Source organism: Syngnathus leptorhynchus, chromosome 6, assembly GCF_054491065.1.
Source record: "Syngnathus leptorhynchus isolate UIUO chromosome 6, UIUO_Slep, whole genome shotgun sequence".
Classification (NCBI taxonomy): domain Eukaryota; kingdom Metazoa; phylum Chordata; class Actinopteri; order Syngnathiformes; family Syngnathidae; genus Syngnathus; species Syngnathus leptorhynchus.
This window is the reverse complement of record NC_141200.1, coordinates 7,731,275-8,218,861: the sequence shown is the minus strand read 5'-3', so window position 1 is coordinate 8,218,861 and position 487,587 is coordinate 7,731,275. Positions and strand designations below refer to the sequence as shown.

At 41.9% G+C, this 487,587-nt stretch overlaps 32 protein-coding genes, 3 long non-coding RNA genes and 47 other non-coding genes across 119 annotated transcripts; 45 read left to right on the top strand and 37 right to left on the bottom strand.

The window, feature by feature from the left end:
• Positions 1-5,541: 5,541 nt before the first annotated feature.
• On the bottom strand, positions 5,542-14,902 carry siah1 (siah E3 ubiquitin protein ligase 1). Its single transcript, XM_085914979.1, has 5 exons — positions 14,602-14,902; positions 9,905-9,959; positions 9,092-9,273; positions 7,637-7,933; positions 5,542-7,124 (listed from the first exon to the last, which is right to left on the bottom strand). Exons 1-5 carry the CDS (start codon positions 14,713-14,715, stop codon positions 6,753-6,755), a joined length of 1,020 nt encoding a protein of 339 aa, XP_085771105.1. The 5' UTR covers positions 14,716-14,902; the 3' UTR covers positions 5,542-6,752.
• A 3,711-nt stretch (positions 14,903-18,613) lies between these two features.
• n4bp1 (nedd4 binding protein 1) lies at positions 18,614-26,960 on the bottom strand. Of its 2 annotated transcripts, XM_085914821.1 has the most exons (12): positions 26,413-26,960; positions 24,919-25,146; positions 24,666-24,839; positions 23,706-24,229; positions 23,287-23,620; positions 22,691-23,023; positions 22,307-22,527; positions 21,851-21,981; positions 21,547-21,643; positions 20,963-21,070; positions 20,771-20,872; positions 18,614-20,421 (listed from the first exon to the last, which is right to left on the bottom strand). In XM_085914821.1, the coding sequence occupies exons 1-12, from the start codon at positions 26,725-26,727 to the stop codon at positions 20,064-20,066; spliced, it is 2,925 nt and encodes a 974-aa protein (XP_085770947.1). In that variant the 5' UTR covers positions 26,728-26,960; the 3' UTR covers positions 18,614-20,063. The 2 variants fall into 2 exon arrangements, with proteins under 2 accessions (XP_085770947.1, XP_085770948.1); XM_085914822.1 differs by lacking the exon at positions 22,691-23,023.
• Positions 26,961-27,800: 840 nt separating this feature from the next.
• On the top strand, positions 27,801-28,794 carry LOC147055803 (dynein light chain roadblock-type 2-like). Its single transcript, XM_085914823.1, has 4 exons — positions 27,801-27,889; positions 28,031-28,106; positions 28,191-28,358; positions 28,548-28,794. Exons 1-4 carry the CDS (start codon positions 27,887-27,889, stop codon positions 28,598-28,600), a joined length of 300 nt encoding a protein of 99 aa, XP_085770949.1. The 5' UTR covers positions 27,801-27,886; the 3' UTR covers positions 28,601-28,794.
• Positions 28,795-29,004: 210 nt separating this feature from the next.
• On the bottom strand, positions 29,005-68,140 carry LOC147055802 (genetic suppressor element 1-like). Its single transcript, XM_085914360.1, has 20 exons — positions 68,097-68,140; positions 67,525-67,664; positions 66,465-66,526; positions 59,782-59,873; positions 58,928-59,133; positions 40,842-41,021; positions 39,666-39,868; positions 37,567-37,739; positions 36,721-36,933; positions 36,460-36,615; positions 35,144-35,367; positions 34,674-34,884; positions 34,086-34,564; positions 33,910-34,022; positions 33,387-33,663; positions 33,084-33,206; positions 32,286-32,633; positions 31,652-31,918; positions 31,277-31,380; positions 29,005-30,547 (listed from the first exon to the last, which is right to left on the bottom strand). The coding sequence occupies exons 5-20, from the start codon at positions 58,962-58,964 to the stop codon at positions 30,422-30,424; spliced, it is 3,234 nt and encodes a 1,077-aa protein (XP_085770486.1). The 5' UTR covers positions 58,965-59,133; positions 59,782-59,873; positions 66,465-66,526; positions 67,525-67,664; positions 68,097-68,140; the 3' UTR covers positions 29,005-30,421.
• Positions 68,141-68,308: 168 nt separating this feature from the next.
• Positions 68,309-71,159, top strand: LOC147055801 (F-box/LRR-repeat protein 14-like). The gene has a single exon (XM_085915238.1). The coding sequence runs from the start codon at positions 68,858-68,860 to the stop codon at positions 70,067-70,069; it is 1,212 nt and encodes a 403-aa protein (XP_085771364.1). The 5' UTR covers positions 68,309-68,857; the 3' UTR covers positions 70,070-71,159.
• Positions 71,160-71,788: 629 nt separating this feature from the next.
• On the bottom strand, positions 71,789-86,552 carry LOC147055800 (ELKS/Rab6-interacting/CAST family member 1-like). 3 transcript variants are annotated; one of them, XM_085914409.1, is made up of 20 exons: positions 86,202-86,552; positions 84,114-84,880; positions 83,718-83,906; positions 81,252-81,543; positions 80,977-81,104; positions 80,761-80,835; positions 80,538-80,693; positions 80,141-80,308; positions 79,832-79,999; positions 79,392-79,529; positions 79,089-79,229; positions 78,828-78,968; positions 78,564-78,757; positions 78,001-78,136; positions 77,795-77,926; positions 76,460-76,620; positions 76,125-76,272; positions 75,826-75,921; positions 74,379-74,564; positions 71,789-74,236 (listed from the first exon to the last, which is right to left on the bottom strand). In XM_085914409.1, the coding sequence occupies exons 2-20, from the start codon at positions 84,654-84,656 to the stop codon at positions 74,099-74,101; spliced, it is 3,330 nt and encodes a 1,109-aa protein (XP_085770535.1). In that variant the 5' UTR covers positions 84,657-84,880; positions 86,202-86,552; the 3' UTR covers positions 71,789-74,098. The 3 variants fall into 3 exon arrangements, 2 of the variants coding, with proteins under 2 accessions (XP_085770535.1, XP_085770536.1); XM_085914410.1 differs by having other exon boundaries at positions 78,007-78,136; XR_015066432.1 differs by lacking the exon at positions 71,789-74,236 and adding an exon at positions 75,610-75,694 and having other exon boundaries at positions 74,425-74,564.
• Positions 86,553-88,282: 1,730 nt separating this feature from the next.
• Positions 88,283-115,739, top strand: LOC147055799 (serine/threonine-protein kinase WNK1-like). 5 transcript variants are annotated; one of them, XM_085913757.1, is made up of 28 exons: positions 88,283-88,498; positions 90,796-91,959; positions 99,719-99,891; positions 100,016-100,236; positions 101,819-101,976; positions 103,060-103,148; positions 103,223-103,442; positions 103,533-103,634; positions 103,730-104,090; positions 104,684-104,853; positions 105,121-105,204; positions 105,634-105,780; positions 105,975-106,073; positions 106,478-106,551; positions 106,624-106,786; positions 106,887-107,003; positions 107,470-107,583; positions 107,788-107,836; positions 107,930-108,073; positions 108,457-109,379; positions 109,541-109,615; positions 109,730-109,849; positions 109,953-110,268; positions 110,370-110,535; positions 110,615-110,808; positions 111,029-111,184; positions 111,448-111,680; positions 112,567-115,739. In XM_085913757.1, exons 2-28 carry the CDS (start codon positions 91,183-91,185, stop codon positions 112,945-112,947), a joined length of 5,826 nt encoding a protein of 1,941 aa, XP_085769883.1. In that variant the 5' UTR covers positions 88,283-88,498; positions 90,796-91,182; the 3' UTR covers positions 112,948-115,739. The 5 variants fall into 5 exon arrangements, with proteins under 5 accessions (XP_085769883.1, XP_085769880.1, XP_085769882.1 ...); XM_085913754.1 differs by lacking the exon at positions 105,975-106,073; XM_085913756.1 differs by lacking the exons at positions 88,283-88,498; positions 105,975-106,073 and adding an exon at positions 88,714-88,861 and having other exon boundaries at positions 113,392-115,739.
• A 265-nt stretch (positions 115,740-116,004) lies between these two features.
• On the bottom strand, positions 116,005-120,121 carry rad52 (RAD52 homolog, DNA repair protein). Of its 3 annotated transcripts, none has more exons than XM_085913760.1 (10): positions 119,962-120,121; positions 119,749-119,850; positions 119,465-119,558; positions 119,284-119,351; positions 118,463-118,581; positions 118,315-118,390; positions 117,752-117,960; positions 117,454-117,614; positions 116,742-116,945; positions 116,007-116,174 (listed from the first exon to the last, which is right to left on the bottom strand). In XM_085913760.1, the coding sequence occupies exons 1-10, from the start codon at positions 120,010-120,012 to the stop codon at positions 116,116-116,118; spliced, it is 1,143 nt and encodes a 380-aa protein (XP_085769886.1). In that variant the 5' UTR covers positions 120,013-120,121; the 3' UTR covers positions 116,007-116,115. The 3 variants fall into 3 exon arrangements, with proteins under 3 accessions (XP_085769887.1, XP_085769886.1, XP_085769885.1); XM_085913759.1 differs by having other exon boundaries at positions 116,008-116,177; XM_085913761.1 differs by lacking the exon at positions 119,962-120,121 and having other exon boundaries at positions 116,005-116,177; positions 119,284-119,376; positions 119,749-119,853.
• A 790-nt stretch (positions 120,122-120,911) lies between these two features.
• Positions 120,912-129,702, top strand: prr5a (proline rich 5a (renal)). 2 transcript variants are annotated; one of them, XM_085915164.1, is made up of 11 exons: positions 120,912-121,279; positions 123,196-123,326; positions 124,391-124,516; positions 124,849-124,929; positions 125,419-125,467; positions 125,595-125,652; positions 125,839-125,930; positions 126,208-126,348; positions 126,469-126,604; positions 126,779-127,057; positions 127,313-129,702. In XM_085915164.1, exons 2-11 carry the CDS (start codon positions 123,196-123,198, stop codon positions 127,594-127,596), a joined length of 1,377 nt encoding a protein of 458 aa, XP_085771290.1. In that variant the 5' UTR covers positions 120,912-121,279; the 3' UTR covers positions 127,597-129,702. The 2 variants fall into 2 exon arrangements, with proteins under 2 accessions (XP_085771290.1, XP_085771289.1); XM_085915163.1 differs by lacking the exon at positions 120,912-121,279 and having other exon boundaries at positions 122,302-123,326.
• A 372-nt stretch (positions 129,703-130,074) lies between these two features.
• On the top strand, positions 130,075-131,922 carry LOC147055796 (transmembrane protein 60-like). Of its 2 annotated transcripts, none has more exons than XM_085914647.1 (2): positions 130,075-130,259; positions 130,962-131,922. In XM_085914647.1, the coding sequence occupies exon 2, from the start codon at positions 130,962-130,964 to the stop codon at positions 131,358-131,360; it is 399 nt and encodes a 132-aa protein (XP_085770773.1). In that variant the 5' UTR covers positions 130,075-130,259; the 3' UTR covers positions 131,361-131,922. The 2 variants fall into 2 exon arrangements, with proteins under 2 accessions (XP_085770773.1, XP_085770772.1); XM_085914646.1 differs by having other exon boundaries at positions 130,913-131,922.
• Positions 131,923-132,446: 524 nt separating this feature from the next.
• LOC147055795 (lysine-specific demethylase RSBN1L-like) lies at positions 132,447-141,718 on the bottom strand. Its single transcript, XM_085914645.1, has 8 exons — positions 141,174-141,718; positions 140,792-140,923; positions 138,999-139,648; positions 136,725-136,862; positions 136,308-136,450; positions 135,931-136,098; positions 134,976-135,087; positions 132,447-134,772 (listed from the first exon to the last, which is right to left on the bottom strand). The coding sequence occupies exons 1-8, from the start codon at positions 141,679-141,681 to the stop codon at positions 133,483-133,485; spliced, it is 3,141 nt and encodes a 1,046-aa protein (XP_085770771.1). The 5' UTR covers positions 141,682-141,718; the 3' UTR covers positions 132,447-133,482.
• Positions 141,719-146,671: 4,953 nt separating this feature from the next.
• LOC147055794 (uncharacterized) lies at positions 146,672-151,202 on the top strand. The gene is made up of 2 exons (XM_085913668.1): positions 146,672-149,300; positions 149,794-151,202. The coding sequence occupies exons 1-2, from the start codon at positions 146,672-146,674 to the stop codon at positions 150,516-150,518; spliced, it is 3,354 nt and encodes a 1,117-aa protein (XP_085769794.1). The 3' UTR covers positions 150,519-151,202.
• Positions 151,203-151,311: 109 nt separating this feature from the next.
• On the top strand, positions 151,312-154,643 carry fam185a (family with sequence similarity 185 member A). The gene is made up of 9 exons (XM_085913679.1): positions 151,312-151,568; positions 151,656-152,088; positions 152,325-152,434; positions 152,535-152,624; positions 152,872-153,010; positions 153,651-153,692; positions 153,778-153,873; positions 154,104-154,238; positions 154,369-154,643. Exons 1-9 carry the CDS (start codon positions 151,536-151,538, stop codon positions 154,479-154,481), a joined length of 1,191 nt encoding a protein of 396 aa, XP_085769805.1. The 5' UTR covers positions 151,312-151,535; the 3' UTR covers positions 154,482-154,643.
• Positions 154,078-176,043, bottom strand: fbxl13 (F-box and leucine-rich repeat protein 13). Of its 3 annotated transcripts, XR_015066356.1 has the most exons (23): positions 175,636-176,043; positions 175,436-175,542; positions 174,794-174,884; positions 174,641-174,708; positions 170,940-171,094; positions 170,672-170,781; positions 170,185-170,280; positions 169,094-169,189; positions 168,583-168,718; positions 162,332-162,384; positions 160,987-161,087; positions 159,637-159,766; positions 159,220-159,318; positions 157,616-157,736; positions 157,116-157,278; positions 156,828-156,947; positions 156,640-156,763; positions 156,468-156,548; positions 156,198-156,226; positions 156,092-156,128; positions 155,816-155,979; positions 154,337-155,697; positions 154,078-154,266 (listed from the first exon to the last, which is right to left on the bottom strand). XR_015066356.1 is itself a non-coding variant. In XM_085913669.1 (21 exons), exons 1-21 carry the CDS (start codon positions 175,702-175,704, stop codon positions 155,619-155,621), a joined length of 2,298 nt encoding a protein of 765 aa, XP_085769795.1. In that variant the 5' UTR covers positions 175,705-176,043; the 3' UTR covers positions 154,078-155,618. The 3 variants fall into 3 exon arrangements, 1 of the variants encoding a protein (XP_085769795.1); XR_015066355.1 differs by having other exon boundaries at positions 156,092-156,226; XM_085913669.1 differs by having other exon boundaries at positions 154,078-155,697; positions 156,092-156,226.
• LOC147055792 (leucine-rich repeat-containing protein 17-like) lies at positions 159,546-168,965 on the top strand. The gene is made up of 7 exons (XM_085913678.1): positions 159,546-159,696; positions 162,990-163,176; positions 164,173-164,643; positions 165,472-165,686; positions 166,131-166,286; positions 167,242-167,383; positions 167,616-168,965. Exons 2-7 carry the CDS (start codon positions 163,052-163,054, stop codon positions 167,896-167,898), a joined length of 1,392 nt encoding a protein of 463 aa, XP_085769804.1. The 5' UTR covers positions 159,546-159,696; positions 162,990-163,051; the 3' UTR covers positions 167,899-168,965.
• Positions 171,444-181,597, top strand: armc10 (armadillo repeat containing 10). 7 transcript variants are annotated; one of them, XM_085913676.1, is made up of 8 exons: positions 173,766-173,912; positions 174,484-174,523; positions 177,491-177,636; positions 177,722-177,856; positions 178,174-178,350; positions 178,446-178,517; positions 179,251-179,484; positions 181,043-181,597. In XM_085913676.1, the coding sequence occupies exons 2-8, from the start codon at positions 174,496-174,498 to the stop codon at positions 181,112-181,114; spliced, it is 864 nt and encodes a 287-aa protein (XP_085769802.1). In that variant the 5' UTR covers positions 173,766-173,912; positions 174,484-174,495; the 3' UTR covers positions 181,115-181,597. The 7 variants fall into 7 exon arrangements, with proteins under 7 accessions (XP_085769797.1, XP_085769796.1, XP_085769802.1 ...); XM_085913674.1 differs by lacking the exons at positions 173,766-173,912; positions 174,484-174,523 and adding an exon at positions 176,586-177,184 and having other exon boundaries at positions 177,722-177,850; XM_085913673.1 differs by lacking the exons at positions 173,766-173,912; positions 174,484-174,523 and adding an exon at positions 176,591-177,184 and having other exon boundaries at positions 179,251-179,481.
• Positions 181,598-181,849: 252 nt separating this feature from the next.
• LOC147055788 (DENN domain-containing protein 5B-like) lies at positions 181,850-199,894 on the top strand. 2 transcript variants are annotated; one of them, XM_085914536.1, is made up of 21 exons: positions 181,850-182,166; positions 186,105-186,214; positions 186,815-187,514; positions 187,573-187,760; positions 189,153-189,650; positions 190,833-191,064; positions 191,867-192,014; positions 192,985-193,063; positions 193,146-193,265; positions 193,545-193,697; positions 193,778-193,856; positions 193,960-194,026; positions 194,122-194,412; positions 194,488-194,609; positions 194,878-195,023; positions 195,208-195,326; positions 195,599-195,783; positions 195,913-195,995; positions 196,078-196,204; positions 196,584-196,758; positions 196,916-199,894. In XM_085914536.1, the coding sequence occupies exons 1-21, from the start codon at positions 182,058-182,060 to the stop codon at positions 197,097-197,099; spliced, it is 3,915 nt and encodes a 1,304-aa protein (XP_085770662.1). In that variant the 5' UTR covers positions 181,850-182,057; the 3' UTR covers positions 197,100-199,894. The 2 variants fall into 2 exon arrangements, with proteins under 2 accessions (XP_085770662.1, XP_085770663.1); XM_085914537.1 differs by having other exon boundaries at positions 194,284-194,412; positions 196,916-199,893.
• LOC147055789 (uncharacterized) lies at positions 194,089-199,697 on the bottom strand. The gene is made up of 4 exons (XR_015066442.1): positions 199,655-199,697; positions 197,238-197,277; positions 195,872-197,169; positions 194,089-195,767 (listed from the first exon to the last, which is right to left on the bottom strand). It is a non-coding gene; the product is annotated as an uncharacterized LOC147055789 (long non-coding RNA).
• A 577-nt stretch (positions 199,895-200,471) lies between the features above and the next one.
• On the top strand, positions 200,472-209,171 carry sinhcaf (SIN3-HDAC complex associated factor). Its single transcript, XM_085914901.1, has 6 exons — positions 200,472-200,619; positions 203,500-203,627; positions 203,696-203,795; positions 203,894-204,017; positions 204,174-204,324; positions 204,660-209,171. Exons 1-6 carry the CDS (start codon positions 200,482-200,484, stop codon positions 205,006-205,008), a joined length of 990 nt encoding a protein of 329 aa, XP_085771027.1. The 5' UTR covers positions 200,472-200,481; the 3' UTR covers positions 205,009-209,171.
• Positions 209,172-209,317: 146 nt separating this feature from the next.
• Positions 209,318-212,578, top strand: kxd1 (KxDL motif containing 1). 2 transcript variants are annotated; one of them, XM_085914528.1, is made up of 5 exons: positions 209,318-209,859; positions 210,484-210,624; positions 210,819-210,971; positions 211,155-211,201; positions 211,418-212,578. In XM_085914528.1, exons 2-5 carry the CDS (start codon positions 210,527-210,529, stop codon positions 211,666-211,668), a joined length of 549 nt encoding a protein of 182 aa, XP_085770654.1. In that variant the 5' UTR covers positions 209,318-209,859; positions 210,484-210,526; the 3' UTR covers positions 211,669-212,578. The 2 variants fall into 2 exon arrangements, with proteins under 2 accessions (XP_085770654.1, XP_085770653.1); XM_085914527.1 differs by lacking the exon at positions 209,318-209,859 and adding an exon at positions 209,880-210,075.
• A 544-nt stretch (positions 212,579-213,122) lies between these two features.
• Positions 213,123-217,747, top strand: ergic2 (ERGIC and golgi 2). Its single transcript, XM_085915152.1, has 13 exons — positions 213,123-213,480; positions 213,570-213,678; positions 213,755-213,801; positions 214,067-214,134; positions 214,374-214,414; positions 214,564-214,665; positions 215,193-215,285; positions 215,447-215,502; positions 215,565-215,663; positions 215,751-215,848; positions 215,984-216,146; positions 216,701-216,780; positions 217,330-217,747. Exons 1-13 carry the CDS (start codon positions 213,375-213,377, stop codon positions 217,408-217,410), a joined length of 1,143 nt encoding a protein of 380 aa, XP_085771278.1. The 5' UTR covers positions 213,123-213,374; the 3' UTR covers positions 217,411-217,747.
• Positions 217,748-218,708: 961 nt separating this feature from the next.
• magi2b (membrane associated guanylate kinase, WW and PDZ domain containing 2b) lies at positions 218,709-294,340 on the bottom strand. Of its 2 annotated transcripts, none has more exons than XM_085915150.1 (22): positions 293,696-294,340; positions 277,802-277,918; positions 261,416-261,535; positions 258,150-258,374; positions 254,391-254,619; positions 252,285-252,364; positions 243,528-243,585; positions 242,592-242,713; positions 241,254-241,436; positions 236,975-237,504; positions 236,156-236,321; positions 229,210-229,241; positions 227,690-227,882; positions 227,405-227,520; positions 226,741-226,933; positions 226,418-226,639; positions 226,121-226,306; positions 225,747-226,038; positions 224,606-224,825; positions 224,029-224,187; positions 223,669-223,807; positions 218,709-222,133 (listed from the first exon to the last, which is right to left on the bottom strand). In XM_085915150.1, exons 1-22 carry the CDS (start codon positions 293,991-293,993, stop codon positions 221,484-221,486), a joined length of 4,530 nt encoding a protein of 1,509 aa, XP_085771276.1. In that variant the 5' UTR covers positions 293,994-294,340; the 3' UTR covers positions 218,709-221,483. The 2 variants fall into 2 exon arrangements, with proteins under 2 accessions (XP_085771276.1, XP_085771277.1); XM_085915151.1 differs by having other exon boundaries at positions 227,429-227,520.
• A 2,767-nt stretch (positions 294,341-297,107) lies between these two features.
• Positions 297,108-307,920, bottom strand: LOC147055783 (guanine nucleotide-binding protein G(i) subunit alpha-1). The gene is made up of 9 exons (XM_085915153.1): positions 307,456-307,920; positions 302,548-302,590; positions 302,082-302,223; positions 300,759-300,916; positions 300,530-300,658; positions 300,122-300,251; positions 299,661-299,814; positions 299,062-299,271; positions 297,108-298,460 (listed from the first exon to the last, which is right to left on the bottom strand). The coding sequence occupies exons 1-8, from the start codon at positions 307,571-307,573 to the stop codon at positions 299,081-299,083; spliced, it is 1,065 nt and encodes a 354-aa protein (XP_085771279.1). The 5' UTR covers positions 307,574-307,920; the 3' UTR covers positions 297,108-298,460; positions 299,062-299,080.
• A 3,689-nt stretch (positions 307,921-311,609) lies between these two features.
• Positions 311,610-322,435, bottom strand: LOC147055781 (uncharacterized). Its single transcript, XR_015066400.1, has 3 exons — positions 322,382-322,435; positions 312,295-312,473; positions 311,610-311,726 (listed from the first exon to the last, which is right to left on the bottom strand). It is a non-coding gene; the product is annotated as an uncharacterized LOC147055781 (long non-coding RNA).
• On the top strand, positions 318,472-321,525 carry LOC147055782 (muscarinic acetylcholine receptor M2-like). The gene is made up of 3 exons (XM_085914175.1): positions 318,472-318,624; positions 318,927-319,799; positions 319,987-321,525. Exons 1-3 carry the CDS (start codon positions 318,472-318,474, stop codon positions 320,296-320,298), a joined length of 1,338 nt encoding a protein of 445 aa, XP_085770301.1. The 3' UTR covers positions 320,299-321,525.
• Positions 321,985-332,723, top strand: LOC147055779 (S-adenosylhomocysteine hydrolase-like protein 2). 8 transcript variants are annotated; one of them, XM_085914173.1, is made up of 17 exons: positions 321,985-322,085; positions 325,154-325,265; positions 325,588-325,725; positions 325,862-325,962; positions 326,081-326,183; positions 326,284-326,378; positions 327,283-327,389; positions 327,578-327,694; positions 327,752-327,815; positions 328,194-328,282; positions 328,371-328,441; positions 328,565-328,659; positions 329,025-329,123; positions 329,275-329,343; positions 329,737-329,815; positions 329,883-330,003; positions 330,083-332,723. In XM_085914173.1, exons 1-17 carry the CDS (start codon positions 322,053-322,055, stop codon positions 330,087-330,089), a joined length of 1,500 nt encoding a protein of 499 aa, XP_085770299.1. In that variant the 5' UTR covers positions 321,985-322,052; the 3' UTR covers positions 330,090-332,723. The 8 variants fall into 8 exon arrangements, 6 of the variants coding, with proteins under 6 accessions (XP_085770299.1, XP_085770300.1, XP_085770297.1 ...); XM_085914174.1 differs by lacking the exon at positions 321,985-322,085 and adding an exon at positions 322,392-322,419; XM_085914171.1 differs by lacking the exon at positions 321,985-322,085 and adding an exon at positions 322,563-323,096.
• trnal-cag (transfer RNA leucine (anticodon CAG)) lies at positions 326,744-326,826 on the bottom strand. Its single transcript has one exon. It is a non-coding gene; the product is annotated as a tRNA-Leu (tRNA).
• LOC147055778 (uncharacterized) lies at positions 327,556-333,028 on the bottom strand. 2 transcript variants are annotated; one of them, XR_015066399.1, is made up of 4 exons: positions 332,920-333,028; positions 329,039-329,137; positions 328,318-328,433; positions 327,556-327,861 (listed from the first exon to the last, which is right to left on the bottom strand). It is a non-coding gene; the product is annotated as an uncharacterized LOC147055778 (long non-coding RNA). The 2 variants fall into 2 exon arrangements; XR_015066398.1 differs by lacking the exon at positions 327,556-327,861 and having other exon boundaries at positions 327,903-328,433.
• Positions 333,029-335,972: 2,944 nt separating this feature from the next.
• LOC147055777 (ubiquitin-conjugating enzyme E2 H-like) lies at positions 335,973-340,081 on the bottom strand. Its single transcript, XM_085915120.1, has 7 exons — positions 339,771-340,081; positions 338,029-338,105; positions 337,859-337,933; positions 337,724-337,763; positions 337,088-337,140; positions 336,766-336,894; positions 335,973-336,601 (listed from the first exon to the last, which is right to left on the bottom strand). The coding sequence occupies exons 1-7, from the start codon at positions 339,821-339,823 to the stop codon at positions 336,477-336,479; spliced, it is 552 nt and encodes a 183-aa protein (XP_085771246.1). The 5' UTR covers positions 339,824-340,081; the 3' UTR covers positions 335,973-336,476.
• A 13,973-nt stretch (positions 340,082-354,054) lies between these two features.
• On the top strand, positions 354,055-355,635 carry ankrd34c (ankyrin repeat domain 34C). Its single transcript, XM_085914890.1, has one exon. It carries the CDS (start codon positions 354,055-354,057, stop codon positions 355,633-355,635), a length of 1,581 nt encoding a protein of 526 aa, XP_085771016.1.
• Positions 355,636-357,087: 1,452 nt separating this feature from the next.
• On the top strand, positions 357,088-357,159 carry trnad-guc (transfer RNA aspartic acid (anticodon GUC)). Its single transcript has one exon. It is a non-coding gene; the product is annotated as a tRNA-Asp (tRNA).
• A 247-nt stretch (positions 357,160-357,406) lies between these two features.
• trnav-cac (transfer RNA valine (anticodon CAC)) lies at positions 357,407-357,477 on the top strand. The gene has a single exon. It is a non-coding gene; the product is annotated as a tRNA-Val (tRNA).
• A 98-nt stretch (positions 357,478-357,575) lies between these two features.
• trnav-aac (transfer RNA valine (anticodon AAC)) lies at positions 357,576-357,648 on the top strand. The gene has a single exon. It is a non-coding gene; the product is annotated as a tRNA-Val (tRNA).
• Positions 357,649-357,746: 98 nt separating this feature from the next.
• Positions 357,747-357,819, top strand: trnav-cac (transfer RNA valine (anticodon CAC)). Its single transcript has one exon. It is a non-coding gene; the product is annotated as a tRNA-Val (tRNA).
• A 98-nt stretch (positions 357,820-357,917) lies between these two features.
• Positions 357,918-357,990, top strand: trnav-aac (transfer RNA valine (anticodon AAC)). The gene has a single exon. It is a non-coding gene; the product is annotated as a tRNA-Val (tRNA).
• A 98-nt stretch (positions 357,991-358,088) lies between these two features.
• On the top strand, positions 358,089-358,161 carry trnav-aac (transfer RNA valine (anticodon AAC)). The gene has a single exon. It is a non-coding gene; the product is annotated as a tRNA-Val (tRNA).
• Positions 358,162-358,259: 98 nt separating this feature from the next.
• Positions 358,260-358,332, top strand: trnav-cac (transfer RNA valine (anticodon CAC)). Its single transcript has one exon. It is a non-coding gene; the product is annotated as a tRNA-Val (tRNA).
• Positions 358,333-358,430: 98 nt separating this feature from the next.
• On the top strand, positions 358,431-358,503 carry trnav-cac (transfer RNA valine (anticodon CAC)). Its single transcript has one exon. It is a non-coding gene; the product is annotated as a tRNA-Val (tRNA).
• A 98-nt stretch (positions 358,504-358,601) lies between these two features.
• Positions 358,602-358,674, top strand: trnav-cac (transfer RNA valine (anticodon CAC)). The gene has a single exon. It is a non-coding gene; the product is annotated as a tRNA-Val (tRNA).
• A 98-nt stretch (positions 358,675-358,772) lies between these two features.
• Positions 358,773-358,845, top strand: trnav-aac (transfer RNA valine (anticodon AAC)). Its single transcript has one exon. It is a non-coding gene; the product is annotated as a tRNA-Val (tRNA).
• Positions 358,846-358,935: 90 nt separating this feature from the next.
• trnav-cac (transfer RNA valine (anticodon CAC)) lies at positions 358,936-359,008 on the top strand. The gene has a single exon. It is a non-coding gene; the product is annotated as a tRNA-Val (tRNA).
• A 98-nt stretch (positions 359,009-359,106) lies between these two features.
• trnav-cac (transfer RNA valine (anticodon CAC)) lies at positions 359,107-359,179 on the top strand. Its single transcript has one exon. It is a non-coding gene; the product is annotated as a tRNA-Val (tRNA).
• Positions 359,180-359,277: 98 nt separating this feature from the next.
• trnav-cac (transfer RNA valine (anticodon CAC)) lies at positions 359,278-359,350 on the top strand. Its single transcript has one exon. It is a non-coding gene; the product is annotated as a tRNA-Val (tRNA).
• Positions 359,351-359,448: 98 nt separating this feature from the next.
• Positions 359,449-359,521, top strand: trnav-aac (transfer RNA valine (anticodon AAC)). The gene has a single exon. It is a non-coding gene; the product is annotated as a tRNA-Val (tRNA).
• Positions 359,522-359,619: 98 nt separating this feature from the next.
• On the top strand, positions 359,620-359,692 carry trnav-uac (transfer RNA valine (anticodon UAC)). Its single transcript has one exon. It is a non-coding gene; the product is annotated as a tRNA-Val (tRNA).
• Positions 359,693-359,790: 98 nt separating this feature from the next.
• trnav-aac (transfer RNA valine (anticodon AAC)) lies at positions 359,791-359,863 on the top strand. The gene has a single exon. It is a non-coding gene; the product is annotated as a tRNA-Val (tRNA).
• An 89-nt stretch (positions 359,864-359,952) lies between these two features.
• Positions 359,953-360,025, top strand: trnav-uac (transfer RNA valine (anticodon UAC)). Its single transcript has one exon. It is a non-coding gene; the product is annotated as a tRNA-Val (tRNA).
• A 98-nt stretch (positions 360,026-360,123) lies between these two features.
• trnav-cac (transfer RNA valine (anticodon CAC)) lies at positions 360,124-360,196 on the top strand. The gene has a single exon. It is a non-coding gene; the product is annotated as a tRNA-Val (tRNA).
• A 98-nt stretch (positions 360,197-360,294) lies between these two features.
• Positions 360,295-360,367, top strand: trnav-uac (transfer RNA valine (anticodon UAC)). The gene has a single exon. It is a non-coding gene; the product is annotated as a tRNA-Val (tRNA).
• A 98-nt stretch (positions 360,368-360,465) lies between these two features.
• Positions 360,466-360,538, top strand: trnav-cac (transfer RNA valine (anticodon CAC)). Its single transcript has one exon. It is a non-coding gene; the product is annotated as a tRNA-Val (tRNA).
• Positions 360,539-360,636: 98 nt separating this feature from the next.
• On the top strand, positions 360,637-360,709 carry trnav-cac (transfer RNA valine (anticodon CAC)). Its single transcript has one exon. It is a non-coding gene; the product is annotated as a tRNA-Val (tRNA).
• Positions 360,710-360,807: 98 nt separating this feature from the next.
• On the top strand, positions 360,808-360,880 carry trnav-cac (transfer RNA valine (anticodon CAC)). The gene has a single exon. It is a non-coding gene; the product is annotated as a tRNA-Val (tRNA).
• A 98-nt stretch (positions 360,881-360,978) lies between these two features.
• Positions 360,979-361,051, top strand: trnav-aac (transfer RNA valine (anticodon AAC)). The gene has a single exon. It is a non-coding gene; the product is annotated as a tRNA-Val (tRNA).
• A 98-nt stretch (positions 361,052-361,149) lies between these two features.
• Positions 361,150-361,222, top strand: trnav-cac (transfer RNA valine (anticodon CAC)). Its single transcript has one exon. It is a non-coding gene; the product is annotated as a tRNA-Val (tRNA).
• A 98-nt stretch (positions 361,223-361,320) lies between these two features.
• Positions 361,321-361,393, top strand: trnav-cac (transfer RNA valine (anticodon CAC)). The gene has a single exon. It is a non-coding gene; the product is annotated as a tRNA-Val (tRNA).
• Positions 361,394-361,491: 98 nt separating this feature from the next.
• Positions 361,492-361,564, top strand: trnav-aac (transfer RNA valine (anticodon AAC)). Its single transcript has one exon. It is a non-coding gene; the product is annotated as a tRNA-Val (tRNA).
• Positions 361,565-361,878: 314 nt separating this feature from the next.
• Positions 361,879-361,951, bottom strand: trnav-aac (transfer RNA valine (anticodon AAC)). The gene has a single exon. It is a non-coding gene; the product is annotated as a tRNA-Val (tRNA).
• A 98-nt stretch (positions 361,952-362,049) lies between these two features.
• Positions 362,050-362,122, bottom strand: trnav-cac (transfer RNA valine (anticodon CAC)). Its single transcript has one exon. It is a non-coding gene; the product is annotated as a tRNA-Val (tRNA).
• Positions 362,123-362,220: 98 nt separating this feature from the next.
• Positions 362,221-362,293, bottom strand: trnav-uac (transfer RNA valine (anticodon UAC)). Its single transcript has one exon. It is a non-coding gene; the product is annotated as a tRNA-Val (tRNA).
• A 98-nt stretch (positions 362,294-362,391) lies between these two features.
• trnav-cac (transfer RNA valine (anticodon CAC)) lies at positions 362,392-362,464 on the bottom strand. Its single transcript has one exon. It is a non-coding gene; the product is annotated as a tRNA-Val (tRNA).
• A 98-nt stretch (positions 362,465-362,562) lies between these two features.
• On the bottom strand, positions 362,563-362,635 carry trnav-uac (transfer RNA valine (anticodon UAC)). Its single transcript has one exon. It is a non-coding gene; the product is annotated as a tRNA-Val (tRNA).
• An 89-nt stretch (positions 362,636-362,724) lies between these two features.
• On the bottom strand, positions 362,725-362,797 carry trnav-aac (transfer RNA valine (anticodon AAC)). The gene has a single exon. It is a non-coding gene; the product is annotated as a tRNA-Val (tRNA).
• A 98-nt stretch (positions 362,798-362,895) lies between these two features.
• On the bottom strand, positions 362,896-362,968 carry trnav-uac (transfer RNA valine (anticodon UAC)). Its single transcript has one exon. It is a non-coding gene; the product is annotated as a tRNA-Val (tRNA).
• A 98-nt stretch (positions 362,969-363,066) lies between these two features.
• trnav-aac (transfer RNA valine (anticodon AAC)) lies at positions 363,067-363,139 on the bottom strand. The gene has a single exon. It is a non-coding gene; the product is annotated as a tRNA-Val (tRNA).
• Positions 363,140-363,237: 98 nt separating this feature from the next.
• Positions 363,238-363,310, bottom strand: trnav-cac (transfer RNA valine (anticodon CAC)). Its single transcript has one exon. It is a non-coding gene; the product is annotated as a tRNA-Val (tRNA).
• Positions 363,311-363,408: 98 nt separating this feature from the next.
• trnav-cac (transfer RNA valine (anticodon CAC)) lies at positions 363,409-363,481 on the bottom strand. The gene has a single exon. It is a non-coding gene; the product is annotated as a tRNA-Val (tRNA).
• Positions 363,482-363,579: 98 nt separating this feature from the next.
• trnav-uac (transfer RNA valine (anticodon UAC)) lies at positions 363,580-363,652 on the bottom strand. Its single transcript has one exon. It is a non-coding gene; the product is annotated as a tRNA-Val (tRNA).
• An 89-nt stretch (positions 363,653-363,741) lies between these two features.
• Positions 363,742-363,814, bottom strand: trnav-aac (transfer RNA valine (anticodon AAC)). Its single transcript has one exon. It is a non-coding gene; the product is annotated as a tRNA-Val (tRNA).
• A 98-nt stretch (positions 363,815-363,912) lies between these two features.
• trnav-uac (transfer RNA valine (anticodon UAC)) lies at positions 363,913-363,985 on the bottom strand. Its single transcript has one exon. It is a non-coding gene; the product is annotated as a tRNA-Val (tRNA).
• Positions 363,986-364,083: 98 nt separating this feature from the next.
• On the bottom strand, positions 364,084-364,156 carry trnav-aac (transfer RNA valine (anticodon AAC)). Its single transcript has one exon. It is a non-coding gene; the product is annotated as a tRNA-Val (tRNA).
• A 98-nt stretch (positions 364,157-364,254) lies between these two features.
• On the bottom strand, positions 364,255-364,327 carry trnav-cac (transfer RNA valine (anticodon CAC)). Its single transcript has one exon. It is a non-coding gene; the product is annotated as a tRNA-Val (tRNA).
• A 98-nt stretch (positions 364,328-364,425) lies between these two features.
• Positions 364,426-364,498, bottom strand: trnav-cac (transfer RNA valine (anticodon CAC)). Its single transcript has one exon. It is a non-coding gene; the product is annotated as a tRNA-Val (tRNA).
• A 98-nt stretch (positions 364,499-364,596) lies between these two features.
• On the bottom strand, positions 364,597-364,669 carry trnav-aac (transfer RNA valine (anticodon AAC)). The gene has a single exon. It is a non-coding gene; the product is annotated as a tRNA-Val (tRNA).
• A 98-nt stretch (positions 364,670-364,767) lies between these two features.
• Positions 364,768-364,840, bottom strand: trnav-cac (transfer RNA valine (anticodon CAC)). The gene has a single exon. It is a non-coding gene; the product is annotated as a tRNA-Val (tRNA).
• A 98-nt stretch (positions 364,841-364,938) lies between these two features.
• Positions 364,939-365,011, bottom strand: trnav-cac (transfer RNA valine (anticodon CAC)). The gene has a single exon. It is a non-coding gene; the product is annotated as a tRNA-Val (tRNA).
• Positions 365,012-365,109: 98 nt separating this feature from the next.
• Positions 365,110-365,182, bottom strand: trnav-uac (transfer RNA valine (anticodon UAC)). Its single transcript has one exon. It is a non-coding gene; the product is annotated as a tRNA-Val (tRNA).
• Positions 365,183-373,144: 7,962 nt separating this feature from the next.
• Positions 373,145-391,419, top strand: LOC147055729 (zinc finger homeobox protein 3-like). The gene is made up of 11 exons (XM_085913921.1): positions 373,145-373,551; positions 376,427-378,134; positions 378,211-378,749; positions 378,822-379,035; positions 380,404-380,505; positions 380,603-380,730; positions 380,815-380,925; positions 382,571-382,724; positions 382,824-387,445; positions 387,529-388,158; positions 388,278-391,419. The coding sequence occupies exons 2-11, from the start codon at positions 376,463-376,465 to the stop codon at positions 388,392-388,394; spliced, it is 8,289 nt and encodes a 2,762-aa protein (XP_085770047.1). The 5' UTR covers positions 373,145-373,551; positions 376,427-376,462; the 3' UTR covers positions 388,395-391,419.
• A 9,249-nt stretch (positions 391,420-400,668) lies between these two features.
• LOC147055728 (uncharacterized) lies at positions 400,669-404,633 on the top strand. Its single transcript, XM_085913923.1, has 9 exons — positions 400,669-400,915; positions 401,447-401,927; positions 402,029-402,331; positions 402,607-402,782; positions 402,857-402,941; positions 403,067-403,299; positions 403,371-403,565; positions 403,634-403,859; positions 404,040-404,633. The coding sequence occupies exons 1-9, from the start codon at positions 400,688-400,690 to the stop codon at positions 404,573-404,575; spliced, it is 2,463 nt and encodes an 820-aa protein (XP_085770049.1). The 5' UTR covers positions 400,669-400,687; the 3' UTR covers positions 404,576-404,633.
• A 452-nt stretch (positions 404,634-405,085) lies between these two features.
• Positions 405,086-406,530, bottom strand: LOC147055727 (glycine cleavage system H protein, mitochondrial-like). Its single transcript, XM_085914539.1, has 5 exons — positions 406,343-406,530; positions 406,131-406,213; positions 405,981-406,044; positions 405,778-405,909; positions 405,086-405,453 (listed from the first exon to the last, which is right to left on the bottom strand). The coding sequence occupies exons 1-5, from the start codon at positions 406,494-406,496 to the stop codon at positions 405,356-405,358; spliced, it is 531 nt and encodes a 176-aa protein (XP_085770665.1). The 5' UTR covers positions 406,497-406,530; the 3' UTR covers positions 405,086-405,355.
• Positions 406,531-407,131: 601 nt separating this feature from the next.
• Positions 407,132-423,298, bottom strand: fam107b (family with sequence similarity 107 member B). Of its 7 annotated transcripts, none has more exons than XM_085914348.1 (5): positions 414,433-417,101; positions 413,757-413,923; positions 412,310-412,481; positions 408,097-408,253; positions 407,132-407,988 (listed from the first exon to the last, which is right to left on the bottom strand). In XM_085914348.1, exons 2-5 carry the CDS (start codon positions 413,797-413,799, stop codon positions 407,869-407,871), a joined length of 492 nt encoding a protein of 163 aa, XP_085770474.1. In that variant the 5' UTR covers positions 413,800-413,923; positions 414,433-417,101; the 3' UTR covers positions 407,132-407,868. The 7 variants fall into 7 exon arrangements, with proteins under 7 accessions (XP_085770474.1, XP_085770473.1, XP_085770477.1 ...); XM_085914347.1 differs by having other exon boundaries at positions 412,310-412,448; positions 414,433-414,494; XM_085914351.1 differs by lacking the exons at positions 413,757-413,923; positions 414,433-417,101 and adding an exon at positions 423,017-423,298 and having other exon boundaries at positions 412,310-412,448.
• Positions 423,299-434,920: 11,622 nt separating this feature from the next.
• Positions 434,921-445,562, top strand: elapor2a (endosome-lysosome associated apoptosis and autophagy regulator family member 2a). 2 transcript variants are annotated; one of them, XR_015066390.1, is made up of 23 exons: positions 434,921-435,211; positions 437,289-437,409; positions 438,341-438,530; positions 438,715-438,862; positions 438,949-439,038; positions 439,124-439,229; positions 439,319-439,471; positions 439,676-439,764; positions 439,840-440,020; positions 440,110-440,238; positions 440,364-440,454; positions 440,535-440,637; positions 440,721-440,858; positions 441,278-441,541; positions 441,680-441,853; positions 442,347-442,533; positions 442,613-442,709; positions 442,945-443,046; positions 443,123-443,249; positions 443,964-444,142; positions 444,425-444,596; positions 444,877-445,074; positions 445,173-445,562. XR_015066390.1 is itself a non-coding variant. In XM_085914069.1 (22 exons), exons 1-22 carry the CDS (start codon positions 435,077-435,079, stop codon positions 444,943-444,945), a joined length of 3,045 nt encoding a protein of 1,014 aa, XP_085770195.1. In that variant the 5' UTR covers positions 434,921-435,076; the 3' UTR covers positions 444,946-445,180. The 2 variants fall into 2 exon arrangements, 1 of the variants encoding a protein (XP_085770195.1); XM_085914069.1 differs by having other exon boundaries at positions 444,877-445,180.
• Positions 445,563-446,872: 1,310 nt separating this feature from the next.
• On the bottom strand, positions 446,873-473,894 carry grm3 (glutamate receptor, metabotropic 3). The gene is made up of 13 exons (XM_085914070.1): positions 473,802-473,894; positions 469,176-469,233; positions 465,617-466,084; positions 465,260-465,403; positions 461,093-461,362; positions 460,267-460,858; positions 451,932-452,174; positions 451,644-451,833; positions 450,986-451,295; positions 450,713-450,906; positions 450,482-450,614; positions 449,984-450,164; positions 446,873-449,676 (listed from the first exon to the last, which is right to left on the bottom strand). The coding sequence occupies exons 3-13, from the start codon at positions 465,926-465,928 to the stop codon at positions 449,600-449,602; spliced, it is 2,646 nt and encodes an 881-aa protein (XP_085770196.1). The 5' UTR covers positions 465,929-466,084; positions 469,176-469,233; positions 473,802-473,894; the 3' UTR covers positions 446,873-449,599.
• Between the last annotated feature and the right edge of the window lie 13,693 nt (positions 473,895-487,587).

The following is a 487,587-nucleotide window of genomic DNA, read 5'->3' as shown; positions in this document are numbered from 1 at the left end:
CCACACCCAAACAACCCCCCACTTTCTGATTGGCTGTTCGATCTGTGACGTCACTCGGACACTCCATTAGGTACGCCGCCATTTTCAGGTGTACCTAATAACAGGCCACTTCATTAGGGAAAAATCATGGTCAAAATTTAAATGAAAGTGAAAAGTGCCACACCCAAACAACCCCCCACTTTCTGATTGGCTGTTCGATCTGTGACGTCACTCGGACACTCCATTAGGTACGCCGCCATTTTCAGGTGTACCTAATAACAGGCCACTTCATTAGGGAAAAATCATGGTCAAAATTTAAATGAAAGTGAAAAGTGCCACACCCAAACAACCCCCCACTTTCTGATTGGCTGTTCGATCTGTGACGTCACTCGGACACTCCATTAGGTACGCCGCCATTTTCAGGTGTACCTAATAACAGGCCACTTCATTAGGGAAAAATCATGGTCAAAATTTAAATGAAAGTGAAAAGTGCCACACCCAAACAACCCCCCACTTTCTGATTGGCTGTTCGATCTGTGACGTCACTCGGACACTCCATTAGGTACGCCGCCATTTTCAGGTGTACCTAATAACAGGCCACTTCATTAGGGAAAAATCATGGTCAAAATTTAAATGAAAGTGAAAAGTGCCACACCCAAACAACCCCCCACTTTCTGATTGGCTGTTCGATCTGTGACGTCACTCGGACACTCCATTAGGTACGCCGCCATTTTCAGGTGTACCTAATAACAGGCCACTTCATTAGGGAAAAATCATGGTCAAAATTTAAATGAAAGTGAAAAGTGCCACACCCAAACAACCCCCCACTTTCTGATTGGCTGTTCGATCTGTGACGTCACTCGGACACTCCATTAGGTACGCCGCCATTTTCAGGTGTACCTAATAACAGGCCACTTCATTAGGGAAAAATCATGGTCAAAATTTAAATGAAAGTGAAAAGTGCCACACCCAAACAACCCCCCACTTTCTGATTGGCTGTTCGATCTGTGACGTCACTCGGACACTCCATTAGGTACGCCGCCATTTTCAGGTGTACCTAATAACAGGCCACTTCATTAGGGAAAAATCATGGTCAAAATTTAAATGAAAGTGAAAAGTGCCACACCTAAACAACCCCCCACTTTCTGATTGGCTGTTCGATCTGTGACGTCACTCGGACACTCCATTAGGTACGCCGCCATTTTCAGGTGTACCTAATAACAGGCCACTTCATTAGGGAAAAATCATGGTCAAAATTTAAATGAAAGTGAAAAGTGCCACACCCAAACAACCCCCCACTTTCTGATTGGCTGTTCGATCTGTGACGTCACTCGGACACTCCATTAGGTACGCCGCCATTTTCAGGTGTACCTAATAACAGGCCACTTCATTAGGGAAAAATCATGGTCAAAATTTAAATGAAAGTGAAAAGTGCCACACCCAAACAACCCCCCACTTTCTGATTGGCTGTTCGATCTGTGACGTCACTCGGACACTCCATTAGGTACGCCGCCATTTTCAGGTGTACCTAATAACAGGCCACTTCATTAGGGAAAAATCATGGTCAAAATTTAAATGAAAGTGAAAAGTGCCACACCCAAACAACCCCCCACTTTCTGATTGGCTGTTCGATCTGTGACGTCACTCGGACACTCCATTAGGTACGCCGCCATTTTCAGGTGTACCTAATAACAGGCCACTTCATTAGGGAAAAATCATGGTCAAAATTTAAATGAAAGTGAAAAGTGCCACACCCAAACAACCCCCCACTTTCTGATTGGCTGTTCGATCTGTGACGTCACTCGGACACTCCATTAGGTACGCCGCCATTTTCAGGTGTACCTAATAACAGGCCACTTCATTAGGGAAAAATCATGGTCAAAATTTAAATGAAAGTGAAAAGTGCCACACCCAAACAACCCCCCACTTTCTGATTGGCTGTTCGATCTGTGACGTCACTCGGACACTCCATTAGGTACGCCGCCATTTTCAGGTGTACCTAATAACAGGCCACTTCATTAGGGAAAAATCATGGTCAAAATTTAAATGAAAGTGAAAAGTGCCACACCCAAACAACCCCCCACTTTCTGATTGGCTGTTCGATCTGTGACGTCACTCGGACACTCCATTAGGTACGCCGCCATTTTCAGGTGTACCTAATAACAGGCCACTTCATTAGGGAAAAATCATGGTCAAAATTTAAATGAAAGTGAAAAGTGCCACACCCAAACAACCCCCCACTTTCTGATTGGCTGTTCGATCTGTGACGTCACTCGGACACTCCATTAGGTACGCCGCCATTTTCAGGTGTACCTAATAACAGGCCACTTCATTAGGGAAAAATCATGGTCAAAATTTAAATGAAAGTGAAAAGTGCCACACCCAAACAACCCCCCACTTTCTGATTGGCTGTTCGATCTGTGACGTCACTCGGACACTCCATTAGGTACGCCGCCATTTTCAGGTGTACCTAATAACAGGCCACTTCATTAGGGAAAAATCATGGTCAAAATTTAAATGAAAGTGAAAAGTGCCACACCTAAACAACCCCCCACTTTCTGATTGGCTGTTCGATCTGTGACGTCACTCGGACACTCCATTAGGTACGCCGCCATTTTCAGGTGTACCTAATAACAGGCCACTTCATTAGGGAAAAATCATGGTCAAAATTTAAATGAAAGTGAAAAGTGCCACACCCAAACAACCCCCCACTTTCTGATTGGCTGTTCGATCTGTGACGTCACTCGGACACTCCATTAGGTACGCCGCCATTTTCAGGTGTACCTAATAACAGGCCACTTCATTAGGGAAAAATCATGGTCAAAATTTAAATGAAAGTGAAAAGTGCCACACCTAAACAACCCCCCACTTTCTGATTGGCTGTTCGATCTGTGACGTCACTCGGACACTCCATTAGGTACGCCGCCATTTTCAGGTGTACCTAATAACAGGCCACTTCATTAGGGAAAAATCATGGTCAAAATTTAAATGAAAGTGAAAAGTGCCACACCCAAACAACCCCCCACTTTCTGATTGGCTGTTCGATCTGTGACGTCACTCGGACACTCCATTAGGTACGCCGCCATTTTCAGGTGTACCTAATAACAGGCCACTTCATTAGGGAAAAATCATGGTCAAAATTTAAATGAAAGTGAAAAGTGCCACACCCAAACAACCCCCCACTTTCTGATTGGCTGTTCGATCTGTGACGTCACTCGGACACTCCATTAGGTACGCCGCCATTTTCAGGTGTACCTAATAACAGGCCACTTCATTAGGGAAAAATCATGGTCAAAATTTAAATGAAAGTGAAAAGTGCCACACCCAAACAACCCCCCACTTTCTGATTGGCTGTTCGATCTGTGACGTCACTCGGACACTCCATTAGGTACGCCGCCATTTTCAGGTGTACCTAATAACAGGCCACTTCATTAGGGAAAAATCATGGTCAAAATTTAAATGAAAGTGAAAAGTGCCACACCTAAACAACCCCCCACTTTCTGATTGGCTGTTCGATCTGTGACGTCACTCGGACACTCCATTAGGTACGCCGCCATTTTCAGGTGTACCTAATAACAGGCCACTTCATTAGGGAAAAATCATGGTCAAAATTTAAATGAAAGTGAAAAGTGCCACACCCAAACAACCCCCCACTTTCTGATTGGCTGTTCGATCTGTGACGTCACTCGGACACTCCATTAGGTACGCCGCCATTTTCAGGTGTACCTAATAACAGGCCACTTCATTAGGGAAAAATCATGGTCAAAATTTAAATGAAAGTGAAAAGTGCCACACCCAAACAACCCCCCACTTTCTGATTGGCTGTTCGATCTGTGACGTCACTCGGACACTCCATTAGGTACGCCGCCATTTTCAGGTGTACCTAATAACAGGCCACTTCATTAGGGAAAAATCATGGTCAAAATTTAAATGAAAGTGAAAAGTGCCACACCCAAACAACCCCCCACTTTCTGATTGGCTGTTCGATCTGTGACGTCACTCGGACACTCCATTAGGTACGCCGCCATTTTCAGGTGTACCTAATAACAGGCCACTTCATTAGGGAAAAATCATGGTCAAAGCTTAGCGGAGAGTGAAAAGTGCCACACCCGCCCTCACCCCCACCTTTTGATTGGCTGTTTGGTCTGAGACGTCACTCGGACACTCCATTAGGTATACCACCATTTTCAGGTGTACCAGACAAATTTAAGATAAATGTTTATTAAAATGATGATAATAATAATGATGATAGCCTCCTCTGACCGCACGTCCCTGCTCCATACTCATTTTAAGAACCTTGGAAGATTTCAACATTTCCTGGCAAAACAGTCTTCTCGTTTTTCATTGTCAAATGTTTCCACCTTGAATGTGACCCGTGCTTTGTCTTTTCATGCCTTTATTCATGGAGCTATCTGGCTGTAAATTTGAGATGATGTTGGTCGACTGTCTAAATATTGGTTGTTGTTGTTTTTTTAAATAATGTCGTGCTGCCTTGGTCATGCCGCGCCGGTGCCCAGCATTAGGTTTCCATGACAGTATTATTTTAAGCAGTCCGTGGGTGTCTGAGGTAATAACAGGTTCAATTGTAACCTGCGTGAGTGCACACGTGTGGTGTGAGGTGTTGGTTTTAATTCAAAGACCTTCAGGGTGTTTTTTTTCTGTTTGAAAACTGATACACTAAGAGTTTGACTGATCGATCAATGTACATACTACTGTTCATATGATGGACACTTTCCATCTGTCCTCAATTTTATTGTATTTGCAACATGATCAACAATAAAGTTTTTGTATTCAATTTGAGTCCACGAGGCAGCAGGAATGTGTTCAGATTCTGACATTTGAAGAACGACTGTTTGGTTTGGAACAAGCATAAATACTTTGGACATATAATGTCAGTAGAATGAAAGGGAGAATAATGTATAGAGAGAATAATGTATAGGGCTGTCCTCCCATGCATGAAAAAGAAAGAACAAGGTGATGATTAAGGATTATGTGAAACTCAATCTTGTGGGAAAACCGTAAGGATATTTTTAAAGGTGCTTGTCCAGATGAGAATGAATGAGATGGACACGATGGACAAACTGACAGGTGGACGACACATCCTAGACTAGTCAGCAGCCAATCACAGGAGAGAAATTCACATTTACGCTTTACAATTTAGAGCCTCCCGTGTTAAGAAGCCCTATAGGGGACACGGAAGGAGAAACAAAAAACAACATAGAATTCCTTCTACCCCCCCCCCCCCCACCACCCAAAAAAATCTGCCTTCCCTTGCAAACTTTGCAGTATCTCACCATCTTTGCAAGGGAACACAAAAACAAGTCAACACAACGTGATTTTCTTTCCTATGATGTGACCCAAGGGGTTCTGCACAAATTCAACTGGCTGGAGAGAACATGAATACTGCAGACTCTAGCCCGCAAATGGTAGGACAAACGTGCAAACCACTTCGTCACAACACTACCCGCACGTTACAGTATATTAATGTAAATTAACTACAGGTATTCAGCCTCATGTGTGTAGAGTAAAAATGTAATAATAAAAAAAAAAGTGGAGACCTGATATGAAAAAGATAAATTTATTTAATGACATGTTAAAACAGAAAAGGTCAAGGGAGGGTCCAGTTGAGGGAGAGCAGCAAGATGACGGAGATTCCACATGGAGAATGCTCTCGTTTAACAACAGAGAAGAAAGAAGACTTACCACAAGAGGACATACGGACAGAGGAAAAACAAACAATGCAACCAGGCAGAGGAGGGAGGAGAAACAAGAGAATTCAACTTGCTTTTACCTACAAAAACACTGTTTAGCCACAAATTTGACAACGCTCTGTCTGTTGTACAAAGTCATTTGATAAACAATAATAAAGATCATCTCCATGTAATAAGAATAGTATCCTGGTCACTGAGAAGGGATGGTAGAGATAAGCAGGCCAATTAGTTCATCTCTCTCCAATAGACTGAAGAAATCCAACAAAGAAAAATTGAACTGAAATGCTGTGCCCCCCACCCCCAAACACACAAGAGTGACCTTATTGTCTCTCTGTCACATCCACACACAAGCAAACACACTCATTAGGTGACCCATTGAGATCATTTTTGGGCTGGAAAAAAAATCCCTCCGAGTGTCATCACACAGATGAGAAGAGAGTGTTGTAACGTCAATAAAGAACAATCAACTCAGGTGATGAAAGGCATGTCTTGCACAGTCGGGCTGGAGGGTGTCCCGTGTTACGGGGCTTGGGAGTCCTCGGCAGAACCGGGAGCTACGTAACTTGGTAGCACATCCCGATGATGGGCCCGTGCGGATGAGACTAGATATCTTTCAAACTGTCTAGAGTGGAGCCGGTGGCCCGTTTTAACAGGTAGTGTGTGTGTGGATGGGGGGTAGAATGTTAAAGGTGAACGGCTGGGGGGGGGGGGGGGGTCAGGAGGGGGCACACTAAAACAAGAACAGAGAAGATGCTGAACGACAACAAATGTGTGACTCTCACATGTACGTTTGTTTTGCGTGTTTATAAGGCTACGGCCATCTCGACAACAGTTCTACCCTCATGTTCGTCCACCCGCCCCCGGGGTTCCTCACAGCTGCCTGACAAGACAGTCCGATTCCACATCCATCGCGTCTTCAAGGAGTTTGGCGGAGATGAAGTCGAGCTGATTCAACTCCTTCAAAATGGCCGACAAACCCGTCCGGAAAGTGGTTGTCTCTCACACACATACACACACATGCGCGCAAACGCCCCTCCCCCCCTTGGCTTATCCAGTGAGTTCTTAGCACATGGAGATGGTCACATTGATGCCTAAGTTGCCGTTTTCGGCGAAGAGCTGCGCGATGGACGTGTCGAACACCAGACAGTCGCTGTTCATAATGGCGGTGGCGATGCCCTCGTGGATGGAGCGTGGCGTGGCCTCCCAGGTCAGGCGGCGCCGGTGGCCGTTGAGCTCCAACCGATACGCAAAGTTCTCCGCTTGTTTGCGAGTCCCAATGAGTTGCACGATGGCAAAGAATTGTTGGTGGCCGTCATATTTCTCCTGCTTCTCCAGCACCAACATGAAGTGGAAGCCGAAGCACGACTGCATCATCACCCAGTCCACTGCGCCGGGAAGGTTGATGTCTGTGGCCAAAAACACAATGTCCTCCCCCTGAAAGAGAAGCGAGGTACGTCAGTATCAATTTGTAAAGAGGTTGAAAATGTCCCTTTGGACCCAACGTAATAATTAAAGGACATTTTCTCCGGATTATCGCAGCTGATTTTGAAGACAAGGTGGAAGTGGAAGCAGTGTGCATTAGCAGGGGCCCTGATACACACATAAAACTATCTGGGGAAAAAAAAAAACACACACACACAAAATATTCTCACAATGCAATGCGCTAAAATAAGGAAATCATTGGATTGTTCTAAGCGTTCAGTCCTAGTTTAGAAATCAATAGCAAGCTTTTATTACAAACACAAGCATGAGCCCAACAATGTGAAATAGAAAATACTTTTTTTACTGGAGATCAATTTTTTGGCCATAAAAGTACTTTTGTTTGATAAATTTGGCATGGAACCATTTATGCACAAAAGTAACAACCGTATAGTGGATCTGCCAAGACTATGAAAAGATGGACAAAAGCGCCACCCTGTGGACACTCTGTAAAAGCGAATGCTGACCTGCAGTGTAGTAATGGACTTGTGCTGGTGCATCAAGTGAGGCATGACGGCATCCAGGGAGCCCTGCCACTTGCAGGAGGCGCCGGGGCAAGGGCACGAGTACGGCCGGAACTCGCAAAGCTCCTCGTGCTCCGTCTTGTCGGTGTGCGGCAGCGTGACTTCGCAGCCCGACGAGGCGTATTTGCATGGGAAGAGTACCGAGTTGGCCACCTTCTCCATAGCCAGGTTCCTGATGGAGCCCAGCGGCCCTCGACAGGTAGGGCAGCAGGTTAGCTTGGGCCGACAGTTGGAGCATACCTGAGGAACGACACAAAGACACATTGGATGAGGGGCGGAGGTTTTGAACTCTTAAGACCAGACAAAGTTGACCGCAACCCCGGCCGGTCGCAATTACAAACACGTGCGCAAAATTTGAAAGCTCCATCCAGGAAGTACTTGTAAGCCCAATGATGAAGACTTCTTGACTGACTCTGGCCATCAAGCAGGACTCTGCATCCTCTGCTTTGTGTAACAACTTGGATCATGAAAAGTCAAATGTTTTATAGTGGCGTCAACGACAACTCTTAATAATCACTGTGATTGTTTTGCTTTTTATATCTGCCTGACAGGCCAACAGGAAATATTGAAATGTCTTATTTTTCCACTTGTTGGTAATCAAAAACAGCATTTTGGAGAACCCTCAGAGAGTAGTGATTGATTGTTGTGGCGGCTAATTTCCTGTTCCCTGACAATATTTGGATTTGGTTTCTTTGCCCTGATCACAAACGGCATGACACACTTTTTTTTGTATAATGTTTTTAAGATAGAACAGTATATTCTTGTCCGATTGGTCATTGGACAGCAATATTTTGACGGGTTGTCAAGCCCCAAACTTTAAAAGCACAGAGAAGTACAATATATGTTATGCAAGGCATTGAAAAGCTTAAGAGTTCCTTCCTCTCTCAGCTATTTAGTGATAAAAAAAAGAAAAAGAAAGAAAGAGTGATATAGTTGGCCAATCGGGCCATAATACCACTGAAGCTTGATTTTACGTCCTTCCACGCAGTTTGGTCACGGGCCCCAACTTTTTTTGTTATAAATACATTTTCAAGTAGTATTTAAATTTGACGATATAAAGCACGGCCGTACAAGGCTAAATGACTAAACCGCGTAAACCTTAGTGATTTAGTTTCCGTAACTAATTTCAAGGCATGTGATAAGAAATAGTCAGGCTGTTGACCTTTATGACTGCATTATCACAGTGTTACAGATAGCTAGGTCTCTCTCTACATGATTGGAAAAGGGAGGAAGTTCTCATCCACACAGGCACTCAAGTCCAAGAGCGTGGTCGGCCGGACACAGTAGTCGAATAAGTGGCTGCTTCATTCTCTCATCCATCCAATTGGAGCTTGCGCTGTACTAAAACAAGAGTCTTGGTATGCAATACGCACATTTTGTAATGTAATGAACACATACCAGGTGTCCCGACTGGCACTGAAGGATGGGGGGCAGGACATAGTCAAAGCACACGGGGCACTCAAACAGGCTGGCTAGGTCACTGTTGGAGGCGGTGGTCCCCGACAGGGTGGGCACGCGCTGGGAGGCAGGGCACTTGGATGTTCCTGTGGGGAGCGCGGTGGCAGTCTGGCGACTCATTTCTGATCAAAACACAAATAGCGGAATGAAGACCATTTTTGTCATGACATCACCAGTGTTTTCATGTTTTACTAACTTTTAATCCAAGGTCAAAACTACCCGAAATTCAAAGCAAACCATTTTTGAATGCGTAAAAAGCACCCCGACCCCCACTGCGCTTTGTTTGCAATTGCCTTGTACAGGTCATAGGTCATGGGTGTGTAGACTTTATATCCACTTTGATTTTGCATCTAGGTGGGCATTGAAATAGCTCAAGGCCAGGGTCACAATCAGTTAGCATAACCATGTCAAGGCAGGTCCTTGCAGGGTAGGCAATGACTCAGTTGGCCTAATCCGTTTCAAGGACAACGCAAATGACCACATCAAGGAGAAGCATGATAGAGAGGACAAAGTCATATCTTGATTTGGATCCATCCAGAACTCTTAGTAAGTGGTGTATTTAACATTTCGAAAGGTTGCAGAGCGGCACGACAATCCTAGTTGGTAAGCCACGGAGATTAAATGACAATTTAGCTGGCCATATGGAGTGAGCAGCTTGATAAGTAGCGACATGGCATGCTTGTCAGAGTTCCACACTATTGTTTGCAGAGGAGCCATGCAAGGGTGCTTTGAAGCGGCATAGGCAGAACTCACCTTCGTCCATAAGATTTCCAAATAGGGCTTTCGTCTTCTCTTGAAATGTGGGGACCTTTGCAAAGAGAAAAATGGGGTGGGGGGGGGGGGGGGGGGGGGTCCCAGTTAGTCTAATGTAATGACTGACACAACACACTAAATGAATTGGTTACAAAATGTGTTAAATGAGCGGCACCGCACAGATTTTACTTTCCTGTATATGACAATCAAGGAGATGATGCAATGTTTGGGCAATTTGGGACCACTTTTATTCAAAATATATGAAAAACACTAAGATAAGACTTCACATAGGAGTAAATCGTCTTGTAAAAAAATTGATAAAATTCCAATTGATTAGCATAATAAATAACAAAATAAGTATCCCTGAATTACTCAACCCATTTGATACGGTCATTAGTGCATTCTTTAGTCCAAGTTAGACATTATATCATCCAAAATGGACTTCTGCTTCTAACGAGAGATGAAATAATTTGATGTCCACACATCAAATCAATGGACTCGTCTCCATGTTTCCATTTCTCCAGATTTGGCTGCACCCCCTTTTGGGACGTCAAACTGACCAACTGGCCAATTCTCTAAGTGACACCAAAATCAATAGGCATTGAAATTGGGAATTGCTGCTTCCATGACCAGTTCAAACAAAACGGGATTTCTTTTCCGCTGTCTACAAAATGAAGCCAAAAGAGCCTTATTCAAGGACACCCTGACAGTAGTTAGACTGGCATCTCTAGTTGCTGTATTTTTTTTTTTTTTTTTAAATCCACAGCCTGATTTGAACCATCGCCCTTCATAGTCCAAATGACAGTGCATAAGGTGGCAGCAATATACAGAGTCACATGACAAGGCCCATTTCCCTTTTGGCCTTTCATCACTGCTGATGTTGACAATTGCTACAGTCGCCCTAAACACACCCGGATCATATTTCACTCAAGTGGGCCGCCCAATGCTTGAGGGTATGTTGAAGCTGCACTATTGCAGATAAAGCCACAGATGGCTTTCTGCTGCACACCATTCTGCAAATGAATCCATTAAGTCTGTCAATATGCGGTCCATTGTCATATGGATGGTGACGGATCTTGTTTTCAAACACAGGTCTTTATGATTTCCAAGCAGCCATGTGTCAAAAGATAAGCGCAGTTATATTGCTATAACTTAAAAAAAAAAAATCAAAACCCCAAAAAAATGGCAATTTGAAGAACGATTGCAAAACACAAATTTGCCCGCATGGCGTTCCGGAGGGAAATTCGGGTTGTAGAGGAGGGAAATTCCCAAACTCTTGCATTCTCTCCGGCCGGCTCCTGGAGTGCAGTCGGTGTCACTGCAGGGTGTGGAGCTCAGACGGTGTCCAATGTCAGCATAAACAGAGTTATGATCACACTCACTTACACCCGCCCACTTCTCTTTCCATACATTAGCCAAACTAAAAACTCCATTTCTATTTTCTTCATGCACCTACTCATGTCAGCAGGAGCTGTGTTTTCAGCATTACAACTCTTAATTTTGTAGCCACATCCTCTCTCTCTCGCTCTCTCTTTTCCTATGCTCCCCCATCTCTCTACTGAGCAAAGGGCTCGGATTTCAGTCTTGTCTGTCCGCGGGCTCTACCACCAGCTGTGCTCTCTGACGCCCTTCCTGATTTTCTTTTCACAAAGTACTGCTTATTGCAAACTGCTTGAACACATGGCCTCCAAATTTTGAAGACAGCATCACTATCAAAAACTAATTCCAGCTCAAATGTGTGTGTGAAGCGTATTTTTCAGATTATTAAGAGCTCCAGAGTATAAATTGCATTCATTGGATCGGGGAGATCCGGCCATTTCTTTGCCCAATTGAGGTTTAATCGGCATCAACTCACGGGCACCCGTCGCAGCTGACACACAAATCAAACAAGCATCATGGGAACAAAGCGTTTGTCAAGCAGCAACAATCGCATTTCATTAAGACACTTTCAGCCACGAGCTTGATCCAATTTACAGGGAAAAGATAAATGGAGGACTGGAGAAGACGGAGAACAAAGCCGGCCATCAATAGGGCACAAGAGGTCATTTAGATAGGCTCTGGTGGGACATCTGAGTACGTAGCGCGCAAACGCGGGCGATTGATCATTCATTCACGACTGATTGAAGTGCATTGACGGGGGTTTTCCCGACACATGTGCCAGACTTTCCCTCGCTCACTATGCAATGGCTCGGTTAAACCAAACAAACACCATCGTGGACACATTTAGGCAATGTATTGATTGACTCAGAAATCAATTCTGTGGCCGGCAGAACCCGTGTGATGTACTGATTAATAATAGTCATTTGTGTGAAGACTTGATGATTTCCAACTATACTTACGAAATAGATAAATATCAAAATGCATTTCTCCCCCCCCCCCCCCCCTAAATCAATGCTAGTGTACATTTTAAAATAGTCACTTATACAACATTCCTAGAAAAATAACAAAACAACAATGGAGATGTTTTTTTTTTTACAGTGTGTATAATAGACAGGCGTCAGCAAATGTACGGTGCGTAACATGGCAGCAAAAAAAATCCCACTAAGAAACAGAGACCAGGAGAAGAATTATTTCCCATTGTTTACTTATGACAAGACGCTCAGTAATAAAGAGCTTCTCTAAGTCGCCTGTTGATCCATTTCAAAAGTAGTACGTCACAAACAAGAAGTCCCTGTTGGCCTCCTTGATTGCAGCTTGCTAGTCGTGTGTCTCCAAGCGCTGCCTTTATTGATGTAAGGGAAGTTTCCCGCCACAACCGTGGCCATCCTCTTTCGTGGTGGGGAGAAAAAAAAACCTCGACGACTGCAGGTCGAGCCAAGTATGCCTGCTGCAAATAGTACATACTGTCCTGTGCAGTAGAAATGGGTCAATAAAGTTGCGGCTGTTCACAGTACACATAACCCATTAGTGTTTTTTTGTTATCTTTACAATGCCTTCATTTGAACAACACTGTCATCTTTACATGAAAGTAAAAATCAACAAAAAATGTGGTCCTCAATTCACCACATCCTAACATTGAGGCAACAAAAGGAGAAAGGAATACGTGCAGCATGAAAATACATGTAAAAAGTAGTGTTTTGCCATTTCATTTCTATCGACTTGAGTCCTTTTAAGTATTTTTCATTTAACTATTGACTGAATTACAACCGTGAGTTTACAAATGACACTCAATGCTGTTATTACGGTTTACATGCATTTCCTTGCTTTATATGCTCATGTCATCATCTTACGGCTTCTCCATTTGATTAGTTTGCAGACGAGAACTATTTTTCATACAAACATTTACTTTGAGGTTTACACAAGAATACTTGCAGTCATGTTTTTTTTCCCTTCCATATAATTAACTGTAATTCTATCTTTTACAACAATGTTCACACAGACTAAGGCATATTCCGACAGATGTACAATAGGATCACATTTGCAAGGTAAACCACTCCTAGTAAGCTGTCAATCTGATTATCATATTGGATGCACAACACTAATTCCACAAGCAGAAGAAAACATTTGACAGTTATTATGAACCTGATCCCTAATTAACTCATTCAATGTCAATGACAGGTTTGTCTTTTTAAGAATGCAGACATTTTTTTTTACATGTTAGCACAGATGAGGGTCTGAAAATGGTCGGCAGTTTAATTGCAACCAGCCACATTATTAACAACCCGTGTTGCCTTAAAAGAAGACATTGCACAGTATAGCGGGGGGGGGGGGGGAGAGACACTGCGAGGAGTGTTAAGGCACCACTGTTGTTGATGCTTGACTCATTGAGTGTTATAGCAACGGGCTACTCAGCTGATCACTAGCAAATTCGTGAGCCAAGTGAAGAAAGCTAAAGGTGCATGCAGTGTGAGTCTTTATTAAATCAAATGTATCAAATGAGAGCAATGATTGGCTAATTTCGGATTTAAATAAAAGATTGACGCTCAGGTCGAATTTAAGCCTGGACAACAGTTAGTTGCTCTCAATGTGGGGGAAATAAAGCTTCTCTTGCACAGGAGCATTAATCCCCACAAGCACAGACGCTTAATGACAACAAGCGGTCAAGAATGTAGCGCCTATGCTTGTTCACATTACAACCAGGTCTACTTACAGCAGCCGATTAAAAAGATAAGATAATGTTGCAGGACGGAGACGTTTCAATTACATCTGAAGCTCAATGCTGACATTCAAGCCTTCACTTGAAGTCAAGTCACTCACTGCAACCACAATCGAGTCAGTGTTCATCTTTTACGCGCTGGGTGAATCGAAGCAACTATTTAACTAAGAAAAGAAAGAAAATATTGATGTTGAGTCAAGCTGAGTCAACTCGAAATGGTGTGCTTTTCTTGACAAAACGCCGGCATAGTCCTTGCTGGCTTGTGTTACTGAGCCACAAGGCCTTGTCGTGACGGAGAGCAAGCAGCCTTAGCATGCAAGCTCACGAAATCGATCAATGGTTATCTTAGCGAGCCTACTACTAACCCAACAAACGAAAATGTGTCCACTTACTTGAAGCAACGCGGAATATTCGTCCAAACGTGACAATTAAAGAGTCATTTAACAAGTGAAGCCTGCAAACAAGTTAGCATCACGACTGGCTAATGTTAGCCTAATGGAAAGGAAGCTAACGCTGTTGTTTTGACCACAGCACACTCGCTCCCCCCCCCAAAAAAGAATTATCGTCTCCTCTCGCCATTAATAGCCACGACCCGTCTTACCTCGGAAGAAATATCCTTGACTTCACCGCCGGTAGAACGACGTACAAGCTGAGAAGGAGTCGACAGCGGCTCAGTGTAGTCCGTGTTTCCTTGGTTAGCTGCGGGGACACACATTCGCAAATGGTCGTGAAGCAGAGGCGAGACGCCAGGCCAGGCGGGCGCTATTACTAGCAACTAGCAGCTGCTCGGGCTCGCGTATGCTTGTTGAAGTTTGCCTCGGGAGCGCGCCCTTCTCTTGCCGTCGGCCCGCAAGCGCAAGCTCTCGCGAAATCAAACTTTACGTAATGCGCCAAGGCGAGTTTTTGTTGAGTACCAAAAAATACAAATGCAAAGTTTTTGTTTAGTACCGTTCATACATATGGCAAATGGCAAATTGTTTAATAAGGATGAAAAAGAAGATTCATTGAAAAAGTGACAATCTAGATGAAATCATGAATAGCGGGATAAATGAAAAGACAAAACAGAACGATAAAACAATTATTATTATTATTATTATTATTATTATTATTATTATTATTATTATTATTATTATTCAACCGGTTCAATCCAATTGATGGATTATTGTTATTATTATTATTGTTATAAAAATCATAAAAACACCTTCTGGTTTCTAGGGTTGAGACAAAATCGATATTAAGATACCGTATTGTGGATGGTTTCCATTATTACTTGTTGACTTATCAGTGATTGCTTCAGTGAGGGCACCATACTGTGTTACAGTTATCTTGATGAACTCAAATGGCACCTTCATCAACAACAAATTGAAAATAGTGGAAGGAGAAAAGAAAATGTGTGTCGCTTGGGGTTGGTGATTAGAGGGGGGGGGGGGGGGGGGGATAGGAAGTTGGTAAATCCAACCCCCCGAGAGTCTTAAGCTACTCTGGCATGGTGGAATTTGACTTTCTGCTTGGAAAGAACAGCACATGTGTTGTTTAAACCATTCTAATCCTAACAAAGACAATGAAAAGAGTGGTGGAAAGCCACAGACAGAGGTTTTGAACAAGATGCGTGTAGTGAGAAGAAGAGGAGGATAGAGAGGCTGAGGTTACCAGAAACAAGCAGGAGAAAGGTGACTGAGAGGCAGCCAGCCAGCCAGCCGCTGTTCCCACTGCCATCAGCAAATTCCACACATAACTCTGCATGGCAGCAGACTCTTGTCCACTTCATTTTGGCTCTCAGTGGCTCCTTCCAGAGGTTTGATGAATTTCTTATGGAGAACATGGTCCAAATTACAGTTAAGGCCCCTGAAGCAAGGGAGGGTTGCACTGCAGAAAGTAGAACGCCCATGAAGTCGTTCCAATCGACATCCGTCCAACGATTTTTGATACCGCTTCTCCTGGTTGAGGTTACGGGTGACCTGTGCCTAGCCCAGTTTGCTTCAAGGGCAGACAAACAAGAATTCACGCTAACATCGGTGCCTGTGTCATGTCAGTGATGGAAAAGGAGGAAAATGAGATGCTGACCATAGAATTTAACTTACAGAGACTTTTACAAGATTTGCCAGTGAAATAAATAAATAAATAAATAAATAAATAAATAAATAAAACGCAATAATACAAGACAAGAATGCACACTGTAAAGTCTTAGGCTTTAAAGATTAACCTTTGTGTGAGCACGCTTAAAACTGCAAATTGCTAGTTACCCAAATTGGATGATAAAGCTGGAACTCAGCCAGTACTGGACAACTTATCAGTATAGCTGTGGTTCGAAATAAAAGGCATATTATTACCAAGATTTTCTTAGAAGAAGACGCAACCCACCCATGTTCCTTGGGTGGGCTGTCAACCCTGCGCGGGATATGAATACCTAACACTATCCCAAGTTAGCAATGTTACCCAGACAACCATTCAGCCACCGACAACATTTCCTAAGAATGAGAGGCCCTGACTATTTTTATACATGCTATTAAAAAGTGACAGCCATAATATAAGGTTGTGCATGGATGAAATGCCATAAATGTTGGAATCACATACAAGGCAATGGAAAGGATTGTGTGTTGTCCTTCAAATGTTCCACTGTTGTCAGGTTGCTAGACTGACACAAATTCAAACAAAATGTATGTAACAAATGTTTCCATCTGTTGTGTGTTTTCTCTTCCTTTCACTGTTTTCAACACTCCGACTTCTGCCCCCAAGGTCTTGAGAATTGTCTGCATCTCATTACCTGCTGGCATGTGGTGGTCGGTGCACTTACATAGCTATGGGTATTTATAACCATAACTACAGAGACAAATACACAAAACCACAAAGCAAGGAGTAATGGCAGTTTTTAGATTCAGTCAAAGTTAAAAATACGTGGTGTGGTAATGAGTTTTTGGATTATGGATCCAGAGTGAGCACTCCTAATTTGTCTCTATTCAACTGAACATCTAAAAATAAGCAGAACAACAATGAATGACATTAACTTGAAAGTTGTACTACAGGAATTACAACAAACCCTGGACACACGCCAAATGACATCACCGACAATGGCGGTACATTAGTGCAACAAGTAATAATTAATACAAAGTGTAAAGTGTTATAGGGTCATAAAGTGAAACTATGAAAAATCTAATTCATATTTCATATTCTAGGGCACCCAAAGACCACCAACTAATTGGCATCCAATTTTAAACAGTTGCTGAAAATACAAAATATACCACAGCAATAGTTGCATGTCAGTATAGTGATGGAGGACGTGTTTTGTTTGACAGACTTGTCACAGAAGTATTATGCAAATGAAGGCTACCACATGCAAAAGTTGACAGAAACATCCACAGGCCCTCACACACACACACACACACACACACACACACACACACACACACACACACACACACACACACACACACACACACACACACACACACACACACACACACACACACACACACACACACACACACACACACACACACACACACACACACACACACACACACACACACACACACACACACACACACACACACACACACACACACACACACACACACACACACACACACACACACACACACACACACACACACACACACACACACACACACACACACACACACACACACACACACACACACACACACACACACACACACACACACACACACACACACACACACACACACACACACACACACACACACACACACACACACACACACACACACACACACACACACACACACACACACACACACACACACACACACACACACACACACACACACACACACACACACACACACACACACACACACACACACACACACACACACACACACACACACACACACACACACACACACACACACACACACACACACACAGACTATAAACACAGTCAGAGCCAATGATTGGTTTACGTTGTAGTGTGGTGGATGTCAAAATAAAAGAGATTGGTTTTAGTCATGCTGCACTCATTTCCATTTGGCAGTCATCTTATTTGTGTATGAAGCCTTTTGTAGCTTACATCTGGTGCATGTTTACTTCCACTGAGCATAAATAGCATTATACTGCTTTACCCCCACGATTCTTGACAATATACTACACATGGTTGTCAGGGAAGGTGGTGTGTGTGTGTGTGTGTGTGTGTGTGTGTGTGTGTGTGTGTGTGTTGGGGGAGCGGGGGGATACAATTATTTTATTTTTGCAATATCTGAAGAAAAAAAAAAGTCAGTCGCTACAGCAGCTTATCACAGGCAAACACCTGCTTGCTTATTATTTTGGCCTGACAGTGAACTTGAAGGATGCCAAGGATGTAAACGCTGTCTGACCTTAGACGGGACTTCATTTCATTTCATTCATCAGGTGAAAAGGTAAAAATACTGAAGCAGTAAATGAGAAAATTGTGTGTGAAAAAGTATTCAGCTTCTTCTTAAATTAGACATCATCCAATGTTTTCAACAGTTGACAGCATTTGGAATCTTAGTCACATTTTCTTGTTCTGGGATGTGATTTTAATGTTCCCTTCATTTTGTAAGAACAATGGTCTGTGGATTCAGAGAAGTTGACCAACTTGCTGTAGTCAGAAATCTGGTGGTAATACTCTTTTATTGATCCCTCAAGAAAAGTATTATTTACATTCTCCCGTTTGCACGCAATAACGCTCAAGAAATTTAAATTACCACCTCAAAAAGTTGAACGGGCACTTTGTTCATCATGGATCCCTTCAGAGAAGGATAACTGCAGGGTAGTGCAGAAGCTTTCTGTGGACTGTGGCATTTATTTGGATTCTTCACATACATAAAAACCACATGTCCAAAAATATTCAGATTTACAAAAAAAAACAAAAAAACAGACCAAGTCTTGAAGTCCACAAGAAAAATAGAATACAAAAGAAACTAATTTGGCAATGCTTAGGGTGATGAACAAAAGCTGCTTTTATACAGACTTGGGTTGACATATTACACAGGTGATGAACATAACATGCATGCAGGGGAAGCTTCTTGTCCAACATTCTGCTTGGAGAGTGCAGAAGCACGAGTGAATCAAACCTATGTACATCTTTGCTACAAAGGTAGAGTCAAAAGGTGAACGTACTTGTTTTGTGGCTGCAATTTAACTTAATCCAATAAATGCAAACTACATCATTGAGCCTTGTAGTGTTTTAAAACAAGATGGAGTGACTACAGCAGTAACAGTAACGGGGCTCCAAAACAACCAACAGGAACATATTCCTCCCCCCAAAAAACGCTCACTGCTCAAACAAGGTATTTGGAGCAACAATTTAAGATTCAGAGCTTGAAATTGTAAAGCTGAAGTTAACAACGTTAGCAAGCTGAGGCATTGAGATTAAAAGGGGAGAAAGTTCACCTTCCAAATATTAGGGCTGCAAACCAAACCATAAGAGTAAATGGAAAACAAAATGGTTAATTTCCATTAATTTGAAGGTGCTGTAGTAATGTATGAGGCATTATGTCCAAATATACATTTTGAAGGGGCGCAAATATATGTTGTTTTATGTTTGGCCAAACTATGCATAGATACAGATGTATGTATGTTGTGCTCACAACTGCCTGCCTTTAAAATTATAAGTCGTACACTAAATGTCATTTTGCAGGGAAACCATGAAATAAAATGTGCTGGTTTATTTGTGTAATGGCAGTCATTAGGTAGTACTGATGCATTTGTGGTAGGAAGCCCGTCAGTTCTGGGACCAGTTCTCTAATCTCCATCCATGCTGGTCCCATATTTAAAGAATTTAAAAAGAGACAGCGAGGCTGAGATAGAAACAAAGAAAGAAAGTTTGCACAAGCTTTTTTTTGTTGATAGTTTTGGCCGAAATGTTTGCAGCTGAAAACCAAAAAGAAAACAAATGTTCAAATCAGATGAATAAATACACTTTAGGGTGAATAAAAACAAAAACAAAAGCAACTTGAGACTGCCAAAGATGAAAGAGAAAAATGAAAGAAAATATAAAATAAATAGTTGTGATGGGTCCCCTACTATGCATGTATGACGTCCGGATGTTGGGCCAGTGCATCACCCCAGCAGCAGCCCCGACAGCGCGTTCAAGTCTCTCATGTACGGGTTGTCACTGAGGATCCGGTCGATCTGTTGCTTTTGGTCCGGGAAAATTGCACATAGCTTCCCCCTCAGCTCGGACGTCTCCCCGGGCGAACGCTGAGGAGGGGGTGAAGGCGAGGGGGAGGCGGTGCGGCGACGACCCGGGTGGGGCCACTGCGCACTGGGGTGAGGAGGATGGGAAGAGGGAGGCTGGGGAGTGACACCGGGGGTCCACGGAGCAGAGTGGAGGGCCTGCACGTAGACCGGATGCTGCTGGTTGGTGGATGGACGCAGGTCCGGGGGTCGAAGAGGGGGAGGGGTGAACGGAAAATACCTGGGCAGACACCATGAAGGAGGGAAAATAAGGGTCAAATGTGGGAGAAATTGACAGGGGGGCTAAGTCACCTTGCATTTGTGCAACATGCTAAAATCAAATTCAATATGCTGTAGCTTAAAACAGCATGCATGATAGTATCACGGTGATATCTTACAAAAAACATCTGGAAAGAAATACGCAATAACACTTCTTTGCCTTCTTCTGCTGTTACTGTTTTGCGTACTATGTGGCCTTGCTGTGTTAGTCATCCAGCCAACACCATATACGTACGACAACTTTGCCATCATTCATGGGGAGTATTACATTTTCAAATCGGTTACGATATCCCGATTAAGGAAGCACGCACCTGTTGTTTTTGCAAAGGAAAACGTCCAGATGAGGTCCGTTTTTACCCAAAGGGTCATCGGGGATCATGAAATGGTCCTCTACAAAGGTAAATTGCAGTAACCTACGCGAGTTTAAAATCAAAGGTTTGAGTATTGGAATTTTCAACTGCATCCGGCACTCAAATGACTTGCGTGAGATTCGAGCAAATCACCTCTCTTGAATGATCCGGCGCCAAGTGTCCGAAGAGTTGACAAAGTCTCGCAGGTTGTCATTGGTTACAATCACACCGTCTGTTTTTTCAGCTAAGTGGAGTAGGAATCTAACACAGAGTGCAAGTAGTCAACATTTAACATTTTCTTCATCACCGTGGATCATTTTCTAATGGATACAATTCATTCAGATTCACTACTCCTCCTCCAGTTTGACGTGGATTGAGACTTTAAATACATATGCATGCAAGTGTCCTACCTCTTTTCATCGAAAAAAATGCTTTAACATTAAAGGGGAAGTCAAGTCAAAACATTTCTTGAAATCATCTGTTCTATGGGCCCTGACTAACCAAAAAACGGCAACAAAATCTTCCCGTTTTTTATCCATCTTAAAGGCTGGCCATTTTGCCACTCCCTCTCAACTGAAAATGACATCACAAGTGTCCAAAGGGCTCAGGTAACCAGAAAACATGATCACCTGAGCCCATCAAAGCTTGTTATGTCATTTTAGATGCGATGACTTGACTTCCCCTTTAAATAGATCCAAATCAAGTCCAAGCGGTTTACGTGTTTTTGTTGTATGCACCTGTCGTCATGTGAGGCTATCCTTTGGCCACAGACCTCTCTGGAGGGGGTAAAAGAAAGCAGCCGCAGGTCTTCCAGTTGATTTAAAAAATGTTGTTCTGCAACAATAAAATCAACACATGAAATCAGAAAATGACAGATAACCATATCAAGAAAAAAAATAGCACACTGGGTCTTGAATCTTCTTGGAAATATATTCTTAGCTCGTCTTTAAATCATCTGGAAACCCCCCCCCAAAAGCCTCATTTCATTCATTGCTGTCTATTTAAGGTTGTTGACTGTTCATTTATACATTCTACACATGCCTGTTGTCAATGGATCTCTCTTCTGGCGCCACTGAGGAACAAATACAGTGATCTCTCTGTGGCCCCGTCTCCAAAATGTCTCCACTGCGAGTGCGATCCCTCGACAGGAGAAGAACCGATTTAGGCCGTGACTAGAGATGGGGACAAAAGCAAACAATGTGTGACGATGACAACAAAGAACAAAATGCACATAAGGCTCAACTTTAAATAGGGTCTGGTATCTCTCCATTTTCTATGCATCTTGTCCTCGTGAGGGTCACAGGGTGTGCTTACAGCCTACCCAGACTAATTTAGACCCCGGATTGGTTGCCAGCCAATTAAAGGGATCACTAACCATGGCTCAGTTTGCAAATGTCACAGAACCAAAATCAGGTCAGTCGTGTTTTTTTTTGTTTGTTTCAATTGGAACGAGGGGCATCAAAATAGAAAATTCATTATCTCCACATATTCACTCACGCCATAGCCACATTGCTGCCATCGATGATGATGTGGCGCAGTTCTGGTAGCCCCGGTTCGTTCTGAAGCTTCAGTTTATACGGAGTCTTCAATGATTGGTGAAAACGGGCTAGCCCAGTCACAGGGGGCGCTGGTGGGTTGCTTGTAGGGGGATTCCTGGCTCCGCCGCCGTGACAGCCCATGTGGCCGAGGGTCTGGTAGGCAGAGTAGGTAGGAGCCGACTGAGGGAGACAATCACGTGTCTTACGTTATTTCAAATATTGAGAATGAGGATCTTGATGTAAACTACATTTTAAATTTGATATGCCATCAAACAAGTTGAACAAAGCCATCAACATACAAAAAAACCCCCCGCAAAAAACAGCATACAAATGAAATACCTACATTGGCAGTGGAAGCCACAGAAGTGGTGCTGGCTGTCAGCCACTGGGGCGCACTGCGCAGTGCAGTCACATTCTCAACTTTTACTGATCCACCTAAAGTCCGAGTCCCGCCTCTTGATAGGTGGTCCCTGTGTGAAACGTTCCCACCTCCCCGTGCCAAGTAGTCCGTTCTGGATCCGGTCTGGGTGTCTGCGTGCACCATCGTAACCCTTGATGTCCGAGTGTCTGCCGTTTTGCTGTTTGTCGCGACGACATCATCGTCGTCGGAAATGGTAATGATCTCATAGTTTCCTGCACTTCCTTGGGCACTGGAGCTCCTCTTGATAGTAATGGCCTGTTTTTGTTCCAGTAAAGAAGTAGCATCAAATATACCATACCATATACCATACCAATTTCAAATATTAAGAGAATGGTCTCGCAAGCCTATGGACAATTTCGAGTGTTCAATTATTGAGTACACAGCCCCGTTGCATTCTTGCCTCTTGGCGAACGCAAGTAGCTAACTGCCAACATTATCTGTCTCACGGAATGGAAAGACGAGAAAGACTTTCCCTCCATCCGATATTATGGCTAACTGACCCAAAAGATGGTCGTTACCTGTTGAGTGCTGGCTTCACTTCCACTGCACTGCCTCCGGTGGCCAAGTCCATTACTACTGGCTCCATGATGGCTGGGCCTAATATTCTCTTTGGACCTCCCAGACTCCCGCTCGCTCTCCCTCTCGACGGCTAGAGATGTCATCGTCGAGGAGGACGAGGGAAGGTCTGAAGAACGCTTATTGTTCAGTTTGGTTTCTTTGACTCCTCTTTTCGTTTCCTCCTCACAATTCTTCGTTTCTGACACAATTTTCTCAAGAATGAGGAAGGTGTCTTCCGTTTGTCCGGTATCCTTGATGACACGCTCCACCACATCCTGCTGGTAACCCATGGTTCTGAAGGAGATTTGGTTTAAAAAAGAAAAAAAGAGACATTGTACATTAATATGAATTGAAATGAAATGTGATCATTTTTACTCACCTGAAGAAATTGACCAAACAACGGAAATTGGTTTCTGGGCTGACTGCCTCACTCTCTTCAGTGATACCCTCACAAGGGTTCAGCATGATTGGACCAGCAACTGTGTATGCTTTAGCTGAGGAGGAGGAGGAGATTGTGCATGAAGCAGACGCTTTTTTGGATCGATAACCACCACTGGTCCCGTGGCCTTCTCGGTCCCGGTGTCTCTCCCTGTCCCTCGACCTCTCCGGAGACTCGTCCCTCCGTTCCAGAGAATACTGCCTCTTAGTGTCCCGAGTTTCACTCTCTGAAGAGCGTCGCTTGTGTGAAGGCCTAGTGCCATTCATCAGGATGGCCTCAGGACCCAAACCGATGCCTCCTCCTGCTTTTCCAGCACTGTCGCCAAAAAGCGCCGTCCGTGTGCCTCTGTCTTCAAAGCTGGTATCGAGGATGCGATTTGACAGCTCCGTCACGGGAGTGCTACTCTGTGAGCGATCTTGCTCCAACTCCACCATGCTTGGATGAAGGTTCTGGTTCAGGAGAGCCTGAGAGACAACACAATATCGGGTTTTAGTTCAGTTTGGTCTTAAATACACAACCTGATTGATGTTAAATATGGGTTTCAAAGTGTCGCCTGTTGGGGAAAGATTGTGATAAATCAGACTGTGTCCACGTTCAGTAGTAATGTTCTTCAAAAGGGGTGAGCAAAGAGGACTGCACCACTCAAGCAAAGGCAGGGTCGAGGGTCGGTATCTTGCTCAAGGGCATCTTAACAATAGTCAAAGCAGACTAGCATGTCAACATTTTACATTTTGTCTGCAATCCCTGCACATGAGCTAGTCCTACCAACTTTTTTTCTGCTCCTATCCTCTGACTTCAAAAACTAAAAGTACATTTTACATGATAGAAGACGAGCCCCAAATGCGTACTGGTGCTTCAGCTAAAGACCAAGTATGTAAATGTTAAGAAGAAAACACAAACCAGTGAGGTTGCATGCGAGTTGGTTGGACTGTGTGCCAGTCTGAGTAATTCTTCTTTGAGCGCACTCGGCAATAGAAGAAGCTCCATGGTGTACTTATCGTCCCGTTCCTCTACAAAGGACTTAAACGCTCGTTTCACTGCCTGCTCTCTGTCACTCAGTAGACTTCGCTTTTCCTGGACAAAAGGGCAGAAATTTGGACTCTAAATAATCTTGCTCATCAAAACCGTTCCAGTCATTTTGAATCAACCCCACCTGGAAAAGTGCCACAAACTGTTGAACTCTGCTCTGCGCCATCACCACAGGCTCAGCACGGCCCAGCAAGCGCAGGCGTCCTGGCTCAGGAACCAAAACCTCAGCACTCGTGTCCCGTATGAGTCTGTCCAGAAACAGGCCCCGAGCTCCGGCAAAGATACAGTGCATGTCCACTGGATAGCGTTCTTCTTCCTGCAGCTCTGGGTCACACAGCCCCCTCACATACTCCTGTAAAACATGACCAAACAACATGAACAGTGAAATATTGTGCATTGTTGCGCAATTGCAAACAATCCTCAGACATTCCGTACGATGAAACAAAGAAAAGATCTCCAGACTGACCCTAAATGGTTATGTGACGCCTGGAATATGACACTGAAATGGAAATACAAAAGTGCCTGACCAGTGACCAAGTAAAGTATGCTGCGGGACGTTTACGTATTAGGTATTTTTCTTTCTTAACCCCAAAGAGATTCCTCACGCGTGTGCACAAACCTCAACAAGAAAATTAACTAGCAAGACGTCTGGTAATAAAATAAAAGTGTTTCAAATTATAAGTAATCCTGATACACAAAGTACTATGTAGTACAATTTTTTTCCATGTGGTATCTAGGTTTATGCAAAACAATACCTCACAAAAGAGTAGATACCGGATAACCCTCCCACGTACTCATTCAGGGAATCTCCAGGTAGAAATGTCTGAATGAGTCAACTGCTTCTCGGTCGGTTAAGTTTCATTCAGGTGTGTTGAACATAGAGTGTTTAACAAATCTACCAGTCACAAAAAATAAAGAAGTATAGACCAGCCACTATCACAAAGCGCTTAAATGTGGAGACACTGTCTGTGTTATTGGAAGGATGCAAACATGAATAAATCTGCTATGAATATTTGCCAGTATTTACATATTCAAATCATTACTTCTCACGACATCCCTTGGATATCACGATTTCCCATCAATGGTAATTATTCAGCCTGTCAAAAACGTCACCGGCACCGATAAAAATACAAACACAGAATTAAATTGGGGTAATTTCTGATGGCATAGTTGATGATCTCCAGCACAGCAGTTACGAATCACTGTTCTACTTATTTTATTTCATTTTTATTGGTGGGGCAGCAACATTTTAAAGAAACACAAGGGTTATACATTAAAGCCAACGACATAAAAGGGATGGGATTGATATGACAATCCTATCAACTAACATTTTGGACATTTGTCATTTTGGACTACGAGAGCTCATACTAAGGGGAGACACCTTCACACCCTCTCTCTCTTTCTCACACACAGAGACACGTCAAGACTAGATGTAGAAGTGGACGGATCTTGAACTGGGGAAACTACTGTACAGTCCAAAGATGAAGCAAGAGCTACGGATACTATCAGCCACTGGGCCACTACAACCCACCTGTTCAAACAACCTGAATATCTACGTTTACGCCGGGCTCATATCGCTCCGCTGATTTATTTAAAAGTACAGAAATAAAGACCTCACCTTTGCTTTCGAAACGTCGTCAGTGTTTCCTCTGAGCTGTAGCCAAATCTGACGCGCAGCCGTGCTACCGTGGTCTTGTCCAGTGTGGTCCAACAACCCGATAATAGTGAACGTCACTTTGAAAACGTATTCCACTCGAGACTGGGCACATTTCAGCTCGTCTTCCTTATTCTCCAGGACAGTAAACTCATCCACCTTTGGAACGTCTTGCTGCTGCTGCCTCGCAGCCGAGGCGGGGAGTCTGCTGGTCGGCTGCTCGACGCACGCGAGCTCCGTGACTCGCTTCATACCGAGAAGGGGCCGCGTTGTTGACATAGCCTCTCTCGGTGTTAGCGTCGCTTCGGACGAGCACGTCACAATATTCCAACTTGTCGGGGTTGTTCAGACCTTTTGGCGTCTACATGGTATGCTCGGTGTGTAATACGCAGCGACACAGCGAGGTTTATAACGTCTAATATAAAGAACACCACGGTCGGGCTAGCTAAGAAATCGGAAGCACCGAATGACGTATGCGGAAAGTCCCACTTAATACGTCATCAAAGGCCGACAGTGACTGAAACCCGTACTTTTTTTCCCCAGATTATTATTTATTTATTATTTTAGTTTGTATTTATTTTATTTTGCAGACAAAAACAAAATAAGAGATCCCCAATACCAAAAAACACAAAACAAACAAAACAAAGCACACAAAAAACTAAAATGAAAAAAAAGTAATAAATACATAAATCAATAAATCAATCAATAAATAAATAAATAAACCAACATTTCAGGGCAACTCTATCTTATATACAAATAATATACAGCCAGAGCAAATATCTTAGAGACAGCCTTTCAATAAATGAGATCAGTTTTACAGCATACTTGATGTTAATAAGCTTTTAACGAATTGTTATAGAATTTCAGATCGTTCTTCCAGTGCAGAGTTTTTATCTTGTCTTAAAGAAGCGACATTTGTGTATGTATTGTATACGATACAACAGCAACAATTGAGTTGACAAATGTAAACAATTGCGCAAAAGTAGCATCTGCCATCCTGAATAATCTGCTATGGCTGACCGATTATATTTGTCTGAACAAAATACTGTATGTAGAGTGAACATATACAGTGCTGCGTCAAAGACATGGGCACACATTAGACTGTTAGGATGTGATATTCCTGGTGAATAATCAATTTGCGTGCAGTGCTTTTAATGGGAAATTTGCCCCTGCAAACATGGCCGCCATCGAGCACGGCCGTTATCCGGCCCATACAAACCACAACCCCTATCAAAACATCAAAAACACACGTTACGTTTGACGTCAGACTGACGTGCTCTTCTATCCAGCCCAGTAAATGTTACAATAATATTACGTAATAATTGATATCAACGTCATTAAGAACGTTGACGTTTATCACCTACCGTCGTAACGAGGGGCAACGATTTACATTAGAAAATAATTACTTCAGCAGGTCTTGAAGCTCCTGCCCTGCGAAATGGTCATTTTATTTATTTATTATTTGTACTTACTTAATTTAACTAATAACTAATAATTCATTCAAACTTCGGATGGAACGTGCTTGAAGAATGTTAATTTAAAATTTTGACTATCTTTTGATTTTTTTAAATTGCTCTTACAGGCTGAAGTTGAGGAAACACTCCAGAGAATTGAAGCCAATGGAAGTGTAATGGGTGTGATAGTTGTCAATGCAGATGGTAAACACATACGTGGACCTACACACGCACATGACCAGTGTGTGGTAGGAAATAGAATATTGTGTATTTTCTTTGAATTCCAAGGTCTTCCAATCCGATCGTCATTTGAAAGCTCCAAGGCAAGCAAGTATGCAGATATCCTTCGCCGCCTCACCGCCATGGCCAGGAGCACGGTGAGAGACGTGGACCCTCAAGATGATCTCATCGTGATGCGCATGAGCACTAAGAATCAAGAAGTTATGGTTGCGCAAGGTAAAACAGGTGGCAAAAGTACTTGAGAAGTACAGATACATGTGTTAAAAGACTGGTAAAAAAGTACTGATTCAATTAGTAAAAGTAAAAATAGTTCAAGCTCTGAAATATATTTACGAGCAGTATTCTGCATGTGGGGCTTTGTATTCACTGTAAAGGCTTTTTTTTTTGTGTTGCTTTCCTTTGCAGAGAACTCCTATCATCTTATTCTGGTCCAGAGATTAGAGCGACCCCGTGTATGAATGGCAGACTGAACTGGTGGGTTATATTAGTGACATGCTGAAATGATGTGCGTGGTTACGGATTTTTGTGTCCATATGATCTACGACTGCATCAGTTGTTCCCTTTCTTTGTTCACCTATAGCTAAACCAGTGATAGTGGTAGGTCGAATAATGAACTGCTTAAATCGGTACAAAATAAACCAGAGTATCCAGTGTTCTGTGTCCCAAAATTCATTCAAGATGATCTTGCTCCACAATAATTTTGAAATTGAACATGAGTCAGGTTTGTTTCTTCCTTTAAAACATGGTGAACAATGACGATTCATGATCATTATAAGGGGTGGGGGGCAGTCATTCAAGTTAACAAACAAAATAACAAAATAAATCGGCCATCATTTATGGTTCTTTTATGTTGTGCGTTGTCATCAGGAGATCCAAAAATAACTGCAACTGTGTAAATACAATAACGAAGCAACATTTTAATGCAAATTTCTATTTTCATGTACAGTACAGCAATAGGTCAATAAATAATTCACTGCAAATATACAGTCCCCCCCCACAAAATCGTCCCCCAACATACATTAGATAACAGCTGTTTCAAACAAAAAAGCATGTTTCTTTTGTTGACATTGTCCATCTGAGATAGTAAATTATTTCAAATTAAAAGGCAAATTATATGCTCTACATGTTGGGTGATAACAAAGTTTGGACACAAACAATGTTGACGCGAACTGGATGTTTCTTTAAGTTCTATCCGCATGTAAAGGTAGTATCTGTAAGATGTGGTCATACAGTTGTCATGGTAACCAGCTCCCCAACAATACATTTATGCTATCACATCCTTCATTTTATTTCTTTTTTCCTGACCAGCAGCATTTTAAACACACCGTATGGCTTCTCTGTCTCTCTTTTTTGTGTGTGTGAAATTAAATCACAAAAATTCTTCATCTAACACAAGTACCAGTTTAAAATCTATGAAGCCCCCCCCCAAACGTTCATCGATACTTGTCTCCTGTTTTGGAAGAATGTTTTTCAGCCAGTGTTTCATGTTTAAGTGCATCCCATTCATGTTTTAAGGCCCAAGGTGTGCTTTAACCATTCAGCCTGGTCATGTGTGTTGAAAATATTATGTTTTCCCCAAATGATTTCCAACCACTGTTCCGTGAGATTACCAAGTGTGGTTCGGGAAATTAACTAATTTCACTTAATTGTGCCTAAAATTATTTATTCACTTGGAATCCAGTAACCCTGCTTATTTGAGGTTCTGTATTTGTCAAATCTCTGTGTTTTTTGCTAGAAAATCAACTGATAGCGTTTTTTGTTTCCATGATGGCGAAAAAGCCATGCGTAAATAGGAATTGGTCAGAGGAAATTTGAAAAAGTGCTCAGAAAATGGATGGATGGATTTTGGGAGGTCATTTGTACACAATGCTACATTGGGGAAGGACTAAGTTTAGCCTGGGTCTCTAATGAAAATGTAAAATGAACTGCAAATAACAGGGGATTATGTTATGTATCTGCTGTTTTTTTATACGCTGAAGACGTATAGTGACAGGCAGAACAATTAAAGGCTCTTCCACTAGATGGCGCAAAAGGTACAATTAATGTGCCTCACGTTTTTGTTTGGTGGTGTGCTGTGACATTTTCTTTTAAATATAAAATATGTGCATTGGTTTAATAAAGGTTTAGGAGCACTGGGTTAGATACATGGAAAGAGTGCAAACTCTTCAGATCTGGTTATGACTTTGACCCACCTCCAATCTTTTGGGTAGCTTGAGTAAAAAGGATTGACTTTAAGTGCAAAGCCAGTAAGTAGTCTTTGGAGACGTAGCGTCCCGAGGTCACCTGGGCGCATGGGCGTTGCCCCAATGTAGACTGGGTAGAGTCAGACACCTCCTGAAGTGCTCCAGCTGGGCGTGGAGCTTGTCACGCTCCTCCCGCACCCGCTGCCTCTGGCTCACCAGCTCCTGGAGAAAACATGTTTTGATTGAAAAACAAGAGCAGGACCAAGGCATTGCCAACTAAGTACTTGTTTAGGGTCCCGCAACCACTAGAAGCCCCCAAGAACAATTAATAGTCAACTGAACCACATCATCATACACATAACAAACACAACTCTAATCTAATGGAAGTATTGTAATCCATTAAGCAATGGCTATTTAAGAGAAATATATTCTTTATCTTCTGCAATTTTTTTACATTTAGATGGAGAAATGTGATTTGACACACAAATGTTTTGAGTTGAGAGCAAGGTCATGGAACTCTAATTAGCAATTATTTTTTTATGTATCTTGGAGTGATTTTGTGTTTTCGTACTCTATCACAAATCATTTTTGTTCATCGCTGATGTGGGACCTGAAAGCAAAACTGAACCAGATGAGACACTATAATCATAACATACCAGTTTATTCTCATTACTTTTAATAATAGTAGATGATAGTCAGTACCACTTCTAGTGTACTCTTGTTGATTGTGTTACTTATTAAGAAAAAAAAAAAGAAAAAAGTTGTCAGGCTGACAATAGGATTGTGTAGACAACTCTACCAAAGCTGCAATGTAGGCATTAATGAGAGTATTTATTGATTAATAATTAAACAATAACATTATTATTGAAAAAAACAGAAGACCCCCAAATGTGATCTTGCTTAAACATGGAAAATGATGGACTGAAGCAAAAACAGAGTGTGGGTGCCTACCGCCATAGTGAGAGAGAGTTGCTCCGCTGTTCTGCTAAGATTGTAGTTCTGTGCTTCCAATCTTTTGCACTGACTGTGAAGGACCTGCCTCTCAACACCCCGCTCTGTGAGGAAAAAGCTTGTTTCACCCAGAAAATCCAACCATCATCTCAGATGTAGCAGATTTAAGAGTCGAAAAATAAGGAACTCAAATTTTTCCACATTTGAGTTGCTCTCAAATATGCATACAATTTGGCTCACATTCTGATGAAACTTGACTTTTCAGTTAATTTATGTTTGGAATAATGTAATTCCCATTATATATAGATATATATAAATATGTATATTTGACATTTGTTTCTTTCTACCGAGGGGCATTACGAACAGTGAACCCACCTTCCACATACTCCTGATAGGCCTCAAAAATGGCTCCAATGCCCTTCCACTTCCTTGGGGGTTCCTCGTCGTCATCCTCATCGTCATCCTCAGACGAGTCTTCACCCTCATCTACGTCCGCGTCGGTCAATTGCTTCCCATGACTGCCTTGATGGGAATGGGTGCCATGGCCGTTGGCGTGCTGGGCGGCGTGGTTCGGATGAAGCGTTTTCTGCAGGGAGGGGTCGCGAGGCAGCGAGCTGTTAGCCTTGGGCAGGTTTGAGACCCCTGGTGAGGAGAGAGTGGCTTTCACTGTCAGGCTTCCAACAAGAGAACATTGAACAAAGTTGCTCCGCCCACTACCTTGAAAGCATCTGAGGGCCAAAATCAACAACTGTCTTCTTATTCCATCTTTAAAATTGTAATACTAATACTGGAATAATCCCAATCCCAACCACTGTACATTAACATAGCCAGATTAGTTTGTTGTCTAGTTGATGTAGTTGTCTAATTTAAAAAAGTATCGGGATCCAGATGATTTTATTTCATGTTCCCAATTGATGAAAGAAAATGGACCAAAAAAAACCCCCAAAACAAATCAGTGTAGCGTAAAGATTTGTGTTTCACTTGTAGTAGTACTGGTTGTGCGTCTAACCTTTGTGCTGTGTGGACTGCAGCACAGCCTGGTGGAAATGCTGAGCAAAGGCGTTGGTTGTGAACTTCTCCCGGGGCTGGACGCGACCATTCACCACCGCACCGGGCTCTTTTTTCAAAGGAGGTACTAAATGGCCGTTGTGGACCGCCTGCAGCTTCTTGTTGGGCCGTGGCGCTTCTGCGAATGCCGCTTTGTCATGGTGGGGCGCCAAGGGCGGAGGCGGTTGCCTGACAGCTTCGTTGTGGGGGGCATGTCTGGCTCTGTGTGAATATAGAGGGGAGGGGCTTGTCGAGTCTGGATAAAGATGTCCGTTTGACTGATAGGAAGGTATAGCTGATGAGGACTCCCCTGCGAACACAAGTTAGAATATTTTAGATATGTGCAAATCGTTGCAAAGGAATTATGATTGGAAATACAGAACAGGTTTATCATTTTTGACCGTCTTAAATCTTAACATGTCTTACAGACAAATTAATGGGTACAGGAGAGGATGAGAAGGATGATCAACATTATCTTAGACAACATTTACTGGTTCCTGAGAATGTGAGATTATATTGGCTTTTATTCGTCAAAACTCCTGTTCCTCATTAATATTTTTACCGGCTGATATAATCGACCAGGCGGTTAATCGGGCCCCACTGAATAATCGGTCGGGACAATTTATTTTTATAATCTTTTACAATTTGACGATTGTATTTGCTGACAATGTTATAAAGTAGGCTCAAAATCGTCCTGTATTGTCAATATTTGTGAATTGTTAAAGTGAGTGCACATCCTTAATACTGTGGAGGGTCTCACCGCTTGAGGAGGTGGCAGCAGGGGGGCTGCTGCTACATGGAGGTACAGAGTTGTATCGGAGCGTATCCAGCGTCACAATCTTCTTCTCAATGGCCCTCAGCAGCTCCTTGGTCTTCTCTTTGTCTACCGTGCAACACATTTCAATTCAGTGAGACGGCGCAAAACACATCCCGTTGAATCTCTTATTGACTATTTTTGTCACGTTATTTTGGTTGATTCTGAACTGCTCCAGAAGATATTTTTATTTTATTTTAATTACAGTCCTTCACGTAACACGGGTTCCTGCACGCTCCATGCACAAACCTCTTCGTTGCTGAGCATTGACGTGGGAGAGCTTAAAGGCGCGCAGAAAGTCCTTCTTCTCCTGCAGCTCGGGGGCACTGTCCATCTGCTCTGCGGTGTACGTGGTGGTCAGTGCGGCGGCTGGCAAAGGAGGAGACTTCCGCTTCCCCCGCACAACTGGTGGCGGCGAGTTGCTGCGTTCCCTCATCATCCGCCTTCGCTTCCTCTTCTTGCACTGCAGGAGCTCGTCGCGATGAGCCCGGGTAACCAGGCCGCACATGCGTAGGAAGTCCACTTTCTTCAATGAGAGGCAAAGAACAACCGAATAGCGTCAATGAGTCAGTAGAAGCCTTTAAATACAGTCGTACCTGGACTGCAACATAAAAAACCATAAAAAGCAATAAAACTGAAGGAATGATAATTAAATGAATAAACAGATTTTATACAATGAAAGATTTGACTCCTGATAAAATCCTTGTCAAGATTGTTAACAACAGGCCTTGTATATGATAATTAGAATTGGATTTAGAATAAAGTCCAGTACCTCAGAGGACGTATTAAGTTTAAGGGGAGGTTGCTCCGTCACTCTCCTCAGATGGGCTTTCACCTCTTCTTCGTCGCTCTCGTCATACGAGTCGTTCAAGTCATAGTAATAACCTGCAGCGTAGGAGATGTTATTTATTCAAACTCTTTCCAGGTGTTTGCCTCGGTTCGGCTCACCTCCTTCGCGTGCCTCCTTTCTCCTCTGCTCCTCTAGGTCCAGCTTGCTGAGGAGTCGCCGATGTTGCTGGAGTGCCTCGTCGTACACCAGCGTGCTGTCCCTCTGCCGCTCCCTGCCGGCGTTGGGGTCTGACAGGGGCGCGCACAGCCTCATGTAGAGGTTGTTGGCCTGGCGCCTCTGGAGGAGGTCTTGCTCGGCCTTGTTGGACAAGCAGGTCTCCTCCCTCGCAGAGGGATACCTCTCGTGAGCCTCCGGCCTCCTCCGGGCTCCCTCCTCTATCTTCTCCTCCCAGCTCAGGTCGGGTCGGTCGGCTCTTGTCAGGCTGGGAGGGGGACGAATTGGCGGGGTGGGCTTTCTGCGGTCCACGAAAGAGGCGGGGTTCCACAGTGTGGTTTGCGGAGGTTTAGGGGAGATGAGAGGAGGAGGTGCACCCAGGGAGGGTGGTGCATCTTTGATGCCTTGGTTCGGATGACCAGTTCTGTTTGGATACATACAAGGACAACCGATTTAGACCAGTGTTAAAGCTATCAGACGCACTTACAGTCTGGTATCTTGATTTTGAGTGGATGAGAAAAAGTAATCGTCACCTATTGCAGTCCTTCATCCAGGCCTCCTCGCTGGCCCTGTGAGTCGTGGCGGCAGCTCCGTTGACACCACCAGCCACCACGTGATGCTTACCCAGGTGAGTAGGCACCAGACTGGGCAGCGGGTGTGGGACGGAGCCCCTGGAGGAGTGGGTGTTCAAGGGCAGAGGTTTATGCGAGAGGAACGATGGGAGTTCCGACTCCTTGGCTTTATCTGGACAGACATTTGAGAAGCAAGTCAAGACAGTAGCTGGATATTTTTTTGCAAGACAATAACAATGTGACAGATAATTAAATTACAATGGTTAAATTACAACATCGTGCTTATTATTGAGGCTGTAGTTCACAAGGTGCTATTTTAGTTCATGTATTTTTTCCTTTATATAAATAAATAAATAAATAAATAAATAAATAAATACATAAATAAATAAATAAATAAATAGATGGATGGATGGACGAATGAATGTTTGTACCCAGTCTGTTGGGGGTCAGCCTCTCTACTAGCCTGGCCCTGTCCTCCAGCGACGGCGCCCTCTGAGTGGCCCTTTCGGCCAGGTATCCGTGGCCATCCGCAGCCCTGGCCATCTGCTGCTGTCTGTCCCTCTGCCTCTCCTTCTGTCTGTCCAGCTCTCGCTCCCTTTCCTCCTCCCTCTCTTTCTCTCTCTCTCGTTGGCGAAGCTCATTCTCCATCTGCAGCCTGTGGGGGAAGTTGACAAGTATGAAGGCGCGCGCACACACACACACACACACACACACACACACACACACACACACACACACACACACAAATAAACACATGGGGGGGGGGGAAAGGAGGGTGAGAGATGCAACACCCAGCACGAGGCAGATATTAACCACACACTGGTGAACCTCACACAAACAGTCACACACACAAAAACACACACACATACTCCGTTTACTATAAGGGAAATAATCCATACACAGCATGACTGAGCAAGAACAGATGAACACTTAATGGGAAACCACAGGAAAAGTGCACGCTCGCATGCACTTTCACATACACACACATAACAACACATGGTAATAAAAAAAAAAAAAAGATATCCAGAAGCCATTACAGAAGAAGATGATGAACAGCGTCGTGTTAAAAATGTCTCCTGTGTATTGTGTTCCAGACAAACAGTATTGTTTAGAGAAAGGGAGCAATTACTGGAGAACAGAGGTGCCCACTGAGCATTATCAAGAGTCCTATATATTAAAATATATTTATATATGTAGTATATGCATCTAGGGGTTCAAATGTAGTATACATATTATATATTTTTTTTAAATCCAGTTAAATTATTATTTACTTATAATATACAGTGTTTTTTTTACATTAAACTCATGATTAATTGTAATTGCTACATACATTACATTGTGTTATTTTTACGTATAAATTATAATCATCATCATTATTATTACCAAACTTGACTGTTTAGAATTCACCCAATTTCTCTTAGCCATTAATCTGAAGCAAAATAATGATAATAATTTTATTACAGTATATAATTTTGTTTAATTAAATTATGCGAGTTAAATATAATTATTGTTGATAATTGTATCTAATATTATCAGTACAGATTTCTTAAAATAAAATCCAAACCTTGTCAATAAATTATAGTTGATATATAGTATACTGTATAATACTGTGTAAAATACGGGTAATATGGTAAACAAATTACAAAGCACGGTTGGATATATAATAAAATATCTCAACGACATGTGTCCACCCTGCAGGAAAAGATTACATTGTTGTTCCGCTAGGGAAGAAAAGCAAAGCGGATACCTCTCGACGAGTACGCTGTGGTTTAGCTCTCCGGGGTAGCGAGCGCCAGGCAGGTGCAAGTGAAGGCCAGAGGCGTGCAGAGGGGAGAAGGCTCCCCCGGCAGGCACCGAGTAGAACTGTGACCGCAGTGCTGACAGACACAAGGATTCCTCCATCCTAGAGATGAAACAAATACAAATGGCAAAAAATGCCAGCAAGGCCTCCTCTGCTAGTCTTTTAGAAGCGCATAATTAGCTTTATTTTCTGTAAAGTAAACCATACCTGGGTAAAGACAAAGGATGGTGCAGGAAGGCTGGGTGGTAGTAAGCAGCAGCGGCGGCGGCGGCAGCATGAGCGGCGGCTGCAGAGGGGTCCAGACCAAGAGGCACAGAGGTCAGACGCAGGTCGTCAGGGGTGGCGAAGGGACGCAGCGATCTCAGGTAATCCTCAGGGATGTTGCCCGAGGGAGCCGCTGGGTGCATCTGCCCAGGTAAACTGCACAACACATTTGACACAAATGTAAGTATAGTGCACTGTTGTTTATATTTGATCAGCTGTAATTGGCATTTTTTAAAATCACATTTGTTTTTTACATTTTGTTTTCTATGTGGCAGATCGGATTTCTCCAAGCAGATCAGCAACAAAATAATAACATGAATAAATGTATGACAAAATACTATAGTGAAATTAAATCTATTTGTTGATTATTTTATGACTATCAGATAATAACATATAAGTAACAATATTTTTTAAGAAAGCAATTAAGTCTACATCAGAACTTTATTGGGTTTTAATCCGAGCCACTAAAAATAGTGGCAGTTGTGTGCTCATATAATTGCTTGATTTTGAACCTTATGTCACTTAGAAGAGGGCGTGCACACTTTTGCATACTTAATATTACTTTTGTCTTTCATTTCAGTTGTAGTTGAGAATTTCTATTTCCACTGGATATAAAAACAGATTATTATTACTTTTATTATTAATATTTTTAGATTAATTCATTATTTTTATGCAAATGTAATAGAATGAATTTTACATGCATAGGTGTGACTAAGTTCTAATAAATGTTAAAGGTATAAATAGGTATTATTTTTATCATCAATAATATTATTGGTCCCGAGTCCTTGCCTGAGGCTTTGCATACGGGGGTCCTGCATGACCGAGCTGGGTGTGAGTCCAAAGTGGTGAGCCAGCAGGTGAGACGGGGGTACGGGCGGGGTCCTCTTGTCGTGCTGTGTATGAGCGTTATCGGCGGATGCCCGCTCTCTGCCGCCCCCAAGCCTCGCAGCGCTGTGTTCCACCTGAGTGAGACGAAATGTTACACGGCATGGAGCTGAGGTGACAAAAACCAAAAACACACTCTGTGCTGTCATTTTCTGAAAGTAAAACGTCATAAGAAAAATACTCAAGTCAATTACAGCGTTGATACCGAGAATTTTCATTTTCTACCGCTGAGCACTAAGAAAGTTGAGACAAAAGTGCATTAAAGCTTGCCACTTGCACCCAGAGGCTGGCTCAGAGTGGCTCCGGTATGTCAGAGTGGGTCAAGATCAAAGTGGAGGAGCTGATCCTAATATAGGTGCTCACTGCTCACTCCTTCACTCAAAATGCCCCCCCATGGTAGGATTTGCTGGCCACAGCGTTGCATTTAATTGAATTAAATTAATCACAGAGATTGGCAGCATTTTATCCAGGCATATGGAACAGCCAATCAAATGCAATATGATCACATTTTTACCATGTGAACATTTTATTTTAATATGAGAATCAAATTTTGGCTCATCTTTCTAAGCCGGCGATGTGTAATGGCAGGCATATCGATGAAAAGGTGCAATTAAACTGTGCAGCTCTTGTATAGTAAAATCATTGATTTATTTCTAAATACATTACAACACACGAAATTTAACTTTACAGACAATACACAGAATTCAATGTGAAATCCATACATTAAAAAAAAAGCTCTCCATATTTTAGCTCTGATGGGACAAACTTCTCAAGTCATACTTTGCAGCAATAGCAACAATGTGGAAAGTCAAACCACAGTCAAAGCCACAAACAAATCCAAGCAAACACGCAATCTGCCGTCCTAGAGTGCACATGGAGTGACCATTGTGCACTTTGAATAAAGTTTGAATGTATTTGAATGCAGCGTTCATGAAAAGCACATTCAAATGAGTAACCTCTCTCTTGATCCTCAAATGGAGAACTACTGCAGCAATACAATGTGACCGTTGGCAACCTCAACTAGTCTCAACTCAATTTTATTTAAAGGATGCCTCTTCTTGTTATTATTTACAATAGTTGAGACCAAAATGCATATCTTGCTCTAATCATACACATTTTGCACAACTGTTCTATAATTCCAGATTTCGAGTCCAAAGGTGCAACATTCCCATTGAACAGAGCGAGCTGTAATTAGTTGTGCTTGTGTGGGCTCTGATTGACATAGTGCAAGGGCCAAGTGCACATTACACTTGATCCTCGCCAACCTTTCGTGAGCTCGCTTTTACTCTCCTGGCCTTTCTTGCTCTCTATCACTCCCCTCCTTCACATCCTATTCTCTTTCAATGCCGCCTCGCTCCTGTTATGCCTACAAGTCTGAATGGAACGCCATAGGAGCCCCCCTCCCCCCCTTCCCACTGCAGTCCGGTGGGCAGAGCCACAGAGTGGTCTTTGTGAAGGGGGAGAAAGGCAGCTCTTACCCAAGGGGGTATACCAAGGCGGCGGGGAGGCGGGGGGGCTTTTGTTTTGTCTCGGGGGGACCCTGGTGCCTCGCCCGTCCATGAGTAAACATATTCAGATGCACACAAGAACAAGTCCCTTTACGCCTTTGGGTGGGGCAGGGTAAGACACGTACGCGCACACACACACATGCACGCACACACACACATACTCCTGTATATATAGAAAGCCGTTGAAGTATTTATTCACTATCCTTGCTATCCATCTTACTAGCCATATACTCGTACACCCTGTCCTCCTCACAAGTCAGAAGATTCAGTGTACTACTAGAATGACTGTAAATAAGGTCCACTAATGGTTTTAGTTACTAGACTTTGGCATTTCGGCACGTTACTGGATGTTGGCCAACTGGCTACTAACAAATCTTACCAGTGAACAACATATTAGTAGCACTACTTTGCCCAATTAGTAATCATGTGTAATCATGTGAGTTTGACATTTAAAAAAGAAAAACATCATTTTTAGGCATCCATTTGTGTGTGTACCTGTCGCCCGTCGGCCCTCCACAGACCGTTGCTGGTCTTGGTGGGAGCAATGGTGACCACGGGAGGGGTACTCGAGACGACGGCGTGGCCCCGGGACTGGGCCAAGAGGGGCCCTAATGTGGCCCGCTTGGGGGTGGTGACCGGCGAGCTGTGGCTGGTGGCAGGTGACGACACGGGCGACGGCTCACCGCTGAGGGCCGAAGCTGTGTGGAGAAGAATGAAAAAAATCCAGCCAATGTTTAGAAAGTGCTTTGCCTAAGATCAAGAAAATGCAAATGGTGGAGCAGAGACTCCAAACTACACAATTTAACAACTGTAAGGCAGATGTTCTAACCACTAGGATACGCTGCTAGCCATTGTAAAAAACGCGAGAAGAAAAAGTGAGAAAAGAAACTCCATTATGCAGGAGTTGAGAGAGGGACCTGCAAAGTTGGTAAATGCAACACTGACTGACCAGTGCACACATACAAAAAACACTAAAAGAGTTGGAGGACGGCTGCCAATGGACACTGAAGTAGAGAAAGAGCGACGGGAAGCCGGAAGAAGAGAGCTTGTTATGATTGGCTTTAATTAGATTCTCATTATTAGGAGATGAATGGAAAAGGATAAAGGGAGAGGCAGAGCGGACAGGGTAGGTCGCCCGACACATCAAGTGAATGATTGCAACCGTTGCATTTGATTTTCAACCATGCTTCTTAAAGCGACAGGGGGTGGCCTTTTTAGAGTTGACTAGCCCTAGTTTAAAAAAAAAAAGGCGTTGCCCTCACTAGCAAGGACTGAAAGGTTTGATTCATCGAACGATAAGTCGATCTAGTCAATACTGTGTTGTGACAGGCCTTGTTGTGACAGGCAAAATTTGGAGTGAGGTTCAGTCATTCCACCACAAAACGGCAGCAGTGACCTTCAAAACATCTGACCACCATTGGTTCGTGTTCATTCTAGTGTTTTCTTATTACAAACATTCACATGTTGAGTGTGATTTTTGGGGAGCTGGAACAGATTAATGGTATTTCCATTCATTACAACAGGAAATGTTGATTTGATTTTGTGGTCAACAAATGTAACTGTCAGAATAATACATGAATTATAAAAAAAAAAAAGGAAATATTTCAAATGACAACCAAATGGCCAATATTTCATACAACAATGACCAAATGGCCGCCACATGCAACTCACATCGGGGATCCTCAGCCTGTTTAGCCAGTTTGCGCAGGGCGGCGGCGAATCCAGAGCTGGCAGACTGGGCGAGAGCGCTCCCATTGGTCAGAGGGCTAAGGGGACTGACGGTGGCCGTGGTGCGAGTCGCCGTGGAGACCATTCCTAAAGACGCCGACTTGGTGGACTCATGGCTCATGCCTGCGTGTGGAGAAGCACAAGGTTGCACCTACACCTGCAATAACAATCTTGTATTCTTGTTCACCTGGATGCCAGTGCACCTGCAAAATTGTATAAGTGAAGTTTATTTATCTTTCATGTTTGGGGGACTTGGATTGGCTTGAATTTCAATTCATATCAATGGGAACATTTTATTTCATTTCCGAGTAAATTGAATAACGAGCCCGGTCACGTAACAAACTCAATTCATATGTCGAGGTGCCATTGTCTGGACTGCTTATGCTATTTTTGTTTGCCTTCATAAATCCAACTCTTCTCCTCTGTGGTGCATTCACTCCACAATTATGATTGCATCCAAGATCCCTGAATATCAATAAGAAGTCTGCCTCCTGCATAAAAGCCGGACGAACACAAGGAGGCGAGTGTGCGTGTAGATGCTTTTATGTCCGTTAATGCAACGTAATTGCGTGTATCTTTTCATGTGATGTCCAAACACAATTTTCCCCGGGGCCTGTTAAGCTGATCCGAAAACTATATTCTATTGATTAGTGGGCACACTTAGCGCAAACACAAGATGGAGCAACATTTGTCCCAATGCGCCCGACCCCCCTCCTTTAACCCTCTCACTGACCCACTAATGTTAATTACAGCCGGAATTAGCCAGCAGCCCCCTACACTACAACTACCACCCTACCCCCCTGTTCGCTCACTACAGCCATGACCTCATTAGCACCACGCAAACACACACACACGCTCATCTTCGTACACACGCGCAATAAACAGCGGTAAACACTTGGACACGGCACAATGTTTTGTTTTTTCATGATAACCAAGCCTAAACAGCCTTTCAAAAATGCAAAAAGGGTTGTAATGTGCACGCCAGGCCTGTAGGTGGTGCTGTCTTCTGATTTAAATAAACACTAAAAACGTATTTTTTGGTCTCTTTTTTCACGTCATCTCTTTCGAAGCAGTGATTTGGTGGATTAACAGAATGCAGACGATTTAGAAGAAGAGCACTATGAGGCAGAGAAGGTTCCAAGCCAAGCTTTAGTCTATTGTTGGAAGTCTTGTTTGTATGGGTTGTATGCGTCCGTAACGTTATCTGAATTAGGTGGGATTGCAATTCAACAAACCACCCCTCCAAAAAAATTAGGAGGATTTCAAATAAAAAGTAATACATTGTAATTAGTAAACAGACAGGATTTTGGAAATTTGCTTTTTTGTGCGATTGAATTCACAAATGGCCACGTCTCCGACTGTTTCTGCAAAGCAAACAATACCTTGACAAAAGAACGTTTAGACGACAACAAATGTGCATGGTTAACAAATTAAAGTAGTAAATTGACATATTTTGGAAGCTCACCTTTTTTGTACGAATGAATTTCAAATAAAATACATTGTCAAAAATATTTAGATTATATCTAGACAAACGTCCAAACAAAATGAACAGCTCATCAATCGGCAGGATTTTGTAGAAAGGTAAACTAAAGTAAATTATAGAAAGTAAAATATTTTGTTTTGAGGTAAAAATGAACTTTTGACAAAATGCCAAGTACATGCAAAGCGTTGCACAATCAGAACAGGAAAAGTACTTGCACTCTATACTTCAGTAGATAGATGTGCAGATAACTGACAAATCCACTTCAGTATAGCAACTGGACTTTGTTACTTCCCACCCCTGAAATTGAAAAGAACACCATCAAACAAGAAGAGCGTGATGGAGATCTTGGAGGGGAAAAAAAAGGTCTTGATGAGGCTCTGCTGAGGTTGAGATGATAAGATAGCCTATATTCACTCTCTGTCTTTCTCGACAACCCCCCCCCACCACCACCACCTTCTCCTCCTCACTCTCATCTATCTCGGCACGCCGGGAGCTCATTTCACTAAAGCCAACAACAACACGCCGCTTGCTTTTTTTTCTTTTCTTTTGCTTGCCACAATCTTGCTACCATATTCCCTTGATAGTCCAGTACCACATAAACACACACTTGCGCACACACTCACACGCACGTACACACATTTGGTAGTAACATGTGAATGTGTGCATAATTGAAACACGCAAACACTCACCCTCCTGCTCACTCTTCCTCCTGTTTGTCGTCTCCGCTCCTCTGTGACTTTCTCTCTCTCTCTCTCTCTCTCTCTCTCTCTCTCTCTCTCTCTCTCTCTCTCTCTCTCTCTCTCAGTCTTGCAGCTGCTGTGTGGTCACGTGACCTCCTCTCAACCCACTCTTCCTCCTCCTCTCCATCCACTAGCAGCCCCCTCCACCCTCCTCTCAATCCCCCCCCCCCTTTCCTCCTTGTCGTTTCTGTCACTCGTTACGGCTTTCCAGTTTTTTCTCTCAAAGTGTGCTCTAGTCATCCTTCCTTCCTTTGCGCTTTGGTGTGTATGTGCCTGTATTAACCCGCCGTCCATCCATCACTCTGTCACACTTCCAGTCGGTCCCGTCTGTTGCGGGACCGAGATGAGTGAAGAGGTGGGTTTAGGGTTGGTAGGTTTTGGGGGTCAAGGGGTAAGTTGGCTCCTGACAGTGACCTTTCACCCCTCACCTCCAACCTTTACCGCCACAGCCAGCGTGGAGTTCAGAAGGACAAACGATACAAAAACGTTAGGCGTCCTCCAGGAATGTTTGGGCTTTTCACAGAGAATTATGGAGATCTAGCTTTGGATGTTCTCTGTATGCTTTTGTCACCATGAAAACGAAGGGCCCTATTTTAATGGACAGCGCACGTGCGCTTGGCGTAAAAACGGCTGCATCTTGATTTTCGTGCTCGGGCAAGTCAAGTTTGGGGAAATTTAGGCAAATCGTGTTGCGCCATGCTGGGCATTCTGACAGACTGGGGGGGGATTTCCTTAACAACCACCCGGCTCGCCTGACAATTTGGTGACTTAAAGTAGACTCCAAAAGATGGAAAACGCCACTCAAGCGCACATTTATACCGCACTACGCTAGACTAGGACGGACGGACGGATGAATGGATGGACGGACAGATGGAAGAATGGACAGACGGATGTACGGTTGGCTCAATGTATAAAGGGACAGCTGACTGCAGGGATACATGGATGGGTGGCTAGATGATAGATGTCTAAAAATGCTCTCGATCCCCAACGACACAAGCTAATAAAATTGTCTGTCTCTGAGCCTTAATTGTAATCAGTTTATCTTGATTCATTCACGCACACACACAGAGACACACACAAACACGCACTGACAGTACATTCACTGTGCCTTGTGAACAATAGCAAAGCTCAGCATGATGTCATACTATAGGACGTGTCCAGGCCTGCTGTCCTCCCTCCCTCCTCCTTCCGAAAACACACACTCAAACACGTACGTGCGCTCACACACACACACAGTTACTCGCCAATGTGGCAGAGTGATGATGCCTCTTGAGTCGCAACCTCCTCTTCCATTCTAATAGCCCATCCCTGAATACACACACACAGACACACACTGGATGCTCTTAATGAGCTGACGCAGTAGGTTATGCTCCCCCCACTGTCCTCATAGACGGGGAGTCAGGTGAATGTGTGTGTGTGTGTGTGTGTGTGTGTGTGTGTGTGTGTGTGTGTGTGTGTGTGTGTGTGTGTGTGTGTGTGTGCTCATGTGGCTCAACACTTTAAATTCATTCTGCTTGTTTATTACCTCCGCCTGGTATGAAAACGTAAGGAGAAGAGCTATTGTTGTGCTCGTCATTTCCTGCTTGGTTAATTTGCAGGAGTACTCAAAAACAACAGATGAATTCAATCCAATTTTGTGGGGCAATATGCAATAAAAGCAATTTTCGAAACACATCATCGCAAAACTATTGAAACGACGTCATCAATGAATCAACCTGGACTCAACCATGCATATGTTACCATCCACGGATATAAACGCTGTGCTCGGCAATATTTTCAAATCATCTATTCTAGTTAGCTTGTACACTTTATTTGCTGCTCTGACAATTGGCGTTAATAGCAGTTAGAATAGCTGGCAGACATCCAGGGATTTTTCTACGCACACAACACATGCATGTGTACACACTGAGTGCGAATGAGAGGAAAAGTAGCCAAATGTTTTACAACCTCTTAAAGTTGTCTGTAATAGCAGTCAGAGTGGCGTCAACCCAGCATTCAGGGCTCCTCGCGGGGCTCCTAAATGCCTTTACTAGCTTCGCTCGCACAGCAGCACTTAACACTTCCTCACCTTCCATAAAAAACACACACGCACACACTTCCACGCACTCACTTTCCTCCGCCACATACAAACATGCCCATAAGTGCACATAAATATCAGAAGGAAAAAAAAAAAAAAAGACACACAGTGACACATCCATGAGGAAAGGTGATCTTCCTTTACAACACACACAAATCAGCTGACTCAGTTGACTTTACACACACACACACTGCACTTTGCGAAAAATATACGCATGCCACCCCGGGGGACCAAACAGCCAGCACGCATTTGTGCTGCTGGGATAAATGGAGCAGAAAAAGCACAAGAGTGTAAGAAGAAGCAACACCTCCAGCTCAGGCACAGACAATTAAGGACTCCGAAGCAGTGAGTCGTGGACATGTGGATGCGATGATTGTGTTGGATACGCTACACTAAGCTTCATGGGCTATATTTTTTGCTCAAATCAAGTGCGTTACCACAACTCCAAATATTTGGGAATACAGGTTAGACCCCACACCAATGCCCTTGATGCACCTCTCGTGGCTGTAAGCACTGTAAGAACAAATAAAAAAATGTTCATGCAAGCCTCTGTATTATATGTAACTGTGGGAATTTCCATGCCTTATCAGGCAATCGGCCACATCGTTTGAATTTGTTTGTGGTGGGGGTCAGACAGTCACAGTCCCTCCTCCTCCTCTTCATCCTGTGGCGCTGGGCCGCCTCACACGGCAGGTGTCGACAGCGCCGGAAGCTTGACCTCGACCATCTGAACAAACACGAGGGCGCCCCAAGACACGCAAAATAGCAGATGCACGCAGACAGGTGCTGCGGGGTAAAAGCACGCCATGTTGGCTGAGGTGTGTGTAAGTGTGAAGGACAACACAAACTAGTAGAGTAGATTGCTTGCGTGGGTTTTCTGCAAGTACTCCACCTCCTCCGATATTCTTTAAAAAAAAAAAGGGCATCCAGGGTTAAGCTGGGATATGCTTTGGCTCATCCGTGACTCCAATGAAGAAGTATAAAAAGTTGGTCAGAGCCATCTGCACATGATGATGAGCCATTTTGGGGGAATTCCACATTGTTTAGCTTACTCAGGAAGCTTCTCCTAGCTATGCATCTCCACCCGAGGTGAGCCAAATCCTGCGAAGTCTGCCTAGTAACAAGTTGTCACCAAACTTGTTTTCCTGCTATGTCAATTAAAGCTAATGTACACTGGATACCCAAATGATGAACAAACACGCGCTACTACTACAGCCAAAAGACAGGATGAGAGGTGTGCATGGATGTGTGTGTTGCATGTGTGAGGGAGATACTTTAGTATATCAACATGAGAAGAGGATCATTAAGGAGATTGGAGGTTGACTCGGTAACCCCTGCAGAGCAGCTGGTCCATGGCAGGTCAGATGGCGCATGTGCTCGCATGTGTGTATGTGCATGTATATGCGTGTGTGTGCAAAGTCCACCTGCAGGCTGTGTACACACAAATACACACACACACACGCGCGCGCAAACAATAGCCAAGTGATCCGCTTGGCTGCTGCTAATGCACCCGGTGGCATCTGTCTATTTGACGCCGACAATACAGTCACTGTTAAAGGTCTCCCTCAAATCCCGTGGGTGTTGCGGGATGACACCCTGCATCACAGCCAGGGGGTGGAGAGATGTGGGGAGACTCTGTGACAGCATCTAACCCAAACCCATCCTAATGCCAACCATGGAGAACTTAAAAAAAAATACTCCTCAACTGGACTAACTGAGGAAGCATCAGACAATACTCTGTCATGGGCACTGAATTGGACAGCTTGATGTCCATCCATCCATCCATCCATCCATCCATCCATCCATCCATCCATCCATCCATCCATCCATCCATCCATCCATCCATCCATCCATCCATCCATCCATCCATCCATCCATCCATCCATCCGGCTAGCTAGCAAGCTAATAGTCCGACTTTCAGTAAACCTAACACTACAATGTCATGTGAGGCCCACTTTGTATCCGTTAAGTTTGGTCCGCCGCAGACAGGATCATTTGTTTACTGAGCAACAGGTTGGACGGGAACGAGAGCGTTGAGCGGAAGCTGTCTCACAAGCTAACAAACACCTGACAACCAGTCTGCCGTGAACAAATTTCAACCGGACATCCTGCATTTTGATTTCACAATAAAAGCGACACGGCGTGGCTCTCATTAGGTCCAAAGGCACTTCAACTGATTTTTTTGTAGACACACTCAAATATGACAAAAATCATTACTCAACCAATAATGACATGTATTATCATCACGTGTAACAAACACAATCAAAGCCTCTTCTGAAAATGAGAAGACATTGTTGCAACAGAAAAGTGTAACCCTGATAAAAAAAGTCATCAATTCAACACAGACATCTCAACGCTGTGCATCCACTGCAAAAACCAAACTCAAACCAAGATTAGACATCTCAAATCAAGGCAGTTAAGATATTGGTAGTCAAAGTTAAGGTTCACTTTCTTCCATTATTTTTCCCCTTGTTTTTAAGACCAGTGTAGATATAACCAAGAAGCCTCAGATTGGCCAAGAATTTAGCTAAAAAATGAAACATGAAACGGACAACTTGTCACCTAAAAAAAAGCCATTTCCACAACAAATAAAAGAAAACACAAGCGTAGTGCCATTAACGCAAACAGCAATTAGATTGTTCCAAGAAGAAAAGTGTAGCCCTGATAAATTTCTACTGCGATAGCCATCAAGTAAACACCAACAACCCAAAGCTGTGCATAGGCATAATTGAACAAGCAGCAATAAGGCTTTTTAAAACAAACGCATGTAACAGACAACTTACCACCTAATAGAAAAGAGAGAAACAAAAGAAATCCTCGGCTTTAGCCCATCTCGCTGGTGACTGACAAAACACTGCGTGGATGTGGGAAGGACAAGAGAGGAAGGATGGGGGGGGGGGGGGGGGGGGAGGAGGGCGGTGGGTGGGGAAGCTAGCACCTGCTCCACTGATGCTCCCTGGGGGGAACGAGGGTTGGAGAGAGGAGGGAAGATGTGACCCCCCCCCCCTCTCCCCACGCCACCTTTCCACATGCATGCACACACAGTGCTGATAACTCACACGGGCCTATAAGGCAATGGAGACATGATGCTCAGGTCATCATGTCAACACATCTGCTAGTTGAAGTCAAGCTACTCGGTGCTCACCAACCCATCAGGCAACTTTTTTTTTCAACAGTTACTTGTATACTTGCCATTAGAAAACTACTTTCCCATTAAAAAAAACAAAAAAAAACTTCCTCCTGCAGATTTGGAATGAAGGTAAAAGTGCTGTGGACTGTAGAAACCAAATAAAAGAAGCTTTATCAACAATGGAGGTAAAAAAGTGCTCCGCAAGCTGAATTAGAATTGCAACACTGGCTTCTTCCTGCCGTGTACATCAAAAGTTTGTGAATTTTGCTGCCATCTTGTGGAACCTAGAGGCATTAGTCAATTCTAAAAATTACAAAAAAAATTATAATATTTACTTGTGAGTCATTTACACATGGATTTTTGTTATTGCCGCAAAACAGCGTTCTGTAGATGCCAAAAGATGGCAATAAATCAAACCTTTGTCTAAATTATGCTTTTCAACTCACTTTAACTGCAGAAACAACAAAAAAAATCTTAATTTATTAAATTGACTTACTCATCATATTTAGCAATTAATCTGTTGTATAAATGGCAACAGGCGGATACGCAGATTCATGGCACTTTCCGCCAAGAGCTTTTAATTTTTCTGCCAGTCACTATACATCACTGGCATGAATTGACAAACAACTTAAAGAGACATCATTTGACGCAATCAAATGATTCTTTCGGACAAATCGAGCGAATTGGGTCAAATGGCCATCAAACTAGTTTGAATGGCAGCCAGCTTAAGCTACCTGTCTCAGCATACACAAATATTTCGCATCTGATTTGCATGGTTTTGTACCAGGACAACCTGATACAACCAGTCAAGCATTTATGTTTCCCTCCTAATGAATGCACACAAAAACACACTCACAAAAAGCTCCTGGATGAACACACATGGTTGTTGTGCTCGACCCTATACAGAGGAAAAATTGCGTGCGTGCGTGTGTGTGTGTCTACGGGGACATTGTAGCCTGACATGATTTATGGTGTGGCTGTGCACAGTCAGACACACTCAGAGGTGGGTGGTGTCTCACCTCCATCCTTTGTGACCTGTACAGATTGACTGCTGCGTGCGTGCACTCATTGTGTGAGGAGAGGTAAGGAATGACTGATAGATTAACGTACACAAAAGTGTGTGCCTTTCCTGCAGGTGCATGAGTGACTGATGGATCATGCTCTGTCTGTGCGTGGGAGTCAAAGCGCACGGGGCAGTGGTGGGTAACACTGCGCCACTCCACCCCCCACCCCATCATGTAAAAGAGGCCAAGCACAGAGGCTATTATGAAGTGTGGCAGTAATAGCTGCAGGATTCTTTACTGCCTCTGGAGACTGCTCTCATTAGCCTATTCCTCTCTCATATAGCCTTCCATCCATCACACATGCAAGCATGCACACATTTGTATGCAAACTGCACACTCACCCATTGGTGAGCACGCACTCCATTCATATCAGGTGAGGATGCGCCCATAACTAAAAAAAAAAAAAAAAGAAAAGAAAAGGGCTTGCTGCTTGTTTGTGGCACGGTCACACACAGATGCATAGGATCAACCATGAACACCAACCCTTGATTATTTAAATGTATTCCTCCCTTCCCCCGATCAATGAAAATAAGCCCCCTGTTTGCTGCTCGGGTCAGGTGGGAGATCACAAACTTGAGCGCCACAGATTGGCTACTGAAGCAAAGACTCCAATTTGAAATGGAACAGGCGCCCTCCAATTTGTTTACCAACATTTTTACAAACCAGAGAGCTTTAGTCACTGACAGTGGTCCCCGCAATGCTGTAGCTCATTGTTGACCCTCCTAAAAGTAATATCATAACAATAACGATAGTTGTTGGTTTACACTACAGTTACCGAAACATTGCTCTTGTGTTGTATCAAGTTAGCTTTAAGCTATGATGATACAGTTGATATAATGGCAAAATTGGTTGCATGTGTTGCCATAGCGTGTAACTGGTTGTATCACATCGACATAACACTCGTGCGCGTACACACACCAACAAACACGCAGTGCCGTAAAGATAGGCAGTAATCCAGTTTATTAGCACCGCCCCTCTCTGCATTTTCCCTTTTGCATCTTATCGCTTGCTCATTTTCTCCCTCTCTTATGATCCGCCCTCACACAAACACCTTGCCTCCATGTGTTCTCCTCAAGCCTACGACAATGTTCACACAAACACACACGCATGTTGTGTCAGTGTACCGCCTGAGGGGCTGAGCTGAGGAAACAGGGTGGGGAGTGTGCTGTTCTTTTCCCGCCTCGGCTCCCAGCACGTCCTGCAGAGAGAATTACCTTCCCTTTGTCTGTGTGAAAAGGCCGCTGCCTTTACCATCTGTGCAGCGTGCGTGCGTGTGTGTGCGCCTGTGTGTGTGTGTGTACGTGTGTGTGTGTGTGTGTGTGCATCCGGGGCATTTTGGACTACGTTCCAGACCCACCAACAATAGGTGAAAATCTACAATATTAAGAAACCCTCCCACATGCTTTCAACACAATTCATCTTATTAAAATACACATTTCAATGTCTTTGAAAATTGCAGCATTAAAAGTATAGAAAATATTCTGCATATTGTAAAGTTTGTGTTTGAGACACGGTGAGGCAGCGTGTGAGTCTCTGGGTGTAAGCTGATGCTAACAGCAGCTCCAGTATGTGTGTGTGCTCATTTTTTAATTACTTTTCTAATGTCCTGTAATAGTCATTGTTCACACAGAGCAGAGACAATATATTGAACGAGATGTTTTAGCATTACCTTAACATCGATAGAAATTTCCATTCGCCCGTCTTTGGTTTTACGTGGCAGTTTTACAGCAAAGGACGTGATTGACGCAAGCACGCTTTGCCTCTTATGATGAGAACTGAGTGAGTTGAAAGTTTAAGTTTAAAGGGTGTGGAAGACATATTTTTTGCCGACGTCCACCCGTTTTTCTCCATGTCCTCATTCCTTCAGCCTCTGTATCTGTCTCACTCCAGATGGGTGGCAGAGAGTAGCAGCTTGCTGCGGTAAGGCCAATTATTTACATAATTATGATCTCCCACTTAACCACATGATCCCTTACCTGGGCGGAGGCAATTAAAGGAAGCATCATTATGCAGATTATGCAAATGTAGACAGAAGCGGAACGAGGCGGGCACACGCCCGAGCAAAGGCGTGCCCCCGTAGCGTGTGAGCGTGAACCCTGCCGCTCATGGTGCGTGTGCAACAGAAGGTGGCGACGTTGGCGGATTACGGCTGTTTATGTTTGCAAACTGGGGGGGCCTCCTGTAATAAACTGCAATTTGCCTTCTTGTGTCAAGTGTGAATCAGAGATTAAAAATGGTAAGAAATCCAATTTCACCCACTGCAATAATATTTGGTGATGGATAAACACACTGTACTGTAATGTGAGAAAAGAAAGATGCAATCTTGAATGCACTTTTCAGATGTTTCTTTAAAGATTAACTTTGCGCCTGTCTCAACATAGTTTAATGTTATCTTATTTACTTTAAATGTTCCTGCCCCCCAATTCAACATTTTAATGATATTTAATCTATTTTTAATCTATTTGAATCCATTTTAATGTTAATTAATTGTTATTTACTGTTTCTCCACTCCAAAATAATTTATTTATGATAAGATTGCATGGAAAAATAAAAACAATAAAAAATTCACCTTCATATTTTGTATAAAACTTGTGGCTTACAAAAAATAGTTTAGAAATGTTTATCTTTGAGTACAGTATATGAACTCTATTTATTTATTTACATTTACTAAATATTTGTTTTATGTAATTTTTTCTTTTTGTCATTATTTTGACCATTTTTAGATTTATTATTTAGAACTTATTTCGATATAATTGTAAAAGTAATATATCTAGCAAATTCATTCATGAAGGACTACGTTCAGCAACAGGTATTTACAATAATACATATATTAAGAATTGTATTAATTCATTTAAAAAAAAAATCAACAGTACCAGTACTAGAGAATTAGAATACATGTACATGTAAACAAAAAGATCATTTTCTTTTGTGAGTGTTTTGATATTCAATATGTATTTTTTAAGCAGACCCAGTATGGCTCTTTTCTCTGGTCCATAGCACTTCACACTTTAGATTGTGCATAATTATTGTGATTTGTTAAAAGGTGGTTGAGTCTGAAAATTGATCTCCACTACAATGTAGATAGTATAAAACAAAATACATTATGTCCAATGAACCTGAACGTCCAAACTGCTGTTAATTAGCTCTTTGTATACACATCAGACAAACACACACGCAATAACAAACAAACACACACACAGTGACACATTCAATCAATTACATTTTGACATGGTTCATGAACATGCAGATGGTGCGGCACCATTGGGGGCGGACAAGTAGAGTTTCCTATTCGCTGTTTAACTCCTTCGGAGTGCTGTTTGTGTGTGCGTACGCGCACGAGTGAGCCTGAAGCGAGGTAACACGCATACCGATTTTTAAATCCCTCGAAACGCATCCCACACCACAGGATAATCTTTCACAGACATCAAAGAATCAAGCCCCTGCTGACTTTTATTGCAAGGAAGGGCAAATGCTCAAATTTGTCAGTAAGTGTGCACTTGGAGCAATTAGTCCACTTCTGCATCGACATTTAACACTTGAAGTCGAACTGCTAATCACGCATCTTTGGCACCTCATCTTCCAATCGGCCTATTTACGGAGCCTTTTGCCACCGTTACCGGACTAATAAAGATCTGTGGAGGAGCAAAATGTCCAGTTGACTGGTCTTCATACATCGGTGCAGGTCCTATGGTACAAAAATGAGTTGGCTGTATATGACAATATTGATAACTTTAGCGATATAGCTTTTTAGCTGATGACTGCCAGTCTTTAAAATATTTATAGCATATGTCTGCAAGGAAGAGTTTTAACAACTGAGTGATGATGAAAATAATATTATCAACCATGATGCCGCACTGGAAAAATACCAATTACATGACCGATTAAGTGACTGTAAATCAACTTTCATCACATTCCAGGAAATATTGAATCATCCAACCACTGCTTTATTTCTTCAACTAATATTAACAATATCAAATTGGAGCTGCGACTCTTTCACTTGGCTTATCCTCCTGCCATCTGCTTGTTATCACGCACTAACCAGCAGCTTTTTTTTTTTTTTCATACCACTGCGTGAGTGTATGTGTGTAGATGTGAGCCCATATAGAATGCACATAGCAAGTGCATGTGTGTGTGTGTGTGTGTGGACTAGCAGGAGTTATCACCTCGGGTCAAAATCTGCTGGCATTTATCCTAATCTGCAGCTCAGTGAGCACGCATCCTGCATGTGTGAGCCAATGTGTGTGTGTGTGCGCTTCACACGTTAGCTTTCCCAACAAAGTCACTGTATGCGCTGGCTGGTTGTAGTAATTGGATGTAAACAATGCAGCGTTCACACGTGTCATTAACGTGTGCCTGTAAGTGAATTTCGCTGCTAATTACGAGCTCATTAGTGACACCGGTTCTTTTTGACCAATTAGGCTTAGCCAGCGTTTTTTTTGTTGGATTTGTGCTTCAGTGGTTGGAAACATAAGAACTGCAATTTTAATCATTTTTTCGACATCTACCACATCTCTGGAGGACGGAATTCTTTTTTTGATGGATTACGTCTTGTGTCTAAGTGTATGACTTTTTTTTAATCTCTTTTACGTTGTAAAGCTGTTGTCATCGAGTTTTATTCATCTCATTAATAACAGTGCCCTTGAGGTGAAGCACACTATGACCCTGTTTTTCATCGACACACACACACATTGACGCACGCATACGCGCACACGCGCATTCAATTAACACCACATGAGAGGCTGACAGCAGCGTGGTTTGAGGCAATGCATGTCTCATTGAACCCTAACCCGCCCTCGCCACCATCCTTTCTTGCGCCTATAAAACGGCCCACTGAGGGTTCCAAGGGAAAAATTATTTATTTCAAAGTCTCAGTAACCTAATGTACGCACGTAGCGATAATGGGGACAAATGTGAGCGTGTCAGATGTCTCTAAAGAAATATCCGGAGTGTGGTATGGGGGTTGTTGACAATGATTCTTTTACTTCTTGATCAGCCCGGGAAGACAATTTGGGCAGATAACTGTAAACATTAAACTGGTTCAATATTCATGATAATGAATCCTTAAGTGGGGCCAAGGTTATAATATTTTTTGAGTTTTCATCATAGTGTTTTTTTTTTCATTCAGTTAGCTGCCATGGGGACAAGCGGTATAGAAAATGGATGGTTGGATGGATAGTTTTAAGTAGTTTTTTGAGCAGATTTGTTATTTTGTTTTGGGAAATGCCTCATTTTTAAATTAGTTTAAGTGTTTGTTTATTTTTAATGGGGTGTTAGTTGAGTGCAAGATAAAAAAAAAAGTCACTAAGTATTGTTTAATAAGGTACAGTAAACTAAAATTCTCAAACATTTGACCTTTCTTCTGTACGTCACACACACCAATACCGAAATAAATACTTTTAAAATGAACCCTGACAGCACAAGTATTAATTGACAAAAAATGAAAACAATGGATACTGCCACTATAATTAGAGTTAGTTTTTATTCTACTTTATTAACAAAAAAGATCCATTTCAGTTTTAGTTATTTTGTTAGTTTTCAGAAAGTGTAATAATCTAACACATCCCAAAAATCAGTTGTAATTTCTGCTTCTTTTCCTCTTTCGTCCCCAATGACTGAATCTGAGCCTGTTGCTGTATGGATTCTGCACTGATCAAATGGGACAAGATCTGAGATGGACCGCTCGTCCGGAGGCGTTGCTTGAGAGGATTCCGAATCAAACGGCCGGGTCAAGTCTTATTGGCACAACCAACTTGCCTGACGGTGTCTACCTGCGGCGCTTCATGCCATTAAATGGAATCCCATGCTTGTTTAAGATAACAATATACAGCGCTATATTATATGATAAAAGTTGCCCACTCTGCAGCCTGGTCATCCTGAAAGAGGCGGGGGGGGCCTCCATATGCACTTTTGCTTATGCCCGTACACAACAGCATATGGTAGCCAAATAAGGTACCGTTATAATAAATGCAAATGATTACTTGAACTCTGAAAACCCAGCTGACATTCAGAGCAGTCCAAAATGAAAAACAGAGCGCTAAGAAGCCAAGGAAAACCAGCAAGTGGGAAGCAAGAGGCCATTGTTAAACGACAGCAGCTCCAAACCACAAGACACACTTAGCTTCAAAACACGCTTAGGAATTGCTTGCAGTCGAACGAGTAGAATATTTGTTGCATGAGAGCCTGAGGCAGAGTGGGGAGCGTGTAGTGTGTGTGTGTGTGTATGTGTGAGCGCCTTCACATGACATGTGCCATAAATCACACGCCACATTGTCCTTGCAGCGCTAACACATATCATAGAAATCAATGCAGAGGTCAAGTTGAACAGGGCGAGCCAGAGGCTGAAAACACAACAGCAGCCAATAAAGATGACCCGCCAGTACACACGCCATGTCAAATAACGCACTCACACGCATTCAAATATATCCATGTAGTGAAATGCAAATATCAAAATAATTTCTTTTTTTGCTCCATGTATTGCTATTGTATTTTACTAATATTCAGAAGACCTGATACAGAAGAATTAAAAAAGGACAAAAAATGTAAATAATAATAATATTAATTCGTTTGCCTCGGTGTGCTGCACCTCTTTAATTTCCTTCGTGAGTTTGGGAGGCCGGGAGACAAAATGAGCACCAAACAACAACCTCTGGTGCTCATTTGAAAATGACACTAAAATTCCTATGTGCCCTCCTAAATACACAACATGTAAAAAGAGATTGTTCACTATCTGCCAAACTGCAGATTTCTGTGACCTGAGTTGAGTTCACTGCTACATCAGCTCAACGAGTGTTTGCTCACGAGTCAAAACCATAACTAGCTCCCGATGACATCCACAGATTATGTGGTTACTTCCTACCATTGATATTTATTAGAGCATACCCACATACTTGATTGAGACATTTTCATGAGTATGATTGCGCCTGATTTTCTATTGTCACCTCTCATACTAATCCACGCATACATATTTTGCTCCTCACCCCCCATGCTGTCAAATGATCATTGAGGATGGAGCCGCTGGCATGGTCGCCACAGCAACCATTCTGCTTAGGGTCAGGAGGGAGTGAAGGGCGGGGGTGGAAACACACACACACACACACACACACACACACACACACACACATAGACACACATAGACACACACACTCGCATGCATTGGAAGGTGGCAGCCATGACACATGCACATACAGAAAGCCATTTATGATTCATTCAATATCCTTCATATCCATCTTAATGTGCATGTGTTAATTAATATGCTCTTTGTCCCCATTAGTAAGACAACACAAGGCACTAATAGAAGAACTGTCTAACTAGTAAAGCTGGGTTTTTTTTTTCACTACTGTATGACATTTCTGTACACAAGCAGGAAAACTCCATGTTGCGACTCAGGCAAAAACTCAAACTAATTAAATGAAGCGCAACCTCGGATGTTTGAAAAAGATGACAACAGTAGGCAGTCTGCGGATGTTTCATAGTGAGATTTCTCTCTCTAAAACACTCACACACACACACACGCTAACAATGACAAAGCCCGACATAATCACAGTGCTTCAATCATTTATGACAGCAGATGTATAATTCAAAAAGCAGCATGAAAGATTCACAAAGGCGCGGTACATTGTTTAATCTGCCCCCCACCTCCCTACTTTAGACAGACGCACACACACACACACACACACTCTGGCACCTGACCTGGCCCAACAGCAGGAGGCTTAATCATCACACACAATTTAAAGGGGCTGAGGTGAAAGGAAAACCTGTCGTACAGGTATTCTTCACTTATCACTCTCTCGCCTTTTTTTTGAGAGGTAAATACCACCGTTTCCACTCCTGACTTCTCACCTTGTCGTGAGGATTGTTCTCACCCTGATTTAGCTTTTCACGCCTTTCACTATTCACATCCAGAAGTGACAATAACACTCACACTCTGTTCCTAAGTAGAAGTACAGATAAGTACACTGGCACGTTTTTCAGACACGAGTAGTCATCCAGCCAATGTTTTGCTTTGATTTGCAAGCACAAACTCAATTTAATTCCCGTCACAAAAAGCAGCTGTTTAATAGAATATAAAACAACGAGCACAACATCTTGTGTACTTAAAACAACATGGCATATAAAGCTTGCTTACCATCACGCTAACAAACAATGCAAAACGGTATTGACATGCTAATGATTAGAATCGGTAGTTGCGGTTTTAGAGACAATGGATATCCGAACAACAACAGTGGAGCAACACATGTAGGCAACATATAATATAACATGACTCACTGGTCTGCACAGAATTATACTGCCTCCTGGTGGTCAGAGTGGAAACACCAGAAGGATGAGTACAATGTAATTGATTACGGCATTGAATCATGATGCGCAAAATTGTTTCATTTGTTACATTCTACTTAATTATACCCTATGTTTTTATATAGAAGAGATTTCTACTTAATTAGACCCAATGTTTTTATAATGTAGAGATTTATTTTGGTTTTGGGGGGTTGGAGTAAATTAACGGAATTTCCATTCATTTCAGATGATCTGAGATACAAATGTTTTTTGTTTTTTTTTAATTCCGAATATTCAAAGTACAAATAACGCTGAGGTTCGTGTTTGTTCTCACTTGCATAAAACCAAAATGAAATTGAGGAAGCAAAATAAACACACGGAGAAAAAAAAAAAGACATTCGGAAAGGAGTGAGAAGAAGCACTTAAGTACTTGAGTACAAAAGCAAAAGCAACACAAAATTGTTTTTCTCTTTTGTGAATTTGCTTTTACTGAGAAGAAATTAAATTACGAGACACAGCTTCGACAGGATAATCAGGATTGAACTGAAGTATTTGTGACTTCCTATGTATATACTTCAGTTATACATACTTCATATGTATATGTATATTTAACATTTGATATTGTTTCTATAATGTCTCAGTGAATGATGCAAAGAGACATAATGTATTTTTTACAACAGTTCCTATGTGTTTTGAAATAAAAAGTTTCTGACATTCTACCAGCAGCACGGTGACTCAGTGGTTAGCATGTCCATCTTCCAGTTTTAACGTTCGGTGTTTGAATTTCAGTTCCAACTTTCCTGTGTTCAAATTTCTCCAGGTACTACAAATGTTACTGAATAAATTTACCCCTTACACACATTTTACTGCATGTAAAAATAAATGTATTTTTCCCAAAACAAATGAAAGCAAAAAATAATTCCTTAGCTTGCTGTCACCCAGTCACTGTCAAGAAAAGGGAGACTATCATACCACTTTGAAGAAATGAAGACTTTCACTCGTAAGCTGAGTGCTCGCTTCAAGTTATTTTCTACTCTCAGTTTAAATCTACTGCAAATCGAACACGTGAAACAAAAGACGATTCAACATAGTATATTTATACAGAAAAACATATTACATATCAAATGCAAAAATATAATATGAAATGCTATGGACGGGCTAAGAGAAACGAGCACAGATGTTTCGTTAATTGTAAAGCTTCAGACAATTGCTGCACGAGTGCGCAGAATACCAAAAGAACCCGAAGAAGAAGAACTGGACGTACCTGGGAGGTAGAAGTGCGGTGCCTTTAATCCGAACATGCCTCCACTCTGACTAGAAGTGAGGGTCAGGTTAAAGAGCTCGTCGTTGGCTGTTAGTCATCCACCCCTGCCCCCACTTCTCTCGTTTTTCCCGCAGGGGTGGCCAGGAGGTCAGAGGAGGTGAGAGGTCAGCCTCTGTCTACTCCCCTTTGCCCCCGGTAGACTGAACCTGCGTGGAGCCAAAAAAAAGGTGGAGGACAATTGTTTGGACTCCGGGCTGGGAACGAGCGGCTGTCTTATCATTCCTCCCTTTGACTGTCTGAGAGGAAGAGGATGGATAGAGAAAAAAAAAAGTGAAGACGCTCCTGGCAGGCTTGGTCCTTCCTCTCCTTCTTTTCAGTCTTTGTAATCCCTTCCTCACTACTATTCATTCAGCAGCTTCTTGCTCATCCAGCTTTTTACCACCGCTCCCGTTCCCCTTATTTTCTCCGCCTCTTTTCAGGATTTATCCTGCTTCCTTTTGCCTCCTCAGTCCTGCTTAGCTTAGCGGGCACCCAAGAGGAGGAGGAGAAAGAGAAAAGAGAGAGGGGGGGGAGGAGAATCACAAGATGGACCAGTAAGGGAGAGATGAATGAGTTTGTGTGTGTGTGTGGAAGACGAGGAATGAAGCTGCGTCGTATGGGGGGAGTGCACCCCGTGTGTGTGTTCGTAAAAGAGGTTGGATGAGAGGAAGAGGAAGCGAGGAGAGCGAAAGAGGGTGTTGATGCACTTCTCATTATCAGTAGATTGGACTGGTGCCTGAGTGACAGCTGATTCATCACGGGAGAGAGACAACGTGTGTGTATGCGTGAGTATGCGTGTGCGCGTGTGTGCATACTCAGTCCAGTTCTCTCTCCCATCTTCTTTTTTCTTTTCTTTCTCAACTACCAGTCTGTGTACTGATGCTGTTTTGGACCACATGGATGGGAGCTGAAAAAAAAAAAAACACACACACATTTCTGGATATTCCAGGTATCTGTACTTAACTGACAGTGATACGTCTAATTATCGAATCATTGTGCGTATGCTAATACGATGAGGTGGTTTCACAGCTCTTTGAGTGAAACGGATACAACTCACTCTGCCTCCCTCACCCAATAAAATATGGATGTTGGCCTGTTTAACTGCTGTTTCTCCCCCCCCCCCCCTTTCTCTCGGGGTTTCGGTAGCGACGAGTATAGTCATTCTGAATCGACCGACGGGACAAGATCTCCCCTAAGGGTCTACCTGGGTGATTAGCCCACATGGCATCCATTGCAGATTGGTTATCATGGAAGGGGGAAACTTCTCTCTATGGTTTCCACATTAAGATGTCTTCCTTGGGTTTTTGCTGTGCCCGGTTCTCTAGAACAGGGTAGAATGGTTGGACAACCCTGCTCTGAAAGCTCACAGGGAAGCAAACGTATGGCATCATTGATTCCAAATCATGTCCCATTGGCAGTGGATGAGATCTGAGCTCTGAGTGGACTTTATTTGATGGAGAGCTCGACTAACTGGATGTGTCATACTGTGTGGGGCCTGTCTAAGCAATGGAAACCTGTGACTGTGTGTGGGTGGAGGGATCGAGGGATGCTGCCATTGCATAGGAGCTGTACTTGGGTAAATTCATAGAAATCTAAAAAATATATTTAAAAAAATACTCTGGTAAAAGTATAAATTGGTCCACCGATTCAAGTGCTGTAGTCCAGTGACAGTAAAAGCGTTTTAAACCTACTCAGATAAGTACAAGTGGCTATAAATGGCCTTGAGAACAATTTGTGTTATTTACTTCCATGTTAATTTCCTGTGTAGGTTTACAATAGGCGTGTGTCCAAATACTTTTGTCCATATGGCTGTATAGGGTTTGATAAGCAGTTGTGGGAGCAGTTATGACATGTTGGCCAACCACAAACTGACAATGGCAACCCAGTGTGAAGAGGAGATAAAGCAAAAAGAGGAAACGTTGAAGTGGAGAGGAGGCAGAAGTATTTACATTCTATGACTTAAGTAGAAATATACTGGTGTTAAAAAAAAGCAAAAATAAGGATTCAACTTATTCAGAAAGAAAGTGCAGAATTAAAATGTACTAAAGTACTTTAGCAAAATGCAAACATGGATTTTAACAGTCAATTATATTGAATACTTATTTTGAAAACTGAAAAACACTGCACACAAAATATGTTTCCTGCTCTAACGTGTTTCGTCCTTCTATTAAAAAAAAAAGCATACAACATGCCATCAAAGATATGACTAACTTTATTTACGAGTTTTGTGAGGTACAGCACTACGAGTGGTCGTCCGGACGTTTTATTTTTTCACTTGCAAGCACAGACTGGAAATGCGAACTTTGTATGGTGGCAGTGAACTGGACCCAATTCACGTCACAATTCCTTTGGCAAAAGGTGAATTCTTTTTTTTCAAAAAGAGGCTTTAAACCACTTTAAATTTAGTTAAGTTTCGTCTTTCAGTCCAGTAAGTAAATGCTCACGCTAAATAGCATCTCTGCTGCTATGCTATAATCCGACAGCCAACGGGTTGAACACAAACAATGGAGCAACACATGTAGACAGACAATACAACAATACATTTATATTTTTATCCTCTGCGAAGAATGACTAATATCAGTGCTGCACTGTGAGTAACAAATTCAAAGGCATGTCAAGGTACATCACTGCACTTTCTAGAGATCTCCAGTTGGAGACAGTCTGGGCTCTCCAGCCCGTATGGGTCACGCTCCGCTGCAGTGAGGTCAATAGAGGGACGAGAGGAGCCACGGCGCGACCTGCGATGATTACAAACAACAGCCAATAACGAGCGAGCACCCCTGACCTCATTGCTGTGGAAACACCAGGGAAGGCCTGTCACCGAGGGAGTCGTATAAGTCAATCTAACAGGAGCGGAAGGAGGAGAGAGCCTCATGATGAGGTCAATAAAACCTTTAAATCATTTTTTTCTCCTTCAAGGGGGAATTGCTCTCCCGCCTTCAAAACAGACGCCGTAACAGACTTGTGAAGCTGCCTTCCTCCCACCCTACCCCCTTCTCCTCTATCTCCGGCTCACCTCCTTGGCTCTCTATCACTTGCCTGTCAGATGCACGCTGTGGCAGAATAAGAGACGGCATCCCGGTCCCTGCTGTAACCAGGGGCTGCCATCAGCACTTAAACATTTCTCTCTACCCCATGGACCCCCCCCATCCCATCCCCCCCACCACCCTCCCTACTTTTTCCTCTCTCGCCAACCGCTGACAGGCGACCACAGAGAGATGACAAACACAAGCAGCCAAATGATGAAGAAAAGACAAAGCCTTGCATCCTCCCTTGATGTTTTTGCTACCCCCCCCCCCCCCCACACACACACACTCGTCTAAGCCCGTTGACCCCCGAGTGAGTGAGCGAACATCATTACCTAGCCAGTCACTCTTGTACCATCGGTGTGTGTGCCTGTTAGTAAATATATTTGTCATTCCCAATGTCAGCACAGCAGACATTAAAAGAGGCGGCGCGCAGTAAGGAGAGAAGATTAAAAGATGGAGGAGGAGAACGAGGAAGGAATGGAGAGACTGGGGAGGGTACGAAAGAGGGAGGGGGGTGTACTGATCCTGCATTATATCAAAAATAATTGTCAGAAGAGGTCATTGTGCCTGTATGTTATGTAGAAACTGCAATCTTTCTCATCAACCTCGCCGTCTCCTGCATAGCGAGATATTTAATGAGACACTGATGGGTTCATAAAAATGCAAAGGGAGGTGAAAAATTAGGTAAAAAAAAAATCTAAGTGAAAATGGATACACAAAAGTGTTGCACTCGTGGCCAAGCATGGGGTAGAAATGCAAGAATAGAGGAATGGATGGATAGTTGGACGGAGGTATAGATAGATTGATCGATTATATCAATCGATACATGACAGATGGATGGATAATGATTTTCTTTTTCATTTCAATTCCTGGAAATAACTGTCAAAGACACAATAGCCCACCCATCCAATTGATCGCATTCATCCTCTGAAAGGTCATGGGGAAGCTAACACCTGTCTGAACTGATTAAGACGTGTTCCAACACTTTTGTCCCCACATTTGGCAGGCCCAGTGGATGTATTGATCCAGCAGTGTCAAAGGGAGGGGTTACAGTTAGCCCGTTGAGGCCCCTCACAATCAATCTCATCCTCACACTTAAAAGTGACGATTTAAAAATTGGACGGACCTAGGAAGTTGACACAACTTTCGGTTGTTTTGCAAAAAAAATATAACAATCCATTTTTTTTATCCAGTAGTTTTAAGAGAAGGCAGATTTGGAGCATGAAGAAAATCTGTTGGTTCCTTGACGTACAATTTGAATTTCTTCTGTGACCAACCTCGTAACTCATTTTCCCTATTAAAATGAACGACGAGCACTTTTACAAACGGGCTGGACGCGTCCATCAGTCGATCTATGGATTTCGCCCACCTGCACCACGAGATTGCCATCACCATGACAGACAGAGTTGAGTTTTGAACTTCTCTCATCACAATTTCCCCGCCCCCAGCCTTATAACCACAAGAGCCGAGCCCTGACCTCCTCTAACCCGGCCGTGTGACCTTTACACACGTCTGTCCCGTCGGATGATTTGCGACCTCAGCAGACTATAAATCACTTCAATGGAAGACGTTCCAACTTGTGCTGTCTTATTGCCAAATTATTTTGCATATGTGTATTCCCTTGACATTATGAGTCCATCTTTTGCTCTTATTTCACACAATGTAATGTACCACCCAGCAAAATAATTACCCAACTCCCATTATATCGTGAATCACTCCTCGTGTATTAAAGAAAACTTTTTTTTTTTTTTAAAGTAGCAGCTCGTCATCTATGTTTGTAAATCCACAAATATGCGATTGGTCACCTCGTTCAGCTTTGAGGCATCAAACTGATGGAAACTGGGCGAGCAAGAAAACAACTATACCAACATAATCCCCCCTCCTCCTCCCTATTTCGATGCTCTTGATCATCACACGCATACACACACGTTACCTGAGGGGGTCTGAGCTACCCCCCACCTTCTCACTCCCCATACAGGCCTTCACCCCACATGCTCATCTCAATTAATCACCCAGCCAAACAGATGTCTGGAACAAAGGAAGGCTCTGCAGGCCTGTGGCATGTAAAAGGGGAGGGGAGTGAGTTAGGAGAAGGGGGGGGGGGGGTAGGAGAGAGAGGAAGGAAGGAAGGAAGGAAGGATGGAGAAGACTGGAAGTGAGGGAGGAAGAAAGGAGAAGGAAGGAAGGAAATAGTAGGCGAGGGATGCAGAGAAGGATGGATGGAAGTAGGACAGAGGATTACAGGAGAGTTGAAGGACGGAAAGAGGAGGAAGGAGAAATGTCCAGAACTAGAACTTAACTATAGTCAAATTTGAAAATCTCACTCCTGATACGAGTATGTTTTCCATTACTCGTACGACCTTTGGCCTAGGAGTATGATGTGCTACTACTCACATACTCAAATTTGCAAGTTGACATCTGCTACTTGACTAGTTATAATATTATCAGTTTTGTTTCACTAGTAACATATCAGTTCATCCTAGTAGGCCAAAAGTGTCCTGAAGAAAATGTTACTTAGACACAGTCGTTCCTCTATTTTTTATGCCTATGATGCTCTACTCGTGCTCTGAAGGACAAACAATGTACATGGATTTCCATCTAGATATCAAATAAATGCTAAGAGCAGCAAGCGGTGGTGCATTCAGGTGTCCTTCACAGCGCAGGATATTTGTGTTTCAAATTGAGTTAGCGTCTCATCTTCGACCTCGTGTTGCTCACGACGTGACAACCGTGTAAAAAAAAAAAGAAAAGTGTTTAAAAAGAGGAAGTCAGAGAAGACAACAAAAGGCCCTCCGCCAGATAAAAGAGCATCAACAAAACACTGGGTAGCAAATGACGCTGCATCGTACTGAGGAAGTGTGCGCCGAAATAGAGCAAAGATTGAAAACCTGCCAAGATAAAGACAAAGGCCCGCGTTTGAAGTGTCACTTTTTGCTGCGATACTGTCACAAAACAAATGGCAGCCTTGACAGCTCCCGGTTGCTTTGAACGCCTCGCCGTCATCTTTTATTCACAAATGCAGATTTTATGCCTTTTACAGCTTGGATTGTAACCTGTTGTTATGCGCCTCTCGATTTTTGTGTTGAATTATTGACATCAACATAATGTACAGATGGAGAGAGCGTGAGGAGGGTGGCTGAGAGGGAAAGCGGGAGGGAAGAGGAAGAAGAGGTGGGTTTTTTTCCGACAAGAACAAAACAAATGTGGCACGCCTGGGCCTTCAGTCGGGACTTTGTAATATCGCCACCATCACATCTCAGTTATAGAAACCATCAATACCATCCAAAAATGTATGATACTAAACCAACATACAGAATCAATAAAGTAGGGTTAAACTCTGGACAAAAACATTGCTGATGCCAACGAGGACCAGCATTCTGGCCCCGTGACATGCTTTTATGAACATGAGCCCAAACTATGACTATCACTCTCTCTCGCTGTGATGGGAGGATGGAAAGCACGGGAGGTGGGGTGACTTAGCAGAATAAAACAAAAAGATTGGACCTTTTCATCCATGAAGTTACACGCATTTGTTTTAGGAAACAAACCTTTATACATGTCATTTGAATAAACTGTGATGATTTATGATTTATTTATTCATTTTCTTGTTTTGTTTTTTAATGGAGAAGATTTATCTTAAATATTATCAAATTTAAATGGAAAACAATTAAGCAGTTTGTGCATCATAATTACACCCTTGCTCCTTTTGGTGTGCGTAATTTGGTCACCAGGGGCAGCATAATATAGTCCAGCATACAAAATGAAGAAAAGCCTCAAAACTACTAGTATTGTAAGTAACTCAGTAAAGTGCTGTAATATTACTTGTTTTTTGTTACACCATCACATGTATTGATGCACAATTCACGTTCACATAATGGATGCTTAAAGCGTTAGATGCTCCTCCGTAAGGAATGAGTGAATGATTTCCAACACCAGCCGAAAGAATGAAGAGCGTCAGAATGATTCCAAAAATGAGTCATTACCTCTCGAAATGTAAATTAGTGACAAGATTCACCACAAGGTTGTTAAAACTGGAGGACATGTCACTCATCGCTCATTTTGCTACTTTACCCTTGGGGGGGGGGGGGGTATTGTTTGTGTATAAGCTGTCCGTGGGGATGCTTGGTCATAATTGTTTTGGATGTTTGCGCCATTTTAGAAAATCAGAGCTGCGTTATCCTTTCCTCCACCAGAAATCTTATCCCACTTTTCACTCATCACTCACACTTGCTCCACTCTCTTGCGAGTCGATGTCAACTCGTGTTTTCACCTCAGTGTCACAACATCACACTCACACACACGCACATGTTCACATCCACACACGCATTCAAATGCCTCCCCCCCCCAGCCCGTTTCACCCATCACTCGCACTTACTCTACTCTTTTGTGAGTCAGCGTCAACTTGTGTTTTCACCTTAATGTCACGGCATCACAACTCGCACACACGCAAGCACAGACGGCTGGCTTACATTAACGTTGTGTGACACTCACAGCGCTGATCTCAGGTCAGTCATTTGAGCTCCATCGTGCCCTACAGCGGATAAAGAGATTGAAAGAGATTATTGCACTGGTTTTCAGTGGGAGGTATTCATTTAATATAGGCTCAATACATGGTGGGCCAAAAGGAGGGTATCCCTTGTTTACAATGCAGCCCACCCCTGCCATATAGGAAATCCACAATGTTGACACCATATTTATTATATTTTAAAACTGTATGCATAATACCAATACAATTTGCAAGTGCAGATATTTTCTGTCCCCTTGGAGTCACTATCCATTACTAATTTAGTTTGTTTATTGAGCCAGCACTAATTCTGAATGTTGAAAAAAAGAAATTTAACATACATGTGTGACATATGAGAAATGTTATCAAAGGAACTAGAGAATAGGCTGTTAATTATTTACCACAATTTCTTGGAATAAATATTAGAAGGTATGTTATAAATGCAGGTCAATGCTTTTGATTGTGTTTAAAGGAGAAGTCAAGTCAAAAAATGTCTTTGTAATAATATGTTCTGTGCTGCCCAACTAGTCAAAACACAGGGTTGTGATTAGTGTTTTGTTTGTGGAATATGACGAAAACAGGCAAAATCCACCTGTTTTAGCTATCTCAGCGGGTGGCCATTTTGCCACTTGTCATCACAGTTACCAGGTCTCAGGTTGCAACCAATCACAGCTCACCAGCTTTTTGAAGCTGAGGCGTTTTCCTGGCGACAACCTAAATGGCCAAAAGATTACAAATGACTTTGTGTGTGTGTGTGCGTGTGTGTTGAGCTGTTAACGAAGATGTGGTGAGAGTGAGCTAATGAGAGTTAATTGGCCATCTGTCTGAGCTTGGTATCAAGACAGGGCATTAGCAGACAAGTAGTCAAGCCACAGGGGAAACAGGACCACAATCACTCTTTCGCCACATTTTTCCCTTATGCTCGTCTATTTCAAAGTTTAAAAAAAAATAATAATAAAAAAACCCCCACTTCTGTAATCATAAGATTTCCGGTCAGAGGATCTACTGTCCTGATAGTTACATACCGCGCTTTTGCAGGCAGAGAGCAGAGGGGTTTTTCTACTTCTCCCAATGGCATGGTGAAATTTAATATCAGATTTGTGCCTCCCTCTGGTGGACAAATGCAAACATTGCAACCAGATGCCAGACAGGATGGGAACTGCCACTGATGATATGATAAAGTAAAAAAAATAATTATTGGGGGGTGGGGCAATAGTGTACATAATAAACATTGTAACTTAACATTTGTATTAAAAAATAATAGCTCAGGAGACATTGTCATTTGCAATTTTATCATTTATTCATATTTTATTTTCAAACTATATTGCAATCGTTTATTGAAATACACTTAAAAAAATAATCTGGAAAATTGTTTAACAATTTCTCAAATTATTATTTACAATAATTTATAAATAACATTATTAACAATAACAAAAATAACAATTATTTACAATAATTCACCAATTAATATACAATATTAATACAATTAATGAAAAACGTTTTAATACATTTTAAATAACTAATTCATGGAACTTGTTTCACACTGGAATAATAAAAAACAAAAAGAAGACGTTTTCAAACGCAATGTACTAGTTACCAGATAAACTGCAGTTTCGCACCTTCGATTTCTTGCCTTCTTCTTCTACTACTAATTTCTTCTTCGTTGTAGTTCTCAGTTGTCTGGCGGCCCCTGTGGCTGTATACTGCCCTTTATAGACCAGTGTTGGTATGACATCATATCATTATATGCTTTATTGTACACCACACTCTATAAGAGCACTAAACACAAACTTCACTTCCCGATTGCACCCATATACAAATCAGTCAACGTTAGAAAAAAAAAGGTTGCCATGTGTGTCCGGTAACGACAACTCCCAATTGTGAGGGTGTAACTTCCCTTTTCTCCACTCGGTGTCGCTGGTTTAGTGGCTATCCTGACTCCAAGCTAACCCAATTTAGTCAATAGAGCTCCAGGCCGGTAACTGGAAATGCCTTGGGAGCTCCAGCAGCCCGGCTTACGACAAAATGGATCTGTTATCCATTTCCACTAACCGAAGAGCTTGTTGTTTTGGGTGCGATGATCTGGACTAAAGGACACGTTGTTCGACCAAGGCTGGCGGAACACTTACCCGCCTTAAGCTAACTAGCTCTGTGGCATTAGCTTCACTAGCCGGCTCAGGAAATATTACAACCCGCTTCAAGACACCTTTTCTGCCTTTTTTTCTATTTGGACGGCAACAAGAAGAGTGTGAGATGCACTGGGGTGTATTGAATACCGTGCTCTAACGCGTTGGTCTTTTCGTGGGCTCGCGATCAACGGCTGCATTGTTCCCCCCCCCCCTCCTGCTCCCTCTCCTCATGTTTGAAATGGAGACCCACGTTTCGTGCCTTTTCCCCGAGATCCTAGCCATCATCTTCAGCTACCTGGACGTGAAAGACAAAGGCCGGGTGGCCCAAGTGTGCGCGGCCTGGAGGGACGCGTCTTACCACAAGTCGGTGTGGCGGGGGGTGGAAGCCAAGCTACATCTACGCCGGGCCAACCCTTCCCTCTTCCCCAGCCTGCAGACCAGGGGTATCAAAAAGGTCCAGATCCTCAGCATGAGACGCAGCCTGAGCTACGTGATCCAGGGCATGCCCCATATTGAGAGCCTGAACCTGTGCGGCTGCTTCAACCTGACGGACAACGGCCTGGGCCACGCCTTCGTGCAGGACATCCCTTCGATGCGGGTTCTCAACCTGAGCCTGTGCAAGCAGATCAGCGACTCCAGCCTGGGGCGCATCGCCAAGTACCTGAAGAACCTGGAGGTGCTGGAGTTGGGCGGCTGCAGCAATATCACCAACACGGGGCTCCTCCTGGTGGCCTGGGGCTTGCACCGGCTCAAGAGCCTCAACCTGCGCAGCTGCCGCCACGTGTCAGACGTGGGCATCGGACACCTGTCAGGCATGACGCGCAACGCGGCCGAGGGCTGCCTGGCGTTGGAGAAGCTCACCCTGCAGGACTGCCAGAAGCTCACCGACCTGTCGCTCAAGCACGTGGCCATGGGCCTGGGTGGGCTCAAGGTGCTCAACCTGAGCTTTTGCGGCGGCATCTCCGATGCCGGCATGATCCATGTGTCGCGCATGAGCCGGCTGGGCAGCCTCAACCTGCGCTCGTGTGACAACATCAGCGACGCGGGCATCATGCACCTGGCCACGGGTTCACTTCGTCTATCGGGCTTGGACGTGTCCTTCTGCGACAAGATTGGTGACCAGAGCCTGGCGCACATTGCGCAGGGCCTCTACCGGCTCAAGTCGCTGTCACTGTGCTCGTGCCACGTGAGTGACGACGGCATCAACCGCATGGTGAGGCAGATGCACGAGCTCAAGACGCTCAACATCGGACAGTGCGTACGCATCACCGACAAAGGCCTGGAGCTCATCGCAGACCACCTGACGCAGCTGACAGGCATCGACCTGTACGGATGCACCAAGATCACCAAAAGGGGCCTGGAGAGGATCACGCAGCTGCCCTGCCTCAAGGTGCTCAACCTGGGCTTGTGGCAGATGACGGACAGTGAGCGCATCAGGTGAAAACAATCTTCCACGGATCGCAAACTCTTCGAGGGAGTAAGTGGTGAAATGTTCTCGCGGTTCTGGGTTTCAATCTCGGGTCCATCGTATTTGCATTTGTTTTATCCAGGTACTCACTCCGGCTCCCTCACACAACCCCCCCAAAATGCGTTAGCTTCATTGAACACTCTAAATTGTCCCTATGTGTCGTTTGTCTATGTACCCTGCGATTGGCTGGCAACCAGTCCAGGGTGTGCCCCAACTCAGCTAGGCATGGGCCAATATTACATTTTGACGATATGATCATGTGCAAAAATATGGCAGTAACGTAGTATTAAAATTGCTGCTCTAAAATTATTGAAATATTTAGGTAAATAAAATCATCATTTTTGCTCTATTTGAAGTCTTTATTATGTTCTAACAAACTAAAAAGATAGTACAGAAGAAATGTGTATCATGTTTAAGTAATTGTTTTAAATCTTCTTAGTACCTATTGGCACTTTTTTTTTAAGGACATTGCAAGATAATGACCCGAACGAAGTCGTAATTGGCCCATGCCTACCTGTGATCTTAATGACTAGAAGCGCTATCGAAAATTGACCTTATTTTTAATTTTTTAGTTTCAGCAGCACGATGAGCTGGCGCTGATTCAGGGTTCAAATGTCAGCTCCATCCTTCCTATGTGTTCTCCTAATTCTCGCTTCCTTTTTTGCCCACATTTCAAAAACATGCATGTCAAGTTAATTGAAGACTAAATTGTCAGGTTGTTTGTATACAATGTATGTGCCCTGAAATTGGCTGGCGACCAGTCCAGGGTGTGCCCCGCCTCTCGCCCAAAGCCACCTGGGATAGGCCAGAGCAACTTAATCACGTGTCCAGTTATTTAGCTACCTCTCCCACACAGCAGTGCCTACAGTTTAGCACTAGATTATGACATCATATAATTTTTGCAACTCCAGCACAAATTCAGATTTTTGTACAAACAAAAAAGATTTATGGTAATAATAATCGGTAGGTATTTTTATTCTTAAGTCTGGCATAGCTGCTGGAATTTTTACTCCTTTTTTGGCTGATGTATTTTATTTTTAAAAAAGTAATATTTTTTTGTATGCTATAATTTTGTACTTCAAATTGAAGTTGTTTATACATCGTGTAAAATGCGGCCAGTGTTCCAAGAGGGCGCCACACCAAAAAAACAAAAAAACAATTCCCTGTGCCACAGTACTACAGCCTTGTGACTTGACGGCTGAAAGGCTTTATGCAACAAAGAAGCAAAAAATAAAAACTGTTCAGAGGAGTTTTCTCATAAGGAGCTATTAATGATAGTCTTGAGTATTTTTCTATGTAAAAAAAAAAAAAACAGTAATTTAAGATGTTTTATATTCATACTGTAGTGATATTTATGAATAAAGATGGCAAATATGTTTCAATTGCATCTTGAATATGTGCAGTTTTTCTAAAATAATGTGTGCATGTTTTCTGTGCACTTTGCAGGTGTTGTACATTACCCATGTATTCATATTCAATTAGTGTATACTCTATAAATACCTAGGTACTGCATCTTTTAATGAACGTGTGGATGCACGTGTAATATACATAATACACATCTAGTACACACATTACAGTGTGTGTATGTGTTTATTTTTAAATAGATGGGTTTTATTACATGCATAATGCATGTATGGGCATGTTTAATACAAGTGTTAAAGTTTGTGTATGTAATTTCAACAAAGCAAGACACAAGGCTTATAATTTATTCATTTACATCCATACAAAATCCAAACAACTCAGAAATATGGCCGGGCTTCTTTTTGTTGTTGTTGTTGTTGTTGCAACAAACAGATCCAAAGCAGAACACATTTCTTTTACAAATACCAAAACAAAAGGAATTCCTCTGAATAATATAAAATTGAAAAATAAAGTCACTTGAATTCCTCGACAGATTTTGTTTAAGAGATGACATGAGACATTAAGTCAAATGCAAGAAGACACACAGACTGAACGGAAAAGAAACACACACTCTTGGTCGTTTCGGTGGCGAGTCCACCTTCCAATTCATGATGTAAGTACAAGTTGCTTCCTAGACTGGAGCTGCATTTTTCTTCCCAGGCCTCCCACAGAGTTACAGTACAGCAGACCAGCCAAAGTCCAACAGTGAACTTCCCATTTCCTCCAGAATATAATTGATTCCAAACTCTAAGAGTAAATCTTTTTAGAATTACTTTATGGGGCACTGGGACTTTGGAGGTGCCACTGTAACTGAAAAGAGCTTGACATAGTTCTTTCAGGCTTATATGGCGCTCACTGACAACACTAAATGTTCAAAACAAAAAGTATTTTCTTCCCATCACACCTGGTGTGGAAACATTTTCTTTTCCCAAGTGACGCAAATTCAATTTATTGTCACTCCAGGAGATTCTGTGCAAACATTCATTGTATAGCCATACAGTTAACATTTATACATACCTACGCATTTATGTTCATATATTTCTATAGAAGATTCTCCATACTTAAGACAGCAGTACTCACACATTTTTTTCTCTGTGACAAAAGTAGACATTGGCACTGCTTAGTATTATTATTTTTTTTTTATTCTTTTCAAAATTTCAAAAAAGAATGCACGACATGGCCCACTTACCTCGATTCAGTCACAGCACGTGTTAAATATCACTTTATTTACAAACGGACCTTAAAAAGTCAAATTAAAAGAGCCCTGAAGAGAACACTGAACAAAATTAGAGCCGTTACTTACTTTTTGTGCCATTTGGCCAACTCAACATTTTGTGCCTTGTAACATCTATTAGGAATTTGAGATCAATGCCAAATAGATCACAGGGACCAATTTTAAGATTGTGCCTTGATAGGACCAATAGTACACGGGGGGGGGGGGGAGAACATCGCCGGGTTAGGTTGGCTACTGTCTCACCCCCACCCCTCCCCAACCTCCCGTACATGCTTCAAGGCCACTAGAACGTTCTCCAAAGAAACATTGCATACCTCATAACAAGTAAACCCAATGTGCAAAACCATTGACAGAATAAGAGTTTAAAAATGCCCCTCTCTCGGTCTCTCTCGTCCGTATTATTAAAGGAGACAAATTATGAGAATTGGCTTTTTTTTTTTTTAGTGTCATGTAAAGAAATGCAGTGGAACCTTGACTGACAACTTTACTTAAAAGTTTAAATTTGTTCCGGGACCAAGCTTGGAACTCAACTGACTATCATATCAAGTTTCCCTACTGAAATGAAAATTGAGAAACTGCCCCATTTCCTTGCATTCCCTAACAATGAGGGGAAGGGGGGGTCATAATATTCTTTCATAATATGTCTTCTTTAAAAGGACTACAGAGCAAGACCTCTGGCAGCTGAGCCAGGCAAATAACAAAAGATCTGCAGCTCAGAGATGAAACTATGTTCCCACCAGTAGCTTGCAGTTCATAAGGGAGAGAATTCAGACTGGCGTGGTCCCCAGCACCCCACCGAGCCCGAGTGCTTTCCTACCCCACGTGAACAACTAATGAAGCCCTTTTCCGTTAAAGACTCAACATGTGACAGAACTGTACCTGATTCCACTGAGAGGAACGCCAGCAGTAAACGTTCAGACTTTGTGCTCAAGTATGACATTTCAATACAGTGGAACCTCTAAATTTGGAATTTAATTGCAACTTTGGGGGGAAACCCCACCTCCGAAATGAGTTAAGTTTTGATTTAGAATCACCTTTTTGTGCACGAGCCCTCAGAGTACCTTATTCGAACCGTGCTAGTTCTTTTCTGTTTGGATTTTCATAACACCCAACTTGTGATTATTCAAGTGTGGGCTGTGAAGTTCCACTGTACTCTCAAAGTGTGCAATAAAGTTGTGTTATGTTAAATATTGTGCTGTTTCTTTCACTTGTGTCTAAATGTCAATATATGAATCAAAATGGTGTCAAAATGGGACAGGAAAGCACTTTCAGGCGAGTTTTGGTCGTTATTGTAACCCCGTACAATAACCTTGTCAAAAGCTGGAGATGAAATGGGCTCCGAGCAAACCTGGGCCGCTCCCGTTGGGTCAGCACGACTCCTCCAGCGCATTGACAACCTGCTCCAAGATGTCAGGGCAGCAGTCGGCAATCTGCTGCAGGACGCAGTTGGCGTACTCCTGCAGCTCAGCGCTTTCCTTTTCGCACAGCTCTAGCTCCTTCTCCAACTGGAAGGTAGAGGTTCACCAACATTGATTTGGTTTAATACCCCGGATTACATTTTCCGGGCGGATTGTCTCTGTGTAAATTTCAAGTCACACAAACTGTTCCCCAAATGTTTAAAGGAATATTTACGTGCTCCTCCTTTACCTGTTCCGCCGTCATCTTCAGGAGCTCCTCCTCCCAGTCGTCCGGGTCGCTGCGGTGATAGTGGGCGGGCGACGTGAGCTGGCTGAGGATGCTCGGGTCGCGGTCGTAGCAGAGGTCGGTCAAGTGGGCTATGTAGAGCTTGAGCTTGCTGCGGTTCTGGCACAGGGCTACGACAGGGGTTATCATCTGTGTGTGTGTGTGGGGGGGAGAAAGGTGGAAGCGGAGAACATGATGACAATTTACACCAGTCACAATTGTCGCAATACGCTCTTTGATTGCAATTAAACACGGAGCCAGAACACTGCCACCAAAACAAGTTTTCGTATAGGAAAGGATGAAGTAAAATCAACATAGGACTGTTTTTTTTGCAGTAGTAACTTAACTTACTAAATAAAGAAAAGAGATGGACAGAAAAGCTAATGCTGTACGTTATTTTTCTGTGGTATCTTTATCAGTGCCAAAACATGTTTCAACAATAAATCTTTTTCTACAAAGCAAATTTGTATTTTCAATGCCAAAAGCGGTATTGTACCATAATGCTTACTGATTAGAACATCATTAGATAAGACATGCAATACCCTGATGTTCTGTCGAATGCAATAACACTGGTCAACAAATCTGTACTAACATTTATTTTTGAGTCAGACATGGAATTAAACTTTTCCAGATTAATTTTTTACATTGATTCAGAGATTGCCCTAGTTTTTTCTAGCACATCAGGTTTTCATTGCCATCATCATCATAACATAGCATAATATATTGTAATATTTATGAATTAAGGGTCCGTTTTAGCAACACATTTTTCTTTTCCTAAAACATCATAGCTATAAATTACAACACATGATAAAATCCATATTGAGCAAGCCTTTGATAGGTCATACTGAAAAAAAAAACTCAAAAACCTGATGTGCTCGAAAAAAGTAGACATTTTTAAATCAGCATTCAAAATACTTTGAGGGAAAAATGAAGCCATCATTCAGTAAAAATTGCTGTTGACCAGTGTAATTAGAGTCCTTTCTTTATTCCGTTCACTCATGCAGACACACATAGGAGATAATGAAGCACTTGAGACCGGCAAAGATGACAATGAGCACCAACACAGAAGGCAGGAAAATAACGAAACAGAAAATAAACACCGACAGCAAAGACAAACAAACGCAAGATGAATAATTGGCAAAAAAGGTGGAATGGCGCAGTAACAAAACACATTTGTTATTTTAGACGAGCTCACCCTTGGCAACAAAATGGCAGAGAGAGAGAGAAAGAGAGGGGGGTGGGCACAATGTTGGCTATGCCCAAATACCCTCCTCATCATCCTGTTAGGCCAGGTTGCAGCGGTAGAGGGGAATATTTGGTTAGTGTGTGTTCAAAGCTGAGCATCAGCACACATGATTATCATAATCTGAGAGGTAAGGATGAAACGAGAAAGCCGGTTGTTATACGCTACCTGGTCTGGGGAGGGCCTGTGGTTTGTATGGTCAGGGGTTGTCTTTAGATGTTCGTCCTCATAGTTGTCTGCCATTAACTTCATGCGGTTTTGAGTCTGATTATTTACCACAGACAAAAATAAAGACCATCAGGAATATGAAGATTTGTTTATACTTGTATTATTTCAAATCATAATCATATTTTGTTGCATATTTTGTTTCTTAAGTTAGAAGCCAAATATGATGGTGGCAAAAGCATTAAATTCCAATTTATTGTATGCGTGCCACTTATTGATCTGAAATGTGTCCCACTACTCACCTGCTGCTTGAGTTGTTGCACCAGTCGATCTTTCTCTCGCTTCAACAAAGACACTTCATCCTGAGTCTTCTTTTTCTTGGAGGACGACAACTCCAGCAGAGCAATGTTTGCATCCTTCTCACTAATGGCTGCCAGCAGCGCCTCTTGCCTGTCAGAGTGGGAGAGAGGAGAAAGAGAGAGAAAAAAAAAAAGCAGCTGTTAAAAAAATAAATAAAAAAATATCCATCTCATTGAGCCACAGAGTGAACACACATTTATCGCGATGGATTCGATCCAGGCACAACAACAATTGGTGAATATGTCAATCAATAATCAGTCTTGCTGTGAGTCCTTACTTCATTTCCAGCACTTCCTCCAGGTGCTTCCTGCGTTCGGCTCTCAGGGTGGTGAGATGAGCCTCCTTTTCGCACAGAGACTGTTGGGTGGAGGAGAGTTTGGCCCGCATGGATTCTAGCTCCTGCTTCACTTTCTCCATGGCCCCAAGCAGTTCCTCCATCTTGAAACACATGCACAAATCAGTCAAAAGAAAAAGAAACTATAGAAAAGGAAGGAAAAGCTCAGATAAAGACAGAGACACATGATTGAAGTGGAAGGGATGAGTCAAGTAGCATTCGGTGATGGTAGAGGTTGTATTTACCTGCTATTTACTGAGTCTAAACGCCACTGGTCGCTTTATTAGGTACGCCGGCAAAAGCCAATTCGAATAGCAGAGCCCCAAATTCAATCCATTCCATCCCCCATGAATCACCATCAACATTTTTGAAACACATTTTTAATGAGGAAAGGAACACTCTACAGTTTTAGCCGGAATTGTATACTTTAAAATTAAACTTCAACTGGGAGTGGCAATAAACAATTTGAAGGGAGCACATGGTCTTTATTTTGAAGAATTGCTCAACTGATTTTGCAAGTGTACCCAAGTACGCATGACAACAGGAAATGTTTTGTTTTCTTCAATGTGCAACTCTCATAAGCATGACATTTACAAACATGACAATTACACAGCAACCAGTCCAATATAATTCAATACCGTATTCCCCAAATATGCTCTAAAGGGGGTTGTAATTTCCTAGACGTGCCACAAAATGGTAGCAAAGTACTACTTAGCTCCTGTCTTTGCGTCTCCATCAGTCCTTGGCACGAAGATACCCCGAGAAGGTGCCAAAGCAATACTTTTATATTAGGCAGGCTTTAGCCAAAACACTAAAAGCGTCGGAGGGAGGGTTTCTCAGCAAATAAAGGAGGTTCTCCCAAAGATAATTTTTAATTGCGAATAGTGAAATGCGAACATGCGGGGTGGGGGGGGGGGACACTGTACAGTGGAACAAATAACGCCTTTGAGTTACTTCCAGGCTGCATGTGTGCAGAAGGTGTTGCTGTTCACGGTACTTTGTCGCCTCTGAATGAGATTCTCTCACACACACGTAAAGATAAAGGGCTCGTACCTTAGACCACTTTAAGTGGGCGAGGTTGGACTCATGCATTGCATTGAGTGAGTACTTCTGACAGGCGGTGAGTAGCGGAAAGAGAGAAAAGAAAATGACAAAAGAACTGAAAGAAGAGGAGCAGTGGCCACCAAAGAGGAAGGATGTCAATTTAAAAATGAAAAGAGGATGATCACAACCCTGGTGAGGAGTGATATTGGTCCTTTGCGCGAGCCGTGCCCGTACCTGTTTCTCCTGCAGGGACCTGGCAGCCTCCTCCTGAGCAAGCACCATCTCTCGCTCGGCGGTGATCTGCACGCTCTCTCTCAAGGCCTCCTCCAACTCCTCGATGCGCTCCGACTTCTGACGCAAAGAGTCCTGTAGAGCGACCGGCCGATAGTCGGCAATCAGCAAGTTCATGTGAATCCGTTGTGCTGAGAGTCATGCCTCACCTTCACCTGCAGTGAGCTCTCAGACATGTTGTCCTCACGCTTCTTAGCCTCGTCCATCAGTCGGGCATTCTTGCTTTTTTCCACTTGCTCTTTGTGCTTCAGAGATGCCACCTTCTTTGTCTGATCTTTCATCTGCCTATAGAGGATGAAAAAAAATCAACTAAAGCAGTGTACACACAATGGGGTCAGATTTGAGCATTTCCAATTGATGTGCATAAAGTAGAACCCCAAAAAAGTCATAATGATCACAAATAAATCCTCATGATGAAAATGAAAAAGATGAAGCAAAGATGTAAGATGTACTAACCTGGAGGCCAAACTGTCAGGATGAAGGATTTCCATTGAAAAGGCAAAAGAGAATTAAAAGAGGGTGTGTACAAATTAGGAGAAGGAAAGTGGAAGAATCTAGAAAGTCATTAAAGGGGCTTCCTTTACTGCTACAACCTGCAAATCTATCCAGTCCTATCTTTAGCACTTATTGGATCGTGCGGGTGTCCGGTTTTGTTGACTTCCTCAGTAACGTTCATGAGAAAGCATTTCAGAAACACAAGAAAACAACTCACCCCTCCAGCTCGTTGATCTTCTTGTCTTTCTCATTTTTTTCATTTTCCATTTCCCGGAGGATCTCCAGCAGGCGGTCCACCTCGGCTTGTGCTTTCCCAGAATCCTCTTTGTGGCGGGCCACTTCCTGTTTCAGGCTCTTAATGCGCTCCGCCAGCTCGGTGTTGGCCTGAGCTTCAAGAGTTGCATTCTGAGCCTGGCAAGATGAGAGAAGAGCGGGATGTGAGGTGTTTACGGCCTGCCATGTTGTCATGACGCCATCTTACCCTCTTAAGGTGGTTATCTAGTTTGAGACACTCCTCCCTCTTCTGCTCCAGGGCGATCTCCAGACTTTTTAGTTTGGAGTCTTTCTTCAGGCTGGAGGAGGCCAGCGATGACGCGTGCTCTTTCAGGTCCAGCAGAGACGTCTGAGCACACAAACCAAAGCAGAAAGAAAACATTTCCACCTTATTAAACTAACACGGCAAGCACAAGTCATAATGAAAGGAAATGAAGATGAGCTGCGTTGGGAAGTGAATTGTTATTACCTCCCTGTCTGACAGGTCTCCCTGCAGTAAACTCAGCCTCTCCTTCAACTCTTTCAGCTCCTTTTTGTTGGAGTCCAGCTCTTCAGTTTTCTCTCGGTCGTCTCTATCTCGCTGCTCCTTTAATCTCTCTATGATTCGTTCCTACCATAAATAGTCAAGGAAACAGAACATATTCATATATATAAAAATATTAGTCGAAGGGAGCACAGGGTTAAAAAAATTCAACTCACACTTTAAGTGTGAATTAGATTTTACAAAGCACATTCAAAGAGAGTAGTGTTTAATCAGACATTCATCTGTCACCTTTTCAGCGAGAGACTCCTCCAGCGTGGTGAGGGCGGTGTCTGTGTTGGACGTGTCAGCCTGCAAAGACTTGACTCTCTCCTTTAAGCTACTCATCTGCTTCTCCTTGTCCCTCAGCTGCTCCTGCAGGTTCTCAATCTTCAAAGGGATCAAATACAGTCAGCTATGACATCATTAAAAGTGTAGAAAAGGGTTGTCCAAATGATCATTTGCAGCCCGCGGTCCATTTGTTTCTATTTTTTATAAAAATCAACCACAATATAAAAACAATTGCTTGATAGATTAGATTGTGTTGAATAAATCCAAGGAGAAGAAAGCCAACAGTATCTATGTATCCTTACATTTTTCTGTGTGCTGCCCTTGGAGGGAAACGTTTGTACTTGCCAGTGTTGAATTTGCACTTTTTTTTTTTTTTTTTTTAGGTTTTAAGGTCAAATCACCTTTTTCTGAAGCACGTTGACTTTGCGCTCCTTCACCTCAAGCATGTCCTTGAGGTCATGGATCTCTCCACTAAGCGTGCCTTTCTCTTCAGACATTTCTTGGATCTGCTTGCTCTTTTTATTCAAAGTGGTCTCCTTCTCTTCCAAGCGCAGACGCAAGGCATCCACCTGACCAGGAAAACCAGATTAAACCAGATCAGCTGAATTGCTTTTTCAATCAATTCAGCTGCTTTTCTGACAAGTCTGCATTGGTGGGGATGGGCAGGAGATGCGAGTCTGAGCTGTGGTTTGAAAATGATTGTGCCATACCTCTGTCTGTAAAATGGCGGCCCTCTGTTCCTTGGCAGTAAGAGACTCCTTGAGGACCTCAATGTGCTGTTTGCTGTCTGAAAACTGGTTAGTGAGCGTCTCCAACTTTGTCTGCAGGCCGAGCAGCTCGGTGTCCTTCCGGGAGAGGTCTTGCTTCACCTGGTCCATCTGAGGGGGGAGGAGAGTGGAGACAAAACTCAGCAACACCTCCTTACTAGAGTTGCAAAGAAGCAGAAAACTTCAATAAAATCAAAATTCCTGTTCATACCTATGGAATGTTCCCAACTTTGTAAATTCACAGAAATTATTATTATTATCATCATTAATTGTGCATGTCGCCTCCTTACCAAGTGCAAATTTAATTTCCCCCCACCAAGAAGCTGAGAATTTGCCTGACCTTGCTCTTCATGAACTTGGTATGGCTGCGGTAGACCTCCATTTGCTTCATCTCCTCCTGTCGCTCCTCACAGCTCAGGAGCCCATTTGACTTCATCATGAGCAGCTCCTCCTCCATGTCCCTCAGGCTTCGTTCCATCGAGTTGATCTTGGCATCCTGAGGGTGATGAAGGTGTTCTAACGCAACTGGCATCCACGGAATCGAGGTCAAATACAGTCCTCACCTTCATGTCAATGACTGTCTGTAAAGCCTTTGTTTTGGTGGACTCTGGTGTTCCCTCATATCTGCGATGCAGCTCCTGTTGACAGACAAGATTTATTTCATAATCCTGTCAAAGAAATTACTTCCACTTATTAGTGGAGAAAAGGATACAAAGATATATTGTCTTTGCGTAATAAATGTGGAAGTACAGTACAGTGTTGATGGAACATGGCCTTACTTCTCTCAACGCAGTTATCTCTCGCTCTCTCTGATCTAGTAAACTTTCCAAGTGATGCCAGTGCATCTCTGCATCAGCCAGCCTCCTGGTCCGCTCCTGGTCCTCCTCTGACGCCTTAGCAGATGGACCTGATGACACATTGGAATAGCGTGGTTACATAACAGAAAGCTTGTGGGCAGCTAGGAGCGGCTAATACATAAAGGAGAGACATTGGACAATTTCAACAGCTGACGTTTGAAATGATTTGTACAAATGTCAAACGTGCACCAACCCACCTTTGCTTTGCAACATCTCCAATAGTTTCTTGATGGATTCATCTCGGGCCCCAAGAGTTTGCTTCTGCGTCTCAATTCTCATCTCCATCTCCTCCAAAGTTTTCCTAAGAAGAAAGAGTTCCTTGGCCTGCCTGTCGTGTTCACAATGCAGCCGCCTAAAGTTCTCTTCGGTCGGTTCCGATGCCAGGGCCAGATCCCGGCCTTGGCTGGCGGGGTCTTGCTGCAGCAGCTGGTTTAGATCCCGCTGGATCCTTAGCTCATCCTGGAGCGCCTGCACGGTTATCTGGAGGTGCTGTGGGAGACCATTTGGTTTTTGCATCTTTGATCGCTCATTGTCACCTTTTATAACGCTGACGTCACATTGATGAGAAATGAATCGGCTAAATCATTACTTTCACCACAAATGTCCACTTCATGTTTCAAGTGGGATCAAATTAATCAACACTGTTATTCTTCACCAAAACTATTGTGATTGCTTGGCGATGAAAAATCAGCATTTCTAGAAATAGGATGCAAGTTCAATTTTTGAGAACAGAGCCCGACTTCATTTTTTTCCCCATCCGTTGCCTGTCTCGTGTAGATGGGCAGCAAATCAACAACTTTATAATGACGAGGTTTGTTGGTTAAGCATTTAGTTTTGTTTAAAAAAAAAAAAAAAAAGACGTTGAGTCATAAATTTGGGGTGCAGTCAGTACAAAATGTTAGTCTCTAGCCCTGTTTAACTATCCAATAAAAGGTTTGGCGGAGGTAAGAAGGAAACGTGGCCCTTTGATCATAGCAGCAGTCGGGTGACGCGATTGTGAGTGGTGTTACATTGCTCACTCGGAGTGAGGCAAGTGGTCAAATCCAATCAGGTCATGAGCCCCTTTTCCATGGATTGTGGCATTTGGCCCCGGGCGGGCGGTGTCGCTGTCATAAAGCAAGACCATGTCACACACTGGTCTCAAGCCATAGTGAGACTTATCACAAGGCACAACAAAGAGACAAGTCTTCTTTCCTTTCAACCCCCGCTCTCTGTTTCTTGCTCCCCCCCTTCACTCCCAACATTTACATCCTAGTTCCAAAAAAGTGTTGTTTTCAACGCAGTTGTTTGAAGATATAAAATAACTATGCTCGTTTGTGTTCGCCTGTCTATTGCGTTTGGTATTCCGGAATATGTTAGCGGGCAGAGGCGTTAACGTTTCAAACGGTGTCACTTACCACACAATCTTAAGTGCAATCGCGCAAATGAGAAAAGAAGCCTTGCGACATGTTCCACACTTGAGTTAAATCATTCTGTGCCTGCCATTTTCACACCCTTCTTTACCCTAACACTTGAAAAAAATAAAAATATATATATCTATATGCGTGTGTGTGTGTGCGCCTGCAAAATATCATGATGTAGACCTAGTTGACAGAAAATATGAAGTGGGTGGAATGTTATTCCGCTATGGTGACTTAGTCTGACACTCCAACCCGGAACATACATTTTAAAAATACTCAATGTGTGATTAAAACATGTAAATTGCCACATGAGGGCCCACACCTCGGTGAATCATACATATTAATTAAAAAGACAAAGAGTGTTGAGCTAAAATTAAATACGCCAGGAGGTTCCATATTGCAATTGGAAAAGGATGAGTGAACAGATTATTAGGTAAATATCTGAAGGGGAAAAGAGATGCTTAAAAAAACACACAGGGATTTAAGATAAAACACAAAAGTAAACAAACAGCAACAACAGACAGTGGCCATAATTAGAAAAAAAACTAAACGCCTTGGAGGTGCGTGTGTGCCAGCATGGGAGGAAGCAGACATCTTTAAATTACAAGACCCACTTATTAGCCCCCAGCTGCTCGGGCATCGCTGGAATTAAACCACAGTGATTCTGCGACATTGTGGGCAAACCCGACGTAACAAAGGATGTAAGGTAGCCTTTTTCAATTTCGCTGAGCTCACTCTATAATTATAAAGTAGGTTGAAGGACATAAACTCTTTTAGGGGGAATAGTAGCGTTTTTGAACAAGCATAGAATCCAAAGCATGCAAGCAATCTATTCCATCGATTAAGAAGGAGCATATCACTGCATACGTACTCTGTATATACAGGATAAGAGGGTTAACAAGATAGGGAAACCCTACCTGGAACTTATATTAGTTAAGAGACAGTAAAGGCGACAGTAGGAAATTACTAATACTTTTGAAGGCAATCGTGTGTCTCCTTTATATTTCTCACTTGTGAACATTAGTCTGAGTGGAAAAGTGATCCCTCCGAACATTCAAAGCAGAGGTCCTGCTTCATTGTTTTTTTTTTTTGTAATGCAATGTTTTGAATTATTTGATTAATGTGATCAGTCCTAATAATATATTTTTATTGCATTTTCACAGTACCTCTCTGAGGAAAACCATAACTAAAATATGGCTCGCAATGAAAATGAGTTTGAGCCCCGATCAAAGTTATCAAAGTAAGCAATATAGAAAAATTCACCTGAGACTCATCTTGAATAACACGGTATTGTTCCTTCCACACAGAGATCTTCGACACCTCATCTTTGCGGAGTGCTCGCTCCTTTTTCAGCTCTGGACTCCAAAATGTTTTGATGGAATTCATGGACGAGCTCAGCTTGCTCTCTTTGACTTCCACTTCCCGTCGCAACAATTCATTTTCCCGCAGAACCTAAGACAAGCAGAGATCAACGCAGAGGAGACGTGTCAAGAATTGCATGTACTGTACCATATGTTTTTATGCCACTGTGCAAACGACGACTTCATTGCACGATTAGATTTGTAACCTCTAAGTGTCGTATGTCTGGACAGAGAAGTCCCTGGAATATATGAGCTGAGTGCCACATACAATCAAGGCAGAGATTTAGGAGCAAAATACCTCTTTGAGTTGGGCCTGAAGGTCCAGTATGGTGTTGTCCCTCGCCTGCCTTAAAGAATGAGGTACTGTGGACGCCATGTGGTGGTCCCCAAAAGCCAAAGCGTCGCCCGCCATAAGGCCCGCAGGCAGCACTGTGCTCGAAGGCACCGAGGTGGAGATGTTGGGTGTGCTCGCTGCCACCACGCCGCCGCTGTTCCTTGATCCGTAGGTCACCCGCTGCCGCCCCATGGTGGTCACAGCCCCGCCTGCACTTTTGGGGAGGTGCTCCCCCACAGCCACCTCATTGTCGCTCAGGTACATCGGTCCCGAGGTGGCATATGCTGCGTTGAGGGACTGGATGTTCTCCATCGAGAGCGTCTTGCCTCCCGCGCCACCGGGACCTCCTCCGCTGCCCCCGGTGCTGTTAGTGCGACGGTGGCCCATGCGGGGGGAGCGAGGGAGGCGAGGGGAGCGACCCGATCCCTGATTAGAGCCCCCGCCTGCATCCCGGCCTCCACTATGGTTGGCATCCCCTCTGCCGACCGAGCGGGCACTACCATACATGTTCTGAGCTGAAAACTCAAGGCAAGTGGCAAGAGTAGGGTGGGTAAGCTCAGATGTAAGCTAATGATCACACTGATTTGTGCTTGTGGTTGCTCAGTTAGAGGCAGAAGGCACAATGTTCATGATGAAAGAAGTCTCTCCACTTTCACTGATAGGAGACATACACAGATATTCCGTTCCCAACAGGAGCTGCCACATCCACCGTTGCTAAATGTGAGGTCGATCTGCAGAGAATGAATTGAAGTTTTGTATACATTATGATTAAACACTCACCAGTCACATCCATAGATACAACTAAACATCCATCCAACCCCCCCTCGTACCAGTGATTCCTAACTACTGGGCAGTCATCCAATTTGACTTGGTGCTGATAGTACCAACCTTCTCAGTTCATCGCACCAGCACATCATTTAGTTGTGGGTGTCCTGAGGCCCTGACCAGATGACACTTAGTGGAAAGTGAGGGGGTACACCCTGACCTGGTTGCCAGCCATTCAGAGGGCACAAATAGACAATCACTCATTCACACCTATGAACAATTTAGTCTTCAGTTCACCAACTATCATGAATGTTTTTGGAATATGGGAGGAAACCAGTCATTTTATATGTATAAGTAATTGTATCACTGGTTGCCATTATGTGCAGACAGAGCGAGAGAGAGAGAGAGAGAGAGAGAGAGAGAGAGAGAGAGAGAGAGAGAGAGAGAGAGAGAGAGAGAGAGAGAGAGAGAGAGAGAGTTAGGTAGATATAAAAAACTAAAAAACTCAGGTGCACAAATATGTCCAAAATGCATTACATGTTTTTCTAACATACATCCACGCAACATCCTGCAAATTGATCCAGGTTTCCAGTGCTGTTTTCAGAGGGTGTGACAACTTTCATCACCACTAAATAGTAGATCGAAAATGCATTATGTAACAAACGCGATTTTAATTTATGGTTGTCATCGTGGGCTTCTTTGTATTTCTGGAGGGTTAGAGAGAATGAGCTTTAATCGTCAATCTTGTTGTCTATATGCCCACCACAAATGTAACCCTCAGCCTGCGTGGCCTTGCTAGCTGGCTAACGTTTTATCAAACTACCGGCTAACGGTGACCGCTAAATCTTTTCAATGTGGAGCATTTCCCCATTTGGAACAAAACCCCATTTGCTAGCCTCATGTTTGTGCGCGTTCAACATTGATTATGTATAACAAAGGCAAAATGTGACGTGTTGACGTTTACGTGTAAACTAGCAGAGGAAGGAGGGGGAAAGGGGGGATTGTCCACAGTGGACGAAGGGGGAAGAAAAAAAAACTCCATCGCTGTACAAATGGATAACAAGATAAACACTAGTTTGTCATTGAACTAGACAGTATTATTTATCCAAAGGCAACACACGATCAAAATGTCAAAAAGCAGAACGGGATGTTTTTTCACACAATCCCAAACGACACCGAACACGGGTCTGCCGTGGTGGAGACACCCTTGAAATCGAACCATTTTCCTAAGCAGCTTGATATATATTTTCTATACACGCTGGTTTGTCATTGAGGGGTTTTACATACCTGTCATTCCCGTCAACCAACGTTCAATATGACATAGGTAGATGTCTTCCATGTACGTGGACAAGCCAGCAGAAGCTCCCCTTTTCTCCCTCGCTACTAAAACAATAGCCAGTGCTTAAAACGTCTGCAATAAACTAGCTTTTTTTTTGTCCTCTGCTACCATCCAAAATCGGCGGCGCTTCCCCAAACAATTACACAATAAGCATTCGATTGTAAAATGTATCAATTTTAGATGCTAGTCGCTCGACAGTTGTCTATCAAATTTTGCCATCTTTTTTTTGCCAGCAGTTCACGAGAGCAAGCCAAGGCGCTTCAGTGACGTCAGCAAGCCGCCGATGCGCGTTCCCAAAAACTGTCCTCGCCGCGCATGCCACGCTTATGTTTCGATGCGCGGTCACGAGAAAGAGACGGCCACATAGGTACACGATGTTTTTGTTTATTTTTTATTTTTATTTTTTTTATTTTTTTTTTTTATTGTGGTGGGCGTGCATTTGATACCTGGACCTAATTTATTGCACCTAATAATACCACCATCATGTCACGACTGGGTGCACCACCTCAAACGAATGAATGAATCAACATCCATATTCGCTAGTGAAAGCAGTTTAGCCAAGAGAAATGCTGAAATGTATAGAATAGATTTTGCAAATACAATATATTGTATTGTATACATTCTATTGTATACAATCAAACATGAAAATTAATCTTGCAGATGTGCGGACTTAAATTTCCTTTTCAGATCCAGTACAAGATATTTTTTTACTTTTCAAGTAGGCTGCATGCAGTTAATTTTAAAGTTCAGTTCAATTGGATTTAACAAACTGGGAGCCCTTAAAAATGATATCCGAAGTTCTCATTTTCAAAAAGGTCAGTGACCCCTACTCACGTTTACTACTTTACTGCAATTTAATGTTGGTCATTGTGATAAAAAAATATTTTTGAGGCAGTGCTTGAGGTAAAAAGTTGGAGAAACACAAGCTCCTATCGCTTTCGTTCGATTCTACCTGCAAAGCTGACGTTTGGTGAAACATGGAGCATGTTTTAACAAACCACCACCAGGGAGTAGTGTTCAACTACAAATAGACACCCCCTTAATTTATTATTATTATTATTAATATTTATTTTCAAAGACGTTATGACCGTCATGACAATTTTTTCCGGTTTGGAAGTTCCAAATTTTAAGTAGTATCTACATTGTTAAACGATTTTTTGTTTGTTTACACATGAACTCTATTAATGGTTAACCATTGTACAATTGTATAGCAGTGTATTTCGTGATTCTAATGCCTGAAATCGTGCACGCCGTATCATCATTATAAACTAACAAATAATAAAAAAAAGGATTTTTGTATTATATCATGGATCCATTTGTAATCATTATTTTGTTATTAGTATTTACATTTTAAATAATTGTTGTTTATATTGCGGCAGAAGAGAGGAACATGTCTTTATTCCATGACTGTCTGCAAACAACTATGGCTAGAGACAATTCATCAGATACAAAGAGACCATGACATCACAAAGGACCTGAAGTCCACCACGACTTTATTATTATTATTATTATTATTATTATGATTATTATTATTATTATTATTATTATTATTATTATTATTGTGTTTTGAAATGACCAATAATGAGACGATGGTTTCAAAGTGGATATCATTTACATCAATAAATCGAATCAAACTTCCCTGCAGTCTCCCAATATTATTGGCTGAGTCTAATGTGCAATCAGTTCCAATTGCATGCATTTTTATTTGCTGAAACGAAAACCACTTATTGAAAAGTTTTTTTTTTTTCTAACAAAACAATTTTTTTTTTTGGGTATAGCAAATGATAATGTGCAAACGGTGCTTCGTTTCTCAAAACGAACTCGTTTTGATGTAACGTAACTTTTTGGGGATGTGCTTGGAAACTGGAGTGCCCGGAGAGAAGACATAAACTCCTAACTGTGAGGCGGACGTGCTAAACAGTGCCCCACCGTGCCGTGCCGTACCGTGCCGCCTGGCGTAACTCATTCATCTTGCTTCAAATTCGAATAATCCAAGAGCGGTGGTTATGAGGTCATTCGGCACTCGCGCATGCGCATACAGAAAATCCCGTTTCTTCGTCAGTACCGAGAAACTGCGTTGCTGGGGGATTTTTTTTTAACCCCCCAAAATGTCCCTCTTTGTCGGCACAATGGACGTTCTTCTGTAGATGATACTCATATACCGACCATGTACTCATTTTTAGACGACATCCGCTGCGAGGAGCATTTCAACTCTGGTGAATGTCAGTTGTGTTGTGGATGCGAGGTAGGTCACCGTCTATCTACTGCTTCGAAAAGCCGGACGCGGTTGCCAGTTAAGTGAACCGTACAGAACTATAACTGCGTTTTTATGACAAATTTTAGTGTTTTTTTTTTAATTTATTTCTTAACTAGACACTACGTCTAATCGTACTGTGGAGAGGGGAGGGGGCACACAAGGGGGGCGGGTCCAGCTATTCGGGCCATCTGCAAGACCCGCCTAGCTTTCTGTTAGCACGCTAAGCTAAGTGACGCGAGTTGTCACTGCCAGCTTTGCCTGCCTGGTTGCTTTCCAGCCGGCGTTGCACCGGCCGAACGTACCTGACGCGCCATGGTGATTATCCGTGGATGGAAACTAGATCCCGAAATGGTAATGCTATCTGTTTATATATTTATATTTGAGATTAGATATACAAACGCCGGCTATGTTATGCGAGAAGGCAAACAGCGGGGGGCATCCTGTGTAAAATATGCGGCGTGACGTTTGACTGGTTAGGCCGCCGGGGGACGGGATTAGCTCCTCTGAGCTAACTAGCTCCATGCGAGGAAGCTAACAAAGAGCCGGTAGCTGCTTCTTTGCTTTGTGTCTTTGACTATCTGAAGTGCATTTGGCGTCACATAAAGAGCCGGGGGAAACGTGGATTCACTAGACGAATGCCAAGTAGGTAAAATGCCACTTCTACCAGCCACATTAAAAGATATAATTGAATGTATACGCCGCTACTGTTTATTATTATGCGTTTCAAATGCGCGGTCGGCCATCAATCCCGCCCGGTTGGTTTTGTATCTTGTGCTGTCTGACACGGTAGGCTTGTGGATGACTTAATTAGCCGAATCGATTGTCATTGACCGCATATTTAAATGGGTGCCAAACGACGGACTAAAATGGGCTTGGTGGTTGCGATGTCGGATGCGATTTCTCAAGTACTACACGTCCCCTCTTCCTACCCCCGCCCAAAGGTTTTGTTCTCATGCGATTAATGCAACGTGATAATCTTAATTACACCTTTCCTCGTTTTAGATTTGAACCGATGGTCTTGGAGCAGCTGTCTAATGGTTAAAACGGGCTCTGGCAAATGTTCGAGATTAGTGCTGCAATCTGGTACATTTGGTATCTTGAGCGGTAGATGTAGTTTTCACTAAAAGTATATGTACTTTGAGGTTTTAGGAAAATATCTCATTGTTTTTTTTCCCCCACTGCTGAATATTGCGGTTTTAATTCATAATTCCCTTGAATAAATCAAGCTTCAATAAAACATTCCCCGTACAATAACATTTACAAATACAAACAAAAACTTGCATCATACCATCAAAACATTAAAAGCTATTACTCTAATAAGGCAAGGACACTTCAGAGTCTGTGTGTGGCAGTCATTGGTTCAATAAAGCAAGAACTATTGCATGCTATTATACATGTGTAATGCTGTATGTATAAATATCTCTTCAAACTTTTTTTTGCACTTCTTTGTATCTTTATAAACATATTTATAAATGTCTTATAAAGAAACAAACATCGTTTCAAACAAAGTAAAAACGTATGTTTCCAAATGTCTGATTTGGGGAAAAAACAACAAATATAAAACGACAGTACAATTTTATAGAGGGTTAATTTCCTTATTCAAAAGACATTACAATTTCTTTTGGGTGGGGTAAACTTGTATGGTGAGGCTTTGTATGCTTTTCATGGGTATTTTTGTACATCTGTAAAACCTATACCTTATTTTGTTATATTGTGTACTGTTTGTCTTGTCAGTTTTAATGCAGTGGTTGTGATGCTGTATTACACCCAGTGTTTATTTAGTTTTATTTGCCATTTAGTGTTAAGTTTAGTTGTCACAATGTTACAAATGCCTTGCGTCAGAGCGTGAAAGTTCTGATCTACAGTGCTGCCAACTCCAACCACAACCATTATTCGAATAAAGCTGATGTTATTGTAGCTGAGTGAAGGTGAATTTTGAGGTGCAGCGCTTGTACGTGTAATCAACTCAGAAATCAGTAATAATTGTATTACAGTGTGGACTTATTTTTAGTCATGCTTTAAAAATAGTAAAACAGGAGGAAAAAAACAAAAACAATCAAGCACGCTGTCTGTGGCAGGTATAAGTCCCAAAAATACAAGAGCCTGTTGAAAGGGTAGTGCCTCAGCATTTTGTGACATTGTTGCTCCATACACACATGGCTGTCATTCAAAACATTTTGCATTAGTTTTACATACATAGTATGTTTAAAATATTTCAATTTTGTTGCCATCATGTGTTTCTTTTTTGACTCGTCTGAAGTGATATTTTTCTTCTTCTCTTTCAGTGAAGTTGGACAAGAGCAAATTTGGACCTTTGCTCAGAGACTGGGCATCTGTAACCGAGTGCTACTTGCTTGTTCCTCACCAGAAAGTCCTTATGCTTAACAGAAGCTGCAGCCTGTGTCTTACAGAATGGGTATTGCGGATCTAAAGAGTTTTGTTTGCCAACATCAGCACTCTGTGCCCTGCTGTGGTGTTCAAACCTTTTCCAAAAGAACACCACCCATCCACCTCCTCCAATCTCTGCACTATGTGCATAAAGACGGACTTTAAGATCCAAGAAAAGAAAATTTGAGACTTTGAGATCAAATTATACAAACGCCGTTAGCTGACATGGAAGTTTCCTTATTTTAATTTTTCAGTTCTTGTCTTCCTTGTACTCTTTGTGTGGGATGTCGGAAAAGCCTGATGACAAAATGGTTAAGTTCCTGGCTCCCCCTCCAAAGAGTGGAAACGGTCCCACCTCTGGGTCAGACTCGATGGTCAATGAATCCCGTCCGACCGAGGTGAGACGGCGGCATCACACCATGGAGCGTGACCGCGGCAACCCCGAGCACCGCTTTTTCCGCCGCAGTGTCATCAGCGACTGCAATGCCACGGCGTTGGCCCTCCCTTTGCCCAGCAGGATCCCCATACCAGCCACTCAGCGGAACCAACTGCGGGAGGCCCCGGTACAACGGCAACAGGCTGCCGTCGTCCGTGCGCCGCAGGTTGAACAAAGTGCTCCTCGTAAGGAGGAGTCCACTGAGACGCTGGAAAGGCAAGAGCGGAAAGACCTGGAAATTGCCACGGTGAACGTAGTGCCTACGAAACAGACGTCTGCTATCATACAAGATGTTTGCGACAGCATGTTGGTCGCCGAGACCCAGTCGATGCCAGACTTGAGTCAAAGCGAGGCATATAACTCTACCAGCTCGAAGGTGCTGCATGAAGGAGACGCCGAGGAAGAGGACAAGGATGCTGCCAAAGCGCGTGCCGAGGCAGAGCAGAGGGAGGCGGAAAAGAAAGTGCAGGAGGACATCGAGGAGGCTGAAACGAAAGCAGTGGGAACATCGCCGGATGGGCGCTTCCTGAAATTTGACATTGAAATTGGCCGTGGCTCTTTCAAGACCGTCTACAAAGGCTTGGATACGGAAACCACAGTAGAAGTGGCTTGGTGTGAGTTGCAGGTAAGAAATTGGATGAAGTTCAATTCATTTGGCACTCTTGAGCTTATCTCACTGAGTCTTGTAGAAACAGGGGCATCTTGGTTTACGACATGCAACATTTCAAGTTTACGGCACACAATAAACTGTGAATCCCCGTTTAGCGCAGGGGATACGTTCCAAACCCACATGCAATTGGTCAAACTGTGCAATATGGACCTTTTTTAAAGTACTATTATTTAGCTTGGCCCCTTTTCAACATTTGAGCGTTGAAAAGTGCCTTATAAAGCATTCCTTTGCAACCATTCTCACTTGCAGTTAGTTTCTTGTAAAACTAACATAAACATTCATATTTAAAGAAAATTTCCAACAAAAGTCTGCTAGCTTAATACTAACATTTAATGTGAAATGCCATAGACAGGCGATTGAAACCTAGCACAGATTTATGGTATTTATAAACCTTAAAACAATTCCTAATTACACGCACACAGCAGCAATACATAAAGAGACTATATAATAATCAGTAATGCAACCTAAAATAAATTGTTTGTGATAAAAGAACCCCCAAAAAAGTGACTATATAATAAGCCAAGTAATATTCACTCTGGTTTGTGGGTCGCTTACTTTCGCATTAGAGCTGTTCCCAAAATTACAATAGCAGTTCTAGCATTGTAGCCTGCCCAGTTGGATGTTGGATGTAAACATCACGTGAGTTATCAAGATGGAATTAAGTTCTTTATATCGAGTACAGTAAGTGTGATTGTTTGTACATTTTTATTAAAGCAACAGTTTGATTAAAAACAAGTAGTTTTAAAGAAGCTAAAATAGGAACCTGCTGTTTTGAATTGCGTAAATGTGACTCATTACACATTTACGTCAAGATGGAGCTTGTGCAACAGCCTCACGATACCTGAAGAACTTTGTACATGTCGTCTGTTCAAACAAAAGAACTATTCCTCCCCTGCGAATCCAAATGAAACTCCATTCTATGTCATTCTTTCAATTCTGATTGAGGTATTTATGAAGTATTTTCCCCTCCATTTGGTCATCCGGTTTTAGTTTAGTTGGAATGCAAAGCGTCATGTGAACCTGGCTAAAGGCAAAGTTAATGGAATATTGATGAGTCATGACAATGGTGTTAATGTGCAAATGGTTTAACTCAATAGTGCTTTCCCCCAAGTGCTTCCTGATCTTTGCACCACATTTTACTCACATATTTAAAAACGGTGCATTACGGAGATGGCTTTACTCAACTGCTATTAACGGCGGCGTAATGGGCTTTTGTCTTCTGATGAATTGGCAGACTCCCTTGAGTTAAGAGAGAGCATCTTGGGATTTGCCTCGGGAGACGGCAGCCTGAATAACATTGTGATTTGTAGAGGCTTAATTTTTGTTTGATTAAAAAAATTATTAAAATAAGAAAATAATTTTTGAGGCTTAAGTTTTTTTTAATGAATCATTCACTTGATCAGTATTTTTATGCATAGAAAATCAGTAATGGTGGGGCTCTCGAATGCTCCTATGACATAAGCATTGCTTCCTCTGAAGTTATTGGGATACGCATTGGACAGGAGCCAGTTTTGAATGGTTACACTGATTGTGTACATAGGCAGCTCATGACTGTAATTTTCTATATTGATTCACTAACACTGACAGCTTGCACTCCATTTTGGAACTAAGAAATATAGAATGTAATACTGGATATCATTAATTCAGGTCAGTGCGCTTGAAGTCCAAAAGCAATTAAAATTTGGACAAAGTTAGTTACTTCCTGGGCAGATTACATTATTGAGCCTGTTAAATGTGCACTTAATGTGATTGCGCCTTGTCTTGGTGCCAACTGCGTGATTGGCTTTGAATTGGATTGGAAAATATGCTTGGCGTATTTGGGGGTAAAAAAAAAAAAAAAAAAGCTTTCTGCTGCATGTCTATCTGAGGCAGCTCCATGCCCCTGAGCAAAGTTTGACCTCATTTACCACATGACTTTCCTGTCACGCTCTCAGCTTGTCCGGCATCAGTGCGTATACAGCAGCCATAGCTTCACATGCACGCTTTGCAACAATGTGAAGATTACAGCCTCGTGCCCCTCCCCCCTGACACGACACCAGCGGCGGCGCATGCTCAGTGCGCCGCCGCTGGGAATGCTTGTGTGAATGTAAAGTGGGTCACATTCCTGACAGAAGAATCTCCAGTGTGAAGCACAGCAGGCCGGCCTGCCCGAGCTTGTTTCGGCCTATCTGTTCTCCTCCCACACTTTTTTTGTCTTCCTCGTGAATGGCACCGTTTCATTATTTAGCTATTTCACCCAAAAGCTGCTTTTTTAAAAAAAAAAATACCGTCCATTATATTTGTAAAAATTCCTGTTTAGGTATTAGTATGTTAAAATATATTTTGATTTAAATATGGTGGGTCCATGACTCACAAATTTAAGGTTCCGTGATCAAGCTCGTAACACAAGTTACTCGTATAACTAATCAATTTAAAATCCATCAATCTCTTGCAGCACTTTTTGTTTATAATGAAGAAAAATAAAAAAAGCCCACGATTGATAGAATGTAAAGAAGTAGTTTGAAAGTGTTATCAGTACTTATACTGTGGTAATAGTGTATTGTATTTAAGGAGCGTGGCCTCGTGAGTGAGGTCAGGAGCTGGAGCCGGATTGGCAGGTTAGGCCTGCTGCACACTTAACTGAAATGTTTTACGGTGTGCAAGTATTCACAACTCTTTCATGAATGGTCTAACGTCAGCAACTAGTATGTTTGCGATTCTAAATTAGAAGCGCATGTGAACGATGTCACAACATTGCCAAAATAATGACCAGCCATGCCATGTAATCATCATTTACGGTATATACACACACACATGCAGTCATAGTAATCGATTGAATAACTGTTAGATTCATTCAAACTGAAGATCTCTGGTCAACTGTTTACATCTGATCTGCCACTTACCAACTACATCAATCAACAGGAATTGGAGCAATTGGAATATGCTCCAAATCTTTTGTATATTTTTTAAGAGCCCATCCTGAATGAATTACTCAATTTCAGCAGTGATTCTCTTTGATTATGATCTGTGTTTGTAAGCGTGGCTTTTACGCATGTGCATTCTCCCAAAACAATACCTGGTTTTGTTACACTTTGATGACATCACTGAAGCGATTCGGATCTAATTCTAAGATGTTTTCTTGGCTTAATCATAATCAGGTGTGCGCTGCATGCACGCTTGGCCTAACTCGAAATGTAAAACGTGATACTCGAAATTCCTGTGGTTGTGCTGATTTTTCATTTACTGGAAACGTTCCAGTTGCCCATGTGAAGCGAAAATCCCCTCACATGATTCTTAAAGCTGTCCCATGATCACCTCTATTCTTTTTTTTTTTTTTTTTTTTCCCCTGACACAACCTGAGAGCATATTTACTCATATTTACATTTTATAAATGCTCGGCATCAAAACATGTATGTTGCCCTGGAAAAATGTACGCTCAGTCTTGGAGTCTTAAAGATTTTAAAACATGTAGGAGCTAATTTGCCTGCTGCTTAGGTTCCTATAGATGCTGTACTCAATGGTGCAGAAACAAATCAGGTTGATTTGTTCCCTGGGAATTTGGTGCCAGATGAAGGCAGTGGCAGAGCGCTTGAATGCATTGCTAATGTAGCAAGTCTGACAGGTTTTCCTTCCGTTGATCCTTTGGTATTGTCTTTAACGAACGGTCAAAGGGCAGCAGGCGCGTGAGGGTTTCATGCTTATTTTTACACGCGGCACCACGTTGAAAATGTCTCCTACGCACAAAGACGCCAAAGAGAGAATGAGTAATTTAACACCATTAAGATCAGTAAAGTCCAGTTGACAGGAGTAAGTTTAAGTAATTTTAAAGGCCCACTGGAATGGAACGTGGAGATTAACACTTTGATTTCAAAACTGCTGCAAAAGGTTTGAGGACCTCCACCCTTTTTAACCCATCCATAAACCCACTCTTTTGTTTTGAATTTCACATTGCAGGCGTGCTTGTACATTAAGTAGGTCACATCAGTAGGGAAGTGGAAGGAATACAAGTTAGGGGACTCCCCGATTCAACGCCACGCTCGTCCATCTTCATCCAGTTGCTCACTTCCCACCTGTTTCCTCACAAGCTCTGCCCAATGCCAAACATTCAGAGATGAGGAAATGAGCCTCAGGCATCTCCCAGAGGCTTTTGTGGCTGCTTGTCCAGCTGGTTGCTTACATCCGTCCAATTGTTGACATTTTTCTAGATTTTCTTACTCCTAAATCCCAAATTATTGGGATTTGTAAAGAATCCCGATAGTAACCAATGTCTTAAATTGAAACTTCCCTTGCAAGTGAGGGGCAAAAAAAAATCGCATTTTAGAATGTAAGAACGACAAAGTTGCAATGAGATCAAGCATTATACAAGATGCAGCTGGATGGAAAGCTATTTTATTTTATGAAACACAGAGTTAGGAGGTTATGGCCTAAACACAATCAGAGTTGCCGATCTACATTTGCAGCATAAATTGTCGTATTAACTCCATGAAATTCTATTTATTCCGAACAGTGTATTCTTTAATAGTGTCCTCTTGGCTTCACTGCTTGTAGCTGTGTATGGATTTTGGTTCTGGCTACTCTGCCAGGAAAATGATAATTCCAAAAGAAACATTTTAAAAAAGCCAGATTTAAATTTTCTAATGCACGCAGGGACAAAACCTTTATTTTGGTGACATGCCCAGCCTTAAAGTATTGTGAAAGTGCATTTGCCTCAAGATAAGCTGATGCCATGTCACGGTGTCAGTTGTGAAATGCCTGTGATTTGCCATGTCATTTGATTGACACTTACACTTGTCTTTGACCTCATTGCCATGCGTCACTCGAAACAACGGTGCACATGAGCAATCATTGAGTAACACAATTTCTTTTTTTTTTCCCAACCCTCTAAGTCAGAACCTACCTGATGTTACCCATGAGCCTCTATCCTAGCCCTCATTGTCAACTTCAGAGCAAGGACCTGACACGGCCAGCCCTCCACATGATCAGTTTTTTCACTCCAATCTATTTTTAGAGGTTGTTGGGTTATTTATGATAGTCTTTGCCTAGAAGCATTTTCTGCTCTGCTCTACTGTGGTTTACTCTGTTCAAACGGACACACTGTAGCTATAAGTCGAACAAATCAAAGGGACGATGTTACTGTATATTTGGTTAAGGTTTTCAATGCGTAGCATATTCATTTATGTGATTGCTTTTCTTCAGTCAGTTTGCTGATGTGATACAGACAACACTCAACACAAGATCTTCCGCAAGCCCAGAACTGCCGTCTTTTGCTACTTTTTAAATCAGTGTTCTTGTTTTGTTTGTGAAGGTTCATACTGTCTTCTTTAGTTTACGATTTAAAGAGGTTTTTAAATCAGACAACTGCTTTACATGTTTCGGCTACTTCCTGCAGCCTTTCTCAGAAGCACCACAAGACACATCACTTCTTTATCTTGTGACGCTTGTGAGGAAGGCTACAGGAAGTAGCCGAAACATGTAAAGCAGGTAAAATAATGTTCCCTGTCAGACAGACCAAGCAGATAAATTCACGTTCCCTGTCAAAAACAGTTCTGGAACTGGTTTCACAATCGATTTAAAAATCCAAGCTGTGAAGTCTTAATTCATGGAAAGATTCTGCCGGGATCCTTTGTAGCTCTGTCATCACTGCCATCTTAATGTCATTTATTTGACATTGAGGACTTGTGATAACTCCTCGACCAGAATAGTTGAGTAGGGAGGTTGCCCGAGCACGTCGACGTCGGCATGGAAATGTTGGATGCCTACGGCATTGTGAGCAGGTGCATATTAATAGTGAGGAAGTCTTGAGCTGACCTGCCACAACTCTCCTCATATCCACAGAACAAAGCAAACACTGCAAAAATCTTGTTCTGGGTGTGCTCACTGATCATCTGGCCCACACTGAAGGGCAAAGCTTATAGTCTGGGTTTGAAATCTACCTTTTGTAACAAGTCCTGGAACTCTTCTGACACATTGCAGGAGCCAATCCTGAAAATTGGCCAAGCACTCAAATTTACTGCCCTAATGCTACTAACCACATGCCAACTGCTTTCATTAGCTCAATGGTTTTGCCAATGTATGTCTCATTACCGCGCACCTAGCATCTTTTCATGGAATGCAGCTTTTTGTCTCATTACACCGTAACATAAGCTTGGGGCTTGCCGAGGTTTTGTTTATAGGCATCTGCAAAAGCCCACAGGCAAGTCGAAAGGCAAACATTAATGGGCGAACTTGGTATTTGTCAAGCTTAGTGTAGGAACCCTGATCCTGTGTGCGCTGTGGTGGTTTGACATGGCATGTCATCACATGGTGTGTAAAAAGAGAAAGAGGAACTGCTCCACAAGATAAACACTGAAAAGTAGGTCAGTGGGACTGAGTGCAAATTAACTGATTTAGTATAAGATCTGACTTGTAATTTTCATACGCTAATTTTTCCGCGTGTCCTACTGACATTCCGGCCATTCATCTTGAAAAGAACAAATAAAAAAAAAAAAAACGACCGCAATGAAGGCTATCAGCCACAATTCAAGTTTTGTGTTTCTCGCACATGAATATACGGGTCAGCGCTCCTTCGCCGCTCACTTGTGGGTTGAACTTCCGGGAGTTTCTGGCTGGTGGCCAAGTTTTTTGGGGTGTACAGGAGAGAGAGAGGTCTTTGGCAGTGGGGATTCAGTGGGCCAGTCTTACTGGACTTGCGTTCCTCAGACTAAAGTTCCGCAAGTTGTAAATGTAGGTCACGCCAGGAATTACTCAGGAAATTTGAGTAGGGCGGGTATTCACATTCCAGATTTTTGGTGCACTGCCGACAGTAGTATTGTTGGTTCCTATTCCTATTTATGTGGTGATGAATTTACAAGCATCACATGAAAGATTTGAAGCTATTACTTGCTTTATCAAAGCCATTCGCACAGACAATACAATACGGCTTTGTCATGAATGCAGGCCTTAGTTTGCTGCGTCTACCGACACAAGAGGTTGTAAGCTTTTTGAGAGCTTTGCCATATTCTAACTTTTGACGCCCTACCATCGTCGTGGCTGTGCAAATAACTTGCATACCACTGGTTTAACTTATGACCAAGATTGCTGCTTGACCTGGATAGGAATTTTTTGTATTCCTTCATAGTCTCCTCCAGTTCTTACAAGTTATATTTTGGTATGTTTGGTATTTTTATTAGTATTGAGTTGGGCTATTAGTTGTTTTTGTTTTTGTTTTTTTGGGGGGGGGGGGGTAAATTTCAGGTTAAACTACAAAAATTAAGGCTGGCCCATATCGATTTGGTATCAATAGCTAGATATGAATATTCAAGAAAATAGCAAACAATAAGATAATGTCAGTCAACTGCTTTTCACGCTTGCATATACAGCTCAGGGCTATTAACCACATAGCTTGTTTCAAGTTTGGTGTTGATTGACAACTAAGGCCAGCTCAGGACAGTCATCTGAGGGAGGGAGAGAGGGAAGGGAAGGTGAAGGGGTGACACAACTCACATTGCAGTGACTCCACAAATGAACTCAATGTGTGGGGGAAGAGTGGCCAAGTGCTATTTTTTGTGACGGTCCAGTCTCGGGTTGCACAATATATGGGAAAGAAAATACCATGCAATATGCATATCACAAAGATAATGGAACATAAGTCGTAATGAATATTCCATCCAAAGAGCCTGGGTGCAATCGTCTTAATGAATTAATGTTTGAATATTATTTGGTCTTAGCTTAAGTATTTTCATTGTGACTCTCACAGGACCGAAAACTATCAAAGACTGAGCGGCAGCGCTTTAAGGAGGAAGCGGGGATGCTCAAGGGCCTCCAACATCCCAACATTGTCCGCTTTTACGACTCCTGGGAGGGACCCTCCAAGGGCAAGAAGTGCATTGTTCTGGTGACTGAACTAATGACTTCTGGAACCCTCAAAACGTATGTCATTTCACGATACAATCCATGATTACAGACTGATGTTGTTGTGTAACGTCTGGCGGATGCATTTTTTTTCCCCCCACTCTCATGGTAATATTTCAACTTAATATAATTTCTCTTTCAGTTATCTGAAGAGGTTCAAGGTGATGAAAATTAAAGTGTTGAGGAGCTGGTGTCGACAGATCCTCAAGGGACTCCACTTCCTCCATACCCGTGCACCTCCCATCATCCACCGTGACCTGAAGTGCGACAATATTTTCATCACGGGCCCAACGGGATCTGTCAAGATCGGAGACCTTGGATTGGCCACACTGAAGCGTGCATCCTTTGCCAAGAGTGTTATAGGTATGAGGCCCCAACATCATTTTTAACTACTTGTGTTTCTTGCTATGGAGCATTTCTGTTTCTTGGGTCAGGAAATGTTGTGAAACTAAGAATGGTGTGTAATGAAGGGGGAGGCTTTTGACCTGGTGAAAATGGCGTCTAATGAGGGGAATCTTTTGACAAAATGACTTATTGTTTTTGAGCATTTGGTTCAAAAACAGACCACAGAGTTTCAGCCGTCCCTCAAACCACAGCTCAAATGGAGGCCAATTACTGTGGTGATCTTAGGTAGATCACCACAGGGATTTCACTTGGTTCATTCAAGTATTGGTCATTGTACAGAATACTTTGATGTTTATCCAAAGTAGTTTCTTTTTCCAGGCACCTACTGAATGTAAGTAGCGCCTAATTTTCTCCTGCTGTTAAACGGTAATATTACCATAATAGTTGTTATGCCTTCTTGCAGGCTAACCTGGCCATGGCTAAAGGTATGGCCGTTGTTTCTGCCTTAGACTGACTGACTGGTCTTGTTCTGTGGTTTGGAAATATGTGGTCTGTTTGCCAATCAGACACATCATGCTTAACTGTCTTATCGGTTTGCCTCAACAGGTTTCCCCACTAGTGTGTCTTTTCTTTTAAAGATATTCGTTTTTCTCTGTCGTTCGTATTCCAGGGAGTTCTCCTCCACTTTCTCTCTTGTTAGCCTTTGGCTTAAAATGTAGGCTCTAGCTACAGCTGTGCCCCATTCTGCTGTTTGGAATAAATAGGGTACTGCTGGTCAATGAAGAAAAGTATGAACTGTTATGGGCCTGGTAAGTCTTGACAGTGTGCTGGAACACACATCGATTTAAACCCCCTCAAATGCATTCAATTCAACAAGAAGGTTTTTCTGTGTATGACCTTAGATTGAGGGAGAACTGTTGCTAATTTGGAGCTGATGTTCAGAGATGCGCTGCTGGGAATAGCTAGCTAGCTATGGAAGGCGCTTTGCTCTGCCTTGACCATAAATAACATGTTTGATCTGTAGGTCGAGGAGAGCCGGTAAGTCAGACTTCAAAAAGTAAGTGTCTTTATGAAATGCAAAGTGTGTGTGGTTTGAAGGTAAGCTCTTGACAGAAGTTATTTCCATAGCTAGCTGTGTTCCTCGGACAAGGCTTTGAATAGATTGCATCTTGGCATTTTTACCCTTCGCAGTTGCTTTGTTCAATTGTTTCTTCAAATATGCCATTGAAGTGCCACTTTGGCTCAGAAGTTGGCGCTCTGTTTATCAGCTACCTCAGACAAATGTGTCAATTCCAAAATTGAAGGTCCTACACAGACAAACATGTGCCCTCTTCTCTACAGTCTAACTGAGTTCAGCTTTTCCCTCCTTTTTTGTTTTTTTCCTCTTTGTTTGCCTTCCTTCCCCTTTTTTCTCTCTCCTCTTTTTTTCCAACTTCCACCTCGCAGGGTCTACCCCAGGAGACGTCGTCGGGCCGGTCACTCTTCTCATCCTCCGCTTCCTCGACCCCTCATGGGTTAGAGGAGCAGAGAAGGGGCAGTGGGTTGAGAAGCCCACGCTGTCAGTAAGGAAGAGAGATCTGAATAGTTGTTTTGATTTAAGGTACCCCTGAGTTCATGGCGCCTGAGATGTATGAGGAGAAGTACGACGAGTCAGTGGATGTGTATGCCTTTGGAATGTGCATGCTGGAGATGGCCACCTCAGAGTACCCTTACTCAGAGTGCCAGAATGCTGCACAGATCTACCGCAGAGTGACCAGTGTAAGTCTTCATTTTAGGTCTCTGTGTCCCCCCTGCCCCCCTTTGCCCTGCCTTCTTCCCATGTACTAAGAAGGCAAATGCCCCATTGTGGAACGATTGTCTTTTCATCTATGGCTCCCTTTTTTTTTATGAGGATTCTTTTTTACTTGAAACTTAAACTTTTTTTTATTTCATCTCTCAGATGAAGTGAAATTTTACATGGCAGAAAATTGATTAAAATTGCAGATGTGAGTGACTCACAAACTTGTAAATATTCGAGAGAAACCAAGGACCAGGACCTTTGCCTATTTTTCCTTCCTTCTTGTGATTTGTGTTTGTAAAGCATTCAGAACTCCGACCATAGCTAGCTGATAAGAGGCTGAACAAGCATTGTTTTTGTTATGTACTGAGTGACTAATCTTCCTGTTGATCATTATTGAAAATTAACAGCCAAAGAATTTCACATGTCATAATGTCATGATTTAGGCGCATGATTCAGACTTGTGTCATGCCAACAGTCCCAGACACGAGGTGGCTGAACCTTAAGTCTAGATTCACACCTATTGAATACGCTTGGCCCTCAATTTATTTGTGATGGAATTTTAACATAAAAACCCTTAGTTTAATAAAACATTGCCAATTGCTGAGCTTGAAGCTGCCCCAATCCTCCAAAGCCAGTTGAACAGGCTTGGGGAAACCAAACACAGCTTAGTTACTTGTGAAGCAAAGTCTTACTGTGTCGCTGCGCTCGCTTTTAGGAGTTGTTGCATGTCCCATATGTCTTCCCTGAAGAGTCAGCTCGTTATTTGCTCACTTGTCTCAGTCACCGCTTTAGAGTTGAGCTTCATTTTCACCAACCCTTGGTACAATCCCCTACCAGTGGCTTAATGATATTATAAGTCGAGGATTTGCCCCAACTTGTGCTTAATAACAACACTAATCACTGTTGAATCGTTGTTAGAATTCAGCTAAAAATAGATTCTGGCAGAGAGTGCCAAATAATTAGGAAGGTTCAAAGAAAAGGCGTTGGGTTTAGCCCTCAAACTTAAAACTCGCGCATGTAGGGGAAACCCATTCTCATTCAGTGTTTTGTGTTTCCTGTAGGGGGTGAAGCCGGGCAGCTTTGACAAAGTGGCCATTCCTGAGGTGAAGGAGATCATCGAGGGATGCATTCGCCAGAACAAGGATGAGAGGTGTCGCATTTAATTTTTCAGTTAACCACGGTCCACATCAGCTTCTAACCTTCCCTTTCTATTCTCATCTTTAGGTACTCGATCAAGGACCTCCTGAATCACGCCTTCTTCCAAGAGGACACAGGTGTGCGTGTGGAGCTGGCTGAAGAGGATGATGGTGAAATGGAAGCGATTAAGCTGTGGCTGAGAATTGAGGACATCAAGAAGTTAAAGGGGAAGTACAAAGACAATGAGGCCATCGAGTTTTCCTTTGACCTAAACAAGGACGTCCCAGATGACGTGGCTCAGGAAATGGTGAACTTGATTGTTATTAAACTTAACCCTTCAACCCCATCTAGCAAACAAATGATCATTACTAAAATTGATGCCCCGTGTCTGCTTTAGGTTGATTCAGGGTATGTATGCGAAGGTGACCACAAGACTATTGCAAAGGCCATCAAGGACAGAGTGTCTCTCATAAGTCGCAAAAGAGCACAACGGCAGCAGGTGTGTTCTTAAATGTTGTTTATTTTTACATATTCTTTTCACACATGTTTCACATCCTAAAGTTGTAGTACGTTTGGTGTCAAATGCCTTTAAAGGTCAGAGAAGATCAGGAGAAAAGCGGAATTGAAGAAGAACAACCGAGCCAGACACAAACGCCCCAGCAACCAAGCAAAGAGGTGGCTCTCTCCCAGTCGGTGCCGCAGCCAGCCACCCATGTTCCTCCTCCACAAGCCAACCAACACAGCACACCCATGCCAGCTCAGCCTGTGTCCCAGCAGAGTCTTGCCAGTGCTTCTTACAACACTTCGCAACCCACCCAGATGACGGGCTTGACACAAGGGGTCTCTTACGTACCTCAGTCAACTGCGCAAGTCCCAATTCAGAGTCAGAGTTTGGCTACCAGTAAGCCGGAGTCAGAGGAGCCTGAGGCTGACCAGCATCAACACGGTGGCGGAGGTGTGTATGGGCTACCTAGCTAGTATGGTTAAGTAGGATGAGGAGACACTCATCAAAGTTATTAAACCTCAGCCAGAAACGGGAACAGAAGTAAACATGACCTAATGCAAAACACTAGAGTAAGTGCTGAGGCGGTGCGGTTCTAATGGAAGTCTGGCTGGAACTATGCTAGAGTGTGATTAATGAACAGCAAATTATCAGGTACATTAATAAGTGGAGAGAAATTAAAACATTGGCCACACAGTAAGCACATGTTTGAAGACTGAAAAATGATCTGCACCTTACCACCGGGACGAGGAGCCTTAGGTCAAAAGTATTAAATATTTGTAAGCAATTTTATGTGTTCTTTTGCACTATTTAGCACCATGAGCATTACATCTTATTTATGTGATTACAAATATTCTTTGCTAGTGGGATCCTGTAACCTATTCAGAAATCTTTTTATTTTTGTGCATGTCACGATTAATATTGTTACCATGAATCAATACAAGTTGTGCTGTACTATGAATTTTGCCTAGTGCTACGTTGCGTCAAGAATTGACATGTTCTCGCTACCCGCTCCTGCCGCCGCCCCCTATCCCCATCCCCTACAGTCGCACACATGGCCGACAGAGCATCTGGTTCTTCTGTCCTCGCTGCCGAAGCTCAGCCTGCTCAGCCGGGAATGTCCTACTGCGCCCCTCCCAGTCAACAGCTTCAACCCCAAGTGCCATGCCCTCAGACACAAAATGACCAAATGCAGCCGCAGCAGCATGTGTCACTGGTGAGTCATTTTCCAACGGGCTGAGTTCCATCGATGATGAATCAGAAGCACCAATCCATATCTTTTGATGTATCCTGTCCAGTTTCCTTCCGTATGCTGCTTCTAAATCTGTCTTCCACACCTGTTAAACCAGCTGCACTTAACCATGCAGTGGCATATAAAGATGAATACTTAACCTATTCCCTCAGGCACCATAATAGTAATAATAATAATAATCTTATTTTTACTTTTAAGGCAAACCGTTGTTCTCCCAATTATGTGTTAAAGGTTCAACCCCAGATGCCAGGTGTCCAGGCCGAACTTGTCCCTTCTCTTCCCAGCAGCCAGTCTATCTCAGTGGCACCACAGCAGGTATTCACAGGCTTACGTAGTCACCCCCCCATTAAACACCAAGCCGAGAGGTAGTCTAAAATAACCTCTTTTCAAGTAAATTATTGCATCGGTTGCAAGTAACACACTCCACATTCACCGGCCATCAATACCAGCACTGCATTGCATCAACAGGAAGCTCTCTTAAAGTGTTCAGGTAACTACTGATGGGTCAGCTTTTGGTGCATTTGCTTTTTCAGATCGTGTTACATTAACAATTCAAGCCACTGTGTGCAGCCTCAGGTGGCAGAGATGAAGTGCGTTCCAAATCCCTATGTCATCGTTTGTTTTCTTTCCCGCCCTTGTGGTTTTTTAAAATAGTATGGTGTACACGACCAACCATCAATGTTTCAGGATGTTGCATTGGATAAATAACTTTTCCAATTCATGATTGATTTTTGGCCCTTGCAGATTCCCACCCAGCAGGTGATGATGCCTCCATCCTCTCAGTCGTCCCCTTCTGCACCACCACAACAGCAGCAACAGCCGCCGGAGACCAACACAGTCCTTCAGAGCTCCTCTCTACCACAGGCACAGCCTGGAACGCAACCGTTACAAGTGAGAGCGTTTTCCGCATTTATTCCTTAATGTATTCATTAATGTGTCCACTCCCCATTCTGCTGCATCCATTTCTCTCACTTTGTTTGTGTGCATTCTTTTGTTATTCCCATGACCAATACCATTACTGTCATATTTGATTTTCTTCTTCTTTATCATCTCTGCATGCTGCTCACTTCCTGCATGACTGTTAGTCTTGGGCCAGTAGTCCAAATTCTTTTATCCTGTCTCCACCACCCAATGCTGAACATCTGTTCTTCCTCTATCAGGCATCTTGCCTCTCTGCGCTGCAGGTACTCAGTGCATCATATTGATGTGTGTGGTTGGGCTTTTGTGTGAACATTTTGCCTCAAACTCATTTCTCTTTCTTTAATTATGAAGTTTAAATACAAAATATTTGTGCGTCAGAGGCGCAACGCTAAATCTGATCGATTCACAGCTACCCCCTACCAATATTACAGAAGTATTTGTTTTTCCAGATTTGAGTTTAGAATTTTTGGGTCAATAGAATAAAATGAACACTTTACGACAAACTCCATTCTCTATTAATAAACATTTTTAAATGCTGATAAGAGCGGACTAATTTTGTCAAAGTTTAAAAATCTTACTGTGTCAATTTCCCACAACTGCTGCATAAATGCCAAAACATCAAAGTTAACATGCTCTGAGTTTTACTGACTATTGTATTTTGTTTCAGGCCGCTGCCAGTCAGTCAACACCAGCTGAGCAGTCAGCAGCCTCCTCCACTCTTGTGCCGCCATCTGTGGAAAGGTAAGCAGGAGAGGCATACTTTCAGAAGTTATCTTCTAGTACATTTCTCTTAGATATTTGTCCCCTTTTCAGCTGTTTGTCAGATGCAGCTTCAGGTCTAAGTGACGGCAATGAAGGTACTTCAACATCAGGAGGCCGCCACGAGGGCCGCTCACTGAAGCGGTACCAGCGGCGATCTGTCCGTAGCCGCTCTCGGCATGATAAGGGAGCCAAAGCCAAACTGAATGTTCTAAGTGTAGGCATCTCTTTTTTTTTTTTTCATTTTCTGACATATGTTTGTTGTTGAGTTCCCTGCTGTGACAGCAATCTAATGCACATCTTTTGTTTTTCTGCAGATCTCAAATGCGGGAGACAGAGTAGCAGAATGCCAGCTGGAAACGCACAATAGGAAGATGGTGACCTTCAGATTTGATCTAGATGGTGACAATCCAGAGGAGATTGCACAGATAATGGTGATTTTTTTTTCCCTTTAAATGTTACTTTGTGTGTGTTGCTAATCCATTTACGGAAATAATGTAATTTGATTTATTTTCTCTCCCTCCTTAATATTGGAATTACAATTTAGTGTGAAGCATGTTTACTGTACTGTGAAATAGTAAGAAACATACTATGGCAGTCAGAACAACACGAGCTACAACACTTTTTTTTTCTTTTTTTTCTTCACAAGGTAAAAAGATAAGCATGTTAGATACTGGCCTCAAGGTCTTGTGAGACAGAAAACCGAAAATTACACGGCAGGTTTTAATTACAGCGCTGACGCCTTTGCCTGCTGTGAATCCCTCTGTTCCTCACTCCCAATGACCAAGCAGCCTTTCCAATTAGCAAAGCACTTTTTATCATATTGCAAATCCAATTAGTCATTGGGTCCTACTTTGTTGTCTATTATAGAGATTTAATTTGACTTGTTTGCTTCTCCAGGTTGTGAGTGAGTTCATCCTGGAAAGTGAGCGAGAATCATTCATTGAGCAGGTCCGTGAAGTCATTGAAATGGCTGACGAGAAAGGAGAGGGCATGAAAGAAGCATTTCCTCAGGTAATGTTATGGATGTCTTCACATCTTTTAAATCAAACCCCATTTTCTGATTCAAATCAGTAACACTAATCAGTAAACATTTCAAATCCAGATACTGCATTTCCAAGTTTCCATTTGTGATTCAATCCCTATTTTTGATAGGCTATATCTGATCTGTGCCATTTGAATTATATAAGCGTGATGTAATTGTTGGTCTATCTACAGATGAGTGAGCTTCAACAGCAGCCAGAGCTTTCAGTTCCCATGCTGCCGGGTACACAGACATTCCTTGCTTCAATATGCGTACATTATCAATTTGCATTATTAATGACCTCATATCTAACGTTCCTTGTGCACATTCCCACAGGAATCTCCCCAAGCACTACAGCCCAGGTGGTGCATTCAGCAGGTCGAAGGTTCATAGTCAGCCCAGTACCAGAGTCCCGCTTAAGGGAACAGTTTTTTGGGGCCTACTCGGCGAATACCTCAGTTGGCGACGAGTCTGGCCCAGGTACGATTACACAGTCGGGTGTTAACTTTTTTTTTTCTTTTTAAATTATGAGCCATCGCTTGGTCTGTGTTGCGAGACAAATTTTGAGTTAAAAGTGAACTTTGGATACACAAGTGCTCTCATATTTCTTTCATACAGTACAGGTCTACTTTTCTTAAATGTACAAGTGCTCTCATATTTCTTTCATACAGTACAGGTCTACTTTTCTTAAATGTGTATTGATTTTTTGCCGGGCTGGAACAGCTTCATTGCATTTGATTTAATCAAAGTTCAAGTAAATTGAGTTACGAGCTTGGTCACGGAACAAATTAAATTCATGAGTCACTGCATTTTAGTTGTATTCCATTCATCCCACCTTTTAACAACAGCGATTGTTTTTCCAGGGCCCACAATGACATCAGGCCTTTCTTTATCTGCACCTTCTGGGATTCTGCAGCAGGCTTTCAGCAAAATGAGGCAGGATCACGCAGAGAGAGGCAGCAGCATGACTGAGCCTCCAAGCCTTGATCCGGAAATTGGCACCAATCCATCTAGTGATGCTGGACTGGTCCCAAACACTCAGAGTGCTGTGGCCCCTCCCGAAGCGGTACCGTCCACCAGTAGTTCTAGTTTCCCTCCCGTTGGGCTCATCTCCGCAACCCCTCAGACGCATCCCCCAAATGGAAGAGTTTCTCCTCCACCTGTATCAACTCATTCTCAGAATCCTGTCACCAGTGATTCCCTGCCACCGGCCCACACATCCCACGAAACATCCGCCTCGCAAATTGCACCCGCCGTCAGTGTCCCTGCCTCCTCTTCCATTTCTGCATCGGTCATGCAGACCTCCGTCCCCGTGGCGTCCGTGCCCCAGCTAAGCGCTAATACAGTCCCCGTCCCTGCTTCTGAGCCGCAACCTTTTAACAATACTGCCACGTCATCTCAAAGCATTAATTCAGCCGCTCATCCATCTCAGCCATTGGCCAGTCAGAGTCAACCCCAGCCAGGAGAGTCTGAGAGCGCTGAGGTTCAGACCAAAGCAGCGGGTAGGGATGATATCGAAGCCCTCGACAAGAAACTGCGATCCCTTTTTAAAGACCAGAGTACAAGTTCCTCAAGCGCACCAGTAGATCCCGGTCAGAACACCGGGACCTCTTCCCCTCCCACCGGAACATCCTCCCCTCCTCCTGGCACCGCTCTGGTGCCTCCTTCAAACCTCCCGCTCACGTCTGGAGCACAGGCGGTCACTCCTCTGTCTACAACTACCCCAGCACAGGGGTTAACTCCTGCAGGACATGCCCAGACCCCTCCAACCAAACCAAGGGCACAGGTTGGTGTATAATCAATTTACTAACATCTCTTTGACTACGTTTACAATTCATTTCAAACCTTAACACACATATGCTGTTGTTGTTGTTGGCATTATTTGAGCTCATACTTTATCAGATTATACCTCATGTGTTGTTCCTCATGTGTTGCATATCCTGGTAGACTTTACCTACTGGGTTTGACCAAGCTGCTCCTCTGCCCTTGGACACTTTACCACCATTCCCTGGACCAAATCAAGTGAGTGTTCCCTCTGCTTTCTCACTTGGATTTTCTTTCTACTCTTTTATATGAAAGGGCTGATGTGATTATATACCTGAGCGAGTAAATCATCTTTCTTATTTGTCTGAACAGTCCCAGCAGCCTTTGGGTAATTTGGATGCCCAGCTGAGGAGAGCGCTGAGCCCAGAGACTCTTCACGTAGACAACGTAGTCCAGGCTCCCGCAGCCGGTTTCACTCTGGGTCGTTTCCAAGTAGGTTCTGTGTTAAGAGGCTACCGTGTTTCTTTCAGGCTGAGATGATGAAACTTGAAACCTCATACATGGTGCATTAAAATAACACCATCCCTCTGCCCAGGTGTTCGTTGCTCCCGATGGTGCAGTTCCAGGGCCTGCCAGTGTTGTCTCCTCTTCCTCCCTCACACCATCCTCCACCTCGACCGCCTCCTCATCCTCTTCTTCCTCCTCCTCCCCCTCAAGCCCTGAAAACACCCTCCATCGCTCGTCCACTCTGTCCACCGCAGTGTGTGAAACGGACCATAGCAACGGAGACTCGTCTGTCTCTGTTAGTTCTGCCAGCCAAGTGCCCACCATAGCAATAGGGCGCTTCCAGGTTTCGAATGCCTCATCTGGACAAACTGCTCCCTCCAAAGTGGGACGCTTTTCAGTCACAGGTGTGTAGCATGTTCATAAGCTACTTCCAGGATCATAGTGCAAGAATTATTTCATTATATCCTCAATCGGACACTGAGATTTGTTTGTCACTTCTCCTTAGTGACATCAACGGCAGGTTCCAGCCCATCTCAAAGTTCGGGTGTCCAAAACGGCCCCTCCTCTGTGGATCCTCATAAAGCACACACCCCATACAGCAGCGACAACGACGACGACTCGGGAACAGAGGACGAAGCCTTGCAGAAAGAAGTTAGTCGCCTCAGAGAAAGGTATGCGATATCCTCACTGGCCTTTTGCATGTTAGCATGTCAGTTGGTCCTGTTGAATACCTTCGTGCTGCTTTTCCAGACACATGTTGGAGGTGCAGGCCCTGCAGACACGTCAGAAAGAGGAAATCGAGGCACTCTTTACCCGGCTAGGAAAAACAGCTCCTCCTTCCGTCCTATCCCCCGCTGTGGCCATGGCCGGAGGTCGACGCAGGCTCAAGAGCAAGAGCCACAAATCTCCACGCAGCAGTGGACAACCAAGCCCTGTATTTTCTGGTAGGATCACACCACTGGAATTGAAATGGAATTGATTTTCAACATTTGATCCAATTAGATGATTAATCAATAACATCTTCAATATGCTTTCCAACATTTGTGTTTTACACGTTGACACAAGATTGCCATAAGCTTGATTTAATAACTCCGCATAGCCACTCTCAATTTTCTTTCCCTGTACAATGGTGTGCTTCAATTTGGACTTGTCTGATGTGTCCAGGATGTCCAACCTCAGCTCAGAGTACTCATGACTCTGAATCTCCCCCCAAACAAAGTACTCTTTCTGCTTCTGAGGCTTCCCAAACTTGTGCAGCAACATCTTTACAAGAGCTCCGATCCTCTCCATCCCTACCCAGTCTCAGCAGTTGCTCTACAGGTATGTGTGTGAAAATTTTCAACCGATTCTCACTCACTGAGCTGAGTTCCTTGACTGAGGGGCCACTCACACGTAATTATAAATACAGATTAAAAAGAAGTAAAACATTGAAATGGTCTTCAATACAAAAATGTTTTTTCCTGCCAATTATGTTGATAACTTGGCAGAGCAAAAACATTCCCCTCTTGTAGTTTTTCTGATTTTTTTAAAACTCATACCACTGCTTGTCGCCGTCATTCTTACCTTGTCTCCTGTCTTCGAAGGAGTAAGTGGGACCACCTCCACAAATGGCTCAGGTCCCTACCAGAACCACTCGCTTTCTCTGACCCATGCAAGCGGGCCGGCTTCCACTGCCACATCTGCTCAGACGCAGAAGGGCAAGGGTACCTTCACAGATGACCTGCACCAGCTGGTGGATAACTGGGCCAAAGATATCAGTCTCTCGCAGGGCAAGAGGGGTCCTAAAACCGGAGCACAGGCAGCCCAGGGACATGATGTAAGCGACACAATCTAACTTCAGCACCTACACCATGCGGCTCAAAATGAACCGACAAATAAATATTGGTTTACTCGCCCTGCCATATCCTTCGTGCGTAACGTCACCCTTCCGTAGTGGAAGTCTATCCTCACGTCATTCAAAATGGTGCGCCAAAGAGACTGTTACAACTGTAACTATGGTTCTATGAATTCCGAATGATCGCGAGGACGTTCTGTCATTCGGAATCCTCGTGATCATGCGAGAAGATTCTGTAGGGAACGAACCTCTGGTGACACTGGACCTTATATCTGTCAAGGGTCATCCAGGGGACACAGGTGACTAATACGGTATGCATGCTTGATGGAATCTTAAGTGCTTTAAGCACCGCCTCCTGGCGGTTAGCTGAGATGAAATAACACTCAATGAACCAATGGCACTGGAAGCATTTACTTCAAAAGAAGACAACATTTTTTTTCCCTCGAGGTCACGTACGCTTTTCACTGATTGGTTCCTTCAAATTGCTTGCTTGCTTGCTCAGGTTTGCCCTGCCTCAGAAATGCGTATCGGTTTAGGTCGGCAGGCTAGCATCATGAACCAATATTCCGTGAAGAACTGCATTCAGAACACAATAAAATCACATTCAAATGAGGCCCTTCAATAATATCATGGATTATGCTCACCAAAATAGTACGTTAGCACAAACTGCGTCCACAAATAATGCACATTAGGACAAATCAATGACTGAAACCTTACAACACCAATATTCAATCAGATAAGTAATATATTTCTTTTGGCCTGAGCACAAAAACTGTGAATGTCATGTACACTAAAATTCAAAACTAAACACAAGCGCCAATATGCAAAGGGTCTTTGTTATGATCACTTTCCTGGTTCTCAATTCCAGATAATCCCTCCTGTCAACATGGGTCGCAAGTTCTCCGCTCCTGGCTACCTCTGTCCGACCCTCCCCACGCCTCCCAGCACCACCAGTACCCCCACCACGGCCCACCTCCCCAATCCTGCTAATCCCTCCGTCCCCCTGGGCCACCGGAAAGGTTCTCTGGGCCCAGTAGGCCCGGGATTTGGGTACACCCCGGCTTCGTACAGCGCTCCTCAGTGGGCAGGACCCACAGGCAACTGCCAGGTCGGCATGCTCAATCCCGCCCAGTACCAGGCGCCCATGACTGCCCCGGTGTCCATGCACCAAGGCTACCACATGGGGACCACCGCGTCAGCCACCCAGAAATCAGTCAGCCAGGGAGGATCTAATTTAAGGCCTACGTAGCCCTGGCCAGCCCAGTCCAGCTTGAAGCACACGTGCAAGAACGAGCTCTTTGTTTTGTTTAATTTCAACTGTCTTTATTATTATTATTATTATTTTTTAACCATTATTACTTGTCGTCCTCTCGGGCAGATTGAAGTCTGCCTGGCCCCGTCGGAGGGAGCGTGCAATACACACATATAAACATAGCGTACACTCGCCCCGCCCTGTTAGCTGTGAAATTGAGCTGTGATGAGCTGATTGGTCAGCCAAAGATGTCTATTTTCTTGTTGTCGAGGGCGGATGTGCACCACGCATAAAAAGTTCCGGATTGACGGCTTTTGGGTGAACGAAAAGGATGTACTTCAAATATTGTGGAACCTCAGATGCCACTCTGAGCTTTATACCATGATTTTAATTTCTATGCCTTTCTGTCTCCTCCACTGGCCCCTTCCCTCGCCATTGTAGGGCTTCAAATAGAATGTTCAGCGGGAGGAAGAGGCCACTGAACTTGAGTGTCACAGCGTCATCTACAGGTGGCGACAAAAGAAAGTCATATAAGTGGAAATGTATTGTAAAGCTTTGTGTCATTAGCGGGTTGAAACCCAAACTGGAGGTGTCACCGAAAGATATCGATCTTTTCTGCGATGCGTCCAGTCTCCATCTGGTGTCAAAGAAAGACTTAGAAGGACACAACCTCGGCTTCGAAGAGATCAGCAAGTCGTGTAAAATTGGACTTGTAGCGCAGTTTAAGTCCACTGCCAAATTGCACCCGAAAGCCCAACACACCAAACTTTTTGTCGCTAGTGTACCGTACGTTGTTGTCATTCCAAGCCAAAAGTGGGACGGTAAATATTGACCTGCTTGTAGGATGAGAGGTTAAGTTGTGTCAGCGTGAGGGAATTGTGTGAGAGCAAGTTGAAAGACTCTGTAAGTTTAGCAGGAGCGTGCAGATGGTTTGCTATATATAGAAGGTGAAGTCAATGCAATAAATAAGGCGAGAGAAGCAACTGCCCCCTTTTGTAACTGTGGCCTTATTCCCTGAAGACATTTTTGTACATAGATAGTCGGCATATTTATGTCTGGTGTCAATTGTGATTTTGTGTTTTCTACAAAAAGGCATCCTGGTGTTGAGCACCGCAAAGTGGAGGCGATGCTGCTGTAGTCATAATCCGGCTCGGGGGGTGTTTTTATTTTCTTGTTGTTTTTGTATTTGTTGGTTTACACTTGAATTAAACAAATCCCACATTGGTTCCACGCAAACGCCACAAAACTCTCACACAAGTTTCAATAGTTTCGGATCGTGTTAGTTTTCAGACAGCTTTTGAGATAATTAGCCGCTTCGTTAGTGGGGTTCCCTGCTTTTCTGTGGTCTTTTTTTTTTTGTACGCATCTATTTAATAAACAGAAATGTTCTTTATGGACCTGTATTCAGCCATCAGATTTTGATGTTGTCTCACTGTAATTATTATTAAAGGTTGTTAAACAACATGTAGTTAACGGAATATTTAAAAAGTGCAATTGCAGGGTTTATATCTCAATGTACTCTCTCATCCTGCTGTATATTAAGCTCCTCTATCGAAACTTTCCTTGTCCAGTCAAACACCACCTTCCTACTTTCTTGCTTTCTATTTTACTGTACATAATCTTATTTTAATGTGCGGCTATCTAAACGCCCCCGCAACCGAGCGTATCGAGACTAGCGAACGCACACGCACGCACTCTTACACCGGAAAACGTGAGGAACAATTTTGTGCCTTGCATTCTCAATATTGATAAGTTCTTTGACTAGCCGTTGGAACATATCTTCCTTATCTTTCCTATCCAGTTTAAGGTCCACTTACTAGTGCACTTTGTCCTCACTATTAGGACAACCTTGGCCCAAGTAGCAGGGATGCAGGTCTCACAATTCTGTGCACCAAATTGCCCATTATTAGTTTTGCTTCACTAGTCACATATGGTTATCCTACTTGTATACAGAATTATGATAAAATTGTGAAAGGCAGATGTTGAAAAGCTTTTAGTAAGACAAGTCGTACGAGTAATATCTGAATTGTCTTACTAGTGCTTAGTGTACTAGTACGTGGACCTTTGGGTCTTTTCAAGGATTTGGAATATATGTCAAACTGCTTTCTCCACATCCCATCATCTCCTTACACAATGTGAACACACACTGCAAATAATCAAGAAGTTGGTAAATGTTTTTCTTATTATTCACTGCTTCTAGTCTGCTCATTCTTGTGTGCTTTTGGCTAGCTTTTGTTTCTTTTTGTGGATATCTCATGAAACCATTTCACAGAGGCGCTCCAGCGGCCTTCCCGTAGCTCGGACGACTAGTTAAAACTTCTCTAGAGAAAAAAATAAAGTTCCTGCAATGCAGAATATGCAAAGTTTTATAGGGATGGAGGGTTCATGGAGTTATTTGCATGCCGATGAGGGTTACTGATTTTTTGGATATGGGAATACTATCAGGATTGTTTGCCTTTTAGGATCATCACATTGCCCCCCCCCCCCCAACACCATTTGCATCCGCCAATGTCACAGGCACAAGTTTAATAGCGGCGTAAATGACTCAATGTGTTCTCTGCATGCCAGCTTCACTGGTGTCCAATCCGACAGCCACTGTACAGCACAAAAGATCCGTATAGGACCTCGAAAAACAAGACATGAGGCTACTGACACAATTCTGCTCTTTTCGTATTGATTTCCTGTGATTTGGTGTCGGGTTTTTGTGTATGTTTTTCACATTGTATAAAATGTAAAAAAAAAACAAATAAAAAAAAATCAGTTACATTGCCTATCTGGTTTAGTGTAATGTCCTTTTACATTTACATTTTTGGCAAACACCGGCTGTATCGTACACATGACAACCATCCATCTTCATATAAATGGACAATGGAGTAGAGTGGCAAGATGGAAGCCTTATCCTACAAATAAAAACATTTGTGATTTTCTCTCTTAAGAAAAAAAAAAAAGCGAAATGGTCTCATAAAAGCAAAGAATTGACCATACTTCTGAAACTGTATGCTTAACGTAGACGTAATACTTTTTACCAACAAATCCAGTGAGACAACATTATGAATGTTATTTTATTCATCAAAAACGTACAACCTTTTGACATGCAGCAGTGCATCGAAGCACGGCCTCATGAATTTAGAAAAAGAACTACAATTGGAATGAGTGAGGTCTTGGTCATGTATCCAGTCTGCGTTTTTTCATAAACTGCCCTGCTCGGCACGGACTTGAAGTTTCTGCTGGAAAGTGGACATATAAGATGATTAAAGTGTATTCAAGTTCAAGGAAGTGCATAAAATACAACAGCGGTGGGCAAACGGATTTCCAAGGAGCCAATAATTGATTTTTAAAATGGACAGATTACGCAACTTTGTACATAAGGTTATAAAGTCAAAGTATATGTTTCTAAATCTGTGAAATTATCAAAACAATTTATCACTTTCCTTTTTTTATTTACAATATTTTGAAATTATTTAATTTATAAACAATTATGTTTGTATCAATAATACATTATATAAAAATCCATCCATCCATAGAATGTTAATTATCTTTAAAAATGTTTGAAGGTCACTTTGCATTTTATTATTTATAGTAAATATATATAAATTCACTAATTGTGTAAAGAATGCTAAATGTATAATTGTTTATTTCACTTAACAGTCATTAAAGCAATTAACACAATAGATTAATGAAAATTTTTACAGAGGGAAAAAAAACACCTAATTAACTGTAATACTCAACAGGCTCAAGTGGGCTGGATTAAAGAAGAGACCCCCAAATCAAACTGCCCACTCTCATCTAACCTGTTCTGGCTTGATGCATTCCCGAGTGACCTCTGCCTTGCGACTGCTGTTCCTGCTGCTCGGGGGCTCTCACGGCAGACCTTTGTGGCGTCTTTCTGCGTGTCTGCATCATGTGTCTGCTGGGCGTGCTTGGGCAGGATGCCCTCGAGGGGACATCCGTCTCCACCCTTCCATTCAGGCTGAAATTCCAGAGTTCTAGATCATCTGCGGAGATAGATTGTGAACATACCTGACCTGGATGATGACATTGTAATGGACTCACCAAGGCACATATAGTATCTAAATTAGGGATATCCAAAGACTGCAGCTCATTATTATTTTTATTGGCCCGCCGAGTATTCTAATAATAACGAGGCCTGAATCAAAAGCAAAAGAGAACCATTTTTTTTAACCAGAAAAGAAATGAACAGCTACAATCAGCATGAAATTCTAAAGTCATGAAATATTGTCGTTTCTGTGTCGCGAACCTACATGACTTTGACTTTTATTTATTTGACCACATCACACCAGAATGACTGCTTCCAGCTCTCCTAAATGCACAAGACTGCCACCTGCAGTTGAAAAAGAGATCTCAGGCGAAACTATTGCAGTAAACAGGGACTGAGAGCCTTGTTGAGGAAAACGTTTGAGATTTAGCTTTTAAATGCGCCGTGTTTCAAGCAAACATTTAGATAGGCCATCACACGAGTCTTGAGTCAACTGACTCAATCACCTCCTTCTCTGAAGAGGTGTTCCACGTTCTCGGCCTGGTTGTCCTCCTGCTTTTGCCTCTTTGCCTCCATCTCCCTGCGGAACTTCTGCTGCAACTCCTGCTGCCGCTGTTTACGCAGATGCTTGGGGTCCGCGTGCGACTCTGACGTCGCTAACGTCTGTCTGGGAAAAGCAGCGGTGGGCCATCAGAATGACTGACCTGTATTAATAACCTAAATCTTCATATTTGTTCCAGGTTTCTTCAAATGTGACATGAGAGATAGACGGGGTCGGCACAGAGGAGGACTCGGGGTGTTTACCTTGAGCTTTCGCCCTCGCTTTGAAGGTCTTGAGCGTCAGGGGTGTGTGTTTCGGAGTAGCGCTCTATCTGGTTGCTCACTCGAGGCTCCGCTGGTAAGATGGCGGCCCCCAGTTTGTCCTCTCGCAAAAGGCTACAGAAACGAGCCTTCTCTACGGAGGGCTCGCTTTCCGAGCGCTTGGTCTGGGCCGGGTCCAGAGCGGGCAGTGGCTACGTGCATGGAAAAAGCTTCCTTAAAGGATACATACATTCTGTCTGCTCGAGCATCTGAACGATAATAAGAGGCACTTTAAATGATGGCAGTTGTGTAAAAGCTATTTATTGTTTGAATATTTATTAGGTAAGGTCCATCAGCTGACAAGGGCTGCAACTTTTGAGTACTTTGGGAAAGGATCATTTTATCTGATCGCTTAATCGGATGAAAATTAAATCAATGTTATTAAATGTGGTCACCATACACATGCTCTACATTAGTGTCTGTGACTTTAATGTCAGCACCATATACTGTATAAAATTCCTATATGGTGGTTATTGAATAAATGAATGATTCCCAATGTCTCTTACCTGCTTGGGGATCTTGTTAATAGCCTGAAGGTACGCTTTGTCTAGGATGCAGTTTCCAAGGGCGTTCCCGAAACACCTAAATACAAAACAAGAGATAAAAACTCAGACAGCAACTATTGTGTAAAGTTGAATGGTAACCTTCCAGTACTTGAGCGCTCTCTTCATGCCATCGGTGACAGCCTCCTTTCTTGCTTTCTCCAGGGACAAAGCCTTCGACTTTAGTCCTTCGCTTACTCCGTAGCCCACATCTTCATGGAATGCTCCATCCTGGAGCAGAAAACAAGACACATAGATACAGTATGATGATCGTCACAGCAAACTATGTAGTCAAATGAATAATACATTTAGAGTGTTTTACTATTGGGTTCTATAAGTCAAGTTAAATATTGGAAAAAAAATACAAGAACTTTTTATTTTTAAGTTGAGTGTAAACATTGATTTTAGTATACTGAAGGAGGGATTTATAAAAGGAATAATGCCAGCCTGGTGTACAAAAGATTTGCAGCTGCAGACCTATGTCTATGAATATGGAACAATCGGCTTTTTTTCTGGAAACTGCAGTGCTATTCTTTTTTTTTTTTTTTTGGAAATAAAAACACGTAGCAAAGAGGTTGAGTGAGGAAAGTTGATCTGTGAGTTACAGATATAAAAAAAAATGATCATGGAATGACTTAAGCTGCAAAGGCACACTACCACTGCAGCACATGGAAGTATTTTATGTGAATCAATGTTGTGACGCATTGCTCTCTTTACATCAAAAATAATTTGTGACAACGCAATGAATAATGGAATATATTGCTTTTCTAGTGCCTGTCAGTTATTCACTATATTTTAAGATGCATTGTGAGATACACTATACAGGACATGGGATAAGCTATATTCACTAGATTCAAACTGTACTAAAAATGGCAAACCCACTATATAGGCCACCATAAAGTGAATAGGGTGTGATTGCAATTTATTCCCCACCTTGAGCTGTACTTTGACAAAAGCGCTGACCCCAACGTAATACTTCCCGTTAACCAGGTCCACAAAGTCTACAAAGGCAAACAGGAGGCTGTGCTGGTTAAGATACAGAGCATGGTGGTTGGCATGGAAACAGATTACTATGGCAACAGAGAAGACAGCTAGAGACAGAAGTATCCAGTACCGACGGTCTGCTGCGAGATGGAGTGAGACCACCCGTTATATCCAAACATCTCATTGGCCAGGCTGATCACACGGTGGCCCTCGATGTAGCACACCTTCAACAATAAAATGGTGAAATCTGTTATAAGCTACTCTGTTCATTGTTTGCAGACTATTTAAGGGACTTATGATGCAGGGACGTTTTAAAAGACTTAAAAAGAAAATGCAATAAATCAGTTTTAAATGATAGAAAAGGGAATGCACAACTCTTTTTGAAATGTTTGTTTTTTCATCTTAAAAACATGCCTTCTGTCCTCCTCCAGCGACTCTGGTACTGATAAATTCTGGCCCCAGCTTCTGTCGCAGTGCATTGTGCACAGCTTGCTGCTCCTCGGCTGTGTAAGCACACTGACATGTAGAAATAAGTAAGAATTAGTTGCATTTATTTCCATTGTGCAGCGTACACACGTTCATTTGGAAGAGAAACTCTACTAAATTGTTTCGTCATGTCTTTCGTACCTGGCCAAAGCGCTTGGGAGACGACATTCTCTCCTCGGAAGTGTTGGACATTTTAAAAGCGCGCTGGAGATAAAGAGAAATGACAAGAATCAGAAGAGTGAAGCTACAGGTAAAAACATTTCAAAATTCATGGCGCGGCGTCTTGTTCTGCTCGTCGTGGCTTCATTGCGCTTTGAATGCTTCGTTACTGCCTCAAGCGGTAGGAAGGCAAAATGCATGACTAACTCAGGAGGAAGAGAGTTCACAAATGTGTAATTGTGTCACCGCAGTGACGTGATTTTTTTCTTTTTTTTCATCCCGACATTCCCACTTCCTGCACAGATAACACGTACAGAAATTGGATTTGTTGAGCGTTCAAGATTTAGAAAAATAAAGCTTTAAACGTGCCACTGAATCAATATGGAGTTATTGTATCAATCTTGCAAAGTTATGACCATTCATAATGTTCTTTATCTTCTCACGCGTGTTCTCAAAAAAAATACTGATACAAATGGGAAATAGGCTTTCAGAAAGCAACAACTCCGCTTTGTCGTTGATCTTTAAAGTATGTTAATGTGCGCCCCTCTGATCCAATAAAAGCAGATTAAATGTCACACGACACGCAAACAAGTGCTGTTTTGCTGAGTGCACACAAACATGAATGCACGGGGCCGTGGAATTCAATGTAATTCTAAGAATAATTAGAACCAAAACAGCGAGAGGACTTTTGATAAATAAAAACATTTCAAAATATGCGCGTGCAGTGACAGATGGCTGCATGTGATATTGCAGATTAGGGTCGTGTGTGCATGCACGCGCGTCTATGGGCGCGCGTGCACGCGCGTGTATGTGTGCGCGTGTGTGCGCGCATGTATTGGTGCGCGTGTGTGTGCGCGCGCGTGTATGCGTACGCAACTGTTCCTTCTGTATGTTTCGTCCACATCTCCTCTCGTAAACCACAGCACTATTTCCCCCCTTGCCGAAATAGACACCGCCGCGCGTTCATGTGGTAGCAGCAGCGGGATCGCGTGTATCTCGTCAAAACAAAGCGAGGGCGCGCGCGCGAGAGCGGTCTGAAGCGCATGCTTCATGAATGAGTCCTCCGCGGTCTTCCCTATTCTTCCACTACACTATCCGTACCACTGCTACCTCCCCCTCTTCCTCCCCCTCTAAAAGACCACACACACCGGACCCATAGCCCGCCCGATGCCTGACTGGAAGCTCCATACGGTGGATCGAGCCCCGGTGAGCCACCAATGAGCCCAGACGGAACCGACCTGACATCGGAGCTGTATGCACGCGTCATCTTGACTGGGACCAGGCGACAGGATACTGAACGGTAAGCGTGGCAACTTTAGATTGACTGGAACGCATTTTTGGATGCATTTTAAGGTGTTTGTGTGCGTGGAACACCTTTAAACATTCCTTTTCTTGGATCAATGTGGACTGTTGTTTGCACGCGCGTCAGTCTGATTGGCCATTTTGTGTTGAATAATCACAACGGGTTGGGTCGCAGACTGCTTGCGCTAGGCCGGGAAAGCAATCTTGTGATCGTAAAAAATGTTATCGTAAAAGACAAAGAGGAGAAGGGAACGGGGGTGGAGGGCTGCAGAAAGTCCCCCCCCCCCCCCCCCCCCCCCCCCCCCAGACTGGCGTGGCGTCTCTGCTGGCTTCCAACCTCACCTTTGATTTAAGACATGACAACACGCCCGTGTTATGTTAGGTGTGGACTTCCATTGAAATAAGAGTACGTCGTTAGTTATTGTTTTAAGAACAACAACAAAAATCCCAGACTGTTGTTCACCCTTCTGATCAGTGGGTGGCGCGTTTCTATGGAGAGACACCCAAATAAACGAAGCGTCATGACGACTATAACCTTAATAGTATCCGGCGTAGGGGTCCGTACTAGTATGGTTAAGTAATAGAGTAGACAATTAAACTCCACGAATAAACTGTGCTAGTAGACAATGTCACACACTATAATAGCCTCAATCCTTATCAAGACAAGTAAATAAAAGCTTAGATGGCTTTCCATAATGCATTAACCCACGTACCTAAGATACCTCTTTTTTTTTTTAGACCGATACCATTACGATTAGTCGAATCTTGAGTAGTCATTGATACCGGTGCCTAGTGCCGATATCACTCATGTTTTTTTTTACATTAAATGTCCCCCTCAAAAAAACAATGACAAATGATTTTAAATCAAGGAATACATATATAAAATATAGCAAATTTCCTTTAAATTGCATGAAATTAATTGCAATTTTCTATTCTTCTACTTTTTCATTCTAATTCGGATGAGTGAATACTGTACCTTGAAATTTGTACCTGTTGTAACTAAGTATGCACTAGCATCCAGTTATCAACCAGTACACCGTTTTGTCTCTGTAGTAACATGTAGCTGCCTTACGAGCCAAATTTGTCATAGTTGCTACTTGTTGACCTGAACATGGATACCAAGGAGAGGGAACAAATGCGAAATACCCTCCTTCTTCTCACGCTGCACATGCACATACATGCTTTTAGTTTTGGCCAGAGTGTGTGTGTGTGTGTGTGTGTGTGTGTGTGTGTGTGTGTGTGTGTGTGTGTGTGTGTGTGTGTGTGTGTGTGTGTGTGTGTGTGTGTGTGTGTGTGGTTAGCTGGCAGTGCAAGTTGAGTAAATATTGCAAAACTCCCAGTGAATGTGGAAATAACAGACAATATTGTAGCTCAAGACTGCACACGTACAGTAACTCTTTAAAAACACGGTCATCCAACTCGAGGCCAACGGGCCATATCCATATTTATGACGCCTACAAAAAAAAATAACTCACCACATTTTTCAGTTAAAATCTTGAATAAAAAATAATAACCAATCACATGATGTAATGGGATTACTATATATTATAGAGTATTACAAAATAATTTAACTTCTATGCAGCTAAATATACAGTCCAGCCCAGCTTCTGGTCATCAGACATCATAGCTAGCCTATCATTTATTTATTTTTTGATAAAGTAGGTTATTTGTGAATTTATAATATGACTTCTCCATTAATGTCTTTGAATGTGTTTTATGTTCAAAACAAGCATATTCAGTTGTGTTGTAAAAACTACTGTATTCAACTTTCACCGAATAAATTAGCTTCGTAGGTTTGAGAGATCTTTAAGAAAATGTGAAGAAGAAAAGAAAGAAATGATCATTAAAAAATGAATAAAAGGAATGTTCCTGCTCTCGGCATATTTTGACACATTTATGCTTGTCCATATGGAGATGCTGGATGGACTCAGGCGGAGGCACGCCTCCCGCTCCTCCCCCCGACCCCTCTCCCTCAACTTCAGCACCTTCTCGGCGCCTCCCACGAGCCCGGACTTGGACGCTGGCAATGAGCATCCAATCAGGAGGTGAGCATCTCACGCGTCAAGATTAATAGTCACTAAAGTCGAGGATTCTGGGTAATCTACTTATCCGTGTGCCGTTAAATCCCGCCGTATCTCTTGACCATCAAGTCGAAACCATTTGAGTTTACACTAGCAGTGCAGTGAAGGCCCAGTCCAGTGTTGTCAAGTCACTCATCAATCTATTGAAGCATAAAGAAAGGGGAACCACGACATCCCATATAATAATATTATTGGCTCATTTATCTAATCTGTACACAAGTATAACATCATGGAAGATAATCCAATTCAACACATTATAACCCAACTTCAACAATCAATTGGTAATGTAACATTTGGGTGTCAATAAAAACTTTTATACACTGATATTTCAGTTTGTGATTTCCGATAACATTTTCGCAAATATCCAGCTAAGCTATGTGGTGGCGCATTGAACATATTGTGAAGAACATTTTCGAATGGACTTCCATCATGTATTTTTATTTCGTATTTTTTGAAAAGTATTTAAAAAAAAAACTTCTCTGTGTATCATGGGTAAATGTGGAATGTAGCCCGCACTGCAAAGAAGCTTCAAAGTACTTTTTTTTTTTTTTAAAAAGCATTGCTACCTCGTACATAATCGTCGCTCCTATTGCATGAGTCGTGACAAAGCAGGAGGAGCTCCTTTATTGTATCTTAACTTCCTCCTGCTTTTGTTTGTGTTTTCAATGAGCCATGCTCGCTCTCTTCCTCTTCCTCTTCTTCTTCCTCCTCCCAGCTTTGCAGTGACAGTTGCTCAGCTGCTGCCTACACCGCACTGGCATCTGTGTGCTGCATAAATATTTGTTGGCATCAATGCCAGTATTGTTTGGGAACCCATTTTGCTCCCTCTGTTCTCTCCTCCTCTCTGAGACCTCGGGGCAGCGCCCATCCTACTTTCTCATTTCTCATCACTCTGTCCTACTTTTCCTCTGAGCCTTTCTTTTGCGGCTTCCTCTCTCGCTGACTTTTCATCTTTTCGTCTCTTACTGTAAACGTTGCCGAGTGTGTTTTTCTTACTGCTGTCGCCCCTCCTCTATGACTCCTATGAGGACTCTGCACCGGCTCAAGCTGATGAGCTCGCCCAGCCTCAGCGAGCTGGCCAAGAGTGACAAGGGTTCACCGGAGGACAGAGGCGAGAAGCAGAAGAGGGCTGGAGCCAACGCCACTTGGAACAGGTACGTCCCGTCAGGGTTTGACCCCTTCCTGGGTCACGTATGGCACACTTCCTCGCACAAGTGCCAATCCCTTTCTTTCAAATAGTTCAATAATTTGTAAATTCAGCTTTTAGAACAATAGAATTGTGGACATTGTTGGATTGAGAAAGAAAATCAATCAAATATGGATTCATTAATCCATATGTATGGTCATCCTGAGCATTTAGATTCACAACTCGAGTCAATTTAGAGTCTTCAATGACCCAAACGTTCATGCTCTCGTATTGTGGGAGGAAGACTCAAACTTACAACTCAAAACTTTTGTCCAAAGTTGGGTTTGTGTGTCCTTGCAGCATCCACAATGCCGTCATCGCTGTGTTCCAGAAGAAAGGTTTGGCTGACAATGAACTGTACGCTCTCAACGAAGGCGTCCGGTAGGTTAATATATGAAATGAATTGAATCAATCTATTTAGTTCTACTATTACTGTATGTTTTTACACTTTTTTTTTTTCGGGCATTAGAACAGATTAATGGCATTTCAATTCATCTCAAAACAACTAGGTGTACTTCTAGTTAAGTATGGTAAACGTACTTTTGTCCCATTTGTGAATTTTTTAATTCCATTTTTTGTTGTTAAAATTTCTCTTCAAATTGTGCTGACTGAGCACTCGATGTTTATGCGCCATGTGTTCAAGGCAGATATGTCATTATCTTGACACACTCCGGTCGTCTAACGCACATACAGCCTCATTACGAAACAGTCAAGTACACACGCACGCCCCCACGAATAAAGAAGAGATGCAATGTCCCGTTTTTGTAACGTAGCGAAGACAAGTAAACATTTGTTTTGTGCCGGTTACAAATTGACACATTTAGCTTCTCATCCTTAAGTCACCTAATAAAGTCAATATTCTTCCATCAGGCACCTGCTGAAGACCGAGCTGGGTTCCTTCTTCACCGAATACCTTCAGGTAATCCCAGTAGGACAACTGAAAAATCTTCATGAAATCTTTAGACCAGGGTTTCTGAAGCTTCATTGAGCCAAGGGTTCTACACGTTGGTGGCAGACGTTTTATTTTCTCTCATTTCATGTTGCAGAACCAACTGTTGACAAAGGGTATGGTCATCCTGAGGGACAAAATAAGGTTCTACGAAGGTATGATTTCCTCTAAAAGCGATACACTACGATAATCACGGCTATCTTAATAGCATGTCGTCATAATGTCACTCTGACATAAACACATTTTCAGAAAAAGACAGATCACTAAAGATTGCCCCCTTTAATTCATGTGGTCCAAATAAGGAGCAGGCGTTGTGTGTCATTTCCGTTGCCAACTTGCAGGTCAGAAGTTACTGGACTCTTTGGCCGAGACGTGGGACTTCTTCTTCTGCGATGTGCTGTCCATGCTGCAGGCCATTTTCCATCCGGTCCAGGTAGGCCGGCATTTCAAGAGGATAATCAGCAAGCAGGAAAATATGTTACCTGGGCCTTCAATGGGGACTTAATCCACTTCTTAGTATCACAATGTCATTCTGATATATCATACATAGTTTTGTCTTCTGAAAGATCTGGGCACATTAAAATGACAAAGCAACACATAAAGCCTGAAATCTGATTGGACAACAGTGCAAATGTGACACTAAAATGTTGGGAATTTTTCTTTTTCAAATCCACCACTTTTCTGAGCTCTGTTGCTGTTGTCGCGCACAGGGTAAGGAGCCATCTGTCCGTCAGCTGGCTCTGCTCCACTTCAGGAGCACGATTGTCCTGAGCGTCAAGTTGGAGGACGCCCTATCTCGTCCCCGGGCGCGAGTGCCGCCCTCCGTAACTCAGATGCTGCTCATCCTGCAGGTAACACCATTCTGGATGACACTCGTGAATGGAACGTGACAACATTTGTGACCCCAAAAAATTTGCCATCCAGAAAATGACATTTTGTGTTATTGACGAATATTGATTTGATCACTGCAGGGCGTTCACGAGTCACGTGGCGTAAATGAGGATTACTTGAGGCTGGAGTCGCTGGTCCAGAAGGTGGTCTCACCCTACTTGGGCACTCACGGGCTTTACTCTGGAGACGACATCGAGGACCACTGCTGTGTTCTGGGTGAGGCCAGTATGTATTTAATGGTGATATAAATTGAAGTAAAACAAAAAGTAGTTTGTTTTCAAGAAATGAATTTTATATTTTGAAGAAAAAAAAGTCTGAAATATTTGTCAATTATAATTCTAAAATATATATATAGCCTTTTCAAATAACTGTTTATATATGCTCCCTTAGAGAAGCGCTTCCAGTGGGGCTGGTCCAAGTCTGCCGAGCATCTGTCCAAGAACCCGGTGGTCCGATCAAAAAGCTACAACATCCCGCTGCTCCTCACGCCCGTGGCCGAGTATGATGCCGATTGCGGCTCTGTGGGGAGCGGAGGAATCCGTCGACACTCGGCCTGCGAGATAATCTCTTGCCTGGAGGAGCAGAAGTTGAACTACGCCGAGCTGGCGGCCAGTTCAGAGCTTTCCGGCTCCGCCTCCAACAGGCTATGCGTGGGCTCGCAGTTCAAAGGTATGTTTATATGTGTTATGTTACCGGCAGCCAGTCAGAACCAACAAGAATGAAAATCCTTAAAGACGGCTGCACCTTAATGTTTTTTTTTTTTTTTTTTTTTAATACTTCTGGCAACGCCCTCTTTGTGCACCGTTTTCACATGTCAGTGAGCTGTGGAACAAAAGGCTGCTATCACAAAAACCTGGTTGCTTTTCCAATGCTCAGAACAAAAATGCTATAATGCCCCCATGACCTGATAAATGTGATTGACAGGCATGATGCAGACAGGAGCCGCCTCCATGGACCTCCCGCTATCATCCTCATCCATCCTACACTCGTCGGGGGCTCTGCACGGCACCGAGGCCACCACCACCGTGACCGACCTCGGCAAGGCGGGGTCCTGCTCGCCACTCAGCGAGTCATCCAGCCCGGAAACCATTATCGGACAAGTCCTCCAGTCGGCGGAGTCCGACTCGGACGGGATATTCATCGACTTCCCGCCTCATTCCTCCGAAGCTCTCCGCTACGGCTGTGAGAGCAGGCAAAGCACAGTGTAGCTGCCAGCACCCACCCCCCCCACACACACACACACTTGTGATTATTAATGTTAGTACACTTCAACAAGTACATTTCATTGCTTTGAATCCATCCATCCATCCTTTCCTCCATCCATTTATGCTACTTCCATGAAATAATTTCATTCTGAAAGTTAATGGCATGAAACAGCAGTTGGACCCCTGTTCATCGATACATTCCAGACAAACTGAAATTTGCAAAGATATTATGGTATCCAATTGCAACCTGTGGCAAAACACGGTACTACACTGAAGGCGCAAAACTCTAAATTGAAGCTTGCCTGTACACCGTAAAAACTCATACCCCCCACCAAAAAAAAGAACACAGACCTCCACCAAGGTCAAACTCTTAACAACTAGTGACCAAAAATCCAATGACTGTTTATTTATACGGTATGTCTACATGTGTAAAAGAAAACAAACAAACAAAAAAAAAACAGTCATCATTTTGCGCAAAAACATTCTCAAGGGTCAAAAATGGAAGATGCGTGTGGTCACTGGCCATTAAAAAGCATGCACCTCCAACATTTGTATTTTTGGCACCCGTTTTGTTTGATTGAGAGAAAAAAGTCGAGGGGTTTTATTTTTTTCTGAAAACTGAGTAAAATGCATTGAAAGAAATAAGCAAAATTTAGAAACATACTTTTGAAAAAGATAAAACAGCAGATTTATGCTTTAACATAAAACACAGAAAAATGAAACAAAAAAAGTGCTTGTACATGCTTTTCATAAAAAAGATATGACTATGTGCCTATTAAAACAAAACAAACAACAAAATTGAGATACTTGCCTTAAAGAATAATTACAAAAAAATTAGATGCATGCTAAATCAATTTAGAAGTTTTTGGAAAGGAAAAAAAAAGCCAGAATCTGGATGGAAAATAAAAGAAAAGAAAATGCAGATGCATGTTTTTTTAAATAAAGGAATACATGATTTATAAATAGAATATATGTTACAAAATTTGACGAAACATGCTTGTCTATAACGATGCAGGTTTTTAAATGTGTTAGTGAATTGGAGATACAACAAAGAAGTTTTCAAAAAGAATCAAAATAAAGATACCAGTCTCGAAAAAGGCAACACATTGTTTTTTGAGATTTAATACAATGCTTTGGAGAAAAGCAACTATAGAAAATGAGTATGCTTTTCCAAATGTCCCCCAAAATGCCCAAATTGATAATATAGATCTGTCCAAAACCTTTCTACCTTGACACGCCTCCTTCCAAAGTTTTGCGGAAGTCTTTCTTGTATTTTCACAAACATTCAAACACCATGGGAGAGAGAATAATTGTCAATGCTGCAAGTGTAGTGTGTTTTTTAGTCTGTGTGATGAAATCATTTTGAAATCATTGTTTTTACTAGGCAATGGGCGTTGTGTTCACAAACAAGTGGCGAGAGGCATCCATGCATCGTCACGTGTTCTACCATTGAGTGAAATAATAATAATGAGCGCCTTCTTTCCAATAAGGATCACATCATCCTTTTTTTCCGAATGTAAAAAAGGAATGTCATTCAATAAAAAAAAATAAAAAAAACTCAAGGGTTTTCCACTCAGTCAAGCATTCCCCTTTTCTACATTTGTACCATTTTGAACATGTGTCGTATGTTATTTTTACATTTGGTCAACATTTTATGCTAATGTGGCTAATAGGCTGTTTTAATGTTGCTGCTTGTAGAGGTCCAAAGGGAAAAAGTTGCTTTCTAGATGGTGTTCTTGGATTTATTGTTGTTGTTGTTTTTTGTTTTGCTCTGTACAGATGGTAACTTTTTTTAATTGTTTACATTTCAAAAGACAATTGTCCTGAATGTTGTCTCACACTGTATTTTGCACCTTGTAAATACAAGTGCGTTGTTAGTTTTTCAGATAGCTAAGGGGGAAAATATTAAGTGGTCATGATATGAATCTTTTAATAATAAGGGCTTTTTTAAAATTGATCTTTTGCAACAAAAACATGTTTTACCTCAAGCTTTTTGTACTTTACTTTTTTGGGACAATCTATGGAGTTGTACTTTTTATTAATTTGTTATACTTGCCTGGTATGAAACAATGTAGATTTGAATAAAATTTTCAAATGTGGGTTCTCACATTTGTTTTGTTTTTATGTTTGTTATATCTGGTTAATTATTCAATTATTACTTTCATGCTTTAACTTTACTGTTAGTTTTCTGACCTTTTCAATATTTTAAAATTCCATTATTTTATTTAAAAAATATGTCTAACAAAATGCAAAATAGGCTACTTAACAGTTTGTCCGTATACAAAATTTGTTTCCAGAAAATTAAATCAAAACCTTAAAACGCAATGCTTTTTAAAAGGACAAACTAGACAATGGATATAAAATGTGTTTATAAAAGAAAAAAATTACAAAAGTACAAGTTTTTGGTTTTTTTTATATATATATATATATATATATATAAAATCACGAGTGGTTTTAAAATCACTTTTGATTAGACGACTTTCCATCGTGTCGACGGAAGTCTCGCGTTATTTGAGTTGCTCGAAGCTAGCTGCCGTTCTCGGCTGCTCAACACAATCAAACAAGTTTCTCCCCTACAACGAAACATTGTTGCTGTTGTTTTTATTTTTGGTTGGATAAACTTTTTGCATTAAGTGCCGACTTCGGCAAATCTCCAGCTGAGTTCGGTAAGACCTTTTTCGGTGACAAAAGTCAGTGCTAAACTTGTGCTAACGTGCTTTTACACTGACAGCGAAAACCCCTTTCAACCAAAGTCGTTTTTTTTTTGTTCAGATTCCAATTTGGGTCGAGTTTTTTGGATCTGGGCGTTCGACTTTCTTTGTCAAAATAGGCATTGCTTTCTGTGGTTTGGCACCGGCGGATTTGGCATATTCACAGAATTGATTTTTCTTTTAGAAAATATGAAATTTCATGTGGCACACACAGTAGAGACAATTACAACCTTTCAAATAGTAAAAACTGCCATTAAATAAAATGCTATCATTAGGATAGATTTTCAAAACGATTTAGTGGAGCATATTTTGATGAAATTATATTAAAATGACCAATAAAATATGCCAAAATGATAGAGTATAGTATAAATATAGTATGTAGTATAAACTCAATTTTCCCTTTGTTCAAATCTTAATTCCAATACAGTTGGTAGTAATTCAATTAAAACAGAATACAATGATTTGCAAATCCTCTTCAACTTGTATTCGATCAAAGAGATGACAGACAAGATATTTCATGGTCCAACTCATTAAACTCGTTTTTTGTTCATATCTTGTCACGTTAGTACTGAATCAACTATTCCATTTTTGTTGTTGTTGAACACAAGTATCTGTTCCTGTACACTGGCGGCGGACGGCTGCGGCTCGTCGATGAAGATGTCCCTGGTGCAGCGAGTGTTCCTGTCGTGGATTTTTAGCCTCATCTTCCTCATCATGCTGGTCCTCAAGCTGGACGCTAAGGTGCACTGGAACTGGTTTCTCATTTTCCTCCCCGTGTGGACGCTGGACACCATACTCGTCCTCCTATTGATGGTCAATCTGGTCGGTCGGTGCAAGGCCAATGCAGAGCAGCGCGAAGGCGACCCCGGTGCGGCCCGCCGGCTGTGGTACCTGGCGGCCATGGGGCTCAAGGTGGCCTTCTGCTTAAGCTTGTGCACCCGCCTGGAGAGGCTGACTGATGTGTGGCTCAGCGTGGTGTGTGTGCCCCTCTGGGTCCTCCTGGGCGGCGCCCTGGTGGAGCTGGGACGCAGCGTCTTCCGTCCACGCAGGAACTGAACTTAAGCATCCTCCTTGCATGCATTTTTCATTTCTTTTCTTACCATTAATGACTCCAACAGACTGATTAGTTTTTTTATATGAAGCTTCAGTTTTCTTATTTAAATGCTTCTTCTCGATGGTCAAAATGGTTGGAAATATTTTGAATAAATACCCGTGTGTGGTGATATGTTGGAGGAACACTGAGCACTTTGTAGAGGACTAGTAGGACTGTATTGCAGCTGTTTCTTTTTCTGCATGTCATTTGCCAAGTCTACACGAATGAGATTTCCATGTAAAGGAGGAAAAGCAGTTTGAATATTTGGAGCGGTCATATTTATTAATTAGCAATACACATTACAATTGTTTTTCCTGTAATCATCCAAGATTTTCTCAGAAAATACCTAATTCTTACTAAATTAATGCTCAAGTTTAAAAAGATTATTCCTGTAATTTTATGATTTATATGCTTTCAGTAATTCTCATGGCCACCTCCTCTACAAAATAAAACTTTATTTTTGTAATACTTTACTTTTTCCACTACCAGTAGGTAAAATTACAACTCTACTTGCGCACATTAGGATTTAATTATGAGTGTAGCGGAAACCAATTTGAATCAGGAACTCTTGTTTACATTTAACCATTCTGTCATTTTGAATGGACCTTTTTTGACTCTTATAACACTTCGTATATCGAGTTGCACATCATGTTATTGACGTTATGATCAGGATCGTTATCAGGCTTTTATAGAACTAGCTGATGAGCTGATCATTTGAATCGAGTGTGGGGCTGCATCTAAAACAGGCTGGATTGGCATCCTTGAGGACCCGACTGTACTTGGTGACCCGTGGTGTACACACATTCATGTTTGTTGGCTTTTGTATTTGTGTGAATGCACTGGAAAGCATAATCATCTTGTTAAACAAGTTGTTTTCTTTAAATGCAGTCCATTTGCTCAAGGGTTCAATTGAATCTCTGAGCTTTTTTCTTGCTAACCATTTTAGTCCACTTTTTATTTTTGTGCATTATCTCTCTGAAAATGCAAAATTTACACTTAATACAGCAGTTGAGAGAAGCAAGATGGCAAATATTGATCAGCGACATCAATGTTTTTGAACCATTTATTGAGGTTCCAATCAGAATATAAATCACACTACCAAGTCTTATCTTAGGAAATAAAATGTATTTACACTTAAAAAAAGAACAACGTTGTTCATGTACGTTGGCCTCAAATAAAAACAAGACAGTTAAATGATATAAATAAGTTCTATGGAAAATAAAACTCGTCTTACAAAAAAATATATGCAATTTCTGTATACACGCGTGGATGCTGATAACATCTATTTATGCTGTACACTTTTTGGTACATACAGAATAATTTACAGCTCGGTGTTGGTTTGGAAGTCTTGTCTGAAGAAAAAAAAAAAAACGCATCACTCTTTGGGTACTTGAAACTGAGAACATTTAAAAACGGCAAAAGTGATTCAGTAGCTCATTATAATGTAGCCATTTCAATTTGGTGTGTGTATGTGTGTGAGAGAGAGAGAGAGAGAGAGAGAGAGGTCGCTTAGAAATGAATGGGTCTTGTACCTTCTGTAGGAGCGATTAAAAAAGAGAAAAAAAGAAAGCAGAAAATAGTGAGCAGGCACTGACAAACGCCCGCATACATTCTCAAACATAAAATGCAAGGCGAGAGAGAGACACTTAGCTCACATTTGTCTTCCCCTGTTTGAATATGTTGGAGTGGATCTTGCTTGTGTAAAAGCCACAAAAGGGGTCAAACTTATGCACCAGGTGGAAAACTGTTCAAAGTTCCGCTACATTTGGCATCACTTGCTGCTACGGAACAAGGAATTTAATGGCAAAATTCCCAACAGTTTCCAAGGATGTCCTACTTTCATGCCTTTCTGTGACTATCAGTCTTGGGAAGAGGCGACTGAACTTCATCAGCAGGTTGCAACAGAGACTGGCGGAGTCACAGAAAGGCATACGAGTGGGAAATCCTTCAAAATGTTCAACTTGAACACGAGTTCACTTGGCTCAAGTTAAATTGACCTAGTTTGAAAGTCCTAGTGCATTTTAGGTTCACGCTGCAAATCTTTTTCTGAGTGTGTGTGTGTAATAGTAACCAAACGGCTGACATTCATACGAGGAAGTCTTTGTGAGTTTTGAGAGTCTGCTTAAGCGCCGAGTGCTGCTGCTGCTGCTGCTGCTGCGTTTGAGAGTCCGAAAGTGCCGGCCCACTTTTCACTTTGGTCCCCTTGAAGGGAACCAGTGTCCGGTTGTCTGCGGGCTTGGTGTTGCTGTGTTGGTGGTGATGGTGGTGGGTTTTAAAAGAAAGCGCCAGCGTCTGGTGGGCCTCCATGGGCTTGAAGAGGTCAAACGTGATGAGCGTCCTGGGTGGCTTCTTGGGCTCCTCTTTCTTACCGTCTCTCCTGAGCTGAGCCGGTTTGTTGGGAGAGGCTTTGGGCTCTGACTTGGGTGCGTCACATTTGGGCGTGGAAGCATCTGACCGGTGGCCGCTCTTCTCCTTCTTACCTTGCGACGACTTGTGTTTGCAGCCATCTCGCATCTCCTCGAGTCGCGAGTTGAGAGACAAAAGTGAGACAGCGGCTCCTCCTCCTCCTCCCCCGGCCTCCTTGTCCTTCTTCTTCACCATCGCCATGACGTCAGTCTTGACCTTCTCCCTCTCCTTATCCTTTATTCTATGCTTCCGATCTCGATCTTTACTCTTGTCCTTCCTCTCCTCTTTTGTCCTTTCCTTCTCCTCTCTACTCCTGTCCTTTTCCTCTTTCGTCCTTTCCTTCTCCTCTTGAGTCTTCTCCTCATTACTCCTTTCCCTCTCCTTCTCTTTGGCCCTGTCCTTCTCCTCTTTACTCCTGTCCTCTTCTTTACTCCTCTCCTTCTCCTCTTTACTCCGGTCTTCCTTTTCCCACTGCCCTCGCTCCTTCTTGACGGTCTTGAGGTGCTTCTCCTCCTCACTGCAGTTCTCCTTCCTGATTGGCAGCGGCTTCAAGAAAGAGCCTCCTTCCCCCTGAACTTCACCCAGAGATTGTTCCTCCTCCTCCTGCTTTTTCACCTCTTCCTTCTTCTCTATTAGTGCTTGGAACTCCTCTTCCTCCTTACGGGGCAGTGGTGAAGGTAGCTCCTCCTGCGGTTTCATCACCTTCTCCTCGAGCTGCTCCTCCTTGATATGCAACGTGACATCCCTCGGTGAACCCTTCTCTATGTCCTCCTCGGCGACATCGTGTTGGTGGTACTGCTTGAGTCGGATGTGCCAGGCCAAGCTGCAGACTGCCGACACCGTCTTGAACTGGTGGATGACGCCCCTGGGGATGAAGTAGATGTCGTCGTGGTAGAGCTGGATGCGGGCGTAGCGGATGCCCTCCCGCCGCAGCTGGTTCAGCTTGGCGTCGTCGATCCACTGCACGCACTGCGGACGCCAAAAGGGGAATGTGATTGGGTGTAGTAACGCTCCAGCTTCTAGGAACGTTGAGTTCATTGCTTTGATCAATAATAAAGTGATCAAATTTAAAAAAGGTCATGAAGAAAAATGTTTGTAAACAACTGGCGCTTGGGGACTTCCACTGAATACAATGACAACAACTTTAGGGTTGTGCCAATTTATGGCCACACCTGAGACAGCGGCGGCTCGTGGAGGTCCAGCTGCAGCCTCATGACCACGTCTGGAAAGTCTGCGGCGTGAAAGCACACCACATCTTTGGTGATGCGCGCAGGTGTGTCACTTCTAAAACACAAACACGCTGAGCGTAAACACACACAAGCCAGCTGAGATTCTGCAGCAGCAAAGCACAAACAATGCATTTTCGTATTTAGCATCGACATAAGAACAAAAGAGGGCAACATAATAAATACTACATTCATATTTACCAACATTTCTGGAATATAAGCCACGCCAGAATATAAAACGCAAAAGCTAAAACGAGGGGAAAGGTTTTGTTCATATATAAGCCACACCAGACTGACAGCTGCAGGGGTTTTAAATAAAATGCCATCATTTCTATTACTTGTAGTACCAAAACAAATCCTCTTACAATATCCTAAAAAACTATGAAAAATCTATAGACAAGCCACATCGTACTATAAATCGCATGGTTCAGATCTTGTGCAAATAGTAGAGGCTTATAGTCCGGAAATTACGGTACATTTACACAAGCCAATGATATCTTTTTTTTTTTTAAGTGCATTACAATTCAGTTTCATTCAAATGTCAATAAATTTGCATCTGATTTGTCTCATTTCAACTTTATTTCTATTTTAATTATTTTTTTTTATATTCAATCTTTATTATATTTTAATTTGAACAAATTACAGCTTTATTTAATGACACGTTGACATAATAATTTTTTATCAACTTAATTGTAATGCAATTTGAATAACATTTTAATTTAAGCAAATTCTAATTTCTAAAAATACATTTTTATTGTAATCTTGTGTCATAGGTCATTCATTTTTCCAATTATGTGTGGCAAGGCAATAAAAAAATATGTGGTGGGACGCAAGTGGAAGTTAATAAGTAGAGTTGTGAAGCCCGCCGGTCACAAGTCATCATAAAAGCGTGCGCACTCACTCTTCCCCGCAGCGTACGGCCTTCAGCACGCCCACGGCGGCAGTCGTCTGTCTCTCGAAGCCCTGTCCGATGTGATCGGCGTGAGCTCGCGTCCGGTCCTCGAACAGCATCTCGCGGGGCTCGCTGGCTCTCGGGAGGTACTGCAGGTTCTTGATCTCATTGGTGGACCTGTGATGCAACACTTTACAATGATAACCGGAAAAATAAAACCCTAATGCTTCAATGATTCAAATAAACTGGAAAGGAGCAGGAATTGCTATTAATTGCAGTTATGATTTGCTTGCGAATTGATCGTGCGAGCAGATACAGGTATGTCACTGCAGGAGCTTTAGAAGTGTTTTCAGCTGAACGTTTTCGATCAAAACAAACGAACGAACCTTTTCCTCTTGAAGGGAGACTTGGGCATATCTGCCATGGGGATCATCTGTTCTCCAGGTCGGACCCACATGATGGGGCCGTCGTCACTTTCCGTGGGGCTCTGCAGCCGCAGACTGGAGAAGGTTCCCCAAGGCAGAGTCCGCTGTTGAAAAAAAAAAAAACCACAAGTGAGGCAATACAGCAGATATTCTGTGGCCACTTTTAGTCAGCAAAATTCCAGGAACTATTGAAAACCTATGAGAATTATTGGACAATTAGAGCAATTATTAGAAATAAACTAGCAATCTTCTAAATTGAAGGTATTTCTGCTTATCATTTCCAAATCATTCCAGGTTCATTTCCAGAGGAAATTTACCAAACAATTTCTGGAATATTGACTGGATTAGTAGCTACACAATGAATGACAGAATGACTACCTCCAGAAAGGGAGAGTCCTCCAACATGCGGATAAACTCAGGGAAGTAGTCGCCGACCTCCTCATCCACGGCGCCCACCAGGCTGACTTGTCGCATGGCCCCGGCCCGGTACGTTCCCTGGGAGTATGTCCGCTTCACCTGGGGGGGACGCATCAGATGTTGAAGTAGGCACGAAGGCAGGAAAACATCATTAACTCTATTGACTGTCGTGATCGATGGCTGACTTATCGAGCCACAACCCATAGTACTTTCTTAAGAAGGAATTATGAAATCCAAAGTTTGTATAGTATGTTGAAAACATCACAAAGTCTTTCTTGTTGATGTCCGAGTTGTTGCAATGGTACAGTCCAAGTTTGAAGTCAATCGGGTTCACGGTCTTGGACAAGGGGGAAAGTATGACCGCTGAAAATGGGCCAAAATTGTACTTTCAAATAGTCTACTAACTCACCACGTTGGCATTTAATTGGAATTGGGCAGTTGGACCCGCATAGTACATCCTGACTAAAAAATGAGAGTCATTTCAAATCTTATCTTTGAGTTCAAAACAAGTATGCAGAAAAAGTCAGAAGGAACTTGGAAAATAAATGATTAAAACACCACATTTGATTAACTATTCATTCAAAACCAGAAAGCAAACTCGTGACATTTTCAGATAAGTGTTTTTTCCAGCCAGAGTGGAGTGTTGAAGCAACGAGCGGGAGGCAAAAGTGCTGACACATGTTGAAGGGGGGAAAAAGTCAAAGAGTGCTGCTGCAGTGTGACAGGATGTGATGCTGCTGGATTCACTGACGGAGACTGATCAGATCTAAGCTTTGAACCAAAACACAAAAAGACTGCACTACTGCTACTACTCTCACAGCTAGCTCATAAAGACAAGAGCCACTTATTTATTTATTTTTTGTAAATCACTCACCCAACAGCTACTATGCCATAAATCGATCTCCTTTGGCCCAAATAAGAAAACGTGCTAATAATCAAGCGTCAGGAGAGCGCCTGCCATCATGTTGCAATACGGAGGTAATGAAGTAATCTGATTACAAAGAAGGGGGGCCTGGATGAAATAATTTTAGGTTCGTGTGACCTAAATGGGTCCCTCGCAGTGTGCGAGTGCGCGGGAGGCAGATTTTACGGCTGCTGCTGAAGCAGAATATAATTTAAGTGCAGTTGTATCCAGGCCCGCGCTGCAGCGCTACACCGTGGATATAATTAGATGCTTGGTGATGTGTAATTTACATTCTTGCTTCTTCAAACCTTTCGTACATCGTCAAAGAAGAGTCGACGTTTTTGCGGGACGGCTATGTTGCAAATGGTGGGTTAAAAATAAATGGATGTTAGATTGTGACGTAGTGATTCTTGTTACGGTTGTTTACAAAAGCAAAATACAGTCCACTGACCCAGTGGTTCTCAAACCTTTTACACCGAGTAGCAACTCCAAAACTTCTTATTGCTCTGAGAGACCAAAATAATGGCCAGCAATATAATGCTGTCAGGTAGTCGGTGTATCATGTATTTGTCAAAAACAAGGCAGGTTGAAGCCTTTATCAATATTACTGTTATGCAAAGCAGTTTAAAAACATAATTAAACGTCAAATATGTCATTATGTCAGAATGAAGGCCAGCTTTTGGATGAACTGCAACTTTTATGATCAGGAAACGCCAGTGTTCTTTTTGCATTTGAGTCACCCAATGGGTATGTTTCGTGAAAGCGCACAAACAAGCATTACTGGGCAATAAATGCGGGCACAAGATGGAGTAGATGGAGCCTCACTTTTAGAGATGAATTCATGTCACAATAAGTTGACTTGTAGTTTAGTTCTTCATTTGTTTCACAAAGACAACTTAAAAATGGAATAAATGTGGACTCAATCGCGGTGGGCCACGCTGATCTTCCGGCGCTGAAGTTGCAGCGTAATGCAACAGCCCCTATCACACCAAGGGGTGGAACAATCGCGTGTTTGCGAAGGCGGCGAACGTTGCCGCTTGCTCTCGTCAGCGTTTGTTCAAGGTCGCCAGTGTGCACCAAAGGGTCAGCAGACCTTTGCCTATACTGTAAAATTGAAAAATCACGAAAACTGTTGGCGAACATTTGCATGCAGGCAAGGAGCGCTATCGAGTTTGCACAAGTGTTTAAATTTAACCTTTCCATTAAATAACCCCTCGATTGCCAGTTAATTCATATTATTTCACTTGTAAGATTTCTATGGAATTTACTGGAAACTTTTTACCCCTTTGCAGCCCGAGTCAAGAGAACGGACAACTACTCAACAAACTCACCTGGGTGTGGAAGTTGGCCATGGTGGTGGTCTCGATGTCCTTCTTCCCGAGCACCTCCATCTTGACCGGAGCGTTGGGGAATTTGTAGGAGAAGTAATCCAGGAAGTCCGGGAGGTAGGACGCCGCTCCGTGGATGATGCCCATAACAAAACACGCCGCCTGGGCTTCGTCCTCGCTGAACGACAAGGTGACAAACTCCTGGGCGAATCGCTGCATCTCGGCCGGCGACAGGGCCGAGAGCTGCTCGCTGTAGGCGTGCGCCACCGACGCGCCGCCATTGGCCTGCATCTCCACGTGGATGAGGTGGCCAAACTCCAGCCCGGGCAGACTCGGCATGGGCGTGCAGTGGAGCGGTGAGCTGTAGCCCAGTCCGTCTCTGAGCATGGCGGGTAAGGAAGGCGGGTCCTGGCGCTGCGTGCTGTGAAGTAGCCCCGTGCCACTGCCGCTGTTGCCGTTAATTCGGCTGAGGAACTCGGCCAATCCGAGAGAGACTCCGGAATAAACAGTCTGGCACGAGCGGTGGTACATTTTAGGGCGGCCGTGTCTCTCTTTGGCTCGTTCGCCATCTTTGTGCTTCTTTTTCTTTTTCTTCTTCAGCTTCTTGAGCAAGAGGTCTTCTTGGGAGCTGGCTTTGGGCTTCTCCTTGGGCTCTGAGATGGACAATAGAATAAAAATTAGGGCTGCGGCTAGCAAACATTTTTAACAAGAGTATTCAATCAATTATCCCAACGATTAATTGTGTCATTGGTTTAAAAAATTGTTCTGCATTAATAAACGTGATGCATGTGAGGTGCGGGTATTTTATTTGGTCCAATTGGCATCAAGTTCTACTGTTGTATTTCTTATTGGCTTGGCCTCCTGAGTGACGCGAGCATCAGCTAACGAGAGGGTGGTCCGCATGTTTCATTTATAATTGGGGCTTTGACAAAGAGACCATCAAAGTAAAAGCATTACGACGGTGGCTGTCTGCCCACATCGGATACCCTAGTTTTAAGGTAAAAATAACTAGCTTTAATCTCCACGATCCCCCACCATACACCGGCAAGTCCGAGAGTGGTCTGAGTTAACCATCAACCCATTTCCTGCCCGAACTGGTTATTGTTGTGGTCCAATTTTAAATCCATGCACTTGTGTCATTTGCTAGTTAGCGGCATCCAGCATGTGATGGCTGACGTTACTAAGTGACAGGCTCATCCTCCTTTCCTCTACATTAGTAGGAAATGGGATTTCTTACTAGAAAGCAGGTTTTCGCCTCAACTGTCATATTTCGCACAAGAGGACGAGCGCTGCCAACAGTTATCGTGTAGACAAAATGGCAGTTTTACTGATATCACAGCTCATGTTTAAAAGTTATAAATCAATATTTATGATGCCATGCCCAATCGAACGAGTGCACTAATTACAACTCATACAATTATTCTAGTCTCGCTATGTAATCATGGACTATTCCGTTTGACACCGCCACATTAGCGGTAAAGTCACACAAGTACGCCAATGTCTAATAAAACTATGGCGATGACAGATAAGGTGAAATCCCCCCCAGACAGTACAAAAAGCTCTACAATTTAGTCTTCTTATTGACTACCATTCTGAAAGTGTGGCTTTTGCGTTTCTTCAAAGAAGCGACATGTTTTCTATACTGGCAAAGCCGCTGTGTTTACGTTTGCATTGTGGGATGCGTGACATCTATATGTTCGGAATATATCCCCCGTGATAAACGGGGCATCACTAGAGACGTTAAACGGGAATTGTGAATCCAAGTTTTGATGTGAGCTGGGGCTGTTATTACTTACCTCTCTGAAGAGGGAACACCACTTCCCCGTTTTCCTTTGAGATGTCACGTTCTGGCGGCAATTTGTGGTTTTTCCACTCTTTGCTGCTCCTTTCCTTCTTGCTGTCTCGCTCCTTGTCTTTGCTGTTGTGATCTGGAGGGAAGGCACCAAAAAAGTGACATTGTTATCAACATCCACACTGAAGTGATAAAGTGACAAACATTTCCACGTGTTAGTGACTGAGTGGTTCACATGCATTGCATTCGGGGCCTGATGCGCGCACAGTGGCCTGCGGCACAAGCCCCGTTATGTAATATTTCAACAGATGTTTTAATCACAACCATGCAGTTTGCTCGGAATTTGAGTAGGAAAGGCAGTGAAGCGCAAGAGAGTATGCTCTAACCTCTCTGTGGCGTCTTCATGTCGCCGTTCTCGGTCTTTGTATAGCAGCTAGCGGGGCTGACTTTCTCCACAGCCGCGGCCGAACTGCGCTGCGCTTCGCCGCTTTTCTCTCTATGCCGCTTCTCCTTTGCCCGTTTTTCTTTGGACGGCGAGGCGAGGAAGTTGCTTATTTTGAATATTTTTCGTGCGGGAGTCGCTGCTGCTCCTGGCACCACCACCGCGGTGGCGGTGGGGGCGGCGGAGTGGCTCGCCTTGGCCGGGCCGAAACTCCATTTCGCTGGGCTCCCACAACTCGGTTTCCCGTTGTGTTTTTCCCCTGCGCACACCTCTCCGTTGACTTTCCGGTGCTTGGGTCGCTTCTCCTCCACGCGGACCTTCTTTGGGGGCGGCGGGTGAATGTCGCTGGAAGACTGCGGTCGGATCCCCGGCGGCCGTTTAGCTAACAGCGCTTGAGGGGAATTTGTTTGGCTGTTCGCTGCGAAATGCATGGAGTCCACGGACTCGGCCATCTTGGAAGTTTCTATTTTTTACGGCCAGACGTAACTGGTGCGTCAGAGCCAATGGGAGGCGGGGCTTAGATGCCTACGTAAGCACGTCCGAGAGGATGAAAAGCAACACGGAAGTGTGCTTATGAACAATTTGAAAAGTGACTGTTTAATATGAAAGAAAAACACTCTTAATTTCCAAGTCACGTCAACTTCACGTTATCAAGAAGTCTTTCAAAAGCAACTGTAGCATAAACAAAAGTAAAATTGATCATAAACTATATCAGAGAAATTTATAATAATAATAATGATAATAATAATGGTTATTATTGTTATTAATAACAATATAACATGCATTGAATATTCTTCATTTATATAAAAATATAAAATATTTAATCGTTAAAAACATGATATAAGGAGACAAAAAACATAAATGAGCTAATATCTGTATGAATCCAATATCTTTTCATTTTTATTCCCTCTCCTAGTTTTGATCACATAGCTCTGATTTGTTTTGGCTATGTTTTATATAATTAATAGGAGTGTGTTTGTGAGTTGATTTATTTTCTCTCGCGGGATTAAGCATCCATCCATCCGTCCGTCCTCCGTTTTGTTAAAGCCGTTGTTGGTCCCTAACCACATAAAAAATGCACGTCAATGCGCCCCAACTTGCAATTTCCCTTAACGTCGCTAGAGGGCAGTAAAGTTACATTAAATGCAGTAGTCAATCGTCCTACTAAGTGTGATCACACATGGTTACAGTGAGTGGCTCCCAAGTGAAAGTAATTTCAATTTGTTTTTGTTTTTTTAATTTAGTGTGGTTAGCATGTCTGCCTCACTGGTTCTGGGTTAAAATCTCAGCCCTGGCTTTCCTGTGTATGGAGTTTGCATGTTCTCCCCGTGCTTGCCTGTGCCTTGTCTGGTTATTCTAAATCGTCCATATTTTTTAATGATTGTCTATCTGTGCCCTGCGATTGACTGTTGACCAGTCTAGGGTGTATTCCACCTTTCTTCCATAAATCAGTTGGGATAGGCTACAGCTCGCCTGCTCCTTAATGAGGCAAGGTTATAGAAAACAGATGAATGGATGATTGCCATATATTAACCCTGGCTAATCAGGCCATAGCAGCCCAGCTAGTATTACCATATCCTTACCCTTGACATCCTGATTTTGGAAAATTAATGTCCATCATCAAGGTCCTAATGGAATGCAGGTATTTAGGTTAGTGACTGATTGATGGCCGAAAAGGTTTTATCTGGAGTTTGCTCATCACAGCAAATCCATTCCAGATGTGACGGGACACATCCAGTTGTTTATAGGCGACGGGCAAAAGTCATCTTGACACATGGAGAAAGAATGTCCTGTCTTATGAAGCGTCAAGTGAATATGAGTGTGTGTGACAAAAGACAAAAAGATGAGTTAGGATACAGAAGTGATCCATGGGATGAAGACAGATATGAACCTGTAAATAATCCAGGTAGATCTCAAGCTTTTTTCAACAATATCACTTGAATGGAGATTAAGTGGCCTCCCTGCCTTTCTGGACCAAGGAACTGTCAGAACAAATGGTCAGATGTTTGCTTTATCGGCGAAGGAGCACAGTGTTTACACCAGCCAGGACAGAGAGTGGGCCAAGGCGACTCACTCGGGGGAATTCAAAACAGCGTTCACAAGGAGGGCACCTTGAAGACGACAACCTGCTGTCCATAAATGGATAAAATCTTAGAGAAGAAGCACTTTGTGAGAATGACCCACGGCCGCACTCTGGTATAAGCACCCAATTATACAATTGTATTCTGTCTATCCATCCATCCGTACCAGCGAACCTTTCCCTAATGCTCACTCGATGAATGGCAGCTTTCCTGAAAATTCTAAATTTTCCATAGATATAAATGTTTGAATGTCTTTATGCAATTGTCTGGCAACCAGTCCAGTGTGTTCTGTGTCAACAGTGAAATGAAGATGAGCGCTAGAAGAAACGGTTGATTGGAACAGTGTCCTTCTATTCAGACAGTCATCTCCCAAAAGTGTAAACATTTCTGTAGCACATTTTGTCATTGTATATTAAAGTGCTGAGGTGTGTGGATGTGTTCATGGTTTTACCTACCAACAGTTGTCAAACAAGTACCTGACTGTATACAAGCCTGGAATGTTATTTAAGAACAGTGGTGCATTGGCTTACAAATACATGCTTGGATCTCAAATCATCATTTCCCCATGAAATGAATGGGAATGGCATTAATTTGTTCCAGACATAAAAAAAATCTAATTCTGTTTTTTTTTAAATAGAAAAATAGTACTCTACAGAAATGTAGTTTATAAAAACATATACGGACTTGGATGTAAAGAATTAGACAGTTTGTGCATCATGGGTTTAAGCTTTAATTCAATGGATATGGTGCAGTTCAAGGATGGAAAATTTCATCATGGAGGGCCACATAGGACCCCACTCTTTCTAACCAGTTGCATGACAAAAACTACAATTTTTTAATATGGACAAAATATCCACTTGATGTTCCATTTAAAAGAGTGTGTTTCCCACACTCGAAGCCAGATTCCTTTGTCATTATTAAATAGACAGCTGAAAAATGTCTCCAGCCTCAATGTCGTCATAACAACCAGCCAGCCGGGAGGCAGAAAATAACAATCCAAGAGGTCACAAGATTTAAAGTTAGAGTGGTTCGCAGATCGCCAAGTATCATCAGTCCCATCAAAGTGCTCATCAGTACCCACCTCCTGCATATTTTGTGCGTAAGATCACACGTTATACAAGTAGAAATGAATGAAAACAACCAAAAGATCCCATGTCGCAATGTTAACACAAGTGGAAAAACACATTCCCTGGATCTGCACCATTAGCCGGATCCCTACCAAAATTTTATGGGTTCTTCTTGGCCGGTGCGCCACTCCTCCACGTGTTGTGGCAAAGACTTGAGTTTTTTTTCTCTAGAAATCCCCCGAACAAACACACAAATAAGTGAGTGATAAAAACATAACGTTGCTGGGCGGAGGTGAGCTGCTTTAACAAAACACTGGAACAGAAATACACAGTGAGCTTAGCAACCCACAAGAGAGGCTCCCCTCATCTCATTGCTACGCTAAGAAGAGCAATTAAATTCAAGCTAAATAAAATCTAATTAAATCGCTAATACACACTGAGCCCTGCAAATCACAAGAGAAACAGCCTGTACTCTACATTAATAAAAACTGTAAATTCAAACTAATTCAATTAAATTGAACTGAGTAAGTTGAGTAACCCATTAGACTTCTCATGACAAATGTCTACTACATGAAAGAACAGAAAATCTAATAAAAAATATTAAAGTAAATTAAAAAAGAAAAAATAATCATCAACAATACAGTGACTTTAGCAAACCACATGAGGCTACTTACTCAACATTACTCAAATAAAATGAACTCAAACAAAATTAAACAAAATCCATCCGTCCATCCAATTTGTCCTACGTTTTTGCAGTGTCGGTTTGTAATCACACAAAAAATGGATTAACCATTAACTCATCGATGTGCTCTAACTTGCAATTTTCCACAACGAGGAGAATATGCAAACTCCACACAGGAAAGGGCATCAAACCCACAACCTCTGAACTGTGAGGCGGACGTGCTAACCAGTGTTCCACCGTATCAAATATATTTTTGGTATCATTTTGTTTAATTGCAGTGGGCACTCCAGTTTCCATCCATTTTCTATACCGAACAACTATCTGCACTCGCACTCACACCCAGGGGCAATTTGGAGTGCTCAATTGCCCTACCAAGCATGTTTTTGGGATGTGGGAGGAAACCGGAGTGCCCGGCAAAAACCCACGTGGGCACAGGGAGAACATGCAAACTCCACACAGGTAGGGTCGGAGGTAGAATCGAACCGGCACCCTCCTAACTGTGAGGCCGATGTGCTAACTCGTGCACCACCGAGCCGCCCCAAACAAAACTAAATAGAGTGAAATTAAACAATACGGTGAGCAAACCATCTAACTCATCGATTCGCCACATTCGATCAAATTAAATAAATAAAAATTCATAAAATATTTTAATACAGTACGCAAAAGTATGACTTGACTATCTCTAAATGAGTAAGATACAATAAAGACTGTACTTCAATAGATTTAAGAAATGACCTTTTTTAACCTGAGACATCTTTTCCATCTTTAAAAAAAAAGATGACACAACCAACAAGCAATCATCAATCATAAAAAACGATTTGATGAAGTATGTCTCACGTGTCACATCTGCAAGTGTGACACAAATGCATATATCTTCGCCTCTGATCACATTTGCATTACAGCATGCGGTGAGAATGTTTCTTGAGCGCTCTCATCCATTACACAATGTGATCCTCATTAGTTACAGTGCATAATATATTAAACACCACTCACTGTTAAATGCCAGGTTGTTGTTGTTTTTTTTAACCTTAAAAAAGAGACTAGGATCATTGTGACATATAACCTGCACAACTGAATAAAATATATTCTAAAGTGGGGAAATAAACAAAAGTGATAATGATTGCACAAGTGCGCACACCCTCTTTAACTGGGGGCTGCGGCTTTGCTCAGAATGAATCCCAATCAAACTCATGTTAAATGGAAGTCAGCACATACCCGCCACAATTTAAAGTTCCTCTGATTAAAGCCAAATCAATTTTTGATGTCCTTGGTAGGCTTTCTTTGACATTTCCCTGTCACAGATTTTTACCAATAGGTCTGGAAGGTATTTTCCAAAACAAAGACTGCTCTGTACAAACTCAATAATAATTCCCTTGACATCTCAGATAATTTTTCATAACAAGTGTGAGAACAGACTGTAGCCTCCTGTTACTCTGAGTTTTCCCACCTGTTTTCATCACCCCAAAAGTTTGGATCTCTCCCAGTGGACTAAAAAGTGCTATCAAACCACCCCACCTCCTTCAGTTGTCTTCTCCCGCCCACCTCACTGACCGACTGAGGTGGCTCTATTTTAAACCTCTCTGCTCTCCTCCTCTCACTCTTATGACTCGAGATGAAGTTGACAGCACTGTACACATTTTTGACGTTGTTGGCCTCATCCACCCTCTCTTGGGAGGGGAACGATGGCTTGGGGCAATGCGTTGGCACCGTGCGGGCCGGGGGGCCATGCGGACTTGGGCGGACCGGGTGCCCCTATGTCTTGAGCTTGCCGCCGATGACGGTGCACCTGCCGGAGCAATTCCGAGAACTGGAAAAGCTGGTGATGGATTTACAGACACTGAAAGACGACGTGGACCAGCTGCGGAGGATGTGCGGCGACTGTGGGAGACAACAAGAGAGCAGGTACGGTGAGGAGGGACACTCTCAAACACAACGTTTAGGACAGAGAGATTTGGAAGATGGAGACAGGCAGGACAAGACAATACTGAAGGAAACAGTTGGAAAAGATGAGATGGGAGAAAGCGAACAAGCTAAAGATCATGAAGATGAAAAGGAGAGTCAAGATCATCAAATGTGGCCAGATGAAACAAACGCGATGGAGAAAAAGACACATATAAAGACGCCGCAGGACCGTGGGAGGCAGGATCAAGATAGGATTTGGGAGGAGAAGAAAGAGGAAATGGAAAAGGGGATAAATGCAGGGCAGAGTAATGAGAAACTAAAACAGACTGAAAACAGAGGGCTTGCGGACAAAAGCAGGTCTATTAAAAAAGATGAGAAGGTAGTAGTTGAAAAGAAAGATGAAGGAATAGGGAGCTTGAAAACAGAGAGAGGAAAGGAAGCAGAAAAGGTGCAGAGAGACAGCAATGGAGAGTCGGCATCCAGAAAAGCCACTCAGACGACAGACTTTGTTTCAATCAGCCCGACTCCTGCGTTGACGTTTATCTCAGCTCAAAGGCCGGAGTTTGTAGACTTGGATGAGACCGAAAGGATCACGTCATCTCCTACAACTCTTCCCTTCTCCAGTTCCACTTCCAATTACTTACCAGTTATTAATACAAGAAGAACCCAAACAACTTTGTCTGATTCAAACACCATAAGGAATCAGTTGGATGTAACAAATCCCCCAAGATCGAGTTCAACCTCCAACTTTCTTCATCACAGTCTTCACACAACAATTTCACCTGAAGCCACAGAAAGCAGCAGCAGCAGCAGGTGGCCAAGCACCAACACCGGCTTGAAGCACCGACCAGGCCTGAAAGCCAAGACGGCGGGAAAGTATACACCTGGAATGAAGCCTGATGCAAACGACAAGCCGAAGGACTTCAAGCATGACCGTAAAGTGGACATTAGAATCAAACAAAAAACACCTCCACAAAAAAACAAAGCAGAGATTAAATTGAAACCTGGCAATGACACTAAAAGGTTTCACAATCAAAGAGCTGATAACAGGACAAGTGATCCTCACGGCAAAACCCAAAAACCCAAACATGGTCAAACCAGGACTACTAATCTGCTTCAGGTAGCAACTGAACAACACGGAAGATCTGCAACCAACACAGAACCCAAATCAGAGCAAATCCCAATTTTAAATAAAAATGTCAAACCTAACAAAAGACCTGTTCATACTGTTAAAACCAGTAAAACTGACCAGAAGCCAAAACCTGACAAAAAGTTAAAAACCAATACAACAGACAAATTTGATCATAATAAAGCAAAGCAACACTTCCCACCAGATTCGAAGAAAAAACAAAAACTGAAGGAAATTCATTCTAATTCTACTGAAAACTCTGAGTCAGAAACCACATTTACAGCTCATCCCAATCAGAAAATACCCAGTATTAACAGAAAGGCCAAAGCCGGTCAAGTGCCGAAACAAAACCAAAAGCAGTCCCAGGCTGCAAGAGACCAAAATGGTAAAGCTAACTTGAAGCCTACAGCCAACCAAGTCCATCTTGATTCTGACCATCAATTTGTGTCTACTCAAAGTCCTGGTGAGGAGTCGGATAACAAATCTCAACTCGGGTCTCTCTCAAATGAAAGACCACCAACCAGATTGATGCCGGAGCCAGGAGCAACACCAACTGAACCAAATCAGAACACCACAACCCCAAAACCTCAGCAATGGATTAGAACAACAACCGGTAATTTCAATAATGCTCACGTTCCACCTACTCCCAGTCCCGTTTCACAAACGTCTGAGGTGACTCATTCTCAAGCAGACACAAAGTTCAAACCCAGCACAACAAAACCCATCCCTCCAAAAACCTTCAAGGGCCTAAGCAGGCTCCCGGTGGGACTAAACAGCGAGGGGGTGTCTGATCTGAGGCCACAATCAACCAGTAAACCTTCATCAATTCCAAAATCAACACAAGTGATCGTGCCTCACAGTGTTATTCCGAGCACTAATCCAGGCTCCACAAAGACAAATCTCCATGCTCGAGCTGATGCAGCAGCCCCGCAGAAGACTATCCAACCCCTTTCCCCTACTGTCCAGACCACCACCAGCTCTGACTTCACCTCAACAACTACTACTACTACTCAACCCGAGGCCCACCCGGTTGCTGAATCGTCGACGTCAAGCGCTCGAGAGCTGCGTGTGAAAATCAAGCAGGTGGCTGCCGCGTTCTTCAACGGCAGCCAGTTGGGCCCAAATGGAAGGCATTTGAAAGATTTGCCAAAACGGAATGAGGGGGAGAGCAGGCCAGCCAACGGGTCAATGATGCTGATACCATCTGAAGGTCAGAGATACAAATTTTCAAGTCATACCATCTGCTTAGATTCACATTAGTGTGTATCCCAAACCCCCCCCCAAAAAAAGTATTTATATTCTGCAAGATTAAAAGCAAGCATCTATTCGATGAATTACATGTATATTGTATATATTTTTTATTTTGCTACAGCCCAGCTTTATGTTTGAGGTAATACATTTTTGGAATTTTTAATGAATTTGGAACGACCTATGACCCTGTAGCTCTCGAAAGAATATCGGCATCTGCACTGAGCAGCACCAAAACTCCACATTCAGAAAAAAAGAAAAAGCAATCTATCGTCATCTGACAATCTTTAAAGCAGTTTTGACTTTAGGATCAGTTGTGTAATTTCCTAAATGAGACTTTATGCTTCTGGGAGGTAATCATCTTTAGTCATCACTGCGGTATATGAATACAAAATGAAGACCTCTGCCAATAAAAGACAAGCTTGTGATTGGTGGTGCCATCAAATGTTCCTCAGGTGCAGTTTCTGCGTTGAAGAGGGACTGCTCAGACCACCAAGTCAGAGGGCGGGCTATGAAAAGCGGCATCTACCGCGTGACTCCGGATCTCCATGATGGCAGAAGTTTTCCAGTCTTGTGTGACATGGAGGTACAGGGTGGAGGATGGACCCTCCTGCAGCTCCGGCAAGACGGCAGCGTCAGCTTCAATCGCACCTGGGCCGAGTACCGATCGGGCTTTGGGAAGCTACTGAGCGGAGGGGAGTTCTGGTTAGGGAATGAATATATTCACCTCTTGACCCGTGGCCGGGACATGACACTGCGGGTGGAGCTGCAGGACCTCTCTGGGGTGGCAAGGTATGCAGAGTACGAGCACTTTAGAGTGGCGAGCGAAAGGATGCGCTACAGGTTGACGGTGGGGGGTTATTCCGGAACAGCGGGAGATGCATTTCGCTTCAGCTCCACCTACGACCACAATAATCAGGCTTTTACCACTCCAGACCGGGACAATGATCGCTACCCATCTGGGAACTGTGGGGCTTACTACAGCTCCGGTTGGTGGTTTGATGCATGTATGGCAGCAAACCTCAATGGAAGGTACTACTTTAGGAAGTACAAAGGGGTACGTGATGGGATATATTGGGGAGCCTGGCACAATATCTCCACTGAGTACTACCTCACAAATGAAAGGCATTCTTTTAAAACAGTCAGGATGATGATTCGGCCAAAGGGATTTTTATCATAAATGTATTAATGTTATGCACTACTTGAAAAAAAGTTCTGGGTATTGGGTGAAATGGAAGGATGCCCCCCCCCCAAAAAAACAGTTCAGCTAGCAAACAACATTTACAAGTAAATGTAAATTAATTTGCTTTTTAGCCTCATCTTGAAATGTAGACCAAAAGCTCAAGAGTCTGAACTTTTTTGGAGTAATGTATCAATCACGACAACTGTCATTTTGCACTCTTTTATATTATTAACTCAAGGCAAAAATAGTATTTAAGCACAAACCTGCTGGCCTCTTTGGCGCAATGCTTCCGCCTAGCGGACAACCTTATTTCTACAGTAAATTGTGTGCTGACGTAAAGGGAGCCCTCGGTTTAAATGGACTCTATGGAGTATAAATAAAAAAAGAAACACATTTGGTATGTGGCAACTGAGCGTGAACCGAGCATGTAATGATTGAGTGTGTACTTAGTGTTGTTTACAGATCATATGCCTTCCATTCATTGTGGCTCATATATATTCAAAGTGCAATTTTTTGTAACTAGTTATTTTCTTCTCTTGATGCTTGAAAGTATTTAAAAGGTTAATGAACTTAAAAGTTTCTACTTTTCCTTGTATTAAAAACCCCTGCAAATTCAAGTGAAACATAAATGAACGAATACTATGTGATCGTTTATAAAGGCAATCATTTTATTTTTAACAGTAACAAGTGTCATCGACTCATTTTCGTGGTTTGTTCTCCATAATAAGCACATGACATAAACACAAAGAGAAACCCACTTCGTCATCAAAATCAATATTTCGGTGCAGACATGCAATAATAAACAACAATTCATCAAGTCATTATTCACTTGCTGAACTGGTCGCCAGCCAATTGCAGGGCACATACATCGTTATTGTATTTATTATCTACATGTACTTAACATTAAGAAACTCGCGCTTCTGTCTACCTACTTAATAACTTTGAAGATAGACAGTTGCAGAAAATAGCTATCTAGCCACATCGTCACCTACCGATTTAGCAACCTAGCAAGCTATGTGGCTAGCCGGAAGTCTGCTTACGTCACCAGTAAGTATTCAACTTGACAGTTGTTGTTGCCAATGGCAGCCTCTGTCAACTGAGAATGTCTGACAACCGTAAATGTGTCAATTAAAGACCATGCTGTTGTGGAGCTCGCCAGCTCTTCGGGTCGGCCCCGGACTCTTTCGGACCGCCAACTGCCTTCGGACCTCCCGGTGTTGTCCTCGCCAACAGCGGTCTCTCTTCACGTCTTCCGGTGGCAAGTTAGCCAGAGAGGACATCGATGGCGAGGCGAGCCAGCGTCCACCGCTGCGGGAGTGGAGTTTGGAGGTCAGCCCCTTCAGCACGGTACGGGCACGCCTAGGTTGCAGCATCTCCGTCCGGGCCCTGGACCCGCACGCGTTTCCCGACGCAGACCGAGCTTTCGTCGTGCTCCACGGAGGAGAGCATGGGAAGAACTTGGACAACTTCTGTGTCCACTACGATGACAACGGCAAGGAGCTGCTTATCTCCACCGAGAGGCCTGACACCAGCTTATCTGTCCATTTGTCTGTACCCATCAAGAGCAGTGAGTTGACAATTCAACAGTGTACAATTAAATACAAATGTTTTGCACTTATTTAAAAATGCAGCGTATTGCGTGAAATGTTTAAAAGAAAATACATGCACTGTACCCAAAAAGCCCCCCCCCCCGCCCCAATCTACTTTATGTAACTGCAAATTATGACCTCTGTGTTGGTGTAAGTTACTTATAAAGACACGTGTTGATTTATCTCAGTTTCTAATTGTGTGCGTGTGTCATAGATCTCTTCATAAACACCTACGCCGATGGCAACGTGCAGGTGAAGAACATGGAGTGTGACATCTGTAAGGTGCACACAGAGAAAGGAGACTGCTCGCTGCATTCGGTCAAGGTCAGTCAGCGACAGTCACAGGGACATTTTATTAGGTGCACCTGCAAAAAACCAATAGAACACAGAAACCTACTTACTAAAGTTGTGGATTGTACCTCAGGGCCATCTGGTGGAGGTCCACTCAGGTGGCGATGTCACAGGTGAGGGTACCATCCATGGCAACGTCGACATCAGCACCTTTGGGAAGGGTGTAAGTACCACACAGCACAGATTAATTTGAGTAAAATTTTAATTTAATTTTAATTTTTCTACAAAATTTTGTTCATTTACTTCCAACAGTCTATTCTCTTCAATTTCATAGTTTCTCTTGGTTTCTCTGCTCCCAGTACGTCTGTCATAATCATCCCTGGAAATAACCGAACACTAGGGGGCAGCAGTAGCCTTCAAATCTACACCACACACTTTGTTTTTCTTTCCCTGTGCTGTGTGGTCTCCAGGCAGTGCATGTCAAGAAGCTGCAGGGCACCAAGATGAAGGTCTCCACAGAGCATGGCGCCCTGGCGGTCAAGGCCATCTATGCTGAATCGAGCTGTATCTCTTCCTGCACGGGGAAGGTGGAACTGGGACTTTTGCACGGTGATCTGAACAAGCGCAACAAGTGTTTGCCATTAGGTCCACTCTGAGGTGTCTGACTGGGTGATTGGGTCCTATTATGACTACTGATGCCTTGACTTACAAATTAAGGGTATTCAGTGTTATGAGCTGTTGCTTGGGAGAATTGTTGGCTTGTTTGTTTGCTTCAGTCATTTACCCAAAATGGCTGACTACTTGGCGCATGGGTCCCTGTGACGTTTTTGTGCGACCAGTTATGAAAGATCTGGCTACCCAATTTCATGTCAATTCATGTCAGGGGGCTTATTTTTTTTCTAATCTTCCAGAGAATGCTACCGAGTGAATTTTGGGTTGGACGTAACTTTCCAGTAAGAAATAATAAACATTCTTCAATGAATAAGGAGGTGGCATTCTGAACTTAGCATCAATGTAAAATATTTTTCCATTGGATCTTGTGAGCTATTGCAGGAAACAAATGTATTTTCCCTAATGTATTTGTTGGAAACTAGGAATGTAGTCTTTGTCAGAGCAAAGAAAAAGAATGCGTCACCCGTTCAGAATGTGAATGTCTGTTCCTGCGAGGCACATCTTGGAAACAATTATCATGTTTACTTGCACTATTGTCACAAAGCTGCACTGACTTTCTGCTCGAATCCATCCAAAGGTGATGCCACTGTGAAGAACATGTCGGGCAGTACACGCATAGGTAAACATGATCTAATGGCAGCACACCATGGAATGTCTTGAACTTGGGATCTAATGTAATTTTCTTTCTTTTTGCTTTTTGTAAGATGGCTCCAATGGCCTCTTGAAGGTTTCATCTCAAAGTGGAGACATCGACGTGTATGTGGGAGATGGCGCCAGCTCGGAAGTGCTCAGCCAGGAAGGTAGGAATATGCAAATTCGTATATGCAAATGATCATGCAAACCATAGGATGGGACCTGAACTCCATTTGTATACCAGAAGCAAGTGTTATGATAGTAAGGCAAATATGTGTAGCAGTAGTGTGCCTTGGGAGTCAAGCACGAGTACTTACTATTTAACTTTTTTTTTTGGTACCCTATGTGTGGCGTGTGCCTCAAAGGGCTGTAGCATTTTGTCTGTTTCTTACCGTAGGAGCAGTGTGCGTCCGCATCCCATCTTCATTACGAGCAGAGGTGGAGCTCTGTGGCTCCATGGTTGAGGTCAACCATGATGTTACGCTGCAACAAGTCCAGGAGAACGTCACTCAAAACCAAACCAGAGTCACTGGTGAGAGCATAGTAGACATTTCCGTATTCTGTTACAAAGACAAAAATATTTTTAACCAATGGAGGTCGCAGCTCATATAGTACACCGTGTGAACCAACCTTGACGTTCTTTTAATCTCCATCTCTCTCAGGCTACATGAACTCCGATGGCCCAGTGGGGCAGCGGATCAGAGTAACCACGGAAAGAGGCTCGGTCAGTCTGAGGACACAAAGCTGGTTGCAGTCCCTGAAGCTGGGAGCCTGAAAAGTTACATTGTACAACTGGAGAGCCACTCAGAGACAATTACACTTCACACATTGAATATCACACATTATCACTGTGAAGACCGGGAAATAAATACTTTTGTGCAGTATTATTATTTTTTTTTATTTAATAATGATAATAAAAAAGTCTTCATTCCAACAACATTGATTATTTTACACTCAACAAGGAATAGTCTTTGCATAGTTAAAAATGCATGATCTAAAGATGCCATTGCCCAACAATGGAATTTAAGCGCCATTTGGTTTGAGGTAATCTAACATAATTTAAAATACATACACACACATGCACACACACTCACACACAGACTCTCACACACATATACACTTTAACAATTCATATAGCAAAAAATGACCTCTGCCAAGGTTATGTGCTGTTTGCTGCTCTCGCAAACAAAAGTACTGGTGGATTCCTTTCCATTTACCGTTTTGGAGCTTTGCATTTTTTCCATTGTCTATCATTACTGTCCAATGAAAAGCTGACATTTCTGCCTAATTTAGTTCAAATCTCCAATGAGCAGCTTTAATTTTTTGTATTTTATTTGAATTTTTCAATGATTATATCAGGTTGAAAGTGGCTAGCTCAATTGGTAGAGCATGAGACTTAATCTCCGGGTTGTGCCAGATTCAATCACTTGTGAGATTATCTGGTTTTTATTTTGATTTCAGATACTTCAGTTGATAGAGAAGAAGACTCTTAATCTCAGGGTCATGGATTCAACTCCCGTGTTGTGTCACCTCTTGTGAGATCATCTGGTTAGCTGTCATTTGTTTTCTGCTTTGATTCAATGTCCAAAGAACATCTCATTTATTCTCAAACCACTAATCCATATCAAATTTCTCCCTCATTTTCCTTATCAATGGAAATTTGCTCCTTATGTTCTTTATTGTTCAGTTAATATCTAATTTTCCCGCTTCCCTACATTGCCATATGACATTTAAAATGTCTTTTTTGTTAATCCAACAGCAATGTTTTCATTTAAAAAATCAGATTTCTATGGAAAAGCCAAATGACAAGTGTTTGGGCCTTTGGCAGAGGTCTGAGCTCTACTGAGTTCTACTCTAGTTTCACTGGTGCGATTTTCAGACGCCATCGCATTCTCAGTGTGCACTGATTGCTTTATCGAAGCCACAATTTTGTTTGTTCGTTGCTGTACTCCCAGTGATGGACATATGGCTGCAACCTCATGGCAGCCTCCCTGAAACACACACACACATATTAACATATATACATAAACATTCATTCGAACAAAAAGTTGTGCACAGCAGTCGTGAATTTTGAAGTGATGCCTTTTTTCCCCCCCCTTCAATTCTTACTCTGAGATGCGGTCGCAGCCGTGCATAGTGATCGACGAGAGCGGCGGGCAGAGCCTCTCGATGTATCTGACACCGCGATCAGTGAGGGTACAGCCGCTCACGTCCAGTTCTCGCAGGTACTGTGCTGAGCCGTGTGAAAGGCACTGCATTGCCGTGTCGGTTATCTGTGTGTGTGGGGGGGGGAACCCAGTAAAATCTCAAATATCTCTAAAAGCCATGTCCAAAATTCAATAGCAAGTTGATTTGTGAAGGCTTCTCATATGATGGCGTGTATACCTTTGGACAGCCTGCTACCCGCAGTGTGAACAGACCCCTGCAGTAAAAGGAAAAAGCTTTGATGGCCAGGTCGGACAGTTCCAAGCAGCCAGACACGTCTACGTACTCCAGATCTGTCAAGTACTTGCACAAATTCTAATCCAGAGAAAGAAAAAAAAAAAGAGAAGCAATGACTCGTGAGCTATTGAACATGCTCATCCAAACATAACAACTGTCTGGAACTATTGGAATGATTTGAGGTTGGTAACTTTTTTTCTTAAGTAAAGATGGAAAATAGTTGGTAGGTGATTTAGCGTTTTGTAGTCATGTCGGTAGATAGGCAGGTGAGCAGATGTGAAGGAATGTACAAATATGTTGCAAGACCAATGCTTTGTACCTCCATACCAACGTCTGTAATGTTGATACATTCGGCAAGAATTAACTTTTTCAAGGGAACCTCTTCGAGAGCAGCCAAGCCCTAAAAAAAATAAATAAATAACACAGTAAATACGTCTCCAAAATCTGCACCACTTTTGTGGAAGTAATAAGCATCCAAACAAGTACTGTACGTCGTCTTGAATGTTACAGCCGCTGATGTCCAGAGAGGTGATGGAGCTTCCCATCAGAGACTCCAGAGCGACGTCGGTGAGCTGCTCGCAGTAGCTCAGGTTCAGATGGGATAGCTTGGTAAACCTGATGACAAAACAACATGAGTCGTGTGTGATTGTGAGAAAGTGCGTTTGAGAATTAATTATACCTGTGACCAATCACGCTGATGGCTGCATCAGTGATCTGACAGCAGTAACTGACATTCAGCTCTCGTAATTTGTTGGCCGAGGGGCTTTCGCCCAGAGTAAAAAGCCCCTTATCGGTCACTCTGAAATGAGACAAACGTGTTATCATCAACTAATCATTTAAGACAGTGTGGTTCTCAAAATAATTTCAATAGCTTGGATGCATGAATACTGTACAAGTACTTCTTTCCTGTCATGGGACCCCAAAGGTTTGGGAAGCCTCAATATGCATGCAGGGACGACACACGCACTTGTTACAGAGCGAGATGTCCAGGTATTGCAGATAGCGGAGAGAGGACACCGCCTTGAGGGAGTTGTCACCCATCTTGTGGCATTCGACGATGTGCAGCCGGCGGAGGCCTCGTGAGCTGTTGCAGAGCGCCCTCCAGCTCAAGTGGCCTACGCGGTTGTTACCTGGACATGGAACAAAACTGTTTTTAATTAAGAGCACTTTTAAATATGGCCAATATACCTTTGAGCATTTATTCGATATCCGATATCCGATTCCGTGCACGGGGACACTAGTTATACACTTTTTTTAAGGATAATTCAGTAACATTTTTCTTACTATGTATGTGATCTGCTATTTTTACACGTATTTAAACGACTAGTATGCAGAAGTCATCCAGTAGTTTTACTAGAAAATGGAATTGTTTTACGAGTGAGGACAATGCCCATACTCGTATATAATTATATCAAGGATAAGTAATAAATGCTCAAACAGCTTTCCAGGAGGGTTGGCGGACTTCACCCTCCAAGCTGAAACTCTTCAGTTTGTTGACTTGGGCGATGGCTTTGATGCCGGCGTCGGAAATTTGCCACGCATCCAGCAGAGAGATGGAGGAGACATTATGGCAGTTGGCCATCAGGGCCTGTACGGGACACATCGGACTATGCATGCCAAGGGTTGCAAAATTGCCAGTAAATTCTAGTCGGAAAGTTAAGAATTTTGAACATATTCCAAATTGGCAACTTTCCATGGGAATTTACTGAGAATTGATGGGAAAAAATGTCATATGCTAGCATTATTGCAAGATAGTACAATTCAAATGTAATTGAAAAAAAAAAGCACTACATTTGTATGGATGTTTTTGTAAAACGTAATCACGTGAAAATAAATTATTAAAAGCCAACCCATAGTTTTATTTTGTCAGGTTGTACTCATAAATTCCTGTTAATTCCCATGTCAAAGTTTTCACAGAATTTTGCAAACCTACATAGAACACATGCTTGTAGTTGATTTCTTCAGACAAAAGTATTGGGACACCTTGACATTCCACACTTTCAGTTCCAGCTCATCCCAGCGGTTCTTGAGGCAGTTGGAGTCAGGGCTCCATTCAAGTTCTTCTATACCAAGTAGAGAGAATACGACTGTGAGTTTTGCTGTCTGCTCTGCATGTGATGCTCCTACATAGTACGTGTTAACTCGAACCCTAAACCAAGTAGCAGATTTTTACTGACTTACCATAACATTCCGCATTATAATTTAACATTACGATAACAGACTTTTGTAAGACAAAGGTTTTGCGTTATGTGTCACTTTTACAGTAAACCTTAACTCAGACTGACGAATTAACCGCTTGAAGCAAGCAATGTGTATTATTTGGAAGACTTATGTGAGTAAGTGGCGAGTGCTAAGAAATGCTTTATTTTGCTAGCTTGTTAAAAAAAAAAAAAAGTGTGGTTTAAATGTGTTTTAATCAAGTGGGAGGGCTAAAATGATTTCCCCCCTCAATGAGTCTGAATAGAATAAGAGATACAAAATTGGATGGATGGTAGGAACTAAAGTATTATTTACAGGAGTGTCCCAAGACTTTTGTCTGACTGCAGCAGTGGTGTCCAAACTATGGTACAAACTATGCGACCCTGACCAGGACTATGTCTGCTGCAAATAATAACAAAATAAATGCATAATATACATTCATACAGCTCTGTATTATCCAGCTTTTCTTAATATGCAGAGCAACAATTTACTATTAAAATAGTAACTACAGTTCTCCTCAGAAGAGAATGCTCAAAATTAATGAATAGAATGGTTTGCTCCGCTTACTGCTCTGTGTCAAGGTCCAATTTGCCAACACGTCCCATTGCTGATCCCCGAGTAAACACTGCTTTAAAGGTTGTCAGTTTATGATAGATTGCTGTTGTTAAGGCACCGACTTTTGAAATTTGCTTAGTGCAGTGGTGGATCTGGGATACAAGGCAATGGACCGCCCCGAAATCATAACAACTCCGAAACTATTAGCCATATCATCTCTAAGAGAAAGCCGCGATATGGCAAAGGTCAAAACTGTGAGATCATTCTAGTTTGTACACCCACTGGCCTGCAGTGCCCTGTAAATAAAACAAACATACAGAGATGCACTCGTCCGACAGGGCGTACACGTCATTGAGCAAAATCTCCTTGAGATAAGGGCACGCTTCCGAGATGTAACTGAAACCCGTCGCCGTCACCTAAGAGAAAGACAGAGAACAAACATGTGTCTTCACTGGAATGTGAGTCATCCTCGCTTCTCACAATATTGGGGCCCCATAAAATGAAAACATACATCTGGAAGTGAGCATAACCGAATGTATTGTCGTGTAAGCACATGGCGAGCGGGTGGGCTTATTCAACAAGCCCGACCTTCCTCCCCTCCTTCCCTCTTCGCTCATTTTGAGTGAGGAACAAGCGGGGACACGTGCAAACAAGGAGCGGAGCACTTGGATTCTTCCAATCCTTTTGGATCATCTCACTAAATTCCGTATACTCGGGAGCCCCGGAAGACTGACCTGAGAGCAGCCTGACAGGTCTAGGTGGAGAAGATTGTGGCAGCCCCTTCCCAAGCTCAGGTACTGAAAACCCTCGTCTGTCAATTTATGGCAGTAGGCCAAGCTCAGGTACTGAAGATTGATGCAGTTACTGTTGGGCAAAATGTTGAAATCAATCAATTGAAAACATTTTGGAATGAACAACATTAGATGTGGTCTCTTTTCAAATCAACATTTGGTGAAATCAATAACTAGTATCTTTTTTTTCCTTTCACAAAAGGGTGTCTTTGAAGTTTTAAATCTGCTTTAGTTAAGTGTATTTCTTACACAAACATGGAAACTACTTTGTTGTATTGGCACCATACAATTACGATATGGTGTCAATCAACACATAATTTTCAATTAAAAAAAAAAAATCTTAAATTTAAGAAGCAGGCTCTGGTGGGCTGGAACGTGGCATCGGGAAGCCTGTGTGTGAGTATTAAGGTATGAGCTGCGGGCAACAGCAGCGAGCCAATTATCATAGCAAATTTGAATGTTTTTTCGAAAACAAGAAAAACATTTTCAACGAGATGATTGGAAATTAGCTGAGTTGCATCGCTGTAGATTTGAGATCAGTACACATTTTAAGTCGAAGGTAAGTTTAGGGTGTGAATCTAAGTCAGACAAGTGTAGGAACCCCTTATTTGAAGAGAGGTTTTTTTTTCTTCAATATGCTAGTTTTTGGTCAGATTCCATTGTTTCTGGTGGAATCAACCCAGGTTCTCGTCGTGGTTACTAAAGAATTCAGAAAGAAACAAATATTTTGTGGTGAAAGAAGAGTTCATTCTTTCTTTTGGTATGACAGAACATGATATTGTGTGGCTCTTGGGAAATCTGTCAAAATCTTCTAATACAGCTGACAGTGAATGAGTAAAGTGATCTTGAGCGTAGTGTAGTTGGGAAATAATTGATCCATTAAGACATTTGGCTCCTCGACCCATAGCCCTTTCTCTTCTCAAGACATTTAGACAATTATGTGTCCAACTTTGCGGTAGCAAGTTTGGGAAAAGCTTTGTTCTGTTCCAGTCGAAATGATTTATAGCTAGAATAATCACGTCGCATAAATCTATCCACAATGGCAATTATGCCATTTGTTTTGCGTCTGTGCTCAAGTCAAAAGCGGCACATCTGTTCCTCTCCTCAGTATTCACGCTGGCGGCGAGTGAGCTGTTCTCACACGTGAAAAGGGGAACTAAAAAAAAAACAAAAAAAACGCTCCTGGGCTCCACGTTGGGAAAAAAATATGCATATGAGTGGTGACTTCTGGGAAGCTGAAGGCAAGGCTCCAGCAATAAAAGGATTTGCGTGCTAATAAGTGGTACTATTTACCTGGCCAACTCTCTGAGGGTGATATCTGTCAAGAGCGTGTCGGAAAGGTTCAGGTAGAGCAGAGAATTGCAGCCTTCCACAATTGACTCAATCATGGCGTCCTGTCAAAGCACACACACCACCGCCATTACGTCATATGTATTTTATACTCAAGTGAGTCTGCCAAACAGCTGGGGTTACTTCCGTATAATCTGTCGTTTTTGGGAGTTTAAACTCTAGTCTAGGGCAAAGGTGTCAAACTAGCATCTCATGTATGAAGGATTCCCAGTCACTGTGTTGCTTATAATCATCAGGTACTGCGGGAAAGTATGCGATTTCACTGAATTTGACCAAATACAGCTGTGCCTTGAGATACAAGAGAGGAATTTGTTCAGATATGATGAGATATTTTTTTGGGTGGTTGTTTTCAAGCAGAGGTAGTTTTTACGTATGTGTGTTTTTACATAACATTATTATAGTGTTGTTGTTGGTTTTTGAGGGGGTTGGCGGGATTTAGTATTATAGATTACTAAATCTATATAGATTTTTAGTATTTCCATTTATTTGAATAGGGAAAGATGTCTTGTTACTAGCATGATCCAGGAATGACTAAACTTGTATCTCAAGTTGTAGTTGGTCACCTAATCAGAATTGCGACAGATTGTTATTTTCAGATGATTAATAATTGGTGAAGAGGTGAACTTGAAATGGTCAACAAACGGCAAAATAATTCCAAAGTACAAAGATGCTCCCAAATGCAACAACGATTGCATAGTTTTAGATTACACAATGTAATATTCCAAATTCATGTGGTGGAGTGAAAAAGAAAAGCACATACACGATTGCTGGGATTCCATAAAGATTCTTGTCGTGCATTCAAGCTGCAACTTATTAAAATGACTGTACGGGGCGTATTCGGATAGAATATGAACAACATAAAAAAGGAGATTATGCGTTCCCTTGGGCTAGTTGAATGTTGAAAGAAAAGAGGAGGTATGGTGACCAATAGCAACAACCAAAACACAATCACTGCCCGATGATGTTTCAAGTCAACATGGAGTAAGAAGAAGAATCGCCCAAACTATTCCAACAAGATTTGGCCTGCTGTACTGAGTGGATAGTGTATAAAAAAAAAAGTAAGAATACTCTGTGGAACGTATAAGTTGGGGGCAAACATTTAGTCTATGAACAAACAGTGTTGCTCAGCGTCTGACAAACAACCTCCAATGAAACTGTATAAATGTTTTTCTCCAAAACAAAAAATGCTGCTGTTTTTTTTCCCCTAGAAATACAGAAAGCATAAGATGTTTCCTTTTAAAACTCCTTAACTATGTTCTTGTTGACATAAACCACGTGTTGTTCTCACCGTGATATTAAAACATTCAGACACGTTGAGCTCTTGAAGATTTCTGCATTCACCTGGAATAGAAACAAAAAGAAAGTTTGTAAACTGGGAATACAGCCCAATACTTTTGTAGATTTTAAAATGTGTTACATCAATGTAAACACATTTATTCCCAACAGTCTAGTCTCTTCATTTGTTTTTGGCTGGACTGCTTCTAGTGCATGAATGTAGATACTAGATTTTTGTTTTGTCAAATCAGATTTCAGACGGTGAGTTCAGATTTTTTCCCCAACCCTAATTGTTTAGTCCGAGCAAAATTCTTAATGTTAACTTTGAGTTGAGTACAAAATGCAATTGTAATAGTAATTTGCACATATCGGTACATTTGATAAAAAGTTTTTGTCAAGATTAATATCTCTTGTGAACTGCTTCCAATGATGTATGTGCTACAGATGTGTTGTTTTTGAACAGTGGTGGTTTTCAATAAGCAACAGTCAAAGTTGTAAAACATTCATGAGTGGAAATATTGTTGTAAGGCTATAAATACACATTTGGATGTTCCTTGACTCTTACGCAACACGCAGCTGCACTCCATCAAAAGTTACAACATTTGTCCTAGGTTTTGACCCATTCAAAATCGTCATTATTAGATCCAAAACAACCTTGTCTGACTCCACAGCCCTCCCGAAAGAAAAGAAAGAGAACGAGAGAGAGGGTTTTGAGAAAGCTGCAGGTTCCAGCATGCGCGTGATCTCCTCTTTCATCGTGGTCTCCCTGCTCCTGCTTCTGCTGCTGATCCCGTTTGTCGAAATGAAACGAGGGGGCAAAGGCCTCAAAAGAGCAAGAAACAAGCTGGCGCGGGACAGGTGAGCAACATGCATCTTTTGGTCCCATTACATGTTTGGGAAATGTTATTTGCCGTAGATACTCCGAAATTTCAAAGAATGCGTGTTATGTTGAATATTACTGTGCAAACGACACCCATCTGGATTTTTTAATGTATGGTGCTATTTGGCCAAGTAGGTAATAGTTCATTTGTGTGTTTTTTCTAAAATCAATTTACACAGCAAAACATGGGCTTGAAAAACAAGAAATGAAGAATGTATGACACAATTTAAACATTATCTGTCAAACATAACAGGACAATTTGACTTGGCAACATTTCTTAAAACGAGTCAACATAGCGAGCCTAAAAAAAGAAAAAAACTGGCGTCTTGAAAATAACTAATGTGTTTTTACTACCTCCGCTTTTAGAATTGTGGTGTTTGTCATTTTAAGATAAACTTTGTCTAACCGGTAATAAAATGTCAATAACAAGTTATAAATTTCCCTAATAGTATTTCTTACACAACAAGAAATGGTTAGTAGAAATATACAAGCATATTTTGACTAGATTTGAGATCAGAGTTTTTAGTTCTTCAAACTAATGCACTTATTCAAGATGATATATCTAGTCAGAGTAAGATAAGAGCAGATTTGAACTGTTTCCAAACCAAGGTTGTGGTTCTCACAGTTGACTTTGACAAAGTTGTCTTGAGGTCCATTTGCAGTCAATGACCCGACAGTTAAAGAGCCCTTTAATTTGTTTGGATTTCAAGCATATTTCACATTGAAAAAGAAACATCTGCTGACTTTGTTGCACCTGTTGGAACCTCAATTCCAAGATAACTCTTACTTTACGTCTAAAATTAGCACGATAGTTTTGCAAATGTTTTTGGCGTGTAACTTGAAAACCATGTAAATTGGGGACCTAGTTCGTCAAAAGTACCAACAAATCTGTTTTTATATCAGTCTACAAAATGAATGAATTGTTGAACCCGATTTCTTCATTCACTTTTTTGAATTGTCTATAAATCCCTCAGGGTGAGAGGCGCCGGCCGTCACAGCAGATCCAACCCCCCAAGACCGGGCAATTGCACAGAATCATTAGAGTCCGGACGTATCTTTGCGGACTGCCAGGATAGTCGCCTCACTTCTATTCCCCGACCACAGATCTGGTCCAGAGCCCCCAAGTTTCTCCTCTTAGCACGTAATCGGATCAAAGTCCTCCGAGATGAAGCCTTCGCCGGCTACGAGAGTCTAACCAGTCTGGACTTGCAGCAGAATCACATCTCGTTGGTGGAGGAGGGGGCCTTTGAGGGGTTGACTCGACTCACAACCCTGCTGCTCCAGCACAACCGTCTGACTTCGCTGAGCGAGGAAGCCCTCATCTCCATGCCCAACCTCCGCTACCTGCGCTTCTATGACAATCCCTTGCATTGTCATTGTGACATGGACAGTCTCGTACAAACACTTCAAGTCCCAAGCAACCGGAATTTGGGAAATCATGCCAGGTGAGGCTTCCCAGTGGATGTAGGGACATAAACATACTTTGTTACTATACTGTGGTGGATTATTCAGGTATTTGCACTTATATTTTTTTAGACCACTTTTTAGTTTTACTCCCTTCATTAGAAAACACATGCATCTGTCCTTTTTGAAAATAGGCTCGCTACTTTTTTCAACCTCAAAGGATGGGAAAAAAAACAACAACCCATAATTAATGAGAGTTGAGATTTTAATTGATTGATTACTAATTGAACTCCCTGGGATTTAGGAAGCATAAAAAAATAGCGACAGACGCAAAACAAACAAAAACGGGTCCAGTGGATATAGAAAGTCACCACACCCCTGTTTAAATGCCAGTTTTTTTGTGGTAACAAATGAGACCACGATAAATAATTTCAAAACTTTTTAACGTGACCAATCCCCTGTCAAACTCCACTGAAAATAAATCTCCCCCAACACGTGGAAAAATGAGTTATGGTCTTGGAAGATAAATTGTTGGGTTTTCACAGCAACACCCTGACGAGCTCTGCTCTAACTAGTCTTCTTCACAGTCTATGAACGAAACTTTATAGAGGCGAGTCTGATGAAATGACGGCTGAGCCTTTTGACCATAAATCCAAAGGACATTTTGGCGCAAACATCAGTGAAAGTATGTTTGATGCGTTTCAGTCTGTGCCTTTTCTACTTTCAAGAAGTTAATTCAGTCCAACTTTTATCAGTTTTTTATTGACCAAGTACCTGTTATTCTACCTTCGAGTATGAGTACTTCTTACATCTCTAATAAGAAGACACAAACCTAACATTTTTTTTTGTAATCATATTTCTCTTTCAAGGTGTGCAGAGCCCCTCAGGCTCCAAGGGAAAAAGTTGAAGCGGCTTGACCCCGAGCTGCTTTGCAAAAAGATAGACCCGAACGAAAAGCCGCAGGGCGACCAGACTGACCCCAGTGATGTGATCGAGCCAATTCCCTTTCAAAACAAACCAGATGCCACCACATCCTGCCACACGTATTACTTCCCTCAAGTACGCGTGGACTGCAGTAACCGAGGCAAGTCTTTTATCGCCAATGGATTCCGCTGATCACTGCGGTTAACGGGCACCTTGCCGAGTGCACACATGTTTCTTATGTAATAAAAAGCAATCCTGAGCCATTCCTCACAAAGGCGCTGCATGACGGGACAATGTCGCATGAATGGAATGAGTATGCTCGTTATCCTCAAAGAAATTCCAGAGGATGTGAAACGTAATCACTGCAAAATTCCACAAGATTGCAAAAATATTGATATCTTGAACTCAATATTGACGATAGAAAAATTTGCACGAGAGTGAAGCGACAAAACCTGAAACCCAATATGGCAAGGGACGACTGTACTTGCTTTGGGACAAGTCCATTGTAAACACACAAGCGCCACCGCATATGGGATGAATTAACATTCGAACAGATGAAGAATGCAATCATCTCTCACACGTTTCCTCTCGTCTTGATCTACAGGTCTAACCGAGGTGCCTGCTGGTATTCCCGAGGACGCCGTCCAAATCGATCTCTCCCACAATTCCATTCGACATCTCAAGGCCAAGAGTTTCCATGGAGCAAAAAGTTTGAAAACGCTGAACCTCAGCCACAACAACATGGAGCGGATTGACACAGGTAAACAGTAGATACTACTCACAATATGTTTGGGAGACTGGTCTTTGGAGTAAAATTTCAAGATAAACCTAAAATGTACCATCATTATTGGTGAACTTAATGTGACCTTATGAAAACTTTTAATTGGGCATGTTTAATTGACATGTAGTTTCAGTAGAGTTTACCCATCTTGCAGTTCTCTAAAGAGGAGCTGAACAGATTTTTGTCCATGTAAATTTCCAAGCTCGTCCACTTGTCTATCCACGACTCTTCCAGTCTTTAGCTCTATTGCCACCTGCTGATGGCCTCCAAGTTCAGTTCCTACTATTTTGGGAACATCCAATTTGACGGTGAGGTACTGTTGAGCAATCATTAGATGGTGTCTGAGCGTTATATAAATCCAATGCAGCATTATTATAATTATTATTATTTAAAGAATATAAATAGTATAGTGAAGAGGACTGTTTTGATATGATTTTTAACTGAATAAAGACACTGGTCTATTCAGGGTGCTTGTGGAAACAAAAAATAAAAATACTGAATCATCAAAGAGTTTGACACGAATGTTCAAAGTTTTAGAGAAAATGAAAGTTTTACCCAAAAGAACCATATCCAGACATTTGTGAGTAGTGTCATGTCTTTGAAGTGTGTTACTACAGCTACAGTAACAAAGCAACCAATTTCACAGCATGTGATTGATACAGGATAACAGAAAAGGGCTTTCTTGTGTGCTTTTCCTGGAGTAGCCAAGACTTTAAGGGGAAAGTTTGATTTCTGCTAGAAACCTGTTTCTAATTTTCCTCTTTTAGAGACCATTAGCTTCCTCTGAAAATATGAAGGAGCTGAATTGGATTACATGAAAAAAAGAGAGAAAAAAAACCCCACAAGCTTCCACTCCAACTGGCTGAGTTTGATTAACCTGGTCACGGTAACTGGTTGTGGTGGGTAAACAATATGCACTTGTGTACTTCTCCAGTTTCCTTGTTCGGGCTCCTGCACCTCCGTGAGTTGGACCTGTCACACAACAGCCTCCACTTTATCCAGTATGGCGTTCTTGAAGACCTCTACTTCCTGTCCAAGCTGAAGCTGGGGGGAAACCCCTGGGTGTGCGATTACAGGTGGGGCTTACATTTTTGGTGTCTGCTGGTACAACTCTCTGGTTTTCATGTTGGTTATACAGTACATCTTTTCAGGAAAAAACAAATCCATCATAAATTGTCGCATTTTCCAATATATAGAGGAGAAGAATCCGTGGGAGGTGTAACCAACATGAATACCACAGTTGTCTCGTATTCGTCTCAATATCAAAACCCAAATAAAAAAGGAAGTAAACCTAAAAACCATTTGCAGCATCCACTACATGGTGTATTGGCTTCGACTGCACCCGGTGGTGAAGCACTCCGGCTTAGTGTGCCGCTCGCCTCCCGAGTACACGGGTGAGAGTGTGGAGGAGTATGTGCACGACTACAACCGAGGGTGTCCCAAAGACAGGCAGCAGAGTCAGCGAGACCAAAATGAGGAGGACGAGCTGCTTTGGAACTCTCTAGAAGAGGTGCAGGGCGAGCCGGAGGAGGAAGTGGAGCCGAGCCACTTGAGACAGCCTCAGAAGTACCAGATTATTAGACTGTCTTGAAGGGAAAAGGCTCTGGATAACCTTCTGATTAAAACCTTCCCCACTTTCTTTCCATATGTCAAATAGTCTGTATCAGATGAAGAATCTACTTATGTGGTGTGTAACCCCCACCAAAAAATGGGAATAACCACAAATCTGTTTTTAAAAAAAGGTAATAATTGACAGATTTATCGGGGAACTGTTCATTTTCCAATGGTGTATAATTATTACGATTGTCACAATATTGTTGCTTAATACATTTAAATGATGCAATAAAAACAATTTTCGGACTTATGTGAAAAAAAAAACTTGTCGATAACTTGAACTTAATTTGTTGCTCGGCGGTGGCTTTTTCTATTCTGTTAGCATGAATGGACGTTTATGCAAAGTTGTATTGTTTTAAATATCTGTGTGGTTCTCTTTGATAATTACTTGACTTGAACTAGGAGTGGCAATAACTAAACCTCAAGGCAAATCCATTATGTCAAATTCAATTTTCAATGACAACTGTGTCTTTGGAGAGCCTGGCCACCATTCAAATTTGAAATTACACAAAGTAAATAATTTGTTATTGAGTGAGTGAGTTCCATGAATGAATTTTGTTGGATGCAGGGATTAGCCTGAGCTAACACTGTTAGTTTCTGAAACTAAGTGCAGTACTTGACTGTCAATGCGGCGGTGGTGCTGTAGGAAGAGAACACTCACCAATGTGTTTCAAACTGTACCATTGTAAGGAAGAGCAGCCACGCAGATTCAGATGAATCACAAAAGGACGGAAATTAAGCAGGACATGCTTCATGGTGTCATCTGTTATCCAGCGCTTATCCACCGAGACGTTGATCTGAGCGGGTTGAAATGAACGCATATCAATATAACAAATTATGTGTGACGAGCTACCAGTTTGAGACACAAATCGGAAATATCAAATTTGCCCAAACTACCTTTGGTCACGTTATTATTACAGTATATGGTGTTATTAATAATTAATGGTACTCATTAATACAAAAAGACATGAATCATGTTAATGAATGTTTGCATGTGTTTACATTTTCCAATGATCACGTGGACAATATTTGCAAAAAAAAAAAATCACCAAGACTCATGGCTTTGGTGAGCTATTTTTAGAACTGTCCTGCGTGTAACTCATGTGGTCCTTGGGGGTCGCTCGGGGGCACTGTGTTGCTGACCCCTGCACTATCACGTGTATTGTACAAACCTTACTCCACAGAGTGCCCGTATGGATGAGACTTCTCCAACTGCAGCACACTTCTGAACAGCTCAGCAGGTCTCGTAGGCCCAAATACTGGAATATCTGCCATTAAAAAAAATTACAATTACAAGTTTAACTTGCACCGTGACCAAACTTGTAACTCAATGCAATTGTGTATCAAATCAATTTTCCTCCCTGAACAGGATAAGCGGTGTAGAAAATGGATGGATTGATGCTTTAGACAATTTAAATTCTAACGATTCACTTTGTCTGTCCCCTTCAAACATTGCTCCATCCATCTCATTTCCAGTAACCATCAATTAAGAAGCAAACAAAGGCAAACTCCTCCGCTTTGCCAGAAAATTTGAGGCGCCCTGCAAAAAAACCCCCACAAGGGTTTCATTGTTCCCGCTCAGTCAATAAAAAATGACATACACAGACCCATAAAACCGAGGCTCACTACAAGTTTGTGTGTGTATGTGTGCAGAGAAATTTTTAATTGATCGTACACAACGCCAATGCAACAACAATGCCTGCCCAGTGCCTATTCATCAAGTGTGAAATGAAACAACCCCCCAAAATCTTTTGCTTTCTATCTTTTGTGTCAAATGCTAAATAGACATTAGGTCACACTGTCTGAAACCCTTTTTTTTTTTAAATAGTTGTACACCTCCCATTCAATCTAAAAACATTCATTGTTAAAGATGCATTTTAAACACAGTGTAAACATTGGAACGCGATAAAAAACATCTCAGGGATAAAAAGTACATTGATGTGAGCTCACTAAATTTGTGTGCGAGTGTCTAGCTGTGAGCTGTGACTGACAGTTGTTCAAGATTTGTAGCATGCACGTGTAATTGATGAATATGAAAACTTTGAAGGCTTCTATTACTGTGAGCAGTTCAATGGCTTTTCCAATTGCACAGTCACAGTATCAACTTGCGCAATCTGATTCTTGAGTGTCAACTGCCAACACATGGACAGATGGACATATAGCACCTAAGGGTTACATTTGAAGTCAAATTATTGATGCTTGGAAAGTTTTGATAAAGTTTTTGATACTGTTTTAATTTTTGGAGGGGGGGAAAGCAAACAACCTGCAGTGAGATGTGGACGGGCAAGGCTGAGAGCCAGTCGCAGCCTTCCCCAATCTGGCTTTGCTGGCGCCCCATGTCCAGTTCATTTTGAAGCTTCTGCAACATCAAGCACACATGGTTGAACTTTTTTGTCTTTAAATACTCAATGCTTAATTGTCTTATTGTTAGTTTTACAGTAAACTTCAACTGGGTGTGACAAATTAAAAGCTTGAAGCAAGCACACTGAGCCCCTTTTTTTGGAGCACTGTAAGACCAAGTCTTTTTGTTTCCTTATCGTTTGTTGTACAATTATTTATCATTCCTTGACAATATAACAACAGGTCCTAAGGAATACTTTCAAAAAGTGTTTTAAATGTGCATAGAGCATGGGAGGAAGAAAACTATTAAGACATGTTCACTTTTGGATAGTCTCTATGTAGCTTTTGACCAATTGTGGTTGCTTCTGGAACATCTCCACACAAGAAGGACGAGTCAAATGCGCTTATACCTTGAAGTAATTCTTGGTCTTCTGTGAGTCCCTAACAACGTCCTTCCATGCGGTTATGATGCGTTTAAGGATGCAGGATTTCAGAACTCCCACCAATTTACGCACCGCCTCTAGTTGGTGGGATCAAAACACAAGAGAAGAGATGATGAAAACATAAGCAAGCGCTGGACAGAATGAGTCACAGTGGGGAAGATTGTCAAGCAAAGCTTTCATTTTTGGACACTTATTTTTCCTACGATGGAATGAAAAATGTTTTGCATCCACGTACCAACCCGTGAATCCTTCTTCAGCTTGATCCAGCGCACCCATGCAAGGAAAGGCACCAGTTGCTTTTGCCTCTCATAATGCTCTATTGCAATTTCCGTCTTTTGAGACAGTTCGCAAGCATCTGTCACGCTGGCGTTGGTGAACTCCTTCCATTTCCTGCTCAACCACAATACCACACGCAAACACAGTTCATCAATAACTCATAGAAAACAAACACAGCTGATCAATGAATAATTTAAAATAACCATCAGATTTCTGCTCAGGATGAAGACGGATCCCCTTTCACTTAAGTAACAATATTTGTGAATATTTCAGTCATATTTATCCACCGAAGCGGTGAGATCAACTCAAAATAAAATGAGTGCTTATTTCATAAAGCGGAAAATGAAAATGGATTGATGGACAACATTTAGATTGCAATGCATTCAACTCTTTCCAGTGGTAAACTGTGACACGAGTAACTCTGAAGTCATTGCCATGCACAATTTCGAGTAAACTCATCACGAGGCTCGACCTTCGCAGCACCAACAGCTGCCTGCAATCAAAAATCGCAGTCAGTGGGAACTGAATGCAAGTTGGACTGTTTTTGTCATCACTGCTCTTTTTTTGCTTGCATTTTGGCACATGCAAAAGGGCTGCCACTTTTTGTGGAGACTTTGCTGCCACTGTTGGAGCTGGGGTGGAACCTGTCATGGCTGCTCTGTTAGGGTAAATGCATGTACACTGCATGTTTAGCAACCAACAGCATGTCTAGCTAACAAACATTGTTTTGTCTTTATAGGCTTATTTGGATTTCCTTTCTGTTGTTGATCTGCTTTGGTCTTTCTTCTCAAAATGGTAAGACCGCTTCTGTTTTACATTTTTGTGTCAATCAAAAGGGGATCACCGTGGATTTGTTCCGAGGAGCTGGGTTCAAAAATCAAAAATGTGCTTCTTAGAAAGGAAGTACTTTAGTAAATGTAGAGTGAATCTCATGTTTAATTTAGCTAACATTTCCTGGTTTCAATAGCAGTAATGGCAACTGATCCAAGATTACAAATTTATATTAACATGAAAATTAATGAGCAGTGTTCAAGCATTTTGAATTTTGCGTGTTCTCTCCATGCTTGTGTGTTTCTGCGGCCCACATTCCAAAAACTTGCATAAAAGGCCCACTGCATACCAAGTAACAAATAAAACCAAGTGAACTGTCATCGCGCATAGTCATGCAGAATGAATGTTTACAATTAAGCTTGATCATAACTTAATGGATCAATGGATGGAGACAAAGAAAAAGCCTCAAAATTTAATACGAGGTTGCAGTTTTCCCATTGCAGTGGTACACAGCTGTATGGTACACAACCACTTCGTCTGCCGCTAAAAATGATCTAATGTAATTTTTTTTTAATGATGTTCCACTTGATAATTTGAATGTGGTGTCTGTTTAATACTGCTAGGTTTCAAGGTAGATGCATCAACTAGTTACCCAAGGGTACTTGATCCACAAAATCAGGACTCTGTTGCTTCAAACTACAAAAGAGGAAATAATCATCACCAGGACTTAGTTCCCCCAAACAATGGGCTAGATGAGAGAACGCCTCAGCCTAGACATCAGCATCGGGACTCTGGATTTCAGCATCCGTTTAATCTTTTAGTACAGGAGCATACGAAAGGCAGAGCTGTGGAGGGGATCAGTTTTCCAAACATCAACAGTCTCAACCAGTTTATAGAAACTTTGAAAAGTTCCTTCTTGACTCCCGGCAAGGACTTGGCACATTTTCAAACGGCAAGACGGGTGATGATGAATGAAATAGCTGGAAGACGCTCTGCTAAAGAAGAGAATGTAGATGATGAAGGCACTAAAGGCAACAAAGTATGGAGTGAAGGCTTAATTTCGGGGTATGGACAACGTGGACAGGATGTCGGCTATCCTGCCGTGACTCCAAGCGTCTCTGTACCTGGTCCTAAAACCTCCCTGAGAAGATACTTTCCCAGGATGCACAAGAGCTCCAACAACTATGGAAGCTCTAGTCCAAGCTATCACCAAGCAGATTTGTCTAATGCCAAAACTGGAGGTGATTGGTTGAAAAATAAGTTTCCTAATAAATCTCGATTTTCCTCAAACTTGTTACATGAACAGGTTGCTCCCCATAGTCCAAATCCTCTCACCGGCCAACATGTAGCAAGTGAGAAAGCCAAAGGAAGTTCAATCAAGAGGTTTAAGAAGCCACACCTTCAAGACAAAGTTGGACCTTCTCAACAAGGTTCTTATGGAAAAAGTGCCTATGTCAAAGCATCACGAGTGCCTATTGTATCGTGGCTGTTTATTCCGGAAGGACAATCCAAGCAAACGGTGCAAAATACTGCAGCAAAAGACTCTTACAATGCAAACCTCAGACCCAGTGACCAGAAATCTGTAAACATGCTCTTCCAGAATCCCAGAAGTGGCAGACATCACTTTCTACGCAAGCCAGTCAACTCAAACCGTGTGTTTTCCAAACCGCCTTTAAATTATCCTCTTGTCCGACACCATCCGGCTCCTCTCAGTGTCCACAAACCACATCTCGCAGACATTCATAATCAACAATCACACGAAAGGCTCGAGCGTATCCCCAATACTATTTCTCAAAGGTTGGATACAGTCGCGTCCAGGAGGAGTTACCCCAAGCCCAATATGAATGCCTACTGGATGCGTGCCGTGCAACCGAAAATGGCTCAGGCAAACGGGATCTATCGACTCCCTAGTCTGCAGTGGCCGACAAGGATATTCCATCGAGGGCTTCCTGTTTACAGAGGCCCATGGAAGGCAATACCACAAGGGAAAAAATATGGCTTCCAGTCCAGAAGCAGCTATGAAAGGACGAATGTAGCTCACTCCAGGAGCCAGTACACACCACGTAAAAGAGTGTTTACGAGAGCCCAGGGCGCTCAAGAGCCATGGATTGGTAAACAGCGCACCTTTGCAAGCAGCAGACGAGTGAAGATATAACCTGAGGTACAAATTGGTCACATTCTTGCACGTGTACATGTTTTACACCTAAAATTGATCTTAAACAAAACTACATTTTTTGGGGTCAGTTTTGTAAAGAAATGAATGGGATTTCCAGAATGTAGACAACTAACTGGATCTAACCCTAACCCATTTTGATAACTTAGAAAATGCATAAAAATAGTTCCTTTTTAACTCACATTTGCTAGCATTGGGCAGAAACCTTGTACATCCAAAATCTTCACTTTTCAGGAGACAAAAAAAGTGCAGGTTTTCACGATCAATAGCTTAGCAGAGAGCAAGCCATTTAACACTTTAGATTGCTCAACATTTGGAAAAAGAGCACACGCAAATAAATAAAATACATCCATAAATGTATTAAATTTTGACAGGTTTCAGCTCAACGCCAGCGAATGCTCCTACTGAGAAGAAAAATATATGCGGGGAATGCGCTCAAAATGTGTTCCATGGCTTTGCCAACATTGTGACGTGACAAACCAAAAAATGCTAATAACTACAAAAAATACATTGTCTGTTTTAGCATATGACACATACTGTATTTTTTTCTTCATTCTAGGGGCATGTTGTGATGGCAAATAAGATCCTGCTGTCCATAGGTAAGAAGTAAAAACAATATTGTGGAATATATACTATGCAAAAGAACTTTAAAAAAAAAATCATGGCACATCACAAGTTAATATATGCAGCGTGAATATTCAGACAATCATCCTCACCGGAAACAAGAGCTTGTTAATTTCTTCCTGTAACACGAGTAGGCTTTCTCAAATTTCCGGAAAATGGCCTGATAAAAAAAAAAAAAAAAGAAAGTACACGTTACTGGAAAAACGACATTGCATGTGACTGGACTTTTGATTGACGCATGTCACCTTGAGTTCGTCGGCGTCCAAATATTCCGAGTCATCCAGTCCCAGAGAGGCCAGTATTGATTGATGCGCACCTTCGTTAAGGAACCTCTTCCTTTAAAATCGATAAAACAAAGCTGGTGTGACAAATGAACTACATGCTTACGTCAAATCTACTGTCTTGAGATATGACTATATTTTTTCACGCAGAATTGTAACGTTAGGACCAACATATACAACATTGGGCACATTATAAGGACATAAAGTACAATTTGACTCATCAACACGAATGTTCAGTTTTAAATGGCTGTCAGAGACACCTTATTCATTCATTCTATTAAGTACATTAGATTGTCACATATACTCTTGTATGAATACATGTACACACTAGAAACAAATGACAAACAAAAAGCAGCACTGAGTAGATTAACATCCTGGATTGGTGGCCAGCCAAGTCACAGGATGCATACATAAGCACTCACATTCACACCTATGGACAATTTAGAGTCTTCATTAACATTTTGGGGGGATATGGCTGAAGCTACATAACTGACCTGTGCATTTTTCTGACATGTTTATTTCGTGATGCACATTGACTTGACCCAAAAATATCAGCAACCACTACCCCTATATAACTGCAACCACACAAATCGCAGTGGGACCTACCAGTCGACATTCTGCAGACTATCATGTCCCTGGAAGGCGATCAAGGTGTTTTTCAGGAACTGGATCGGGTCTCTGGGATCTAACCGGCACGACCCGATCAACAGAGCCTGTTGTCCAGGAGTAATAACAAAACAATCACCTGAGGTACTTCCGGACCATGTTAGAGCATTTAAAAAAAAAACAACATTGATTCATTTTACCTTGTATAATTGCTGAAGTTCATTCTCTGTCAGCGTACCCACATCGATTTTTGACTGGTTTTCTGTCATTTGCGAAGCTAGTCATTCTATTCTCTAAAAAAGGCACCCTTATCTAACAATAGCTGAATAAATATATATTAAAAAATATATAACATGACAGACGGTCACTTGTGAAAGTTGTGTCCAAATTTTCATGATTTATCCCTCGTTTTGGAGCGTCACCTTCAGTCTTTGAAAAAGTTTTAATCCAAATAGGTAAGTGAATTTAGCAACTGCTACGTCATTATCAATCGTCATTGACACGTGACGTCACCGCACGCGACGATGGCTCTTTTGAGTCACTTAATGGGATTGGAAACCCTTTTTTTTTCGGTATTCTATTCATTTCCCTATTTTTTTCTTGGCGGAGTCGAGGACAAATGTTTGAAGGAATGACACGTTAGTTCCCCAAAGTCAGATCACTAAAATATGACGTCATTGACGCGTTGTCGGATTTCCATTTTTTGTTTGTTTCAAGGCTTATGACGTAACGTACAAACTGCATAACAGATTTCTTATCTGTAGAATATAATGAATATAAATGTTTCCAATATATTTAACTATTAAATACTAAATTTCATAGAGCGCTTAAAAACAGCTGAATAATTGTGATTGAAGTGATTAATAACGTGTGCAAATTAATAAATCTAATTGTGAGACCAGCTTGGTATGTGTGGTACTTGGTGTGTGCTATACCAGAAATGTACATGTCACTTGGTCTATTTTAGGTCATTTCAATGAGCACAACATGGCTGTCATAATTTTTTTTTTTAATTTGATAACTGTTTTACGTACTTCTCCATTAAGGCACGTAAGCACAATAACATTGCAATTTTTGCGACCAGATGGGTAAATAACGGTGTGCGTCTAAATACCTTCCGGTGACATTACTTTCCCCCGTATTTCCCCCCAAACATCAAACCAGTGTTTTGATTTTTAAGTGGACTACTAAAAAACGCTACTTGGCGTCGTTGGACAGTTTTTTTTTTTTACTAACTAAAGTACGAAGTGAAGTAAAGTACTCGAACGTTTTAGTTGAGATCGTCACTCGGGGTTAGATTTTATCACGCAACTATTTTCTACCCGGTGGGCAATCAGTGCAACACGCATGAAAACAAACTAATACGATGAGTCCTTTCAAGTTACTTACGTATAGTGTACTTTGTTTTGGGTTTTAGTTGTAGGCTATTTCAAAACGTACCCGGTGGAAGCTTCATTGTTGAGATTAGCACAAGAGACAGCATCAGAATGGGCGACGGTGGCAGCAGTATTACGCCAAGAATTGGCAGCATGAAGACTTTGCTTGGAATAGTCGCCGGTGCAGGGGCCTCTTACGGAATTTACAAACTCTTAACCGGGGGAAGCTTTAGGAGATCCAAGAAAAGCGTGGGCAATGAAGGTCCCCCTTCAAGGAGCAGTCAAGGTAGCTCTCGGCCGGACAGTCTGTTGGCCAAAGTGTCTGGACTGGACCTTGTATCCCCCCAAAGTGAAAGAAAGGATGATGCGACGGGTAAGCATTTGAATGGCGATGTGCATTCTTATAGAAATACCAAAATTATGCATGTTGTTGCAGGATCCCAGGCTTTGTAATTGTTGTCATAGAAGCACAAACAGCGGCTGAAACTGGAGTAGCTCAATTAGAACCACGCAGAATATAAACATTTATAAAAGTAATATTTGTTTTGAATCATTGTAACGTTTCAGTATAGCTGTTGTACTGGTTCTGTGGTTGGCTAGAACTTATTAATTAACTGATCATACTCACCAGAAGTGGTATACCTGAATTCTGCTCAAAGATTTGCTATTGGCTTCACAGGTGACCTCATCCATCAGTCAGCTGGCAACCTTGAGCTACAGCACCTAAAAATGCTGCTGACATGTCTCCAGACCAGCAATAGTGCAACAGACAGGTGTCGTCTCTTGCTCACTTTAGGAAATGCTGCTGCTTTTACTGTCAATCAGGTACTGGCCTTCTAAAATATATCTATCACATTTTTTGTGAAGTTCTATCAACATTTTCTAACATTATGTATCCTCTATCCTGCAGAATGTTATACGTGAATGTGAAGGGATTCCTATCATATGTGGCTTCCTCTCTGACCCTGCACCAGAGGTTAAAGTGCAGACTCTGAATGCTCTAAATAATCTCTGCATGAACATCCCAAACCAGGAACAGGTGAAGGTAAAACACCTTAAACAGTGAAGCCCCTTTTGTAGCAGAGGATACATTACAGGTCCACCGGTGATATGAATCAATTCTCAACCAACTGCGAGTACCTAGAGAAGCAACACACACATACAGCATACAACAATACTCATTGGCATATAGCGTCTCTGCAGATCCGGACCCTCGTTGGCTCTTTTACATCAAGGTCCATACCATAAAAATGGATGCTGTTTTATGCACGTGTGTCAAAGTTACTCTGTGACGTTGAGTTTGACATCCATGCAGTTTTTTGTTTGAATGTATGTTGTTTGTATATAACCAAATTATTTTAGGTCTACGTGCCACAAGTTCTGGAATTGATCGAGATGGCTGCAGTGAACTCTGACGTCCAGCTAGCTGCTCTCAGGCTGCTGACCAACCTTTCAGTCACGGAAAAACATCAACATCTTCTCAAGGATTCTGTGACACTTCTACTCTCTCTGCTGGTGGTGGGCGACGTGACGTTACAGGTTAGCGTTAGCTCGTATCATCTCTTTGTTAAGACCAAATACACTTTTGCCAGTTGTTGGACCATATTGTAGGTTAACACGGGTGTTTGTTTCAGGTTCAGACCTTGAAGGTCCTTGTGAATTTGTCATCTAATCCTGACATGATGGACGATATTGTTCAGGCTCAGGTAAGAAGTCAGATTTCAAAGCAAAAGAGTGACCTCTATAGGTACAGTTGGAAATTGCACATTTCTTGTGATGGGTGAACCATCGTCCTATATATACAAGGTCTGGCAAAATGATCTGACACATTTGTAGGTTTAATAAAATGCGAATAAATTAAAGGAACAATTTTTGTTTCTTTTTGAAAATGCCGTTTTGTTTAGTGTCGTTTCGTTTCATCTTCGTTTCGTTTTTTTACTTTTTTTATTTTTTGTTGTCTACTAACGCACGCGCACACACACATACAAAAACTCATACACAAACTAAAGTGCCGATTGCAAAATAATAATAATAACAATAATGCAAAAAAAAAAAATCAGTGGCCTTACCGCTTCTGCATATCCAACATCATGAAACATGATATGTAAGTGTTGACTCCACTTCTTTATCATGGAATGTGTCAGGTGGATGACGAGATGAAGAAAACATTCAAAATTAAATCTTATCAATCTCTGGCTAGTAGTAACACATGCTAACATTTAGGAATTTTAAGACTGTACCTGTTACAAAATAAAAAATGGACAAGCAAAGGTGCCGTCTCATCGCTTAACTGAGTAACAACGTCTGTTTTCCGTTTCATTCATGAAATGGAACAACATAAAAATTTTCTTTTAATCTTTAATTAATGGTGACTTTGCAGTGTTCAATTTACCATCGTGACATGTTTTTAGGCATTCTTTATGTGCACTTTGCCCCCAGGCTCCGGCTTCTGTCATGCTGCTATTTGACGTGCAAACGTCATCCGAGGTGCTTCTGCGGCTGCTGACCTTCGTGGGCAACTTGAAGTCCTGGAGGCCTTCGGCGCAGGTGGCCGAGGAGCTGAGATGCAAACGCGACTGCCTCTTCCGCGTCATGCTGGACGAGTTGTCTGGGCTCCACGGCCGACTGGTCCAGTTGCTGTCACATCCCGACACGGAGATTCAAGCGCAGGTGGCCCGTATATTGACATAGAACACTTCTGTTCTCCCCACCCCGCGCCACTATCTGCACTATCGACCTTTTCATTATGACGTCACACGTACTTTCGGGTGGCAAAAGTGCAAGCATTCTTATAATAAAGAAACTCTGCCATGTCATTTTAACCCAAGCAGAGCGATTGGGAAAATGTTTTTTTTTTAATTTTTTTTTTTTTTTATTTTGTTTTGCCTTCCTCTCTTCCGCAATTATTTGAATGTATTCAACTTTAAACACAATTATTTGTCATGGTTTCAAATCACATTTTGCCATCCGTAAGTAGCCTAGCGTCGGTTGTTTACAAACATGAAATAGTGTATTTTTACACTGTTTTATACTCCTACACGTTGCCAAAGTCATCACCCTAGCACCAATGAAATTAGATCATACTTCCACATAGTCTCTATTATGGCCTGACTGAAACTTTTTTTGGGTTGATGCCAATTCTGATATTTGGCAGAACATAATTTGTCTTTTAGTATTTAACTTAATTTCTTTGCATCATAACAATGATCGAGGAAGAACTTGAATTGTTTTCTAAAGAATGGCAGGTTGGAAAAAAACAGACTATAGGCAAATATCAGAAAGTTACGAGAATAGTCAGAAAATTTAACAAGTGACTTTCCATTAAAAATTCCATTGTTTTTAGAATATTATAATTCTAAACTAAAACTGCAAGTATTCATTCATAACTTTATTTTTTATATTCTCATAAAACTAAAACCTTTGAAATTGCAAGAGTACGGATTTGTTCATGTAAAATTGCCACTTTTTTCTCTAGTATTACAAATTTATGCTTCTCGAGTGGAATTGAGGTTTTCTCCCATGTAATATTCAAAATTTATTCTTGTAAAATTATTTTTATTTAATATAACATTGTTGTAAAATTGTGTTTTTCTCATAACTTTAATCTTGTTAAATTACATTTGTTTTATTCATAATAGTAAAGCTTTATTCTTTTAAAAGTAAGCCTTTTATTCTTCTATTGCACGTTTATTCTTGTAAGAAAATGCTCCATTAGATTGAGAGTTTTATTTTGGTAATATTACAAATGTATTCATGTCTATTTTTTTTGTTACAACTTCATTCTTGGAAAATTATGATATCCATTCCCATCTAACATCTTTAAATGCAGCATTTTTTTCTCCACTACGATTACATATTTTTGTAATATTACAGCTTTATCCTTAAATAATTTTTTTCCCCGCACAAGACAGTGAAACATGTTTTAATAAGATTATTTTTTTCTCAAATTATTACAAACAGTGATATTTTTTATGAAAAATATCTTACAAATTACCACTGTTTTTTATATTATTTTTTTAATCTGGTAAATTCCAGCTTTATTCTTGTAGAATTAATTTGCCCCAATATTCCTATTTTATTCTTGTAGAATTGCAAGGGTTTTTTTTTTGCCTGTAGATGTAATTTCGTATTTATACTCGTAAAAGTTTAACATTCTCGTACAATTTTTTTTTTCTCATTTTGGCTTTCATTCAAATAAAAAAGTACTAAAACCAGACCTTTTTTTTTCCAGGACCCCAACAACGGGTTGCACAGTGGTCCCAATCTTTACCCACCTATTGATAGTGCGTTTCCAAATCGTTAGATATTTTTTTTCCATACAAACTCGGCTTCCTGCCATCCAAGAATATTCTAGTTAATCCCACCAGTGCCACCTTGCAAAAACATCAAGTTTGAAGGCATGAAACAAAAGTAGCAATTTGTACACAGATGACAGGATTCCAGTAACATTTGGCAGATTACAGCCAATCGTGAATGTTAAGTACAAGTCTCATTATGTACTTAGTGTAATGCGCCAGGATGTAACGTGACAGGTCCACATGGTTTAGCCGGAGGACTGCAGGCTCTGTGCATCCATCTGCTAGCATGATGTTTGGATCACTGTGGTGTCCAGGCGTGATGAAATGCTGCACACTTTCAATGTATATGCTCATTTTGTTGACATTTATCTCTCAGGAACGTGTTTGCCTGGAGACCCCTTTAATTTAATCCTATTTATTTCAGAAGGCAGCAATTTTGTGTTAAATGATGTCTTTTTCTGCTTCAATATTTCAATAAACAAAACATTGGCAAGTATCATCTTATAATGTCTTTTTTATTGTCTAAAGCCTCATGTATGTTATATTACTGCACTTGAATGGGTTACTTTTGCCCACCTTTGTTTTAGTCTCATTTAAAAAAAAAAATCATAATAGCCTAATCATAAGGTTAAGAAACCGTTTCCAATAAGCAGTGATGATGATGATCCGTTCAATGTCTTTGTTCCGCCTCCTCCAGCGTCCACCTCACCCCACCCCACTTCCCCCGCTCCTCCCTCCTCCCGGGGCCAACCCTCACTAGATGACCGTCGTACCATCCGGTGCTTCTCCTCCACTATACCAGTTGGATCCTAACGCGAACGACGCCCTGCCAGTAGTCCAGGCAGGCGACGTTCCTCCGAAGCGATCGGCTCGACCTGGCTATGTGGAACCAGTAGCAGGACGCTTAGATCGATTTTTACGCATCTTTCTTTCTCCGTGTGACCGAGGATGAGCACCATCGCGGCGGCTACCGGATCGGCTTCTTGCCGCTTCGCCCACTACTTCGTCGTGTGTGGACTGGACCCAGAGACGGGCCTGGAACCGGACGATGGAGCAGGTAGCAAAATAAATCCTCGACAAGCCTCTAAATGTCAATGTATGTATGTTTTAGAGGAGAATGTGGTCGATTTGGTGTGTTTAATGTCGTTGTTTACAAGTATGAGATCCACTCGGAAGCCTGTCAGCTCAATTTTAATATCCACATTTAAAAAAAAATATCATCCACTACTCTGAAGGCACATCTAATGAAATACTGGGACCCTCATTTTAAATATATTTCAGCATAACTCGCTAAAAGAAAGACATAAACTGATATTCGACCAGCATCTTATTGTGTTTAGACCATCATCATTATTCAGCACAATATTTAGGTACATCATAAACAAGATCGTTTTTCTTAATATTAGCAGGATTTTTTTTCCCCCTCCGTCATATTCCAATCCTAAAAAAATATTTTAATTTCCCTAATTTTTTTGCCCATCTCATGTTAAAAAAAAACAATCCTATTTTGGCGACCTTATCTAGAATTAAGGGAAGGTGTTGTCGTGATTGATTGCGTAAGATGTCCAAGGGGTTGTCATGGCAATAACAATCGACGCAGGGAGATGCTCTTCTCTTGTGAAGGAGGCCATTAGGCTTTTTATTTACAGATGGAGCAAAGCGAAATGGGAATATATCAGTTGTTTTTGTCCTCGATGTTGACAGTGAACCGTGGCGTAGACGAATTCCGCAAAAAAAAAGTGACGTCTGGAACATCAAACGTCATTGATGTTGGAATTGGGGGAAAAAAAAACAATAGCCCTCCATCACTATGATATTAAATGCGACACTAGTCTGGGATGGAAGGAATAGCGCTGCCAATGATTTTTTTTGTCTTCTAACTAACTGCATCGCCTTTAATCGCTGGCTTCCCACTGAGAGGGTGACCGCTCCGCTGCTTGGGTGTTTGCGATCGCTGTCAATCTGCTTATGTAACAGCAGGCCATCGCCTCGCCACTGCAGCAGAAGCGGCAGCAGGATATGCTCCTTCAAGGGATTTCCTGCCTTCATGGGAACGTTGGGCCTTAAGCCGCAACCGAGCAGGAGAGTTAAAGTCATACATTCTTATCTCACACCCCTAACTGTGAAAATTACAAGTTGATCAACAATCTGATTAACAATGCCTGATTGTTGGTTTATTTTTTGTTTGTTTGTTGTATGGACTTATATATGACGTTGTTAAGTAAGTGTTATTTGTTTTGTTGATTTTTCTTTTTTGTTTTGGATGTTCGAAATAAAGATATCAATCAATCAAAATAATTCAACAGTCAACATAATGTCTAAACCTGGCAACAGAGGTGAAAAGTTTGAGTGTATTTTTTTCCATTCATTTTTATTCAACAGTACAGCAAATGTAGCACATTATAAATAGCTGAGAATATGTGTTTAATATTATTTCCTTGCCTTGTCAAATGCAGCCAGTCAGGAACAAGATTGTTTATCATAAAATAATTCACTTGAAGGGAAGTCTAACCTGTTGCTCTTTGAATTCTTGATATAATTCCAGACATTAGTCATCAGTGCCATCTTGGATATGTCAACATACCTCATAGACAGGTTTGGTGCGTGTCTGTCAGCCATGTAGACAAAATAATTACAGTGAAGGATCAATTTTACTGGCAAGGTACCTTAATCCTTTTTTTTGGTACTGGTAACGTTAAGTCAGCCTGGACTGACTCTCCCTCGGTTGAAATACAGCATTACTCATGTTTCTATCGGTCATTTAATGGTCCTTGCATCTCTAATGTACCGACTTCATGTCATATCTAATTATCTGTACTCGTCTCTCTTGTGCTTTACTGTACAGCAGGAGTTTTTTCTGATGTGTGGACAACATTATTTGTGTTTCCTTTTGGGGAGTACGACAACTGATCTCACGTCATGAAAAGGATTTACATATATATTTGAGATATTATGGCTATTCACTAATTTGGCGTGAGCATTTTTGCTGTTTGAAAATGTCGAATTGTTCACATCATTTTCCATGTCTGTGAAAACAGAGAATATCCATGTGTTCAATGGCTTGTTAAATTTGTTGTTTCGCTCCATGAGACTAGACAGCTGCTGAATGTGCAGGATTGGGATTAAGATTTGTTTTGACAACATTGTTCACGGATCTTTTCAGTTAAATAATTGGATGCAATACGCATCAATGCATTCAAAGGTATTGTACTTAAATCTAGTGTCAGTTTTATGGTAAACTTCATTAGGAAATGACAAAAGCAGCTTGACCCAAGCTTGCCTTGAAACTGTACGAGTGAGTCTCTTCATTGTGCCGGTCATGTTTTTGGAGAGGCAAAATATCCTTTAAAAGGTGTTTAATGTGTGGGTGGGGCAAAACTATACAGAAAAAAAAGATTTTTAGATTGTAATCTGTTGCAGGTAACCTCCAAATAAACAATTTACTGTATAGTACACTAAAACTGTCCTCAAAGATTAAAAAAAAAAAAAACTTTAAATAAAAACACTGTTATATATATATGGTGATTTGTGAACAAGTCAAAACTATGTAGTAATTACCCATTTTACATTCTTTTTTATATGACAAATCTACAAAACGGACCACTATTTAGTATTTGACATTTGAATCCATTGATTGTTGGAACTCCTAAACTGAAATTATTCTACACAAACAAGACTTCTCAACAATTTATGTACGTCGAGACGATTGAGCAATTGCTCTCGAATGTAAGTCAATAGAGAATTGCCAAGTACCCAGGAACAATCTGCTGTTGTTGGTTCCTCAATGCAGTGCAGTGTGTTGTGCAGCCTAATCAAATTTCACATGACGCTGCCCGTTGGAATGCCGCCTGGCTGAGGCTTCAGCTTCGACCCCTTCGCTCCAGATGACAGTCACGGGCTTGAAGGGGAATGACGAGGACTGCCTGACCCCACAAAACAAAAACACAAAAGAGTTTAAATAAGAAATTGTCAGAAAAGGAAATACCAAAGTAAAGTACCAATACTTGACAAAAAAATCTAGTAGAGTACATCTCACTACTAAGTTAGAAGCAGCTGATGCTATTTTAATCTCCTTCACTTGATATGTGTGTCTTCATCTGCTCAAGTGTTAATGCATGGGCGAGTCATTTTTTTTGCAGCTGCCGTTCAGTCAAACCAGACGAAACATTTTAAACCAGGGGTATCATTTTTGTTGCGGGCCGCATCGTAGTCATAGTTTCCTTCGGAGGGCCGTTATGACTGTCGTATGAACTTCTCATATTTATATACAGTAAAGGCTACATAACAAACTGATAAATAACTAGTTTTGAAATCAGAGATTAGTAAAAACTGTTTAAATTTAAAAAGAGATTCATGGTAATAAAAATGACTAGCAACATCTCTATTTTGTCAAAGTGAAGACAATTTACAATTTTAATATTGACAATTTTTGTATTAAAGTTGATATACAATTTGTCTAGGTGGGCCAAATATAATAACACTGCGGGCCAAATTTGGCCCGTGGGCCAGAGTTTGACTCCCCTGCTTTAAACACAAGTATCTAATCGCAGAAGACTTATCTGGCTCTTTGCTCACCGCCCATCCATTTTCAATGCCACTTATCATGTTCAGGGTGACGGGGTGCTGGAGTCTATTCCATCTGACTGACCTACAAACGATAAACTATACCCTGAACCGGTCGCTAATCACTTGCAGGGCACATTGAAGCTTATTCTCTCATTTGGGTTCAATTCAGTTCCTTACTCGCTTTTTTTGCACAATTTCAAGAAGGCACGATTCTCTCTTCTGGGCTTCTGACACTAACATGGAAATTGGAGTGCAACCACTAAAGAAGCATGATTTGACATATTCTGAGGGTGTTCCTAATTTCTATCTCACAAAGTTTTTATGACACATGAATTCCATAGAGATCCATTTTGACATGTGTTCTTGCAATGTTCACTTTCCGTCTATTGTGCATCAGTCGAAACAAATTTTCTCTCGACTGATTTTCAGGAGAGAGCTTTGAGCAGAGCCCCATTCACCGGTCCTTCAAATCAAGGGTTCTGGTCCACTACCCCGAGAGCACAGACAGGAACCCCTTCAATAAGGATGCAGTCAACACGGTGAGAATGTAGAATTAGTTCAACTTGTAAGGAGGACTTTTCTGCTTAAAAATGAATAGCAGCGGTTTAAATCGGTGTGATGTTTATGCAAATGACAAAATAATGGTAGCTATTAATAGTTTGGCTGTAGATGATATACTGTGTAAACAAAACAATGTGTAACTTTATTTTTGAATAAATTAATTGTTGTATGAAGAAAAAACAGATCAGATAAAAGCTTAGATTGTCATCTCCTGTCTTTTCTATCTTCAACTTTCAGTGACAGGTAGAATTTCAGTTAATTGGTCTTCAGTCAATTTTGTATGCCAGCTTCGTATAGTATAGTGAAATGCAGAATTACAGTTAGTTAGTCAGATTTTTTTCCAAAGGTACTTTTGTTTCGCTTTCTATGACAGCAACATTAGTCAGAAAATGATTTACTCCAAATAATTGCCTTTGAATTCAAACGACATGTAGTGACGGTTGGAATTTTAGTTAATTAATCCAGAAATGATTAATATACTACAAATGATCTTTATCAGGCACTCACTGTACTGCATGCAAGTGTTGCAAAAATGTTACATTTTTGTCATCGTTGTCATTCTCCCTCTGCGTCATCAGCTCTGCATGCCGAGGGGTCTTTCCTTCCGGACTCAAGCCGACCGCCTGGAGTCTCACTTCCACTCCTTCACCATCGGATTTGAGGACGGCTCGCGCTCCTACGGCTTTGTCCACACCTTCTACGAGGAGGTGACAGGTGCGCAGATCATCACAGCCATGCAGACCCTTCACAGGATGCACCACGTGGAGCATCACTCCGCTTCCTCTTCTTCCGCCCCCTCGTCCGCTTCCTCTCCCTCCACTTCGAGCATGGACTCGCTGGGGAGCAGCCTGGATGAGTCTGACGGCGAGTCTCTCGCGGCCGCCACCTGTTTGGGTTGCGCCGGCTCCTTCGACCCATCTCATGATACGCTGTACGTATCCAAAGCCCTCTGCCTCCTCACGCCGCTCCCCTTCCTCGGAGCGTCTCGCCACTTCCTGTCTCAGCTTCACCAAGCCGTCGCCTCTCAAACGGCGCCACCTCTCCCGCTAGAAAGCTACATTCACAACATCCTCTATGAGGTCCCCCTACCGCCGCCAGGCCGCTCGCTGAGATTTCACGGCGTGCAGGGCCCCATCTTGTGTCAACGGCCTGGCCCCGGTGAGCTTCCGCTCGGGGAGTATCCCCTGAGGGAAGCTTTCTCCTTGCTTGGCGTGGACAACATGGTGCAGCTCCTTACATGCTCCCTCCTGGAGACGCAAATCCTGCTCTACTCTCAAGGTATGAAAATCTTCTTTAGCACCATAAGTGTGTCTTCACTGCTGATCTTCTTCCTCAGACTACCAGCGCTTGATGACAGTGGCGGAGGGCATCACGACATTGTTGTTCCCCTTCCAGTGGCAGCACATCTACCTTCCCATCATTTCTACTCCTTTACACCACCTCCTGGATGCTCCTGTACCTTTCCTAATGGGCATCCAACGCAGGGATGGCGCTCAGCGAGCCTCCCTCCACCTGCCTCATGAGGTGTGAAATTCTGGGTTTGGAAATCGTTTGGTCAATTAGCGCCATTGTGATGCAATTTGTGTACAGACACATCTTCAAAAATTAGCAGCTAACAATTTACTTGGGTTGACATTTGGATTTGTTTACAAGCCACTTAAAAGTCTGTTTTACTTCCACTTTCAGAAACATTGGAGATCTTGCGCAATATTCCTTCTGGAATCAGATCTTTGTGTATTTTCTGCTGTACCTCGCTCACTAATCCAGTCAATCGTGCAACATCACTGCATGCTGTGTGAATATCTCGACCCAGCCTCTTTTAAAGTTGCCCTAGAAAGAAGGCAACCGAGTCGCTCGGGGGCATGGATGAAAGGCATGAGAGATAGTGAATAATTCATGTGAATTAATCTTCACATTGTTTTTCTGTGCAATTCGATGACACGGGGTGGGAAACAACCTTCAAAACAAACCAGGAAGTGAAGAGAGTAGGAGGATGAAGCTGAGTCAGGCTGGATCAACGTGCACCTTCCAATCGTCCCCCCCTTGAGGCATTAATCTGACTGTCAGAGGTCGCTGCTCAAGGTTGTGTGGCTACTGACTAAGCTGCGCTACTTCGACTGTGACATTTCCCTGGCTATATCTGCACAATGATTTCAGGTCAAGAAATGCATTTTTGCAAAGATAATAATTAATAATGCTTATCTGAGATAGATCGACTTAGCAACATTTTATTGTGATTCCAGAACCTTTTGAGAGAACCTCTGAGAGCTATTTGTAAAATGTTGACTAACATTTAGATACAAGAAACGGGTCAAAATGAACAAATTAGAGTAATTACTAGCTAAAACGTTTGGATATGAAAAAAAACTTAAACTTTCTAGATGAAAAAGCTTAGCAATTTCAGAATGAATAGCTAATAGACACAAAGGACAACATTGTCTCTGCAATAGAAAATTTAATATCAATATAAAACTCATATAAACTCATGATTTTCAGATTTGTAATCAATTCACAAAAGTACAAAAAAAACTCGCTTAACAGTATTCAGGCTCGGGTTTGAATCTCAGCTTTAGCCTTGCTGTGTTGGCATGTTCTCCGCTTGCTTGGGATTTCCATAAAACATTTTTATTAATTTCATTTTAATCTTAAAATCCAAATGCTTGTTTCTTTGGTGGAAATGAATGTAATTTTGTGCAGTCTTCTTTCTTCTCTTGCTGCAAAAGCTCAGCTCATCCTCTTTCGGGGTTTCAAAGTGGCAAGAACCAATTGAGCGCTTGGAAATCTTGATCTGGGATCTTAATTGAATGTTTCCAGCTCTTCCAGTTTGCCTCCAAGATATGAAGGACTGCATAGTTTCATGCAATTTTAGTTATCTGATGGGAGAGGTGATTGCATTTTTGTTTTCCCCTTGCATAGGCCAACCTTTGCTTCGTGGACATTGACAACCACTGCGTGGACCCTCCAGAGGGTCTCCCTGCCTTTCCGGACCAAGCTGAGCTAGTGCGGGAACTGAGCGACATTCTTCAGCATTTTGGGGTCCCCCTGCAGGGAAGTGTCCTCACAAAGCCCACCGTGTCCTCCCCTCAACTGAGCAGCCTAGTCCTGGAGGATCTGATGGAGGACAGAAGGAATGGGAACCTCAGGGGAGAAGAGCTGGAAGCGTTAGAGAGGCTGCAGGCTCTGGCTTGGAGATGCGGAGGAGACAAGTTATCAGGGCAAGAGAAGATGCTGGGACGCGTATTGGAGGAAGAAGAAAAGGCTTTGAGTGATGCGAAGATGAACATTCAACTAAGGGAGGTGTTTGCCGGACGCTTCGCTACAATGTTTGGCCGCTATGAGGAGTTTGTCATCCACAGTGCACACGATTTAGATTCCTGGATGAGTAATCGAGAGGGAACGTTCAACTTTGACAAGGTAAAGTGAACCTTTGTTGGTTTTTTTTGTTCTTTTTTCCCCCAGGAATATTCTAGAAAAGATTCAAGTCAAGTCAAATTTGTTTATACTTTTCAACAACAACAACAAAAAAACTGAAAATGGACATTGATTTAATTATGTACTAACATTTTGAAGGTGATTTGTACATATATTTTCTCTGCATCTTAAATGGAGGCCTTCTTCTATTATGCTACATCTTCTCTCAATAGATGTCCGATGGAACTGTGGAATAGCATGGAATCACTTTACTTGGAACCGCTATAGTTGGACCTAATTCCCCCCCCGCCCCACAGGGAATGAGAAAAACAAAAGTTGTTCGTTTATTCTCTGGAATAAAGCACAAATGGAGTCTCCAGGTCCACATTAAAGTTCAGAAACTAAGCGGACCTGCCAGGTTATCAGAGAGCTTTGGATTACTGACAAAAATAACTTAAGTACACAAATGACTCCAAGGTTTGGCAGTGGTTTAGTTAAGGCTGGTGCGGCTTCCACTTATGTGCATCTAATTGGACATATTAGCTGCAGGTCATGAAGTGCACCAGCCAGCAGAGCAAACCTTTACTTTTCTATGTACTTTCCCACGCTTTTTTAACTGTTTGTTCTTCACCGTGTGAAATTGTTTTGTACTATTTACAGTATTTTAGCAGTCATGTTTCCTGGCAGATAATAATGCTATTTTTTGATGTGTGTGCCTCTAGTAAATAGAAGCATGTCACAACAGCTCGGTTAAATTGCCTAAAATTGCATTAACTAGCATGGAATGCTATTCAATTTTTTTTGGTGCTGTTTGTTTTGGATGCGACAACCGTGATGAGCTTTTCCCCCAACACGGAGCGAGCTGATAGTATATATAGGTGAAACTTGGGCCTACACACAAAAATTTGACATTTTCCCACAAAATAATTGAAAAAAAAAAAAAAGTTAAATGTTTTTTGCCACGTTACATAATCATGAATTGGCTTTTTTTTTGGTCCAAAGTAATGGAGAAAAAGTGATTTTGTAAATGCCAAATATTCCTATGTGTGAGTTTTGATGTGTACTTTGGCTCAATATTGTTATATCTAATATTGTAATATTGATCATCAATATGTCAATCTTAATTTTATTTAACAAGTAGCATCTCATTCAACATTATTTCCTTGTGGACCTTCCGTATTCCAGGGTGCCTTCCTCTCAGCACAGCCTGTGACCCACTTGCATTTCCTATCCCGCTTCCTGGAGACGTCCATGTTTTCATCTTTTGCCGACGGCAAGGTGATCTCTCGCTGGGCTGACCGTGAGCCACTGCAACAGCTCTTTGATAGCCGCCTGGAAAGGGAGCGACTCTACGACACGGACCAGGCCGACTCTCCCGGGAGTCGCTACAGGAAATGCTCCACGCTCTTTGAATCAGGTACCCTGGAAATGCATCATGACAACATCAAAATGTATTTTGTCGTTTTTGCCTCGGGTTGTCATGCAGCAAAGGTCACACGTCTTGGCCCCGCCTCTTTCATGGATGTACACAAACATGTACACTCAATTTAAAATGTGTTTGAAAGGCGTGTTTTAATATTTACATATTTGTTATGTATTTGATTGCAATTTTAAATACATTCGTAGATCAATTATTGCATTTACATGAAATTGGCGAACATGATGCACTCATTATTCATTGAAATATCAATCAAGAAAAATGTTTAAGAAAGGAGAAAAAAAAACAAAATTTAATCAGAGTTGCCCATCTGGTTTGTGTTCAGTTGATGATTCTCTGCAGCAAATTTGCACACAAGAACATCAAACCGAATAAAACATTTCTTGTATGAATATCAAAGTCAATTTCCATAAAAGGCAAAACGAGTGCAGGATTAAGACTGCTTAGAGGGGGCGGGGTGCAAACGGAAGAGCATTAAAGATGGGGGTGCGTCAAAGAATGTGGTGGGGGATGAGCTGTTTTTGTGTCCCTTCTTCCAGTTTGCTCATTCAGCTCTTTTGACTCTATGACAAAATGTATGACGGTGCCACTTCTTTACATAATGTGTCAGAAAACCTGCTAATTTAACACTCATTATATGTGTTGTGTTTTTTATTTCTTGAATTTGAACTTGAGTTAATATTAGAATGCTGCGTATAGGCATCTTCTATGAACAGGCCTTTGTTTGGCCTCCAAGTGACAAGCACCGTTGTGTATGTCAACTTTGTGTCTATGCGTGCAGCTCAGGCCATCGAGCGCAGGCTGCTGAAGGCCGACCACACCGCCATACACCCGCACCTCCTGGACATGAGGATCGGCCAGGGTCGCCACCAGCCGGGCTACTTTCCTAAGCTGCAGGCAGATGTCCTCATACACTCCCAAAGCACCAAGTGAGTCTTTCATCCGGGGTTGACGAACAACGTCTGAAGCAGATGGCGTCATACAAAGGATGGATGACGTTATCAGTCAGAAAATGAATCGTGAACCACAGGTTCTTACGAGGGGATCACTGGGCTTGATTTTAGCCACGTGCAAAAAATCCGGAGAAATTAAATGTATGATATCTGTATGATAATAATAATAAATTATTATAATAATCAATTATTATGATTACGTGTTATGTATTAAAGAACAAGTCACTTTACAGGATAGCATAGTTACAGTAATCATAAACCTTCAGGCAACTTATACTTTAACACATATGGAACACATACAAACTAAAAAAAATAAAAAATTCCTTGAAAATCTACCATAATAATGTAGTTTACAGCCGGGGCTCACTGTTATTACAGTTTGGATTCAAGGCACGCTTCCAAATCGGGGTTACGAATCAGCTTGATTATCTTTTTGTGGATTGTAAATGGACTGCTTTTATATTGCACTTGGCTCGCTCCAATGTAGTCACAGCTCTTTTTGTCATGATTAACGCTGATGGCATAAAGTAAACTCATTTGCACACTGCAGTAGCTACATGGGATAAGAATCTTAAAAGAGATGACACTCACTCACACTTACAATCTTTCAAGAGAAGAGTGCTAGTTGCTTTCTATTTACATCATACAAAGCAATAACAAAATTCTCTAGTCAACTAATTTTTAATTTAAGACGCAATGCAAGTAAATCTTTCTAGATTTTTTTCTGAATCTGTCAAATAATAATAATAATAATATACAGATTTAGATGACAAAATCGAAGACAGTTTTGAAATCCGCATAAAAAATATCTTTGGGGACTCATAAAGCTATCTCTGATTAAAATTGGCTATTGAGCAGTGTTATAACTCACTTTACACAAGGATAGTATTTTTAGAATACTAGGTGCCTGCAATTTCTTCAGTGCTAAATGTGTGTTTACGTCCAGGCGGTCCAGTCGTGTGACAGCATCACGCAGATCCGATTCCTGGAGGACATCAGCAGAGCCTGATGCTGAACAAAGACAGGTGCTTTGTTTGGCGCTCAAACACAAGTCCGTACAAAAACACACTTTCCTTATGTCTCGGTTGATTTTGGTTCCCTTTGCAGAAGCACCCATTGGTAAAAAAACACCTTAACCATCTTAAATTTCTGGACCTGTCGCCTCAAGTCATCGCTCAGACCCACAGAGAGTTTGTTCAAGGGCTGCTGAACGAGTGTCGACTGAAGGTGAGATTCTCTTGATGGTCTGCAAAAGTCATTCTCTGCTAGGTGGTGTTTGGAATCTTTGAGTAATTCAGTAAAACAATGGCTTGCATGCTAGTAAGCAACATCAGCAGCAACATTTGTGTACTAATTCAAGAATTCAATTAGAATCTTTACGATGTCTTTACGTACTGTTAAAAAATTCAGTCAGCATTCAGTCCGTTTGACAGTTGACATCTCTTTTTTTTTTTTATCAACATTCTGAATTGGTCTATTGCTTTTCAATTCTCTCTGCTCTTCTAGACCAAACGTATGTTGATGGAGAGGATGGGGAAGGAGAATGTGGAAGTGGGTCAGGGGGAGGTCAATATCACCGGCCTGCAGGAGAACACTCTGATTCACGGTCTGTGCGACCTTCTGGAGAGAACCTGGGGCCACGGTCTGCAGATGAAACAGGTCAGATCCCGCATCTTCACATCAACCGAATGAAAATGTTTTCGGGGCACTAACAGATGTGTGTTGGTATGTTTAAACAGGGAAAGTCAGCTCTGTGGTCGCATCTGCTTCATTACCAAGCGGCTTTGGAGAAAACAGAGGTTCCTGCTGAATCTCCAGGTAAGAGAGATTGGAATGAAGCATTAGACATCATCTAGTGTAGTCCAAGGTTCCTTTTATCTCTGCGTGAGATTCAGTTTTTGATTCTGTCAAATATATCCAGGCACAGAGCAGAGAACATATGACGACGGCGCTGTCCTTCAAAAAGGATCCTTGGTACAAGATATGAGGTTAGTAACAATATGTTGTATAATAATATAACGGAAATAAAAATGCCATTTTTTGTGGGAGTAAAAACGACACATTTTATTGACACACGCCGTAGAAGTGGCTGTCGGCCGAGGGCACATTCGCGAACACGCCGACAAGCAACAGCGTCAGGACGGCAGCGTCCATCGCCAAGCCGGCAAAATATTTGCCCGACAAACCTCTCGCATCCAAATTACTACTTAATATTCTTCACTTGGCTATTTTTTTCTTCTTTCAGGTTTATCCAGACGATGAGTGAGGGAATGTCTGAGGTAGCACAAGCCCGAGCCTGGATCAGCTTGACCCTGGAGAAGAAGATGCTCTCACAGCACCTTAAAGAAATGCTTACAAACCAGGACTTGCTTAGGTAAACAATGAATTTCATCCTGTCTTTTTCTGGTGCTGTTTTTTGACCTTGTTATGTTCTTGTTTTTCTACGCAGACAGCTATACAAGCCTCACGCCTTCCTTCTCTGCGAGGAAGAAAGGGAACAGTTTCTATTTCACCTTCTTTCTCTCAACACGGTGGACTACCTTTGCTTCACGCGCGCCTTTGCCTCCATCAGTGAGTCAATACAAATAAAACTGTGACAAATCCGCCCATAGGCAAGACAAGGTTATTTGAACAGCACCATTTATATACAATGCAAATCCAGAGTGTTTTTACACGCAAGAAAAAAAAAAACTGTTAAATGACAAAATACTGATATATATATATATATATACACCAAAAGACAGATAGATGAATAGATAGATGGATGAATAGACTGACAGATGGATGATAAAAACAAGCAATGATATTATTGCTAAAAAAACAACCCGCCTCTCTACAGATATTCCCTATCGAGTCGCTATCATCCCCATGAAGAAGCTGAGCATCGCCATGGCGACGGTCAACCCGTGGGTGTGTGTGTCTGGAGAAATGGGAGATTCTGGAGTGAGACAGATCCCCAAGAATACCCAGGAGATTTTTTTCCAGGTTTGCCTCATAAATAAAAAACATTTATAATATAATATATATTATAATTATGATTATATTATAATTAAATATATATGTATTTATAAAAAAATTACAAAACAATAGCATTCATTTAATCATAATGATCTAATTTGAGGCAAAGGCAAATTTATCGCAGCTTATGAGTTTGTTGTTTTTGTTCCAGTGTAAGAACCTGGGCCGACTGAGTACTTTGCAGTTGGGACAGGAGAACTCAGGCCTGCTTGCCAAGTGTCTCATTGACTGTGTGATGGTCTACAATGAGATCACGGGACACACATACAAGTAAGAATAGCAGTCACTCTTTGAAGGCTACACGCTTTTCAAATATGCAAAATAGACTACACTCTAGTTTGCCATTTGTGCTTTACACTTCCTCTTTGGGTACACTCACCAGCCACAAAATTAGGTTCATTCCAATAAAATCAAATACAAGCACAAGTTGCTGTTTTTGGAAAATGTCTCTAGTTTGGTAATGTGTTTCGTTGTTCAGGTGCATTTTTTCCCTGCATCATTTTTTCTTCTGATTTTAAAATATGCATGATCCTCCCTGCCAGATTCCCTTGTGGCCGATGGTTGGGGAAAGGCGTGGGCGATGGCAGCTTGGAACGAGTCCTCATTGGGCAGTTGGTGTCACCTGGTGGCGAGGAGGATTTTGGAAGATGGACCGGGACGCCGCCGGAGTTAGCTTCGCCTTCCCAGAGCGTACGGGCTGTGCTGGGATCCCTTGGAAACAGGACGAGTACGTACGGAAAAGTACACGTTAACTTCTTCTTGATATTACCGACCCGACAGTATTGCTCGTGAGCAACGGCAGTTTGTGTACTTGCTTTTACTCTCTGACTGTACTCTTGTTTTTGTCTCTTGGCAGGAGTGCTGTCTGTTGAAGTCCATGAAGACATGAGGGAGGCAGCTAATAATCTCGTCAAGCACTTTCACAAACCTGAACAAGAGGTGTGTGTATGTAATGTAACACTTATCATCAATTTCAGGCCAATGTGAAAATGTCTCTCTTTGTCCCTTTCAATTCTGCCAGAGAGGCAACCTGACCATGTTGCTATGTGGCGAGGGAGGCCTGGTTCCCTCTTTGGAGAAGTTTCTCCTCCATGGCTTCAAGTCCAGTCGTCTTTTCCAGAGAAACGTGTTTGTTTGGGACTTTGTGGGTGAGTTATTTGATGTAATGTAAACTTTGTGTTGGTCTCCTTCTATAGGCTTCCTAACTGAATTCAACTCCATTCCACTTTTACTTAATGCTAAATCTAAGGCTATATTTGGACTTTTGGATAGTGTGAGATTTTTTTTGTATGAGTTGAAAGGGGTTTTGATGTGTGATTTTGTGTGTGTGTGTGTGTGTGTGTGTCACGTTTTTGGGCGTTTTAAGAAGTGATTTTTCTTTTTAAATCTTTTTTGGCACCTCATAGAAATAAAAATTATCAGTTGAAATGTTTGTAAAAATTGATATAGGCATAAAATGTGAATTTTCCACGTAACGGCAGTCTATATCCATCCTTAAAGTTATGTATATGTGTGTCTCTTTAATAGAAAAGGCTGTGGTTTCCATGGAGACGGCCGACCAGCCGGGCCACCCTCCGGGCTCAATGCTGATAAAGGAGCCGCCTTGCGACTTACTGTGCCACTACGTCAACTCCATCAGCGCTTCGCCACGAAACATTGGGAAAGAGGGCAAATTCCAGCTTTTGGTTTGCCTGGGAGTCAGGTGAGAGGCTCCACAATATGCGCATTTACCTGATCACTAATCGACTCATGCAACTAGCTTGACATATGATCAAAAACACTATAGATGAGCTAAAAGAAATTAACATAGCAAACTATCTGCATTGAATGTTTAACCAGCTGGCCTGTTCTCTTCTTAGGGACCGACTCCTTTCTCAGTGGCTTCCGCTGTTGGCCGAGTGTCCCCTAACGTCACGCACCTACGAGGATGGCGCCTTGATGCGTGACCGCGCCGCTGTGCACTCTCTCTCTCGCGTCCTGCACACGCTCAACGAGTTCACCGTCACGCTGGAGACTTCGCTGGTCAAGGGCGTGGTCCTCTGACGTCCCCTAACTGTGGTCACCCCTTCTGAACTCCTCATTTGCTATAAACATCTATAAAAAAAAAAATCCCCTGTGGACGGGAAAGATGCCACGTGAGGTCCAAACCTGTTGCCCTGTAAATGTCTTTACACACTGTACCTGCTTTGGGATGTAGTCAGATCCCCCTTGTGTGATTACACTGTGGAGAAGAAAAATAGGTGGACAAAATTCATCAATTCCAACTTCACATGGACAGACGGTCAGTGTTTATTTTTTGTACCTCACATCGGGTGCACGCTCAGAAAAAATAAGCGCAGTGTTGTTTCTTGTCATATGGATAATACCCTTAAAAAGACTACTTTTGTTCCTCTGACGCTTTACAATTTCGGCACAAACTTCACCTGAAAAATTTAAGGCCTGTAATAGTCAAAAAAGTGAAGAAAAAAAAAACAAAAACTGGGTAACACAAGACAGGTGACAATTGTTACTGTTACAGTGACAATATGGTGGAAAACTTCATTTATCTCAGTGGTTCAATTGAGGAAGTGAAACGCATAGAAAAATATTGTGTGGCGTGTTACGTCGGCGAGTTTGCATTTGAATACCAGAGCGTGAGTTGTGCTCGACAGCAGCTGTTCTGTTCTGTGTTTTACAATTCTCTCTGCGTTCAATAATCAGCTTAAAAGTGCATTGATCACTAGCTCTCCTTCACTACTTGCGAAAGCATTATGCTAAGTATACTACTTATAAACCCATAAAAAATGATCACTTAAAAATCACAAGTTCTTTTTATGTGTTTATAATTTTAACACAGTGATTCTCAAAGTCGATTACAAAATAGAAACATCGTCTAAGTACAGTTCAGTTGTATTAAATAGATTTGTAATTAATATTAAAGAACTGTCTGTTTTAAACATTTATTTAAAGATTTATAAGAAAAAATATTCATCTTTTATGTGCAATACAATTAAATGAGAACAGTCCTTTGTTCTCCAATATTTAAGTGCAGTGTTCAAACGGCATAATGCTACAATCGCTTCCGATAATATTAAATGTACTTTTTAGGAGTAAAGTCTGTATTTTTTTTTTTTTTACTTGTTAGTTGGTGTAAACTGTTTGTCCGTCACTGGTCAAATAGGAGTTTCACTTGAACTACTGAAATAAGTGAATTTTTGGACTAAATCTTATTTAGTAATGAGATGCAACCTATACACAGATAATAATCCTATTTTGCCTTGAGCGTGTACTTACCCCTTTCAGTGTTTACTCCCTTCCTACTCTTGTTGCTTGCACTCTGTTGACTTATAACGAAACACATGCATGGCCAATCCATTTGTTTTGTCGCTATAGTGTATTGTGATGCCAACTATCAGGACTTGGGCCTTATTTACTTATTTCGACACCAAAAGAACGCTTTGTTCCCCCTGTGTTGTGGTATGTTATGATGCTCTTGTTCTTATTATATCGGCGCTGTTAACTTCACTTTTTTTGTGTTGACCAGACTCAGAATATTCCAGGTCCACTTCCTTTCTTGTAAATATGGTTAATAATCTCTCAATATTGTGAAATGTTTTCCAGTTCCAATACATTGTGTCCAAACTGTAGATTCTGATCCTGTGTATGGTGGTCCTGCTGTTTGTATTATACATGAAAGTGAAAGCACCAGCTGGTAAAAACCACAAAAGTATTATACAGTGTTCCTCTTTTCTCGGAAGGATACATTTAGCAACTTTTGAAAACAGTTTTCATCCTCTCCGATAATTTAAACACATTTAAATTGATAGAAACACAAACATATTCTTTAGCGCCTGTTCTTACACTCTTTCTGTCAAGGAATCACTTTGGGGAAAAGGAAAGAAGAGGACTGGTTCGAGTATTAAAATGCAAAATGTGCAGTTGAAATCTACTGTAACTAAAAATGATGACACGTTGAACCCGAACCACATCATTACATCTACAACTAGCCATGGATGTTAGTGGTTATAACTTTCCAAGCAACTCCTTTCAAACGCAGACAAGCAACACAACAGAACATACAGGCCTATCTTTGGCCGAGAGCTTAATTGCCCAAGTCATTTTTCAGCATTTTTAGAAAACAAGAAGAGATCAGTTGTCTTAGTTTACTATTGCACAAAAATAAAGAAAAAAAAAACAGAAAGAGAAGAATAACTAGCAATTTTAGTTTGCGACATTCTCTACCTCTTATTCTTGCTGTTAATTAATTATGTTGTATCTCTTGAGAAGACCTCCATACTGACCGGCATGTTGTGGAACAATGTGGTACTAGACCGAAGCCTAATTCGGACTTGCTTGGGTCTTGTAAAACCGCCTAAAAGCGCTTGCAAAAATATCTGTGATACAGTGGTGGTTCCCTGTATTGCATTTCATTTACCAGTTTGGAAATGCTGTCTTTGTCCTGCACTGCCCTGCGAGCACTATGTAACCCAGCCTCTATTGTCATTTAAATACAGATTAGAGAGAGCAATAAATGAAGGTTATCTATGAAAATGTGATGTCACAGATTAAAGTTACTAATGAAACAAGTGGAATGAATAGTTTTTTTTCCCTCTACCTACCTTAAATTTGGTTGTGAAGTCCAGCAGAGTGTCTCGATTTACTGTACGAGTTAAATTTGTACCGTGACTGCGGATGAGTGCCTTTTAAGGGGTGTGACTTGGTGACAGTGCTGCAAACTGTCAGTAAGTTTTGATGCAATGCAGGAATCCATAACTAAGCAAAGGGTAATGGAAAGGATGCATTTGAGAATTGATTTGTCATGCATATTTCAATTAATGTGGATTTTTTTTTCAATCAAATAAAAAAAAAAAAAAAACTCTGTGTATCCTGAATTGTTCGACATGGATTGTTTTTAGACACTGGATGTTTTGCGGGGTAAAACGATTGCTTTACATTGAATCGATTTTTTTTTCTTTTATAGTTTTCAGACATATTTTGTTTTTACTCCGAATTATTATTAACATTAAAAAATAGATTTTTTTTTATAAATAATTTTCAGACATTTTGTTTTTAATCTGAATTATTATTCACAATTAAAAATAGAGGCATAAAATCTTTGCGAGAAATGTGGTTGTTTATCGATTTAAAATTAGGTATAGGTGTTTTGATGTAAAATACTTTCAACTCAGATAGCATCGCTATCGCAGTTGAGCGGTCCGCTTTCTGCCATCTGGCGGGTCTGGAGTAACAGCCCCGCCCCTTTGCCGACATTCTCCAATGTGCCCTAGCAACCGGGGCCGAGCCCCCAGTTCCCGCGCAACGTTCCCATCCTTATATGGGCATCAGAATGCAGACGCACGTTTACGTCACGATGTCGTTTATGCAAATGAACACGATTGAAGAATCATATCGCGGCCTCCAAAATGGAGGCGTGTTAGAGCGGCGCATGCGCACTGGTGTCCACAACTCTCCAGTCCGGCCCACAGGCGCAGACATCAACAAGAGACGCGTAGTCCCGTTTGAAAACACAAACCCTAGACGGAATACTACTTTTGTTTTCGCCAACTTTACACAACTTTGCAAGGTAAGCATCCAGTATTTTTTATTTCTTTTTAAAAATGATTTCAAAGCCGGTGGGTTTGGAGTCTTCGGACTCTTAAGCCATCTAATTCTACAAACTCCTCCTGAGTTGTGCGATTTCCCTCTGTTCAACGGCCGTTTAACGCGTGGGTCTCGCCGTTATGAGATTAAAGTTGGATTTGAAGTGAAGAAAAATGCCGAAAATGTCTTTTTGTAAAAAGAAGAAACTGATCTTGCTGTATTCGCAACGCATGCAATGGCTGTTGTTGTTCGTAGGACGATGTAGCTGGTAACCGGGGCCGGGGGGGAGGGTGTTGTTGCGGGGCGGGTAAAGCAACCACTCCAAAATGTCGATATAAGTCGTTTTTTACAATAGAATAGTTGCAAAATTGTGTGCGTTTGTACGCTTTAAAGTGTACATTGTGGCGCTAGTGGGGCGTGTGTCCCAGCCAAGTTGGAGGAGCTCTCACGCCCACCCGTGAGCGGGAGCACGCGGCGGCAGGCTGTCAACAAAACAAGCTAACGCGCACACATCGCTGTCCCCGGCAAATGCTTCACTTAATAATAATAATAATAAAAACATTGTTTGTCCTCCGCTAATATTTGTTTACGTTTAAGAACAGAGGGCTGTGCTTGTTCCACGACGCTTTGAAGAAAAAAAGCATCGAAGTGGACGCTGCTAAAGAGTTCAAATTACACCATTACGTTTTCGTCGAGAGTGAAAATGTGTTAAATCTTCGACTGTTCGACTACTTGGCGTTGTAAAACGAAGTAAACGTCGTCGAGCGCACCAAACAAAGTAGCTTAGTAGCGGTGCATTTTTTTTAAAGATGGGTGCGCATGAAGCAGGTCGTGTGGCGTGCCATGCTGCCTCGGCCAAAGAGTGGGCGGTGGAAAACAAAATGACGACTTGCACTTTTCCGTTTAAGGAAACCAAGCTCTGATAGAGATAAAGAAGAGGTCGCGACAGTTTTGTTGGTGATTTGTGGGACTTTTAAAATAAAACCGTGTGATAATTGTGTTAGTTCGCATCACATCTTCCTCCGCCACGCGCTATTTCCGCCGCCTTTCAAGTGTGTGTTCGTTGCCATGTTGAGTTACGTCACAGTATTGTAGCTGTTGCGGAGATCGCGTGCGGCTGCGAAGATGCGCCACTCTGGAAGCGGAGTGACAGCTTTACCTTGTCAGTCGAGTACAGTTGCGCTTTGATTTAAGATCTTAATTTATTCCGTGACCGTGCTCGGAACTTAAAAAGTAACACGTATCTCAATAAATTGTTTCGAATAAACACATACATGTTAAAAAATGACTGGCTCTTATGTTTTTGGGCTAACCGTATTTTAACTGATTATGGTATTATGTGTGTGGCACTGTGTGGGTTATTAAACGTTTTGTCTCAACAGAGCATCGTGGACAATAACGATACATATTTTTTTTTACCTTGAAAGAAAAGTCACTTTTCATCATGGGGTTGCTTGTAAAACAATGATGATTATTATTTGAACACTTTAAATCAATGTTGCTGCTTATCCTGTCATAACAATAAAGCAGTGAAGGTCAGAGATGCCCACGATTTTAGTGCATTTACACTTGACCTTTACTTTATTACAGAAGTTGCAGTGGCTTTCCTCACAATAATTCTGACCTTCAAAATTAGATTTGACTTGGTGTGGGCTGCACACATGCAGGGTTCCCAGAAAGCCTTCAAAAGGAACTGAAGGCATTTATTAAACTTGCATATTTCCCGTCTTAAAAATGTTACTCTGTGGTCGAATTGTATCAAGAAGTAAATCTTACTTTTTTTGTGTGTAGATAAGATTTAGGTAGTTTGCTTGCTGCAATGCCAAAGCATGTATTTCAAGTTAGTAGAAAATCTTGTGGCACCCCACCTGACAAAAATGTCCCAAAAAATGGACATTTTCTCATAAAAAGCCATTTTTTTTCTGGCTCTCGTATTTGTCATTGAACAAAAGCACATTATAATTGGCCTAAATTTGGTTAAATAGTAAAAATGCACTCTTGATTTGTGGTCTAATCTAATGGCAGTTATTACAAGCATCTGTATTTTATTGGTCTTTTTGGATATTCACACCCGAGTGTGCTCTCTGTGCGCTGTGATATCTCTGTGACTTCATACTGTCAGAAGACCGCCTGGGATTGATGGGGGGGGGGGGGGACGCACACACACACACTCTCAGTCCAAGGGGGGTGCGGCTCTGCGCGTTTTGCCGCAGTTGTGCTCACCATGTGCTGTGGAGACTCCAGTTTTGCCTAGCAACATAGCGGCATCCCTCTACAGTGGGCGTGCTCATTGCATTCATAATCATGGTTGGGCTTTTTAGTCCACGTCAATGTTCGCCTGAAGCTTGGGCGTGCGTGCAATGTAATATTTTGGACCGGCCAAAACCAAGGCATGCATGCCGAGAACTCAGCATGGTGACATGATCTGTCTGACACGCTGTCTGACTGTTGACCTACTTCCCCCCCCATCACAAACACATCCAACAACACCAGCCCATGTGGGTCACAGCAAGGGATGCAAAAAAAAAATGTATTTAGGGCTTGGTTCGTGACTAAGCATCCCGTTTTGGGATTAATTTACATGTGAAATAAATACAATAAAATAGTGGTCTGATTATGACCTTTGATGGATTTACCTTAGTGCCCAATTACGATTTATCGCAGTGGATATATTTAATTTTAAAGGACATAGTTTTACTCACACCGCCTACTTTAAATGCATTGATACATATCAAAACACAACTGTTAAAGTATTCAACGCCTGTTCTCGTTTTTGCTGGGAAAAAAAGGACACTATTGACTGTTGATGTCATTGAAAAGGTTATAATTTACAACATCTAACTGTGATTTTCTTTGCTCGCAGATGTTTGGCTTCCACAAGCCAAAAATGTACAGGAGTTTGGACGGCTGCTGCATCTGTCGAGCAAAGTCCTCCAGCTCTCGCTTCACGGACAGCAAGCGCTACGAGAAAGACTTCAGGAGCTGTTTCGGGTAAGTGTAAGAACAGAGGGAGTGGTGAGAAAGTGTCACTTTTTGCCCCCTAACGAATTGCCTTGCAGATTGAGCGAAACGCGGTCTGGAGAGATCTGCAACGCTTGTGTGCTCCTGGTGAAGCGATGGAAAAAGCTACCGGTGGGAACAAAAAAGAACTGGAACCATGTGAGTGTGACACCTCGGCTGAAACATTGCCGGAGCTAGAAGGTTCTTCCTTTCTTTTTCTCTTTGAGGGATGGGTGTTTGAAGTCTTGTCTGCACAGGTGGTTGATGCCCGAGGTGGTCCCAGTCTAAAGTTGACCTCCAGGCCCAAGAAGATCAAGTCCATCAGCAAGAAAGCCCGTCCGAGCCAGATCAACAGGCTGCAGAAAGAGCTCAAAAGAAACAGTTAGTTCTGCCTTTTAGACTTAAACCTGGCATGTAGCGTGTAGTGTTTCTTTGCAAAGTGACACTAAAACAAAATATCAGAATGAACCTTAAAGTTCATATGGGAACTTAATTTGACCTGCTATGAACCTTTGGTTCTCTCTTATGCACCTTTAGATTCCGATGCACACAGCACCACATCCAGCGCTTCCCCAGCTCAGTCTCCCAGCTACAGCAATTTGTCCGATGACGGCTCGGACACTGAGCTCAGCCAAGGGTCTGGCCGCTCACCTGTCTTCTCCTTCCTGGATCTCACCTACTGGAAGAGGTACAGTCGTTTCAACTGCTTCAGCTGCGATGACAAGAAAATTGTAACATCATTAATTTTTAAAATGTGAGACCGCACACTTGAAACAAAAGTGCTTTTTCAAGTGAAGTCAAATTTATTTTTATGGGCCTTAATCACAAAAACGTCTTAAAGGGCTTCACATGGCCACAGTTGACAATTATTCTCAACATTCCCTGAACTTAACCTCCAGTAGGACAAGGAAAAACTCTCTAAACCCCTAACTGGGGAAAAATCTGAAACCTTGAGAAGGGACCGCAGTATTGGAGGATGTTTGTAAAAGAGTGTTTGGTGATTGCTTTTTTTGTTTTGTCCAGACAAAAAGTGTGTTGCGGAATCATCTACAAGGGTCGCTTCGGTGAGGTTCTCATCGATCCCCACTTGTTCAAGCCCTGCTGTCGCAAGAAGCAGCAGCAGCAGCAGCAACAACAACAGGAGCGGCACGAGGAAGAGGACGAAGATGAAGAAGAGGATGAAGAGGATGATGACGATGTGGAGGAGGAAGAGGTGGAAGTTGAGGCGGGAGATGTGCCCGTCAGCCGCGTGACGTCCACATCCGAGGAGGAGCAGCAGGCAACGGAGACCACAATGACGACAACGGCGGTAGCGCCGGCGGCGGCACAGCTATGCGTTACCGTGGTGACGACGTCAGAAGGAAGCTGGTAAAGTCGCAAAGGTCTCCTGCGCGCATTCCCCCACCCCGTCCTCCTCAAGCACTTGCAAGGCGCATCACGCCGCCTTCGGTGATTTAAAGCAGCTGAAGATCTTCTGGTCTTCTCCGTCAAAAGGCCAGAGATTTGTTTGATGTATTGGAACAGTGTTTCCCAACCTGTATTGAGCCAAGGCATAGACTTTCAAACAATCACACACATCACACTATCAAAAAATGTCATAAACGTAGACATCCAGGTTACTTATCTGTCGCTGGCAGAGATGGATGAGCAAAGAAAGATATATTGCTTGTAGTTAATGAATAGGAATTTGCAGAGCAATTTGGTGAAATCGGATCATTTGGATCATAATACAGTATTGAAGGCTACAAAGGAGTGTACATTTTCCAGAAGGTTTCCATTAAGATAGGCAATTTTTATGATATATTATCCTTTGGCAACCTTCCCTCTAAATCACAGTGGTGCCTTATAATACAAGTTGCAAATTAATTTACTCCATTGAAATGAACTGAAATGCCATTAATCTGTTCTTGCCTCCGCCCCAACAAACATGTTAGCAATCTGTTTTTTTTTTTAAATTAAAGGAAACTACCGCTCTTTATTGTATTTTATAAAGACATGAGAACATTAACTGGATTCAAAGAATTAAGCAGTAGTTGCTCATGATTAATCAATTGTGGCTCCCTCTACTGTGCATCACTTGGCCACTGGGGGAAATTATGATTGTCACGCAGACACAAACAAAGGTGATTTTTCACAAATGTGACTGACTTGATAAGCGGCACTAATATTGAGGACACAGAATTATATGTCCGTGATTATTGTTATGTTGTCAGTCATTGTAAGCATTAAGATGAATGGACTTTTTCTTTTGAACAAAGTATCTTGGTTGCTTTAACACATTGTTCGAGTCTTTGTTTCATCTTAAGTTTGACAATAACGGGACTTATTTGAGTAACTGAGAGTATTGCAGTGGCAGCAAAGAATTGTTCATGAGCTAGTTCTGTAAAGAGTTGAGTTGTATGGTATCTCAAATTTTTGCATGTAAGTCAAACAAAAAAAGCTGAGGGGGCAACTCTTATCTCATGTCACAAATACTTAAAGGCACCACTGTAACTTGGAATTGAAAGTACTTAAAGTCAGCACTGTAACTTAGAATTGGGGGTGATTTGGGGGAAAATGACCACATTCATGCACATATACAAACATTTTGTTTTGCCATAAGGCATTAGTCCAAAACAACAACAAGCAGGACATTTCAACAGATTTGTGTTAGCGAAACTTGACAAAGTTCAAGTTCCCTGTTTGAGCCAACCTTCATTTTAAGCACATAAATACATCCCTATTGCCACGGCATACTGGTTGGGAATCACTGTACTGTATCTGAAAGTCAACATACGGACTTTGATGTCTTTCATCTCACCATCCTGACAAATGGACCATCATCTCGCGTGTGTTTTTTTTTCTCTTTGTCTTTAGATACATGCTGGACTTTTAGTTTGCAGGTACATTTAGATCTTCCCCAAGACCTCTGTGTTACTTTAAGGTTCATCAGCAACAATTTTGGATGTAAATCTCAAAAGAATGAGCATTTAGAGTACATTTAGACAAACACACACACATTTGTCATGAAAGAATTTAAGACTTTTTTTTTTTTTTGAAGAGATTTTTGTGTTTCGCCGCCATACTTCTGCAATTTTCTTTTGTCGCCCCACTCCTGTAATATTTGGTAAAAGCCGATTTTTGGGGGATAGTCTTGATATCCGGTATAAGGTACTAGTGTATGATTTGTCCTCACTAGTTAAAAAAAGAGTTAAACGCACTAGTAGTTTTGTTCACTACTTTATGGCAGTTGACTAGGACATCTTTGGCATACTAGTAGGACTACATGGAACTAGTGAGGCAAAACTGACATCTGCAGGCTACTAGTACTATGAGAGAAGTGAAGTATGATTTTATGCCAGAGGCTTGCAGTCGTCATCAAGTCATTTGTGCAGTAAAATACTGTTGTCTTATTAGTTTGTTAAAGTTGTTTAACACAGCGCATACTATTCAGGACCTTTAACTGGATTTTTAGGATCTTGGAAAAAAATCTCAAACAATGGCTTCTTCCTGTTCCAAGCGTAACTTTAGTGGCACTCACTCGCTCCGTCAAGTTAGTTAGTGTATGCCAACCGGATTAGTGTGACGTGTGTGCAAACACTGAGTGAGCTGTGCTCCAGTTTGAAAGCAGGCAGGCCTATTCACAGCTTCAACAGCAAATGCACCAGCCTTACTCTCGCGTCTCTCTTCCTCTCTCGCAGACACACAACGTGCTTATAGTGTTCATTCCCAATCAATTTTGACGAACAAGAGTGAGAGACAGAGGGACAAAAAGGGCCAGTCGCGTTTATTTATTGTGGCCTCAGCAACACATAGTGCTTTTTTTTTTTTTTTTGCATAACTGGCAAAGCCCACTCATCCAAAAGACCCCCACGATCTGATGCATGAGTCGAATAAATTGCATGGCCTTATAGAAAGTGTAAATCTTACTTATTTTAATTATTGTTTTTATTTTGGAGCAATTTCTCTTGATGAGATTATTTTTGTATGCAAACAGAAAAAAAAACAAATGTGGGAAAAAATAGAAGTGTCTTTGCATAACAATAACACACACCACGACAGCAAAAAGAGAGAATCAACTTTTCAGCAATATCGATATCAACCATTTCTGTCATTCCCCGGTCAGTATATGATGTAAAAGTAACTTTATACACGCTTCTGGAGAGCTTTTCTTCCAGTTCAATTTTCTTGATATCAATCTTAAGAGCCATGTACTAGTACACTAGTTGTCTTCACTAGGAAGACAATTTGGAACGCTATCTTTTCTACTGTATCTCCTGTCAACTAATGACAGTATTTCCTCAAATATCAGTGTTTTTTTTTTTTTTTTAATTAGAGACCCCCTTTTAAGATGAACATCATTGTCTATAATTTAACTGATAACCCATTTTAAGATTGCACTAGGAGACCAAAAGTGGCCCAAGTAGTGACCAAAAAAAAAAAAAACTTTACTACTGAGGCATTTGTGTTAATAGTAGTGCCATGAATTGTTTACTAGTACATGGCCCTTAAGATGGATTTTGTTGATATCAAATACATGTTCTAATGGCTTTGGACACAAGCTAAAATTCTATGCCAATGCTCTTGTATACCACAAATGTGTTGTGATACCTGCAGATATCATCTATTTTGTAAAAATCGGTTTGAGAGAGGTGGATTTTTTTGTGTATTTATTTTTTTCAATTTTTGACACTGCTCACTTGTGTGATAAAAGATTTTTCTATTATTTTGCTTACCTAAATGTTCGGGACAAATCCAAGCAGCATGCAAACTGACGGGAAAGTGAAATTTTCTTATTTATTTTTTTTCTTTCTGCGCTTGCTTAATAACTGGATAAGTGAGCGTAGAAGATGAATATTCATCAAGTGGAAGCCAAAGCACATTCAAATTCCTCTCTTTTGCCCCCAATGTCAAAAGCAATGCAGGTTTTCTAATGACACTTGCGCTTGTTTGAGGTCATTTGTATGTATGTTTGTTATTCTAAAAAAAACAAACACTAATATGACGACATTTCATATTGTAGTCGGGAGGCAGCTGGTAGATTATGTATATATTCCAATCTTGGGTGGGCTCTGAAATTGTTTGGTTATTTATTTATTTCATATTTATTTCTCTCTTGAGTTGTAATACTTGCTCTGAATTCTTTCCATCTCAAGCGGCCGCATCGTGAAGTTTAGCTGCGCAAATTCTCCCGTGAGATTTGCGGTCACATCAAATGACTCGGTTGTCCCTACTTGTGAAGTGTTACATATTTATTTCCTTGTCATTTGACTCGTGTACAACCTAACTTATTATCTGCCGTCATTACTTTAGATGTGTGTCACCGTAGACTGAGCAGCTGGTAGATTGCAACGGAACTGTATTCCACTCTCCCTGTTTTTAGTCCCATAGCTTAGACAAAGATCACTAGGATCCACCGCGCTAGACTTTGCATGTATTGTTTGCTTCGCATTTATTTCGCTTACACGTTAGAGGACGCGCTTTTGTATTTTTTATACATCATGTACTTTTTTTACTTGTCCCTTAATAAAAGTAATTTTGTGAGTTTTATGGGAATGTTCTGTGTCAATTGTTCTGTGACAAAAGTCAAAGCAACAAAGACAATATGATGTAGTAAAGAACATGCATATAACTTCACCCCTAATGCAGCCCTGCTGGGTGAGAGGCCTGGTCCTATGGTCTGCTAAAAATGACATGTTGACATCAAACCGTATATTTTCTTTTGATTCTATATGATATCAGTTGATGTTGGGTAAAGGTCACGCAGTAAAGGATGCAAAAACAGAAAATAAAACTGTCCACAAAGATGAAAGCGATAGTCGCACAAGGCCTGAGATTAAACACAGTTGCCTATTTTTATTGGACACACCGTATGCAAGATCCGGAGTAGGTTGTGTAGTTAAGTACTCTTTCGTTCTCTAAAAAGCACATCATTGTGTTCTTCTTCATTTTTGGTGGATATTTAATTACGCCCCCCCCCCATGCATTTTATCTTAAAGTGAGCAAACGTACAAACTCAGTGTAGAATAAATACTGCTAATTTTGAGAATGCCAATAATGATAATAAATTCATCATATTCATCTTTTGATCATATTTGGTGCTAATTATTGCCTTAAGAATATGTCGTAATTTACCACCTTAATGTTTTAATTATTTATGTTTGTATGTATGTCTTATTTTAAAGGCAGGTTACATCACTACTTAAGGAATAAAATGAATGAATGATACCGACGCATCTGGACGGTAAAGATAGCAGAACCTTTCTCTTTACTGTGTTTCCAGCAAAGAAAGGGAACTATACAAAAAGAGACACCTCCGGATATACAACTCTCGTGACCGGATATGATTAAAACACGGAAGTACTTTATTGTTTTGATTCAGCATCCCCTTACCCGTTTTACGGTTATGCATCCCGAATACGGAATTTCGTCAATATAGAAATCTTCTGAGGAACCACAGGTAGATGTTCCTTTTTATTTTATTTTAGCGTCTATAGAAAGTCACCTTTACCACCTTTAGTTTAGGAACAGTGCTAGAGTCAAGTTGATGGGATATAACCCAACAGACTGTCTAAATAAAGACGAATAACATAACCATGTCATTTTCTTATGCAGTATGTATAGAATATTCCGCACACCTTTGTTCAATTGCCAGGTTTTAGTGATACACTGTATATTGATTAAAACGAGACCAAGATATATCATTTTAAACATTCACTGTAATTGAGGCAATAAAACGAATCAATCACATTCAAGCTCATGTTAAATCAGTCACCTCACCTGCTGGTAGCTACCACTTGCAGTGCCTCTTGTATAAATCCAAATAAAGCAGTAGGCCTTTACTAATATATATTTTTTTGCTCTTTAGCTGATTACTGCATTTGGAAGTGCTCTGTATCTGGAGCCGCATCATGGTGGAGCCCACTGCCTCCGGCGTGTTCTGCAGCCGGATGCTGAGCATGGTCAATTCTGAGGATGTCAACGCTATCATCCAGGCTCAGCGACACATGTACGTCAGAATCAGAATCAGAATCGTCTTTTGTTTCTTGTTTTAATCTTTTAATACAACTCATTGGCGTACGAGTTACATTCTCTTTGCTCACTTTAATTCTATATAGAAATGTCCACATTGAAACTCCTGTGCCATCACTCTTGAGTATTCACAGATTTTGAAAAACGTTTCATATGTTTTTTTCCTCTCAGGTTGGACCGCTTTGAGAAAACCAATGAAATGCTGATCAACTTCAATGTCCTGTCCAGCATGCGACTACAGCAGATGAATGAGAGCTTCTTGCTCCACACGCGTACCCTCGTCGAGATGAAAAAAGATTTGGACAGCATTTTCCGACGGATCAGGTTGGGTCATTTAAAAGAGGTAGTCTGAAGTCCAGCCCTGGGGTCATTTGCTACTGGCTTACCTTATAGAGCATTGTTATGATTACATTTAACACGGCCCACATGAACAGATTACAAATATGTTGCTCTCAATGGAAAAAATGGACATTGGTGATTTAAACATTAGTCTTTTTTTCTCTTCAGGATGCTAAAGGGGAAGATTGGCAAGCAGTACCCAGAGGCTTTCAGTAGTAAGTTAACAATTGTGTATCATGTCAAACAATTGTAAGGGGTCCTTGGTTTAGGATTTCCTATGGTAGCGTCGAAACCCAAAATGCTTAGCTAAGTCATAATTAGACTACAATTATTTGGGTCAAATGGGAACATTCACCTCTGGGGCATTTAGTGGTTCCTCTATATATTATTTCATTTTATTATTTAATTTGATTTAACTCTTCTTTGGCCAGACATCCACGAGTCACCCATATCTGCGGATGACGACGATGACCCTGCGCCGCCGAGCGCGGCCACCACTATCACCACGGCTACCCCGGGCCAGAGTTCGGATTCCTGCGACTCCAGTCCCGATGTGGTTTCGCCTGCTGCGAGCAGATGCTCCGAGGAGATCTCCCAAGAAACGCTTGACACGCCTGCCTCGGACGCCCATTGCACGGCTGGCCTGCAGGATGAGGGCCCAGACTCTGTGCCTGCTGAGTAGCTTCATGTTGTGCGCGGATAGACTTCATTACTGCGGCACAACTTCAGTGTTGTTGTTTTGTGTTTTTTTTGTTTTTGTTACAGTGGTACTTTGATTTTGGAGTGTCCCATCCTCCATTTTTTGTGAACCCCTTGAATGGAGTGGGAAAAATGAAGTAGGTAAATTCTGTAATGTCATCACATTTGGGAAATGAGAGCCACAGTCGCTAATGCACTTTCAGCCGTTAAGTGGGCGGGGACAAGAGTCACGCACAAATAGAAAATATGAACATGCATATGGAATTTCTCCAGCTCACAACTCATGCCTAGACGTTTTGATGTCATGCACAAGGCCATGCTCCTCAAAGGTACATATTAAGACGACGGTACATTGTCGTATTTGGGATTTGCAAATTCACTGATTTTATGGGGGGAACCGATCCTCCATTATTTCTGATATCAAAGCTTTTAATTGGTGCCAAGCATCCATGTTGAGCTGAGGGATGGAGCTTCATGTAGTCCAGGCTATAGCTTTGTTTAATAGAAAAAAGATGTTTTGCCACCATCTTGTGGCATCCACATGCGATTACAAATGTTTTTGTAATTGTAGATTACACTTGCAGATTCCCGTTTTTAAACAGTATACTTGCTTGTTTGTCTGTATTAAAACATTAACGCCATTTCAATTCATTTAAATGGAGAAATTGATTTGAGTTAAGTGAAATGAGTTACGATTTTGGTCAAATTTATTCAACTTTGTCTCTTTTTGAAATTTAAATTTGTTAAATTTATTAGGCAGTGTTTACAAGTTGAGGTTTTACTGTCAAAACCATAGATTGTTATGAATCATCAACAACAATGTGAAGTACGTGCGTGTGTGCAATTGCGTCTTCATTAAATGTTACACTTTTCAGAATGTGTAAAGACATATATGAAGTGGCTCCTTATTTTCCCACTGTATTAGACTCATGTCAAGGGTCACGTGATTATATTGGATGATGGTGAGCTTCAACCTTCTACAGTACAGTACTACTCTAATAATCAGTTGAGTAGAAAATGACTGATTTGTGATACTGTACACAGTACAGTAAAGGCACTAGTGGTACAGGGGTCTCCTCTAGCGGTATAAGAAAGAATACTAACCAAAGTACAGTTCTTTTTTTTTTTTTTTTTAATTAAGCGCCATTAATTTGCATGAATGATTTCAAAACATTGTTTTTAAACATTTAATTAGGTACAATTTTGCTGCACATGGTAAGTAAAATATTTGTGCAAACCCATTTTTTAAACTTGAAACTATAGGGGCTTCTTGGTTCATCACTAAGATTTGACTGTAGCAAAGCCGTTAAAATGGCAAACTATTGAATATAAATTACAATACAAACCTTCAAATGAGTCAACAACTCTTTGATAATAATCTTCAGGAATGTAGTTCTCTTAGAATCCACCCGAGGGCGCTCCATCAAAACGTGTGCCGTTTTCATCCCTAAACAACGAGTCACAAAACCTGGGTGACATGTTCCTCCCATTACTGTTTTTTGTTACGATTCAGTTTAAATTAAAGCTAAATAAAAGCATGAATGTTGTACTTAACCGGCCAGCTTAGCTTTTCTTGCTAACTTCAGCTAGCTATCAAGCTGTCACGCTGATAAACGCCTGCACGTCAACTTGAAAGAAAAATAAATAACATTACCAGCGACATTCGTTCATAGCCGATGTTACTGCAAGATGAGGAGACTGAGCAAAAAGAAAGCTTTAACGCTGGTCAGGGAGCTGGATGCCTTCCCCAAAGTCCCCGAGAGCTACGTGGAGTCGTCAGCCAGCGGGGGTACAGGTACGGCGGACACTGGATGCTCTCATCACTACACCATCTTAATTTATGGCAACATTATGATTCATTTTTCTCGTCGACGCTCCTTCCAGTGTCTTTGATTGCATTCAGTGCCATGGCTGTCCTCGCCTTCTTGGAGTTTTTTGTCTACAGAGACACATGGATGAAATACGAGTACGAGGTAGACAAAGATTTTAGCAGGTACCAACACCAGGAAGTCATCTGTTTATTTTTTCTTCATGATATTCTACTTATACTACTGCTCTTTTTTTCCCAGCAAACTGCGGATAAACATTGACATCACGGTAGCCATGAGATGCCAGTGTAAGTAGTACTCGTTGTTAATCAATACATGAACATTTGGTTGAGTTGCAGACCAAAGCTCACATTAACCCACGGTAAATAAAAAGATCTCAAGAGACAACACCAAATAGTTTTACACACAGTGGATACACAAGTTACTCATGTCTGACTTGTACATCCACTTTGTGTGACATCTTGTTAAATAACATTTGTTCTGCTTGTCAGCGTGTCCAAATATTTTGTATGTGTTTTTGTACACTTCATGAGAGTCAAATTTTGAATGCAGACATTGGCGCAGATGTTCTTGATCTGGCTGAGACCATGGTTGCTTCTGATGGCCTTAAATATCAACCGGTCAGTATCTCTGGCGGACTTATGCTGTGTGGTTCAAGTGATACAATTGGAAATGTGTTATTAGAAATCACATTTTATTATATTTAGACTAATTGGTAGCAGATACTATTGATGAGAAGGTTGTTTTGAATCGGCTCATTATGTACATCCATGATGTGGCTTTGTGATTCTCTCAATTCTCTTTTGCAATCTGTATGTGTTGCAATTCTTTTTATGATTTTTTCTTTTTTCCAATTTAGGTCAACTTTGAGCTGGCGCCCCATCAAAAGATATGGCACATGTAAGTTGAGGTGATGATGACGTCGCATCGTTTGATTATCCCCCCCCACCCCCCCCCACACACACTTTTTTGTTAGCTTTGTGCTATTTAAAGTCTTTAAAGATGGTTCGGTGCCTGCCTGAAATAACTTTATAAAATGTCTTTTACAGGACTCTTCTTCACATCCAGGAGCGTCTGCGAGTGGAGCACTCCCTGCAAGACTTGATTTTCAAGACTGCCATGAAAGCATCCCCTCCTGCGAAGTCCATAAAGTACAGAATCCCCCCCCCCCCCCCCCCCCCCCAAAAAAAAAACCCAAAAACTGTTATGTTCTTTCGGGGAGGTGTCGTGTGATTTGGAAAAATCACCCATTTGGAAAAAAATAGATAAGAAACATAAATATTTTGTAAGTATCAAGCAGGAGCAGCAGCAACAATCTCACAGAAATGCTCATGTCACACGATTGTGTCACTTGTTGCCAGGCAGATTTCATGGGGCTCAAGCCAAACTACTCTGGGCAATGGAAAACAAAGATGTCCCAGCCACTGTGATTCCTCTAAATACCTATGAGACATATTTGAGTGTCTTTTCTGCACAAATATTATTCAAATCCCAAAAATGAGAGGCTTTGTAAACAATAGATAGCATTTGAATCAAAAGTATTTGCCAAACAGCACAATATTGTTCAAGTCAAATAGTTTGGTCTATGAAAAGATAGATGGATCAATAGAGAGTGAGAAAACAATGGAGCGAAAGTAATTTTGGGCAGTCAAAGTGTGATTTTATATGTGTTCTACAGCATGGATAGCAGCCCATCACCGACAGCCTGCCGGATTCACGGACATCTGTATGTCAACAAGGTGGCTGGAAACTTCCACATCACTGTTGGAAAGTAAGGACACAACACACACCAGAATTAACAATGACTCATTTTTATCGCTTTATTGAAAGCACCTAACAAAGAATGTTGGTGTATGTCTGTGTATGCAAGTAAACTGAGTTACGAGCTGGGTCATGGAAAGTATGAATATGAAACGTTGATGATGTGCGCAGGTCCATTCCTCATCCACGAGGCCACGCCCACCTTGCAGCTCTCATCAGCCATGACAGTGAGTTCATTTCTTCCCCACTTTGCAGTCAGTAAGCATTGATGCTATTCTCATGATTGCAGGTTTCAACTTTTCCCACCGCATCGACCATCTGTCTTTCGGAGAGGACATCCCGGGCGTCATCAGCACGTTGGACGGTACAGAGAAAGTCACGACTGAATGTAAAGGACTTTTTTAACACCTTTACCCTCACAGCTACTTTGATTGTAAGCTCTAACTTTGTTTCTGTTTCTTGTTGTCGTTGTCAGCCAATCACATGTTCCAGTACTTCATCACCATCGTCCCCACTAAACTCAACACGTACAAGGTTGTGGCTGACACGCATCAATACTCTGTCACAGAGAGGGTACGCAGTATTTTTGTTTGTTATTGTCTGTGCATGGAAGTGAGTTCTCTCATTGTGTTTTTTTTTTTTTTTTGTGTGCGTTTGGGATTCCCGTGTGGGGGTTCTTGTGTGTGTGTGTGTGTGTGTTGCTTGCAGGAACGAGCCATCAACCACGCGGCCGGCAGCCACGGCATCTCGGGTATCTTCATGAAGTACGACATCAGCTCTCTGATGGTGAAAGTGAGCGAGCAACACATGCCGCTCTGGAAGTTTCTGGTGCGTCTGTGCGGCATCATCGGAGGCATCTTCTCCACCACAGGTATGCCACTCGCGGGGTAATATGCTTTGTGAAAACACTTCAATGTTGAGATGAATATTTTGTCATAAATTTATTGTATTATTTTTAATATAGTGTAATAAAATCTTCAAGTTAAGGCATTTTGTAATTATGTTCATGTATTTAAAAGTTTTTTTTTAAGTCACATTGTTTTCTCTTCTGGTTGATTTGATGTAATATTTTTAAAAATGATTTGTAGAATTTATGTCAATCATTTATAGATTAATTTTGTGTATTTAAAACCGTTTTGCAACTGAGGCATTTTTAATTTTTTGTAATATTTAAATGAAAAAAATTTAAACTATTTAAACAATTTACAAATGTTAAAGTAGTTAATATTTCAAATTATCTTTATTGAAGATTGAATACATTATCTTCATTTAGTTGTGAAAATAATTTAAAATGTATTTATCTTTTGTGTGATGAAAATGTAAACATTAAAAATATTACCACGAGCACATTAAATGTATTTTTCATGAACCTCTTTGAAATAGCTTGAATAAAAATTAATTTATTTTTCCTTCCGTGTGCTGCAGGCATGCTGCACAGCGTGATGGGCTTCTTTGTAGATTTGGTCTGCTGTCGCTTCCAAATGGGACTCTACAAACCTCTCAAGGTACTCGTCTCTAGCTTTAGGTTTTAAAACTAGGGTTAGGGTTTCCGCCGAGGGTTTCGGACTACTTTTAGGGTTTCCAAGATTAGGGTTTGGGACTGGGCTTTCAGGCTAGGGTTAGGGTTTCCGACTAGGGTTTCCAGCGGGTTTTGGGATCGCTAATTAGGGTTTCAAACTAGGGTTAGGGTTTCCGACGAGGGTTTTAAAGCGCCGGTAGGGTTCCAAACTAGGTTTTAAAACTAGGGTTAGGGTTTCCGACGAGGGTTTCGGACTACTTTTAGGGTTTCCAGGATTAGGGTTTCGCACTGGGCTTTCAAACTTGGGTTAGGGTTCCCGGCTAGGGTTTCCAGCGGGTTTTGGGATCGCTAATTAGGGTTTCAAACTAGGGTTAGGGTTTCCGACGAGGGTTTTAAAGCGCCGGTAGGGTTCCAAACTAGGTTTTAAAACTAGGGTTAGGGTTTCCGCCGAGGGTTTCGGACTACTTTTAGGGTTTAAGCTACTCTTTTTTTGTGGTCCATTTATCATCATTTTTCAAGTGTTTTCTCATTCCAGGAGCATCCTGTGCAAATGCAACACGCAAAGGAGCAAACGGCGCCCCCTGCTGACACGAACTTGACTCAGCCAATGAGCTGACATCAGATGCCAACTTGAGCATGGGAAGCCATTTGACTTGAGCATTTATTGTTTCCATTCGTAATTCGGGCCCACGAGAAGTAGGATATCAAATGAATGTGCAAATCATTCTTACAAACAAACAAACAAACAAACAAACAAACAAACAAACAAACAAACAAACAAACAAACAAACCAAAAAAACAAACAAACCATTCCAATACATTCTTAATGACTTCATGTACCTGCAAGTACAGTAAGATTGCTTTAAAGACAAACATTAAATTTTGAGAGAAAAAAATACCACACAAAAGATGCCTATGTGTAAATGTTTATTAAATAAAATCTCTCCACTCGATTCGTCGTCGTTGCCTCTTATGTATAGGATCACGTCAAAGTGTCTCTTTTAGACCACGTCAAAAGTTTGACAGTATTTCAGAATATCTTTCGGTAAACAAGTTTTTTTTTTTTGTGGGTGTTTTTTTTCTTAGCAAAATGTAATATATCCGTACTGTCGCATTTCATAAAAATAGTTCACGTCTTTGAAACTACAGTATCAATGATACAGTAAACCATAGTTGTAGGAATACAGCTGTACAAGGTGAATAAGTACTCAGTTAACACTACACAGGTACTGTATACTTGATGGGATCATGAACATGCCATTGTTGTTCACAGAGAGGTGGCTTTTTTTTTTTTTTTCTCGCCTTCTTCATTTTCTTGATACAAAAATCACTCACAATAGACAAGCCGGACGCGAGTGAGCGGAGATGGAGGACATATTCAGACCATTTACTCAATAATCCTCGACTTTGCTTCATAAGAAGTGATAATCAGGCTGGATCTTGCAAGTCTTGGACCATTGTCAGTATGAAGTCAACATGTGACATTTCACACTACACATCAACAGACGTACTGTATCTTCACTGTTGGGCGGGAGCCTATGTCAAAATTTGATCAAAAATCAACATTACAACGTGGGTCTTTTTTGTTTTTACAAATTACTGTGGTGCCTTGAGATATGAGCTGTTTTGAACTATTTATTTTTGCTTTATGGTCAAAATTTTGAATTACAAGCAGCACAAAATGCGCAAAAAATAAATAAAAATAATGTTTATGTTAACCATCAATTTGTGCATTAAACAGATGGTTTTAAAAACGCCCAATAATGACGAGAAGCCTTTTTTTTTCACTTAATGGTAACAATGCAAAAATGTGAGACAGGCTAACAAATAGCATTTATGTTGCAGTGTTCTAAGACTTCAAACAATAAATAGTTGAGCACAAATGGTGCAGGAACACAGAAAATCTGTTTAAAAAAAAAAAACTCGTCAGTGCAGCTTACAGCGTGTCTTAAAGTAGTTGTAAAACGCATCAAAGTTTGGTTCTGCATGACTGCATTATGCTGCCCTCTAGTGGCCAAAGTGGATGATTTGGGATGTGTGTCATGAGGTAAAAGCTTGGTCACACAACAAATCTTAACTCCTATATCAAGGCACCACTTTATTAATGACTAAAGCATGAAGCAAAATCTGCTACAATGTTTTATAACTGATCTTTTTTATATAGAGCAATAATTGATGATTCAGGGTTTCAAATTAACATTCTAGTTTCATAGATGATAAAAAAAGAAAAAAAGCCTCAATTGTAACTAGAATCGAAACCCTAATTGATCCCTCATCGTTAGGCCAAGGTTAATGCTACTTTGTGCCCTGATGTTTGTCAATATGACATTAGAATGCCATGAAAGAATTTCAGCTGATGCTGGCTCAGATTCACATGATGATAATCAAGTCACCATTAAAGCTCCACGTGAATAGACACCTTGTTGAGAGAGGGAACAAGACTGCAAAATGGGTTTCTTCGCGTTTTAGCTCAGACATAATATTGCTGCAGACTAAAGCATGGTGATAGAAAAAGTCAGCAGAACCTCCAAGGTCCAACTTAAACTGATTGGTTGGCATTTCAAAAATGATTTGTGAGCATTAATGAATATGGTCATAGTCGCGGGCTCCCTCTAGCGGCATTAGGAAGAACCTATGCCTATTGAACCTTTTTGTAAACTAGCGTTTAATCTTTTAGAACGGTTTTCTAAAAATGATCGTTTGTATGCAATAGATTTTCAATGAATCATGACTTCAGTTTTTTATTTCTAATATCCTGTCAAATTTAATTTACTCCTGTCACTTAAGCAGCAAAAAATAAAGCGGAACAGATGCCCTTGGAGGCTCCTCTGTGAAATGTTGTGTATTGAACAGGGGGTGCAAAAGTATTACTTTTAAAAAATATAGCCATGGCAATATCTTAGAGTTGCATTTTGAATGAACTTTGTAGAGACCAATCGTGTCAGTTATGAATACTGTTATGTATGAGTGACAAAAAACAATTTGTCCTTTTTTTACTCTGGTAAGTAAATTTCTGAATACTGTATGTACATAAATCATTTCTATAAGACGTTTAAGCAACACTTCTACTTTTACCAATCATTATTTATACTTCTGGTACTTTTGCCACTTGGTAAATGATAGTTTTTTGTAAAGATGACGAAATAAATCTTTTTTTTTTTTCTGTTGTTCTACTTTTGCATCCCCAGCTTTATGATTAGCAGCAATGCTACAGGCCGTGTTCCAACACTATGTTGAGTTGACAACAAGGCTGATATGCGTGTGCACTGTGCACGCTTGTTGCGGGCCGTGCGTGTCCCCAATTGGTCTGCGTGGGTTTTGAGTAAGGCACTCTGCCTCCTCCTCCTTCTCGTCATTTTGCTCACATAGATGCCTGCCTCTCTCCCACAGTGATGTGGTGCACGTAGCACAGTTCAAAGTCTTTTCGAAGTGGAATGAATGATGCTGTTTTCCTTGTTAGTTTTGGCACACTGAATAAAGACATAGGAAAAGTCCTTTGAGCATTTATTCCGTATCCTTGGTATCCATTTTAAGGTCAGTGTACTAGGATTAAGGATTTGCTCAAAGGATTTTCCATGAGCACAACGCCACTCTGCACAATGGTTAACGTTTGCTTGTTTACATAACGCAGTGTAGTAGTAGTGTGACTTACCAAGCCTGCTGTCACGAATGTAAAAAAAATGGAGGAGAAAGTGGTCCTTGTTCGTGTTTTGAGAGTCCCATGCACGGGTCGCCATTTTGCCTACATGTCCTTGATATGTTGTCATAGTTGAGGCCCGGGACAGCACAATCGATCCTAAATTATTCCGTCCTGATGTTTTTTTTTTTTTTTTTTTTTTTTCATCTCCTTCCTCTGCTTCTTTACAACGACAAATGTACACATTTTTGACATCATTTACAGTATATGATATATATTTGTTAGGCATGTGAGGAGTAACAATGGATGCACTTCTAGAATAGTGATTCCCAACTACTGCTAGTTATGCAATTTCACTTTTGTGGTCGGAATATTAGTGTGTTTCTCTGCATATACCCAAATTCACCAATCTGCCTTATTTGTTGTTGCTGTTAAGTCTAACTTATGTCATTCATTGAAAACCATTTCTAATAGCACGGAGAAGGTTTCTCGTGAACACAAATTATGGCAAAGGTCTAAGTAAGGCTCGAAAACTGTAGTCTGAACATTGAGCCTGAACCAACTGTTCCAGCACTCAAACTGCAGCCAGATCAAAAAGTTCTATTGCACGTTATACTTTTATTAGAGGGCGGCACGGTGGAGAATTGGGTAGCACTTTGCCCCACAGTTCCTGTAAGGAGTTTGCATGTTCTCCATGTGACTGCGTGAGTTTCCAATCTTTGTATGAAGCATTTTGTGTCAGATTGTAAATATTGTATTGCAATTGTAAATATTTTTGGGGGGAGTCAACTATTGTCCTTGTCTCACGCAAATTGTTACTGAAGGTTGGGAAACACTGCTCTAGAAGTTTCTCTGTCTTCAATAAGAAATACTAAATGCAGTCTTTTGGTGTACATCATCGGGCTCCTCACTATGTTACAACATGTGTGAGACTTGGTCAGCTTTTTAAGGTGGCGGGTGTAATTATCCTAGAGTAAAACAACATAACTTGAGGAATAGATGAAGGAGAACAAACGGCGGCGGGTCGGGGCTGACAAAAGAGGCGATCCTGTCTACCTGCTGACAGTGGAGGTCCAGGACCTCAGGGTGCCGGGCAGTTTATCTGGCCCTGGGATGTTCCAGGGCCCCGGGGAGGTGGCGGCAACTCTCCTGGCAGGGGGCTCCTCTGCGCTCTTGGCATGGCCCCCGGAACGCTCCTCCTCTCTGGGGTAAACCCCTCTGGACAGCAGCCTCTCCTGGAGGCTGGCGTGGGCGTCTCTGCCGACCAGAGAGGCTCCGTTGGGAGTGACGCTCACGTAAGGGTCCCAGAGCCAGAGAGCGCCCGCCGCCTGGGTGCCCGGCCCTTTTCTGCCACAGCGGGGGGAGCAAGCGTCCCTCTGCCTCCCAAGGACGGTTTTGGCAGGCAAAACCCGAGGCTGCTCGATGCCCAGCCCGCACTCAGCCTCTCCTCCCTGCCCCCTGATCATGCACTTCTGCTGGGTGGACCTGCCACCTGCGGCCCCTCGAGCCGAGGAGCCGTGGTCCGTCACCTGTGGAACTTTATCGGTTGCCATGCACGCTGCGGCCTCTAGAGAGAGCTGATGAGGGGAATCCAGGGATGCGGCTGAATGGGATGGAGGCAATGGATTCTGGTGGCCTTCGAGGGTCACTTCCGGCAGGGTAGAGTGGATTGTAGAAAGGGAATCCCAGGGGCCGCCACAGTCTGTCGAAGACAAGAGAAATTATTCAACGATGACCACAAAGAGGGATACAGCAACATCATTCATTGAGGTCATTCAAGATTCCTTTTTCTGGGGTTTTCCAAAATAGGGGCAAATCCAAGTTTGGAGTTGCAATGCCACACGACATGCTGGACATCATTGAGGTTTACTGGAAGACAGGTCATCAATGGATGTAACATTGTGGAAATAAATAAACAAATGCATCAATAAAATACACATGCAGCAGAATTAAGAAGAAGAGGCAGAGAAACTTGGGCACGAAAACTAAATCCCTGTAATGGTATGGTTTGTTTGCACATGCTGCTGTGCTGTGTGTGTTTGAGTAGCAATTGTTTGAAGGCTTATTATTATTAGCATCACATCTTCTGTATGATCATTTCAGTTTGGCTCTTTGGTATATCATGGATATCTGATTCTCTTTTGTTTGTAAAGTGTCAGTTTTACTGTCAACTTAACAAATAAAGATAAAAAAAAAAAAATCTTGCATGCACACCTTTTCTCTTATTTGGAGAACTGCGAAGGGATACTTTAAAAAGAAGTCTGTGTGTGTTTTAAAAGGTTTAATGGCAATAAAATGTGTGGGAGAGGTAGTCCTATTCCAATTGTTTCAAATGTTCTCTATATCGCATTGTGATCATGCCAACCAACACACACACTGCATCGCACGACTCCACATGGCAACAAGACGAGAAGAAAAGAGAAGACATGCAGTTTTGCACAAACCGTGTCTTTAGAGTGGCCCATTAGGAAGAAATAAGGGGAGCTTAGTGTGTCACCTTTCATGCACATGGACAGGTTGGAAGGTACCATTCCTGAGGGAAGGCAAGTAAAAGCCTATATGCCAATCGTTCGATTTCAAGCGTAAACATGTTACAGAGAGAGACACAATTAATATGGCAGTAGGAGCCCACAGAGATGAAGAGAAACATATGGTTAATATGCTTGTTAATGTGATCTGAACTAAAAAAGCCTTTTTGGATGGATACACTACTCACAAGTTAGGAATATTCAGCTTTCAGTGCACTGTACTTAAGCCCCAAACTTTTTCATGTGCGTGTCCAACTGCTGAATGTTTCAGTAGTTATTGCACGGCTTAGGTGTCTGATACACAAACAGTTTGACTTCTACGCCTACCCGTGACTCTTCTTGTCTCGTCTCGCTCTATCTCTGCTGTAACTCGTTGATAACAATCGTGGTGTGAGGACTGTATGTGTTGCTACTGCTGCAAATTCAAAGTAGCGTTTGTCTGAAGGTTGGCCATTTACATTGATAACCCTTGTTGGCAGGTCTAAAAAAAAAGTACAATGTCTTCAAAGAGGACCACTGAGCTTAGAGAGTCATCAGCAGGTTGCAACTGGATGAGTCACAGAAAGTCAAATTCAATTCACCTGTAAAAGTCACGGTGCATTTTAGGTTCAGGGTGAAATTAATTCCGAGGGGCAGAATATGCCAAATCTTTTGGGAGTAGTGTAAAAGTGAGTATGACAGAAAGGGAAGATTTGAAAAGAAGACCCACCGTATTCAGGCACCTGTCCCGTGCCTCTCTTCAACAGCAGTCGGACCCTCCGGCCCCCCGCCTTGATGAGCTCGATGGCCCGGGCGTGGGTCATGTCCCTGGTGCTGTCCCCGTTAATCTCGATGATTTGATCCCCTACCTGAAGACCACACAGACACACACGTGGAAACAACCTTGGTCAAATTACACACGTGTGGAAAGGTGTCGCTTTATTTACAACAAAACACGAAATGAAAAAATATTTCTTTTTTTTTTAGGGGGAATTTGTGGATTCAATATTTCTGTATAACACGTGTAATATTTGTCATATCTCGCTAAGTGAGATCACGCGTCATCTTACGTAAACCTCTGCATGCTCACCCTCATCCTCCCGTTGCGGATGGCGGGACCGTCCTCAGCCAGGCGCAACACAAACAGGTCCATCTTGTATTCTCTGCCCCCCCGGATACTGAAACCAAAACCTTTGGAGCTTTTCTCTAGCTCCACTGTGAAGTAATCAAAGTCCTGCAGAGGAGGGATCTTCAAAAAAAAGAAAAGAAAAAAAAGAAAGTCATCATAAAAGCGCAGCAGGTAGCTGGAACATATTGTGCATACACTGCACAGTGAAAGCAAATGTAGTAATGCACCAACACCTGTTCTACTCAGAGACAAACCATTTCAAGACCTTAATCCATCCATCCATCCATCCATCCATCCATCCATCCATCCATCCATCCATCCATCCATCCATCCATCCATCCATCCATCCATCCATCCATCCATCCATCCATCCATCCATCCATCCATCCATCCATCCATCCATCCATCCATCCATCCATCCATCAACCTGAGTTTCTAAACAGCAGTTGGCACAAAACCTTCAAGCTTCTGCTAAAAATAAAAAAAACATGTCATAAAAAGCCTACGAGAATATCTCCGTGGGTGGTGGTTGTGATACCTGTGGTCGAAACTCTGCAGCGATCCCCAGCGGAAACTGAGCAGCCGCCGTGTGCTGTCTGAAGTCCAACAGGCCGGGCGGGTGCCGGTAGTCCAGCGTCGGGGGCTGCCGGTAATCAGTCACCGGCGGGTGGCGGTAGTCTACGGGTGGTTGCCTGTAATCAGTGAACGGAGGATGGCGGAAGTCAGGTTTCACATCCTGTCTGGCTTTAACCTCAGACCTGTGAGGAGGGGAAAAAGCAACACAATCTGAGAGAGTTTTGTTTGAAAGACAATGTGTACATAGTATTTACAGCGCTCCTCGGTCACACCAGATGGATTGCGTGAAACATTTGGAGTCAAAATGATATATATATATTTATGTATTTTATTTATTTATTATATTTGTTTTTTATTTATTTATTTATTTATTTATTTATTTTTATTTATTTATTATATATATATATTTTTTTAAACTTTTTTCATCGTTTTTTTTTAAAATCCTATTTGAGCATATTATTAAATATTACAAAAAAAGACATTTAGGCTGAATTCTCCTTGTGGCTTGTGTGTCTGTACATGCTTATGTGTGTGCGTGTGTAAGGCACAGGTCACTAAAGAAGCTTTTGAAACATTTATCAAGCTCTCACTTGTAAAATGAGAAAAAAGCTCCAGCTGATTCAGAGTGCTACTCCAGAGTGCGTATGCACACAGTGCGCACACACACACACACACACACACACACACACACACACACACACACACACACACACACACACACACACACACACACACACACACACACACACACACACTGACATAACTGTCACTGATTGCTTGAATTCGTGCATTATACAAACGATACCTCAAGGTGAATTATTCAGTGTCACTGACAGGATGAGTTGAGTAATGGAACTGGACAAAGTTGAAAGAGAGAGTCGGGAACTTACTGCAAGGACCTTACTGACACACTTTAAGACTGTGCCTCTTCAGTAAAGGTTTTATTTGTCACTGTTAAAAGCCCTCCGGTATGGAAAGCCATTTAAACACTTACTCACTAGCCAGATTAAGGTTCATGTGCAAGTACACTTTTTGTCGTCACTAGTAAGACTGTCCGTCCATCCGTCCGTCCGTCCGTTCCCCCACCCACCCATCCTTCATACCTTCCGTCGTGCAGGTAGAGCTGTGGCGGGTGTCCAGAAGGATGGCTGACGGGACTCTGCTGCGTTCCGGCCGTTGCCGCGTGCGATGCTGCTGGTGCCGGAGGACAAATGAGTATTTGACCGCTCTGAGCTGCTGTTTGAGGAGGCTGGATGGACGCTTGGCCCGTCTGAAGGGCCATTTGACCCGGCTGAGGAGCCGCCTGACCCGGCAGTTGGGCTGCTGGGTTGAGCTGGGTGCCATGTTTCTGGGTCATGGGGCTCTGCTTCTCTGAACCGGGTACAGACTGGGAGCCTGTGAGGGGAGGCATAAAATGTCCATATTCACTAATTTATCTCATGGAAATGAAATGGGGGAGGGGGAGACCCAGACTTGCCTTCCTCTGGTATGATGTGCAGCGTGACTGTGAGACCTGCGTCTTTGATGAGTTTGACAATGTCAGCATGCGGCATGCTGATAATGGACTGGCCGTTAACCGCCAAGATCCGGTCGCCAACTTTTAGTTTGCCACATCGGTCTGCAGGGCTGCCCTCGATGATACGTCCGATTTTATGGGGCACGGCTGGAAGAACACGAAGCAAGCGCAATTAGAAACGAGTACGTTGGAAAGACACCGCTCATATTGGTTTAAGTTAGAGATAGAAATAGCTTGGTAGCTGGTGAATGGACTCACTGATGACGGCGGCATTCTCCGGCCTGTTGAGGGAGCTGATGATGACGAAACCGAAGCCTTCGTTCTCCTTGCGCTGAATGAGTACGTCGCTGGTGTGCAGGGCCAAACCCTCGGCGGTCGCGCCCACCGCGGCGGTGCCCGGAGGCATGCCGTCGTTGCGGGGTGAGCTGTGCTGAGTGGACACTAGGCTGGGGCTGCGTCCGTTTATGGGGCATCCTTCGCCTGGATGGAACAAGCAATGTGTGGAGCTTTATAGACCAGAGCTTCTCCCAAAAATATTTGGGGTACAGGAAAGATCTTTTTGTGTATTTATGTCTCCTCACCGGGCATGTGCAGTCTCCTCCTCACAGTCAAGCTGACTTGGCCGTTGCGAGCGGCGGCGTGCATCAAGTCAATGACGTACTTGTGCGGCTTCCCGGCAACCACGTTTTTATCCACCGAGATAAGCTCGTCCCCCGGCCGGAGTCGGCCGTCGCGCTCGGCGGGTGTGTTCTCGATAATGGCGCCAATCACAATCTGTTCCGGGACAGAGATGACATTAGTCACACAGGATGGGGCAGAATGGATATGTTTGTGCTTTGAACCACACTACGACTGCATGTTAGCAAGGCGTTGTTCAGCATGGAAGGCAGTAGTGAAGGTCACGGCGTGTGTGTGGTTAGAAGAATGGAGTATACCATACTCACCAGCCACTTTATTAGGCACACTGTATGAAGGTTTTTGCCTTTACATTGAGAGTCAATGTTTTATTTTGATTGGCAGAGTCGGAGAGATTAATTCCAGGGATTGTACTTTGGTCTATGCAAAAACTGTGCTAAAAGTTGCAATAGCCCTCCGAGTCTATCCTAGCTAACTGGACTGGTCACCAGCCAGCATCTTTGTTTAAGGTGGAGTGCTCAAGTGGCCAGCGAGTGCACATGAAGCATGACGTTAGAGACAGAGTGTGAAAGTTAAATAAGCGTGAGGTCCAGCCCGTCCCATACGAGCCTTGTCACGGGCGTCCGGACTCACAGCCTGCACGGCCTCGTCTCCCCCCAGGATGCGGAAGCCGAAACCGGTCTTCTCCCTCAGCAGGTGCACCTCCACTTCTTCGTATTCTGGACCTGATGCACACATGTCATAGTTTATAGCTCTTTTTGTTTTGCCAGCTTAGTTATTCTAGAGTTTGTTTTTCTAGCAAGATTCTGCTGATGTCTTTCTTGAAATGGTTCTATATGTTTGATTTGGGTGGCCCCTCCATCGGCCATGCCGCCTCGACACAAACAAACTCACGTCGGCTCTCGTAGATTGCCCTGGACTTTTCGTAAAGGTCGTAGGGATCGGGTTTGTTCAGGTCAAAGCCTTCGGTGGAATCTGGCACGGATGTACGGTGTTGGGGCTGGTTGGGGAAGGGCGTGCCCGGAGGCAGGACAGGGCCTGACAGGTTGGCCTGGGGGCTTCCATGAGGGTCCCACTGGTCGGTTAACTGCAAAAAAAAAACAATATTGAAGTCAATATTTAAAATATATTGTAAATAAAGTATACTGTAGTTCTTCAATCAGGTCTACCAACTTACATTATCAGTAATATTTAATGTATTGATTGAGCCAATTCCCTACTAATTGATATTTTTGTTTCATTTTAATCTAATTTATCCCATTCTAACTGGATGTTTCAAGTCTTGTGAATAATTAATAAAAAGAACTTTACTTCTATTTATGGTGTTAAATAATTAATCATCTACTTGCAAACAGGATAAATGAGACAATTTGGGATCTTTAAAATACAGTTTCTATTTTTTTCTTATATTTAACAGGCACCATTTTATTTTATGTTTTTACCTCAAAACTTTACCTGTCTGTCAATCAATCTATTTTTGTATAGGATCAGTCAAAACTCTGTAGGTGTACCTAATAAATTGTCTGGGGCGTATATTGTATTGTATATTTATTGAGTTAAATGCTTGGATAGGATGGTATTAAAGATTTAAGCATACGGACTTTCCTTGAGAGATTGAGGATAATCTTCATATTCATATTTTTGCAATTTTCTAATTATCATTGATATGATCTTACAATTTATCAATGTTGCATTACAATCCTGATGATTATCTTAATGATGAATTAATTGATAACACTGGTTGGCATAGCTGCAGCTGAGAAGAGCTATTTGTCATACAGCCAGCCCCAGTCGCTTTAATTTGGTGGCCATGCCAGAAATTAAACCTGGAGTTGGCTATTTTGGTATGAAGCGGCCATTTTGAGTCAATTCCATAGCTAGTTTGTTGACAAAACAGTGTGCAGTAATAAAGTTCCAGGTGAGTTTATGAACTTTTCTGCCTGCGGTGAAAAACACTGATATAATCCCGAAGGCAACAAAAGGACAAACAAGAACTTCACAGATGATAAATGATCTGTCTGCAAATGGACGAGTCAAACAAGTTCAAGTCGAGTTAGAAGCCAAGAATGTGAAGAAAGCGCAAAGAAAGTCAAGTCCAGACAGCTCGTCTGGATGATGGATGATTGGCGCTCAAAGAATCATGTCATCCTGAAAGTGCGTGTTAGCTTCGCTCCCTCGGCCACTTGGTCAGGAGCAGATATGATAATGAATCGAATCAATATCCGTGCGGAGAGATACATCACGGCGAAATATATCTGGCTTGGTGCTATGAATGAGTGGTGATTGCAGACGATGGTGCAGGTTGAAATCTGAAGAGTGATGCGCAAATTGAAGACGCCAAACGTCAACCGACTCGGAGGCAGCACAGTGCCTTAAACTTGTTTCATTACTGCAAGATGCCAAACATGATGTACCTGTTTGGAGGCTTTCCATGGAGAGATGTGGCCTAAGGAGACAAAACACATCATTAAACCCCAGAAAAGTCTTGAGAAATATGAAGGGATGAACTCAGACTCACACTTTTTTGATATACACAGAAAGGCCTCTTTCTTTCAAATATTGTTGAATAATCTGTCAAAATTTTAGCTTTTTTTCTTTGCTCAGATACTCTCTCCACCTCACAGGCGAAGCATATCAAGATGCCCACAATGAAAGGTGGTCAGCTCCCATTTTTCATGGGAGCAAAAAACAAATAGTTGTTTGGAGTTTTGTTTAGCACTGTATAAAAATCAAATGACAGGATTGTGGGAATAAAGTTGAGATTTCACCACCAAAATAAATCAAAACATTAAGGGGAAAATAAATGTCAATTTTCCTCAAGATCATAAAGTTGTAAAACTGTTTAAAATGTATTTTCAGTTATATTGTAGAATCATAAAATCAGGAAGAATAAAGTCATAATAAAAGAAATAATCTACAATTTAACAAGTAATGATATGAGATTTTATTTTAATTTTATGAGCATTAAGTTTGTAAGAAAAAAATGTTTTGTGAGAAAACAATCATTACAATAATGATAATTAAAAAGGCATAATTTGACATATATGAACTAATAACGTTCATGACATGTAAAAAAAAGCTTGATTTCAAATAAAATATAGTTAAAACTAAAAGGGACAATAAATTAAATTTTAGGAGCCTAACTTTTCAATTATATGAGAATGTTTTTTCAGTGTTCTGACAATAAAATTTTAATTTTACAAGAATACATTTATCATATCACATGAGATAACACGCAAAGTACATTTATTAGTCAATTAAAAGTTGATGTTTTCAATGTACAAAACGCATATGCGTCTTGGCGGCGATGTGCTAATATGTAGAGCAAAGTCGGATTGTTTTGACTTTGTTTGTGAAAGGCTCCCTAATGTGCGCCGCTGTTGCATTTGTTCTCAACATAATTACATCATTAGCTGCGGGCGAAGGCACAGAACCCCGCCCGCCCGCCCGCCCGCCAACCCCACACACAAACACAAACAGCAATCTGTGAGCGATACTGTATTTCATGTGGGTGTAGGAAATGGGGAGCACTCCAGTTCTCATCAGCACAGCTCCCTTGCCACAGTGCACAATCAAAGGAGGCAAGCAGTAATGCCTGGAATGCTGAGACCCAAATACATACATACATTATATGAAGATGCGCTACATGCAATTGCTCTGTCGTACTAACATGATGGGAACTTGATATGTGCAAAGAGAAATGTGGCAATACCACGCAATCAAGGATAGTTTCATGACTAGAAAATATGTATTACTGATGGAAAGACCAAGAAGAATTTCGAAGCAATTCGGACAGCGAGCCATGTTAATGTGATCCTGAAGATGCGGTAAGGAACATTTATGAATATATATTTCTTTTAATTTGTTAAGTTTTCAACTTTGCTACCTTTAGTAAAAGGCGTAAGGTCAGTTTGTCATATTATTATTATTTTTTTAACAAACCCAAAACATTCTTCAGACTGCGTCTATAATAATTCATTTTATGTTCCCTACAGGGGACGAGTGGAAATGCTGACAAGAAATCAGAACAGTCAACCTGGTAGATCCAAGCATATTTCAGGGGGGGCAGTGCCCCCGTGCCCCCCCCTAGCTCCACCACTGATTGTCTTATGGGCCACCCTTCTTCGTAAGTCATTGTGTCACTGTTAGATTAGGCTTCTTTGGCCCATGTGATTAGATAGGTAGCTTGAACTATGCCGTCGTTTTGCCGTGGAGGCTTCTCTGAACTAAGAAGCGAGAGAAAGCCTCAAAGGAATTCTAATAGCTCATGCATAGGAAATTTCCCTTAATGTGACAAGGAAGGAAATTAGCCGACTCTACACGGCAATTGTCCACTCCTATTAAAACGGAGCGTCATCCTCACATGTGGCATTTGGGCTGCATTTAAATGCTCATCAAATTCAACAGCATATGTGCCGGATACAGTAAGGGGTGCTCACACGGGCGAGCGGCTGAATTCCAAATGAGCGCCTGATGGGGAGCTTTTAAGGCGTCAAACCCAGCACGCTGACTTCTGGACGCTGCTCGCTTCCCCGACCGCTTTGGCCCGTGCGGTTTGGTTTCCGCCTGAAGAGATCCTCGCCCTCGTTTGGCGCCCGCCAGTGTCTGTCTCTCGCTTGCGGTTGGCTCGGCTTCAAGCCGGAATGTCAGGGGACGAAGCTCAGCGGAGATCTGGAAGAACGCCCGCCATGGGAAAGCCAAAGCAGTCCCGACAAACGCGTGCAGAGCGGGGCTGACACCTTGTCGGTGTTCCACTAATGACCGGTGCTCTCATCTGAAATATTCTACAATGGGGATGCCAAACTCATTTTCGTCATGAGCCACATTGTGATTTTGGTTTCTCTCAAAGACACATGTAGTCATTTGGAAACCTCAGACATCACCTGTGGTCATCAAACTAAGTACAATGAACACAACAGCAGTTCCAAAATCAACTGTCTTGGCAGAAAATTTGGAGTGTACAACTTTTGTTCAATGAATGAATTTCAATTACTTGCCAACGCCATTTTTAGTGTTTCCATGTTTCAACTGCACTATTGCATTTATTTGCTTTTAGCTTAGAGTTTAGGATTTGTTGATTGATTTTAGTTTTGGAGTTTGCCTTATTGATTTTCTAACTCACTTAATTCTAATTCTTGAAGAGGTTTGCTAATTTTTAATAGTTTACAAATTTAGTGGGAAAAAGCTTAGTTTGATGCATTTATTAACTTAACAGAAGTGACAGTTTATTTCATCATAAGATACTCAAAAATGCCAGAATAAATAAATCTCAACAGAAGGGATAATTTAATAAAATGTAATCAGCAAAAATTAACTTTATTTCCCTCGTCGCAGATTTATTGAATACAAAGACATTTTGGTTTGATAGACTCTGTTGGCTTTTATATTGGATTCATATATTTGAATTTTCACTTTTACTTTTATTTCACGTACAAAAAAATGCTTTTTATTCTTACTTGTCATAATTCCTTTCATTTTACGAACCTTGGTATCCATCTTTATTTCCTACAAATAAAGCCAAACGATTGATGTTGCATCTTCAGATTCAAATGCCATGCACGAATGCTGTTTACACAAAACATGAGTTTGTTTTGCATTGAGTTCCCTTAGTGTACACAAACCGTGAACAGGACACACCAAGAATCATGATTTTCTTTTGCTATTACACACTTCTGTGGTTTCACCGTTATAACCCCCCAGGGTCCGACTATAACTATCACGAGGCAAGCCATGAAAATGAGTTTGACACCGGTGCTTTAAAAGACCTTGTCCTCCTTTTTGGAGCAGAGAAACACACGCACAGCTGAGTCACAACACTTCCTGGTGTGACAGGCCAATAGTCCCTATAGGCTTGTTCTCCTCCCTTGTTTGATAGCGAAAAAAACATTGGTAAGGCTAGAAGAATGAAACGTCCTCCTTGGGGGCTTGCGCTTGTCGTTTGTAGGGGATTCAAATACATCTCTGAACTAGAATGTCACTCAATAGAAAACGGACCTTGGTCGAAGGCCAAACATTCCAACTCTGGAGCATAATCACACAACTGAAGATCGTCACTGATCCCCCACACAATGGCTGTCACAGCAAACGTTTTTTTTCTTCTCCTAACTCACTCTATTATTCTTTCTTTGATGTGCGTACACTCAAGGCTGATAATGAGGCACTTTAAAGAGGTCATGCCAGCTGTTACGGGTTTATGCATAGCAAGCTAGATGACTGATCTTCACAATTGCGAAAGATAACTGCTGATGAGAACGTAGGCCTTGGATTTACTCTAGGGTTCTGTTAAAATGCTTAATTGTTACTTTCAGACTTTTTTTATTAGTCAAATAATGAAAAAAAAACGTAGTGTTTTATATATTCAGGGTTTTCTTCCTTGGTTCGAGCCTTCCCGTATGGAGTTTCTCGGTGCAGGGTTCATTTGAGTCAACTGCAGTAGCAATGCCTCATCACTAGATGGCAGTTGCCGAGTGATGCTTGTTCACGATCACGGTCGAATGGTTAACCATCTGACACGTTTGACTCAGTGGTACACACTCCAATACTATCGCTCAGCGCACAACATCAATACGCTCACTTGAGTTACATTTGGCAACAGTTTGCTGACCTCAGTCCAACATGCTACTCAATAATTATGCCAGGCAAGCTCCAGGCTCGCTTGCCTGTCAGCCAAACACTGTATGCGTTTGTCATTTGTGTTTTTCTGATTCTTTTTACACTTCAGTTCATTAAATTTGCACAAGAGAGAGAGCAAGAAAGAGATAGCGCGTTCCCCGCTAATTAAATACAAACACAAACGTCCTTATTGTTGCACTCTCATCTCAAATACAATGCAAATTAACTGCCACTTTGTCTCAGGCAAAAAAAACCTGCAATTTTTAAAACGTTAAAAATGGGCATGAACTAAGGCGTGGCAAAAGACCACACTATTGATTGTATGAGAGGCTGTTGGGGGACATTATTCTGGATTACATCTCACAAGCACATACACACAATTTAAACACACACACCTTCAAAGTAACAAACACTAGAACAAAAACTAGACATAACTTGGGGCCATGACTACTGACAGGACAGGAGACAAGACACCAAAATAAGGCCTGTCCGGTTTAATAGTCAGGCTGAGTAAATCAGCCGATTATGGCCCTTTAAATATCGGCCAAAATAATCGTCCAAATGGCCGATGTCTTCCGATTGTTTTTACCTTTATGTAGTGAGTCTAACAGTTTAAAGCAGTTGTAGGCAAGTAAAACTGATCTCATCATTTTTTTCTAGGGCACAGGCTCTTGTGTTGAATCCTCACTGAATCTTTGCCGCATTGCAAAAAAATATAGATATCCAAAAATGTCAGTTTATTTCTCTCCTTTTGCTGATCAGCAAAATTATTTTAATTAGTAGTAAGGTTTTTAAACAAATAATCAGTAAAAAAAAATCGACACACTGTCCCTTTAAGGCAGATGTACTAGTGGGTCAAAAGAGGTACTAGTAGCCCTTCTACTGGTGCGCTGGATGTTCTTACTAGTGAAGACATAGAACTTACTAGTACATGGACTTGGATCTGGAATAAATGCTAAAAAGGCTTTTCACAAGTGTCAGTGTGCTCACAGGTGGCCACTTATACGGAAGACAGTCACATCCTACCATCAAAGTCTCTTCAACTATTTCAGGAACTCATTCCCTCTTTGGCTTTACAGGCAAGCTTAAATGCCCAACATATGCAGGTAATCAAAGGAGCAGCAGCAGCCATTATAATTCAAGTGACAGGTGTCAAGGAATGACACCATAGTCTGAAATCTTTTGTAAGAGCAAATGGTGGGTGCAGGTGGGAACTGTATGTCATCTGCAGGAATCATCAGGCACAAAGATGCAAATCCATTTGAAATTGTATGGCTCAGTAGTTGACATCTGACACAACATGAATGGTTCACTTCTTTTGTCACTATCCCTAATAACAGAAGTCACGTCGTCGAAATGCTGAATCAGAAGAGGAAAAAGATGTTTGTTCAAGCTATGAGGCGTCTTTTTTGTTCCCCCCTCACCTTTATGTTCTGAGCAAAAATTACGATCCAAATGAGCTTGCTAGATGATGACCCTAAATACCACCACATTCACTCGAAATTGAAAATGCAGTGGTGCTTTTAGATACGAGTGACTCGACCGATTTTATTGATATACAAGCTGTCGTTTGGATGAGGGTTTTTTTTTTTGTAACTCAATTCACACCACAATACGCAGCAATGTGGAAGATAGTAAACAATTCTTCCAAACAGTAATAAAAAGTCCGCTTCTATTCACGAAACACAACCAACATTGATGTAACGTTGCTATTCTCTTTTATATCTACTTTGGTAGACTTTTAGTCAAGTCATTTGCTGAATGCACTCAGGTGCATCGTTTTGCAAATATTGATTTTTAAAATGGGTTTTCCATTGTGTAATTAAAAAATAATTTGGGGAAGGATAATAGAAATGACTTTGTCTTTCTTTTAATACAATTCGCCTTAGCATAGAGATTTAAAATTACACTCTGAAGACTGGCAACAGTATAGCAATAGAGACCCTGATGATACAAAATGACCAAGTAAGTTTGTAGCAATTCTTCATATACAACTAATATGTCGTCCAGGCCAACGCTGACATTAAAGGGGATATACATATTGTTACATTACATAATTGCTGGAAAAAAAAAAAAAGTATACTATTTCTTTGGAACCACTGAGTGCTTAAAATCTCAACCGAGCAAAGATTGAAGTGTAAATGACATTTTGTATCCTTTTTATACAATTGATCCTTTTCTGTCCAAGTTACAACATGTATTAAATGTATTTTAAGGCTTCTTGTAGCCTCATAGCTGCATCGTCTTTGACCTTTTAATACCGCACAAGCCTGCAGGTGGAAGAGTCTCCAGTCAGAGGTCATTTATGTGTCCATCGGGGGAAAACCAAAAAATGTTGTTACCCTGGACCCTCAAGTAGTGGGATGACCTTTTTCTTTCTGGACTTTCACTTCAGCAGCACTTCTGAACTGACTTCAGATTAGGTGGTTGGTATCTCGATTTAAAACTACCGCAACTTCACTTTTTTGAGTTGGCATTTTTTGTGCCGTTTGACAAAATTTAAGGTTTTACGAGCGAGCGTCACATACTGAATGGGACAAATCAGTCAAAAACACAACTAAAATGAAAGCATGCCAAATATCTTTTGAAAAAAAGGAATCAAAAGTTATGTTATTTAAATAGATATTGATATATATTTTATATGTTATGTAAATTCAGTCAGCAAGGAATTGATGCATCTGTTTACAACTACTCCGCCTTCTCTTCTCATGCGACGGACAATCTCATCTTACTGGACATTCGTCTCACCTGCCGCTCTCTGAATGAGCAACGTCGCTTCAGCTCCGACGGGACACTCTTTGAGCATCTCCACCACACGTCCGTGCCCGGCCGCCGCCACTGGCTGCTGGTTCACCTCCAGGATGAGATCGCCCTCGATCAGGCCCGACGCCGCCTGCGAGCCCGGATCCAGCACCTGCGAGAAGCACCTGTTAGCCTTTGGCTTTTTATATCTTTTTTTTTTTGTAGCTCCAAAGAAAAGCATGTGTAGTACAGAAAGGCTAAATCTGTTCAAAAGCCCGAACCAACACTGTGGACAAGCACTTCCAATATACTTTTAAGTTAGCAGTCTTGTGGAATTGTGATTCAGATTGAGAAACAGATTGATAGTCAATCATTTACGGGTTAATAGCACAGAAAAATACAGGCAGTAATTTTGTTTTAAAAATGAGTGAACTGATGAAACTGCAGTGTCGAAAGCGATGGAGGGGAAAATTTGGGTGCCCCAAAGAAAACAATTTGGGCACACCAATGCGAAAATGAACTTTAGTCTTATGTTTGCTTTTTCTGTTATCTGGGTTGCTCAGAGTAAAACTGGGTACAGCCAACTTTGAGTGACAAAACACATCTGTAACGATTTGTGCATGTTAATTGATTTCATAATCATCTGTGCTGACTATGATGTATTTGGTTGACATTTATCTTTACCCTACTGTCATGGTATTAGATAAATATTGATTATGAACTGCTCCAGATGATGTGTATGCTGTTGGATTGTCTCCTGCACAACTGAGATGTGATACCTGAGCAATACCCCATGGAAAATATATTTCATCTCAAAGACTTGACCTGTTTGACTCGCTGGCCAGTAGGACTGTCTGCAATGGTGAATCCAAAGCCCTCGGCTCCTTTCACCATGGTAACTGTCAGCAGCTCAGCCGCTTGCGCCGTCGCTCCGGCAACACCCGGCGTACCCGAGGAGGCCATAGACACGTTGTCATCATGCGGCGTGAGCGCAGACGACGAGCCGGGCGTGGTAGGCGGCAGCGAAGAGCCATCTAGGTGTGTGTCCCCGGGATGGGAAGCTCCGGCTTGCGCCAGGGCCTGAGCGGGCAGCTGGGAGCTCAGGGACAGATACTCCAGGTAAGGATCGTAGCTGCTGCGACCGTTCACCACCAGTGGACGGTGCTCCATCCCGATAGGCGTCATGGAACTGCTGGCCGCCGCGTTGGGGTCCTCGGGGTCAAAGGGCAGAGGGTAGCCCCTGCAAAGCACCAGGGTGACGCTTTGACCGATGGGCACCGACTGGAAGAGCTTGACCACGTCGGCGTGCGTAGTGCCTAGCACGCAGATGTCATTCACGTAAACGATGACGTCACCTGGAGGAAACAGGGACAAACACCTTCACTTGTATGGAATTTATATTCAGCTTTGCAAAAAAACGGAAGGGACCGAAAAAACAATTCCCTTCACACAAAGCGGCAGTTGAGCAGATAGTGATCAATTCTCGAAAGAAAGCTTCAAGCTGTTTACTGTCAATCCCACAAAGGGAATGCACATTTTGTATTTACAAGGACCACATCGCTGTGAATGCCTTCTACCTCAAGGTAACACAGAACGCAAAAACCCCAGAGAGGTGCAAATATCATCTTCTAACACTTTAAGCAATGTATATTTAAACAAGTATGGTGCAGCAACACATGTAGACAAAATAAAAAACTCAAATGCACACATTATCGGGTCTCTTTGAGAAAAAAAAAAGAAGACTAATAAGACTGTCTTCTATTGAATCACTCTTACTTATCTCTTAAAGACTATTATTCTGCACCATGGAGCTAAAAAGTGTCAATCTGACATAAACGATATAGGATTGGTATTTTTAAATGTATTGTATCGGCGTTACAACTTAAATAGTTCAAAAAGGTTGAAAAGATACATTTCTTGTTTTCATACAATGTTGTGTTCATATTACTGAAGTGTGGGAAAGAGTTGCTGATGGACCTGATGAAAAGATCCATTTTGTCATTTTTCAAAACAGAAAACATCCAGCATGCTCTCCCAAACAATGAAATGAGGACAAATATGACTTTCTGTGCGATCTGGTACCCATTGCGATTAGGGAACGCTCTCATAAAAGTCTGCCTCGACATGGCGGAGCAACATGATGTCCCGCTTAAGTGTCTCATAAAAACACAATATCAGTATTTCAGTTATGCCTGTGGATGGCACACACGAGGGCACCGGAGAGACACGGAGGTGAGGTCGATGAATCTTTGTGAATATCCAGTACAAACAGTGCGACATCTGCAGAGAGAGCCTCTGTGGAAATGTCACAATTGACCCGGCGACAGACACGTTTGAGTCACGTCTCGTGCACAATGCAGCAGAAGGTTGCACGTCCCTTCGAGTAGAACTATGAAAAGCCTCATCTGACTTTATGTGGCGCTAACTGTGCGCGCAGGGAGGATGCTCCATCAGTGACGCTTGAATAACATTATGATCAAGTCTTCATTTTTCTCTTGTTATCACTTATTGAAGTCTTTTCAAATCACGCTATCAAAAAAAAAAGATGCCTGGGCTTGGCAGAGCTCATTAAATTCACCTTGATTATTATAATTTTTTTTAAAACGCACTCATGCATTGAGTGTATGTCCTTTAACATTCACTCCATATTGAATGCTGAGCCGTAGTCACAAACTATCCAATGCAAGAGCCGCATTAGGCTTAATCAGCTATATTGATCATGATGAAATATCATATCAAAATTCTCACATTTTATATTATTTATATAGTATTATTATTTTATACACACACACAGTTCATGAAGTGAATGATGAACATGTAAAAAAAAGCCACTTACATAAATAAAGAAACGTGCCATTAAATGTAGTTCTTGGATTTTTTTGTTGTTTTTGAGAAAACAGCAAATATCAAAGTTGCTGTTCTGTTTGTTTCACAAAAAATTGGTCAAAAACAAACCACACTCTACTGCTTATTATTATGGAATGGAAAAGTGCAAGAGGAAACTTTTTTTTCTTTAATAATAAAGATGAAAATACATTCTTTATGACACTATATGACACTATGGCTTGACATTTTTAACTTTTTTGATATACCAGAAAAAGATGAGATGTATTTTGACGAAGAAGCTTCAATTGAATTTGCAGTAGTGTTGAATCAGAAAGGAAATGGACATTATTAGTTTACTATATTAGCACGAGTGGAAACACTAACGGATATATTCATTAAATAAAGAACGCTCTCTCTTGTCTCTGACCTGATTGAACTTGTTGGGGGGGGGGGGGTTGAAAAGGGATTGTGGGGAATGAAATACTTCGAGAATGCAACACTGGATGGACGCTGGAGTTTTATATGCGGACATTTATGGATTTTTGCTTTAAAGTCACACTCCCATGACGAATGCAGTTGCCTTAAATCTTCTACACACCACTGGAGGCCCTCACTGCACACACACACACGGTCATACACAAACACAAACATACATGTCACATGCATCATCACGCACAATCCCTAAGAGCAATGTCGCTCAGCTCAAATAGGCCAGCTAATCTCAGCCAGGGAGCACAAATGTGTGTGCGTGCGTGTGTGTGTGTGCCTGTGAGCAGCTCAGGCAATGTCACAGAGGGGATAGCAGCAAGTTGCGGCGAAAGAAAATCAGAACATAGTGAGTGGGGGGCTGACAAACCAGAAAAAAGGGATGCAGGGAGAAGGAATTAAAGTCAAGAAGAGACAGGATGAACAGAAAAAAAAACACACTTAGGCTAAGAAATCAGATGACATGCAAATATAGGCAGACGTAATAAAGTCCAAGTCACAGAGACCAAAAAAAGAGAAACAATGATAAAGTAACAGTCAGCTACAAGTGAAGACTGAGTGCAGAAGGGTATCTTAGCAAAACTGTTTTGTCCTTTTAACAATTCCTAACCCCTCTGTTACCTTCGTGATGTCCATGACCCAACATTGTTGTAGTAACTTCTATCACTTTAGCTTTTTACATCATTTCACTTTATGAACTCAACTTGACCCACAAGAGCAAAAATAATCAAAGTTAACACGCTGCTGGCAACAGATGCAGAAGAAGCGAAGGGGAGGGGCGGGGGTTCATTACTTGGAATAAAGTAGTAAAAGATAAAACAGATTTCGCTACAAGGGGCCGACAGATTATTAGTTTGTGGAATGTTGTTACTACAGGCACAACTCCCGTGAAAATTGAGTTGGAATGATTGATGAAGAAGCACAATGCAGTGCAATTAGCTTGTACGTGTAACAGTCACAAATTGTAACATGAGTCCCACTGTAACCTTAAAATGTCAAAACAGAGGACTCATGTCCATACAGTATAACTGTGGGTGTTTTTAACATTGGTATTAGAATCAAATCATTACAGAGCATTCTGCAAGTAGCCAATTCTATTTTGGAGGGTGAAACTGGCATAATGACACTCCGCGTCTCAACCTGATTGTGATGCTTCTCTTGCTGGGACCCACCGGGCCTCCTAAGTGGCACACACTACTGAAAATGAAGATAAATATGTATTTGCACAACAAAACACGGCATAACACCCATTGCGACCGAGAGTTTAAATTAAAATGCTGCTCTGCAGACATAACTATACCTGGGTGAAGACTTAAAGACCCTTTAAAGTGAATTCTGAGATTTGTCTTTAAACACATTATACATGTTTCAAGATGATGTCCAAAACTGTGCCAAAACTGCAGATTATTTAGTCGTTGTGGAGTATTGCTGTAAGTGCTAGCTAATTATGCCTGCTAACCTGAAAATAAAATTTCCATTCAGCCCCGCCGCTTCGGAGTGCCTTATTGTTGGCCACGAGTGTGTGTGAAGAGGTTAATGAGCGAAACAAGCCAAAACATTGAGATTGTCCGACTTGACAGTCAGCGTGTGAACTGGGTCTCTGGGCTGGCGTGACAGCTTTAGAGCGCCTCGTTGTCATGAGAGTGCATAGCGTCGATTCAATTTCTTATTTTCAAGCAACATTTTATACACTTGGTTTTTCCTTTCATCGTTTAAATTTGGCTGAGTTTTTACGAAATTTAGAAGACATTTATTTTCACACTACAGACACTTGACGAGAATTTTAAAGTACCTGTGTCCATCTTTCCATCCTGAGCAGCCGGCCCATCCGGAATGACGCTCTTCACTTGCAGAAACTCGTCAGGCTCATCACCTCCAATTATTGTGAAGCCAAATCCCATGTTGCTCTTCTGGAGGCCCGTAGACAGAAATGTGCCTTTCAATTGGGTCGGGTCCCTCGTGAACAGTGGCTTTTCTGCAGGAACGACAAACAGAAGCCCAGGGGTTTAAGGGGTTTCTTGTGCAGTTGAGTCGAACATAAAAGATCTCAAAGCATCATGGTGGTGTGTGTTAAAAATTAGTTCTCTTACACTCTGATGACTTTACTGAATGTTTTGCCAGCTTTTTGTGCAACTTTCCCCCGAATATGAGTGAGTCATTCTGAGCTTATTTTGGAATGGTCCAGCACACCCTTATCTTGGTGCTTGGCTCAGCTCACTGGAGGCCTTCAGGGTGATCATGTTCTCAGCCGTCTCAAGCGCCCACCCACCCGCCTGCTGTCCTCTCAACTCCACCCCGTACATGGTGACATTGTCTGATATTTCTTCACCAGGGCTGCCCCTTACATTATGGACAGTTGACACAGAATGAAAAATTGATGTGCACCGGCACGGCGCAGTCTGCATTTCCACTTTGTAGGCTCAAGTTATCCACGCAATTTAAATGGAGGCGGCTTATCTTTTCCTGGTTGTGGAAGAAATCTAACATTTCATCAAAACTGCTTCACTAGTTCTAAATTGTAGGTGTGGAGCCCTCCTTTTCATGTCTCTGGTGGATGTGTCCCCCGAGGGTGGTGACATGAGGCTTGTTGTTGTTATGGTTGCCAGGTGTGCTTTTGTTGTCCCCCTGGGCTCTTGACAAGAAGGAGCTTGGAGTCTCCATCCCTCCAAAATAAGTGAATACAGTTAAAAATATTGAGTAATTAATTTTAAAACAAAGTAAAACTGTGTTCATTTGATCCAATTATTTTTTAAATTGGTACTGGCCTGTTCCTGAATAATTTAACTACCAACTTATTGCACCACAATAAGTGCTTTCGATTCCAGTTTACACCTGCCTTTCAGACATCAAAATTTCTCAGATCCGATACATCTCATTAGGCGGGCTAAACTAATCTACTCGCTTTTGCGTCTTCCGGTATGTTTCACGCTTGGATAGAAACGTGCAAAATGAATTGCTTGGTTCATTTGCATGTTTAGGAAACGAGCTCCTTGGTTCGCCCGGTTAGCAGATTGACTTTCACTTCTGTTTGTGTGTGCAATCAAATTTGTCAAACCTTGAGTGAATCAGGGCCTCAAGAGTAATGTTTGTGCAACACTTCCACATGGCGTAATATCAGCATACAGTGTACCTCTATATATGGTGGGCAGCGGGAGAGCGGAGAGGCCCTGACTCTGCATCTGCCTCTGCTGCTCAAGGCGCCTCTTTGCTTCCAGGACTGGATTCTCAAACTGAGTCCTGCGATTGATGTGGCTGTAAAGAATATTGACTATTAGGGTCAGAATAAGTAGAGAGACAGTACAGAAGAAAATTGTCTTGACTCTAACCAGTCAAATTCAATCATCACGTAAGGGTGTGGTTTCAATTTCAAATACACACCAATCAGTCTTCAATCTAGATGATACTTTGTTTTAACAATGAGTGTTAGATCCTAGGCCATGTCCACATGGAAACGGAACCTGCTTCATGCTTAAAAGGAATCCTGTAAACTTTGAAGTACATCAAGAAATGCATGCGTCCAAACAAAGATGCTGATTGGCTAATCCATTCTGCGTACCGGTAATAAAAGTTAGTTTTCAGACTCCAAAATGCCGTTTCTATGTGGACAGACTGCCCAAATGGTAAATAACTTGGTGGGATACACTAAAACGCGTTTTCGAGATGACATAGACTGACTAAGGGGTGTTAATGCAACTGTTTTTGGTGGAATTCAAGTTTAAAAGCTTCACTTTTTTAAGTTAACTACTGAAATAAATGACATTTTACGGAATATTGAAATGTATTACAATGCACCTGCAGGCTACTGTATATTTCCTGCAAAACCGGTAAATACTTAAGGCAATTTGTGACTAGAGCCAAAGGGCATTAAAAAAAATAAATCCACCCTATACATATTGCAGCATTAAATAAACTTTTCACATTTTGATAATCCCCGCCGATTAGAATTCTCCTGAGAGGCTTTTGACAAACGAGTGTCGAGGCGTTTAAGACAAGCGAGAGCAAAAAGTCATTCATAATTCATAAGGATGCAAACAATGGAACGCTTGCTTCCGTCGTTGCGACTTACTCGACGTAGTAGCTGCCGTAGATGGGGTCATCGATCTTTTCCCAGCCGTAGGGCAGCTCTGAGATGCGGGGAAACACACGAGGGAAATGAAGTCAGTTTATGGCGTGAGCAGCAGAACAAAACATAAGACTCCAACCATTAAAAGAAGACAACACGCATCTTAAGGTCACGGGCCTGCACTCCCGCTATCAAATTTCCTTGACAGTCGATACTTGAAAATGAAAACAAATTTGTATTTGTACTTCAGTGAGAATGGACATAAACATTGATTAGTCTTGTGATTCCCAGCCACTGTTGCAGAATCCACATAACTTCATTATTATAAGGCGGGGTAAGGCCTGTTGAATGATGTGGGGGTCAGCGAATGAGAGTGTAGCTCAGGTTAGCCAGTCAATTCTAACACAATATATTCAGTCTGCTTTCAGGTAGGACATCAGAAATCCGGGATCTTGCCTGCTGAAAGGATGCATTTTTAAGAGTTTGGACCATGAATTATCAAAACAAATGTAAATTAACTGATGAATTGTTGCACATCTAGTGTTTTTTTTTTTGCCATCTAAAATTATGCAACACATTTAAGATAGCCATATGTATTTATTTATTTATTTAGTTATTTATTTATTTATTTATTTATTCATTCCTGTATTTATTTTTTTACTACTACTATTATTTTTACCTTATTAATTTATTACTTTATTTCAGAGCTCAGTATCATTGTATTTTAAAACAAAACATTTTTTTAAATATCCATTCTCAAAACACACAACGCAATTAAAGGTGGTAGTCACGCTCATTCATTGTATTGTGGCTTTGACAAATTTAAAGACCTGTGAACGGTGGATTTAGGGATTATGTGTCATTTTTTAAGGATAATTAAGGCCTTCTTTGGGGAAAATCTTAATTTGAGGATCCACACACCCCCAGTGTAAAAATATATTAAAAATGATCACTCCATTAACTGGCTCAATCTAATGCCTGTCCCTGTTCTGCAGTACAAATTGTTCTGGGCTGAAGAAGCGTGTACCAATCACGACTTTACATTAGTCTCTGTTTTTCCCCTCCTCATAGCCGCCCACTCCCTTTTGGCCTTCCAGCTTCTCCATGTTAATTGTCTTGTCCTCACTGCCATCCATCCCTTCTCCCATTTATCTCCTTTTTACTGCCTTGGGATAAAGTGGGTCAAAGCGCGGCTAAAATGCTCTGTGCCTTTTTGTCCTGCCTTTCACCTCTAGCTAGAAGACAACGCAGAGTAAGATACAAGTGCAGTGAACCCCACTATATCCCGGTTCATGGTTGACTGCGTTGCTTTATGACAGATTTTTAAGCCATTGCTTTTTATATGGGCTTGTAAACAAGTCAGAATTCTGAGTTGCATGCTTTTAGTGTAGTAGCACAGGTCAGGTCAGGTCTGCGGGTATACTGGAAGGAACAGCTGAAGGATTTTTTTTTTTTTCCCCCCAGGAAGGATAGCTTGACCAAAATGTGAGGCCGGGGGATAAAAAAAAAAAAAATCATTTCGAAACATATTTTAAAAGATGCAATAAAATGCCAGAGCGGCTTAACTGGGGCTACACGGATTTCTGCCGAAGCTAAAGCTCCCTCGAGCCCCAATGTAGCGCCATTCCAGTGAGCCTTTTTGATCTCCAAGTGATGTTATATGATGATCTCCATCTCTTGTTAGCAAGGACAGGCACTAAGAATACTTTAAAGAAGCGTGTTCTAACAGGTTTGTGCAAGTTTAAATAAGCAATAGCACACTAGAGAGTGTTATGTTGGATATTATTATGGTTATAATTGCAGCCATGAATGATAATATACAGTACAATATTACAACTTTGAGTATGATTGCTTTTGTATAACACTTCTATAAGAACTATTTCATTAACAGTAATAAGCAAGAACAAATTATGATTTATTTATTCAGTTATTAAGCCCATGTAACACAAATAGTTCTGCATTTAGCATCATTGTTAATTAGCTGGTTCCCAAGCGCATTGTTATGAATTTCACTGGAGTTTTGTGCAGGACATGCACTGTTTCAATATGATTGGCTGATCACTTGGTCAGAACTAATTGTTCTACTGTTCTGCTCTAACTGAAATCTAAATGTGTGGAAGTGAAAAGAAAAGCCTGTATATTGCACATTTTCACCTATAGCTTCTTGGTTAAGCGCTCACTCGGCGAGAGGAGGAACACAACAAGGGGACTGAACTTGCACTTTTTTAAAAATGTCCATCTGCTCAAGCTGCTCCGCTCCCACACAAGCATACTCTACTAATTCAGCACTTGTGATAAGCATCCATCAGACGTTTTTTTTTGTAAGAGTCCCCCCCCCCCCCATCCCAGAAAATTGAACAGCCCTTGAGTTGTACGAGTACACTCTGACCCAAAATGTGTCTAAACAACAAACTATGCATGTGAGATGCGGGTAATTTTATTATCCACTATGCGTCACCATGAAACCTTTGTCGAACGATTGGGAACGAGCAATCCCTAATAAAGCGGACTTTGACTTTGAAGGTTCATCTCATTTATTAAAAGACACCATTAAATATTAGGCAAAGATGCAATATAGTAATAGCACACAATTATGCTACTGACAGCATTTGGAGAAGCTCACAATCCAAATATAAGTCAAAAATAATAAAATGTTAATACAATGAATAAAAGCAGGGGCAAGCGGAAAGGGTAACTTATTGTCAGACATCATGTATTACTTCTATGACATCATGTCTGAACTTTATGATTAAAACATTCCATGTCTCAACCACTTGCTAAGTTTAAAGGCTCAACTTGTCAACAATTGAGCGTGTAAATTATGCAAATTATGCAGACAAGTCATAATGCTGCTATTAAAGTCGTATTTGAAAACCTTACTTCTTAATACACCGGGCTTGAAATGATGGCTGATCTTAAGGCCGATACTCCTGAACCTGAATTCGGGGAGGAATAATTCTGTGCATGTGTTTTGCTTTTCGTTTTGCTTATCTACAAATTTGCCATATCGGTTTGTGATTTTTGTCTTAATATTAAGAATGGTTTGAAAATGATTTGACACACACTCACACAAACAATCAAAGACACAAACACTCCAATGCGCATTTACAGACATCTACACACAAGAAGACACAATACCCACAAACACGGAACCCACTGACACATACCTATGGACACACGAATGGACACAGACACACACACACATACAAACGAAAAGAAACACACACAGACACTTGCAATTCCCCAATCTTATTATTTTTACAATGACTATGTCGTCATCCCCCATGCCGTAATGTAATTACAGACAGATTTGTGATCTTGATATTAGTCTGGTCTGTGCGGGTATGTGTGTGTGTGTGCATGTGTGCGTGCTCAGTCACTGTGTGTGCATGGCTGTCACCTCACACAACCTTCCTCCTCCCGCAGGCGCAGGAGTCAGACACGTTCCGACTCCGACCCGCCTTAAATTCCCGCCCACCCTGTCCACGAGCCACCGTTAAATGCCCCCCCCAAAAAGTGAGCAGGAAACAGTTTCCATGGCAACCCCCAGTCTCCAAGCTGAGGGCTCAGTCTTGTCTCTATTTCCTGCTGTGTGTGTGTGTGTCTGTGTCTGTATGTGCCTACGAGTCTGTGTTTGCATTGCGTGTGTTCATGGGAAAAAAAAAAAACCCCGCACATTCATCGCATGTTTGACTTTCATACAAGTACCGATGTTTCTTCGGGTGCGTTACTAACGCTACGCATTGGTGTCTCTCTTGAATTAAGTGTGCAATTGTAATCCCTTCTATTCCCTCTCGCACATTGTTTTCAGCACTAACGAGCATTCAGGAACAGATTCATCCGTCTCCATCCAGCCATCAAAACACAAGGCACTCAAAGTGCTTAGACACAGCCTCCTCATTCACCGACTGAGGTCACGGCATCAGGAGAAACTTGGGGATTCAGATTCATTGATTTAAAAATGCACTTGATTCAAAATTGATTTGGTGTTTTCTACCAACGTTACTCTTCGTAAAACAACACTCTTAAGGGATCTGAGTTGGCCATTGTAGGAGCAAATCCCATAGCTTGATGATGGTCTGATTATAATCACTTTTGATCAGCAAAAAAGGTTTCTTTTTGGATGAAAAAAAGGGCAGAGACTCACAAGTCTGATCTGTGAGAAAATAATGGTAATGTTTCAAAAGCAATATTCCACAGAGGACGGCAGTTGGCAGTTACAATATTTCACCCCCTGCGGTGTGTCATATTGTGAAGTGAAACTTGTGCCGGCAGCTGATAGTTGCACTGCAAGCGAGCTCAACATTACTTTGGCCACAGTGTGTCCTCTAATATGGACTCTCATCACTAAAAGTTCAGAAGCACCACTTCCCTCCCTCAATAAATGACTTAACTATGTTATCATATTACCTTTGAGTTGCATCATTCAGTCTATCTTTTTTTTATAGCCATCCATTCCTCCTTTTGTCTTTGTTTCCTTTGAGGTCTGTCGCTCTACTTAAGAAAAAGAAACGCCTACGTATTATGCTAATGCTAAAATGTCTGTTTGTCTACGTGTGCCCTGCGATTGGCCGGCGACCAGTTCAGGGTATCCCAGACTGTTGGGATAGACTATCCCGGCCATCCAATTTTGATGTTGACCTGTTGTACAACGACAAAGTTATTCTCTTCTAGTCTTCATTACCACCCTGCTTTTGTTGCAAAGTATATGGAAGGCATTTTTTACAAGTATCAGTGGTTTGGCTTTTAGTAATTTAGCATTATATATTTGCTAGAATGCATGCTAAAATCAAAAGTGCCTTTTCGTAATTTAGCTAGAATGCACGCTAAGGTCAAAAGTGCATGCATGTGCCTTTTAGTCATTTAGCAATGCATATTGGTTAGAATGCAAAAAAAAAAGTAATGGCATCGTAAATGAACTGCAATATTGCTGCGGACTACTATACTAACAGTGTTGTTGCCGAGGCCCGTGACAGCCTTGCCACCACTTCAAGTTTAGCTTATCAGTAGCCACTTTTCTTTTTTTCCTCTCCTCCTCCTGACTCAGTCACCAACAGGGCGCTGACGCGGTTTCCTCGGCGAAGCTCCACGTCGCTAATCCGGGACGTGAGGTTTTATTGACGACGGTGCAGGGATTGAAAGCTTTATCAAAGGCAGAAGTCGCAGCAACAAGCGTGCTGTCGTTTGAAACGCTGAGAAGCGTTATCAGCCCGTGCCACCTATCAGAAGCAGACTCCTGACGAGCCTTTGAACTCCACCAGTCTGCCACATCACACTGTATATATTTGAGACAGAAATTTATATGCGCTTGTGGCAGGCGCACAACGCACAAGTCACATTTTTGCTCCAACGCATTGCCTCAAACAATCGTCTCCTCAAATCACCCTGAACACAGCTCCTGAGGCCTGAGAAAAGGGAATTGCCAATGAGGTTACAAGTGTGACATTTCAAAAAAAAAAAAAAAAAAAGACTGAAACAAAAACAAATGCGTGACATAAAGGGAGCAGTGACAGAAAATACAAAAATGCGACTTCCAAGAGTGATTTTGCTTTGTGTGTTGTTTTTTTCTGCCTTTTTCCAACTGGTGGGACTTTCAAGGCAAACGGGTAGTTTGCAAAGCGCGTCGTCAAGCTGCTCATGTATTGTTTTATTCACTCTGCTTGTCTACATATATATTTCATTGGCCAGTACTTCATGCACGATGTGTGCCAAAACAAAGAGGAAACTGACTTTACATCGTCACTCAGTGCACGGTAGAGATGTCGTGTGGTTTTTAAAATGCAAGCGTACACTTATTCGCACGTGGGTGAATTATTCAAAACAAGGCAAAAACATTAAGGAGGACTGGAAAATTAACTTTTTAATTGCGTGCATATAAACAGTTGGGTCTCTAGAATGCCTGCTGACCAAACAATTGTGAAATAAAACAAGTAAATTATTTCTTGTCTCTGTTTTCTAAAAAAAATATATAATTTTTTTCAGCAAACAAGGAGGAAGAGTGTTAGATTAAATAGTCTCTCCTTTAGAATGATGTAAATTGTCACAATGTATGAGTTTATGGCCTATTAGCTATAAAACCAATTGCTTGGTTATTTGCCTTTTGGTTGGTGGTACAAAGAGAATGAGACAGTGAGTAGGGAGGGGGAATTTATATTCTGTAATATTTAATTTATTACATCAGACGTTCTATGTCGAAACTTTTTCTATTTTTTAAAATCTCTCCTCACAATGAATGCTTTTTGAAACCACTCATAGACTTCATTTACTCACAGACTTAGCAGCAAACTTTACGCATATAATTTTTGGAGCGGTAAAATGCCCAGGGACAACGTGGGCATAAGGAATTTGGGGAGAGTCCCGAACAGCCAGTGCATTGAAAGACTGTTTTCAAAAGTGTTGTATATGACATCCTGTGATTTGTAAAAGTTTCATTATGCTTTGGTTTAACATGACATGGAAATAAGTTGTAGCACTGAGCAAATCCATGCATTTTTAATGAGCGTACGCATCATTGCTGCCCAACGTGTGCTGAAATGCACTGTTGCACAAAGTAAAATGAGAGCCATCATGGAATGGAGAACAATATGCGGATGAGCAGGAGCAGGTTGCCGGATTATTGCTTCCGTGCATGCCTGCTCCGTCCAAGCGGCTGTTTTCCCTGATAAAAATAATGTTTCCTGGCTCCCACCGCTGGAAGGCACTTGCTCCAGAGGATGAGCTCTCTCATCCGGGAGCTTCATAAATGTTTGTTTGCTTTTTTGGCAGTTGCAGCACTACCTTCCCCAGATACTAGACAGAGCCAGACTACAGGAGGAGACTACCCAGTAGACTTTGCATGGTCGGCGAGGCAGAGAGAACAAGTGCTAGTCGGTGGTGGGTGCTCAGGGCCAGGAAGGCCTTCTTTGGTTTGAACACTATCAGAAGCACTGACCTACACCTAAACTTCAAAATAATGTTGCCTTGAGGTACGATTTGTATTCAGTGACAATTCCTGTAATTTACATTTGTGTTAAATTTGTCAGCCATGTTTAAATTTAATCTCAGTTCCAATCGCACTTTTCGTCCAAGGATCCAAAGAGGAAGCGGTTCAAAAGATGAATGAAAGAATGTTTTTTTTAGTTCAGTCTGTCTAGATGTACTTATTTTGTTCGTTTGAGTTTTTAGTTTGCATCCATGTGTAGGTGCCTATGAGATTTGTGTTAACTACAGTTTGCTTGCAGAGTCACAGGTGATGTCTACAGTTGTCACACGGTGGTGATGGTATGAAGTCAATTCTGTCAAAATTTGTCAGGAAACCCAACCCAAATACATGGTTGACCACTTTACCGTCCATCAATACTTTGTCTTCTCAAGAAGCTTCTACAGGGTCGATTGTCACCATTGATTTCCTTAGACTGACATGGAAGCAGTCATTGGTAAATGGAGCGGGTAAACCTTTAAACATAGTCTAATTTAACTCACTTATGTCCGATTATAGATTGAAACCTCCTGAGATGTGTTACTTTTTCCTTCTCCTTCTTCCTTGCGAGGTACGTTGGCTGACTGACAGGCGCAAATGAAATAGGAGTATGCAACAGCGCCATGTCACTCAAAGACAAGGCGTGTGTTGATTTGAAAATACATTAACAAAGACACATAGAATTTAGTGATCATTGGCCCTAGACAGAAATAAAAAGTGATTGCCGATTTTATTTTTCCAGGTGAAAAGTAATCTTTGCCTCGGTTGAAGTGATAGATGAATCACGTCACCTATGAAAATATGATGCCATGTGTGTCTAGCAGAAGTAAGATTGTGTTTGTGCAGAGCCCAGCAGCGCACTTGGAATTCTGGACACACTTTGGCTCTTTACCAGGCAGGGACGAGGGAATGTCAGTAAATGAACAAGCGAGGGAGGGAAGAGGTGGAGAATAGAAAGCGCGTGATGGGTTACACGAGGGGTCTCTATCTGGGGGGGAGGGGAGACGCGATTAAGACGCAAAGAAGGAATTGATTAAGTCTGAGGAGATTCACTTGGCAACCTTTGACAGCAGTGGTGATGCAGGTTTGCCTGCTATTAAACCGCTATCACTTGTCAACTATATGGCTCTTTTTTTTCTCCTACATTTCTTTTATTTGACCCTAAAAGTCATTTCCTACTCAAGATAATCCAATTTATTTTGATGACAACAACCCATTTTATAAAATACAATCGGTGTTGAGGATTTGTGCATTGAATGTGAATCTTTAAGGCGGCACGGCCTAGTGAGTAAGGACAAAATATATATGTAAATGTATTTGTCTGGGAACGAGTTGTGGTCTACAGCAGCTGCTTGCAAGTCTTCTCATTTTGTGTTTGTGTCTTTGACTGTCTTTGTATGACGGTGGATCCGAAGCTCGCTTTTTACCTCAAATTTTGCCCCACAACAGAAAATGGCTCATCACTCAAAAACCGTGAAAATGGAGGAACAAGTACATCAAGATACCTGTGTGGAGAAAAACCCGACAAAGCAAAAAGACAAGCAGTTGCGTTGCTCTCAAAAACATCAAGTTTGCATTGTTACTTCAAAATCAATTCACAAACGTGTTTTAGTGCGCGACCGGGAGGCTCACATTCGTATAAACACAACCATTTTGTACCATAGCACTAAATCGACAAGCAGGTATAGAAAACAGCAGGAGATGAAACGCTACCCACAAAAAAACAACAACAAAGAAACGGCAGCTTATCTCTGATAAACACAAATGCGAAAATGGAATCATCATGCACAGTCGGCACTCACCATCCTCCTTGCATTCTTCTGGAGGCTTTGCCTTTTTGGCCAGCCGAGGATCCAGCCAGGACGTGGTCTTGGTGTTGTGACTGCACAAGAAGAAGGAGATGACAAGATCATTAGATCAAAGTAACACTAACGATCTGGATCCAAGTGAGCGGGCCAAATTCGCAAACATTAAGATGCATCAATTATTCAAGAGAGAGGTCTAATAGTGCTGGCAAGTTTATACAACAAAACACCCAGAAAGCAGGAGATCGCAACCTCTGCCAGGTCGGAGAATCTAACACGCCTAAGTGCAAAGCAGAGTTGAAAACGTACTCAGACTCAGTACTCAAGTAGAAGTTGAAATACTGTAAATACCATATAAGAACTTCTTTTAGATAAATATTTTGACAGTTTAATTAAACACAAGGCATGGTTTATTCTGAAGTTGGCATTCTCAACACATAAATAAGTGGGTACTCAAGGCAGAAGGAAAATGCCTTGAGCATTTTTTTTAAATCAAGTTACTCCAATTACTCAAGGACTTGTTTCAACCTTTTGTGCCAGAGCCCACAAGTTGGTTATGTGAAACTTGTTCTTGTCTATGTATGCTGTTGTTTCATGAGAATATAGTCTTTTTCATCATGTTTTAAAAAAAGCACTTGGATACTTCCAAATGGTAGCTTACTGATTGACTACCATTTGAGAGTTGTGACTCATTTGTCTACAGACTAGCTGTCAATTGCAGTGCTAAAAGAGCACTTTTGTGCCATTGGTTCGCCAGACCCTCAACTATCATGTCTGAATTACCACCACATGTGATGTCTGGTGAAGAGTTATAATGCTATCAAATCCAAATTAGTGTAGCATTAGATCGTGTAGGTGTGCTGAGAATTGTTGCCATTGAGCGCTGACATTTTTATAAGCATTCAAAGTGAAGCATATTTTTTATCTTGCAGTTCAAACTACCTTTTGCCATGACAACCATTACAGCAAGATATCTTCCCAACATGGTGCTGCAGATTCTCGACAGCTTCAGCCTCTCGTTTTTTTCCACCACAATGTCTCAAAGGAGGACTTATACTGGCTCTCTATATTTTTACTTCTTCCTAACCAATTTCCTCATGCGAGACTCACTTTTCACCCTGGACTCTAAGCTCCTCAGACAGAATGTTTGACACTTGGACTACTTTATCCCACAGCATGTTTTTTTTATTTATTTTAACTTCTTTCCTGACTTGATTGAAAGCCCCAGCTGGGGCATTCCGCTTTTTACACTTGCCTTGCAATCTGGCGAAATGCTGTTGTGGATTTTGACAAGGTTTTACAATTTCCAGCTCATGAACTTTTAGGAGAAATTCCCAAAACTCGCATATCTTAACATCAATTCTCTCCACTGAAAGGCCAGAGAGGATCTGATCTGATCTGACTATGCTACTTTGTTGAGGCCACTGAAACACACACACACAAAGAAATACTAAAGGCACACAGTCAGAGAGGTATTGATGAGTGACTACATACTAAATAAAAGAGATTGTTGAAATTTTGCCGTAGTAAATATAAAAACGGAACATTATTATTCTCGTAACTTTAAATTGCAGGCTGGTTGAATGGTAATGTAAAAATAAAATGTATATACATCATTAACAAATAAGAAATCTACAATTTTAATTGACTATTTTCTATATTTTTAACGTTTTGAAGTTTAACGCTATGTATTTTGAACGTCACCATTGTGCTTGATTATAGGAAATAAAAACAGTACTCAGATATTATTAAAATGTTTTTTTCCCAAATAAAAGTAAAAAAAAAATAGGAATAAATGTTAGGAAATAAAGTTGTATATGATGAAAGCCACGGTAACATCATGTGGTTTACTACGACTACTACTAGTACTAATAAGAATAACGCTGATAATAATAATACTCATCATCATTATCATCATTATTATGAATATATAATGAATTTATTTCAATATCTAGAATTGAGTGTGTTATTTTCTTTTTTTGCTGTATTTCATCAGTTGAAATATTGACACTCTCAAGTTGTGAATCTGTTGCAGCAAAACTTGACAACAATAGACATTTCTCTGAAGAAAAACATAAAGCCATGCATGTTGTTTTGTCTTACTCTATGAAGTAGACCTCCCCCTTTTCCGTGTACGCCATCTCCCAGTTGTCAGGCAGAGGGCCCAGTTCTTCCTCGTCCACATCCGGGATTTTGTTGGGGGACTTGTCTGGAGATTTAGGTGCATCCTCCGCCTCGGTGGGAGCCTCGCTCGTGGCTGCCATTTGGCTGCAGGTTTCCACGGCAACCTCCCCAGACGCGTCAGTGCTCTTGTCCTCGTGCTCGCTGGACTCTGCACAATGAAGAACCACTGCATTACATTTTGCCGCAAATTGGTTTTATATGGTTGGTTAAAGAAATAGTCTTATTGCTATTATGATTTAGGTGACATGGATCAGCAGTACTGATTCTGAATTCCCCCAACAGATTAGAATGACATGGTAACCTACAGATGCTGAAATCTAATTGGACAAAAAAAAAACATAGCATGTACTGGGAAGCAGTGCAGCCAAGAGCAAGCTTCAGAATGTCGGGATAAAATTAATAGAAAATCACAGAACACATACCATACTGTATTAGGTTGTAAATGTGGGTCAGCGCTTCTTATTGTATTCATCCATCCATTTCCGAACCGCTTTTCCTCACGAGGGTTGTGGATCTTATTGTATTAAAACAATAATGAAATAAACTGCATGAATACATGCATTTGAATGTTGTTTGTTTTCATGTGCCCTGTGACGCCCAGTGCAGATTGCAACCCCGCCTTCGCCCAAAGTCATCATGTATGCTGTAGAAAATGGATAAAACGTGGTCCTTTTTGCGCTATAAAAATATTTTTTGTTTCGATTTATATGTGCTGTATTCCAGTTATTTCTTGCAAATACTTGGAAATGCCAGTCCGACTTTTTTGTTTTTTTTGGGTGGTGCTGTGCACACACGCACATGCAAATGCACACACACACACGCACAAACACGGCATGCATGATGAGTCAATGCAGCCGAGCCGTGAACCCCCAGGAGGGAGGAGAGGAGAGAGAGCGAGGGTGAGTGAGTTCTGAGGACAACGAACATGAGGAGCAACACAGCACGTCAGAAAGAGAGAAACCGGCGAAGACAGAGACTTTCAGGGTCAGGGAGTGACTCAGAAACACAAGGAAAAGATTTAGAGAGTGACAATAGATGCCACCAGCTCTTTTTTTGACATCACACATAGCACATGGTCGGCTTTGGGGGTGAGCATGACAATGATTGCGGCAATATTTATGCTTCTCTCACCGGAGGTGCTGGAGCAAAGAGTGGCAGAATGAAATGCACATTTGGCAAAAGTACTGATTCAACTCCTGTAAATAAGTAAAAACAAAACAAGTACTACACATTCCAAAGTGTATTTAAGTACAACGGAAGTCCACAACTAAAATCCAGTAAATGGGCTTTCACTTGTATCGCGCTTTGGTACTCGAAGCGCTTCACGCTGCTTCCTTTTTCCCCCTTTTGATGGCATCGCATCAGGTGCAACTGAGAGTTCTGTGTTGCTCAAGGACACTTCGACATGGTCACAATGCCTGGGGATCGAACCCCCAACCTCTGGTTTGGGAGAAAACTGCTCAAAACGCTTATAATGTTATGTCATGTAGCTTTGACAGGATCTTTTTTATCTCTTGATTTTTAGATTCATTTTGAATTTCACTAATCTATATATTTTAAGAGATATATATTTTCATAATTACAATCATCCATCAAAGTTAGCAGAGATGGGATATCCGAGCTTCAAGCACAGGCGCTCCCACTCAACCGACGCTTGAGCTCATGAACACTGTCTAAATCCAAAGTGTGGCACAGTTTTTACTTTCTGAACGTGGATTTTCCATACCCGATTATCAATATATGTATGGGTACTATCTAACACAGCTCATGTACTGTACGACTACGCTTTTGTACCTAATAAAGTGTCCACTGCTATTAGCATTTTCTTTTTATATTCTCCTCTTCTATTACACTGGAAAATATGTCACGACATCAAATTTAGGTAGTCAGTCAATTCTTTTTGGAGCCCTCAACTGTCCCATGGGTTGTTACTCATGAGGGCACAGGTAGAATTCAATAGAAAAAAGCGGCTGCATTCTGTTTTTATTTCCTCCCCAATGGGATAAATAAGGATTTTACTTTCCCTCTTCAGTCTGTCTCTTGTCCGACGCTTGTCTATAAATCTGTCCCGCTGACTGTGCCCTGACTGCTCATTGCCGACATTAACACGCCCGACCGGGGTCGATGCGATTGCGCCGGCCGGGTCTGTAAACTTAACAACACGAGCCTCAAAGGCACCTTGATGGCTTCTCTGTGTTATCATTGTTCGGAGTGTCATTTGTGCTTCCACTGGTCACCGCTGCTTGTGTTCTATTAATACAACGCCCATCTTTTCTTCTGCTCTTTCTCCTGACCTCTCTTCCTCCTCCTCGGTCGGTCTGGCTCATTGCAGCATGCCATCGTGTTTAGCCTCCTCGTGTGTCGTGCTATTTTTGCTTCTACATCTGGCCTTTGACAGAAACAACCTCCAGTGATCCCTGTGCGCTTTTTTTTTTTTCCTCCCGCAGCAGAGAAGCAAAAGGCGTTGCATCAGTTGACAGTGATGCTGAAAGACTCTGTGATATACTGAAAACATATGCCCAAAAAAATGGAATCACCAGTTTAATATTCACTCCCACTCTGCCACCTTGAATAACAAAATGTTTTTTGTCCTACCGCGACACCATTTAGGAAAAAAGTAAAGTACGCTTTACCTTGACAACATGTTGAAAAGGTCTGTATAATGTGGCAGCTTGTGTGAAATGTAACCAGACTTTTATCAGGTTTCAGGTGCAAACCTCATCTTGATTTCAATTCATTATCTACATGCTACAAAAAGGTTGCATCAAAACCAAACAAAAGCTGGTAACATTTTTTTTATCTTAGTTTCCTTTAGCACATTGCCTTTATCCTATTTTACTCATCCGATTTGACTGCCTTCTACACTTAAAAGAAGACTGCTTGGTGCCTGTGAAGAGTGAAGCATGTTTACCAGCGTTTCAAAGTTGCAAGACATGCTTGCTTGCAGATATTTATTTCTCACACACAGTTGAAGTTGACTGTAAAGTGACATAAAACATTGTACATTTAAAGATAAAAAAAAAACATGCATGCTAGGTTAATTGGATCCTATCTAAATTGTCCGTACATTTTCAAGGGGGAGTGGGTCTTGTTATTAAGAACAAAAATACAAATAAGAACAATAGGAAGAGATAACACGCCTATGAGTTGTTGTTTGTGTTGCTGTGTTAAAATAGCAGTTAGTCAATTTATGTTAGCCCATCTGTGGTATTACGATGGCATTAAGCTGGTGGACTTTTTTGTTTGACAAAATCATATCTCATATCTAACCAAACTGATAAGCGATACACTATGTTTATTTTGTGTGTGTCAGTGTTAGAGTAAACATGGACTACTGGAAGTGACTAATAAACAGTTTGATGTCTGGAAACGACGAATAAACAGTTTGATGTCAGCACTCTTTGCATCTTCATTATAGAACGGCGCAAACGAGTCTTCCTTTCATTCCAGTTAAGTGATGTTATAAAGATGGTAGTCTCTCATTTTTTCCTCTCAAATTTTAAAAAGTGTTTAGCTTGAAGTTTAAGTTTAATACGATTTACATGTCTTTAAAGAAGTGGGTAAAACTAAAAACGAAAACTTTGTCGATGCTTTTATAATTTAATACTGCTTGAAAATAACTTTTTGAGCTCAATGGGCCTTTCAATGTATCACCCGAGATCTAGTATCTCTTAGTACCTGGCGTGATGGCCACTCCGTTGCCGTTGACAACGGGGCTCTCTTCTTCCTCCTCCTCGGGCGGCTCCAGGCTGGCGCGCTGCTCCATGTTGCTGACTGACTGGTTCCTCTTCCTCTTGCCCTGGGCGCTGGGCCGGGCTCCAGGCAGCAGGGCCTCACTCACATTAAGAGGAGGGGCTGCTGGGGATGGTTCTGCTGGTGGCTTGGGTGTGCCGTAGAAGTTATCTAACCAGGACCACAGAGACATGAAGTCAATTGTATTTAAATGTCTTTATTCTAATATGATCGAATATTTTGTCAATTAAAAATGTTGATTTATAATAACATTCATGATAATCAAGTAATTATTATCTTAGAAGAACATTTTAAGTATTCAATCTAACACTATATTTGCAACATTCCATTCTTTATGGTAAATTGGAAACAACCAGGGAACAATTGCTTCTGCATCGACTTCCTGCTGTGTCACTCTACCTGTGGAACACATTAGCAGCTACGAAGGAATCAATTACAGGAACAAATGTGCACCTACTCTGTGGTAAAACACCCTCGGCTATGTCACTGTGCATGTGTTAACATGCTCTAAACCTCTATAACACAGTTAAAGAAAAGTGGGATGTCAAACTTAGTGAAGTGGAAAGCAAAAGGGAAGTCCACTGGGTATCTTATATACACACCAAGTTGGGAATATTGGGCTCTTTGGTGAAGCGTCAAAATGAACCTAAATGCAGCACAACAATGGGATCTCAATTTAATGGAGTCAGAACCAACCAATGGAAAATAGTGTCAAGTTCACCCATAATGCCCCGTAAGTTGATTCTAGAATTGTTCCAGATGCTTGCATGGTGTCTAGAAATAAGTCAAATCTGACAAAAGAAAAATGTATATTTCTTAAAAAGAATGAATAAAAGCTGTATCGCAACCACTGGATGTACATGTTCATCATTTATTATTTATCTTGTCAAGTCACCATGGCATGAGAGGTGAAATGAAATATTACCACAGCTTCCGACCACACAGCGATGAACATCAGAGGCCTCCAGCCTTTGTACCACATCTGCTCCAACCCCGAAAAACACGCACACTCACACGTGCACACGCATCCCAATGACAACTTAGACTGCCTCCGCACACCTGCTTTGTAGCCTGACTGTCCCTTGGGGCATAGTAGCAGCATTTGTTGGGGAACAGGAACCTGCTGTTGCATTCAAAGACACTAAAAAAAACGGGTTAATTATCTGGTGGAACATGAAAATTTTCCCATTGCTTGCTCAACGGAGAGCCTGCTGCTACATATTTTATATACATATTATATATATATATATACATATTATATATATATATATATATATATATATATATATATATATATATATATATATATATATATATATATATATATATATATATATATATATATATATATATATATATATATGTATCCTTGTGTTCCTATTTGTTATTCTGTCCTAGCATTAAGACTTTGGTAAAGGTGAAATGTATGTGGTTTTTTTAAATAAAAAAATATGTCGTTCTTTTTTGTGCACGTTTAGTTTGACAGTAATGATCGATTGAGAATGGTATTGAATAGCTTGAAGCAAGCATTTATTACTTGTCAAGGTAATGTTGTTGCACCTTGTGTGGAAAAAGTTAGCATGAGGTTTTATAACATCGATGCTAATTTATATTAATTTACCTATGGCATGTCGCGTGATTTGTTTGCATTAAGCTAGTGGACTTAAAGTGATAGTTTGGCTGAACATTTTAGTGTTCAAATATACAATGATTAATTCTTTGTGATTCTTGTTTCATATATCAACCGCTTAGTAAACGTCAACTGGGAGTGACAAATGAACAGCTTGGATCAAGAATGTATTGCCTTTTATTTGGAAAACTGCAAGGTCCAGAGTGCTAATGGATGCTTGAGAATACTTAAAAAAATAAAAATAAAAATCATAGAATCCTAACATATTTAGGGTGTAAAAATATTTCGTTAATATGGCCTCTCTAATAGTTAATGACGGATTTTCACATATTGCTAGGTCAGGAAAACATTTCGAACGAGGTTCACTAAATGGCTTTGTTGATTATATTAAATGGTCATTTGGCCTTCCTTTGAGATTATTAACAATTTATTGTGAACGCAGCAAGCACTCTCAGCCCTTGTTTGAAGGATAGGCAAGGGAGGAAGCAAGAGAGCACTCGAATTGTGTTCCACTCACAGCCAAATTGGATTTTCAGCATTCTTATCAGATTGAAGCAGAGAAGGTGGGAAGAAAGGCCACCTATGTTCTCGTTCACTTCTTCATGGACATTCCTTCACTTGGCCTCAAACGAGATTTTCTTTCCATTTCATTCTCTTTTCTTGTTTCACAACAAAACTCCACAAACGGAGGATACAAATCGATGCCTCCATGAGTGAAAATGATTTTATCGTATGGGTGTCAACTTTTTTTTGTCAAAGCAGGTCTAGCGGCAACGTGCAGGCTGTCCATGGTCGTCATAGTAACCAAAGTTAGACTCCACATTGGATCAGACACTAGAAATTGGCTATGTTCAACAACATAAGACAAACAATAAAATACATATTAAAAGAAATATAAAAAAAAAAAAAAAACGCTGACAGAAAATCTGCAGTTTCTACAAAAGACTCTATGGTGTACTTCTTGATTTGTGGGGTATTTGTATTTTAGACACCTGGAGAGTTTCGTTTCAATTATCTATACAACAGTGAAAAGAAAACCACATTGTTGATTGCATCACTTCAGGGACGCTCCAAGACCATTTATCATTTATTTTTCTTTGATGAGTCTTTGACTCATTTTACCTTGAAAATGACTCACGCAGCTGTGCAAAAAAAAAAAAAGGCAACCTACTGCAGAGAGCAATCATCACATGGCTCCCGAGAAGTGTGCGTGTGAGGCTTTGTTAAAGCGCATATGCCCAAAAAGCTTTTGGGCAAATGAACCAGCAAGCCCCCTCCATCTGTACATGTACCCCTTGCAGCATAGCAAAACACATGACAGGAACACACAAACAGGCACGCACTATGCTGTACATCTCCAGCATCACTTCCACTTGTCTGTCAGTCTTTATATCATCAGTGACTCTGTATCCGCCACTGACACCACTGCACTTTATTGACAGTGACTCAGTTAAGTGGAAAAAACAAACAAACTCAGGAGTACTGATAAAAATGATCTCCAATAGTACTTGGGTAAAAACGGCAAAATTGGATGGCAAAACAACTCTTCCCTGAAACTCACCTTCATAGGTTCCGCTCTCTAGTAAGGCTCCGCTTTGCTCCAATTCCATAAAACGTTCTACAGTTACAAAGTTGTAGTCCACCCCTGGGACCTCGCCCTCCTTGGGCTGCCTGGTTGTACCTGATGAGAGAGACAGAAGTCAGGGAAGCCTCTTGAGAAGAAAAGGCAGGAAGGCAGCACAAACACAAGTGGCAACACAAGAGGCTGAGTCAGACGTTGTCACGTGCCAATGCCAAAACCATTCACACAATTGAGAGTGCGCGCCAGTGGGAAAAAAGAGAGAACGAGAGTCACCATCATTCACTTTCTCTTAGTCAACTTGGAGCTGTTTTGACTCTCAGCACGGTGGAAACCCATTTGTACATCTTCCAGAAGCAAGTGCAGTAGGTGAATCATCAAGATAAAGAGATGATCTCGAATGTATTTTAAATTGTGAGTTTAACTTCCTTTACACACATTAAACTTAGTAAAACACACTTTTTAAAGTGTTCTTTAGCATCTGTTCTCATTCACCGTTCTCCACAAATAAGACCTTTGTGAGGTTTAGCAGTATAGAGATGGATGGAGAGAGGGGTGGATGGATGGATAGATGGATGGGTAGATAAAACCATTGAACCAAAGCATTTAAGTATCATCTTAATCCCGAATAATATAATATAAATAGGTCTCAATGACCAGGATATTCATCTATCTGTATTATATCGCTCCAAAATGGCTAAGGTGGAACATAATAGGAGCATTTCTATTTACTTCAGTGGGAAAAAAATAATTTAAGAAAGCAAAAACTGTTATGAGCGGGGTCACTGAACATATTGAAGTCACATCTCAACACAGCACTGTATTCAAAAGTCTTCAAACATCAACTACATGACACTACTATACTAAACTGAAGACATACATGTTGCCAGTATACGGAGAAAACTCATTTTAATCCGCGATATAGCAAGGAAACAGTAATGACAACATCAACTGTTTTTTTTGTTTTTTTTGAAAAACAAGCATAACTCAAATCTCCTGACACAGCACATATTGTGCACACAACAGTAACGCAGAGGCATTTAGGCTTGGAGCAATTAGAGGCTGCCAACGCTCCGGAGAGCACCATCAGCGGGGCTCTGTGATGGGCCTTAATGGCAGCTTTGGGCTTAATGAGGTGCTTGTGTTTGCGCTTCAGCCAAGTCCACTTTGAGCCCAGTGAAGTCCACATGAAAGAACGGAGAGTCCACTGGGCCGGGCTGTGCGTGTATGGTCAGAAGCAAAGCCCGCGTAGCTAAAGCCAAGTGGATCTGATGGGCCAAGGTTTGGCATGTGGGGCATCCTGTGTGTTTGTGTGGAGGTGTAATGGAACAGACGTCATGCCCTTTGTATGTTTGTGTGTCTACGTGTACATGCATGTAAAGTCGCATACTTTGTTATTATTCTAAAGCTGACTTTTTGGTCTTGTCCATAAATCATCCATCTCTATTAAAATGACTGAAAATACCATGAATCCATTCCAGCTATCCAAAAATAAAAGCAGAAAAATTCTAACGTGTTTTTGATGGGAGAAATAGGTACTCTCACTCCATTACATTAACTTGCATTGGGGGGGGGGGCGAGTGTCTGCCAGTTTTCTTGATTGAGCACTGTTCACCAGTCAAATAAATCACGAGTGACGTTTGACTACATTTCATAAATCGAACAGAGCCAGTCAGCCTGAAAGTGAACACGTGACTGCTACAAGTATGTTTCGCGTCTATTGATTTCTAGCTGTTTTGTTTGTGTCACTCTTCTTCAAATTCGATTACAGGGACAAAAAACACATTCCACGCAATTCTCAGGTGGGAGATGTTCTGGTTATTTCTCCATGCTATTCTTTTTTTTTTTTTTTTGCGCCACATAAAATGCCTTTATAAAGCGCGCTGTAATATCGGTGCAATAGAGCTGAGTACATTAAAGTTTAGTACATTCCCTGAACAAAATAAAAATGTATCTTGAAGGGGACGTGTGCTCGGCAGACCGCCTTCCGCCAGGCACAGCTATCGATCAGGACGATCACAATCAAATTAATCTGCTACCCATACCACAGGAGACAGAGCTTGCCAGAATACTGACCAGTCCATGGCCTCCCCTCCCACTAATTCTTAGTGCAGACATACCAGGATAGAGAGACAAATGCCAAGAGTAAAAAAAAAAAAAAAAAAAAAAAAAGTACATTTGGATGCAACCCTGAATAAAATTGCTGAATTTCTAAACAACTGACCCTGAATTCTTCTGGGAGAGTACCATATAGCTAATCTGAACATCTGTTAGGAGAAACCTTCGTGGTAGTGTGGTTTTTAATCGTCACTGCAACAGCTCCCCAGGCTTTACAAATTTCAGTTTTGCAATTCCAGTTTTTGTTCTTTTTCAGTGTGGCTGAATTACTTATTCATATGTTTGCAGATGTGACGCATTGAGTCACGTATATCAATCATTAAATATTGGAATCCCACTTTCCATTAAATTCCCCCAAAATGTCTTTTGTGTCTGACATTTACTCATTCACTACAAGGATTCTTTTCTTACCTTGATGAACTCACAACAAGAGACCAACATATTATGATTATAATTCATAATTGGAGGGTCATCCTAACAGGATGACTCAAGTCAGCTTACTGAATTTGGTCTTTTTATTGTTGTTTGCACGGCTTTACGGAGCTTCAAGTGACTTGCACGTTAATGGCTGTAGATTGCAGTGAGACCTAAAAGTGCAACCGACTATTGATTGAATGTCTTTTTCTTGCTAATAAAAGAAAAAGTTGTCCGCAAGAAATACTTGGCCAAAACTCTGAGGTGACACAGTCAGAGGTTGCTAAAGAACTCACACTATGTACTTGTACTTCTGCGTGAAATGAAAGCAAAATGTAAAAAAAAATAAAAATAAAATTGAGTGGGTGCATGCTTATGCAAATTGTATCATAAGCGTCGGAGCTGCCACTTTGGGTGGAAGTGGAGAGGGGAGGAGGACATTCAAACTAAAACAGGTGGGAGCGTATGTGCCTGAATAAGATGGGACGCAGAAACCGAACAAGGAAATTCCATTTGGAAGTGAAGCCAAAATAACTCAGCTAGGACGTCAGATTTGGGGCAGGACAAAGACCTTTACTGAATAATGGAGAGGGCCAGCTGAAGACCGAGAGTGCCATTGGTACAGCTCGCAGCGCCTCCCCCTCAACGCGAAAATGTTCACGCATGAGGAATGTTTGTATAATTAAGACAGGAAGCGGGAGGAATGGAGGAAGCAGTGAGGGGATGCAGCAAGGATGCTAAAAATAGACTATCGATGGTCTGATTATCATAATAAAAGGTGGTCAGAAGATTCAGTTGCTTGGATATTTTTATACCCGTGAACAAAATATTGATGTGTGACCTCGTGGCTAAACATATGCTTGGCAGTTGAAAGGTTCTGGGTGTGAGCCCGGGTCCACACCCCAGTTCGCATCTTCTGGGTTTTCTCCATGAATTTCAATTTTGTCCCACACTCCAAAAACATTCATGCTAGGTTCACTGCAGACTAAATTTGTCTATGAGGAGTGAGAGTGGGTGTGTATCTATATGTGTGCTTTTGGGGAGTGATCAAGTGGTTTAAAGGCTTCAAGAAGAAGATTATGAAGCTCATCAACCTGGATCGCATATTAAAGCAGTGTTACACCCATAAAGCTTCCCAAGCTGGTGCTTGGCTGTAGCTGCGGACAGAAAAACGTCTTGCCAGGTGGCAACTGCGCAAAATTACTGCAACATCAACTGGCGGCAATGGGCGAGGGAAAGATAAGCTTACAAAGACAAAGTTGTCAAAGGCCTCACATCTGTAAAAGCGAAGTGTTTGGGATGCGCTGAATATTAACAGATGTTTCTTCAAATCTTCAGATTTTAAAGTGCAGGCCTTCAATGAAATCAGCATTTCATTGATTGCTCTGAGCAAAACGTCTTACACTCAACTTTGACTAGCAATCCATGCCTGAAGCAATTTGCACATATTAATCATCAGAATGTCCGGTGAACTTGATATATTGTATTTAAAGGTTTGATGCACAGTTGCGTGTTATATGGTATTTTTGTATTAGTGGAATTGCCGAAGTGGTGGCATTAAGAGTTTAATTAAGTTGGATATGTTCCAATGAAGGCCCGGATATCATATGTGCCACTCGCCACTAACCATAGAAAATGAAATAAGTCATTATGATCCCATTCAAATAAAAGCTACCCAGGCCCGCCTGTTTCTTCCACCCTCGGCCAGCAGTGTGACAGCAGAAGGAGCGATCAAATGCTCGAGGACGCACATTTCCACTCCAAATCCATGGCGGTGGATCATCAGGAGCGTCTGTTGTTACGTCAACACGCGACGACTTGCCAACACGTCCATTTACTGGCAACGAGCTGGACAAATAAGTGGTAGAGCATTTTGACTGGATCTAAAAAGAGACACTTTGTGCCACAAGATTTTCTTCCAAGTCAAGTGGACAATAGACGTTGGTTTGGCAGATCCAGCAAATTTCTTTTTTAGGCTATCTAGAGTTACTGTTACTGCAACATGGTCTTTTCATTTCAGGAAGCTTTGAAAAAAATAAAAAATAATCGCACGACTCCTCGTTTTTATGGATGTCATTTCATCCATAGACGTGCAATCGCTGCTGGCTGAAGGTGTGATATTTGCTGCAATTCTCTTTCTGCCTGCTGTGCCCTTCATCGATCGATTAATCAAACAACTTCTGGTGAGGTCGGAGTCATTCACATCAATGTGTTAAAGTCGGCAGCTTTCACTCAGGTGGCAGTGGAGAGGGCAGGGAGAGAGGTCGTAGTCCACAGGGGCCATCTATGGTCACTTCTCCAGTATAAAAGACACTGTCAGCATAAAGCCGCATATTTTTGTCATCAATGTGGAGCAACAGGGATCAATTTTCGATGCAAAGTTCTTATAAAACGAAGTTCATGACACACAGTGATTTTAAACACCTTATAACTGATTTCTAAAATGTGAGGGAGCCACATATGATGAGGAAAAAAAATAGATGTGCTCTTATAAGGCTTGATTAACCAAGATTCCAAAATGCCAGCATTTAGCTGTGTGATCACTTCTCTGAAAAAAAAAATGCAGGTGCTTGTTACAACAGATGTAACAAGGTCGTATTGAAGAGAAGCTTTCGGTAGCTCTGATGGCTTTCAGGCTAAAAAAAAATTTGGGAGTGCACTGCACGCACAAAATGAACTGAATCATTTGAAGTGAAGTAATTGGAAGTGTTAGTGGAAGACAAACACATGAGTGAGTTACAGAAAACAAATCCAGCACTCATATAATTTTGGACTGTATTTGCTCATCGTGCGTAACAATGCGTTTTATACTTGGGTTGGGTACACACATGAAAAACTATTTTGGAAGAGGCTAGCACCAATTGCCAAACTGTGACCTACTGTACTGCGAGCAAACTCGGGTGGATATATCATTCACCCCACACAATATGATAACTCGGCATAAGCACCTCAACAATCCAGCCTTTTCTGGAGAGGTGGGAGGGTTAACTCCTCAAAATGGGTTCGATGATCGATATGTTTAAAGACGAGCGCAAAGTAGTCACACCAAAAAGGACACAGTCTCTTGTTTTACGAGCTGCTGTTGGAAAACGACCGAGTAGAGCTTATGAACATCTTTGCAGAGGACAGATAGTCATTAAAGTCTTTATGGAGATGTTGTGTTATCCACTAAAAGACAAGAGCAAGTGAAGCAGCTTCTGTCAACACATATTATAGAATAAGTAGAAATATATACCCTTGTCGCATTGGATTTCCCCGGTTCTAAGGATGTCGCTGCTTGGGATGAGTGCACAATGTTTGTGCTAAATGTGTATGACAAATGCACATACACTAATAAGTAAAGGAGATTCATTGCTTCGCTTGTCTGAATAGCCTGGTTTGGGTTTGAATTAAGACAGTCGTGCAGACTTATGACATATTATGACTTATGAGATCAATGTAAACATTTATCAACAACTTTTTAAAAATATTTCAATGGTCCTGCCTGTTTTATGTCTCTCCCTACTCCGACATACCTGATTCAAATGATCGACTCATCAACAGGTTCTGTTTATTTCTTTGACAGTCTGTATTGAAAGCAAGCTTTATATTACAGAGCAAATCTGTGTCCTCTGTTAAGAAGAGTTAATGGTACTAAAAGATGGACACAGTGGAGAAATAATCTTCTCGCTGGAGGTCATCAAATGATAAAAAGCAACCCTGAAAGAAGGCCTTGATTCGCCCAATGGGTGCATGCAAAAGATATTGGTTCAAAGACAAAAACTAGCACTTGTATTTGGATTAAAAGCATACATAAAGAAATGTGAAGTGCACCTTTTTGTATCTCAGGATGACATTTATCATAAAGCCCCCAATTCCGGGATTTCCAGGTGAAGGAAATTGGCCCTGATAAGGCGAGAAGCTCCTCTATTAGTCAGCAGTGCTGACGCACACAGAGATTGGCATCGTGACGATGCACACGCATGTACGAATAGCTAGTTGAGCATTTATTCAACCTTGACTTAACAAGGTTGTATAAATGCTCTATATAAATCTGATGCATTGTTTTTATGATTATTGTTAAATGTTTTTTGATCTGCACATACAAAGCACTTAGAGAGGCATCCATGTGTGGGTGTGGATGTTTTGCAAAAATAAAACATCAAAGATGGCTTGGATGAGTCCTTTGATGCTACCCTGTCCCATCCCTAAATCCGATAAAATCGTCCTCATGGGGTGACTTCAATTCCCAAATCGGCAATGATGCCAATCTGTACATGGAGATAATCGGAACTTGCAAATCTGAGCAAGTAAACAGCATCGGCTAAAACTCATGTCACTGTGCTTTGAACACCAATTCCTCAACTTGTTTTTTCCCCTCAACCTCACTAACATCATCTTTCAACACCCCAGTCAGTCCAAGCACTGGCACCTACTGAAGTACAGTAGATCGTCTGATGGCAGCAAAACAAAAACATTCCCAACAAGACACTTAGATTCATCGGAATCACAGATTGATCGGAGACTAAATGAAACTGATATAATACTCGAGTGTTGGACCAGGTACTTCGACTAATTGGTAAACAATAGAAACCATGCGACGTGTAGTCATGGACAAAGAGCAGTTTTTCTCGTTTCCTGTAAATGTTGTGGCGAATCAGTGATGTGTACTGGCCCCGGGGAGATACAAACTTTTCCCAAAGGCAGCCACTATACAAATAACGAGTCTTAGTGATCAACACACATAGAAAAGTTCTTTGTCCCTACAATGTATGTCACCAGCAGCATCTCACCCCTCAAGGTCATTGAGAAGTTCTGCTACCTTAGCAGTATCATGACTCTAACATGCTAGATCATAACATCCAGGCCTGAATAATTGGTGAACCTTTCTCCCATTTGTTTGAGAATAACCTTCAAATCAAAACGAGAGCTGCTGTCTTTGTCAGAAGATGGAGACAACCTAGCACTGTCACCTTCATCTCCTGGAGGGCACCACGGAATTCATAGTCTCACCTGACAGGGCCGTTCAAGGTACTGGCTTCAAGGTCTAACACAATGGGAACTTTGGTGGGTTGACCAAATTGCCCAAACACTAGCTCATTGACTCTTCCACCAGGTGCCCTCAGGCCAATCCTGTCAGCGAACAGAAAATCTATAGGACAGAAGCTGAGATGGAGAAAAAAAAAAGATGTGCAATGTCCATCCCAATGATTTGGAGTCAGCTGGACTGAACCGGCCTCATAGGTGCCAAAAAGGGGTTTTGCACCTGGAGGTTATTCACACCCAGAATCAGAGGTCTACACAACAGCAAAGACATCATGTAGTGGCAACAAAAACCACGAGCCAAAATAGAAGCCTCCCAATCTTTGACAATGTTAAAGCACCTAAGTGTGTTTGCTCAAGGAGGTGAGGGCAGACTTCAGCAAATGTCAGCGTTCAGCGAGTCACAAGAGTCAAACATAACTGTTCATTAGTCTGATCTCGGAAAGAGCTCAGATATGAACGAGCATAACAACAACAACAACAACTCACAATTTCTGGTCCCACAGCTACAGAGAGAACTAGAATATAGCAAAGCAGCCATAAGTAATAACTGTGCCTTAAGGCGGTGAATCCCAACCACTGTCCTGTGGCACAGGAAATGATCCGATTTCCACAAATGTTTCTTTAATTTATGTCTACTACAGATATTTATTTACTTGATTTAATGTGAAATTTAATTTAAGACAGCTGGGATAGGCTCGGGCATGCCCGCGACCCTAGTGAGGATAAACACTAGGAGGATGAATGAATGAATTTTAAAATCAAATTTTTTTAAACGTTATGCTATCACTTCTTTAATCGGCACAGTTTTTGCGTTTCTGCTTGATTCAAAATAAGATCTGAAATAAATACACTTCACTCATGTTGTAAATAGGATGTCTATTTATGAAGACTTGCCTAATTCTTTAATCATTTATTACAAAATAAAGATATTTGATACATATGCTTTTAAAAGAATAATTAACTTTCATGTGACATCCATTAAAGTGCTGAATGACTTAATAACTACGAGAAAATGGTTTTCCCGGATAGGGACTAATTAATATGGTGGAGTTGGGGTCTTGCCTACATTGGTTTATGTGATTGTAACTCTTTCACATTCCTCTATAATTACATTTGGCTTACTTTACATATAGTTCAGCTTGATGTTAGTTAGGTGTTAATTATTCAACGCAGATTCACTACTAAGTGAATTATTAATGAAAGAATGCCAAGTATGCAATGTAACGTGTTTCATCTTTCTGAATGACATACGGAATTTTTCACGCAACTCCACATAATTATATTTTTACAAGACCTCATTTCTTAGGCAGGGGTGACCGGGAAGAAATGTATACCCCCAAAAGATCAATTATGTTCAATATTCCATCATTCTAATAATTCCTGTTGCAGTTTTCTTTGGTACGCAAAGCAGCAACAATGACACAGAGTGTCAGTCACTCTGCAGGGAGCACACAAGCACATCAAAGCGTGTCAGCCATCTTTAACGAGACTTTGCCAGCAGGCAAATCAAGCCTTTAAGGAGACACTCCTTAAGGAATGACGTACGTTTTCTCACACGCACACAGCCACACAAAGAGTGAAAACACATTGCACATTGTCTAGCACCCTTTTTCATTCATCCGCTCAGCCCATGAAAATGAAATACAGAAACAGATTCATCAATTCAGGAAAAGATACATACGGTACAGTAACTTTGTTTTTCAAGGAAGGAGTCGTCACGCGCTTTTTTGTATTTTTGCTTTGTTTGCAAACCAAAAATATGTCTTATGTGTAGATACGCTACCACTTGAGGGAGAAGCGATAGAAAAAAGGATAAGCAACTACAATCTTCAGGTCAATTTTGAGATCATGTAAGGCATGTGATTTTCGTCAGTTTGTCCTACTTTTGAAATCAGTTACATTTATCGAACAGCTTAAGTTAGCCAATTATTTATCAAGTTGTTTTTAATATGAATGTTCCTCGTCAAATAAAAGCCAACATGAGAAAATCTTTCTTGCAACTCTTTCTTGATAATGCATATTAATCCAAATCTACATCTCTTTTATCATGCTGTATTTTTTTTATGCAATGCAGGGCTATTTTTCTTTATTCAAAAATGAAACAAAGTGTTCTTGTGGGGCTGGAACGGATAGATTATTTTAATTCACGTTAATGGTGCAAATTATATACTTGACTTCAACTTAGACTCCACTTTATTCACCCCTTGAGATTGCTCCCTCAGGAAATTCTGGTTCCAGTAGCTTACACAGAATAGTACAAAAGAGAACATTGCACATGAATAACAAACAAACAAGAGAAAAATAAATAAAGCACATAACAATACGTAAAGTGTTGAGGAAGAAATAAATGACAATAATAATGATAATAATAAATAATAATCGTCAGGTAATAAATAAAGTATTGAAGGTCAATTGATAATTTTTCATTCGGTGCAGTAGCTTGTTCTTTTTACAGTCATTTAAAATGGATAGTTTTATAGACTTAGACTCAACTTCATTCATCCCTTAGGATTGCTCCCTCAGAAAACTCAGGTACTAAGTCCAATACGTAGTTCAAAAGAGAACATCGCACATGAGTAACAAAGAAAGTGGAGGATAATAAATAAGAAATAAATAACAATTACAATAACAAGACATGGTCAAACCTCTTAAAAAAGACGTTCAATTCATTTGCCCGCTCCATCGACCCTTCAATAGACCTGGACTTGAGATAGCCCGTTATGGTTCTCACACCGTCCCAGATGGCCCTCATGCCATTGCCCCTCAGTTTCTGCTCCACCTTTCTCCTTTATGCGTCTTTGACCACGCTCACACAGTTAATTACGTACCTCCTGCTGCGCTGCCTCCATGGCCTCCATGTCCTCGTTCCTGAAAGCAGCCTTCTTCCACATTCCTCATCATTCCAAACACTTAACATAAGAAATGCATGTCCGAGGCCCACTCACAGTCACTTGAAGAAACGAAAGACGCCATCAGGGATCGTTCTGAGAGGCAGTAATCACACAGAGGTACAAACGCAGACAGAGAAGGCGGCGAAATCTGTCGCTCTATCAGGAAATCATTCGTCAGACACTGAGTGCCGTGTCGAGCCTTCCCCCAAAAGGCCACATTATCGACCTTGCGTACAAACGACGGCTGTTCGTCTGTCTGGCTGCGCATTTTCTGTAGCAGATTGTTGACCAAAGAGGGAAAACATTCAAATTCATGGACAGTGCTGTATGAGTGTGCTTCAGTTATGTGTGTAAAAATGTTCAACAAATGTTTCAAACAACCAACATTTTGTAATATGCTTGGCATTTAGGAAACATTTGTTTGCTTCATTTCAAAGGTTATTGTGCTGCTCCTTTAGATGTGAACATTTTTGCAATGAGTACGCTCACAAAGCGCTGCTGTCGGCCACGGCTCACGCTCAAACACTCACATACAGGATAACTGATATCACACACCAATGAACTCAGCCACGCCTCTTATAGTCACAAACATAAAAAGTGACACTTCAACACATAGCATTTTCCCCTTTAATTGCTAAACAGTACATAATTCATTCATCTTTCGAAATGTTTATAGGGGGGCTTTTCTTTGTTCTCAAGGACCACGTTTGATTTTTGGACAGATGGGCCAGGTCATTGGGTCAAAGTCAATTTTCTTCAGCTCCACACACCTCACTAGAAATATAAACGAGTTTTTTCTAAATTTTTCATCACTCATAACATTCATAAGTGGTTTCTCATTAATATCAACTAATGATTTGAAAAAAAAAAAAAAAAGATTTCCTCCAAGCAATTTGGTTTCAGATCAAGTCCACAGAAAACTCACTGCTTACTGCAAGGACTTAAGGACCTCTTCTGACATCCCAAGCGGAGTTTATTATCCATTTTGTGCAGTCACCTAAAAGTTATCCATAAAGTATCGGTACATCTAAGCATTTTCATTAGTAACGAGTACTGCACTGATGTACATGTGCATCAATACCAGGATGGCTATCAGACAGTGCTTCCCTAATTGAAAAGTGGATGATTATAATAAAGGGAACGGTGACGATTAAACGTGGTTAAAGTTCCGAAATGGAAAAAAGAAAAGCACATATTTTCTATGGTGATGATTTTTTTTAAGCGCAAGCACACTTTTTGTATTTCTACAGCTTGGCAATGCATAGTAGAGGATTTAACATCTAAAGCTTGATATTTCCCTAAAGAATACGTATTGGCTTTACAAACCAGCTTCAGTCAGTCGTGAGCAATGATTCTAATAATATTCTGGAGGCCGGTTTATGAGATATCACTGCAGATTTTTCCATGTTAAAAAAGTTGGTTTCGTGCAGTTTTAGGGATATTCTACTGCACTGAACTGAAATTACTCTTCGGGCAGATTCTAACCACACTTAACAGTTAATTTGTTTTATAGCTTCGCTTGAATGTGCACATATCCTGTTTGAAAGGTTAATCGGGCTACACAAAAATGTCAACATTTTGCTTCTCTTGTGATCATTCACTATATGCTTGAATGTTTGGTTTTTTTTTTTAAACCCAAGTTAAGAGCTCGGTCACAGAACAAATGAAACTCATAACTCAAGACAAGTCGACTGTGCTGTATTACTAACTATTGTGTCATTATCTTTTGTGCATACAGTAATTATTCATCCATTGTGTATTCTAGCCACTGGGCTTTTAGTCATGACAAACAACATATTAAATACACCATTCTGACACCATGTGTTTATTTAGAGCTATTTGTGCTGCTTTGCAACTCCGCATGTGGGAACATACTGAAGCCATTTTGTAAACACGGACTTGAAAGCACTCTGCAGCACATTACTAACTCTGCATTAAAAATACCCTGTGAGCATCAGACGTTAAAGGTGTCGTTTCCCCCGCCTTGCGATCATCTCATTTACTTGACAGCCTTTTTCAGCACTCAAGCCAGGTTACTAGGCAACATCTACATCTCCTCCATCACTTTAATCTCTTCCTCCTCCTTCTCTCCATAGGGAGGATTCCCTGTCAGCGCAGACTGCTGGGTGTCCAGTATGCGTCCAGATGTAAAGTGACAAGCTGCATGTATTTATATGCTATCAGCGGAAGGGAAACGCACGACTCACTGTTGAAGCTATTTATAGACCTTTTACTGATTCCCCCACGCGATTGCTGAGGGGAGATGGTTCTCCAGGGGAATGACTTAGAGGCTCCCTGGAATCTACCCCCATTGGCTACACATCCAACGTGTTTCTCCACACATCTGCCCTTTACTCATCACTCTGTCACGCTTCCTCGCTCATCCACCCGTACCGCCATTGCTTCTTGTACCACTCTCCCTCAAGACCCGATCATCGCTTACATTAAAAAAAAAAAAAAAAAAAAGATCCTGTACTGACGCAACTTTATGGAGCCATGGCACATATAGTGGGGCCTTGAAATTCATTCTGTGACTCCAAACATTTGTATCGAAAATAAAAAAAGATAACATATATTGTTGTATTGTGTGTTTTGAAAATATACCATCCTAAAACATTAAGTTAATATTTTGCTGCAATAGTGCATCATGATGAATTAATTGCAGCTCTTTTCAGTGTGTGCTAATTGGCCATTAAGATGCAGTATGATTATCATGCAGACAAACAAAGAACAGTTGCCCAACTACGCTAAGTGACTCAAAAAGCTGCAGTAATATCCCTTGGATTTCGCAATACATGACTGTGAGCATTGCCACATAGTCAACATGTTTGGATACACCATTTGTGTTCAAATATCTGTTGCTAACAGATCACCGTGACTATCAATGCTATTCATCAACCCATCTCTGTGGGGTTAGAGTGTTTTGCATAGTCTGTTAGCATTTGGCCTGATATTACTATTATTATCATTATTATTATTAGTGGTAGTAGTAGTAGTAGTAGTAGTAGTAGTAGTAGTAGTAGTAGTCGTAGTAGTACGTAGTAGGAGTGTTGTGATCACACCAACATTAACAATTCATTGCTTGATTAAAGAAAACTACATTCTGTTGATTGTATTTTGTAACGAAAACAAAATGGCATTTGATATTGAATGATCAAGTATTCAAAGGCTTAACTTTTACAGATAAAAGCAAGTGCTTTCCACTTAACAGCATAGAGGGATAACTAGTTTTCAGTTTACAACAATGCATTATGCGCAGAGCCAATCGTGCACAAAAACCCACAAAGACTGTTAGTGCACCCAAGAGACAGTAGTACGTAAACAGAGGAAAGTTTTCTACACCGATTGTTTATAAAGAGGATAGATTGTAACTTGAGGTTTACGTGTTTACTGCAGGATTTAAGTGTTGGATGTGTGCGTTTTCTTTCTCGTGGTATTCATACTACTATTTATGAATTACTGCCTGCAGTATAGAGTACAATAAAAACGTTCAAGCCAACGAGTTGTATGTTAACTATGAAGCTGTTGATGCCTGAGTACGAGCCTTGCAGCAGTTTGACTTTCAGATATACACGCGCACAGATACAATTCCTCCCACGTCCTTCAGCGTGACAGCATGTTATGATGCAGAATGGCGTCTGCTCATCAAGCTGACAGACACATACTGACAGCACAATGGTCAGAGCAGTGGCGACTCGGGCAGGAAAAAGGGATTTTCACAATCGCTCCCAAGCAACACGACAAAGCGGCCCGCAGGCCATCGCCGTATCCACACCTTTGCATGTGAAGGTAGAGCAGCACGCTCAACAAACAGCACACATTATGCTGTGGCAGAAAGAAGGTCTAGTCATCTGTCATCCATTTTCTATAAATATTTTCATCATGTTTGTAAACAACAGGCACTATAGGGTATTACCGGGTAACGTAAAGTGATTGACTATTGTGAATTGAAATGAAAAGAATGGGAAAAGGTTGCTGTTTTTCAGGTTGTGCTACCAAACGGTTTATTTAATCCAGCGCAATTTGTGAGTGGGGATGATACATCAAATTTGGAAATTGTTATATGGAGAGGATCACAACACTGCCATCTCAAATGATGGGTTTCAATCCTTGAGTAATTTAGCAAAATATTTCGCAAGACAAGCCTGCTAGCTAATATTAACTTTTCTGCACGCTATACATTTCAGCGTCAAGAAAAAATGTCTGTGCGTTTAATGCAAACGATGGAAAAAAATCCAATAAATTTGCCCATCCCGCAGTGAAAAAAAACAAAACCTGTCTAATTAATTAATTATGAAGGCAACATACGTATATTACAGTATATCTTGATCATATGTAAATGCTGAGTGGCTTGATGAAAAAATGGAGTAGGCCATACGTAGGTGGCCCCCCTGCTGCCTCTGCAAAAGGTCATCCAGCAGAACAAGTGTGACATGGCATGTTTAAGAAGCCAATTAAATATTCAGCATGTGAATCAAAGTAAGGCGCAGGACGCCTGTGAGCTAATCTTCCATTACACTGTATGGGCTTTGTCAAATGATGGGCATTTAATTACGGGGGTGTCACAACTGCACCCGCACATCACACGGAGGAGGTAGTCTTTCCACAGCCAGACGTGGCTTTTATTTAATTGAAAAGTGACGTATGAGCCAAGGTTCAATGGGTCGGTGAGCAAGGAAAAGGCTTAAAGGTGTGGACAAAATGGACGACCATAGCAAATGCTACGTAACGAACGAAATGCTTGTTTGTTTTGGTTCTTTCGTCCATTTTCTACATTGGTAATCTTCATTTTGCACACCAGCATTCACACTCCTTTTCCATTGAGCCTTTTTGCATAAATTATAGATTTTTTTTTCCATCTTGTAATAGCCCATTTTCTTCATTTTATGACTTTCATAACCCGATGCAAAATCTCTCAACAACAAAAATGCGAAGCTCTAAATTAAAAACACTGCGGTTTATCTTTCATTACTAGAAGGCTTTCAATCAAAACACTTGCAAATTGAGAATATGGTTGACTTCCCATGAAGACAACAATCAAATCCATTATGCAACCCAATCAAAATATGCAGAAGAGAACGTCCGCATCGAGCATGTTTGCACGCCGGCATTCACACTCCTTCTCCATCAAGCCTTTATGCATGCACAACATGATCTCATGGCACATTAAATGGGAATATAACGAGTTTAGTAGTCTGCAGAGTCATGCCAGGCGGGGACCTGCTTCAGCCTTGAAACTGATTCACAAGCTGCTGTGCGCTGACAGCAATGACATCGCCCTCTAAAAAGGTGCAGGGAGAAAGCGCAAAGAAGAAAAAATGTCGACAATGCAATGTAGCCTTGGGGCATCGTGTGTGTATAAACGTAAAAGACCCATTAGGATCATGGTGCCAACCAAGTGATGTTTTCTGTGTGCTAAGTGTGTGTGTGTGTGTGTGTGTGTGTGTGTGTGTGTGTGTGTGTGTGTGTGTGTGTGTGTGTGTGTGTGTGTGTGTGTGTGTGTGTGTGTGTGTGTGTGTGTGTGTGTGTGTGTGTGTGCATGTGTATATGTGTGTTAGCTGACGGGGGGTTGGGGTGGCAATGCAACAGAAGCCTCGAGACAAGAGGCTGGAGCATCCATGCAACCGTGGTTGCCGTGGAAACCTCAGGCTGAAAGCCCAGCAGCCGGACGATAGCAAAGCAAGGAGCGCTACGCGGTGAGAGACTGATAGGAAAGAAAGAGCCTGTGTGTTATGTGAAAAAATGGAAGAAGGCACACAACACATCCTGAGGGCAGCAAGCAGGGAAACTCAATCTGAGAAAAAGAAATGATATGGGCAGGTGGGGTAAGGGGTGGTCTATCCAAGTGAGCGATAAAAAGGTCATAAAAGAGACAATTGCACAAATGCATGCTGAAAGGAGATGGAGGAGGAAGACTCACAGGGAACGGTGCGTAGGTATAGGTTGTCTCGAATGATCTGCTGGTGGTCGTGGTCCACGGAGCCTTTGGAGAAGCGAAGGTTGAGGTAGTGGCGCAAGTCCTTGTCAACAACCCCCCCTGTGAACAAAAGAAAAGCTGAGAGTGGTCACATGGCTCATTATATGCATACAGGAGTTTATTTAACAATTTAAACATGTTGAAGCACAATGGGCATGGTCCGCTATCCAATTCTGATGCGATATTATTAACCATCAAAATGAGCATGGTTTCATGTTTTGGCAAATACAGCTAAAAGTATTAACTTAAAATGTTTGGTACGGGTGTCTCGATCTGATATTGAAATTGGTTATCGTTCATATATCAGCTCCCTCCAAAAATCATTAACAGATTACATCAGTCTACACCCAAAATCACTGATATGAAAGCGGTCCATTCCAGACTCCGCTCCTGCTCGTCTATCCAGCAGAATGGAATAATAGCCATTTTCTTCATGCAACATTCTCTCTCTTTCTAAACCTTCCAACCTTTTCCAAAAGTACATAACTGGACTTGACTATAAGCGACGTGCTAAAGTTTTATCAGGATTGTGTGTTTGCTATAAGAGCACGGTTCAATCAAGTTAAAAGCTTCAGACACCAAAGACAAAACAACAAAGGTTGCCGCACACACACACTCCCAATCACACCCACGCACACAAATACACTGACACATCATGGCAATTGTGTAAACTTGCCATCCCTTGGGGAAGTGCAAAGTCAGCAATTCCAATGACAAAGGCCCCGTTAGAGGACAGAACACCCTGCAAAAGATGACGCCTAGCTTATGGAATCAATGAACAGAAAGCATGGACTAAGTCAAGTGTCCTGCTTTCCAATGATTGACAAAAGCCGCAACTGTCAATGAATCAATCAGGGTTACTGAGATCCCCTGTGATTAATCTTATCAGTGCCGTTTGGTGGAAATAATCACATTTTGTTACAGTACAAATGTATGACTTGGAGCAGCTGAAAGAAGATTAGTGTTTCCACAAAAAGACATTTTTTGTTTGCTACATTAAACTTGTACGGTTTTGCTTGATTATGAGTATTTTTTTTTTCTGGAAAACCCTGACCATTTCTCCTCATATTCTTCTTGTGGAAAATGATTAATATTCTTTAAATAAAAACATGATTTTATTTTTATTAGTCCGAAGGCCATTTGTCAATGACTATTGTTCAAACTCCATTCTGTTCAAGGTCACAGGGAGCTATCCCATCTAACTTTGATTGAAAGACAGACTACGCCTTGGATTGGTCGCCAGGCAGTCAGTCGCACAGCACATACAGAGAGTGAAAGCCAGTCACGCTCAGCTGCAAAACTATGACTTTATGACACGATCTAGCTGGACACATTGCTTGTGAAAAAAATTTCCATTTACACTTAATAGATGGAAAGATGAGACGTGCCAACCCTTTTCGCCACATGCAGTCAATCATCCGTGATGAGTTCCTCCTGCCGCCATCCCCAAAGTAGCACCAGGAGGAGACACAGTCAGAAGAACCTCGGCGGCCTCGCCATCACCTCCATCGTTTCGGCATGAGCCACAGGGTCACATGGCATGCGTTTACAAACACGTCGCCTCATTCATGCATACCCGAGCGACCTCCCCGCCACATCGAGTTGACGGTGGCGTGGCTAGCGGCCAGCGCAGATTAACGCTGCGATTAACTCTCGTCCGGCGACATGTGGCTTTACCGGCGTCCATGCAGTGGAATCTCACAAGGAAGTTAGGTTCTAGTGGTTTCATTCTATTCTATCAATTCATTAAAGAGCAAACAATTAGGGTCTATCATCTTTCATGTTAAAGACACCCATCCATTTCTAAGTCTTATCCTCATTATTGTATACATGACATATGGACAGATGATGCGGCCAGCCGGTTAATATTTGCTCAAGTCTAAACTACGATGCCACTAACCACACATTTGCAGGAGGTATCAATGACAATCGAGCACATTTTTTGGGGCTTAGAGCAGGACTTTTTTTTATTCATCTGGTGCTGTTAGTCATTTTGGTCATTACTGTTAGCAAAACTGATTTTCTTGGGGATTTTTTGTGGCTCCGTTGGTGTTCAAACATGCCAGGTTGTATTTTTCCCACCCTTTGTTATCATTTCAAATTGGCCAGCTTCAAGTTCAATATGCAACACAACGACCCTTCTAAATTACACGCAATCAAACTTTGTGTCTATACTTTGGGATTATGTCCTGGTATATGGTGAAGTGAGAAAGTGAAAAACCAATTTGGGTGCCAGGAAATATGAAATTTTACAAGCTTTTTCATCTATGAGTGCATGGATGATTATACTGGAGACTGACCAATTATCACAAACCCTTGAGTTCAGTTATTGATGCCAAAGGTGGCACAAATCGCTATCAGGTTCGGGGGGCAACTACTTCTTCACAGAGGGTCACATAGGTTTGTATTTTTTTTCCCCCTCCTTGGCAAATGAAATGATTTAGAAACTCTATTTCATATATCATGCATGTGGCAGTGTGATATTGATTTGATGAAATGAAACCTCTGTGAGTGATAAATTTGCTCTCTACCAGAATATTATTTCGCGTATAAAATATAAATTAAGACAACAAGTTTATGATTGTGTGCATCATGTGGCATATTCAACCTAAAGACAGCCATTTTGAAAATGGTGTCATAATTGAAGGGTGAGAATAAATTGAAACCTAATAGGCTTTTCTTCTTCTCTAAAATCAATTTGATTTGAGGCATATCTCTGACATATCGCACCAGATTATACTACTGTTTCCTTACAGCAAGAAATATATTGACAATCATTCACATTTACACCTTGAGACTATTCAGTCTTCTATTTTATTACCATGACTTTTAAGGAGAGATGCATGTTACATACACCCTGGACTGATTGCCAAATAGCTGCAGGGCAGATAAAAAATAATAGTACTCATATCCACATTTAGGAACATTTTTGTATTAAAAATAAAGCTAGTATGCATCTTTCTGGAATGCCAAGGGCGATACATCTCCTTGTGCAAGCAAATGCAAACTTCACATAGGAAAGACTCAACCCCATGCAGAACCTCAACCCGAGGCAAACGGGCTAACCACTAAGTCACCGTGCTGTCCTTGAAACAGTTCCCCCCAAAAAAAAAAGCAAAAAATGAATTCATCCATCCAGACATGTTTGATACTGCTTTTCTTCATTCGAGTGGCAGGTGATTTGGAGCTCATTTGACTTTGGGCTGCAGCCTAGACTGGGTGCTAGACAATTTCATGGCACTTATAGACAACCATTCATACTCTCATTCATACCTCCAGACAATCTGGAGTCTCCAACGGACCTAACATGCATGTTTTTGGAATGTGGAAGGGACCAAATTTCAACCCCCAAAGCTCACAACAGTGAGGCAGACATGCTAACCACTCGCCCACCATACTGCCAATGAAGAAGACAAATCAAGGCAATTAAATGTTTAGGGTGATTTATGGATGAGAGAGAGAGAGAGAGAGAGAGAGAGAGAGAGAGAGAGAGAGAGAGAGAGAGAGAAAACAAAAAGCGTGCGGGTTCATACTGTCGCACTGAAAATGACCTTATCGCATGCACGCAGGCGCTCGGAGCCACTCACACACACATTAACACACACGCCCGTATGTGAAGACATAAAGACAGTGCAGTCCATGCACCTCATCTGCATCCGGCCCAGATGTTGCTTTCCAAAAATAATCCCGGTATACATCCACAGACAGTACGCCGTCCTCCCTGGCGTCCTCTACCCTCGACAGCCGCACATCCTCATCCTCCTCTTTTTCCTCCTTCCTCCGAGTCCTCCTCCTGATCCTCAGATGCTGCTGTTCAAGCGCTCAGCAGCCGGCCGCAGACGAATTTAATCCCGGCAAGGAGCACGGCGATGGAACCCGAAGAGAGGGGGGGGGGGGTTGTATCACGCGGGGGGATGTGGAGAGAGAAGGGACAGATGCGGAGAGACGATGGCCATCAGGAGAAGGGGAGCAGAGAAGAGAGGAGGAGGAGAGGGAGATTTGCCAGCGGGAGGCCGGAGACTCCAACCAGACGAGAGCGGTGAAGCCTCGGTGTCGCAGCACCACCAGTCTGATACAGACGGTACTGCGCTCCACTTCTAAAAATGAATGATCCCAAAAACAAAGTTGACGTTTTATTTCTAAAAACATTTTAGATGATTCTAAGCCTGAGTAACATTATGCATATTTTGAACATTAACATTGCACTTCAGTATAGAAAAAATAAAGAACTGCACTGAATTGATTGCGTATAAAAGGAATGTCATAATTGTCCCTAAAGAAATATAAATAAAATGATTGAAAACAAAGAAAATAAAATTGATTCAAGTGTATTGAAATAAAAATGAAATAAATAGAACTGTACTTATTAGGTGTTGACTCTTTCTCAAACCACTAGAGGGAGGTTTGCGTACCACTAAAAAGATTTTGAAAATCCTTTTTTTGTGATGGTGTGCAGTTAATGGGGCGTGGCCTACCAAGTGACATCAGGAGTTTTGGTTGGCCATTTTCCATATTTGCTCCATGCTCCTCAGTGTGTTTGACTGCTTGTCCTGGCCCAATGCACTCAAGCAGAAGCATACCCAAAGCTTGCATGCGCATCAAATTTTACCATGCACTGTCAAGCAATAAACTAAGATAAAAAACAACAACACATGTTTGTTAAAGAGCTAAAATAAAAAGGAAAACACTTTGAAAAATGTCACGTTTTTAAAACTATTATTGACTATTAAATGTCCTTTGTTTCCATCAATTAACATCATAAAAAGTAGTTTAGCTTTTGGGGGCTCACATACTTTGTGATCTTATTTTAACTTCCACTTGAAAAATACACCATATATTAGAATAAATAAATAAATAAATAAATAAATAAATAAAACTAACAATGAGTCTCAAGTTTCAAATAAAGTTGCTCTAAGAACTAAATAAAATTAACTCAATTCAAAACCCAAAATATCAAACGATTAGTACCTATGCTGAAATATCCCATACTATTATAAACCTGCTAGCCAATGGTTCACCATGCTGCATTGATTTACACAAGACTAATTAGTATAATAGCATACAAGTATTACATTGTTCCACACAGAGTATCACCTATTATAAATTCAATGTATCCCAACGGGAGGCTTTCATTTTTTGTGTGTGTGTAATAAAACTACTTTCTATTTCTGCGTACGAATGGGCCCAGATGCTCCCTGATGTTCCTCAAATGCTCCGCATCTCGCCCACCATATGCTCCCCCTGCGCGACCTTGTGTCGACGTCACCAACTGGAGCACAAAAAAAATCTCAAATATAACCCGTTGAGGACGAGCTCACAGCTGCAGACGCCAGCCAGGACGCCTCAAGCGCCGATTTGGTCTAAATACAAAGACGTAAACAAACACCAGCAAGGAAAAACACATCAACATAAAAATGAGCACTCTAAGCGCCTCCGTTGACGTTATGAGGCTGGTGGTACTTTGACGCCGAGCACTTCCCGGGGACGCTTTATAGCACACTGCGACGAGAGGGGAACAGATGACGGCCGCAATCCATCACAAAGCCATCAAGGCAGACGGCAATTGGCTCGCCTTCTGCTCACTGAAGCAGTACGCCAGACCACGTCGGCCACATGGCCTCTTGTCCGTCAATTGAGCTCGCTGTAAGGAATCAAACAAAAAAAGTCACTGAAGGCGAGGAAAATGCTCATTTGAATTACCTTCCTTCTGCAAGTCGAGTTGTTTTCATCATAATTTCGATTTAACGGATCATATCGCCATCAATTCACACGTACTTACAGGTGAAAAAAGCTCAAGCCATCTTTGTTGACGCCACCAGTAAACAAAACCCTCACATGCCATTTGACTGAAGCAGGGCAATTGCAAAGATCTGGAAAGGCCCTGACAAGAGTTGTCCTTCCTCAACTCGGATTATCCACTGCGGTAGCTGCTTTAGGCAAAAGTAGTACCTGACTTAAATAAATGAAGTTCCTCCCCTCAGTTATCATAGTTTCTTGGTCCCAAGACTTTCCCACATGGCACCAAAGCAATACTTTTATCTTGGACTTGGATTGAGAATCAATTCCATCACACCACCACAAGAAGAGTAAGGGTTTATTAATGTGTAACCCTTAGCAACCACAGCCAAAGCTTCACACAGCATTGCATGGATTATCTGTTAGCAGGTAATAGCTGCATCTGTCTGTTGCTTGGCAACACAAAAGTAGCTTTGTTTACTAAGCACTTCATTTGCCTCTCGGTGAATAGCCACACACACACACACACACACGGATACACACAGACACACACAGGCGTGCACGCGATTATGAGTCTCTACAACAAAAAGGAGTTGTTAGTATAAGTCATAAGTTGTATGAACTTCTTCACTCCTTAAATTCAGGAATATTTTACTGATTGAGAATTTTGCTAGGAGTTACTTTCACAAGAGCTTTATTTTTGACAACCTAAAAAAAATAAACAAATGCAGCAGTTACTTTAAATACACTACTGAACACCAATTGATGGGCTAATATAATAGCATAGTACATCACTGCAACCCAAAATCCCAACAATAAGCATATTGTTCAATGAATATCTCTGACCGTGTCCATACTAGATGCATAATGCAATAGGAGAACCTATGAGCCTGTTCCACAAATGTTATGGTAATTGGGTAGAAGGTCAACAAAGGAGCACAACAAGGCCCTTCGGTATATTTCTACGGGGATTCAAAGAAAACAGTCCAGTAGCAGCTGAACCTAACGTGAACTCCATCATTGTTACTTTCTCCTCTTGCGACTGTAAGCGCCAAGGTTCTTAACACTGTTCCTCCCATTCAGAAGATTTGCATATTCTCCCCCTCATTTAACATAGACCATTTTTGTTAATAACGTTCCTTTCAAGTACATTTTCTCTAAATCCGGTTGTATAAATGCAGTCCGACTTATTTTACACTTCACCTGCTACTCTTTGTCAGAAGCTAGGGCACTGTTACCTTTTTTTTTTTTAAAGAAAATATAATATTTTTCCAATTTGTTTGAGGTCACACAGCGTACAAAACCATGATTGCCATTAATACCAAAAGAAGCTGTTAATACTGTCGGCGTGGTGATAAGCCACCTCTAGCTTTGTTGTTTTAATAGCCTTTACTGCAGCAGTCACGACTGACAGTACAAAAAGTACAATAGTTATTGTTTGTGGAGGGTTTGGGAACAAGCCAAGGAAGAATCGATGACATTTTGGTGAGAATCTCAATTAAGATGCGGCCAGAGAAAGTTGAGGCACCAACTACTGCGCCTGCAACGGCATCAACAGAAACATATTGATGATAACGCAACACAAAACATATCCTCGCTGGTCCACCAATATCTAAAGAGCAGATAATCCAAGGTTACCATGGCAACAGCAGAGAATCAGAGATGCTGTTTTCCTTCAAACAATACAGTGTCTCATTGGATTGAGAACTTTCTAAACTGTTGTTATACAGTCAAATAACAACACACTGTTTATAAGGGCACACTGGTAGAGCGAGGTGCAAAACAACATGAGCCCTTTGTCCAATTTGGGAAAGCGTAATTAGTTGCGACGTGCCCACTTTATCTCCTAGGAGGCTGAGGGTGAAGTGCAGTCGTGCCACATTGAGTTCTCGCTAACTTGAATTCACTCGTCTATAAAATGTAAACAAGCCCGTGGTCATGCTGCGGGAGCGCAAGCCCGCATGCAAACGCACCAGTCGCACCGTACTCACACACGCTTGCATGTATGCACTACACGGCAGAAGGTCGAAGTCAGCTCAGCAAGACCAGTTTTGGTGAAAACACCCCACTTTACATTCATGAAAATGTTTGGGATCATTAAAATGGTCCTTTTTTGTGTTGGAGTCACAAAATGTACTCCCATTTAAATTACAGATGGAAGATTTTTTTTATTCTGAGACCTTAACTCTAATTTGTTTCTATTGTAATAGTTCCTGTAAAAATTCCAACTGTGCTTCACTACGTTTATCATTGCAGTGCAGTTCGACACAATACAGCAAAATACAACCATAATCTTTGTAAAGGAAGGCTTTCACCCTCAGAGCAATTCAATGTCTGTGCACCCCAATTTTGAATAAATTGGCTGTCCAGATTAGGGATTAGGGATTGCTAAATGCTGGGGGGGAAATACATTTTTATTGGTTTATATCTGAGTTTAGAAAATACTAAGTAAATTGTGTATTTTCAGGAATAATGTTTTGTTACAGTAATTAACAATTATTCATAAAAAAAAAACATCTGGGGTCATGTTGCTCATCTTCATGTCACAAATTGGTTGAGATGGTGTCAAGAGTGCTTGAAGATATCAAGTCAAGATTAATCAACACTCAATTCCACACAATTGAATGCTTTTTTTAACATTGTCTTTCCCAAGTCCCTGCGGTATGTTGATGGGGATTGCCGCCTCAAATTGAAATCAACTTGAACTAAAGAGACACGTCTACAAATACAGATTACTTGATTATTTTTCCCTTGAGAGCATAATATTTAAATCATAGTAAAACCACGTACTGAGGACAAAACAATGACAACAGCCTCATGCCAGGTAGGGCAACCTGAGGGCAGCAGTTCGCCAAATAAGAAAAGGTTTTCAGGAGACGAATTTTGGTTCAGCGCTATCAAAAGCCATCGTGACGGAGAGCGGCGATCGATACGGCAAAGCAGTGCCAAGGGAACATCAAGAAGATGGAGCGTGAGAAGATGGACGACTACTGAGGGTTGAGGGAAGAAACGGACAGCGAGTGGATGTTTAAATCCACACAAGAATGTACAAGTGGGAATCCAAGCAACAACATGGCCCACACCCAATAATTGTTACTACCATCACGCTGAACAGCAATCAGATCTTAAACCAGTGCAAATGACATACATATCGTTACACAGTCTATGAAGGCTTTTTTTTGTGTTTATGACCAGGATCGTCTGATTTCACGACAGCTATTTCCATACATTGGGACCAAATTTTTAAGAGCTTTTCTTTTGGTGTGACTTGCAGTAATACCAGCATTCAACTATTGTTTTTGTTTTTTTGTTCCTTTCTCAGCTTCACTCAATGACATGTCTCACTCATGCACACTCTTGCACATTTCAGATTACATTACACATTCATCTTGATATTTTAAAGGCAGATTTCATCACACACACGCACACACACGCGCAGGTGGCTTGTAAACATACAGAGTAAAATTCATGAGGACATTTTACGCGAAAGTCAATTGGGTCTCACTTTGAACACAGAGTAAAAAAATGAACACTTGGAAAAGGCTAAAATGCTCAGTGCCAATTTCAAATTGAATCCAATTTGGAGTAATATTTACCCCATTTTTTTCATTCAGAAATTGTCAGTAAAGTTCCAGGTTGGGAGCGAAGAGCATTGTCTTGTGAGCTAAAATTCCTAGCCACCACCTCATCTCAGCACGTCCGCCTCACAGTTCAGAGGGCATGGGTTCGATTCCACCTCCGGCCCACCCTTTGCGGAGTTTGCATGTTCTCTAGTGCCCACGTGGGTTTTCTCCAAGTCCTCCGATTTCCTCCCACATCCCAAAAACATGCTTGGTATGCATATTGAACACTCCAACTTGCCCATAGGTGTGAGCACCAGTTCAAATGTTTGTACGTCTCTGTGTGACCTGCGATTGGCTGGCAACCGGTTCAGGGTGCCCCCCGCCTACTGGCCGTTGATGTCTGGGATAGACTCCAGCACGCCCACGACCCCCGTGGGGACAAGCGGTACATATAATGGATGGATGGATAATAATATGCACACAACACACCAAAAAAAAAAAACATTTTTTTTCCTCACCCTACGCAGCGATATACCGGGCACTCCTGATGTAGAACAACATTGTACTCCCGTGTCCTAGTTTGACACCTTCAAGTTTGAGTTTGGTGCCCTAGAAAGCCTTTGTGTGTCCTGCGTGTGGGCGTGCATTAAAACGTATGTGTAGTTTGTGTTCTCTATCCGTGGATGGACAATTTCCTTCCAGGACTCCTAATGGTGCTATTACAGCAGACAGCCAAGTCCATTATTAATAGTAAATGACACGGACTCTCTCGTAAAGGTCTTAATATTGATCTTCCTACTCCAACCCCCGCACCCTGAGACTGATCCTAATGATGATGCTTGTCTGCGTGTTTTTCTCGACGGCGGCATAATCAAGACCAGACGCATATTTACGACAGCCGAGCCCTTACAACGACAAGAGACCACCACGAGCTAGATTAAAGGTGAAGGGGGGGGGGGGGGGGGGGTGCACAGGAGGTTGGCCTAATATTCCTGACAGCATCCTCCTCTGACAGCCGACCAATAAAAACAGTCCAGTCACTCCCTTAATATCTGAGCTCGGGAGATAAATTCAGCGTGAGGTGGCTATCAATGAATTTGGTGATGTTCTGCTTTCAGAGCAGCTTTGAAAAGATGGTCGCTGATTGTGTCGCTCAAACTTGATGGAGCAGTATGTTCCTAAAGTAAGCCAAACCTGCCAAAACATTTGGCATTTCTGCGAAAAGAAATATGAGGGAACATAGCGAACAATACGCTGGCAAAATAAGAGGAAGACATTTTTTTGTTGTTTAAAAAAGGTAACATTTCAACTGCACAACTACTTGTGGAGAGCTCTCTTATTTTTAACAACTAGCCTGAAAATGTGAGGGGAGGGGGGGTCTGCCAAGAAATGAGACTGTGATGCTGGTTGAATTATGAAAAAGATAAAAAATAACAATAATTGCATCTATGGCTAGGGGGGGGGGGGGGGTCATAATGATTCTACTCTGCGATGCTTCATTGAGCCACTCTGGTCCGGATAGTCTAATCAAGTCTGTCCGTCGAGATTATGGCCCTCGTTCACGCTTCTGAGTCCAAACGGCAACGACTCGAATTCCGTTCTGCTGTACTGACCTGTCAGCTCCTTTCTTCCCTTCATCACTTACACCAACTCAAATATGACAGTCAGCAGATAACGTCCCGAACGAGAGGCGATAGCTTAACCCCTAACTAGTCGAGTGGAAAACACAGCGTTTTGGTTCTAATGTCATTACATAGACCGCTAGGCTTATTGTGTTTTACATTCAAAGTTTGATGTAACCAGTGGGATGACTTGAACACTTCACAACTGATTTTGAGCGGGAAAATACTTTAGGTGTGCCGTGTTGGCGAAGGAAGTGGAACGTCTTTAATGGGACACAAATCGGTTCCACTTGACAGCAGGTCTCGACTGGCTTATTTCTGTACCTCAGGTTTGATTGTTCTGAAGCAGAGTTTGAGAAAAGCTGGAAAAGTGGTTATGTCCTGGCACAAGAAGTAATTAAAGAAAGTTTGCTTCCATTTAGAGATAGTCGTGGCTCAATTGTTCAGGCGTAATTTTGTTCATTTTGGCGAAGGTTTTGATAACCTACAGAAAATGCGGTGAAAGAACCCACAAACCTTTAAAGAAGTTGGACCTGCGTCACAGTTGCTGAGTTTAAAGTTTCTTTCCACATGACTCAGCGTTACATTTGCATTGTGAGGTTAATCCGAGTTCATTCATTTCATTTCTCCATCACTTTAACAACCGCTTCTAATATGGCATATTTAGTTTTTCCCAGGCGGGCTAATGTGTGTCCAGACAGACAGCAGAAGGTCAAAATTGTTTCACTCTGAGCCATCAGAGTGACCTGGTGCTGCCCTCTGCTGGCGGAATGCATCAACCGCACATACGGAGGTGCTTCTGGCTCTTAAAAGTGAACATCGATGTGACCGAAACGTTTAGCATTTAAATATAGATTATGCTCACCAGAGATGCTAATTATTAAATATAGTAGTTTGTGCCCATAGTATCTGGATATTGATTTTGCCACGTCTTGATCTCAATGTTATGCTTGCGTATTTTTTGTGCGTGTTGAAATGCGCTTACAATGTGTTCGCTGTTTACTAAGTTCAACAGAGTGAATGGATTAGTCTTCACGCTATTTTCCACGCTTTAATTGCACGCGTTTATTTTCCTCGTCTGTACTTTCCATACACTCCCAAGGTGATTCCATCGCCATCATCAAAGCACATGGCCGTCATCCCAGCAGCATCGACACTAGCGCTGCTGACCCAATTCTCTCATGCGGACCAGTTGGACGTTCACTGGCAAGCTGTCTTCCATGTGAAGCTTGATCCTCCGGCCGTAGCCGTGACACTTCAAGCTCCAATTTGTTCTATTTTTTTTTTCACTTCTTTAATGAAATAAAATCTTTCTCTCCTATCTCGGTGGGTTATTAATACCACAGAACCGATAGGATGTTCTGCACTGATTCGCAGGACTGCTTCACATCACCAGAGTGAAAAATGAGGGGAGGGGAGGTGACCTCCCTTCAATTCCATCTGTCCCTCCATCATCTCAAGAAGGCCTTGGAAAGATATAAAGAGCATTTATTTATTTATTTTCAAATCCTTGATATCCAGCTCGTGCGCTCTTTGTTCTCGCTAATAAGACAAATCAAAGCGCTTGTAAAAGAACTGAGTTTTGTTAGTAGTGTTTTTCCACTACTAGTTCTACTTTTAACTTACTAGTATGCAATTAACAGATAACTACTGTGTTGTATTTAGTAACTTTACTAGGTCCATGAATTAATCACCGGTAGCATTCGGAACCCTTTATAGTCGCCACCAAAATGACCAATAGTAGTTTTGGCGCACTAGTACAATGAAGTGTGGATTGACTGTATTTATTGACAGCTTTTAAAAAAATATATTTAATAAGTAAAACATATTACAGATGCATTCTGCAAATACTGTCTTGTGATGAAATCATTTGAAATGAGCATCATCCTTCACTATTTTAGGCTCCCTTTATACGTTGCAGGCCATGCCAACCTTTTCAAATCATTTCATTTCCTCTTTTTAATCAGCACATATTGTACTCACAAAACCTCAGCGCCAAATTGTAAATTAAATGTGGAGGGGGGAAAAAAATGGATGATTTGCCATATGTTGCATCGACTTTGCAAGCTTTATGGATAAATTGGACGTCAACTACTACACTGCACCATGTTGAGATTGCTACCAAAGGCAACGGCGCTCGTCAATTAAAGGTCCAAGAATAATTCAAATAAAAACAACCCAAAATAGCTGGGGATTTTATTTTTATCACTATTTGTGCTATTTGTGACAGAAGGAGAGAGGTGACTGTTTTGAATCATTTATTACCAAATTAAACACCTTACCCCCTTTTTATGAGAAAAACCACTCATGCTGTGTTCCCCATTTGAAGAATCAGCAGTCATAAAGTATTTTTGTTCATCTTCAACGTATAGATAAGCGTCGGTGAGAAAATCTCCCAGAAGGTGTGTGTGTGTTCTCACTCTCACGCTCTCTCACCAGCTCCTTCACACCATCTCCATCTGTAGCGCAGTGTTGGGAAATACTGAATCACAAAGACTTATAGTTACTTTACTTGGGTAGATTTTTCAGATGTTTGTACAGTCACTCTGAAGTATATCATTTGAAAACAGATGACAGAATGTACTTTCCATTTGAAGTGGCCGGTCTCTAAGCTTCAGCTTTGGCATTCAATTAGATTTATTTTATATTTAGTATACTAATCTCAATCGCTGAAGGCGAAAACTCAATTTCCAGAAGGCCGCGTAAGCTTGTGTTACACTTATGACACAAATTGAGTGCCTTGCTCAAGGGCACCTCTATCAGCATCTTGGCAAAAAAATATTATAATCTTAAATTTCTGGAAGTACATCAAACTGCAGTTCTTCTAAATTTTTGGGCTCAATAAGTGACATTGTTTGCTTTTTAGTCCCTCAACTTTGATGTCATTTATGTAATAATTCAATTTGAAATATCTTGTTTGTAATGTAGGAGTGGAATTTAAAAAATGTGAGTCATCAATTAATCGATAAAAAATCATTCATTAAAATCACGAGAGCCATCTTATAGGAAGCACCTCTTTTATTTATGTTGATCAAGTACGCCTCATGAAATATCCAGTGACAGTAGCTATTATCGAACTCAAGGAAGAGCACGGAGTAGTGTGAGAAGCCGAGTTCAATTAACACATCATGTTTAACTGGCTAAGAGAAGGAGAAGAGAGGGAGGAGAAAATAGACCTGTGTGAGATAGATGTGCATTAGCATTTAACCCGTTAGTACATGGCAGGCCGCTCCTCCCTGTCAACAGCTCCAACTCAATAATCAATCACACGGAGGCGAGCGCTGCAAACAGCCCAGGAAGGCAAATCCTCGGCTCGCTCCAAAAATAACCGGCCCGAGTGTTTGATTTGTGCTTTTCTCGTGTCCCAGAAAACAAGACGCTGTCGGAATGCTGCTTTTATGCCTCGGAAGAGGAAACATCTTCACCACGACCAACGCTAAATCGTACTTGAAGCCCTATTTGGAGTTTAGTGTGCAAGTAGACGCACATCCGCTATAGCGTTGGGGATGCTTCGTCATCCCACGTGCGCTAATAATGCAGAGTGTAAGATTATTATTGATTGCCTGAAGAAGGCTGTCCATCTACGCATGTAATTGCCCGCCACACCAAAAAATAAATACAAATTCAGATGTTTTTGACATTCTACTACTTCTACGCTTCTACATAAATTCAACATTTAAATGATTCAAAAAATTAAGTGCACATTCCAAAAATTCTACATTTTACGCCCACACACAAACACAAACTATTCACGCAATTTAGAGCAGAAAAGTTCGTAATCATTTCCATTTGAGATTCAAACTATTCAGTACTTTCTCGACATCTGGGGACTATTTTTCACATTACCAAAAGTCCCCCATTTTTACGAGTCTATTGTTTACATTCATCATTTCCAAATTTTCAATTATTCCACATTTTCTACGACAATGTACCCTGATTTTTATTTTATTTTGCATATCTTCTCCTTCCAGATATCTTGATCAAATCAAACCATTCATACTGGTTGAGATCATTCAGGGCAGTTTGGAAACCCATTGATCCATCGATTCATCCATCCATCGATCCATCCGTCCGTCCGTCCGTCCATCCATCCATCCATCCATCCATCCATCCATCCATCCATCCGTCTTCTGGGTTTTGTGTATTAAACCCACATACAATAGCCATCCATCTATCTATGAGGCCATCTACCTATCTATCCAACCACTCTATTCAACCATCTTCCTTCCACCCATCAATACGCAATTATCATCCATCCACCCCATCTACCCAACCAGCCACTCAGCTTTCCATGGAAATGCATTTATAACCCAACTAGATCTAATGACTGGTGTATCCATCTGCCCTTTCATCCATTTATCTATCTATTTACTGATCATTCATCTCTCTTGTATTCATCCACCCAGCTATCTGTTTATCTGCTCGTGTTTGTGAGTTGAATTTGGAATTTTGCTCCTTGAAGCCACATTAACTTCAGCAGCGGTAATCAATAAGAGTCAGGCCTCTGGTTAATTAGACAGATTTATGTTTGCAACAACCCTGTAATGACATCCACGTGTCGGTCAGTGTGTGTGTTTGCAGCAGAAGTCAGTGACTGTCTCTCCTTCAGCATCCGGAGCAAGACACTAACACGCCGGGGACGGACGGGCACGCCCCCTCCGGATTGTGATAGCCACAACCGCGGTTACTATTACTGGTTCCGGTTCTGGAGCTCCACACAGAACAGGCCCAGCTAGCATCTGTTAATGCTTTGTGAAACCCCGCTACCGGGAAGAAAAAAAAAACACTCAATTCCATTGACACCGCATAATAAGTGAGGGAAAAGTGTGCAGATGACGTCAATCATGTAGATCCACGCGCGCGCACGCCGATGCAAATTCACGTCAATACGTCGGAGCTGCGGCTGCCTTGCTCACCTTGTTTGACACATTTGAAGCGGACCGGGTCCTTGCAGTGCTTGATGACGGCCAGCACGTCCCGGCTGGTGAGGCCGGCCACGGGCATGTCGTTGACCTCCAGGAGCAGCTCATCCTCGGCCAGCTTACCACTCTGGACGAGCCCCTTCCCCGCCTTCACCTCACCCAAGTATGGGAACTGACCAAGCTCCGCGCCCCCCTTCAGCTCGAAACCCAGCTCGCCGTCCTTGCTGCGGCTGATCACCGCTTCGTGGACTTTGTTGGTCCAGTGGTTCTTCTTCTTGAGGCTTTTCGACATCGTTACTTGGTTCACCGCAGACGGGCTACTATTTCACCATCACCATCACCACCACCGCCTCATGCCCGCCTCAGTGCGACTCGCCGCAGCTTGGCGGCATAACCGACTCACGCCAGGAGCTGTGCACGGTCTGCGAGTCGCTGAGTCGGGAGACAGGCTGCAGCACGTCGCGGTGCTTGCTTCGGTGAGGGCGAAATGATTCCACGGTCCAGACACAGACGCAGGAGACAAACACTGGCGCGTAACCCGGATGTGAAAGCCGAAGGAGGGGAGAGATGAATGGTTCTGGTTCGATCGTCGGAAGAGGAGGGGACAAAACATTCCCACTACTAGGCTTGCCAGGGGCGCCGCTTCGCCCCCCGTCTCACAGCCCCCCCGGCCCCTGGGCACGGAGGAGGTCGTGAACTGCGTTCCAATGGGAATGAACTGCGTTTCTTTGGTTTTTGCATCAGTTTTCCTCAAAATAATAATAGTTATTCCTCTTACTATTATTACTATTAGTCAATTTTGTTTCATTGCTCTTAGATGTGCATTAAAATTTAATTTGAGAGTACAAACTGACAGAAACACATTACAAATCATATGCTGTAAACCAGGGGTCAAACTTATTTTTGTCTCGCATTGTTACATATGACACAAAAATATGAGAGATCTCAAAAATCTGATGTCAAGGATGGCAGTTTGTTCAATTATTGTTCAAGTTACTGTGAAAACGGTTAAACAATTGTTATTTACTATACATGACAAATATTTTAGTACAGATTTTAGTGAGGGTCATTGAAGTTGACAAACAAGATTTGCTTTCACAGACCGCATAAAATGATCTGTCGGGCCGGAGCTGGCCCCCGGGCCTTGACTTTAACACCCATGCTCTAAACATACCGTGGTGCGTTGAGATACGAGTAAAATTTGTCCCATGACCAAATTTGTATCTGAAGACACTTCAGCTAGTGGCAGCAAACATCACAATATCCGGCCATAATCGCTTCACATTGGTTTTGTTGCAGTGGAAAGACAATAGCAGCTGGCGGAGGTAATGCTCCATTACCTGGTTTGCCAAGCGCCAATGAAAGATACATGAATCACATTTTCCTTGAATTCCGATGGTGTCTGCATTGCCATTGTTTGCGATGGGAAAAAATATTTGATATACGAGTACTTTATCAATTTCGTACTCTTATCTCGAGGTAAACAATTAGTAAAGCGATCATTTGGATTTTGAAAAACTAGTCAAGGTACTTTTATGTCAAGGCTTGGTTGATGGATATTAAGTTTGATGTCATTCTTTCCGCTTTGTCATTTTGATTGAAGAACATTCTGTTGCGCGACTGACTCTTTTTGCATTGGTCAGTAGCTGTATGTTTGAAGACCATCATTAACATCATCCACATAGTCGTTTTACTCTATTCTTCTACTTAAATCCATACCTTGGCTATGATAAAGCATCATACATGCAAGGTTTGAACGGCCTTGCAGGATTTAAGGGATTATCATAATCAGTGTGCACTTATCTTTTTACATCACACAATACGGCACTAAAAAAAGGTCTCGGTTATAATGCCTGATCATTGTGCTTAAACATACCGGGCATAGCCTCAGCGCGCAAGACGGCCTTGACACTGCTGCAACCCGTTTCTTTTGAGTACTCTGCCGTTCTTATGGATGAATAAATGCATGAAAATATGAATTTCCTTCAACTTGATGAATGCCACAGAGATAATTAATTGGCATTGAAATTGTAATCTTGTAATGAATTCAAACAGGTTAGTCGTTAAAGCTAATTTTTGTGTGGATTGTTGGAGAACCTAATGAGGGGTTTCATTTAGAAAAATGGCATTACAATTTATCTCGATATATATGTGTGATTACTTTTTATGCCACTGGAGGGAGACATTTTTCTCTCCAGATTTTAATTAAATCAATTATGGGGCAGCCAATGAAATGACATATTTATATTACACAACTTTTATGTTTGTATGTTTTTTTGTTACAAATTCACAACGCTTTAACAATATAATTTTCTGTAATTAAATATACCTTTTCTGTATTTTTCCTTCTTGTCCTGAAAGCTTTTAAACGTGGTATAAACAGGTAACTTAATAGGACGCTCTGGCTCTTGATAAGGGATTTCCAGATGTGTCATTTTGTGAGCCGGTCGTATACCACTAATGGTACGCAGGCTCCCTCTAGCGGTACTTGAAGAATCACTGCAGTTCAAACTGCATAATGATGCAGTGTCATAACTTTTTCTGTTGTGAAGTAGTTTACCTTTAAAATGGATAACATTCGAACAGAATTAGTAGGCCCACTATTAATCCTTAAACTTTGTATATTATAATATCATATTGGCTTAGGCCTACTTTGCTAATGAAATTTTATGTTGGTCATGATGGTTACTAGTAGTTTGGAGAGCTACAAATTATTGGTGTGGCACTTGATGTAAACGCATTTTTTTTTTAAATATACATAAAAAATACACTTATACGTACGTTTCACTTGGGCAAATGGACTCTGACTAGAAATCTGATCTAATTCCCATGCTTTGTTTACTTTTGAGCTTTTGTATCTTTAAGGTCAGCCCTTAAACTCCATGCAAAAACTCCAACTACCCAGACAGACTTGCTGTTGTTTGGTTGTCTGCTGTGAAATCTGCCATTCAGCTCCTTGTTTGAGAACAGTAAGTTATGCAAAAAGTTGGGAAAACGTTGAATAGTCCATTCAAAAGTTTAGAGCAGGCATCACCCACGCGAAAGTTCATGCTGCCTGCAGGTACCACATGACTCGCCTGTGGGCCTGATCTAAAAATAGCTCACTATCAGTTGTGGGACAATGCAACTTCCAAAGAATGTGGGAGAAATAATCATGTGACAATGAAAACACTTCCAGAGTTTTGCATATGGATGTCTGTTTTCTATTTTGTTAAATCATTTTTTATATCTATTGTGGGAAAATTATATAGCATCACATGCTGTAGATTATTATGAATAGTGACCCTTAGTGACATGAAGCAACTGTTATTTGCAACCTTTTTTTCCCTGCTTTACGAGCGCTGCAAGCAAGCTGTTTGATGCCATTCCCAGCTGAGGTTTACGGTTTAAACTGAACAAACAAACCTTGTGTGTTTACAAGTTTAATGCGAATTAACATCTGTTGCCGTGCTTCAACCCTTTAAGCAAGGGAGGGAACACAAAGTGCTGCAACATTATCGAGACAAACAGCAGATTTCAGTCATTCCTTATCACTGACATAAAACATTAGTGGCGGATTGAGGAGTTGAGACGCCCCAATAAAACATGATCAATCCTGCTTTGTCATTTCTTTAGGTGTTAAATATTGCAATAATATTCATATCGCATATGGCATATTTTTTCCAATATAGTTCCACCCCGTGACCACAAAATAAATGTGACGAGTTTGTTGCATATAAGTTGCCATGGTTTCACCACAGCAGCTCTTTTATTAGCAAAAAATCATGGAGATTAGTCCACAGCTATCTCCCCATCCGATGGAAAACCGAAGGCTGGGTTTGCGTGTATGTGGGGGCGAGTGGGGGGGATATGTAACGTGAAACCATCACAGACATCTCGGCCTTGCACCCCCCACACCTTCTACGTGCGTGTCTATTTATTGTGTGCTACAAAGACATCCTTCCTTTCAAAGCTTTTTCCTTCAAATCGGGAATGTTACTCGTTGTTGGTCGCTTAGAAAAATACAACTTTGAAAGGCGAGGATGACACGTAGAGAAATAAAGTCCCTTTGTTTTGATATTGTGCATACTTTCTCCCTTTCTCTCTCTCTCTCTCTCTTTCACACGCGCACACACACGTGCACGCACTCACGCGCACACACACACAGGTGCATGCGCACACGCACACTTCCACACATTCACAGGCTTTTGGTCTGGAGCACACATGCAAACCGGCTGAAAAAGTTAAAATGGCTCTCACAGTATTGTCAGAAGGGAATTTGGCCTGTGGAGCGAGTTGGTCGTACTTGACATGTCCGAGGAAGAAAATATACACAAACAAAAAAGTCCAAAACTTAAATAAAATAAAATGGATTGCAGGTTAGATGATAACAACATGAAGCTAACATCTAAATTAACAGAAGGTAACTAAGGCATGCTGAAATTAAACATTAACATGTTGATTCAAAGATGGGGGAAGCAAGTATCCTCCTCTTCATATATATATATATATATATATATATATATATATATATATATATATATATATATATTTGATCGATCAAAGGAGCAAATTTTTTTAAAAAGGTTGAAAACCCCCCAGCCAAAGACAGTTGTACAAATATTTTACACAAAATGTTTCTCGTCTACACTGCGGCATTAAAACCTTTGAGAGATGAACATAAGTTAATTAAACGCACAAAGTGACAATTGTCAGCGGAGTCTGTGAAGGCCAGATACTCGTTGAATAAAGTCACACGGCAGGAGCACCGCTGGCCTGCCTGCACACAAACAAAAATATGGCCATGTGATTAGTTATACAGGAGCAATCAAGTATTAAGGACAAACTGAGAAGAAAAGGTCAACACTGTGAATTACCATAATCGTGATAAATAAAGTTGTATGTACTACTCGTTCCATAGGGCATGTTTAAAAAAACATGGAATGACCACTTCATACATACACGTACGTACATCTCATTTGCCTATTTTACTGCTCACACTCCTCTGCTCAGCAATAATATTTTATTTGCATTACTTTGAGTTTTGTGTGAACGTTTGAGACATCACAGTGATTTTGACCTGTTGTCATCTTGGAATTTTGGCATGTCGAGAAATTGGTGACTATTCTTGACTGAGAGTTCACCGCCAATCGGAGAAGAGAGTTCCCAGAGTAGAAGACAAGACGACAAATACTGAAATTAGATTGTTCTACTTTTCTGAGCGTTTTTTTCCCCCCCACATTTTCTATAGGCAATCTTGCACAAAAACATTCCCCAAAAGGCAACACAAAAACTTGTGTCAAAGTGGTCATTCCAACTAGAGTCCGATTTTGACAGAACTCGTTGACATTGCTATGGTCAGAGTGGTCCCAATACAGCACCTGAATCGCACGGTCACCCTCAGAAAAGGCCACAGTCCTTCAGGTTGTTTTTGATGATGACATCAGTGACGGCGTCGAACACAAACTGCACATTCTTGGTGTCGGTGGCGCAGGTGAAGTGGGTGTAGATCTCCTTGGTGTCCTTCCGCTTGTTCAGATCTTCAAACTGACACTGGATGTAGGCCGCTGCTTCTTCGTAGGTGTTTGAGCCTGTGGGTGGTGACATTTGATTTAGGTTTATTTTAAATTGCTACTGCAGCAAACAAAAAAAAAAGAAAGCCAATCATATGTACATAATTATATACCATACGGGGGCGGATTTCAAAGACGGGCTGTATAAAAATAGGGAACAGCCATTTTACTGTTGAAAGTTGCCTTCAACAATAGTTTGGTGCAAATCTTAATTTAAAAAAAAAAAAAGATTCAATTTCTTTTTAACTGGATGGATTTAATTCAATTGGTTCCGAGAACATTTCTTCACAATCCATATTCATCGTTCTACTTATCCATGATGCCAGTAGTAATTGTTTTGTTTCGTTTGTACAAATCACATTGCACGTCATTAAGGACAACATTTTGAGCGTATTTAATATCTTTACCTGCATATTCTGGGTAGCAGATTGTGAGGGGGCTCTTTTTGATCTTCTCCTCAAACAGGTCCTTCTTGTTGAGGAAGAGAATGATGGAGGTGTCTGTGAACCACTTGTTGTTGCAGATAGAATCAAACAGCTTCATGCTCTCGTGCATTCGGTTCTGTGAAAAGGCAAACATGCATTATTACAAGAAAGAAAAAACAAATGCGCACTTTTTACAATCGTTGAGGACCTCAGGCTTTCTCGGTTGAACTTTTATTACGATCCTAAAATGCTACAAGTTGTGCAAAAGTAGTGAAACGGGGCTGGACTATTAAAGGAATATTTCAATTGTGATTTTGGGACGTGCAGCACGTGCTTCACCCAGCCCGATTGAAATATTGACCTTAGACAGGCACATTCAAAGTTCATCTGTACAGGATGTATACTGTGTCTCGGTAAACAAAATAAAATGTCGCTTTTCTCACCATCTCTTCATCCTCGGCTAACACGAGGTCATAGTCGCTGAGAGCCACACAGAAGATGATAGCGGTGACGCCCTCGAAGCAGTGGATCCACTTCTTTCTCTCTGACCTCTGGCCACCGACATCGAACATTCTGTAAAGATGAGATGGTACTTTAAAGCTGCACTCCCTGGGAGTTGGGGTTGTTTATCTGCTCCTATGTTAAATTATATTTTGAAATCATTTGGTTTTAGTCTTTGGACTTTTTGGAAGAGATTAATCACAGCCAGATTCCACTTTGTTATTAATTCACCTTCAAGTCATTTTAAACTGTTAAAAAAAAAAAGGTCAACATAAAAGAAATGCACAATAGGTCCTATTCAGTAAAATGACATAATGCAAGAAGAGAAAATTTTGAAATGACCAACTGACTTGAAATGCAGATCCTTGAAGGTGAAGTGCGTCTCCACGATGCCGGTGGTCTTAACTCGGGTTCTCAGCACATCTTGCTGGGTGGGCACATAAGCGCCATGTGATATCCTGTCCAGGTCATTCAGATAGCTGTTTGGGACAAGAAACAGGGAGAGAAGAAAAATGGAACGGTTAATGGGTTCAAAAAGAATCACACCCTCTCTGGAAGGTTGCGATCTGACTACTCAACTATGCGGCAGAGTCGTTGAGTTGGTACTCTCGGGAGCGGCCGAAGCACGCTTGCACTCCCCTGTCTTTCCACAGCCGCTGGATGACCCCGGCCAGCTCGCCCGTCATGAAGCCCTCCTCGGCCGAGCCGGCCAACACGAACAGCTGTCGTGCGTCATCCTGAGTGGACAAACCTCTCATTTAAGCCGCTCTAAAGCAGCTGAATTTCATAGGAATACCAAAAGTATAAAGAAGCGGAAAATCTGTCCGGCTGTGACTAAACTGAGCCAAAATGAGTCACTTGTATAAAAACAGATCATGTGCTTTAAAAGTCAAAATATTGACACAACAAATTAACATATCACTATTTCAATTCAATACGTCGGCGTTAAATATGGAAGGACATCCAAAGTCATATGCCTCAAATGGTTGCAGTTGGCAATTTTTTCTTCTTCTTACTAATTATGAACACACTCCCAATGTACAAAGCCAATTCCAATAAAGTTGGAACGTTGTCTCAAAAGTCAAAACTGAATACAATGATTTGCACATTCTTTACAACCTAGCACAAAGACAAGTTATTGAATGTGCCTATCGACTCATTGCGGGAAAGAGTGAAATTATACAAATGGGTTAAGTTTGTTTAGTTTTTCACTTGTGACACTTTGGCTACCCACATTTGGGAATATTTGCAGTGCTCCTTTTGCATTGCTCTTGATCTGAAACTAATTTTCCCTTAGAGAAATCAATAATCAGAACCATATTTATGAATTGAATTCCTGGAAACTGGTTCTAAAGTCCCATCCCTACTATAATGACACCCGAGTTTAATTAAAACAGTCTCAGCTCATTCAGTTTTAGGAGGGTAAATACTTTCACTTTACAACATTTCCGATGAGCAAATTTGCTTTGGAAATTAGATTTTGCGCAAGGGCCTCTTTTGATTTCTAAAGATGATGCTTCTTGTGGGGTAAATGACGATTACAGAAAAGGCAAGTCATCAAAAAACCCTTTGTAAAGGTCTGTAAATCACATTGTGCTCAAGCTGTATTGTTGTTAATGATCATCACATTTAGCTGAGTGTTGATTTTTTTCGGGTTTTTACAGTATACCTACTTTACTGGGCCGCTCTCACGTGCAGGAATAGTTGCCGATGTACTGTTCTGCCACTTTTATTACGTTTGATGCATGCGGGAGTAGTAAAACTTTTTTTTCTTTTTTTTAAATATCTGTCTTTTGACACTCCAAATCTCAGATTTGTACCTATTGAGGATGCTCCGAACGTGATGAACCACTGTATTTATTGTGTTCTGGTGGTGTGTGTGTGACCTCGGCAAGCACTCACGGCTCTGGCTGAGTCGGCAAAGTCAATCTTGAGGCGTCCCATGGCTCTGATGATGGCAATGATGGACTGGATGGTGTTGCTGTAGACAACAGCCTTGTACTGCTTACACTCTTCCTCTGAGTAGCCCGCTTCGTGGATGATCCTGGCACACAAGATAAGAGCTTTACCACAAAGAAAAAGTCTTCCCCACCTAATTGTGGTTTAAGCTTGAATGTAGCATGCTACCACTTTAATCAAGACTACATTACTACAGCAACACATTAGTTCCTAGAAATGGCGGCAATTATTGGGTCTTTCATTACTGATTGTGGCTGAGTTCACTGAATGAAACAATGTATATGTTGCGGATTGGAAGTAAAGACCATTTACACCAGTACAATGTATTGTTAAATACCGAATCATGAATTGGCATTATGTTATCATTTGCAGACTATTTTATGGCGATGACGCAGGCGTTTCGACTTACTTCATCTGTTTAACAATTGTGCTCTTCCCAGACTCGCCAGCACCTGAAAATGAGACAAACATGGAAATTTGATAAGCGTCTTAGACAAGAACATGCCGAATTGACACATTGCATGCCAAGAAATTAAGAGTGGGGATGCTCCGATCATCGAGCAATATGTGTGGGGGGAAAAAAAAAAAAAGAGCATGATCGGAATTTTAGATAAACCTTATGAACATACATGTATGTCTAGAAATTGCATCTTAATTGACATGAGAGAGGATTGGCATGGATACAGTTCACTTTCCAAAAAAATAAAAAACTTCTGGCAGCCATTTAGTTTCTGATTGTAAAACGGCCTCAAGAGTTATGGGTGACAGCCATCGCAAGTATTGATCTATTGAAGTCTGGCCGGTAAAGGCCTAATACCTGTCAACGGTACTCACCCATCCCTACTTTAGATGTAATATCAACCCTTTAAAATATGGACCAAAGCAGACAAATACACCAATGTGCAAATGGAGCTCGCCAAACTGCAATTTGCACTTTGTCGGTCGACAAGCTAACAGAATCTTGTTAAAGATGTGCTTCGATCTACGCTTGAGCCACGTCTTTGCACAATTGGATTAATCAATGAGATCCTGGTTTCAATGAGATTACGCAGGGCTCAAGCATCCCCGGGGTTGCGATTTTGTGCAGCCTGGACTTTGCCAGTAAAGCGACTTAACACATACAGTATAGTGATCAGGCCAATTTGGGGCATTTTTACCTTTTCAGATCAAAGTCAGCCAAGGTCAGATTTTTGAAAGAGCATCCTTGTGTGGGGTGTGTTAAAAATGTTCCCCCCCCCTCCCGCCATGGGATAGTATTTGCCACCCACAATCGTAAATGTTCACCCTGTTCGGTAAAATATCTAAGATAGCAAATTCATGTCTGGATCAGCATCAAGTTCGCCTGAGCCACAGACTTTGTGAGTATAAATTGAAACAAAACTACAACCAATCTGGAAGCCACCTGAGGCTCAAATAGAGGAGCAACCAGTTGTGTTGATTATTTGTATAAACGTGTCTCACAAGTCATTTACCGCAATAGAAATGACATGAATAGCTCGCAATGTAGTTAGTTACCGGACAAGATAGCATTCACTCGAGTTACCGCTATTGCATTTTCTGTCAGACTGGATTTTCCGTGGCACCACGCTGCCTAACAGGTTAGTGACATCTCATTTTGGGAAGGAGATGGTGATACCCTTAAATGAATTGTGTCCTGAATTGGTCACCTAGGGGCAGGGGTCCGCAACCCCTTGGTGCTAAAAAAGGTTGGGGACCGCTGACCCATGTTTCAAAACTCTTGAGATATTAAAATGTAACGTGTGCACATCCCTTTAGATGTGACAGTGATCAAAGCAAAACTTTTTGAGGTAGATCCTTTTCATTTCCGTATGGTAAGGCACAACAACCACAGGCTTGGCTTCTGCAGCTCCCCATGAGATCCGCTTGTGTTTACAGCTGAGGAACATTTTAATTACTTTCCCTCTACTGGGACTCCGTGCTCTCTGGTGAGAAGACATATTCACCAATTTGGCGTGAAATACAATGAGCAGATGCATATCCTGCTCTAACACATGACCAGTAAGACTGTAAATGTTCCTTTTCAAATCACCCCAGTGTTCAGACTAAGATCGTAATTGTGGAATAACAATAAAGCATGGAAAATCCAAGCGGCTGCCATTTTGTCCCGTACTACCACTGCTGCCGACTCCAATTGATGTCCATGGTAGGGGAGTGCTCAGAACATTGATACCTCAGTACAGTCCGATATTAAACACAATACAGTCTCGATATTATAGATCTGAATATCGATGCCCCTCCCTGACGTAGCAATTCACAAGGAGCAGCATTGAAAGGGTGTCCACTGCGCCAGAAGGGGGCACCATAGAGATGGGAGCAAAGTTATTTTGAGTCGGTATTTGATGCATTTAACTGCTGTTTGTTCACATGTAATGATATAATCAAAAAAAGAAGCATGTCAATGAATAGGTGCCCATCTGCTCCGTGACTTCCACTCCCTGTGCCCCCCCCTCCCCACACACACACACACACAGGCGCTTTAATGTGTGCACCTCCTTGAACATTGAATATGGTGTCGGCTGATCTTTAGCTCATAACTCACCACAAACTGCTAATTAATAAAATCAAAAATAGAACAATATGAATACCATATAAATATTTGGCTACATCGTTTAAATACCAGAGATTTCGATCATTTACTCTGTGGAGAAATCATTGGAACAAAGTCGAGCAACACCCTGGAATTGATTTCTGATTTTACAGATTCGGTAGGCAGAAAGGAGTTAGAGTCATTCTCTTCATGTTAGACCAGACCTCAGCTTTTGGTTCTTCATGATTTGCATTTGAGGCAATCCGACCTCTCAAAACTCTCATGTCAAGTGCTTGTTGGACATGCACTTTTGTGTGTTGATTAACTCAGACGAGTGGTTTCAACGAGACTCGAAAAATATCGGCTTGACGTCAATGAACGATAATAATTGACGTCTACATCGGCACATCTTTGCTTTAAGCATACGATGTTCTGTTCTTTTGTTCCGTGGGTCAGTTTTACAGAAAATTTGTAGTTATTGCGATAATGGTCATTTTTTTTAGTCTGAAAAGGTTAAACATTCGCCGATAAACAGAAACCTCTTATTCCGGAATCAGACTTGGGCAAATAAAAATCCAATGTAAATGCAAAGCCAAATGCTAGTTGCATTACTTGCAAAACAACGACACACTATCACAACCAGGGAAAAGAACATCATATTTCGCTTAGCCCACACACTTACACAAGCACTTTGGACGACGGAATATAAACGTGTAATTAAAGAATGTCTTGTTCTCCAAGCAACCGTGCAGTTGCAGGCGTGCGCTGGCTCTCCGTTTGCCATCCACAATTGGCACACATTCACATCACTGTCAGTCAGACTGCACACAGGTTGCTACGCAACGTTTCATTCATCTGATTCTGACCGAGACGGTAGCCGTTGGCCGCCAGCTTTGCGCTGAATATATTGTATAGAATATTGACAAATGACGGCTGCTGTTCTAAAGGTTTGAAGATCATTGGTCAATATGGTGACTGGTGATTACGTTCTTACTTGCTGCTTCTTTTGGGATCGGACCCGGACGCTTTTGGAAACTGGCTGTGTCCGGCTCCGCAGGCCACAAGAATATTGTCCTACGTTGTTTTTATTTCACTACATTGTGTGTCTGTGCTGCTGCTACATGGTGTAATAAGTAAAAAGTTTGCAAGCCGGGGCAAAATGGGCAAAGAAGATTTTACTTCAAATGCCTCATCTCCACTACCTTGCAAACAACTGCGCCCGCCAACTGCGTCGACTATATAAGGAAGCATGCCGCAAGAAAGTCTCGGTTCGCGTCTGACTACCGAATGACAGTATGGCAAATGAGAAGGACACTGCCGGAAGCAGCCACAAAATCTGAAAGGCGAATTCACAATATATAACACAGTGGTGTCTTTATCTAGAAAGCTTGCGTTTGGAGAGAAAGTGACATGTGGACGGGCTTTGGCTTACATGGCCTTTAGTCAAGGAAAGCTAAAAGATGCTACAGACTAGGTTGACACTTTTATAGACTACAGGAGGTGAACGTATGGCAAAACAACACCAAGCATGAATTCCAAAAATGAAAGGTTAGCAACTATGACGTAGTGGAACGACCATGCATCATCATGTCTGGTCTTTGCAAATAAACACATTTGGCATTAGGATGTTTTGTGCATTGACCATCTTTAAATCCATCATCCGTCAGTCAGTCCTTATAGCGGGGGTCCTCAATAGGGATATGGATGATGCACAGCTGTTGTTGGGCATCAAGCAGGGTACGCTCTGGACTTCAGCCAATTTACATGGCAAATAAGATAAACAAGCATACACACTTGCACTCACACCTATGGATATTTTGGAGCCATGTACCTCATAAATGTGTTTGCAAAGTGGGAGCAATTTGGGAATTAAGTGCAGAAACCCGACATAAACACATGGAGAACATGCTGAGATTCTAACACCAAACCTCAAATCGGTGTTGAAGACACGCTCGATCGTCGATTGAATCTTAAAAGTACACATTTTGTTCAGATTTTTCCGGAGGCAACAGAGCCGTAAATAGACTCTCGCAATTTATTGCAACGATCGTTCTGCCTAAAGGCACAAAAATACTTACGCTAATGCGTCACAACGAACGTATATTGATAATTGTCAAGAAATTCACCCACAAGAGTTCCTCGAATTTAGCAAAAGGCCACACACACACACCCACCACAAGTGTGATACGATTTATTTCGTATGAGTCGGCCAGCAAGCAGGATAATAAAGTCAGCTGATTAGAAGGAAAAGTGTACCAAAACCATTTTATATCGCTCGCGTTATGATAGTAGTCGAGTCTGTAAGGTTTTGTGTGAAATCTCAGTTCGCTGACTAATCCGGCTAGCGGCGCTGAGTCGGCTAGCGTTAAGAAGCTAATTGCTAAATTAGCTTAGCGATTTAATGCCAATGTTGGGCGGCAGTGGCTGGCTAATGTGGGGTTAATCCTCACCATCGTTTACATTTTAAACACGTAATAAGTGCTGCAATTGAATTAGCTAAGGGGAAAACAACGTTTGAACTTTTTTGCTATCTTCACGACTAACCCCGCGCCATTCAATATTACGACAAAATGTCCTCACTTTGTTGTTTCGTCAAACTTAAATGACATCAAATGCTTCCTTTTTTTATGTTGCGTCACTTAATAGGGTTAAAGCAGTGGACAGCAATTAGTTGGGTGCGGGTGAACTACACAAGGCTTGGGTGTTGGCTTGGGGATGATCCTCATCCCCTAAACCCCAGGTCCACCGGACCATCCATCTTTCTCTCACCGAGGAGCAACAGCTTCACCTCCCGGGCAGCTTTCTCTCCGTCGTCCCGGAGGTTCCTGTCGATCATCTTGCTGCGTTCCTGCGCCGCCTTGTCGTCCGTGCTCAGAGTACATCCCATCTTTTTGCCTTTACCGCAGTCTGATGTTCCCCGAGTAGAATATTTTGGGGTGAAAAATGACGAAACGCAACTTTTGACTGGGAGTGCTACACGACATGCAAAGGCTACCACCAAGCTAGCATCCAGTAATGGGGAGGGGGAGGAGAGGGAGGGAGGGAGAAGGGTTGGTTTGTGATTGAAGCACGCCCTTCTCTTCCATCAACTTTGCAACCAATACACGTCGAATTTCTTGTTTGTTTTATTTTGTTGTTGTCGAATTGACGGCCCAAGTCAGTGGGGCATGTTTTATTCTTCTTAAAAGAAACGTAAAATCGAAATCTGCCTCTCGTACTGTAATAAAACACTTCGTTTCCGGGTCTGCTCGCGACGTCATGTGTTATATGCGCATGAGCAAGGAGGTTTTAAATACAAGTCGATGTAAAATGCGCACGCGCAGAAATGTTCGCGTTAAATAGTTAAGCTCTGTTTAAATTGCTGTGATTTGACCTTAAAATGCTCACGCTGCAAAAACGACTGATAAATTATCACATTTGTGGCCCACAGGGTAATATTTTGTGGCCCCTTACTTAATATATAACTTTTAGTATTAGTACGACCCTCACCTTTTTTTTTTTGCTGTGTTGTTCCTTTGGGCAATCTGTGTGTGTGTTTTAATTACTTGTACTTTTCCTTGCCATACCTTGCAGTATTTCGTTAGCTCGTGAACAAACATTTGGCACTCTCGACAATCACTTGATAGTTTAGGCAAATCAGCCGGAACATTGGGTGAAAATGTTGGTGACAGATTTGCATGGTTGACCTGCTCATGAGCTGCAAATGCTCACGAGCATGTTTGCATGTGGCGCTTGGACATACAGCAGACAGACATTCAGAAAAAGATGCTGCCGGTGCATTGGGGAGAGAGAATCAATCTTGAACATCAACAACTTAGAATTTTGAAATAAGAATTTGGAAAAGTACTCAAACACGACTTAAATAGATGTACATGTTTTATAAAAGATTCTGGAAAGAAATCCCTGTCCATCTTGTGCAGTTTATCGGTTTTGCATGAAAATGTGCTGGAGGAAGCATAACCAATGGTGTCAATTAATAAATATGCCTGAGTCCAAGAATAAAAGGTAGAAATATTTTTTCAAGTCAATTATATGTTTGACTTGTCTCTGAGCTTACATTTTGCAAGCACTTTTACTGGGAATGAAAAACTTAACATGCATATTGTTGTGTAAAATCTAGCCATCAGCTCAATTTTAAGCAAAAAGCCATAAATACTTTTTTTTTCAACCCTGGGATGGAAGCATGTGCTGATGTTCACAAAGGAGAGCTCCATCCTGTGGTTGCATTTTCTCTGTGACCACATCCAGCAATTCAAATGACTGTCAGATGACTGTGACCCAATCCGGGGAGCGCCAAGGCTCAAACACCTGAGATGAATGAAAACAACTTAGGTAGCATGTCCAGCAAAAAGATGGGCAATTGGAAAAGTACTATACATCTTTCCATAGCACTGTTTTGGAAACACCCTTGACCCTGAACAGGATAAGCGGTGTTAAAAATGGATGGATGGATGTTCTGTACACATTTGTAAGTGTAAAGTGATGTGACAAATGTCTATAAGGACATATTAAAAAACAACTCACTCATACATATACGTATATATATATTAACAAAAATCCACATAGTTCGTGACCCTCATGAGGACAAGCGGTTCAGATGATGGATGGATGGAAATCCATGTAAAATAAAAGTATCTTAGTATTTTGCATTTATTGCACAAAATTAATGTGGCACTAATCATTTCAGTTTAACATTACCAAAGTGTTTCACAATAGATTTGTGTGTCTCTCAACTGGAACAGTTAAGTACGAACATATAACTTATATTCTGATTTTATTCCACTGGCTGCCTGAATGCTTTAGAATTAAGTCTAAGTTTCTGCAAGTGAATTATGAAGGCATTTATTTTAATGCAAAACAGCGCAATAGTGTCTGACCTAACGTGGTCCAGTTTTATTCATAGGAACTATCATATATGTCTAAAGAGAATGGAAAAGGATTGTGACGCGGTTAGAATTCATCTCCTCACTTTGCATACGATTTCCATTGCAGGTGGCTTGTCCAAAATGCAAACTGAGATATAGAATCATTTCAGTTCTTGCTGAAAATTGAAACAACCATGTCAGGGGGGAAAGTCCATTATAAAACTCCCCGACGATATTGTTTTGCAATCCTCACAGAAGAAAGACCGCATTCATTTCAGGAGTGTTTTCTGCAGGGGAAATGATGTATTAATGTCACCATGACACAAAATGTTACTGCACTGCTATGCAACCAGAAATGTTTTGAATCCTTCAAGCGACCGAGCCACACAATTAAGACACTGAGTGTGAACTGACGAAAGATACTCAGCACTTTGTTGTCCCTTCGGGGATGAGGGGGGAAAAGTCTCATGATTCAGACAGGGGTGACATACGTACAAAAATACAAACATACATATTTAATAAATAAATAAATAAATAAATAAATAAATACACATACATACGTACATAATCATTGACTCGTTTATGTATTATTTTGTTTGGCACTTTTTGGCCCTGATAGATAAAATTCCTCTAAGACGTTTTGAAACATTAGTCCTCTGGGTGGCAGCAGAGTTCTAAAACAGCATTTTCAGTCTGAGGGAAACATGAACTATTCTGCTCCAGTAGTTCCCACAATAAGGAATTAGTTCTGCATTGTGATGTACTTATTACACAGATGACACAGCCACTAAGGCCTCCAATTGATTCTGTCAGTGGAGTAACAAATGGTCACATTTTGTATGTCTGTAAATAATGAGAAATAACAAATTGTTACTAAATTAGGTATGAGGTGCAGATGTGAATGGCCAGACAGGCAAGTGTTAGGTTTAACAAAGAACAGCTAAGTTAGGACCAACGCAGGACTTCTGACAAAATAGACAAATATATTTCATAATACAGGAAATCACTGGTAGTTTTTCATGCAACGGTTACATTATTAAAGATTTAACAATTATTCTCTAAGCAATATGTGCATAGTAATATCTCAAGTCTGCATTGATAATTTTTTCTCATAGTGTGTTGTGTACTCCAGATGATCAACACAACACATCACACCCATAATGAATCCACCACCATTGGTAATAGCAGGTTGACACTAGTCTTGCAAGAGGACACGTAAACTGAAAAGTTGTTTCTCCTGTGGTTCAGGGACACCGACATCTTATTTTGATTTCTGCATGCACCAGTTAGCTTCGTCAGCAGGAATGTTATATAGGACTGGTCTGTTGTTATTGTGTTTGACTCTTCATCATTCATTCAAAAAGCTGCTCCAACTAAATGACCTAATTTCTCCCCCCAAAAAGAAAAAGACAGGCTTGGGGCATGGCTTCAAATGGCGAAAAGGAAAAAGCTTGCTTCATTGTTAGTAGATTTTTCTTCCCCCCCTTACTCCCGAGTGGTAGAGAGCAAATCAGGATAGTGTTCTTCAAGCTGTATTTTGCATGTAATGTTTTCCTTGGACTTTTTTCTTGGTCTGACATTGGTATTGAAGAAAAAAAAAAGGCCCTAAAATGAAAGAAACTACACAGGGAAGGGAAAAAAAATGGGGCAAGATGCACGTGTGTAAAGCGGTGCTGGCTTTTATCTCCCATTGCGCCATACATTCGTATATGGTCCGAAAGATCCCCGTCGCCCTTGAGCGCTGCATCCTTTTATCAACACTTCTATTCACACTTCCTTTTCAACTCAGCACGCTGCATGTGTTGGCCTTCAGAGCATGAGGTCAACATGTATACTCCTCCAGACAAACATGTTATCAAACAATGCAACTGAGGCAGAGGGTTTTCAGAATCAGTAATGGTGGCTGATGTAACTCAAAGTATATTAGCAGAAGGATTGTTCCTTCAACCAATCTGATTTCAAATTCATCCTCAAAAGGCCATGCCACCAGCTGCCACTCAATGATCTTGGCTTTTTTTTTTTTTCCACCCTTTGGTTGGTTGGTTGGTTGGTTGGTTGGTTGGTTGGTTGGTTGGTTGGTTGGTTGGTTGGTTGGTTGGTTGGTTGGTTGGTTGGTTGGTTGGTTGGTTGGTTGGTCAGCGCAAAACTGGTTACAGCCATGTTGAACTAGAAAAACTAGAAAAAAAATGTCTGTTCCGATCTACACATATTAATAAAACATGTAGCAAGTTTTCAAATGAGTAAAACAATGCTTAACTTTTTGATTAGTAGTATAGGAAGTAAGTGGTAATAGCATACTTAGCATAATGTTATGCTATGTTATCGTATGATATGTTATAGTATTGCTATATTATTTGGATATATTTGTCGTGTAGTTTGTGGATGAACACGCAACTATCTAAACTTGGCTGTGTACTGGAAAAACCCATAAACCAATGTTTAAAAATCAAATGATTACCCATTTATAGCGGAGGCACACTATAAGGCAATTATTCACGGCAATAAAAATGGCATAGATGGGTCTCCATCCCAAGCAAGCAACCATTTAACATAAACATTGGAATGATAATGAAAATCTTGCAGGAGCGTATTAGAAACCTGTTGCTATACGGCGGAGCCAAAGCCTCATATTGATTTGTCTCCATGACAAATGTAAAACCTATGACCATGGTCATGCTTTCGTATCTGTCTATAAGATGCATGACAGCTCACCGAGAAAGAAGTATAATATTTGGAATCTTACAGAGAATAGGAGCAGGACGGGCAATCTTAGCTAAATCATCTCAGCCTGTTTGTTTGTTTTGTCAACAACACACTCTTCATTTGGTAATATTGTCGTGGAAAGTGAAAGCATTCTTCTTTGTGATAATTCCATCAAAAGAAGGTCATCCACCAGCTGGAGCACACTGCGTCACAGGTTCGCTGAAAAGGTCAAAACAACTGAGTTTTAAAGGTCAACGTCCTGCAGCGACAGAATATAGCAAAGCGGACGCTCTTGTATCATCTTTTATTTTTGTCTTTAATTCTGGCCTTTAATCGCACCTTAGAGGTTTTTTTTTTTTTTTTTTATATGATCAATCCCCCGTGAACATCGGGCCTACAGCTGCAAACACCATGCTCTTTAGCTCTCAAACAGCCCTCTCCGCCTGTCTCACCTCTTGTTTATTCAAATTTGCCACTCTGGCTGCGGGCTTGCAACACTATAGTCACTAAAAGCTCCTGCAGATTCCTTTCCCTGTCCCCTTAACCCCCCCTCCATGCTTTAACTGTCTATCAGCCAGTGCCACGTGCCACACACATACATGTGGCGCGCACACACACACACTGTCAGAGGAGGAGCAACATACAGTTACTTTCTCCTTGTCTCCAGTTTGTCCATAGAGGTGACAGTAACATGGAGCATATGAAGAGTGCTCATTCACGTCATTGCATACATGTAAGGTGAGATTCTACAGCAAACTTTGAAGGTAAGGGAACTTTTTTTTAAAAATATTTTAGGTAACACATTGTGGTGGTCATCTTATGGAACACCTTGCTATATTCTATATCTCTTCCCCTTGTAGTGATATTTTAATTTTCATTTATTAATTGTATACTTCACTGATTCCCAAAGAAAATCATCAGTTGTATTGCAGAAAATGATCCAATTTCACTTAATTTGTCAGAAATGTATTTATTCAGTACAGATATATTTTTGTTCATCTATTTACCTGTGACATTTCCAGCTGTTTCCTAAAACAATTATGTCATAGCTTCATCTTTTTTGTTCAATCAAACTGGTCCAGATTCCTCAAGTCAATTTGTGAGTGGAACGAGATGATCCTTATTTCGGTATTTGTAATTTTTGTAATATTTTTGTTTTTGGTGTGCCTTGAAAGTTTTCTAAAAGAAAATGGGTGCCTTGTTAAATGTTGTTTTAGTCCCTCACTGTACATCTGGAAAAGAAGTGAACACGTAAACTAGATAAGTGTTTCGGAAAATCGATGGATGGATGATGAGTGAATTATAAACCTTTGTAGTTCAGTATAGAATCTTTTTTTTTTTTACTAGATTGTGACTCAAAAATAAGGGGATTGTGGTGAATTTCTTCTGTGGTGAGTTATCTTTCTAGAATGCACTATTGAAAGTGGCTGGCTTGGGGAAGTAAAAAAATTTCAACACAAAGCTGATTGGAAACAGATTTTGTTCTACCAAATACAACCAATACCAAACAAAGTGTCTCACGCCCACATAAAATACAGAGTTTGTCTTCCAGTCTCCTTGCTTTATACCTGAAGCATATCCTCCATAGGTCTGCAAGACAGCTGTTATCTGATACAGCTTGCTTTCCCATCCTGCAGACCACCTACCTATCATTCATTTCTGATCACAACCCGAACTTTGCCAATCAGTTTGCATTCTTTAGGCATGACCCCAGTCACATGAGAGAAATATGAGTAGAAGGAAAATATACTACAGGATGCTGAATGATTCCCAAAACATTGAAGGTGTCCCTAGAATCTTTTGATATCGTGCCCAGAGGATTCCCAACTGCGGCTCTCCCATCCCTGAACGTCCGAGTACATTCGAGGAATCCCCTGAGTTGCGCGTGGGAAATTAGATAAGTGAAATAAAGTTATGGCTCTCAATCACTGCTGTTTCTTTGGTGCTGCTGTAGCCGCCTCTCTCTTCTGCTTTTGTTTCATTCAGAACAATGTCCACTATTTTGACTTTGACTACACGCACGCATGCACACCTATCCAACTACCACCACCACGATCGCATGTGAAGCCACACCTCAGGCAGATGTGAAATTTCTCAGAGCCGGGACACACTGAGCTAGAAATTGCTGTAACAAAGAAATCTTGCTAACAGGATGATAGACTCTTGAGCAGTTCAGAATCAATATTTATCAAATACCATGACAAAATGTGAAAAAGGTTAACAAAAAGTCGGTCTTAATAAAAGCTGTGTCGTGACCGACCAATCAGAGGATGGAAAAAGAATGACATCAAGGGCCGGTGTTGAATTCTAATAAGAATGAATTTGAAATATGATTGGTCAAATAGTTTATTTTACATAAGCCTATTGATTTTTGAAAGCCCTGAGCATATAACACATTTACGATGAAATCTAATTGGGTCAATAATAGATCCTTATGTCTTCCATCATCCTCGACAAACAAGAAAGTAGTATTGCACTTCAATGTTTACATGCTTCAATCATAATGTTGCTAAACTTGGGAAAAACTGAAATCATTGTTTGTGACTCACATAAACCAAGCAAAAGTGTCATCAGGGAAATGTCTTAGCCAAAAACCTAAAAATCAAATTAGCTTGAATCCAAAAGAAACATTAAGTCATCTACAAAAGATGATGTGACCAGATCTGGCCCCTCACCCGAGTCTTAAGTTTCATACATGATCTAATTTGTTCCTTTGACTTGTCACTTGCAATTCTAGACAAGGTCATGTTCGCACAGCTAGAGACCAATATATAGGCTGGTATATACTATTTGTATTTAAAAAAACAAAAAACTTGCTGCCCTCATATCCCGCCCACTTATTGAATGTGTCCTTTGATGAAGTTGTGTCCATTCACACATGCTCTGATACCTGTAAACATTCCGCTGATTTCAGCTTTTCCTCTCCCCGCTGAAAACTGACGCCAGATCTGACATTTCAACATAGCTATACTCTGATATCTGTTGGTTAAGACTAACCCAAATCTGGTAAAATAGCAAACCCATTGGGTTGAGGATTTGATACATCATGCTGGCTCAAGATTTACATCCAAAGATTTTTTGTTTTTTTTATTGAGGAAAAAACGACCAATAAAACTACCACTAGATAAAGAAAATACTGAGGTAAAGTCACCAAGAATTTTGTTTTTGTAGTAAAAAAAAAAGCTACATTTATTACCAAATATTTCTCAAAATAAGAAGCAACTTCATCCAATACCAATGTACCGTACGATCTTCGACCCACTCTAAAAAGTCTTAAAAGTATTAACCCAACTTCTGGTAAAAAAAAAAAAAATCTGTTCTAATCTATCTACCAAGTGGGTTAGAATCCCACAAGTTTTTATTTTGTTGGACTTTCTGAATCCAAGCCCATCACGGCTACCACTACAATAGGCCAGTCAATTGTATATTGCTGCCTCACCCTGGTGCATCTGCTGGATCTAATTATCTTACAGTTAGGATCCTTGTCAGGGAATCACCCTGAGTAACAATTAGACAGTCCAGTCATGTTGGAGTCATTAGTGACTCAGGAGGAAGTGTGGCGAGAATAGATCATAAAAAAAAATGCACCACCATTTCTGGGAAGTAGGAACCCGACCGGGCTGCAAAATGTTAGATATGTAATAAATAAACAATCAGATTTCATCCTCTTTGCGTTTCCATGTCAATCAAACCTGCCCATGGTCTTAATAAAGCCACTTGGTCAACTGTCAGCTTCTTGTTGGTCAGAGCAAAACCTGTAATAGCGAACTTGGTAATGTGCAGTAATCCAATAGCATCATTGCCTGAGTCTTTTTTTTTTTTTTTTTTCAACTTTGGGGAGTCAAGGAAAAAAGAAGACCAAATTCAACGAACAAGAGAAGTCCAGTTGGTGGATTTTCACCTAGTATGGGTGGTTCCATAAGATCTAACCCTGACTTGCTCCAGTGTAATAACATAAAGAGGAGATGATATGATTTCACGGTTACAACCAGGCCTCCTAAAGCACCATAACTCGAAAAAATTGGACCAGCTATGTTCAGTCTGCAAAAAGATGCTCATGTGATATCTATACATCTACGCTCAACATAATCTAGTTATTGAACATACATGCATGCCATATGTAAAAACACAAACAGTTGTTTGTGGTTTTGCCACGGAATATACTTGCAACTGATCCGTGCCGTAATGAAGATTTACGGGGCTGTAAGAGCAAGAAGGAAACATCTTTCAGGTACAGGAGGATTTTATCATGTGGCCTAATGGAGCCACTTGCAGGACAGCATGCAATGACCCTTGAGTGTCTTTACATTGATTTTATAATGAAAATACATGGCTTTGTCACATTGTTATGTTGGGCATGTTTGGCAGCCATTTTTTTTTAATGCAATCACATCAACCACTTTTGCATTGAAATGGTTGTTTTTGCCTTAGGTGTGCTGTTTACTGTCAGCCTAACAGATTTTTTTTTAAAGATACCATTTCAGTTTATTTTGATTCTCTAAGTGGATGCTTTTATCCAAAGCATCAAAAAGCATGATCACGAGTGTTTCAATGTGTAGTGTGGGCGGGTTTAGTGGACAGTTTTAAGGTTGACTTTAAAAAATAAATAAAAAATAAAAAGAAGAAAATTGTTATTTTGCCCATTAGTAAATTACAATGAACCTGTGTTATCATGAACTAACACACCTCTATTGCATCACAGATACTCCCTTTTAAACTTAACCCTGATAACAATCCAGACGGTCCTTTTTCCTATTTGGCCAGGAGGACAAGATGTCCATGTTGATATACTGGATGGTTTCTGCTTTACAAGGTGGACAAACTGTATTAAGTGAAAATGGTTTTCTTATGTGCTCCAGAGTCTGTGTAGCAATATGATTTGTGATGCCAGTATAGTGCCGCCTGAGGGATCAAAGGTCGTGGGCACTCACTGTTGGTTTTCGGCCTTGCCGCTTTCCTTTGATGTATATTTAAACATGAAAATGTTTGGATATCTGAAATGTTGGTAAGGTACATAATGATAAGTAATGGAAAAAAATTGGTATAAAGAAGGAGCTCAAAAAGCGAGTCAACACAAAATGGCTTGTAACTCAGTGGACACAAAACTAGAGCCCTACAGTATAAATTGTCTATGACTACACAATTGGCCCTCAAACCTGTCAGGGCAGATTCAGTCAGGGTTTACACTTCCAAGTCACTTTAGATGCTTTTTTTTTTTTTTTTTTTTTTTTTAAAGGGTGGTTGCAACATTCATATACTTTGATTTCTTGTCAGACAACCAAGCCTTTTTTTCCCACTATTTTTAGACAGTTATTACTACCTTCTCTCGTTCTAATCTTAATTTAATATCTTCAAACGAGCTTTCTCGATACAGTGAGGTTTGATGTGATGCCTCTAAGACCCTAAAATGAAAGAGACTGTCTTAAAAATTAGCCTGCAAGCTATTGTGAGTGTGTCACGACGATCCCGTTCGAGCCTTGGGGAAGCCTGTGAGCAGGCAGTAGATTAAGTTATGATATCTGCTTCCTATTTATGCTAAAGGGAGGCTTTTCGGAAAAGCGGTTCGTAATGCAGTCTTCTTCCAATCAACATATGAAGATTATCATCTGCTCGAGACTATTACATTGAATAACTACATCTTGTAGGCGGTCAGATCTGAAATGATGTAGTCACGAATATTTGTGTGCTTTCCCGATATGTGAGCGTTCTGTTTTCAAACACAGATGCTTAAGTTTCTATTTACTCACCTGGTCACTGTTCACACATACTCAGTGAAAGTTGGAAAAAACTATCAAACACCTGCCAATGTATTACACCTCATTTTGCATTGGTGAGCTTCAGTTAGGGAGTGTAATAAAGTAGAAATACTTTGTTACTGTACTACAGTTCAATTTAATTATTTAAGGGTTTATTTCTCATTTTTTGTGACTTTAATATGGCACTTTAAAGTGTTATGTATTGTATTTTTTTCCCTTCTTTTATATTTTCAATATGTTCAAAACAAAGACATATCAATCAATCAGTAGTTGAATCAGTACTCCTGCATTTTCTGATTCTTTTTTTTTTTTTTTTAAACGTAAATACCTGTATTTCTGCTTAAGCACATCGTTTGAGTATGTTTGCCACTTCTGGTGATGTTGCAGCTCAATAAAAGAAACCTGTTGGTATTTGTATCTGCAGCCCGAATGATCTGTGACCACATCTGAGAGCGGAGACAATGGAGACTGTGAATACCAGCAGCGGAGGAGACGCCGGCCTCTACTCTGCCAAACCTTACACCACCGTCGAGATTGTACTCATCATTCTGGTGGCAGGATCCCTCAGTCTGGTCACCGTCATTGGAAATATCCTGGTCATGCTCTCTATAAAGGTGAGTTTGTTGTTTTGTGTCAAATAATGGAAAGTCCCAATAATCAAGGAGTAGAACTCATGTCAACTTGCAAAAGATCTGCCTGACAGGTGCCTAAATAGTGTTGACAAGCTGAAGAAGCAGCCCCCATTCCTGTATTTCATTTCTTAGCTCCTTTTCCAGTTCCTTTTGTAAGGTCTCCCACACCAGAGAAGCAATTAGAGAACAAACCTCCAGGCATGTAATCTAATAGAAGGGAGAAAACATACATCATACAAAAAAGATTAGCATCTGACAGCCTGGTCCATGTGGTTTCTCCAAAGGTAAACAGGAACCTGCAGACCGTCAACAACTACTTCCTGTTCAGTCTGGCTTGTGCGGACCTCATTATTGGCGTCGGCTCAATGAACCTGTACACTGTCTATATCGTGATTGGCTACTGGCCCTTGGGAGCGGTTGTGTGTGACCTCTGGCTGGCGGTGGACTACGTGGTCAGCAACGCCTCAGTCATGAACCTCCTGATCATCAGCTTCGATCGTTACTTCTGCGTCACCAAACCTCTGAGCTACCCCGCGCGCCGTAGCACTAAGATGGCCGGTCTGATGATCGCCGCCGCCTGGGTACTGTCCTTTATCCTGTGGGCCCCGGCTATTTTGTTCTGGCAGTTCATTGTAGGTGTTAGAACCGTGCCGCCGGACGAATGCTACATCCAGTTCTTCTCCAACCCAGCGGTTACGTTTGGCACGGCCATCGCGGCTTTCTACCTACCTGTGGCCATCATGATCTATCTCTACTGGCGCATCTCCAGGGCCAGCCGTAGCCGTATGCAGAGGGACAGCAGGAAGACATCGGGAACTAGTATTGTTGAAGCTCACTCCCACAGTCAGGAGGATGTGGCCGAGAACCAGATCCAGAACAACTGCATTCAGAAGATGAGGGAGCAACTCAGAGAGGCTGTGCCAAGAAAGGAGACGGAAGAACTGCAGCAACAGAACGGAAGTTCTCCTTGCAAGGAAGACAAACCGGAGCAGGTGGAACCGGAGGCGGAGAGCGTCCAACCCTCCACATCTACGGAGAGCGAGGTTCCCGCTTCGGTGCTGAAGGGACTGAACGCCATAAGACGAATGAACCAAGCAGATCCAGCTTCCAGGACGACATCTTTGACTGACAGTCAAGCCACAAGGACATTGCTTAAGGTAAACAACTTTAATCCATTCATTTTCACCCAGATTCTGATCACCATAGTATAGGAGTGTCCAACCAACAACCATTTAGCTATTCACAGCACGTTGTCCATTCTTCAGCCCCAAAATGTAGGCCAGCGCTTTTGACTTTTAGCCATGACCGGTCAGCGCTTATATGATACAATCTATTTTCCTCCAGGTGACAAAGCAGAGCGCGGTGGCCAAGTGGCGCAAGAAAAGCACATCCTTGCGTGAAAAGAAGGTGACGAGGACCATCATGGCCATCCTGGTGGCCTTTGTGGTGACGTGGACGCCGTACAACGTGATGGTGCTGATAAACACCTTCTGCTCCGTCTGCATCCCAAACGCCCTGTGGACCATCGGCTACTGGCTGTGCTACATCAACAGCACCATCAACCCAGCCTGCTATGCCCTCTGCAACACCACCTTCAAAAACACCTTCAAGCACCTGCTGCTGTGTCAGTACAAGAACATACGAGCAGTCCGGTGAGGCTGCTATTGATGCAGACTCCAAATGTACACCAAATGTACACTAAATGCCAAAATGTGTGCATGTCTTTGGCAGTGGTACCTTGACTTACGAGTGCCCCGACGTTTTTGTTTCCTAGTTTAACCTGGTTTAGGCCAATACATCCACAATGTCTTTAGGTATCCCACAGGGCTCATTACCAGGGCCTCCTATCATTGTATGGAAATGTGCAATGTAAATACAAGAATAGCTATTCAAGTCTAATTATAATCATCAATTATCTAGATTAAGTACAAGTACAGCAGTATCTTGATTTACAAGTGTCATGAGTTTTTCTCTTAGTCATTTTTATTTGCGTTTGTTGAGCGAGACAGAATTAGAGGTTGAAGTAAATGAAGTAAAAAAAAAAAAAGCAGCATATAAAGTATTATAATGCGGGAAAAGAGAGCCGCGATCAGCGAGACACCTTCAGCTGTTGAATAGGACAAACAGTTAATTACAAAAATACAGATATAACTTCGTAAAAAGAAAATGACAATACAAAAACCGTCTCGCGGTTGCCACTCTGAAATACTTATTTGACACCAATTACTTCTTTCCAATTATTACTTTGCAATTTAGCCTGGGAATTTGTCAACATCCACCAGTATCTTAGGGCATTACAGGCAAGTGCAAAAATATAAACAAAAATAGTTTTTTTTTTTAAACACACTTAAACTTGTTTTAAAATGTCTGCACAGTTGCAATATCCTCCAGCAAAAATCCAATACTCCAAACTGCTCCCCGGCACTTAAGCAGCCCTCTGCTTCAGTGTGTACTCGCTGGAATGGGTCAAATGCAGAGGTCAAATTTCATGTCGGAACAGTTACTGCTGAGCTTAGTTGGGGACCTTCTCTGCCTCTTGCTCTTAATTACATTGTATATTTTCCAATAGTGGTGCCTGCTATGTAGCACAACATAGCACAGCTCAGAAAATGTGCAACTCTATCATAATAATAGTGGGGGGAACACTATTTTACTCATTATGCGTCAAGTATATGGACATCACCATCAACTATGGAGTAGGACACAATGTGTTGGTGAAATGTTTCACCGTGTGTGTGTGTTCATGTTTCCTCTATGTCGAGTGCAGATAGTAAACGAGTCCAAATACATTTACAGTATTAAAAACCTGTATTAGCTGCTTCCTAAATTGATGTTATTGTAAAACGTGTATCCTACTATAAATCGTGGCATGAAAATAAATGTTGTGGCATGTTGAAATAAACCGAATAAATGGATGAAACAGTTTCTGTTATTTGAAAAATGAGCACTGTAAAGTAGAGATCATGGAAAGCAGGGCATGCAACGCTTCAATAGTTGTATAACTCTACATTCAAAGGGCAGCGTGTTTGGACACTATGGGGCAGTTACGCCCTCTAGTGGTAGAAAAACAGTTAACCACTGTTGAGTGTAAGCCGGTGTGAGGCCTTCATTCATTCATTCATTCATTCATTCATTCATTCATTCATTCATTCATTCATTCATTCATTCATTCATCCATTCATTCATTCATTCATGTTTAAAACTAGAACAACACTATCAACCAAAAGGCAAATAAAATACTCCTTCGGTAGATTGTCAGTGATGTGTGGATCAAAATTGAAATATTGATACTTCTAAGTGTTCCAAATTTGAGTCTCAATCACAATATTGAAACTTAAAATACTTTGGATGATTAAGATCATTTAAATCATGAACAGGAACACAGTGGAAAGTAAGCTATTGTGATTGAAATGATACATGGAATGACCTTTTCTGCCACCTCGGTAAGTGTGAAATGTAGCATGCCATGCTATTACCACATTTAATTTTACAAGGCATTATGGAGGGAAAATGTATAGATGTTCAGGCCCAGACCTTCGGTGCCAATAAGAAGAATGTACTACGTTTAATGTAAACATGGCTGCTTGTATTCATTAAGCTTTGTGCTGTGTGATGTTGACAACACAACAAAGTTTGTCTTGGCATCAGCCCAACACTACTGAGAGCAAAAGAGGGCAGCTCTCTGCTTTTATATTTTGCACAAGTAGCAAAAGTGCTCGCGGTGCTTAAATCCACTTACCTGTATCAAGAGCGGCAGCTTTGCAGATGTTCAAAAAGGTAAGTATCCTTTCTGTGACACAGCAAAACGTTCTGCAGGAGCCTGATAATGATCCTGATCAATTGAATCAGGTGTGTTCAATGAGGGGAAACTTCGAAAACATGGAGGAACGCGGCCCCCGAGGACTGGAGTTTGACAGTAGTGCAGTGTTCTCAAGTACAGAAATAGAAAGAAATTAGACAAGCAATTATTTGTCACTTTCCACCAGTGCCCATATGTGCAACAATTTGGTATTTTTTTTTCCTGTGTGTGTTTTTTTCCAACAAGCCGTGTTTAGCGTGTACACACGGCCACCTTTACTAATTAGCCGCTACTTTACAGTGAGAGAAATGCTGTTTGGAGTCAAAACAGCCCTCATGTGCAGTATTTAAGCACTGTTACATCCACTTGAGCAAGAAGTCCTTTAGTTGCAAAGTGAAGTCCCATGGCTGAAGAAAAGCAGTTGAAGGGAACCTCCGGGGAGACCCTGCCTGTGTCTGACCACCACTGTCCTCAAGCGGAACAAGCAGAGGACGAGCGGGGAGAATGCGAAGACACCGCGGAGGAGCTCAAGAGGGGGCCCAACCTGTTACAGATGCTAAAGGCTGCCGAATGCAGGTGGGCCCCCCAACAGGGTCAGGAAAAAGGAGAGGCCGGGACGGAGGAGGTTGTCAGCGAGGCGCTGAAGACTGACATGGTGAGCCACCGGGTGAGCACACACAGTGACCAGTCGTGGGACGTAATCAAGTCATCAAACTTCATGTCCCACCTTAATTAGGTTAGAGTTTTTCCGGGTTTGAGCCCATCGTCTTTCTTTCGGTGTACCGCAAGGGTCATTACCAGATCCCCATTTGGAGATTTGCTATGTAAACACATGATCAGTTATTTACAGGCAGTCCAAATGAACATAACCAATTGCATAAGTAATGGCATGTGTAATCTGCAGAGGTGCTTTTATTGGGGAGTGGACCAAATTATTGGTTTGTTGTGACATAAAATTTGAGGAAATTTTGGTTCCTGTTGAGTGAAACGGTTGAATAAATAGAACAATTAAAGGTAAGGCAAAGTACGCCACTGTTGTCATTAAATCAAACAAACACAATGAAAACACTTGCATGGAGCTGCTGTTGGCCACAGTTCACAATTTCCTGACATTCACAAGACGTGACCAGGGGAAATTTTGCATGAAAGTATGTAATGTAGCCAAGCCATTGCTTGAAGTCACCAGTTTTCTGAAGCTGAGCCGTGATTGATTGTGACCTGAGACCTGGCAATTATGTAATTTTCAGTCGACAGCAAGTGGCAAAATGGCCGCCCCCTGATCTAAATAAAAAACGGTGAATTTTGCTGCTCATATCCCACAAACACAATATTAGTCAAAATGCCGAGTTTAGACTAGTGGAGGCAGAGGCAACATATTAATGCAAAGGAATTTTGGTTGTTGAATACATGACTTGTAATTGTCTTTTGTTTTAGTGTTTTGATGTTTAGTTGGACAATTGACAGTCAACTTTAAATGTTAGAGTCAGCTCGAAGCCTCTTTTTTCCTCCCAGTTATTATCATCATTTTTTTACCCAGCTGATCATTTCAGGTCATTTTATCTTCCATTGTGCCAAAATCTACACCGAGCCTGTTTTTTTTTCAACTTTCCTCATACAAAGACTCCTTTGAGTGTAGCCTGTGCTTTTGCGAGGCGTGTCTGGTTGCTCTGTGAACTTCTACCGTCACATCATGCTGTTAATAAAACAGTGTGTATTGAGCGCCGGCCGCCAAGGTGAAAGCATGAAGAAAGTGTACAGTCTGGTGAATGTGACCAAAGCCAAGGACCAGGATGCCGTACAATACGTCCGCGTCAAGGTAGCTTTTTTTGTTTTAGTTTGTAACGCCTTCAAAATTGACGCAAGTACAATAGTTCTTACTACATTTTTCGATCCTTCTGTGCGTTAATGACAAAATGCATCATTGAATCAAAGTGAATTGATTTTAGGCACCTAAAATCCAAATGGTTTTTATTTTTCAACCTTCACCCTCGCCTGCTTGGGTTTAAAAAGGCAAATCCTCAACTGTTGAGATGTGTTCATTAAATTTACCAACACGCCGCCGCCACGAAGCTCGTGTTAAATATTAAGTTCTTTGACTTTAGTGTGGCCAAATAGGAGAAAACAGAGGCCTCGTTCACTCAACTGGAGCCATATTTGTAATCATTACCAAGAAAAATGCATCACTGAGTGGACTTCATCGATGTTATTGGCTCAAAATAATTTATTTGTAAGCTGAATTGGAGCTGATTTGTGACAATATTGCCTAATTTGGGTCATTTACTAGTTGGGACAAGTTCACAGTTTATTATATTGCATTGTGTTGTGTTTCACCTCACTTAAGTCGTTAAAGTGACCTTGACTAGAGGTCATTTGAAAGCAGTTCACACACATTATCATTTTTGAATGACATATATAATGTTTGTGCATTTGAGATATCTCAAACCAGTGCATTTCAAATACTCAAACAGATATTTAGATATATATTTTGTGACTTACATTGTATACTGTCCAGCTAATAGTATTTTAGAAAGTTGTCAGTGATACTTTGGCATATTGAAAGACAGAGCTCATACATGAGCCAACAACATCCCTTCAGTAACGCAATTTATTAAAAATGAAGCTTTGCATGCATGAGAAAGACCTTCATTCTTTCTGGATTATTTGGCAATTTCAGCTGAAGGTATTTTGTCGTTTTTTTTTTTGTTCCAACAGCAGATACAGTTGACGGAGCAGAAACAAGAATTCAACAAGCGTCCCATCATGGCCGTCCCGCGCCCGTTGTCTCGCTCTGGCTCGCAATCATCCGTTGACAGCCACAATTCAGGTGCGGGAACCAAAATAATTGTCAATAATCATTTAGCATCGTCAAATACTTTTTGAAGATTGTCTATCCCAGGATGATAAAATATTTTTCAACTGGAGCCCATATATGGAAAAATGACTAAATGGGCCTCTTCATTGGTTTCACCTGTACTTTGTTTAAATGTTTATAATTTCTAAATGATTAATGTCATATTGTTGTGAAAGCGCTTGAATGTAAGTCTCCACACTCATCCCATCTTAATTGTTTTATTTAAAATCCATCTTGATTGTCATTGTGTATAAAGGCAAACTGTATGTGGGCCTAACTGTACTGGGTTGTATAGCGGACAGTGCCAATTCTGAAGATGACAACTCACCTAGAAATAAAGTCCAGAAGACCTCCAAGGGCGTCTCGGACTTTTGCATTAAAAACATCAAACAGGCTGATTTCGGACGTCGCGAAATTTGCATTGCAGAGCAAGGTGAGGAGAAGACACTAATTCCACATTTACTTATTCACACGTTCACTCAAACACACTCTCATAACCACAACCACTTTCACGCACACTCGCTTATGCTAAACACACTCATGCATACACACACTTTACTTTTGCTCAGAGATGCCTGCGTTGATGATTCTGAGGAAGAAAGTGGGTAGCGAGAAACCTCTGGCTGGAGCCAAAGTGGTTGGCTGCACACACATCACTGCCCAAACGGCGGTAAGCACCCTCTCCTAAGCTTCGGTCACAAAGTCACAGAAGATTGAAATGATGAGCTTGTCTCAAACTGCTAGTGAAGTCTTGAATGTAATTTCTTCTATGTGTGTATGTTTTCCAGGTTCTAATCGAGACACTGTCAGCGTTGGGGGCTCAGTGCCGTTGGGCCGCCTGTAACATCTTCTCCACCCAGAATGCCGTAGCCGCTGCTCTGGCTGAAGGAGGTAGGCCACACGATGCTCGGACTCTTTGTATCGTTTCCAAGCACCGGCTGTCTTCTTCATACTGTTATTTCCTGTAATGCATCTTCGCCTGCCCACTCAGGCACATCCGTGTTTGCATGGAGAGGCGAGTCAGAGGACGACTTCTGGTGGTGCATCGATCGCTGCGTTGGTGCTGAGATTTGGGAACCCAATGTGGTACAACAGACTCTATTAATGTACCTCTTAAAATAGTCTTACCTTTGAATTCCTTCTATGGAATCGCAAAAGCAAATCAATTGAAAGTCAAGCAAACAAGTTCAACATCAAATTGCCAAATGATGATTTCAAATGACCTGACCAAAATAGAATTTAGAAATATACATTTTAATCTATTCATACTAACTTCCAATGACATTTATTGACGTTTGTATTTAATATTAAATTATTACATTGCATTTATATGTGATTTTAAAATTATTTTTATTATTAGTCTGTGTTGAAAATTATTTTAGAAAACGGTTTTGCCCACTCTACCATTTTAACTCTAATGGCCAGCGTCAAAATTCTTGAAAATAAATGTTTGTCAGAAGTGGGATTCGAACCCACGCCTCCAGGGGAGACTGCGACCTGAACGCAGCGCCTTAGACCGCTCGGCCATCCTGACAGTTGACGAGCAACCAAACCACAACAGTCAATAACATACACACATACAGTGGGGTGAAATTGTTAAATGAGTGCTTCGAATTAATTTGAATCAAATGGTTAAAATTTTAAAACACATTAAGATACATACGATTTAATTGTTTTTTTGTTATTAAAGAAAACTAGAAGCTTGTTTTGATATGTTTCATGTTATAGAATGAACCCCACCACCCCTTTTCTCAATCATTTACCATGTGAAGCCCTACTTTTCCCTCACTCGCGATAGTTGAAGATCTGCGATGATGGGAAAAAACCCATTTCCGTAAAACCTGTTCAGAAACCCATTAAAAATGATCACTTAAGAATTGATGATATAGTGAATTTGCAAACAATCAAGTACCCTTAGCTGATGTTTTATCGTTGTAGGTTTAGTCTACTTAACTGTCACGAAAAACACCCGTCTCTTCTGTGTGACCAGATTCTAGATGACGGTGGTGACCTGACCCACTGGCTCTACAAGAAGTACCCCAACCTGTTCAAAAACATACGAGGCATTGTGGAGGAAAGCGTCACGGGAGTGTATCGGTTAGTTCAAGTTAAATTCAGTTAATCCCCGCTATTTCTGACCTGTGACCCATTGACCCTTCAAAACTCATAACTGCTCATAACTCAAGGCACACATAAGTCAAAGTACCTCTATCAAGCACTAAATATGTAGACAGAGATTTGCTTAACTGTCTCATGTGGCACATTAAAGCTTATGTTTGCATCAGCTTATACCAGCTGTCCAAGGCCGGCGAGTTATGTGTTCCCGCCATAAACGTCAACGATTCGGTGACCAAGCAGAAGTTTGACAATCTCTATTGTTGCAAGGAGTCTATATTGGATGGGTGAGTATGGAAACACACACGCACACACACTTAAATAAATGACTGTGCTGCTTTCAGGTTGAAGAGAACCACAGACGTGATGTTTGGCGGCAAGCAGGTGCTGGTGTGTGGATATGGTGGGGTCAGTAAATCACGAGCATGTGTTTGGTAGGCCAGTGATTCCCAACCTATAAAAAAAAAAAAGAAAGAATATCCAAAAATCCCCACGTAATCCTTTTATTATTTGTTGATGGCATTTAGTAGATCTGACAGGCTCTCGGTTTTCCCTGATATTAACAGTACTATTAATATGTTCTTCACTTACGGATAGGATTTTTAGTTTTAGCAAGGATATAGTGTATTACAAAGCATTTTGTTTTTATTTATAATTTGTAGAGCATGAAAATTGGGTGACCTGTTGTCCAGGAAATTAAAGAATGAGAATGGGCACCATAGAGAATCTTGGCCTAGAGTGCCACATTGACTCAGACTGAGCATTCCAAATAATTTCCTGCTCCAGGTTGGCAAAGGTTGCTGCGCAGCCCTGAAAGCATTGGGTGCTGTCGTATACGTGACAGAGGTGGACCCCATCTGTGCCATCCAGGCCTGGTATGCTAAACTGTGAACACGAGAACGTTTCCTACCAAGCAACCAGGAAATAACCAATTGAACGCCTCTACTTCATTTTTTTTTATAGCATGGACGGCTTCAGAGTGAGCCAGCTGAGTGAGGTGGTCCGACACGTTGACGTGATCATCACCTGTACAGGTACACATAAACACCAATGTTATATAGACATGGCCCCCGATTCCAATATAGGCTATGACAAATTCTTTTCCTCAAGTCATCATTTCTCATTTGCAGAAATTCCCTGTTTGTTTTCCCACACAGGTAACAAACACGTGGTGGCCAGGGAACATCTGGACAGGATGAAGAATGGCTGCATTGTCTGCAACATGGGACACTCCAACACGGAGATAGATTTGGTATAATTTGATATTGAGGCGAGAGGTGAAGTACAACTCTCGGCTGGTCTCCGGCATGCCAGAATTTTACTAATCTAATTCAAATACATGATAATTGTGAGCAGATCACAAAAGACATGTTTTGTTCTACTAAACAGGAAATATTGCTGACATCATCAGTGACGACAAATTTAAAATGTGACTGGTTCAGATCAGCCAGCAGCACTACTCATTCCAAAGGTCCTGAACAGATTATAATGACATAGCAACACATGAAGTCTGATTGGACCCAAAAACAAAAACCAGCCACATCACGGACAGGAAGCAGTGTTGTCGAGTACGATGTAAATTGCATGTCAGTGCATCTGATTGTTGTGTTCTGTCAGGCGAGTCTACGCACTGCAGAGCTGCGATGGGAGCACGTGAGACCTCAGGTGGACCACGTCGTATGGCCGGATGGAAGGAGAATCGTCCTACTGGCCCAGGTGAGATATACCAGCTAGAATAGAAATCCCAAAAGCAGATCACACCCAAGGACCAATGCCTCCAGTTTGGTAATAGGTGCATCACTATCGATTTGTATATTGTTCAAACTGAGCAATGGCCATCCGTATCGCTCTTTTATTTTCTCTTCAGGGTCGTTTACTGAATTTGAGCTGCTCCACTGTGCCCTCTTTTGTCCTCTCTGTCACTGCCACCACTCAGGTATGTGGCACATTTACTGCTCTTTATTCAGTGGACAAAAGTACTGGGACACAAATAGTGGACTAGTTTTCTACTTAAATGAATTCTTAGAAGTGGGTCAAAAAGTTGGAGACTATGGCATAACATCACTTTGAGGAAAGCAAGATTGTGGTGCTCACGTAGTTCTCGAAAAGTTTGCGTGCTACAAGCTGTTAAATTTTCGCTTATAATCTTTAGCATTAATGACTCAAAACAAGCTAACGTACATTTGTATTTTCTGCGGTATTAAACTCTTAAATCAAAACAGAAGTGTCCATGTTATTTTTTTTTTTTTATATAAAGGTGAATGTTGACAATTAGTGTTAAAAAAAAAAAAAAAATGTGGAATTTCGACTGTCACTCATAACTGTTCAGGCTCTGGCCCTCATTGAGCTGTACAACGCTCCAGAAGGACGCTACAAACGGGATGTCTACTTGCTGCCAAAAAAGATGGGCAAGTGCTTTGATGATAACTGATATGAATACAAAATGTGGCAAATTTTAAATTTCAATTTTCACAGATGAATACGTGGCAAGTCTTCACCTCCCTGGTTTTGATGCTCACCTCACCGAGCTGACTGATGAACAGACCAAGTACTTGGGCATTGGCAAGCACGGACCCTTTAAACCTAACTATTATAGGTGACATATACACACACACAAGTTCAAACATTTAATTTTTACTACTTTTTATGGCTCATTAAACCCTTTTTTGATACAGGTATTGACTCCCTGGACTACCAAGATGATCTTTTTATGTTGTGTTCTTATTTTAAATATTCTTTTAAAACCTACTGTAAACATGGCTGACTATTCACCATTGTTGGATTGTCCAGTTTTTGACAGAATTTAATTTTCTGTTTGTACATTTAGCACAATCGAGATGATAATAATAATAGGTTATAAAAATGTATTGTGAATGTTTTTCGTTTTTATTCAAAATAGTTCGCAGGTTTGTTGAATTTTAACATGACACATGTAGCACACAAAATATAACTAATGCATTTTATGTTGTTTTTTTTGTCACAGGGAAATTGGAACAGTAGAACATTAAATGACCAAGTGACTAATTTGTAATTTTTAATGAGGATATTCTACTTTGGCATATATTTGATAATTAGAATCAAAGAGGTCATTGAAGTCATTCCTTCACAACACCAGAAAAAAAAAAAATTACTACTTTCTTTCCATATACTATGACTATATAATGACACTCAAATGCTCACATGACTGAAACAAATGCTCCTTTTAAAAGCTTTTCTCCATCACTGAGCTGCCGGTCCCTAAATTGGGTTACACCAGCTCAGTTTTCGCATCTTTCCGCATCCTCGTCAATCATACGTATTCAAAAGTGATTTAACATCATTAAGTCGGGCAGAGGGTCGTGAGCTTCTTCGTAGAGGAAATTACATTACTGCTGATTTTCTTTTAGCCCCTTTGACCAGCTTCTAAAACACAAAATGAATATTGGTCTTGGAAAACACAAGGGTTGGAATTAGGGTTGGGTTAGGATTAAGTCATGTGATGTCATCATCACCATCAGGTATCCTCAATTGTTACATTATTATCTGTCTGTGATGATGAATTACAGATAAAATATTTCCAGAATTCCCTCATTCAGAGTCTCGTGGCCCAGCATTTAATGAGTACAGTGTTAATACAAGGCTAGTTCTCCAGTAGTCCTGAGATGGCATCTGTAAAGCCCTCACTCAAATTCCCCTGGGGTCGCTTACATAAGCTGCATAACTCTATCAATCAAATTTGGCCACAAAGAAAAGAATGTGACTGACTGGAACTCTGTTGCTATCTCTCCATCCGTCTTTTTTGGACAAGTCTAGAACAACCAGATCCTTCCAAGTCACTCGACTTCTACCATTTCCAAACACCGCGAGAGAAGCCGTGCAACGGCACAGTTTCAGGTTGCATCCTCTCAGACATCCAGCGCGTGGCCACCCCCACGGGAAAAACAAATTCAGATCTGTAAGAAGGCCGACGTAATCGATGAGCCTCGCTGGCGGTGTATCATTGAATGCCTTGACATAGATACCAAGAGCTAAAACAAAAACATAAGTGTGGATGAATGTCCATCTTGTCCTATATTGGCACCATACATGACTGCTCACGCAGAGACATACAAAGCAACCATGTGCTAGTGCCAAAATGGGCAAAGTAGATCAGGCGCACTTGATCGATGTTGGACAGAGGGATACTGGTGAAGGTTCTGTCTCAACTCGGTTTATGGCCCGTTGATCATTCACTGGTCGTCTGTTAAAGACAGTGAATATTACCAGTGCCATAAACAGAAGAGGAGGAGATACGTGAAGCGGTTACGAACAATTTATTCGGATTTTAATATATATATATATATATATATATAGTTATACGGTTGTGACAACAGGTCTGCCTCTCAGATTGATTCTGGCTGAGGGGAATGATGTGCTAAGTGATTTTTGAGACGCTTCAAATGGCTCCCAAAGCAGGGTCTCATCTTTCTGTTTCCGGATGAGATCAATAGAGTAAAAAGCTTGAGAGGGACAGCGAGCGAGACAGAGAGAGAGAGAGAGAGAGATGACATCTCGCTTGCTATTTGTGCTGAGTGATAAACAGTCTGCAAGGAAGCTGATGATGATGATGAGGAATCATCAAGAGGGAAATAAAATGTATTCAAGTCCTCCTCAACAAGGCTAGAGTGGATGCTAAAGTATTTTTTTTTAAAAAAGGATTATAATATTTATGGAGCTTCACATTTGACAAGACAAAATGATATTTGAAGAGAAATAGCATCATCATTAGTTCATTTCTTTACATTCTTACCTTGTACAGATCATTTCAGTTTGAGAATGGAGCACATGACTTGTGTGCGCTCCAAAGGATTTTCTTAGCTGCTAATGATCTTAACCCAGTGGAAGGATAGTAATCCACGATAGTCTTTTAGATTTGGTGCACTCCTATTGTTACTATCGAGGCAAAACTGCAGAAGTTGACAAATGTGTGTCAGTAGTTTGATTAGTGCCAAAACATCTATTAACATTACTAATCTATTAACTTTAAAAATGTGCAAATATTTGAATTTTTTTTTTTTTCATTTTTACACAATTAAAACATTGTCAAGTGGTGTAATTGTCTACCATTTTATTTTAAAAGATCCAACTGATTAGTTTAGCACTTTAGTTTAAACAAATACAGATATTTTTTCAGTGTAGTAAGAATTTTTCTAGTGGCTCTCTGGCTCTCTTCGAGTTGTATATGAAATAATCAAACAATTAAATGTTAAAACTATGCATCATATTAGGTATTCTAAGTTTTTTTAAGTCCAGGATAGTACATTTGTTGAAGACATTAGTTGCATTTAAATGTGAACTACGATGCACCATGTCAATTTAGTCATGATTAATCAATGTGTAACTTATCTAACCATGTGCAATAAATGTTAATGGAATCATTATTTCACAAGTCTTTGTTATGTTCTTATTTTAGAGCAAAGTGTCAAGTCAATGTTGACATTACAGATCTGCATGATTGTTTGAGTGAAAAAATCCGTGCGTAAAACAAGTTTACCATTGTCCATGGAGCGGGGTTGACGTCCTCCTCCCGACGAGTCCATGGCGCTTCGTTCTCCTGCAAAGGTTGTCTGAACACCCAGCCTTCCGTCCTCGTTATGGATCCTCCCTGGGATTACTCACCTGCTGTCCGTGATCATTGGATATATTGCGCGCAGGTTTGGGAGAGAGAGAGAGAGAGAGAGAGAGAGAGAGAGAGAGAGAAAGAGGTAGAGAGAGAGAGAGGTAGAGAGAGAGAGAGGTGAGAGAGAGAGAGAGAGAGAGAGAGAGAGAGAGAGAGGTAGAGAGAGAGAGAGAGAGAGAGGTAGAGAGAGAGAGAGAGAGAGAGGTAGAGAGAGAGAGAGAGAGGTAGAGAGAGAGAGAGAGAGAGAGAGAGAGAGAGAGAGAGAGAGAGAGAGAGGTAGGTAGGTAGGTAGAGAGAGAGAGAGAGAGAGAGAGAGAGAGAGAGAGAGGTAGAGGTAGAGAGAGGTAGAGGTAGAGAGAGAGAGGTAGAGGTAGAGAGAGAGAGGTAGAGAGAGAGAGGTAGAGAGAGGTAGAGAGAGAGAGAGAGAGAGGTAGAGAGAGAGGTAGAGAGAGAGGTAGAGAGAGAGAGAGAGAGAGAGAGAGAGAGAGAGAGAGAGAGAGAGAGAGAGAGAGAGAGAGAGAGAGAGAGAGAGAGAGAGAGAGAGAGATGACTGTTGCATACTTTTAACAAGCTGTGTACGTATGTCTATATATATATTCCATTTCCTTTTTGTAATCAGCAACACTAGCATTGCATTAAAACCGTGTGATATTCTATTATGGTGCCTTAAGATACGAGTTTAGGGGCGTACAGTATACTCATCCCTGAAGTTGTAGTTTGTAGTCGTAACTGCTTGTAATGATGCCCTCCAGTGGACCAATGGGGAACAGCAGTCTCGTCAAACAATACTGAGCTCTTCGTTCGGTTTACGACGCTAATGCTCCAATTTACGATGTAAACGGGTCCATCTAATACAAGTACAGTGCAGAGGTAACTGAACGGATGTTGAGATTGTAGAAAACCAACAAAAAAGTCCAAATACATATTTATAAGTCTAAATGTCTGTTATGAAAATGACACCTACAGATTGTATTATTATAGCTTTTTTTTTTATTTCTTTCATGGTACAAGAGGACATGTATTACTTTTGTGTTAAAAAAAAAAAGAGGAATATCTGGACTTGCATCTTGAACAAAGGAGCATAACTGACCCCTAAAATTTAAATAAACACAGAAAAAATAAACACAAAAAAAACCCCAACACTGATCAGCCGAGCCAGGTGGTTTCCTTATCGGGAGCAACATATCACGACTACTAAGGTCTGGTTTGCAAATATGGCTTATCTGGACAACTTTGAATATTCTTTATCACTCTTGATTATCGGATATTGTGAAAAGATTATCCTAAGCGATTATTTTGTGGTATTAGGAGCATTAAGTGAGATTTTCCTTATCGTTCAAACTACTCAGAAAACAGCCGGTGCCCACAATTAATTTGTAATTGTTTAACCCTGTTCCTATTCTGAGCTGATTCAGGCTTCAGCACTTCAATGTTTGCCATTAGTGTGCACACCACGTCATTCAAGAGTGTGAAGCACGGGTTATTAATTTTTAATATGGACAGGGACTTGGCCCACGATTTCCCAGTGGATTGTATTCCATTTACCAGAGTTTGATAGTAGGTCTACATTTTTGAGCTCAAACATCGATTTACATGTTGGCATAACAAAGATGGTTATTGCAGATCATAGTAGTGGAATTCCATTGAGTTGAGCAAGGCGTGGTTGCGGTACATTTAGCGACACACCCTAGTGGAGAGAACGACTTGAGTTTTCATTATTTTGAGGCCTTGTATTCTGCATTAGAAATGTCCACATTTAGGTTTAATCGTTAAAATTTGGCAAAGTTGTTAGAAATGCTCTTCTGCGATGTGTCAAATACAGAAGACATTGCTTTTCACTTCACAGGGATCTGAACATGTTAATAATTGTGCAGCCCACTTCAAAGCCAGGGCTACTAGAATTAAAAGTTTGTATTGGAAACTTTAGTCTCCAAAAACGCAATTGAAAATCTTGAGTACAGTAAAGGAATATAAGAGTTAAATTAGAAATATATTCCAACAACAGTTGTATTTCCTTTACAGGAATCAAGCTGCAATCAAACAGAGCAGAGAATGTTTAATTTAACTTGAGTATTACTACCTTTACCAGGTATATATCTATTTGATTTTTGGTCTTGCTGCAACAAGCCATGCAGTATTATTGGAATGTTGACTGGCTGTAGGTGAAAACAAACATAAAAAGAGCACTTCAGTTGGACAACGCAACATTTTACAATTTGCATATAAGATGTGATTGAAACAAGTCCTACTCCTCCTCGTCTTAACAGAAACCCAAACATGTACAGATGTGTTGAATAAAACCCGGTTTTGGATTCACCGTCGGCGAGAAGAGAAACAAAAGCTATCCCTACGCAAGTCGAACAACTAGTACAGTAGGTACAAGCAATAGGCAACAATGAAACAACACCCCCAGAGTGCCATGGCCAGCCGGCTCACGTGAGAATTCCAACCAATACTGCATCACCTGATTCCACTTTTTGTAGAAATGCATTTGTTTAAAAGTCATATTATTAAATAGGTAGGCTGTAGTGCTTTCTCTACTGATGACATAATTCTCTCAATCATATGTGTTATGTTATTTTTCTGTCATGCGCAGCGCCGTGTTGTTTGTCAGAACATAAACACGGCTTACAGTCTTAATGTGAGAAGTTTTTGGCTCATTGTTACGCCTATAAGGCAACTTCTACAAGGCCCTACTTTGGTGACAACAAAAACTTTGTTTATGGTGGGTATATATTTTTTTTTTAATGGGAAAAATAGGTTAGGTAGCATTAGCATATTCCTGTTGACAAACGCTAGTTTACGAACCAACTAGATGGGCAGCTTGCCAACCAGTTATGAACTTGCTACCAAATAGCTACTTTGTTACCTAATTGCTCGCTACTGACTTTCAAACCAACCAGAAATTTGATTTGATAAATTTGATGGACTTCACAAGATTTGCCCAAAAAAAAAAAAAAAGCCCATTTTCAACTAAGGTTTTGTACAAAATGGAGCTAAATTCACCTGAGAGCCGACTCTCTGTCCGACCAGGCTCTGGCATCCTCCCACTCCCCACAAATCCTACACAACTCTGTGTCATGCCACACCGATACACAAAAGACACTCATGAAAATAACGACTTTCCTAAAACGGAGAGGAAGAACATCGGGAGAACGGACAGCGTCTCGTCTGATTCCCGCCGATCATAAGGATTACATTCACACATTCACGCCGCAGTTTTTTTTTTTTTTGTTGGACTTTTTCCACTACATCTGCGAGTTCTACAGTTCCAAGTGGATGGGTAGAAAAAAAAAAAAGATGAATCCGCAGGGTTTCTTGCAACTTCCTAAGTCCGGACTTCCAACGATAAAACCTGAAGCAAAGTGTGCCGCCGGTCCAGTTAGCCATAAAAATATTGCAGTAAAAAATAAGTCTGCTTTGAATAGGAACTACAACTCCATGTCCTGAGCCTCGTCCTCAGAAAAGTCCGACATGGAGCTTTCGGACGAGGAGTCTCCGCCACCCTCCTCCTGCTCCTTTAGCGCCTCCTCCGTGGCATATTTCTGGATGTACTCTGACAAAGACAGACAGACAGACAGACAAATTCCAGTTACGTCTAAACTCTAACATTCATCACACAGAACCTCAGAAGAGCTCATAACAGTGAACACACGCTTTATCGTGGTTCACGTATGGCAGATAGATAACACGTGCGCATCACATTGCATCACATGAGACCTTTGATCTTGTGTTTGTAATCCTCCGGTCGATGAAGATACATGGCAGCGGCGTCCCCGTTCAGCGGGTCGATGGGGTTGGGGTAGGCGAGCAGCTGGGGTAGGAAGGACTCAAAAATGTTGGTGAGGTCTGGAGGTGAAATGCAGTGGAAGGGAAAAAGTAAGAGTTAGCCACAGGTGAGAGAAAAATGTGTTCCATCCATTTCCTTTAGTGCATCCACACTGTCACCTTCACTTCAAAGTTGAACATTGTGCATCACAGGGTCATTAAGTCACCCAGGAAAGGCTTTAATGGAGTGACAACGCTGGAGTGAGTGACATACCGTAGAGTGCCGTCCAAGTCTGGTTAATGACGTCCAAACACACCGTTCCTGACCTGAGAAGACACGCAACACTGTCAGAATAACGTCACCAATGAATCGGTCCTGACATATCAAAGTTTCAAGGTTATCAACAGGGGAAAAGAATAATGTGGGGCAACAGTTTTCCTGAGATATCACACACCTCTGAACACACCCAAGACTGCAATGTTGAAAGTAGATGGACTTTTGTTCTGGTGCTAATTGAATGTTCGATATTTATGACTCGTGAGAACCGGTTCCCACGTTACCATATCCATGGAATCGTTTGCTATTTTGCTAACAATTCCTTTAGCGATTCCACGATCGAGAGACAGCGTCTGACTGGTTCAGATGCCAGCAGTACTGTACCTCGAGCTTATCCGTCGATAAGAGTCAGGGAGGAGCAAAATGTCTAAGGAAAGGACTGAGGAATGTCATCGTGCAGTGACAAAGTTTGTAGTTAAAGACTTGCATCCATTTGCTACTGTAGAAGCCCCTGATCTTCAGTAGGTGATGATTTCTATTGTAGGACAATGTTTGCATTCTTCACTGTTAGGTTTGTAACACAAGGGCGGGTGAAAATACCAAATAATCGCAGGGCAATCGAAAAATACTCACGCTTCATCAATGTTGGGATGAAATATTTTGTTCATGAAACCTGTTTGCAAAAAAAAGTGGAGAATGAGGTGATTTATAAATACTGCAGAGCAACATTCATAATCCGATATCCCACAAAGCGAAAACTATACGCACCTATTGATGGAGATTTGAAGGGATATTTGTCTGGTAGATCTACTCTGACCTTCCACACGCCTCCTTCGTAAGGTGCTGGAATGAGATAGAAATTTCAAAATGGAAACAACTAAAGAAAGAACTGCTTTGCAAAAAAAAAAACCATGAGGTTGAATTTAAGTAGCTCTTACTTCCAGGGGGTCCGTGGAACTTGACTACAAACTCATTGAGTCCACTCAAGATGGTGACTTCATGCTTGCTCTCTATGCTAACGTCTGGGTTAAGGAAATACACAAGAGGCAGGATGCTGGACAAGAAGCTAACTTTTTAGTTTCCACTTGGAGGTGCTAAGTGTTGGAAAGTAATAATACCACTACTACACAATCCCATACACTGCTGGATTAATAGTGAGTTTGGCTTTTGTTACCATGACAACCAGGGTTTCGAATGCTGCATGGTAGTGTCTCTGTCTGATAGAGGCCCAGTCTAGCTGACCAATATATAAATATATGGGTGATTATGATTATATTGTGATTATTATGTGAGTGAGCTAGTCAAAGTGTAAAATGCACATTTTCAAAATTAGGCAGATAACAAAAGATTATAGTATAATCCTCTGAGTGTGAGAATTAACAGCATAATTATGAGGGTGTGTCTGTTCTGTTGCTATTCATGAGTCATATTCCTTTTTTTCTTTAAGCCACTTTTGGATGTGGACAGCATGGCTGTTTTGTACAGCAGGTATGATTGCTTGCGGTTGGGTCTTGTGTCATAATCACAGCATGTGAGGGTCATGAGTTGAGTGAGTGACGCGTTACGAAATGAAAAACAACAAACCTCTTCTGTCGTCTGGCAACCTACAGTTGGTGCCAGTTCTGCAATGCAACAAAAGGAAGTGCTAATTGCGTGAATTATACACAAGTGGAAGACAAATTTTGCAGGGCGAGAATGACGCTCAATTTTGATTGGTGCTGCTACAAGACAATTATTTAGTCCACCACTGAGTTGTGGAAAACCTGACGAAAACAGCTTCTTCACATCAGCTGTGATACATGACGCCCCGCCCTCTGCCATATTCCGGATGGTAACAAGCTAACCAATCAGAACGCAGCGTCTCGCTGCAGGACAAAAACAAAACAATTGAGCTCACGCTGCCCGACAAAACCCTTTTCACGTTAACTTCAGCCCACGGTGGAAAAAATGAAAACATACATAAAAATGAATAAGTAAACAAAATCATTACGCGACATTTTAAATCAAAGCCTAAAATCACATTTTATTATTGTGTTTTCGAAGTCGGCAAACTGACTCCTTTACATTAAGTGACCAAAAGTCATTGTGTAATCCCAGTTTGGGGACACGGGGGTCACAAAGTTATATCGTCAAAACATCTCAATTGTTCGACTCCTAGGCACCCCAAATAATTGTTAGCATAGCTCTCGTTTTTTTTTTTTTTTTAGCTAGCAAGCCTTAATTAGAACGATGACAAAATACAAGTGCTAATCCGACATAAAAAGAGTCCAAACACCACCAAACTCAACAACAAAATGCATTGTCGAGCGGTCGTGGTTAGAAAGAGTGCGTCGACGACGAGTTAGCTTTGTCTGCTTGTTTTTCTCGCTCGACAACAACCTGAAGCTAACTTGGAGTTAGCTGCTAACATACAGTGGATGACAACGATGCTAACATTGACCATTTGACCCAGTGGAAACAACATCGAATGTGGACAGAAATATACTTATTTATATGAGCAATACAGCTTCGGAAATATAATACAAATGCCACTCAAAATAGTGTCATCGACACACATGTGGGAAACACTTTTCCAACATCCCTTTATTGTTGAAGAGCAAAATCCGGTATCAAAGCGACGCCTGACACTGTTAAAGCATATTTTTAAAAATCTAGTCAGGCGCACTGTTAGAAAGGATACAGTTTCACCACGTCGGTGTCCATTCGTCTCTTGCCCGGACTTGGAGAAGACATTTTTTTTGCCTGTATTCCTTTCTTATGTGAGCTAAAAATACTGCGGTGATGCTTCTTTTTCCGCCGTGGAAACAGCTACAAAGCCTCTGTGACTGAATTGTCAGCCTTCCCATGGACTCCATAAACAAAAGATTGGTAGTGACATCCTCCACTTTGTCTTTTTTTAAAGTAACATTTCGAGCAGCTTTGGAGTTGTGGGCTCGGCCTCGTCCGTAGGACATCAAGCTCAAGTAAGGGAATCGCGAGGGGAGGAGTTACGTACAGACATAAAACACACATGCAATCGCGTCACTCCACTTCATAACACGGCAGATTGAAACCTTTTGCGACACTTATTAGCACTGAAGTCAACATTTAATCACACGATTCATTAAAAGTGTTAAGCTTCGGTGTTTGGCGAAATAGTACACGTTATGGCGTGCGGAGACACTTCTATTGTATTTTAGTTCCTTTACCCAAACAAGGCAAAGTTACGGGCTCGTTCTCTCCCGGCTACCGTAGTTTTACGTGCCACGTGATAAATAAGGGGGAAACTTACAGCAAATGAAAATAATTTTATTTACTCTAATTTCATATAAATAACTCGTTCGTCTGTCGGTCTGTCTGTATCCGTCCGTCCGTCATTGGTAAATATATTGTATTATCATGTTTTGTCGCAAGTGCAATAGCACAGTTGGCCACAAGAGTGCAGTGTTCCTCTACTTGTTTTCCTCCTTCTTTCCTCCATAATGTGAGCGGGGGATTAAAGCATAGGATAGCCCACGAACCATGCAAAGCTGCTTTGAAAGACCACCCACCACCACCACCACCACCACCCCCATCTAACAATGTCAAACCATCAAGGTCACCCAAAGTCGACCCATCTAAGCAGGGGTTATTAACCTGCACATCAAGCATCCTCACAAGCCAGCTTGAGGACCTTTTCAATTTACCCTGCTTGATTTGCTTGGAAAAAAAAGCAAACATTACATTAACAAGGCTCTGTTCCTCTTCAATACGACTTGTCAAATTTGCTAAGAATAGCCGTCGTCATATATATTGACAATATTGAGGGTAATGGGATATGATGTTTGGCTTGGAAAGGGGTGGGAACTATTACAAAGGAATTATTTGTCGAGAATAAGCTGGATGTAAGTGAGCCTATTATTATCCCTTTCCTTGAGAGGGATGGCTCGCTCTATTTAGAGAGATAATCAAGTGACAACACGAAACAATGATGCTGCTTTGAAGTCTTTCTTTTGCCCGGTCTGCCATTGTGCTGCCATTATTTGGACATTGGAGGCAATTATGACCCTGTTTATGTTTGCATATCATTTTATGAGCCGTGTAAGGACACATCATATTAATATTTTCAGAGGACACATGAGAATGAGACAATTTAAAGGACACATTAAAATGAAACTAAAAATGATAAAAGTTGGTACTAATTGTGAATTTGTGGATGAGGTGCCCCTTCGTTAAATAACGTTGCTTCTATAGCGAGAGGAACCTTAGAAGTTTCATGACGTGACAAGCGGCTTGAAAGCTGTGTCTCACTCCTTTCCGATCCGTTCCCTCCGGTAACTATGGAAACTATGTGTTTTAATCTAGAACATGATTTTTGATTGCCGACGCGCAGCAGGGCGCTTGGAGTTTTCACACATCCAAAGGAAGAGGTGAGCGAAAGAAAAAAAGGTGTTTACTGTCACAGCAAAGGTCACATTTGTGAGCTCTTGGACAAAATGCTCCCCGCAAAGTTTGAAGAGAAAACACGTATTTGTTTATAAATACATGTGTCTAATTAAAGATGGACTGTTTGATGACGACACGGAGAAAGCTATCGAAGGGTAAGTCTGTGATCTCAAATAGTCAATACATCCAAAGCCTCCCTCTTTAATTAGACAGAAAGACTAAAGCCCATCACCATGACGACAAAATATAAAGACAGAGGCGAAGGAAGGCGGATTGGTGAGCATCTCTGGAAGCAGAAAGGGCACTGCGTGTCGGCATACATTTTGGAGATAGCATCTCTCCCCGCCTGCTATTAATAGCTTCTGCTAATTTATTTTGACACTCGTCACGACGCACGATTGGCTCCTCCGGAAGTAAATAAAAGATTGCCTGAATTGTACGCGAGCTGAGAAAAAAGGCCTGCTCGTGATTTGTTAAGGAGGAATGAGATAGGAGAACGGCAACACATCGACGCCATTGCTCAGCATCAGATGACCACCCACTGGCACGAGGGGCTCCCTCCCACCTGTCTTTTGCCACGTGCCAAGTGTTTACCATGCTTTGCCATAAAACAAACTTTAACACCTTCTGTGGAGACATGCATGAAGTGAAATTCTATTTCTTCGCATTTCAAAACATGCATTGTGGAGAACAGGTTTCCTTCTGGGACATCGGCTATAAAGACCAATTCGATGCAATGTATGGTCTGAACGCTGACAGGCTGTTCCTTTAAATGTTTAGAAGGCCATGGGAAAAAACGTAGCTCTGACTTTACTTCTGTTAGCAGATTATTTCACTTGCATGCACCTTAACAGCTCTCTCTCTCTCTCTCTCTCTCTCTCTCTCTCTCTCTCTCTCTCTCTCTCTCTCTCTCTCTCTCTCTCTCTCTCTCTCTCATGCTCACTCACTCTCTCGCCCTTTCTTTTGAACAAGGATATTACCTTTGATGCAATGAAAGCTCTTTGCGGTTTGTGCTGAAAGATGTCAGACACGTCAAAAAGAAATTGTCTACTTTATCTAATGAGAGGCACTTTAAATGTAGGTCGGCACATATTTATTCCCATTTAACATGAATTAGAATGTTATTGGTTAATTCCAAACAGCCACATCCTCAGTTAAGACTTTGGGCACACTTTTACAACCATATTTTTACTTCTCTAGGTTTTTTCTTTTCAATTGACTTGTACAAATTCTACTTTACATTAATGGAGGAGAATATTTTGAAATGTTTGTCTTTTTATGTACTGTAGGTATAGAAAATCCTGGAATTTGAACAGGGGTGTGTTTACTTTTGATATCTCTGTATGGGACTTTTTCTCACCTAGGCCATATACTCAAAGAGCATTAAGAACAGTCATGGCAGTGTGTGTGAGAGCTTTTCCAGATGATATATTCCTAATGGCATCTGAACACATCTAGCGGTAGGCTCAGGACAATTAATTTTGGGCGTGCAGCACAGTACTTGTTGAGTCTGGTTTGTTTCCACGTGCTTGGTATGGAGCTAAGCAGTTACTATGGCTTGACGTGCAGAAAAATGACTGGTGACACTAATTGCCACAAGCTCTTGCGTCACAATCTTATCCACAGGAGGAATGTGTGACATCCAATTGCAAGGTGAAGCGTTGCGGCTGTGAGGCAACAACCAAAGGAGGATGAGACCAACTCTTGCAATTAGCACGAAAGATGCACGTGGAAATAACGGTGCCAGAATGTGTGTCGAATCATCTTTACCTCACTCTGTTTGCTTCTGTGTAACAAATTGAGTTTTTGGAGAGCGTCATCCCCCAAGTGCTCCCTTGGCTGCCTTTGTGACACTTGCTTTGCATTTTCCCCCTGCCTTCCGCTGACACATGCTGGGAAGGTGAGCCATCTGTTGGCAACATATTCATGTCATTAGGCCTCAACCATGACAGCAAGTCTGGGAAAGACATAATAAGGCGTGTGCTGCCTGCCGCGCAACAGCAGCTTCTGGTCAAATGTAAACACTGGGAGCCTCCGTCATTTCATATCAATACAAGAATTTTGTCACAAGAGTTACTTGTGCAAATTATCTGGTGGGGGATATCCGCCATCCATTCCAAATGACCAATCCAGCATTGATCAAAACAAAAGGTTAATTAGAAGTTGTGTCTTCTAATTGACATTGAGATTTTTCCTAACAAGCAGCACATTCCAAATAAAAACGGTGTTTATTTATTGAAACAGGTTAATTGCATTACAATTTCATGTGATTTGTGTGAGAATTTGTGTCCATGTACAATGACAGTAAATGCCGCATGCAGTATATTGATATTTCAAGTACTAGCGAATATCAGTTACTGTCCATGAGATCTGACAATACACCAGATATCAACTTGTAGGTATCAAAACAACATGTTTGTGCCACTTGAATCACATTTGCAGAATGTTTACTATGAGAAGGTCACCTTTACTCAGTTGTGATCGCATGGTGAAAGTGTATTCCGATGCCCATTTCTAGCCAAGTTTGATTCTCCAAATCGGTGGTCTTTGTTGCATGCGCGATGCAACGTGGTGTCATCTTCCCTCAGAGACATGATCACTGTGCCGCCTCTCTCTAATGATTCTGCTTGGGGCTGACTCACCTCCCAGCCGATAGACAATGCTTTATTAGTTTCTTCAGGATAAACGCCCGCCATTCCAGCCCTCCCAAAGCCACATCTCAAGGGTCACTGACGGCACCATCCTTTATTTGGTTTATTTATAAACCAGCATCCCTGTGCCTCGCCAAGCTTTCTGCACACATCTGTGCGCACACCACCGTGCTTCGCATTGATCGAGCCGAACCTCGTCTCACAATGAACAATCAACGAAAGAGTGGCGTGCCTTCAACGCCTAGGATCCAATTTCTTCCAAACCTTTTCTTTGTGAAAATATCTGCAGAGTGATGTTGAGATCTTGCTGTGTAGCATTAGCTTTTTTTTTTTTTTTCAAGTGAAAAAAACAGAAAAATAAAATCTCCAAACAGAATTACTACAGTACAGGTTGATGTGCTTTTTTGTAGCATTCCATCGCATTTATTACAGTCAACTCTCACTAGACTTGTCAGTGAACGAGCTCATGACTCAGTTTGCTCTTAGTTTTCCCCGCATTGGAAAGACCTGAAATGGCATTTAATAAAGAAACACATACAACACTGCATTGTAAAACTACTACTATAAAAACAAGAGAAAATGCAAAGAAATAAAATGTCACTGTGGTTCTATAAGTCACAAATAACTGCCAGACTGCTGTCAGATGACTGAAACTTGTACTGCTTTTTGCCTTCTCTATTAAACCACTTTTTGTATTCCTATATTTTTACCAAACATCATCCTCATAACATCAATTTAATTGAACAATAAAGTACAATACAGTAGTTATATACGAAAATAATCATGTTCTCTCAAGTTGCCACTAATTTCCATGATGTCCAAATTTTAACTCAGTTTACTTTTTAAAAAAATGTAATGAAATATAAAAATAATTGCATACATAATTAATTGGACAAGTGTCTTTATTTATTTATTTATTTATCTAGGTTGACCCCATTTGTTTCTAGTCACATTCCCCTGTGTATCAAGCTCTCTGGATGACTGTCCTGGATTGGGAGTCACATTAATCATCCCTAAAAATATACATCGAGTTATGCCCACTCGCTTTCGTGAGAAGTAAAAGGTTTGTTGTAAATTGCAGTGTAAGGAGCTTCTATAGTAGGGAAATGGTACATTCAAAATCTGCTGCATCTCACTGGGCAAAGCTTCACTTATAAGCAAAAGAAGGTGATAGGAGCGCGGCAGTACGACATAAGGAATGTTTTGAAAACACTTCAGTGTGCTGCTTTATTACGCATACTGTAATTGGCAGCATCATTTCAGCGCATAATTTGTCAAGAGAATAGTGCTATCTTGGGATGTTCTATTCGTGGAACATAACTAATTGTATAGAAGGGGATGGTGCAACTTCAGCAGTATGCGACAGAACACTGTTGTATTTTTTCATATAGATCTCCTATTTGCGTGTTAATCTATTTTTTTTTACGCACATGGCAAAACAAGTGGTCCATCCATTGCCTAACAATGAGCCAAATGATTTGCAAAATATGGTAAGCGTTATGAAAATTCGAAATCAGACCATCCAGGTTTGGCTCGTCAGCAAAGGAGGTTTCATTTTATTTGTATACAAATCCATGTTTTGCCCTTTATGTTTCAGTCTCTCTTGGGAGATGCTTTTTAATTTGCTCCCCTGCCTCTGGGAATCAATTATTTCTGGCCAGTACTGTAAATTGTTTATGATTGTCCCGTTCTATCGGGTTCACATCGCTTCTACAAATATTGCAACTAGTGCTGTAAAAACTGCAAGCTTTATGTCAGTTGTCACCATTTGGGTGCAGTTACGCTATTTTAATCTAGTCAGTCGAGATGGTAGTTGGAGTTAAATGTAATATTTTGGTTTGTTTGAATCCCAGGCTGTCTCGTCTTCTCAGAGAGGTGTCCTCCCAGTGGGATGTAGAGTGCTGCGAGGCAAAGATAACTCAGCTTCTCATCACCATGTGCTCAGTCAGGTAAGAGAGCATCTGTCTGGCCCAGGGGAACGGCACACACAGCTCTCTCTCAGAGCTGGAGGCCCACTGAGTCCCTCGGATGACATTTCCATCGCTGTAGATGAAAACTGTATGCTTTAATTATGTTTTTATCTCCCTCACGCCAACCAATAGGCTAGCGGCTAAATTTTGGAGTTGGCACGCTATGAATTAAATTCTGAATTAAAATCAGAATTACAATGCAAGATGCGATTAAGAGATCTGCCAACGGTAAAACATTTCCTGTGTTAACAGCAGGGTGTACACTCGCTCACTAGCTTGGAGAGTCAAACTTAATCTTTTCTGGACAAAAGAAACAGTTTCGCGGCTCAGCCCGGCTCAAAGCAACTCGCGGAATCAAATTTGTTTATTTGCTGTGATGTAAGTATTCTTCATGAGCAACATCATAAATCCATCCACCTTCAAAATTATGATAGTTTATCAACATCATTCAACATGAAATCAGTGGTAAATAACCAGAAACACAAACAGTAGAGTCGTTAAAACCCCAGAAGCTGACAGCCCTGGAAGCATTGCTATCAAAAGAGGACGTGCTTGGTTTTTCTTTTTTTAGCTTCTGTCACCTCCGCTCTGAGACTGTGACCAGACTCAATCACTGGTGCAGTGTTGAGTCTGGATTTCCAGTCTACACACTCACAGCGTAGTCACTTGTACCTGATCATTATGGAGGAGATACAAGAGTAGGGAGAGAGTCATCACTAGTGTTACTATGCTAATAGCTGCAGGCTGAGTTATTTCCTTGACAGCTCTTCTATCTGTAAATGCAATGTAAACACCTTTAAATAAATGCAGACTAGGAGTCATTGACATGAGAATGACTGGCTCAGTCATGTTGACGTGTCATCAATCTCGTGTTCGTTACATGGCTCCGAAGATGGAATGTATTGCCTGCCACCTTGATGTAAAATTGGCATTTGGTTCCGAGAAATGTGGGACCTCATAAAGAACTAAACATAGACTATATACTATATATACATATATTAATGGATGGATGGATGGATGGATGGATGGATGGATGGATGGATGGATGGATGGATGGATGGATGGATGGATGGATGGATGGATGGATGGATGGATGGATGGATGGATGGATGGATGGATGGATGGATGGATGGATGGATGGATGGATGGAGTTACCTGTGAGGGCTCCATTGGTGAGGACGACCCACATTCAGGTGAGCTGGATGCAAATGACTGTGACAGTGTAAGTGGTTCTGGTGATGTTTGGTAATGGCTGGAGACTGCAACTGAAGTTGATGATGATGATTGCTTGCCGCAGTTTGTGCTCTGGGAGTAGATGATAAAGTGTGGCCTTTATTGCTAGGCCAAACACAAAACGGCTATTCAAGTCATGCTGTGATGCGAAATGTCAGATACACAGAGGATGCGGGGAGGCGTATCATTTTTTTAAGCCTAATGACTTTAACATTAGATAAATGGAGCACTGTAATTTTGAGGGTTGTTTTGTTTGTCGAACAAAACTTTAGGCCATACATTGGGTTTTGTGTCAAACTCTAAAAATGTTGTATTTTCCTTCACACAAATGTCTTCTGTATCATTACACAGTCCCAATTGTAAAAGTGTCAGTTTCCCACGGATGTGAACGCTCACTTGCATTGTCGAGGACTCATCACGTGGAAGCCAGACTCTTCCCTTTTGGTCTCGTCACGTTCGATTCTCCAGATGAGCACTGACATCCTCGTGGACGGACACGAGCGATTTGACGTCAGCTGGCGCCGCCGACAAAACACACACACACAGAAATAGCTTGCCCCCCCACCCCGCCCCCGCTTGCTTCCCCACCTTGTACTGCAGAGGAAGAGTATTTTGGTCAGCTTGTCTCCTGGTGTCGAAGACGTCACAGTCGCAGGAGTGTGAACCGTGCGCATGGCAAAGTTCTCTCACTCACTGTCAGAACATCCACTCATTGGCAGCGCCGTGTACCCACATACTCTGACAGCAGGCCTGCACTTCTCACTCATACGACACAGCAGATGCGGCACCCCCTATTGGGACACATTGCTTCAGGGAGGGTCACATCATTACACAGTAAACAATGCCTTGACTTTCGCCACCTTGTTCATGTTTCGTAAAAGCTTGTGTCACAGAACAATACCGGACACATTTTTATCAAAACGTCATGATCATCGCTTCTCTGTATCAGCAAGTATTCAAATGTACACGGTAAAGGTATTAATGCGTCCCTAGTTATTTAAAAAAAAAACATTTGTAGGTGTAATTGGAAGCAGTGCTAGCAATCTTTTCTTGATTGCGTGTTTATTGATCATGCTGCCCCACTTTGTCTAGTTGTTGGGATTTGCAGGTGAATTGGTAACCTGTCCCTCTGAGCTGCAGAAAAACACTGCAAAGCGAGTAACAACCTCCTTAATAGATATGCACAAATCTCCTTGGATACAGCTGACACGTACAATGATCACCGGGAAAAATGTTTGCCTGGATATAATATCATTTTGAACAACGCTTGCTTTTCGGCAGGTGCTTCTTTGCAGAGTGACAAACACAACAACAAAAAAAACACAAAGAGCAATCAACCATTTGACAAGTATGAGAAACAGATCAGGATTTGTGTGATCACATGTTTCTAATGAGCAGATGAGGAGGAACTAAACCAGGGGTGGCAAACTCATTTTTTTCGCGTGCCGCATTGTAGTCATAGCTTCTTTCGGAGGGCCATTATGACTATCAACTGTCTCAGAATGAGGCAGGCAGCAAGATTTTAAAGAAGCTCTTTAACCTATATAAAGGAAAAAGGCATAGCGCAGCTGCAGCAAACGTTTGTGCCAGTTCAACGCCGCAGCAGCCTACGTGTTGACTTCATACAATCGCACAGACACCAAATGTCATGAGAATGTGAAAGACACTCTTTAAAGAGACAAGATACGTAGAGGAAGAAGCACACTAATAGCTCCGAAAGCTCTGGAACACCCACCTTCTCTGTGTGGAAATGCAAATTGTGTTTTTCCCCCATTGGTGTAAATGGGATATAAATAGATTGTCCTCTCCCTCTTCTGTATTAAGACAGCGGTTCCAATTCCGTAAAATAGTGATTCCTATAAATAGTTTTCTTTCATTTCCATACTTTCCTTCCTTCAAGCAATCACAGGGGGGTTCTCAGTTTGCGAAGGTTCTGACACATGACCTTTACAAAAGATGTGTGGCATAAAAATGCGACATCATGCAGCACAAGAAAGTGATTTATATTTTGTGTATTGCTTGAGTTTTTTGTGACGAGTTTGTCATAGAAATATTTACTTTCATTATGACATTTCAAGAGTCACAAATGGTCCATAATAAACTATGGTAGCACCTTGTTCATTGCAAAGGTTGATGAGAAAAATACTCAAAGTAGTGACCATGTATTTTAAACAAATATTTCTAAATATTTTTAAAGTTTTATCCCAATTCAAAGTATGCATGTGCAGTGTAGGTATTATTTTTCTTCACTTTGTTTTGCCACCTTCACCTTCTACATTGTGACTTTGAATGTGTGAGGCTTTAAAACGTGGGGCCGTTGCATGACGTGGAAAGTCTGTATCGATGTTTGGGTCAGGCTTAACCGCCTTTAAACTGGCCCCATTTATTGTCATTCTAATGGGGCGCGTGTTGTGACATTTGTGGACATGACCTTGCTGGAAAAAAATAAGATTTATTTATGAAGATTGCGTTTTATACGAAAAGCTACTACCTTGGTAACGTGCCCAAATTCTAAACCCCAATGTTTCAGTTCTTTAGAGTATCTATTTGCAGCTATGTAAAACATTTTAACGTGTTTCCAGGGAAAGTATTTGAGGAAGTGAAGTGGCAACGTAAGGGTTACAATCTAAAAATAGTCACCCTTTCTGAAAAGGTTGTAGTCGCTCCTCTTTGTCTTCCACTGAATCTGTGAAAAAAAGGAATTGGGCAAAGGTGGCCACTGCGGCTATGTGCTTATTCTCTACACTGATCTTCTGCTGGAAGGATGTCAAAAAATTCACTGTGTAACTGATCAAGAGAGATTGTTGTTGTGAATCTGCCTGTAACTTTTTCTTTCTTCTCTTCAAAAATAGTCTCGAATGAGAACTGTAGTATGTTGAGAATGTCTCAATTCCAACTGCAGACGGAAGTTCTATTTACAAATGATGGGGAGAGGAGCAGCAGCTGCGATGCAAGATATCTGAAAATGGAAACTGCTCCCTGGGGGTTGACGCTGCTTATTTTTGCGGTGTTCATTATTTATTTCCCACTTTTAGTTTACTGCAGACGAAAGCATATGTGGGCCAAAAATGGTGCTTTGGATGACGACTGCCGACATCACTCACGGCTCCCGTGTTCATCAGCGTGTCTGATGCAGTGAGATCTGCAAGCAAATCTTTTGTTACCATAGCATGATATTTTCATCAATACAAAACAGTCACATCATAAGAAGTGAACATTCCCTCTTGTGATGATGTTTTCTCATATCACTCCACAAACTTGACATGGAGTACCACTCCGAACTTCAAGATGTCGCGTTTCAGGACCATGGGGAAATATTCCTGCAGTAGGTTTTTTTTGGGGCAGGTTGAGTCATGTTCATTTTGTCATTGATATGGGAAAGACTTGGTGATTGGTATCAAGGTCAAACTGCACATTTTTGGTCTGTACGATGCTTATTCGTGCCTAAAATCCAATTTGGGTGTTTCCTTTCCTTTCCTTTTTCTTTTTTGCAAATGAATGCTTTAAATGACAATATTTCTAAATGGAATTTGTCAATTATGTTGTCAGCTGTTTATAGAATAAAACGAAACAAAAAATATTATTGTAATTGGCAGAATCAGAGAAACAAAATTTTCCACTCATTTTTTAAAATGAGCAAATTCCCACCAATAAATTTCAATTGTGTTCTCTATAAGTGATGTCAATGGAAAGATCCAACTAGTGGGGTTTTTTTCTCCAAGAAACATCTTGTCCTCTAGGACTGAAACGGCAATCACAGGTGAGAAATCACTGTCGTCATTATCAATTGCACCGCCTTAGACATCAAGTGTTTGGATGGCGAGTAAAGTGATCAGTTCCAGTCTCTTGGGAAAAGACCAGTGGTCAGTGGAGTAATGATTAAACGTGTGTGGTGGTGGTTACTTTTCACCAGGAGGGATATATGCTGGTTGGGGGGAAACTCACCATCAAAAAAAAAAAATGAAAAAAAGCAAATGCCATGAAAGCCTTGACATCCTGGAAGAATCTGTCTGATTTACCTGTTCCTCGCAGGAGCTGAGAACATCACTGTTCTCATTAGAAACAGCTTCTGTGCTGTCTCATAGCAACCTAAAAATAGAGATGTCCTTATTAGGCTCCATGGCTGTGATGGCTGCTACAAGTTTTAGCCTCTTTAATTGTGCAGTAAACAGGTAAAATATTTTTCCTTGCTATCAGTGGATGGTATAGGTTGGCTGATGTGAACTTCATTTGCTTCATGGCTGGAAAATACTGCATATATATTGATTTTTTTTTTTTTTTTACAATATTGAAAAGGAATCTGTAAGTAGGTGAGTAGGGTGCTGAACTCCAAGTATGGAAGGGGTCGACTGTACATTGCTTACTTCTATTCCCCTTTTTGTGACTTACGGTAGATGGTAGAAAGGGTTGTCATAGCAGCAGAGCTGGCTTGCTCATTAGGTAATATGCAACTGCTAAAGGCGCCACAGGAGGTGCCACAAAATTGGGAAAGAATCCTCGCCGTAATTATACGAAAACTAGTAACTGTATTAGAATGGGAAATACATAGCATAGATTCAAATGTCAAAATCTCAGCCATTTATTGTAATGATGAAGTGATAAGTTGTTTCTGAGTGATTAGCTTCAACATGGTAAGCTAATCACAAAATGAACTTGAGTGAACTCAGTGAATGTTTTATTTCTGTATCTTCACAACATGGATGGGTCTTAACTGATTGCATTTGTTTATTTCAGTAAGTAGATAATCAACATTTATTACAACTTCATTTCATGTTATGTTTTCACAGGACTTGTCGAAAAGGGAAACGGACTGAAGCAATTGTGCTTATCTAGAGCCGTCCCAATTTCATTAAACAATTTACATGATAACAAACATTTATAGAACGTTTGTCGGGATTAAACCAATATTCAGTTTGGTGTTTCATTATTTGTTGTATTTACATTTGACTCGTTAATGACTTTCTGGCTTTTGGTAGTCAGTCACTTTTGTATTCATTTTTACCCGTTTACATATTGGATTTTTACTTTTCATTGCGTATCGTGTTACAGTTCAAATTGTCACAAGCATGTTAATCGTTTTGAGCTTTATATCGCTCTTGTGCACATTACTAGAATTAGAATGCTTCATAACTTAGCATTCTCACATGCCATGTTAAACTGCAGTTTACAGCTTCTTTACATTTCACTGTAATGACTAAAAAATGACATCCAATCTGACATTAAAATAAAAACATACAATGGACAAGTAACTTTTGGTTTTTCTTTTTTTTACATTAAATTGTATCTTATAATTTAACTTGGATGATGTATTTGACAATGCATGTTGAAATCATGCAACCATTCAATTGAAAGAAAGCAAACTTTATTTTAAACAAGAAGTAGGGAAAACAAATTTTCATTTGTGAGTTGTTTGATTATTATCAACAAATAAATGACCGATATTCTCCTTACACTCGTGGTGAGTCTATCTCTGAAATGCTACCAGCTAAGTGCGCCATTACACTGCACTATAGCTATTGAAGCGTTTAATTATTCCATTGTACTAATGATAATAAAGAGCCATCAAGTGTTGTTGAAGTTTTACTGTGTATGAAGCCAGAATGCTGCTACCTATATCTAAACGTACTCGCGTGCACGCGCGCTCACACACGCGCACACTCAAAAGAACAAGATACCACTTAATGATTTGTCATATCGTTTATCATTTGTAGACATAAACTACTGCTTTCATTTACAAACCTCCTCCCTCTTTTCGAATCTAAAATGCACGCAGTGAGCATTATTTCCATGTCAACAGTGCCTCAGTGTGTGTGCGCGCACGCGTGTGCGCTGTGGGTGTGCGGCTCATGCACAGAGGTTCTCGTCAGACGCACGTTTATTTTGGGTGCGCTCTGACGTCAAGAGCGCACACGTTTCATTCAACAGGCTAAGAAAGTAAGTTATTTATAACCCGCAGCGTCTCCAGGTTGCTCTCCTTGAGTGCGCAACAAGAGCAATCCAAAGCATCCTCCTCGAAAATCCCGCGTGAACTTTGTGTTTTGAATCGAGACATTATCTCCTCATTTTTTCTATCCTCCTCAGACGCAGCATGTGAGCATGCATGGGAAGCCTGTTTTCTAACCAGGTAAGACAAATTTACTATTATAATAAGACATAACACATGCAATGCAATGTGCCATTGGACGTACGAGTAACCCTCTCAGCATTTAAATGAATAGTGTAGCCTACTTTATATTCCACCAGGCAATAACCACGTCTTGGTTAATAAACCAACATTAGCTCTATAAATATATGTCTAAAAAGATGGAATGCGTGGTAATATGGCCAACTACTACAAACAACATATAATTTACTGCTCAGTGTTTTTTTTTTTCACTTAATAATTCTAGCTACAGATTTCATGTATTCTCGTTACTGTTGTGATAGAATCGGTTAAGTTGTCATCATCATTCCGTTTCTAGCTCTTATCGATACCACCCTTCAATGAAAATTTCACACTTTGAAATAATGTGCATTTATAGTCGCATCATCTGTGCCATTTATCATTGTAATGTTGTGACGGACTGCCACCTGCTGGTGATTCATCAGGAGGGCATCTTTTTATTGGGTTATAGGTTGTGTTTATATTTCATATATATCGTGTTTCTTTTTTCTCCCAAAGCTGTAAAGTCCACACATACAGATAATAGCTGTGACTGTCAGGGTGATGGCTGACATTCTAGAGCTACGTACAGACGGGAACTCGCTCCTAAAAGCGGTGTGGCTCCGACGCTTGAGGCTCACCAGACTCCTCCTGGAAGGCGGCGCGTATATCAATGAGAGCAATGAACGCGGCGAGACGCCTCTCATGGTGGCCTGCATGTCGACGCACAGTGACCAGCAGAGTGTGAGTAAGTCCAAGTTGGTCAAATATTTGTTGGACAACCAGGCTGACCCCAACATACAAGACAAAGGAGGCCGGACCGCCCTGATGCACGCCTGCCTCCACAAGGCGGGACACGAGGTGGTGGACCATCTGCTGAGCAACGGGGCTGATCCCAGTCTGGAGGACAGAGGCGGCGCCTCGGCGCTGGTTTACGCCATCAACGCAGATGAAAAGCAAACGCTGAAGCTGCTTCTGGATACTTGCAAAGCCAAAGGCAAAGAGGTGATCATAATCACCACTGATAAGTCGCCATCTGGCACCAAAACCACCAAACAGTACCTAAACGTCCCGCCGTCTCCAGAGCTGGTTGATAAGTCCTCGCCGGCATATTGCACCTCACCTTCTGATATCATCGTCACTGCATCTCCTACAATTGAGCAAGAGCAACAAAATACCGTCTTCAGCTTCCAAACAAAGTTGAAAACGTCCTGCTCGGCCAACAAACTGGCAAACGGGCCCGCGTCGCCCACACGGCGGCCCACGAGCCACAAGCGAGCGCGTTTACCTCAGCTGAAGCGTCTGCAGTCGGAGCCGTGGGGACTGATAGCGCCCTCCGTGTTGGCCGAACGGGCGAGCAGCCACGACGAAAGCAAGAAGGCCACCTCGAACGAGGACATGGTGGCAGGCTTGAACGGCCTGACGCTGAGCAAAAGGGCAACTTTATCTCGGCAGAGCAGCGTGGATGGCAAAGAGATTGCTTTACCGCTGGTGGGCGAGCAAGGCTGCAAAATAACGACCTCGCTGTCGGTTCCCCCAACCTCAAAAGCGGCCTACGAAAGATCGTTAGGCCAGCACCAGCCTCTGGCACGACGCAGCACCGTGCCCACCGAGCAGGAGGGCGCTAACGTCGGGCATCCCAGTCTGAGAGACACCATGCACAAGCGGCGACTCGGGAACGACCACTACGACTCCGACTCCCAGCTCTACTCCGACTCCGTCATGCTGGACTCCCCCAAGGTGCCATTGGAGCGACGGAAAATGAACACCTCCCCTCTGGCCGTATTGACCAGCTCCAGAGAGTCCCTGGACAGCAACACCAGCACGTCCTCACCCAGCACCGTCCGCCGGCGTCCGCCAGGCCTCTTGGAGAGGAGAGGCTCTGGCACCCTGCTTCTTGATCACATCTCCCACACAAGGCCGGGCCACCTGCCCCCTCTCAATGTCAACCCCAACCCTCCCATTCCTGACATTGGCGCCAGTAGCAAGACTTTGGCCGGCTGTATTCGATCCTTAGCTCCAGTAGCACCTAGCACACCAAAGAGAGGTGGACCCAAGTGCAAGAAGAAGCTTGTGAGAAGACATTCTATGCAAGTGGAGCAGATGAAGCAGCTGTCCGACTTTGAGGAGCTTGCTCATCAGTGACTAAGAGTGTTTATGCAGCATTTTTAGTGTTGACTGCCTACATTGTCAGCAAGTGCATCCATGAGTTCAGTGGTGTAGACTCACAGGCGTATAGATGTTGAATAAGAAACTGGAAAAGTTCCAACTGAGCAATATAGATAGATTTCCTCCTTGTGCCGCTTCCCACCTTGAGGATTCTTTTTTGACATCATGTCTGCTTTAAATGTATTACCATTTTGAATGTAAATGACAAGCTATGACACAAGGGATCTCGTGATGTAACATGCAGGGACAATTCTTGATCCCTTTGTAGCCAACAGGCCGCTAGGGTGCACTTTGTCCATATGTAATTAGCATTAACGACGGGCTTACTCTGGAGTCGAGATGTAGCGTTGGGTTACAAGTTTGATTTTGTAGCAAAATTGTGCAAAGTGCCTTCAAGATTGATTGAAGATTGGGGTGGAAAGAATCGCTATACATTTGATGTATTAAAAACAATTTGTAACAAAAAAGGTGGAACCAAAATGTGTTTCATTTCATTAATACCGTTGGCCTCACATGAAGTGAATAATGTGTCTTTAAAAAAAGCAGGTGGTGTGGTGGTAATATTAGCACTGAAATGTAAAGTGCGATATAACTACTACTACTACTACTACTAACTACTACTAACTACTACTACTACTACTACTACTACTACTACTACTACTACTAGACAACAGGGACAAATGTTTGCAATCCAACAGAGTTATACACATTTAATTTCTAACTACACATTTAGTTACCTATAATATTTCAATTTAATTCAAGCCACTGTGGCAATATCTTGCTGATCGATTGTCCTTTCATGCTTCTGGTTATCAAATTCAAGCGCATATGAAAATGCTCTATAAAGAAAGAACATGTTGGCACATCTGTTAAAAACAAACATCTAAATCAATGGTTCTTAACCCTGTTGGAGGTACCGAACCCCACCATCTTTCATATGGGCATTCACCGAACCCCTCTTTAGTGGAAAATAAAATTATTATTATAAATTTCAAAAGCAACATCTTGATATAGCCTTCTGTTTTGATTTGATCCACCGACAGAGGAATAAGTCTGTTATTTGTACTGTATGTGTTATGTAGTTATGTAGTGACACCTAGCGAGCGAAATTACACATTGACATTGAGTTTCCTTTTTGCTTTGGAGCAGGTTTTCTATAGAAGACATGAGAAAATAAATTATGTCATCAATCTAAATTCTTTGAAATAAAAACGAGCATGGATAAAATAAAATGAATATCAATCAAGCATGATAAATGATCATAGTAAAAAATGAATTGGTTAACTAATCACCTATCACTGCAAGTGTGGTCAACAATGATTTTAAATCAGACATGCAATTTCATGATTCCAAAATCTGCGTTTTTCTCGCTTCCCGAAAACTATGCAGTTTGTTCTAGTGACAAATTGCAAAGATGCTTCCATGTATTCCTCGTTAGTATAGTGGACAGTATCTCCGCCTGTCACGCGGAAGACCGGGGTTCGATTCCCCGACGGGGAGTTATTTTCTTTGTGTAAACTAGCTTTGGGTATGCTGTCCATCTGTGTTTGCAGCAGATTTACAATGTAACTCAAGTGGTTTTTGTGTGACAGTTTGTGTTAACTGAGGACAGTGGAATTCCACCCTATTAACTAGATTATAAACTAATAATCTAATTAGTTTGCTCATTTGTTACTCCATATTCCCAACAGAAATGGTGCCTCATCAGCCCGTGATGAGACTTTTTGCAAGAGGACTGGTGTGTCAAGTTTCCATAGTGTAGTGGTTATCACGTTCGCCTCACACGCGAAAGGTCCCCGGTTAAACCGGGTGGAAACAAGCTGCATGAATACTTTTGTCAGCCCTTTCTAAAAATTACTGGCGCCAGTCCTTGATGCGACTTTTTGCAAGATGGCTCTCACATAGAAGTCAAGTAAGTTTCCATAGTGTAGTGGTTATCACGTTCGCCTAACACGCGAAAGGTCCCCGGTTCGACACCGGGTGGAAACAAGCTGCATGAATACTTTTGTCATCCCCTTTGAAAATTTACTGGCGCCAGTCCTTGATGCGACTTTTCTCAAGACGGCTCTCATTGCGAAGTCAAGTAAGTTTCCATAGTGTAGTGGTTATCACGTTCGCCTCACACGCGAAAGGTCCCCGGTTCGAAACCGGGTGGAAACAAGCTGCATGCATTCTTTTGTCAGCCCTTTCTAAAAATTACTGGCGCCAGTCCTTGATGCGACTTTTTGCAAGATGGCTCTCATTTAGAAGTCAAGTAAGTTTCCATAGTGGAGTGGTTATTACGTTCGCCTAACACGCGAAAGGTCCCCGGTTCGACACCGGGTGGAAACAAGCTGCATGAAAACTTTTGTCATCCCCTTTGAAAATTTACTGGCGCCAGTCCTTGATGCGACTTTTCTCAAGACGGCTCTCATTGCGAAGTCAAGTAAGTTTCCATAGTGTAGTGGTTATCACGTTCGCCTAACACGCGAAAGGTCCCCGGTTCGACACCGGGTGGAAACAAGCTGCATGAATACTTTTGTCATCCCCTTTGAAAATTTACTGGCGCCAGTCCTTGATGCGACTTTTTGCAAGACGGCTCTCATTGCGAAGTCAAGTAAGTTTCCATAGTGTAGTGGTTATCACGTTCGCCTCACACGCGAAAGGTCCCCGGTTCGAAACCGGGTGGAAACAAGCTTCATGAATACTTTTGTCAGCCCTTTCTAAAAATTACTGGCGCCAGTCCTTGATGCGACTTTTCTCAAGACGGCTCTCATTGCGAAGTCAAGTAAGTTTCCATAGTGTAGTGGTTATCTCGTTCGCCTCACACGCGAAAGGTCCCCGGTTCGAAACCGGGTGGAAACAAGTTGCATGAATACTTTTGTCAGCCGTTTCTAAAAATTACTGGCGCCAGTCCTTGATGCGACTTTTTGCAAGATGGCTCTCACATAGAAGTCAAGTAAGTTTCCATAGTGTAGTGGTTATCACGTTCGCCTCACACGCGAAAGGTCCCCGGTTCGAAACCGGGTGGAAACAAGCTGCATGAATACTTTTGTCAGCCCTTTATAAAAATTACTGGCGCCAGTCCTTGATGCGACTTTTTGCAAGATGGCTCTCACATAGAAGTCAAGTAAGTTTCCATAGTGTAGTGGTTATCACGTTTGCCTAACACGCGAAAGGTCCCCGGTTCGAAACTGGGTGGAAACACTCCGCATGAAGTTTTTTGTCAGCCCCTTTAAAAAAAATCCCTGGCGCCAGTGCATTATGTGACTTTTTACAAGACAGCTGCCATGTCAAGTTTCCATAGTGTAGTGGTTATCACGTTCGCCTCACATGCGAAAGGTCCCCGGTTCGAAACCGGGTGGAAACAAGCTACATGAATGCTTTTGTCAGCCCTTTCTAAAAATTACTGGCGCCAGTCCTTGATGCGACTTTTTGCAAGATGGCTCTCATTTAGAAGTCAAGTAAGTTTCCATAGTGTAGTGGTTATCACGTTCGCCTCACACGCGAAAAGTCCCCGGTTCGAAACCGGGTGGAAACAAGCTGCATGAATACTTTTGTCAGCCCTTTCTAAAAATTACTGGCGCCAGTCCTTGATGCGAGTTTTTGCAAGATGGCTCTCATAGAGAAGTCAAGTAAGTTTCCATAGTGTAGTGGTTATCACGTTCGCCTCACACGCGAAAGGTCCCCGGTTCGAAACCGGGTGGAAACAAGCTACATGAATACTTTTGTCAGCCCTTTCTAAAAATTACTGGCGCCAGTCCTTGATGCGACTTTTTGCAAGATGGCTCTCATTTAGAAGTCAAGTAAGTTTCCATAGTGTAGTGGTTATCACGTTCGCCTAACACGCGAAAGGTCCCCAGTTCGAAACCGGGTGGAAACATGCTGCATGAATATTTATGTCAGCCCCTTTGAAGAATTACTGGCGTCAGTCCGTGATGCGACTTTTTGGAAGACGGCTCTCACACAGCACCTGAGCAAGTTTCCATAGTGAAGTGGTTATCATGTTCGCCTTACACGCGAAAGGTCTCCGGTTTGAAACCGGGTGGAAACAAGCTGCAAGAATACTTTTGTCAGCCCCTTTGAAAATTTACTGGCGCCAGTCCGTGATGCGACTTTTTGGAAGACGGCTCGCACGCAGCAACCGAGCAAGTTTCCATAGTGTAGTGGTTATCACGTTCGCCTAACACGCGAAAAGTCCCCGGTTCGAAACCGGGTGGAAACACTCCGCATGAAGTTTTTTGTCAGCCCCTTTAAAAAAATCCCTGGCGCCAGTGCATTATGTGACTTTTTACAAGACAGCTGCCATGTCAAGTTTCCATAGTGTAGTGGTTATCACGTTCGCCTTACACGCGAAAGGTCTCCGGTTCGAAACCGGGTGGAAACAAGCTCCATGAACACTTTTGTCAGCCCCTTTGAAAATTTACTGGCGCCAGTCCTTGATGCGACTTTTTGCAAGATGGCTCTCATAGAGAACGCAAGTAAGTCTCCATAGTGTAGTGGTTATCACGTTCGCCTCACACGCGAAAGGTCCCCTGTTCGAAACCGGGTGGAAACAGGCTGCATTGTTACTCTTGTTAGCCCCTTTGAAAAATTACTGGCGCCAGTCCGTGATGCGACTTTTTGGAAGACGGCTCTCACGTAGCACCCGAGCAAGTTTCCATAGTGTAGTGGTTATCACGTTCGCCTTACACGCGAAAGGTCCCCGGTTCGAAACCGGGTGGAAACACGCTGCACTAATATTTTTGTCAGCCCCTTTGAAGAATTACTGGCGCCAGTCCGTGATGCGACTTTTTGGAAGACGGCTCTCATTGCCAAGTCAAGTAAGTTTCCATAGTGTAGTGGTTATCACGTTCGCCTCACACGCGAAAGGTCCCCGGTTCGAAACCGGGTGGGAACAAGCTGCATGCATTCTTTTGTCATCCCCTTTGAAAATTTACTGGCGCCAGTCCTTGATGCGACTTTTTGCAAGACGGCTCTCATTGCGAAGTCAAGTAAGTTTCCATAGTGTAGTTGTCATCACGTTTGCCTCACACGCGAAAGGTCCCCGATTCGAAACCGGGTGGAAACAAGCTACATGAATACTTTTGTCATCCCCTTTGAAAATTTACTGGCGCCAGTCCTTGATGCGACTTTTTGCAAGACGGCTCTCATTGCGAAGTCAAGTAAGTTTCCATAGTGTAGTGGTTATCACGTTCGCCTCACACGCGAAAGGTCCCCGGTTCGAAACCGGGTGGAAACAAGCTGCATGCATTCTTTTGTCAGCCCTTTCTAAAAATTACTGGCGCCAGTCCTTGATGCGACTTTTTGCAAGATGGCTCTCATATAGAAGTCAAGTAAGTTTCCATAGTGTAGTGGTTATCACGTTTGCCTAACACGCGAAAGGTCCCCGGTTCGACACCGGGTGGAAACAAGCTGCATGAAAACTTTTGTCATCCCCTTTGAAAATTTACTGGCGCCAGTCCTTGATGCGACTTTTCTCAAGACGGCTCTCATTGCGAAGTCAAGTAAGTTTCCATAGTGTAGTGGTTATCACGTTCGCCTCACACGCGAAAGGTCCCCGGTTCGAAACCGGGTGGAAACAAGCTTCATGAATACTTTTGTCAGCCCTTTCTAAAAATTACTGGCACCAGTCCTTGATGCGACTTTTCTCAAGACGGCTCTCATTGCGAGGTCAAGTAAGTTTCCATAGTGTAGTGGTTATCACGTTCGCCTCACACGCGAAAGGTCCCTGGTTCGAAACCGGGTGGAAACAAGCTGCATGAATACTTTTGTCAGCCCTTTCTAAAAATTACTGGCGCCAGTCCTTGATGCGACTTTTTGCAAGATGGCTCTCATTTAGAAGTCAAGTAAGTTTCCATAGTGTAGTGGTTATCACGTTCGCCTAACACGCGAAAGGTCCCCAGTTCGAAACCGGGTGGAAACATGCTGCATGAATATTTATGTCAGCCCCTTTGAAGAATTACTGGCGTCAGTCCGTGATGCGACTTTTTGGAAGACGGCTCTCACACAGCACCTGAGCAAGTTTCCATAGTGAAGTGGTTATCATGTTCGCCTTACACCCGAAAGGTCTCCGGTTTGAAACCGGGTGGAAACAAGCTGCAAGAATACTTTTGTCAGCCCCTTTGAAAATTTACTGGCGCCAGTCCGTGATGCGACTTTTTGGAAGACGGCTCGCACGCAGCAAAGGACTGGCGCCAGTAAATTTTCAAAGGGGATGACAAAAGTTTTCATGCAGCTTGTTTCCACCCGGTGTCGAACCGGGGACCTTTCGCGTGTTAGGCAAACGTGATAACCACTACACTATGGAAACTTACTTGACTTCTATATGAGAGCCATCTTGCAAAAAGTCGCATCAAGGACTGGCGCCAGTAATTTTTAGAAAGGGCTGACAAAAGAATGCATGCAGCTTGTTTCCACCCGGTTTCGAACCGGGGACCTTTCGCGTGTGAGGCGAACGTGATAACCACTACACTATGGAAACTTACTTGACTTGGCAATGAGAGCCGTCTTCCAAAAAGTCGCATCACGGACTGGCGCCAGTAATTCTTCAAAGGGGCTGACAAAAATATTAGTGCAGCGTGTTTCCACCCGGTTTCGAACCGGGGACCTTTCGCGTGTAAGGCGAACGTGATAACCACTACACTATGGAAACTTGCTCGGGTGCTACGTGAGAGCCGTCTTCCAAAAAGTCGCATCACGGACTGGCGCCAGTAATTTTTCAAAGGGGCTAACAAGAGTAACAATGCAGCCTGTTTCCACCCGGTTTCGAACAGGGGACCTTTCGCGTGTGAGGCGAACGTGATAACCACTACACTATGGAGACTTACTTGCGTTCTCTATGAGAGCCATCTTGCAAAAAGTCGCATCAAGGACTGGCGCCAGTAAATTTTCAAAGGGGCTGACAAAAGTGTTCATGGAGCTTGTTTCCACCCGGTTTCGAACCGGAGACCTTTCGCGTGTAAGGCGAACGTGATAACCACTACACTATGGAAACTTGACATGGCAGCTGTCTTGTAAAAAGTCACATAATGCACTGGCGCCAGGGATTTTTTTAAAGGGGCTGACAAAAAACTTCATGCGGAGTGTTTCCACCCGGTTTCGAACCGGGGACTTTTCGCGTGTTAGGCGAACGTGATAACCACTACACTATGGAAACTTGCTCGGTTGCTGCGTGCGAGCCGTCTTCCAAAAAGTCGCATCACGGACTGGCGCCAGTAAATTTTCAAAGGGGCTGACAAAAGTATTCTTGCAGCTTGTTTCCACCCGGTTTCAAACCGGAGACCTTTCGCGTGTAAGGCGAACATGATAACCACTTCACTATGGAAACTTGCTCAGGTGCTGTGTGAGAGCCGTCTTCCAAAAAGTCGCATCACGGACTGACGCCAGTAATTCTTCAAAGGGGCTGACATAAATATTCATGCAGCATGTTTCCACCCGGTTTCGAACTGGGGACCTTTCGCGTGTTAGGCGAACGTGATAACCACTACACTATGGAAACTTACTTGACTTCTAAATGAGAGCCATCTTGCAAAAAGTCGCATCAAGGACTGGCGCCAGTAATTTTTAGAAAGGGCTGACAAAAGTATTCATGTAGCTTGTTTCCACCCGGTTTCGAACCGGGGACCTTTCGCGTGTGAGGCGAACGTGATAACCACTACACTATGGAAACTTACTTGACTTCTCTATGAGAGCCATCTTGCAAAAACTCGCATCAAGGACTGGCGCCAGTAATTTTTAGAAAGGGCTGACAAAAGTATTCATGCAGCTTGTTTCCACCCGGTTTCGAACCGGGGACTTTTCGCGTGTGAGGCGAACGTGATAACCACTACACTATGGAAACTTACTTGACTTCGCAATGAGAGCCGTCTTGCAAAAAGTCGCATCAAGGACTGGCGCCAGTAAATTTTCAAAGGGGATGAAAAAAGTATTCATGGAGCTTGTTTCCACCCGGTTTCGAACCGGAGACCTTTCGCGTGTAAGGCGAACGTGATAACCACTACACTATGGAAACTTGACATGGCAGCTGTCTTGTAAAAAGTCACATAATGCACTGGCGCCAGGGATTTTTTTAAAGGTGCTGACAAAAAACTTCATGCGGAGTGTTTCCACCCGGTTTCGAACCGGGGACTTTTCGCGTGTTAGGCGAACGTGATAACCACTACACTATGGAAACTTGCTCGGTTGCTGCGTGCGAGCCGTCTTCCAAAAAGTCGCATCACGGACTGGCGCCAGTAAATTTTCAAAGGGGCTGACAAAAGTATTCTTGCAGCTTGTTTCCACCCGGTTTCAAACCGGAGACCTTTCGCGTGTAAGGCGAACATGATAACCACTTCACTATGGAAACTTGCTCAGGTGCTGTGTGAGAGCCGTCTTCCAAAAAGTCGCATCACGGACTGACGCCAGTAATTCTTCAAAGGGGCTGACATAAATATTCATGCAGCATGTTTCCACCCGGTTTCGAACTGGGGACCTTTCGCGTGTTAGGCGAACGTGATAACCACTACACTATGGAAACTTACTTGACTTCTAAATGAGAGCCATCTTGCAAAAAGTCGCATCAAGGACTGGCGCCAGTAATTTTTAGAAAGGGCTGACAAAAGTATTCATGTAGCTTGTTTCCACCCGGTTTCGAACCGGGGACCTTTCGCGTGTGAGGCGAACGTGATAACCACTACACTATGGAAACTTACTTGACTTCTCTATGAGAGCCATCTTGCAAAAACTCGCATCAAGGACTGGCGCCAGTAATTTTTAGAAAGGGCTGACAAAAGTATTCATGCAGCTTGTTTCCACCCGGTTTCGAACCGGGGACTTTTCGCGTGTGAGGCGAACGTGATAACCACTACACTATGGAAACTTACTTGACTTCGCAATGAGAGCCGTCTTGCAAAAAGTCGCATCAAGGACTGGCGCCAGTAAATTTTCAAAGGGGATGAAAAAAGTATTCCTGCAGCTTGTTTCCACCCGGTGTCGAACCGGGGACCTTTCGCGTGTTAGGCGAACGTGATAACCACTACACTATGGAAACTTACTTGACTTCTAAATGAGAGCCATCTTCCAAAAAGTCGCATCAAGGACTGGCGCCAGTAATTTTTAGAAAGGGCTGACAAAAGTATTCATGTAGCTTGTTTCCACCCGGTGTCGAACCGGGGACCTTTCGCGTGTGAGGCGAACGTGATAACCACTACACTATGGAAACTTACTTGACTTCTATATAAGAGCCATCTTGCAAAAAGTCGCATCAAGGACTGGCGCCAGTAATTTTTAGAAAGGGCTGACAAAAGTATTCATGCAGCTTGTTTCCACCCGGTTTCGAACCGGGGACCTTACGCGTGTGAGGCGAACATGATAACCACTACACTATGGAAACTTACTTGACTTCGCAATGAGAGTCATCTTGCAAAAAGTCGCATCAAGGACTGGCGCCAGTAAATTTTCAAAGGGGCTGACAAAAGTATTCATGCAGCTTGTTTCCACCCGGTTTCGAACCGGAGACCTTTCGCGTGTAAGGCGAACGTGATAACCACTACACTATGGAAACTTGCTTGGGTGCTGTGTGAGAGCCGTCTTCCAAAAAGTCGCATCACGGACTGGTCCCAGTAATTTTTCAAAGTTAACCTGGTTTTAATATCCCAAAACCCGCTGGAAACCCTAGTCGGAAACCACTACACTATGGAAACTTACTTGACTTCTATATGAGAGCCATCTTGCAAAAAGTCGCATCAAGGACTGGCGCCAGTGATAACCACTACACTATGGAAACTTGACATGACAGCTGTCTTGTAAAAAGTCACATAATGCACTGGCGCCAGGGATTTTTTTAAAGGGGCTGACAAAAAACTTCCGCTGGAAACCCTAGTCGGAAACCCTAACCCTAGCCAGAAAGCCCAGTCCCAAACCCTAATCTTGGAAACCCTAAAAGTAGTCCGAAACCCTCGGCGGAAACCCTAACCCTAGTTTCAAAACCTAGTTTAAAACCCTAACCTGGTTTTAAAACCCTAATCGGAAACCCTAACCCTAGTTTGAAACCCTAATTAGCGATCCCAAAACTCGTCGGAAACCCTAGTCCGAAACCCTAACCCCAGTTTGAAAGCCCAGTCACAAACCCTAATTTTAGAAACCCTAAAAGTAGTTCAAAACCCTAGTTGGAAACCCTAACCCTAGTTTTAAAACCTAGTTTGAAACCCTAACCTGGTTTTAAAACCCTAATTGGAAACCCTAACCCTAGTTTGAAACCCTAATTAGCGATCCCAAAACTCGTCCGAAACCCTAGTCCGAAACCCTAACCCCAGTTTGAAAGCCCAGTCACAAACCCTAATCTTAGAAACCCTAAAAGTAGTTCAAAACCCTCGTTGGAAACCCTAACCCTAGTTTTAAAACCTAGTTTGAAACCCTAACCTGGTTTTAAAACCCTAATCGGAAACCCTAACCCTAGTTTGAAACCCTAATTAGCGATCCCAAAACTCATTGGAAACCCTAGTCCGAAACCCTAACCCCAATTTGAAAGCCCAGTTACAAACCCTAATCTTAGAAACCCTAAAAGTAGTTTAAAACCCTCGTTGGAAACCCTAACCCTAGTTTTAAAACCTAGTTTGAAACCCTAACCTTGGTTTAAAATCCTAGTCGAAAACCCTAAGCCTAGTTTCAAACCCTAATTAGAGATCCTACTAGCCCCTTTGAAAAATTGCATGTTTGGTATGTTTGAGTGGGGTAAATAAATAACGGAGTTGTGAAAAATCTTACATTTATTATTGTCTACAAACTTAAAAACGTGACATATTACTGTACAGTACTCGTAAGGTTTCGGAACGCGTCGCAATCAAACTACCTTTGCTCAGCCAATGAAATATCCCTAATAGGCACTGCTAAATCTTTTGTTGATACGCTACCAAATACGAGATCCGATAGCACACATTTGACAACCCTTTTTTTATTTTATTTTTTACCACTCATACTTTTCTTCTATTCACCTTACTATGCGCTACTATTGTTGTGGAAACAAAACTCATGACTCATTTGCTACATACGTATTGGCTGCGGTAATTTATTTTGCCCACTAGGTGGAAGTATTAACCACATAACTGTGCCAGACGAAGAAACACCACTACGTTTATCCATCAAAAGTGGAAGCCAATGCTAAGCTATTGGTAAATTAAAGCATTTATAAAAAAAAAAAAAATCACACTGCACTATGACCCGGTTGTCATGTGAATAAATCTATCTATCAAAGCAAAGACATACATAATTGAAAATAATGAACTAGCCTTTAATGCCAAGAGGGGGAGGAGAAACAAAAGTCCGCTTCTCCTGAAGTGTCCCCCAAATTCACAAAATGGACAGGCAAAAAAAAAAAAAAAACATTATTTTCTAAAGAAGCTATTCATAGATTAGAATGTACAAAGGTTTTTGCAACATTTATTCCATTTCACGGTCACGAAATTGTTTTCTTTTTTTTTTAACCTTTTCACCACACTTGGTCTTTTTTTTTAATGACTGATGGGGAGTTGATGGCTTCTTCTCATCATTTGTCTTATGGTACAAAAAAAAGGAAAATACAAGCAGAAAACAAAATTTGAGTGCTTTCACTGTAACGTAACCAATGTGAAGTAATTTTGTGTGGTTTGCTGCACCCAAAGCTCAGTTGTAAAATATTTGACTTGCAAAACAACGAGGGGAAAAAAAAAATCAACTCAGCAGTGTCTTGTAACTTGAAAAACTCATGTGGGTGCGCGGCGCTCATAGTAAGTCAAGAGCTCCATTCAATTTGCAAATTGCCAAGTTGTCTGTCTGTCTGTCTGTCTCCGTCCGTCCGTCCATCCATCTATTGAGCCATGTGCTGTACATATATCTATATGCATATATGTATGTACTGTATCTACGCATCTACTATCCATCCATCAATCTATCACTATCTATAATTCACTCTATTTATGGCCCTTGTGATTGGATCCAAACATTATATTGGGGCACACTCATCTACATCCGCCCTGATATTATTAATGTCCCCCCGAAGAAGGCCATAGCTGAGCTGATGAGATGAGATGAGATGAAATGAGACGATACACTTTATTGATCCCCAAGGGGGGAATACATCTGTCAGAGGCGGGAGGCAACAAAAATGAAATGAAGCAGACACATTGTTGAAGCATAGCCAAAATAAAACAGGAAAGGTCCTCACAAACTGAGAGGCCACATGAAGAGTTATGTTAGCTACACCTGCATAAGGACATTATAATATCAGTATACAAAAGCAGAATATGCGAATAATCCTTTATAAATATCTAAAAGTGTCTTTAATGTGTTTCCAGTTGTACATTTGCCTGATTTAGCTACAAATGGCAACATATTTAAAAATAACCCTCTCAGTATGATGCACTTTTGCAAGCTGAAACCAATAATAATTGCCTCAGTCGTCACTATATGCAGCTCTCATTTTGAATTCTGCATGTATTTAAGAAAGCGTCCGGTGGATGTATTATTTTTATGCGCATTTGAATGAAAGAATACAAAAAAAACCACAACTATAAAATGTAACCATTCCAAACATGAATCCCATCCCCCAAAAATGTAATGTATTGTATATTTTTGTTATGTATGTAATGACACGCCTGACACAAACCTTGCTTTCTTTTTGTATGACATCATCACACGCTACCATATACCAGCATACAGGTGTTTAGCCATTTTTTTATAATGTTTGTTTGTCAAGGAATATAAATACATATTGACTGTCCATCCACAGCATTATGCCCGCTAGCACAATATAATGAGATCCAATGCAAGAGCCCCATCAAATATTGGTAATAATGTTCAGTTTTGATTTGCTCTGTCAGAGAGGTATCGAGATAACAATATAGTTTGCTATTGAGTGTATTGCATCACCCTGAGCGCTACCTTTAGAATATGGAATATGTTCAACTGTTTACGTGTACCACGTCGCTATATATGGACTGCTGTACCGCTTGCCATATTATACACACTACACACAGCGTTCCAAATTATTACTGCAAGTAAATCAAATAAGCATTTGAATTTTTGTCTTTCTGCTTACATTTATTCATGTCTTTCCTCTGATCGCTGGATATTGCATCAATCTCAGATACGTTTGAAAGCGTGTCACTGAGAAAACAGGCTAAATGGCTTGAATAATACTTTTTTTTTCTCCTGCTGCAGTTTGAACGGCTTAGGGGTCAGTTGGAAAAGGAAATGTCACACCAGGTGAAATGCTTGAAAGATAAGGCAGAAAGCTGGCTGTAATTTCAGTTCAGGTTGAACCCACCTCCCTCACCTTTGGATCTGGTTTGCATTCATCATCTCGATGCCCCCAAGGTGTGGGATGAAAAATGAGGCGGCTGTAATAAATTACTTGGTGTTGAAAAAAAACAAAAAGAAGAATTTTACATACAGTCAAATGTCCGTGGAATTTGTTTTAGTGTTGGTAGGCATACACCAGTGGTGGATTTCCTGCAAGCTACGGTGTTTGTAATATAAATACTATAATAACGGTCACATAAATTCATAGAGGGTTAAGAATTGGAAAAGACAGATTGCAAAAGACTGGGAACTTTTTTAAAGTTGGAAGCTTTCCATGGGAATGAATGGTAAATTTACGAGCTGAAGGGTTGCTCTTCACAGGGACCTAAATATAGCAATGGGAAATATCTTTTTGCGTAATCCTGACTAGATTTTCCTTTTTTTATTTGGCGAATGGGATGTTTTGTGAGTGTGTGTGTGTCTGTGTTATTGAGTGTACAATTAAATATTTAAAATTTGATGAAATTGTACTTGGACATAAATCTGCTGAAATGTCATGTCATGAAATCGTATGAGTGTTTTTGGATATCTGCTTGTAACAAAAAAAAACTGTGTACATGTAGGTATAATACCTAATACTTTTCCATGAATTATTTTCTAAAATGTACCGATCTCATTAGTGTCCAAGAATCTTGATGGAAAATTACTGGAGATTGTCTCACTTTAATTGTACATATGAAAATAAAAGTTTTATATAAATGTTAAGGAGACCAATGTAATATTTAAAAAAATATATATATTAGAAGGGATTGTATTGTAGACTCCCAACATATCACTACAAGATGTTTGGAAATGCTCTTATCTTTCAACAGTGTCCACGTACGAGGGTACAAATAAGCCCAGAGGCTGACGTTTAAGAAATACTTGTATAAATGTAAAGCAGGCTGATGCTGAATGACCGTCGCCCTTGGTGGGGGTTGGGTGGGGGACATTTTGAAACAGAATCAGGCAAAGCAAATTAATGGGGTGTATGTCTTTACCCCCTTCCCCCTTCTTTTTCTCCCCCCCTCCACTTGGCTGCATGGCCTATCATCTATCTCTGGACGATGGTGGGGTTGTCATGTCGACCGGTCCCCAAGTTACTATGACAACAGCTTACCAGGAAGCACTTGCTGGGGAGGTTATTCCCTCCTTGGGGATGGAGGAAGGACATTGGAGCACACACACACACACACACACACACACACACACACACACACACACACACACACACACACACACACACACACACACACACACACACACACACACACACACACACACACACACGTGTATATAAACACATTTATTACGTGTATAATATGCAAAGCAGTTCAAGTGTAACTTGGACAATATTGTTAACATAATAACATAATTTTACTATAAAAATATATTTAACAAAAACATGCTTATGCTGATATATGTTTTTTTTTCTTTATTTCTGCACAGATTGTCTTTCATCCAGGTAATGGGCATTTAAAAAGGTTTTGTGGTGTCAACTGTATTTTTGTAGTGGTTTTTCTTTTTTTCCCCAAAACATTCAGTCGTGATATAGGCAACTATATTATTAGGTTAATGATATGTCCTATATTAAGTGAAAAGGCATTACAGCAATTTCCAAGCTGTGGACCTCTGTCTTTGAAAATATAGAAATATATGCGTGTGCATGCGTGTGTGAGTACGTGCGAGTATGAGGCAAGACAAAGATATGCTTGAATGAAGTGAGAGGTCAACTGTGAAGACACTTTTTGTATTTAGACTTCCTACTCCTGCACGGAAGACCACAACCTCCCTGGTACACATTGGGGGTCGTGCCCGCGAGCTAAAAAGGGAGCAGGGGTGACAATAAAGCGCATCAGATGGGCCCAACGCTTTGTCATATAAATGTCACTGAGTCAAGTTTGGAATTATGCCTGAGGTGTGTGTGTGTGGGGGGGCAATGCTTAATTGCCCCATTAGCGCTGCCAGGGTAAATTGGTGGAAGGTCTAAATCTGAAAACAACAACAACCCTTGGCATTCATTCACCTGAGGGTACAGAAAAAGTGGTCGTCATGCAACAGTAAATGTAGACTTGCTCAATAAAACACATTTACATGGCATCACAGTGTGCTCACCTTTTTTAATGCATAAAAAATACAAATAAATGAACTGTGAGTGTGTGCATGTCAGATAAGAGTACAAAAAATGCAAATGAAAATGTTGTAATTTGTGATGCAATCATTTTTAAAAAATCACTCACACAGGCAGAATGTCAACCTATGATGATTTTGCCGTTTTCAAATGATTGGATTAAATGATTAAATTTGTTTTGGTTTTGCGTAAAAGTGGGTTTTACAATGCTGTTTTTTGTTGCATCGAATGATATACAGGCTAAACATAACTCACCTTTCGTCGGAATACTTCATTTTTTTATATATTCTAATAATGTTCAGTATGTTTATTAATATTTTCATCTTAAAATCACCATTACCTGTTTTCCTTGATTGCTAAAGTCAAATTACATGCTTTATTTAATACAAGCAATACTAGCTCTTGAAGCTTTTGACTCAAAGTTACCAAGTATGGTTGGGTGCCACAGAAAGGGCGAACACGGCACAACACATCACTGAAAGACGTTAAAAGAAATACATGAATATAAATATAAGGATTATGTACACATACATGCGCACACACACTCACTCATACGCACACACACACACACACACACACACACACACACACACACACACACACACACACACACACACACACACACACACACACACACACACACACACACACACACACACAAATGTGCCTTTTTATTTCAGAGAAATCAATGACAACAAGAACAACAACAAGAGGTGAAAAAACACATGGACATAAAAACAAGTCATCTGATTTATGATTATGATACCTGCCGGCACGTGCCAGGCACACAATCACTTTGAAGCTTACTCAAATCATAAAACAATTATTGGATGAACAATAAACGTGGGTCAACTCTCACAGAGAACAGCTTTAATTGGCCAACGGATCAATTCCCTAAATACTTAATGGCTTCATAATAAATGGAAGAAAAAAAAAACATCAAACTGAGAGAGTAGAGGAAAATATTAATATTCATGTATCCATTGTGTGAGATGACGGTAACCTTATTTGTTTGCGCTTTGGTTTTTGTTTGGTTTGATTTTTTTTTCTAAATGTACAATTGTTAAGAATGATGTCATCTTTTGGCAAAAAATATAAGGTTTGATTAAAAGAAGAAAAATATATAAATGATAATCATGAATGAATTTTCTGCACATGCACGAAGGCCATATTGCACAGCCAGTGTTTAAAATCACAATGGTATTATCATAACAATGGAGGTGACGTGCAAGGATGGCCAGAGAAGACAAAAAAGGTCATTTGTGATGACAGACATATGGATAGACTTATGCACAAAATAACAAAATATTTTACCCCAAAAAAGTAGACACTGTAAATGTAAAACATGGACACTTGGAGCCTCATCATACATACATTATTTATTGCATGATGAATAAACAAACAAACAAAAAAATCAATACAGGGTAGATATTTAATTTCATTTTCATGTATGTAATAACATACATTGTTCAAATGTAAGGCTTGTTCATATGCACAAAATATGCAAACTGGTAATCGTTCAAGCTGCAGTTTAATGGAAGAAAATGTCACAAAATGTTAATACAAACTGAATAAAATATTACAGCTGTGGTTGAGAATGTCACTGTTGTCCCCTTCAGGATCCATTTCATTGAATTGAAAAAAAAAAAAAAAAAAGGGGGTCGCATGTAGCGACATGGAGTATTATTTTATAAATATTTTTAATTTATTTTAGCTGTATATTTATGACAAAATTGAGCGTATTAACGCTGCCTACAATATAAAATGTCGGGACTAACCCCCTCCTTGTCTTACAGAGTCCCCCCCTCTCTCTCTCTCTCCCTCTCTCTCTCTCTCTCTCTCTCTCTCTCTCTCTCTCTCTCTCTCTCTCTCTCTCTCTCTCTCTCTCTCTCTCTCTCTCTCTCTCTCTCTCTCTCTCTCTCTCTCTCTCTCTCTCTCTCTCTCTCTCTCTCTCTCTCTCTCTCTCTCTCGGAATCCTATTGATCGAAACCGTCTAATTAGCGGCGTCTGCGCAATTACGCGCATGCGCAGCAGGCGCCATCTCAGCCATTTTTTGAAGGAAACTAATTAGCAGGAATGAAGAGCCAAGTGTTTTTCCCCCACACCATGATCAGAACTCATTCTACCTCTGGAGCTGCGCCCAGAACCCCTGCGTCCTGGCCCCCCCAGCCGACCCCACGCCCACCCAGCCTGCACCCCGACTTGTGTGTTTACTCCAGCCTGCCTTGCCTTCTTGCCCGCATGTAGCTTTAATTACACTGTTTGCTAAACAACTTGGAAGGCGACTGTGCTCGCCTGCTCTTTCCCCCCTCATCCTTTCCTTCCTTCCTTCCTTCCTTCCTTCCTCCCTCCTCCGCTTCCTTCGCCTGCACAGGATCGTGCAAAAACAACAACAAAAACCGGGAATGCGTGCTTGCTTTTTCGGACTACTACTACGACGACACCCTCAAGCCCGCGGAGACTGGTGCCGGAGCCGCTACAGAAATGTGAGTGTTCGTTTGTTTAGAGTGGACGGAGGAGGTTTTTTTTGGGGGGGGCATCAATTGCTCAAGGAATAAAGCTGTAGTTGCTTTTGCTGATGCCCCGAGTCACCTGTTATGCGTGTGATCGTGGTGTCAACAAAAGCCACAAGAGTAGTGTGGCGAGTGTGGTGTGCCGCTTGACAACACACAAACGCGGGGAGAGAACTCTTCAAGTAGCAAGTAATGCTGCCAAACGCCAAACTCGTTATTTTGTGCTTATGCATGTGTTATTACCAGCAGCGCTCCATTGAGACCAGGCTGTCCAAAATCAAATCCACTTCTCATGTTTACTGTAGAAGTAAAGGATAAAATACATATACACTCCATGTCGAGGCAAAATGCTGTGCTGCTTGCTTTCTTTCATGACTCACACACACACTCGACCCCCCCCCCCCCCCCCCCCACACACACACACACACACACACACACACACATTCACACACATGCACACACTGGACTTTAACGTGCATTATGTCTTTCATATAAATGCACAATTATGTTTTGAAAATCCAAATCATATTCTTTCATCACATGAACTTCGTGTAATGATGAATTTTGAGGAGATTTGAATTAGAATTGGATAAGTTGGTTTGCACACACATCAACGTTGCAGCTTTAAGTCTGTTTTGTATACACACAATTGTGTTTTCAAAATCCAAAACATTGCCTGGCATAACAAATTGAATGTAATGAAGAATTTGAGGTCTTTCAATTAGATTCTAATTGGTTTGTACACACAACAGAATCTAGCATCGTGTCTCACAGTCATACACACACACACACATTACACAATCATATTTTAAATATCCATGAATTTCAGTTCCTTAAAACAAGACGCTGATCAGTTTGTGTACAGTAAAAGTTGCACATAATCCCACTCCAGCATTGAGTTCTTGAAATTAGAATTGTTGTGTGTATACAAAACAGGACGCGTACTCGCACACAATCATCGCATGTGTGAGACAAACACACCACTTGTCTGTTACATATACACACACAATGACATTTTTAACACTCCTTCAATCGCAAAGATGTATTTTAATGTTTACTTTTAAGAGTCAAGACATTCAATCAAGTGTTTATTTATATTTCTTTCATTTCCCCCCCCCCCTCAAATGTTTTCTAAATGGTAATTGTACTGAATGAGTTAAAAACCCAAAACAGACTGGCATCAGAGAAACTGAATGAAATGTTGAATTTCAAGTTTCAATCAGAATTTGATTAGTTTTACACATTGCGCACACACACACACACACACACACACACACACACACACACACACACACACACACACACACACACACACACACACACACACTGTTATGGCGGTCTATGATACATATACACAATGCTTAAAAAACAAAGCATATGCTATCATCGCAGAAAATTATTGCAATGGTGAATTTCAGGTCCTTAGATTGGTTTGTACACACAATCAACCTGCAAAAATTTGGGGGAGAATCAGTTGTTTCAAAATTCACCAATAAAATCATACAATAAAGATGCTTTTTAGATCTTCGTAAATGTGAGTTTGACATCTGAAGCAGGATATGCACGCGCAAGCCTTCTACATGCACGCGCACGTGTACACGTTAAATGTTGGTTTCCCGTATTTGTGATCAATAGCCGGCCAGGAATGCTCGTATAAATAGTTGCATCTCTGATGGTTCGAGGCTATCGACCGAGGTGTAAATGAAAATCTTTATCAGATTAGAGACTATTCTCAGCTGTTGTGGGTTGCCAGCGGGCCTCAAAGGCCCCATGGCAGTGTCCCACAGAAAACTTGAAGACCACTGCAGTGGGCAGGGGTCTGCGGCCTGTGACACAAACGCAGTGCATTAAAGCGCTATCAGAGCGTGGATGTGGGCCATATATCTTGAAGCTGCAGAGAGACAGGGAAGGGGGGGGGGGTCTGAGGGACAACCACTCTGGGTGTTGCAGGGGGGTTGGTTGGTCGGGGCCAGAAGGTGGAAGGTGAATTAGGGTTGCTCCTTGATTTCTAATAAAGGTCACCAATTAAACTGTGAGCGACAGATACATTTATCTCCTCTGGCATCCAAAGGAGGACTCGCTTCTTTTTTTCTTTTTCATTAATATTTTGCACAGAGCTGCCTTTTTTTTTTTTTTTCAAAGTCAATGCGCAGCTTTGAACATGTGTATAACCTAAAGAAGAGTCTCTTGTCAAATGATTTATGAATTTTTTTATTGTATGTATTTTTGATTTTATTTACATTATTTTTAAATAATTTTTATTTATTTTGTAATTATAGATCAGTGTGCATGCCATTCATAAAAGTCGTTCGTAAATGGACATTTGTCTTGTTCAGGATGAAATCCGAACACAATTGTGCTTAGTAGAGTCTACAGCCCCCCCCCCCCCCCCCGCTTTTGTTTTGTTTGGCTAATTAGAGCTCCCTCATCCCACCTTCAAACGTGTGTGGCCAAAGATGGAGGATGATACAATGCTTTTAAAGCTGCGCTCTTATCCACTTTTTATCTCAGTGTGGCAATTTAGCCAAAGCCCTTTAGCACCAAATCGTTCAGTTCTTTATTTAATCCGATACCCTGAGGAATATTATAGACCTCCTGCATAGCCCTTACCCGCATTCCTCCACCTAGTTTGGCGCTTACGCTATTGATTTTCCCATTAAGGGCTAACGCTAACCCCTGAGTAACCGGCCTGTGTGTTGCATACCCTGAAAGCTCTATTGAACAGATGCAATCCAAGGCCTTTAATCAATGGCCTCCACTGTTATGCAATATGATTTACATGACTCATTTATTTCATTTCCTCCACTCTCTTCTTGTGTCTCCATCTTGCTTTCTCTCTCGTGTGCAGGTGGGGTGGTGATGCACGGCAGCTGTAGCCTCCGCCATGGACATTGGTGAGGGAGGAGGAGGGGATGGAGGGGGAGGAGAGGACAGAGACGCGGACCTCGGTCCCCAGGCTTTATCCGGCACGTTCCTGACCTCGGCGTTCATTGCCGAGCAGGGACGTACCTCGGCCGGGGTCCCTGCCAAAGAGCCCTCGACCCTGCGCGAGAAGCAGGGTGAGGCGGGTGCCGATGGGTCCCGGTCTGGAGTAGAGACCCAGGTAGGGGGGCAGAAGGACAGACGCCATCACACACGTCAAGAGGATGGAGCGTGTCAAAAGCAGCAGATGAAAACCATCCTCCGGGAAGAATACGTGTCAGGGCAAAACGGGGAGGGTTACTCTGGCATGGGAGTGAAGTCGGCAACAGGGGGTCTCCCAAAAACCCTCGGCAGCAGCAGCAGAAGAGGAGATGAGGAGGAGGAAGAGGAGGAGGAGGAGGCCATCTCAAACCAAAGCCAAACTAAATCCAAATGTTCTTTATTACCTCAACAGAGCCAGCAAAGCGCTTCTTCCAGCACGGTAAAGGCCAGTGGCACGCTCGACAGCAAAACGGCCGCATCTCCAAAGTCCTCCCAGACTCCCCCCACCTCTCCAAAAGCCTCCCCTTTTCTTTCCACTTCTCCAAAGCACCTCACTAGTTCATCCTACTCTTCTGCCCTGCTGAGTGACACAGAGGCAAAAGACATACCGGCAGATCAGGGCTGGATTTCTGGGTTTCCTCAGAGCTTTAAATCCCAGCAGTCGACTCTGGCTTTCCCACTGGCAGGTGTGGAGGGGGCCAGTGCGCCTGCTGAGAACGACGGGCCGGCAGGGGTTCCTCACTCTTCCATTTCCAATGGAGATGGTGCCAAAGCTCCAGAACCAAATGACAGCCAGCTTGAGACGGACATGGACGACGAGCTAGACACAGAAAGAGAACAGAAAGACGCTGTCCCCCAAAACCTCACCCAAGAGCTCTCTCCAAATTCCCTGACGAATCACATGACTTTGATGCACTCGCGCAATTCCTGCAAGACGCTGAAATGCCCCAAGTGTAACTGGCACTACAAGTCTCAGCACACACTGCAACTCCACATGAGAGAGAAACATCCAGAGACGGGCAGCCAGTGTGTGTGCGCCACCTCTGGTGGGAAGTGCGTTTGCGGCAGCTCGACGCGGGGTGTGTGTGGTTACTGCACTTCAGGGAAAGCCCATCCCCGTTTGGCCCGGGGAGAAACCTATGCCTGCGGCTACAAGCCCTACCGCTGCGAGGTGTGTGACTACGCTACCTCGTCCAAAGGCAACCTCAGCATACACATGCAGTCAGATAAACACCTTAATAACGTGCAAAACGGGGGACACGCCAATAGCCAGACACATACTTTGCATGTCGGTAACACCAACGGCGGCTCCTCAAACGGGGCCGCCATAGACGAGCAGACGTACAAGCAGCCGCTTCCGATTCCAACCTCCGCCGGCCAGCCCGCCAAGCTCACGGCACCCGCGCACTCTCCTTCGCATGGCAAACGTTGGAGGTGTGACGTCTGCGACTACGAGACCAGCATCGCCCGCAACCTGCGCATACACACCACCAGTGAGAAACACACGCATAACATGCTGAGGCTGCAGAGGGGTTACTACCTGTCCCACTGCAGGAGCCTTGCTCCCCATTTGAAACATCTACAGAACACAGGTAAGAAATATCTTCAACTCACGAGCTGTTGGTTCAGTAACCGAGTGAAAGACTCAGAATCTTTCCTCTATGTCAGGTGGGGAACTATCCTTGAACATGAGATTGACGCCGCAACAAGTCACCGAACAACCTGTCACTCTTGGCTCCACGCTGACTCCTTCCCCGTCGCCTTCACCCTCTCCCCCGCCAGTCCTGTCTTTGTCTCCCACCGGACCGCTCTCCCAGGGTGTCTTCCAATGCCTCATCTGCTCCTGCTTTTCTTCTGACAGTTTAGAGTCTGTGGAGCAGCACCTGAGCGCCCCTCGCTCCCTGCCCCAGTCCGAATGGTGCTCCCTTGTCGCTGGCGGCTGCCACTGCAGACTGTGCGGCTACACCACCCCGCTGAGGGCTAACTTCTCCTTGCACTGCCAGACTGACAGGCACAGAACCCGTTACCAGCTTGCGGCTCACGTTCAAGAAGGGGGCGACCGGGACCAGGAAGGTGCCGCCTTAATAGCTAAGGGCAACCCTATCCAGCTGAGGTGCAACCTGTGTGAGTATGCAACGAGCAGTTTGGAGAAGCTGCAAGGACATTCCCGGAGTTCCCACCACGAGTCCAGCGTCCGGGTTTACAAAGTAAGCGATGATTCTTCGTAAAGCTACGGCGTTTGAAACAAACACTCTGACTATGTGGTTTTCCGCTCCTAGTTCCTGCAGCAGTATGACGGCGAGGTCGACGGCGGTTCGTTCCTGTTCCATTGTCTCCTATGCAACAACTCCTCTTCCTCCAAGCTTCAAGTTTTAAAACATAGTCAAACCCCGACCCATCAGCAGAGGGAGGGGCTGCTTCAGTTGCAGCCAATGGGCGGAGAGGAGCTGGCAGCAATTTTTACCATTCGAAAAAGCACCGACGGGGTCACAGGTGAGAAGTATATTTGACATGCAGCTGCGTCTGCTCGCTGATACGAGAAACGAGGCCTGGGGATTAAGATGAAAATGAGTAATAGCTGTTGCTGAGCTATTGATCGAGTAAATTGATCAGTCGATACACATCCTTGTTGTATCCCCGTTCGCGCCTGTTGACAGCTAACTAGCACCTGCTAATCAATAAACCCATTCAAAGCCCCCGGACAAAGATTTGGGAGGCCGAGGTTAGTAATGAGTGTGAAATCTGCTGGATAGAGCGCTGGTATTGCGTAGCAGGCCCCTGAAGTCCTTACATTAATCAAACGCTCTTGTAATACATTCTCTTCTGTAATTTGTTCGTATTAAGATTTATCAAGGCATGCTGATACCTATGTTCCAAATCCAAACTAGCTCTTCCAGACCTTTGAAGAGAATCTGATGGGGAATCAATAGGTGATCACTAGGGATTCGAGGCAGCCAATAAGAATAAATTGTGCTCCTTACAATTTACAGTATTATATGATTAGCCTGATCACGAATCCCTTAGTATGCATATGTAGGGGTTGGCGATATGGTTGACAATTATATCATCACACAAGTATTTCATATTGCTCAATATATATATATATATATATTAATTATTTGAAATAAGGACCCAGAGAAAACAAAAGGGTGAATTTGAGACATTTTATTTTAACATATAATACTTAACCTTTAATAGGCTGTTAACACAACGACGGAAAAAGTCGAATAGACCGGTCAATAAAAAGAATAATTAAACACCTTTTCAAACATAAAATACTAAGTAGGGCTGGGCAATATGGCTGAAATATATTTCACAACATAAGTGTTGCATTTCACTCAATAGTGATAATTACAGATTTTCGTTTACCATTTAAAATGAGGAAAAAAAATCAATTCATTAAACTAAGATAAAACTAACAATTTAATTAAATAAAGCACAAGTAGGTGTATTTGTAACTACGGGTTTAGGTCAGGGATGTTGTTGGTATTTGTCAACAGTGGGCATGTGTAGGGCTACTGTATAATAGATAAATTTGACTCGATTAATGAGGGGAAGTTTTTTTTATTATTTGGCAGTAAACTATCTTTTAAGCAATGTACACCATTGTCTACATTGTCATGTACAGTGTTGTTTGCATTCATGCTCCCCCAATTCTTCACTGGTTCGGCGGACAAGGTTTTCAAAAATAGTTCAAAAGACGGAAGACTTAAACCAGGGTCAGGGTTTGCTTCCTGATGTATTTATTTTTTTAATTGTATTATGTTGAATGCAATTCCTATTGGTATTGATCGGGTACCTATCGCAATATATATTGATATTGAATTATTTCCCAGCCCTAGCATGATTATTATATTGCAGGAGAACTTAATGAGGATGTGGAAAATTCTGGCGAGGTCACCACTGGTCCTCTGGACCAAACCAAAGACAACTTAGGGGTAAAGCCAAGTGATAAAGAAACAGGTACGGTCATGTATGAAAATCCAATATTTCATTGCATCACTGAATAATAGCCATACTGAGGAATATTGATATGTTCTTACGTTGCGTTCATCTGAAGGTGAAAAAGCGGCAGGGGAGGCAGACAGAAGGGAGTCTTTTAAACGTCAAGTGTCTGGATGTGGGGAAATGGAAAACTCCATCACAACCAAACGACCCCGAACACACCATCCGAGCGAGAACCAGCAGGTAAGCACTTGACACCCACTCGCATGAGAAATTAAATGTGAACTTTTTCCTCACTTGACGTTCTTACCATTCTGTCCCTTTTAGACCGTCCTGTGTCCTTTGTGCCAAGTTAAAATCTCATACGCACACCTTCGATCGCATCTCACACATGTGCACAGTGTGGCGCAGGATTGCGTCGAAAAGCTCATCAGCACAGTAAGTGAATGCAAAGTGTGCATTTGTTGTATTTGCGATTGTCGGAGTTAGCACGAGAAAAAGAACCAGCAAAGAGATGGGGGGGATGGGGAAGAATGAAATGTACTGAGACAATTCCATTAAGAAGGCACCAGAGAGCGAGAGGGTGGCTTTTTAATGCATGTTTAAGGAGCTCCCCACAATCATCGTTTTGACGCGGTCATGCAATCTGTGTGTGTGTGTGTGTGTGTGTGTGTGTGTGTGTGTGTGTGTGTGTGTGTGTGTGTGTGTGTGTGTGTGTGTGTGTGTGTGTGTGTGTGTGTGTGTGTGTGTGTGTGTGTGTGTGTGTGTGTGTGTGTGTGTGTGTGTGTGTGTGTGTGTGTGTGTGTATGTTTCTGACTGCAGGAATGAGGGAAAAGCCAGTGTTTCTATAATGCATCTTTAAAGAGTCCTATTACCAGAAGTGCAGTCAACCTAAAAAAAAAAAAAAAAGTATGTGTGTTGGGGGGTGCTCTTTACTGTGACTCTCCAGCTAACAAAGGCTGGTCATCTATCCACATCACCATCCTCCATCTTCCTGGCCCCGTATGCTAAGTGGCCTTTGTCTCCTGCTCTCTTTGCCTCCACTTCACGTACTGCTTTTCACCCTTTCTCTCCTCTTCTGTAACCCCCCCCCCCCAACAGCCTACATGGCTGCTGCTATCATTCGTATTCTGCAATCTCTGTCACTGCTCCCTCCCTTTCTGTCTCTCATTTTCTGACGTGTTACCCCTCCTGCACTAGCTCTCGCTGAGGCTGGTTTTTTTTCCACTGCCCCTTACATCCCCCCTCCCTCGCTTTCTCCCCAGCCTCTCTTTTTCATATTCTTTACCCCATAGCGCCCCCCCACCCCCCCACCCCAAACACACCCACACCTACCACCATCCTCCATCCTGCCCGTACACCCTCTCTCACTCTGATAGTAATTGAGGTTCATTAATTCAGACTGAGGTGATGATGGCCATTATGTACCTTGCTTTCCAATTATGCTCTCTAGATTAAGCTTGACCTTCAGTTTTCTCTGCAGCGTGTGTATGTGGTGGTCTCATCTCTCTTCTTATGAAGCTGTAAGGTGGAGAAAACTCTTGTCATGTAAATCTCATCTTTAGCCTTCCACCCTTTCCTCAGGGTAGCTTGCTGCTTCGCATAGATGGCGAATTGGCTCTTGAAGCTGTGGAGATGGGGCTTTTCTATATGAAGAATGATTTTAAATAAAATTCATTATTCAGCTCAGTAAAGTTTTATTAAACCCCCGGGACATATAGGAGGGCGTCATTGGCGCTGAAGGGCAGAGTCACATATCTCAACCTTGTACACTTATTACCAAGTTGATGTGCCTTCCTGCGTATAGCATCATGCTGAGAGGGAGAAGATAAAACAATACACTTAAAGATTCACTCTTGAATGTTTCATGATATTAGGAAAGGGAGTGTAGCCTCGTTGTATTTATACGTCTTGCAATTTGTCTGCTCTTAAGCTGCACAATTAAATGTTTTATTCATAACGTTAGCTAAAGAAAAATGATGTACCCTCCTTTTTCTTTGAATTGCTAAAGCCATGCTTTTAAGAAAACAAAACAAAATAAATATTCAGAGTAAAACATCTGTCACGTAATTCTGTCTTTCAGGTCACACCATCCTTGGAACAAGCGCTGGAAAATGAACTACCCTCCGATCTGTGCACGGGTGACACGATCAAAGATCCAAACGTGAAAATTAGCCAGACGGGTCTTTCGCATGCAACCGATTCCCTTACATCAGATGATTCACCAAAAAACAAAAGTAGGTTTAAGAATTAGAAGAGACTTTTTAATGTACAGTATTTGCGTTGCTATGTGTTTCGAAAAAAAATACATTCCTAATCATTGTGTATTGGGGCAGGCATTTCAGGAGAGAACACTGAGGGAAATGAAGCCGCACCCAAAGATGTCACAGCTCTACTTACCCCACCCCTAGAAGACAACGCAACTCACCCTTCCAATGGAAAACTGGCTCCTCAGTCTCTGACTCACACACCTCCCTCCTCCCCAACCGCCGACCCCCCTCCTCTTTCTGATCGCCATGGTTACCGCTTTCGTTGCAGCAGGTGCAGCCTAGCGTTTCCCACTCAGGAGAAGCTCCAGCTTCACTGGCAGTACCACGCCATGAGGGCGGCGACAGAATGCCCCCTCTGCTCCAGACAGTGTCGCAGTCAGGAAGCGCTACAGAGACACATGCAGAATATACACTCGCAGCCAGACAACACACAAAATACAGCCTCGCTGCCTCATACGGCACAATACACAGAACACAGTAAGAGCTCAGTTAAACAAGTTTCCAGTTTGTCACCCCAAGCTGGCCAAGAGGCCGGTGAGGATGAAGAACTGGAGGAAGAAGTGCAGGAAGAAGAAGAAGACATTGAAGGAAAGGAACAAAATGAGGAATGGAGAACTAAAGACAAAGATTTTGTCGCTGAAACTGGCGGAGGTGATGAGCAATTAACTGAGCAAGAGAAAGTGCCAAATGAGGAAATTCCATCGGAACCTAGCTCCGTTTCCCTTACCAAAAAGAGCTTGAACCCAACAATGGACCGGTACTTAGATCCATCAAGGCCGTACAAGTGTACCATATGTTCTGAATCTTTTACCCAGAAGACAATTCTTCTGGTTCACTACAATTCAGTGTCCCATCTCCACCGGGCCAGGAGAGCCTTGCAGGAATCAAGCACGGGTGTCTCCGCCCCAGAGGCTCCCCGTGGCCAAGATCCTCGACCCTACCGATGCAAACTATGTGGTGTGGGCTATAGCCAGAGCTCCACATTGGACATACATCTACGCTCAGTTCTTCACCAAACAAGAGCTCGTGCTGCACAGAATCCAGGTGCACAAACACCGGTGTCCACTGGAGCTACACCATTATCCGCCACCACCATGACTACTACTACATCTGCTATAACCGGCAAGGAGACCTCAAAGAGTTTGCCTTTCACCAAGAAGCCAGATGAAGCTAGTTCTTCATCGGGATTGGTCGCCGAACTCCAAGCGACTCTATCAACTGAGGGTCAACAGGCTAAAAAGAGAGTGGCAGAACTGATCGCGTCAAGAAACCAGCTGCTATTAATGCAACAACAGCAGTTGGCTCAGGCACAGGCCCAAGCGCAGTTACAGCACACAGCGTTGCTCCAGGCCCAAGTAATGCAGCATCTTCCTATTGGACCAGAGAGTCTCTTTCAGCATTTCTCTTTGGCACCAGAAAACTTGCTGTCTCTGCAGCAGCAACTCCTTCTGCCCTTTTATTTTCCCGGAGACATGAAACTTCACACAGAGTTGGCAATAAAGAGTTTGGAACATACCCAATCTGAGACAGCCAAGTCTACAATGAATGAACAGATTAAGGGAGAGGGTAAAAAGGAGAAAAATCCGCAAACAGATGAAAAACATGCTCCTCGTGAATTGTCATCCTCAGATAATATTCAAACAAAAGAGATTATGCCTTCTGACACCAGAGTTGAATGCGGCACTAGATCCTCCAGCAGCCCAAAAGAAAAAGAATGCATCAGAGACCTTGTTGGTGAAAAGGAAGAATTGTCTGCTCCTATTGTTAAAAATGAGAGTCAGACACAGGAAAATGATTCATCCACAGTTAATGTGCCAAAATTACAGTGCCCTCCACCAAGAGTGCCATACGCTGCTGTAAACGGGGAAGCTCTGAGGACCTTGTTGCAGAGTTATGGCTACGAGTTGGCATTACAGTATATACAAAGCAGACATAGGCACCAGCAGCAGATTGCAACTCAAATGATAAACATGAGAAACGAGCGCTCTGATATTCGCAAGATGGAATTGTATTCAGGGGAACAAAAAGGCTCATTTGGAACAGAGGATGGAATTCCACAAAGCTACACTAAGGATGTCCAAAATGATGTTCAAGACGTACAGAGTTTCCCAGGGGAAAATAATCCGGGCAAATATGATGACGCAAGTCAACTTGCCATCAAAGAGAAAGGCTGCTGTGGAAGAGGACAAAAGTGTAGAGATTGCGGCAAGTTTTTTTCAGATGCCATGATTTTAAAGAGTCACCAGGAATACATTCACAGACAAGTGCTTCCCACTGCTGCACTAGAGAGGTTTTCCAGAGAATACAGACTACAGTATGATCAATTGTACCCCTTGAAAGAGAACAAATCTGGAGAAGATTCATCTCAGACTACACCAGTTTCGATTCCAGCTTCAGAATCAGAACTTGTATCTGAAGCAGATGAGCCTCAAGTTAAAACATCACCTCCGTCCTCAATGTCAGATCCTGAAACGAAAACGTGCGAGACAGCTGAAGACCTATCCCTCGCCTCTGTACCCTCTCCTCTTTCTTCTCCGTCTCAAGAGACGCCCCTTACAAGCACATCTACTGTTATTTCTCAAAACGCATCGCCGGCCAAGACCATACCGATTCCCTTACCAAAAATACCTATGCTTCCTCTGTCCCAGCTTCCTATTCCCCCATTGACTTTACCCAAGCTCCCCCTACCGCCAATTCCTTTTCCGATAGAGCTACCGCTTATTCCTCCCGTTGTAATGCAGCCCGTGGGTCTCCAGCCCCCAAACTGGTTGGACTCGAGTGTAAACCCAGATCTGGCAAAACTCTACCAATCTCAACTGCTTGGGCAACAGGCGCCTATTAGTCCAGCGGCCATTTCCCAACCATCTCAGCTTAGCCCGGCGTTGCTCGGCCAGGCTCCTCACGTCAATTCCTCGTTGCTAAGTCAACCAGCTCAGAGGGAACAGCCTCAAATAAGCCCGACAATACTGGACCAACAGCAAGGCAAGAGAACTCGCACTCGAATCTCTGAGGATCAACTGAATATTCTGAGAAAACACTTTGATATCAACAGTCTCCCAAATGATGAGGAGCTCAACAAGATATCTAGTCTGTCTGGTCTACCTCACAAAGTCATCAAACACTGGTTTCGCAACACTCTTTTTAAAGAGCGCCAACGTGATAAGGACTCTCCATACAATTTCAATAACCCCCCAACCACAGCTCTTGAGGAGTCCAGAGAGGAAGTCGTACAGAAACTATCTCTGAAGTTGTCCCCGTCATCCCCATCTCCAGCACCAGCACCGACCGACATGTCCCATCAAACCCCGCAGACAGACAGCCAAAGAGGCAATCCGCACAGGGGGAGGCGTTCTTCTCGAACCCGCTTTACGGAGAAACAGCTGGAGATGCTGCAGGGGGTGTTTGAAGCAACTCCTTATCCTAGAGAAGATGAATATGACAGGTTGTCATCCCAGTTGTCTCTCCCGAATAGAGTCATTGTGGTATGGTTTCAAAATGCGAGGCAAAGAGCCCGCAAGAGTCAGGACAGAGGGGCAGATGATGGAATAGAGGGAACGAGCCAGCTTGACATTCTTCGGAAGAGAGACGGATACTACAAAAACGACGACACGGAGGAGAACGGCAATGGGGACGAAGAGCAAAGTGACTCTCACAATGAAAATTCGATGGATTTGACCTATGAGTATTATACCCATCCAGACTCTCCTTTTCTTGATTCATCAACTCTTTCCACAGAAAGTGAGCATCAGATGGACAATGAAGAATTAACACCCGCTATCAAGAAACAAGAAAATACAACTGCCACTCCTCGTACTAGCAAAACTGTTAAAAAAGAAATGACAGAGCTAAACACTGACAGCACAGAAATAGTGCAGGCATTGCAAAATGTGTTCAAAGCTGAGAATCTGGTCCCACCTTTACAAGGAAGATCAGCAGAAAGACCCCAGCCTCACTCTTCTGACCCCTCACAAAGCAAAGTACAGAACAGCCCATCATCTGATGCCAGCCAGGATCACAAAGAGGGTTTATCCCCAACTAAAAGCGTTGAAAAACCCGCACTTATATCACAGAGCCTACCTTTGTCTTCAGAGTCGGAAAAAAGCCACACTCTACAGCAAGATGCTTCCTCCCGTTCATCTACCGAGACCCAGTCACTAAGCCACCTCCCGATACCAAACTCGTTTCAGTGCAATCTATGCCCACTGTCCCTGCCATCTTTCCAAATGTGGCAGGAACATCAGACAAGGCACTTGCTCGCGGCTCAGTCACAGGTCCAACTCCTTCATTCTGGCTTCACAGACAGAACATTGCCATATATGATGCTCCACTCCAACCACTCCCTCATGGCCAGCCAAATGCTTTCAGGTGCTATGACGCAGTTGCACCCTAATGCCACAAGTCCCATGATGTCACACTTGAATAGCACACAAGTTAAGAATTCACTTGCTGACCTGTCTCAAAGTTCCTTGAAGCAGAACTCAAAGCTAATGTCAGAGGGCAGTTTTGATATTCAAAGATATAGCAGAGAGGCTGAGGAAGAGCGTAGAAGGGATAAGCGTCAGAGAACCACCATCACCCCAGAACAGCTTGAAGTGTTGTATCAGCGTTACAGTTTGGACTCCAATCCCACCAGAGGAGTCCTAGAGGGTATTGCGCAGGACGTGGGCCTCACGAGAAGAGTGGTTCAGGTACCGTAAAAAAATAAAAACGTTATTTGGGTGTTGTTGGTTTTTTTTCTTGATCCTAAACATTCTGTTCTTGCATCACACAGGTCTGGTTTCAAAACACACGGGCGAGAGAACGAAAAGGGCAGTTCAGGTCAATGGGCCCAGGATCTGGTTTCAGCATGGCCTTAAACCATCTCCGCTGTCCGTTTTGCAGGGCTCTCTTTAAGGTGAAGAGTGCTCTGGATGCCCATATAAGGTCGCGCCACTGGGCAGAGGCTGAAAGAGCAGGCTACAACTTGTCAATGAATAACTGTTCTAGTGGGCTCAATGGGATGGCTATGTCTTCGGTCATGGACAAAGCAGGCCCATCTCTCATCCCAAACACTGGCAAAGAGCAAACAGTCAAACCTGTTACATTTCTGTCTTCAACCATTGATCCCAACAACCCAGGGGAGTATGATGACTTTGACGAAGACGATGAGGAGTTCCAATGTGAAGAGGGTTCAAGTATGGCTAACCAAGGGCTGCCGAGCCCTGATGGCTCAGGGGGTCAAAGTTCAGACTGGGGGGAGACTCTGCAGCCACATCAACATCAGCAGCAACGCCAAAGGACACAGATGAGCCACTTTCAAATACTTCAACTTAAAGACTTCTACAAGAGCCACCGTACACCAAATCGACACGAGTGCGAGGCACTCGGGCGGGAATTAGGACTGCCCCATCGTGTTGTGCAGGTAGCTGTCTTCAAATAAAATGATAAGTCGTGATACAGTTGATCCGAATGTTACGTTGGTGGCAAACAAAAGAAGCTGAGTGTGATACCCAAGATGTATACTTTCAAATATATTTCCAGGTATGGTTCCAGAATGCCAGAGCCAAGGAGAAGAGGGCAAGAACTTTGAGCTCCGACTCTGCAGACAGAGAGCAGGCGGAGCTGACACCCGGCGCAGGGGAGAGAGACCGGGCTTAATGAGGGTCCCTTTACGTTCTTCTACTATGCTCTTAAAACTCATTTTCCTACTGTCAACCTCTTAAAACAAAACTTCACTTTGCTGCCAAACCTGTTTCCTGAGCACCCCAAAGATGCAGAACCACCGTGGCCCAAAGAGAACCGTTTTCAACTGAAAGCAGACCCAAAACCATGGCCTCGTCGCAACAACTTTTGTCTTTTTGGATTGCCGTCTCGTACGCGGTCCGTCTTTCCTTGTTGCGTCGGACACCTTTCTACAACCAAACCCATCCTCGGAATAACAACAACAACGCCACATAGGCCAAAGAGCATTCTCAAAGTATGTGCCCTCACTGTCTGGCTAGACCTGCAGTCTACCTCCCGATCTCCACAAAAGACTCGATGTGGGACCCTTTCGACCAGACAGTGCTTGAGGACGAGCAGCGTAGCATGTGGTGTGGGTCTTCAAGAGGCTGGAACAGGAACTGTCAAAGAGATTTTCGTGTAAATACAAAGTAGAGCGTTCCAAAAGATAAACTTGAAGAAGGAGGGAGGAAAAAAAAACAAAAAAACAAAGCAGTTAACGAGGGTAAAGGAGGAAACCAAGTGAATACCCCGATTATAGGCGGTGGTATTTCCATTGAGCTTTTGTAACGACTGACTCAGATTCCAAAGCTCGTAACCAAAATTTTCCATGTCTGTTGTTTCATCGTGTTTGTTTCCAGCAACAAACTGCAGAGCTGACGTCTGTACAGTGAAGGGTGAGACCTGCACCTGGCACAGGACAAGAGGGAAGGCCATGGACTGATGTAGTGCCAGAGTGCAGGTCCACCCACCACAAGCCAATGATGAGTCTTCTGTTGTACATGGACACGTTCCTACGTGCTCCTACGTTCCTTTGGTGGATAATAGCCCAAATAGCACAGAGCAGAAAGGCAAGTTTGCCCCGGAAGGGACAAACTATTTTTTATAGCACTCAACCATAAAACTGTATGTGATGACTTTAACCAAACTCAAATTGACATTGTGTGCGTGTGTGTGTGTGTGTGTGTGTGTGTCTAGTCGTAGTTTCTTAATCTAAATCTTAAGAATTGACATCAACTGTCTTGCTTCGGTATAACAGTGTCATGATTCTTAAAAAGATTCTGACAGCTTTGATGTGTTCAGGTAAGGATTAACTGCCTTTCTGTTCTTTGAATATACCAATGGCTTACCCATGTTGTGTGATGAATATGAAGCTTTCTACGCTCAGGTCAGCAGCTCAATATGGCTCCACCTTCAATGTCAACCCGAAACGTTCTGTCTTTTCAAGGCGGGAGGGGCACATTTTAGGTTGGAACTACATTCAGTATTATTACATCGACAAAAACATCTGTGTATATCAAAGATCTGAGCTTTTCACCTCAAATAGATTGTTACAAAAAAAAAAACCCTTATTGAAACTAAAGTGTTTAATAGCTTGAGGGGTAAATGTACAGTATTTAGCTTTTGTATGGTTGACTCAAGACTTCATTGGATGTTTGAGACGCAGCTCCTGTTTGTACACACCAACACGGAGCTTCTGCGCTAAGCAGAGGAAAAAAACTTAATGGATGTTACCCATGTTATTTTTGTACACTTAATTTATTTTTCCTTTTCTCCCTTCCCTCTTTCTTTGAAATGTTTTTTTTTCCAGATTTTATTTTTTATTTTTTTTGCAACCAGTCCTTATCTAACTGTAATAATAATAATAATATAACAATAATAGCTGAACAATAATTAATGCTTTAAGACAAAAATCCAAAGACGTGAAAATACTTTACCATAAGACCTACAAAAGTAAGCGCTACTGTGTACTTGATGATGTTTTGCTGTTTTTAAACAAAGGAGTCCCAATAGCTAAGCTACTGTTTTCTGCCTCTCATAAGCACACTGGAGTACTCTGTAACCAAAACCCCAAACTAGAGCCATGGCAGTCTGTAATATAGCGAGCGGTTGAAGAGTTTTACTTTTTCTGAGAAATTTTGCAATTTTTTTTTTTTTTTAAAGCATAGTGTTCAACTCAAGCCCTTAAGGATGTCCAGTTTGCTGCTAATGTACCGTAGTTTCTAATGTTACTGTAGAAAGATGCATGCTTGGCTCGCTTTACCACTAGGCTTTAATGACGACAAACTGTAATAATGAATACCCGTGATGCTGTTGATGGAATGCTTCTGTTATGTTGGAAACAAATTGGTACATGGGGCTAAATTCCATCAAGTTTTTTTTCTTTCTGTCATCGATTTAGAGAGGAAAACAGAAAAAAAAATTTTTTTTATACTAGATAGAAACCTCAAGTTACCGACTAAATTTGTTAGTGTGTTTACTTGCCAAAAACGAGAACGAAATTTGGCATATTTGAAGGAGTTCAGCCCCACTAGAATTGTCAAGGTATCTTTTTTATTTTTTTTCTGTGCTCCGATGTCTGTACTCCATTTTCCCTGCAAAAAAAAAAAAAAAACAGCTTTCCAAAGGATGCGGACTGACCAACGCTGTCTTGTTTTGTTCTCAAACTAACCAATGTTTACGACAATACCAATGAGCTTTCTTCTGTACAGAAATGTGCATTCCAAAAACTGTTTTTCTACACTTAATTATTTTCTGACTTTTATTTCACTGATCTCTGATGACCATAAAATGTACATATTGGGGTCTACTGCTGTGAAGGGACTCCTTATTGTAGGTAAAACTGACTCTTGTTATTTTTTGGTTTGGTTTTCTTTCCCTAAATATGTTGTTGCCATAGTGATGACCAAAAAGATACCTGTGATGTGCACCTGTCCTTATGTCTTGCTCCAGTGGTTTTGTGTGTCTCTATTTCCCTTCACCCACTTTGTCCCCCCCCCCAGCTGGTGTATTTCTCTTTACCTTACCTCTCCCGTATTCCACTGAGCTAAATAAAGTCTGCTTTGGTGCATGCTCTGGTCTCATCCCTTTGGAGTGACGATCCACACTGCGCATGCTGTTTTTTTTTATTTTTTTTTAGAAATAATCTTCATTTTCCAGGTGGTATTTCTGTGGTGCCTTGCGCATGGCTGGAAGGCTTTTGGTGTGCAATGGTGTGTGCGTAACGTGGCAAAGTGTTGGAAACGAAGCTCTTTGGTGAATGGAGCCCTGACCTCCGGGGTCACTTCATTAATTACATCTGTGACATTCAGCCAGATGAGTTTCCTTTGTGACTAAATGATATGAGGAATATTAACGACTTTGGATGAATTACACCGCCGCTCCTGCTGATGATGATAATGTGTTTTATGACTCTGGGAGAGAGGGGAGGCAAAATTGCTCACTACAGCACATTTAGGGTGCACAGATTTTCAGATGAAAGATTTCAAAGACTAAGAAGGGTACAGCTTTTATTTGATTGTTGATGTGGGTGGGTGGAGGGTGGGGGGGGGCTGGAATGGCAGATAATGTGGGGAAAAAGTAACTATTTGAACCTAAAACTGGCAACTGTGGTGAAAATAGTAATTGCAGCGTGTCGAGCCAAAGGTACAACTGCGAACACTCAAAATGGCACTGCGGAGAGAACAATGGTAAAGCAAACACAGAAGGGGGCTTAAGATTGCTTTGCGGCTGATGATAGCCATCTTAGAAAGTCATCCTGATAAAGTGATCCCCCACCATTTTTCCTTCTCTATGTCCTCCCCCCCCCCTCTTAATCAAATGAGCACTGTGCAGCTGGTGGGGTTGCAGCAAAAAGGGGTATGAGGGTGGGGGCTTTTGAGGGATGGTGTGAAATTATTGCCTGCTGGTGTATATGTGTCGCTGGGGGGGAGCGTGGGTGGTGTGTTGTGCGTCTGTGTGTGTGCGATGGGGAGGGGGGCTGTAATGTCATTGCCTGCTGGTGAATCTCTAGCGGGGGCTCATTTAGATTTAGATTGGTTATGTGAGGAGGGAGCTGAAAGGCCAGCTCATGTTTATGTATGAAGCTCAAAGCATGCTGCTGCGGTGGGAGCCAGAATTAAAGAGACAGAGCTGTAATACATTCAGACTTATTGTAGCCGCTGTTTGGCTTTTTTTGGGGGGGGGGGGGGGGGGAACGACTGCAGTGTAAAGTTGCATTCATTTTTGTGGAAAACATATAAGAAGGCCTGTTGGTGAAAATCAGAGTGCAGATTGATAAAAAAAAATATTTAAAGAAGAAAATTTGTCCGGCTAGTCAAAAGGATTGCAGTATCTCCCACTGTTGTTACCGCATAGCACTCAGTCATGCAACCCGGAGTCATCAGTAAATGTCTCAGAAGGAGAGTTTGTTCAGCACTTCATCAGGTATAAAGTGGTTTTTATTTGGAAATGTGCTCTCGATCCATCTTTTAAATGACTTTTTAATGGTAGCCACACCATCCTAATCAATCATATGGCAGCCGGCCTGCACACGCAAATACACTATTTATATATCCTACGTTCTGCTGCAAACACTCTCCGCTTTGTGATTCCTGCTAATGAGTGGCGACTGTTTTTCTGGATTGAATTAAGAGACTTGTGCATAGTGGCATAAAATGTGGACATCAAATCAAAAGCTAGCTGAATTAAAATGTCAACTTCTTGACAAAAATTGTTACTTATCCATTTAGCAGAAAAAAAACAACAACCTTATCACCTGACTTTTAATTAATCTATTGGTTTTTGAAATGGCTCATTTGAATGCTAAAACCCTGCACAATTATGTTCAGTATATGAAAATAATTTTGCCTCACTTAAAAAAAGATTGATCCATGAATGAACACAGACAGGTCAGATGATTTTTGGCAAAAAGATGGTGATGGTTGAGAATGATGTAGTGAACATTTGTTGCTATTTTAGGCATTTGATATTGCCGTCCACTCTGCAAATCTCTCGTCCTCCAATCTGTGGTCCCTTGTCAAGGTTTCTCATTTTTCCCCAGTTTTTTTTTTTTTTAGTTTTTCCAAGACCTCCTGGAGGTTATGATTAGGGGATATCATTAATATTTGTCAACTGTGGACATGTGAAGCCCTTTGAGATGTTTTATGTGATTGAGGGCTATATAAATAAACATGACTTGAGATTGAAATTGGGAATTTCTTGTAAAAACAAACAAACTAAAAAAAAAAAAAAAAAAAGGAAATATGTGAGGGACATCTAAGGTCAACTTGTACCCAACAAGACTTTGGTCAGGCACAATCTCCATCACTACCCTGCATGCAAACATAGTCACATGTCCCCCAGGAAACTAATTCATAGCACACAGTTGGAATTTTCATTTTATGATTGCTTCATGTCTAGTTTGATTGTCGTTTCTCCTGCTCATGCCGTCTTTTTTTCCAAGTAGTCTTTATTTCATCCAGTATAGGAAAACCATCCATACGGCGGCAACACAATTTGTAGTGCAGTCTATCATTTCCATTCACTAATGCAGTGGCGAATATTATTTTCTCCTTGGTGCCTGACCCATGATGATTCTTCCGAGTATGTAACTTCAAAACTACTGCTGTGTTATGTCCCAAGGATCCCTCATCGCAATTTTTGCCATTTCAAACTGTTATAAATCCATAAAGATGTTGAAACTGCTTTTTTTTTTTCCATTTACTGTTTTTTTGTGTGTTTTTTTCTGTTTTTTGGGGTGACGCCAAACCATCCCCCAGCGGCACATGCCACCCCCCCTCCTAGTACTTTACATCTATAATGAGATACAAATACGCATCAGCAGGACAATGTCCTGTGCCACGCGTCTCTGTGTGAATATTACTCACACTTATTAGCTGGATTATGTTAATCTTTACACTCCCTGCTCACAGACAACAGACTCACCATGATACGGGGTGGTCACGGCGGCATATGCGCGCGCGTGTGTGTGTGATTGCCATGTTGTCAAACTACTCTGCATGTGAAAAGGTGGTCTAATTATAGCACTTATGCAAATGTACATGCGGGCAAACATAAAGACTGCTGCTAGTTTACTGCTCAGGTCAAAAAGACAGCGAGAGCCATCAGCGTATTTTGACGAACGAGTGATGACGTCAAAACAAGGCCACCCTCATTATTCTTAACGGTAGTCTGAATGTTTGGGTGTTTCTGATGACGCGCGTTGGGTCAAAGTCATACTGGGAAAAAGTCAAGACTTTTTCTTTTCCAGACAGAAACATTGATAGCATCCCTGTTGGAATGATTGATTGAGTCTGACACATTTTAATTACCTCTGAATTAAACGAATCGGCTGGCAGACTATAAAACATTGCTGTTTAATAACGAGCGCCTCCAATTGCCATTTTTTCCCCCTCTTCCTACATCCAATCCCATTTTGCCTGCCCGCGCCAAATAACCTCTCTCCATTTAATGATATGCAAATGAGTTTTCATGAACCCCATGATCCCATGCGATGATTAAACTGAGATGACATTAGCTGCCAATGACAGTGTTTCCGTCTGTCTCCTTTCTCTGCTCCTATCTATACCATTTTGCTGCTTATCAACAACAATGCATGGCCAACTGGTTGTTAATGAGAAAAGAGCAAGGACATTTGTGGAGACATTTTTTTTTCCTTGCAAAGTGTTCATTCACAGATTTGTTCGAGACAGTGTATATATGACAACATTTGGAATCAGGCAGTCAGATCACACACAGATTTGGTCATCTTCCACATTTCCCCCCCTCCCACTGTTCCATTTCAGTCCGGATTCCAATTCCAGATCTGCTGTCGCTTATTGTACTCCATTTGCATAATGAAGCCAGAGCTTAATTAAGATCCCACTGGAGTCTGGAGCCAAGGATGAAGGAAAGCTAAAGGGGGAGGAGGAGGAGGAGGAGGAGAGAGGTGAGTTCCGGCATTCCTCAGCTTATCCGCACATTGCCTAAATAGCAGGTGCAATTTAAATGCGTGGGGGGGCGAAAATCCTTGACGAGCGATTAAATCGCTAATTATGATCGGCTGTTGGAATTAGTGCACGGCTGTTAATTAGTTGCAGATCTCATGCCCAGACAGTTGCTCGCCCCCCCAAGGGCGGCACCTCCCTGCCGCCATCACCAACGAAACCTTCACACCCCGAAGATGATGCCAACACCCCCCCACCACCTTTAATGCCGACAGTGGCTATCCCTTTAAGAACATCCCAGGTGAGCATATGCAAGAAAGAGATGCTTCATCATACTCATCCAACGTTCCCAGTGTTCTTCATTAAGCTCAAAATGATCCAGTCTTTGCAGGTCCACTGTGAACCGTCCTTAATGTGGGTTTTGCTGTTAGCGCTTCCCTTCAAGGGAATAGTACGCCCGTTATCCCTGGAACTTCTTTCTGATGTTGGCACTCAGCAGAGTTGGCATCAGGGAACTTGAAGTTGACAGATCAATACAGCTTCGATGCGATTGTCTCCGGCCCAACTATCCGGTCTCCGCTTTTACGACTGTTTCCGCTTCTCAGCTTCTCTTGGCGCTCGTAAATGGCACACAGTTCATGTTTGGCACACTGCCATCTCCGTTGCGAGTGCCTTTCTCGAGGGCATTCCCTCTCCGCAAACGCTGTCCGTGTCGCCATACGGGGCGCTCCTGTTTACAAATGTTTGTGCTAACTTGGCTTGGCAGCATTCCACGTTCATCCCTTTGCCCTTGCCACCCCAGAGAAGATGCCAACATGAAAGCGCTGGCACGCGTTGCTTTGGCGCCGCTTGTCGTCTTTGTCCAAATAAACTGTGACTAACGGAGAAATCCTCTGAGGTGAATCGGCTTGTATTCGAAGCAAACAGATGTCCGTGGGTCGCTTTAGCTTCTGGCCGTGCCAAGGAAGCTGGCGCAGCGCCCGCCGGATGACAAGCGTTTGCTGGCATAGACGGATCGATTCCGTTTCCGCTGGCATTCTCTTTCTCGTAAGATTATTCATCGCCGTAGCTCTTCAAATTTCAAAAACGTTCTTCTATTTGGATTGTCAACGTCCTTCATCCGTGGATAGCTCCGTCGCCCGCTGGCATCTGGCTCACATCTGCGCTCCGGTTATTGGCAGATTTTCTTTTCTTTGCCAGCCGCACCGGTCGGTCGGCGTCGCCCCGTCGCGCCTGTGCCAGACTGGCATCGGGGTGGCAGCATACAAAGGTCTGCTTCTCTTTGCCTTTCTTATTCTCTTTACCCCTTTGCCCATGCCCGCCCCCGCTCAAGCCCTGACTGGATGGCACTGTGCCAACCTGCCGCCGCCATCGCTCTCATTTGTAGCTCATCTCTTCATCGCCCTTCCCCCGTCACTCGTTTCCATCCCTCTCTCTTCCTCATCCACTTTCCGATCGTTAGTAGGTGTGTTTTAAAACGTGGCACGGCGCACGTGCAACTTTTCATTCTTTACGGATTCTTTAGTGACGACGCCAGTGGCGGTCCACTTGTGGCTCGGGAGACTTTTTGGCACCTGAAGGAATGCCCGGCTCGCCTCGGCTGTGTGTAATTACTGCAGCACTTACTTATCCCACTGAGACAACAGCCAGAAGAATGGAGCCAGTCCCGAGTTTGTAGTTTAGCTGCAGTTGCTTTAATTAACTCTCACCACCCAACCCCCATCCCCACTTCATGTGACGAGCAGGTCGCAAACATAAAGAGAGTCACGCAATTGATCTGATTATCAATAAAACCCATCGCGTACAATTGATCGTGCCCACTTTACTTCAAATGACCCTTGCTCCTTTCTTCTCCCCTCCACCCTTCCTCTTGTGACAGACAAAAGCTGTCAGTAGTGGTGAAGCCATTAAGCAAATACTCTCATTAGTACACAAAATATAATGAATATGTAAATGGTGTGTGTAATTTATGCATGGGGTTTAGAGAGAGGAGTTTGCTTTGCAGCCCTTGTTTGTATTCACCCTATTGATGCGACCCTTTTTCTTCCACATTCACACACCAAATGTCCACTTTTTTCTCCGGCCACGCCCGGTGAATGAATCCACGGTGGACCTCTTGGGATCTGGGGGTTGCGTGTTTAGTTTGGTCTTTTTGCACAAATCTTTTGCTTCCTAGTGTCCTCTCTTGGCCACTCTTTTTTTTCCCCCCGTGTTTGCTTTCGTCAAGCACAATACGCTCTCGTCCATAACAAAGCCCGCAGAGACGCTTTAAACAAACAGCCCGAGTGTTTGAACAAGGTCTGTCTTCCAGGAATATGAAAAGCGACTAATCTATTCAACGTCACATGCCGCACTTGACTGCGGTGGGTTCTCATGTTTTCCCTTTGTCCCTCTGCGGCTGCGTTAATGTGTGGTCTAACACAGCACGGTAAGCGTGTCCTGTTAGACGACGAGAAGCCTTACTCCTCGTCTACAATAAACACCTCTAAAACTCGGGCTCCCTTGGCAATCACCATAGCAACAAACCACGGCACCCACGTGAGCCGCATATTAAGATGTTCCCTCAGCCCGCAGTAGACTTGTGCAGCGTCCACAAGGCAGGTGTGAGGAAAAATAGCCGCTCAAATGTCACGGCTCACCTCTGACGCACTCCGGGCCGATCCCTTATGTTTATCGAACGACGCGCAATCTCACATGCGCGTCCTTTTCCGTCTCGAACCGTCTTAACAGGTGCTGATGAGCCGCAGTCAATGATTGTAATGAGCTATCGATCACCGTGGGAAAATGGAGGGACGGAGTGGGGGTGAGGGGAACCGGAGGACACACACCAATAGAAGGAGGAGTGGAGGGGTGGGAAAAAAAAAAAAAAAGGAACTTCATGAACTAATTGGAGAAGGGAGTATCGACACTTGCTTTAATCAAGTTCTCATCTACTGTTGTACTGCTTGGAATGGGCAAATGGCCTCGGAGGTTAAAGCAATGTGCTCAGATTGACCACGCGGTACTCGGATACCAGAGACGAGCTCTGACGCAGTATCTGTACTTTGCCTTTTGTGTGTGTGTGTGTGTGTGTGTGTGTGTGTGTGTGTGTGTGTGTGTGTGTGTGTGTGTGTGTGTGTGTGTGTGTGTGCACGTGGAGTGGAAGCAGACAGCTTTAGGGAAGGGGGAGGTGCATCCTATGTGTTGGCTGGCGTTTCAGATAATGAAATGCAGCAGGGAACAAAGAGCTGGGGGCCCCCATTCTCTGGGCTGCGGCTTCATTTTCGCTCCCGTCAAGTCTATGATTCTTCCACGCGCTCGTTCTTGTGTGCAGCCGTGTGTTTATGTTTGTGTGTATACGAGTTGCTTGTTGTGTGTACGACAAGCCCATCCTCCTGCTCCTGTTAGTATTCTGCATGGCAGATCCCCCTAATGTAATAACTGTGTCTGCATGTCTAATTTACAGCAGGCGAGAGTAAATAGCCTGTGGTTAATTACAGTACATGAGTGTGTGTGTGTGTGTGCGTGCGTGTGTGTGTGTGCGGGTGTGTGTCCACGCGTATGGCTACATGCACGTAGGTGTGCCACAATGATTTATGAGTAGCAAATAGCTACACCAGTGGCCCGTTTCTTCTCACTTACTTTTTAATCTGTCTTTCCATTAATTTTCCCCGAGATGTCATTATGGTGCTGGAGCGGCGCTCACGAGGATGCACATGTGAGTGTGCTGTTGTTTTAATGAGAGCGACGCTTTGAGTGTTACCTGGATTTTTGTTAGGGCGCTAGGGATCTAGTAGTACCCCAAAAATATGGTGGGTATGTCAATCACGTTGGTTTAGCTAATGTGCAAAAATATTGAGATTTCATGGTAGCCTGTAGCATTTAAGGTGCACCATAGCTAAGAGCCCCCCATCTAGGCGGTTTTAGAGGTTCGACACACCGGATTCAAGCGATCAAGATTGTTATCAGGCTTTGGCAAAGCTTGCTGGTGAGCTGATCATTTCAAGTCAGGTGTGTTGGAGGAGACCCACGGACAACACGAGTAAGCAAACCCTAGAAAGCCATTGGGAACGCCACACCGGGTAAATGACGTGAATGAATCATTTTCTTCTTGAACGGAAGTATGAGAAGTCTTATATTCACAATGGAATGTTCCCTTGATTGACTTCCTATTGTTATAGTTGAATAAAAGGGATGATTCACAGTTCAACGGGGAAGCTGATTCAAAAAAAAAATACTTGGCAGAAATTCAGGCATGGTTAACATTATTTAGGAACTGACTAAATCATTCATGTTAGCAATTAACTTGCTCGTGGTAGATGTCGCCTGTTTACAAATACGACTTAGCTAATAACCAAAGTTGAACCGAAGGCAACTTGTCCGTCTATCAAAAAAGGTGTCTTTGATGTGTACCTCCAGTTCCCTTCCGTTCGCCTTTTACAGGTCCTCCACAGTCTTTCCCGAGTCCCCCTTCTTCCGATGCTTTGTCCCGTCCCTCGCCGAGTGCCTCAATGAACAGAACAGAGATCTTTATTGACAGTACACGGCAGAACATGGAAACAGCGGGTCAATCCGTTTAGCCCAAGGGCCGATACACCAATTCACCAATTTGTCAGTGTTAGTTTGAGAGAGAAAAGCAGCTAATCTCTCCTCTCTGCTCTCTATTGATCACACACTTAGACTCCACATCTCTGTCTAAACACTATTGATTCCCCCTCTCTCTCAATCTCATTCGCTCTTCCTCTCTTTCGCTGCACATATCGTTCGTTGAAACGAACGATATGGACCGCATGAGTCACACACTCCTGCAACACTTGGGCAGAGTTCACTGTCAACAAACAAAGACAATGAGTGATCCCTTTATCAGGAATGCCAGAGCTTGCAACACAGGAGTCTCAACTCCACGCTCCCTGCTGTGCATATTCAAAAGCGTGTGCACAGTCTCATTAAAATCAATCCCTGTGCAGAGTGAATGATTAAAAATTCACCGCTTGTTACTGCGTCTGTTGCCTTTTGTCTTTTGCAGCCTCACATCACAGGGGTGCACTTGAAAAAGCAAGATGAAGGGGGGGGGGTTCGAATGAAAACAAGGCTGGTGGTTTGATCACATTTAACTAGTCGGGACCCATGTCATTAATCTTTTTTTTTTTTCCACACAGAAATAAAGTGGTTAAGGGATGGCCCAAGTAATCCAATGACTCTGTTATGTTAATGAACGAGGAGAACAGAGTGGGTAATTCATCAAATGTGAATTCGGTGAGTCTTACACATAATGAACAAGAAATGCCGAGTGGTGATGATGATGGTGTGTGGTGACAAACGTCGACGCTTGTCTAGTTTTATTTTAGGCTTTAGCGCCCCTTAGTGGTAATACTTGTTCATTACAAAAGTGACTGCAGTTACAAAACTCGCTTCTTGTGTAACTTGAATCAGCTGTTTGGTAACAGCAGTTGCGTGTCTATGCCTCACGTGTAGTGCACACTTTCTGGGGTTGGACGTAAGAAAAATACATAGAAAAACTTTACAATCACCTTCCAGTTGAAGATGCTTCAAACTGGAGAAGAAGACGGCGAGCTGGTCGTGGTCCGAAAACTCCTTAAAGAAGTGCTGCTGGGTCGGGAGGATCCGGAGGGGTTCTTCGCGATGTGCCTGTCCATCCTGGGTCACCAGGAGACCCGCACCCGGTTTCTGCAAGTCGTCCAGCCTCTGTCGTCGGCCAACCGCTCCTTGCACGCCACACTCGTCTCCATCTATGAGGAATATTTCGACAAGGTTTGTAATGTCGTTGGGTATTCACCCAATCGTGATGACATTGAGGGTGTATTGACAAAAAGTAACTTTACTTTTTTATAAATCAGTTTTAAACATTATAGTATATCCAACTATCCATTTTTTTCCTATTTTGCGAAAGCCAAATAGTTCTTCCCTTTTGTTCTTCCATAAAATTGTTGTGTCCTTTCTGAAGAATTGTCCCAAATTCATCTGTAAATTTACATTTCATCGCAGCCAAAGCCAATTGATTTTTGTTGATCGCATACTTGAAGTTGGACCTTTCTTTGACAACTGCAATATGTTGTTTGTGAACAATTATTTAATCCTCTAATTATCAATAAGTCAGAGTATTTTTTGAAAAAAAAATCTTATTGGTTAAAGAAACATTGGAATGATAATGCAGTTATGGGCCAGCGCTCCTAATTCATACATAGGCTGAAATTTGATTATGCACACACACAATAATCCAACTAGTGCTGAACACATTGAAGAAAATAAATGAAAAAAAAAGATCCTATTTTCCCATGGCAGGCTGAAGATGATGAGTTGGAACTAGCAGTGACCCTGTCTCTTCTTGATGCACAAGCTCACCCAAGAACCCGACCACAGACATTTGATGGGGCACCTAATCTAAGTAGCAAGTCAAAGGATGGAGGAAGTAGAACCCTCGAGAAAGATACATGCCCGAACATATCTGGTACAAGTCAGACTGTTATTGCCCAGCAAGGCATGGGCAGAAAAGATGACGTGACGACGGACCAGTCGCAGAAAACAAAACACTCCAAAAGCAGACGACAGCGTCGGAAAGCGGCAGCCCAGCACGTTGTTGGTTTGCCCCGATCTCCATCGGGGGCGGCGCCGGTACTGCTTTGGGTTCGCAGGGACTTGAGGCTGTGTGACAACCCGGCTCTTGTTGGCTCCCTGGAGTGCGGTGCCCCCGTCATACCTGTGTTCATCTGGAGCCCTGAAGAGGAAGAGGGGCCAGGAATGACTGTGGCTACGGGAGGAGCTTGTAAGTTGGACATGTGTAAAACATAGTGGTGATCCAATATATCATCTATTGTCTTCAACTAGTCTCACTGTCCACTCATTCTGTCCACGCCTGTGTGACAGGTAAATACTGGCTTCATCAAGCGCTGCTCTCCTTTCGGTCATCTTTGGAGGGTATTGGCAGTCATCTGGTCTTCCTGGAGGCGGCCGGTGTCGGAGCCAGCTCTCTACGTAGGCTGAAGGAGCTGATGAAGGAGACCGGAGCCCGAACAGTGCTGGCCAACGCCCTCTACGAGCCCTGGCTTAAGGAGCGGGATGACGAGGTGGTATCGACGTTACAAAAAGACGGACTCCAGTGCAAGATGTTCCACTCCTACTGCATTAGAGACCCTTACTCTGTCAGCACGGAGGGCGTGGGACTCAGAGGTACGTCAAACACTGTCCAGAAAGTTGAAACTTTCTATGTCTTGACGTGACCTCAGAAATGGCCAACAATAGCAGGGAATGTAGGTGATAAAATCTCATTTCTTAAGTTTATAATAAACACTGTTACTAGGAAATAATGCAGTCATTCATCATTTGATTTCATTTCCTGGATGCTCACTTTCTCATCCAGTCATTCCAAAATAAGTTGAGCAGGTCACGGCTTCCAAAATCCGACATCGTACGTGAGTATAAAAAATTGTTCATTTGTTTACTAGGAATCGGATCTGTGTCTCACTTCATGACCTGCTGCAGACAGAACCCATCAGGCTCCACATCCGTTACTCCGTTGGATCCGCCCACATCTCTGCCCGCACCTTCCAGCTGGCCTCAAGGCATCGCTCTGGACGCACTAGACCTGGCACGGATGCCACGTAGGAAGGACGGCACCACGGTTAGCAGTCGCAGCAGAACAACATGACAAACCGTTACAGAATCCAGTCATCAATTCTAATTCTCGGCTTTCAGATTGATTGGGCAGAGAACATTCGCAAGTCCTGGGATTTCAGCGAAGAGGGTGCTCATGCCAGGCTAGAAGCTTTTCTCCATGATGGTGAGACACCATGCACCAACCTGAATCCAATTTATGCCCACACATACTGGTAGACCTACAGACCAAGTGATTTACTAAAATCCACCATGAAGAGTCTCACAAGTTTCCTTCCATTCTCTTCTCAGGTGTGTACAGATATGACAAAGAGTCAGGCAGAACTGATTCCCCCAACACCAGCACTCTATCGCCGTACCTTCACTTTGGTCAGCTCAGCCCTCGCTGGCTCTTGTGGGACGCCAAAGGGGCACGGTGTCGACCCGCAAAATTCCAACGCAAACTGGCATGGAGGGATTTGGCGTACTGGCAGCTCACATTGTTTCCTGACCTTCCTTGGGAATCTCTCAGACCCCCGTACAAGGTTGGCAATACACTCTTCCCAAAATTATTTTGCATTAGAAAATGTACAGATGGCTCTTTTGATGTTTGTAGGCACTGCGCTGGAGCAGCAATGGCGATCGCCTGAAGGCTTGGCAGCGAGGCCGTACGGGCTACCCGCTAGTGGATGCAGCCATGAGGCAGCTGTGGCTGACGGGTTGGATGAACAACTACGCCAGACACGTGGTGGCATCTTTCCTCATAGCGTACCTCCATCTGCCATGGCAGGAAGGCTACCGCTGGTTTCAGGTAGGACAACGTTAGACTAACTCAACGTTTCGAGTGCCCGTTTTAAACGGTCACGAACATCTGCGTAGGACACACTGGTGGACGCCGACGTTGCCATCGACGCCATGATGTGGCAGAACGGCGGCATGTGCGGACTGGATCACTGGAACTTTGTCATGCATCCCGTCGACGCCGCCATGACCTGCGACCCGTATGGCAACTATGTTAGGAAATGGTGTCCTGAAATTGCAGAGCTACCTGATGACCTCATTCACAAACCATGGAAATGCCCGGCGTCCATGCTACGACGTGCAGGTAAGCCATGCGGCTGAACTAAGCTGAACTTTTGTAACTGATGTTACACTGGCAAAACCATTTTGAGGTGCCACGTATTATTTGATTGAACCACAATCGACAAAGATCAAACTATAAAGTCTGGAATAATTGCTCTCCTTGCTCATAATGTCAGTATCTAAATTACTCCTCTTTACTCAGGTGTGGTGCTGGGGCAAACATACCCTGAGAGAATAGTTACAAATCTGGAGGAGAGGCGTAGTCGCTCTCTTCAAGACGTCGCTGTAGTACGAAGACAACACGAAGAATACGTGGACAAACGCTCGGGCTGCGACCTGGTGCCTCTTCCGCCTCGCCTGGTCTCTGAGGCCCTGAGCTTAGCTCACCCGACTGCAGAAAAACAGTTCCTCCTTCCAGTCATCACACGCATGGAATTCAAGCATCAGATGGATGACCCGGACGCGGACGGCGCCGCCAATCCTTACAACGCCGTGCTCAAGGGCTACGTCAGCCGCAAGAGGGACGAGACGGTGGCATTCCTCAACGAGCGAGACTTCACAGCCAGCGTCTTGCACGAAGGAGCTCAGAGGAGGGAGAGGCTGGAGAGCGACCATCGCCGCATGGAGGGGCTTCCGCCCACACGGTTCCCACCACAGGGAAGAGCCAGACGCACCACAAACGCAAAGGACCGCTTCTCGAGCCTACCAGGTGGGGCTGTTCTTACTACACACAGGTGATCCAGAGCCACAACTCCCATCTTCACTCCCCCCCAGTGGGATATATGTTGCATTTTCTCAAGAGTGTTTGTTGTGATGAAATTATGACCATTAAACTATTTTTTTTCTAAAAATATCGTTTACTTGGCTCAAACTACAACTGCACTTATTGATACGGGTATCATGATGGGATAGTTTTAGAATTAAAAAAATACATTTGAGACAAGTTGGATAAGCACTTTTTCTCCCTATTGAACGGATTGCTTGATTGTTATCAGACAAGCAAATACTAGTAATTAGGTCCCAGTTAAATAATCTAACACGATGTCTCTATCTTCAAATTAACATTTTAAAGTCACTATTTGGATTGACAAGAAACGATAAATTAATAACATTCAGAACTTTGTGAACCGATAGTGGCTAGTTTGTTCACTGCTGACATCTAGTGGCAGAATGCCTTAAGCTTACAAAACAATACAAAATATTTCTTGTAAGAGTTCTGAAAAAATAACATGTAAATATTGAGGAATATTTTTTTTTGTTAATCATGAGATTTATTGTACAGTTGTCCACAGTGTACATACAAATTCAAAGTGCTTTTCTTGTCCAGGACACTAATGCCTGCTTAAACTGAAATATCAAGGAAAAAAACATGACTCACTCGAGCATAACTTCTTTGTTTTGGGGCTTTTTTGAGCTTCCTTAAAGTAAGTGAACCTTTATAAGAAGCTATTCTTCACATTTGCACAACACTGGCAGAGCAGCCTAGCGAGTGTTTGAGGAGGAAAGTGTGAACGAGTTTTAGTCCTCTATGGAGCGAATGTATCGCTCATAAGCCGCCTCGTCCATCAGGGAGTCCAACTCTGAAGGCTTGGCAATGGTCATCTTCATTAACCATCCTGTGTTAAACACCAATTGTCAAATGGTTAGAGAGCGTGTTGGCTGCAGCACCATTATTAACAATTCTGCAGTTTATTTTTACTTTTTAGTGCAAGTATTATTTAGTGCGAGAGATTTTTATTATATTATTGTCCACCTGTCAGACCGTTGCTCTGCCTGGTTATTATAAACCATATAAAACACAAACTAAAGAAATAAATATGACCAAACTTTTGAAATGTTTAAAATTGAGGAAAAAAAGGACAGTGGTTATGCTTCAACTTATTGGGATGAGGGGGGGGGGTGAGTTTGGGAGACCAACTCTTTTCTTTTCTTTTGCTTACCATCTTTGTAGCAAGATTTGTTGACCAGGCCTGGTTTGTCAGCCAGTAGCGCATTGACCTCCACCACCTCCCCAGTCAATGGAGAGAAAAGCTCACTGGCGGCCTTAACGCTTTCCAGAGCACCAAACTCATCTAAGACATCAGAGGTGGACAAATGAGTACATGTACTACATTTAAATACCTTCATCTAAGATATAAGTTACCTTGTTGGGCAAGTTGGGTCCCTACCTCCGGCAGTCCACAGTAAACCACATCACCCAGGGCCTCCTGAAAGCAAGATTTAGCGTTGACCCAAGTAATTAATCGCTTAGTATTGATGTTTTGATTGATTCACTCAACAGGACTAAATGTACCTGAGCAAAGTTGCTGATACCGACAGTTCCGATTCCGTCGTCTCCTACACGAATCCATTCGTGCTTGTCTGTGAATTTGAGTGCTGGAAGAATTTTTTTCAACACAGAATAGTTTAAAAAAAGTACGTGTTTAAATAGAGTTCTTCCTTTAGCTGGTGGATAGCCACTGTGTTAGCACGCAAACGACACAGAAGACCTCGGCGAGGTAATACCTGCTGACAACCGGCTCGACGACGAAATGCTTCTTAGTAGCAAAAATGTAGGACAAAACCGATGAGACGAACGCTGTAGCGGGCGTGATAATAAAGGTAAAAGTGGGGAAAAGTTAGAAGACACGCAGCAGCGGACAAGTCTACAGGCGGACATTTTTCTTCTTTGACCTACACGTAAATAGGTGGGCAAAAACTCGTAGGCACGTTCTTAGCGCCACCTGCTGGTCTGGGATATCACCGAACGACAGGGAAAATTAGCAATTTGTAAATATTTGAAATGCTTAATGTAAGACTGTTTTATTTGTTTGAAAATATTTCTTAATTTTTGTACATGACAGGCCTTTGTAGTTTAAAAACAATGAGCATTTTTTATCATCTTTGCCAATGTTGTCGTAGTTCAAAGCTCTCATTTTGCTTTAAATATTATTGTCACTCACAATGCTATTTTTTTCAAAATAATTTGCATACCTAAATTGCATTATGTGCATACTTACACCGGGCAAATCAATTTGGATGAGGATAAGTGGTGCAGAAAAATGATGGCTGGATATTCCCTAAACAGTACTCCCACTAGAGGTCTCTATAAATTCATCTTGCTTCAAAAACATGAACGCTCCCCTCCACGCCTCCAAAAAGACATTTCAGCGTTTCGAAAAGTTGGGCCCAAACATATAACATCCCATCTTACCTTAATATCGATATAAACTCTGCATATTGTATTGGACAGAGAAAACCTAGCAAAAAAATATTCTAGCAACATCTCTGGATTACACTAAAAACCTTAAAGGGTGTATTTAACACTTTTATTAATACAAAACAACAGGATATATAAAGAAATGTTCACTCTCATGCCTTGATGGAATTCTATTGCTCCAAAATGTATTATCTGTGAAAGTGGCATGATTTAAATGACAAAATCAATCAAACTCCCTTTGTCCCATTCTGGCTTCATAAACTAAATACACTTGTAAGACAAACAAAATTACACAAAACGACTAATAAGAGTGTTCCCCAACCTTGCCTCCCCACCCCCAGCCCACCTTTTCTTCTAGAAGCAGGCTAAAAAGCTACAAACATAAATAAAGAAAAGCACATTTTGCTTGGCTTTTTTTTTTTTTTACAATTACACAGCTTGTAGAGTCCATCCAGTGTCCACTTTTCTTTTCCGTGATTCTGTAGGTGAGAACACAAATCCAAAAAATACAAAAACAAAACACCGTGACACGACAGCGTGGTGTGTGGAGAAAGGAGTGAAAACAAAGGAAGAAAACTAAGTGTGTTTCTATGCGTGCTGTGTGTGTGTGTGTGTGTGTGTGTGTGTGTGTGTGTGTGTGTGTGTGTGTGTGTGTGTGTGTGTATTGATGGGTTAGGGGTCCTTGGCGGGCAGGCAAGAGAGGGGTCTTGAGTCTGTAAAAGTCTCTCCTCACTGCAGGATAGGAACTGCGAGGTTGTGAGGGCAGCTAGGAAGTTCATCTCGGACTGTGGTTAGATCACCTCACGCGCGCGCACACACTATCTGGTGACGTCTAAGTGGTTCTCTCGTCCCCGTCTGTCTCCTGCTTGGTCCGGCGCAGATTGCTCTTCATTTTCACAAACTCAGGAGTGTTCTCCTGCTCCTCCTCGTTCTTCTGTTGCTCCAGCTCCAGCTGCAAAGATTCGTGCGGTTTGAGTATATCATTGTGCAGTATATCTGGATTGTTGTGCTTATTACATCGCTGCTCTTTTCTAATGACTAGAAATATTGCAGCCATTACCTGTTCCAATTTTTGTTGTCTTTTCATGAGTTCGATCTCCAAGTCGCTCCTCTTCTTGTCCGCCTCCTGTTCTTCCTTCTGAGCTTTGAGGACTTGGTCTCTCTTCCTCTTCTCCAGAACCTTCTGGAGTTCGGGTTTGTTCTGAGGAGCCAGGCCCCTGTGCGCAAAACAAACAAACAAACAAACAAACAAACAAACAAATAAACAAACAAACAAACAAACAAGAAACAGATGTTACTAGCGTGTAATAACAACAACAAGTATCAATTAAATCAAATATGCAGCAGATGAGCATGACCTCATTCCGCCTTGTGACACGTCTTCCCCTTTCTCAGTGTTTTGGATTATAAACATGTCAGGGGTGTTCTCTTTGGTTTTGATCCAGAGCCAATTGTAGCAAATTATCCGGTCTGCGGACCAGCACTGGAACTGACCAAAGGGGAAAAAGGGATGAAATCATAGCCTGCTTCTCATTACTTTTCCAAATGTTGCAGAGACACGAGTCAGAAGCAAGTGGGTTTGTGAATTCCACACTCGCACGAATGTATGTGTACACACACACACACACACACAGTTGATGGTACACCGGCCGCAATAAGCTACATTCCATTCCAAGACGTTGGTCCATCACAAATTTTGGTGGGATTTTGAAACAATTTCATCTCCATAAGAAATAACGTTATAAATAAATCTGTTGCAAGGTCAAATTGTCATCATAAAACCTCATAAAAGTGTACAGGCAGTATTTTAGGAAAAGGTTTAAAATGCAGGGATGGACAAACTTTTGCACTCAAGGACCCCATTTGACTTTTAAAACATATCCATAGACCAGGACACACACGACATAAAAAGCGTAGGTAAAATAGACTTGATTAACTCTAATCATTCTCATTTTAACTTTATTATTCTATTTCATTTGGGTATCATTCAATAAAAACCTACCATTTACTAAGAAAAAGTTCAACGTTGACTAAGTTTGTAAAACTATTGCTCACTGCGGTTAGCGCATACTGGGGAGGATCACACAACTTATGGGCGTGTGCTGCTGATGTCAAAAGACTCATTGGGGACAGTTAGTGTGCATGTCATGTGTGTGTGTGTGTGTGTGTGTGTGTGTGTGTGTGTGTGTGTGTGTGTGTCTGTGTGTGTGTGTGTGTGTGTGTGTGTGTGTGTGTGTGCGTATCATGGAGCAACACCAAATGTTGTGATGTCATCCTCCAAAAACTCAGACAAGTTGTGGGTTGAGTAAGATTGGAGAGAGGCTAAGATGGAAATGGATGAGCACTAAAAGCTTGAAAAGGATCCGCAGAGGCTCGATAAAATGCATTTGCATAAAGTTACACACACACACACGCACACGTGCACAGACACACGCACACGCACACACACACACCCACACACACACACACACTTTTATATTTCCATTACCATACCACTCACTCACTCACTCACTCACTCACTCACTCACTCACTCACTCACTCACTCACTCACTCACTCACAATTTTACATCGACTGTCACAGTAATACAATACCCCCCACATACTCACACACACCCATGTTCTCTCACCCCCCCGCCCCAACACCCAAACACATACAAAAGATTACATAAGAGCAGAAAACGGCTACCATTACTTTAAGAATTTTTTAACACAACAACCACCCTCCTCCTTTGATGTAATAACACGCCGTCTTCATGAATCTGGTCACTTTAATTAAACGTATCACCAAGTCTTGAACGTTACATAATCGTGCTCACAATGTTCCCAGAAGCTGTGGGAGTTCTCTCGCACTACCTCCACCATGATTACTTGAGTGAAGAAGAAATTGTGTGTGTCCGTGCATGCGTTGTCTTGTGAGAACATTTACTGGCCTCGAGCATGCAGTTTAAGAGTTGTCTGACAAAGGCACAGCCATTTGAACGCATTTGTTGAGGATTCTAAAGAAAATCAACTAATCACTCATTTGAATGATTAATCAGTCCTGAACTCCTGTTTCCACTCGATTGTTGCTTGGAACAGAATGATAGCTGGGAAACTAGCAATCGATGACTAAATACAGCCACCAGACTGTGATGGTCAGTTGCCGTGACAACAATATGGTAAACAATCAAAACACTTAACTACTTCGGAGTCCCGGCTCACCCAAGGCTCTCAACTGCAGGGTCTGGCAATGTATCACCATGAAGACTAGTTTGTATCTTGCCTTTGACATGATAGTATTTCTGTGTACTGCAGCCAAAGCTTGAAAATAGTGGTTTTGATTAGCCTCGTAGAAGTTGTGGACGGAGAAACTCAGCATGGGGGTAAAAAGTATGTAAATTAGCCGTCTATGCATATAAGGTTCAGATCATAATTCACTCATTTCTCCATTGTGGATACAAAAAAAAACCTAAACTAACTCCCACTTTAGACTCTTGCCTTTCAATGTTTTCACTTTTAACTCTAAAACCACTGTTGCCAAGTCAATAAGATTCCATTCTATTTTTTGTATGACGGTGGAGGCGATTGAGGTCACAGAAAGTAATAACAGTGCCTGCTAAAAGATGCTTACCACTCTCCTCCCTAGCGTGTGGACAAATGCTTTCATAATTATAAACCCCTCTGGCTCGGTCGCTATGCACAGTGTATGCCCTTCCAATGTTTTCTCCAAAACACAGGAATTTTCTTAAAATTGGTCAGCGTGCATGCATTTGTACGTGTACACAGGCGGAGAACGGCCCTCGGCTGCAACTGTTTTGTAATCTTGATTACATAATATGCCTTTTCATGCATCCACAGCAGCTCTACCCACCCTACCAGCACTCTCATGGTCATGACTAATCCGCTGGAGGGAAAAAAAAAAAAAAAAAAAGTGCTCCATTCCTCACACACTTCACACATTTCCAGCATGCCGTAGCATGTGTGTTTTCATCCTAATGTTTGTAAATAAAGGTAACACATGTAACATCAGAGATAAATTCAGCCTAGCGTGTCATTGTGGATAGCATGTTGGTTAATACGATCGATGAGCCTTGTGTGAAAGTGGTGTTTGTATTGAATAATGTAATTAAAATGTAATTACAGAATACAGTACAGTATTTATGTATCTGAGTTCATGACTGTGTGCATTTGAGACGGATAGCGTTGCTTTATGATACTTTAAGTGCCTTGGCGCTACCTTGTTAATCATTGGCAGAGGTTGGTCCCTACCCCCTAGAACTAGGATTTACTGCACTTTAAAAAAAAAAAAGTAATTAATTTCTACAGAACCTATAGGCGAGGAAAAAAAAAAAAAAAGACGAGTGGATGTTGTAAATAATTGTACAGAGACGATTTTAATTTTTCAGAACATACATGCAACTCTGCTTTGGCCTGCTGGGATAATCTATGGTGGTAGAAAAGATGGCTAACGCTATCATTCCAACTCTCTCCGATAATTCTGCATAAAAGACTCATTGCATGACCTCGACCACAGAGTCGCCTCACTCTCGGACTTTTTATTAGACACTCCCGTGATGTAACATCTGTCGCTATTTATAGATCTGCCACAAAGATGCTAGCGCTCCATCCCACGAGGGAAAGACGCCAGTGGGGATGGGGTGATCTCACCACACTGACCACATGACCTGCTTGGCCCCCGTGCTGCCGATCCATGCGAGCTTTTTGCGTAACGCATCTGTGACACACAAATGCACCCCAGCTTTTATGTAAGAGACGTTATGAAGGATTCGTGGCCTGCACTTTATATAATACTGCCGCTGGAGGTTGGATGTTATGCTCAAGACACCTAATAGACACCTCCCCCCAAGTAGCTGACATCAGGAGGACCATCACACCAAGGACGTCTCATGTGAATTACATTACCTCCTGCGAGTGGAGGCCAGAATAGAGTGATGTGCGTGAGATGGGGGGGGGGGGGGAACTCCAATTCTGGCCTCCCTTCACTGGCTTCCTGAACATATTAAGCATTTATCTTAAGCGACATTTATTTGTTTTCACCTGCCTGATGCCTCAAGTATGCAGACCAGAGGCTACTGGAGGTCGCAAGGGGACTAAGCGGATCCTCAAAGGGGATCAAACCTTTTCTGTTACTGGTCCTTCCCTTTGACCGTCTGTTAAGTGTTAGGCACGCCCACTTTTAAAATTCATCTATAGACAAACTTTTATTCTTCGGCTTTTGACTTTCCATGATATTGTTCGTGAGAATGTTTCAACATCTGATGTGTTTACAGACCTCTTTTGGTTCATAAGCAGCTCCCTGTGGAGGTCCTGATGGTTGCGGGAGTTCTTGACCGGGTTGATTAATTTCTTGGGTTTGATGAGCTGATCGGAGTCACTCTCCAAACAGTCTGGCTCGGCCATGACACTCCTCCCTGGAGACAGCGACAGACCAGGGTCACGCGAATCTGAACGCAGACACAAGACCACAGGCCACCAGTATGAGATGGGACATTTAAATATGGGTGGAGATAGAAACTTATCCAATCTAACAATAACACTGTAGTTTGAATAACATCATAATTAGGTTTACATAAGATTGTGTTCAGTGAACGGTTATTCCTTTGGGCTGTTTTTATGAAGTCATGCTCAGGATTATGTTGAATAATAGTGATGGACTCATTACATAAGAGGAATGAAGAGAACGAGCCGCATGCAAATTGACAAACCGAGCCGCATGCAAATTGACAAACGAGATGGACACACGCACTCACTTGATCTCATTTTCTGCACATTTGCATTGCTGGCCACACTGTTAACAAGTCATTTGGGTAATAGTTAATATTTATTGAAACCAAAAACAGCACAGTTCCAGAGGCACACTACAATTACTACACAACGCACTTGTATAGCCAACGACAACAAATGTAAGCAATGCTTACGACACCTTATTATGAACAGACCATCCAACCTTTATCAGTTTCAAAAGTTACTTTGACATATTACCATTATGATGAGCAAAGAGGTATTTCACTCAAAATTCACCTTTCCATTCGTCAGAAATGACTCAAGCAGAACATTCAATCACATCTCATTTTAATTTGTTCATCTTCATCAATCTGATTTAATCAAACCTAATACCCAGTCATTTTTTTTTTATTTGACAAAGTGCGCATCAATGAACTTTTCTGTAGATCCACCAGACTTAGTCAAGTCAAGTCAAGTTTATTTGTATAGCCTTAAATCACAAGCAGTCTCAAAGGGCTTCTCATATCAAGGGGCTATTTTTCATCAGTAGTCCCTAAGGCAAGGTATGTGACATGTGGCTCGGAGAGAGATGGGCTCGAACCGCCGACCCTCCTGTTTCTGAACGACCCACTCTACTGCCTGAGCCACGGCCGCCACAACACATTTGACATTTTAACATTAAAACCATTTGGGTTCATGAGCTTGTACATGAGTAATAAGTTACAGAAACATACAAAGCGTGACTTACGGCATCAACCTTACATTTGAGTGGTGGTCTGATACTTTTGCACTGTCTCAAGCTCATCTATTTGTTAGATGTAAAGTTTAGTATCAATAATAGCACATGCCACGATATATCAACATTTTCTCAACATGACCCGGCGATTCCAAACCGCTGAATAAAGTGACTAAGACAATATAAATAGCTTAAGTTTCTTTACCAACAATACAAACGACAAAAATGAGCATAAAGTAGTCACTACTACTTAACTCACCCTGCAGATGAGGAAAGACGGGATATCTGAACATTGTCGCCATGGCTTCTTTTTGGGTCGGATTGTCAACGAAAAGAAAAAAAAAAAAACACAATCCAGAAGTAGCGGTCCTGTTTTTTTTTAGATTATATGAATCAGAGCGCTTCTGCTTTGTCCTGCATCCACAGCTGGAGAGAGTCAGGAATGAATGTCAGCTTTATAGCTGTGCTTACACACATACACAGACAAACACACACACTCTAACACCCACCCCGCCTCTCTACTCCCTCCCATTTCTGTTCAACATGCATCACTCTAAATTTTAGATCTCAATATTTTGTCTCTTTGTTAGGACGTTGACTTTTCCATCGAATTTTCTAAATGCCTCTTTTTCAAGCATTCAGCATGGGGAGTGGGATTGCTTCCTCAAAATCCAAACACGGCACCACATTTGAGGGTTGGTGTAAGAGAGGCAAAGCACCACTAGAGGTCGACATTCCTAAATAGGAGGCAGGCACTAATGTCATTGCTGTTACATAACAAAGCTGTCTAGGATAAACATGGCACGTGATTGGTTGCTTCTAAGGCGAGACGCTAAACACTAAAGGATGCTGCTGCCTGATGTGCATTTACAGTCAAATTGTCAAATACTCGTTCCTAACTCACTTTATTGTAGACAAATCAAAATATAGAATACCTTATAGGAGCTGAACTAACTCTGCACCCATAAAGCTGCCGGGTCACAAATTGGATTGACCCAGGATGTTGGATCAATTCGACGCAACTTTGGGTTGTTTCGGGGGGAAAGAAAAAAAAAAAAAAGATGCGCGTCGATGAGCCGGGGGCTGTAAAGAGGGTTTGCTGGGGACTGGGCTGGGTCTTGGTCTGCGCGCGAGCCCACGCATGCTGTGCACATCAAAGGTGGGTTTTGTTCATGCCACTAGCAGGGGGTGGAGGCTCTCAAAGGCTGGCAGTGTTGTCAAAGTGTCCGTTAGCTTAACACATGTGCTCCTACTTCCTGCGTGGCCCCAGGCTGAGGGGAAGTGACATAGCGAGTTCAAAGAGGTCTCACAACCTCAAATTGGAGCCCTGCTTCACGTCTGCCTTTAAATATTCTATTTACTGTCACTTCTGGTTCCATTTAGAGTTATAGAAATGTGCTATAACATTGCAAGATAGTGGTTTTCAAACTTTTAACACCAGGTATCAAAATATACTTCTGTTCTCCAAGTACCACTATCATGATCGACACTAAAATGCAGTAGCGTAGGAAGGATGTTTATCAAAAAATTACACAGAGGCTAAGATTCCTAAAAAGCACATGTTAAATGCAACTGAGCTGTATTTAACATTCGCACTGTTCTGGAATAGTTTTACGGCACAGTACAAATTTAGCACAGCTTGAACATTTATTTCAGCAAAACTCTGTTACAACTAGAGACAGTCGGCAACTTTTGACAATGCCTTATAAGGATAGTGTTAAAATAACCGCCAAGACACTGGAGCCTTTAGAAATAGTTTCAATACATTTGGAATTTCATCTGCATGGAAAGCGCGATTGATCAGTTGTAATGCAATTATTTTCCATTCATTGCAGGTTATAGTGCCACATGTTGCTTTGAAATGCTCTTGACAGCTTGAGGCAAGTGTTTTTATTTCAATCACCCCCACTTCAAACAAGGTCTCCGTCTTGTTTTCTTTTTATTTTGGGGTGGGGGGGTCGCACCTCAAAACGACGCTCATGTTTGAGGATGCATTCATCTACGGTCTCTTTAGTTGAGTCACCTTTTTAAGACATTAAAGCAGCAATGAGTCTTGGATTTTGACACTAAAAGCTCGGCACCCTCCAACCACTGGGATGGCGGCCAATTTTTGTGCGTAAAACTCTCAGTTGGAAAGGTTCCACTTATTTCCTTTTTTTAATCACAGAAGGGCTTGCTTCAGTGGTGAGATTCATTCCGAAGCGTCTCCATCCTACCACTGTGAGCTCTCTACGACGCCGCCCCTGTGGAGAGCTTCCTTCTATACCAATGAACTACACTCCAGTATGTATGAACTGGGAGAAGATGACAAGCTCATTTTCTAAGCTATCAAGCCATTTCTTTAAGTCCTTCTTCTCCAGAGTAACAGACACTATCACTTTTCATCATTTAACATTGGCTGGGACCAAAAGCACAGGGCCAAGCCGGACTTTCACCCTGGACTGATCGTGTCCTGACTACGTATTTTCTCTTTCAACACCTCGATGTGCCTTTGTGTTCTCCCAGAGTGCTGCTTTGGGACAACACTCACTGCTGTTCCGGGAATCCCATTACAAGACTTTTGTTTATTGGTCTTGGGAACCAACACACAATCCCATCCCCAGGCAACACACACAGTAGGACAGAAAACGCAATGAGCCTTCCAAAAGGGTCTGAGAGCTGTGTCTAGAAGAAAAAAAAGAGAAGCATTTATAAGGTATTCTAAATGAAAAGCATTCAGGCAGTAAAGGAGAGTGAAGTTGGGGGGAAAGAGAGGAAAACTGGGTCAGACAGTCAATGGGAAGTGGAAAGGGGAGTTGGCTCAAGACACATTTCCATTGTTTATTTCACTTCTTCTCTGCTATTTGAATAGGCCGCACTGAATCTCAAAATCATCACACTAAAGACCATGCCGAAAATCAAGCCAGATACAAAGCACCCTATTCCACTTAATACAAGTGATAGTCTTAGGAAACAAAAGAAGAAGTAAATGAATGAATAAATGGGCAAGTGGGGTTGGCAGAAGAAGAAGAAGAAGAGATTGCACCAACTGATATCACACCAAACCATTTCCTATCACCGACTTCTCGGTTTCATTTCCCCTAAAATGAAAAAAAGAGGAATTTGACAACTAAATTGAGGATTCCTCTAGGGCCTCGCTTGGAACGCACCTTGGGGGCCTTTTGTTTATCTATTTGTATCATTTCCTGAGATAATCAGTTTTGAAATTTGAACACATTGCTGCTTAAATCCCAAAGCCATTTCACTGATTTTTCTGCTTGGACATGGAACGGACACAGACAGCAAGGAGGACGAAGCAGCTGGTGGTCATCTTGACCATCTGACCCCTCTTTTCCTATCCTGGATGGTGACGTGAACGGCCCTTCCTTTTCAAAACTCGGGTCATACCGGTCGACATCTTGCTGTTTGTGTTCTTTCTTGAGGCCTAAAGCAAAGCTTTATTGTTTTCAATCTCACCAGCTTTGGGTGTCACGTTAAAAGTCATGCTTCATCACGACATGACTCATATGAACATCCCCTCATGCACATACAAAATGTTGCACATTTAAATGATCTTGGACAGACTGTCTATTCTATTCACAGATGGGATGTCCGTCCCTCAGGAGAATGGCGTCATCGTTAGCCCCTACAGCAACCCCCACACCCCTTTTCTCTCGAACTCTCCCTTGTCCACTTTCCTCTCTGGCTCTCATCGCGCATGCATGCACATGCGCACGCACGCACACACACCCTTGTGTTACAAGCCGGACGGAACCGGGTACGCGCCCAGCAGCTTGTCAGTTAATGAAGCGACCATTCAGCCATAAACAGGAGAGGCCCTAATTAAAGCACACAGATAGATAGATGGGCTTTTAAATGACAGCTGTAGGGGGTGTGGCCCCGGGGTGCTTTGAGTACGTGGGAGTGAGAGAGAAAGTGTGACAGAAAGAAGTGCTTGGAGAGTGGAAGCCGGTGGTAACAATCAGCTCACTTCCTGTGCAGGCCACAAGTACGTACACGCTCCACACCATGACCACGCAGATAAGTCACGTGGTGCAAATTTACAAACAATGGTGCTTCAGAAATAAAGTGGTGCTGTGCTATGCTATTGTGTGCAAAGACAGTCGGAGCTAATTAGACAAGGGGAAAAACAAACACATATGGTGAAGTAGGGATGAGCTAGATAAGAATTGATCATTTGGCATTGAACACCACCAATACAAAATATGCATACGAGGTGCAGGTTGTATTGTTGTCCACTTTGGGTTGCCATCTTTATATTTCAAAGTGTATAATCTGTGACAATGAATGCGTGCAGATTTAAAATCGCTATCGTCCTGACTTACTGCTTGCGTGGGTGAGGAATAACATGAGACATCAGAGCGGGTTGTTTAGATTCCGTTGTACTTCCTGTGCATTGAGACCTCGAAGGGATTGACCCCCCCCCCTCCCTTCTCCCATAGAGTGATGATGTCACAAGGGAGATGTAGGGTTATGGGAATTTACAACCAGGGTTTTAGGGGTCAAACATAAGTTGTGCAACCATGTGAGAACACATGGCCAGTATAGCGTCAAGCATGTTAAGCTTTGAGTGCGATATCATAGGAACTGTTTTTCTACTCTAGTGGCCTTTTATCTGCTCACCATCAGATATGAGGATTTTATTTTTGGGGTGGTATCATGGCCAGAGTGAATCATGGTAGTGGTTTGCTGAGTTTCCCATGCAGCACAGTAATCAGATAAAAATACCAGCTTCTTCCAGTTTGCTGTGTGACACATCATGCCACTTTTGCCAATCATCACATTAGAGATGTGCGGAAGGAAATCTTAAAACCAAAATGACCAAGAGTTGCACATTCCTTTTTACTTGTTTATTTAGCAAGAATTTTAAGTGGAAAACCTCTGCAGTTGCAAATCTCGAGATTGTTTTTCTTTTTGTCCTTTTTTGAAAAATGACACCACCACCACATAAATGTAACATTGGAGCAAAAACGGTTGTCCTGTCTGCCAGTATAGTATGCCAATAATTGTAATCGGAATGCACTGTGCGTCTAGTTTTTGCGTAATGTTTTTGAAATTTTACATTTTGAGATGTGTTCAATTAAATGAACGAATTGAGTAACAAGACCTATTGGACGTTTTAAGTTCCATTTGTTTCTTGTTAGAATCAAGTACTCTGCCGATCATCCTCCCGATTAATCGAGTCATTCAAATTTACAAAATGTTGACTAAAATGAATTATTTCATTTTTTTAAATCAATGTTGCCACAAAATCAGGCATTTTAGTCTGCAACAATCACACAAAAAAAGCCCATGAAATACTGGAACTGCTATTATTCAATTTGCTCATGTTTGGCCATGATTCAACTGACATAGTTGTTTTGTTTTCCCTACATAACCCCGAACAGCCCTCCGGGGGCTCAAGGTACTTTACCAAATGAACAGGGGGGGGCGTTTGAAAAGGCAGAGACGCAGCGTCGAGTCATGCTGTAGGAATGCGATGAACCTGCAATGTAATTGTCACACAACTAACTGTATGGCTATCCAATCACGTCTTTGCCCGCTTTGAGTGACAGGAGCACGTGCATGCAAGGGATAGGCACTTTTCTTTCAAAAGGGTCAAATCCAAATGCTTACTCAAAGCAAATTTTTAACACGTGCCTTGTTGCGTGGAGGTAGAGGGGGGCTTGCTGATGAGGGGTCACACCTGTCAATACAAATGGCTCTATATAGCACACGCCTCTGTTGCCTCACAGCTGAGAGTGACACATGGTCTATATACATACGAAAACCCGGTGGAAACAGGTGGCTCGCACGTGTGCACAGTCACACACACTTATCCTACTCTGCATTGAGTCCCCTGATGTACTCTACCACAGTATGGTACTAAACGCCACTGATGCAGAGAGGAAGAGGCTACAGAGGGTTATCAAAGCAGTAGAAAATATTTGGAGTTGCCCTCTGACCTCTCCACCTCCCGCTGCCTCAGTCGAGCAAATAGCATCATCAAGACGGCGCGCATCCTGTTTTGACTTTGTTTCACCTGTTGCCCTTTTGCCAGCCACTGCCGAGGCTCCGAAAAGCCTGCCCCTAAAAAAATAAACTCAAAAGCAGTTTCTTTGCCAGAACCGTAGCTAATCAAAACTGTCGCATGAACTTTGAGCACGCCACATGCGGCGGATACTGATGCAATGTTAGGCAATTTGACAACAAAGTTGTGATGATGCCATTTCAAGGAAGATTTTTTTTCATCATTTAAATTCAACAAGCTGGAACAACTCTATTGTGACAATCTTAGAAAACATTTATTTTTACTGTGCAGACTTCAAAAAGCCACATCCCTACTTTAGCCTTAAAGAGTGCAGCCCATAAAGCTTTTCCAAGGGGGGGGGGTGTATTTAAATTTCCATGTTTTCCATGTCCATGGGGAAAGCTCTGAACAAACATTGTTGCCTATCAGGAATTCCACTGTACCCCAAAAGCATGAAGCAAGTTGCATCCGCTGTGCACCGTCAAGTTGAGATTGATGAAAAAAAAAACAAGCCTTTTGTTAAGTCTGTTCCACTTCCACATTGAAAGCTTTGTTGTGCACTACTACGGTGTTTCCGCCCCTCATGGCGGGCGGGAGGGGTATCTCGCCTCCCTCCTTGCTTTGCACTGGCTGAGCCTGGAGGGGATCTCCGATCTCATTGGCTGCACCGGCGCACACCGGGGAGGATTTGGGAGGTTCTCCTTTGTTTACATGCTGGCTGGGAAAACCCAATAACAACTGTTACCTCGGGCAACCAGACGATCCACAGTTATCCACACGAGAGCGCGCGCGCGCACACACCAACACACAAAAGTGGTGTCCACATCCACTGTCTTTGTTCTGAGTCATGATACTAAATATGGCATCCAACTGCATATTTGGAGTTAGTAAGGCAGACAATTGTGACTATTTTCCAGGCTGTAACAGAAATGTCTCCTCTGTTCCTACTTGTGCTTCAAATAAGATCATATATCTTGATACTGGCAAACAAAAGTCTTAATCCAATCCACAGCAGCAGAGACGCTCAAATTATACTTCACCCTCTCGGGCTGGAAAGGAGCTTGGACGTTGTCATCCGTCCTCAAGCAAAGCGGCCTAGCACACTAATGGATCCATATCGTGATTAAAACCTCACAATCAATGGGGTTCTTTGTGAAAGCCACGAGGTGTGTTCTTTAGTCTCAATACTAGTGAATGCTTATCTTATCTCATTTATGAGTGAATCGACATACACCAAACATACCGACTCGGCGTGACTGACTTTTACATGCCCGCACACGCACTGTAAAGTCAATACTTGAAGAGTGACAATATAATCTAAAGCCACAGGGCAAACGTAAACGGAGTTTGTGTCCTGTTGTGTCACGCTTGTTTACTTTGCCTCCTAATACGCTATTCATAAGGCATAACAGATTCTACAGACAACAGCAACGGGCGAAAACACAAAAACAACAGAAGATTTCAATAAAACGGCTGCTCGATGCTAATCCAATCATGTCTCCTGTATGGCATCGAATGTATAAAAAAATATGTGGCAAATCTGCTCTTAATCACTCGTGTCATAATAAAACATTCTTTTCCTGCAGAGTAGGCCTTTGAATTGAGGATCACAAGTGTTTGATGAGAAATTTCCTGAACAGCAAGACAGCATTCACACAATACTATTCACGTTATATTCAAACTTTTGCCATCAAGCAACATAGTCTAGTTCATGAAAATAAATGACAAAGCAATCAGTGTTGACAAAACGCTCATACATTACTACTTGGATGAAGAAAAAAAAAAACCACAAAAATAACAGAATTATGTCATTTACGTCAAATCCAACTTAAAGTGATGATCACACTGCATCTCAATTCAGATTTTTTTTTGCACATACGCAACATATATCAGATTTTTTCCCCTGTAATGAGAAAAGTACAATTAAGATTTGTTCCTATTTGTCCTGGGCCTCTTTTGTATATGGCTCATGTTATGAACGCTCATCCGTACGCATATGACCTACAGGTCATCACAAGCTAAATATGCTGAAAGAAATAAGTAACATCTTCACTTTCAAAGTATGACAAGGAATTCATAAAAATGCACCAACAAGAAGGCCAGAGGGCTAAACTGAAAAACTCAAGTCGTACAAGTCTCGAGGATCAGCGCATTCTGCTGACTCACTCACTTTTAACCCACAGACAGACCGTCAGGACTGTTTTCAGATAATAACATCAACAAACACTCACACACATACACGCGGTCACCCCTTATGGACACACACCCAAATCCTTACCATATACCTTGCTTTTTCTAGGTCAAAACACACACTGCCAACATGGTAATGACAGATCCCAAGAGATGAACCATAACCACTAATAGACATGTAGGGACGTCGAGAATGGCGACTCCAACGAAGTTTTTCATTCACATTGAAATTCCTTCTAGCGCAATAACTATAGAAGCATTCCAGTTGTAACACTCGCAACAAAAAAGCGCAGTGACAGCATCCACCCTTACGGGAAACAAGAGACGGAAAGAAAAGAGAGGGGAGGGGGTTCAAAGATCAGAAAACAGATGTAAATCCTTTAGCAAACGCCACTGCAAATGACTAACATATGTGAGGGCGACTTCAACTCGCAGCCCGACAGGACAGACAGATCCACAGCATAGGACAAGACAGGACACCGGCTGTCACTTGCGGCTGTCACATCTGATCGTCCCAGAAAGAGAAAGTTCATGCATCACACTACCTTTGAAAAACTGTCCAACTAGACCCTGTTTGTGTAATCTTGGTTAAACTTTGACAAAAAGTGAGTGTACATGTATGTTTTAACAAGAGTGTTGCGACATACAATTTGCACAACACCCAAAGCACTCAAACACAGTGATTGATTCTTATTTACCTTGAAAGGCAATCTTCACGATTCATTCATTCCCTTCAATAATACATCTTCGTAAATCATAGATAGGAACATCTGCTGCACGTGGAATTCTTTAATATACGAAACATTAAAGGCCAAAAAAAAGGTACGCTTGGATATACTTTGCTGACGTAAACGACTTCTGGACATTTCACTGTCCCAAACAGTAAGAGTTTCTGAGACATGTGACGAGGGTGACGAAAGAAAAATACTTTGTTTACGCAAACAACTTCTATTTATTTAACTGTCCCAGATCTCTTTGTGAGAGAAGTGACGAAAGCATGTATACAAACGTAGCCTCTGTGTGTGTAAACTACACGTTGCATCTCCTGACCCGTTTGATGACTGTCGCGCCACAACAAAAGCAGAACAAAAGAGTTTGTATTTTGGAATTCGCCGTCAATTATTCGGCTTCTTGTTCTCTTGTAAGTTCCCACTACGATAGCTGACCCCCCTGTGTCCCCCTGCAAAAAAAAAGCGGCTTACAACACCCACCCTTGACGGTCAATCACAACCAGAGCTGCTTTTGTTACAGGACGCTCATGAACGCAACCTCAACAGCACGAGACCCAGACATGCACGCACGCACGCATGCACACTCACCGCAAAGTCAAACGGCGACAGCACTTCTTCTTCCAGTTGTGTACCAAAAAGTGGTGAAACGGTCAAAAGGAGCGCATCTCACGGTCACGGGTCGGCTTCGAGGTGTGTCTTCGTCTTTTGGAAATTGCTCAACTCCTCCATACGCACACTCAGCCGGGAAACACTCGATATGTAAATTTCAGAGTGGGAGTGGCTGAATGACGTCACAGCAGAGCGACTCCCCTTCCTCTCTGTAGTGGTGGGCTCATCATTCAACCCAAGCACAAATGCTTCTTTACTTGATCTAATAATAAAGTAGATTTTTTTCAGCTTTCTTCTTCTTTGTTTTGTTTCTTAATGACTTTACTTTTAAACAGCTATATGCGCATTCTACTTCTTTATTCAAATAGCCCTTTTATGATGACAACATGATGTAAAAAATGATGTAAACAAGCAATAGAGGAAGAGAGTCCTTTGTTTACACACAATCGTTTAAAAACATAAATATTAATTATCCATTTGATCTTGGGGGCGGGAGGGAGATAAAAAAAAAACAGTTGCAGCAGCATAGTGTAGATACACGTTTCACTGAGCATTACCACAACCGATTGGGAGAGGTTTGACTTTATTTATTTACTTACTTACTTACTTACTTACTTACTTACTTACTTACTTACTTACTTACTTACTTACTTACTTATTCATTTATTTATTTGGCTTTATTTTTTTCTGTTGTTTCCTACAACAATGACTCATGGCGAATACGTTATGTCTTGGCTCTGGCCAAAAAACATTAGCTGATAGGATTGTGGCAACAACAAATTCTCCATTTAATCGAAACAAAAAAGAGGTAGGATCCGCCCTACACCATTCAACACAACCAAACATGAGAGAAGTTATTCATAAGAAGCCTGCAATGTGTTTTTCAATAAGTGCTCGTTTTGCACCCAGAAAATGCAAAATCCAAAATAAACAGTCTATTTATTTTTGAAAATATTGCTGCTTGCCGTGTGTGTGCCATAAGATTTCTACCCTTGCTTTGATGCAACAGTAGCGGTGTTCATCTGTCATTCACTTCTTTGATTACAGCAGATCAGCATGATCACTCTTCTCCTTTAATTACAGGGAGGGGCCTGGTCAGCTGCTTGTCGCAGACTAAATATCCCAAGTATTCTTTGTGATAAAGCGTAATCTTCTTAGCAATGAAGGGTCAGTGGCTCTACTTACCCACCATCCTTCTGTTAAATCCGCTCTATAGAAACCCTGATTTTCATAGTGTATCTTGCCCTGCTTATTTCCTGGAAGCCTAACAAGCTGGGTCTTTGCCTCCATTCAAGTTGCCGCAAAAAACTTCCAAGAATTACTGGAAATGACTAAAATAACACACAGGCGGGGGCTGTTAAATGAAGTGTCCTTGAGGACCTTCTCATAATTTGGGAGCGTGTGACTAATAGGAGCCCCGGGTTGAACAATAGGATGAGTCACAAGAGGGGTCATCTCTGACAGAGGCAACACTCCCCACCAAGGACCTGCCTTACACAATCATCCTCTCACTACGCAGGAAACAGATGTGTGTGTGGAAATAAAGAGCGTGGGTCAAAAAATGGTTGAAGACAGAATTGGGTGACTAAAGCTTTCACTTGCCAAAATGTGTTAAAGGTGTAACAGGAAGTGTACGCTTATTCTAGTAAAGCAAGCCCTTTAACGTTGCCTACCGCAGTTTCCGTTTCTCATGGTTACAGAGAAATCCTGTACTTCTTTTAGAGTGCAGCTGTGATGTTAACTCGTGATTCGAGGCCGAGTGTGTCAAGACACACCCGGATTTCTGGTTTGAGCCACTTTTTTGAAGTTGTGTAAAATACTTGAAATTCCTCCCACAACCACGGTGCTATTTACACGGTTTCCTTCGTTGTTTAACTATACTACTTTCCTTGTGCCTGAAGGTGATAATTACTCAAAACTCGACACAGGGCGTACCTTTATTGACAAAGGATTAAAACAGAAAAGTGAGCTAAGTATGGTCTACCGAGGATTTACAATTTTCAAAAGTTCAGTAATATTTGTAGGATTTTCTTAAAATAGTAAAAATTCTCTATTATTATTAAAATAGATTTATATTTTTAAAGACTTGGTAAACCAATTTATCGGTAATTGAATTGAATTTGCAAATAGTAATGTTTTTGATTCTTTGGTCAATTTTTTACACATTGACACATTACACGAGACAAGGATAATGATATTTAAACTTTCACCCCCATGCTCCACAAACAAATTGCCAAGTAATCAGTGATTTTTTTTCATAGTTCTCTCCCTGTTTCTAATGTTAAACAAATACTAAAGAACAAAGTAATGAAAAATACTAAAGTTCTGTCTGTAATTCATATCTTTCTTGTAAGTGACCCCAAAAGGTTATTGCATCCCTAATATATTTTCCTAATTACTCGGCTGACTAATTTTATTCTGCCTAATATCGGAATTAGCATCGGCCCTTATTTTTTTGTTTTTACCTCATCCACAAATGACGTGACATTGATTTAGACAGTCTTCCCGGCAAAGAGAGCCTTGACTGTACGTGACCGTGTTGCTGCCTCTTCCTGTGTATACAGTATATGTGGGGGCAGTGTGTGTGTGTCCCCACTGGATGTCACGACCCGAAATTGGACTTTTTCACAACCCCGCACCCCTCTGGGCTCCAACTGTTCCAGACAGATGTTTCCGTTATCGTTTAATGTTTTCCCACAGTTCTCGTATGTGCACATATGCGTTCGTATGTGGGGTTCCCGCACGGGGGGGTCCTCTTGTTCTTTCTGCATTATAGACAGGATATGGTGGTTATCTGCAAGTCATAGGGTAGATTTACACCGCATGGTGACACAATTCCCGTGTTTTTCTTGCAAGTGGCCCAGATGCAATACATGTCATGGTAGCGTAAAGGGGAAGCAAACATTTGGAAATAGAATCAGTCCCACAAATCAGACGTAATTGTAATATAGATTGGATGTAATGTGTCGATTCCTCCTTGACATCCTTGTTAACATCTACTGGCCTTGAACACACATGTTAACTGATTTTTTTTTTAATGATTTTTAAAAATATCTTTTGTTATCGTTTCTCTCTCGGTTCCTGACTATGTCTTTTATTTTTAGTCTTTGTTTTTTTCAGTTTTATGTGAACTGTTATTGTTATGGTTGTTATGGTGTGTGTCATGGGAGGAGGAAGCAAAGAAGTTGTCTCAGGAGATTAGAAAGAAAATTATAGTGGGTAAGGCCAGGTCCTCAAACCGATAAATGCCTGTTCCTTCATTCGTGATACCATACTGTATTCATCGCTATAATTATACTATCATGAATGAAATGACTGATGAGGACTTGTTTTTCTATCATTAAGCTGCAATAATGAGCAGCTTGCTCGAGCATGTGCCACCATAGGAAAAGGAGTAATGTTAATAATTGCATGTAATTGCAGTGTACATAAACAACGCCCCCCCACAACCGACCTACTTTGAGATGAGTGTTGCTGTTTACTCCCACCATATGCTTCTGGCATGTGTAAGAAGCATTGTTGGCTGGTTTCTCTTCATGCACATTTTTTTTTAACTTAACATCTTATAACCAGTAAGAGACAGCAGAGAAAATCCAAAATACAGTAAAACATTGATACTAATCCTGAGGGCATCAAACAACGTTTGTTTGCAACATGAAAACGAGGGCCTGAATATGGGCAGTGATGAAGAAAAAAATATAAGTAAAATGAAGCAATCTTCCTTTTCTGTCATTTGGATGTTTTTCACCCATTTGGTGGCTGCTAAGAATGCAGTCTGTGAATGAAGAAGATCCAACTTTGTGTCAGACAAGCGGCTTATAGAAAAGCATTCAATGCTGGAGTGTTGCGAGCTGGCCGCTGGTAGAATGCAGATGTTAGTTTGTTCCCATCCAAAAGCATACAATGGAAACTCTGAAGTTGTCTAATTTGGTTGGATCAAAATAGTTCCTGTTTGATTTTGCCATGGATGCTTCAGTTTTTTTTTGTTTTTTTTTTAACAAATGTCCAGCCATGTCGAGTGTAGAAATTGTTGTCAGGGGACTTCATGTTTGTTACCACTAAAACAGTGATTAGTCTTAGCCCAAAAAGGATCAAAGGTTCTTGTTGTCTTTTATCATCTTTTATTTGGCATGCCCATCCACATTGAGCCACAAAAACGCCTCGAGACACCATCATTTGCATACCGTGGCCCAGATACGCTCGCACCAACTGCTTGTTCTCACAGTCTTTTCCAAAACTGCATTTGGAATAGATGACCCAGTGGACATTTGGGTTTTCTACTTGCCATCAATGTTCATGTTTTGTCGATTGTCTTGCCTTTATTTTATGCAAATATGGCCCCTCAGACAGATAAAGGCTTACGACTTGTTGAGCCTGATACTAAAAAAAGTGAACTAAATATGGATTTGTGTGTGTAAAAAGTATAATCCCCATTAAGACAATAAAAACCTTGACACTATATTCACTTCATCACCAAGCTGTATGTGACGCAGGCCATGACGATGTCATGAAGCACAAATTTGCAAGCAAAACAATTACAGGTCACTTCTTCTTAACATGCCACTTTCAAGCAATCCCTGTACAGCTACGGTTCAATCCAGACGACAGAACAGATTCACACTTCTATCCATTCCAACTTGGAAAATTCATTCAGATTCTGTACACATATGGTGCAGCATTTATTTATCTCACACATTCAACCACAAAGTTGTGACACATAGCAGAGCACATGAACACATTTTTTGGCGGTGCCAGGCGTGATGAGGTTCGTGAAGTCATAGCTGTGTCATCCCCTCAGCACCCTTGTGAATTGATGGCTTGTTCACCGACTCCATTAACCACTGACAAGCACTCACGCCAAGACCGTGCACGGCCGTGCCTTTTTTCACCCACATTCATGCACACTCGTACTTCTCGTTTACATCAGCGTTACGCCATCTGCATTCTTGTTAATCACATAATGTGTCCACACATTCTGCCATCCACACAAGTATCTGTACTTCAACTCAAGTGTGATCATGTTAGCCACCCCTGTGCTAAAGGTGACAAAAGCCACAGATGTTTTCTACTCAAATGACTACGCCCTGCTGCCCAGCACAGAAGAGTAAATTACAGACCATATGCTGGTATGTTTTTTTCCGACGTCTGCAAGCAATATTTGCATGTGTTGAGTTCACGAGTGTTCGTCAAAACCTTGGCGTACGCAAACCTTCAGATGTTGTCGCTTGGGGCAGGCTCTTATTACTGGTCAAGCCGTGCAGATTTATTGAGCTTTACAGTGGAGAGCCTTTCTACTTAGTCTTAATGACTGCTATCAAGAGTGCGAGCAGATGGCTCACTTGCCATACAGTAAAGGATAAAATATCCACCGAGCTGGACTCCAGTTTTTCAGTGTGCCGGTCGAAGCTCATCATTTTTAAGTTTCATACATAAATGCTTCGCAGAAATGTCGCAGCATTAAAGGATGTCTGATGTTTTGATTACACTTTAGCTGGAATCGCATTAAACACTTTATTTGGTAGACCATCGGTCATTCCGTCCGTCTGGCTGTCCGTCCGTCCATCCATCATCACACTTGTTCTCATTAGGAGCCTTTGGATAATTTAGTATCTTCAGTGAACCCAATGTGCATGTTTTTAGAACAGGAGATGAGAGACATTCATTCATGGGATTTTCCAAAATTGGACGACAATTTCCGGCACCAACTTTTTGGGAAGAGAGAAAAACAGCCTATTTATTTTATAATGATTCATTATGTTTTCAAGAAAACCAGGAAACAAACCATCATATATGATTCATCCGACTCAACCATCAGTGGTAGCAAGCAACATGGAGACGTGCGCATTGTATAAGGTCGCACTTGTTAAACTCACAGAGACAACATTGTGTCTGTCACTTGTTTTTTTTTTTGTTGTTGTTCGTTGACATCTCTGTGGCACACTTGAAAGATATTAATCCTTTAAAAGCATCTCAAATGCCGGGTTGGGTCAGCAACGCATTACAGACAGATAGTAGAGTGTGGTTAAGCATTTCCCCGCTTGCTAAAAAGCAGAGGCCTCGCTGCTTTTAACACCAATAAAATATGAGAAACAACATAACAATGGCGCTGCCTTTTTGTGCTGCCTTTTGATCACATTCTAATCAACTGACAGTTTATTTATCCATGTAAAGCTTCCAATCACATCTGCGTATATCATTTTTATGAGTCACATCCAGTTGACACATAAAATGCTGACTATTCTTGCCGCATTTCATTCAGACTTTCTATGACTCACATCCAGATGGTAAATACCGCTGCCAATTCTTTCTGCCTTTTTTTCCATGAGATATAATGCTGCTGATCATTATTGGGGGCTTTGATTCATATTTACAATCACTTTCACAGAGGTACTCATGCACAGCGGTCAGATAGTAAAATAATTCCGCATTTTCTTCCTCCGATTTGTTCAAATTTAAAGCTTCGTTTATCATTTTTATTGTGCATGTAGTTTATTGTGCAAAGACAATGTCACGGATAATTATTGCTGCTATTTGTTTGGACTCACATTATCTTATAATGCTCTCTCTGCTGATTTCAATTGATTGCTGGGCAGAATATCATAATTAGATGATTTTATTTTCTTCATTCTTCATTTTCTTATCATTGCGTGCTATAGCTATTGGCCCATTGGCTCACGTAAAACTAGTACAAAACTAATAACGGCTTATTGTATTGCATCTGATTGTTTATGCAGGTTGTTTTTGCTGGAATTATTAACCCCCAACAGACAAACTCATTTATTGCTATCAAAAGAGGCCATGAAACAAAAGACAACAACAAGAGGCTGCCAGCAGCTGGGGCAAGCGTGTCTTTGTTTGGCGCCATCCCGTCGGTTTGCTTTAATATCCATTTTGCACGCATGGCCACACATTGTCAATCACATTATTATGAATACGCCACTTAACTCTGTGGATTAAGCGCACACTTGTCATGGAAACTGCCAGCTCAACTCACATGCAAGAGAGGTCACCAATGTGTCACCCTGTTATTTCCTCTTGAATACTTTCCCCTTCACGTCAAATCGAAGTTGTTTTTCCATCAGCAAAGGAACATCACGCCGGGGACTTTCTTTTCCAGCTCATATCAGAGCCGAGGGAGGCAAAAGAGCAAATGGGAGGAAGCTGGTTTTGTTTTCCATACCTGATAATGGCCCATCCTCTGTCTCTCCTCTGTCGGCTGTCCTGGCAGATGCCGTTTCCTGGAATGGAGTGTTTGTGGGAAGAAAGGTTAAAGGGGATCAAAGTCAGTCACCACAAAGGCATTGCAGCAGAGGTGACATATTAGTGACATGTATTTCTATTTGTAGTCAAATAATATTTGAACATTTGTACCAAATCAACAGCTGTGTCATTATTAGGGAATAATTGGAATCAAGTCATTAGTGTAAAAGTTGGTGGTGATGGAAAGAAATAAGTGAGAATAAGTGAATGATTCAAAGCATACTACATCATGGGGCAAACACACTTGCCTTTCTACTTTGTGATTAAAACACACACAAACACACACAAACAAACACACACACACACACATACACACACACTGGTTAGGAGTGTATAGCATGGCAACAAACCCACCTCAGGTGGTTTTGCATGAGAACACTATGTTTTGATATAAATGTTCTACTGGAGGAGGATCATGTTCTTCTATGCACTCAAAAAACAACACTGCTGTTTGCTTAATACCCATGCTTTGTAATGGTTTATTATCCTTTGTCTGTGTGTGTATGTGTGCACATGCATGCATGTGTGTGTAAGCGCGCGCATGTAAGTCAAACCAAAGAATGGTGTTATCATATCAGACATTCTTGTGTGAACCCTATCTTTGCAACTACTGCATAGACAAAGAATTCAGATTACAGTTTTAGCCATTGCATGTGCTCTGTTATCATATGAAAGGTCAGTGATAAATGCTAAGTTTGCACAACGCTATTAGCGCACACACACACGCACACACACACACATAGAATTTTGAACCTTTGAGATCAATGCTGCAATTGTGCAAGATATTGAATACAACATGAGATTATTGAAGTGAATGGCAAACGCCAACCATACATCACCTTTTCTGTCATGTTTTCAGTTTCCACCCTATGGTGGAGCTTATCTAACCGTGTTGCTAGATGACAAAGCATTATTATTCTGGTGTTTGTTCAGGAAATCAGGAAATGATTTCTTGCAGCCAATCAAGAGAGGAAAGGATTGTTCATGATGAAGTCAGTGCTTACAATTGGTAGACCATAGCATTTATTTAACGTTAGCTTGCAAACGCTTCCGTGTCCATTGTCCGCCTTATTGCCTGAACATCCACTGATGATTAAGCCAAAAATCTTCAAATTTCGGCTCCATGTTTGACACTAATTTTGTTCAATAAAATTTAGCGACTTAGCACAAATCACATTTTGTTTTCACTCACTGCTGTGAGCTATCCTCCCATTCAGCATAATTTCCAGGATTCCCACTCAAAAACATGCACCTCTTCCTCCACTCTCATCATTTGCCATTTCTCTCTGTTGCTCAGCATTATTGATTGTCCTCTGTGGACATAGCTTATGGTGCATGTGACATACCTCCCTGCATGTAGGCACATGTGCATCGATTAGGAAACGTCATCTGAACACAGTGACCCAAAGTGTGATTGGATGTGTGGGTATACTTTTACGCCCTGCATTTGAAAACAGACACTGTATTTGTACTTTCTACTCCTTCCTCAAAACAAGCTATGTACTTTAGCACATTTCAGAGTCTACACTTTTTTGTACTTTAACCAGTCTTTTTTACACAAGACTTCTTGATAACAGAGTACTTTTGCCCCCTCTGTTGAGATGGACAAGAAACTCAGCTAGTGCATGACATAATTTGGTTTATGACGCCCTCTTGTGGACGCACAAGGCACACATATGTTTGCTGAATTTAAAATGCTATTGTAATATTTCAATGAACCCCAAGGCCTTCAAACTAAAAGGACTATAAAAACTGCAGTTTACATTGTGAAAATAACACTGAGCCCCATTATTCCCCGTTTTTTTTCCCTTTGCATGTGTAGACTGTGCATTCCAATATCTTGTATTATTCATGTGTATTAGTATTTTCAATGAAGTTAAAAAGAAAAAACACGTGTAATAGATTTCATCAACTGTGACGTCACCCCAGAAGGAATCATAAAGAGAGCAGTTTACTTTTTACCTTTGGGTGTCTCACAATAATGGAGGGTCTAGGGATATGAGCACAAAATTCATCATCATGGCCTTCTGAGCTGGAGGAAAGGCAAAGTTCATCTTTGTCCTGAGGGTTACACGTTGAGTTAGTTCCGTTAGTTTCTCGTGTGGAGAAAGAGCCAATGTTCCCTTGAGATTTCTGCTGAGGTGAATCGGCATCTGGCTGAGACGTCACCGGGTCCAGCTCGTGAGTTCGACATGCAGCAGATTCTGGAGCAAGAGCAGGCTCGCTGTTAGAGTCGGAGGGGTAGCCAAAACAATGGCTTAGGGACGGGCAAGGAAGTCCGTGCATGATGGGAGACAGATGCTAGATCCAGTGGACCAAGGTTGTTTCTAATATAGCCAGTAGCTCACCTGTAAATAAAATAAAATGTCAAATGTAAATGGTGCATTGTTTCACTTACCTGACTTGAATGCATTGGCAACCAGTCCAGGGAGTCTGTCTCGGCCTTTTGCCCAATGTCAGGTGTGTGATTGGTGGTTAGATCTAAAATAATTCGTAAAGTGGTTCACTTGCCTGACTTCAGGGCTTGACCAGGATCCAGCTGCCCACAACCCGGAACAGGATAATCACTAAATATTGGTCTGTTAATCCAAAACGGTCCTCGAGTGACGATGAAATTTTTCTCTCGGGCAGTTGTCCACTCGTCCCTTAGCAGATTTGCCATTTGTAGGAGTACCCAGATGCCACCTAGTCCATCTCTAGGTTATCATTCTCTCAGTTTGTTAGGAACATTCCCAACCACCAACCCTCGTCCTACAGCTTGTTGTGTCGTCTTATGATCTTGGTGTGTGTGTTTTCCTTTACAAGTTTCCTATTACTCCATCAGGTAGTTCCTGGTCTGTTTAGAAAGACCAGCAAGGCCACGTGGTTCTACACATGGAAGGGAGCGCTCCGATTACTGTCCGATTTGATAACATGCTTATCCTGCACTTGGACAGCGCTAATAAATGATTCATCTGACCGCAGAGCGGCGCAAAGAAAAGCGTAGAGGTTATCAGAAGGTTACAGATGGTTGAATACGGAGGCGGATGACGTCGCTCTGGTTACAGGAGGACAAGGTAAGTGATAGGCAGAAAGAGAAAGGAGAAGAGCAATAGAGCTTCACTCATTTGGTGGCCCAAGTACTGAGTGTAGCCTTTCAATGACAGACACACACGAGGTCATGTACTGTATGAAGGGGACGCACTCAAATTGATGTGACGAGACAACTGTGCTGGGACACGCTGCATGACACTCAATTAAAATACAAAACAGAAAGATAAGATTGACATTATGCATATTACAATATACAGTGGAGCCTCGGTTTTCGAACACAATCCGTTCCAGAAGGCTGTTCGAGAAGTGAATCGTTCGAATTCGGAATCATTTTTTACCATTACAAATAATGGAAAAAAAATAATTCGTTCCAAGCAAAATAAAAACCGTCATTTTTTTCATTTGCACATTTTTGTCCAATCGCGCAACTGCAGCGCACCGCCGAACGCGCAACCGTAGCGCGTCGCCGACCGCGCAACTGCACCGCGCTGGTCGCATTATTGTGACAGAGCGGCCGCTGAAATTTAGAAAATATTTTTAAAGTCCTGATGTACTTTCCAAAATTTAAGTGGACCTCAGTGCGCAGGAAGTTTAATTTTGTCCGATCGCGCAACTGCAGCGCACCGCCGAACGCGCAACCGTAGCGCGTCACCGACCGCGTAACTGCACCGCGCTGGTCACATTATTGTGACAGAGCGGTCACTAAAATTTAGAAAATATTTTTAAAGTCCTGATGCACTTTCCAGAATTTAAGTGGACCTCAGTGCGCAGGGAGCTTAATTTGGTCCGATCGCGCAACTGCCCGCAGCGCGCCGGCCGGGCGCTCACTGTCGCATTGCTTTAGGAGCGTCTTTGTGTTTTAGGATGGCTTTACTGCTCCCACTTACTTCTTTTGGAGGCATGATTAGAGTTGATACAATCCTCAGAGTAACGAGAATGTAAAAACGAACGGAGTCAGTTTACGACTAATATCACTCCTTGTAGTTCTAACTAATTCTTTTACAAAAAACTCCCCTCCTCCTCATGCTGATAATAACACAATTTGACCCTCATCAGCATCAGATAATTGAGGAATTGTCTGACGTCTGGTGGTCAACATGAATATTACAATGATAATATCCTCCCCGCCGCCCCCTAATCGTCTGTCACGATATTTATTCAGGGTTGAGTTTTGACTTTTGTTTAAATTATAACGAAAATAGTGTCGTTTTTTAGAGCGCATATTGTCCTTTTTTATTTGTCATTGTTCGCGGTAAGATAATTATTTTTTCCTTAGTCAACGTCACTGAAGCGTCACTCCACTGTGGTTAACTACACATTGAAGTGAGCTATTGCAGAAAAACCGGTAATACGCTAAAGTACGTAGGTAATTTGCCTTCAAAATAATACATAATGGTTTTATTACAAGAAAAATAAGAGGTTTTCGAGCACTCTAGCAATTTAAAATGCCTAAAATGTATTTGAATAATATAATAAAACAAATAGAATGGGTGCGATTGGTCTAAAACTACGTGTGAAAGCAATAATTATTTTACTTTGGAAATCAATCCTCGGATGTTCAAATTTTTATTCTTTACCTTGACAGACGCGGAGCTCCGCGGGAGAGCGCTGTCCGAGGATAATCGCAGGTGGCAAGCCTGTCAAATTGGCGACGACAGAAACATGCGTTTGAATGCTGTTTAGCAACAAAATAACAATTGCATTTACCTCAGTTATTCATCGCTCTCCCTCCTTGGATGCTCAACAATGCGCTCGCCGGCTCGGTCCGTCGCCAGCTGGGCGCTCACCATCTACAACATCCAACATCTCCCTGCCGTCGTTCTCCTCTTCTTCTGTTGCACGCTGACGATGATTGACGGGGCCAAGCGGCCCTGCACGGAGGTGAGCGATCCGGACCGAATTCACGCCGATTTACGTTCCATTCTCGTTTATTCCTCACCTATTCCCACCTTGCATTGCTGGTTGTGCACTGATTGGGCTGCGTGTGGCGTTCATTGTCTCCTGATGGAAAAAGGGGTCATATTTCCGGTTTCTTGAGAAGTCTTTAAATTGATCACAGATTCAAAGACTTTCTCTCAAGGGTCACTTTGACACTGTGGTGTTTTGATTTACAGCATAAATTCTTGTTCGTATCTCAAGTTAGTCATCGAAAACCCATCACCCCTTCCAAACCCAAACATACCCAAACAATATCTGTTGAGGCATAATAATAATAAGAATGATAATAATAATAATAATAATATTAATAATAGTAAATTGTAGTGACAAAATTTTGCACGACTAAACTAATCCCAAAAAAATGTTAGGAATTGCTATATTGTTGATGATAGAAATATTTATTTTAAAACCAGCTACAGTAGGTGATGAAGCAAGAAGTCAACAATTTCTCAGGATTTTAGCAGCAGCAGATAAGATAGATCTGTGCTGAGGAATGTAAAGAAAGTAGTGCAAAAGTAATTTTCTGCGATTGCATTTTTGAAAATCTAGGAAAGCCTGATATAAAACGTGAGTGTAGAAACTAAACAGGCAAACAAGGGCCATGTGGATTGTTTTGGTATATGCCGCAGACTGATAATTTACAAACAGCAAGGGCTGCAAATGGCTCCTCAGTCCAATTTTGGACACCCCTGTCAGAACATGACTCATGAGTGCTTCCTTGCTCCAGTGTGTTGAACTTGGGCCACTGTGTGCTTATCAGTTTCCTGCATGGACTGTTCTTTTCCCCTCCAACTGCTCTGGATCAGTTCGACACCTCCTCACTTGTGTCATATTGGTCCCTGAGATAGAAGGGCAACATTCCTGAAAGCAATCACTGCCTACTGTGGCTTGGCAATTATGGCCTTAAAATGAATTAGATTTTACCCCTGACTTTGATAAAAAGCAAAAGACTAATCAAAACGTAATCTTTAGGGTAGTTTTCGAGCTTCCTTCCGTGTTTTAAGTTATGCGCATTTGGCTTTGTCTCCGGAACAATTTGGTCATTTAATTCTCTTTGGTTGCAATGTTCTTCAAAGCATACTTGGCAAGGGATGTTTTCCTCATTGCGAAACGTTGCAAATTGAAACTCATTACAAAAGATGGAGGAAACATTACCGTAAATTAGGTCTAGTGTCTATTGTTTCTCATCATTAGTGTAAATGGTCCATGTTAGTGGACACATGGTTCGATTATTCATTTTTTATTTTTTTTTACATAATGTTTTATTTTTATTTTTTTTCGCGCAAATTTGTATTATGCAAATACAGTAAACAAATTACTCTATTTGAAAACACAGATACAACTCTATTTTAAAATAAATAAAGAAACCCACCTTTAATTTTGCAAATACAACTTTTTACCCTCACAAGGTATTTCCCCCCATTTTCATACAGATTAAAAACAATGACACTGCAAAAAATCGAAAGCGATTGTTGCCATAGACGTGAAGGTGGAATGTTGTGCTTCCAGACAAAAAAAGGAGTGGTAATTACTTGTCGCATGAGCTCGCGTCAGTGGAAGCAAAGTGGAAACACTTTGAGCTTGTTAATGCAGTTGCTTCATCTTTTATTGTTCAGTAAACCAAACAGTTTCACTCGGATAAAGGGGGGAGAAGGAAAGGAAAGCTGTCCTTAGTGCATGACAAATATGACACACTTTTAAAAAACTACTGGTAACACAAACACATTATTGTATAATTTCAGTTTAAGTGCGTCTGCTTTTGGAACGATATTTTCCAATCATTGATGTGATAGAAAATCGGTGCACTCAGAACAAGATGACAAATTTGTGTTGATGAAACTTAAATGGTTAAATGGTCCTACGATGCATCGTTTAATTGAATTTCCGTCCACCTTGAAAAGGTGTGAGACCACATATTTTGATTAGGACTTCACACCGCTAATATTGATATTTGATGCTGGTTTTAAGTATTTGGGCTCTGTTTTTGGTTCAATCTGTGGTGCTTTAATTTATTTTGCAGGAGGACTACTATTTCGAGTACACCGAATGCCACAGTTCGGGCTCTCGATGGCGGGCGGCCATCCCGCACAACCCCGGGGCCTGCGTCGGCCTGCCTGACCCAGTGCACGGCACTGATTGCAGTAAGTCGCTGGCATGTTTTGTTGTGCTTCCATCTGTCTGCGTATGCGCGTCTATGTGTTGACACCTCCTTATCGTCAGCCTGGAATTTTTCAAAACTCATCCTGACCGAATCTGTTTGGAGTGTCTTCCAATCCAAAAGCCAATGAACGCAAAACTAAAGAGGAGCTGCACTGCTCATAGACAGGAGGTTTCAAAAAGGAATGCTTCAGTTTATTATTAACATGTCAACTAATTGTCGATTCATTTGCAATTAAAGTCCGAAATATAGGAGAAGAAACGTGTCTATTTTTTAGTCAGTTGTAATAGTACAGAATAGTTGTCCATTTCCAAAATACAAATTCACATTTTTTAAATAGTTTTTCTTTTACATATATTTTTAATTAAAATTATGACCTTTGACATTAAAATAATAAAATTATTCGTTTAATTTCAAGGTTTATTTGTTCAATTCATCCATCTATCTAGGTAGGTAGCTTGCTAGCTATCCTAATCTATCTCTTTTTTTTCAGGCTACTTGAGGCCCATAATAACACCATTACTTCGTTAGATAATTAACACAGTGATTAGAGCGATGTTGGAAATGATGAAGTCTTGTAGGTCAAATAAGCGGAACAATAAGCAGGAAATAAAGGTTGTTAAACAGCTCACTTATGTGGTGAGACAAGTTATTAGACATGTCTGCTAACAGGTTTGGCCTGTGCTGCATAAACACTGATTCACTTCCACCAATGCTTGTTTCTCCTTCATAGCCTCTTTTTTTTTTTTTTTTTTAATATATATATATATATATATATATATATATATATACGGACATAACGATGCTGTTAGAAATTGCATCAACCTCGACGAGCATTCTTGCCCTGTTGCCACCCAGCGCTACATATGATGCCGTGGTGCCATTTGTCATCCAACAATGTTGTGTATTTGTAGCCTTTTCGTGCAAAGCTGGCGAGTTTCTGGAGATGTCAACCCAAGAGTGCACCCGCTGCGCGGCAGGAAGCTACTCTCTGGGCAGCGGCATCCGCTTTGACGAGTGGGAATCCATGCCGGCGGGATTCAGTAGCCTAGTTACCCCCCTGGAAAACGGCGCCCACCAAGACAGCGATCTCATGTGCAATAGGTGTTGCAAACACACATTATATTTGCCTGCGCTTGTATGACTCATGAACTGTATCGGAAATTGCACATATGTATAAATGCATTTTCTGTATGTTTTATTCATGCGCATAATATGATCTGTGCCATTTATAATCCAGCGAGAATTTGTTCATGTGTCCCTTTTGCTATTTCTTCATCTTCTCCAGCTCTTCTTGGGTGCCTCAGGGTGGCTATCTGGCGTCTAACCGGGACGAGTGCACAGTCTCGCTAGTGTACTCGGTGCACTTGAAGAAGCAGGGATCCGTCACTTTTGAATATCAGTACCCGGACAACAATTTGCTCTTTGAGTTCTTTGTACGTAGAAAAGACACACACTTGGTTGGGTGCTTTTGGATGTTTATAAAAGTTAATTGAGTGTAATTGTGTTGAATGGATTGCAGATCCAGAATGATCAGTGTCAAGAGATGGATCAGGACGCAGAAACTAAATGGCTTAAGATCACCAGCCAAGGAGAATGGGCCACCCACACGGTAAATTCAAAAGCACGTTAAACTTGCACCAATTTTTAAAATGTTGCCCCAATTGTGACTTATTTTTGGTCACCATGTTCACCAGGTGAACCTCAAATCTGGCACAAACATCATGTACTGGAGGACTGGTGCCATCACGGTGAGCACCAAAGCAGCGAAACCGGTCCTCCTGAAAAACGTCCAAATAGAAGGTTTGTTTTATCTCAATTTTTTTCTCTTGGAATTATTACTCCGGAAGGTATTCATCTGTTCATTTGGCACATTTTCCTCCTCTCTCCAGGTGTGGCCTACACATCCGAGTGTTTCCCCTGTAAGCCGGGCACGTTCAACCGAGTGCCGGGCTCCTCCATGTGTGAACCCTGCCCTCGGGACACTTTCTCAGGCCACGGGGCGAGCTCCTGCTCCCCCTGCGACAGGGCCACTCAATATGCAGGTGGACACATACACTCTCATGGGCACACTGTCTGATTTACGAAGGTGTAAATTTAGGTGTGCAAACAGATGTAGAAGCTGACCTACCAGTCTGTCGAAATGCACTAAATCGCAGTGCAGTTCTGTTTTGCTCAATCTGGGACGGGCAGACCTGAGACATATAGCTGATTTTGCTTTGACGTTGACTCAATGTATTATTTTGCAGATGAGGGATCCGGACAATGTAAGAACAGACCTCCATGTTCCAAGAAAGATTTCTTCAACATTCACACTGCGTGCGACAAAGACGGGAAGGTAAGGAAACTTGGTGACTCTTAACCAATCACCCTCTGGAAATGCTTGCGCATTAAATTTCCTTTGTAACTGCAGACACAGGTGCTATATAAGTGGATCGAGCCAAAGGTCTGCCTGGAGAACGTGACCGGAGCCGAGGGGCTGCCCCCTGGTGGCGATCGAGAGGCTTGCCCTCCTTGCAACCCCGGTTTTTATAACAACGACACGTCTGTCTGCTTGCCCTGTCCTGCTGGGTCCTACTCGGACGGAATGAAACGTACCAAGCCTTCTCATCGTTGCTTTTATTTCTTCATTGGGCCTCCTACACTTTTTGTTCATCTGTTCTTTTTTTGTGTCCCTCGCCAGCATGTCAGCAGTGCCCGGCGGGCACCGAGCCCACCCTGGGCTTTGAGTACAAGTGGTGGAACGTTCTTCCCGCTAATATGAAGACATCTTGCTTCAACGTGGGGAACTCCAAGTGTGACGGCATGAACGGTGAAGACAATAGAAAATGCAAAAATGCTAGCAGATGTTTTTGAGCCAGAGTGGAATTTTACTTCATTTTTAGAATATATTTGATAAAAAAATGGATTTTCATCATACATTTTTCTTTCTTCCAGGCTGGGAGGTGGCCCGCGATCACATCCGGAGCGGTGCGGGAAGCTCGGATAATGACTACCTCATCCTCAGCATTCATATTCCCGGCTTCAAGTGAGCATGTCTCTCTTGTCACTCCTAGTGTCACGTCACTGCTCTGTCATGACTCTTTTCCTTTGTCCGACTTTCCCCAGGCTTCCGACATCCTTATCCAGTCATTCTGGCACAGAGTTTGGCCGGATTACGTTTGAGTTTGAGACTGTGTGCACCGCTGACTGTGAATTCTACTTTATGATGGTGAGGGGGAACTCCTGTCAGTGTACTGCCAACATTTGCTTTCATACAGTGTTGACTAGTTGATTGTGTATATATTTTTCAAGGACGTGAATCGCAAGAGCACCACTGTGGTTGAGTCCTGGGAGAGCAGCAAAACAAGACAGTCTTATACACACATCATGACCAAAAATGCCTCAGTCTCCTACACATGGGCGTTCCAGAGGACCAACCAGCCCACGAGTGTAAGTCGTGACATGACTTTTAAAAGTCCACTTAAATTCAATGGTTGTGTATCTGGCTCAAAAATCTGCCTGCATTGTTTACTCGGGATTTCAGGGGCAACCTGTTTGGGCAGTAAACCAGCTGAGACAATTTAAAATGCTTGGTCATCATATTTAAAAAAAAAAAAAAACTTCTGATGTGGCTGCAATACCATATCAAGTAAATGTTGAATTGCATTTTGTTATTCATCTAAAAGTGTTGACATTGCTACTTACCATAGTATTTTCATTCATTTCATTTTTGTATTTACTGTATTCATTTTTAAACTTATTTTGAACCTTATTCTGATGGAATTTTAGTTACGTGTGAAATTGCTGTCAATTTGCTTTTCAGCACCCTGAGTCCCTCATGTACATGTGTGTGTGCGTTACTTGCATAGGTCCGTCGTTACGTGAACGACGTGGCACGCATCTACTCCATCGTGGTCAGCAACGCGGTGGACGGGGTGTCGTCCGAGTGTCGCGCCTGCGCCCTCAGTGAGCAGCCGTCCAGCTCGGCGTGCGTGCCGTGCCCGCCTGGTCACTACATCGATCTGCAGAGCAGCCACTGCAACGAGTGCCCTCCCGACACTTACCTGCTCCCCCAGGCCACGCCGGGACCGGACGCCTGCAAGCCTTGTGGACCAGGCAGCCAGAGCAGCAAGGTTGGTTCGGAAGATTGTTTTCGCTTCATGCAAACATTTAATGCACACATCTGGTCACACATCAAGAAAATATATGTTTTTGCACAAATCTGTCCCTTCACACAATCACATATCACGTACCTTCACATTGTGCTCCAGGACCACCGCTTATGCTACAGCGACTGTCACTTCACACATACGGACGGCAACGTCACCATGACCTTTGACTTCAGCCCGCTGGGCTCAGTGGGAACGCTGATGAACGGGCCAAGCTTCACCTCCAAGGGAACCAAGTATTTCCACCTGTTCAACATCAGCTTGTGTGGAGGACAGGTGAGAGCACACAACAGCGGATACATGTCTTTCTTATTAAAGGACAAAAAAAGTCTTTATGGCTTGATAACACTGGTCGACATTTTTTTAGAGCGCTCTTTATGTGGCCCTAAAAGTAGTTTTGACTGTGCAACATTGGTGGCAGCAAACTGTTTTTCCAGTATTTCAGTTTTCAAAAATAAAAAATGTTCACACCAGCAAATGGGCTAATATTAGCGATGTGCTAGTATTGATACCAGGTATCTGTATCTTGCAACCTTGTTTCACCGTATCATTACCAGGATAAGTTGCCCTTTTGTGATCAGAAACTAGAAATTAGAAATGAGTAGAATATTGTCATTATGTGTCTCATTTCAAGGAGGGAAATTGTATTTATCAAACATACTAGTGGTATTGGTGCTTAGTATTGCTTGTACTGGTATCGGTCTGAAAAAAGTGCACTTAACTTAATACTTCATACTACTTGATATCCTCTATGCACTCCCCTCTCAAGGATCATCTGGCCTTGTGCAAAGACAACGTGACCGACCTATCTGTCAGCGATTCTCAGAGCGAGCACAGCGATGGTAGTACCGCTGTTAAGACCTTCATCTGCCAATCAACCATAATACCAGCCAGCGGACGAGGCTTCAACACAGCACTCACCTCGCAGTCCATTAACCTGGCTGACACTTTCCTCGGTGAGCAGCTGAGTACACGATGTACGCAACCGTGGCTGTCCGTGATGAACATGCTAAAACTTGATGTCACTTTGAACAGGCGCAACGGTCGAGAGTACACATTCTGGTATTAAGGCACGACCGGAGCTATTCCCCCACTCCTCTGGAAAAGTGCCAGATGTCAACTTTTATTTCCGGTAAGCCTTTAAAAAAAAATACAATAAAAAATTAACGTGTATGCATTATTCAAATTTCATTAGATAATGAATTTGGGTTTTTGTTTGTCAATCATCAGAAATCTTGAAAGTAGAGAAAAAGCTTAATAATAATAATTATAATAATCATTATAATATTACATATAGACTGTTTTTTTGTGGTGCACCTAATGCAAGGGCTGGAACGTTCATTCTGCTTGCCGTATTTGTTGCCAAGGTCTTTGGAGCCCACCTCGTCTTGCGAATCGGGTCGCAGCACAGTGGTGTCAGTGCGCTGCAATCCCTTAAAAAGCACCAAAGGAGAACTCTCCGTGCCCAGGTAAGCGCATCACCATCATGGTTCAATGAACCAGGTTTCTATTATTACGCTGGCTCACGCCACACATCTTTTGCAGTACGTGTCCCGCGGGAACGTGCGACGGCTGCACCTTTCATTTCCTGTGGGAGAGCTCCGGGGCATGTCCCACGTGCACCCAGAACGACTACCACCGCATAGAGGGAGCTTGCAAGGCGGGACAAATGGTTTGTGGAGTCTCTCAAGTTTGAGATTTTCTTTCCATTATTTTTACACTACATCCATCCATTTTTATAGCGCTTGTCCTCATTGTGACATGTTGGTCAGAAAACACTTGGTGTAGAAAATTATAGTGCACTTTACAACCTAATTTTAAGGCTCACTGCTCCTCTCTTCTGCGGTGTCGATGCAGAGTACGGCATTTGTTATGGAGGCTTCCAGAACCGCAGCTTAGGGTTTTGATGAGGCAAGCAGCTACGACTGGACAGCCAGTAAAACATTGAATTGTATTTCCACTGGTGGAGGCATCACCAAGTCTCTGTGCTTAGTCTTTTGCTTCGAAATCTAATTCAGGTAGGAGATGTAAATTAGACCAATTGCGAAATCACAAACTGAAAATTCAGAAAGACTCACCTAAAAACAAAACTTGGGAAATGGGCAGCTCTCAAAAGTTTCACATGGTTGTGTAATTTTATGCATATTATCTTTTCATCCTAAATGAAATTTGACAGTGATATTATTCATATTAAAAACCTATTACATTAACACTTTGATTTATTTTATGGGACTGGAACAAATATATAGCATTTCCTAGTAGTTGATTTGGGTTTGAGGTATTTTTTTTTATACACAAGCAAATCAATTAAAATGGCCTCTTTTTTTCCCCAATATGTTTGTAGATGAAGGAACAAACTTGATGAGCTTGATGCGTTTGTTTGCAGGATCTGCTCTATGTGTGGACGGAGCCTAAGGTTTGCATGGGAGGTGTGAACTTGCCTGACAAGGAGACGCTGCCGTGCGAAGGGATGGACCTCTGGGTGCAGCTCTGCGCCGGATTGGGCGCCTTCCTCACCGTGCTGCTCGTCTCGCTTACCTGCTACTTCTGGAAAAAGAACAAGCGGTATGCTATCTGGTTGTCTGTCTGTCTATTTTATCTAGCTTATGTACTTGTGCTATATACAGTTTGTGTGTCCCTTATTTTATTGTAAATGTCAGTCCCTCATTTAATACCGACATAAAGCTCTTTGTGCAATGTATTTCAAGAAAACGAATGAACTAAAATTAAAGCATTTGTATGAATGATGATGAAAAAATGGTATTTCACATAAACGTACTGCACATACTGGTTGATGCACTGTACCTATTTGCCTATTGAGTCATATATGTGTCATCTGTACTGCAGGTTGGAGTATAAGTACTCGCGCTTGGTCATGTCCGCCAATAGCAAGGAGTGCGACATGCCAGGCGCCGACAGCTGCGCCGTCATGGAGGGCGAGAACGAGGGCGACATGGACGATGAGGTGGTCTACTCCAAACCCTCGCTGCTTGGAAAACTCAAAGCCATAGCGTCCAAGGTGAGTTGCCACATACATACACACTCTTGTAGGAAGATAGTGTTATTTAGGTTTTGGGGTGAAATTTCTGGTTCTAAATGGAATATAAGCTTTGCAGGCGAACAGGATTAACGTTTTCTAAACTTTTCATGTCCAATTGTTGAATGTTTCTACCTTGTTGCAAGATTTCCTGTACTCACTGGACCGCAAACTCCAAGAAAGTCCACCTGATGGACTTCAAAATCCATAATATAGCAGGAGAACACCGTTTGTAGTAAACAAATTTTTTTTTTTCTTTCAGAAAAATGGGGAAAACTATGAAAACATGCAGCTAAACTCATCTCATTCCAAAGGCTTGGTGTGGAGTTAAAGCAAAGAGAAACGAAAAGGCAGAGACCCTCAGGAGATTGTCCACTGGTGAAGACCCCTTTAAAACAATCACCCACCTCTACAAGCTTTTTTGGGCACACACACACACACACACACACACACACACACACACACACACACACACACACACACACACACACACACACACACACACACACACACACACACACACACACACACACACACACACACACACATACGCACACATACGCACACAGTGGCCTTCAAGTGGATACAAGTGGGTGAGAGCTCAGGGTAAACTGGGGAGCTATATGGAGCTATGATTTTCTTTGTTTTGGTTATGTTAGCTACAAGGTGGGAATTTTCTGTGTTTACCTCTCCCCCTCCTAGTTTCCTCACAAAAGCATCTGTGGCCACTTGTCATCTGTGTATTATTTTTGTTTTGCTCCAATTGTTGTACAGCGAGGTGGACGCCGAGGTCCCGTACTTCAAATAAATTATGACTTATTTATGTAAAAGTGGACCCCAGTTGGTTGCTCTTTATTTTTTGGGGGGAGGATTGGAACATCCAATAAATAAAAAGAAGTTAACTTTTGTGATAAAGCATTTAATTTTTAAGTAGTTTGACAAATAAAGAAAATGTGGTGTGGTAAATGTTTTATGGAATTCAGTAAAACATTTTTAAAATGGAAACTTATTTCTTACCAAACTGTAGAATTTATGAATTATACTGCATTTAAATAATGGGGGGGGGGGGGGTCAAACATGAGATCATAGATATTTCCAAACGTTTCTAAAGAATAGTTAGTGGAATTAAACATTTTCAAATTAATAGAAATTTATAACAGAAGATGTGTTTTTTTTAAATACATTTTAATAGCTAGATATTAAAATGTATTGTTAAAAACATACTGCACGTAAATATTTTTAGCTAGTGATTTACATATTCAAATATGGGACTGTACTTGAATATTTTTTTAACCATTTAAAAATATCACTTAAATAAAATTAAAGTTAGGTACAAAATGAAGAGCTCTGCATTTCTTCAAGCATGCTTAAATTAGGTTTTGTCAGAATACATCTTTTTGAAATTTACTATTAAAAATAGAAACAAATAAAAAATTATACATATGTAGACTATATGATAGACACTTGGATTTGTTTCGTCTAATCAATTACACAATTTATAAAAAAAAAAAAAAACGCACATAAATGACTAGTGCCGATGAGGTTTGTGTCATTCACTAAATACCACTATGAAAATTAAAACAATATAATAGAATTATATCCTTATAATTGATTTTCAAATCCATATTTGGCCTGTTCCCAGACAAACATTTGTGCAATTACCTCATCTTCCAGCAGAGGTCGCTCTGGACACAGAAAATCAGCCTCTGCTCAACCCTGCAACACAAGAATTTATTAGGTAAAAAGTAGGACCCCTGTCATTCGTGGGAGATAGGGACCGGTCTGGCCTGCGAATAGGGAAAATCCACGTATATTGAATGTCCATCAGAAACGTGTTGATAAAAACTAAATAAATTTAACTATACGCGTGTGTGCGTGCGTGCGTGTTTATGCGCGTCTTCACGCGTGACGGGCTACCACAATACTTTGATGGGTGGCGATCAGTGCGCAAAATCCATTGACAAAAAATTCTTTTCAAAAAATATATTTTTACTTGATGCCTATAACAATCTGACAAATTTTAATTAAATCTAGATAGTATGTTTTGATTCCTGTAAATGTTTCATAATTTAAAAAAGCTTGTGATATTTGGACTTTATTGCATTAACATGACTTTTTTTTTCTTTCACCTTTTTTTTCCCTTTTTTTTAACTTGTTACGTTCATTCTCACTTTTTTTTCGCAATCGAATTGGATTCTAATAAATCACAGACGTGCTTTAAAAAGAAAACACTCTTTCCCATATACCATACAATACAATTTTATTCATATAGTGCATTTCACAACAGCTGCAGCTGCAACAAAGCACATATAACATCCCACACATCACATACAACCACCCCCGTATTCAACCAGACTTCTCTCTCACATGGAGGAACGAGAAGTAAGCTGTTGGACATGGGTGGGTTGTTGATGGTGGTGGGTGGGGGCTCACATGAAGAGTGTGAGACCATTTGGTCCACTTAGTGAGCGCATAACTGGGGTCAAGTGTGCAGTTAAGATGCCAACTTACCCAGCCAAAAACTCAGCCGATCACCAGGCGAGACTTTCCCCCGACCCCCATCCACCCCCACCACCACCTAATTCAATTCAGTCTTCTGCAAATTGAAGTGCCGGATGCGGTCGTCCATAGCAACCTTACCATCAATGCAGGGTGCATCTTTGTAGGAATGGCTGAGCCTTGTGTGAACAAAGCCTTTGTGTGTGTGTATGTGTGTGCGTGTATTTGTGCATGTGTGTGTTGCTTTGAGTTTGTGCCATGAGTTGTGTGAGTACATTTCCTAATCTGGCAGTACAGCCAACATAATGTTGAGCACACATTCACACACAAACTCTATTAAGAAATTCTTTAAATGTATGGCTTAGTGCAAATTGGGAAGCAAACCTCTGTCGTGGAAGACATGTTTTGTGCTCGTGTGTGTTGTTTTTTTTGCTAGGGATTTTTTTTGTAGTTGTGCTCTGTTCTGTTGATAACTTTTTGTTATATGTTCATATTTTTTATATTGCTTTGTATTTTTAGGTTATGTTTGTGCTGATTTGTTCTAGTTTCGTTTTTGTTCTATTGTGTCATATTCGTGTTTCTATTGTTTTGGTCTTGTATCTGTGTTGCGCGCTTCATTTCTGTTTTGTTCATTGTATTGTTGGCATTGTGTTGTGTGTCAGTTTGTATTGTATTTATGTTGTTGGTGGTTTTGTTGTGTTGTTTTTTGATTTGTATAAGTGAGATTTGTTTAAGTATGGTGTTGTGTGTTGTTCCTAATATGTTTGTGTTGTGTGGGATCGCTCCTCTGCCCTGCAGCTGTACCATTCAGCATCCGGATAAGACGTTACACGCAATAATCTCAATGCATGTGAACGCTTGATGTGCTTCTAATTGCAAGATGGACAAGGAAAGAAGAGGGGAAAATGCTAAACTGGCATAGTGTAGATCACTCCTTTGTTTGTTTTTAAAATGTTTAAAAAGTGACCTTTTACAATCTCCACCCGAGCTCTATCACACTTACATAATAAGGCACATTGCCATATTGAAAACACCACAGACACAAAAGAAGACAGATCAGAAGAAGCAGCTATCACTCGTCTCTTTCCTCCAACACGTGTTCATCCAAGCACAACTTTCATTTCAATAGAGAACTCAGAACGACAGTGGGCTAACTCCATTTTGGCAAACACGGAATCCTGCAAAATGCCAACATCGCAATTTCTGTCCATCACCCACAAGAAGTAATTGTTGCCTGATAAATGGCCGATATATAAACCCCCCAGGATTTAAGCAGCCATAAAACTTTCAACCACTTCCCTGGCAAAGTAACAGAAAATGGAGTTAGCCCAATGTGGTTCTTAGTGGCACAATCTCCTTATTTTGCTTGACATTTAAGTGCATTCCTGGTTGGTAGTGGTTGGTATTATAAAATGTGTCTTGTAATAAGTTACACAATATTTGGACTGTTTTCTCGTAACAGTACATTTTTTCACCTCATAATAATTACAAAATCTGGTAAGAATGTTTTTTTTTTTTTTAAATATTATCTTTATATAATCTTTGTACTTTCCATTAGTGTTTCTGTTTTGTTCCAAACTCCATTTTCACAAACTTTCTTCTAATAACATATAAAAAAAAATTATAGTAATACTTTCTGATGTTGTAACATTTTGTTCTCTATTATTCATTTTTATAATTTGAACTCTATTCCAGTAACATTGCAGCTTTGTCCCCTCTTAATATTATGATTTTATTATTATTAATATTTTGTCATCTCCAGCGAGTCTAATTTCTGTTCCCGCAAAGTCAAGCACAGCATCCATCATCTTTTCTATTTCTTCTATTGCTTGGGTGAACACACGATGTAACTATGGCCATTTGAATAAAGGGATTCCTATGATTAGACTATTTGTTTTATATAAAAACAAAAGTATCAAAAGCAACATGAAAACATGTATGATGTAGTTTTTCTCACCTTCTTTTTTGTACATTGCACTCACATTCAGTCCTGCCCAAATAGTGTCCCACACATTGTGCTGTTTCAACCGTGGGCCATACAACACAAAAAGGTACATAATAGAAATGCATACATTGGAGTATTATTATCATTATTACAACGAGAACCTACAAAAAGACCATGAGAATAATCATCAGAACAATAATAAAAAGTCAGTGGGGTATTGCAAGGGTCCGCTTCCTTACCTGCATCATGTACCTATTTACATCATAATAACAAAGCTATCAAAAAAACTAAAGGCTCCAAAAGATCCTCCTAAAAATTTTTTTGTTTTGTCTTTTTCGATAGTCTACTTAAAACAATGTCCCTTCAATGTATTTACAAGCCTTTTAGAAAATAATTTAATTACAGATACACACTTTCTACAATGCTCGGACCGGAGAGTTACGGAGGCTGTAACGATAAGTACGCCAATAAAACCTCATTGGCTCATAGGGCCTGAGTGGGCGGGGCTAACAGTCGGGTCAGGGTCAGGTGGGTTACATGGTCACAGAGATGAAGTAGTAGAATCGACAATCTCTCTGCCATTGCACACGGTTGGGACGTAATGGGCGCTGACGGAAACTGCAAAAAAAAAAAAAAAAGAAAACTAATTTTACAAAAATGACATTTGCTATTTATGTGGCCAAATTAATATGAATGGTTTGATTGGCAGTCATGAATTAGTTTAGCTGGGAAACATTTATAATATGTGAACAATACACCTTTATAGTGATTTACTGCATTTGACTTTAATGACTTTAATATTTTGATAAAAATAAAAGGAACAACCCATCTGGCATGAAACATGAACTGGAAACAATTTTTTTGGCGACAAAAAAAGGAGGCAGTGGGCAAGCTCTGGCCCCCGAGCCTTGAATTTGACACTTACCGTGAGAGGCGTAGGATGCGGCGGCCGCCCCGCTAACACTGAAGCGGTTGAGGTTGAGCCTGTGACTGGTAACGTTCTTCTGGGGCTGGAACATGATGATGTGAACCTTGGGGGCAAACATGCAGCCGAGCACCACAAAACCGCTCAGGCTCACCGAGATGCACATGGTGGTCGTCTGGACCTGGAAGCACATCCATCATAAGGTCAACAAATCTTTCGCAGTTTGACACAACTAAAGACGTTCTCCAGTTATGAGTTGACGCTTTACTAATTTTTTATGTGTCTGTTTTGGGTGGCTGACTAACTATAACTGTTAACTTTTACAGTTTGCTTAATTTTAACTTTTTTAGTTTGCTAGCATTATAGTACAGTCTTAGCCTCTCCATATTATTTTTTAAATAAGATTAGTCACCTTTCAGAATTATTCCATTGGGCTAAATTTTTAGAACAGGAGAAATATCAATGGTATGTTTGCGTCTGGTGAACGGTAGTAAGTACTCTGTAGTCACTGGATGTGACATAGAAGATGGGCAGAAAGGCCAGCCAGATGATGCAGGTCGTGTACATGGTGAAGCCAATAAATTTGGCCTCGTTGAAGTTCTCGGGGCACTTCCTGGTCTTGAAGGCATATCTACATGGGAGACAATGATATTGATATTCAGAAACTATGCAACGGTGACAAATAACTAGGTGCAAATGGGGACAGGCAACAGGGAGGACGAAACTTACACAGTACACAGGATGACCAGGAGTACGTCGTAGCTGAGCGACAGCAGCATGCTGGCGTCGCGCACGTTGCACTTGAGGATGACCGTCTGCCGGCGCTCGGGTAACGTGAAGCGTCGTGTGCCTGGAACTTCCAGCAACAGCCACACGGACACCATCACCAACTGCACCGAAATCAGGCTCAAGCAAATGAAGACCTGTGATGCAAGGTGAGAGGTTAGGATCTCGTTGAAATGCGTACCTGATATTGTTTTGGACATTTTAGTCTTTGCTGACCTGAGACGACGGGCTGATGAAGCGTGGCCTGGCCGCGCCCGCTCCGTCCTTGACACCGCCGAAGATCCTGGCGATGCGGTTGGTCTTGGTGAGCAGCGCCGCATAGCAGACGGCGAAGGATGTGCCCAGGCCGAGGCGGCGCAGAGCGCAGATGGCCGGAGACGGCTTGGCCAGGAAAAGGAAGGTCATGGTGTACGACATGAAGACGCCCAGGAGGAGGATGTAGCACAGCTCGCGGCCTGACGCCTTCACCAGTGGTGTGTCGTTGTGGCGGACCAACACCCACAGCACCAAGCCCGTGCACATGAAGCTGAAGGCGTAGATTTAGAGTTAGCATATCATGCAGCAATATCAGTTAGAGTTTGTGGATGCAATTGAAAGAAGTACAGAGCACACGGGAGACAGGGGACACACGCTCTTTGGAAGGCGAATGTTTTATTCTTCTAGGCTGCCTGATAACCAAGTGATGACTCATAACTGCAAAAATATGTTGGGGCAAGTCAGGATATCGTTGTATTAACTGGAGTCATGACTTTAGTGCTGCATTAGTGTAGTTTTGTTCCAACTTCTATGTAAACTAGTATACATACCTCCATCAAAACCAAAATTAGCATTGTAAGCATTTGTTGGAGGACAGACATGATGCATCACGACTCACCCCACACAGGCGATGGTAATAGGCCCGATGGCCCACGCGTCTTCCCACATGATGTAATCTTCGGGGAGCTCGTAGCAGGATGTCAGGTCGTCGGTGGGCCACTGACCCGGAGCGCAGGGCGAGCATGTGAACTCGTCGGCCAAGTATTCATGAGGCTCGCATGCGGTGCAGATCCAGCAGCAGTACTCGCCTGAGAGGCACACAGCAAAAAAATAAAAACAGTGATGGGATTTCTTTTGCTCCCCGACTGATAAGGGTTGGTAAAAATGCAAGCAACGGCTATCCCACCTGCCTGCATTTTCTTCATCTCATTGCGCTCGCAAGGGTCACTGCACTGCGAGGTGGGTGCCGCCTCCCTGGGCCACTGAATCAGAGCGCCATTAAGACTCAGACTCTCAGCCCATTTGCCGACCGGCACGTAAGCGAAGCGCTCGCCTGAGCGCTGGTAGCTGAAGATGTTGTAGCGGCCCACGCCGTCGCCCTGGGAGTCAAATTTGACGGCCGTCTCGCTGCCGGCGGGGGAGAACGGGGCTGAGGAAGAAATGAAGTGATGAGTGGACAATTACACTCATGCCACAAGACGATTAAAGCAGCGAGCAGTGATGAACGAGCTCTCGAATCTTTTTGAATCCTCAATATAACCATAAAACTGCATACTCCGCCCACATTAGGTGGCATGGGCCAAAAAAGATTACAATTTAGCATCACCAAGCTGTCTAGGATACTTAAATCGGATTGGGGGTTTGCTTGTTTGGTCAATTTTTGTTGGAAGATGCTAGCATGTAAACAGAGGAGTGAGGTCAGAGGAAGCGTAAATGCCATAAATGACAATGGAGGGACAGGTTGAATTTCTAATCCTAACCAAAATTTTTAAGGATGTAGGCAAAAAAGATGATACGGAAATTCTGATTGGAGTTTATTTAGAAATAAAATGGAATTTGCCATAAAATGGCGTTGTTTTAAGTTAGCAATAGACTTTTTTGTGCAGCATGTTACAATGGACATGTCCACTGAAATCTGTGTCAGTCGAAAAAACTTGTCTTGGGGGCTAATTTTCCTAACTTTGCAAACGGTGCATCGTTGGTGAGGCCTGGTGCTTGGGCCCTCACAATAAAATTGCGTCTGTGGTCGATGAGGCTGAAAAATTCACCTTGAGACGTTTTCATCAAGTATTTGCAAAGAGGCTATAAATGCCTGCTATGCTTCGCCATGTCTGCCTCTATCAATGGCCTCCAATCTGTCCCCGAGGCAACATCGGCACAAAAATCACAGCTCTGCAATGAGATCTGACAACACCTCATACCGAAATGCGTCATTAACAAAGGGCCCGTAAAATCATGGAGGCGTGGAGGCAGAGCGTGAGATCCCTGGGCATCGCTCTTGCTGCCCACTCGCTGATGGAATTGGCTTCGGGGGCTCCTCTGTGAGGGCGCTACGCTGAGGAAAAGCGCCAAATTGGTTTGTACACAAGTTGTTAGGAGAGGATTAGCGTGGACCCCGAGGACATCGAGCTAGATTGGAACATTGGTGGCGAGCAGGAATGGTAATGGAGAAGCCCACCAGGAAAAGCAGAATCTAAGATATGCCGGACGGTGACAAGGTAATGTCGAACGTGACACCGGAACGACCCACCGATTTAACACAAATGATGTCAAATGACACACCAGAGCATCCATATCAATGGATAAGGGCTAACCCTTAACCCTTAGATGCACAAGTGACTGGACCATTTTTGACCCACTCAAGGACCCAAACTAGGGTTTCAAACTAGGGTTAGGGTTTCAAACTAGGGTCAGGGTTTTAAACTAGGGTTCCAAACTAGGGTTAGGGTTTAAACCCTAGTTTGAAACCCTAATCCTAGTTTAAAACCCTAGTTTGGGGTTAGGGGTTAGAGGTTAGGGTTTAGGGGTTAGTTAGGGTTAGGGGTTAGGGTAAGGGGTTAGGGTAAGGGTTAGGGTAAGGGTTGGGGTTAGGGTTAGAGCTTCGGGTTTTAAACTAGAGTTAGGGTTTCAAACTAGGATTTGAACCTCAGGTTAGGGTTTCAAACTAGGGTTTTAAACTAGCGTTAGGGTTTCAAACGAGGGTTTCAAACTCAGGTTAGGGTTTCGAACTAGGGTTTTAAACTAGAGTTAAGGTTTCAAACTAGGGTTTAAAACTCAGGTTAGGGTTTTAAACTACGGCTCAGGTTTCAAACTAGGGTTTTAAACTAGTATTAGGGTTTCAAACTAGGGTTTTAAACTAGGGTTAGTGTTTAGAACTATCCGTAGATTCTTTTTTTTCAGACAAATGAAATAATTTTTAGTTCTTACCTTAAGGACTTAGAACTACGGGTTTAAACTAGAATTTTGAAGTAGGATTATCAGGGCGCAAATCCACACCTCCACAGTCACCGGCTTGGAAACACAGAGCGCTGAGGTTTTATGTTGCGCAGAGCTCAAGATGGCATTTGCTACATTATAAAAAAATGAAAGAACGATATAAACCATGTCCTATAACTAGTGAAATATTTGCTAAAAGAAAAAAAGGCAGACCACTGGCTCCAGCTTGCGTGTTAAGTGGCTCAGGCTAGCTGGGACTGGGCTGTGAGTGGCATTTAAATTGAAATCTCAGCTTGCGTTGACAAGCTTCTCCAATGGTGGCGAGACTTGGTACTTTTATGAAATCCATAAATCACAGAGACAACATAACTCTTACGTTACCGTCACAGGAGATCCTTCTTGTCAAGTCTATTTCGGAGTTTGGGGGGAGGCGATAAATGTTGGGGTGACAGCTAAATGAAAATGATTTAAATAAGCCTTGATAATATCTGCAGACGAGGAGAGGGAGATATGAATCCAATATACTGCCAAGTTGGCAGATAATAAAGTCTGTTAATAACACTAAAGCAATAAGACAAGCTGGGCCTCTTATTGGACATCTATACACACCAGCACAACAGTTGGCCGCTGATTATCATAACGGCACCTTATTAAAATCTATGCTGAACCTTGATTAGCGATGTGTATATAGCAAAAACTAGAGATGCCCCATTTCAGAGGGCATCAGCCAAAACTAACACCAATGACCTTGCTTGAGTGGCTTTTTTGCACAGCTTGTGAGAGGGCTAACGAAAAACCTCCAGAGTGACGGATGTCAAGCTGAGTTCAATGTGATCACTTGTCACAGTGGGCGGCGGCGCTTTGGGCTCAGGCCTGATGCCAAACGCTGACATTCACGCTAACCCTGAATCTACATCACAATGACAAGCTAATATCATGTTCAGCAGCTTTAAATTTGAACCCACATTGGGGCTTAGCTATTAAGTTAAGCAACCAACCCATGCAGGGAGAACGTGCAAATAATTGACACCCATGTAAAAAGGTTTGCTATTGACTATAGATGATGCAAGATGTCAGCAAAGGTCTTTTTGTATTAGTTATGGCGTGACAAGATTAAGTCCCTTCCCTGCCACAAAATAATAAAACAATATTTTTCTACTGGACATGACTGTTAAATCAAAAAGGCAAATTTATGACTGCTGAACTGCGACTGTGTGAGGGTGCACTGTATTCTTCAATCAGGGGCTAATTATTGTGTAATAAAATACTGATGCATTTATGGCCATTATTCTTTAATAAATCAAAACGGAAAAGATGAATGAGTTGTCTTTCAACAGCTTGTATTGGCAAAGCAGTAAGAGCATAGTACTTTAACGATTCATTTTATACTGAAGCAGAAGGAGTTGATAAACTGTAACACTAGCCAACAGTGATCAAATAATTTATTAACTGCCGACCTCTGTCCATGAAAAGATGGAGTAGCTGCTGAAAATGAACTAAGGGTGGCCAAATTGGCATAAAAAATACAATAAATTAAAAAAAAAACCAATATAGTGGTAGAAATTAAAAACACAGTTTATTCTAATTTACTATGGCATTATTGTATGTTTTTATACCTAACAATACTGTACAGTGTGATTTTTCTATTTTTAACTTAATGCCACTGGCAAATTTCAATGAATAGGAGTGGAAAATCAGCCTTGCAAAGCTTGTCTGTGAAATTCAGGCTTGTAAACCATGATAGCGACCAACAGATTGTGGTATTGTGTGTAGAAGATAAAGATTAGGGATGAATTGCAGCCTGTCACGGGGAAATACGAACATGTTGGAAGTTGGACAAGTTTAGACAGTTTACAATCAAACAACAGCAGTATTACCCCCAATGACTAATCGCTCTCGTTGCTGCTCAAAGCTGTGTAACTTTTTACTGTGTGATAGTCCTTCCTTCCATTCAAAGAAAACTAATCAAACAATGTCTAAAGCTTAGTTAGGATTCAAAGGTGTATCCGAGCTTTCATGCACTCTCTAGTGTGCAGGTAACAAGGGAACAACACGCTTCTATTCAAAAGAAAAGCTACCGGGTGTAAAAGAACGGACTAAAAAAAAGTGAAGGTCAGAGGTGTGATAGTGATATCTGTGCATGCAGTGATAATGTAGGATGACGAAATGGTAAAAAAAAAAAAAATAATTAAGAGAGCGAGAACAATGTCCTACAGCAAGTATCCAAAATGAGAAAGTGCTTATTATTCCAGATTAGGGGTGTGGTGAAAAGAGGCTTTTCCATTCCGAATGAGTAATTAATTATGTTCTCGAGCATGTCGGGCTAAGTCTTGCCCAGGGGGGATTGTGGGTATTAAAGGAGGGCAGCGAAAGAGAACAGGAGATAGAGAGAGACGACGACAAAGGAACTCATTGGCTGGAAAAAGTCATCTAAAAGTGAGGAGATTAAGGTGGCCGGTTTGACTGCACTTTTTTTGTGTGATGCAAATTTGAAATTGTAATTAGGCGAGAGGATAGACAACATTACAATACATTAATAGAATACCTCATAGCTTTACCATATTGCATTTGCAATACAATTGCAATATGGTAAAACAAAATAAGTGATTATACCTAGCTTGCATTCATTGAATAGAAACCGTGGTAGGGTTGACACAAACAACTTTCACGTCATAGTGCACAGCTCCTTCTCAAAGTGGCCAGCACAATAAATACTTGTTTACATATGTGATGCTAAACCTAAACAAGTTCGACGAAAGAACATGACTGTGTTTGACTTGGTACTCACCTTTCAAATCATTTCGAAGTCTAACTGTACTGTAATTGTCATAACTGCTCCCGCCAGCAAAATGAATACATATTTAAATCTTGCCAAAGGGAGGCAAAATCCAAACCTTGTTTTGCTAATTATTTGGATACACAGTTCTTCCTAAATATTAACTTAATTGTAATCTATTTTCAAAGATAATGGGACTAAATGTATCTGTAATTCATTTGATAAAAATATAATTGTCTATTCCCTGTATTTTAATACTATATCCAAATGATTTTGAAAATGCTGTAAGGTACTATTGGTAAAAAAAAAAAAAAACATAACTAATTTATATGTACAGACGCATATAGAACATAAAAGTCAATCAATGAACTGCAGATGCTATGACCGGCATTTCATGGACAAAACCCTCCTTTTATATTCACCCCAGAGAGTTGCTGACCTTAGTACACCTGTGGCCAGTGCATGGCGCATAAAAGGAGCACACTTACAGATCTGGACATGGAGATGCACTCCTATGTCACAAAAGTGCACACACAGAAACACACAGTCGCTATATTTATTCTCCTCGCAGAGTTGATCCCTGGGGGGGGTCGAGCAGCAGCGGCAGCACACAAGGGCGGGAAGACTCGGCAGAGCGATGCATAGGCAGAAAGGTGTATTAGAAAGGTAACCGAGATACAAAAGACAAAGGGAAGACTATAAGAGGAGACGCAAAAGCGTGGGCGAGCTGAGATGTAAGGATAAAGAAAGGCAGTGGGTGAAAGACAATGGCAATAGAGGTGGCGGCGTTCAATTGAGGAATGCTTGAAGGACAAATGGAGAGCGGGATGAAGGAGGCGACAGACTGACACAGAGAAATGGCGAAGGCAGGAGAGCAACCTTGTGAAGTCTGAGTGGGATGTGCTGTTTTTGAATGTGGCGAGAGAACACTTTCCAGGTGCGAAAGAGGAGGAGGAGAAGGGAGTCTGAGGAAAAAGATGGAGAGGGATGGATGAGAGAGACAGCCACAGTGATGAAGGAGCAGGACATGAGAAAGGTTTTTCTTGAGCATCTTAAACGTCGCAGTAAACTCTTTGCTTCTCATTATGGCCCCGGTGTCACGCACGCACGCACGCACGCACGCACGCACGCACACACACACACACACACACAGTCCGCAAACTGTCGTACCATGGGCTGCAATTGGCCCCCGGGCCACGGGTTTAAGACCACTGCTTTGAAAACAGATTTCAGTCACAGTAAGTACATGAATCACTTTTCTCATAACTTAATTGGCATGCAGCTCCTCCTTAACGATCACTGGCACAATTAATACAGTTCACGAAGAGCATCATGTGATACAAAACACATGCCATCTCAACTAAAAAATAAGACTGACTGAAAATACTCAGGTTGGTTTCCATAAATGCATCATATCAGGGAAGGCTTAAACACACATTCTAAACTAGGTCCTTATAAATCTCATCACTTCATTGTGTTAACATGCAGCCAGCGTAACCAATACTGTCTACTCTAAGTTGTGATGCAAAATCTAAATAGAGAATACGATTGTGACTAAAATACTACTCATATTGGTCTTAATAAATACATGACAAAAAAACCCCCACATATCTTTAACTTTGTCCTTACAATGATCAGAAGACTTAAAGAGCTTAAACAATTGTTCTAAACTTGGACCCCTTTGAAGATAAGACAAACATGGCTAAAACAGACATTCTCTATCGGCGGAAATATGAAATATAGGATATGACTCTGACTTACTTGGCATTCAGTTTACTCCCCACAAAGACAGGAAAACAAACTAAAACACATGTCTTGGGTGTCTCCCATGCATCATCACTATTTGTGTGTGTGTCTGTCTGCAATCGTCAACAGTGTCTGGTGCCATAGCAACCAGCGAGATGAACAGAATGTGAACACACAGCAGCAGCAACCCGAATATGACAACCACTTCACGAGGTGTTGGGCGTTACTCCAAAGAGTTGTCATCCTCAATGGGGTTGACAACAACACAGAAGCAGGAGGAACAACAAAAACAACAACAGCAGCAACAACATCAACAACAACAGCAGCAACAGTAGTGCGCTGAAAGCAACATACAGCCGGGGACTGTTTTGCTCATGGCAGCCTGGATATCTTGCCCTTCTCTCAACACTTTTAATACTTCTGTTGACGCGTGTGTGAACAGCAATGAAAAAGTAGCATTTAGATCATGATTTACTGTGTTCATCCAGCCATTGCGTGGCCTCATTAGGGTTGCGGATAAGCTGGAGCTTGTGCCATCTGACTTTGGGCAGGTTTATGAATGTTTTAGGTGTTTCCTGATAAAAATCCACTAATATAGATTTTAGATTTACCAGAGTACTTAAAAAAAAGAAAAGAAACAATAAATATGATCGAGATAGACAGAAAATAAAGTAAACATGATTTTTCAGTGGCAAAGGTTAGCAATACAAATAAATAAATAAATAAATAAATAAATAAATAAATAAATAGAATCATGAGAACTGTCAGTGTTTCCACCACATTTGCAATGGTTTCCGCAAACACATGCACCAGCTGGCATCTGAAGAGTTCTGACGCTATCTCTCAAAAAATATGAAGCATTAGAAATAATGCATGCTAGTAGTACTTGAAAGGACACGTATTAGATATTTTTAAATCAAAAGGAGTGATGTAAGACAATAAATACTTGAGTCTTTCCCCAGCACAAGGGAGTTTAAGAGACTACTTTGGAGTTAGAAATGCTACCTCGTTCTCCTGTTAGCGCTGTTTTGATGTCTCAGTGCGGGAAAGAAGCACCTCTGTACCTGTGTCAGTCCCTGAGATGCTGCAGTTTATTTATACCACTCCCTCTGTAGCACTATCTGTCAGTCAACACAATACCGCACCGCCACCCCTCTCCGGCTTCTCCGCTGACAGTGGCAGATGCAGCGGCAGGCAGTCCACTATAATGCACAACCAATCTCATTAGTGCAAGAGGGGAATAATATACCTTGCGGATTAGCCACCACTCTCATTCCTCAAAGCAACTTTGTAGTGGCGTGTCGCCGGTAATAGTTGTCAACACCTGGCTGCTGCCTAACAATACATGGAAATTAAGCCGATTGGTCTCAGGACTTGGATATGGGGCTGAGAAGGACAACAGCTACACAACATTTTGTTATCTTGCCTTTTGTGTCATTACATCAGCGGTGGAAAAATTGTACTGAAGAAGGTCAGGAAAGTAAAAAAGTAAAAGTTTAAGTACTGATTCAACTCCTTGACTTACAGTAAGTAAGAAGTACCGACTCGGAACGATGAAATGTACTAGAGTATTAAAGATTAAAAAAATACCTCGCTGATAATTACAGTAAAACGTCTACTTCCGAACGTCTATACTACAAACCGGAACTTCAAGAATTTCCGAACCAAATTTGATTTCCGAACCCGTGAGTGACTCTTGCAAGAATGTTTTGCCTCTTCTTACAATCCAAATTCGACTTCTGGCTTTGACGGTTTTTTAGTAGTAGTCTCCACGCAATCTTACCCGTGAAGCTGACGTTCAAGATGAAGTCCCGGTAGAGTCTGCGGCCATCCAAGGCCTTCATGTTGTCGCACAGCGTGCTGGTGTTGAAGCAGAGGCTGCGCTGCATATTGTTCAGGGCGTAAGCCATGGCATACACCGCGTTTACCACAAACATGATCTTGGACTCAGGCTCAAAGTTGATCTTGTCCATGGACAGGTCCTTGTCGCAGGGGCTCAGAGGCGTTTCCCCTCCACCGTTGCCCAGTGAGCACTGGAAGCGCTGCTCCCAGAATTCCTTGAACCAGGGGTTGCGGAGGTTTTTATAGGGGTTCAGACTGAGGAAGTAGCGGTTGAACTCTGGCACGTGGTTGGCGGCCAGCTCCAGTGTGATGGCTCCTTCGGCGGTCACCTCGTTGCCCTTAACGATGCTTTCCTGAGCCCCCCAGCCATCGCTGGCCACCCAGATGAAGGAGGCGTTGAGCCCGGCGGCGGCGGCCAGCAATTCCCTGGCGTCGTCACTACGCAGGAACAGGACGGCCACGCGGGCGTTGGGTTTCTGGAGGAGCTGGCGGATTACGGCTTCGTATGACTTCTTGGCGTTGGAACGTCCCACCTGCAGTATATGGATCCAAGCTGGTGAATGAATAAAAGTCCACCAATACAGAGTAAACACACCGGGTCAAGCTAATTGTTAAAATGTTTTGTTTCTGTTTCTTCGTTTAGAACAGATCAACACTGAAATAATGAAAAAGCCATCTGATTATGGGTATCGGTATCCGGAAAACCTACAACAATGCACAATAATGACTTGTGATATGATTCATATTCTAATCATATCATATCTTACTTTCTCCGACGTGGCAATGCAGATATTCCTCATGCGGGCCTCCTGCTCAAAGGCTTCAATGCCCGTTTCGCCGTAGTCGCCCTCCGACGCCACCGTGGAGACGTAGGTCCAATTGAAAAAGCGCAGGATCTCCGCCATGGCCTTGGCCTGGTAGAAGTCGGGTGGCACGGTGCGGGCGAAGTAGTCGTAGCGAGTCTTGTCGCTGAGCTTGGCGCTGGTGGACGCGTAGCTTATTTGGGGGATCTGGAAGAGCCTGAGGAGGTTGGCAACCTGGATAAAGGACAAAATCTTGAGGTCTTTGTGTCATAGGTGATATCAACGTTATGCCGAACTGATGTTCTGTGTCAAAAGTCTCATTTCAGCCATTGGATTATTTTGGTCATAAAAATTGCTTTGTGAAGCGGGAAAAAAAAGCCTTTCACTTCCTTCGCAGATCTCTAATACAGCCCAGTGAGAACAAAAAACAAAATAAACTCTCCAAAACATGGAAAACAACCCATTTCCAGCACAACAGTCACCAGAAAATCCCTCAATGCCTGTTTGTAATGAATCTTCCTAGTAAGATGGCAACTAAAGAAGGGTATACAGAGGAGCTAATTGATGTGTTTCGCTAATGTCAAAATACATCAAATGTGGAATTATTCAGTGTCATGGACACGTACAAGCACACACTCTGCATTCCTCTTCTCACTGCTTTGAATTGGCCAGCGCGTCCTATGTATGTGTGTGTCGGTTTTTAATTAAGCGCGTTTATGAAAGTTTGATCAAAAATGACTGCTGGCCCTTCATCAAAAAAAAAAAAAAGGAACTTGGAGTTTAAAAGCCATAAAAAAGATTCTTTAATTAATTCATTTCTCCCCCCCTTTCAAAGATAAAATGTCAATATATTTGGAAGGTTGCTGCTGACGGCAATTATGAATAATGGGATTCGGTGAAGATACCAATAAAGAGCGAAGAAACACACACACACACGCACACACACACACTCGTGGTAGTCTTGTATGTTTCGCTTTCTTTAATTCAACCTATCACTTCATGCTAGTTATGAATGATGATATTCTGGTCATCTCTCACAGTGATTTCACTGTGACGTGGTGCAGTGCGACCCATGAGCTGCTGGGCGAACCACATAGTTAACAGAACGGTTACGGATCTAATTGAAATGCATCGAGTAGCTAATTTGAATTGTTAATGATCACTCGCACTAAAAGTTCATGCAGGACTGACTCATGTATCATATGAGCATGTGAGGCAGCGGAAACATCATAACCACACACACAAGCACACACACACATGGGAACAGATGCCCACAAAGACATGTAAACAGGACAATCAAACATGCATATAATGAGGCAAATAAACACACGACTCTTCTTTGATGGATTCTCCCATCTGCTGTGATCCGGCACAATGAAAAATAAAAAGCAATGGACGAAGAACTAAATAAGAAGAAAATGTGTCGGCTGCCTAAGTAGACAATAAAAGGAATAGGGAAAATGGATGCAATAGTGTAACACAGTTCTGGACAAAAAAAAAAATCAAAAATCGCAATATTGTGATGTAGTAATAGTTTTTGCTCATGGTAATCATGGTACATAATATTTTGTATTTATGTATTTATTTTGAACTCTTTTGTCTTGAATTTTTGTCAATACTACCCCCAAATATTTGTGCATTTATATATATAGGACAACGAGGCGTTGGGAAATCAATGAATTTAGTGACAACGTTTGCAACTCAAAACAAGCTGCAAAGTTATAACTTTTGTCATCAGTTTTCTCAGTAAATAGCAATTCTCACTAAGTTACATTACCTATTCTTTGCAGAAGCTAAAGAATAAGGTAAAAGGAAAAAATAAAAGAATATGAGTAAGCTGTCCAAAAAAAAATAATAATCGTGCCACACCCATTAGCAAATCCCGGAATATAATTTTATATTTTGGCATTCTCATGATTATTTTGTTCAGTGTAATGGTAATATGAACTACCCGCCTCCTCCCACACACACAGAGTCAGACATATTGATGGCTGCTTATGACAGCGTGGGCAGGTTTTAAGCTTTCAAACTGGGCGTTGATTTAAATGTCATGGAAGGTCAGAGGCACATCGCTCTATTAGTTGCCCCCTGAACAAGCAGGACAAGCAGCACACTTGAGGAGCCGGCCGGCCGGTATACTATTGGAATGTGCTGCTGATACGAAAAAATAACATTCAATGAAAATTGGTGCAGTGTGGAGACTGTTTGAAATTCAAGTCACATCCACACTCGCGTGCATTAGGAAGAATACCTGCTCTGTGATTATTGGTCAAATGTAAACACTTTAATGGAAAATACATGTGAGGAGTCACACCGACTTGAGAAACAAGACAATCGATTGGCTCAAAACACAAAAAGCTGCAGCTAATATTTATTTTTATATTTAATAGTTAATTTATTATTATTCATACTATAGTTTTTTTGTCATCAAATATTTTTGTGCAACATGTTTTATATATTTTTTTATCTTTCATCCAATATTTTCATTCTTATGATTTCTTATTTTTTCTGATTAGTTTTTTTTTTCTAATAAAATATTCTTTGTAGCGTTCCTAATGTTGGTGCACTTTTGGCAAATCCCCGACACGTGATTACAATAGCCGTATTAACTTGAGCAAGAAGAGTGATGCGCAACAAAGGCTGGATTCCCAGCAGCAGACACAGTTCTGGGGTGTTTTCATCAGCTGCCTCTGGACGCAGCAGGACGGGAAGAAGAAGAGGAAGAGGAAGAGGAGGAGGAGGAGGAAGAGGCTGAGGTCAGCACAGATTCTCCAAATAGCCGGCAGAGATGCCTCACAATGCACATAACAGGTCTACAAACAAGCCAGCTGTCAGGTGCCAAATGCTTAATCAGCCCTCCGCGTTCTGTTTCTCTCGAGTCTATCAAAGCAAAACCTCTAAGGAAATGCAGGATGTGCTTCTGCAAAAATAGAGCGGCTTGCAGTATAATATTAAAGGAATCAAGTGAACATTTTAAGAGGATAAAGTTCCTTAAGGGAAGACATTTTATGAGTACAATGGAGAAATTCGAAGAGGAGAAAATCTTAATACATGTAAAAAAAAAAGTCTTAATGGGATTATAAATTGTCACCTACGAGTACAAAAGAGTAAAAAGTTGTTTTGTTTTGAAATAATAAAGTTGTACCTACTACAACTTTAAGAAGAAAAGTTTAATAACTTTATAAGAATTAAGTTGAGCAAATAATAAAGTTATAAAGTTGCAGTAGAAGTTAGGTTTGAAAAGAATTGAGTTGAGAAAATGTTTTGATTCCACGGAACATAACAAAAGTTAAATAAAGATGGTTAGAAAAAATGTTAAGGAAAAACAAAACAAAAATATGAACATGAAAAAGAATACACACCTTTCATAAAATAATCTGAAAAAATGATAAACTAAGTTCCAGCCATTACATTAAATGAAAAAAGTGTACAAATCGTACATGGTAGCAATATTATAATTTTTTCAAGGAAGAGAATTTTAAGAAATTAAGTCGTAATATGAGAAGGAGTGCATACTTTCACGAGGAAAAAAGTCATTTTTTTCTTCCTTGTAATGAATGCTTATAGTTATAGCATATAAGCATTCATTACAAGGAAGAATACCTGCTCTGTGATTATTGGTCATCCTTTTGTATGGAGGATTTTATTTTCCCTTTAACATTCCATTACCAGCAGATATCTTGGCAAGCCTTGAAATTGTATTAATTCCGCTGAATCAATAACACCACGTGCATTCAAATGCAATAACCAGCAATTTTCCCCATGAAGGAGGAAAATGAGTCTTCTGTCATTTATTGGCTGTCAAACTGGTCAAACACAAGCAGACAAACAATCCTGGCGGAGGCTATAAAGATGACAGGTAAAGAGATAAATAGATCGCCCATCACAGCCTTATGGTGAAACAAACAGATGCATTTAATTTGATGTTTAAGCTTTTGCTTTTAGATATCTAAACAATTTGGTGAATGTAACTCGCTGTAACTAACGGATTGAGTATAACTGAGTAATCATAATCATAACTAAATAATGCAGTAAATAATGCATAGTAAGCAAAAAAAAAAAAATCAGTCTGTGCTGTTCATCTGAGCAACATTCTGTTTTGGCTGCCGTGTGTGCAGTGTCCTGTGTTACCTGGATGGAGACACTGCTGAAGGAACCGCCGATGACGCCAGCGATGGCGAGTGGGCTGTCATCCTGCAAGGCGTAAGAGCCGTCTGGACAGATGAACTCTGAGTCGTCCACCTTGGTGAGAGACGCGCGCACAAACTCCAGCGCCTGCAAGAATGCACTCATTAAAACTGCTCGTTGGGGAATCAGTCCATAGTGAACGTTATTAGATTTGTAAAGGAAGAACAGTTCATACAGTACTTGTACACCAAATGAATGATCAGCATATTATTATTGATAATAATAATAATAATAAAATAATAATAGTGATTGGCTAGCAACCCAAGCATTTAAGAGAGTTTCATTGCATGTGAGACCAACCTGCTCCAGTGCGTAGGTATCTCGTGAGCACGTGTCCAGGATGTGCACGCCAAGTGAGACCCCGGGCAATAGAACGGGATCCCGGTTGATGGCGTCTATAGCAAACAGCATGGCCTCCAATCTCTGGATTCCTCGGTCCTCGTTGATGCGACCGCACTCCTCCATGCCGCCTCCTTTCTCATGCACAGGGAACAGGCCGCCCAGCACCAGGTCACCTTCAATGCGGATCTCCCGGCGGGACGGCGGCGGGTCTCCGACAGACAGCAACACGCCTCGACACATCATCACCACCACAAGAGCACGGGCCACCATGATTGGGGGTTAGGAGTGGGGCCGGGTGAGGGGGTGGAAGGTTAGGGGTGAGGGGCTAAGGGTGGAACGATGGGGGTCACTTGGAGGTCCATGAAACGCTAGAGGACGACAGGCAGAGAAGTGCGTGTTGAGGGATGCACCATGAGGACATCAGCCCTGCAAAATAGAAGACAAGTCATCTGGATCAATTATAATGTGTGAGTACGAGCAAGCAACAGACAGGGCACTGCTCAAGAAGAGTAAACAACAACAAACAAATAAACAAATAAATAAATACATAAATAAATAAATAAATAAAAGTTATGTTTCAAAGATGGACTTTATATCTTAATATCAGAAAGTAGGCAGTGATGCATCTGCTGCCATGACTAACACGGATTTGGAATTGTTTGAAGATTGTGTCTTGCTGATCTCCAGTCAGCTATCCTTCAGATCACATGGTCAACCTTTTCCTTTTTCAGGCTGTGCGTGGGTGTGCATGTGCGTATGTGTGTGTGTGTATCCATTGTATCAGGATCAGACAGCTTAGATGGCTGCTCGATACATGAGACTTCTCATAGCACAAATCAGAAAAGATGCTCTAATCTGATCTCGCTTGCAACACTTTTCCACTCTCCCCCGGCGAGTGTGTGCATGTGTGTGTGGACGATTCTGTGTGTGTGTCTTTGTGTGTGACAACAAGGACATCTGATACTAGCAAGTTCACGACTCAATCAAAGTTATCAGAGGCTGTGTTTTGGCTGCTGTGTTGACTAACATGATACCCGACCTTCACCTTAAATACTAAAACTAGAGAAAAAGCAGCACAAATTGGTATAATCGAACGGAACACCACAGAAACAACTTCGACACATCACAAGTATGTAAACTGAATGCGAGTCTGTTGAAATATTTTACGTATAATATTTTGTCCTCCAGGAAACCCCGTATCCTCTTTTGACCAGCCGCCACTGCTGCCGCTACAAACCCAAACAAAAAAAACGGTTATTTGAGTGTCTGCTGGTTTGTTCATTGTCAGTGTTTCTAGTGTAATCAGTATGACATTGAAATGTATAAATCTTTGGGGGTTTGAGCAATACATAGAAGGATTGAGAAAACTATTTAGAAATATATTTTAGAATATCAAATCAAATGCTGGAGGGGCTCAACTGGGACTACACAGATTTCTGACCGGGCTATAGCCAAAGCACCGGTCAGAACATATTGTGGGTGGTATTATGCAAATTAATCACAATCCACAGTTTACTTATAGACAAAGTTTATTTTGGAACTAGGCAGCTCACAATAGATTTACTTGGTTATTTAATTTCACACTTGATAGGTGGGCAGTTACTCCAGAGACACAACTTTTTGTTTACAAGCAATGAAAAAGACATTTATCCACTATATGGCCTCTCACTTTCAAGAAAATGTTATTCTTGGAGCGGCTTTTGTATTATCAGAAAGCGGGTCTTATCATGCTTGGGAAGCTTGACAACAACTTCTTTAATGGAATCAATGAGTTGCATAAAAGGTCAGAATCAATGCAATAAGGGTCTGGAATTGCCTGAATTGTATCTACCTTCACGTGTTACACAGAAAACTGATCACATCGATCCTGGCACAGCTCGGCGGTCTGGCCCGCATTGTAATGACGGTCAAGTGTAAGTGAAACATGAAGGTCGCAATCAGTCGATGGAAAAGGTCACACACCTTCCCCCTACTTGCGAAAAATACCAACATTCAGCTGAATCATAGTTTTGATCTGAATCATACACACAGCACCGGTCATTCACCAGTAATAATGCTTCCGTTATTAGCGGTAATGCAGGAAGCACAGTGGGACTGACTGGGTTTAGCTTTCCGCAAAAAGCAAAAAGCTTTGACTAAGTAGCCTCACATATAATTGCCGATAGATGCCTCATGATATGCATGCGCCAAGGTACTAGTTCTTTCTGAATGAATCTCAAATCATGATGCTTTCTTGTTATCAATGTACCACAGTAGCATCAAAGGGTTACAGTAAAATGTAAAAAATATTGCTTGCACCACTAATACAGATCTGCAATATTAACTGGAGCGCAATTGGGCATCAATGATTATGAAGTGCTGCCTCCACGAGGGAAAATAACATTTGCGTTTTTCCTGTATTTATGGAGGATTGTGTAAAAATGTACAATAGGTCTTCTTTTACAATCACAAAAAATCATAAAGGTTGAGCCTAGAAGTGCAATCTTGAATGTGTGTGTGTGTGGGCAGGTAGGAGGATGAAAGCTTCCCTTTTGGATGTAGGCAGCAGAGATTTTTCTTCAGGCGGCTGCCATTTCTTTACCACTCTACTCTGTAATATGACACTCACGTAAAGACAAACAGCCGCCCACACAAGCAAGTGTGCGCGCACACACACACAAACACACAAACACATGCACACATGCACACTCACACACACTTCTGCGGCTCCTTTAACTAAGGAGTTGACCTAAAAGCAGACTATTTCTATGCCGCTACCTCTCTCTTCTTCTTCCTCTGCGCTTTCTCTCTCTTTGCTACAGACGTCTGAAATGCTGAGCAAACAACATTAAACGACCATTTTAAAAAGGATCCAGGCGCTAATCAGACATTTGAAGAGAGATTTGTATGATCGAGCCGCTCTCGCCTTCATAAACCCGCAGGAGGCGAGTTGACTTGTTGTGCGATGATATGCATGCAGCATTGAGACTCAACAACAGCTCCAGTATATGCTTTGTTTTGAACTTTTACGTAAGAGATATCGAGGTGTTATATAAATATAGCTGAGTCTCTGAACGACGTGCATTCCTCAAAATTGGCAACATTGTATCTTCTACTTGGTGAAAGGAGACTTTTGTTGTGTTGCTGTCTCGGGGTTAACGGAGCCAACACATTACTCTTCACATCTAACTAACAATAGAAACGGTAAAGCGTTAAGTGTTGTACGGTCTGGCCAAGTTGGTAGAGTTGCAGAACCAAAATCCACTTGTTGCATGTGACATCATCACTCATACTGTACTCTCAAAAAGAACAAGCTTCCAATTTCCTTCCTTAGCCATTTAATTATAATTTGTCATATTAGTCTAAAATAACTTGTTAATTTAATGTATTCACTGTCTTTGTAGTCATTATTTTGTTCCATCTGCATCTGTTGTGAAATGAATTGTATTGTATTTTATTGTATTGTAGCTTTTTCTAAAACTGAACAAAATGGGGAATATTTATTTGATGAGACTTGAGTTATAAGTAAGTGCATTACCTGAAGGAAGAGGCAACGGAGCAGATGGCAGCTTGCAGCTAAAGCATCATTCCCACACCTATTGAAGACAAACATAGATTCAGGTGTGTTGTAGTAGGGTGACATATAAAACATGCACGACACCGGACCCCGATGACCGGAATTGCCAACCCCTGATATAGACTAAGAAGAGAGTTTGTGTCAATCAATTTCAGGGTACACTGACAATCAATGAACCAGTTGCCAGCTTGTGTCAAGGCACATAAAGACAACAAAGAACATCATGCTCTATGGATTTGAATTCTAATTGACACCCATGGACAATTTAGAGTCTTAGATTCTCGGGCGTCGGACCACGCAAACAAAACCCACACAAGATGATTTGAGCTCATATCCCAGAATTTCTCAAATGTTAGGTCATCGTGGAGTAACTCATTCTACTTGAGCTCCAGTCCGAATGAATTCCCCTCATTTTGGCCACCCTTAAAAAAAGCCAGTCCCATCCATCAGCCGACCATTCCATCAGCCGGATGACGGCTGGCTTGTCACAGGCAGAATTAGCCATCTGTGTGTGACATCTATCAAACTTAAATGTCACATAGCAACCCTGGGAACAATGGTGAAGCATCATTCAAATGCATTGCCGCCGGCTCCAGTTTGATTCATACCCAGAGTGGCGGTGGAAGCACCAGGGGTGGCCACAGGATGTTTCAAAGTGGAGCCACAAAGAGGTCCTACGGGGACTACAAACTCAAACAGACACTACATGTAGATTTGATGACAAAAAACAGAAGACGGTCACAACATAGCCGCAGTAATATTGTTTACCATTTTATACTGAGGATATAAAAAAAAAAATAGCAGAAGATGGCAACAACTCAGTCCTACCATCAAAACTTTTAATTTGAAGGGCGGCAGAGAAAGCACCAAAGTCAATTGTGGTTATTATCATAATTGCCCGGGCCAATCCAAACACTTGTACACCCTTTGGTCAAATTGGGATTATAGCACACTGCCAACATTTGGAAAGGGAGACAACCTCGCCACTTTAGCTGTGGACAGGCCACAAAAGTCTCACTACTTATTTACCTGCAAATGATGACACACACATGCCTGCACATTCTTCTCTCCTTCTTTTCATCAATTATTTAAGAGTCTGATCTCTCTCGCAGAGACATCGCAGGCGTGGATCCCACCGGACTTTCCTCCTCGCTCAGTGAACGTCTGCCTATGAATGGTGCTGAATGTAGAGGAGGGCGGGTGTGGAGGAGCACTGCAAACCGTTATTGAGACTGTGTGTGTGCGTGTGTGTGTGACAATAGCAGCAGCGATCTTCAGGCACTCATCATTAAAGCAGAAGAAACAGCAAAGAATTAAAAACACACGCACGCACACACACACACACACGCACACACAAAAAGCCTGAAAAGCAGAGAGCACTACAGGAAGCCTCCAAGATAATTAGTTTAGTGTTAGAATTATAATGCATCTGAAAAATTGATACACTTTTTAGGAGTTGTGAGGGTTACGCTTCAACTTGAATTTGAGGTAAAGAGGCAATGCAACAAGAAATGACTTTTTATTATGCTTCAATTATGAAAAAAGACAGCACAATCAATGGATTTAACAATTTACGCCATAAAAAAAAAATTGTTCAACGCGAGCCATGTGGTCAGTCAGCATTACTCATTTCTTAATTGTATATTTGTAACTAAATCATTTTCTTTTCACGGTCTTGTTTTTGTTGTTTCACAAAAGCATAAATTCTTCTCAAAACATGTTATCTCTACCATTAGGTAAGAAAAATGTGTTTGCGGTGAAACCAACCCATGTTCTACTGCTGATTACCATCCATCCGTCCGTCCGTCCGTCCGTCCGTCCGTCCGTCCATCCATCCATCCATCCATCCATCCATCCATCCATTTTTTATACTGCTTGTCCTCACGGGGGTTGCGGGCGTGCTGGAGCCCATCCCAGCAGTCATCGGGCAGTAGGCGGAGGACACTTTGACCACACCTTGACCTGCACTTGCACTCACACCTAGGGGCCTCAACTGGCCCTACCAAGCATGTTTTTGGGATGTGGGAGGAAACCAGAGTGCCTGGAGAAAGGCACGGGGAGAACATGCAAACGCCACCCAGGGAGGGTCGGAGGTGGAATCGATCCTAACTGTGAGGCGGACGTGCTAACCAGTGTGCCACCGAGCCACCCCTGCTGATTACTAAAGAACGGAAAAAGCCAGTTTAGTGCTTGTCACAGAACACAATACTACTATTTTAGTTTTTTTTTTTTGGGCTAACTTTCTTGGCTTACACCAGTGATGGCAGTGATAAAAGTTGTGACGCCAATCATATAAGCAGGAGCAGAATTGATGCCTCCAATTTGAAAAGGAGATTGAGAAATTATGAGACGTTTGCAAATTCTCGTGAGAGTTTTTCTAAACCGCAATATAGTGTTGATTTTTTGCTTTGGCTTTTCTTATGACATTAGCTACGTATATGGCACACACTTACACTAGTCTCACTCCAAATTTCCCATTGCTGAGCTTGTATGCTGCACAGTCCAGAGAGAGGTGCTGTGGGGAAGCTACAAGGCTACGCACACACACGCACGCACGCACGCACACACACATGCACATACATATCAGCATCATCAAGGTGCTCCAACAGGAGCTCATGTAAGCATATTCCTGGGCACAGAAGTGCTGAAACACAAGGCCATGTTGCAGACTCGCCCCCTCTCACAAAACACACAGCCTTTGAACACACACAAATACAGTGCTGAGCGCAAGCACCTCACCAGCACCCCCTACTCCCACCTCACACACACACGCACACATGCACACACGTATTGTCAAGGTTTACCACACGGAGTCAAAAACTCACACCCACTCGTACACTTTTTTGGGTCCTCCTTTACTGCCCTGATCACAGACACACAAATACATGTGTGGATGTGTGTATGTGGATGTGTGTGAATGTGTGCATGAGTGGCCTTGTAGCTTCCTAACAAAAATAAAGTCCCATTAGATATTTTTCACTTACTGTCAGAGTAGCAATTATTATTATTTATACTATTTTTTATGTCTATGTAGATTATCAGTCATCGAGGTAATCTACAAAGATCAACATAGGCTCTTAAAATAATAATAATAATAATAAGAGGATGCTCTGGATCAGTTTATACAAATATAATAATGCTTACATTTTAGCGGTATAATTACTTTTGAGACGTTTTGCATTAACAATGTGTGTATGAATAAAAACATGTTTAAAGTATCCCAGTAATAATGTATACATTGTAGGAGTACCCCAGACACCAGTTTCACCGATTGACGTGAAATTAGGTAAATGCGTCTACACGTACAAAAGTACCTAAGCTTGAGATTTGGTAAGTCAGCCATTTTGAGGCCCAATCAGAAGTGCGTATCCCATTAACAGATGGGCGACACTAAATGGTCAAGCTTTTATTTTTGCCTTTGTTGTCTAATGTGGACATCAAAGTTTGATGCGGGTGTCCATGTAAGGCACCAGAACCAGTGACACTGATTACCATGAAAAAGTTCAAATAACCCACACTGTACGACTTCAAGCCACATTCCAAAAACTTGCATGTTAGCTTCATTGATGATTCTTAATCGTCCATTAATGCGAATGTGAGCACGGCCGTCTTGTTTGTTTATATTTGCCCCGTGATTGGCATGGTTATGAGTCCAGGGTATGTCCCCACCTCTCGCCCGACATCCACTGGGATAAGCTCCAGCAAAACAGTAATCCAAATTAAATTAGCGTAAAAAGAAAATAGCAGGAATGATGTATATAACGAGCAAGTTTTCCCACTAAATCTTTTTTTTTTTAAATGTAAACTGAATAATGGCTGAAGTGTACACTTCTAATTTCAAATTCAATTTGTTGTTAAAATAAAAATGAATCGGGGAGGGGGGGTGTTGCAAAACGCAATGATGAGGTGTTTATGTATATGAGTCTAGAATAAATCTTAAAAATGAGCTTGGCATAGATGGATCGTTTCAAGATGCCGTTTTATAACAGCAGATTTTTTTTTTCGAAACGTGCAGGTTTACCTAATGTTACAGTCAGTCCCAAATATGAATATCGACGCACATTCATCCCTCAAAAAATAAAAGGAGAAATCAAGGTCACATTTCCACAGTAAGATGCAGCTCTCAACCTTCGTTTGATTTAAAGTGTGTCACATTCGAACAGACGGGAAAGTTAAGCCTATTGCAAAGACGGCGTGACATAATTCATGCAGATTTGATGCAAGCGCTTGCTACTTCTGCACCTTCATTTGCCAGAAAAAAAACAGACAATTTGTTGACGCGGGAGAGCACTTTGAAAGGATTTTGAGGCAGGACAGCAAGCGCAGGGTCATCATATGATCCACCTGTACACACGAGAAGGCGGGGTGCCTTTCCTCACAAAGTTCAAACACCACTGCATCATTTTAGCTTGTCTGTCACGCATATGCTGCAGAGGACCACCGACCAAAAAGTGTCCTCTTGTCATCCGTGGAAGTAAAACAAGTCAAAGTTCAACACCGATTGCAGACATAGACGGCGGACAATATCTTTTCTCGTTCATCCAGCAAAATCAAGAGAGAGAAGAAGGTTTTTTTTTTTTAACCCACCTTTCTGTTGTCTTGTTGTGAATCCCTTCTCTGCTGGAAGTTTGACTGGGTTTACTCCCGATCCTCGGAGGAGGAGTCGCGCTGAGAGAGAGGATGCTGCCGCTGTGCGCGTGTGTGTGCGTGAATGTAAGTGTGCGCGTGAGAGCGATGGAGAATGTGTTTGTATATGAGAGAGAGGGCGAGAAAGAGAGAGAGTGAGAAAGAGGGAGGGAAAAAACAGACGTGGTGAGCTGAAGCCCACTGCCAAAGGATGCTTCAGTCTCCTAGCAACAACAATCGATCTTTGCGCGGAGACATTTTTATTGGATAAAAAGAAAACTTAGCCATTCCAACACCCCCACCGCCGCCATCCTTCTATGCACACGTTTACCACTCGGATCAACAACAGCCAGCAGAGACAGAGCGAAGGAGTAAAGAGATTTCTATTTCATCTTCAACCACCTGTCCATTGGGGAGTCCAGAAAAATGAAAAAATAAACAAACACACACACACACACACACACACACACACACACACACACACACACACACACACACACACACACACACACACACACACACACACACACACACACACACACGTGTGTGTGTGTGTGTGTGTATATATATATATATATATATATATATATATATATATATATATATATATATATATATATATATATATATATATATATATATATATATATACTTATACACGAATTTATATGCAGCAATGCAGCAAATCCCTACATTCCTCCTCCCACATTGGGCTGTCTAAGAGACCTGCTTCTGATTTGCCAATTGCCTTGTCGAGTTGAACAAAGTATGAATTTTGCTCTCAAGATGGTTGCTTTGAATCAACAGGGCCCAACTTTCTGTTGGATTTGGAAGATGAATACAGGAGACTATTTTATGCATGATGTCATGTTAGACATATCCAACACGTTTTGTGTCAATCAGACATGGCCACTAATTTAGGAGCAGATTGCTAACACTTCTGATGGGCTCATTTGTTGAATAGTATGTTTTGAGTGGGTTACGGTAAGGACTGCTTGAAAAGAAAAAAAACTGTGAGTTTTCAGGCATATTGAGGTCCCCAAAGGGCCCCTCTTTAAGGTGCCAGCGAACATGTGAGTGCACATGCAGACCTATTATCTCTCCAGATGACCTAGCAAAGCGATCTTGTAAACAAGTCCAAAGCCTAAAGTGAGAGGAGCGTGCACGCGCAACAATCTGTGAGCTCAAACTTGTTTGGATGACGCCGTGCTCATTAGAATGCAAGTATGCAAGTCTGCAGTGCCTATTGAACAGAAAATCCTCTTCATGCATGATTGAGTCACAGAGCCCCTTCACTCAGCTCAAACACACACGGTCTGTGGAGAGGCCTGATTTCTCCATTGTAAAGTTAGCGGAGTGCACAGAGATATGCGTCTCAGTGTTTTTGGATTGCAGCCAACGGTCAAAGATGCACATTTTATCACTTACGTGTCTGATTACAAGTACTGACAGGATGGACAGCTTGGAGTCCATGGCAAATTTGGGGAAAATATGAATTAGGTTTTGGACATATTTTGGATATTGAGCTGTCAATTTGCATCACATCACACCAGACGTAAGCCTATTTCATGGAGAGATCACGCATTGATTTTTTTGCCCGTACTATTATGACTTTTCTTGTAACATCTGCTTGTAACACTTAATTTTATTTGTATATTTATATTGCTACTTTTTTTTTAAACACGTAATCCTTCAAAATAATGGCCTTTTTAGGGGCAGATGAAATGCATTACTAGCTTTTAAATTCATTTCAAAAAGAAAAAATTAATTTGTTGGATACATTTATGTATCACTGTATGAATATATTGAATTACGGGCAGCAATGTAAAGATTGAAATCATTGCAGCCTCATTTTGACCTTGTGCTGCTCCTTCTAGTGTGCGTACCTTTGCCATCTGGATCCAGTAAATACAGACATACGGATACCACACATGAAAATGATCACGTTACTTATCTGTAAGCCTGGAAAAATATTTGCCTTTGAGGGGTGTTAAAATATCTGTCTACATGTGTTGCTCCACAGTTTTTGTTCAAATATCCATTGCTTAAAGCGGCCCCTTGCAACAGAGAGCATGTCTACGATGTTTTGCGTGCATTCTGCATTAAGTTAAAAAACGTTCGATAAGACAACGTAAGATGTATTGATTTTTGTTGGATGTTTCGTTTGACAGTAAACATTGATTGGGAGTGGCATTAAACAGCAAAATGATTTGTTCTCTGCCAAGTCAAGTCACTTGCCATCCATCCATCCATCCATCCATCCATCCATCCATCCATCCATCCATCCATCCATCCATCCATCCATCCATCCATCCATCCATCCATCCATCCATCCATCCATCCATCCATCCATCCATCCATCCATCCATCCATCCATCCATCCATCCATCCATCCATCCATCCATCCATCTAAAAATAAAATACAAAACCCTCAGATTTTATTGTAGCCATAAAACTTTAAACTCTCTCTCCTGCAAAAGACCAATATGAGTTAGCCCACTCTAGGTAGGTCTCAGTACCTCAGAGGAGTTATTGATAAGTATACCTACGTGTATAGTATTGATTTATGATGCCATTTTTTATTCTTTGCCTCTTTTGTGCTACCACATTGTGCAGGAAAAATGTGCATGTGATCAGACAGTGATTGATCACTTAAGTGACCGGGGAGGACTATTTGCATTTACTACACACTTCTGTGACTCAGATGTGTGCAGGCACATACACTCACATGCACAGACAACCTCACACTCGCACAGTGTCAGTCACAGCTTTTCCCCAACCACATCCCAGAGCAAGCAAGTGAGATGCTGGCCGCTCTAATAAGGGCCCCATTGTCTGCATGGCATCCATATATGGAGTGAGCCCCAGAAAGCCAGCTTTGTCCAATAAGGGTCCCTCAGCAAGGGGGCTTTGTGCCCGATACTTCCCCACAGACAGGCAAAAAATAAAAGATGGAAAGAAAAGAAAAGAAAAGAAAGAAAGATAATAATGCAGGAAGCTGTATAGATGATGGTCAATAAAAATGGACCATTTGCAGACCACATGGCACCTCTGAGTGAATGTGTGTGTGTGTGTGTGTATGGGAATGTTGTGTTTCGCCTCATTGCCAGTTCATGCAGCAGGGAGTAGGTCCACCGGGTCCATGCGCTTCCTTCTCCTATTCCCTGCAGATGGTTTGCGTCCGTGCGCTAATAGCATTAGCAGCGCTTCATTTCACACGCCCCTCGTCTCCATCCTCTGTGATGGATGTGATAGATGTCGCGCACACACGCACGCACGCATGCACGCACGCACACACAAACACATTCACTACACACTTGAAAGTTTAAGACCTTCTGATATGGTCAAGTGGACTAAAGTTCTCCCAATAGTCATTAAAAGACTGAACAAATGCAGTTTAACTGGACAATCAAACCGAGCAAACTGAACAAATAATCGGCAACTTCCTATCTTGTATTTTTATGTTGTATTTTAGTTGATTGTATTATATGGTGGTAGTGTGGCTCATATTATTTTGGGCTGTGTGAGTCATATCATTAACTTGTGCACACCGGCATGGCTAACACACTTCATAGGAAATGCACTGACCTGTCGACTGTTCATCTGCTCATCATATTCATCTTCACTCCTGGAAATAAACGCAAAACTACCCAAAAACCGCATGTGAAACAAAGCCAATATTATTTCTGGAGATAAAAACAGATATATTAATATCCCCCACAACACACACGCACGCACCCCAAAATCTAGTGTACAGTGTGTGATTTGTGGTCTCCTCAGCGCTTTTGGACGACGAGCACAATTCATTAGTAATTGACCACAGCAGCCTCGCTCATGAAACATTAACAGGCTTGTGGTGAATAATTGATTAATAATATGAGGCTGTCTGCACCCGCCACCATTTTGACAATAAGAGCAGCAGCGGAAAGCAGCGGCCGCACACACGCACATGCTCACGCGCGCACACACACACACATACACACACACAATGTGTGGTACTGTATATTAGAGGGTTAATTTGGCAGTGCAAACAGTAAATGAGGGAGTTCTGTACATGCACAAAAAGTATGTGCCAGCTTAATTTTGGCCTTGAATATGCTCATAATCATCTATATAAAATTTAGTTCCAGCTTTTATGCAATCATTTACTTCCATGGATGTTTATATTTGTCAAATTGAAATCCAACCATTTAGAGACAAACTATCATTTTTAACGCATAGGCGTGAAAGACAGTATTGGCCAGATGATCTGTAAAATACATGTTTGTAAACCACTGTAATGACACATGGATCCCTGTAGATGAGGGTGTTGCAGAACTTTGGACTTTTGATGAACTTGAAGTGTTTATCATATGAGCCAAGTCATGACCAGTGATTTGTACACTAAAAGAGAAATTTCAGAATTATCACTTTGAAATGTTCAAGTGACTTTTCATTTGATTTGCAATATTTACCCTGGTTAAGTCCAGCCAGTGAGACAGACTTCACACAGCCAAATTTGCGTGCGTAAGCATTCCCATTCACATGTCGTTAATGCTGGTCCTGGGAGTGAAAATTGTGATAATGACACTGATCATGATGAGATGGATGATAATGATGACGTTAATGGCAGGGAAGATGAGAGCTGAATGTCAGACTGAGGGACGAGCAAGCTATTCGCAGAGAGACCAAAAGTGAGATGACATTTTCACTGTCAGGGCTGATCAAACGGACTGAGACCAGTTACAGGCGACGGACTCACCTCTTTATATTAACTAATGATCTGTGTGTGTGTGTGTGTGTGTGTGTGTGTGTGTGTGTGTGTGTGTGTGTGTGTGTGTGTAGTGGTGGTGGTGGTGGTTGGGCGGGGGTGGGGGGTTGCTTGTGTGTGACCGCTCGTGTGTGTTCTGTCTTGTAAAGACAGGATTGTTAAATTTTACAATATCAAATTAATATTTCTTTGAAAATCAACATCAAAAACCTGAATTTTCTAAACCCTTCTGAGGAACTCAATTTTGGCTTAAAATTTGTCAGAAATTTTGGATCTCAGTTCAAAGAAATTAAGAAGGCAAAAGTGGAATAGAATAGCCGTGTTTACATTTGGCAGAAATTTTAAAAACACTTGATTTTTTTGTGTTTTTTTTGCCCCTGTTGAAATCAAATGCGTGCACACACAAATGAACAAGTGGGATACAATGGAAAACTATATTTTTGTCTGGAATGCTGACCTGAATTTAAAATCTTTCTAAAATCATCGACTTTGTCTTCAAAAGTGTTGACTAAACAATCACCAAGTCTTACATTGGGTTTCATTAGAAATGTTGACCTGATTTATTTCTTTTTGTGTGATTGATACTTATACTCTGTTATAATCCTCCTATTTTTAGCATATCTGGTCATTATCTGCTATGAGATCCTGTTATCTCTGGCGACATGCATGCTTGAACAGCGCCCAAATCATCCCCCGTCCATTAATCTGCCATCTGCTTCATTATCACAGTTGCTATTTGCAAAGCATTCAGCTCAGGTACACCCACCCTCCCAGCATTTCTGTGTCGTCGTGCTCAAGGTGGCACACAAAAACAAAGTTAGGACGGGATGAAGCCAAAAGACGCTTTTAGGAGTGGATGCTGACCATGTGTCCCTGGGTATGGAATTGCTATTTCCGGCCTCACTGCACTGGCCGCTATTGCAAGCTCTGAGGAGATGCCCAGGTGGGAACTTGGCATGGAAACAGCTTTTCTACTATCTACACTCCATGCGGTGCTATCAACTTCCCAAATTAATTATAGGATGACAGGAGTTGCTCTCTGGAATCCCAAACGTTATTGTAGTCAAACCCAAAGAAAGGGAAAGTGTTGACAAATGGTGTGTGTCCTGGATACGTGGAGTATGATGGATGAAACAAAAAAGCAGCATAAATTTATTTTGGCTTGAAATGTGGCAGGAATTTCCAAGGCCTGCCTAAAATTCAATTATTGCAGCTTGAAATGTGGTATGAATTTAAGCCTTGTTAAAAATAAACAATAAACCACTGAAGATACAAAGTAAAGTGGAATATTCATCATCTGTCTTGAAATGTGCTTTGAAGCCCCATCTTAAAATCAATTGTCTTAGTGTGTCAAAAATTTAAGTGTAAAAAAAAAAAAAGTAATCATAAAAAAAATTCTTGGTGTTGAAATTTCGTGTGAACTTTTAACCTTTTTCTTTGAAAACTCATTATATGATAAAGAAAGCTAACTAGCAATTATTTTGGCTCAAAATTTGGTACACATTTTCAAGCTTTGTTTACAATAACATGAAAAAACGATATTTCTAGAAATTCTTCAAATATGGAGAAAAGGAAAATGTTGACAACACCGTGGATGCTACAAAAGGCCCCTTTTAAAATACTTCTAATTAAAAAAGGGATCAATTATAACGACAGTGGTGAGTAACAAGTGATTCAGCTAGGACTTCTGTGTGCATCATCTAACTGCTCAAAATTGAGAAAAACATTTCAATTTGAAAATTTGATTTCTCTTATCTCAAAATTTTGCATGAATCTAATAAACATGAATGAACTGCAAGAATAAGTCAATAGGTCTCGTGAAATTCAGCATGCATTTCTAAGATGCCTATTTAAAAAACAAATATTTGAGTTTGAAATCGTGCAGGGACTTTCAACCTCATCCTCAATTTTTTTCTTTTTTTTTAAATGCAATGCAATTACTGTTTTTTTGGTATGAATGTCCAAGATGCGTATTTTTTAAAGTATTTTTAAGATATCTGTGGGAAAAACTATTTACTATTTTACCTTAAAGTTGGACATGAATCTTTAATATGGGCCTTAGGGCATGTATATTCAAGCTACCTGTTTAAAAAGAAAGCCCTTTACAATTCAAATATCCACCTGCTTTTGTGAGTCATCCTAGTTGATCTTGCTGATTTTAAACCTCTAGAAGAGACCATATGTGCCCGCTTGTGTCTGTGTTTAATTACCTGTGCAATTTTATGTCGACGTTAAACAGAAGCAATGGAGCCATTTTGGGAAAATCAACTTTTTAAGCGCTGCATGGTCTGAAGCCCTTAAGCATAGTCATTTCCTGCTCCATCTAACTTTTGGATTTTCCAAACTGATCCTTTAGACCAACTTCTAAAAATCATTTTACGCATTGAATTGAATAGAACTGCTATTAATCCACTCCAGCCCCCCCCTAAGAAACACCACATTTCTTATAATGTGTTTTTCTAAATATGTTGTATTGTGTGATATAATGCAAACACCTGAATAGTTGTGCAATATTTTTTCACTTTACTCTCACTACACTTAATCACACTTGTTTTGTTCCATTCAATACATGATGCAAGTTTTGCCATTTTGCCACTTGCTGTCAACTAAAACTGACATCACAGTTGACACTGGGAACTGTGAAATCGCAATGCGATATTTAGACTAGTGGGAGCAGATTCAATATATCGTAAAGAACATTTTGGGGCTGACTTCTACTTTAAAGGCAACTGTAGCTCTTTTTGGGAAAAAAATATATGAGATGTGCACTGAAGATATGAGTCTTATTCTGTGTACTCTTCTCAAGACTAAAAAGTAATGAAGGTCATTGTGCTGGTTTACATACGGTGCTTGTCTTACTACACACCTTCTTCCACGAGTAGCATGGGGGACTATTTTCAACGCAAGCTGGGCCGAAGCGTAAATTCACTTTGCATGCTGGCTCACAGTTGGTAGAGTCGGCTCCAAAATACACCACCGAGCAGCAGCCAGCGCACTGCACGGCCTTTATTTTCTGCACTGTTAGACAGCCCCGTGGGATGTCAAATGCTCCTGCTGATGCTAATATCATCCTAAAAGATGACACCGCCGCCAGTTAGTCACATGCACATGGATAATTGCATACTTCGGGCGTACTGTACACGCTGCACAGAGTCGTGAAAAAGTATTTGCCCTCTTCCTGACTTCAGTTTGTTCTTATTCTTTTTTTTTCTGTGGCATATTTATCACACTTAGCTGTTCATTTTCCAGGAACACGCACCGGGTCAATATAACTGTAGAATGAATGATAAATGGCATCAAGTGGTTTTAAAGTGTGTGTGTTGGGGGGGGGGGCATGCATACAAACATTGCTTCATCGACATCTTGATAGTCCAAAACTGATAAAATGTAGCTTGTATTTTCTGCTTCCTACAGTAATTTGGAAGAAAATATTTATATATATATGTAAAGAACTGCCAAGAACGCTTTCATTTATTTTTCTGTCAAGGTTCTGTTACATATACTTAAGAAGACGACTTGTCTTCAATCCAGAGACCCAGTTACTTGTAACAGGAAACCATTTTCCAACAATTACATTACTCTCATTTAAATCAACAAAACGTTTTTGGGGTGAAGATCATATATTACGATTTGTTTGGATACCAATAGCAGTTAAAGTTTGGCATGTATGCTTTGGATTATGGAGAAATGAAAATATACAACTATAATAATATTAAAAGCAGAACTAAAGCAGAACTTGTGACATCCTTTTGAGACATTCAGGTAATTTAATTGGGAATAAGCAACCACAGCCTAACTCTGACAGATAAATAGTTCTCCATATAACTTACAGGATTCATTATCGATTATGTAGCACTTGTATAAAAGCATTACATTAAAACATATTTTTGGAAGAAAGACAGAAAAACATCCAAACCAATCTGACCTCAAAAGTAACTACAAAATTGAGATGATTGTGATCAACCACAATATTTGGAAAGCTGATTTCAATTTCATTAGCCACACGAAGACCCAGATACCACAAACTATGGACAATCAAAAAAAAAAAAACAAAATAATCACTTAATTAGATAAGGGGAACCGGACTACAAGATCTAAAAAAGAAACGTGTCACAATCGAGCAAAACCTATCAGTCCAGAATTTCTCATAAGGCCATTTCCAAGAATTTATGACTCAAGCAAAGCATAGACATAACCCACTAATGCAGAAAACTGGGAAGAAGGATGGAGCTTTCCAGGAATGGTCAGCCAAACCAAAACTACACTCAAATGTAACAGAGTGAGAACAATCCTGTAAACAAATGTGAGCCAAAATTGTTCCACAATGACGTGAAAGACTCATCGACCGCCAAGGAATTACTTTTTCACATAAGGCCAGATAGGTTTGGATAGTTTCCCCCTTAATGAAAAAAAAAAGAGAATTTAGGGACTACATTTTATGGGTGGTTGGGGTAAGTAAGTAGGTAAACATAGTCTCCTAGAATAGGAGACTTGATTTTGCAGCACCCACGAGTAGAGTATTTGGAGCAGCATACATTAATCACAATGATTTTTGTACAGAGTGACAGATACTCATATCAGCATTTGCATAAACACGGAGTGCTTAGGAATCCAAAACCACGCGCCGTAAAGAATGCACGGCCTAAGACGAGAACATAGGCATAAACGCTGAGCGGGGCGGCGGAGAGCCTGGGTGAAGCTGCGGCCGACAGCAAATAAGTGAGTGAATAAGATGGATGGCGCAATGTGGCAGTTGCCATCTGCGGGTTCAGCTCACATCATTGAGCTTTGAAAAACCCACCTCGGTGGTTCAAATAGTATAAGGTAATCACTTTAGTTTGAGTTGCTTGCTGACATTGTTTTGTTTTAATTGTGTGTCACTGTCACACTGTGTTTCTTTACAATTTGGGTGACATCTTTGTTCCCGACACACTTTCTAAATACATTCATTTAGGTTTAAGTTTGATAACGAAATGAATGAGTTGGCCCCAAGTGGGAATATTTTGAGGCCACTAGGACCACCTTGCCTTTCCCATCCCTGATTCACACTTTACATGCGTAGGACACTGGCGGAGCTCAAGAGGCGTCCGCAGAAGGAACTTGTAAAGTATGTTTGGGGGTTTGCAAATAAAAGAAAACCTGAGCTATCCTTGGGCCAACAACCCATGGAGCTTCGAAAGAAAAGAAATCCGAGCTCCACCAATGGCTCACAATAATGCAGCCATAAAAAATAAAATAAAAAATCCCCAGCTGAATTCCGAATTTAGGAAAGTCAGGCAAGTTAGTAAGTCAGCTGCATAGGTAATCTTGGTAAACTAAATTGTTAATATAGGGAGGTGTGTATCTGTAGGTAGGTAAGTCAGTCTGGTATGGAAGGAGTTGGCATCTTGATGCAAACCGTTCTACGTGCTTAGTCATAATCAAATCACTTCCATCCCAAGCGGAGTGTTTCCAAACAGATGAGACAAGACTATAGCGCATGTGTGTGAGTGTGTGTGTGTATTCAGCTGTGCACTTGTGTATTTCTCCAGTGCACAAGTTCAGGGAACAGGTGATGTGATGTGTTTGAAGTGCGGCGGCGGCGATGGCAGCAGCGCCAACCCAAGTGTTGCATGCTGCCGCCGGATGGCTTTGTTGCCACATGAAACGTCGTGAAGGAAGAAGGGGGTGGTGGTGGTGGTGGTGGTGGTGGGGGGGATTCAGAGCGGAAGCCACAGCTGAACACAAGAACTCTCTGACGCTTTGAATTTAAGGGAGGATTTAACTCAAAGTTTAACTTTTCCTGATTGTCACTTTCCTCACTACTTCTGCGGCGGAACATTCGACATGCAACTGTCATTTGGGACTTCAGTCAACTCGGTAGGTAAACACATTAGTGAGTCAAATTGGAAGGTGAGGTAGCTATTAGGAAAGTAAAGTATGACCAGACGTTTTTGTAGATTCCCTCGAAGTTTTTAATAACTATCAACCCCAGAAACAAATAAAAAAAATATTCATCTTATGTTCATGCAAGTCAAGAACATACATTCAACATTCGCGATCTGTATGGAATAAATAGATTTTTGTCAAATTTAGCCGATACCAGAAAAGTCAAGTTCTATTTTGTAGGACTGTAGATGTATTTCCAACAGGCCTGCTTGTAGGAGGGCCCATTCGAGAGCTCACCCATCCCAACATGTCATTGAAGTGTCTGTCTAGAGTTCAGTCCTTGATATGGACCAATACCAACCGCTTGTTGAAGGTCAGCCCCCCTCCTGCAAGTGAGGGGCCCTTTGTAGGAGTTGTAGACAACAACATGATGTCATTGCAGTGTTAAAGCAGTGTTTTGTCATAGGCATGATCCAATGGCAGTTCAGCATCTGAAAGATTCTCCACCTCAACAAGTCACAAGACATTTTAAAATCTTACTGCTGGTCTAAATAATCTCCGAATGGTCTTTACTCATACCTGACAAAGCATCCAGACCCATCAAGTCATCTTGGACAGAGCTATTCCAATAACCAGAACCAAACAAAGTGAAGCAGCATTTATCTGGTAGGTAGATAAGTAGGCACATAGTAAAAAATAAAAAACAATCTGTGGGAATGGAAAGCAACACCTTCATCAGACCATGTTCGACTTTTTGAAAAAAGATGGATTAAAAGTCCCAGACTATTGGACTGGAAATCAAATCTCTCTGACTTGTTTACACTTTGGTCAATCGAACTGCTTTCTGCGCATGCTCCTGCCTCGGCGGTTGATTTTAAATCGGAATTCCATCCACAAGTGGAAAGAAAGCCGTGTGCAGAATTGACGGCCATTGCAATTTGTTGCTTTGTATGCATTGAATATTAGGACATGAATGTGTACTTGAGGAGCTTAATGTAGCTCCAATCATGTGCGTAGACTTAACCGTTTCATTTTCTACATGTTGTGTCGACAGCATTTTTTGCCTGGTGAGTCACGTCTGCGTTTGTTTGACAGTGAAGGCTGGATTTTGGGATGTGGGAGTATGGAGGGGGGCTGGTTTCATTCATCTGATGTACATCGCTCACAGCAGCGCACTCTTTTAAAAAAAAGCGCAGTGGGTCTCTTTTATCGTAACCTTGATCCCTTCCATTGAGGGCTGATTTGACTGATTCGCGTGCCAGAGCTCGGGGAGTTGCAAAAACGCCTTGCACGTCTAATTTTACCGTATATATTCTTGTCAACACCGAAATATATTTGTGCTTGTGCTCATTTTCGACAGACTGTGTTCATTTGCTCCCAAGCTCTCCCTTCAGCAGTAACTACAAAGTCACGGTGTTAAACATTCGTTTGCGATGTGACAAAGACACAAAGTGGGGGAAGCAGTAAGTTTCCATTAGAATCACAATTTTGGAACTATTTCAAATTGGAAATTATGGAAATAGAAAGCATACATAGAAACAATTTTCCAAAAGAAAGATAGTAATTCTTTCAATGGTTTGCATTATCCAGCAAATAACGGAGGAGTGATTAAAAAAAATATAAAATTTGCAAAAGGTGAACGGTGAAAATATGAGTGAATTGAATATAAATTCAAGGCACATACCACTGGAGTCTGTACTTGTTCAACCTTAAAATTGCTGGGTTAAAATTTGACAAGAGGAATATAACTTTTCAACAATGAATAAGTTCCCACACATAATTGGCTGAATGCTAAAAATAGTTCAAGATTCCGACAAAATGTGACAGTTCCAAAATGACATGACGTCATGTGGCAGAGATGACTGGACCTTCTAATGGGCCCCGTATTGTATCGCATTCCTGGCATTAACAATTCAACGCTCAAATGTCTATTCATCTGCGCCGTCGTCTCCACAAGTCAAATATTTATTAGCTCTGATTAGCAAATCCATATTTTAGATCTGCTCGAGTCTCATCAATATTCAGCGACCGATTCAACGCCGAGAGTTCCGGACTGTTTCTGACACACACTCGAAAAGAATCGGCCACCGAGCTGAGCGACAAAAGTTTCTTTGAGCTTGATGATTATCTCCACTGACTGCATTCGGAGCTGCTGCTGAGCTGAGTCTGAGATCACTTTCGATAAGGCTGCAGTGGGTCAATGAATGTGTTGATGAGTATCATTGGCACTCTTTCCAACTCAAAGAGGCCTCCACTTGGACCAAGAGGGTCATGGGAACCGTTCATTCCTTCTCTGTCGCCATTGGCCATCCCAACACACTCACACGCACAGTCTGAGCCCTCCCTCCACTTGTTTTGGACAACTATTTTGCAGGCGTAGATGATTCAACTCAATTTAAAGGGCCAGTGGCACCGGTCAAGGGCTTTTCAAAGCCCTTCCAAAGACTTTCATGGATCAGGTAATATGTGGTGCAATTTTTGAACGTCGACCCTCGTTTGTCAAGTTGACTCTATTTTCTTGAATATTCTGCTTACGCAGTTTAAAAACTCAAGGACGGGTGCAATTTAATGCACAAGAAAATAATCACTGCTGCAACGTCGTATGAAAATAACTTAAAAACTCACAGGCTCATTTTCTGGTGTTTTCTGCTTGCCTCAGTTTTTGCACTCACCTCAGAGCAAAAAATCTATTTCTCCTTCAATATGTAGCAGAAGGCAGTTAAGATGAGGATTTGAAAAAATATAAAAAATCTGCATTTCCCCAAGATGCTGCATTTGCCAATTTTATGTATATACATTTACATACGTACATATTTTAACCATACCTAGGAAGGCTTTTGTGAAGGTTTTATTCAAGATAACTTTGGAATGTATGACAGTGGTTTGACATTTTTTCTCAACCTCCTGCATCTGCATCATTTCTCAACATTCCTGCAAAACTGAAATTAATTAATGTATTACTGTGCACTGCGTATTTTTAAAGGTTTCCTTTGTTTTTCTCAAGCTGTTCCTTCTGCCCAGCGTGAGTACACATTGCATTTTTATTTTTAACAACAATTTAATTTTTTTTAAAGAATATTTCACGGCTGAGGTTTTTAAACATACCCCTGTTATCTTTGACAAGAAATA

Coding starts and splice junctions, on each gene's coding strand:
- LOC147055796 (XM_085914646.1), top strand. CDS start 130,956: ATGAAGATGTCCCTGGTGCAGCGAGTGTTCCTGTCGTGGATTTTTAGC.
- rad52 (XM_085913759.1), bottom strand. CDS start 120,012: ATGTCCAACACTTCCGAGGAGAGAATGTCGTCTCCCAAGCGCTTTGGC. Junction 119,352..119,464: donor CATCTCGCAGCAGACCGTCG/GTACTGGATACT, acceptor TTGCCTTTGTAG/ACTTTGTGGACCTGGTTAAC. Junction 118,391..118,462: donor GGCATGAAGAGAGCGCTCAA/GTACTGGAAGGT, acceptor TTTTGTATTTAG/GTGTTTCGGGAACGCCCTTG.
- kxd1 (XM_085914528.1), top strand. CDS start 210,527: ATGGTGGAGCCCACTGCCTCCGGCGTGTTCTGCAGCCGGATGCTGAGC. Junction 210,972..211,154: donor AGCATTTTCCGACGGATCAG/GTTGGGTCATTT, acceptor TTTTCTCTTCAG/GATGCTAAAGGGGAAGATTG. Junction 211,202..211,417: donor GTACCCAGAGGCTTTCAGTA/GTAAGTTAACAA, acceptor TTCTTTGGCCAG/ACATCCACGAGTCACCCATA.
- LOC147055795 (XM_085914645.1), bottom strand. CDS start 141,681: ATGGCCGAGTCCGTGGACTCCATGCATTTCGCAGCGAACAGCCAAACA. Junction 136,451..136,724: donor AGGACTCTCCCTTTCTGGAG/GTAGTCATTCTG, acceptor TTTTTTCAACAG/CGGACTCTGCCTTGGGGAAC. Junction 134,773..134,975: donor ACGAGCCGCCGCTGTCTCAG/GTGTGGCCATAA, acceptor TGGCGTCCGCAG/TGCGTGCAGTGGATCGACGA.
- armc10 (XM_085913671.1), top strand. CDS start 171,507: ATGCAAGTTGGACTGTTTTTGTCATCACTGCTCTTTTTTTGCTTGCAT. Junction 171,647..171,719: donor GTCATGGCTGCTCTGTTAGG/GTAAATGCATGT, acceptor TTGTCTTTATAG/GCTTATTTGGATTTCCTTTC. Junction 171,776..172,374: donor TGGTCTTTCTTCTCAAAATG/GTAAGACCGCTT, acceptor TAATACTGCTAG/GTTTCAAGGTAGATGCATCA.
- LOC147055801 (XM_085915238.1), top strand. CDS start 68,858: ATGTTTGAAATGGAGACCCACGTTTCGTGCCTTTTCCCCGAGATCCTA.
- sinhcaf (XM_085914901.1), top strand. CDS start 200,482: ATGCGCACTGGTGTCCACAACTCTCCAGTCCGGCCCACAGGCGCAGAC. Junction 204,018..204,173: donor GAAAGAGCTCAAAAGAAACA/GTTAGTTCTGCC, acceptor ATGCACCTTTAG/ATTCCGATGCACACAGCACC. Junction 204,325..204,659: donor GATCTCACCTACTGGAAGAG/GTACAGTCGTTT, acceptor TGTTTTGTCCAG/ACAAAAAGTGTGTTGCGGAA.
- LOC147055777 (XM_085915120.1), bottom strand. CDS start 339,823: ATGTCTTCTCCAAGTCCGGGCAAGAGACGAATGGACACCGACGTGGTG. Junction 336,895..337,087: donor GACTTGGACGGCACTCTACG/GTATGTCACTCA, acceptor TTTCACCTCCAG/ACCTCACCAACATTTTTGAG. Junction 336,602..336,765: donor TTACAAACACAAGATCAAAG/GTCTCATGTGAT, acceptor TGTCTTTGTCAG/AGTACATCCAGAAATATGCC.
- prr5a (XM_085915163.1), top strand. CDS start 123,145: ATGTTCCTGCTCTCGGCATATTTTGACACATTTATGCTTGTCCATATG. Junction 124,517..124,848: donor GCCAACGCCACTTGGAACAG/GTACGTCCCGTC, acceptor GTGTCCTTGCAG/CATCCACAATGCCGTCATCG. Junction 125,653..125,838: donor CAAAATAAGGTTCTACGAAG/GTATGATTTCCT, acceptor GCCAACTTGCAG/GTCAGAAGTTACTGGACTCT.
- magi2b (XM_085915150.1), bottom strand. CDS start 293,993: ATGTCGAAAAGCCTCAAGAAGAAGAACCACTGGACCAACAAAGTCCAC. Junction 258,375..261,415: donor AGAGAGCGGAACCTATGAAG/GTGAGTTTCAGG, acceptor GGTCCTGGTTAG/ATAACTTCTACGGCACACCC. Junction 226,934..227,404: donor GTCCGGACGCCCGTGACAAG/GCTCGTATGGGA, acceptor GTCCCGGAACAG/ATTGTGATTGGCGCCATTAT.
- LOC147055782 (XM_085914175.1), top strand. CDS start 318,472: ATGGAGACTGTGAATACCAGCAGCGGAGGAGACGCCGGCCTCTACTCT. Junction 318,625..318,926: donor TGGTCATGCTCTCTATAAAG/GTGAGTTTGTTG, acceptor GTTTCTCCAAAG/GTAAACAGGAACCTGCAGAC. Junction 319,800..319,986: donor CCACAAGGACATTGCTTAAG/GTAAACAACTTT, acceptor ATTTTCCTCCAG/GTGACAAAGCAGAGCGCGGT.
- fam107b (XM_085914348.1), bottom strand. CDS start 413,799: ATGGCGACAATGTTCAGATATCCCGTCTTTCCTCATCTGCAGG. Junction 412,482..413,756: donor CGTCTTTCCTCATCTGCAGG/GTGAGTTAAGTA, acceptor GTCTGCGTTCAG/ATTCGCGTGACCCTGGTCTG. Junction 408,254..412,309: donor CTGCTTATGAACCAAAAGAG/GTCTGTAAACAC, acceptor TTTTGCGCACAG/GGGCCTGGCTCCTCAGAACA.
- ankrd34c (XM_085914890.1), top strand. CDS start 354,055: ATGGCTGACATTCTAGAGCTACGTACAGACGGGAACTCGCTCCTAAAA.
- fam185a (XM_085913679.1), top strand. CDS start 151,536: ATGTGGCTAGCCGGAAGTCTGCTTACGTCACCA. Junction 152,089..152,324: donor GTCTGTACCCATCAAGAGCA/GTGAGTTGACAA, acceptor CGTGTGTCATAG/ATCTCTTCATAAACACCTAC. Junction 152,435..152,534: donor GCTCGCTGCATTCGGTCAAG/GTCAGTCAGCGA, acceptor ATTGTACCTCAG/GGCCATCTGGTGGAGGTCCA.
- elapor2a (XM_085914069.1), top strand. CDS start 435,077: ATGCGCTCGCCGGCTCGGTCCGTCGCCAGCTGGGCGCTCACCATCTAC. Junction 439,230..439,318: donor GAAAAACGTCCAAATAGAAG/GTTTGTTTTATC, acceptor TCCTCTCTCCAG/GTGTGGCCTACACATCCGAG. Junction 444,597..444,876: donor TCAAAGCCATAGCGTCCAAG/GTGAGTTGCCAC, acceptor TTTTTCTTTCAG/AAAAATGGGGAAAACTATGA.
- LOC147055783 (XM_085915153.1), bottom strand. CDS start 307,573: ATGGGATGTACTCTGAGCACGGACGACAAGGCGGCGCAGGAACGCAGC. Junction 300,659..300,758: donor CTCAACGACTCTGCCGCATA/GTTGAGTAGTCA, acceptor TGTCCCAAACAG/CTATCTGAATGACCTGGACA. Junction 300,252..300,529: donor TTCAAGGATCTGCATTTCAA/GTCAGTTGGTCA, acceptor TCATCTTTACAG/AATGTTCGATGTCGGTGGCC.
- fbxl13 (XM_085913669.1), bottom strand. CDS start 175,704: ATGACAGAAAACCAGTCAAAAATCGATGTGGGTACGCTGACAGAGAAT. Junction 175,543..175,635: donor AACTTCAGCAATTATACAAG/GTAAAATGAATC, acceptor CCTGGACAACAG/GCTCTGTTGATCGGGTCGTG. Junction 170,782..170,939: donor GAAGAAGGATTCACGGGTTG/GTACGTGGATGC, acceptor CCCACCAACTAG/AGGCGGTGCGTAAATTGGTG.
- siah1 (XM_085914979.1), bottom strand. CDS start 14,715: ATGTGTGTCCCCGCAGCTAACCAAGGAAACACGGACTACACTGAGCCG. Junction 9,960..14,601: donor TCAAGGATATTTCTTCCGAG/GTAAGACGGGTC, acceptor CTCTTTGCAAAG/GTCCCCACATTTCAAGAGAA. Junction 9,274..9,904: donor TGGAAATCTTATGGACGAAG/GTGAGTTCTGCC, acceptor TGTTTTGATCAG/AAATGAGTCGCCAGACTGCC.
- LOC147055788 (XM_085914536.1), top strand. CDS start 182,058: ATGAGCACCATCGCGGCGGCTACCGGATCGGCTTCTTGCCGCTTCGCC. Junction 182,167..186,104: donor GGAACCGGACGATGGAGCAG/GTAGCAAAATAA, acceptor ACTGATTTTCAG/GAGAGAGCTTTGAGCAGAGC. Junction 194,610..194,877: donor GCGCGCCTTTGCCTCCATCA/GTGAGTCAATAC, acceptor GCCTCTCTACAG/ATATTCCCTATCGAGTCGCT.
- LOC147055802 (XM_085914360.1), bottom strand. CDS start 58,964: ATGTTCGGATTAAAGGCACCGCACTTCTACCTCCCAG. Junction 39,869..40,841: donor ACAGGCTGAGGATCCCCGAT/GTGAGTTGCATG, acceptor TTCTCCACACAG/CTTCGGCCCTCAGCGGTGAG. Junction 34,565..34,673: donor TGGATGAAGGACTGCAATAG/GTGACGATTACT, acceptor GTATCCAAACAG/AACTGGTCATCCGAACCAAG.
- ergic2 (XM_085915152.1), top strand. CDS start 213,375: ATGAGGAGACTGAGCAAAAAGAAAGCTTTAACGCTGGTCAGGGAGCTG. Junction 214,666..215,192: donor CCTCCTGCGAAGTCCATAAA/GTACAGAATCCC, acceptor TGTGTTCTACAG/CATGGATAGCAGCCCATCAC. Junction 216,781..217,329: donor GACTCTACAAACCTCTCAAG/GTACTCGTCTCT, acceptor TTCTCATTCCAG/GAGCATCCTGTGCAAATGCA.
- LOC147055803 (XM_085914823.1), top strand. Junction 28,107..28,190: donor GATAGTTGTCAATGCAGATG/GTAAACACATAC, acceptor TTGAATTCCAAG/GTCTTCCAATCCGATCGTCA. Junction 28,359..28,547: donor AGAAGTTATGGTTGCGCAAG/GTAAAACAGGTG, acceptor TTTCCTTTGCAG/AGAACTCCTATCATCTTATT.
- LOC147055799 (XM_085913757.1), top strand. CDS start 91,183: ATGTCGGAAAAGCCTGATGACAAAATGGTTAAGTTCCTGGCTCCCCCT. Junction 108,074..108,456: donor TGGCGACGAGTCTGGCCCAG/GTACGATTACAC, acceptor TTGTTTTTCCAG/GGCCCACAATGACATCAGGC. Junction 111,681..112,566: donor AGGCAGCCCAGGGACATGAT/GTAAGCGACACA, acceptor TCTCAATTCCAG/ATAATCCCTCCTGTCAACAT.
- LOC147055728 (XM_085913923.1), top strand. CDS start 400,688: ATGCTTCAAACTGGAGAAGAAGACGGCGAGCTGGTCGTGGTCCGAAAA. Junction 401,928..402,028: donor TGTGGCTACGGGAGGAGCTT/GTAAGTTGGACA, acceptor CCTGTGTGACAG/GTAAATACTGGCTTCATCAA. Junction 402,332..402,606: donor GGAGGGCGTGGGACTCAGAG/GTACGTCAAACA, acceptor TTTGTTTACTAG/GAATCGGATCTGTGTCTCAC.
- LOC147055727 (XM_085914539.1), bottom strand. CDS start 406,496: ATGTCCGCCTGTAGACTTGTCCGCTGCTGCGTGTCTTCTAACTTTTCC. Junction 406,214..406,342: donor GTCGAGCCGGTTGTCAGCAG/GTATTACCTCGC, acceptor AAATTCTTCCAG/CACTCAAATTCACAGACAAG. Junction 405,454..405,777: donor CAAATCTTGCTACAAAGATG/GTAAGCAAAAGA, acceptor TGTTTAACACAG/GATGGTTAATGAAGATGACC.
- LOC147055729 (XM_085913921.1), top strand. CDS start 376,463: ATGGACATTGGTGAGGGAGGAGGAGGGGATGGAGGGGGAGGAGAGGAC. Junction 378,135..378,210: donor GAAACATCTACAGAACACAG/GTAAGAAATATC, acceptor CCTCTATGTCAG/GTGGGGAACTATCCTTGAAC. Junction 380,731..380,814: donor ATCCGAGCGAGAACCAGCAG/GTAAGCACTTGA, acceptor TGTCCCTTTTAG/ACCGTCCTGTGTCCTTTGTG.
- LOC147055800 (XM_085914409.1), bottom strand. CDS start 84,656: ATGTATGGTAGTGCCCGCTCGGTCGGCAGAGGGGATGCCAACCATAGT. Junction 81,544..83,717: donor TTATTCAAGATGAGTCTCAG/GTGAATTTTTCT, acceptor GGTCTCCCACAG/CACCTCCAGATAACCGTGCA. Junction 78,758..78,827: donor TAGATAACCACCTTAAGAGG/GTAAGATGGCGT, acceptor TCATCTTGCCAG/GCTCAGAATGCAACTCTTGA.
- LOC147055792 (XM_085913678.1), top strand. CDS start 163,052: ATGCGCGTGATCTCCTCTTTCATCGTGGTCTCCCTGCTCCTGCTTCTG. Junction 164,644..165,471: donor AATTTGGGAAATCATGCCAG/GTGAGGCTTCCC, acceptor TTCTCTTTCAAG/GTGTGCAGAGCCCCTCAGGC. Junction 167,384..167,615: donor CCCTGGGTGTGCGATTACAG/GTGGGGCTTACA, acceptor AACCATTTGCAG/CATCCACTACATGGTGTATT.
- grm3 (XM_085914070.1), bottom strand. CDS start 465,928: ATGGTGGCCCGTGCTCTTGTGGTGGTGATGATGTGTCGAGGCGTGTTG. Junction 465,404..465,616: donor ATACCTACGCACTGGAGCAG/GTTGGTCTCACA, acceptor GCATTCTTGCAG/GCGCTGGAGTTTGTGCGCGC. Junction 449,677..449,983: donor CGCATCCTACGCCTCTCACG/GTAAGTGTCAAA, acceptor TTTTTTTTGCAG/TTTCCGTCAGCGCCCATTAC.
- LOC147055794 (XM_085913668.1), top strand. CDS start 146,672: ATGAAGTTGACAGCACTGTACACATTTTTGACGTTGTTGGCCTCATCC. Junction 149,301..149,793: donor GATGCTGATACCATCTGAAG/GTCAGAGATACA, acceptor AATGTTCCTCAG/GTGCAGTTTCTGCGTTGAAG.
- n4bp1 (XM_085914821.1), bottom strand. CDS start 26,727: ATGTCAACAACGCGGCCCCTTCTCGGTATGAAGCGAGTCACGGAGCTC. Junction 25,147..26,412: donor ACGACGTTTCGAAAGCAAAG/GTGAGGTCTTTA, acceptor CATGTTTTACAG/GAGTATGTGAGGGGGCTGTG. Junction 21,982..22,306: donor GGCAGCAATGTGGCTATGGC/GTGAGTGAATAT, acceptor CCCCATCTCTAG/TCACGGCCTAAATCGGTTCT.
- LOC147055779 (XM_085914169.1), top strand. CDS start 322,845: ATGGCTGAAGAAAAGCAGTTGAAGGGAACCTCCGGGGAGACCCTGCCT. Junction 326,184..326,283: donor CGCTGCTCTGGCTGAAGGAG/GTAGGCCACACG, acceptor CTGCCCACTCAG/GCACATCCGTGTTTGCATGG. Junction 327,695..327,751: donor AAGGAGTCTATATTGGATGG/GTGAGTATGGAA, acceptor TGCTGCTTTCAG/GTTGAAGAGAACCACAGACG.